Genomic DNA, 559,121 nt, shown 5'->3' on the forward strand with positions numbered 1-559,121 from the left:
GTCCCGCCGCAGCCCCGCGGCGCCGCGCCGCTAGGGGTCGTAGGGGCCGTTACGTAGGAGGAAGCGGGGCTCTGCCGGCCCGAAGCTCGGCGGAGCCCTGCGGTGAGCGCTTCTGCTCAGGCTCCTCACCGTTGCTACCGGCCAGCGTCTGTCACATTTAGCGTGTCTCCGTCGGCTCTCAGACACCAGCCCGGTCTTTTATGTGAGTTAGCATATGTCCCAAGAGCATGTGTAGAGGACTGTGTACAGTGTAGAGACTTAAAGGAGCATCCGTGCGGCCACCCTCCCTTCAGAGGTGACCGTGGCGCTGACCTGGTGCACTTTGATCTACCTTCACAGTTTTACCACACATTAGTGCACCCCTACGCAGCAAGCATTCAGAGCTTCTCTTCGAATAGTGCCTACCGCCCACTGTCCCTTCTGGGGTTCCAGTTCAGGGCAACCTGCCCGTCTCACCCTAAAATCAGGTTAATAAGCTTTCATTTAGTCTAATTCGATGTCCTGCGTTTTGTGTAACTTCTTCAGATTTCCCAGTTTCTTCAGCTATGTGTAACCTATTTAACCCATCCGTCGAGTTTTAAATTCCAGTGGTTACGTTTTAAATTTCTTTGTCCTATGATTTTCTTATATTCTACCAATTTGGATAGGCTCTTATTTTCTCCACTTTTAGCTACTTTATTTTTTAAGTTTCTTTATCTTTATTGTTGAAAATATTACAGATGTCCCCTCCCCTTTTTATCCCCATTGATCCACTCCACCCCGCATCCATCCCACCCCCAGGCCTTCCCCAGACCAGTGTCTGTGTCCATGGGTTATGCTTATAAATATTTCTTTGATTAATCTCTCCCTGCCCACTCCCCCCTCCCAAACACATGTTCAGATGAACAAATGAAGATCATGTTAGGTAACCCATGTCGTGTTTCTTTCTGAAGTGCTTTTCTGGTAGGTGGCCTCGATCCAGTAGGCAGAATAGCATGGAGCCTCTCTTAGGGGAACTCTCCAGGTGGGCAGTGCCAAACATTTTAATCACCCTGAACCCACGTCATGCACACAAGGATGTTAAATTTGCTTGGAGGACATATGAAAATAGCTAATATTAGTAAGAAGGAAAGATGTTCCATCTGTGCTCTCTCAATAGGGCCTGAATCTACAGGCAAACTCTTATCAGCTCAGCACCTCACCTACTCATCACAAGGCTTGTCACTGGACAGTTTCAAAGCCAATTCACTTTTTTAGGAAAACGGTGGAAGAAAAAAAAGAATCATCAACTTACAGAAACTGAAAAAAACTCTCACACATTCCCACTCATTCTACTCAAAGCTAAATCTTTGGTTTTCAAATGAAAAAATCTAAATCCATAACCTTAGAGATTAATTTGGGCATCCTCTGGCTAAATGAGGAAAAAAAAAAGAGGGAAAAAAAGGCAAACCCATTCACCAATGAAAAGCCGTAAGGGAAAGAGCAAAGGTCAGGCACTTCACAGACACCAAATAGGCAAAGACTCTGAGTACATGATTACTAAGTTTATTTCAACTGTTATATCCAATTCTGCATTGTAAAAATAACAAAATGTTCCTATCAAAATTACATTGGGATGTGAGTACAGGTTTGTTGTTTTTGATACAGCTCTAGAAAAAAGTTGGCACCAAATGCACATAAAAAGTTTTAAGGCTTAATAAAAATACAGACTGCTAATTTTTCGATGCAGCTTAGAGGTTGGTAACAGGATGCTAAGAGTTCATGAATCCCTGCCAGTGGACAGAATGAGTCCTTCCTCTCCTTGGGCAGACAGTGAGGGTGGGGCAAAGCCACAAGGGCTAACAGTACAAGTGTCAGGGTTCTTCCTAGCAACCCAATTTGGAATTCAGATTATTTTCTTGTATATTAATAAACAAAATGTAGTTATAAATGGCAGTTCATTTCCACCATTAGCACATTTCATTGTAAGTTAAACAAGTTAGTGTGTTTGGGCTTAAAAGCTAACCACCACTTACGACATTTTTTAACGGGAGGAAAATTGCTTGGAATTCCAAACTTTCTTAAAAATGACCATTTGAAACAGGGAGACAGGAAGTACTTGATGATAAAGTCACATGAAATGGGTACCTTGGCTCCAAAGTCAGCAAGACAACTGAAAGGAGGAAAATTCTTTGGTTGTTGACAAAGCCACATGCAGATCCCCTCAATGTGCCAGGTGTAAGAAGTGGGGTTTGGCAGGCAGCTCCTGCAGGCACTTAGTGTCTCAGTCACTGTGGTTATAACTAAACACAGCTGTTTCTTTTCTCAATTTTAATAATGAAGACATTTCTAGCACCTGGCATTAGCTCTGCAGGCACTCATACCAACAGCCACCACCACACAAACCCTATCTCCTCTGTTAACTAATGGTCCAGCATGAATCAGCATAAATGATGGAGACTCTAACTCTTGGGAGGCTCAATGGGAGAAACTGCTGCCTGACAGAGTAAAGCAACACCACATGCCAGCTATTACCTTTGCTGGTTAATATCATAGGATTGGCCAGTTGAGGCTTTGTTGCCAAACTAATCTCCTAGCCTAAGGTCTCCAAGTTTCTTCTGGAAACTGGAGATTCTGCAAAGCTTTATAAAGGGTGGCCTAAGCAAACTTTTCTTCCTCTTTGGTGTACCTGAGCAACTGACTTTCTTCTAGAGAGGTGCCAGAAACAGAACAGAGTCAACAGTCACTTACGCAAAGCCGGTGTGTAAGAACAGCTCTTCAGGTACTATTGAAGAGTGCAAACCTAAGAACTCGGGTTCTCGAGCACCCCTTCCTCCCACTGCCATCAGGAATAACGTAAAACACATGAAAGACTTAAATGACCCAATTACGTATCTGAGTAGAGTTTTAGTCCCGCAGAAGTCAGTGGGCCTGGCAGATAAAGGAACTGTCCACATTACTGGTGAAGAGCTAAGGCCCAGGCTTAAGGATGAGGAGAAAAAACAATTCACAAGCAAAACCAGTCTGTGAAGAGCCCGAGAGCAGTCCCTTGTGAGTGAATGGCAGATCACCCCAGAGGATAGGGGCACAAGATCTCTCCATAAAGCATAAGACTACTGAGCACAACTTTTTGGTTTTTGTTGAGTGGTGCCGAGAGAAAGCAATCAAAATGTTTCAAGAAAAGACTGCAGAATACACTGTGCCTGAAGGCAAAGGCCTCGGGTTTAGCAGCAGTAGTCTCAAGCATGGAGACTAGTGTTTTGGCTTATGCCCTACGTACAGGTTGTTTTTCGTTGTCTAAGGCTTTAAATTCTGCTACTGTAGGAAGTGATTCCTAGATACCCAATTGGCTGGCAGATCGCCGATGCAATGAGGACATGGAAGAACCCAGTTCATCAGGCTCCCTATAGCCTTGCACCAGCTCCCCACCCAGTCCATCCGAGAGTCCCTCTCACATCCAGAATTATAAATGAGTGTTCACCAAGGAGTCACATTTCCCCCCACAAAGATATGTCTCTCGGTAGTCTGGAAGGCAAGGTCCTCTATGGCTCGTGGTGGCAATGGAGCCTGAGCAGTGGCTTCAGATATGTGACAGACCCTCTCCCCATCCCTGTTCCTTTGAGCTAAAGGAAACTATATTTGAATCCTATCTCTGGAGTTTCTTGTTTGGCTACAGGGGAAGCAATAGCTTCTCTAGTAGAAGGAGATGCTGGATTTGCCTCCAGGTGGATTCAAGACTTTGTTGTGAGATCGAGGCCGTGGGCCCAGCCTGGGTTCATGGCTGTCGACCGTGGTTGTGGGCTGGGGCTCCTGTGCACAGTCGTCTTCTCTTGGGCCGCCCTTCTCACCCGGCTCTTCTCTGGGCAAGGTGCTCTTGGCAGCTGTGGGACAAAGCAGCAAACCGTCCCATTAGAGCAGGGGTGGGGAACCCTTTTTCTGCCAAGGGCCATTTGGATATTTATAACATCATTCTGGGGCCATACAAAATTATCAACTTAAAAATTAGCTATGAAAAAAGTTCCTAGATTTATTGAATTTCGAGTCCCACCTGCGGTTGCCTTGGCAGAGCCAGACTAAATGAGTTTGGCCTGTGGGCCAGATGTTCCCCATCCCTGCATGAGAGGCTCCCCAACACCTGGATGGGCAAGCTGTGCACATGAAAAGTCTATGACACAGACCAGCTAGCAAGAAATGCATACTGTGATGGGAAAAGAGAAAAACACAGAGCAAGGCTTCCATCTGTAGCAAGAAAACTCAATGACTATTAGCAGAGGCCGTTCTTGAACTGGGCATAAAGGTATGGCTAAGTACTATAAACAACCCTTGACAAATTCCTAAATAAGTTCATTACTTCTTTATATTGTTTGTTGGATTCCATTTCCCTTTCTTCCCCCACCTCAAGTATAAAAAGCAAACTATCTCAAAGTGAGCATGAAAAGAGAGGAAGCCAGTCCTAACTGGAGGTTCTAGCAAGGTGAGGCAAGGCTTTCTAATACTACTACTCTGGACCTTTTGAGTGAACAAATTCCCATGTACCTTGGTCATCAATTGAGGGAAATGGTGACCCAAAGGCAGAAATCAGTGCTCAGAGTCAGCTTAGAGAACCGTGGGACTCACTGCCTGGGTGATAGATTATGGAGGCACCAGCTCTCCCCACCACATGCAAGACTCACATTCTCCCTTCTCATCCTTCCTGTCCCTGCTCTTCTGATGCCTTTCTTTTCCGCATTAGTTCTGCCAGTGCTACCCTTGGCCATGAGTGTATTACAAACTTTGGATCCCTGCCCTTCCCTACAAAAGATCAGCTTCCAGAATAGGACACCTTGGTCTTAGGCTAGGCTCATTAGTAATGACAAGTGAAGAAAACCAGTGGTGACCAGTTGGAAAGCTTTCATCAGAAATAACTGAGCTCATTTCTCTGGCCTTCAAATACTAAATTCCTCTTGGCAATAAACACAACCTTGCTTGTTTTTGTCAACTGGCCTGCAAGGGGCACAGGAATATTACTTCTCATCCTCTGGGGTGCAGCAGCAACTCTTCCAGAGTGAGACCACTCAGGGCAAGAGACAGGCAATCAACTCACCTTTAAGGTCCAATTTTGGGTCTTCTCTTTCACACAAGAGCACATGGTCCTGCAACAAGGCAAACCCCAGGTCAATATGTGACTCAGAAACTTTTTACCCTCATTCAAATGGACAATGAAAATCAAGACATGGATAGATGACTTGGGTTCATTTTTAAGTTCTAAAAACGTTTTTATTACAGACAATTTAAACCATAAACAAGATAGCACTGCGAACCCTTTCACAACCTGCTGTACAGCTGCAATGACATCAACTCACTGCCATCCTGGTCTCAGCCACACAGTTCTCCCAACAGCAATCCCTCCACCCCCTTGTGGAATTATATTAAAGCAAATTCCATTTGCCCATAAATAACTGAAGATGTAACGGCTCTTAAAAATGTCCTTAAAAAAACCCCCAGAAAACCCTAACAACACTCTCACCACTGCAAAAATAACTGATTGCTTAAAAGTCTAACACCTAGTCAAATGTTAGAATATTAGGAAGTGTTTCGAGGCTCGTGTTGTAGCATGCGTCAGAAAAGCCATTCCTTTTGATGGCTGAATATCTCACCCTATGTGTACAGCACATCCTACTCACCCATTCATCCATTGGTTGACATTTGGGTTGTTTAATAGCATCACTGTAAGTAACACTATTAAAATAGGTGGACAAGTATCTAAGTTGCTGTTTTCAAATTTTGGAGATATGTACCTAACAGCAGAATAGCTGGATCATATGGTAAATTCTATTTAAACTTTTTCAGAAGCTGCAACTGTTTTCCACAGTGGCTGAACCATTTTACATTCTCAACAGCAATGTATGAGGATTTCAATTTCTCCATATCCTTGCCAACAGATAACATTTGTTATTTTGTTTTTTTGATAGCTATCCTAGAGGGTGTGAAATGGTACCTCAGTATGATTTTCACATGCCTTTCCCTAATGACTAAGAATGTTGAACATCTTTTCATGTGCTGATTGAAGAAATGTCTATTCAAATCCTTTGCCCATTTTTGAACTGGTTTGTCTTTTTGTTGTTTGGTTGTAGGAATTCTTTATATGTTCTGGATAGCAAAACTTGATCAGATATGTGATTTCAAATATTCTATGGGTTGTGTTTTTATTCTCTTGATAGTGTTTTTTTTTTTTGGTTAATCCTCACAAAAGGTTACATTTTCTATTGATTTTTAGAGAGACTAGAAGGGGGGTGAGAGGGAAACATTGATGTGGGAGATTGAACCTGTAACCCAGGTACTTGCCCTTCACCAGGAATTGAACCCACGCCCCTTCAGTGTGTGTACAAACGCTCTCTTCACTGAGCCATACTGCCAGGGCTCTTGATAGTGTTTTTTTAAAAAATCATTTTATTCCACCCCCCATAAAAAATTTTTTAACTATAGTTGACATGCATTATATTAGTTTCAGGTGTATAACACAGTGATTAGACATTTATATAGCTTACGAAATAATCACCCCCATAAGCCTAGTATCTACCTGACACCATACATAGTTATTACAATATCGTTGACTCTATTCACCATCCCATACTTTATAGCCCCATGACTATTTTCATAACTAGCAATTTCCCTCACCTTTTTAGTGCAAACCTCCTCTCATCTAGCAACCACCAATTTGTTTTCTGTATCTGGGTTGGTTTGTTCATTTACTTTTTTAGATTCCACATATAAGTGAAATCATATGGTATTTGTCTTTCTGTTTGACTTATTTCACTAAGCATAATACCTTCTAGGTCCATCCATACTGCCACAAATGGCAAGATTTCATTCTTTTTCATGGCTGAGTAATATTCCATTGTATATACGTACATCTTCATCCATTTGTCTATCAGTGGACACTTAGGTTGCTTCCATATCTTGGCTACTATAAATAATGCTGCATTGGTGGTGTCTATATATGTACAAGTTTTTAATTTTATCTATTGACTGATTTTTAGAGAGAGGAGGGGAAGGGAAAGAGGGGGAAAGGAGAGGAGAGAAAAAGAGAAACATCGATTTGTTGTTCCACTTACTTATGCATTCCTTGTTGAGTCTTATATGTGCCCTTACTGGGGATCTAATCCACAACACTGGCATATCAGGATGACACTGGAACCAACTGAGCCACCCGGCCAGGGCCAAAAGTTTTTAATTTTAATGAAGTCCTATTTATGTATTTAAAATTTTGTTGCCTGTATTTTTGGTGTCATTTAAGAAACCACTGCCAAATCTAAGATCATAAAGATCTGTCTTAAATTTTCTTCTAAGAATTTTAGTTTTAGTCCTTGAATGTAAGTCTTTGACCCATTTTTAATTTTTGTATATGGTGTAAGGGTCCACCTTCATTTTTTATATGTACATAACCAATTTCCCCAGCACTATCTGTTGAAGAGACTGTTCTTTTCCCCACTGAATGATCTTGGCACCCTGTGGACATATCAATTAACCATAAATGTGAGAATTTACCTTGGTTCTCAATTCTATTCCACTGGTCTATATATCTTATCTTTATGCCAGTGCCACGGTTTTGATTACTGCAGTACATGAAGAGTGAGCCTCCAACTTGGTTCTTCATTTTCAAGGTGGTTTGACTATTTGGGGTTCTTTGAGATTCCATCTGAATGTTCCTATTTTTTCAAAAAAGCATTGTTGGGCCCGGCCGGGTCTGGCTCAGCTGTTAAGCGTTGGCCTAGGATCCAGGAGATCACAGTTTGATTCCCAGTCAGGGCACATGCCTGGGGTGTGGGCTTGATCTCCAATGGGGGGCGTGCAGGAGGCAGCCGATCAATGACTCGCTCATCACTGATGTTTCTCTCTCTCTCTCTTCCTTCCTCTCTCTGAAATCAATAAAGACATATTAAAAAAAAAAAAAAAAAGGAATGTTGGGACTCTGATAGGGATTGTGTTCTTAAGTCCTTTGTTAAAAATTAGGATATCCCTCTACTCTGCCATTAACTTCCTATATTTTGGATAACTCTGATTGAATCCTTGTGGTGTTGACTAATAAGAGGTTTGATCTGATTCGGGCCTGTTTTTGATAATCAGAGGTGTTCTATGAAGGCCTTCTGTTATGGGTCTCATCGTTTTTGGTTCATCTCTCATTCTGTGATGTTGGGTGCCACAATTTCATTCCAAGTCTGCAAAATGGTGGTGTTTGACTTCTGTTATTCCTTCATTTCTAGGCTGGCGTACTTTTAGAAAAGGCCAGTTTCCCTGAAAAACTTATCCTGAGGTACAGTTCATGCAGGAAACGCTGTCTATGTGTGTGATTCTGCCCTGGCTGGTGTGGCTAGGTTGACTGACATCGTCCCACGCACCGAGTCGTTCCTGGTTCGATTCCCAGTCAGGGCACATGGCTGGGTTTCGAGCTCGATCCCCAGTAGGGGGCGTGCAGGAGGCAGCCAATTGATGTTTCTCTCTCTCCCTTCTTCTTTAAAATCAGTAAAAACATATTTTAAATGAATAAATAAATAAATAAATAGTTTTGACTCTGTTAAACATTTTTAGCTGTTTTCATAATGAGTTGGTCCTTGGGCAAGTTGGTCCACCTTCTCCAAAGGTGACAAATAAGATTTAAAAAGTAAAATTAGGAAACCCATGAATTCTAAATACTTGATGAATTTCAGTCCAGTGCAATTGTATTTATTAATGACCACTAAATATTGTGAAATTTTTGTGAAATGTGAATTCCTCTTTCGTATGATCAATTTTATAACTATTCTTACCACCCCTCAGTGATTTGCAGAGAAGAGCAGTAGCCTATCTGCAGTGAGCAGTTGCTGCTATCAGTACACTAAGACCAACCTCCCCCAGGGCTCAGTCATCATGAGCTTGGAATCTATTTCCCCAATGACTCAGGGGAGCTTCAAAACTCAATTACTAATGACTGCACCCAGGAAAATCAACGTCACTCTTCTTGTCTCTTCCTAATAACATGTCAAAGCTGCCTCAGGGTCTTTGAGAAAAGAACTTGGCTCAGTTTGTTTTTCTTATTTTCATGTCTGCAATCTGAATGTAGTCCATACCTTGGGTTTGTTTGGATGTGCCAAGGGTAAAGTGGCAGTCACTGGGGACCCGAAAATGTCACTGGTCTTCCCACCAGGTGGATTCAGACGCTGTCGAGTGTGCACAGGCGCTGATTCCTCAAAGATACCACTTCCTTTCCCCCCTGCAGAAACAATCACAGAACAGTGAGCAATCCAGAACATCCACCTGCTCCTGCCTTCCACATTCATTACTTCAGAGACCTCCTCTCATAGTAACACCCTAGTTCAGTCCTAAGTTCAGGCCAACAAGGTTGGGATAATGAGAGTCCCTAAAGACCTATGTCAAACCTAACCCCTTTACCAGGTTCCTGCTGGAGCCTTCATTTCTGGAACTGAGCTGAACTGGGCTGGCTGCTAGAAGCAAGACAGTGAGATGGCATAAAACAGCATTTCCCCTCTAGAATTTCTTTACCCATGAACTTTTCATGCTTTTTTGTTGAACAATCTTCTTCATTAAACCCATGAAAAGTTCTTTAGTAGATTAAAAGCAAACAGCTTCTAAGTTTTTAGGTTAGACAGGACTGAATTTAATAACATGCCCAGTTACAGGCAAAGCTATAATCTGGAAAATAATATTTAGTAGTCATTTTCTGACCTCACTCTGGTTAGAACTTCCAGTGACAGGTAGGTATGTCAGTAAATCACGGACATGTAACATCTTTGCTGGCAACTACAAGTGATCTGGTAAGCCATAATCAAAACATGTATCTAAGCCCAGCTGGTGTGGCTCAGTGTTTGAACTTTGTTGACCCATGCACTAGGTTGCTGGTTTGATTCTCAGTCAGGGCACATGCCTGGGTTATGGGATCAATCCCTTGTGGGGGCCGTGCAAGAGGCATCCAATTGATGTTTCTCTTTCACCGATGTTTCTCTCTCTCTCTCTCCCTTCCTCTTTCTCTAAAAAACAAAACAAAAAAAACAATAAAAACATACTTCAAACAAACAAACAAACAAACAAAAAACATGCACCTAAGATTTATAAGTTGATGACTTAGGCCTGGACATGAAAAGTAAATGTTTAAATGCCCCACATCAAGCAGAAAGATGGCTACTATGCCATCTTTCAGATCATCTCTTCACTCAGCAAACACCAAGCATGCACCTCCTTTCCACAAAGTGCTGTTAAGTGGAGGTGGGGCCATTACCATCATGGGCCTGGTACACCAACAATTTATCTTACAAGGAGGAAAGAGGATGCATTCCACTAACTAGTTATATGACCGCACACAAGTTACTGGCCTTTGTGCCCCAAATTCCTCATCTGTAGAATGTAGCTAATAAAAGGACCTTCTTTACAGCACCATGAGAGGATTCAAGGACTTCAGCTCATATGTCAAATGCTTAGAACAATGCCCGGACATAAATGCTCAATAGACATTGGCCGGTTTTTCCATGTACTGGACGTACTGTTCAGGGAAAAGCAGCACAAGCATTCTGCATAGCACATGATGTCTTATGTGGAGAAAGGGGGTATTCTGTTTGCTCGTATCTGAGTAAGGAGAAGCACTTAGTCACTTCTCAGCTATAACCCACAGTTTCAACAGGAGGCCACAAACCCTTACGGACAATACGGATGATGAGCTCCATGAGAGTGCCCAGGGGAGGCGGCTCCACTGGGGGTTGATTCGCTCAATAGCCTTCAGAACCCCACTGCTGGAGTGGATACTAAAGCAGGGTGGCCTTCTGGGATGCCAGAAAGTAGCACACAGAAAGGAGTGGCTGGACTGGGGTTCCCTGCCTTTTTGGGTGGGAGAACACAGAATACATGGGACTGCTCTGCAGGAAAATGTGCACACACGTATTCACATAACATCAGGGCAATTATAAACCTGAACCTCGGCTATGGAGCTCCCAAGGGGCCAAAGACACCAAGTTGAAAACTCTCAGGCTGGGAAACTAGTACTGCATGATGGTAAGGGCAGTTGATCTGTGACCAGACTGCTGGATGGAGACCCTGCTCAGTCACTTACTCTGTGAGGCTGGATAACTGACCTCAACCTTCTTTTGTCTCCATTTTCTCAACTCTACTGAGGTATAAAAAATAATAGTATCTCATGGTCGGTGAGATACATGAATTACTACACATGAAGTGGGTAAGGCCTCAGTAATGCCAATAGGCTGTTATTAACTGTGTTGTTAGCAAAAATGTCTAGAACACGAAGTGAAGAAAACCTACTGCCTGAGGTCATCCCCTTATTGCATTGTTTCTGGTTATGCTAAAGTAAATTATTTTTTAAATGCACATTCAGCTTTTAAAAAATGTTAGATAAAAGTAACTCAATTTAAAGGTTTTGGCTAGAGGCTCAGCTCATTCAAAAACATATTTTAAACTGTGAAACATAACAGAAAAGTTCCTAAGACACAACTACCACAAATAAAGACAAAGAAAACACTCACATACCTACCACCAGATTGTACAGATGCTATCAGCTCCCTGAGTATTCCTTCCCCATTACTCTACATCACCACAACTGAATTTTCTAGAAATCACAAACTTGTTATTTCTTTTATAGTTTTACTGTGTATATGGCCAACCCCAAGCAATATAGTTCTGTTTTTGAAAGTATATAAAGTAGTCACACTGCATGCCTATTCTCAATATTTTACCTAAAAGATGAATTCAGCTTTGAAGACAGAAGAGGTGCTCAAACCATCCGTAACTGAAGAAAAATAAATTCAAGATATATGGTGGTAGAGCGTGAGGAGCAACATCACATATGTCATGGTGAGCACTGGGCACCCATAGAAGACAAGCTGGAAGCATCTATCAGTATTTTATTATTTTTATTTATTTAAAAATTTTTTTTAGATTAGCATTTTTAAATTCTATTCTTTTAATTCTTTCTTCTCTGGTTGTTATTTTATTTTTTATCCTCACCTGAGGGTATTTTTTCCATTGCTTTTTCAGAGAGTGGAAGGGAAAGAGAGAAACATCCATGTGAGAGACACACATAGACTGGCTACCTCCCGCACCCGCCCGAATGGGGCGGCCAGGGATTGAGCCTGCAACCCAGGTACATGCTCTTGGCTGGAATCGAACCCAGGGCCCTTCAGTCCTTGGGCCTATGCTCTAACCACTAAGCCAAACCAGCTAGGGCTATCAGTATTTTAAATCATCCAACAAGTTCATTTTGACAAATTTATACCAATAGATATACTCAGAAAGTAAGCTTGTAGCTCCAGAGTCAGAAAAACCCATATGCAAAGGCTAATTTTGCTACCAGAGTTGGGTTTAAAATACCTGTGAACCTCCCTGAACCTGTTTTCTCCTCTATAAAGGGGGCAACACCACCTACCTCCTAGGGTTGCAGAGAGAACCAAATAAATACATGCAAGCATTTAGCATACTCCCTGGCAGATATTAATTCCACACATACGAATCATTGTTAGACCACCAGGAAAAACAATTTGTGGAAGATCTAAACCAGGCAACTACCAAAGTACATGCATGAGGAGTGAACAAAACACTGGGTATGACAATCCTTTGCATATTTCAGTGACTCACGTACTAAGTCACAAACTATGCCCAGAACACTTTTCTCAATCAGGCCCTCTTACTGAAGGGATGTGCTGGCTAAGTCTGTGAGACTAAACAAGAAACGAGGGCAGGAGTTTAGGTCTGGGGTTGTGGACATAACTAGCAGTTTTCTGTTTCCAGCTTCCCTTGAGAATTCATCCCAGATAATTTTTTTAAAAATTGATTTCAAAGAGAAGGAGAGGGAGAGAGAGTCGGCTGCCTCCTGCAAATCCCCGTAGAGGATTGAGCCCCCAACCCGGGCATATGCCCTGACTGGGAATTGAACTGGTGACCTTTTGGTGTATGGGATGACGCTCAACCAACTGAGCCACACCAGCTGGGGTCATCACAGATAATTTTAAAGGACCCTTGGCAGGACAGAAACAAACCCCAAACAACAGGACCACAAGAGCAGGAACTTGGCAAAGGGGATCATGCTGGTTGCTGACACACCTTGTAACCATGCACAACAGAGGCTTTCTCACTCTCCGGTCAAGAGGGGCCCAGGGTGCTCATTGGGCATAAGAGCTGGGGGATCGTAAGAGAAAAGTTCATAAGACACAACTATAACAAAGACAAAGCAAACACGTAACCACCACCAGATCATATAGATGCTACCGGCTCCCAAATTCTGAGTAGCACTGTCCCCAAGTTGCCACAATTTCCAGGGAACCTGACACCCCAGGGACAGCTCTAGATATACACTCTGCTGAGTCAAGGCCAAGGGAGCTGGCTTGTCCACCTTCAGGTGCCTCAGATTTGATCCAATTTGCCACATGACCCACTATTACACTATTATTGGTACAAAGGATGTACAGGGCTGACCACTCCTGGCCCTACACCCATAAACTGGATACAGTGAGAACATTATTCATTTAGTAAAATTACAGTACCTGCTTCTCTACTATAACTGTATCTCATCAACCCCACCCCCCAACAAATCAAACAAAATACTAGCTTTTGAATCTACTGCTTTTGTTTCTTTGGGTTTGCTCAATAAGTATGTGTATCTGCCAAATACACACATGCACACACAGAACTGAGATAGAGTAGCAAGCAGCTCTAGCTCTGGTTCTTCTCGATTTTATTATTGTCTGAAATACTGATTCCTCTGCCTAGCCTCTCAAATCTTTAAGGATGGAATGCACCTTGCTTTTCCTCATGGATACAGAGTAGAGCTCCTCAGGTAACCAGCACTGTATGGTCAACTCAACTGGACAGTCTATCAGTCATGGAAAACATTGTTCTAAGATGCTCTCCCACTGTAATCACCAGAATGTGCGGTAAGAACTAACTATATAGATGTGTGCTAGACCAAGTCATCTTTTATTTATTTATTTAATATATCTTTATTGATTTCAGAGAGAGGAAGGGAGAGGGAAACAGATAGAAATATCAATGATGAGAGAGTCGTCATTGATCAGCTGCTTCCTGCACGCCCCTGACTGGGCATCAAGCCTGCAACCCAGGCATGCGCCCTGACCAGGAATCGAACTGGCAACCTCTAGGTGCATGGGACAACACTCAACCGAGACACACCGGCCAGGCCAAGAAAAATATTAAATGCGTAATATGTGCATAATTTCAGGAATCTCAAGACATCCACAGGACAACTGGGAGTCTCCCTGGCGGGAGCCAGTATCCCACCATCAGCCTTTGCATCCTCAGTGCCTACACCCAGCCAATGTTTGTTGACAGAGAGGGAGAATTAAGAATGACCGAGCCACCTTCAAGTAAAAGTCAAGAAAAACCCTTCCTCACATTCTAGAACTGTGATGGCAAGGGATAACCTATACCAGAAAATATGTGAAAGGATCAATATAAAGAAAAAGGAAATTTTATCTAAAGAGCAGCTAAATAAGAACAGGTAGACGCCAAAGCACAAATGAGTCACAAAGGCCCATACCTGGGGGGTTGGTCCTCTTAGGCATGTTCTGAGGTTCTTCAGTTGGTCCAAAAATATTTGACGCCATCCTGTTGGGTCGGTTTGAAGGAACAACTTCTTCTGGACTTCCAAAAAGATCGCTCGATGCTCCTCCTGGGGGCTTCATGCCCCTGCAAACACAGAGCAATCATGAGTGATGGAGGCTGACCTGGACCTCAATGTACATAACTAGATGGCACACGCACTCTCTTAATGGCTATGGAAAAATTACACACCGCAACTACTCCATACTGGCATAACTAGTTTACAGACGGCCATATGGCAAACTTCCTCTACTGCCCTTTAGGTTTCCTTCAAAGTTTTTTGTTATGTCTTGGTTATGCAGAAAACCCTCTTGAAATGTGTATATTATTCCTGGACCTCTTATAAGTAAATTAAAGTTTCCCTAAAACAGGCAAATTGAGCCACATTCAGTAGAATTTAATACAAATTTTAATTAGTATACAGTAGTGTTTAATACTATAAACACATTCAGTGGTGTTTAATACTGCAGCTTATATTTGTTAAGTGCTTACTATATGCCAGCTACTGTTCTAAAGACCTTACACACAGCCCTCTAAGGCAGGCATTATTTCACAGACCATGAATCTGAGATAAAGAGAAATCACAAAACAGGCCACATAAGGAGTAGCAGAGTTAGGATCCAAGCCCAGGTTGTCTGGATCTAGAGCTCAGACCATGCCCTAATGCCTCCTAAAGACCTCCAAGAAAAAATGAGGAGGGAAGCTCCCATTTAACTATAGATCAAGCCTGACCCACAGATCTGGGTCTTCAGAAGGGCAGCACTTGGATATGGAAGGACTCAGATGTGCTGTTACTGTAGACTACACACCGGATTTTGAAGACAAAAAGGCAAAATATCTCTTTAATCTTGTCTTTAGATAGACCACATGTTGAAATAGTGTTTTATACATATTAGGTTGAATTATGTCTATTAAAATTAATTTTTCCTGATTCTTTTTACTTTTAAAAATGTGGATACTAGAAAATTTAAAATTCCTTATGTGGCTCACATTTCTATTGGAAAGTGTCAGCTTAGACCATGGAGAGTGCCACTAACATTAATATAGGTGAGTCCTGAGAATCTATGGCAGGTTAATCATCTCCGGTCCTCAAGTCCGGTTTAACCAGTAACATGCTGAATATCCTAAAGCAGAGAAAACCCCTGCCAGCACCATTGTTCATTTCAGATCAACGCATATGCACCAAGTGTAATCTCTAAAACACACTGACCTTCTATGAAGGTTTTTCTAAATTTTGAGAGTATACTTAACTAAAGCTGGGGACAGTGATACAAAGAAGGGCTTAGGATAGAGGAAGCAACAGATTAGGTGGGGCTGCTTTTGGCTCACTGGAAAGTCAGAGAATAGGGGCCTTGGAGAGAGGTTCAAGGGATTAGGCTGGGATGAGCTGCTGCTGCCCATTGGTCCCCTGGTTGCAAGTCTTGTGGGGTCCCTTAGAGTTTGGGAATGCACACCTGAGAGAAAAGAAAGGCGCAGGTGTGCTTCCAAGAGGGAGAGCGCATCTGAGGGTTGATTTTAATGAAACACCTACAAAGAACAGTGGCATTCCCATTGCTCAGTCAACAACAGCAGTATCTACCTGAAGTCTCCATCTTTGGCAAACTGTTATGCACAACTTGGAGATTCTAAAGCGGACATTTCAGGAGAGGAAGATGAGGACCTTGAATCAGTATCGCAATAACTGAAGAATTAAATTTTCACAAAGCTTTGCCCTGATAGCCCCTGAGTTTGCGTACTTTCACAAAGCAGCAACACACTGAATTCACAGCATCTTTTTAGAACACCTAGAAAGATTTTTAAAATGCATCTTAAGAGAGGGGCCTACTGAAATTGAGTTTTAAATTGGTGAGTGGTCTAGGTTCTTTTACTAGTCCTAAGCAAGAGTAACACTTAGATGAAGTTACAGAGCTCCACAACACATGAAAGCTCCAATTCGAAGTTAGGCCTCACTGGAAAGCTATACAAACACTCAAAAATTTAGTTCACAAAAATAATAGGTATTTTAAATGTTTCTTCAAAAGAGCTAGAATGGGAGCTGATCATTCATTGTAATTTAAAGTGAAAAGGTCTCAGATTCCATGGCTATAAAGCAGGACTGCAGAAAGCACTCATCTGCTCTACCGAGGGCAGACAACATGCCAGCCTGGGCCTAGAGACCAGCAGGCCGGCTATTCAACACCACAGGAGCCAAGTGTGCAACTGTCAGGCCTTCCATGTGGTGCCCAAAGTCCCTGTCTGCTGGAGAGGATGCCCAGGGTGGGTGCCTGTTCAGCAGTTAGCATTCCCTTAAGGATTTAATGAAGGAAAAAAATTACTTCAGTTTGAGAGACAAAAAAATTTTTTTTAAACTAACCAATAACTAGACTTAGAGGGCTTAATAGGACTGATCATGCACTTTGTTGGTGGACACAGTGAGGCCATCTGACTCCTGTATGTATTTGTAAGTCACAGAGCCTGGGTCACAATGATATTCCCCATATTTTTCTTGGCTAGTTACATACAGCAGGTCCAACATGCTTGGGTCTCCACAGCCATTTCTTTGAAAAAGGGAATAGAAACCTGCAACCTTCAGAAATGAACTGAATTTAACACCAAGTTTCATACTGGCATGAATTAAAATTCCCACTTACTAACTTATTCAAAACATGGCAATTCTTTCAGACCCTAAAGGTCCCACAGATTGTCAGATCGGATTCAGAGGAGACTCATATGGATTCAAATCTCTCGGGACGCTTCCCTGACTCTCACATTCTATAGTCTTGAACCTCCCAAGTCTCCTCAGCCTCTTGCCCTTGTTTCATTCAATTAAATTCATGCTCACTGAGCACCTATCACTGGCAAGCCTGTGCCAGACCCTGATGATAGAAAGATGAGTGACAGCAAGTCCTTGGCCCAGAGAAACTTCAGGTTTACTGAAAAAACTAGAGTTGTGCGTAGGTGGTTTCCACGCTCTGTGAGTGATGCGACAGAAGCACTGAATGCTAGCTACTGAATCCCAGACATACTTGGAGGAGAGGCCCAAACTGAGTCTACAACCTCCGTGAGGAAAGAGCCTTCCAGGCACAGGAGATACCATAGCTATCTGAAATGATGAAATGTTAATGGGGGGGGGGGGGGGAGAAGGGGAGGAAATAGTGTATATTCTATTATTCTCTGTACTTTTGTGAATTTTATTTTACTTTGAAATCAAGGAAAGAAAAAGCCAGTGGTGCCAAGAATGCTACAGCAGATTCCAGTGCACAATGGCCAAGCTCCCTGAGAAGAGGCAGCAACTATCTCCATCACAAAGGAATGGGGTCCACAGCCACAGTCGGCAGTCATAAAAATTGCACAGGCTGCCCCAACAGGGTCTCAAATAAATGGGGCTGTGTTAAACAGACATTTCAATAAAAACAGAACCCACAACAAGGGCTGCATGTGGTTCCACTAGTCTCACTATCAGTTATCACTATGACACTAGTTTTTCGGGAAGGGGTGGGAATACCAGTGAGCGCAGACATTTTGGGGATGAAACCACATTGTACGGCTGCTTCCCAGTTATTTCTTCATTGTGTAATTTCCCTTCAATATATTTCAACAAAGATATTCAAAATACAAGAGGAACTAAGGGGCATGTGACAAGAAGGGACACAGACAGCTCAGGAACTATGTATAGCATGATCACAGAAAACAAGACCAGGTTGGGGGTCTCCACACCCAATCCCTCCAAGATCTTGAAAAGCTTTTGGGGATTGGTTAGGGTTGGAGAGCAGCAGTGAAATAGACTTGGGTTAAATTCTTTATAAATATATACCTTACAGCTTAAAGAAAAGACCGTAGATTAATGATGGCTAAAGCAAAATGCTTTCATAGTTCAAAATCCCTTGAACACAAAATAATCCCTCACCAAGAAAACAAAGGTATAGGTCTAAGAAAAGAAAACCTGGCTGGGTGATCCTATAGCCACCACATGGTTCCCTCCCTGAACAGCCAGGTAAAGTATGAACCCTACAGACTCCCGTCTAGCTAATCAAGTCCTTTAAGAAGGCAGTCAAATGCAAAACTTCCAAAGGATCCCAAGCAAAAGTTTCCAATTACAAGTAATCATCCAATTAAGAAGACTTTTTCTTTCTTAAACGTCCTGAAAGGGAGACTTTTCTTTTCCATAATATCCTCTCTAAAAATGAATCTCCCAAAGAAGTGTGTACTACCACCTTAAAGCACCAGCTCTGTAGCTTGAAGTCAGCACAGTGTCAGTGTTACTCATGGCATATATATATATATTTTTTTATTAACCAACACTTCCTGGGCATCCAGTGTCAGGCAGTGTAAACAAAGAGGGAATGTACTTAATGAACACAGCTGGGAAAGTGCTGGGAAGAGGCTGGTGTGGGTGGTGCAGAACAGCAGTCACCAGGCACGGGAAACCTGATTCATCCTGAGCACTCCAGGGGAAACTACCATGAACTAATGACTACTTTTCATTAGGTATGGTACTGAATTGTAACCTAACTCCCCCAAACTTTGTCTTTTATTTAGTATCCAGTCTATACAGTATTTATCTTAACAGTCCTCACACATACATTCTCTTCTACCCCGATGGAGAGGCTGGGCCACTGAAGAGCTCACAATAAAGAAAACTCTAGGGCATCTGAAGACCCAAAACTCGACAGCGCAAGCTGGCTCCCCAGTGGCATGACAGACTTCACCAGCTCTGGCAATTCTAACTTATCTGACTTTCAATACACAGAGCACTTTAAAGCTAAAAAGCAAGTGTGCTGCTCTGGCTGGGCAGGTCCCATGTACCAAAAGGTTGCTGGTTCCATTCCCAGTCAGGGCACAGGCTTAGGTTACTGGTTTGGCCCCTGGTAGGGGTAGTGCAGGAGGCAGCTAATCAATGTTCGTCTCTCATAGGGCTGTTTCGCTCTCTCAAAATCAATTTTAAAAAATCTTAAAAAAAAAAAAAAAGTGCTGTGGCGTGTTCCTGAATGTGGCTCCCCAGCCGAGACCTGCAATGGGATCTCCGTTTCTATTACTTGTAGTCCTGCCTGGTTCATCAGCAAAGCAAGGAGGGCAGTGCCCTGTCTACCTCCTGAACTGCGGGATTTGAGAAGGGCACCCCCTCCCTCGCAGAGCTGTAGAATTACAAGAGGGCACGCTTTGGGATTAAAGTAGGGCTCCACCTGGCCCAGAGGCTGGCTTCGGGATTAGGGAGGGCTGCACCTGGCCTCCCGGCGGCGGGATTAAGGAAGGGTACGACTGGCTACCGGGCTGCGGGATTAGGGGTGGATTTCAGGATGGTGACTTTCCCCCGAGGCCAGTCCACCAGCGCGCCAGGCGCCAGCACAGGCTCCAGGAGGGTGCCCCGCAACTGCCCGTCCCGAAGCAGCAGACCACTCTGCCAGTGTCTTTTCGGCGCGCTAGAGGCGAAAAATGCGGAACGGCGCACCTCAGGCCCTCAGCCGAAAGGCTGGAGGGCGCGAGAGCACAACCGCGTGTGCGCCCATCTCTCCGACGCGGAAGCGGAGGCCGCGGCTTTGTGAGGTCACCCACCGGCCTCCCCGCCGGCCGCACCGCGCCCCAGCCCGCACCGCACCGCACCTGGAGCTGGCTCGGCCGCCCTCGCTCTCCGGAATATGGAACATGTCCTCCGCTGCTCGGTGCCTCGTAGCCTGCCGCGCCGAGGTTCCCGCCCGGCTCCGCGCAGCTAGAGGGTTGTCCGCTCGTGCCTATTGGACGATTCCGACGCCAGTCACCCCGCCGCACCCTATCTAGGTGCCGGGCCCCGCCCCCGCCCCAAGACACGAAGGCGTGTAGAGGGCCGCGCTAGCAGCCGATTGGTGAGATCAGGTGCCGCTGACGGCGTCCGCATCGGCATTGGGCAGCGAGCCGGCAGAAGGCGGGCACCGCCTGAGGTGGGCGGGGTCAAGACTAAAGTCCGCTTCTAGCGGCCCGGCCGCGCCCCCCCCCCCGCCCCCCCCCCCGTAAATCTCTCCCTGGGCTGGAGCGGGAGCGACCCGACCAACAGCCTGTGGGTGTCTGACACGCCAGGGTGGGCGGGAACAGGGCAAAGTCTGTACTTTTCTGAGGCGGCAACCTCTGCCCCAAGGCCACTGACGCACTGCTTATTCTGAAGGAATAGTGGGTGCGTCTGTCGGGAGACCATGGATTTTGCAAACCGGTCAATGACAGATGCGGTAGTTGGCAAAAGGACGCTCATCTGAATCACGTGTTCAGAGATTCAGCAGATCCTGTCCTGCCCTGTCCTGAGGGTTGAAGCACCCCTCAGAAAGGCACACTCATAAATACGGAGCAAGGGATAAAGTGCACCAGCTCCCTATTTGCGACTCAAAAAACAAAAATAAAACACAGTTGGCAGTGTTTTGTTGCTAAATTACACTGCAGACAGCCCACCTATTCTGAGATATCACCAAATGAAAGGCACTTGAGTTTTTTAAAAATTTTAATCCTCACCGGGAGACATGCTTAGAGAGAAGGGGAGGGGAATGGATCAACCTGAGACAAACATTGATCAGTTGCCTTCTTTAGGTGCCCAACCAGGGATAAAACCTGCAACCCAGGTATGCACCCTGGCCGAGAATCGAACTGGCAACCTTTCCGTGCACAGGACACCACTCAATCAACTTGAGCTTGTTTTTAAACTTGTTTTTAAAGTGCACACTTAAAAAAAAAAAGGCAGAAACAATCATTATTAGATCAAGTATTAGTATGTATTTATGCACAATAATAAAAACAGATTTACAAGTTAAACAGGAAATTTAAACATAAGAAGTTTAACAGCTTTTGTTTATTATATTAAATAACCAAAACACCTTTTATTCCCAAAATTGGTAAAGAATAAATAATGTAATTTACAATATGGTACAAAAAGTAATCAGGAAGGACAGGCATTCTGCTTTATACATACACTGTATATGTATATTTATTATCTATTAAACAAATTCACATCTCAAACAAGCCGAAAACCTTAGATGATATGGCTTAACAATTATTAAAAGAAACAGCAGTAAGTTCTGCTGCCCAGACCAGAAGCTCTGGAGCCAGTTATCCTGTTACAGAATGAAGGGTACAGGTTGCTGTAGTGCTTCCAAGACTGAACTTGCATAAGGTGACTTACAAATTACTATGGGGTTAGGAGAGCTTTGATAGTCAGGAAAGGTTTGCTGTGGTTTCTCTCCCCCCCCCCCAAGACAAAGTGCCCTATTTCCTCACAAATGCATCCGAAAGGTCTCAAAGTTTTAAAAAAAAAAACCACAAACCCCACAGCAACTGCTATTCTCCTCATCCACTTGTTTCCAGTGTTTTTGTTCCATAACTTTTTTCTGCACAGGTTTGGATTTGATGGTGTGATCTAGGTAAAAATGCTATTATACTGAAAAGGAAACCCATCGGTAGTGATACAGAATAAAGAATGGGACTCTGAGGCTGAGAACCTGGAGATGTTGGAAAGCAAGTAGATCAATTGATGAAATGTTTCCAATTATCCCTGCTTACAGAGCAAGTGCTCTACACCTAGACGATACAGAGAAATAAAAAATGTCATCACAAACTTCATGTGGAATCATAAACTTTGATCTGCCTCTGCATTTTCTAAAGAAGGAAATGCTCACCACTGGATAGTCACAGTAAGAATTAAGGCCAAAACACCAACTCCCTTGAGACCAGAGACAATTTCACTCTTTACAAAAGATGAATCAGCAAAAAGATGCCAGACAACATTAGAGTGACCATGGAAACATGTCTCCGAAACTGATCTGTTCTTAATTATAACATGCTCAAATGCACAAGGAAGCCACAGGTGCATACTGAGACTATTACGACTTCTATTGGAAAGTCAGAGGAAGATGCAGGAGGTGGAAGGCTTGGGTCTTCTGAAAATTCCAGCCTTTAACAGTTACTTATTTTTAATATTCATTTAGGCTGGGGGAAAAATGGATCCATCCCCATAATGCTACAAATGACACCATTTCCCCTTAAAATGGCAAAAAAAAAACCCTTTACATTAAGTATCTGGTTGCTAGAGAAGCAGCAGAATTCTGTGGAATCTTGTGAGCTTTATTACAGGTGAGAAGAGTCAGTCTACTCTCCTCCCTAGCCCACTTCCCTACTGAATGACACTGGCCAGTCAGCTACTCCCAGATGGAGTTTATGCCAGAGACCTGGGGAGGGAGTCTGCTAAATAGCCTACAAAAGCTGATCTGAGTCTCCAGTTTTTCTCCTTTTAGATGTCACTGGGTAACAGGTACCAACCTACCAACTAGACTGCCTTGGGGTGTCCCCTGAAGAACAAACAGCCTAGGAGCTCAACTGTCTCTGGCACAGTACACACTGCCATTGGCATCACACCCAACATCTACAATGTTACTTGACATCTCCAGTCCCAGACAGTGGAGGAGCATAAGGAAGCTGGCAGTGGCCTAAACTCGGCCTCGTCTCTTAACTTCCTGCAGACCTAACAAAGTCAGATGCCCAGAGCGTGAGTGAGACAGAAAGAGAGAGAGATCTTGATCTTGTTCAGCTCAATAAGGTGCTAATTTCAGGAAGCTGATATATTGATCACAAAACACAAGTAGTTAAAAAATACTGTGGTTCAAACAATGTTGTCTTTATCTCTTAATAGAGTGGTACCATGTCCCTTTTTTTCACATCTCCAGAGCGTTGGGACTTTTCCTAAGAGTCCAGAAAGCTTTTTTTAGTGATGTTTCTGCCTAGAACCAGATCTGAAAGAAGGAAGCCACATTAGAGGAAACAACTGAAATGAAGAGAAGAAGCTATTGCCTAGAAGCCAACTGTCCTGTTTCCTCCATGGCCTGGAGCGAATGACTGTCAGGTGATGGGATCAAGAGCAGCCATTCTCCTTGCACACGCAGGACCTTTTCTCCCCTTTTCACATGGGCTTACTTCTCACTGTGGAGAAACCTGTGTAGACGGCCAGGACAGGCCTCAAGGGCTGCCACTCCGCTCCCAGTCAGGGGAAGAGGAAAGGTGAACAACAGAAACAGAGGTCGGTTCGGGTGGATGATCCTGGCTGTCGGGGGATGCTGTGGCAGAAGGTGGGGTGGTGGCACAGGTATTGTCGGCCCAACACAAGAGCACTGGATTCTGGCCAGATGGAATGTGGCTAATGGGTGAATTACGTATTGAGTCTCCCAAAGCTGAGCAGGCACAGGAGCCTTGTTAGCTCCGTTCTGGGGAAGAACTGGACGCTGGACCACTTGTAGTGATGACAATTGGTCCCCCAAGAAGGCTCACGGAGCACAACACAGGGACGTGGTAGTGCTCTAACTATACCAGTACATAGGACCTTTGTCTGCATTCCCTGAACAGGGAGTGAAATAAGAGATCACTGGGCAAGAGTGGACATAGGGGATTACACCTACACATCACAGTGTACTCTTTTGGGCCAATGAAAGGAAGAGATGGAAGAAGAGAAATGTCTCTGCAAAGTCCATTTGTCCCAGAAGCTAAATAGTAACACATTAGAAGTTCAAAGACTCATCAAGAAAGTCTTAATTGTAGTCAAACAAGTGCTTAGTGATCATCCCAATAGAGAGAAATAACATTATAGATCACCTAGAAGAAACTCGTAGATGGATGCAGGAAGGAAACCAACTAAACTGTTTTACCTCCTCACTGTCTAATTCTTAAAAAACAAAAAAAAACATTCTCCAACCAGCTTAGCAGGGTTTTTTCTAAAAGTCCATAAAGACTGCAGAAGACATGATTCATTTTCCTTCCTGTTCAGAAAACACATCTAGATAGGGAAGCACTAGGCAAGGATCAGTATTTCCGGGGTGATGGCTCATTACGCTGCCCTGTGATCAGTGTCCCCTGAAGTGTCTGCTGTCTCAGGGTGCAGATACCACTGGGCACAGCCCAGGCCAGGCCCAGCTGTCCCCCCCTCCCCCGCCCTCTTGCATCATCACTCTGCAGAGAAGCAACCAGAGTGTGGTACAGGTTTGGCAGAAAGAATGCAGCCATGACCCGGAGCCTCCCTGCAGAGCAGGGAGATTACAGCTCCCCAGGCCGTAACGACTATGCCACGGCACACACCCGCTCCTTTCTTTTGGAAAGAAAACCCACTGGACTGTCCAACACAACAACCAAGGCAGAAGCATGGGTGGAAATGTGGTCATTATGCAGACCCCAATATGAGGTCCCACGACTGGCGAAGAACTGCTCCAAAGCCACAGTGATGCCTGACGTTGACCCTTCCAGAACTCGTCCTCATTTCTCGGGCCACTACTGCCCTCTGTCCATTGGGATACAGCTTCCAGCATGTTGTGTATTCTGGGGTGCAGAGATGTCTCTATTCTGACCATCTTCTGGGGGTCCTAGGCTTGATTTTTGTTTTCTCTACCTAATCTGAAGAGGGCTACACCTACCACAGTTGAGGACCTGACCACCAGCCCTCCTCTGAAGCCTCCAGGATGCCCCCACCACGAGGTACACTGTACGTTCACTGGGATAGGTCACTGACGGGGGGGCCACCTCCACTGCCATCAAACAGAACCTCTCGGCGGCTGGGCTCAGCGATGGACAGCTCCTGGGCCAAGTCGTTGAATCGAGATATATAGTCAACGCTGTTTTCATTCATCATGCACACCAGTTGGGAATCCACAACCTGTGGGCAGAGGACATAAGGCAAGACCACATCAGCCAGTGGTGGCCTGCCATCCAGACTGGAGGAGACTGGACACCACTGGGACTTCCAGCACAAGGCAAATGAACCTGGGGTGTCTCTACAGTGAAGATTGGAATAATGTCCTATCAACTTGCCATGTAATGGCGGACCAGCACTCTGGGAAGAATCTCAGAATCGCCCATTGTTTTGAACATTCACTGTTTTGACAAGTCTGCAGGAGAGCCTACTGTGAGCCCAGCACATCTGGTTGCTGGAGTCGGAGTAGTGGTTCTCTCTCATGAGACTTACTGGGGGAATACAGGCAAAAAGACAGACAAATGGCACAGAGTGAAATGCAGAAACTCTGGAGTGGCCTGTAGGAGACTGTAGAGTCAAGCAGGGATATACCCAATTCCCCCTTCTAGTTAGTGGAAAGGTATCCGCCTGGTAAGTGGCCACAAGGAGCAGAGCAGCTCATAACCAACTGCTTCTCAAGTCCTTAACAGCTAACAAGCCTCACCAGACTCTCTGATTGTCCTTTGCTTGCACACGGGCTATGCCCAACATGGCTCCCTCCTCCTCCCTCTGCTAGATGCTAGATAATCCCTTGCAGGACCCAGGCCTGCGGGGCAGGAACTCCTGACCCTCCCCTACTGGACAGGCTGCCATTGGGTCTTCCCCAGATGTAAGTAACAGAGACTATATCTTTTCCCTCTGGTCCCCTGTGTGGTTTCTTCAGACCAGCAAAGAACAGTGTGGAGCTCCCGGAGTTGGAGCTCCTATAGCACAGAGATGTAAGTGGAGAATGGGGACAGAGTTTGCCATACGGGTAGGGAGCACATTCCTGTTAGAAGAAACACCAAGTGCAAAGGCCCTGGTGTGGGAACAGGTTCCGCTCTTCCAGAAACAAGAAAGCTGGGGGACATGACAGTGAGTAAGGATAATAGTTTAACATGAGAGACTCAAGTGTGTACAGTAGGGCCTTAGGTACTGGGATTTTATTCTGTGGACAAACACATAGAATATTCTCCCATACAGTCTTCAGGGTTGACTGCCTCCTTTGGTGGAGTGAAAGCATCATGACGATCAGGCATTTGTTTTACTCACTCAGTGCCTGTAGCAGTGCCTGGCACATCATTAGTGAACTGTATGATACAATGAAATAAGCAGCCTTGGAAAATTCTGAGTAGAGCTATGACCTGAACCTAATTTTAAACCTGTTATTATGAGAAATATAAAACAAACTTAAATTTGTTTTCAAAAAGTAGAGCAAATAATGACTGTCTTCCCCCAACATATCCGTGACCAGCTTCATCAATCTGTGGCCAATCTAGGCCCACCTCTCCCACCCACTACTTCCTCCTATCACTTTTGTTCAAATCCCACCATCAGATTATTTCAGCCACAAGTTTCAGACCGTACTTCTAGATGATGAGGACTATATAAAACACATACATTTTTGGGTGTATAGGGCTCTTGGTCAGTTCTTTTGATAAACAACTGCTATTTCTGCAGGTGTTACTAGCTATGGATTTAGTAGGTCATGAAGAGCACCTGTCTTTGTTCCATGCTGTCCACCTTTGTGTGCAACAGACCACCCAGAGATCTTGTTAGAAATGCAGGTTGTGGTTTGCTGGCCCTGGGGTGGGCTCAAGAGTCTGCTCTTCTAACAAGTCCAAGGTGTTTTGCAGTGGGTCTGTGGACCCTCTTTGAATAGAGTGGTCCTGGTATGTCATCTTGGGATGTTTGTGTAGTGCCCACCTCCACAGGAGCTAGGTGCTTATAAACAATGTTCATGCATACGTGGGAAGAGAAAGAGACCAGCCTGTTACGGGACATTAAAGTCACAAGGTACTTTTTAAATAAAAGTTCTGTGCCACAGAAATGGTCATTGAGGGGGAGGGAATTTACTATATTGCTGTTTAGTTTATTTGGGTGAAATTTCTATCATGTTAGGGGTTGGCTTAGAATCCTCCAAAGCCTTCCCACAAGTTCCTCAGATCTTAAGACTCGTATCAGGATACTGAGAGCTGAGGAGGCCATGGGACGCCACTGTGTGAGCCATGTCTGATCCAGGGTTTCCCTCCAGAATCTTACTATAAAACCCTTGAGGGACACCCACCAACACCTAGGCATCCCAGCGAGCTAGGATTTGGGAAATGTTGCTCCAGCATTTTAACAACAGGTCCAAGCCCATTCAAGTGGTGTTCTAGATGTGTAATCTCACTTTAAGCATATTCTCTGTCTAAATTTCTCTTCTAGCACCTGTTATTTCGTACCTTGCCTTACAGTTAAATGTACCCATCTCTACTTCTTCAATAAATGTGCATCCTTGCAAGCCTTTCTGGCTCAGACAACACTCATACCATGTGGGATGGAGCCTGGGTAGCTACACAAGCAGACAGCCTGGCCTAAAAAAGAGGGACACTGCATTCTGGCCCAAAGATGAGGGTCATAAACTGAGTCTCGCCTGCACATCAAGGGTCTGCCATAATGTGACTTCTGTTGTCATCACCCTGACCATGGGAGTATCTGTGCCACTCCTGCAGAACCCACTCTCCTGCTTGGGGAGCAGCGACAAGTAATGACACAGGGAGGTGCTGCTTAAAGGCCCCCTCCTGTCAGGCACCAGGAGTGATGACAAAGTCACCTACAACCGCTCTTTACTCCTCTACCAATGGCATCAGCACTGCACAGGCGCAGCGTTACCTGCCCAAGGTCAAGCGGCTGATGGAGGCCACGACGAGATCCAATCCCGCTCTGGATTCCTGCAGAGCCCCACAGTCAACCCTGACAACAGGAGTTCCCAAGTTTTGATGCCTTCGGGGCTCAGCTATTGTTGTTTGCCTCCAGTTTCCCTTCTCAGAAGCCAGAAACCTGGATGTGCATGAGCTGAACTCCTGGTTTTAACATATTAATGAAAAATTCTTAATAACCAAACATGTCTGCTGGAGGGACTTGGCCACCTCTGAAACAGGGGCTGGCAGTCAAGTTCAGGCATAAGGTTGTGTACTTACCTCTGCCACATCAGCCAGGGACCTGGACACAAACGAGTCTCTTGAACTTCCATCTAGCAGGCTGGGGCCCAACAGGGAGGTGCCACTGTGGGTACCCACCGGAGTTGGCAGCATCTTCCGGCCCTTCTCCGAGGAGATGAAGCTCGCTGCCAAGAGAAGGAGGAACAAGCCCTGAGATGGCTTGGTCAGTCCCAGGTTAAGGGAAGGATCCTGGGGGCTGGAGGTGGCTTCGCCAGGCCTGTGCAGGCATCCACCTGCACACTTGCACACAGTGCTTGGTATGGAGCTGTAGCCAACACAGCTTTTCTCAAGTGGGGGGCCTTGGAAGGTCCTCAGAAGCATGTCTAAGTCGGCCTCATATTTCTAGGGGCCCTCAGGACTCTGCTGTTCTATCTCCATGTGAGGTAGTTTCAATTTTCCATGATTTGTATTTGACTTGGCAGAGGTCTGTACTATTCAATGAGACTCTTATAACAGGAAACACTCATCAGGTGCTGGCTCCCTGCATCACCCAGACCAGAGCCCACATTCTGTGCTGTCAGGTGTGGCACCCACACAAGGTGCTGACCCTGTTCAACATGTGTAGAGCACAACCCTCTCTGGGGCTGCAGTCCGATGGCCATGTGCACATACTGGCTGCTCTTGAAAAATGCAAAGTATACGAATCCCAGGCATGTCCCAGGAACCCCTCCTACATAGGACATTGAGGCCAGTGTGTCTTTCCTTAACAGCCCCTTCCCATCACACAAAAGTCTGGTGCACAGTGAGGATGAACACATCCAGCAAATGTATGTGCCAAGCTGGTGAACATGCCACAAGACAGCTGGACTGTCCATATCAGAAGATTTTACTGAGAACAGAAAGAGGGAAGCAAAGAGCACCAAGAGCAGAAGGCCCCAGTACAGGAGGGGCCAGGACAGCTGGCCAGACTGGAGACTGTATGGGGAGATGGGCGTCGGCTACATCTCAACTGAGCTGTGGTTTACATCTCAACTGAGCTATGGGTTACAAGAGTGTCATGTTTGCCAAAGCTCAGTGAACTGCACACTGGAGATCTGGACACTCTCCCATATGTAAGTGGTGCAGAAAAAATAAATCCTGGAAAACAAGCAAACCGTCCTAGTGGGCATTTTGGCAGATAGCAAGGAGAATCCAGACTCTAGTCCCTCCCACCAAGCTCACCATGTGGAGCCCTGCTTGTCCCCACTGGTCTAGGATAGGGACCTGGGCGCCCCCGACAGACACTCACCAAACAAGCTGCCGAGGGATGAGTCCGTGGGGTCGCTGGGGCACCACTGGGGATCATGGGTGGGGGAGGCAATCCAGTCTGGTTGGGGGCTGCTGGATGGGGAGGGAAGACTCTTGGAACTGTCACTGCCATTTAGTTTTGCTGGAGAAAGAGGGACTCCTTCACCTGTCAATCAAAATCCTGGGTCAGAGACGCCACGTGGGGTGAACAGCACTCTGCTTCCCCAGCCTGCCACTAAGGCAGTGAGTCAGCACAGTGGTGTGCCACTAAACTCTGGAGGTCCAGGACTCTGCTGGGATCCCTGCAGATGATAAACAACACTGGTCTGTGGAGGGGATCTTCCTGTGGCAGGGACACATACCCACCTTAGGAATGACAATGGCCACAGCTATCACTGATGGAGCCAGGTGCTATGCCAAGAGCTTCACCTAAATCCCCTGGGTGCTTACAATAGCCCTGTGACATGCATGCTATTCCCAGTTCACAAATGAGCCAGTGACCTGCCCACAGCCACGCACTGCCAGGCTGTGGACTCAGGTCAATCTGAATCCATGGCCTGCATCATACCAGCAAGCACCAACCACAACAATGCTACCAGGACACCAGTCCAGGCCCTCCTAGAATCTGCAAAACCCAAAGGCATCCACCCAGATTCATGACCAACTAGGATAACAGCCCATCTAATCCTGTTGGTCTCAAGGCCAGAGGCAGTCCCACCAGACCATAAACAGCTGTAGGTCCTATCCGTACCTTGTCCACCTGTGCTGCCTCTGCTGGGCAAGGCCATGTAGGTGGGAAATGCAAAAATGCGAGTGGAATGGGAACATATCCAGCAGGTCTGGCAAATGCTCAGATGGAAGGTCAAAGGCAAATCCAGATCCCCCATCCTAATGGGAAACTAATTCCAAGGGTGTGCAGAGGCAGCCTGTTCCTTACCGTACTGGCCAGAGCTGATGGCGATCTCAATGATGGAATCACTGATCTGAGTGGCAGGCTCTCCCTGTGAGAGCACGTCCTCAGGCGGGCCGGGCAGGGAGATGTCCAGCAGAGCAGAGACGTTAGGCGGAGAGAGCCGAGTGCTGGAGCCCTCTGCCAAGGGCTGCGGGGTGGAAAGCCCGTTGTGGAGAGGAGCCTTGGACAACTCAGTTAAGGAGAGGACAGGTGAACCCTGGTGGGAGATGGGGATTGTTCAGACACAATGGATTAACCAATCCCCTAATAAAGAACAAAAAATCAACCTCAGCCCCACATGGTGGTAACCAAGTGATAGGCAAGTTGACAGAGAGGTGATGACCCTAGCAGGCACTTCTTCTTGTCCAGTAAGAAACACACTGGGGGATTAACTTCTCCAGAAACCACTCTGGAGATTCAGGGTTGGAAGGCCAGGCCAGGGTGGCCTTGGCCAGGGTGGCCTTGGCCAGGGTGCCCTGGACATCTAGACCTGCTTCCTCTGCCAGCAAGATAGCTGATAACACCCAGGCAGAAGGTGAGTGCCAAGAAGTGCTACCAGCTGATTGATTACCTCCTCCCCTTAGCCCAAGAAACTGTGATCTTCCAGAACTGTCTGAATCAGCCAGCATGCAGAAGGGAAGAAGCCTGAGATGAGAGATCCTAGGCGATGGGAGGACAAAGACATTGTACGTCCATGTGTCCTTGTCACATCCTGGCAGCCCACAGCAGGGAGGCTAGGTCTGCTGGCAGGACCATGAGGATGGGACTCAGCACTGGAGACAGGTCCTGGGGAAGCTATGTTGCTCAGCAGTGAGCAGCACACTCTACCTGGAAACCCTCTGTCACTGGCTCCTGTTCAGGCCTCGAGGGGATGCTGATGAATGGATCACTTGTACCCTATAAGAAAAGAACGCCATGAATGTCTGAGCTATACACAGCAGCCAGAACTCTGCCCAAAGGCTATTAAGCTCCTGAGACAAGAGCTGTTCCATTCCCCTGCTTCCTAACAGCCAGCAGCACAGAAAACCATTGCGGTCTAGGTTGGATAACCCTTCCTGTGAGGACAAGCAAGCTCACTGCTTCCAGAGGGTGGACCGTGAAGTTGCTGCACTTAAGATTATCAATTCAAAACCTCGTAGTTCTCAGGCAGGGCTGAGCCATGAAACCAGAGGAACCAGAGCGCTGAGAGAATTGGAGAGGAGTGGCAGTCAGGGGTCACTAGGTCCACTGTTGGCCAACTTGGTTAAAGTTCCTTCTCAGATCAAGGTGACATCTGAGAAGTCTGCTGACATACAGATCTTGTCTCAGCTCTGGATTCTCCAGTGTCACCCAGAAGCCTGCTCCTGCTCCATCGCCTTCTGCTGTTCTCCCCGAGCCACGCAGTGCTCACTCATGCCCCAGCCTCCCTGGTTCAGTGACTCTCCTCTGGTACAACAGGCCCATCCCCTCCTGAGGCAAAACTAGAGTCCAGCATGACAACAGCCCCATTATCTTGGCCCACATCCCTCTGGAGAGTTACCGACCCATCCTGAAAGCTAGTGGCAACTGGGAGAAACCCTGCTAAACACTCACCCCCACAGTGGGGATGGGGTCTCCATTCTGGTGGGTGCCAGTGGAGTCCTGACCCGAGAGGGTAGCTGTCGCCTCATCTGAAGACAGTGGAGAGATGCTAGACAAACCCTCAGCATCCAAGACAGGGAGGGGGCTCCCGGGGATGATGCCGGCACTTGTAGCTGCTAAGTCGACAGCACCTGGAAAGAGAAAGAAAACTGCCAATCCAGCTCTACTGATATCCCCAAACATACTCCACAGCGCTCACAGGAACAGCCTCTCATGCCTCATTTCAAGGCAGGGGAAACGGCTTTTGTTCTCTCTGGGGGATAATGAGACAGTATGGCTCGGGAAAGAAGAAAACAGAAAATCATTCACAACCCTCGTGGTGTCTGTCACCATGCCAGTCACAGAAACTTACTGGTCAGGTGGCCTGTGGCCTGGGGCGGAAGGACCTTAGGCATGATCGGCCGAGACAGAGCCGCTTTGGTGAGGGAGGACTGGATGGGCCGGAAGGAGCCTCTCCCTGTGAGGACAAAAACAGAAGCAGCCGCATCAATCCCACTTGCCCCCATGGCCCTCTGACTGCACGGCAGGGGCTACAGAGGGTCTGCTTCGCAGCCAGGCAGGACCACGGAAGCTGAGCCAGGTGGAAACCACTGCATATCCCAAATACGGGGAAGTCAGGGGTCAAACAGGCCCCCAATGAGGAGACGTTCTGGCCTCTGTGATGGCAGCACCACCGTGCCCCTTGCGGGCTGCTGAAAGGGTGCTGCCAGCACTGCCATGCCCTGGGGACGGCCCTTTAAGGGTGATGCGCGCCCGAGCAGAGCCACGAGTGCCTCTGAAGCAGTCAGCACATCAAATCAGGACTAAGGTTCCGCCTCTGCAATGGGGCTCTGTCCCACTAGGCCTCCTGCAGATGAGAAGGGGGCGCAGAAAGGACAGCCAACAGCTGCCCGGCTCTGGCAGTAAGTACACCTGAAACGCGGAATCACGACTGACTTGAAGGCTCAATCCCAGTGTGTGTTTCGCTAAACAATTCTCACTGAAGTAAGAAAATTTACTTCAAAGAGCCCACTAACCTGCAAGACCTATGAGGGCCTGAGGTGCACATCCCAAATTCACATCTGTTCCCTAAGATTCCTGACAAAACACACACACACACACAGAACAAAACAAACCCTGACAAGACGTTACAGAGAGAAGGGCTACCAAACTAAGCAAAGCATCCCTAAAGGGCCGCCCGAGCCCGCCTTTGAAGGAAGCTGCGTGCGTACCACCCGTCGGAGGTCCGCGCCTGCCCGCACTGCTGCCCGGGCCTGGCACAGGGGTACATTCGGTTTCTACTGGCAGAATGGACAAGGAATGCTGGAAATGTCACTCCAAGAGCCGTGAAAGCAAACACCTGCTGTCCCATAGATGCAGCCACATGCAAGTAAGGCGTGAGGAGCCCGCCCCGGAGACCAGTGCTCACCGGCTGCGGAGGAATTTGACATGATGGAGAAGGAGCAGACGTTGTGCGCCTGGTTTTCAGACGGTCTGGGAAGCAGGGTTCTCTGTGGAGGGAAAACTGCCAACAATCAGGTGATAAAAATACCCCAATGCCAAAAATCACTGAGACCAGTGAAGACTTGTAAAGGGATATTCCAGATAACAGCAAGCTGAGTGTAACCACGTGGCTCTGCTTCTAGAGCTAATGATTCACAAGGGCGCCTGGAACAGTCCGAGGATGGCTATGTCCTGCGAACCCACCAAGCTCTGAACATTGGGTCCTCTCTGAAAAAAACCCAAGGGATCAAACATATCCCCAGGGAAACTGGAGGAATGTCAGAACCATCCACTGCTAATCCAGAACGTTCTTCTGGATTTGGATGGAATGCAACTAGTCGTGTATATGTTTATAACCACTCAATGTGGACAGTTGGAAAAGACAGCCATGTATTCTGGGCCTCCTCAAATTTGGGGTGAAGAAAATAAAGTTGCTGCCTATAACAGAGATGGGCTAAGGGTCTGAGGCCCTCCACCCCATCTGACAGTCCCAGTGCGTACCCCTCCCTATCTGCCCAGGCTCCTGTGTGTGAGTAATTAAGTTCTAATGTGAAGAACACCATCCAAAGAAATTATATTAGCCCTGGCCAGGTAGCTCAGTTGGTTAGAGCACCATCCCAATACACCAAGGTTGTGAGTTTGATCTCCTGTCAGGGCACATATAGGAAACCACCAATCTAAGTAGAACGACAAACTGATGTTTCTCCCCTTCTGCTCTCTCTAAAAACCAATCAAAAATTTTTAAAATAATAAATTATATTAATTGCTGAAACTGTTACTCATTGAAGTAAAACATTAACAGAAAGTAGCTGTCAACCCAAAAGTGTCCTGAGGACCTCTGGCTCTGGGGGCACAACTGTGTCTCTACTGATGTATGAGGGACATCTATCTCCATGCCCTCAGAGGCGCCCCAAGGGGTTGGCAAAGAGTAAAGGAGGTGCTGAGGCTGCAACCTTGATAGGGTCATTAGGTCTGCTTGGTGGTGGCTGCGGCGGGGTGACCTGTTAATAAGGTGAGGAGCTGCAGATGTGCCGGCTCTGCTCCAAATGCACTTTCTGAGAGGACTAACTAGGTGAGAAATATTTTAGGCTTCAGGGCCACATGCTGTCTGTTACAGCTACTCACCTTCACCCTGGTGGTGCGAAAGCAGCTGTGGACAGTAGGGAAATAAATGACTGGCCATGTGGAAAACTTTTTATAAAAGTAATAAATGGAAAAGACCACATATTATGTGTGATTCCATTTATATGAATGCAGAGAATGAAAGTGGGTTTGTGGTTACCAGGAACCAGCAGAGGGGGCAATGAAGGTAATATGTACAGGGTTTCTGTTTGGGGTGATGAAACTGTTCTGGTATTAGATAGTGGTGATGGTTGCACAATTTATGTATCAATAAAGCTATTAAAATACTTCATTAAATATACTAAAACCAAATGCATTAACACTAAATTACAGTTGGCCCTGAAACACGTTTGAACTGTGCTGATCCACTTATGCACATATTTTTTTCAGTAGCTACCTGTACTATTTTCAATTTGTGGTTGGGAATCCACGGATGTAGAGGGCCAACTATATGCATTGATCTAAACTATTTTATACAGGGGACTTGAGTACCCGTAGATTTTGGTGCCAATCAGGTATCCTGGAATGAATCCCCTGCAGATACTTAAGTTTTGGAGGAGTCAAAAGTTATATACGAATTTCTGATTGTGCAGGAGGTTAGCACCCCTAACCTCTGCACTGTTCAAGAGTCCACTGTAGTCTGTACACACACACAAAACCACTTGGGATTTAGGATACATCATGCAATCGTTCATTTCTAAATAAATTAATCTCAAAAGATTTCTAAGGGTGTAACAAAAGATCTATGCATTAATCCCAAAACAATGCATACTCATAACTTTCTAAGCCCAAAGTCATTCCAGAATTCCCACTTCGCCTCTTTTATCTTTTTATTTCCAAATAAAACTGCCCCTTTTCTCATGTGAGTCCCATTCCTTTATCTCCTATCTGGTCTGCATATGTCATCTATAGGACCCCCAGTGTTTATCATTATGAGCTATGGAGAGGTCTGGCTTCTGGCCGATCCACATACCTTACCAACTGCTTCCACTGACTACTTAATCATAAAGAGATGTTCTGAGTGTCCTAAAATATATCCCAGTCTTGAACATTTTTGGGATTCGAATCCCCAGAACTTCCTGTCTTTTTTGCAAGTGGTTTTCATGTTGTGTGAAGATTATCTTTATTTTCAGGTACAGTAAGGGTCACTGTTACTACTTTACTTATCCTATCCATGTGCAGGAAGAAAGGGGCAAGGAGTCCCCATTTTAGGTGGACACCAGAGACACGGGAGAAAACCAGTGTGTCCAGCAGCTTGGCCAGCGGGAAGCCAGCCATGCAAACTTGACCAGGGTTCCTGACCTGGACCACCAGCGGCTTCCGTAGGTGCCGGTTCTGCAACTTCCGGGGCTTTGGCAAGAAGAAATCCGACTGCATCTGTGAGGAAAATAGTGCCCAATCTCTGAGAATGTTTTCACAGCAAACATAGGTCCACAGGCAGGCAGAGGGGTGCAGTTCCTGCACTTACGCTGATGGAGTTCAGGTGCTGGAGGAAAGTCAATTCTGTCTCTTTATTGGGAGAGAAGAGCTTCCCGTGTCGGCTGTTGGGTGGCAAAGTTGTTGGGACAGCAAAAAGGCCACCATCTGAGTCACTGCTTCCTGTATTAGAGGAACCAGCCACCAAGAGGGGTCTTGGAGGGTTTCTCAAACCTAGGAAGAGAGAGGGAGGAGTGAATACAGCTACACTCACCCAGCAACATCTCCAGTGTGAATGGAGTCTACTGGGAAGAAAATCAGGAAAACTCCTGATAATCTGTTCAGTTTCCTGGAGAGGAGTTCCCTTTCTCTTAGTCCCATAAAACCTGCTTTTCCATCTTTCTCCTGCAAATTCTAGTTTCCACCCTGAGTAGATCAGAGCTCTTCCCAACAGGATAAAGAAACTTTACCATCTTGTTTGATCCTCAATTGGAAGGGCAGCTATGCGTTCATTTTTCAGAGCTAGAAGAACCTACTAGAACATGTAGTGTAGAACAGAGGTCAGCAAACCCTCTCTTTAAATGGCCAGATAATAAAGGTTGCTTTGTGGGCCTACAGCCTCTGCTAAACTCTGCTCTGCAGCTGTAGTACAAAAGCAGCTACAGAAAACATGTTTATGCACCAGTGAGCACAGCCATGTGACAATAAAACTTTATTTACAACAAACAGGTTGTGGGCCATAGTTTGCTGATGCCTGGTCTAAATCTCTAATTGTACAAAAAAACAGACCCAGCGAGAGAGGAACAGAATATATTTAGGAATCACTATTTTGGGACTCTGCTAGCTGTTTCATTATCATAGATGCTGCTGCAAAGCACCTTTGACTCATAGTAGAATGGGTCTCCTTCCCTTATTATTTACTTGCAAGGGTGTGAGGTTACACTGATACTCATGGCATCCAGAGACCAGGTCTTCTAAGCACTAGCTGGATTCTAGCACTGGTCTAGAAGCATCTTCAGTTCAGAAAGGATGGGTATTAAAGGGTACATGGAATTACAAAATTTTAAAAACAGAATGCAAAAAGACTATATAACCTACCAGCTAGCCCTACCATCGAGCACCATGCCTATGCCTGTGAGAACCAATTCACAGTGTCTGCTGCCCTCCTCAGGAGCTACAGCACGGAAACAGGATCAAGGTGGAGAAAACAAATAAGAGCTGCAGGAGGTGGAAAACCTGACCCCGTAGCAGCCCCATTTTCTTGAAGGCCCCTATGAAGTGCTCTCAAGGAAACAGAATCTTCGAGCACTTAACAGGCAGGCTATTGGCAACACAGTAAGTTAGAGAAAACATAATGCTTATGACAGTCTCTGACTGGAAAATAACCCTAAAGCAGTGATTTTCAACCAGCATGCCTTTTCAATCAGTGAGCTGCAACCATTTTTAAAACATGCAATACCTGACTAGTCAGAGGCACTTGACCTCTTCTCCCTCAGATTGTCAAAAAAAATAAATGACAACAGCAAACACAACAATAGCTGTCCATGTGAATAAAACAACATTACACTTTTTTTTGGTCAGATCGGCAAAAAATATATTTTTTGGTGTGCTTGTAAAATTTTAGTAATCAGTTTATGTGTCATGAGATTAAAAAGGTTGAAAATAGCTGCCCTAGAGAACCATTCACACACCAAGACACTAGGTCTTTTCAGACAAAAAGTTACTGCAGGCTTTGGGACACCCGTCTGGATCAGAGTAAGAACAGAGGCAGGACCAAGGCCTCTTGTGTGATGCACACTGGTCATCAATGCAGAGACCCTGGCCAGTGTGGGAAGTTTAAGATATTCAGGACAGCCGAGGTTCTGCAGCAAGAAAGTCTGCCTATGGGAGCAATTACGACACTCTTCATGCCTGGTATGGAGGCCTTCTTGGGCACAGGACACAAAGAAACATGCCAGCCCCCAGCCCCTGCTGTCCCTGCATCCCCGGCAATGCCCATCTCATCAGGTCAGTCTCAGGAAGTTATAGGACTTAGCTGGGTGAGAGGAAGGAGGGCTCAGGGACATCTGGCATAGACTTATGCCAGGGACACACAGGGCAGGGCCGCAGAACACATGCATGTTTATTCTTCTACCTTTAAAATTCATTATTCTAGCCATGAAAATTATTAATCTGTTTTACTATAAAAATATTAAGCAAGGAAAACTGATGCCTCAGGAAATAGGTCAAGTTGATCCTGGTTTTATGTACCCAGTAACCCAAATAAGGACCCTGAATTAAAATGTCTCCCAGATATATAACTGGGGCAAAGGAACACAGTGGACTGGCAGGTCAGACCGTATCTTTCCAAGGCTTGTGTTATAGTACTGGGACAGCCCTGAACTTGGGCTTCTTTAATCTTTTAGGTGTAAAGAAAAACAGCCTCTGGAATATTCAGAAAGAACCAACCATTCTCAGACTTTAAGCCACCAACTCAGCAAGTTATGGAGGCTTCTGCTAACTTCACAAAGCACAATCCCCTAAAAGTGAATGGACTACCCTATGTTTCCACTGGCTTATGCACCCTACGACCCCAAAGCCCTTGGTGACAGGTCCACACTCACCATCCCCTTGAGGAGGTGGTGATTTCTGTTATCTTCACCTCCCCCACTGAGCCATGTCTGACTGGGGCCCGGCCTCAGGTATCCCTGTGCCTTCAGCCCTAGCACAGCCCCCATGCCCAGCAGGGCATCCAGGATAGTGGGGCCTGGAGTGAAAGTGGCTAAGCCTCACCTGAGGAGGGGCAAGGCGCAGAGCTGGTAGAGAAAGTCTTGCTGTTGCGAAGGGCAGACTGGTTCCGAGGGCAGCGGGGACTTCGGGAGCTGATGTTCACTACCTTCCCAGGGGGGGTTGTCGACTGCTCCTCCTGGGCGGGCCTCACTGAGGCCATGGAGCTGGCATTCGATTCTGGAGCCTAGGACAGAAATGGGCAGAAACAACAGCCAAACTCAGCCTGTGAACAATGGTTCTGGAATGAGTGCCCAGGAGTAGGAGGCACAAGAACTCCCTGAATTCAGAGGGACAGCAAAGGCTAAGATACCAGGCTTCCATGATGGCAAAGGTCAGCATCCCAGTCACTCAGCAGTGCCAGTGTTCAAAATCCCCAGTCAGGTAGGCACTCAGGGGAACCAGGCTCTCCCTCCTGAAACCTCTGTCCTCGCTGCCCATAGGCAGGTGGCATGGACAGGCAAACTATCAGGGAGTGACGGGAGAAAGGGACACATGGCTGAAAGCAGTGGGCACCTCTGTCTGCCCAGGAAGGGCTCTAGCTGCCAGAAGATGCTAAGTTGCAAGGGACAGTAACTCGCCTTTTAAAAAAAGCAAGCCTTAGATGACTGCAGTGGCTCCTTCTGATTGTGAGTCAGAGAGACATACAGATTTAACTTCTAGAATGAAACGCCATCACAGCTGAAGAGCTCCCTGCTGAGTCAAAACCCAAACCCCAAGGGTTTCATACACTGCTGAGGCCACTGCCTCCACTCCTGGGTCCTCGACAGAACCCCCCCCTTCCATCCAGCTCTGTTCTCATCCTGGTGACTTTACTCTGTCCTCATTCCTTCAGGTGCCCACACCCCAGGCCCACCTGGGGGAGCCTGCCAGTGAATTACAGAATATACGTTTTCAGCACAGCCTCACCTGCTCTGCTTGCTCAGGGGCCCCACATCTCCTCCTGTACCTCCCATTGCCCTTCAGCCCCCAGCCCTGACCCACCTTCTCCTTCTCCTGCCCCGTCTCTTCCTGCTTAGCTCATTCAACCCCACTCACTATTCAATTGCCCAGCTGAGGGCCCAGCTAGCCTCTTGTCAGCATCCTGACCCCCAGGACACTTGCTTATCAGCAGTTCACCCAAATCTCAGCAGGAGGGAGACCCAAAATGCAGTCCATCTCACATTCAAGGTCCCCATTCTCAGCTGGGGCCTCTGGTCAGTGGTTCTTACACCTGAGTGGCATCAGTATCACTTGGTAGAGGGTGTCAAAACATAGTCTATGGGGGCCCAAGAACCTGCATCTCTACCAAGTTCCCAGGTGATGCTGAGGCTGTTGACAGGGGACACACTTTGGGAACCATGGCTCTGAGCACCCTGCAATGTTTCCAACCGGCTCTCCTCTCCTCCGGTTGAGGCCAAGGCCACTATCTCAGCCATGTTGCCTCCAGCCTTCTCAGGAGCCGGTCTGCTCTGGCCTCCTCCCCTAGGGTACTGGGCATACTCATGGGTTCCCCCCCCCCCCAGTCTCCTATCCTAACCCCTCCAAAAGACAAACTTGAAAGTGTTTTACACTAAGCACACACCGCTACTTCAGGAACAACCTGCCTTAGGACTCTGCTTGTGTCCAGGAGAGCCTACGAGACTTTTCCATCAGCAAAACTCTGCCCCGTTTGCGGCTCCGCTTATCATCCTCCCCTGGTGGGGGTCACAAGCTATGGCTGCCTGGCATGACCTCCTCCTCCCTGGGCAATCACAGCCACTCCCTGGACTCAGGGACCACCCACACACCCGGAGCCTGCTGAGGAACCCACACCACTTCAACTAGCCATCTTCTGCACAGCTACCCATGGAGGTCTGCCTGTGGAGGCTTCCTGGCACAGCCCCACACAGCCAAGCACCACATGGTGCAGCTCTCAGCCCCAGCATCCCATTTGGCCCCTCCCAGTTCCACTCCCTCCATCGAGGCTATGCCACCACTGTCCTCCCAGGACAGGCATTCTACAGTGCAAACTTGACCTTGTCATTTCTCTGCAGAAACCCGCCGCACTGCTGACACTTAGAGAAATCCCAATCTGGCTCAGCTCCTGGCCAAGCCTGCCATCTCACCTCTGTACACTGTCCCCTTGGGCTGGCACGCTCAGGGCTCAGCAGAACTGCTGGGGCCTAGCAAGGCCTAATAAGCATGGCCTGTTGGTCACTGTCCTCTTTTGAGCCCTGTGTGAGCCAGGAAGGACAGGGCCCTTGCCTGGCAGGGAACCAAAGCCCTGACCAGTGCTCAGCATGGCCCTGCTCGATAGAACAAAACATGGTCTGTGAGAACCTCTGCCTTCCTGGTTACTGGGGTCCCTGCCTCCTGCCCTTCTCTAAGAAGCCTGCAGGACTCCTGGCCACCTGTTATGGGGCCAGGCCTGATTGCCCTTCGGGTGCCATCAGGGCCATGCCCGACCCTCACTCACCAGTCTGGGGTTGACCTCAGTGGAGATGAGCTTCAGGAGGCAGCTGAGAAGGCGCTGCTTGTGGAAGGCGGCAGGCGGGGAGCCACTGGGGGCCTGGCCCTCCGGCCCCAGCACAGCCAGCCAGTCATACTCCAGCTGCAGCTTGCTGGGCTTTCCCATCATGAGGTAGACTTCGGCCAGTGTCAGGCTCTCAGAGGTCTGCAGGTTCCAGCCCTCTTCTCGGAGCTGCTGGGCCAGCCGGCTGGCAGGGACATCTTTCGGGGGCTTGGCAGAAGGCTGTCCCTGAGGTGGCAGAGGGTCCGAGGGGCTCACCTTCTCCTGGGGCTCTTCCACAGAAGCATCTGCCGAGTCTTTAGTGCAAACATCTGGCTGGAGCCCTGGGCTGGACTGAGGCTCCAGGCCAAGTAGGCTGCGGATGGGGGACGGTGCCCTGGTACGGGCAAGGTTGGCCACCTCTGCGCTGCTGGGGGCGTGAGTCTCTGGGGAGAGACACGCCGAGGGCCGAGAGTCTGCACAGTGGCACGGCTCAGGGATGATGAGGTCCTGGCAGGACTTCATATAGCGGGGAAAGGGGTCCAGGAGAGAGAGATCGTCCTCTAGCTCTGGGAGCTGGCCACAGGCACAGGTAGTGGCTCCAGGCTCTTGGGCTGGGCCATCCCCACCCTCTACAGGAACCGCCAAAGGGGTCTTCTCAAGCCGTACCCCAGTGTCCTGGAGCCCAGGGGGAAGCCTGTCGGGAACGTTCGGGCCGCTGAGGTTTGGGGCAGCCCCCTCCCCAAGGGCACTTTCCGGGGAACTCTCTCCAGAGCTCTGAGAAGCGTCCATGGACGGAGGAGGCCGCCCCCCACCCTTGCCTTCGGTGCTGCCCCTTGGGCACTTCACCTGGCCTCTGGCTGTACCCTGCCCACTCTGGATGCCTAGGATCTGAGCTGGAGGCAGCGTGTGAGCATCCTTGGAGCTCTGTTTGCACCGGCCACCCTCCTGCCAGTGCACCGTGCAGAAGGCCTTAGAGTGCACCACACGGGCCACTCCCGGAAGTGGGGTCAGCGTACAGTTCTCCCCCGGGAACAGGTGCAGCACCACTTTCTCCTGTGATGGCTCCACAAACGACTCCTGCAGCTGCCGCTCCGAGAGCGTCTTTCGCTGAGTGTACAGTCAAGGAACCACCTGCAGCAGCAACTGGCCCTGGGCAGTACAGGGCCTCAGGGAAAGCATGACTCAGGCATTTCCTTCTTTAGGGACTTTACTCCCAGTACACACTGTCCTGGCTGGAGACTGGGCAGAGCTGCAAGTTGGCCGAGGAGGAGATGCCTGGAACTATCCTCAGTCATTTCAACGAACCTGCTCGCAGGGATGCTTGCGCCACACCCCACAGGTCAGATGGTGGCTACTCACCACATGGAGGGCTGCTGTGACAGAGTTATAACACTGCAAGGTCTGAAACGGGGCTTACACCCAAAACCCAGAGGACAAGGGGCTGTGGGTTTTAGTTCTGGCTCTCTGCCATCATATGGCATAGCTGCTATGCCACATGGGCCCCTGTGCAATCCTGGGAGTGAGAGGCAGGACGGACACCATTTGGAGGCAGCAGGTGCTACGGAATTTGATGGTGGTAGGGCGGGGGGGGAGGGGGGTGTGCTTTAGTAGGAAAAAGATACAATTCGCACTTCATGGAGCTCCCACTTCTGCTTCAAGAATTCGATGAGGCTGGAGACCTTCCGATGGAGCTCCACAATCATCCTACAGGAAACAATAGATGGGAAGAGGAAAGCTCTTACCACAGGGATGAATCCTTCTAAAGAGCCCCAGAGGCTGCTGGCAGCAAAACAATGCCATAGAGAATAAAGGCATCTAGGGAGGACACTAAGGAGGGGTCAGAGCCACGATGTCCAAGCAGGGCTGCTGACTCCTTTTCTTAAAAATTAAGCTTTTAAATTAAGATAACTGCAGACTCACACGAAACTGAAAAACAAAGCAGAGACCTGTGTATGCTTTACAGTGCAAGCTCTCACACAGAATATGGACCTTGGCACAACTCACCAACCTATTCCATTAAGTGCCTTTTGGGTTCAAGAAGGGGAGGTCTGGCCAGCCTTAATCTCAAGAAAATAAAAATACATATGGGAAGAATGAAGCACGGACACACTATAAAGTGGATGAGCTTCAGAAACATAATGCTCAGTGAGAGAGGTCAAGGAGGAAGGACCATAGTATGAGATTCTATTATGCATAACATCCAGAACAGCCAACTCTATAGAGACAGAAGGTACATCTGTGCTTGCTGGAGGCTGGGGGCTGGGGGCCAGGGGCAGGCGATGAGAAGCAACTATTTAGTGGGTGTGAAGTTTCCTTTTGGAGTGACAAAAATGTTCTGGAACTAAATAGAAGTGGTAGTTGTACAGCACTGTGAAGGTACTCAAATGTCCTGAACTGGAAACCTTAAAATGGCTAATGGTTAATTCTATGTTATGTGACTTTGACCTCAATCTAAAAAAAAAAGTATGACTAGAAAATTGTCTGTATCCACAGTGGTGCTCTGTCCATAAATCAGACACAAATCTTTAGGAAAATAGTAAGAGAGAAATAGAAAGGGGCTTATAGGGGAAAGATGAGAGAAAGACGCTACAGAGATTAACCTGCGAGACTCATGTCTCCAGGCCCCCAACAACAGTGCACTAACCCCACACCCTACCCCCATGTAATTTTGGAGCACTGGGTAAAATGTGCTCACCCAGGGGTCCATGAAGGAGCCCAACCACCACCCTGTGTCCATATCCCTCGCAGCTGGCTCCCTGCGGAAAGCCAAAGGCAGTTACCTGAGCCTGGGGTTCTGGGAGAGGCTCTGTACGCGGGCCCAGGCATGATTGTTCCTTGGCTGTAGCTCTACAGGGACTCTTAAGGGCAGACGCACTGGCTTCTGGTCCTCTTCGTCACTCAAGCCTGCAAGAAGAAGGGGCTGTGAGAGCCTGGCAGATAGACTGCTATGCAGAAGGAGAACCCCTTGGCAAGACAACTCAAGGAGCTGTGGGCAAACTGCCTGGGAGGGGGGAAGCAGTGTTGGCTGAGAAACCCGCGAGGACTTGTGCCTAGGAAAGTGCCAATATGGTTACTAGAGTACCCACAAAGCCAGAGTGATGACTGGGCTACTCGAGGCCACAGGACTCACTCGTGACACTGCTAACACTCCATCTGAATGCTGTGAGTGGACACACTGCTTTGGATCCAAGAGTTGCCCATGGGATTGGGAAGGCTTGGACACAGAGCTCAGTCTGTACATTGCTAAATGGAGCAGAACAGAACACCTCCTTGACCCCACCCCAGCCCACCTTCTACATACCATCTGGGTCACAGAGCTTCTTCAGGGCTCGGCACATGGGAGCTTTGATGCGCAGGTTTCTTCCTTTGTAACGTACTGTGGTGGCCCTGGGAAAAAATTTTGAAGAAATGCTGAGACCTCTAAATGAATAATAGTTCCCTGCCCAGAGCAGGGAGGGGAGGGCCAGCATGTCAATACACATGGAGCTCAGAGCAGGCGAGGGCCCTGGCTGGGCACCCATCCTGGCCTTCAGAGCTCCTGCTCAGGCCCATGACTCTGGATGTCCCAATAGTTTCCCAATTACACCTCACACGGCAAAGGGGATGCCTGCTATTCACAGGAAACTTGCCCTGTCTCCTGCTTGGTGACGGGTGTAGCATCAGCCATTGTCCTACCCACCGGAAAGCCCATGACAATGGAGCCCCACTCAGGCACCAGGTAATGCACCCTTCTCTCCTCCTCCTCCTCAGGGTCCTTTGATGGTAGGTTTCAACCCATCTCTATGTGACCTCAACCCAGCTCTGAGACCGCATCTCCAAGTCAGCAATGTCCCCCAGCTCCTCCGTAAACCACTCTCTCAGGACCTGGGGATTCGGGGCACTCATGGCCAGCAGACACGGGCATCATGTATTTGTTCTCCCTCAACTGACCTACAGGTAGGCTGAGTCAGCGCGGCATGCCTCAAGTCTGTCTGTCACAGCTGTTGGTGACCCTGAACGCTGCTGTGGCAGTTCATATGTTAGAATTAAAGAAATACTGTAAGTGACTACAAAAGCCACAAAAATAGTTCCTTCTAAAATACACGTTTAGAGTGCTTTGGAAATACTCAATAAGGATAGACTGTTTTTAAAAAAATGGCAGTCATGTTAAGTATGGGCAGGACAACTATGAGACTGAGGGTCACCTGGAAGCACTCTGCAGTCCTGCTACTGTGGGTCCCTATGTTCTTGTTCCACTTGAAAATGGTTAATCAGCCCTGGCCGGTGTGCTCAGTGGTCAGAGTTTTGGCCCACAGTCAAGGGCACGTACCTGGGTTGCGGATCCGCACCCCCAGTTGGGGCGCATGTGGGAGGCAACCAGTGGATGTGTTTCTCTTACATCGATGTTTCTCTCTCTCTTTCTCTCTCCCCCTTCCACTCTCTCTGAAAAGCAATGGAAAAAACATTCTCATGTGAGGAGGGAGGGAGGGAGGAAGGAAGGAAAATGGTTAATTGCAAATGATACATCTTGGCTAGAGCTTCTAAGATAAAAACAACCCAGAACTCTGAGGATGGGCCCCAGTCAAAGAAAAGGCCTTGGCCAGGCACCCTGTGGTTGGTAAACAAATGTAGGTTTATGTTTTTAAAAAGGTTCAAGGTCCACGTATATTGTTTTTATGACTGTGTTTTAACCAACTTTGCAAATTGGCCAACTCCCAGCTGCGGCCCTAAGAAGCCAGCTCCCCCTATTCTGTCAGGAGGAGAGCGAGAGTCCGCATGAAGAACCACCACGCTCCACTGAGACCAAATGTTTGAGTCTTAGCCACCTGAACTCAGGGAGACAAGGGCCACAAGGTACTACAGTGGCAGTGTGAATGTGAATGATGCTGGAAAAGGGTTGCAGAGGAGGGAGGAGAGTTTTAAAAGAGCAGTAATTAAGCTCCACATCAGTTCTTAAACAGCCTCCCCCAATAAAGGGCTCTGGGACAGGTGGACTTTTCTGCCCATCATCACTTTTTGTTGCATCTGTCTCCAAACAAAATAAACCAGTAGCAGGCAAGACTTAAAGAGCAGGTGGAACTATCATGTGGCACCTGTGTTTGTGATAATCACATTTTCCGTTAAACTGCTATTTTGTGACTTCCTTTTTTTAAAAAGTGAAATCAAGCAGCCCCACTTTTATGACTAGATAACCATTCTGAGAATACAATCCCTTTCGTTTTTTTGCAAATGGAAGTTCTGTGAGTAGCCTGAGGCTGGAACCTGTGCAAGGTAAAGCCATGTTCAAGTTCACACGGAAAAGGCCTCTGAGGCCGGGCCTCAGTCCTGGGAGTGGTCGGTACTCCCCACCTTCACACACCAGCCCCATGGCTGAAAGACTGGCGAGACTAAAACAGGCCAGGCCAGCTTGACCTCTGATGGGATGTAACAAACAACACAGAGGATTCTATCTGACCCCTGCATTTGAGCATTACTTTGACAACAAAGGCAACAGAGTAATTCCTCCAAGTGCACGGGAGTCTGGCTTTTCTGAGAGATTTATCTTCGTCTCTGTAAAGTTATTTGATAAATCCAATAAGCATGCTGCTGTGTCTGTGACCAATATATAATAAGATTTAATTTTGGAGATTTTCTCAATTCATTTACTCCTTTATCTCACTCTATAATTTTATAACAAAAGGAGATTCACAGTTAACCGAAAAAGGCCTGCCTGAGAAGCACAGACAGGAAGTTGGTTAAACACAATGTTTCTCTCTCATCAGATTGCTTTTTGGTCTTATCAAGGCACTGTATAAATTTCCCCTCATTTGTTTCACCTTTACAAGCTTTTTGCTTTGTACTTAAAAACTGAAGTTTATTGGTGAAAGAATGGACACAAATTAATAGAATAGAATTAAAAGTCCGGAAAGAGACCCAACATAGTACAGTTAACTGAACTTAGATGACGCAAAAGTGGCTAGAGGAAAGATGCCCCTTTCCACAGATGAGGCTGAGACAACTGGATACCCAGAGGCCAAAACAATGAACCAAGGTATAAACTTCACATCATATACAAAAATTAATCCAAAGTAGATCATGGATTTAAACGTCAAACTATAAATCATTTAGAAGGCAACAGGTGAACGTCTTTGTGACCTTATTAGGCAAAGGGTTCTTAGATACAGCACTTTAGTCCACGAAAGAAAAAGATGGCAAATTGGACTTTATCAAAACTAAACACTTTGCCTTTTGAGAGACACTAGTAAAGACAATGACAAGACAAGTCACAGACTGGGAGAGAATTATTTATAAGCCACCTGACAAAAGACTTCTGACTAGAATATACAAGGCACATTCTAAACTCAAACATAAGAAAACAGACACAAGATTTGAACAAACACTTCACCAAAGAATATATACAAATGGTAAAGAAGCACAAGAAAGATGCTCAACAGCATTACTCATTGGGGAAATGCTAATGAAAGCCACAACATACCACCACTTCACACCTGCAGGATGGTTCAAAAGAACACGGAGTGTGGGGAGCAACTGGAACTCTCCCTGCAAAGTTCTCTCTCTTTTTAATATGTTTTGATTGATTTCAGAGAGGAAGGGAGAGAGAGATAGGAACATCAATGATTAGAGAGACTCAATGACCGGCTGCCTCTTGCACACCCCCCACTGGTATGTGCCCTGACCAGGAATCGAACAGTGACCTCCTGGTTCATAGGTCGATGCTCAACCACTGAGCCACGCCGGCCGGGCTGGAAAGTTCTGGCAGTCTGGCAGTTCCATATAGAGTTAGGCACACACTCTCCTCCTCCTCCCCTGAATGTGCCCAGGAGGGGGATGTTAAAGTTGCTTATTCTCGATAAACAGCCGTCCCTCTGGCAGATGGATAAACAGACCACAGAGCAGCCACACCGGAGACACAACTCTGCAGGAAAAGGCATGAACGGAGTCATGCAGCCAATGGACGGATGTCAAAGTGTATACTGCAGAGTGGAATAGTCAACCTCTGAAGGCCACGTACCGTACTGTTCTATTTAGGTGACATTTTGGGAAAGGCAGAACTAGAGGGAACAGAATAGCTCAGTGGTTGCTGGGGTGGGCATCAGGAGGTACACGACTCTACGCATTTGTGAAAACTCAGAGCTGTAAGTAAAAGAAGCTGGTCTGAAAAGGCTACCTGCTGTATGATTCCAGTTCTAAGACTTTCTTGGACAAGGCAACTATGAATACAGTACAAAATCAGAGCTTGCCAGGCCGCAGGGAAGAAGGGGATAAAGTGGTAGCGCACAGGGGGTTTCTAGGGAAGGAAACTCAAGGATCTTATAACAGTGGATACAGGACATTGTGCATTTGTCAAAACCCATAGAATATACACCACCAAGCGTGAACTCTAATTAAAACCATGAACTTGTGAACCCTGAGAAAGACGGTACCTACTAAAAAGGGCTCCTGGTGGCTAACTGGGCTCAAATTGTAAGAAAACAGAGCCTAGCCCTGGCTGGTGTGGGTCAGTGGTTAGAGTCATCCTGTGCACCGAAGGGTCATGGCATATACCCAGGTTGCAGGTTCAATCACCAGTTGGGATGCATGCATGAGGCAACTGATCGATGTTTCTCTCTCCCTCTCTCTGGAATCAATGAAAAACATACCCTTGGGTAAGGATTAAAAAAAAAAAAGAAAACAGCCTAGCAGCCATTTCTACACAGGAGCCTGTCATGCAATCTGCACTTCAGGGAGAAGCCTGCACTGAACTGCCTGCCTACACTGTGTTTCTGCTCTCAGAGCCAGCCCTTATTAAGAAAAAGTTCCTGGAATCCCATTTCAACCAATAGGACTGAGGCTTTCCCCATTCAACTGGAGCTGTGCGTCTCCAACCAACCAGAGCAGCTCTATTCTGACCAATCAGGACAATGCCTTTTGAACCAATCAGACTGCAAGGATTTGGAGTCCTCTTTTGCAGGAGAGATCAATCAGGGACCAGGGGAGGGGACTTCTATCCATATAAGCCAGCTCCCTTCTGGCTCTGAGAATACACTTTCTCTTTTCCCTGAAGACCGAAGACTGTGTTTCCCTGGCTGAGCTGAAATACCAAAGATGTCTTGCAGAGCAGAGCAGCCCAGGCCAGAGCTGACTGGCACAGAACAGAGCAGACCAAAGCACAGCAGAGCAGACCAGTGCAGTGCAAAGCAGGCTGGCAAGAAGGGAGCAGAGCACACCATCACGGAGCACAGCAGAGCTAGCTGGAGAGGGGCTGGCCATGCTGTATTGAAACTGAGCTGTTTCACACTGAATACAGTTTCCTTCTTTACCACACCCCAAACTGGGGATTCCTGTTGGCACTGAATGTTGCTAACAACCATCAGTTGACAGACTTTAGCTAATAATAATGCGTCAATACTGGTTTATCAATTCTAACAAATATATCATTTAATACGAGATACTTATAATGAGGAGAACATGTGCTGAGGAAGGAGGTAGACAGGAAACCTCTGTACTTACTATTACATTTTCCTGTAAACCTATAATGGCTCTAAAAATAAAAGTGTGCTGTTTTAAAAAAAACTTATAGATCTGTAGATAAGTTCTGCAGTTCTTTTTGCTGTAGAACTTACAGCAAAAAGTATATAACTTAAAATATTTTATATTTAAAAATGGATGCTGTACACCCAGCCTTGTTCCTACACAGAATTAGAGAGATGCTTTCATCCAGATTGAGGGGTTCTGCTACCCTGAGACTCTTGCCAAGACCACCAGGATCCCCAGATTCCTACTTGGTCTACAGAGGGGCCTGGCCCAACCCTCCCACCCAGCTCCACTCCTCACCCTTGCCCATCCCTGTCCATAGACACCCCCCAACATACACACACACCCCAGGAAGATGATTTCTATTCAATGAACTTCATTAGCTGCCCTGCCCCAGCTCTAACACCACTACATATACAGCACCCATTTTTGTGCCTGGCATATGTGGGTACTCAGATCCTTCTAGAACTTATCAATGAACATGCCATGTAGTAGGCTTTCTGCCTCAGGTCTCTTCATGGCTACAAACAGAATTCTTTTCACTGACCTGGGACAGCACTTCATGCTGTTTCAAACTTTTTCTCAGGTGTCTCGGCACCTCTCCAAGAGATGACAACGTAACAGATAGGGCACCTGAGCCCAGAGCAGCCAAGTGAGCAGGTGAGGCCCCCGAGTAAGAGATGGAAGCACCCGTAATGGGTTCCTCACAGCTGGCTCACACACTCTATCCCAGAGGCAGCACTGCATTCGCCCACCAGTGGCTGAAATCCTGTTGAAGTGAGCAAACGCTCTGTTGGCACAGCCTGAGTGGATCTCTGCTTCCTTAGCCACCTCTCTGTCTTTTTCACTTATGTACTATATGAGGGCCATGCAAGCTAGCTTGACACTAGTCTCTACAAAAGAGAGCATGTAATTCTCTTCACTTCTACTGGTAAATTCAGGTGAAGGGTATGCAGGTGGCTGCTGTGCTATTCCATCAACTTCTCTGATATTTAAACTTTTTCACAAAAAAATTTTATGAAAAATTTAAAAAGCAGCTGTCTTGCCCTAGCCAGTCTGGTTCAGTGGTTAGAGTGCCAGTCTGCAGACTAAAGGGTCTCAGGTTTGATCTGGTCAAGGGTACATACCTCGGCTGCAGGCTTGATCCCCGGACCCGGTTGGGGCAAGTGCGGGAGGCAACCAATCAATGTGTCTCTCTCACATCGATGTTTGTCTCTCCCCCGCTTTTCCACTCTCTCTAAAAAAATCAATGGAAAAAATGTCCTTGGTGAGAATAACAAAAATAATAATAACGAAATAAGATAAAATAACAGCTGTCTTGCTTCTTAGATACCGAAGGATTTGGTATGATGCTACACTGTCACAATGGAGAAAGCAGCCGGCAGCATTTAGAGTCAATGTGCTTCTCTACCCAGGACTGTGAGAGGGTCCCTGGGACTCAGACTGAACAAGGCTTGGGGCCTGGCTGGACATACCAGGCTGGAGTGGAGACCCTTCCTGAGCTACAGCTGGTGAGGATCCTGATTGGCAAGCACCAACAGCAAAGGAAGGAGCACTGTGCTGACAAGTCACACATGAAGGACACGTGACATCCAGACTTTGCTGTGTCCCAGGGGAGAGCCAGCAGCAGTCAGAAGGACAGCCCTGTCCCTCAGCAGCACTCCTGAGCCTTCAACATCAGACACTGGCATGGGGCCTAGGGGGAGAAGCAGGAGAGAAGCAGAGGGTGCCAGGCCCTATGATAGACAGTCTTCCAGTCCAGGGCCTCTCTGGGCTCTGCCAGAGCAACCCTGTTGGTCTTTGACCTCTGTGGTCTCCAGCCCCCACTGAGGGACAGGTTCCCCTCACACCACAATGCTCCAAAGGTCCCTAGAGGGTTTTGCCACTGGGCAGCAACAGCATCCACTCACAACAGGGCTCAGCCAAGGCTTAAGCCACATGTGTTACATTTTTGTTGCCAGAAATACAGATAAATGTATTTTTATAAATATATCCCCATAACGAAAACTTGATCATAGTTTAAAACTACATAAAAAGAACATCTTTCCCCAATATGGAATTTTTCTTTTTTGATCAAAGTACATTCTTGTTATATGTTCAAATTAACAAAAAAATGTATGAAGTAGAAAGTGTACCCATCACTCCAAGAGAACCCTGGTATAAGGTGGGGGTTTATGTGTCCAAATGCCTGGCTAGGGCCACGTAGCCACATGAGTACCTGCTCAGCCTCGCTTCCGAAAACAATCCTGCCTGAAGCCAAAGCAGCTCTTCACTCTTCGACACCCCTTTGCTAGCATGAGCACTGTTGTGATGTTCATCCTCAGAAGAACTGCTTGTCCTGATCTAATTAAGTCCTATAAGTGGGACTGCTGGGCTGGAGGGTTTACATACTTATGAGCGGGACATGTTACAAACTCACAGTCTGTTACTGCTGTTTGGAAACACAATCAGCAACAATGCTGAGACCTCTCCATCCAGTCATGAAACGTGATATCATTTTAATTTGCCTTTCTTCTTACTTTGAGCCAAGTGGAATGGGATTGGCGCAAGGGAGGGTTTTTGGAAGGCTGGTAGTGTAACATTTACTGTTTCTTAACCTGGGTGGGACCACTTTGTGAAAACTCAGGAACTATGCACTTAGGTTCTATACGCTTTCCTGCAGGTTTGTCATATTTCTATTTAATATTCAAAGAAACTGCATTGTGATTCTGATTGCAACTGCATGTACTTGTAGATTAATTTAGGGAGAGCAGACATCTGTATAGTGCCATGTCTCTCCATGCCTTCAACCTGGTTTACCACAGTTGGGGTAGATCTTGATGTGGCTGAGGTTGTACCTGTCAGGTGTCTACACTCTATGCTCCTCCCCACTCTCCTATACTGTCCTCTTTAGAAAGAAGTCACAATGAACAGCTCACACTTAAGGGAAGGGAGCTAAGCTCCCCAGCTTGAGGAAGGAGTAGCTACATAAATTATGTGGAATTCTGCACGGGAGATTTGCATCTATTTATTTATTCAATCGATGATTCTATCAGTACAGACTCATGGAAATCAATGTATTATAAAAGCTGTAAGCCAATACTGTATTACTAAGTAAGGAGTCAAAGCACATACATGATGTAGACACTCCTGAATCCCTACTGGTCCAGAACCATCCTTCCCATCCTCTCACCTGGGGCCTCACTGAGGCAGCTCCTTGCTGAGGCTGAGAAGTAGCAGCTCTGCTCCTGGGTTTACTGGTACCTTCAGACTTGCAAGTCAGAGCTTTGGTGCTCCCCAATCTCCAGCAGCCCCTAAAGCTGACTCTCTGGCCATTTTCAAGCTTATCAAAGCATGCCTTCCTTTCACCCCCGATCAGTAAGTGTCTCTCACTCTCCTATAGGACACTCTCCTCTCTGTGCTAACTACAAAAAAACTCCATCTAAGACAAAGCCAAGCAAACTCACTGCTTTTCCATCAGACTAACCCTAAACACCCAGGCATAGAGCCAGCAATACTCACTCACCCAACGAATCTGGTGGAACTGAAATAAAAGGTGAAGTGAGATTTGCCCCAAAAGCTCTCATCACAGGGAAGTGTGCTCCCTCAGGGGGTACCTCTTTCACCTGATGCTGAGACAGTAACATCAGAAACAATCGCAGCCAAGGATCTTTCCCCTACTTAACGAGGTTCCTCAGATACACCACCACTCAAACATCCCAGACCTAGGAGTAAACACAGCTTCCATATGACAAATGCAGGGCAGGTATAAGGGTGGGAAGGAAGACGGGATGCTGAAGCTGCAACAGGCAAATGGGGTGTGGGAGTGACAAATGACCCACAAGGCCACCACCGGTGGCCTCTTCCTACTCGCCTGATCATACCCCACACACCTCCAGGAGGCTCCCTTTGCCCAAGGCCACCAGTAGTTAAGACTACCCACACTCCTGGCAGTTGGAGTGAGTCGCTGCTCTTTTGCATGGTGGTGATACATATGTCCTAATTACTATCAAGACTGGCTGCAAAAGGGTGGAGGATCACAGAAATAAAGCCTGAGAATACAACATGAGCATCTATAAAGGCAGATGCTGGGCTGGAGCCAGAGCAGAAGCACACACAGTCAGCCACACCTAGCAGGAGCTCATGCCTGAGAAACGGAGCTTCCAGGCCATCCAATCCTAGGCTGGGGGAGACAAGAACAGGGAGAGATAAGAACCAGAGGTACAGGAAGGCAATGTCCTGTGGACGTAGCAGAGGCCAGTGAAGACTGTTCCAGGAGACAGCTCGACCTACAGGACAGCTGAACTATGACGAGCAGGGGTCTTGGGTAGCGGGGGAGTTCACCCAAGACAAGGAACAGACAGAGCGGTCCAGGTGAAATCACGGAAGCTCTAGTGGGGTGAGTGGGAGGGACAGGTGACTATTTCTAGTTCTATATTTCAGAGAACAAAGCAAACGCCCAACAGGAGCAGCTGGTGTCTCACAATACAATCTGTACTTACCCAACCTGAATGAGCTCATTCAACTTGGTGGCATTCTTGTCATCCATACCTATAAAGAGAAAAAAAAATAGACATGACCTTGAAGCAGTTAGGAGGACTGGTAAACATTCCCATATAATTAATTATATTCCTTGTAGAATCCAAACGCTTTACAGAATGTCTAAGGTCTTCCAAAGAAAACCTGTTAGCTGCAGCCCCTCCCTCAAAGTCAAAACTGGGTATCACTTGTGTTGAGGCTGCTGTCCCCACCTGCATGTCCTCTCCACCCACCCAGACTTTCTCAGTGGAACCACTATCTGCCTCTGCAGACACTCACTCCTCCCAAAAACTCTCTCAGACCCCAGGTTACCCTGAACCTCCACTCGTCCCCAACCGCCTAGTTCAGAGACTCCTTCCTCAGGGTAACCCACTGTGCCCTGTGTGCACTTCTCTTGCTGGGCTCGTGTTACTTGTGGGCCTGCCTTAGCTTTGAGCCCTCGGTTCCCAGGGTCTGCTGGATGACCAGCCCAGACACTGTGCATTTCCTTTGCCCTACTGGTACATAGCACTGTCCTCAGATATGTGAGAAAGCAAGTCTAGTAGTAACCAGGTAATGAAGGAATCTAGGTGATAGGCGTCTGAGTGCTCACTGTAGAAGTCTGAATTTTTCCATATATTTTGGGGGAGGGAAACAAGCCACAAACACACATCCAGACTGAAAATCAAAAACAAAGACAAAATCTTAAAAGCAGCCAGAGGAAAAAAGGCACATCCGTCCAGAGAAACAAAGACACAGATGTGACCTCTCACCAGAAACAGTGGAGGCCAGAGATGGTGGAACATCTTTAAAGCGATGAAAGGAAAAAAAACCTGTCAATCAGAATTCTACATCCAGCGAAAGTACCTTAAGTGTAAAGATTAAAGACTTTTCAGATATAGAAATAACTACAAGAATTCATGGTCAACACTATACAAGGAAGACTAAAGGAAGTTCTGTAGGCTGAAGAAAAACAGTACCAAATGGAAATAGATCTTCAAGAAAGGGACAGCACCAGAGAGGATGAACTTATAGACTTGCTCATTAAATAAGAGGTCACACGCAGACCTGCCGTCAGATGGGCATAAGTCAAACAAGCACACATGAGTGTAAGGGCAGTTGTGATGCTGCATGAAGGGAAGGTCTGGTGTGCTGAGTGTGGGAGACATGGTGGCCCAGCCTGTTGTGGAGGTTTGTAAACATTCAAGCTAAGATCAAAGGGTAGGTAGGAGTTCATAGGCAAAGAGGAGGAAAAGGCCCATTATCCTGTGTCTGGCAACATCAGACAGACAGACAGAAGGCCAGGTAGGTGGCGCAACCTCAACTTCAGGGTTTGAGTCACCAAACAGGGCACTGTCCAAAAAACTACCCTTCAAAAAAAAAGCACTCTGAACAAACCGCTGAGTATACAGGTAGCCATGGTGTCCCCCCTTTACCCTGTCCCAACACTGGTGCTGTGGCAGATGAAATAAGCACGGAGTGTAAAAATCAGGCCTGGGGGCAGCATGGGATCTTGTCATTTAATAGCCAATGATACCTAAAATCATTCGTTTTTCATCAAAATGGAATGAATGTCCTCACCCCCTTTTTTCAGACAGGAACAATGCCATCTCACATAGCTGTTACAATGTTTGATACAAGGTAATGTGTGTCAAAGGCCCTGGAATACATCTGGGACTCAAAGTCTACTATTTCAGGATTTGCATAGGCCTGAATATCTGTCAGAAAAAGGCATTAATAAAAAGCATGCTCTGACCTCCTGAGCACTCATTTTCTGAACAGCCAGAAAGAGTTAACACTGAGCAGATGTGAGAGGCTGCCATGTACAGGGCACTCCGCAGAAGGCTGCATGTGCAAGCATGTCCTTCTCCAAAAAGATTCATGAAATGACACAATAGTGTCCCAGCACATGGATCAGTGTGTGGGGGCTCAGAGGGAGGATGTGTGTGTGTGTGTGTGTGTGTGTACACACGTGTGAACATATGCAAGTGTGGTGTGTAGCTGGGCTGAGAGGGATGACTAGGCATTACCATCAGGATGGGAGCAGCTGAGCTGGAGGGGTGCCCAGCAGGGAGATGAGCTAAAGTCCAAATGCGGAGGCCCCTTGGGTCAGGGGGCCAGGTGATACCCCAGGGGTGGCAGGAAGCTACCCAAGGTCACAGAGCCAACAAGAGGATGAGGCCAAAGATTCTTGTGAAAGCAGAAACTGGCTGAGAGGCTCAGATGTGGCAGGAATGGAGGAGGGGCCATGGCATCACTGACAAAGAAGGTGGTACCAACACGCTGCCATGACCACAAACAATTTAGGTCTAGGACAGAGAGAAGGAAGCAGAAGAGAAAGTAGAGATTCAAGGGAGGTGGGGCCCTAGAGTCCCTTCAAAGCAGGAGCTGGGGGGGATTTACAAACAAGTCCTCAGACTGCAGAGGACAGAGTAGGGACCAAGACCCTTGTTCCATTCAGAGCCTCTTATACATTCTTGCCTATTTCAGGAGAGCGGAGGTTACCCAACATAAGCCAGATGTGCAGAGTAAGCAGTGAATGCCCTTCACCCCAGTCCTTCTGCTGCTTCCACACCCCCAGCCACGTGCCCACTCAGCAGTGACACGTTAAGTAACTGCTTAAGATGATGGCTATGGATGTATAACAGGCAGACAAGTGGCATCTGCAGTGGCAAGGGTGCACCCTCTTGTCTGTGGTCATGTGGGGAGGCAAAGTAGGGATGCAAGGTCCTGGGCACAGGTGTCCCAGGAAGGCCAGAGCGCCCTCTACATCTAAAGAGAATCTACTCACAAGGAGAAGATTGGAACAATGCAAAGGGAGGGACCCTAACCCTTCAAAGTACCCCTGTCACCAAAGACCAAAAAGTGGGGGCTATTCTAGTTCAAAAGACTTAAGGGACAACACAGCTATGAGCAGGGCAATGTCAACAGGAGCCCTGCTGGCATGCTGGGATGTGCTGGGAAAGCTGGCATGCTGGGACATGCTGGGAGATCTGAACATGGGCAGGATGTTAGGTAAGACTGTGGTCCCTGTCTGATAAATGAGAAATGTATTGGGTGTAATAATAGGGTTGTAGGTCTGTAGGAGAATGACCTTGCTTTCAGGTGACAGAGGGTGACGGATTTAGGGGTGTGCTAGGAAGTCTGCAACTTACAGTAAATGGCTGAGCAGAAAAAAAAGCAAGTATGTGAGGGGGAGAAGGAAGGGTGACTGCACACACAAGTGTTACAAAGGTCACCGACTGGGAAGTTGAAGTGCAGGTATGCGATGGTCATTACATTCTTCTTCACTGTTTCTGAGTGTTAAAATGTTTTAAGACAAAACCTGGAGGGAAAGCAGAAGACCCACTGGGATCAAAGACCCAATAGTGCCAGGACAGCGGGCCCTGCTCCTCGTGGGAGCTCGTACTCACAGCCCCCAATCTTCTTGCGCAGCTCGCCGTAGCAGATCAGACCGTACAACTCCTGGGACGACTTCTTCAGCCCTCGAGAGAACACTGAAAGACAGGAAGTGACAAGGTTTTAGGAGGGGGAAAATACAGCTGTTTCATGGCTGGCCAGCTCGTGTGCACAAGGACAGCACCAGAGGAACATTCAACACTGCTGATTTCTCGGTTTTGCTTACTGCACCTTGGAACCGCAGAATATCAACATCAGGAGAGACTGGGCAGAGTATACGGGAACACAGTGCCGTTTTTGTACTTTTCAAAATAAAAAGTTACAACCAGAAAAAAGGGGGCAGGTGTAGAAAGTCAGTCCGAACAGGCAGATCAATGTCCCCGGGAAGAGAAAAAGGGATGGCCAGCATTCAGCTCCGAAGGAGGCAGAGGGCTGGGACGTTACCATCACCAAATTTGTCATCCACTTCTCTCTACACATGCAGGATCAGCCTGACCTCTGTATGAGGTGGACAGCCCTGGAACCATGGAAGTGGACATGTCATGTCTCCTCTGACCAGTGATCTACAGGGCCCAGGCCTGGGAGCAGACCAAAGAGGAAGCATGGCTCCAACGTTCAAGACTGCTCACACCCTCTCTCCACTGTTCTCTGGTATAGGCCCAGTTATATTTGGGAAGCAACACATATGGGAAAGGCAGCACGTCCCAGCCTGCCCTGCAGCCAGACATGGCCACAGCATAAGTCCTGGCCTTCGGAGTGAGCAGAAGTATGTGGGAGACTTCTGAAAGGCTTCTTAAAGGGCTGATTCAGGCAGAATTATGCTCATTTTTCCTTCAGAACTGCTGCCTGGGGGCATCTTGGTCACAGCAAAGCACTAAGGATGGCAGAGCAGAAAGACAGGAGGACCTGGGTCCTTGATGCTTGCCCTGGACCACCTACTGCAGGCATCCTTCACATGATAAAATAAGTTTTTACATGCTTAAGGCACTGTTATTTTGAGTTTTTGTAGTCTATGAAGCCAAATCTAATCATAATTTGGAAGCCCAGCTACAGCAGTCTAGGTACCTTTTAGATCCTCACACAGAGCAGAGACCCAGATCATTTGTTGTCCACCCTCACAACTGTTCCTCCTCAGAGACCCCTTTTCAAAGACCTAACATTCAGCTGTGTGAGATTATAACAGAAAAGGAAAAGAAAAATATATTAGCAAATGGAGAATAAGGCTTTCAATAAATAATCTAAAACAAGGGTTCTGAACCTTGGACTCTGCCAACATCACACACTCGCCGTTCCGGAGTGCCCTCCTGAAAGAAAGTCTCACAGATCTATTGGATTCTCGCAGGGGACCACAACTCAGGACACTTTAAGATCCACTATTCAATGAATAAACAAATGTGGTTTATTCAATGACAATGGGTTATTTATTCAGCCACAAGAAGGAATGAAGTTCTGACACATACTATAACCTGAATGAACCTGGAAAACATCATGCTAAGTAAAAGAAACCAGACACAAAAGGACACGCATGATTCCTTTTACATGAAATGCCCAGCACAGGCAAATCCAGAGACAGAAAGCAGACTATGGTTGCCAGGGGCTGGGAGAGGGGCTGAGAAATGTCCAGACAGTGCCAAGCCCTGATGCAACTACCAGTGCAGCACAAAAAGACAGGTGGTCAACTGGCTGTCACCAGCTTGGAGACATTATCAGGACCAGCTAGAGAACCTCGGCAGAACCATCAGCTCAACAGAAAGAAGGCATTCCTCGTGGGGGCACACCAGGACAAGACCAGGAAAAAGACAAAGAACTATGAGATGTCAAGAAGGTAGGAGGCAGAGGGGAGGGAGAAAGGGAAACACCACAGAAAAGGGAGGAAGGACCCATGTTGGGTCCATCCCGCAGAGCTTGCCCTGGAACCACGGTGCAGTGCAGGAGCAGAACTCGGGGGCAGCAGACTCCTCTTCCTCCCTCTCCGAGTTGGAAAAAGGGCTGAAGAAGGCCCCAGCCGGTTAGCTCAGTGAGTCCCGATACACCAAGGTTGTGGGTTCGATCCCAGGTCAGGGCACATACAAGAATCGACCAGTGAATACATAAGGAAGTGGAACTAAGCCACGTTTCTTTCTCTCTGCCTCTTTCTCCTTCCCTCTCTCTCTAAAATCAATAATTAAAATTAAAAAAAAAAGAAGAAGAAAAAGGGTGGAAGAGGACTGCCGCCTCCGGGGCGAGGGGGAGCAGCTTAGCAGGGTATCCAGCAGGGAGAGGTGACAAATACTTAGAGAAGAAACATTCCTTTAAGTCACCTCTGAAACCTACACAGGAAAAAGCCTGGGGGTGGCAGGCCCTTCGATGTGCCAGATCTCAGGGCAGCAAATGGGATGTCTACACTGGGACCCTGAGCGTCCCCTTTAACGCCGCCCGCTTTGCCCGCAGCACGGTCATGCCGAAAGGAGGGACCAGGCTAGTTCGCAGCTCCTGGAACCCTCACCCCTCCCTTTATCACCAACAGCTCCCCAATCCTCTCACACATGGTGACTGCCTTTCTCGCTGCAAGAGAGCTTTTCCAGAAGAGCCAAAGTGGATGAAGGGCCTGTTCTCACAGACTGACTTCCAGAAAGTCACCTGAGAGTATGATATGTAACAAAAAAAGAAACATGTAAAAGACAAAACAGAAAGAGCCGAACAGCTCCAACTTGGTCCGTGGGCCACCCAGAGCGGTAGGGAGGGTGCGTGAAGACCACTGACATCAGCAAGCAGCTGGACTCAGCAGGAGCAGGACCAGTGCTGCTTTCAAACACGCTAGCGATCTGAGAGAGTCATGGCGCTGGCCGAGCACAGCAGCACACATTTCCTCACTCTCTCAAGTTAATAAATACATTTTTTAAAAAGGGAGGAACTAGTTTAAAAAAATAAAAACACTAGAAGTGGCCTGCAAGTCCAAAAGGAAAAGTAGAATTTATTCATTTATAAATGTCAACTCAAAGAATTAACATTTATTGAAAAACATGGGGAAATTCTACAGCAACATGAAGAGGTGGTCTGAAAATATTACATTTACAGAAGATAAAGGCGAGAAGATGCTGGCCGACTTGGTGCTTAGCTCCTCAGCGTACTGTCTGGGTGGCTTGGGCCAGGGCCTCCAATGTTTAGCTAGGTTTTCTCATCTGCACTGAGGGCAATGGCACCTCCAGGGAAGAGTACGTGATGTGCCCAACGATGGGCCCAGAACAGGCCCATGATGAGGTGGCAATGAGAGCAGAAAAGAGTTCACAGAAGGATTCTTGGGAGCACTGACACAGCTCAGTCTTGGAAGGCGAACGGGATTAGGGAGGCCAACAGGTTAGGGCTGGCAGGAGTCAAGGCACAAAAGGAAGTGCAGGTTAGGAGGAGGGTGGCAACCCCATCCTGGGAGCCAAGGCAGTTCAGGATGAGGGTGCGGGGCAGGACATAGGTCTTATGTGGATAACACTATGTGGAGAATGGGTTGGTAAGGGCAAGACCAGAGCGAGGGAGAATAGTAATGATCTAGAAAAGGACCTAGGGGGACAGGGTAGTAAGGATAAGTCTGAAAAGCTCTGAGGTAGACCTAGCAAGACCATGACTGTCGAGTGAGAGATGTCCATGAAGATTCGAAGGGAAATATATTCAGGGGCAGTATCAGCTAACTACTATGACTGCCTGGAGCTTGGATACCACCCCCCCATTACAATTCTCCAGGGCAGGGTCAGCAAACAATGGTTCGCAGCCACATCCCGCCCAGGGCCTCTTTCTGTAAATAAAGTTTTGCTGAAACACTGTAACAGGCATTCGTTTACACTGTATCTATAATGAGCTTGGACAGGACAGTGAGGTCAGCTTGATAAAGACTGTAAATGCCCAAAGCCCAAAATATTTATCATCTGACTTTACAAAAAAGAGACAGCTTGATTGAAGCTCTCTTGGGCTTTCTGAAGCTGGAGGAGGAAGTCCTGGTCCTGGCATCCTGATGGGTCAGTCCTGGTGATGCTGATTCAAGTTGACCAACACACAATGACCAGGCCAGAACAGCAGAGGGCGGGGCAAAGAGAAAAAAAACGAGAGGGAGAGAGGGCTGCCACAGAGAACGCAGCACAGGTTCAAAGGGGGCGTGGCCTGACCGAAGCTATCGGTTATTCTGGATCAGAAGTGATATTATTTGAAGCGTCAGAAATAAGTGAAATCAGTAGAAGCAAATGTCTGGAATGACTGACCTATGACGTAAACTGTAGAAATGAAGAGTAAGATTAAAGAAGGTGAAACTGCCCGGCTGGCATGGCTCAGCGGTTGAGCATCGACCTATGATCCAGGAGATAGCTGTTCGATTCCCAGTCACCGCACATGCCCGGATTTCGAGCCCAATCCCCAGTACATGGCATGAAGGAGGCAGTTGATCAATGACTCTCTCATCATTGATGTTTCTATCTCTCTCTCCCTCTCCCTGAAATCAATAAAGATATATTTAAGTAAATAAATAAATAAAAAATAAAGAAGGTGAAACTGAAGACTGAGAGGGAGGAATGACATGGAGACCCAGTTCTCCTGACACGTGGAGAAAGGAGGGGGCAATGCCTCCCCTAAGAACAGAAATGTGAATCAGAAGGAGTGCTCCGAGCCAGCAGTCAGACTGCACCTGGCAATAACCTAGACATGTGAATTAAAGATGGGACTATGCCAACCTGGATTCAAATACAGAAATGGCAAGAACCTTGGGAAAGCTAGCCCTCCATCCTCAGGTGATATGCCATAAGCTTTGCCCAACTCTAACCCCAAAGAGCCCGCACTGGAGAGAGAAGAACTGGAGGGATCCAATTCTGGCGTCTCCCCATTGACTGTGGTGCCCCTGCCTCCCAGTGGGAGACACAGGCCCATAGGCAGCCGGGACCTACACACCATAGGCACTCAGAGCATCAGAAACAGGCATAGCTTCCTTGCAATTCAGCCTGACTAATGGTTACCAGACATATCTATAACCAGTTTTACAAGGCAAGAACATCCCAGGCCACCTGTGTGTCACATCATGGTGCTCAATGGGCACCTGGCTTTGGCACACTGCTGCCACCATTACCATGGCCACTGCCATTGGCCAGGCTGCCCTCTCAAGATGGGAGCTCCTCTGGCGAGTACTTTGGCGCTGGGGGCCAGGTATTGTCCCAGACATGCCAGGAGCAGCGGCTGCAGGGCGAGGTGGTAGCCTTTGACTCAGAGTCCAAAATGCTGGCTTTAAAATGTCCCTCTTCCAGTGGAAAGCCCAACCATGAAGATATCTTGCTCATAAACTTACAGTATGTTTCAGAAGTGGAAATAATTAACGACTGAACAGAAACCCCTCCTCCTCCCCTTTCCTCACTCAATGGCAGTAAGCTTGCGACAGCCAGCAAAGCATGGACAGAGAGGAGAAGCTGAGCCAGGCCTGTGCAGTCAGTGCTGGTGTCTCCCTAGAGGGCCAGCAGCTCTTCCAGACCATTGCCAAGACCATTAAAGAATGTAAATGATAAGAAAAAACATCATAGTAATGGAAGTTGTTATTACACTCTCACATCAAGCGGAAAACTGTAAAAGCAAAGAGGGGAGTGCACTGAGACATGTACGCAAAATAGTTGAAAAACATTCTAGAGATGTGGAAAGCTAAAATACTGCAGCGTTCACAAGCTCAGCAACCACAGAAGGAGGCTGCCCTGTCACCCTGAGTCCACATACATGGCGGACTTTTCATCACCAAGGAGGTGATGGTGGCGGCTTCAGCGGAGGCAGGCCATGGGAGGGAAGGGATCCTATAATTTCCTGTTGGCTCTTGGTAACAATAGGTCAACATTTCTAAATTTTCGGCTTGAACAAACAAAACAGCCAACGAAAGAAGAAGAGAGCCCTGGCCGGTCTGGCTCAGTAGTTAGAGCATTGGCCCACAGACTGAAAGGTCCCGGGTTCGATTCTGGTCAAGGGCACGTGCCTTGGATGCAGGCTCGATCCCCGGCCCTGGTCTGGGCTCGTGCGGAAGGCAGCCAATCGCTGTGTCTCTTTCGCATCGATGTCTCTCTCCCTCCCCTCCACTCTCTCTGAAAGCAATGGGAAAAATATCCTCGGGTGAGGATTAAAAAAAAAAAGAACAAGAGAATAATTTAAAAGTTTAATCATTACTTCACTAACAGACTCTGGTCCACCATGTCCTTTTCACAAGCCCCCTTCTGGAACAGCCGCCTTCTTAATTTTATTTTTGAAAATTTCTTTCTGGCTTATCCTTTCGCCTCTGGCTTTATTTCCTAGGCTGTCCTGCCATTCTGTTTTTATAAGTGGCTACACTTGCCTTCTGAATGACTGAAAGAAACTTTTACATTTTCTCTTCTAAAATAAAAGGAACAGGCTGTGATACTTAAGTTGAGACTAGAGCAGTAGACAGAGGTCTCACTTTAAATTTTCCTTTCTTTTTTTTTTTTGCATAGGGCATTGCTTGAATTAGTTTTATTTTTCTTAACTTTAAATATACATATGAAAATATATTAAAATGTTCTGTAAATATTTTTTAAAAAGAAGAACATCATCCCTGGCCACATGGCTGGGCAAGCATGATGCCAGAGAGCATGTCCTGTGATTTTTCAAAAACTTAGCTCCTGACCGGAGCCCAACCCCGCCTCCCGGCCTCCTGGAGGCTGAGCCTCGCACGCTCACCATTGTCGAAGTCGATGTACTTGGTGATCTTGTGCCACGTGCGGTAGTAGAAGTGGCGCACCTGCTCCTTGTTCTTCACCATGCTGGCGGGCTTGCCCTTCTTCTTATACTTGAGAGCTATGTTGTTCTGGATTGCTTCAAAGTCTTTCCCATGCTGCAAGATAAGCCCACGGTGAAAGCACGGAGGTTAAAACAAGGCAGCCTTCTGTACGACGCAGACACTTCCAGAGAAAGGGGACCGCTATGGTCGAGTAAGTGTCCCTCACGGCTCTTATTTGTGCATCAACTCCAACCTTGTTCCCTAGAACTCAGATTTTCATCACAGTAATGGCTAGAGCAGGAGTGGAAACTCGGGAACAGACCTCTCACAGCAGCAGATATCAAAAAGGCAAGGGGAACATAAAGCCTATCACCCAGGCAGGTGGCTTAACCTCTGGAGTCCTTCAGAGACCCTGGAATGAGCTCCGTGAAACAATCATCAGAAGACAGAACACGATGGTGGGCAACAGGGGGCTAGGTACCTGGCACTTTAAATCCAACACTACACTAACCACCCTCATTGCTTTCATAACATAAAATACATCCTATATTTGAACAGGATAGCTAACTTGAACATTTAACAAGAGAATCACACAGGCTATGCTCGGAATATATTTGTGGGCTGTCCCTTCCTTCAACATCTCCATGCAAAAGCTGAATACATCTTAGATTTTCAGATCAGAATTTATGTTCCAGAGAACACAGTCACCATCTTTGCTGTTTCAGGTACTGCCATGGGAACCTACTGTTGATACTCTCGTCAGAACCAAGCCAGCAGGAAGTACTGTGAGGGCCTAGAGGTAATGGCAGCCCGGCATCAACAAACACCCTTCAGCTTCTAAATCCCAGTTACCAAAGGGAACCAGGGCTCCTTGACAAAATGGATGCTGCCACGTCTGGGGCAAGGAAAGTACCAGGTAAATCTGGAATATCCTGTGGTTCCAGAAAGTGAGGACATGCTCAAAGTATAATAGAAACATGCTGAAAGCACCCAGAAGCCAACCTGAATGGCCAAATCTACAACAATTTGAGCATAAGAATCAACAATAATGAATGTAAATTGTAAACGAAAAATAAAAGGAAAAAATAAACAATGATAAGAATGGATTATGACCCACAGAATAGCCTAAATAGCCAAGTCCATACAAATATAAATAACTGAATAAATACATAAATGGAGAAGGGAGGACTCTTCCTTGCACTGGGTTTCCAACTAGTAAATGTAGAAATAATGGAGCCAGAAGATCATCCCTGTGCAAACATCACAGTAATGGTTGTTTCAGGGAAGAAACTGCAATGGTGGCTAACATTAGTGGGAGAAAGAACAATGAGAAACAGGGTGTTTACATAGTATCAAAGTATAAAATAACTTGTCGGTGGAGAACCTAAGAGATGAGACCAGAATGCCATGATCATCATGTTCACAACCACCAGGACTGAGGCAGATCACACCCTGCACACCGGAGAGGATGCTCCAAGGGCAGCACAGCACTCCTATGGCACTCATGACAAAAATGCAAAATGAAAGTTGAATCAAGAGGAAACTAAGTAACCCCACACTGAGGGCTGTTCCACAAACTAACAGTCTAGGAGTCTTTAAAAAGTCAGGGTCAAGAAAGAGTGGGGGGCTGCCCAGCCGGGCATGGCTCAGCGGTTAAGCATCGACCTAGGATCCAGGAGACCGGGGTTTGATTCCCGGTCAGGGCACGTGCCCGGGTTGCGGGATGCAGCTGATCAATGACTCTCTCATCACTGATGTTTCTATCTCTCTCTCCCTTTCCCTCTCCCTTCCTCTCTCTGAAATCAATAAAGATATTTTTTTAAAAAAGAAGAAGAAAGAGTGGGGGAAAAGGGAGAGAGGACCTGTCCCAGGATTTAGCAGTCATGACAACTAAACGCAATGTGGGATCCTGATCCAGAAAGTGTGTCTGTGGGAGTACCAGCTCAATCTGAGTAAGCCTTCAGGTCAGTAAAGGTATTGCTTCCACATTGAATCTCAGCTGCAGGCCATTCTGCAGTTATGTGAACATTGGGGAAGCAGGGTGAAGGGTGTATGAAATTCTTTGTACTTTTTTTGAAAAATTTCCCAAGTCTGAAACTGTTTCAAAATAAAAAATTAAAAAATAAAAAAACCTAAAAGAATTAAAGCTTGTTCATTCTTCTTTTATAAAAAAAATATATGCAATATTAGGTAAAATGTAAAAAGGCAAAGCTGGGTCTGAAATGCCTTACTCCAGGGTCCAGTCCAGGTCAGGTGCTGCATCCCCCATAAAACTCCCCTCGGCTCCTGATCAGAGCTGTGACAGAAACGATGCCTCTCAATCTTGCGGCTCCATTTTGCAGCTGGAGTAACAAACCAAGAGGTGAGCTGACTTACCAGATAGGGACTAGAATCTGGATTTTGTGACTCCTGATCCGCGTTCTAAAACTAGGATGCCTTTTGAATTCTTGCAGCATTTGTGTTTGCTTTCTGATGGGCCAACTTTTTATGTAATCTGTTGTATTTACCAAATTAGACTGTCAGCCCCTTAAGTGGGGGCGTCTTTGGATTTCTAGCATAAGGATGGTGTTCTACACCTAGATGAGGCTTTCAGCGATTATCTACCTGATGAACAAGCAGCACAGGATGCTGGCCTGATGACTGAGAGTAAGGTAGGAACAAGAATTGTATGGCAGAAGCAAATAGAGACAGACAGACAGAAGAAGGGAAAAGGGAAAGCTGACGATAGGTTCTGTGAAGATCTGTCCCTGAAACGGAGTAAGAGGATGTCAAGGATGATGATGTGGTTCTGGGCGTTTGCCTTGATAAGGCCCCTCTCCGTCATGGGGGTCATGACCCATGACCCTGGCCACAGGGAGGAGTCTAGGATGGGCTTGGCCAATCTGGGTCCTCCCCAGAACAGTCCTACCTGGAATGGGGGTGGGTGTCTTACCTCTGGGAAGTGTCTGAAACTGGAGAGAATAAGCACAGAAATGTCACCCCCCAATGCCACAGGATGTCAGAAGACAGATGAGCCAGCCCCTCCCTGTCCTGTCCAGTCATGAGAGCCACTCAGTCAATCCCCTTGTCTCTTTCTGCTGCTCTGAGCTGGGTCTCTGTCACATGAAGCATAGTTAAGTCAGACTTGTGAGCATCAAAAAGGTAGTGACAACATTGACAAACACTGCAAAAAAGACACTCACAGACCAGAGGCCTTTACCCCCATACCCCACAGTTCAAGATATTCATGGTCATATATGTCCCAGCTACTCAGCCATACATCAAGACCCCATCAGAGTCCCACCGAGTTTTGGTGAAACACACAAAATAACACACATAAAGCCAGAGCTCGTATTCTCTCTCTCTCTCCCTTCAACACACAAATACATATACAAACACTAACACACACACACACACACACACACACACACACACACACACACACACACTATTTGGGATATATAGTACCAACAGTGGAAAGCATTAAGTGATCAGAACAGTCAATTATTAATTATTATTATTAATCAAGGGATTCAGGTGACCTCAAAAGAAACACCTACTTCGTAGAAAAATTAAAACAAGAAGGCTAGCCCAATGAAAAGGTAATGAACTAACCCACCAGATGAAAGGCAAGGGCAGGTCATTGGGAATTCTTTCCCTCCTACTTTTAATTGACAACCATACCTCCTGTTGCTTTCTTCAGCCAGACACCCTGCAGAGCCCAAGAGGGAAGGGCCACATTAAAGCAGTAATTGTCTCAGCTTAGCATCAGCAATGGTTGCTATTCTAAGAACATTCCAAGAATCACAAGTCTTCTATGCCTAACAGAAAGCTTAAAGTAGGTAATTTAGGGATAGAATCTATACAAAAACAGCCTCAAAACTTCACTCTAAAATTGTTAAAGGGAAGAAAAAGAACATATTTGAATTTAGTTGAATGACTCTGCACCTACTAACAAGCCTCATGCATACATTTCCTTCTCTTTTTGGACAACTGAGTCAAATGACACCAGTAGGTGGGCCTCCTCCATCCAGGACTGGGACCAGCAGACTGAACCATCAGCCCCAGGAAGGGAGAAGACCAGCCACAGGAACATTCAGAAATTGGCACCAAGTTCTAGTGCTGTGCCTCCACTTAGGAGCAACCTTTTCTGGTCTATGAGCACTTCGTGGTTTCAAGTCTAAAAAGCCTCCTTCCCTCATGAAACTGTTTTGCAGGCGTGGCCAGACTTTGCCATCACTCCAATTCCTTCACTAGTAAAAGAATAAGGCTCGCCCTGGCCAGGTAGCTCAGCTGGTTGGAGCACCCTCCAGATATGCCAAGGTTGAGGGTTCAATCCCCAGTCAGGGCACATACAAGAAGCAACCAATGACTGCATGAATAAGTGGAACCACAAATCGAGGTTTCTCGCTTTCAAATCAATAAATAAAAAAGAAAAAAAGAATAAGGCTCATCAACTGAACAACCTACTTTAGATACTAGAGGCCAAAGATGTACCCTAAAATACGGTATGTGCACAAAGATGCTCACTGTACTGTTATTTATAACAGAATCTGGAAGAACAGCAACAATCAACAGAGCAGGGTTTGGCCAGAAAGTTAACACTTAGATGTCGAGGGCCATTCAGTATCTGTCGTAACTGCTCAACTCTGCCACTGTAGTCAAAATTGGCCAGAGACAATATACAAGTGAATAGGCAGTGCTGTGCTCCAATAAAACTTTATTTACAAAAACAGGTAGAGAACACATAGACCATTGATTTGCCTACACCTGAGAGTAGTTATTTGTAGGCATGAAAAAAATACTGCACAAAAAGAACTATGAGTCATCACAATAAATTCATTTGATGATCAAAAAAAGCAAAAGATTTGGAGGCACAGAGAGTCTCAAGCAAGAAGAACCCAAAGGGCCCACACCCAGACACATCATAATTATAATGCAAAAAATCCATGACAAAGAGAATCTTAAAGGCAGCAAGAGAAAAGCAAGCTGTTACTTACACAGGAGCTCCCATAAGGCTATCAGTTGATTTCTCATCAGAAACTCTACAGGCCAGAATGGAATGGCATGAAGTATTCAAGGTAGTGCAAAACAAGGATCTGAAACCAAGACTACTCTATCCAGCAAGGCTATCATTCAAAATAGATGGTGAAATAAAGAGCTTTCCAGACAAAGAAAGACTAAAGGAATTTATCACCACTAAACCAGCATTGCAAGAAATGTCAAAGGGACTGCTGTAATAACAAGTTGAAATAGAATGAGAAATATAGGCATATAGAAATAAAATGGCAATAGATAAGTACCTATCAATAATAACCTTAAATTTAAATGGGTTAAATGTCCCAATCAAAAGACACAGAGAAGCTGAATAGATAAGAAAACAAGACCCAAATATATGCTGTCTAAAAGAGACCCACCTCAGAACAAAAGACTCACAACAGGCTGGGAAAACAACAACAACAAACTTCTGGAGGACTTTAAAGGAGAGATCGACAGCAATACAGTCATAGTAGGGGACTTTAACACCCCACTGATTTTACTGGATAGATCTTCCAGACAAAAAAAAATAAACAAGGAACAGTGACTCTAAATGACACACTAGATCAGATGGATTTAATTGACATTTACAGAACATTCCACTCTAAAGCTGCAGAATAGGCATTCTCCTCAAGTGCACATGGGCCATTCTCAAAGGTAGACCACATGTTAGGACACAAAACAAGTCTCTACAAGTTCAAGAAGACTGAAATCATATCAAGCATCTTCTCAGGCATTTACACAATGGAATACTATGCAGCTGTAAAAACCAAGGATCCCTTACCCTTTGAGACAGCATGGTGGGACCTGGAGAGTATTATGCTAAGTGAAATAAGCCAGTCAGAAAAAGACAAGTGTCGCATGATCTTACTCATATATGGAATCTAATGAACAAAACAGATCCGGAGACACAGAAGCATGGAACAGACTGACAAATCTCAGAGGGAAGGGGAAGGAGTAACATAAGAATTTATATGCATAACACATGGACACAGACAATGGGGGGGGGAGGGTGAAGGCCTGGGGGGAGGGGTACAGAGTAGAAGGGATCAACGGGGAAAAGGGGGGACATTTGTAATACTTTCAACAATAAAGATATATTTAAAAAAATAAAACAAAACAAAAACCACGAAAGTAAAACAGCTGGCTGGGAGGTGGCCATTTTTTTGAGCTATGGGATCAGGGAGAAGCTTTTCTCTATCTTTAGGACTTTCCAGTATGTCCCAGGTCAGCTGCTATCTCTCTCAGGGCTGAGCTGGCTGCTCTAACTGATGTGGCAAGTGCCCCTTTGCCCCTCCCCCTCAGGGGACACCTCCTCCTGATGGGCTCACTCAGATACAAGGGGAAGGCCCACAGAGAAGAAGACCACTCTGCAGTCAAGAATATGTTTGAGAGACAATGGGTAGAATCTGAGAAAAGAAACATATGAAGACGCTTCCAAAAAGCCACCTCTCTAGTACCAGCTTTTAAAGTCACAATGAGCTGCTAAAAGGCCATGGTCAGAGAGAGTGAGGCCTCAGCCTTGGGGACCCATACCTGCCACAGTCACATTAGAGGCTCCCCATTGGAACTGCCGACTTAGTAGATCTAGTAGCCATGTGGTAAAAAAGGCAAAGGGAAATTGAAAGAGAAATACAAGTGATAAGAAGCTAGGAGTTTAAGCGGCCTTTTCTGGCCCCATAACTCACTCACCTCATACAGCCCCTCAAAGAAAGTGTTCTTGTCCTCGGTGCTCCATGACTCCCACTGCCGCCGGACCTTTTTGCCTTCTTCCTTCTCACCACCAGAAGATCCTAAGTTCCGGGAGGAGGAGCGAGAGGCCCCTGCAGGGGCCGCAGGGGCAACCCCAGGCCCACTTCCAGATGATGATCCGCCACCATCAGCTCCTTCGAGAGAAAGAACTGTACAGTGATCTGTTCCAGGAAGCTGGAGAGGCTTGGGAAGGCCCTGCTCCACATTCCTCAACTGCTGAGGCTACAGTGGGACAGCACCTGGGACCTACTGTGTGCCTAATGGGACTGTTCAGTAATGACATCTTCGTGACTCTTTCAAATGTTTTTAGTTAAAAAAAGGGAGAAAGAGCATTTAGGGAAAATCATTTAAAGAGCACAATGATAATGTCCACGATGGAGGTATACAACTCTTTCCCCTCTGTGAACTAAAACCAAACATCACATTCCATAGTGTCTTTTTCAAATGAGGGTTTGGCTGAAATAATTCTTATCTTTTCGAATAAACAAACTGAAGTTTCAAACTCAAGAAAACATTTAAATGGGTGTGAAAAGCACTGCGCCTCCTTTTAGATATTAATACTTTAGAACATGAATCATTTGATCCCTAAGAATCTGTAAAAAGTCTCAGAACTCTTTTTTCAGCTTTCAGCTCAAAGGAGGCCTAGGTGTAAATTTCTTCGGCTGCCCAGAATCTGGGTTCATCCTACACTAGCTGCCTCCACCATGGCGCTAAAGTTCGACCCCAACAAGATCAAAGTCGTATGCCTTAGGTGCACCAGTAGGGAAGTCAGTGCCACATCTGCCCTGGCCCCCAAGATCAGTCCCTTGGGTCTGTCTCCAAAACCGGTGTGATGACATAACCAAAGCAACAGGTGATCAGAAGGGTCTGAGGATTACAGTGTTCAGGACAAACAGGCCCAGATTGAGATAGTGCCTTTTGCCCCTGCCCTGATCATCAAAGGCCCCAAAGAACTACTATGAGACAGAAAGAAGCAAAAAACATTAAACACAGTGAAAATATCACTTTTGATGAGATCGTCAACACTGCCTCACAGGCGTGACACTGATCTTTAGCTAGAGAACTCTCTGGAATCATTAAAGAGATCCTGGGGACTGCCCAGTGTTGATGGCCATCACCCTCATAACATCATAGATGTTATCAACAGAGGTGCAGTGGGGTGCCCAGCTAGTAAAGAACTACAAAATGAAATATTTCAATTAAAGATCATTTGACAGACACAAAAAAACACCTTTTGACAAAAAAAAAAAGTCTTAAAACTCCTTTTTCTTGATCAATTTCCACCAGCAAAATCTGGTGTTCAGAGAGTGAGCCTACCATTTTGCAAATGCTTTTAAAGCATCAGTTCCTAATCTCAAGATGAGACCTTAAAAACCATGCTGAAGGGGGAAAGTGCCATCAAGTACAACACAGGGCTTCCATGCTGTGCAGTAAACCAAGAACTCTGTACTCCTAGGACAATGGAGGCAATAAACAAGAGCTAAAGGTCACAGATAAAAAATGTTTATGACCTAACCAAATGCTCCCACCCATCGAGTTCCTTCCTCTCAGAGGGAAGGAGGACTCCCAAAGTATCCCGGTGATAACCAGCATTTTCTTTCCACAGAACTGCAGGACCACCAAATGGAGACAAACCTTCAAACTCTGAACGAGAGTAAAAAAAGATTATAAAAATAAAAATGCGTTAAAAAGTAAAAGCCAAACAAATGTAGATTATTGTTAAGATGTTTTTCTAATGAGATAATCAAGAGCTTTTCCAGTGAGATTCACTTCTTGGTCTATCTGCTTGGCCCTCCCTGGGCAGCTACGTGCAGACTGGGGCCACGTTTCCCTCACTTCCTCCACGGAGATCTACCTTCAAAGGATGAAAGAAAGACAAGCAGTTGTACACAAAAAATCATCAGAAATAAAAGAAATGAAAAATGAAAAGCCCGCTGACCCATGTAAGCTTTCAAAGACTGTCCCTGGAAAAAACAAGACATTGGTGCAGGGGCTGCCTGGCGGACAGTGGGAAGGAGAGTGACTCTCCGCTGCTACACTTTTCAAAGTGTGTACCATGAATCTGTCACTATGTCAAAACAGGGAGCATTCAAAAACATTTAATCCCATGTGTTTTCATACATGCTGAAAGAATTACTCCTTTGATTCTTTTGTGTGGACAGGTGTATCAGTTTAGTGACAGATGACTTCCTAAGGCAGTGGTTTTCGACCTTTTTCATCTCATGACACATGAACTAATTACTAAAACTGTGGCACACCAAAAAATACATTTTTTGCTGATCTGACCAAAAAAAGGTATAATTTTGATTCATTCACACAGGACAGCTACTATGTTGGCTGTTATTTTTTTATTTGACAATCTAAGGGAAAAGAGGTCAGTGTCCCTGACTAAACAGTCAGGTATTGCACGTTTTAAAAATTCTTGCAGCACACCGGTTGAAAATCGCCGTCCTAAGCCCTAGCCGATTTGGCTCAGTGGTCAGAGCGTCAGCCCATGGAATGAAGGGTCCCGGTTTGATTCTGGCCAAGGGATGTACCTCGGTTGCAGGTTTGATCCCTGGCCCCAGTCAATCCCCGGCCCCAGTCGGGGCATGTGCGGGAGGCAACCAATCGCTGTGTCTCTTTCACATCACTGTTTCTATCTTTCTCTCTCCCCCCTTTCCACTCTGAAAGGCAATGGAAAAAATATCCTCCAATGAGGATTAGAAAAAAAAAAGAAAATAGCTGTCCTAAAGTAACATCACTACATAGCAGAAATCATCGGTTTATTAGAGCTATACTGTCCAGTTCAACAGCCACTAACCACATGAGGCTAATTAAATTTAAAGATTACTTAAAATTGCCTGGCTGGGCGTGGCTCAGCGGTTGAGCATCGACCTAGGATCCAAGAGATCGCTGTTCAGTTCCCAGTCAGGGCACATGCCTGGGTTATGGGCTCGAATCCCAGCCGGGGGCGTGCAGGAGGCAGCCGATCAATGACGACTCTCTCATCATCGATATTTCTATCTCTCTCTTCCTCTCTCTAAAATCAAGATATATTTTTAAAAATTACTTAAAATTAAATAAAACAAAAACTCAGTTCCTCAGTCACACCAGCCACATGTCCACAGGTTGCTAGTGGCCACTGTGCTGGACAGCAGAGAACATTTCCATCATGGCAAAAAGTGCCACAGCCAGTGCTATATTTGAATGCTTGACATTCACAGTCCTAAACACACTGTAGTAGAGCAAATGATAAGTTAAATATTCTACACCCCAGCCTGCTTTCTTTCCAGCTGCCCCTTCCCATCCCACATGCACGTGTAATAAAAACGTAACCCAGGTAACCTTTGTGCTAGAGTGGGCTAAGGAAGTACTGGATAGACAATATGACTGTCCATTCCTCACCAAACCAAACCTGAAACGTGACCTAAATGGGGACCCTGGTACTTCGCATGATGTTTTCAACAGGTATGGCAACTTCAGAGCACATTTCCAGGGATAACTACTACAGTTTCATTCCATTTCTAGTAGGTCTGAGGTGCTTTTGCTGGGAACTGAAGACCAAGTTACAGATGCCATTTTAAAAAACCACTCTTAAAAATAAGAAATTCTGGTTGACTTGAAGAGCGCAATTCCTCACCTTTAGTCATGTCAAGAAGGGCTGCCTGTCCACCTCAGCATCACCCACAACAAAGAATCTCAAGAGTCATTTTCACTTATAACGAAACACTCATTAAACTCTTTTTCCAAAACAACAGCAACTTGCTAATGAGCTTCACAGTCACAGCTCTGGTTTACCTTTGCTGACCCATGCTTGCATTAGATGTACTCAAAAGTAATAGACATGTATCCTTGACAATTCTATAATGCAGCTATCTTGCTAGCTCTGGTGAGATTTTACCAGTTCTCAGCACTGGTGACCCAAGACAAGGAGAATAAATGGTGAAGGAAATCAGACTAGAAGCATTTCAGAGCTGGAAGGGACATCAGGGGTAGAGTGCAGGATAAACCAAAACTGTGGATGTGAAAGAAAATGCAATAGTCAAAGCAGCCGTGCCAAGATACACGAGGCAGCAAACCAGGCCTCAGAGCAGCCAGACACTCTCGCTGGCCAGAGGCCGTAATGCCAGAGCCCTTCTGATAGTTCCAAGTGACACTTCCTCAGTAGAGCAACGTGAATGTTCAAAAAAGAAAGCAAATCACCCCGAAGCAACCCTTTTTAACATTTGGTACCCATCATTCTAGACCTTGTAATGCCTCGTAAAAGTAAAGTAGAATCACAAAGCTTCCAAGAAGAAAGAGAACCATGGCATCTGGTCCATTCCCAACATTTCAGATGAGAAGGAGGCTTCACCGCTCGACCTCAGGCTCAGCCCAGAGCTCTAGCTCAAGCATAAAAAACAGGAGGCAGGGTCAGAGATGCGGTGTAACCTGACGGCGCTCAGCAGGAGCGGCTACCATCAGGGTGGGAAAATCCAGATGAAAATGGTGACCACTGGGAAGGAGAAGGGAGCAAACAAGGAGAACAGAGATGGAAAGAGAAGATGATTTGAACAACACAGGATGGGCATAGCGGCCTTCTCTGGGGATGGGAGTGATGTGAGGAGCTGAGCAAAAAGTAGAGGGCCAAAGTTAACCCTCCATCTGCGGCTACATGTCTGAGGCTACCAACGGGGTTAGCAAGAGTCTACATGATGAGACGTTGGTATCCAAGAAGCCTGTGGGGAAGTGCAGAACAAGAACAGGATCCCCCACAGTGAGCTCTTTGAAAGCAAGAACAGTGTCTTACTTTCCCATGTCCAAGGCTGGCACGAGGCCGCACACAGAGCAGATGCTCAATGAGAGCTCAGGAGCCAACATAGCACAGAGCAGGGGTCTCCGCTGTGCTCGCTGTGCCCCTCACCCGCCCCAGTCCCCTGGGACCCAGTGTTTCCAAAACAGAACCCACACTTCCCTCTCAACCCACTTCAGTGCCACAATCCTCCAGCTGCCCCGGTGCCACCTGGCTTCTCCTCTTTCCCATTTCCGCTGCTATTTTCCCGGGCCAGCTCTGTGCCACTACCGAGTAGCACAATCTTAACTCCCTCCTCTCTAGTCTCCTAAACCACCAACCCCAGCCTCAACCCACTCTCCAGAGCTTGCATTTGAGGGATGTAGCCTTGTGGCCTCGGTCTGCCTTCCCCGGCTGCCTCTCTGTCCACTCCACCCCAGACAAGCTAGACTATATGCCTCCACCATACACCTCCACACTGCCCTGGAATGCCATCACCCACGCCCACTCTTACTGCCTGAAGAGCAGAACATCATCCCCACCTTTCACTGAAGAAGCTGAGGCCCAGGCGGCTCCACTGTTCCCCAGCGGCCTGGAAGCGAGGGAACGTGGATTTCTACAGCACCGGTAAAGCACGTTGAACACTGCTCCTTTCTGTCCTTACAGTGTGTAGTTATTACCCAATTTCAGAAATGGGGAAACTGAGGCTCTAAAGCACAAAAGCTCTGAGGTCACCAGGCAGCAAGCCTCTCGTTCCAAACCTGGGCATTTTCCTTTGGGGCCACACAACAGCATGGTGGCTACTGCTAGTGTCACAGCTGCTTCGGTATTTTTATTACATACAGAGCTATGGGAATCAGAGGATATTAGGGAGGAGGAAACTTGACCTTGACATCCAACCCTCAGTCTATGACAGAAAGCCAAGAGGTCCGATGACTTGCCCAAAGGCACACAGCAAGTAAGTAGCAGGAGTCAGGATTATGGAGGATATTTACCTTAAAAACAGAACTGTGTGACTTGATGAGAAGACACATGATCCATTCTCAGCTAGGAAGATGGTTCAAGTTCAGCTAATAAGTGTGTCTCCAGGCATGCCTGCCTCCCACGTTGGCACAGGAATGCTTCCTAATCACCTGCGTCCGTGGTATGAGAGGGCAGGGACCTTTCAGAGGCCAACTGTTCCATCCCCACACATCCACCGCAGGTCACAAAACACCGTGGTCAAGACAGGAGGCAAAATGCGAAGATCTCCCATAGGTGCTTCTCTGCCTCTCGTAACAGGTTCCATTCCTGTCAGAGGCCGGAATGGCTAGGTTTGCATTCAGAACCCAGATGTGACTGAGGAGATACCCTTTCGACCAAGGCCATACAGAGAAAATGTGCCAGCCAATCCCCAGTAAGAGTGTCACCTCAACAAATGAATGCCAAGCTGCCCCATGGGCCGGTCCTGTTGCCACTTAAACACCATGCTGCCCCATCTGTCTTCAGAAAGCTGCTCCACATGCAGGCGTTCAACGAGGAGAACCCCTCCCACCCGCTTGCCACACAGTCACTGAGAACCAGTGCAGATGCTCTAGCCAGGCGATCAGAGTCCCTATCCAGGGTTCCTGGCTTCCATGACATCTTCTGTGATCTGAATGATGATCTGGAACCTGGTGGTGCCAGGACATGTCTCAGTCACCTATGCATCCCAGGTGTCTCCACATTATCTCCCCATCCTTGGCACCCCGTGAGGCTCAGCATCCTCAATACTATGACCAGGACTCACCTCTCTCCAAGACTCTTCCCCCTCCTCTCACACATTTGAGAAAAACACAACTGAAACCCCACTGTTGTTTTTTGCTGTGATGGTGGTGAATCCCCCACCCAAGGATATTTTTTCCATTGATTTTTAGAGAGAGTGGAAGAGAGGGAGGGAGGAACATTGATGTGAAAGAGACACATCGACTGGTTGCGTCCTGCATGCACCCTGAGCAGGGCGAGGGATGGAACTTACATCCCAGATACAACATACCCTTGACAGGCAATCAAACCCGTGACCCTTCTGTGTGTGGGCCAATGCTCTAACCACTGAGCTGTACTGGCCAGGGTGAAACCTCACTATTTCTATTAAAACATATGCCCTCTTCTTCGAATAATGTGAAGACTTCTGATGGTCTTCCGTAGGAAATTCTTGATATCCCACCCAAACTACAAATACCTGGGAATGTCTTTTTTTGGCATTTCTCATGCTGTTCTTCAGTGCTAAGAATACTGTAGTTGCTTAATGTAATAAAATGCTTCTATGCAGCACCACTATCTATGACAAAGAAAGTTTTTAAAAATATATATATCTTTATTGATTTCAGAGAGGAATGGAGAGGGGGGGAGAGATAGAAACATCAATGATAAGAGAGTCGTTATTGATCGGCTGCCTCCTGCACGCACCTGACCGGGGATCGAGCCCGCAACCCAGACATGTGCCCCGACCAGGCATCGAACAGTAATCTCCTGGATCCTAGGTCAATAGTCAACTGCCGAGCCACGCCAGCCGGGCCAAAGCTAACTTTTACATTAGTGAATCCACTATCTGAAATCATTCCTGTTATCTTTATATTGTCATGGAATCTCAAAAAGACATGTGTACCACATGAAACGAAAATTCTAAAGTACATTTGGTTGGCAAAGAGAGCCAGACACCACAGAAATGACATTAGTTTTGACATAAAAGTCAATGAGGTATTAGTTTTGACGTCAAATGTCAAAAGAAAATTTAGCTCAGCCTTCAAACCAATATTTAATTGTTATGTCATCTACTCATCTATACTATCCACATCTTTCACATGCAGCAAATGCAATCTGTACAACTCTCAACTTAGCAGTTTACTAAGAACCTCTGGTTTACGGATAATTTCCTCTGTCCTGCACAGCTCCAATATGACTCATCTTTGAAATGGCCTGGACCACACACAGGTCTCCTGACCTCCTGTGTACAGGGGGTCTATGTCACACAATGGGTCCACATGTCAGGGTTATTGTGTCTTCCATCACATGGAATGCAGCCATCACATGGGATGGTGCCGCTGTGTGCCAGACAGAGGGGACTGTCTCCTCTTCCTCCTCTTCTCCCAACAAGGTCTGACGCTTTTCAGCAAAGCTTGACATTCCTGCTTAGGTGGCCATGGTGGCTCCATGCAGTCGACACTGAACCTCACTTTACTAAATGTCATTTACTGAATCGAACCAGGAAGAAGAACCACAGTGCTCTGGCTTCAGTGCTCTTGTGACCATCTGATGTGTCTTCCTCCCTGCAGAGAGTATGGAGGGCAGGGACTTCGAAGTAGGTACAGCCATACTCCAGCCAGTTGCCCAGGGTCCGGCCCCAGTGCCTTGAAGGGACAATGACAGTGACAGCAGTGCAGACAAGAGGTGGAGCAGCAACAGGCACAGCCGGCAGTTCCACACCTGGAGGGAGGAGTACTCACTCTGACCACTCCCCGCCAGTGCTCTCCTAGAGGCAAGGCTAAGCAGAGCCTACCAGATATAGAACTATCCTGATTTCAGGCACTCTCCCTTCACAACACTCTCCTGAGAACACACACACACAGGCCCCAATCCATTCTGCACAATGGACTTCTTCACCCCTGAGGGTTAAGGTGAACACAGCTTCAAGCCACTATCTCACCAGACCCGTTTTGAAAGTAAGGAACCTAAGGTTTAGACATGTCGAGCAATTTTTCCTTTGCCCCACAGCTGAACCAACCACAAGGCAGCTCTGGAGAGAGAATGAGTCTACTGAGTGCTGGTTCGATCCTTTTTGTCATATGGTTTCTCTCTCAAACGCTGACCAAACAAGGGTGAGATATTTCACAAGACATCTTTTAAAAACACCTAGAAGCTGCAGGCAGCCCAGATTATGGAAAATTTAAGTAAATTCTGTCCAGTAATTTACTGATTCCTAAGCACAAGCACAGTAAAATCAGCTGACATGGCCCAATTGTGGAGGCAGTGCATTTTGTGACTAGCTCCCGACAAGTGGAACGAAAGTTCAGAGGGATGAGAGGGCACACGACACAATGAAAATAGAGGATCAGCTCTATCCCACCTCTGGCACCCCCTCAGCCCAACTGTCCTTACATGGCAGCAGCTTGGGGACATTCCTGAGACCTCTATCCCCTACCACCCCACAGGGCCTCCCCGTCCTGTCTACCTGCTCAGACCCAGTCTAAAGCCCCAGACCCCAAAGCCAGGCACATTTCCCAGAGAAGCACTGGAAGCACATTATGCACGGCCTGCAGGGCCTTGTTGTGAAGGCATCGTTGTGGTGTTTGCTGTGCTGAGGCAGGCACTGGTATTATCCCTTTTATAGACAAAGAAATTGAGATGCACTAGTTCACTCAGAATTGAACTGCCAAACAGGGAAGGGCATCTAGGGGTTCTGTCTCCTGGTCCATGTTCTCACAGATCTGTGAATTCTGGTTTTCAGTTTCAAATGCATCCTCAGTCACTCTGGGCAGCATGGTAGGGCTGCAGGAACATTTGTTTTGGCATCAAGCAGAGCCACTGGTTTCTCATCTGCAGCTTACCTTCTGTTTAGGTTAAGCACATTATTTAAAGAACAAACCAGTTTCTGCACCTTTTAAAAGTAAAGTAACAAAGATGCAAGATGCCTAGAGCAGGCCCTAAATCTTAGCAATTTTCCCTTTACCAGTTCAAGATGATTTCAAAATTATACTAGAACATTATTTTTCATTGAAGTTGACAAGAGAGTCTGTTTTTATGGAAAAGAAAACACAGGAAGCAAAACAAGGAGGATTTCCCTTTCTCTAGTCTTCTCCAAACTCACTGCAAGGTTCTCACAACTAAAAGCCGGTAAGAGCAGTAAGTAATCAACCAAAGGAACCTCCAATGACTAGACTGTGATTATTCCTTAAGCATAACAGAAATTCTATTTTTCTGAAGAGAAATACAAAAAACGTTAGTACAGGAAGTTTTCGCTTAACATTGTTGATAAATTTTGTGACTTTACATGAAATGGTGTATAATGATGCCAATTTTACCACAGGCTAATTGACATAAACAAAAGTTAAGTTCCTCGGGCATCTCATCACTGTTATAACAAGGGCAGAATTCGAGGACCTGCTATACAGTTCATTTCCTTACCGATCCATGCTCACCATTCCAATGTACGTAGTCCATAAGACAACTGCTACTCTAAGAATGGTTTTCAGAGTTTAGCAGCATGCTGTCACATGACCTTCTTTTCTGGCTGTTAATGAAGGTGCCAAGGAAGTAGAGGCTGCCCTGAAGCATAAGGAGGGGGATGTCCTGGGGTCCTGGGCGTGGAGAAGTGCACCCAAAGGATCCTGGTAGCCCAAGCTCAGAGCACAGTCAAGAGGAGCTAAAGGCCAGATGCTGGCTGAGAAGGTCTGTGGAGAAGCGGAAACACACTTCCTACTCTTCTAAAAGCCACCACTTTGGCTTAGCTTTATTATTTACTTAAAGGAATATCTGCTTCCTGAAGTAGAAAAATGCATAAGTTACAAGAAGCACAAATTGTAACAAATTTCCATTTTATTAATGGAAAGTCAGTTGCTGCTCCAAGCCACACATTGGGCACAGGAACTAAAAACAGAAGCACCAAGGACCTGATTCGAGGCTAATCCAGGAAACCTTTTCCCTCTGAAGCAAGTCAAACTCAACTATGCAAGTGAAAGCAAACTTCCCCTAATTACCTGACTGCTAGGAATATAACTGACCACTCAAGTTTCAGCATCTCACATATAGGTAGCCATTTATAGGTGACAGCACTTTCACAGCAGCACCTCATCTCATCTTAGCAGCCACACTTCGAGAGGGGAGCAGCCACTGCTGTTCCTCATTTCACAGCTGAGGATGCCTCTCTGATGGAAAAGCAGATTCAAGAGGTAAAGTGAGTAGGCCGAGGTCAGAGGGCCAGGGTGACAAGGCAGTGAACTTCTGACTGGACCACAGATTCAGAGCGTCTTAAGCCACAAACGCACACTCAAGAGCACCCCAGGAGCTTACACTTGATAACTCAGACACATCCGTAACTAGTAACGAAAAACGATTTTTTACAAAACAAAGCCAGTAAAACAAATTAGTATTTTCCTAACCAATCAGCAACTATCACATCCAAAATAAATTCATAAGGCAAGTTTTAGTTTCTGAAATATACTAACTTATACTTACATCTTTAAGAATACTTACATTAAAATTCTTTACCAAAAAATGTGTGAGGCCATGATTTCAGTTGAAAATGAGATAGAAAAAGCAAATTTAATGATACACATTTGACAGAGATCTCCAAAATGGGTTCTCTGTTAGCTTCTGAAATAATTCCTTTTTAAAACTATCAGGACCATCTAATAAATTTAAAAGACCATTTCCCAAGGAGCTAAGTGAAAGGTTTTTTTCATGCAAAACTCATTGGAAATTTACATTTGCTATCTACAAAAGTGCTGCAAACTTGGCCTGAAACGAAAAGGATGTTAAGGGCAATTCACACGTACAATTAAGGAAAAGCAGAATGGTAAACTAGAAACGGATAAAAGCAAAAATAATGGAGAACCAGCATATCAGAAACAAAACTGGCACGTGCTTTTCTTATTATTTTGGTAGGGACCCTAATAAAGCTGTAGTATTCTCAATCACCTCAGAATACCTTGACAAACATTGTAGACTGCTGTTCTTTTAAATCAGGCCACAAATGTTTTCACTACCTACTACCCTAGGGGAGCTTCTTTCCATGGCACCAAAGCTCCAAGGACATAGTCTTGATGCCCTTAATAACTCTGGAGTCTAGAATACCTTAAGTAGAGGGTGAAGAGCCCAAGTCAGACCCTGGGATATTTTCGGCTTCTTATCAATCTTACCCCAAAGAAGTTTCAGAAGCCCATTCCTTTGTTGTAGTTCCACCATCTGACATCTGGCAAAGATACTGCAGTATTTTTCTCTCCATTTCTAAACTACTGTCTGCTGTACAAAATAGCCTAGATCATCAGCGATCCTTTGAGGGGGACAAAAACCAAGCTTCAGGAGTCTGTTGTGCTTGCCCAAAGAAGGATACTTACTGCCTCTTAGCGTAGTTTAAACATAGGAAGAAACTGCCTCTCTGGAGAAAAGGGGCACTTCTCCTCCGGAATGCAACACCAAGTGCCGGACAAATATGGGACAAATATGGGGTCAGGAACTGCAGTGGAGGCCCGAAGGTGAGAACAGGGCACACCCTAGAAAGGGCTGGGGTCCCCCGTACCTTTTCCGCGAGGCCCGGAGCTGCCGGCGCTGCTGCTCCCCCCGGCGCCCGACGAGTCCTTCCTGAGCCTTTTGCTCTGCGGCCTCACGCTGGACCGGAGGAAGTGGTGCTGGTCCTGGGGGCAGGCGGGCGGCGGGGACGGAGCCTGCGGGCCGCCCGCCGGGGCCGGGGGGCCGCCGCCCCGGGGGGTCTTGCCGTCCCTCTTTGTGCCACCGCTGTCCTCGGCCCCGTCCCCGCCGCCGGCCCCCTCTCCCTCCAGCGCATCCTCATCGGCAGCCCTCTTGCCCAGCCTCTTGAGCCCTTCCTCCCCGCCGCCGCCGTCTCCCAACTTCACTGTCATCCTGCGGGAGAGGAGAGGGGCCCTGGTGAGGCCAGCGCGGCCCGGAGCCGCCGCGAAGTTTAGCCGCCCGCCTCCCTCTCAACATGGCCGCCGTTGTTTGTTCCAGGTCCTCCCACAGCCCGCCCGCCCCCGCCCGACCGAGTCAGCCGCCCCGGACCCCGAACCCCGAACCCCGGCCGGGACCCCGTGGCCTAAGACACAGAGGCGCCAGGGGCTGCGGGCGGCAGCTCGGTGGCCGCGCCCAGACGGCCCTGCCCGCGCGGCGCCCCAGCCCGTCGGGGTCGAAAGGGATCCAGGGTCCCGTGTCCGGGGTTCGAGGTTCGGGGTTCCTGGGTCCCAGAGTCGCGGCCCGAAGCCACTTACCCAACGGGGCCGCGGCTCATGGCCTGCGAGGCGAGAAGCCTGCGCGCCGGCCTCGCTCTCCGGGTTGCCTTGGCCCGCTGGGCCTCGGCGCCCGCGCCCCCGGACCCCACCCCTCCCCGCCCCCCAAAACGCGAGAGGCACCTAGCCTGCGCACCTGCCCCGCACGCCGGCCCCCAAAGTTGGCCCCGGAGCGGGGGCGAGGAGCCGGGATCCACCCCAGCAGGGGAGAGGCGCGGGCTCGCCTGCGTGCACAGGGAACTCCATAGTGGCCCGGCTGCCTGTCTGCCTGCTTATTTTTAAACAGACATAAAGAATAATAAGCTCAGGGTTTCTGGGAATCTTGCTTCCCAGGGTGGGAGATATGTGCTGCTGCGGGGATTTGCGAATTTAAAATGTTTTTTTGCAACAAAGGAGCCTGTTGCGTGGAACACGTTGGAGCCACCCGTGAAAGGGATGGCACAGTATGTCCAGGTCCATGGGTAGAAGAGAATTGTTAAAACTCTTGGTAACCATTAATAAAATTCTTGCCTTGACTTAGTTACCCACTGCTGTGTGAAAAGTCAACAATAAAATGCATGACTCTAAAAATGCAGCCTAGCCCAGAAGACAGATACACTCAAAAATAAATGAAGAAAATCAGGCACCTGTAAACGTTAAGAGCTGGAAAGTAATGTGTGTATGCGATGGAGCAAGAGAGACAATCAGATTCCTCAACAGGTGTTGCTGCTGCGCCCACACTGTTTGATAAGCTAAACACAACTGCTAAGGGCAGGAACACGTCCATTGAAAAGGAAAACAACAAGGCATCAAGGCTAACAAAATACTACAGCAACAGGAGCAAGGGCCTCTCATAGAAAGGTTTGGAAATGAGTAAAAATCATAGTACTACCTACTACTGCTCTGATGTATTCTGTCACAAAATTATCTCTAAGCAGCTTTCATCTGTTGTAATTGATCTTATACATCATTCGAATTCGTGCTAGTTAAACACAAACACACACACAAAACAAAACACCCTGCCAACAAATAGAACTACACAAGACAAATACCCAAACTTAACAGGCTTCAGTTTCACAGGACTTCCCAGTATTCGTTTCTCAACCTATCCATTTTTACCTAAGAAATCTCAAAGTATCCAAAAGGACCTTTGTCTAGTTTATAATGTAGAGAACCCTACTTCCCAAGGGCCTATCATTCCAAAGCTACCCGCAGTCAACCCAGGGCTCAGGCAAAGCGTACATCAGCCACAACAGAATAAACCTGCCCGTTTGCCAGGTTGAGTGTTACACACTAAACTGAACACATAAAGACAGGGCTTTACAGAATTAAAAGGCCATTGACACATTTCAGAGTCTTCCCCTGAGGTTAAAGGAAAACACGAGGATGGAAACCTTTTACCGAAAACCTCCATTACTTCCTGAACGTGCACAGGGATGGAATCACTTCAAGCCCAATCTCGGCTCGACGTCGTTTGTCACGTTTCTGGGAGGAAAAAGCAAAACCCTCCCTTCTCGGGCTGATTTCTGGCTGCACACAAAGCGCGCTGTCAACGCAACACTTCTCGGTCCTGGCTCCCAATGCCTCTCCGACAAAGCACCGCGTGCGTAACTACCGCGGCAAGGGAGCAGGCCGCTCCCTCCATCCAGCTGGGAGCCCGGCCTCGCCATGACAGCCGGTCGAGGTGGCCTACCCTTCTGGAGCCCCCGTCTCCGTTCACCTTTTTCATCAATGCCCCGCAGCAGCCTGGCTTCCCGGGCCCCCTCGGGGGCCTCCCGGGTGCCCGCAGATCCGGCCGGGCCGGGCAGCCCCGGGCCCCAAATGCAGCAAGACCGCGACGCGGGTGTGGTGCTCCCGCTTCGGAAACAGTCGCTCAGCAACGCTTGCCCCGGCACGTCCCCTCCGCTGCCGGGGTGCGGCTGACTGGGCTGCGGAAGCCGATGCTGCCGCCGCTCAGCCTCCCGGAGACCCGGCCAGCGGCGCTCAGCAGCAGTTCCGGCTACGGCGGCCGAAGGAGACCGCAGGGGCGGAGCGCGGGGAGGGACATGGGCGGTGGGCGCTCCGGACGGGATGGGCGAAGGGCGCGGGGACGAGCACGTCCGAAGTTTTCAGCGGGCGCGCCCCTCTAAGGGCGCTCCCATTGGCCATCTGTGGGCGCGCGCACTTGCTCGCACAGACGGAGGCGGGGACGAGAGGGTTGTCCGCGACGCGGGTAATGTTGTGACGCCGCCTCGCGGCTTTGCGGACTGGTGCGTCTCTTTGGATTGGTGAGTCGGCAGCCAATAGAGTCAGCGCCTGGGCTGTGATTGGTTGAGGCCGTATGACGGATGCGTGAGAAGAAAACGCCGCCTCTGCTCGGGTTGTTGAATCCCGCGCGAAAGAAAAACTGGAAGTGCAAGTGAGGCAGATAAATCCTTCACTGGGTTGAGTGTGTGCTTTTGAAGTTTTTTAGCGGGCGGGTGATGCTGGGCACTTAGGCCCTTTTTCTTTATAAGGAAAATAGAGGAGTGTTTTTTAAATTATAGTGTTTAGGCGTGGGATAAGAGTGTGTTTAAGGATAAACTTGTAGGGAGTAGTAAATAAGCCATAGAGATCAAATGCACAGTATAATGAATACACGCAATATTGTACTACAATTAGTAATGTGATAAATAAGCTATATAGGCGATCATATTACAATATATAAATGCATCGAAGCAACATCGCTGTATACCGTAAATTCACACAATATTACGAGTCAAATTTATTCCTTAAAAAGTTCTGGGGGCGTGAGGGAGGTAGAAGAGGATTTAGGGGGATAAATGGTGATGGAAGGAGACTTGACTTGGGGTGGTGAAAACACAATACAGTGCACAGATGATGTGTTGTAGAATTGTGCACCTGAAACCTGTACAATTTTAACCAGTGTCACCACAGTATATTCAATAAAAAGGAAAATAAAAAGGGGCAAAATATGTTCATAAAGCACCTAAGGAGACACAAGAAAAAAAATTCTGTATATGAAAGTGGGATTTTTAAAAGTAGAATCTTCCTTGTGTCGTCTTCCTTGTAGATGCTTATCCCATTTCATCCAGCGGTGTCTACACTTTTTCATTCGTTTAACGTTGTGGATCTTTTTCCCCTAGTAACTATTTTTTTTAATGACATGATACTGCTTTGTTTTTCCAAGTTACTGTAACTTTGTTAATGCCTTTGGGAATGCAGTCTGCTCCCCACGAATCAGGTTGGTTTCTAAATGGGATGAACCCATATCGTTGGCTAACATTTTCTCGCCAAAGGCGACCATATGTCCCCCAAAGCATTGAACGCATGTGATAAATTATCCAGTAACTTAAAGGAAGTATACTGAATCAGTTGCCTTTTCTCAGGAATACTCTTGAACCACCCCTGCCTTGAGATCAGAGAAAGCAGAGCCTAAAAACGGTCTGGGGTCCGGAAGACCCAGCAATAACATCAACGAGAGTACACTTAAAGAAGATGGCGTTCCGTTTCTCCCCCACGGTCTCTGGGCCTTCCTCCCCCGTCTGACAGACTAAGCGGTTGGGAGCGAATCCCAACAGGCTTTGTATCGCCGTCACCCCTAGAAGAATTTCGCCAGCTCCCTTGTCTGCGCAGATCGGCCTCTTGACCCCCCCCTTCCCGAGCTAGCGTTGTCGATTCCTGACCATGGCTGGGATGGGGGAAAACTGCCGAGCTCGAGCCTGGATCTCGCAGCAGGCGGGAACCCGCGGGGTAATCCAGCCCTCCGCACGAAAGTTCCCGATCACTTTCGGCTCTTTCCGGCCTGTCGTGGCGCTTCGGGCGGCCTCGGCATCCGCGTCGCTCGTCTCGGCTGTTTCCGCGTTCCACGAGCCGCCGTTGTCCCGGCAACGCGCGGCGGCGCTGAGGCCTCGGGGAGGTGAGAGCGGTCCCCTACTGGGCAGCGGGGGGCCGAGGGTGAGGGGGCGGAAAAGTGAGGGCTCTGGGGGCTGGGAGCCCGGGGGCCGGCGACGACGAAGCGGGACCAGAGAGGGACTCGGGTGGGGCGGGGGTGTGGGGCTGGGAGGAGGGCGACGACCAGGAGCGCCGGACCGGGTCCCGCGCCTTCCCAAGTGGTTTTCGTCCGGAAATCCGGTCTCCGCGGATCTTTCGCGGCCCCCCGCGGGTAGGTCAAGGCTGGCCACCTCAGTCGCAGTCCAGGTCCTATTGAGGGCCGCGTGGCCGTGCGAGCCCCGGGGGAGCTGACCAGGTGGGTTGGTGGTGGACCCTGGCGGAGCGCTCGGTAACCCGGGGCAGGGGACACCGAGTACTCACCGTCCCAACCAGCGATGGCTTTCACTTGTGCTCACGAGATCCAGCTCTGACCCTGCACGCCGCGAAGCCTGGGGGCTGTGGCCTAGAGGGTGAGACTGCGGGGTGGCCCCTAGTGCCTGCCCCTCGCGCCCGTCCACTCAGCCCCTATTTCCCCAAGTTCCTTCAGGTTCTCTCGTGCAGCATCTCCAAGCAGTAAAGCAACTTAAATTAGCCTTATACCACAAACCCCTCAGTTGAATGAGTTTAACAGGTTCTTTTCCAAAAGTTGGTTTAATGGAGGTGGTAGAGATGTTGGACGGCTGGATGAGAGGAGTTAATTGATTAGAACAAATGGAATTTTTTCTTTTCCCCCAAAGTGAGTATATTTACCAAATGCTTTTAATGTTCTAGTGACCCTGAGTTTGTTTTAAGGAAAAGTTCGCTTGTTTTTGAACTGATGCAATTAATAGATGTCACTGGTAATGATTTTATTGTTAGTCATTTCTCCTTGTGTTTAGTAACTTTTGTAATTATACAGATGATACTTATTCAGTGTAGAAAAATGTTAAAATGCATTTATACATTATATAAAAATGGACTTGTTCACCCTGGCCTGTAACCCACTTTTTACAGCTAGCAGAACATCAAGAACATCTTTCCTTGCTAATAAATATCTTCATCAAGGGTTCACTTATTGGGGGCCTGTTCTGTGCAAGGCACTGTTCCAGAGCCTGGCTGATGCTTCAGCAGTCTCCCATCCTGTGGGGCAGATACTCTGGTAGGGAGTGGAGGATGGTCCATCAAACACACATTTATAGTAAAGTCTAAATACAACGAGGGAGTAGTACAGGGTTCTGTGGGAACACTGGGTAGAAGCACCAAACAACCTAGAAGTCAAGACCAAGAGTTGCCTGAAGGAAAGGAGGCCTCCTGAGTACCCAAAGGAAGGGTGTGGGGAAGAGAGCCTCTGGGAAAGCCCCAGGCAGAGGAAATAATTAAAGATCTGTTAGCATACATGCTTATTACAAAATGATGTTTGAAATTAAAAATACAGAGGAAATCCGGCTTAAATTTTTCAAGTGCTATTATAATTCTTTCTCCATCATTACAACAAATTAACGTTTCACATTTTGCAGAGGAATATTTTCACAAAGTAAACTTGTTAAACATGAATACAAATTTCCCATAGTCCAGAATTTAGACACTTGGTTGGCTGCAACATATTAAAACTCACTTTAAAAGGTTTCCTTTGCTATATTAAATCACCAGGTGTTTGTCTGGTGTGTTTTCATTTTTAATGGCTTTGTTTGAAGATTTGCGTAAGGACTTTACTCAAAGAAATCAGAGCCCTGACCAGTATAGATGTCCCCTAAGTGATGTGTGTGTGCAGGAGACCCCTGGATCCTGTCCCTTCTGCTGACTCTAGTCCCTCCAACCAGCTGCTCCTCCAGCCAGTGGCTGGCTGCTCCACCAGGAACCCTGAATATGTGCTCAGCAGTTTGTGATGGTGAGAGCACAACCTTGAAAATTTTTCCTTTGTTTAGTATTCAGGGTATGTATTCATGAGGAAAAGGTAAACATTTGAAACATGACTGTTCACTCATACCCACGTGTTTTCCAGCTTCCTAGTAAAGAGATTTCCTTTTCTGGATTCAAACAGCTTTGGAAGCTTCCTCTGATACAGCCGTTGTCTTACTAAAAGCAAATGTCATAGTCCGTTCCCTATAATGATAGAGTGATAGAATTTTGCAGGTGTTGAATAATTTTTTGCACAATTTTTGTTGTGGTTAAATATGCAGAATGTAAAATTTATCATTTTAACCGTTTTTAAGTATACAGATCAGTGGCATTAAGCACCTTCACATTGTTGTACATCCATCACCACCATCATCTCCAAAACTTTTTCCATCTTCCCCAGCTGAAATCCTGTATACATTAAACAACGGCCCCCTCCCACCTCACCTCCCAGCCGCAGCAGGCCCTGGCACTGACCAATCTACTTTCTGTCTGAGTTTGACTACTTTAGGTACCTCCTATACGTGGAATCATACATTAATTGTTCTTTTGTGTGTGGCTTATTTCACTCAGCATAATGTTTTCTAGATTCATGCATGTTGAAATATGTCAGAATTTCATGCCTTTTTAAAAAAAAAAAATCTTTATTGATTTCAGAGAGACTTGAAAAGGGAGAGGGAGAGAGAGAAACATCAATGATGAAAGTCATTGATTGGCTGCCTCCTACACGCCCCCTTACTGGGGATGGAGCCGACAACCCGGGCATGTGCCCTGACTGGGAATTGAACTTCGATCTCCTGGATCCTAGGTCAATCAATGCTCAACTGCTGAGCCATGCCAGCTAGGCAGAATTTCATTCCTTTTTTAAGGCTGAATAATATTCCACTGTAGGAATATACCGGAATTTGTTTATTCATTCATCTGTCAATAGGCATTTGGGTGGTTTTCACCTTTTGGCTACTGTGAGTAATGCTGCTATGAATGTTTGTGTACAAACATCTGTTCAAGTCCCTGCTTTTTTCAATTCTTTGGGTATATACCAAGAACTGGAATTACTGAAGCATATGGTAATTCCAAGTTTAATGTTTAAGGAACCACTATACTGTTTTCCATAGTGACTGTACTACTTTACACAACCACTAGCAATGTGCAAGGGATCCAATTTCTTCACGTCTGGACCAACACTTTTTATTTTCTATTTTTCTGATAATAACCAACATAATGGGTATGAAGTTGAATAATTTTAAGTGATAACAAGTCACCCTACACATATTCTCTTCACCAATTAGCTTCCCCGAACTGACTCTAGGGTATGAAAAATTGGGCAAAAGTCAGACTGTCATTTCATTCACCATCCTACCCCTCCCTTAAAGTAAGCATGCACATCTTTTCCAGGAAGAAAGAGGGAGGGAGGGAGAGAGGGAAGGAGGGAGGGAGGGAGGGGGGAGGGGGAGGGAGGGAAGAAAAGTTAAAATTCCTTTAACTAATGAAGTTCAACTTGTAGGTTTGTTTTCTTGACCCTAACAAAGGAATCCTTTTGCCTCCTGCCTCCTGAGAGTCAGAGGTGAAGACAGCCTTGGTTTTCAAGTTTATCAGAAATTGAGTACTAGGTTTTCCTATACATTTTTCTTTTATGAAGGAGTTTACTTTTCTTTGATTTGAAAATTTTTCTAAAATTTTTCTACATTTATACAAATATAAATTGTCTTTCTTGTGATTGAAATAAAAATGATCAAAGATTGCACATGTAGTCCAGGTGGCAGAGCTTTTCTTTGCTATTTGATGGCTAGAAGTTTTACTGTTTTCCTTCACACTCCGGATCATTTCAGGTCCAATCCCTTGCTTCTAATTGTATTTTTTGTTGTTGTTAGAGATCTCTTCCACATAAAATTGCCCGAATCGGTGTGAAGGGGCTTTTATAAGTCACTGAATGCCTTATGGGTGTAGGTTTGTGATGCTTTTCTTTCCTAATTCTATATACAGTTGTTTGTTCAAAACCACAGGACTTGGTTGTTTTTTCCGCTGCAGGTTTCAACCCCGAATAGGTCGGAGTTTCATCATGGCTCTCTATTTTGACTACCGAATAGAAGCCCCAGACTCAGCTGGGTCTCCTTCCCTCATCAGCTGGCACCCTGTTCACCCATTCCTGGCAGTCGCCTCCATTGGCACGGCCTCGAGAGGCAGTGTGGATATATACCTGGAACAAGTAAGTACTAGGAAGCAATGACTATGACTTCAGTAGCTTCTGACTCGTCTCTTTTTTGGTGTGTGTGGGTGTGTGTGTTTGTGATGGGGGGTAAGGGTGTATGGATTACAGTTTGGGGTGTAGATGGGTGGGATAGGGAGTGTGTGGGGGGGGGTATAATGTGCGTGTGTGTAGTGTTTGTGAGTGTGAGTTTTCAATGAGGTCTTAACTCCCAGCCCTATTATGTGGCTAATTCTTTTACCTCTGCAATTTAGGTTTGGGGACATATTTAGGAATACGTAAGATAGAATCAACAGTCACTTCACAATCACCTACCAGAAATGGCCCCTCAGCATTGTTTCTCCATCCTGATCCAGTCTCCTGTCGGCTCACCTTAGCCATTTAAAACTATTAGTTTCCTGCCCAGCTGGCATGGCTCAGGGGTTGAGCATCGACCTGTGATCTAGGAGATCAAGGTTGGATTCCCCATCAGGGCACATGCTTGGGTTTCGGGCTTAATTCTCAGTAGGGGTCATGCGGGAAGCAGCCGATCGATGACTCTCTCATTATTCATGTTTCTCTCTCCTCCCTTCCTCTCTCTGAAATCAATAAAGATAATATATATTTTTTAAATCTGTTAAAAAAAAATAAACAAACTATTAGTTTCCTGTAGCTGCCATAACAAATGACCGCAGACTGAGTGGCTTAAAACAACAGAAATATATTCTTTCCTCATTCTGGAGGCCAAAAATCTGAAATAAGGGCTGGCAGGGGCTTGCTCTCTCTAAAGGCTTCAAGAGAGGCTCTGTTGCATGGTTTATCTTTGCTTCTGGTTGCCAGCAGTCCTTGGTGTTTCTTGGTTTGTACCTGCACCACTCCAATCTCTTCCTCATCATCACAGGGCCATTTCCTCTGTGTCTCCTCTTCTATTAAGGACACAGTCATAATGGATTAAGGCCCATTCTAATGATCTCCTCTTAACTTGATCATCTGCAAAAACCCTATTTTCAAATAAAGTCATATCACAGGTACTAGTGGTTAGGACTTTAACATAGCTTTTTTTGGAATTTGCACAATTCAACCCATTGTAAAAACTTTGTAGATGTTCCTCAGACTTTCAATGCCCCCCACCCCAAAATTCTCAGTGCACAACACACCACACACTTCACAAAGAAAATCAGATTTCCCTTCCCACTCACTTCTCAGCCCTCTGTAGTCTCATTGTCACCCCAGATACTTCACCCAAGCAACTAGAGTCATCAGCAACATCTGCATAACACACCATGGTATCTGATGTCCTTTCTCTGTACTGCTCCACACTCCTGTCAAGTTCTCTGGGAAACACTCCATGGAACTTGCAGGGGCTTTCCTCTACCCTGCCTCCTTGATCCAGCCTGTCTCTCCTTCCAAACTAGGGCTACTGTTGGCATGCCTCGAGCTTGTCTAGACCTCTTCTCCCTCTATTTCCTGCTCCTCCTGTGATCTGTCACTGTCGATCAATGAATGACTTACAAACCTATCTCCAGCCCACAAGTACCCCCTGAGCTGCAGACTTAGGAACCCAGCTGTTCACAGGAGGACATCCAAGTGTTTGACACAGACCTCAAACTTCATGAGTCCAGACTGAACTGAACTTTACCCCACTGTCTCCTGCTCCACACTTCCCTTCAAAGGCTGAGTGTTCTCCATCCTGATGCCCAGAACTGGGCCTGGAGGTGATGGTGACACTCCCTTCATGCCTTGTAATCCATGGCCAAGTTCATCAGTTTATTGCCAGAGCCGCTGGCAAACTAGCACAGCTGCCTCACTGCAGCAGCTGTGTCCTAAAGGCTCTTCCCACCCCCCACCCCCATTCCCCACACAGGGCAGAGCCATCTTTTGGAATCATAGGTGGAATCTCCCACTATTCCCACCTTCCCTACCCCTGAATTGCTCCTTGGGTGAGAACAAAAATCCCTGATGTGGCCCCCAGTGCCCCAAGGCCTGGCTCTCCTGCCTCTCACTTGGTGCTCTTCCTTCCATGCTACATACACACCTGGCCTTCTGGCGCCTTCTAGCACTTCATGTGCTGTGCCTTCCACACAGGAGAGTCTCCCTTGATCTTTTTGCTTGATTACTATATTAGTCCTCCAGATAAAAGTGGCTCTGTGACACTTTCTGAGGCAGTCCTTGCCTACCTCCCCCCACAACAAGGGCAGACCCTCTTGGTGTCTCACCTGCCTCATCATTGGAGGTCACCTCTGTGACACTCATTGGTCTTTGGTCCCTCCATAGATGGGAGCTCAGCCAGGGTCCCCATCTTCTCTCGTGTTTGTCTAGTCCCAGCACCAAGCTGTGTCGCCCAGCTTCTTTGGAGCAGATTCCTCCCTTCTAGGAGTCAGGGAACTCTCCAATATGTATTATAAAATATTAGAATAAATACTATATTCCAAATATTAGAATAAATATTATATTCCAAAGTAATAGCAATTTTAGACAAAGTTTTAAAATTTAGAAACCTTGACCGGCTAGCATGGCTCAGAGGTGGAGCATCAACCTATGATCCAGGAGATTGCGGTTTGATTCCGTCAGGGCACATGCCCAGGTTATGGGCTCAATCCCCAGTAGGGTGTGTGCAGGAGGCAGCCGATCAATGACTCTCTCAACATTGATGTTTCTCTCTCCCTCTCCCTTCCTCTCTGAAATCAATAAAGACCTATTCAAAAAAATAAAATTCAGAAAACTTAAAATACTATTACAAAACAAAGTGTACATTTTATGTTTCTAATCAGCACAAGGAAAATTTTAGGATTTCTCAATAATTGTTAGATGATAATAAGGTCACAGATGTAGCAGGTATAACGAGATTACTAGAAAGAGTCTGGTCGAAGTACTGAGAACAAACTGAGTTAATCTCTGGAAATACACATATTTATACCCTAAACCCATTCTAAAAAACAAGAATATACAAGTACATACTCCGTTAGCTATCAGAGCAATGACATCACATATCACATAGCCTCTAGAAAACTCCACTATACACTGGTGAGAAAAGGAATGCCAACAAGGCAAATAACTTCTTAGTATTCTAAAAATAACTGGCCTTGCAGCCCTGGCTGGGTGGCTCAGTTAGTTGGGCGTTGTCCTGTGCACTGAAAGGTTGCCAGTTTGATTGCCTGTCAGGACACATGCCCAGGTTGCAGGCTTAATCCCCGGTAGGGGGTATACAGGAGGCAGCTGATCTATGTTTTGCTCTCACATTGATGTTTCTCTCTCCCTCTCCCTTCCTCTCTCTCTAAAAATCAATTTTAAAATATTTTAAAAAGTAAATAAAATAACTGTCCTTGCGGACCCTGAAAAGGCTTTGGGAGTCATCTGACCACACTTTGATAACCTTGGGGTTAACAAACTTCACCTGGCTTACCACTTATTTTCTAAATAAAGTTTTAATGGAACCCATTAAAATGCTTGCCAGCCACCAAGCAGTTGTGAGTATGAGGTCATGCTCCTTGATCATCTGGTCAGTGTGGTCTATTGTGTGTTAACCTTATGCTTTCATAGCTCTGCAGGGGCAAGATTGGTGTTTCTACGAAAATGAAATAGAATAGATTCTTAATAAACAGCTCTTTATATCTTCTAGCTGATGTTGATTCCATTGATTATCCAGAAATTCTTTGAGTAGCTGCTACTCTGTAATATGGGATTTACTTCTTGTCCATCGCAGAGTGAACATGTGCCTGACACACATATTGAGAGGTCGTCCCAGATCACTTCCCTCTGCTGGCACCCGACACGGATGATCCTGGCTGTTGGATGGGGGACCGGAGAAGTGGTCATGTTTAATAAGCAGGACAAGGAACAGCATGCAGTCCCACCAACGCACACTGCTGACATCACTGTCCTCAATTGGAGCACCAACGGGAACTGCCTCCTGTCAGGGGACAGGGTAAGCAGACACTCAGTGACACTGGTTTCCGATCTCAGCATTTCACTGTTTATGTCTTTAGGGACACATTGGGAAGGGTGGTAAAGACCAAATTATTTAAAACGTGTTGTTGCCAAATTGAGTTGATCTTGTCAGATGTCATGGTAGATTTTGTTTTATACTGGAAGCAAAGTTTGAAAATTTTATTCTACTATCCCACCCTATGGCAGAAACATGTCTGTCACTTTTCAAATGAACTTTTCTAGGTAACTATAATCATAAAGATGAGCTGAATGTCTCGGGTACCATCACTTTTATGTCACTGCCAAATCACCAGTTTCCCTGGACATACTTCATTGCCTAGGAGTCCCTGGTCCTGATTGTCTAGCTCAGGCATTTTTCACCTGCTTTATTTGCCCCTCGGGACATTTGGCAGTATTTGGAGACATGTTTTGTTGTCACAATGGAGCTGGGGTTGCTTTACCTACACCTGGTGGGTGGAGGCTAGAGATACTGCTTGACATCCTACAATGCAGAGGACAGACCCCACAACAGAGAGTTATTCCACACAAAATGTCAACAGTGCCCAGGTTGAGAAACCCTGGTCTAGACTTAATTTGATTCAGAAATGGACAGCAGAAATTTTGCAGTGTGTTCAATGATTACGTTTCAGATAATACATTTACATGTTTCAAGGTTTAAAAGGTATGAAATGTACTTTGAAAAGCCTCTCAACCCATGCCCATCAGTTCCCCCTCTCTACTTTCTGGCATCCATAGCTCCTTAAAGTCCCTCCAGAGTTTCTTCAGGTGCACGCAGGCACATAAAAATGCATTCTTTCCCCAACTTCCAATTTAAAAATTTTAGAGGAGTAGAAAGAATAGTACAGGGAACATCCATGTACCCTTTATATAAACTCACTAGTTACTAACATTTTGACACATCTGCTTTCTCTTTTTATATATATTTTTTCCTTGATTATTTGAGAGTTTGTCGGAGACACCATACTTCATTCACCCCTAGGTACTTTGGTATCGATCCCTAAGAATGAAGGATCAACCTTTTTAGGAGTCCAGACTAGCTATTGTGTAGAATGTCCCGCAGTTTAGATTTGTTTGCTTCTCTCTTTAGATTAGACATTTTTGCCTGGAGATGTCTCACAGAAGATCTTGACTCCTTGTTCTCTCTTTTCACATGAGTGATGACACGCGATCCTGTTATATCTCTGTCTTTTTCATTTAACGCCGCGTCTTGCAGATCTCTCCATGTTGATAAACAGCGAACTTCCTTCTTCTCTTTTAACCTGTGCTTCATTATATGAACGTACTATGACTTACTTCACCAGCCCGTGTTGATAAGCATTTCAGCGGTTTCCAGTCTTGCTAAACAGACAGTGACACAATGGCTAACCTCATGCCTTTGTCATTTCAAACGTGGGGATGTTTAAAGAAATTCCTGGAAGTGGGGTGGCTGAGCCCCATGCCTTAGGGCATATTTGCTTGTGGTTTGGTGGATGTTCCCAAATCTCCCTCCATGGGGCTTGTATCAGTTCACACCAGCGCACCAGTATGTGCTTCCTCACTGAGTGTTGAATCCAAATTCAGAATTTTGCCTAGAACATGGCATCTCAGCCGTGTTCCAGTTTGCATTTCTCTTGCTATTGACGAGTACCACTTACTAGAGCCATTGACATTTCCTTTTTTGGTCATGTCACTTGCCCATTCTTCTATTAGTCTATTCCTTTTTTCTGGATGATTTTTCTTCTATCTTTCTGTTCAAGTCCCACCTAAAGACATGGCTTTGCCCCCAGATTCTGACTCCCTTGGTGACCTTTCCCACCTCCCTGCTGTGGAATGCTCTGCAAATTCCCTGTGAGAATAAAAGAACTCAAGACCACTGAGTTTCATTCTTCTTATTTTGACTGTATTCAAAAACAGCTAACAAAGTAGATTAGCTCAGGACGACACTAAACTCAGATATATTTGCTGGCCAAGTTCTTTGAGTCAAAATATTTAAGGGCAGAAATACCTAATCCTTCTAAGAAAATCTAGACTATGCTGCTCTTAATTTTTTTTTTTTAAATATATCTTTATTAATTTCAGAGAGAGGAAAGGCGAGGGAGAGATAGAAACATCAATGATGAGAGAGTCATTGATTGGGCCCGCAACCGGGGCATGTGCCCTGACCGGGAATCGAACCCCGATCACCTGGATCCTAGGTCGACGCTCAACTGCTGAGCCACACCTGGCCGGGCTGCTCTTAATTTAATAATGGGCTCACCCTGGCTGGTGTGGCTAAATGGTTAGAGCATCAGCCCACACACTGAAGGGTCTCAGGTTCGATTCCCGGTCAAGAGCATGTACCTGGGTTACAGGTTCAATCGCTGGTCCCAGTCGGTGCCTGTGTGGGAGGCAACCCATCGATGTGTCTCTCTCACATTGATGTTTTTCTATCTCTCTCTCTCCCCTCTCCCTCCCTCCCTCTCTCTCTAAAAGTCAATGGAAAAAATATCCTCCGGTGAAGATTAACCATAAATAAATAAATAAATGGCTCAAGCAGGAAGAGAATAACAAATGAATAAGCGTTTGGAAAGCTGTACCACAGCGCACAGGCTTGGCTTAGGGTCTTCTCGGCTCTTCCACCAAAGACACAGCTTTAGTTAGGTTGGTTACCAATGAAACCAGCCAAGACTGGCTGAAGCAAGAAGGTGCACTTAATCTGAGGCCAGGATCTCCGGGGATGGGAACACACCTGACTTCAGGACTGTGTGGAACCAAGAGTGAGGTGACAGACGCATCTCTCTGCCAGCCTGTACCTGCCTGTGTACCGTACTGCTGTAGTTCTCTCTCTCTCTGGCCCATTCTGTCCATTTGGCAGAATCTCTAGCTGATGAAAACAAACGAACTCACCCGCTCTAGTTTCAGCTGCCACCCAGAGAAGACCTGTCCCTCCTCCTCTGTCCCAAATTCAGCTCAGGCCAAGTGTCCACATATGTAGTAGTCAGAGGTGGCTAGGGAGGCGGGGAGATCCCTGGGAAAGGGACACTGGGCAGATCTGTGAAGTGCCCATTAGCAGTTCCATCAGTAAAAGAGTGGGGAGCATGTCATCTGGACCAGGTCTTGTTTTCCCGTACGCTTTCACAGAGCCGAGTGTCAGATCTAACCTATCCACGACAAGGGGCAAGTCAGTTCTTACTGTCATCATAAACTATTAGAGAACCTGGCAGGATGACTTGTCCTTTGAAGTGACAGTATGTCGACAACAGTTGAATCTAGAACACTCTTAACTTTACATCACATCCTTAATACATTAAACTCTTGCTCTTCACAAATAGGGCTTGTTTCTCATCTTAGGGGTAACTTTTCTTTAGAGCCTTACTGTATAAAATTACAGTGAATTAAGTAACTTGGAAGGAATGACAGTGAGGAGAAAGCTCAGAACACAAAGAATTGCCCTGCAGGAGAAGTGAGAGGTGCAAATAACGTTTAGAATTGGGATGGGGAGCAGGGCTGCCACAAAGGAGACAGGACATCTCAAAGTTCACCTTAAATCTCCACCTCATGTTGCATTTCTAGTCTGTTAGCCAGACCTGAGACAGAGCGTGTTTGAGTCATTGCATCCTCGGGAGTCAGTGGAAGTTTAACTCATGATCATGGTGGGCAGCATCTCTCCTTCTGTCAAAACAAGGGGTGTACAGTCACATGAAATCACTGCTCCCAGGGTACAGGGGCTCTGAACAATTTCTTCCTCAAAACAACAGCATAGCCTCGCTGGGTGTGGCTCAGCAGTTGAGCATCGACCTATGATCCAGGAGATCGAGGTTGGATTCCTGGTCAGGGCACATGTCTGGGTTGTGGGCTCAATCCCCAGCAGGGGGTGTGCAGGAGGCAGCTGATCAATGACTCTCTCATCATTGATGTTTCCCTCTCTCTCTCTCCCCCTCTCCATTCCTCTCTCTGAAATCAATAAAGATATATTTTTAAAAAACCAGAAAAACAGCCTACAAGTCTGGACATGCTAAGCATGTCCTGATTGTATTCAGGAACCTGATTGAATTGCCAGTTAGAAGCTTGTGTGTGCTAATAAAGTCAATTATTATGTTAAAAAATAAGTACTGGATGATTGTATGTGAAGGGCAGAGCAGAGGGATGTCTCTACAGATGTTAAGTATGCATCGTACACCATCAGACACAATATCCCCCAGTGTGGTTCTCTGGGGAAGAGGCCGGGCAGCGGAGGAAGGAAATATTTTCATTTTGTAGCCTTCCTTGTCTTTTTCACTATGCACGTGAACCTAAAGGAACTAGTAATGCTTCTGTTCTTCATAAAGCTGGCAAAGTCAAGAATTAGTTTGATATACTATTGATATATATATGTGTGTGTGTGTATATATATATATATATATATATTCATTACATACTATTTTAAATCTTAGAGATTTACTGTGTAAGTTGCTTCTAAAGCCAACCTTATTGGAAAATCACAGTTCCATGTACAATAAAGTGGTGCTACCCAGCATTTGGGGACATTGGAAGCCGGGTGGGAGGAAGAGTGTACTATGTGCCAAAACATCTACTGGCCTTGAACAGGAGCCGGCCTTGAGGAATTCCTGGGCATCAAAGCCAAGGCGCTTTGCAGACAGAGCCAGATGCAAATACTGCCACTTGGCAGGGCTTAGCTTGTCCCCGGCCACAGAGCCTCCTAGACCAGTTCCAGTGGAGCTGTCTCCCCCCTGCCACCTTGAACTTCTCTCACTTATCTATGCTGTTAATTTGAGACTTTGATGGTTTTAAAATTGAACATACAATACACCTAGGACCTAGATCTTGATTTCTATTGGTTTCCTCCAACATAAAGAACCAGGCCTCGTGATGGCTGATTCTAGGACTGGAGCAGGACAATGGGCTCAGAGAAACTGTAGTGCCAGGAAGTAAGGAAGTACAGAGCAAGGGAAAGAGCTCCCAATGGCTGAAGGTGGAAGAATCAGAGCAAGAAAATAAAGTAGTATTGGATTATAACCCAAAGTAGAAAATAAGTCCATATTGCTATAAATCTGTGATTGAATAAATAAGTAAATGGTGGGGAAGAGGCAAATCTCTTGCGCTGGAGAATCCCAAATTGCAGTCGTGGCTCGGTTTTCGAATGTAATCCTTTCTGGAGCCCGTTTGAGTTCTGAAACGTCCAAAAACCAAGAGATCCACAGCCTACAGCTAGGCCTCAGGATCTTGCACTAAGCAGAAGCTTCGTGGCATGTTCGACTTCTCAGGCATGTTCGAAAACGGAAGCATTTCCTTCCAGGTGTACAGTGTTCATAAACCAAAATGTTCATCAGTGGAGACGTTCGAAAACCAAGGTACTGCTGTATTCATGTAGATACTCCATGCTCAAGGAGGTGAGACATAACTCCCCTCCCCTATGCATAGTAACTTCCTTCCAAATAGTACAGGATGGAAAGGGGGAAGAAAGAAGACGTGTACAGTGGAGACACCTGCCAAACATGACCTCAGCAAGAAGATCTGGGTCAGTATCACAGAGAGAAGTCATGTTGATGGCATGGACCCCTGATATGATTTGATGAGAAGAGCACTTTATATCTATTGTCTTCCAAAACCCACAACCCCAGTCAACGATAAGAAAAATAGACAAATCTCAGTGAAGAGACATTCTACAAAATCCTTTAATAGACCTCAAAACTGCCAAGACCATCAAAAGCAAAGAGAGTCTGAACTGTGGTCTCAGCCCATAGGAGCCTAAGGAGATGTGATGACCAAACATCACATGAGTCCTGATGGGATCCTGGGACCAGAAGAGGACATTAGATAGGAACTGAGGAAATGTGAATAAAGACTTTGGTTAATGTATCAATATTGGCTTATTATTTGTGAGAACTGTACCACAATAATGTAAGATCTAATAATAGGAGAAACAAGGTGAGGGTATAGGATTTCTTGGAACTGTTTTCACAGTTTTCCACAAATCTGAATCTATTCTAAAATTAAAAGTTTGTTTTAATATCTGAAAATGTGACTGTTGTTATCTCTCCAGGGAGTAAGGATGGGAGGGGGCACATAGAAGAGTTTCTAGTTCCTTCATTGAACACTTGAATTGTTTGTATTTTTCATGGTGCACATGTAGTTTTGTTTAAAAAAAATGATAAAGGAATAAGCATATGTTCTATTGCACAGTGTAACTCTTGCCTTCCACCAGTCCCTCGGTAAGAATGCGTTTCCTCCACACATGGTATTGGGTTTTCCAGCTTGGTGTTCTGCTCGTATGGAGGCTGGATCAAAGGGGCCGAGTACAAGGGACACCGCTGCTGAAACATGAATACGGAAAATGCCTCACTCACTGCATCTTCCGGCTCCCCCCTCCTGGCGAGTAAGTATGAGCTTATGTGGTGGCCTTGACTTTAAATCCTCGGGGGGAGGGCAGAGATATGGCTCCTCCTGACACTGGAGGGGGAGCACCTTCCTATGAGGAGTAGCAAGGAATCCTGACTTCCTGGGTCATACTTGCTTTCAGGGACCTTGTTCAGTTGGCGAAGGCAGCAGTGAGCGGCGATGAGAAAGCCCTGGACATGTTTAACTGGAGGAAAAGTGGCTTTGGAAGTTTCTTGAAAATGGGATCTCAAGAGGGACTGTCATTCTTTGTCAGCTTGATGGATGGTGAGAAACTTAGTTTGGGATTCTAGGACACTGAAGCATTTTGGGTCTGTCTGGTAAGATATTAAACGAATAGATGGTGTTTCTGCATAAAAGAACAGGCTGTATGTGTGCCAATAGAGTGATACCTTAGCCACCTTTACGCAGTTTCTTACCCAGTGTTCAAAGAATGGCTTCACTTGCTTCTGATTAGAGACAAATTGAGCTTTATTTGTATTTGAAGGGTTTTCACGTGGAAGCCGTCTATTAGCAGATACATCCTGACTGGTAACTGCATGCAGCACAGACAGTCTTGAAAAGATGCTTTTGTTGCACTCATTCAGTCTGTAGAAGTACGAAGCACCTCTTACATGCCACGTGCTTGGCTAGCTCTGGGAATGGAGCATGAACAGGATGAGTGGGTTTTGCTTCCAGCCTGCACCACAAACCCGCCTCATGGGTGGTCCATATTAAGTGCCGCCTATCTTGGTTTTAACACAGCTCCTTAGTGTAAATAGTGAGACAGGCTGCCCCAGTGCCAGCTGATAAATGCAATATGAAGTTAAGAGAAAACTAGAGTCTTACATTTACATGAGATATTCACAAGTGTGTGTTGCTGTGAGAAATAAGCCAAGGAAGTGAGGCTTGCACAAAGGCTGTGTCAGCATGACAGGAAGAAGAGAGCAGAGGATGGCTGGAAGGGGCTGGATGCTTTTAAGATACCTTTCATTTAAGGAGATAAAAAGACAGTGCTGCGCCCTGGCCGGTGCAGCTCTGTTAGTTAAGCATCATCCTATGCAACAAAAGGTTCAGGGTTTGACTCCAGGTTGGGGCACATGCCCGGGTCACAGGCTCAGTTGCCAGTAGGGGATGTGCAGGAGGCAGCTGATCCATGTTTCTCACATCGATGTTTTTTTCTCTCCCTTTCCCTTCCTCTCTAAAAAAAAAATCAATAGAAAAATATTTTTTTTAAAAAGAGAGAGACAGCACTGAGGGAATTTGGGAAGGTCCCAGAAGGGACATGGAGTGGGCACGGTGCAGTGGGGGCTCAGGGAGGGGAGATGCTAGTGCAAGGGCCCCTTAGGAAGAAAGTTGAAAAGGTGATGTGGGGAAGATGCATAAAGGAAAGGATGCTGGCGACTGGAAGAGGGGTGTGCAGTGGGTGTCAGCCCTTCCTTGCCCTTGGTGGTTGTGGGCTTTGAAGACAAATTATCCCGTATCTCTGTGCCTTGGCTTCCTAATGTGTAAAACGGAGACAGTGATAGTAGGAGTACCTGCTGCCAGAGCTCACCGGAAACATTAGTGGAGTTAATACACTGGTAAGTGCTTATCATCGAGCCTGCCACAAATATGTGCTGAGTAGATGCTCGTTATTGTTGCAATTAGCCTCTAGAGAACCTTAAACTTCTCAGTTTAATAAGAATTCAGGTTATCCATTGGGAAGAGGAGAGGAGACTGGGAGGGTGAGGAGGCTCCTGAGAGTAGCAGCAATGAACTGGATTCCGGAGAACTCGCTGGGCTTCCACCTGCCAAGCTCAGAAGCCGAGAGGCCAGGAATGGGCAAGGGGCTGGCGTGTTCAGGGTGGTTCCAGCCTGGGGAGGCCCTGTGGCTTAGGGCAAAACAGCTGACCAACCATGTACAGGACGGGACAGGACCTGGTGGCTATGGGAGGTCACAGTCTAGGGCCTCGGTGCATGGGTGACAGATGAGCACCTCGTGGTAGGGGACCAAGATGAACAGTTTCGAGGCTGCGGAGTCAGGCTGGTCAGCAGTGAGAATGTCCAGATCCTCTAGGTTGGTGGTGGAGGTGGAGTTGGCTGAGGCAGCGGGAGTCAAGGCTGAGCTAAACCAGTACGATGAACCTGTTTCAGCCTGTGAGGTCAGGTGCAGGTGTTTTGAAAATATTCTCTCTGCAAATTTTTATAACGAAGATGTTTCTTTTGAGACTGCCCCGAGAGAGAGAGAAATGGCTGCTGGTGAGTGTCTAGCTGCCCAGTGACTGTCCCCTTTGCCCTCAGGGACAGTGCACTACGTAGACGAGAAAGGCAAGACCACTCAGGTGGCGTCCACGGACAGCTCCATCCAAACACTGTTCTACCTGGAGAAGAGGGAGGCGCTGGTGGTGGTCACGGAGAACCTGTTGCTGTCCCTGTACTTGGTGACTCCTGAGGGCGAAGCAAATGAAGTGATGAAGGTGGGCGGAGGGGCAGGGCTCAGGCTGGGTTCTCCTGACCTGATTAATCACCCGTTCTAATTCCTTAGCAAATCTGTTTTAGAGCCACTAACAGAGCTGTTTAGTACCATGATTTATTATACGAGCAGTTCACTGGTGAGGGTAACTGAGAGTGTAGGAGATTTTTCTGGTGTCAGTGGACAGACAGGGTGAGTCAGGCTGCGAACTCCATGATTGGTTAAGTGGCAGCCTGCAGACCTGGGTGTGACCGAATAACTGCTCGCTTTGCAGCAGCCCGTTTAATCTCCACAATGGAATCGTGTGGATGGACATCACCCTGCGTCCCAGCTGTGTGCAGACTAGGCATGAAGGGGACTCACTCGCCATTGAGAGCCTTGGGGATTTTCCCCTTGTGCGTTCTGTCACAGATATCCCCCAGGCACACATGTACAGTGTTTCACCTGAGGGATGTGGGTAGAGGGTGTCCTTGGGTAGAGGGTGTTCACTATGATTACTGAGACATACCTTGACATCCTTGAAAGTGCCTAGTGGCATGAGCCCTGGTGCTCAGCACCAGGAGGACACCACCTGTCCTTGTGTCAGGTGCTGCTTATCACTGCCCTCTTGCTAGTTCCTTGGTTTATACTAGAGGAATCCATGTTCCTTGGAGAACTCTGAACTTCCCATAAAGATACTCTTATAGATTATGGAGTGGATTTTTTTTTTTTAAAGTTGGTATTTATTCGGTCATTTGTGTATCCTCTAGCACTGCAGTTGAAAACATGGTCACTGAATCACGTGGACCTGGGTTCAAATGCCCCCTGAGCCACTCACTGGTTGGTGGCTCTGAGCACATTTGTTTCCTGCAAAACAGGTGTGACACCTGCCTTGGAGGGCATGGTGGTGCCCTCAGCTCAGCTTGGTAGTCACTCTAGAAATGTGCTCACCATGTGCCATGCACTGAGCAGCCGCTGTTATTAACCATGTAACATCCAAGAGTAGCTGTCAGCTTTGGCTCGTGCATCCTGGAAAGCCAGGGGTGCTTTTCCAAGTATCCATCTTTGCCCTGCACTTTCTCCATTGGTGAGTCTCCAGGAAGTCACTGCAGATCAGAGTCCAGGCTCACAAGCAGGGACACAGTCTTGGCAAAGCAACACGATTCTTTCGGGTTGTTTTTCGTTACACAGGTAAAGTTGAGTGGGAAAACGGGTCACCGGGCAGACATCGCTTTGATTGAAGACAGCCTTCTGGTGACCGCGATCGGAGAAGCAGCCCTCAGGTGAGACTTGACACTCCAGTGAGTGCTCGATGAAAAGTCAGTCTCAAATTATGATGAATGGTCACAAGTTGGATACATCCATGTAACAGCTCCGAGATCAAAGAACAACACATTAGATACCCCAGGCATCCCCTCTCCCCATGCCAGGGTGGAACTATTCTGATGACTGCCTATGGAGTCCCTCTGCCTGGTATTTGTGAGCACGGTATAGACAGAATCACATGTTATGTTCCCTTGCTTCTCGCTGCTGTAGCTCCATGTGATACTGGGGGTTCTCCTGGGTGCACCTGGGTGCAGTTCCTTTGTTCTCATTGTGACCTGGTGTCACACATGGACCCTCTTTTATTAGCAGCTGCTCCCTTTGATTATGAACAGGACACAGAACAGATCTAAATGTAATGACGGCCTGCTTTTCATATCAGAGTCCAAAGGGCCGTAACTTTTTCCTGATTTTTACAGTTTGCCCTGCAAGTTGGACAAGCCCCTCAGAGCTGAGGGCAGTGCACTGACAGTCCCCTCAGTGGGCTTTCTTCCTTCTCTTGTAGATTTTGGGATTTAGAACGAGGAGAGAATTATGTACTGAGTCCAGAGGAGAAGTTCGGTTTCCAAAAAGGAGAGAATATAAACTGTGTTTCTTACTGTAAAAGCAAAGGTGAGATTTCTCGGGCTGACCTAAGGGAGAAAGAGAACCAGCCTCCAGCTTTGCTCCGTTGGCTGCAAAATGATGATGGTGCTATTTAAAGAGGGGTAACTCAGTTATAACTATGTCAGTCATTTGAATAAAGTCAGCCAAGAATGAGAAAGTAACAGTAAAGCTTTTTATCCCACATGAAGGTCAAGAGTTTGGTCAAAAGTGTGACCAACCTGGCTGTATGCAATTGATCCCATTCTCTTCCAAAACCCCAAGAGAAGACAGTGTGGGAAACCTTAGAAATACATATACGTGTATGTATATGTAAATGTATGGATGGATGTATATGTGTGTACACAGACAGAAGACAGGATAGGAGATGAGCCAGAGTGGCATTTATTTTGTTCCTGCTGAGGGCTATGTGCTGTGCTGGCGTTGAAGAAGCAGACTGAACAGGCAATAGGACACTGGTCTCATGCAGAAAGAGAGGAACCAGCACCAACACCCCCACCAACCACACGTGTACATGCACGCACTGTATGGCCAGGTAGGCTTCAATTCTTGCAAAGGAAGACACAGCAGGTGGGAGCTGGAAAGTTCCTGGGCGAAGAGCTGATGGACTGACATTTCAGGGAAGGCGGTAGGAGAAGGGGGCTTGCTGCTGTTCCTATCCCTTTTCATGTTAATGATTGTGAACTCTCTTTTCACTTGTAGCTCTTCTAGCAGCAGGTACTGATAAAGGGCGAGTAGCCATGTGGAAAAAAGTGCCAGGGCCCCATAGCAGCCGAGGAGTGGAGGGCAAAAACAAGTGGACCCTTCAAACCCCTACTGAGCTCGAAGGGAACATCATGCAGATAAAGGTACAACTCTACCAGCGCATCAGAAGCACTCATTTTGTGTCCTGTAAAAGTGGAGGAAGTAATTGACTTTGACTTTGAAAGTAATTGACTTTGTAAGTTACTTAGCTTAAAAGACTATATAAAAATAAAGGCCTTTTAGAGTTCAGAATTGCAGATAAGGGATTGTGGATCTGTAGTAATCTATATTTACTTTCTCTACCCATCTCTTTGTCTTTCATCTATCTATTTATCTATCTATCTATCTATATTTAAAACAGCTTTATTGGGATATATGACATACCAAATGGTTGTTAGTATATTCACAGAGTTTTGCAACCATCACAATAAATTTTAAAACAGTTTCACCACCCCAGAAAGAAATCTCAGCCCTGGCCGGTTATGGCTCAGTGGTTAGAGTGTCAGCTCATGCACCAAAGAGTCATGGGTTCGATTCTGGTCAAGGGCACATACCTGAGTTGCATAAGACCCGGCCCGGGTCAGGAGGCAACCAATCAGTGTGTGTCTCTCATATAGATGTTTCTCTCTTTCTACGTCTCCCCTCTTCCCCCTCCCTTCCATCCCCTCTCGAAAGACACCCTGCTTTATGAGCATGGAGCTAGGCACAGTAGCCTCTGGTCTTCTCAGATTGCCTCCCCCCCATGGAGCCTTTACCTTGTGAGCAATCTGGGGCAAGGGCATGGGGGCCCAGTCTTCTTAGACTACCACACCTGTGAGCAGGGGCTCGTGGAAGGAGGGAGCCCCTACCTCTGCCCCACTCACCTGAAATTGGCCTCTACAGTACAGAGCCAGGGGAATGAGAAATGCTGGTGGTTAGCCCCTGCCAGAGACATTCTGAGCCTTCAACTGGGAGCTGGAGGAGAGGGAGCCCCCGTCTTATCTGCTCAGGTGGAGCTTCAGTCATGCTGAACTGGGGGACAGGAGGAGGGGAGCAGAGTGGCTCAGGTGCCATAGACTCTGCTGTTCTTACCAGAATTAGTAGACTTTCAATGTGCCCTGACTGGGAACCAAACCAGCAACCTTTTGATGCACAGGACCAACAGAGCCACTTTTGCCAGGCTAGACTTTCTTGAATAAATGTTTCTTCATTTGCTCTATGCCCAATTTCCAGAGAATTAGATGGTTGTTTTTTTCATAATTTTTACCATTTATGCCTGTTATGTCCTCGGGGCTCTTCACTTTGCCATCTGGAAGTTGTCTCTAAGACCTGCTCTATGTAAATCTCTTAAATTAAAATTGTCTTAGTCCTATACTAATCTGGAAAGGAAAACTTATGTAGTAAATAGTTTAGGGATACCCTGTAGCAATTTTGGGAATTACTTTCAGGTCCTTCTCTCAGGCCGTATATAAAATGTTTATAGATTAATTAACAAGTTAAATATTTTATAAACTAGGACAGAATAACTGGCTAAAAATAGCATAGAATATTATCAGATCTGTAGAGAAAATCTAACTTTCTCAAATTTGAAGTAATAAAAGTAGTTGCAAAGCAACAACAAGTTTGAGTACATAAAAACTTATTTCAAACTGGGCAATGAAGAACAAGACTAGAATTGAAGGAAAATCTGAGCTCTAAGGCACTGTATTTCCCAATTCTCAATGCATACTGTTTTCTTTATTTTAATATGAAGTTGCATGCAACTCTTTTGTTGTTTTTGCTTTTCTGGGGGAAGAGGGAATCTTTACACAGCTATTTTTTAAATTTATGGCTTATCTTCAGTGATATCTTAGGATAAAGGACATGAAGAAAACTGAAGGATATTAAGCACATTCTCTCTGGCATGCATATTTACTTTTTTCTCCTAAATGCTAAGGGTTCCCATGAAACTTGCAACTAGGGGAGCAACAAGCATCAGCAGCTCATCCCAGGCAAGTCCACACAGCCCACTGTGGCTCACTTCTTTTCTATACTGTATGTAGAGAGCAAAAGCAGAGCACTACCTAGGCTCTCTCCTGTTGCTTTTTCTATCCTGAGCCCTTCCTATGTTTCACTGTCCCCAGCTTTAGTAAATGTACTCTGAAGATTAAAAAAAAGAAAAAAAAGAAAAATATTAAGAACTGTAATGGAAAAAATGATGGAGATAATTTACCTAAGAGTAGTTAGTAGAATACATAAAAAACATGTGTAACCTCACTGATAATGAAAGAAATGCCATTTAAAATAATAGAACAAGCCCTGGCCAGGTGGTTCAGTTGGTTGGAGCATAATCCCATACACCAAAAAGGTTGTGGGTTCAATTCCTGTTCAGGGCACATTCCTAGGTTTTGAGTTTGATCCCCAGTCAGAGCACATATGGAAGGCAACCGACCAATGTTTCTCACATTGATGCCCCTCTCCCTGTCTCTCTGTCTCTCTCTCCCTTCCTCTCTCTTGGAAATAAAAAATATATATATCCTCGGGTGAGGATAAAAAATAAATAAATTAAAATAAAATAATAGAACAAGCCACAGTAACCTTCCCAAAGGACATAAAAGAAAATTGAGTAAACATTAGATATAGCATGTTCCTCAAAGAGAAGCCTCAATCTTGTAAAAGTGTCATTTCTTCCCAAATAAATCTACAAATGACATGCACATGCAGTAAAAATAATGACTTTTTTCCCCCTGGGAGAATTCAACACAGTAATTCTTAACTCATCTGGGAGAGCAGATGGCCAAGAAAATAAATGATAAACAATCAGAACATTTCTGTATCATATGCTAGAATATATCTTTAAATTATAGCAATTAAAACAGTGGTTACAGCACTGGCCAGGTGGCTTAGTTTGTTAGAGCATCTTCCTAATACGCCAAGGTGGTGGGTTCGATCCCAGGTCAGGGCACATACAAGAAGCAAGCAATGATGCATAAATAAGTGGGGGGAAAAAAATCATTGTTCATTTCTCTTTCTCTCTCAAATCAGTAAGTAAAAATTTAAAAAAAGAAAAGTGGTTACTCAGGAGTGGATAAATATATCAGTGGAGTGGAGTAGGAAATCCAGAAACGGATTTGTATAGATATGGAAGTTTAAAATGCAATTATGAATGTGTCATTTCATATCAGAGGAAAGCTGGATAATTTAATACATTGTGTTAGGTTTGCTATGAATTTTAAAAAGAAACATCCCTAAATTAACATCAGAAAAATAAATTGTAGAAGATGTTCAACCAGTCAGAACAGACAGAAGCTATGTATCCACTGCATCACAACTCCAAGCGTCAGTATTTTAAAATTGTTCTTCAAAGTACACATTGTACACTTATAACATTTAAAAAATAATTTTTTAACAAGAAATAGTGCTTGGAAATGCTGATGAATCCTCATATGTATGTTTTCCTGACTGTGTCTCTCCTTTGTTCACACTTTTGGTTCTTTCTCTCCAATGTGGAAATGAAGTGGGGCTCCAGGAAGAACCTTCTGGCAGTGAACACCACCAGCTCTGTGGTGATCCTCAGCGAGCAGGCCATGCTGTCACACTTCCACCAGCAGGCGGCTGTGGTGCAGCTTTCCCCAAGCTTACTCAGTGTGTCTTTCCTGACAACGGGGGTGACGCATAGCCTGCACACAGACATGCACATCAGTGGAGTGTTCATTACCAAGGTATCTGTGAGGGTGACCCATGAGGTCACTTGGGGGTCTTCACTGTAGACAAGAGACATGGTCAGTTGTAGCATCGTTCAGGATGGTAAGGGGCCCAGATGGCAGCTTTTTAATTTCTGTCATTCTTTTTAGGATGCTATCGCTGTCTGGAATGGAAAACAGGTGGTGGTCTTTGAGCCTTCTGGAGCCACATTACGAAATGCAGGTAGGAGTCTCCCTCCACCCCCGCAGAAGGGACTCAGCACCCTGCTTTATTTTCTCACCATCTAATGGGGAGGTGTTGCTGGTACTGTGGTGTGGGCAGAGGGCTGGCACAGGGCCATAGAGAGACTCTCATATCAGTTATCATGCCTCTGCCTGTGTTCCCAGAGTCAGTGCTGCAGCTCTGGCCCTGAGCTGCCAGGGCCTCTCAGGCCTCCTGGGCCTTACCCTATTGAAGCCGTCAAGGTGGTTGAGAAGCACAACTGGATCTGGGGCCAGCAAGCCCTCCCTGGCTCCAGGACAATAAAACAACTCAGATATAAGGCTGCACGAGCACGTAATCACAGCACTGTCCAGGGGAGGGAGTTGCTACACACCCACCTTTTGAACTAGTTCCAGACCACACAGAGCAGTGAGCCCCTGGCATCTTGGTCAAGGCTGGTGTCTGTCTGAAAATTTCAGGTCGAGGCATCAGAGGCCCCATCGCCCTCAAACAGCTCTCTATCTCGCCAGTCTCGCCGTCTCTGTTTCACTGGGCTGCCTTATCCTTCACTCCTCAGCACATGCCTGTACGAGTTTTCTGAGGCTGTACAAACTGACTATTACAGAAATTTATTCCCTCACGGTTGGAGAGGTGAGAAGGCCAAAATCAGTTCCACTAGGCCAACATCAAGGTGCCACAGGACCACACGCCCTCCAGAGCTCTGGGGAAGAATCTATTTCTTGCTTCTTCCAGCTTTTGGTGACTGTTGGCAATTCTTGGCTTAGGGTCACATCATTCCAGTCTTAGCCTTCATTGTCACATTGTTTCTGTCTGAAATTTACCTCCCTCTTAATAGTGACACTTGTGGTTGCATTTAGAGCCCACCTGGATAATCCAGGATAATCTCCCCATCTTGAGACCTTAATATCTTTGGCCATATAAGCTAATATTCACAGGTTCCAGGGATTAGGACGTGATACCTTTGGGAGGCAGCTTCCAGCCTACACAGTGACCATCAAGACATGCTTCTCAGCCGATTCTTACCTTCCCTTGTCCTGACCTCACAGGAAGACTTGCCCTTGTGCTTTCTAGAGATAATCCCTCCGTGTGTTCAGCTGAACACCTCACGCCTCTCTGGGATGTTTGGCTGGTTATCACCTCTCTCCCTCAGATCATTCCTTGTTTTTCTTTTCCTGGAGTGCCTTGTTGCCTGAAGTTCTAACACTTTTCTTGCCCTGCCTTGTACTGTGCTGAGAATTCACATCTTTTCCTCTCTTCTAGTGTAGACCCCCTAGGGGCAGGATGAACTTCTTATCTACCCGTGGGACAAACAGCACAGCAGGTGCTGACATATTTCCTGTCTTGTGTGTCTAATCATCTCCCTAACTAGATAAGAACCTGTCTAGAGACAGAGACTAGAGCTTGTGGCCTCCAAAGTTCTGCATAAGATAAGCAGGTACTCCTTAAACAGTTGTGCCATCAGAGGTGCTGGCTGCCAGGCGGGAGAAAAGAGACGCCACTTAGAAGTGGTGCAGGACCCAGCACTGCGTCCCCACAGTAGGCCTGGAGCCTGCACCAGCCATCACTGCCGGCTTGGCTTTGGGCAGTTCCCTGCCCCTCAGAGCCTCGCTTTCCTCATCTGTGACGTGCGAAAAACTCATCCCTCACAGAGCTCTTACGAGATCAGAGGCTAATTAGGGAACGTGTATGAGAATATTTCTTAAACCCTGAGGAAGTATGGCATGTTTAGATGGTGCTGTCATGTTTATCTTTCATTTTAGGTACCTTTCTGTGTGAGTCTCCAGTGTTAGCGATGCATGAAGAAAGCATTTATACGGTGGAGCCAAATCGAGTTCAAGTTCGAACCTGGCAGGTAAATTGCTGCTCTCGAGCGAGTGGGCTCTGACGATAAAGACAATTAGGACAAAGTTTAAAACACTCTATCTAAATCAAGCTGGAGCCTGCACATTGGCTTTACCCAGCCAGATCAGATTCCCCTCACTAGAAGCTGGGTTGTAAAAATGGATTCTGGGATAGCTGCTCCATCTATAACTGTTGCAAATTCAGAATTCAGTAGGCAGGGCAAGGGCCTTTTGCAGTGAAAAGGACTGAGTACTGGACCTTGAGTACTGGAGCTGTGAAATGGGAGGAAATGTTTGCTATGCATCTTGGCAAAGGAGCCGTTAATTCAGGACATAATATCTTTGGACAGGCCTTTCCCTGCGTGTGTCTGAGGGGGAGGCCAGGATGAATGAGGGCAATGCATGCCTGCAAGATGACGGAACTCTGACACACTATTCTGTTCCCTCTCAGTGGTGTGAAGAAACCCTTACCCATCTGCATCCCACACCCATCTGCATCCCACACACACTTGAAATCTGGCAGCTGAAAGGCTGTATTAGTTTGCTGAGCTTACCATAAAAATTTACCACAAACTGAGTGGCTTAAAACAATAGAAGTTTATTTTCTCATAGTTCAGGAAGCCAGAAGTCCAAAATCCAGGTGTGGACTAGTTGGCTCCTTCTGAGACTCTGAGAGAATTTTTTCCATGCTTCTCCCAGTTTCTGGTGCTTGCTGGCAGTCCTTGGTGTTCCTTGGCATGTAGACACTTCACTGCAGTCTCTGCCTCTATCTTTTCATGGCCTTTTCCCTGTGCCTGTGTTTCTCCTCTCCTATAAGGATACTTGACCTTGGATTTAGGGCCCACCCTAATCCAGAATGGTTTCCTCTTGAGATCCTTAACTTACATCTGCAAAGATCCTTTTTCCAAATAAGGTCACATTTAGCCCTAGCCAGTTTTGCTCAGTGGTTATAACGAACGCTGGCCCATAGACTGAACAGTGCTGGGTTTGATTCCAGCCAAGGGCATGTACCTTGGTTGCAGGCTCGATCCCCGGCCCCGGGGTTGGGGCACATGCCAGAGGCAACCACTCACATCGATGTTTCTCTCTCCTCTCTCTCCTACTCTCTCTGAAAAGCAATGAAAAATATATTCTTGGGTGAGGATTTAAAAAAATAATAACAAGGTCACATTTGCAGGTTCCAAGTGGACATATCTTTTGGTGGCCACTATTCAACCCAGTAAATGCAGCAGCATTTTGTGTCAAGGTCAATAATATCAAGAATATCTGGTTTTAGCTCTCAGTATAACTGCTTTGTCCAGCCGAGTTCTGTCCTGGGATCCAGCATTTGGTTTCGGGGCTTCACCTTTCAATGCTGCTCATCCACTCCTTCATTCAGCAGTTCCTAGAGGAGCTTCCATGGACTTCTCCATTCTAGTGGGGAGTCAGACAGTAAAGGAGCACACTTAAAGCAAAAGAGGGATGGGGAATTCCACAGGAGAGTTATTGGAGTAGAGGCTTGATGATGTGAGGGAAGCAGCCCTTAGCCCCACGTGCCCTCCTAAGGGCGAGTGCAGATTAAGGGAGCTGCCAGTCCGCGTAAGACTGTCTGCCTGTTTAAGGTTGGAGAGGAGGCAGAGGCTGGAAGGCAGGAGGCCAGAGCCCTGCGGGCCATCCATGCAGAGAAAGCTCGCCTTCCTTGCACTGACAGTTGTGTAGAGGGCATCTGCTGTGGACATAAAGCTTAGGCAGGGAGGGACAGCTCTGTCAGCAGAGACATGATCTGTGGAGCACTGGAGGGCTGGAAGGCGGAAAGCATGCTGGGAAGGGTAGAATGGCCTGCTGGGAAAGGGCCAAAAGCATAGTGGGAAAAGGCAAGGGTCTGCTGGGAAAGGGCCAAAGGCATAGTGGGAAAAGGAAAGGGTCTGCTAGGAAAGGGCCAAAGGCATAGTGGGAAAAGGCAAGGGTCTGCTGGGAAGGGAGGCTAGCCCACTGGGAAAGGGTGAAAGTCTTACTGAGAGAGTGCCAGTGGCCTGCTGGGAAACATAGAGGCAACTGAGGAGCCTTGCCTACTGCGTGTGGACGGTATCTCATAGCAGATGGCCTGGAGTTGAGTGTTTTTTGTTAATTTTTTAACTAAAAGGAGTATGTGTCCATTGTAACTAATAATATAATGCCAACACGTGTAAAAAAAAAGATTGGTAACTCTCCCCCATTTTGAAAGCCTGGGATGTTTCTCTCCAGACCTTTCTCCCTGCTGGTCAGAGGCAGACGCACAAACTACAGTTGTTGGTGCTCGTTTGTGTCCATGACATGCACCCTCCAGTTTTCCAGCAGGACCTCCTCCTGGGCTGGAACGCAGAGCTCCTCCCACCCCCCAGGGCTTCATACTGTGTTGTGCAGTAAGTGGCCCAGGGTGAAGAGCAGTGACGGGTGCCCTGGGGAGGGCTCCTTCATACAGAGGCTGGAGCTGAGGAAAGGGCTGGTGTCTGACAGACATTGGTGGCGGTGAAGCCGAGGGGACAGCTGAGAAGTGGGGAGTGTGTCAAGAGGGCCCATGGGCCAGTGTAAAGATAGGGGGGATTGTGAAGCCGGAGGGACAGGGTGCGTTTTGACTTACTCTTTCCTTGTGTTTGTTTTTTCTCCCAGAAGATAACTTTTGAGTCAGTGTAGTGGGAAAGCCTAGGGGAGCTGGCGGGCAGTGAAGTCAGGTAGGGGATGCCGCAGCTGAGAGGTCTAAGGGCCTGGAGCCAGGCAGTGGGCTGGGAGATGAGGCCAGAGCGGAGGGACGGCGAATCAGTTGGTGAGCAGTTGGATGGTGGGTGGCAACAGACAGGGAAGAATTGAGGGCGTTCTGAGTTTTCTAGTTTGGGAGCTCGGGTTAATTGTGATGCCTTAAGATGGAAACTACAGAAGCACTGCAGGTTTGAAGGGACAAGGTGTGAGTTTGAGGCACCTCGGACACCCTTCAGGAAACGTCCAAGAGCTAGTTGGAAATACAGGTTCTGGAGACCGGGGGCTGGGTCAGTGCTCTAAAGCAACACATTTGGAATACGTTGATGAAAAGATGATAGTTGGACCAATGTAGAAGCAAGATGAGTTCAAGTTTGTGCCCTGGCTACAAAGAGTGCCAGGAGCAGCAGAGGAAGAGGCCGAGCCCCACGCTTCATTAATGGGGTCATCCTTGACCCAATCAGCGGTCGCCTGCAACTCGTCCCTTGATCCTGTATTCAAGCAGCTGTTTTCTTGCTCCACAGCATTTATTAAGCTCTTGCCAGGTGCATCAAAATGAAAGTTCGATTTTTCAGTTTGGAATTCCTCTTTCCCTGCCCCCTCCCAGCCATTCACCCCACAACCCTGAGTTTCCTGGCCAGGTTGCACGAGTTCTTGCCTCCTCGCCTGCTCACAGAGTCTCTCGCTATTTAGTGTTACGAGCCCACTTAATTCTGCTGGACCCTCCCTGTCATCCAGCTTGCCTCGTCACTGTCCCGGGCATACTGGACTATGCCTCCACTGCCGGCTCAGCTCTGCAGTGCCCTCAGCTAAACACATCTGACTCGCCACCCCTCTGCGAGCTCCCAGGGACATGCCACTCACTGTTGGAGTGCTCTGCTCCCAACCTGGTGCTCTGCAGGGTGCAGGCATCCAGTGGTCATTGGTTGAACTGAGCCAGGAGCCTCTTTAACTCAGAGGAACAGGGTCAGCTGTACACAAGACATGCTGCAAAGCCTAAGCTTGGCCCAGGCCTGACTGTGGTCACTCTTTCAAAGTGCTGTTAAGAGTGACATTTTAAATTAAATGGCATTTAAACACTTTAAAAATATATAATAAATTACGAAATCACTTCATGGCTCAAAACCCTCTAGAGTCTTCCAGTTAACTTTGAACAAAATCTGACTCTTTGTCTCTTTACCTGACTGCCAGTACTAATGCCACCCCGCATGGCCTCTGCTTGCTTGCCCACCCTCAGTGCACGCCCCTCTCACCATGGCTTGTTCCTTCCCACTGCAGGGGCTTTGAGGTTCCGAGACCAGCCCCTTCCTGCTCCGGCACGTGCTGTCAGAATGATGGCCCACAGCCCTCCAGATAGCTGGCTCCGTCTCCCCAGTCTCAGTTTAAATATTGCCCCCAGACAAGCCTTATTTCTCAAACATTCTACTGAAGTATGATATACTTATAGGAAAGCGGACATGTTGTGCATAAGTGTTCACACAGTTCAGTGAGTTTTCATAAATGGAACAAACCCATGGTGTAACTACCATCCCATCAACACACTGACTTCAATCCCCCAAAGGTGACCACTTATGTGATACTAGTAACATAGTAGGTGTTATCAGAGGCTTTCACTTAAGGCCTGCAGACAAGGCCTCCTGGATCAACCCAAAGAAATAGAATTAACCGTCTCACCACCCTTACCATCCTATCTGTTACCTCTCTAGCACTTTCTCAGGTTTAGGTTACAGGTGTATTTGCTTCTTGATCTAGTTGATGTCTGTCCCCACCCTCAGGACAGTAAGCATGAAGCGTTCCCTGAAGGCAGGGCCCTGTCTTCCTGTGTTATGTTAGAACCCAGCAGAGTGCTGGTCACACACTGAGCCAACAGTACACATGGTGTGAGTGCATGAGTGGAGCATACAAGGTTCTTTGTAAATGATGTTTAGTCACAAAAGTGAAATGCTACACAGCTGCTCTTCTGAATTCCTTGTCCTTTCCTTTCCTCAGGGGACTGTGAAACAACTCTTGCTTTTTGCTGAGACGGAGGGGAACCCATGCCTCCTTGACATCTGTGGAAATTACCTGGTTGTAGGGACAGACTTGGCTCACTTTAAAAGCTTTGATCTTTCCCGAAGGTACAGTTTTTATCCAAATGAAAGTATTACATTGTAAAATTAGGAGATAATGTGGTGGGTATAAAATGGATAGGAGCTAGAAAATTTTATGTTCTCATTTCAGCATTAATATGCCACTTAATTTTTTTTTTAATATATCTTTATTGATTTCAGAGAGATGAAGGGACAGGGAGAGAGAGAGAGAGAGAGAGAGAGAAACATCAGTGATGAGTCATTGATTGGCTGCCTGCTGCATGCCCCCCACTGGGGATCGAACCCGCAGCCCAGGCATGTGCCCTGACTGGGACTCAAACTGTGATCTGAATCATAGGTGATGCTCAACCATTGAGCCACGCCTGCTGAGCACCACTTAACTTTTTATACACCTATGTCTTGGCTTAAATTCTCAATCTTTGCATGATAGGGAAGGGAGCCGCACAGGGGAGAAAGAGGTTGTTGAACAGGTGATGCACAGGGGATTTCTTGAGGTGATGAAACTTCAGTGTCATAGATAAACAGTACTGTCTGTTTGTCAAAACCCATAGTAATTTACAGGAAAAAATAAGCCTTAGTGTGTACAAATTTTTAAAAAATCTTTTAGGTTGGGGAACCCCAAGATGGAATACAGAAGATGACAAAACAATCTACTTGTGATACAAATGCATGAAACAGGCTCCCTGGTGGGTGTGTCTGACCTAAGCCACTTTAGGAATGAGTGGTGACTGTAAGACTAAAAGCACAGGGACTGCACACAGCACGGCGCTCTGGCTGACAGAGCTAACTGCCACGGGGTACAGGGTGACAGCCGACATGCTACACAGCCTCACCGGAGGTGAACAGTGAAGCGAATGGATGGAGGGTGTTGGAGCAGGGTCCTCCCTACTGGGGTGGGGGGTTGCAGACAGGCATGGGAGGAGGCGAGAGTGATCCCTGCGGTGATTGATTAGAACTGGAGACACAGTTCAGTCTTAATAGCTTAATATAGACAGGTGGCTACATATGAAGATATTTATACATATGTGTCTATACACCAGTTAGTGCACACACACTTACTTCCTTGTTTTCTCAGCTGAGGGCCTAGAGGCAAGGACACCCCAAGAGCAACCGGCACACCAGTGCCCAGACTGGGATTTCTAACCAAGGTCCTTGGAAAAATGGCTGATTCTAGGACTGAGGCAGGAAATTTACAAGATGAACCTGGAGTATCTTCAGTGTCAGAAAGTAAGAAAGTGCTAAAAAACAAAACCCACCAAAATATAATGATGGGTGTGTCAAGGAACATAAGAGCCAACTAAAAGAGCTCCCAGTGGTCAAGGCTGAAAGCTGAAACAATTTGAGCAACAAAATAAACAAAATGGCATTGTATTAGAACCCAAAGTAGAAAATAAATATCTATGTGTTCATACTAATATGAATAAGTGATCGAATAAATTAATAAATAGAGGATAAGAGACAAATCCCCTCTACAGAAGAATTGCAAATAATTTATGTAGATTCTCCTCCTTCATGGAGGGGCACATAACTCCCCACTTCGTGAGTGTGGGCTTCACACAGTCAAGTCCTTCCAAAGGGAACGGTACGGGGAGGGGGAATGGAGTAACTTTACACACATGACCCCAGACAGGAGAGACCAGGGATCTTTTTCATGCATTCGTGTTACAAGTAGATTGTTTCGTCACCTTCTGTATTCATCACATCACAGAGGGTCAACATCAGAGAGATTAGTCATGTTGATGGCACAGACCCCTGATGTGATGTGATGACAGCAGCACAGTACCTTTGGGGTCTTCTCCTAAAACCCACACCCGTCTAATCATGAGAAAAACATCAGACCCTTCCCAGTAGGCGGCAGGACACTCTCTAGAACAGCTGACCAGTCCTCTCAGAACTGCACAGGCATCGAAACAGGAGTCTAAGGCACAGTTTCAGCCCAGCAGACTCTTAGGAGGCCTGATGACCAAGTGTCATGTGGGTCCTGATGGGATCCTGGGACAGAAAAGGCATTAGGGAGGAGCCGAGGAGGAGTGAATAAAGTAAAAAAATCATGATGAGCAAACCCAGGGTGGTTTCTACTGGTAACAAACTAGAACCAGCTAAATGGGAGGAGTTAAGTAAATTTGAGTTGTTTCCGAAAGGGAAGATCACAAACTTGCTGCAAGGGAAATGCAAGGGGCAGGGTTTTCACAAGCTACGTGTGTAAGAAGAGGAGGGGATGAAATTGCATACTCATATTTGCTGACTAGAGCATGACAACTTTAAAAACTCACCCTGCATTCTGGTCCATGTCCGGGGCATATGGAAGCCCGGGGTGAGAGCAGCTGGGCCTTTGGGCGGAACTCAGCTCCGTGAATAAAGGTTTCGGGTCCCTGAGAGAAGCGGGCCCTGCTCTGGCCTGCTGGGCACAGTGATTCTTCCGTTTGCACTGAGACCCCTGTCCTCTGCCCCGCAGAGAGGCGAAGGTGCACTGCAGCTGCAAGAACCTGGCCGAGCTGGTCCCCGGCGTGGGAGGCATTGTGTCGCTCAGGTGTAATGCCAACGGCAGCAAGATCAGCATCCTCCTCAGCAAGGTGGGTGCCCCAGGGGGCTTGCCTCTGTGCCTCCTCCTCCGCTCTCCATTAGCTGCTCTCCCAGGATCCTTTCGGTCTGTGCTTTGTGTCCATTCCTGGCTCTTTGTATCCCAGCTTCCATTTCTTTTCCTCTTTTGTCCCCTCCCCGGGGCATCTTCTCCTCTCTCCTGTGTCCTCTCCCATCTGGTGCTGTCCTTACCCTCCCCACCTCCACAGCTTCTGTTTTTTCCTGCCTTTCTTCATTTCATCAGAAACAGTGGCTGCTTCTTTACAGAACCACTCACCTCTCCTCTTTTCTGGGTCTTGTCATTGCCCAACTAAACTCTCCCGGCCCTAGGGCATCACAGAAACTGTTGTAGGCACCCTTGAGCCTCTTTCTTAGAGATGGAGTGACGTCAGGGTGCAGGCAGCGCGGAGGGTCTGAGGCAGGGTGACGGATGGCATGTTCATCCTGTTCAAACCCACTAGTGTCTGTCCATGTTTTCATTCATTTGTTTGTGCTCCTGTTCGTTCATTTGAGTTGATTTTGGACTGCTTCCACACACCAGCACTTTGCTGGGCACTGTAGATACAAATTGATCAGCTAAACAAGAGGATGTGGCCCCCCACTATGGTTGAACAGACACTGATCAGAGCATGAGGCAAATAAGTACATCTTTACAACCCTTGTGAGAGTAGGGCTGGGGGGAACAGGGAGGAGCTGCGATCCAGGGAGGTCAGGAGGCTCCCGGACAGGGTGATGGTTGAGCCAGAATGTGAAGTCTAATAGAATAAAGCTTTTAACAGTCTCCCTAAGTTCTTGTCATTTGTTGCCACTAGCAACCAAGCTGGCTCTCTTTTCTCTATTTCTTCTGTGTGCGCACGTATCTTTCCGTGTGAGAATCAAGAAATCAAGAAGAGGTGATGAGTGAGATGATGGCGGTCAGAGTAGTAGCTGCTACATATTGCACCTAACGCTTCCTGTTTGATGAGTGGAGAAACTGACCAGTTCTTTGTCCAAGGGTACAGCTGGCTATGCTGTGCCTGAGATCCCTGCTCAAGCCCTGACTTCTATGGAGAACGGCCAGGACTCGGGAAGGACAAACGAGAGACACCATGGGGTTGCCCAAATAAAAGAGAATGTCTTCAGGGAGTAGGGAGGAGTATGAGCACAGGCTGGCGAGCAGGCGGGAGGGGGGGAATTCAGAGAAGATTCCCAGAGGGAAGCAGCCTCGGTCCTTGAACATGGGTGCAGAACAATTTCTCAGACGCCCAGATCACCCCCCAGGGAGCTGCAGCAGAGCTGGTTTATCAGAATCCAGATACCGTCTTGTTCCTGTGGTTAATCCACCTCAGCTAAGATGACATCACACTCAAGTCACTATCGAGAACAGCTAGACCACTGCAGTCGACCTTCACGATATTTAGGGAGTCTGTTTTCAATTCTCTGACAGTATAAGGTAGCAATTCAGCAACATTCAGTGGGACAAAGGTAAATAGATGTTCACATTCTGATGCTGGAACTATGCTGGCCAGAGTGGCCTGTGCGTCATTGGCACCAGGACATGGTTTTCTCACCATGAGCTTCTGGTTTGCTCTTCCCCTAGGCTGACAACAGCCCTGATTCAAAAATCTGTTTCTATGATGTGGAAATGGACACGGTGACCATCTTCGACTTCAAGATGGGACAGATTGATCAGAGAGAGACACGGTCCTTTAATGGGCAGGAGACTAAGAAGTAAGATTGTGGTTTGGGAGGACTGGGTTGAAAATGATACTCAGCACCAACTTCTAGGCATGTTTTGCTTACTTATATTTCAAACTTCGAAAGACTCCATCAATTATTTGTAATGAAGACAAAAATTGAAGTAGAAACACACTTGGGCATTTGGGGAAGATCTGGATCTTTAATCTCTGTTTTCTAGGTTCTGAGGTTCTGGAATTAGCTTCTGAAAGGTATATGACTGAGGTATCTACAAAAATGGCCCAAACCGCAGGAGAGAGAAATGCAGTGAACCTTAGACCCATTAGCATCTCTGATGGTAGGGATAGCATGTATCTTGTAGAGAATATGTTTCTAGAAAAAATAATTGTCTTTCTCCAGGGAGTTTATGTAACGTATATTTGTAGTTCCTTCTACTACTAAGAAAATACTCACAGAATTTAAGTGCTTATATTGTTCCACCTACAGTTCACATTTGATTCTGCATAAAGTACCTCATGAGAGCAAAGTGAACTGTTCGTGGGCCGCGGAAGCTGACTCTGGCCCGTGTTGGAACAGCAGTGAGGCCTATGCTCAGATCAGTGTATAAACAGCAAAAGTGAGTGCAGAGGCAGGAAGCCTGCAGGCTGATGGTGCAGGGGAGAGTTGCTGTCAGGAATGGCTGCGCCAGTGCTTTTCTCTGGCTGCCCTGTTCCTTTTGCTCCTATCACAGCCCCCTCCTGTCCCTGTCCTGCCTGCCCCAGACATGCCCACCTCTCCTCCTCAGAGTCCCTTTCTGGAATCTTCTTTCACCTGGTAGCTTAAATTTGCATCTGCTGGTGGCCTCATCTGAACCTGCTTATCTTTACTTCTCACCAAATTTGGTTCCACTTCTCCATCTCCACATGTCCCTGGAGTTTCTTGCCATGACCTCAAAAATAGACCCCCAACTCAGCCTCACTCCGCAGGGGCCCCATTCTTGCCCGCAGCACCATTTTCTGGGTCACTTGATCTAAAACCTCAGAACTAACCTTTCCTTTGACCCCTGCTCTCTGTGACTCTAGTCCCCAGTGTTCTTGTTTTGAAATGTCTCTGAGTCACATGCTTTCCCCTCCACACTCTGCCTGCTGTTTGTGCTTCCCTCCTAGTTGCTGCGGGAGCTTCTGAGCCACATCCTCGTGTCCACCCACACCCCTTGCCAGGCCAGTCCCAAGGTGCCCCTGGCACTCTCTAGGTCCCATAAATGCTTTCATCTACACCATCATGCTTTCTGCTCTGTCCTGGAACAGTGACATCTATGAGGGCTGCTCGTTTCCTATAGGGTCAGATCCCCGAGCTCTTGCATGGTCACATAGGTATGTGGAGCCTGACCCTGGCTTGTCACGCTCCTCTGGGTGGCAGTTAGAAGAGGCTCACTGTCTTCTGTCAGTTGTCTGCTTTCTTTTGAGATCTGATCCGTTCTTTGCCACCCAACCCATTTTTCCTCCCTACAGTTCTTCATTGCAATCTGGGCTCGTAAAGCAGGGAGATTTAAAGGTGAGAGGCACCAGGGGTAAATGCACCACATCACACAGGTCACTGCTGGAACTGGAACCCAGGCCCCAGAACTGCCCAGCAGGGGGTGCTGTCCCACATTGAGGTCTACCCCCTGGTCCTGGACTTTGGGACCAGCATAAAGGACCTTCCGTGAGACCTCTAGAGCCCAAGCCTCTCTATCTGTCTCTACAACTAGACTCCACTGGGACTCTTTGAAGCAGTTTTTTCAGATGTGAAAGAATATAATCAGACAGGCTGCATCACAACACGGTGTGCAAAGGTGCTCCCAACCTGGGCAGGCTGGAACTCAGATGAGGACTGCTGGCACTCATTGGAGACTGGCCTGAAGGTGTTTCCAGAGCCTGAGAACAGGAACCCTCTCTCAGTGTTCCAGATGGGTCTCTTTCAGGAACCACGCCCTTGCAGATGGGAGGCTGGCTCATCTTATTCCCGTGAGCCACTTCTGGGATCAGACTGAGCCCAAGTTGTTCGTGTGCGAAGCCCTGCAAGAGACAATGGGAGCCCAGCTGCAGCCCACGGACGGGAAGGCCCACGCCGAGGACAGCGCTGGCCCCACGGTACTGCAGTCCGTGTGTGTGTTTAGAAGCATGGGGACTTTGGTCTTGTAGCTTCAAAATCTTGGTCACAAGGTTTATGGGAAAGTTACAGGGAAATTCAGTCATGTGAAGCAGTGTCCCCCTCTGGTATACCTATGTAGTTCTCCCTCTGGGTGTACGCCTGGAGGCTGGCCCACCCTCTGTCTTGTCTGATTCAGTGTAATACTGTGTTCTCCTGTTAACTTGATGTCAGCATGTCCTGTGACTGAGTGGTGAGACCATGCTGACTCCTCATTCCTTCCACCATCTGCCGTGACAGCCAAACAAGGATGTTTCCCACCGAAGCAGTCCCCTCCCCTCGGTCAATGCTCTCTGCTCTCACCACCCACTCCTCAAGCTCTGCAGGGTCTCCCTCTCCCACGACAATGACTTTCAGGGCCCCATCCCAGGGGCCTGGACCCTGACACTTTCCAAGCCTTGTGTATGGTGGGATGGGATGCCTAGCATTCCCTGGGAAAGCCCAGTGGTTTGCTGTGTTTCTTTCTAACCCACATCTTTCCAAGAGAATTTATACACAGGGCCCTTAGTAAGTCAGCAAAGGACAGCAGCCCTCTAACTTTAGGAAGCTTATCTCCCTGCCAAAGGAATTTCCTTACCAGGATGGTAAGAGTTTGGATCCCCTGAGATTATCAGAAATCAGAGTCCATAGTCTGAGATTTTCAGAAGCAAATCCAGTCATTGCTTCTGAAACATTGAGTGGTAAAATGTATTGAGATGGCATCTCTGTCATTGGACTGAGAGAAGCGAAGACATTGCCAGAGGAATTTTCCTCGGGATAGAGTGCCTAGTGACAAGTCTAGACAAGTGCTAAGAACGTGCAGATTGATCATGAGTGAAGATGAGGGCATGTGAAGGTCACTTCCCAGCAGTTTGAACAGAGAGCTCTTTTGGTCTTTTATGAAGACAGTGAGAAACTAAGAATTCACACAGCAAGGAAGGCTCTGGCACCCCTCAGCCACCTGCTGTCTTCCTGCTCAGAAGGGGCTGTAGCCTGGTGTTGCTGTCCTGAGTCCCATAGGACAGGACCTTAGAGTCCCTCACCTCTTCCCTGTGTATTCCCTATTCCTTGAAAGCAGTGGCAAGAATCTTTTTTGTCATTGTTGCTCTGGATGGTTTTTTAAAAATCAGTAAAAAACTGGTGGGATATCTTTTGAAACATGAGAACTCTTCCGAGTTTTGTTTGCCAGCTCGGTGGGAATGATTGGTCTTTGCTACAAGGAAATCAGTCAGTGAGGACACAGTGGCCTCAAACCAGATGAGGAGCACCCTTCCAGAAGAAGGGCCAGTCTCCCGAAGTCCGGGAGAAGGCAGAGGCGGCGGTGCCCGCCCAGGAGGAGAGCGGGCTCTGTGTCAGTGTGCTCATCCTCTGTCTTACCCACTTCATGTAAATACCTAGGCGATGAAGATGGGAATTAGATGCAAAACAGTGAAGTATGTTAGCCAACCGCAAACCGAACAATGCCTGTCCCCCCTCCCTCCCTCCCAGACGGACGTGTTGATTCTCTCCTTCTTCGTTTCCGAAGAGCACGGCTTCTTGCTTCAGGACAGCTTCCCGAGGCCTCCCGCCTACCAGTCTCTCCTGGGAATGGAAGTGCCCCATTACTACTTCACAAGGAAGGTGCGAGTCCCGTGAGCACCGCATGGTGGGCTGGGCCCCTCTCCTGGGTGGGGCTTGGGTCTCCCTGGCTCTGGAGTCAAGTGCCTGTGCTCACCACTGATTAAGCAAGGCAAATCGTCTGCTCTCATTTGTCCCCTGAAATTCCATCAAGTGTCAGGAGACTCATGAGATGTGGCTTTCCTCTCAAGGCAGACCTGTGCTAAGGAGGAGGGTCGTGGGGTCACTCGGGTATCCTCTCAGTGTTTCCCCTGAGGGCACCACACCCTGCAGCTCTCCTGCCTTTTTTTATTCTAGCTGCGTTTTTAAGATTGTGCATCCCTATATCCACTGTAGAAGATTTAGAAGCTGCAAATAAAGAAATGACCAAAGATGATACAGATCTCCATAGACCCAGCCCCCAGAGGTGGTCACTGAGCAGGCTGGCATGTGGCCTTTCAAGAGGTTTCTGTACTTACCTATATTTGTGCATGTATGGATTTTCAGTTTGTGAGAGAGCAGGGCTGTTTTCAGCACACACATGCTCATGACCCAATGTGGTAAATTTGGACTAGTTACTTGCCTTTCCTGGGACTTGGTCTCTTCAACTCCATTGCCCCATGACCTCTGAACAGCCCATGATGAGCTGCGTGTGGGTCTGTGGTATCATTGCTTGAGTGATCAAAACAACAAATCTGGGCATAGTTGGTTCACACGTTCCTAAAAATACCACATAAAACGACATGGCATGGCCATTGGCATGATAGATAGTGTTTGGGTTGACATTTACTGTGTTAAATGGAAGGATCTTTGTTAAGATTGGGAATGGGCTCACATGATTCCCAAATTCTAGAATCCCTGTGCTATGTCAATGCAGGTTTTCTCCATCCTCTATTGAAATAGATTAGTTCCATCAGACTAGCATTTTTCTGAATTTCTTTAGTGCTTCTTAGGCATTTTCTTCTCTCTCTGATTTGAGAACTCAGAAAGTTGTGAGAGATGTTTAAATTCTTTTTGTTGCTCTTTCCCCTTTTCTCACATTACAGACTTTGGTTTCTCTCACACATTTATGCAGTCTTTCTTTCTGTGCCCACTCTGCTAGTTGTCCAAGAGAGGAGATGTGTGTAATATAGTGTAAGGCAACTCCCCACTTATCCTCTGTCACCTCAGCTCTGCCCTATAGTTGTCTGTGCGACAGTACTTCCCACCTCACCTGCATGTCCTCTTTAACCAAGTGTGTCAGGGACATGACACTATCAGCTCCTTGTGGGTAGCAGCACACTCATCACCACAGAGCTCTCGTCCTGGTCAGACATTTGGCACAAACAGGCTGTCACCTGATGTTTGTAGTACAGGGAATATTTGACCCACATTTGCAATGTAGGAAGTCTTGTTAATTTGACTCTAAGGTGCTCGTGATGAATGGCCATAAAGCATTGTATTCCTTTAAAAGCTGCTCTTTTTCTGATTACTGACCTGTGTTTATGTCCCTTGGCCACATCCTGAAGGTTTCTGTCCCCACACTTGAGAGTCAACAGCCCTGGGTCCCTAGCTCCCATGTGGGGCCAGGGCAGGTGGTTCTGTCCCTCCCTCGAAGAGCTGTAATGAGAGCCAGTGCAAATGCTGGGGCAGGCGGCAGGCGAAGCAGGGCCCTCAGGCACTCGTGCCTCTGCAAGAATTCCCGAGTGTTCTCACAGGAGCAGGGCTCTGAGTAGATCACAGCAAGGCAGGTGGACCTCAGGTCCTGTCTTGTGATTGTTAAACCACAGTGGTCAGCAGTGCCCAGTCGTTTTTTATACATGCACATTTCCAAAGGTTTTCCATTCCATGCAAAATCAGTCCAAACTTCAGCCTCCTGCCTAGTGTGAACTAGCCTACACACAGCCATGAACTCTGAATTTAAGCCACAGGGCTTTTGCTTGTGCTTTGCCCTGAGCCTGGAAGGGTCTTGCCATCCACACCTGGGTCTGACACATCCTACCAGTGTCTCAAGACCCTGGTAAAGTACCCCCCTGGGGACCACATGTGAACTTGAGAAGCAGCAGTGAGATGGAAGAGCTACTGAGAACTGAGCAGGTGGTGGAGGCTAACCTTGGAGAAGTCATGGAGTAGCAACAGATTCAAGACCAGTGACTTGCGGGGCACTGGGTCCAAGAGGCTAGATCATGACCCCCTTTTACACAGGGTAGTGTGTGTGTACACTGGAGAAATGGATCCTGCAGAGAGAAACAGTGCAGAAGACTAGAGGGTGGTGTGTATGGGCTCCAGCCCAGAAGAGAGCATGTGGGCATGCAGGCAAGAGCAGTGCCCAGCAGACAGGAAGGAAGACAATATTTGAGGGAGCTGGTCCCTTCAGTGGGTTGTATTTCAAGGTACCAGGTATAAAAAGGCCTGGGGAGCACACTGCAAAATCGTGCTCATGCTCAGACATTCTTTCTTTCCACACACCTGTTTAAGGAGCTCTGCACTAGGTGGACAATTCTGAGAAAAGCCTGTGGAGGGCACTCCCCTAATCCAGGTTATCATTTTGGAAAATCCCACCTGAAATCATGATGGCATTACTTCATTTTAAGACCTTGCGCATATGTGTGCACACCTGACTTGATAGTAAAAACTTTCTAGTTTACAAAATAAACCTGGGAGGTGGGGATTTTCACAACTATTTTGTAATGTTGAAAAGTTGATGTTAGGGAACCAGAGGCTGAAAAACGAGTTCCTGTGCTTGGACTGCCTTTGCTGATCTGCCTGAGACCAGAGCGTAAAGCTCTGGTTTCAAATGAGACAGATTTTTGTTGCATTTGCCAGTGCCTCTTGCTGACCATCCAAATCTATCTGCAGAGGGACTCCCATAACAACAGATGAGAAAGAGGCTTAGTGTAGGCATTAGCTTTATATGAACTGGCAGGTGATCGGTGCCCTTTCTCATTCAGCCAGAAGAAGCAGACAGAGACGACGGGGTGGATTCAGGGCACCATTGCATCCCCCAGATGGTGGGCATGAGGCCCCTGCGAGACTTCGTGGGGCTGGAGGACTGTGACAAGCCCACCCGGAATGCCATGCTCAACTTCAGCTTCTTCATCGCCGTTGGAGACATGGACGAAGCTTTCAGATCTATCAAACTCATCAAAAGGTGAGAATTCCGTTTGCAGAGGCGTCAAAGGGATGTGCACACTCTTAGAGTACTTTCTCCTCCCTTCTGAGTGAGATTCTAGGGATCACTAACTGTTCTGTGACTGTCATGTTGTGTTTCCTGGTCTTTTCATTCAGTTGAAATGCCACTGCTCATGCAGACCCCAGGACACGCATGGCATGTGTCACAGAGCCGTGAGTTTCAGCTCAGCACAGCTGGGCGTAGGGGGCAGGTGAGCCTGGCTCGTGGCCTCTGCAGTGCTTGGAGCTCCTTGGGCGGTTATTTAGTTGTTTTGATTCATTTTATGGTATTCTGGACACTTCCTAGTCAAAAGTTCTGCAGTTGCTAAATATTTGTAATATTATCCCTCTGGGAATAATTGCTACTGGACAAAAAAGGGCTTGATAATAAACACTCAAAACAGTACAGTGAAAATGCAATGAAAATTGCTCTGAAAGAAGTTTTTAATCAAAGGCTGTCTAAAAGCAGCTTCCTCTCTGCTCCTGAGAGAATTCAGCAATTCTTCCCAGGAGCATTTGACAGATTTCAATCTTGAAAGGGTAGGAAAAGTATTCCAGAATGAAACTGAAGTGGGAAGAGAAAGGTGGGAAATTAAGTTGCCTGGAACAAGCCTTCCTCATTTGCAGAGATAGTTTCTGGTTTCTATAGCACGGAAGCACCTTTAAACTAGCCAGCGACCCTGGTTCCTTGTCTTATTTCTAAAATAGGCCAAACCTTGTTCCGGTTGGGAGGGCCTTTTCAACACTGGCCATGTGGACAAGAGGACTCTTAGTTTGGGAAGTGAACTAGAGTGGCTGGGTGGCACAGCCCAGCCTTTCTCTGATCACTCTTCATGTAATATAAACACGAGCGCAGACTATAATCAACCACATGGCCAACTTTAAAACTTTAATGAACATTTATATAATCAAATACATAATGATATTAAAATTGTACAACTTAAATATTTCATTATTCTTTTTTAAAAAGCAATTCTTTTTAGCATATGATTTGGGGGAAATCCGTTGTAGGAAAGAAGCTCAAAGGGAGGAAGCTCAAACCTAAATGTTCCCATGAGCATATTGGTTGTGGAACAGGATCTGGCTGGTTCTACACTGACTGCTGACTTCATTATAGATGATTAGGCCATAGATGCTTTTAAATCAAACTGGTTGTGGCACAGGATCTGGCTGTTTCTGCACTGACTGCTGACTTCATTATAGATGATTAGGCCATAGATGCTTTTAAATCATTCTCAATTGCTTTGTGTTTTTAAAGCCCCTCACCAATCCACCATTTGTTCTGACTGTCCTGAGGCAATATAGTCTTCAAATTCCAGACTGGTCACCTTACTTCTCTGGAAGGTTAACAGCAACGAAGCTAAAGGTTTCTTGGGAGTGGGAGGGTCAGCCTAGTGGTAGCCAAGGTCTTACCCTGGCTTTGCTTGCACTCACCAGTGCCCAGTATCAGTTTCCTGGGCCAGAGGATGGCAACAGTGATTCCACTTCCAGGTGGCATGAGCTCAGGCAGTGCAGCTATTATAGGACTGTCCTTATAGATGTCGTCAGGCAGTCCTTGGGGACATGGACCAGTTTTTAAATGTTTTCTGTTCATCTGGGGAGTTGTGGCCTATTTGCCTCTTGCAGATTTAGGAGCTGGGTGGCTTGGAATCAGTGTAGCATCATGAAGGGGTAGCCCACCAAGCATTTGACTGAAGATAGGCTAAAGATTTTATAGGGGAAAAAGTGAACCCATCTCTGAATTTCATTAAACAAATAGACTTTTCCCCACTTGCTCCACTAATTGTGGATCTGCCATCACATGGCCACAGTCTGCTGTCTGTAGGAACGTGGGCTTCTGAGGCTCCGATGTCCAGAAATGTGACTAAGGGCATGAGTAACCCGAAGTTTCACTCCCACCAGATCTTTAAAAATGTCTCAACCCTTCTCTCACTGCTAGCCCACAAAAACCACATAAAAGAGGCCAAAGTCTTTTTACCACGTGGCAGTGTAGGTAGATACAACACATGTTTTAGACAGTGGGAAGAGGTTTGCATTTTATTTTAACTTACAAAAATAATCAGGCACAAACAGACATTACTAACTCCATCCTGTCATAAAGCCGTAACCATCTGATTATAAATTCTGAGCCACCCAAGGAAGATCACGTCCATTTCCAGAAAATCTCCCGGATGTTCTGCTTTACCAAAGAAAAGGTGGCTGCAGATGCCCCTCTCAGTAGACACAGAATAAATTAACCTCAGACCAGGGTGCTGAGCAGGGCAGCTGCCACTCCTCACGTGCATCTCAGGTGCTGGTCTCCTCCTTGCGACGTGCGTGAGCGTGAAGCCAGGTTGTGAGTGGGTCAGGAGGAGGCTGGCACAGACAATATATGATCATATAATATATTTATATAAACGTAGTAAACATACCTGTGTATCGTACATATGCATATATAAGAAACCATACAAACCAACCGCCTTCACACAGGCAGTCCCTTGGTTTCTAGACTGTTCCATTACAGTGGATAAAGTCCCAAGCAGGGTCCCTCCCTGGCAACCCTCAGCATGGTGACTCCACATAGTCGTTATCTAGGCCACGGCGAAACCGAGCAGTCAAGGAGCGGCTGATGACAATCACTCTGGGTGCCATGCAGTCCTCTCTCCTGTGAAGAATGTTCCAGATGAGCATGGCAGCTGCCAGGGTGGCCAGGAGGCAGGCCCCAATGTTCAGGTAGCAAGACCAGGACAGGCTGGTGTACGGGCCGATTCTGTAGAACGTCACCAGCCCAATGACCAGGATAAAACCTGTAAATGAAAGACAAGCATTGAGAAAGCCTTACTTAGAGCCAGGAAAAGGCCTGCAGGGCTCCCGACGTGGAGCCCATACAGAACCACAGCTTCCTTTCTTCCCTGACCCTCTGTGCTGCCCGGGTTGGTGACAAGCCTGATTCATAGAGCTGGCGCTTCGGGGTCAAGCTGCTCTGTATTAGCCCCATGTGGGTTTTTATGACCTTTGAGTCTGGTAGCTGGGGGGTGGGAGGGTGCAGTGTGCGTCCCCTAAATCCTGGCACAGGATAATTTCTAGGGGCTTCGTAAGAAAGCAGTCTGGCCCATGTGTGCTTCCTGGGATCCTCCAGGCTTCAGGCTGCTTCCCTCAGGTGACCTCCCCATAAAAGTGACACTGACACTCGCTTTCCCTCTTCCCAAACATATCCAGCAGTAACTTCGTATAAGGTTCTCTCTGACTTTTATAAACTTAATTCGTTGAAAGTGAAAGGAAACAATTTTTCTAAATGTTATTTAGAAACAACTCAGATTGGAGTTTACCGTCGTCCGAATTCCTGTTCTTAAGACTGTTCTTGTTCTTAGCATTTGCTTCTAAAAGAAATAGAGATTTTCTTTCAAAACCCAAGGTGGTCTAGAGCCCGCACACTTATGTAGGGGCAGAAGCTGAGATTGGAGACCTGTCCAAGTTTCCTGCTGGCGCATTTGGTTTCTCCTCTTACTTCTAAATAGGTGAAACTGGTTCTAGAATTTCCCTCCCACCCCATGCCCCCCTTTCCCTGCTTATTTTCCCTCCATACTCTTCCCTTCTCTCTCCACTCTGACCGCAGAGAAGGGGAGGGGGCCATGCTAGGACTGTGGCCAGAGTCTTCCACTGACGGCAGTTCCCACAGACTTATTCGAGTTCCGTTCGTAGCTAATGCCACAGCATCATTACTGTAACAGTTTTCTCTTTGAGGAGCTCCAAGGACTTGATTTTATTAGTTTTTGCAATAGGAAAGTCAGGATTTGCACCCAGGATTAATTGACTGGGATAGCAGGGTACTGATGTGTAATGGAGTTCAGGTCTGAATCCAGGCTAGAAATCCCAGCCACTGGGATGGACAAGACGCCCCCACTGTTCTGCTGTCGAGGAAGCTGGTCCACATCGCCCTGCCCCTCCTTGTCCCCTGAGATTGTCACATTCCTCAGCTGGGAGGGGCTGGATGAGGCAGAGGAAACTGAAAGGAGGCTGTGGGGTCCAGCAGAGCCATGGATAACAAGAGTAAGGAGAGTAGGCAGCAGCAGAGGCTTGGGTGGCCCAGGGAGCCGCATCTTCTCTACCAGCACCCCACTCTCTGATGTGCTGACCAGAGTGAGTCTGTTTCTTGGGACCAAAAATTCCTGGCAAAGATATAGGCTCTCTGTAACCCAGAATGGTCCAGATGGGACTCTCTGGCCCCCTCTCAGGCTCATCCCCGTTCCCTGCGCTATGCTCTGGCCAGGCTGAGCTGCTGCTGCGGTCCCCCTGCCTGCCCTACACTGTGATATCCTTACATCTGTTCATGCTGGTACCTCCACTCCCACGGCCTCCCCTGCTTTCCTCAGGAAACCATGTCATGCACAACCAGCATGGCCCCACAGCAAAGAGAGCAGCGATGCCAGCTGATGGTTCTAACTATGTCACAAGATAGTGCTGGGGTAGGGTGTGGGGGACAGGCTGAGTTTTCTAAAAACACAAGCATCATGGTCTCCTCATCACTGTACCTTCTAGAAAGTATGAATTCAACATTCCCCTACCTCGGTTGTGTCCTAAACAATGGTGACAGTGACTAATCTCTATTGTAATTCTCTACAGTACTCTGTGGGGCTTTTAAAACATGGAAAGCTTCTGGATACTTCCTTTCTGTTAAAAATAACTTGTTCTTTTTGTCATGCACAGTGACAAAAAGAAACTCTGTGATTTCTCTCTCCCAGGGAAGGGTGCATCCTCTCTGCTCATGATTTTATGGCACTGAGTTGTGCATTAATGGGGAAAGGAACTATAGCCTGTTTTTTGTGTAATGAGAATGAAAATACTTTATGAGTCCTCCTCATTTTTACTACGTCTTCGGGCATTTTTATCACCCAAGGGAGCTTGTTATGCCTGGTTTCAACGAGACTCAGAAGGATGGGGCAGGAAGGGAACTTTGGGAGAGCGAGTTAGGATACAGCTTATGTCTGAGATGCGAGGAGCAAGGCTCTGGCTGACCGGGGCTCACAGCAAGGCCAGTGGGAGCCTGAAGGGTGAGCAGGAATGAAGACTAACTCGATCAGACGGAATTTACCCAGAGAGCAGCAGCTGGTTTGCATCAGTCACCCACCCTGAGGAGGGATACTGACCCTTACCCTCTGCTGTGATTGAAACCTGGTTTTCTCCCTTTTTAAACTAAGCTTCCTTTCAGTTTATGTGTGTTATAAGAATATTTTTAAAAATCTGCTACACGGCTTCAACTGCAATTTTATAGCATCATTCATCATAACAGGACAGTGTGAAAGAATCGGGCCTCCCTGTGGCCTCCAGGGCAACCCCCTGTCACAGATCAGTTATCTTTCTTGAGGCTGGTTTACACCACTGAAGAGTAAAGACAGAGGACCTTGAATTTCATTGCAAGACATTTCAGTAGAGACATGTGAATTATGAGAACTGGATTGAAAGAGGTGATCCTAAACTGGAAAGGACTAAAAGGCACTCTCTCACCAGATTGGCAGAATTAGAAAGGAAGGAAACACCAAGTGTTGGCCCAGGTTCGAGGCAGAGGGGACCCACCCTCACTGAGTCAGAGCTCAGAACAGCACGGTGTTGCCCTAGGATCCACAGTTCCTCTCCCAGGATTACGCCCAAGCGAAACTCCTGCGCATCACAGGAAACGACCCTGCCCCAAATCAGCAACGTCTGAAACTAGTCCATGGGACTCGATGAGCTGTGGGCAGCTGGGACAGAAAAGGAACAAGTGAACAGCTGCGTGAGCAGCACTGCACTGGGGTGAGCCGCAGAAACTGGTGCCGAGAGGATGTCACAGGGACACAGCTCTGTCACATGTGCTGTTCTGTGCATGGTTCACACAGGCTCAGCCATAAGGCTGCTTTTTATGAAAACTTAGAGAGAGATTAAAAGTATAAAAAAACCAGGGAGCCCTGGCCAGGTGGCTCAGTTGGTTGGAGCGTAGTTCGGTTCACCAGAAAGCGGTGGGTTCAGTTCCTGGTCAGGGCACATACCTAGGTTGCAGGTTTGATCCCCAGCTGGGGTGCATACAGGAGGCAACCAATCAGTGTTTGTCTCTCACACATCAATGTTTCTCTCTCTCTCTATCCCTCCCTTCCTCTCTCTAAAAATCAATTAAAAAAATAAAACATATCCTCAGGTGAGTATTGAAAAGAAACACAGCGAGTGGCTGACATGAGTACAGGACCTCGGTTACCTCCGGGGGAAAAGAGGGCACAACAGGAAGGAAGCCCAGGGGCTTCTCAGTGTTCACCTCATTATGTCTTTAGCAGGACACGCATGCTTCATTGAGTTCTTTGCATATATATTTCACAATAAAACATTTAGAATATTTTAGAAGTGCAACTAAGTTTAGAATCTTCAGTTAACAAGCACTTCCTGAAGTCATGACACCTTTCCACGACTGGGCCGGTCGATTTTGTAGTGGATATTAGTGCATTTGACTCACTTCTCCAGCTGCACTGTTAGCACTGTACCACACACATCATGTACCCACGAACAGCATGCCCCATGGCATCTGCTGCCCTAGGACGTATACCTCAGCCTCGCCCACCCTGCCTCAGATCTCCTCCCCCTCTCTTGTGGCTGCCCTGTCTCTGTCCCCCTGCAGCCACACTAGTGCCTCTCGGTGCCACTGAGATGCCAATTTCCACCCCTCCAGGTCTTTCCTTGTTTTGCTGTCCCTGTGCTTCCTCAGCCCTGGGGTGAGGGCTGCCTTCTGCCCTCCTGTCCCTGATCCCTCAGCACTCAGCTTAGGTTCACAGCACGGTGCCTCCTCCAGCTCTTGTCCCTGTGGCTAGAGTGTGGCCTCTCAGAGAGTTGCCCAGTTTGAGACAAGTCCAAATGGATCCCCTGATGCAGAGTGGACTGTAGTTTGGTCACTGGGAAAGGCGGCACGATGAACAACAGCTTCCATGGTAAAGTCCTCTAAGCTTTTCTGTTGTTATACCACATTCATTTCTTATTAAGGAAGCAGTTAAAATTGTGACCTACTTTGCCATCTTGACCGGAAGCTCCTCTAGCTTCTTTTTTTTTCAAAATATGTTTTTATTGATTTCAGAGAGAGAGAGAGAGAGAGAGAGAGAGAGAAACATCAATGATGAGAGTCATTGATCGGCTGCCTCCTGCATGCCCCCCACTGGGGATCGCCCGCAACCTGGGCATGGACCCTGACCCGGAATAGAACCATGACCTGTTTCATAGGTTGACGCTCAACTGCTGAGCCATGCTGGCAGGGCTCCTTTAAGCTTCTTAATGACTACAACCTGTCAGGGATAGGACCCCATTCGCCTCCGTTGAGTAGATGTCACTCAGCATGGAGCCAGGGCTGCTGTGCTGGTACCTTGCATTAGTTAACATACAATATGTTCGGCAGACCTATTGAGAGTCCACTTAAGCGCACTTGGGGCTTGGGGGACAGGGGTTGGGGGTTGCTAAGGCTAGGTTGACTTGTCCTTGGGGAACTGGCATTCTTCTTTGGGAGATAAAGATGAAATTAATCCCTGCAGCGTGGTCCACCATGTAAGAGAGGCATTTAGGATACATGGTATGGGAGTGAGGAGGCAGTGCTGTGCCAGAGAGCAGGGATGGTGGCTGGGAAGGCCCTTCCAGAGAACAGCGTTAGGCGAGGCCTGTGACACCAGGAAAACCAGCATGTGGAGAGAGCACTCTGAACTCCAAGTGGTAAATATATTAACTCGTGGAACACTCCACAGACTGTGGGGGGCATAGCAACCACTGGCTTCCACCCCCGGGCAGTGCCAAGGCACCATCCCAGTGCTGAGTGACAAGACTTGGACGCTGTCCTGTGCCCACACTTGCATTTCCCAGCACCTCAGGGCTACTCTGTACTGTCACTGTAACTGTACTGTCACTTCTTTTCTTAAGATCACTATTATAGGTTTTTGAAAATAGGGTAGACTGTGATTTTGTAACCATTGGAATCTGTTTATTACTTCCTCCCTATGTTTAGCTATGTTGCCTACAAAGTACACAAACTCAGGTTTCAAAGTGTGTCTGTTTTTTCCATTACAAGATGAAAGAACATTCAGGGTGTGGATAATTGATTCAAGAAATATAAATTCACATGTACACAGACACCCTGAGCACAGCCTGAAAACACAAGCAGGAAAGTGATAAAGATGCCAGTCAGGAGCAGCGCAGGGCCTGACAGATGGCGTTGGTACAAAGTGGAAATGAACGAGCCATGCGTTCGCCTGTTTCATCATTTGTCTTGAAAACTGTTGAAAATCCAGCAATGAGCAACACTGGGCTGTTGCCAGCACAGGTGTGGGCATCTCACTTCCTAACTGGCGTAATTCAGAGGCTGCACCTTAATGGGCTTTTTTTTCCCCGCAGGAGAAGTAGACAGGAAGAGTCTAGTTCCATACGTTAGTGCAGGTGTGGGGAACCTTTTTTTTTTTTTTTTTTTTTTTAACCAAGGGCCATTTGGATATTTATAACATCATTCATGGGCCATACAAAATTACAACTTAAAAATTAGATATGAAAAAAGCTCCTAGATTTATTGAATTTCAAGTCCCACTGTGGTTGCCTTGGCAGAGCCAGACCAAAAGATTCTGCAGGCTGTATGTGGCCCGCGGGCCAGATGTTCCCCACCCTGCCCTAGTGTGAAAAATGGTTAACAAAACTTCCATTTACATGACTTATTCTGTGTAAAGATCAGCGTTGGCTTTGGCTTTATTTTAGTTCAACATATAGTCAAAGAAGGGATTTGTTTCCCTAACATTAAAAAAAGTACATTTAGAAAAACCCTCTCCTGTGCCAGGAAGGTACAAAGAACCTTCTGAAACAGTGGGCACAGGCTCTGTACTGCGGGAAGAGCGTGGGCCACATGATGACTATAGGCACTGAACAGATACCGGGAGCATGGGGATCCTCCGTGGGTGCCACATGTCAGCAGTAACAAGCCACAGAGACTCGGGAAGACAGAGCCCATGTGTGCTCACTGCCTCACTGTGCCTCCAGCCTCAGCCCTGACGCTAGGTAACCGCCTGCATAGACATTCTTCTTAATCAGACTAGCCTTTTACTTTCATAGAGCTCTCTGGCTGCGGGGAGGAGTGGTGTTGAGGAACTAGGTATGGGGCTGCGCTGCCTCAACCTCACATTTTCCATTTCTGTCACAGCCTAATGTGGAGACCCCCTCTGCCCTCAGAGTTGTGCCTGGAACACTTTTCTCCCAAAACTTCACAGTGATGTTAATGTTTGTCCAGAAACAAATCAAAGGGGACAGTTTTAGCAGACACACCAAATTCTGCACATAGAGTTGGTTCCATCCTCATGAATTTCTGTTTGCAAAGGCAGCAGCCCCTTCCTGTGAGCCGGCCTCGCAGTGGGCAGTGTGATTCACAGCTCAGCCTGCAGAGCGCCCTTTCCTTTCTCTTCCTTCCTGCCTGCTTCCTAGGGCGTCGGTGTCTGTCATGGGGCCTTCCTTTTGAATGACTGTCAGCACACGCAGGTGGCATAAGTGGAAACCCGTGGGGCTGACCCCTGAGCTCTTCACCCAGCACACCTGCCTCAGCATGCACGGCAGCTGAACTGGCAGAGCAGCACCTGTGACAGAGCTGGCGTGAGGCTTCTAGAGAGAATATTTACAGAGCAAACCAATTAGTTAATGGATCCACTCAAGGCACAGCTGTGGTAGGGATCTTCCAACATTGTGTACAGGAAAACAGTGGTGATCTAATGTTTCTCCCTAGAGGCAAGGCTTCTGGAAAAAGGAAGGCCAAAGATGGTACGATTGATATGATCGAATACTTCCATGGGAGCCGACACTCCAAAGTGCTGCCTGACATACAAGTGCCCTGAGCAGCATGGAGAACTTGAAGGAGAAAGAAGAAATGAGAGGTGCAGTTGGGATGTAGGCTGGAGCTTGGGATGTAGATGCAGAAGACAGAAAAGCAAATTATCCAGACCAAGGAGTGTACCTGCTTATTGTAAAAACAAAAACTTGTATAGTCCTATGAGAAGGTCCCTGAGTCTAAGAAAACAACAGAATCCCTACCAGCTCCTGAGATGCCAAGACAGTTACCATTTATCACCTCGATTGACCTCTGAGGACTGATAAAATCAGCATTGGGGGGGGGGGGGGCGCGTAAGTTGCCCTTTGTGTGTTTATAGGTTTTGCCATCATAAGAAAAACTCTAATGATTTCCAGAAATGGAAAGAGGAAGCCAGCAGACATGAGGCCACGTGAGGCTTTTAAAGCCGCTTTTGACCAGGTTCCACAGTAAACTCCACACTTAGTCTTCCTGCTCAAACTTGAGAGGCTTTGTGTCTCGAGGAGGGACTGGCTGAGGGTAGGGAGAGTACGGCCCAGCCTGGCACCAGAGGTGGTCATGGCGAGGACTGATGTCCCAGCTGCAGAGCGTGTGTGCAGGGAAGAGCTCAGTTTGCAGAAGACACTGGACTCTCTGAAGTGCCAGTCTTCAGAAATTGGGGTGCAAGTGGCCAGAAATAGACAAGTGCAGGTTCCCCTCTTTGGGAGAAAAGCACAAGGGCTCGGCCATGCTGGGTAGCTCCATAGAGGACAGGAGATGTTGGAGAATGTCCCCAGGAAAGCCCACGGCCATTATGAAAGCAGTTCAGAATGAAACATCGAACAGCTGAGCCCTACAACAATGTCTGTACATTTGTACTTTAACTGCATCATTTTGTTGTGGCTATTGTACTTTGAGAAAAACTGTAAGTTTGAGAAAGGTCCAGGGTGTTCACATGATTGACGAGGAGAGACTAAAACTTCTGCAGAGATGGAGGGTAGGGTTACTGATGACGAGAGCTGATAAATCATAAACTAGGAATAATATCAAATAGTAGAATAAGAAATCCATGGATGCTGAGAGCAAGAGCCACGTGCTTTAAAAGAAACACACTGTGATCAAGTTGTGGCTAATAGACCTGTAGCTACTGTTTAAAAGGAAGCAGACCACGTGGGCTAAAAGCCCCACTTTGAGACTGTGAAGGGAACTGTGTTTTTTATTATAATGTCCCTGGGTATCACAGGCTTGGATGGGTGCAGCCTGGGACATCATTTCTAGGGTCCTTGATACGGTGCCAGGGAATTTTTTCACTTATATACTAGCATTTTCCAAAATGGATCGGAGGTGGCATATATACAGACTTTAACAAGCACTAAGAGGCTTAGGGGAGGCTTAGGGGAGGGAGCAGATGAGAAGCCTGGTCTTCCGGTCCCCTTTCGCATGACCCCATCTTGTCATCAGGCAAGACATTGGCTCCCAATATGAAGGGGGGAGTGCCTACTAGCTCAGGGCTCTCAGTAGTGGGGTGCACATTTCCTCCACCCCAGGGAGAGCACCAGCAGGCACTGATGAAGGATGGTAAGCTGTGGGGGACACCAGCTATGTTGCCAGCCTGACTGAGCATGTGTAGTCACAGGGCTCTCAGGCTGGACTCCGATAGTGCACTGCCCGGGAGGCTCAGCAGTGGCCAAGGAGTAACCCTTCAGAGACGCCACTTCACCCAAATAGAGCTCTGAGTAACTGCCAGATCATTCATCCCACCTAAAAATGTCAGCCTCGGGCCACACATGGTAGTTAGTCCTGCATAGCCAACAGTGAGGGCCTAGGGCCACTGAGAGCACCTGGAGGGGTTGCAGGAGGGTCACACTTAGGAAATTTCAAAGCCCCTGCAGCATTATGCCCAGGAGGATAGTCTGCCCATGGAAGGGGCTGAGGGAGCATCTGGCAGGGCTCTGGCACTGACAGTGAACTCAGGTGGAGAGCCCCAAGTCCTAAAAGGAGCAAAGAGGCTGTGTGTGGGGACTGGCAACATTTCAGTGTGGTGTTGTCCAGCAGGACTGTAGTGGGAAGTCGGAATGACGATAGCAGCAAGCATGACCGAAGACAGGGTCTACAGGCCTGCGGTAGCTTTCCCTGCTGCCCAAGGAGCACGGGGGTGAAGTCACACACATCCAGAGCCAGGCAGCTTGCTCGAGGCCCCTCTCACCCACACACCCATGGGAAAGCTCAGCTGTTCTCAGGAACCCTGAGGGGCCCACCAAGCTGTGCTGCCTGCAGACTTCGCCCTGGCTTTCTCCTCTGCTCCAGGCTTCTGACACAAGTCATCAACATCTGCAGTTATCAGAGGCTCAGAAAGACCTTTCGCCTCTTATAGGTGGCGACCTCTGAGGCCCCATTCAGCGCTGCTTGCCCTGCTCTCAGTGTGCCTCTTTGGGCACATCAGTGAGACCACAGACATGAAGAAATAGAGGTGAAGCAGCGAGAGGAGGAACAAGGAGAGTCAGGGAGAAAGGAAAGGTCTGTAGAGTGAGCCAGACTGAAGCTCATGCACGTGAGAGGCAGTGGGAAGGGAGCGCTTATGCCCAGCAAGGCAGAGCCCAGGCATCGCAGCTGCTGGCGCTGGGGCTGGAACAGCCCATCAGCCCCCACACTGCAGGTCCTCATTACAGACCCTCCTAAAGCCTCACAGTTGGTGTCTGTCGTGTACTAGTTACAACAGAAAGAGCCAGGGGGCAGCGGGGGAATGGCAAGGGGACAGTGCAGAATCCTCCGTGGTGACTGCACCCATCTCATAGGCCACTTCGGGCCCCCTGCCTTCCAAGGGCCTGTTAGAAACCCAGCTGGGCACAGGAAATGAACTTGGGAACCTCAGTCTCGTGTCTCTAATCTGCAGAGTGCTTTCACCACAGGGCAAATGCAGTGTTTCACAGCATACTCAGTTTATGGGGTGGGGGTGGAATAAGGACAGAACGGAATTTTCCACCTTTAAGGTAAATTAAAATTACACTTGGAAAATTCTGCAAAGGAATTGGAAACTTGCGTGTGGTGGCCTGAACATAATAGAGCAAACCAGATAGAATGGCTGAGATTTCATAGGCTTTTCACCTATGGAAATGGCTGTTTCATAGGGTCCCCCAGTGTCACTGTACAGGGTCCTTTGGAGCCGCAGCTCTGAGGAGCCGAGACTCTCCTTTCATAGGCCAGGCCAGGTGGCGTTTAAGTGTGGATCGTGCCCAGAAACTACAGTGGAATGAATGAGCGAGCGGGCAGTGCCCATGCCTGCGGCGGGGCCCCGTCAGCGCGTGCTGCCTGTGCCTGGCTCCTGCCTCCCCAGGCCCCGGTCACACCATGTGCTTTCCCTTCCTCCTTCTCTCCCCCTGCCCACCCCCTGCCCACCCGCTGGCCAGGCGCTGGGGACTCAAGGTTGGCTTGCGTAACAGGTACTAGCAGGCATTTCCCCCTCCTGGGACAGGATATCCTGGCGCCCTTCAGTCTCTCCCTGACTGTTTAAAACAGACCGGAGCACAGGAAAAAACCTAACTCTAAAATTAGCAGCATGATAGAAGAAAGGCACATAGCTGCATTCTGTACTGTTTGTCAATGAAACAAGTCTAAACAGGGCCAAATGCATTTCCTTTTTGGGCAAAACAGACCTGTTGGGAGTAATGGTCAGACACCAAGGGGAGAGGCTGCCTGTGGAAGCAAAAGGAACCATCTGAAACACCGTGGGCTGCCCCTCGGTGCTTCTGGCTTTTTCCATCAGCCTCTGCCTGACTGACTGTTTTTTAATAGAGCCTGGTTCAACCTTCCCAGAGGTTGTGCTGGCCTGGAAATACCTAGGAAAGGAGCACAGTACCCCCTGCTCCCACCTCGCCAGGACAGGCCCCCAAAACACCTTTGGCAGCCCACCCCCGGCCAGGGTTTCTGCAGGACAACTTGATTTTAATTATTGGGGCTTCCCCCCCCTTTTGAGTTTTAAAAAAGTGTTATTTGTAAATAACACTATCATGTTCTAAAATAAGAGTTTACAGAAGTAAAATGTCAGTTTCACACCCAACACATAATATTTCTCCTAATAGTTCTACATAAATAAATGTTTCAGAGGAATTTCTTGAGAAATGCAGCAATGACTGATTTGATTATCCTGCTAGGAGTTATTTTCAGATCAGGAAATGTTACTTTCATTTCCTCAATGCCACTAAAATATCAGTTTTTAATCTAGCTTTTCCAATCACGTTTCGAAATCTTCCACTTCCTTCTCGAAGGGATGGAATTTCAGATAACCCCACATGATGGAAGACAGGTTGAGTCACTGAGGTGATGAGACCAGTTCTGTTTTACAGCCCTAAGGTTAGCAGAGGGCAAATGGGTACTTTTCCTAAATCGCTTGGAATGTCTGGGTTTCTACCCACAGCCATGGAGGAGGGGTGGAGGCAGAGGGATCTGAGAGCCCACTCCACCTGCCTCACTAATTCCCAGAATTATTCCAGTGGGGGGCAGACTTCATCCTTGCCTTGCAGTTGAGTAAACTGAGGTGTAGATTGGGTCACATGGATAATAACTGATAGAGCCAAGATGCAATCCAGTCCTCTTCACACCAAGCCCTATGCTCTCCTCTGGTCGGCCCTCATCTACTACCCGCTCCTGCATCCAGCCCTGGGGAAGTGATGGGCCCAGGACCACACCACCTTCCATTAACCACATAGGTAGGCCTTTCCGATTCCCACCCGGGTGCTTTCCCGCATACGAGCATTTGCCAGTCAGCCTCATTCTGGAAATTGTGTTTCTTCAGAAGGATAAGGGCTGTGATCCATGATTCCCAGAATGATTCACTTCAGACTTCCTGCCATTCCTTCTACTGGGCTTGTTGGAAACACACCTTCAACATTGGGACACACAGCCATTCTCCATCGAGCACATCAGCTACTAGTGCCCCCGTGCCCTGGCCACTTCATCAGTCTCTGTCCCCATGGAACCATGGACCCCACTTTTCCCCAGTAGGTAGTGGGAAGCCTGAACTTCCCAGGTTTCCACGATTGTTAACCCTGAGCCAGCAAAAAGGAGCAGAGGTCCAGAGAAACCAGCAGAGCAGCCCCCCACGGTGCCTCCATGGCCACTACAGAACCTCCCTGGGCAATTTCATTCGCCATTTACAGTGACACCATCACATTGACCCTTCCAAGACCAGAAGGTGTGTTCATGCCCAGCCCCATTTCACCGTACAGTCACACCTGGTGGCTTCCAAATTGTTCCAAAGATGCTCACTCTCTGATGGTCCTGGGCCTGGTTGCTCTGTGGAAAAGCAGGCTGTCTCGCCCCACCAGGCACAGGCTCACATGCACTTGCCCCTCTGCCCAGAGCAGGCTGCTTCACCACTCCTCCAGGCAGGGCATGAACCCAGGCCCCCCGCCACATGGCTTCAGGGGGACAGAGAAAATGTCAGATGCTGAAGATTTTGGAAGACAGAGCACATCACCCACGTGCCAGCACCTTGTCTCAAAATGTAAAAGGGCGAGGGCCATAGCGACAGAGATACAAAGCCATTACTGCTTGAATCCTCGGCGCTCCCCACCCATGTGTGCGTGTTCCTGTTTTGCTCCTGCCCACAGTGATGGGTGGGGCAGGAGGGTGACCCAGGGGGTCGCTGTGACATTAGAAGGCCACAGTGGGCCTTCCAGCACCAACAGAAGCTGAGGGTGCTGCCACTCCGTTTGCCCCTCTGGGGCCTGGAGGTACTTACTTGCCAGCTGGAACGCAGCAGCCATGGCCTCCTCCCAGCACTGGGAATCAGGCGACATCAGGGGCAGGCCTGTCAGCCCCAAGATGAAAGTGAGCTGGCCTGCAGCGAGGGCCACCGTGGCAACCAGGTTGCAGGCACGCATCATGTCGAATTGCACTGTGAGGGGCCAAGAGGAAAGAAGGCAGGTGGTCAGTACAGGGCGGGCAGCTCGGGGCTGGGGTTCTCTCTCCTCCTGGGGCTCATCCCTCTGCGCTGACAACCTCACTGATGTCCCTCGGCCCCCAACCTCAGGCTCCATGTACTCTTCCCCCACCCACACCCAGTCTAGAAGTGAGGCACAAGTGACATACACAGGGCAGAGGGAGGGGCAGACCAGCACTGCGGATGAACTGCAAAGGCAAGGGGCAGGGGCAGCAGGTCCCTTCTCTGTGGCCCTTCTAGACTATTAAAGTGGCCCCACAGAGCCAAGTGAGGACTGAACCTCCTGGGCCCCACCCCACCCAGTGTCAGGCTGTGAGGGTTCCTGTCATGCACTCATCCAGCCAGGTAACGTTCAGATTTAGCGCTTGTGGAGCCTGAGTCAAATGGAGGTGTTGTGCCACTTCCTGCCATGGAGAGCACTCCTCCCCATTGTGTCTCAGCTGCTTCCTTTTTGCTGTCCATCTGTCATTCAGAGCCTGAAGGATCTCACCCTTCCCTAATCCCGGGTCTCCTCCAGTGCCCGCTCTGGCCTGGGGGTGGCACCACTGGCTCTGAGGCCAGGGTGGATGCATCAGGAGAGTAGCAGAGGCCCCGGCTTCTAGGGCCAGAGCTAAGGGCCAAGGAGCATGAAAGAGAGAATGCACTTGTCACTAGACGCATGACAGTCACCACCAAATGAACTTTTTCACCTTCCTGAGTGGAGCCTGGTGGTGCAGACAGGTGAACCTGTGGGTTTGGCTCTCTCAATCACTTCTCTCACAGGCACAGCCCTCTTCCCGGGTGGGCTGCACTTCCCATAATCGAGCTCACAGTCTGTAATCTTTAGAGTAACCACAGAAACAACTGCCATCACCATCAACCCTGGCACTCCTCTCTGACCTTTCACAGTACCAGGAGACAGGAGGCAGGGGTTGGGAAAAGTTGGGGGAGCCCCAGTGGCAAGTAGAGCCAGGCCTGGTGTGGTGGTGGGTCCAGAGCTGGGAGAAGGAGCAGACACTGGGAGTCAAGAAAGGCATCAGTGGTCTTTGAGCCTTAGCATGGGGGGGGGGGGGTGGTGCTCGCTGGGGTCTGAGATTCCCTCACCTCCCCCAAGGCTGAGGCTGGGGCTAAGTGAAGGTTTAGGACAGTTTGTTGGAACCTTCCTGGCTGCTCGTGCAGGGCACCTGGAGGTGCAGCCAGTGGCTGGATGGCCTCCTGTCAGGATGGGGTGAGCCTGGGCAGTTCCCTCCCACTTTGCTCGGGAAAACTAGCCGACTTCCTGTGGAGGATGCTGTTCACACCGCTCTTTCTTTATTCTTCACACTGATTTTCTTTGCGGTTATTTTTACTATTTATATGACTATACAGAGGCTCTGTTTCTCTAAAAGATGGTAGAGCTTAGGAAGTGGAAGTGACCTCAGAGACAAGGGTGTTAAACGTGATGGAGGTTAACAGCCAGACCCAGAGAAGTCTGTCCGGTTTCCCAAGCTCAGCCTTGCAAGCAAGGAAAGACTTGAATGAACTGCCGCTGAGGAGGGGAGTGGCCTGGTGGACACGAGCACCAGGGGACAGCCGAAGGGAACATGTGTTGGCACAGTGGGGCCACATGACCAAGGCTCCTGGGAGCCAGGAGCAGAGCACCAGGGACCCCGGGCGATCCCTCCCCGTGTGTGGCCAGCTGCCCTGCCCACCTGGTCATCCAGCTTCATCCTTCCTGGCAGCTCTGAGTGCACAGCCCTGCGCTGCACACACCGGCAGTGGCTCCATGTGGCGTCCCCAAGCTCACAAGCTGCCACACGGGCCTCTGCCCCAGTCCCTGTGCATCTGTGGTATTGCAGATGTCTAGAGGGTGAAAGGGTGAAACGGACTGCTCACAGACTCGCCACTCTGCCTGAGAAGACGACTCTCCTCTGAGCCATACTCCCTTCACGAGCCACTCAGGGGAGACCTGTCCTGGCTGGCATCCACCATGCCCAGGTGCTTTACAGGTTCTAACACTACCTATGTGCGTAGCCTGGGCAGCAGTACCTGGATTTTTTAAAAATCTGTTTTTATTGATTTGAGAGAGAGAGGAAGGGAGAGGGAAAAAGAGAGAGAGAAACATTGATGTAAGAGCAAAACCTCGATCAGCTGCCTCCTGCACGCCCCCTACTGGGGTTCAAGCCCGCAACCCAGGCATGTGCCCTGACCGGGAATCAAACTGGCAACTTCTTGGTGCATGGGACAGTGCTCAGCCAACTGAGCCACACCGGCCAGGGCCAGGGCCTGGATTTTAAGGAGCCCAGTAAGAATGTGGCATGAATGTCATCTGGCTGGACAGCATGTGGTACACACCCCATCCACCTGCATTTCCAGTGAGACTCAGGCCACCCACTGGGGCTGGAGAGCATCAAATCACCTATGGGCAGGGCAAGGGACTCCCGTCAGGGAGCTTCAGAAAAAGATCATCAGGTGCCTGACAGAATGCATGAAATGTGGAAAGATGAAGAATGACAGAGAAAACAGGACCAGAGGAAGAATGAACCTGGAGTTAGGTTGTGAGGTCTCTTTCAGAGCCAAAGGGGGCCCTCAGTCTCCCAAGTTGCCCCCAAACCTCACAGGAAGGAAAGAGCCACCTGATCAGTAATAAAAGGATCGCTGCACCCTGCCCAGCAAGCATCCTCAAGGACAGGACCCAGTGTAACATGGGGCAGCTGAAGGACCTGGACTGACCCCTGTGCCCCTGCCCAGTTTTCTCAGGACACCCAGCAGCACGAAGTCCCTGACCAGAGTTGAGTAATGGCTCCTCATGATGTTTGCCATAGGGCATTGCCAAGGCCTCTGGCACAGCTGGCTGGAGCCTGTCTGCTATCCCCAACTGGCTGCCTACAGCCACATCTGGAATCTCGAGGACGGCCTGGCTCTCTGGACAAAGCAGGACCGTGATGTGTAACGAGGGGCATACACTCCCCCTTGGTGCCCCTATTTGGGTCCTCAGGATTGAACTGTGCACCAGATGTCAGCCCTGCAACCCAGACCCCATCGCCCCATCACGGACCAGATGATCTGACAGAGCGGCAGCTGTGTGGTATGGAGGGTGTTTATGCAGCGGCAACGGCGCCGTACAAGGAATCCCTGCTCCTTCCTCCCATTCTCCATGCCCAGCTAGATCGTGGGCAAAGCGTGGGCTGGGGTTTTTCATGAGAGTTAACAAGACTGGGCACTGATTTATTTGAGGTGGCAGCAGGAAGCCCCAGCTCCGAACCACCAGGGCCGGGATGCCAGCTCACTGCTCCCTGTTCATGTCACATAGGGAGCATGTTGGTAGTGAAGTTGGCTCACTTTGCTCAACTCAGTCTTGCTCAAGAGAATCTTCTTAGACATTTCCCTTGTTCTAGACAAATATTTGATGCTCAGAGATTAAGGGTAGCTGCCACAAACGTCATACTAATGGCAACAGAATATTTTAAAAGTTGGTCAGGGAGCTTATTAGGTGGTCAGAGAGGCACAGCAAACAAGGGCAGGTGAGTGGGGCTGCTCAGGACATGTGGCAGGGCAGGAGGGAAGCAAGGGCTGGCTGTGTGAGGGTCAGAAGGACCCATGTGTGTCCTCCTGGCCTGAGGTGACCAGTCCTTAGCATGGGCACTGAGGGGCTGGATGCACAGGAAAGGCATCTGGTCAGCATTGGGGGCTATGGCAGAAGTCCTTGAGCCCAGGACTACCCCCTTCCCCAGGCTGCACCACTGGCTTTCATTGCTCCTCGGGACAGTCCCAAACCAGAAGGATCATTCTCAATCAGCAAGTCACACAGAGACCCAAGTCCATCTGCATTTATCCAGCCTCTCGTAGGTACCTGAGTTCAGAGAGCTCATAGAAAATTCTGAAATCATTCATGTACTTTGATCTTTTAAAGAGAGGTTCTCCCTCCCTGCTTGCAAAGGAGGAGGGAGGGGCAGATAGCCAGCCCTCAACAGACAACCCCTCAGCCTGTGGTGAGGGACTGGAGTGGATGGAATGGATTGCATGCCCCCAGGGACCTCGGCTGAGCCTCATGCCTCTGAAATGGGACGTCCTCCACCCCCCGGGTCCCTCACAAGTCAGGGTTCCGAGCCCACAGAAGTTGCTGAAGGACTTTGGGGACACCTTCTGACAGCATCTGGCGAAGGCCTAGCTGAAGCCTCGTCTGTCACATTTCCTTAAAGACATACTTGGTCTTCAGAATGGATGACCCCACCTGCAAGTTAGACCCTCTCAGTCATTGGAAGACCTTTGCCCGCCAGCCACCATGACTGTTTGAGTGTTTAAGCATCTTAGGAACACTTCCCTCTGGTACATGCAAACCTGACCCTACTATCAAAGTCAAGTTCCCAGCTTCCAGAGTAGTAATAGACCCAGTACACAGCATGACCAAGCAGGGCCGGGATGAGGCAGCGGGGCAGAGGGGGCAAGGGCTCTGCCCTTCTGAGTGGCCTCTGCAGCCGGCCGGCGGTCCCACCCACAGTCTGTCCTGGTGGGTCTCCCCCTGACCTGCACGCCACCTTACCCACCCTGGCGACTATGGAATGAAGTCAGAACTCAGCCTGTGTTCTTAAGCTTCTTGTTTATTTTTCTCATTAACAATCTGAATTTCCACCAGGAAAAATGTTTTTTTCTTGGTTTCGTTAATGCATTTGTTTGTTAGCTGTGTGTATGGCAGAAAAAAGCCACTGCTGCATGAGGAGAACTATTTCATGGAAGAGCAGCAGTAGATTTGAGCCGAGCAGGACTGACATGTGCCTGTGGCTCACCAGGGAGGGTGGGCGTGGAGCACAAGGCCTGCGCGGGTTCCCCAAGAGGCAGTGCTGCCCCTCAGAGCAAAGCACCCCTCAACCCGTCAACAAACGCTCAACCCATGTCCTCTGCATGCCACACAGGGTGAGCAGGCCCTGCCCACTCTAAAGGAGACAGAAAAGTGAGCAGACTTACGTTTGACGGTGCCTCTGGACTCCTGGAAGCCTGCTGCCTCAGAGCCCCAGCCCAGGGCCTCGCAGTCCCTTGCGTCCGCCTGCCCGGGCCTGACCCCGGGACTTGGCCCTCCCCGGGCCCTGTCCACCAGCCAGCAGGACCTCCATAGCCCCACACTTCGCTTGCGCCCATCCTCCAGCGTCTGATACACCCAGTTGGGGGTGAAGGCTGCTGCATTGTTGAGGATGAGAGAGACCAGGGCCACCAGCACAGCTGTGGCCACCAGTTTCTGGACAGTCATCACTGACTGCCGGTCCCGACCGCTTGTGGAGAAAGTCCCAGTCCTGGTCAGCTGCTGTGGCCAGGGAGAACCAAGACGCTGCTAGGGGTGGCTAGAGGACATCACCGTTCATTCTTGGAGGGTCGGGAAGGCCCGTGCAGCAGGTGCAGGTGAGCCCACCTCACGGTCCTCCTTACCCTCCTTCCTGCACCTGGAGCAGGGACAGGCCTGATCTGAAGGTGACTGCGTGGCCCATCCCGAGAAAGAAGCAGGGCACCAGTGAGAGCCCAGAGTCCTGAATGCGCCGTCTTCCTGGGAAGCAGAGGCCCAGGGAGGCTGGAAGCCTCTTGTCTCCCACGAGGGAGAACAGAGAGTAACTGGAGAGGAGAGGCAGATGGCAACGTGGTGTAAGCAGGGCCTCACTCCTTAGAACCAGCTAAGCTCAGAGCAGCCAGTGCGGTAGCGAGGCTCTGAGCAGGGCCGCAGGGAACAGTGCGGGTTCGGAGGCCTCTGTGCTGCCTGAGCCCCTGCCTGGTGCCTCCAACACAAAACAGCTGGTCCTGGAAAGCAGAGAGCCTACTGCAGGGAAGTATGTGTGTGTGTCTGTGTGTGTGTGTGTGTGTGTGTGTGTGTGTGTGTGTGTGTGTGTGTGTGTGTGTGTGTGTGCGCGCGCACACGCACTGCATTTTCCCTCTGTCTCTCAGCAGAGAGGAAATGGTTGTTTTTGAGGCTGTTTTTGGTGAGCTGGAGGGCGTAGCCAACTGCAACAAATAGCTGCCGGCTGCAGCAGCCAGACACTAACAGGATGTGTTTCCTGATAGGAAAAGCAGGGGGGCCTTCTGAAGTCCTGCTCTGTGACCCTCCTCCCCGGCTCCTCCCCATCTGCCTCTCCAAAAGGGAGGGCCAGGGGTGCTGGCCCAGAGCAGACCCATGGTCCCAGCTATCTGTGTTGGATGTGGCACTCAAGTACCATGGAGCAGCTACAGAGGCGGGTGTTGCCCACAGTGCTCCAGGCAGTCTCCTGTGCTGGGCCTCGGGACAGCGGCAGGAAGCTCAGGGCAGGCAGGTTGCTGGTGACCAGTCGCCCACCCAGCCCTCGGTTCCCCCAGCACAGATGTGCCAGCACTGCCCTTGTCATAGGTAGATACAGATGGAGGAGGGAACGCCCAGAGGGGAGAGCAGCAGAGGAGGGCCAGGTGTGGTGGAGGGGCCCCCTTAGACGGGCCTTAGTGTCCTAGCTCAGACCCACTTACTGCCTAGATCTGGCAGGTCAGGGGCCCCCCTTGGAGAACTTCCAGCCCAGGGTGCCATCCTTAAGGTACAAGAAGATGGGGCTCTGGACATGCCTTACAAAGCACCCAGCAAGGCCTAAAGGAGAGCATGAATGTGGTTTCTGGCCTGGGCTGTTTGCTGCTGATGGGAATGTCAATCTGCACAGCTGATAAGGGACTAGGTCTGTCTGTGGTGTGCCTCGATCAGAGCCGTCAAGCTTCTGGGGCTTGGACAGACCTTCATCTGCTCTGCTCAAACCCCTCTGAACTGGCAGACCAACACAGTGGGGGGCTCTGTGCCACCACCTCAGAGACCCAGCATGGGCACTCACCTAGCTAAGGCCCAAAAGCGGCTGTAAATGAATAAAGAGGCGTGTCTGTAGCATGGTACACACACATTTGCCTCCAACATGAAACCCCTGGAGCTCCAAGTAGTAGCAGCACATGCCCTTAGCTGTTTGCTGTCTACACTCATTGCCCCAAGGTGTAGGGATGAGCCCCCTCACAGGAGAGAAAGTTGGAGCTCAGAGAGGTCACAGAGATGATGAGACGACGTCAGCGAGGGTGCATCTGGTCTGTTTTTTTAAATCCTCACCTGAGATATTTTCTCCATTGCTTTTCAGAGAGAGTGGAAGGGAGAGAGGTTGAGAGAGAGAAACATTGATGTGAGAGACACACACCCACTGGTTGCCTCCCACATGTGCCCCGACTGGGGTGGGAATCGAGTCTGCAACCGAGGTACATGCCTTTGACCAGAATCGGACCCGGACCCTTCAGTCCATGAGCGGATGCTCTAACCACTGAGCCAAACCAGTTAGGGTTCAGTCCTCACCTTTTACCTCCTGCTTCTGGAGCTCCGGAGTCCCCAGCCTGTGCAGATACCAAACGAGCCAGCCAGCCATGGAAGCCCTGGCCTGCAGTGCTTCCCATCCCAGGTGTGTGTGGGGCCTGTGCGTGCCATATGCAAGGCGAGGCTCCCACGCCACTAAGTCTGCGTTCCTGAAAGGCAGGGGGTCTTTGGAGAATTGTGGGTCCCAAGAAACAGCTGTCCAAATTCTCTGAGGGATTTGACCTATTTTAGGATTTTTGCCACTTTCCATGGCTTGTGCCAGGAGAAAAGCTGCTGTTCCCACCCCCCTCCCTGTGGCCCTCTCCCGTACCAGGGACTGGATGGGAGAGGGCCCAGGGGTTCTGTCTGCCCTCCTCATTCCCACACGCGGCCCCTTCTCTCAGGAGGACTGGGGCAAGCAGTTCAAACACTCGAGTTCTCGAATACACGGTGCCGTAGTAGATGGAGGCCTCGAAAAGGAAGGTTTCCGATGTCTCCATTAGAAGAGAATCGACTCTCCTGCTCATTTATGTAAATCACTTATTCTTAGGTAGTCTTTAAATGTCTAATTTCTGATAAGAAGCAGCACATGGTTTCAGAAACAAAGCAACTGCTTTGCTGTCTGAGCAGCCACTGGGCCAGCTCCATTCAGCTCTTTTCCCATGCTGGACAGGGAAGGGGCCAGGACTCCCAGGAAGTCCTCAGGGGAGCCCCTGTCATGTCATTAGGCCCTGCACCCTCAGTCATTTCCCTGGATTCTGGTTCATGGTAGAGTGGGAAGTTGGGGATGCAGGGGAGAGCAGCATGCCTGGTAGCTGGACTTGAGTTAGGAGCCACCCTGCCTTCAGGGGACCCCCACCTCACATCCATTCATCCATCCTGTGATCATGGGGGTCCCATAGGAGAATGGAAGCCTGGTGGTGGGCTCCCTGAGCCACTCAAAGGGCCCTTCCTGTCCTCCAGAGTTCTCGATCATAGGTCCTACGATGGGGTCCAGCTGCAGCACCTGTGTGTGCCTCCCCTGTTCCCTGCACACAAATGGGACTGTTTATCTTAGATCAGAGAAGTGGGGAGATTTGGCAACAGTGTGTGTCCTGTTTGGTAGAAAATGAGGCTGTTAATTCTTCAGTCACCCATGCTCTGACTGAGGGTCTCCATGGAGCAGGCCAAGAAGAGGGGCCTCTGGGGCTGGTTCTAGCAGCTTCTCAGGACAGGCTTTCCAGAAAGTTGGGCCCATTTCAGGCCGGCCCCTCAGCTGCCCTGTCTGCCTCTCGCGTAGGCGCCTCTCTGAGTTGATGAAATACAGATGTGTGTGCTGTCCACAGACTGGCTCGGACAACAGGAAACTCTCAAGACTTGGATGGAGACTAGGCGGTGTTTACTTCTTGGGATATATATCAGATGCTCAAACCCCAGAAGCGCACACTGGAGCTGAAGCTGCCCATGGAGAGGACAGGAGCTGTACACAGTGCCGATGATGTACTGGAGGCAGCCAGGGACACAGCCAACCCTTTTGGCCAGTGCTCGCAGGCAGTCCTGCATTCAGCTGCGGGGAGGCACCCGCACCCGCCCCCACTATGGTTCCCTCCGGCAGCCCCAGCCCAGCAGGAACACCCAAGGCTGTGCTTCCAGCACATGTTTTCTCAAGCTCCCACTTGGTGGAGATTTAATCCCCAGGACAGAACCCTTTGTCGCATCTGTGCACTCAGCATGCCCGACTTTTTTAGTCCAGGGAGGCACAGTGAAACCCAGTCAGGTCAACAACGCCCCATCCTTGCCCCCAAGAGTGTTTGATGCTGGCAAAGCACACAGCGTCTGAATGGGGAGACATGAAGCCCAGGCCTGCCCACGGGGAGGTGCTGACACACAGTTCCCAGGTTTCTCTGCTTGTTCAGGCCGCTTTCCACTTTAATTGGATGCAGATGGTTTCAAGACACGGCAGGGGAAGGGAGAGGACAAGGAGACAGGAGGTCACCCTCAGCGATTATCACCCTCACCCTGGTCTCCCACACCCTTGGCACAGAGTATTTTAAAGGAGGTTCCAGTCATATGAAATCTTTTGGAAAGAGCTTTAAAAGCCCCATGCCTAACCAGCGTTTTGCATAGTGGGCCTGGGAAGGCCGGGTGACCCCAAACCCCAGACTACTACCCAGTGCCCAGGCTGCCCACACCTATTCTGGGGCCGAACCTTGAAAGCACCGAGGCATGTTTATTTATTTATTTTTAATATATGTTTATTGATTTCAGAGAGAGGGAGAGAGAGAGGTAGAAACATCAATGATGAGAGAGTCATTGATCTGCTGCAGCCTGCAACCCGGGCATGTGCCCTGACCGGGAATCGAACCCCAATCTCCTGGATCCTAGGTCGATGCTCAACCACTGAGCCACTCCCGGCCGGGCCCGAGGCATGTTTAAAGGGGAATGAGAAGTCTCTGAGGAGCAGTGACAACTTTCATCAGTTCTGTAGTGGAAAGCGAGAAGTTGGTATACAGGTGACTAGAAGGTGTGGATGTGAACAGTGTCTGCTTTGAGATTCCAGGTTCGACCCAGGCCTCAGTGCTCTTACTAGCTGTCATTTCTAGAACCAGCAGCATTTTGGAAAGCCTTGTTTACTGGGTCCAAGTCTGCCCCCGAGACCCTCAGGGTTCCAGGAAGCCCCACCTAGTAGGAGCGGTGTCCAGGCTGCATACAGATATGTTTCTAGACCCCTGGCTTTCACCCCTGGTGCCTCTGCGTGCATTCCAGCTGGCACATGAGGGTGAGGGAAAGACAAGCTCCAAATTTCTGCTTATTGTAAGGAGGGAAGTTTGGTACAGAGAAGGTGATTTCTTGCCTGAGCCACTGGATAGAGAAGGGGCAGCAGGGGCCTGACTTGGATGTCACTGCAGCACTGCTGGCCCAGGCAAGAGATGGAGCTGCAGCCCGGGAGCTGACAGGCTTCTACGGCTTCTGCTCTGTCAGGACCTGGCCATTTGAGTTCTGAAGGAGAGGAGTAGACTTGTGTGGTGGCTTTGACGTTTTGAAAATTCTGCCAGTGGCTTATGTCCCAGAAATTACTTACTGGTCCGTGCACCTCAGTGCTGTGGGAAGCCCCCTTGTGAGGTTATCAGTGGGGATTGAGCTCCAAGAGGACCCTCTCACCAGGCGTTGTCTTGTACAGGCCATGGCTGCCTGGCACCGTCACCCCTGTGCTTTTGGCCATCCTTCAGTAGCCATATCCAGCAAATTTTTTAAAGTTCCAGCAGGACCTAGGTAAAGCCAAAACATACAAAAATATATGTTTGCTTGCAGGAAAGGGCACCTAGATGTGCAGTGTTTGGACCACAGATACCCACAGTGAGGCCCATCCCCACTGGACAAATGCCCAGCCTTGGTCAGTCCTGGTGTTTCCCATCTCAGGAGCTGTTTTCACCCCAGTTATGTCCATGTCAGGAAACCTGACATGAAAGTTGCCCATTTATCACAGAGCCCCCCAGGTCCCCCACACCCTGCTCTCAGCCATGGCTCAGGGGGTCTGGGCCCCACCAGCTCTGTCCTCTCACAATATGCCCCCTTCCCTCAGCCATCCTCGGGCTGCTCTCAGGCAAGGCTATTAGGAAAATGCCCACAGCACCAAGGCTCCAAGCTGGGCCCTGCATGTACCCTCCCTCACCAGGGCCTTGGCTGCGCCTCTCAGAGGCAGCTGGTCCTGAGCCTATGAGTGGAGTCCCCTGAGTCCCTTCTGCTGCTCAGCTGAGCCCAGGTGGGAAGCAGCGGCCCCAGCCCACCTACTCCAGGGGCTGCCCTAGCTAAGGCCAGGCTTCATTTGAAGGGAGCATCTCAGAGGAGCAGCTGGGGATTCGAGAGCAGGAGTCCAAGGGTCATGTGTGTGTGAGTTTGTTTACAAGGGTATGTGTGTGCATGAGCATGTGGTTGTCCGTACCTGTGCCTAAGTGTTGGAGTGCATGCACATGTGTGTGCAGATACACGTGTGTATAAGCATGTGCGAATGTGCACGGGCTGCAGGTTTTATGATAGGAAGACATCCATTTGGATGGGAATTCTGGGGCCGTGGGAGATGATGCAGTGAGTGCACTTGTTTCCTTTGCCTTCGTGGGTGGAGCTCACACTGAGATGTTTGGGAAAGGCCTGCGTCTGAGCTCAGGGTAGGAAGGGCCAGGGCCAGTGGGCTTGAGGACTGCCCAAATGGAAGGGCCAGAGTATCCTTTCAGGCAGCCTCTGCCAGGACACTTGATTGAGTTTGGTGGCGCTCCATCATCCCTGCAGGGTGGCCGTCCAGAGTCTGAGACCGTTTCTAGGCTCACACTGAGCCTGGGACCTGCCAGGGAGTGGGGCAGGAGCCTCAGGTCAGTGTCAGAGGGAGTGAACACTCTAGAAACCTTACAATGAGTAGGAAGAATCTGTGCCCCTGAACCTTTGACAGGGTGCACCCAGCCGTGTGCCCGATAATACTGCGAGGCTCGTGGGGGTGGGCGAGTGCAGGCGTCCTGGGAACCTGCAGGGGCAGCTTTTCCCTCCTACTCCGCAGCTCGCTCATTCTCTAGGCCCCCAGACCCTCGCCTCCACTCAGCTCTGGGACAGGAGACAGGAGGGGCTGTCCTTGACCCCCACTGTGGGTGTGGTGGGTGTGGCAAAGAGAAGCCAGTGTTTTGCTGAGCAAAGGGACCTAATGAGACAGGAAGGAGCCATGTGAGAAGGCCCTTCTCACTTAATGGGACTCCATCCTGTTGAATGCAGGGGAAATGCAGGAATCCTAGGGCTGTGGGAGGGAGCCTGGTGTAAGAACAGGGGTCCCAGGGCCGGGAGCAGGTGCCATGAGAGGTCGTGCACCAGCCACGGGACCCAGGGGACACATGGTTTCTTCTGGGGGGTATGTGGTCCCTGGCTTGCCATGTTTTCTGTGGGTGGAGCCCATTCAACTCCCACATGCCCCCCTGGTGACCATGCCTGTCCATGGGGATGCCACATCGGCATGTGGCACTCATCTTACATGTCTGAGAACACATCCTGAAGTGTTCATCTGTCCCAGTGTGTTATGCCTCTTTGTCATGGGCTGGTTGATGGTACATGTGGCATCCCTGAAGGGTCATGTTGTGGCCTGCACTGTCTGGCATTGGTCAAGATGCGGCTCGATGTTGGGGGGCTGGAAGCTAATGGAGATGCCATGTCCTCTACTGCAGTGAGGCCGTCTGGGAGAACATGGCGCGCATGTGTGTGAAGACCCAGCGGCTAGACGTCGCCAAGGTGTGCTTGGGCAACATGGGTCACGCACGTGGAGCCCGAGCACTGCGGGAGGCAGAGCAGGAACCGGAGCTGGAGGCCCGTGTGGCTATGCTGGCCATACAGCTGGGCATGCTGGTGAGTCAGACAGTGGACGGCTGGGCCTGCCGCTGAGAGGGTGCTCCTTGCTCCTTTGCCACCTGGGCTCTGGGGCAGAGGACCTGGCCGTGGAGGCAGGGCCACTGCTGGCTTTCCTGGGGGGCCTGCTCAGCCAACCTAAGAGGGAAGGCCACAGTATATTCTTGTCTGGGCCATTTGGTTACAAGGAACACAAACCCTCTTAAACTAGCTTAAGCCAAGAGGGGGGCAAGGTCCACGAGGAGCCCCCAAGGCCTCTCTCCCCTCCACCAGGTGGTCTGTGTGTCCTCTGCATGTACATGGAACTCATGGCCCATCATACCCCAGGAAGCAGAAGCTGAGTTGCCGGGCAGGGTGGGGTGTGGCCAGGGCAGTTCAGATGGCCTGCAGCCGTGTTGGGCTGGAGGGGCAGACCCTGTGAGAGGAGGGCTGGAGGGCACCCATGTGTCTGCTACATGGAGGAACTGAGTACACCTCAGTGGTTAGCCCTTGGCCCCTGGTCTGTGGGGGTGAACGCAGGCTGCTCTGAGGGTGTTGCAGCAGGTGGGGTCTCCTCCCTCGTGGAATGCAGGGACATCCTCACTTGACACAGGTGGGGTCAGCTCTTCCTGGAGACGGGGATGCCGCATCAGCATGTGGCACTCATCTCACACATCTGAGAACACATCCTGAAGTGTTCATCTGTCCTTGGGGTGTTATGCATCTTTGTCATGGGCTGGTTGGTGGCACATGCAGTGTCTGTTGGATCATGTGGTGGCAGAACAGTGACCACATGACATGCACTCTCTTCTCCAGGAGGAGGCTGAGCAGCTGTACAAGAAATGCAAGCGCTATGACCTTCTCAACAAGCTCTACCAGGCCTCTGACCAGTGGCAAAAAGCCATAGAAGTCGCTGAACTCCACGACCGTGTCCACCTGCGCACCACCTACTACAACTACGCCAGGCACCTGGAGGCCAGCGCCGACTGCACGCTGGCCCTTAGCTAGTGAGCGAGGGGCCTCTCTGGACTCACTCTGGGACAGACCCTGGTTGCTTCTTGCTTTTTTCTCTGCCCCAGTGAGGTGGCATTGAGGTTCTCAGAGGAAGATTCTAGACTGAAGCACCTTCTTAGGGCAGGTGGTGACCTCAGTAGGTGTCTTTCAAGGGGAGTTTGAGTTGTTGCTTTAAGAGAACCTCAGAGACAGAGCCACTGATTTTCCTGGCTGCCTCTGGGTTCTGGGCATGTTAAGAAACCTGGGGTCAGCTAGTAGTGTTGCCACAGCCCCAGACCAGCATGGTGCCACATATGGCAGTGCTGGTGGTGGTGCCTGGGGGCCCAGCCACAGCTGAGCCCTCTCCAGGACAGGCCCACAAGCTGCCAGGAAGCCCCACTGCCTCCCAACAGCCGGTCCACAGGCCACAGAGCTATAGGCAGGGAGCAAGGCTCAGGCCTGTCTCCACACACAATACGGCTGAGACAGTGGGAACTAGCTGCTCCTTCTCTCCTCTTGCAGCTACGAGAAGTCAGACACCCACCGCTTTGAGGTGCCAAGGATGCTCTCTGAGGACCTGCAGTCCCTGGAGCTCTACATCAATAAGATGAAAGACAAGTGAGTGTCCCCCACTGGGCAAGGGGCCTTGGCATAGGGAGGCTGGGTTTGCATATAGGGGCTGAGGGCTGCTTGGGGGACCTCCTTCCAGAGTTTTACATGTGAGAATGTGAAGCATCCTCTTGGTCCCTCAGAGCCAGATCCCAGGATGCTGAGTGGTGGGGGTCAGGGTGGGGGCTTTTCCTCTGGATGAGGTTCCTTCAGACCACAGGGACCTTACCCTTGTCCAGGTCTCATGGCTGCTGGTCATGGGAAGTGCACTCTGAGGGTGGCATTTGGGACCCAGGGGCTCATTTCCAGTGGGAGTGGGACCTGAGAGATAGCTTGTGGCTACTCGCAGAACCCTGTGGAAGTGGTGGGCCCAGTACCTGGAAAGCCAGGCAGAGATGGACGCCGCGCTGCGCTACTATGAGCTAGCACAGGACTACTTCTCCCTGGTCCGCATTCACTGCTTCCAGGGCAACATTCAGAAGGTAGGTGCAATCCAAGAGTTAGCCCGTTGTGGGATGTGAACTGGAGACAGACTCCCCCGGGTCTCTCTGATGTTTTTCTAGGCTGCCGAAATAGCCAATGAGACAGGAAACTGGGCTGCGTCCTATCACTTGGCCCGGCAGTACGAAAGCCAGGAGGAGGTGAGGCAGGCGGTGCACTTCTACGCGCGGGCTCAGGCCTTCAACAACGCCATCCGTCTGTGCAAGGTAGGTGGCCGCCTGCACCACAGCACGGCGGGCGGGGGCCCACCACCTCTGCTGGCTCAACCCAGACGGGTGGAAAGCGGTGCTTCATCGTTGTTTCCCACAATCTGCTAAGAGAGTTCCAAACAGAAGAGTTAGAGGATCGGATCATGAGTATCACATCTCCCACCTGGACCGGTCTCTACACTCAGGCCTCTCTCTGCCTGCCACATGCATCTCTGCCTCTCCTTCCCTCCTCTTGTCCTCCCCGATGGTGTTTGTAAAGAGTCCTCACTGTGATGTCCCCAGGGCTCCTGAGCCCACACTGAGGCTGGCTCACTGCTTATGACATTGTAGACAGTAAGCCTTTCACAGGAAGCTACTAGACAGTCTGCATCCATAAAAATGTTCCAACCCAGGGCCTCGCTTCTAAAAAATTCAAAATGTGGAAAGGCCCCATATAAACTAGTTCCCACAATGTTCGATATAATAGGGGAAAAAGGAAACCTCTGAAAATTCTGGTACACAAACCCAGTAAGGCATGGCACTTGTTAGAAACCACAATCATGGATTGGCCTGTGTCAGACGGAGGAGGTGGGCCCCCCACAACATCATTCACAGACCTGAGCAGGAACCACTGAGCACTGCCCTCCCTTCCTGCAGGAGAACGGCCTGGATGACCAGCTCATGAACTTGGCCCTGCTGAGCTCCCCCGAGGACATGATCGAGGCGGCATGCTACTACGAGGAGAAGGGCGAGCAGATGGACAGGGCGGTCATGCTGTACCACAAGGTGGGGGGCTGCCCTGCCCTGGACCTGGAAGGGTACAGCACAAGGCTCCCAGGACCAGGGGGACTTGCCTGTGTTCGAGGGGACCACTCAAGCAGTCTTGGGGTCCAGGATTCGGGCAGCTGCTTAGAGTTCCCCTGCTGTCCACAGGCTGGCCACTTCTCTAAGGCCCTGGAGCTGGCCTTTGCCACCCAGCAGTTCGCAGCCCTACAGCTCATCGCGGAGGACCTGGATGAGAAGTCGGACCCTGCCCTCCTGGCCCGCTGCTCAGACTTCTTCCTTGAGCACAGTCAGTACGAGAAGGCAGTGGAACTGCTGCTGGCCGCCAAGAAGGTATGGGGTTTCCCCGCCAGGCACACACTCGGGCACTGTTTCCACAAACACAGTGAACACAGCTTCATTGTCTCATGATTACAATTTCATGAGGGAGGCTTTGGCTGCGGCCTGTCTGGGTGAAGGGGCTGAGATAAGCTCACCTCATATAGCCAACCCAAGTGTGGACTCACTGCCCATTTCACCTGTGTCTTCAAATTATAACTAGGGAGTCCCACTCATCTTGTTTGTGTGTGTGATAAAGTACACATAACAAAATTTAAAATTTACCATCTTAGCTGTTTTTCAAATATACAATACAGCAGCATTAAATGCATTCACATTTTCATGCAATCAACCTCCAGAACCCTTCATCTTTGCATCTTGTCCCCATTAAACAACTGCCCCCTTCCCCAGCCACGACACCCTCCATTTTACTTTCTGTCTCTATGAATTGACTGCTCTAGGAACCTCATATAAGCGGAATCATACAGTGTTTGTCCTTCTGCGACTGGCTTATTTCACTGAGCTTAATGTCCTCGAGGTTCATCCACGTTGTAGCATGTGCCAGAATTTCCTTCCTACTTAAGACTGAATAATATTTCACATTTTGTCTATCAGTTCACCCCATAGCTGGACACTTGTGTTGTTTCCGCCTTTTGACTGTTGTGAGTACTACTGTGAACGTCAGTGTACAAATATCTCTCCAAGACCCTGCTTTCAGTTCTTTTGGGTATTTACCCAGAAATGGAATTGCCAAATCATATGGTAACTGTTTTAATTTTTTGAGGAACTGCCATACTGTTTTTCACAGTTGCTGCACTATTTTACGTTCCCACCAATAGTGCACTAGGGTCCCAATTTCCCCCATCCTCACCAACACTTGATATTTTCTAGTTAATAGAAAGTTGATAGTAGCCATCCTCGTGGGTATATATAGTACTTTTTTTTAGTAGAAAGAGTCCCCTTGATAGAAACTGAATGGAGATATAGAAAATTGTTAATCATACAAATTTAGCCTATTCAAGTTTTCTAAATTGATTTTAGAGAGAGAGAGGCAGAGAGAAAGGAAGGGAGAGAGAGAGAGAAACACCAATTTGTTGTTCCACCCATTTGTGCATTCGTTGATTGATTCTTGTTTGTGCCCTGACCGAGGATTGAATCTGCAACCTTGACACTCTAACCAGCTGAGCTACCCAGCCAAGGCCTGCCTAGCCAATTAAAAGTCTTATCTCTCACTACTGAGTGATCAAGAAATTTTTCAACAAATGAAAAGGCACCCATCAAGTTCTAGAAAGACCCAATAGATGTACATCTCATCCTCCCTAAGGCAGCCTCAGACTTAATCCGACTCCAGGAAGAACACTGCAAGGCTTTCTCCAGCTAGATAAGTGGATTCTGTAGTTTCACAGTGAAAAGCAGATAAACTGGAATAGCCAGAAAACATCTGGAAAAGAAAGCTAGTAAGAGGTGATTAAATCTCCCAGGTCATAAAGCATGTCAAAGCTAGAATAATCGGGGTCTGGTGCTTGGTCATGGCTACAGATCAGTGGGAAATATTAGAAAATTCAAAAGTAGAGTCATATATATATGCACGTTTAGTATGAGATTTAGGAGCATTCATAACCATGGAGAAAAGATGAGCTTTTCAGTAAATGGAGTGGATACAATCAAGTAGCCACTGTTAAAAACAAAGTTACATCCTACTCATCCCTACTTCGGAGCACATTCCTGATGGGTGGAAGATTTAAGAGTGTGAATAGCAGTAGTTCCACCAGGAGCCATGAGGTGGCATACGGTCTTAAAGAAGGGAAGGCATTCTCTCTGATTTAAACCCGAAAGCCATAGTGGGAAAGACTGGTCAATGCGACCAAATGCAAATTTGAAAATAGCACATGGAGAAAACACCATAACAAAGCAAAGATAAATAATAAAATGGGGAAAAATATATCCTACCTATATCGCAAAAAGCTAATTTTCTTCATATGTATAGAGTATGCATAAACCTGTAAGAGAGTTACCAAGCCCGGCCAGCATGGCTCAGCGGTTGAGCATCGACCTAGGATCCAGGAGATCGGGGTTCGATTCCTGTTCAGGGCAATGTCCGAGTTGCAGGCTCACCCCCGACAGGGGACGTGCAGGAGGCAGCCAATCAATGACTCTCTCATCATTGATGTTTCTCTCTCTCTCTCTCTCTCTCTCTCTTTCTCTTTCTCTCTCTCCCCCCTTCCCTTCCTCTCTCTGAAATCAATAAAGACATATTAAAAAAAAAGTTACCAAAAACTCAAAAGGAAAGAACAAAGAATATGGATGGATACTCAGTATCACTGATAATAAGATAAATACAGATCAAAACTCAAGGAGATTCCATTTTTCATGAGTTAGGCTAGTAAAGGTGAAAAGGTTGGAAAACCCATGGGAAACAAACATACTCAGGCTGTGGGTGGGAATATAGCAGGCAGTGCCTGTCCCAAGTAAAATTACGTCTCCCTTGATCCAGCACTTCCTGTCCTCAGAAATTATCCTAATAACACGTTTATACAAATGAGAGTAGCTTAAGCAAAAAGGCCATACCAGCAAAAGATAATGCACCTCTGTGTTTGTCAGCAGGACAAGTTAAATAAGTGGTGGTTCTCAGTAGAGTGAAATACTATGCAGCTGTCAAAAAGAAGGTGCTGTTCCTCTTTATGAAATGGAAACATCTCCAAGATATAATTCTTTTTTTTCCCAAGACACATTTCTATGTGAAAAATATGAATTTTTTCTTAAATCTTTATTTATTTAATTTTTATTTTTAAAAATATATCTTTATTGATTTCAGAGAGAGGAAAGGAGAGGGATAGAGAGATAGAAACATCAATGATGAGAGAGTCATTGATCGGCTGCCTCCTGCACGCCCTCGACTGGGGATGGAGCCCGCAACCCAGGCATGTGCCCTGACTGGGAATCGAACCTCGATCGCCTGGGTCCTAGGTCAACACTCAATGGCTGAGCCACACCTGGCCCGGCTTTTCTTAAATGTTTTAAGAAAATTAATTAATTAAACCCTTCGATTTAAAATTTTCAGAAGAATTATAAAAGAAAATTAATTTCTGATTTCCTTTTTCCCCCACAACAAATATAAGATTCTTTTGAGCTCCGCATTTCCTTCATTGCATTCCAGAATGTTAATAGCGTGAAAGAAAGTCACATGCCACCACTGAGCCTGGCCCGGACTTCCTCTGAGGAGGTGGTGGGGGTGGGTAACTGCCCCATCTCAGTGTCTGTGGCACCTTCCTAGTATCAGGAAGCCCTGCAGCTTTGTCTGGAGCAGAACATGACCATCACTGAGGAAATGGCTGAAAAGATGACCGTGTCCAAGGACTGCACAGACCTGTCAGAAGAGTCTCGGCGCGAGCTGCTGGAACAGATTGCCAACTGCTGCATGCGCCAGGGCAACTACCACCTGGCGACAAAGAAGTACACGCAGGCCGGTAACAAGCTCAAGGTGAGCAGCCGGAGCAGTGGCTGGCACTGCCTGTCAGGAACGCGTGCCCGGGGCACGGTCCTGAGTTTAACCCGACAGGGGTGAGCTTCCCCAGTCTGGGTTCTGAAGGGGGCCCGAGGGATCCCAGATCCTTGAGCTCACTGCTGTCATGGACCCAGCAGGCGGCGTCTGCTGTAGCAGGACAGTGACATGACAAGGTATGAGATGACATGGTCTGAGATCTCCTCGCCTGGCCCTGGCCCCTTCTCCATCTAGGCCATGAGAGCGCTGCTCAAGTCTGGGGACACAGAGAAAATTGTGTTCTTCGCGGGTGTCTCGAGGCAAAAGGAAATCTACATCATGGCAGCCAACTACCTACAGTCCCTGGACTGGCGGAAAGAACCGGAGACCATGAAGAACATCATCAGCTTCTACACCAAGGGGCGGGCCTTGGACCTGCTGGCCAGTTTTTATGATGCCTGTGCACAGGTACAGCCCCTACCAACCACAGCCTGGGGGCCCCGGGGAGGGTCATTGGGCCGTGGGTCCTGATAGTCTCGTCTGCTCAGGTGGAGATCAGTGAATACCAGAACTATGACAAGGCCCACGGGGCACTAACTGAGGCCTACAAGTGCTTGTCCAAGGCCAAGGCCAAGAGCCCCCTGGACCAGGAGACCAAGCTGGCGCAGCTTCAGAGCAAGATGGCGCTGGTGAAGCGGTTCATTCAGATCCGCAGGTGCGTTCCCACGGAAGGGTGGGAGGCGGGCAAGCTGCATCTCGGGCCCAGGGAGGCCTTGTGGAGCTGCCCAGGCTCCTGCTTGTGCCTCGTGATTCTCTGGCTCTCCCTCACTGCCAAGGACCAGACCTAGGTTCCATTTCCAGGGAACATTCGCCAGAGGAACTCCCTGGAAACCTAGACGGGAACACAAGGGGCGTTGCTGTGGCTTCATTCATGTTTGAGTTCCTCTTGGGGTGTTCCCCTTAGAACTGTTCTTGGAAAGATTGTTCCAGAAGCAGCCAGAGACCATTGAGAGAGAAATCTCGTAGTGGGATGGGGAGGAATAGCAAGTCCGAACAGAGTGTCGGAGGGGAGCCTGGGACTTGCTCATCTGTGCATAAGGGTCGAGCAGGATGGTTCCGAGCGAAGGAACACATGCTCCTCCCCAGGCTCAGGGCCTGTGGTAAGGCCTGGGCAGCACATTTTCTCTATTTAAGAGAGGCCACAAATCTAAATTTGTATATGACACCAGTTCTTATTTATTGGCAACTCATTCCGCTTTTCCAGGAGCCCACTGTGTAAGCAGCAGCTCGGCTCTGTCTAACCAATGAAAGCATTTTCCTTATCTGAGAACAGGCTTTTGAAAGGGTTCCAAACATTCCGAACACTGTTGTGCAAAGTGGGGCTCTTTAAAGGGCACTTCCCCCTCGGGTGTGTAAGTTCTGGAGTATCTGCTGAGTCTGAGATACAGGAGGGAGAAGGGAGGAGATGGGCAGCAAGGACCGTGCAGCCATAGGGCAGGACATTCTGGATGGGGTGGAGGGGACTCACAAGGGCCAGAGGGTGGTCGGTCTGGGGTGGCCAAGTCAGATCTCAGCAGGAACGGGCCAGCTGGTCCTCCAGAAGTGGGAGCTGAGCCCCTGGAAGCTCCAGCCCACCACCCTGAGCCAAGTCCTGCTCTGGGAAGGCTCATGAGGCCCTCCTGGTTCTGTCCTCACTCACATTCCACTTGCTGCTCTCCCACAAACTGCAAATGTGTCGCTGCGCAGGCCTTTGTTCATGCCAACCCCTTCCTCAACCTCCTCAGCAAGTCCACCTCTGCATCTCACTGTCCCGCTAGACTGTTTCCTGGGCAGGGACTAGGGCTGACAAACCTTCACTGTAGCGCAATACTGGCACTCTGAGCAACCAGTGAGTTTTTGTTAAATGAATAAATGAATTTATGAATTAACTCATTAATGAACTATTTTAATTCATGAGAATTTCCTTCACAAAAGACTTGTCCCTCAGTTTCTGTGAGCTCCTTCTTGGGGCAGAGGGCCTGCTCTAACCTCTGACACCCAGCCTATGTCCTGGATTCGGGCTCAAGCTGTCTCTGCTCTTGGCAGGACATACAGCGAGGACCCCAAGGAGTCAGTCAAGCAGTGCGAGCTGCTCCTGGAGGAGCCAGACCTGGACAGCACCATTCGCATCGGGGACGTCTATGGCTTCCTGGTGGAGCACTACCGGCAGATGGAGGAGTTCCAGATGGTGAGGGTTCGGGAGAACGGGTGGCTCAGCTTCCCAGGGTGGGACCCGCCTGTAGCAGCTGCACCCTCAGCCCGAAGGAGTTAGGAGCTCACCATGGAGAAGGCACCTCTCCTGCTTTTATTTTGTTTTTTATTTTTTTAGCCTTTTTTATTTTGAAATAATTTCAAACTGAGAAGGTACAAGAATAATAGAACCCAAGTGTTTCCTTTACCAGATTCACCAGTTTTTAACATTTTGCCCTATTTATTTATTCATTCTATATGTATGCTTTTTGATTTCTATTGTATACGTGAAATGGGTAGTTTTTGGAGCCAGTTTGAGAGGTGCAGACATCCTGTCCCTTCACCCCTTAGATTGCTAACACCTGAGTAGACACCTGGGCATTAAATTGCTGGGTCCTAGGGTGAGTGTATTTAACTTTCTAAGAACAACCCAACTTTCCTTTATTTTCTTTTTGCATTGTCTTTTCCATGATTCGTATCAGGGTTATTCTAGTCTTATCAAACACTGGGAAGCCTGCCCATCTCCTGTACTTTATGAAAGAGTTTATGTAAGACTTGTGTCATTTCCTCCTTAGCAGTCAGAATGCATAAGTGAACCTACCTAGTTTGGAGGTTTCTCTGTGGAAGGTTCCTGATAATTCAGTTTAACAGTGCTTCTCAAACATTTTGGTCTCAGGACCCCTTTGTCCTAGGAAAGCTATTGAGTACCCTATTTATGTGGATTATATCTACCAATATTAATTGTATTAGACATAAAAATAATAAATTTGTAAAATATTTGTTAATTTGCTTAATAAAATAGCCCACTATATCTTAACATAAATAATATTTCCATTAAAAATATTTTTTTCGCCCGGCCGAGCGTGGCTCAGCGGTTGAGTGTCGACCTAGGATCCAGGCGATTGGGGTTCGATTCCCAGTCAGGGCACGTGCCCGGGTTGCGGGCTCAATCAATGACTCTGTCATCATTGATGTTTCTGTCTCTCTCCCTCTCCTTTCCTCTCTCTGAAATCAATAAAGATATATTTAAAATATATATATATTGTGCCCTAGCCAGTTTGGCTCAGTAGTTAGAGCACTGACCTGTAGACTAATGGGTCCCGGGTTCGATTCTGGCCAAGGGCAGGTATCTCAGTTGCAAGCTCGATCCCCGTCTCTAGTCAGGGCAGGTGCAACTGATGTGTCTCTCTCACATCGATGTTTCTCTCCCTCTGTCTCTCTCTCTCTCCCTCTCCCCACCCCCCCCCCTTCCACTCTCTGAAAAGCAATGAAAAAATATCCTCGGGTGAGGATTAAAAAAGTCTTTTTTCCCCATGCCCTGGCCGGTGTGGCTTAGTGGTTGGAGTGTCGGCCCGACACCAAAGGACTGCAGGTTCAATTCTCAATCAAGGGCACGTACCTGGGTTACATGATGTTCAATCTCCATCCCGGTTGGGGCAAGTGCAGGAGGCAACTGATCAGTGTGTCTCTCTCACATTGATGTTTCTCTCTCTCTCTCTCTTCCCCTGCATCCCTCCCTTCCACTCTTTGTAAAAATCAATGGAAAAAATATCCTCAGGTGAGGATTACAAAAAAAAATATGTTTTCCAAAACAAAGAAGTTTAGTGAGAAAAGTAGTATTGCTTTACAAGACAGCTGGATTCTCCATTTCTGCTTTTGCATTCAATTTGGTAAAATAGGTTGTTTTAATTGAAATATATAAAGAAAATGCAGCTTCACACCAATCTGTAGGTCAGAACGGGAGAGGTATTCAATAGCCTTCTTGGATATTTGTAGATCTTCTTTGATACTACACCACCAAGTGCTATTTCATAAAAGTTAGTTGCAGGGAGAAATCTGAAACCCTACCAGTGTACTTTTTGTACTCTGCTGCATTTGACCCATTGGTCTATCTTGGATTTTTTTTTTTTTTTTAATCCTCACCTGAGAATATTTTTCCATTGTTTTTCAGAGAGAGTGGAAGGCAGGGAGGAGAGGGAGGGAGGGAGGGAGGGAGGGAGGGAGGGAGGGAGGGAGGGAGGGAGGGAGGGAGGGAGGGAGAAACTTCGATTGGCTGCCTCCTGTACACGCCCTGACAGGGGCCAGGAATTGAGCCTACAACTGAGGTATGTTCCCTTGGCTGGAACCTGGGCCCCTTCAGTCTGCAGGCTGACGCTCTAACCACTGAGCAGACCAGCTAGGGCTATCTTGGATCTTTTACACGTACATGATTTTGTAAAATCATATTGGTCATTTGCAAAATATTGGTTCACCGAGTTAGGCAAATGTTAACATATTTCATTATTCATATTTTTTAAATCTCATTTGTTAATTCACCACCAATCTCATCAGAAAAGTCTTTAAGTGTTGTGAAGATGTGTAGCTCATGGTGGCCAGTACATAAGGTTTCTGAAATTCTAACTTTTTGAAAACTCACATTTTATCCTTAGCAAAAATACTGTCAGGTTCTATTCCCCTTAAAGTGACAGTTTCGCTTTGTTCATTTTTTGAGAAAATGCCTGCCACATACTCAAGTCTGAATAACCACAGTTAATCTTTCAATTGTTTTTACAAATAAAAATGGCATTCCGCGTAAGCAGCGAATTTAGCTCACAGCCCACACTAGTGTGTTCCCTCATCTTCAGCAACATTTAGTATGATCAGTCTGTTAATTCAGCCGTCCTGGTGGGTGGGCAGTGGTATCTCATTGTGATTTTAATGTCCACTTTCTTAATGACTAAGTAATGACTCGCTGGCTGTCCGCACATCCCCTGTGACTATTCAAATCCTTTACCATCATTTTACTGGGTGTCGTCTTATTGTTGGTTGCGGTCTGTGTTCTAGATGCATTTCCTTGATCAGATGTATGATCTGCCCAAGTTTTCTCTCGCTCTGTAGGAAGTCCCCTTCTATTCCTTTTGCTCTCCTTCTGGAACTCCAGATACTTGTATATGTTGTCCCCTGGCTCAGCTGAATCTCTTCCCTCTCTCTTTTTCCCAGGTTTTCTCGCTCTTTCTCATTTTGGGCAGTTGCTTTTGCTGTTGCTTCAGGTTCACCGATCTCCCTTCTCTGATCTTGTATCGCCCATGTTTCCCAGCTGATACAGTTTTCACCCCTGAGAGTCTGAATCGGTTCTTTCCCTTCATCTTCCATGTCTGTCTTTATTATGCTTACCCTTCCCTGTACCTTCTTGAGCACATGAAGTATATTTATAAAAGCTATTGTAAAACCCTTGTCTCCTGTGTCAACTCCGGATCTGTTTCTATAGATTAATTCTTTATTGTGGCTCATATTTTTCTGCTTCTTTGCATGCTAGGTAATTTTTTATTGGATTCCAAACATTGTGTTTTAGGTTGTTGAGTGATGGAGAGTGTGTGTGTGTGTTCTTTTAAATATTGTTGAGCTTTGTTCTGAGATGAGGGTAAGTTACTTGGAAACAGTTTGACCCTTGTGCAGCTGTATTTTATCTTTGTCAGGGGGTCCAGAACAGCCATGAGCCTAGGGCCAATTTCACGCCACTACCAAGGCAATGCCTTCTGAGAGCTCTCTTGGTGTCTTGTGGGTGGCAGGTCTTCCCACCTCGGCTGGCGGGGCGTGAACTACTCTTGGCCTGTATGCTCAGCCTTGGGGATCGTTCCACCTGCCCGTCTGATGGCTTTTCCCTGGCCTCGGGTGCTTTCCTCACACGCATGCCCTAGTCATTGCTCAGGTGAGGACTCAGATGCTCTGCAGGTCTCTGGAGCACATGTGCTCTCTGTAACCCCCCTCCCTTGCTCCCTGATTTTCTCTTTATATTTGTTTCTCAGTAGTTTGCTGATGATGTTCATAGACATTTTCACTGTATTCATACTGATCTTCTTGAATGTGTAAATATATGTCTTTCGCTAAATTTGGGAAATTTGTAATTTTTCCTTCAAATATTTTTTCCGTCTTATTCTCTCCTTCTGGGACTTCAGTGAAAGTTAGGCCTTTTTATATAAGTGGACACACATTTGTAATTACTGTTCATTGTTTTAGATCTTTTTTCTCTGTTACTTGAGTTAGATAACTTATATCGACCTATCTTCAAATACATTGATTTTCCTCAGCTATCTTTAATCTGCTTTTTACCTCTTCAGCAAATTTCTCATTTTAGAGTTTATATTTTTCAGTTCTAGAATTTAAATTTAGTTCATTTTTCTTTCTTTACTAAAATTTTCTATTTGTTTATTCATTAAAAACTATTTTTCTTTATACACTTGAGCATAGTTGGTTTGTGTGGGTTTTTTTTAATATATCTTTATTGATCTCAGAGAGAGGGAGGGAGAGGGAGAGAGAGAGAGGTAGAAACATCAATGATGAGGGAGTCATTGATCGAGCCCGCAACCCGGGCATGTGCCCTGACTGGGAATCGAACCCCGATCGCCTGGATTCTAGGTCGACGCTCAACTGCTGAGCCATGCCTGGCTGGGCTTGAGCATAGTTTTAATGGCTGCTCTAAAGACTTTGCTGATAATTTCAACATCTGGATCATGTCAAGTTGGTTTCCATTATTTGCTTTTTGAGTATAGGTCAAGTTTTCCTGTTTCTTCTTATGTCTAGCACTTTTTTTGTATCTTGGACATACTGTTACCGGACAGGAACTGGACCCAGAGCAGGTCTGGCTAGTGCCTGCTGGTACTGTGTAGGTTCCTGACTTCATGCAGGACAGATTTCACAAGAGAAGTCCGAGTGATTTTGTGAGCATGTTTATTAATGCTTACGACAGTGAAATAAAGGAAAGGCTTAAGGTACAAGAAGCAATAGGAGAAATTCAGAGAAAAGGGGGCCTTAAAACAGGTTCAGGGGGTAAGCCCAGGTCAAGCTGAGGCTGCCCACTGCTCCCCTGGTTGCAAATCTCGTGGGGTCCCTTAGAGTTTAGGAGAAAAACAGCAAAGGTACAAGGCATGGGCATGCTCTAGCGAATCCTTTGTCTTGAGCCTTTTTATCTTTCTTTGGCCAGCCAGAATCTTAGGGGAGGTCTCAACAGAATACTTACTAGCTTTTCAGGTGTGTCATTCAATACGTTGATTCATCAAAATGTGCATAGGGAGGAGTCGGGTTATTTTCTGGTTAGTTTCATTTTTAAAGAACGTCATTGAAGGACTGAAAATGGAGGCTGTTCTGTTCCAGGATGGTCTGGAACGTGTAAACCATTTGCTCCTAAGTGTCATTAGATGACTATAAATTGCTCAAATTGTTTGGCCTGTTTATTTTGTCTCAGTTTCCCTAATTCCACTTGTCAAGGAATTTCTCTAGCCTCTTACTATCCTGCCTCAATACAGTGTTATCCAATGGAATAACCCACTGTAGAGACTCTGGATTCCATTATGTTCCTCCTAAGAGTATTACTGTTTGTTTCTTTCCCTTCCTTCCCTCCCTCCCTCCTTACTGTAATCTTTGTTCAATTCAGAGTCTAAACTCTCCCCCATGGTGGGCAGCCACTAGAATCTCTGCTCAGTACTTTTGCTTTGGTCCACTCCTTAAAGCCTGCCCGTCCCCACCACATGAAGTGTGCAGGGTCCACCAGAGATCAGGGCAGGGTTCACACTCAGAATTTGAGCTCTCCCTCAGTGACTCTCTCTCTTCCAATATTTCCTCACATTCCAGTTTTATGGTTGACCCCAATTCTGATTGTTTTTTTAAGCCAATAAGGGTGTGGGTTTCTATGTGCCTGTATTTTTTTTCTGTGTGCCTTTTAGCTTCTCACGGTAGGCGTGACTGGAGCCTCCCATGTGATAAAGTTACAATTAGATGGAAACTCACCTTATGCTCCTCCCTTCTTCCAAATGTCAATTCCCTCCCATCTTCCTGCCCGAGGTTGTTCTCCAGCGCACTTTATGTTTTGCCCAACTTACCATTGTGTGTGGGAAGGTTGGTCTAATATAAATTACTCTGCCATTACCAGAAACTTCTCTCCTCATTCTTTTCTATCATAATCCTCTAATCAATATAAGAATTACACCTGGATGCATTTTTCCTTCTTATTCCAAAGGGTGTCATATAGACTTTGCCAAACCCACATAACATCCTGTGCCTGCATATCCTTCAACCAGCAGCTGAGTTAACCAGTAGATAGTTTCTGGCAAGGCTACAGTGACCCCAAGGAATCTTTCGGTTCCCCTTCCTAAGTGTTCACAAACCGAATATTGACAAGTTATTTTCAGAAATAGTGCTGGTGAACTATGTCAGCCTTGTTAGGCTGAGGTCTCCAGAATTCACAGGAAATTTCCAGAATTCAGCAGCAGCTCCCCCCAGTGTGAAAGGTCAGCACCATGAAACCCATATTTCCTGATCTAAGCACTTATTTCCTCTTTGCTCCCCACCACGTCCACTCACTCCTGTTTTTGTTGAGAGAAAACAACTAACTCTAATCTCAACAAGGAGAAAAAAGTGAAGTAGAGACAAAAGTGGACTGTGGAGATGCTCAGACCACCGTATCCTCAAAATTAACAGAAAAATCGCATTTTAAGTTTCAACAAATTCTTTGTTGTCTTGACCATTGTTTGAAGCCTATGGGATTTAGTAACTAAATTTTTTTAAATCTGTACATAAATTTAGAAAGTCTAGGCATATTCGAGTTTCCTCCTGGCAGGCTAAGGCCACCCCTGCTGCTGCTCTGATGCCCTTACTGTTTCACTCCCAAACTCCCTACTTCATTTTCCTCCCGCCTGCTCAGTTCCCAGTGCCCTGTCCAGAGTCAAGTCCTGGCAGGGTCCTGATGTTGGACAGGGACATCTTCGGGGGACAGGACGTTCAGTAATGTTTCTTTTATGCCCTTCATCTGTCTTTGGTGACTGTATCTCCCTTCTAGAAACTCTGCTCCTGCCCTTTATTAAAGAAATCAGCTCTGCACACCAAGCCGTTACACCGCTGGGTCCTTTCTGACACCTGGGTCTTCCCTCAGCTCCTGCTTCCCTCCTCTCTCCTTATTGTAGGCACTGCCTTGCTGCCAGACCTCGTCTCCCCATACAGGTCCAGCCACCCACACCACGCTGGGCCGGCCTCGGTCTCCTTCGTGCTGTGTCCTGTGTGCCTAGCACAGCGCCTGGCCCACAGCGGGCAAGTGCTTGGTACCTGCAGAAGCCTCTCTCTGAGGGGCGGTCCTCTTCCTCTGGTCTGCGAGCTCCTGGGGCTGTGCTCTGCCCATCGCCCATCTCTCCAAAACCCATATCTTATCTTTATATTTTTATCTTTGTAATCTTTATCTACTTACTTTTAATATTTTAGTTACCTCTGTCTAAAATAAAATTGCTCTAAAGGTTTCATCCTTAAGAAATACTGAGATTTGATCACTATTCCTCATAAAGAAAAACTGAAAGCTCCTAGAGAGCTTGATCACATTCTGAATCGATATAAAGTGTACATTGTGAGCCACATGAGGTGGCCCTTCCTGTGAGTGTTAGCTGGTGCAGGCAGGCATGGCAGGTGTGGGCTGGTGTAGCAGATATGGGCAGATGTGGGCTGGTGCAGGCAGGTATGGCAGGTGTGGGCTGTTGTAACAGGTATGGACAGATGTGGGCTGGTGTAGCAGGTATGGGCAGGTGTGGGCTGGTGTAGCAGGCATGGCAGGTGTGGGCTGGTGCAGGCAGGCATGGCAGGTGTGGGCTGGTGTAGCAGGTATGGGCAGGTGTGGGCTGGTGCAGGCAGGCATGGCAGGTGTGGGCTGGTGTAGCAGGCATGGCAGGTGTGGGCTGGTGCAGGCAGGCATGGCAGGTGTGGGCTGGTGTAGCAGGTATGGGCAGGTGTGGGCAGGTGTGGGCTGGTGCAGGCAGGCATGGCAGGTGTGGGCTGGTGTAGCAGATATGGGCAGGTGTGGGCTGGTGTAGCAGGTATGGGCAGGTGTGGGCTGGTGCAGGCAGGCATGGCAGGTGTGGGCTGGTGTAGCAGGTGTGGGCAGGTGTAGCAGGCATAGCAGATGTAAGCACTCTGGTTCTACCGCAGACCCCTACCCTGAAGCTGCTTTGTGTGGCGCCCTCATGCTCTTCCACATATTCACATTGGCAGGGCCAGAGGAAGTTCCACAGGAAAACCCTGACAGTTCCATAGTTTGCCAGCCTGGGATCAAGGACCATACATACAAGGGACTCAAATTAATCAGGCCTAATTAACTGGGGTATAGTGGATGCTTGGTCAAAATAAATAAGACCAACCATGTACATATTGCTGCCTGCCCTCCAAGCAGACAAGCATATGCCCCAGAGTGCATGAAAAAGATGGAGACGCAAATCCATCCTTCCCTCGGGGTCTCCCTGTGTACATCAGGGTGTACTTCCAGATCCTAAAGGGAGCCTGGTCCCAAAACACATGTGGGTTCTCATACCTGGGCTGCTTGCTCACAGGGCTTTCCAGGAAGCTGGCTGTACCTATTCGGCTGGTAGTGGTGATCACAGGTTACAGCACTGACCACCAGAGCCTGAGCTGTCCTCAGACACCACCGGTGGCCCTTGGAAGGGCTGGGAATCGCAGATTGCACCCAGGTCCCTCCCTCGAGAAGCAGGATTGGCTTTCTTGTGACCTCCGGGGGCAGGTGTTCAGGACACTTATCGCAGTGAAGGGCACGGGCCCTTGGCTCTGATGTGGGCTAACCCACTAATGGCTGTTCTGTGTGCCGCAGGCCTACAAGTATCTGGAGGAGATGCGGAGGCGGCTTCCCGCCGCCAAGGTGTCCTTCTACGTGAACCAGCGGACTGTAGATGCCGTGCACCAGGGCTTGGGCATCCCTCTGGCGCGCCCTGTGCCTGAGCGGACCCACCACAGCAGCATGGAGGACTCCAAGGAGGTAGACGAGGAGGTGATGGAGGAGGTGGAGAACGACCCCTGAGGGCCTCCTGCTGCAAAAGCTCTTCTGGAACTTTCTAATTATCAGTAGGAGTAAGAGCCTTTCTTTGGGGGGGGGGGGAACCTTTTGTGTTTGAATACATAGCTGGAGGGCCAGGGCACAGGCTGGCCTGCTTCGAAGGGGAGTGTGTTTTTTTCAGCCATCCCGTCCACGTCTCTGGTCCTGCGGAATTTTGGTTTAGCCCCTTTACTACCGAGGGAGTTGGTTCATTTTTCCCATGGCATTCTCCAAGTACAGATTGTAAAGCCGAAGAAACTTCTAGAACTTCACAAACTGAGGATGTTAGTATATTCACTGTGCCTCATCCCAGCACCCAAGCAGGCTGCCTGACATGCACCCAACAGTTTCAGGATACACAGTTCCTGACCACAGGACCATTCCTGAGCAGACACCAGAGCGACCACTGGGTGCATTCTCTCTGAGGCAGCCTGTTCTCTTTTTGTTACCAGCTCCCACTTTGAGAGGAGCTGGCACCACGGTATCAAGGGGAGGGGGGCCATCCACCGGCTGCTGAGACTCTAATAAAGTTTATTTCCTCAGAGGCCTGTGTCCCCTTCCTGCTGTCCTGCCCCGTGTTTTCATGTTTCCCCTCTGGATGGCTTGTCTGGGCACTGAGGTCCCTGCCCGAGCAGTGAGAACCACAAAGCACTGGTTTGAGCACCTGTAGCTCCTTTTATTCTTACTTTTTTGTCGGTTTTTTTTAAACATCACCTGCCTGTAGGTGAGGACAGGGGTTGAGGACACGATGCTAAGAAGCCCACGGGGCCCAGCAGCCACTGCTCTGCCCATCTTGCACCTCCCATGGAGCACATCCAGGCCCTGAGTAGCAGCCCCTCCTCTCCTCCCCTGCAACCGTCTGCAGAACCTGCCCCGTGTCCCTCCTCGGGACCCTCCACCCCAGCGTTCAGGCTGCTCGGTCACTGGGGGCAGTACCCAGAGGCCCTGGCAGGGACTTTTAGCTGAGCACTCAGACCTTCTGGGCTGAACAGCAGCGCAGGCAGGGGCCTCCCTGCTTACACACTCAGTACCGGTTGGACGGCCCACACCACGGGTGGCTGTACCACAAAGCCCACGCGTCAGCCTGGCTCCTCAGGCCTTGTGCTCGGCCCTCCTGGCCTTCCCTTCCTCCAGCGGGATGGTGCCAAGGGACTAAGGAGAAGACAGTGGAAGGAGCTTGTCTTTGAGTTTCTCCAGAAGCAGTAGCGCCTTCACAGCCAGCATTCTGCAGTCCTCATCCGGGTCCTTCTCAGCCACGTCTGCCAAAGATGAAAATAAAACAGCACAGGCAGCACTACATGGTGCTGAACAGGCCAGCCCTCTTCAGTTTTGTTTCATTTAAGTCTTCCTGACGGATTCCCCGCAGGGGCCTGGTGTGGCCAGCTGCCCTGGGCTTCAGGCCTGTGGCACCAGAACCCTCTGGCTGGGGTCCCTGGTGAGAGAAGCACCTTAGATACCAGCAAAGGGCTCTTCACAGAGTCCTTGAGCAAAAGCAGTGCTCCCTCCACCCAGGCTGGGAACTCTAGCCAGATGGAGAGACAGCTGTGAGGAGTAAATACATATCCCTCCAGAGAGTCACTCCAAGGTAGCAGCTCTCACCCCAAGGAAGGAGCCTGCACCCCAAGACAATGGAGCCTGTCCTGGGACAAGGGACACTGGGTGCCACAAGCCTGCAGCATGGGAATCTAAGTCTTGCAACCTTTCTGAAGAGTTGGAATTTTCCAGAATGAAAACAGATGCCATCTCCCACATCAGGGCACCTTCTCTCAGGTCCCTCTGCAGGACTCCCCAAAGTGACCCCAGCAATGGCCATGTTCCCATCCCCACACTTGGGGACACTTAGAGTGCAGATAAAGAGGGACATAACACTCATGCCGGGCCTTGGACAGGCTCACTCAGTTCTGGGAATCTCCACGATGTTCGACACACCCTGACAGCCACTGGAACCCTGCAGGCTGCACCAGCCTCCCGTCCACTTGCCACTGCAGCCTGGAGTCTGGAACTCACCTGCCAGCCATGACCGGGCTTCCAGCAGCTCATCTGGCAGGTCTTCCAACAGTCGCTCAGCCGGAACACTGAGGAGGACGCAGGAGACAGCAGACAGCAAGCCCCGGCGCACATAGCTGCTGAGCAAGGCCAAGGGCTCAGCCCCAGCAGAGCCGCAGCCTAGCCAGGGAGACCCCGATTCTCCTCCGAGCGCAGCAGCCATCCAGCAACAAAAGCTCACCCGGCCCTGCCTAGCTGCCTCCTTCGTGCAAGGCCAAGCTGCCCCTCGGCCACCCCTGGGAGCCACCATCAGCCTCCCAATATCCACTTTCTAGGATTCAGTCCCCCCACCCCTACCCCCACCACCCCCGTGTCCATGTGGGGCCTTTGCTCTCAGTCCCTGGCCACTCACATGTCACCATGGAAGCGAAGGGCCCACACGAACTCCAGCAGAGCCTTGCCCATTGACACAGCCACCTGAAACAACAGAGGCCAGTGGGCAGGAATCTTGGCACCCAGCAGTCCCCACCTTGGACACTTAGGTCCAAACACTCCTATCCCTTGGACCTAGCTGAGGTCCATGGGAAGAACAAAGCGCTCGCACACACTCCGCACAAGGTGGGGGCCGTCAGCTGCCATCTCCCGGCTCACCGTGGTATTCACAGCCAGGTACATCAGGATCCCCAAGGTGTGGACCAGTTTTCCAAGAACCAACTGGTCATCTCCCAAAAGGTCGAAGGTCACCAGAGGCCTATAACACAGAATCAAGCAAATGGCACAGGCCAGGCACTCAGCCAACTCCCCAGCCTCCTGGGCTGCCAATGTATATCCCTGCCCCCTGGATGCTGCTCCTTACCACCTATTCCCATGTGGCACCCAAGCTATATGGGAAAGGTGTTAGACACCCAGTCACACTGCAATGCTGCCTGGCACAAGCCAGGGCCTGGGTCAGGAAGGAGGGGCCATGGCACTTGAGGGATACAAAGCCACCACTGGGCCACACACAGCAAAGGTGGCAGCCCCAGGCTTGCCTCTGAAGGGAAGGGCTCCAGTCCCTGGCCCTCCCCACATCACCAGAGAATCATACCCTGTGTGATGGTGGCCAAGGGGACATCCTTAGCCCACGCAGGCTGAGGCTGAACAAGGGCAAAGGAGGGGTGGGCAGAGCATTAGCAGCATCGAGGCTCTGGCCTCACCACAAACCTGACACCTGTGACAAGAAATGTGACACCTAATGCCCTCACCTCATCATTTAATCCATGATCCTGCTGCTGCCCAAAGCCCCACCTCAGACACCCCCCCAGGAAGCCTCCTGTCCTCGGAGGTATCCAGGGCTCATGTTCCCCAAGCCACAGACTTCCCACTCACCTGTCAAAACCTTGAATGAGGGGGAAGAAGAAGTAGCCAGCCACTGAGTTGAATTCGTTGGGGCTGCCAGCCGGTCCCTGCCTGGAAGCGCCCTGCCAGACACACAGGGCACCACGCTGCACACAGAGCACGGCCTTCCCTCCCCCATGCAGGACCTTCTCATGGAGGGGTCCGTGCACCCCTCCCTGTGCACCATGGGAAGGTATGCAGCCTCCCTGGACCCCACAGGCTGGATGCTAGAAGCACCCAACCCCATGACAACCAAGAATGTCTCCAGATGTGGTCAAATGTCCCTGGGGGGCAAGATCACCTAGCCTAGGCAGACCCCAACAACACAGCCCATACCGGGGCCCCTGCTGCTGACGTAGAACACTTGGGGCTTTTTTTTCACATCTGATTCTGCACTCATGTCTTAAAATCAGTTCAGTTTGATACCCTACAGCATGTCTCGTCACTCAGTTTGTGCCCAAAACTCTCCCTCCACAGCACACTAGCACCTCCATGCAGACAGTGCCTCCAGCCTGCCCAAAGTTCCCACCCGTGAGGACCTGACCCGAGTCCGGGCTGACCTTGGAGAAGCGCCGGGTCTTCCCTCTGATCCTCTCGTCCACCACTGCCCGCCAGCTGGCAGCCCCGGCGCAGCGGGGCTGGGACGCGGCGCCCAGGGAGCCGCACGGGGAAGCCCTCCCGAGGCGCCCGGGCCGGGACAGCTCCTGGGCGGCCAGAGTCAGGACCTGGAGGAGAGACAGACTCAGGGCAGCTGCCGTCGCTCTGGGGAAGGATAACATCTCACTCAAGGTAAACCGAGTGTCCCATCAGCACCAGCGGCTCTTGCCGTCTTCAAAGGGGGAGGTTCAGGGACCAACATAGCGTCAGTTCCAAGTATCTCAGTATCACTTTGCTTTGTGGGGGGACAGGAGGGAAAGGTGGGCAAGCTCCCTGCTGACCAGCACATCTAATCCTGACCCCTGCGTCACAGGAAAAGGTGATGAAGGCCACGTGTGGGTGGGTCCTGAAAACACGAGTGAAAGAAGCCAGACCTAGGTGGCCACAAGTATGACTTCCCTGATAGGAAGCACCCAGAACAGGAAAATCCACAGAGAACAAGAGGGACTGGTGGTTGGTTACAGGGGCTCGGGAGGGGGAGTGAGTGCTCACGGGCTGTCTTCTGCTAGTCATGCGAGCTTGTCTGAAAGTAGACAGGTGTGACAGTCACACAACGCTGTGAATGTACCAAATGCCAATGAATTGTAAAGAGTAAAATGGTGAATTTTCTGTGTTGTCTTAGTATTTGCTTTACTCTAGTAAGATACACATAACACAACATGTACAATTTTAACCACTGTTAAGTGCACAGTTCAGTGGCATTAAGTACATGCACACTGTTGTCACCACTATCCACTTCCAGAATGTCGTCAGCTTCCCAAAATTAACCTGTCCCCATTAAATACTAACTCCCCACCCCTCTCCCTGAGCCCATGGCACCCACTATTCTACTTTGTCTCTAAGATTTTAACTCCTCTAGGATCCTCATGTAAGAAGAATCATACAGTATTTATCTTTCTGTGTCTGGCATATTTCACTTAGCAAAACATCCTCCAGATTCATCCACACTGTAGCAGGTAACAAGATTCCCTTCCTTTTATCTGACAGATGTTGGTCCCAGGCTCTCAGGTGCAGTGATATAGTATTCAGAAGGCCTCTGGTCCTGCCCTCATAGATTTTGGCAAACACCTGCTCCCTGGCTTTGCACCAGGCCTGGCCCCTCCCATTAGGGCAGCTTGGGCCTGACAAGTGGGACAGGGACCCGGGGCACTCACGTCCAGGATGTCCATGCGCTGCCGGAGGCTGTAGTTGATGGCGTAGAACTGTGAGGTCAGATATTCCGCCACCTGAACCAGGCAGATGAGAGGTCGCTATGGATCACAACCCTGGAGGTAGGGCCCCAACACAGACACTAGCAGGGGGGCATGACTTCGACATCTCATAGCCACTGGGACTCACCCGAGCAGGGTCTGTGACTGTGACAGCCACCAGGGCTCTCTGGCGCAGCCCCTCAAATCCCACCACGCTCGTCTTCTCCTCCAGGTGCAGGAGAACCTTGGCTAGCTCCACACTCACCTACAAACATGGTTCAGGGTGCTTCAGCCCCCCAAAACCTGTCCCAGGCCCCCCACAGTCTTTGGCTTTCCTTACAATGAAAGGGACATATCTCGGAGAGCCTGGGGCTCTGTGTGCTCCACCTCCCATCCCAGTAGAGGCCCAGACACAGGACTCCTAGGGAACACTGAAGCACAGAACACAAGCCAGGCCAGGTTCCCTGAGGGCACATGCTCCTCCCAGAAGGTTGCCTACACCACCACCCCCATGACCCTGACAGCCTAGCTCCTCTACCTGCTCACCTCCCGAGTGGCAGCCGGGCTCCTGAAGACCAGCCCCTCGAGGGCCTGCAGGGCTGCCTCCCAGCGCTCCCAGTCCTCAGACGTGGTCAGGGCTGAACCCAGAAAGGACTCCATCATTCCTTGGCCCTGACCTTGACCATGGCAGAGCCAGCAGCCAGGGTCTGGGCCCTGGGCAAAAGGCAGGTGAATCCCCAGAACATGAACGGATCCCATTGCCCAACCATCCCAGAGCAGGGCTGTGCTCAGGGTTGGGACCCTGCCAAGGGGCACTCAGTGGGGCCCATGCTGTGTGGAGAGAGAGGCCCACCTTCCAAGCAGTCCCGGATATACATGGGCACCTTGCCGCTCTTTAGCTCTTGGTCCCCTGACATGTCGTAGGGGACAAACTCGTCATCACTGTGGAAGAAACAAAGACAGGAAGAGCCTGCGTGTCACCCAGGAGCAGAAAAAAGGTGACTGGGGGGGGGGGGAGCAGGGGGCTGAGGCTCGGTGCGCCCGCCATCACCAGGACAAGCTCTTGAATCACCAAAATTCATCTCCCAGGCCCTGAATGGGTAGGTCAATTGGTTAGAGTACTGTCCCAATACGCAAAGGTTGTGGGTTCGATCCCGTCAGGGCACATACAAGAAGCAACCAACGAATGCATAAATAAGTGAAATGACAAATCCATGTCTCTCCTCTCTCTCTTCCCCTTCTCCCCCTCCCCCCCACCTCCCTCTCTCTCTCCAAAGATAAAAAAATAAAAATTCATCTCCCAGTCCCTGAAGCTTCAAGAACAGCTGATGGGCTAAGGCTACACTGAAGCTGAGCCCCTCCATGCTGGTTTTCACATTGGGAAAAGAGCCTGGAGAGAGCTGAGTCAGCAGGGCGCCATAGGCTGACCCCTCATCTCGAGACAAGCCCATCGGCCCCTGAGTTCACCTCATGGGCTCTGACACCAGCATGGGGCTGCCCAGGCCTCAGTGCCTTCCCACCCGAGATCTCCCTCCTACCTGTCAAGCTCGGAGTCAGAGCCCTGAGGCGGCACCTGGGGGACTCCACCACCTACAGTCTGTTTGTCAGGGATCTCTGCAGCGATAGATGGGCTTTTGGGAAACAAAGAGGAACCCTTCAGGGACAACCTCACAAGTTCTGGTCCCAGAACCTATGCCTCCCAAGGAAACGCTTCTTCCACCCCCCACCCTAGTCTTTTTAGCTTCTGTCTCAGCAACTGGAGTCCAGGATGAGACGGAGTCCAACACGCCTGCAGAAACTGCCCCCACCTGGCTAACCATGCCCAGAGCTCAGGGGGGGGAGACCTCACCCCGTCTCCAAAGGGCTGTCAGCAGCGGGCTGGGGGGTGGCCAAGGCCAGCATCTCGCGGCTCAGTTCATCCTCTACGTACTACAACAGAAAAGATCCGGAGTCGGTCGGGATGGGACAGGCAGAGCAGCAGAGCCAGGGCCCCTCCAAGGCCCTCCTCCCACTGCAGCCCCCGGTCTGTACACCTCCAGCCTCTGAGAGCCAGAGCCTTTCAAAAGCAGCTCTCTAAGTCTCCACCTTGGCAGAGGTCAGCGCTAAGTGTGCTGAAGGCTAAAGGGCCCCACCCTTCCTGAGGGAGCTAAGAATCCCCCAGGACGGAGTAAATGCGGCAATGCCCCGAGGATGTCCCAGAGGGCTCAGCAGAGGGAGAGGAGGGGATGCCTAGGATGGCCTGAGAGTTAAACACCCAGGGATCCACCTGGGGGAGCTGCTCGAGCACAGCGGAGGGGCTATACCTCCACTCCCCTAGTCTAAGCTATGAACCCTCAGCATGGCCACCAAACACTAACAAAGAGATGCTCCATGAGCAAGGACCCAGGAAGGTGAGGTGACACCGAGGCTGGAGGTTCAGCAGCTTGGGGAGACCACTGCTAACCTGGAACTTTAGGGGAGGCCCCTCAGGGTGGATCCGGGCACTGGCCACCTCGGCCACAATCATGCCCAGGCGGCGCACAGCAGGCAGACTGCTGTCCAGGCGGCACTTCACTCCTGCCATTAGGCTGGCCAGCAGCTCTGGAAGCACAGTCGTACACATGCTGAGCGTGCGCATGCGGGAGGGGGGCAACGGGGAAAGGGTGCCCGTGCCACCAGCTCACCGTCCCGGCTGTCCTGGAGCTCCGTGTCCCCCAGGTGCGCCAAGCAGATAAGGACAGCCTTGCTGACATAGCACTGCTGTGGCAGGGGTGCATGGCGGATGGCGCTGCTGCTGCCCCACGTCTCCAGGAGCTCCTTCAGGGCCTGGTGGGCAGCACAGCCCTGGCCTGGTCAGACAGCCCCACCCGCCTCCCCTGCATCCCAGGCAGAAGGGTGCTCCCTCCCCATCCCACCAGTGGGTGGTCCTGGAACACTGCAGTGACTGAGGGCGAGACAGGACATACCTGTACAAGGAGTGGGCGCCGTTGGCTATCCATGGCCAGGTACCCCAGCAGGCTCTGCAGCACAGGCGTCTGCAACAGAAGCCGAGCATCTCGTCACTGTCCCCCAGGCAGATACCACCCACCTGCCGCCTGCCTGGCCAGGGGAGGCCAGGGGGCCAAGGGCTGTCTGCCCAGGAGTCCTGGAGCAGGAAGGGGTCTGGGCTAAAGGACAGGGGCGTTTCCCAGGCAGCTGAGCACTGCTCCAGCTACACTTGCTGCAGTCACTTCTCTGGGACCCGAGGCGACCCACAGCCCGCAGCCCTGCTGGCACTCTCACCGTGAATCTGTACTGCAGGAACAGGAGCTTTTGGGTCATTACAAACTGGGCCTTTTTACTCTTCATCACCAGGTTCCCCAACAGTCGAGAGAGGACTTCAGGCCTGTGAAGCACGGTTGAGAAGAGAGGGAATCTTAACGTATCGGGCTGGACCCCGGGCTCCGCACTAATCCGGGGAGCCTGGGGGAGCGTTTCAGCTCCCAGCAGGTCCTGTTTCTCCCTCTTCCTGATAAATGTGGAAACGAGGGAGAGCCCGGCACCTCAGTGCATCTGACTGCATCTAGGGCTAAATACTTCACCCAGAGTAGGGGTGGCCAGCCTTTCCTATGAAGGAGAAGCTGGCTACGTACAAAGGGAGGGCAGGCAAGGTGTCACCTGGATCCCACCTTCCACCTTCTTGCAAGAGAAGCATCTGCAGCGGGAAGGGTGCCTTGCTCCTTACCCGGGAGCAGCCTCCACAAGCCCTGTCAGCACGGCCTCCACAGCCCGGTCAGGCACGCACTCCAGCAGGCGCCAGCACACCCGCTGCCAGAGGCAGCTGCCCTGGGTGAGCGCTATCAGCCTGGGCACCAGCACACCCAGGATCTCCTCTGAGGGAAAGCAAACAGGAGGCCCTGAGCCGGGGGCCATGGGGCGTCCAGTGTCTGCAGCCCGAAGGCCCACCAGTTGCATAGCCAAGCCCCTGCCAAGGAGCCCAGGACAGCTGGCATCAGCCCACCTACAACCAGGCCCAGGCAGGGGGACCATTGCTGTTTCGGGACACACAGCAATGCTCCCACCCTCCGCCAGGGAAACATACCACCCACCCCCTCCCAGGACAGCCACCAGGAGGACAGGGGAGAGGACCAAAACATGCTGTGGCTTCTTCCCAGACAGGAAACACTCACTCTGCCTCCCGTAGACACAGACCTTCCCGAGGACCTGAGACACAAAGGAGACTGAGCAGTCCAAGCCACCTGGGACACGAAGGAAAACGAGATTTTAAAGGAGGGCAGCAGTAAGGCTATCAAAGAACACCTGACAGGTGGGAACAGACCTCATTCCCGGGCAGGCGGACTCCATGGTGTGAAAATGCCAGCTTGTTCAATCTCATCCAACCATAACCTTAATAGGACTGTTCTAAATTGAAGAACCAATAACTGTTTTAAAAGCTGTACACAGCCCTAGCCCGTTTGGCCCAGAGGTTAGAGCTTCAGCCCTGGAACTGAAGGATCCTGGGTTCAATTCTGGCCAAGGGGACGTACCTCAGGTGCAGGCTCAATCCCGAGCCCTGGTCAGGGCATGTGTGGGAGGCAACCAATGGATGTGTCTCTCTCACATCAATGTTAATGTTTCTCTCTCTCTCTCTCTCTCTCTCTCTCTCTCCCCCTCCCACTCTCTGAAAAGCAATGGAAAAAATATCCTCCGATGAGAATAAAAATAAATAAATATAAATAAATACAAAGCTTTACACATATTTGCCCACTTAATCACCAAAATGTTCCTCCGAAGTAGGGAGGGTACTTGCAGCACCGGGAGGAGAAGCGCTGAGGGGTCTGGCCAAGGCAGCCAGCTACTCCCAGGGGCAGGTGGAGCGCTGAGGGAGGAAGGGAGGAAACCAGGACATAGGAGCAAGAAGGGGGGGGGCCTTCCCGGCTCCACTAGAGGAGCCAGGATGACGGAGCCGACCAGGATTCAGACGGGACCCACGCACAACGGCAACGATGGAAAGGTGATGTTTGTGATCTGAAGAGGGGCGCCTGCATAGCCACTGCACAGTGAAGTAGATCACAAACATCCTGGACACCTTCAGAACCTACTGGCATCACCCAGCAAAAAGCAGCAGGGCTGGAAGGCCTGGGGAGATAAAAGCCTCACTTCCCTATGGGTCTCTCCCCCCTACACCAGTGGTGGGGAACTTCGGGCCCATGGATACGGCCCAGCCCTCAAAATCACTTGCCAAGGGAACCACAGGCAGGACTCGAAATTCAATAAATCTCGCTTTTTTAAGTTGATAATTTTGTATGGCCCACGAATGATGTTATAAATATCCAAATGGTCCTTGGCAGAAAAAAGGTTCCCCACCCCTGCCCTAGACAGTGATGCTGCCTCCCTTGAGAATGGTCCTGGGACTCCATGAAGCAACATATAAAAAGGGACTCGAGCAGCACCCAACTTGGTGCCAGCTCCACAACCTCAGCAGCTAGAGTACTGGACACTCCCAGGCAAGACACCTGCCCCCACAAATGACACTTCAAAGGCTTTGTGATGAGAGGGTGAGCAAAAAGCCTCTCCCACAGTGCCCCTCCAGGCACCCAAGATGACCAATGACAAAGACACTGAGACAGACCCAAGCCAATAAGGACAAGCAGACCGTAGTCAACAGCCATTTCAGAGGAACCCTCATCACAGTAAGAACTCCAGTTTTCAGACTGGGGACAGTCCAGCTGTTACTGAGTAAGGACCCAGCAGTGAGCAGCCCACCTGGCTGGCCTCACGAGTCTCTACCCAAGAACTGAAAAAATCAGGAGTCAGCTCCACCTCCAAGGTTAATAGCCAAGAAGTGGGTGAAACTGCAGCATTTGAGTCAATACCACCCCAAACAGGAGACTTCTGACCCACCAATGGCACCACCCAGAGACTGCAAAGCACCCTGGGAGGGCTGGAGGGGACGGCAGCCCGAGAAAATGGTTGAAAGAGGGACGCTTTTGAGGGGCCCTCACCTCGGAGAGAGTCCACGACAGCCTGCAGCACCCGCACGGCCTCCTCCCCGAGCAGAGGAAAGTAGTTCTGAGGGAAGAACTCAGCTAGGTTCTCATGCTGCAGACAGTTGCCCAGGCGGTCGGGCAAGCTCACCACCTTCATCAGGAGTGCCTCCTGGAGCAGAGGAAAGGACAACTCCGTCTGCTGCCGACACTGCCCCTCCATGACAGCAGCCATCCTGCCCTCGCTCAGGAACCGGGCCAGCAGCCTCGCCATCTTCATCAGACGAAAACTGGGACTGAACCAAGAGCAGGTGTGATGGGCAGAGCCCCAAGCCCCTCCCCCCTCAGCATCCTCGGCCAAAAGGAGTAGCAACAGCCGTCATGAAACACGCAATCCCAACAACTTAATTGGCCCTCATGTCCTCCACCTACATTGAAAAGAAGAGTATTTAAATCTTGCTGCTAAATAACTACAATTACCAGTGGGGCACGAGGACCTGCTGGGAGCCCAGAGCAGCCTCCTGCCTTGGAATCATACTGGACACCACCGCCCTCTCCTGGCAGTGCTTTTAACATGGTGCTTGCTTTTTTCAGCAACCACTGAAAACCCAGCTTTCCAACAGCAAGGCATCCCCCCTAGGACTGTCCTGTGCTCTGATGTGCAATCTAGGAACCACCCCAAGTGAGTGGTCCCATGAGCTTGCTGCGGGCACCTGAGTGCATCACTGCAGAGCTGGGAAGCACAGGATGAAGGAGAGGGCCCAAGGGGATGGCAATGCACTGCCACCAGTGTCACCTCAGTCTGGAGCTAACCCACTGCCTCTGCCTCAGCCGCATGGACTCAAACACTCCTGCTCCCTCCCCTCGCCTACACATCAGGGACAGGATAGACAGCAAGGGCTATCCCATGGTAGAGATTAACTCAAACCACTTTTAATTTTCAGGTGCCCTGCCATTGGCTTGCTAATGCTTTGGATGTGACGAGTGACCCTGTAATGAGACTCAGCCCCACTCACCCAGCAGTACCCTCAAGGGCCTCCATCAGCACCAGGAAGGCTTGGTCAGCGGGGCCCTCCAGGAAGAAGCTGGCCCACAACTCCTCTAACTGGCCATTGGGCAGCAGCTCCAGCCAGTCAGGGCTCAGCTTGCCAACAAGACATCTGAGAAAGGCAGAGAAGTGGACCCTGGCAAACTCCTCCTGCTCCCCAGGGAGGGCTGGGTTCTCTGTTCCTCCGAGATAATGCTTCAGGGACTCCAGAGTAGAGAAGATGCAGCCACCATCCTTAGAAGATGAAAGGATGTGAACAGCCTCCCGGACGGCGATCCGCACTGGATCCATCCTGTTCACAGGAAAGGGCGTGAGAAGTGCATGGAATCATGGGCATCCACATGGGACCCAGTCTGGGACAAGGAAGCATTTCCCACCTACCCTCAGGAACCCCCACCCTCTGGCCTCTTAAGTAAGCTTCCTGGGGAAGGGGACCTCATTCCCCCTCACCCCTACTGCACCTAGCAGTATCCTCTCCCTCCCACATCCTTCACTGTTTTCACCAAGAGTCCTTTCCAGGACCTGAGGCCCTCTATGGCACCCTCTACATTAGGGCAGCCAGTCCAGGAACACAGGCCAAAAACTGGAGGCATCTTCAGCTGTCACGCTGGAAATAGCAGGGGCCAGGTAAACATTCCGTATGCACGAGACAGCCCCACAGCAGAGGATTCTCCAAACCAAATGGCAACAGTGTCGAGGTAGGCAGACCCTGGTCCAGAGGCACCCATCCATGCACTTCCGACTTTCACCTCGCAAACTCCCTTCCTTCTTAGAAACCACAACCGTCTGTGGGTATTTATTTCGGATCGGATGCCCCTGCAGGACTGACCAGTTTGTCACCAGTGCACCCAGCCTCTTGATAAGGCTGTATTAGGGGCCCAAGAGTGTCCCCAAAAGCCTCGTGCCTCCCGACTCAGCCCAGTCAGCGAGGGCTCCCGTACACAGTGTGCAGGCCGCCTAACTGGGCAGCGATCGGCGCACCTCACGCCCCCTACCCAGGGTGCGTCCGAAGCCCACCTCGCGGCGTGACGGGAAGGGAAGGGGGCCTCGTGGGAGGGGAGGGGTCTCCGGGACTGGAAGAGGGCCTCGGCAGCGGGCGGGGATCTCGGAGCGGCGCGCAACAGCTCGGTCCCAGGAGTAGCTGCAACTCGCTCAAAGCCCGCTCCGCCGCGGTGGCCCCGCCGCCGACTCGCTGTGGTCGCAGAGGCGCCGGCTGTACGCTCGACCCCAGCGCGCGCGGCCGCGGAGCACGCGCTCCCGGCCCCGCCGCGGTGCCGCTGAATTTCTTTAAGCCCGCGGGTCAGCTGATCGATCGCGACCAATCCGTGAAGCCGGGGAACCGGAAGACGCTCGGGGCGGACGGCATCTGCGCCTGCGCGAGGCCGGGGGCCGGACCAGCGCCGGATCGCGGGAGGAGCCTTGCGGGTGGGGCCGCGCTCCCCCTCCTGGCGCGGAGCCTGTTTCTTCAGCGCGCCCGCTGGCGGCCGCCTTCTGTCTCCGTGTCCGTATTTTCCCGAGTGATCTCCCGCTCCCTCGGCTCCCGAGACCCAGTTCTCTCCCGAGCGCCGCGCGTGCGCGCCATGGCCAAGGCAAGACTCTGCTCTCCAGGGGCTACGGGCGTTATAGGAAAACGCCCGGTAGCCCAGGAAGCAGTGACCGCGGGGAGGGCCTCGGGATTCACGAACGTGGCGGTGGAAGTGAGACAGGGACAGGAGCTGCACCGGCCGTAGGTGGCTTTGGGAATTAGCTGCAGTCAAATAAAAGGAACAGGCCAGTTCCTTGGTCGCACCAGCCACTTTCCAAGGGCTCGATAGCCACCTGTAGGTAGTAGCCCTTGTGCATCCCGGCAGCTCCTAGATGCGGTACCTGCCGTTTTGGCCCGAGCTCCTATTGGCAGCGTGCGGGAGTGATCTGGGAAGACCGCAGGAGGAGGTGCCAGTTAAGCCTAGACCAGTGATTTTCAACCGTTTTCATCTCATAGTACACATAAACTAATTACTAAAATTCTGTGGCACACCAAAAAATATAATTTGCTGATACGACAAAAAACAACAACAACAGTATTTGTCCACATGGGATGGCTGTTGTGTTGGCTGTTGTCATTTTTTTATTTGACAGTCTAAGGGAAAAGAGATCAGTGCCCCTGATTGAATAGTCAGGTATTGCATGTTTTAAAAATTCTTGGGGCACACTGGTTGGAAATCGCTGGCCTCGACATCCTTGTGGAGAAATATGGGAAATATTTGTTCACTCAACGTACATTAATTAAGTACCTGCTGCATGCAGCAAGCAGTCTTCCAGGGAAGAGAACGAAGCAGATAAAGTTCCTCCATATCAAGGGGAAAAATGAAGTACATGAGCAATACATCAGGTGGCAAAGAGTGGTAGGAAAAAGGAGGCGGGTAAGAAAATGAGCGACTAAGGCCAAGTCTCATGTTAAAACGTCCACCCTGGGTGCAATTGGGAGAATCAACGGTAGGGGGCAACCAGCGGGTGCAGGGAGCCCAGCTGGGTGGCTGGTGTAAAGACCCATGTGGGCCAGTTGGTGAAAACTTGGTGACCTGGGACATTTGTGTGGAGTAGAACTGATAGATTGGATGTGGGGTGTGACAGGGAGTGAGGAGTCGAGGACGGTGCCTTCCTGGGACTTTCCGGGAATTCCTCCCAGTCCACTTTTAGATTAGAGCCCTCACTCTGCAGTTCCTACAGCTACTACAATCAACCTTCATCCCCCTATTTTCCTGATTCAGTAACTTCTCACAAAGCAGTGCATAGGTCAATTTCTTCAGCCTTTACATATCTGAAAAACTACTTTACTCTTTGCTCCAGGTCAATTTACACTTGTGCTAGATGCACATTTTAAATTTTGAAAACCATTTGCACTCAGAAATGTTAAGGTTTGCTCCTCTGTTTTTGGCAGGCAGCACTGCTGCTGAGGTGGCTAACAGTTCTCTGGGGAAAGTCTCCATCCTTCCCATATGACCAGGTTTCTCTCTAGACACTTTTTAAAAATATATATATTTTTTTATTGATTTCAGAGAGAGGGTGGGAGAGAGATAGAAACAGTGATGAGTCATTGATCAGCTGCCTCCGTACGCCCCTCACTGGGGATCGAGCCCACAACCCAGGCATGTGCCCTGATGGGGAATCCAACTGTGATCTCCTGGACCCTAGGTTGGTGCTCAACCACTGAGCCACGCCCGGCCGGGCTCTCTGGACACTTCTAAGACCTCCTCCTTGTCCAAGGTGTCCTGGCATTTGCTGAGAGGAGCCTTGGGGTCAGTCACCGTTTCCCTGACCCAGTGCTCTCTCGCATGTAGTCTTGAAAATAACAGATGCCCTTGTCTGCGACACCTTTGTGGATTTCCTTCCTAACAATTTCTCCCACCCTGTTTTCTTTAGTCTCACTCTCTACAGTTTATTTTTGTTGCATTGATCTCAAATGGCATGTGCTCTCTCTTCTTTTCTATCTTTGTCTTTTTGCCATACTTTCCGGGCAGTTGCTTTAGCTTTCCTTTCAGCTATGGGTTGGGGGGAAATCATAGTTTTTGTTTTCAAGAGCAGCTTCTTCCTTTCTGATTATTCCATTTTTGTTAGCATCCATTTCTTGCCCTGAGAACACAGAGCTTTTCTTGCTTTTCTGAGAGTGTCGATTAGATCCTTCTTGAGCTTGTCCTTGGCCCTCTGCATTGTCTCCTGGGTTCCTTTCCTGTTTGGGCAGGTTTCTGTGACTCTTGTCGGAGGCTTCTGAGTGTCTAGTGATCCTTGGCTGAGCTTTCATATCAAGCAGGAGAGAGTAAACAGAGTGACAGATAAGGGGGACTACTGTACATCTGCAAAGACCCTTTTCCAAATAAGGTCCCGTTCACAAGTACAGGGGGTCACCATTCAGCCCACTACACAACCTGTTCCTGAAAATAAATTATGGTGGCTCCCAATTCCATGTCCTTTGTCTTACCCAAGGGAAAGATGTCCTCACAGGATGTCCTCACAGGAGCCAGCCAGAACCATGGCAGGATGCTGGGCCCCACTGCACACTTGGATCCAAGGACTCCCTGGCCCCAGCCAGGTTCCCTGTCCTGCTTTAACTTCCTTTTGGTGGGAACATGAGTCCATGTGCTCCTGCTAAAGCAATCACCCCTGTCCTCCTCTGAGCCAGCCAGAACCAGGGTTTTCACCCCATAGAATTATTTTCCAAAGAAACTGCATCTGTTTTAAACTCGTCTCCTTGGGAACCTCAAAATCTCCAGAGCCCGTGGGCTGGAAGGCAGATGCCTTTCATTCGGTGGCAGGAAGTACCTGACTCCCAGCCAGAGTCGAAGAAGGAAAACTCTCCACTGAGAGCTGGAGGGAGAATAGTTCGAGGCAGGAGCGCAAAGCCGGCTGCAGTGGCCTACAAGTGTGGCCACTCCCGCTCCTCCACGGAATGGGCTGCCCAGGGAGGAAAACCCTGGCTTGTTTTCTTCTCTTTGTGCCCGTATGTCTGCATGGCGCTTTGTCACAGGACACAGGCCCTACAGGGCAAAGAAGGCCATTTTTTGAGAGGCTCCGCAGACTGGAGGACCAGGTAAATACACCCACCCAGCAGGGCAGTTGGTTTTGTTTTATGGCAACAGAGGAGGGATGGACATTACAGAAATGGAGTAGTGAGCATCGGTGCTCTATGGGCACAGACACGGAGTTTGTAGTTCTTTTTATCAGCAGATGTTATTTACACCTGTAGTTGGAAACCAGCAGAAAGGTTTCCTGAGCCCAGTTCTGAAGACAAGGATTCTGACACATGAGGGTTGGGTGGGAGTCAGAGGCTGGGAGGGGATAAGAAGTCCCCGGGGGTGTAGCTGAAGGCGCCCTGGCGCTGGGCAGGGAAGATGGGGCAGGGGAGCAGATGAGGCAGCAGCGCTGGGCATGCGGGTGAGGTCTTGGGTCCACTGCGGAGCAGACACTCCCATGTGGGTCTGTAGCCAGTTCCCGAGTGCCCTGCATGTGCCAGTCCTGCCTCAAGCACTCCCCACTTTGACCGGTACAAATGGTTCACTCAGCCCATCCTGGTGTCCGTCCACTCACAGGGACGACCCTGAGGGTCAGGGGTGAAGAGTGGGGGGCCAGGCCGTGGGCCTGAAGCCCTCACCCAACACAGTGCCGTCGAGTGACCTTGAGCAGGTCCCCCTCCTCTCTGAGTTTGGCTGGGCTGGGGCTGGGGCTGGCAGTGGGCTGGCCATGGGTAGGCACTACAGAAGCATGCAGGGAAGGCTTGTTCTCTGCCCTGCCGGCCCCAGCCCCCAAGGCTGCTGTGTGTCCTCTGCAGTTTCGGAAGTTCCAGGAGGTGACCTTAACACACCTGCAGGCCATCGCCAGCAACTACAACCTGTCCTACAACATTGATGCCCGGTTCCGGAGCTTGGCCCAGGAGAGCCAGGCCTTGGCTCTGGCAGTCAACCAGTCGCAGGTCACTGTGCAGGGCGACCTGGGCCACCTCAAGACCTGGATGCGGAAGACACAGCGCAGAAGCCGGAAGGTGGACTCCAGGCTGCTGGCCTTGGGTTACGCCCTGAGGGCAAGGAGCCAGCAGCACACCCAGGAGAGGAAGGAGCAGGACGCACAGAGGGAAGTACTGTCTGGCCTGGCCCTGGACGTGCAAGCCCTGCAGGACACACTGGCTCGCCTGACACATGTTGTCCAGAGCCAGGGCACCAGGCTGGATGCTCTCAAGGGGTGGCTTCAGGTGGCTTGCCCTGGCACCACAGCCCCAGCATGGGCCCCTGCCCAGCCGGAGCCGCCAAGCCCAAACTCCCTGAAGCTGCAGGGTGCTAGGCAGGCTCTCAGGGCTTCGCCTGAGCCCATGGACCCACCTCAGGATTTTGCTGGCCATCTCCAGGGGATGCGGGAGCCCCCAGGCCCAGGCAGCCCGTGGGCATGGCCCCCCCAGAGACTAGGAGAGAGTAAGTACCACGGGCCTGCCCCTCCCTCACCTACTTCCTCTCTTCCCTCGCACTACTGCTTAGTCCTCTGATCCCCTCCAAAAAGCCTCCTCTCCTGGGCTGTGTGGAGAGGCCACTGCTTCATGCCTCACATACCCCATCCCAGAAGAAAGAGGCGATCCAGGTGACAGCCAGTCTGTAGGTCCCCAGCAGGTCAGGCGACCCCTTGGCCTGGGCATTGGGAATGGATGCACACACACGAAAGCGTGCTGCTGGCAAGCGTTAGTGCATGTCCACTCCATGTCCGAGGTTGGCCTCAGCAGGGCTGGCAGGATCCCACCGATGCTCTCAGCTGTGGCCAGCATGAGCCCTCTGCAGGGCCCTGGCTCAGCCAGCACCTCGGGGCTTGTGCCCATCTGTGGAGGGCCCTGGGCCTTTGGAAATCTAGTTCTGATTTCCCAGGTGCGGGGGTTTTCACCGAAGCACTACTGACATTTGGGGCCAGGCAGTCCTTTGTGTGGGGGCTGTCCCAGGCACTGTAGGATGTTTAGTGGCACCCCCGGCCTCCACCCACTAGATGCCAGGTCATCCTTAACTTTCACTTTTTACTAGTTTGCTTCCTCTGTCTTGCTTAATCTGAAGCAGGGTTCCCCTTCACCCAGGGCATGCTGGTGGCCTCACCAATAAGACGAGCAGCCAGCTGACCTCCAGGAAACTTCCAGGGCTGCCAGGAAAGGGAGGGCTGTAGGTTTGACAACCAAAACCCTGTGCAGACATTGCTCGAGGGCACAGTCACCTCTGGTTGCGGACCTGTGCCCTAGATTATGACAGGAGTCCCCAAGGTGGAGAGAGGAGCTGGAGGCCAGCCACAGAATGCCCTCCATCCCCGAATTCAGTGGGATGATGGGCTAGCAAAGCAGATTGCCAGGCTCCACCCACAGCCTGCCAATCAGAACCTCAGGCCAAATGCAGAAACTGGAGGCCGCATACCCCACACACATACACAGGCACACCTGGCAGGAAGTCTGGTGGGCAAGACCATGGTCTCTGAGACACCCACGTCCTGACACTGAGACCCTGTGGATATGTCACCTCACATGGCAAAGAGGCTTTTCCATATGTGATTTTGAGCTGGGAGATGATCCTGGGTGATGGAGTGGGCCCCGGGTCTTCACAGCAGTCCTTATAAGAGGGAGGCGGGAGCGTCAGGGTCAAAGGAAATGTGACAACAGAAACAGGTCAGAGGGATACTCTTTAAAGATGGAGAAAGGGCCATGAGCCATGGGTGTGGGCATCCCTAGGAGCTGGGAAGGGCAGGGAGGGGCTTGTCCCTGGATGCTCTGGAAGGAACCAGCTCTGCCAACACCATGATTCTAGTCCAGTGAGACCTGTGTTGGACTTCTGACCTCTAGGACTATAAGATACTAAATCTGTGTTGTTTTTAGCCACTGAGTTTATGGAGATTTGTTGCAGCGGCCACAGGAAACTCGTGTAAAGGCTCCGCTGGTGGTGAGGAGTGTTGGCTCAGGCCTGCCCCCTAGCAAGGCACATGGCTGCCCTGGCTTTCAGCCTTCCCGCCTGTCAGGTGATGAGACACAGCCCTCTCAGTTAGTGCCTGATGAAGGCCCGAGGCTGGGCTCTTAGGCCCACCACCTGGGGCAAAGGGAAAGCTTGTAGTGTTGATGTTTATGGATATTTCTGAGAGTTTCTGGATGTTTCTGGGTGGCCTCGTGGTGCACATACTAACTCTCCCCCCTCTGTTTCTAGTGTGCAACGTGGGCCCTGCACTTGTCTTCCCAAACACCTCCACTGAGAACGTGGTCTTCCTCGGCCCCGGCTTCCTCTCAGGCCTGCGGGCCCTGTCTGTCTGCAGCTGGGTCCGAACAGCCTCCGGCCGCCTGGGCACCCTCCTCTCCTACGCCACCGAGGAGAATGACAACAAGCTGGTATTGCACGGCCGGGACTCCCTGGCCCCTGGCTCCATCCACTTCGTGATTGGAGACCCAGCCTTCAGGGAACTGCCCCTGCAGCCACTACTGGATGGCCAGTGGCACCACGTGTGTGTCATCTGGACGTCCATCCTGGGCAGGTACTGGCTCCACGTGGACCGCAGGCTAGTTGCCACTGGCTCCCGCTTCAGGGAGGGCTATGAGATCCCTCCCGGAGGGTCCCTGGTGCTGGGCCAGGAGCAGGACAGCGTGGGGGGTGGGTTTGATGGCTCTGAGGCCTTCGTGGGCAGCATGGCAGGCCTAGCCATATGGGACCGTGCGCTGGTCCCTGGGGAAGTCTCACACCTTGCCACTGGGAAGGAGCTCCCGCCAGGTGCCATCCTGACATTGGCCAATGCCACATTGATAGGCGGATTTGTGCAGAGGGTGAACTGCACCTGCCTAGAGCTCTGTCCGTGAGACCTCACCACTCAGGAGCTGTGGTCATGCTCTAGTCTCCAGCCTTGCTCAGCTACCCCTGACCCCAGCACACTGCATGGAGGGTCCCCGTCCAAACTGGGGACCTCTGACCTGAGCCAGGCACACCTGGCATCTAACATAGAATGTGGGCATTCCATGGGGGGGCAAAACATGCAGGGGGAGAGAGGGCGACAGGCAGAGACATGAGTCAGAGTCCCTAAGAACTGCATTCTTTCTCTTGTGGCGGCATCCAAACGGTTGCCCTCTCTGTAGTATGACATCATTTTAACAAGGCTCGACCAGGCCAGATGGGAGGCTGGACTCCAAAGGACCTCTCCTCTGGTGTAGGTTTGCCGCCATTACAGGCCACTTAAGGAGGATTCGTGCTGTCCCTGACACTGTGTAGGCAGCATGTGACCTGTCACCGCTCTCTCTCAAGGTGACTTGTGGAAGCTTCCTTTTGGGTGATCCTTGTTCCAACATCTCATGAAAACGGCCAGAGAATTCATTTCCTGGCCCCCAATGCCACAGCCCCCCCATTCACCAGGAGCCCTGGGGGTTCCCTCAAGGTCCTGTGATGGTTGTTGAGGCTACCTAAGGCTCCAGGAAAGGAGGCCTGCAAGGAGCATAGTCCTTTCAGAAATAAACATTAGTGATGGACAGGCAGTCCTTTATTATTATTTTTTTTATTAAAAATATATCTTTATTGATTTCAGAGAGAGGAAGGGAGAGGGAGAGAGAGAGAGAAACATCAATGATGGGAGAGTCATTGATTGGCTGCCTCCTGCACGCCCCTGACGGGATGGAGCTCACACCCGGGCCTGTGCCCTGACGAGGAATCAAACTGCAGTCTCCTGGATCCTAGGTCAGTGCTCAACTGCTGAGCCACACCGGCCGGGCCAGGCAGTCCTTTTAAAGCAACTGTATTGGGGTGGAATTTACATACTATAAAATTCACTCATTTTAAGCGTACAGTTAAAAAATGTTTAGTAAATTTACCAAATTATGCAGTCATCACCACGATCCAGTCTTAGAACATTTCTGCCCCCTCCCCCCCCCCCAATCATGCAAATTAGTAGTCACTCCTGTCTCCACCCAGCCCCTTCCCCAGCTCTGGCAACCACAGATCTGCTTTGTGTTCCTGTGGATTTGCCTGTTCTGACATTTCATATAAATGGAATCATACAGAAGTTGACCTTTTGCATCCGGCTTCTTTCACTCAGCAAATGTTCTCCAAGTTCTTTCATGCTGTAGTGTGTGTGTCAGTGCTTCGTTCCTTCATGTGACTGGATAACATTCTTTGTAATGGACCAATGTTGGTCATCCATTCAGCAATTGATGGATATTTGGATTGTTTCCAGTTTGGGGCTATTGTGAATAAAGCTGCTATATGCATTCTCATATGAGTCTTTGTGTAGACATATATTTTTATTTATCTTGAGTAGATACCTAGGTGTAGAATTGCCAGATCATATGGTAAATTTGTGTCTAAACTTTCAAAGAAACTTCCAAACTGGTTTCCAAAGTGGCTGTATCATTTTACATTCCCACCAGCAATACATGAATGTTCCCATTTCTCCACACTCTTGCCAACACTTGATATTATCTGTCTTTTGGACAACTTTTTAAAGAAAAAATTCTGATTGTACATTAAAAACAACATGTCTTGACAATTAGAACAGGCATGGTTTACTTTAAGTTTCAGTGTAATGTAAATTAACCCTATAATATTAGCAAGTCTCCCAAAAAGACCCAAAAGCACCTCTTCTCTCTGGGGTGTTGTCCTAAATTAGTCCCTTGGGGCCCCTTAGCAGGGTTCCTATCCCTGCAGAGCTCTCTGTAGCCCCAGCAACTCCAGGCCTTCAGCTGAAAGACTCAGCCCAATGTCCACCAACCCCCTCCAGCTGACCCCCTACAATCAACGCCATTTCATGAGTCAAGGCGAGAGGAGGCATTCTAGAACTGGAAACCCCCTGGATGGCCATGTGAAGACTCCCTGGGTCACTGGCTTCTGCTTCCAGGATACATCCATCTTCTCTGGCCTTTTCTGGAGCTCTTGTTCCATTCCAATCCAGTGTTGAGGGGGGAGGGATGACATCTTTCCTTTGGGAAGACTAGCAATTTGATTACTATTTCCCGAGGGACAGTAAGGTCCCCAGCATTAAAAGAACATACAGGGCATTATAGTCCACCCCTCCCCTGCTTTTGGGTGCTTATAATGCTTCAGGGGACCTAGGATGTGTCACCCTTCACAGCAGCATTTCACTGCATGTCTGAAGACCCTAAAGCCATGGGAATTTGGTGGAGGTTCTGGGCTGTGCATTTGGGATGCTTTGTGGGGACGGGGCCATCCGAGAGCGCCAAGGGGCCGCAGCAAGGGCTTGGGATGTGGGTTGAGGCAGCTTGGTGGGAGCTCGGATGGCTAGGAATTGGGTAAGGACTGGCCTGTCCAGCCGAGGCTTCTGGCCTGCCTTCCACAGGACAGGGAGAGACCATCCAGGTTTTGGAGCAGAAGAGTCCGATGATCTCACATGCCCCCCCATCCCTGTGGGGTCAGCAACAAAGTCCATGTGCTTTTTGAAGCATGAGCCATGTCCGCCTCTAATCCCATCGAATCTCACCTTTGGCCCGAGTCTGTCATGTTTCTGGGTAAGACGGACAAAAGGACCCAAAGCCACCTCCTGCTGTGGAAGCTGGGTCCTGACAAGGGGCCTAGGCTGGGTTTTCCGTTCCCCCACCTTCCCCACCCTGGCCCATTTTTCCCCTGAAAGCGTCACGTGTCCAGCAAAAGGACAAGTTCAGGCTCCTCGTCTGTCTGACAGGGAGGACCAGCCCCGCCTTGCTTAGCCACAGAGATGTCCGCCCTCCCGCACAATGCTGTCACTCCAGGGACTGCTCCCGCTCCCCTGTGCTCTGCTCAGCCCCCCTGCCCGCCTAGGTGCCCTCACGCCAACTGCCCTCAGCCACTCAGGTCAGTCAAACCAGCCAGGCCAACCCTGCCCCCTGTGCAGGTCCTTGTGCAAACCAGCTTCCCTTCCCAGCTCCAGGCCCTCGTCCACAGATTGGGGGGCCGCACACACTAGTCACTGTCACTAGAAAAGGCAAAGCCAGGTCACAGTAATGAGAAAACATCCTTTTTTAAGAATGCTGTTTTTAGTATTTCCTAAAAAGTGTTGCCCAATAATCATGGGGGAAATTCACAGCCCTGTCAGACCTCCTTCCTCTTATTTTGGTTTTAGTTTTGGTTTTATCTTGAATTATGTGAAAGGAGGGGCTCCTTTATCTTCTCAGCCTCAGAGGAGGCTTTAAAACTTTAAAAACCTTTTTATTTTGAAAAATTTCAAACCTAAATAAAGTTGTGAGATAAATACATTCCACATCATACATATTTATCTGAGATTCATCAAGTGTTAACATTTTATTGCATTTTCTCTGTGTGTAGCTCCATGTTATGATCAATTACATTGTGAATCATTTGAGATTAAGTTGCAGACATTACATCACAACACATTCTCCTACTATTTCAGTATGTATCTTCTGAGAACAAGGATCTTCCCTGATATGACCCAAGACAATGAATGACCACATTGGGGGCTGAACAATGCTACACTACTACCACCTAAGGCACAGTGCATAGCCAATCTTTGCCAATGTCCCAACCATGCCAGAGCCACTGAGGAGCCTTTCATCTCCTTTCATCAAGGGAGGGCAGTTCCTTGGCCTTTCTTTGTCTTTCACGACTCTAGAGAATAGAGCTGCCTAGTGGTTAGCAGTTCTTCCCCCCATTTGGGTTCTTCTTCCCCCTGTGATGGGACTGAGGGAAGCATTTTCTGCAGGAATGCTACAGGAGCCATGCTGGGTCCTGCCCAGTGCAGCGCATCTGGAGGCCTGTGACGATGCCAGGCTATCATGGTGATGCTAAGCTTGTCCTTGGTTCAGATGGAGTCTGCCAGATTTATTCCAGCAGGTTTCTTACAGCAGATTTCTTTTCCCTTCCTCACTATAAGTTACCTGCAGGAAGACTACATACATATTGTTTCCCATCAAACTTTAACCCAGTGGCTTCAGCTCGCATTAACGATTCTGGCCTAAATCAGCCAGCACTAGGGTGGTGATGTTTATAATTCCATCCTTCCTTCCACATTTATTAGTTGGCGGCATCTATTACAAAGAAGAGAGCACCCCTGTCTCCCCCCGCCGCCCCCATCCTGTCCCGGGTTCTTTTTCCATTCGCGAAGCCCTAATTGGATCTGACGGACTGAGGCTGTGTCGACAGGCCGGAGCTCCCCGCGCGGGCTGCTGCACCCTCGGACCCGGGGCGCGCCCGCTGGCCGACCTGAGCACTGCAGGGCCGCACCCGGCCTGCCACTCGCGCCGGGCGCCTGGACCACAACTCCCAGAAGGCCCAGCGCGCCCGGCCGCTCGCGGTCACGTGGCCGCCACCAAAGTCATGCGGCTGCTGCCCGGGGTCACGTGGCATGAGCGCGGGTCACGAGAACAAACACGGGGCCGCGGCGGGCCATGGCCAACGTTTCCAAGAAGGTGTCTTGGTCCGGCCGCGACCTGGATGACGACGAGGCGGCGCCGCTGCTGCGGAGGGCGGCCCGGCCCGGGGCGCCGGCGGGCGAGGAGTCGCCGCTGCTGAACGGGGCCGGGCCTGCGGCCGCCCCCCGGGTAAGGAGTCCCGGGGAGACTGAGGCCTCGCGCCCGGCCTCCCGGACGGCAGAGACTTCCAGCACCTCCGGGCCCCGCGCGGGGGCCGGGCGGCGGGGCGGCACGATGCGGCCTCCTGCTAATCTGGGCCAGCCCTGGGGGCGCGGCTGCTTCCCTCTCGCGGGTGGCGGTGCGCCCGCCGGGAGCGTGGCCGTGGTCTGCTGCGAGCTGGGGGTCTGGGGATCTGACAGACCAAGGGCCCTTCGACGGCGGCCCTCTGCTGGGCAGGCGCTGGCGTGGACTGCGCAGTGCGCGGGGCCCGCCGAGCCTCGCGGGGACTCAGTGAATCAGTACTTGAGTGGCTCGCCCCCATTGTAAAGACAGGGAAGTGGAGCCGCGGACGGGTTCGGGAGCGCGCCCAGGGTCTCCCTTGGCAAATGGCAAAGCTGGCGTCGGAATCTAGGCCCTGAGCCCTGGCCTGCGGAGGCAGTTCTGGGCCAGGTGTCCTGCGGGCGTTGAGGAGCAGGTGGAGTTCGCCATTACGCTCGGGTGTTTTATGGGCGAGACGAGCAGACTAGCACGCTTGCTGTCAGGTCCCCGATAGCGTGAAGCTGATTGACTTCCTGACAGTTTACTGCAAATCGGCGTTAAAGGGAAGGCAGGTAGAGTTCTGCGTAGGTGATCTTTTCCTTTTTCTTTTTTTCAAAATTGTGATAAATACACGAACAACTATTTTAGCAGTGTCCAGGAGGTTTTAACAGTTTAGGTTGCAGTTTTTTATTGCAGTGAGATTAACCGAGGAACTCTGCCACCCTTCTCTGCAGGGATCAGTACAGACTTCAGGGCGGTCTTAGGAATGACACGTATTTGCTCTGTTTCCCTTAGCAAGTTCATCGCAGTCAAACACACTAAGCAGCAAGTCAGAGTGGTTGAGATGTGCTCAGCACGTCAGTGATGCAGTTTGTGTCTCTAAATGTATTTCCGTGTGTCGTGTTAATTTCGAATTTATGAACTATTTTTGTTGGTTGGTCTTATTTTGTTTTGTCATTATTCTTTACGTTTTCTCCTCTTGTTCTAGATCTGTCCTTTAAATAATTGTACCGTGTTTAAGGTTTAGGAAGGACATCAGGCTGTTTCTCTAGAACTTATCGTAAGGTTTCCCCAGTCCCTTGGAAATTCATTAAACAGTAAAGGTCAGAGTCTTCCCTTTGCTGGTAGGGTTCTGCTCTGCTTCATTGAGAGCAATCTTCTCAGAGTCTTTCTATGTCAGACCTAAAGTAGCAAATTTGCGGTGGTGGGGATGTGGGTACTTTGTTATTTTCTTGGAACATTTCTGTTCCTTTGTCCTCTTTTAAAAGGAATTTATCTGACCCTGGCTGGTGTGGCTCAGTTGGTTGGAGCATCATCCCATGCACCAAAGGGTGGTGGGTTCGATTCCCATTCAGGGCACATACCCAGGTTGCAGGTTCAATTCCTGGTCTCAAGTGTTCAGGAGGCAACTGAACGACGTTTCTCACATTGGTGTACCTCTCTCTCTGTCTCTCTCTGTCTCTCTGTCCACCTCTCTCCCTGCCTCCCTTCCTTTCTCTCTAAAATCAGTAAAAACATATCCTCGGGTGAGAATTAAAAAAACACACCACACAAATAAAAGAAACTTATCTGAAGTCTACAAAATAGAAGTATGAAATTGGCTTTAAAGGTTGACAGGTAAAGAGATCGGAAACCTTGGAGTTGAATTTGGGTTTATCTCCGGACTGAACGTATATGTTGGGGTTTCCCACTTTTCTTTGCAACTAGATAACATGAGTTGGCTTTCTTTTGAAGGAGCCTGTTGACCACCTCCCTTAAAAATTATTCCCTTAAATCTTTGCAAGCTTTATTGTTTTTCTGTTTGCACTTAATAACAACAGACTAGCTGCTCTTAAACAGCTTTTAAAATAATTTATTGTGCACCTACTTTGTGCAGGCTGCATGCAGTTTGCCTGGGACATGAAGCAGCTTCCTGCTAGCTCCACACTCACGGAGAAACAGGCTGGTGCTCTGTGAGGACTGTGTAAGGGTCCCCAAGGGCAGGAGAGGTCACATTTGGGTCCAGTCTTAAAGTGTGCAAGAGCCTCAGGCAGACAGGCAGATGGGAAAGGGTAGGGGAATGTGTGTTTGGGACCCTGCAAGAGTTTGGAAAATAAATCGGAGTGGAGGCTGGAGAGAGAAGCCAGGTCATACATGCAGGGGACAGCTGCTTTATCTCCAGGAGAGCCCTACAGGAAGCTGGAGATTGCAGTCTTAAAGAATCTTTAGCCCGCCTTGTGCGGACAGGTGCAAAGGGGAGACTAGAGGCATTTGTGAGGAGCAGTGCTCTGGACCAGGTGCCCAGGTACCGCATCTGCAGAGAAGTTAATAGATGTGCAGCACTGAGCACAGTGCTTGTCACAAGACAGTAAACGTTAGCCACTCTCAGTTACATTAAAAACAGCTGCACAGCCCTGGCCAGGTGGTTGAGTTGGTTGAAGCAGCATCTGGCACACCAAAAGGTTACCAGTTCGAATTCCCAGTCAGGGCACATACCTAGATTGTGGGTTCGATACCTGGTCAGGGCGCATACAACAGGCAACTGATCAGTTTCTCTCTCACATCGATGTTTCTCTTTCTGTCTCTCTCTTCCCCTTCCTCTCTCTAAACAAATCCTTGGGTGAGGATTAAAAAACAAAAAAACAGCTGCACAAAAGTGATCATCTTTGGGCTGCCATTCCTGGCGCAGTTCCGTTGCAGCTGACCAATTCCCTGGTGCAGGCTTTCATGCAGGGAGGGTCTGCTCCTGACCAGCAGGCCGAGGTCATGGTTAGGCTTGTGCACCCTACCTAGTACTGCAGGAGAAGGCAGCTTGTGAGCTGCTCTCAGTCCAGGGCCATTTGCACTAACATGAAGACCCAGGCCAACAATTGCCCTATGGGAATGTTCTGGTGAACTGGACATGACAGCTTGCCCTCACCACCTCCTAGCCCTTAAGGGTTTATTGCAGGATGTCCAGAGTTGGTCCATGGCTTCATTGCCACCTTAGCACAAGCACAGCCTGCCATACTCTGGGCAGAGTGAGGTCAAGTGGCTGCCCTTCCAGGCTGTTAAGTGCCCAGTGAGGAGCAGGCACGACTCTGGGCAGGGTGAACTGGGGACCAGCCTGAGCTAAGCCTCTGTCCATCCGGGACCAGGCTGTTCAGACCTACGTATAGGTTGCTGTCCCCTTCATGTGGGATGTTGGTTATCCAGTGAGTTCCTGCCTATCTGCTGCTGGGACACAGGGAGAGTGAAGTCAGCCAGCAATTCATGGTCATATGTTTGGGCAGTAGGAAGTGGACTGCTTTAAGAACTTATAGAAGGAACTATGAGCCAGAGACGCTCTGGGGCAAGGGCTGGGTATTTACAGTGTGTGTAAATGCAGGACATTTCTAGGGACCTGTGCTTGGGAAGCTCCACCTGAGAATCTCCAGTGGGTATTTAAAATCATTCTGGGGAATCTTATCTGGTAACTGGGGTTACCCCATGAAACGGTGCCCTGCCCTGGTCACCCAGAGCCACAGACTACATTTAAGCATGCCAGGGAGGTAGGGGTCCTGCAGTAAAGCTGCAGGCACATCACTTGTTATCCAGCCCCTTGAGTTCTACTAGTCATAAGTGAGCTCCTGTCTTTTTCTAGGTGGTTCCCACCATGAGAGGATCCCCTCCAGGAAGTCCTCTGCCTCAATCTCCTTGTCCTGCCCTCCTTCTTCTTCATCTGCTGACCCCCAGCCCCATGTTGTAGGGTCCAGGCTGCCCACCCTGCGCCCTCCCCAAGGGCTCCTGTCGGGACCAGTGTGGGTGGGACAGCCGCTGCCCACAGGAAGCTCCCAATCTGGAGAGGCAGGCGAGCGCACGGCCTGACAGTGCAGAAAGCTACTGGAGCAGAGTGCCCCAGGCCCAGCCAGAGGGTCTTGGGAGGCACCCCACGCCTTCTGCAGAGGCCCAAGTGTTTGGAGGCGGCAGCCGTGGGGCTGCTCCCACCCCATCTGCCCCTCTGCACAACTTGCTCCCTTTTCTCTAGGCCTCAGCCTCATGCCTCCTCCTCACCCACCCACTAAGCTCAGGTCTCATAGTTGACACTTACTTGCTTATGGGAAACTTTGTTTTCTGTGACCGTGAGTTCTGGCTGTAGTCGCCTTGTGTCCTCAGTGCTGAGCGTGGCCCCTGGAGGATGTTAGAATGCAGAGCAGCAGAATGGGACAGCAAACAACCTTTCAGTTTTTAAAATTTGTTTTAATTGTGGTAAAAACATATAACAAAAGTTACCATCTTTACCATTTTTAAGTATACATTTCAGTGGTGTTAAGCACATTCACATTGTTGTGCAACCATCACGGCCATCTGTCCCCAGAACTCTTTTCATCTTGCAAAACTGAAACTGTGCCCATTAAACACTAACTTTCCCTTCCCCCAGCCTCTGGCAGCCACCATTCTACTTTCTGTCTCTCTGAATTTGACTATTCCAGGGACCTCATATAAGTAAAATCACACAGTATTTTTGGGGGGACTGGCTACTTCCTCCTAATATAATGTCATCAAGATTCATCCATGTTGTAGCGTCTCGCAGGATTTCCTTCCTTGTTAATGCCGAATAATATTCCATTGTATGTATAGACCACATCCGGTTTACCCATCCATCACCAGTGGGCACTGGGTCACTTCCACACTTCAGCGATTATGAATAATGCTACTGTGAGTGTGAGTGCACAGATCTCTCTTGGAGATCCTGTTTTCAATTCTTTTGGATATACGTGCAGAGGTGGAATTGCTGGATCATATGATAGCTCTGTTTTTAACCTCGTGAGGAACTTCTGTACTGTTTTCCAAGGTGCCTGCACCATTTCGCGTTCACACCCGCAGGGCACCGGGTTCCAACTTCTCCTTGCCATTTGGTATCCTGTTTCTTCTTCTGCACATCCTCCCAGCTGTGAGGTGGCATCATTGTAGTACTGATTTGCCTTTCCCTATGTTGGTGATGTTGAGCACATTTTCACGTGCTTATTGGCCATTTGTATGTCTTCTTTGGAGAAATGTCTATTCAAGTCTTTTGTCCATTTTTTAATCAGGTTAGTTTTTTTGTTTTGTTAGTGAGTTGTACAAGTCCTTTATATATATTCTGGATATTAACCCTTTATCAAATCTATGATTTGTAAATATTTTCTCCCACTTTATAGGTTGCCTGTTTACTTTGTTAATTGTTTCCTTTGATGCACAGAAGTTTTTACAGTTGGATGTCCCATCTGTGTGTAAATTTTTTAAATTTTTAAATAATTATGGACTTACAGTTTGTTCAACGTTCTGTCTTTCAAGACAGAGCAGAGAGGGCCTGCGTACCTCCCCCCAGTTTCTTCCAATGGTTCCATCTTTCTTAACAATAGTGCAGTGCAGGAACCTGGCGTTGGCATCAGCACAGTGTGTGTGTGTGGTTCTCTGCTATTGTGTCACACCTGTAGGTCTGTGTGAGCACCACTGCAGTCAAGACACAGCACAGCCATTACCATGAAGGTTCCCTTGTCCTGTTCTTACAGCCACCCCCCCTCCTTACTCATACCTTCAGGCCTGACATTTCAAGAGTGTCAGGTCAGTGGAACGGCACAGTATGTAAATCTTTGGGACGTCTGCTTTCACTCAGTGCCCTGCCCTGGAAGATTTCAACCAGGCTATTGTGCATATCAGTAGTTTGAAGAACAAGTATTTAATTTAACTTGTGTTTAAGAAAAGAAAAGAAAACACACAACACCTAATAAAGCGCTGAACTTCAAGTAAATGGCTTTTTACATCACAAAAACTAGTTCCTAAAAGATGTCCATGAAATTCAGAAAAGATCCCTGGCCGATTTGGCCCAGTGGTAGGGCACCGACCTGCGGGCTGAAGGGCCCCGGGCTCGATCCTGGCCAAGGGCACATACCTCGGTTGCAGGCTTGATCCCCGCCCGGGCCAGGGTGTGTGCGGGAGGCAGCTGGTCGATGTCTCCCTTCCATTCGACCTGAAAGGCAATGGGAAAAATGTCCTTATGTGAGGATAAAAACATTCAGAAAAGAGAGAATGAAAACATGAAGGTGTGGAGAGGGGAGAGAGCCCAGCGCACTCACCAGCCTGCACCTCCCGGGCCCATGCAGTTCTCTCAGGGCGCCGGCCCCGTGCACAGCCCGCATCCTTGAGGCCAGATGCTGAGCGAGTGAGCCCTGCTCCTTCCCTTGCTGGGCCCATGTGAGGTCACAGCCTGGCCCCAGAAACTGTTGAGATGTGAAAGGAAATGCTTTTTGAGGTTCGACTCTAGGCCGCCTTTGTGTGGTGGAAATGACTGCCTGATGTAATTAAGCTGCTTTTATGATCAGTGACAGATAAATAAGATAAAAGTGGCCCGGCCGCCTTTTTCTGTGCACTGCCTCTGTCAGGTTGGATGGCAATATCAGTTTTCGAGTTTCCCTTTCTCGGTCCGACTCAGTGCTGCATGGACATTGCTCAGCTGGGTTTGTCCATCTTTGTGTCCCGTCTCCTTAGCCAGTCTGCATGCGTAGACATGTCCCCAAGAAAGTGTATTCAGTGTTGCCGTGGTTGGGCTTGCAGCTGGTGCATGCTTCCAGATCATGTGTGTCCTGTCTGGGGAGTGGGACTGCAGCCTGTGTCAGGCCACCTCCTGGTTAGAGTTCGCTCTTAGCTGGGATCCCTTCCTGGGCCAGCACAACCTTTCTCATCAGATTCAGCAGTTTGGGGGCATTGGCAATTGTTTTTAAAAGAGAAACAGCTGTTTCTCTCATTAACCACCTGTTCTACTGACGTTTACTGTATATACATAGAGAAGTGCACAGTTGTGCAAGTGGAGCATGATCTTCAAGTGAACACACACCTCACATGTTACCACTCAAAATAGCTGTTCATTCCTAACCCCTGGAACCTGTGCATGGGTCCTCACATGGAAATAGGGTCTTCTCAAAGGTTATCAAGTTAAGATGAGGTCAGACTGGCATAGTCTGGCACCAGTGACAGATGCCTCATCAGGAGAGGGAAATTTGGACACACATACACAAGGCGGCCATATGACTACGGAAACAGAGATTAGAGTGATGCAGCCAGATGCCAGTGAATGCTAAGGATTGCCAGCACCCATCAGGAGCTAGAAGAGGCACAAAGGAGCTGCCTCATGGCCCTTGAGAGGGAGTGCTGCCTGCTGACACCTTGATTTTGGACTTATGGCCTCCAGAGCTGGGAAAGAATAAACTTCTCTTGATTTAAGCCGCCCAGTCTGTTGTAATTGTTAACAGCAGTGCTAGGAGATTCAGACAACCTCCAGTTAGCCAATGCCCCCTGAGCCTCCTCGGGCCCCCACTTTTCCTGACCCCCCATAAGTAGCCACTTGAGGCAGCACAGGTTGTTTTCACCTGACTGAGTTTTCTATATGGAGTCACAGTGCACTCTTGGTTGCATGCCCGTTGAGGTCCATCGTTGAGTGTGCAGCAGAATCTGTTCCTGTCATGGCTGCTTGTTTTTCCACTGCATGTAGGGCTGCGGGATGAAATGCAGGGTTCCCAGCTGTATTTGCATTGCAGAGAAACAAAGAATCATATTTGAGGTCAAGTACGTTCCATGCAATATTTGAAACACGTGATTTGTTGTTTCTCTGAAATGAAAATGTAACTGATGCCCGTGTTTTGTTTCGTAGTCCAGGCCTCTGCCATGCCCTGGCAGTGGGCATAAGAGAAATCCTGCTTCCGGTTTTCTGTCCTCTGTGGTTGGCCTGCAACTTGGTTCCCAGAGTGTGGCCCCACTTCAGAGTGGGAGGGTTCTGGGGTCCGAGGGTACTCCTGCCCCAGGATAGGAGGCACCTCAGACCGCATGTCTAGAGAGCTGGCCTGGAGGCCTATGGCAGAACCACTTTGTCTCATGGGGGCACATAGAGAATGGGGGGAAACAGAAAGGCTCCCAGAGGAGGGACCCTGGAGCCTGTTTTTTCTCAGCCAAGGGAGGGGGGCCAGAAGGATACCAGCATGATTGCTTGTAGCCCTGGGTTCTGGTGGCTAGTAGGTTTCTAATTTCTGAAGTGCCCTAGAACAAGGGAAGGTGAGGACTCTGGGGTAGGGAACGCGTGGGCTTCCCATTCCGAGGCTGGACTTACTAATGACAGGCTGTGGGTGGTGGAGACAGGCCTGGGTCCAGCACTGGCCCTGCTGTCATCTCCTACACAGCAGGTGTGGGTCTGTGCTCCCCAGGCAGGGCCAGATGTGGCCAGGCTATCCTGGTGGGGTGGTGATGCTCAGTGAAGGTTGGCCCTGTGGCTAAGTACCCTGTCATTTCTTCTTCTACTTCCAGTCACCCCATTCGGTATCTTTCCAAATCGGACAGACAAGCAACATGGAGCCGGACGATGAGCTTCTGAATCCAGTGAGTAGGAATCATTCCCGTTTATCCCCAGGAAGGACGGGGCCTGCTCTGTGGAATTGCAGCCTACCTGAGGGCAGACAGTAAATGCCAAACCAGCGATGGCAGATGTAGGGAGGGCTGTGCAGGGCTCTGGGAGAGACGTGGGCCATTCTGTGCAGAGCTCGGGGACAGTTGTAGGCAGTTCTGGGGGACAGACATGGCCAGGGCCATACAGAGCTCAGAGACAGACATGGGCTGACAGAACTCAGAGACAATGAGGTGTAGACAGTGGGGCCCCCAGAGCCTAGGTGACCAGGGAAGGCCATTCTGAGGAGCCATGTTCCCTGAGGCCAAGCCAGGTGAACAGAGATGGGGGAAACATGTGACAAGTGTTGAACACTGGTTGAGCATGCTGTGTGTATGCACAGGAAGCAGGCCATGGGAGCAGGTGCCATGGGTGGGAGAGGGACCCCAGATGGGGTAGAGGAGGGCGCTGGGGGCAGGGCAAGCATCTCAGGGTAGGTGTCCCTGGACAGTGGTGATGTCCTCTTCTGCCCCTGTGTCAGGGCTGAATTGTCCAGCAGCTGCTGGGGGAACATATCCTGAAAACCTCCCCCCACGCTTGCACTTGACTCCTCCTCAGGTGTCTCTTGGTCCTGATTTTCATTTCCCTGATGACCAGTGATGTTAAGCATTTTTCATGTGCTGATGGCCATTTGTGTCTTCTTTGGAGAAATGTCTATTTAAATCCTGTGCCTGTCTTAAATCTAGTTATTTCTGTTTTTATAATTGAGCTGTAAGTGTTCTTTATATAGTCTAGATACGAATTACTCATCAGATATGTGCTTTGCAGACACTTTTTCCTGTTCTGTGGGTATCTTCTTACTTTTGGGGGGTCCTGTGAAGCACACAGCCCTTTACTTTTGATGAAGTCCAGTTTATCTCTTTTTCGTTGTGCTTTTGTTGTCATATCTGAGAAACCATTGCCTAGTCCAGGGTCATAAAGATTTACTCCTGTGTTCTCTCCCAAGGGTTCTGTAGTTTTAGGTCTGGACCTCTCTTCACCGGTTTTGTGTGTGGTGTAAGGTAAGGGCTCGAGTTCGCAGCCTTGCGTTTGGGTGGCCAATTTTCCCAGCACCATTTTGTGAAGTGACTGTGCTTTCCCTATTGGATCATCTTGGCACCCCTGTCAAAAATCAATTGGCCATAAATATAAGGGTTTACTTCTGACTCTTGATTGATTGCCCGCCATTAATCTCTGTCTGTCCTTGAGCCAGCACCACTGTCTTGACAACTGGAGCTCTGTAGCCAGTTTTAAAGTTAGGCAGCCTGAGTCCTCCAAACTTGCTCTTCTTTTCCAAGGCTGTTCTGGCTCTTTGAGATCCCCTTACATTTCCATATTGATTCTAGGGTCAGCTTGTAAATTTCTTCAATGATGCCAGCTGGAATTGAAACAGGGGTTATGCTGAATCTTAATATTAAGTCTTCTGATGAACATAGGGTATCTTTCTATTTATTCAGTTCCTCTCAACAATGTTTTATAGTTTTCAGCATACAAGTCTTACCTTTTGTTAAACGTATGTTAGGAATAAATTTTATTTTATATATTTTATTTTTCATGCTGCTGTAAATAGCTTTGTTTTATGAATTGCATTTTGGATTGCTCATTGCCAGTGCATAGAAATACATTTGATATTTGTATACTGCTCTTGTATCCTTTAGTCTTACTGAATGCATTATTAATTCTAACCATTTTTTAGGGTATTTTGGGGGATTTTCTACATAGAAGATTGTGTCATCTGCAAATAGAGAGTTTCACTTCTTCCATTTCAATCTGGATGCCTTTTATTTCATTCTCTTGCCTAATTGCCCTGGTAGAACCTCCAGGACAATGCTGAATAGCAGTGGCGGGAGCAGCATCCCTGTCCTGTTCCTGATCTTAGGGGGAAAGCTTAGTCTTTCACCAGTGAGTGTGATGTTACCTGTGGGTTTTTGAGAAATGCCTTTATCAGGTTGAGGAAATTCCCTCTATTCCTAGTTGTTAAGTGTTTTAGTCACTAAGAGGGGTTGAGTTTTGTCAGATGCTTTTCCTGTCTATTGAGATCATGTGTATTTTTTGTCCTTTATTCTATTAAAATGGCATTAAGCCTGGCCGGGCATGGCTCAGCAGTTGAGCATTGACCTAGGATCCAGACAATCGGGGTTTGATTCCCGGTCAGGGCACGTGCCTGGGTTGCAGGCTCCATCCCCAGTTGGGGACATGCAGGAGGCAGCCGATCAATGACTCTCTCATCATTGATGTTTCTATCTCTCTTTCTCCCTCTCCCTTCCTCTCTCTGAAATCAGTAAAGATATATATTTTTTAAAAAGGCATTAAACTATTTTCACTCACAAAACTTCTGATAACAAATGTATGGGGATTTTTTTCTCACACCAACTAATTTTCTGCTTCTCAGACACCACCCAGGTGCCCTACACGTCAGTTCATTCTGACACTAACTGCATGGCGTTGGACAAGACCTCAAGGCTAAGGACTCAGTCCTACAAGACTGCCCCAATTCAGACCCCAGTCACAAGTCCAGGTTGTCATTTTTGCTTGTGAATGACCAGCTATAAATCGCAGTTCCCACGACCCCCTTCATGTCCATAATTTGCTAAAAGGGCTCACAGAACTCAGGGGAATACTTATGTTTACTGATTTGTTATAAAGGATACAATTGGGGAACAAAAGACAGTAGATGCACAGAGAAGGTGTGGGAAGGGTGTGGAACTTCCATGCCCTCTCCAGGAGCTTCACCCTCCCAGCACCTCCACATGTTCACCAACCCAGGTCTCCAAACCCCTTCATACAGGGTTTTGATGGAGGTTCCATTACACAGGCTGATTAAGTCAGTTATTGGTCGTTGGTGATTAGCTCAGTCTTCAGCCCCTCTCCCTCCATGGATGTTGGGACTGAAAGTTCCTGCCCTCTAATCACACCTTGGTGTCTCTGGCAACCAGCCCCCACCCTGAAATCTAGAAGCCCCCATCACTCCTTTATCTCATTAGCTCACAAAAGACACCTCAAGAGATAACCCAGGATTTTAGGAGTCAGGTGCCAGCATTGGTACGAAGTCCAGTAATATATTCTCCATTGTACCACAGACATGTTACAGTAATTGATTTTCAGATGTTAAACCACTCTTGCGTTCCTGATGTGTTGCAGGATCCAACCTACTAGCGTCTTGAGAACTTTGTGCCTGTGTTCACAAGAGTTGTGCATTTATAGTGAGCTTGCTTTCTTGTGGCATCCATGTCTAGCTTTGGGGTCAGGAGAGTAGTGACCTCGTGAGTTAAGTGGACACGTGCTCTGCCTTCTCATTTGCGCTTCGTTCTTCAACACACTAGGTTGTGAGTGTGGCTCTGCCTCTTCCTTTGCAGGAGATGGACCCCCCTCACCCGTTCCCCAAGGAGATCCCGCACAACGAGAAGCTCCTGTCCCTCAAGTATGAGGTGGGCCTCCTCCCTGGGTGCCCTACCCCATCCAGCCCCAGGGCCTTCATCCCCTCTCCAGCCTCACGCCCACCAGCTGCCCAACATCAGGGACATCAGGGTTGGTCATTGTGTTTTCTGTGCTACCCTGGTCTACAGAGCTTGGACTACGACAACAGTGAGAACCAGCTGTTCCTGGAGGAGGAGAGGCGCATCAACCACATGGTAAGTCTGGGGCTGGGCAACCTGGACACCACCTGGTGACCCAGGGGCTGCGCTGGTGCTACTCTCCCACCTGGGTGTGGTGATATGTCCCCTCCATCTCCCTCTGTCCTCAGTCCTTGTGCTGCAGGTTCTGGTTTGTGTCCTGAAGCAAGAGACACCCAACACCTGATACAGGAAAGTGTGCGTGTATCACATTCCAGATACAACAAAGAAGGCTGTTCTTAGAGATGTCAGCTGCAGTGGCCAGAATGTCAACAATTGATTATGGATTGGTTGGGAAGGCCTCCCCCACCCCCCTAGTGCTCCATCATCTCTGAGACATTGAACAGAGACTGCCATCATGGTGGTAGCCTGTGGAATTCCAGGGCCAGTCATGTTGTCACCAGAGCAGCCTGTGGCTGATGGCTTGTCACTGCACCTGCCTCTGACTGGTGCCTCCCCCGCAGGCCTTCCGGACAGTGGAGATCAAGCGCTGGGTCATTTGCGCCATGATAGGGATCCTCACCGGGCTTGTGGCCTGCTTCATCGACATCATGGTGGAGAACTTGGCCGGCCTGAAATACAAGGTTGTCAAGGACAGTATCCTTTTCTGCAGGTGCCCAGCACAGATGGGGTAGAGCCCAGAGCAGAGTATAGGGTATCACGAGTGTTTGTGGGTCCCAGAGTGGGCCCACCAGGAGACATCTCTGGGCCTGGGTATTTGCCCCCCAGCTGGGAGAGTTGGGACTGAGTGAGTGTATCTTGCTGGGCTGTGGAGTGTCTCTGAGATGGGCAGTTAGCGCATGCGCCCCCCGACACCCTCCTCCCCCATGTGCTCAGGGGTTGTGCTTGTACCAGGGGTGTGGCAGGCTGGGAATGTAGCACATCAGATGGTGGAGCCAATATTTGTCCTTGACGATCCCAGATATTGACAAGTTCACGGAGAAAGGGGGACTATCCTTCTCCCTCCTGCTGTGGGCCACGTTGAACTCTGTGTTCGTGCTGGTTGGCTCCATGATTGTTGCCTTCATAGAGGTATGGCCACAAGGGAGCCCTGGGTGGTGGGAACCCCTCCAGCTCACCTAGTGCAGATGCTGCCAGTGAGGTTCCCTTAGTCACACTGGTGCTGATGTTAAACAGTTCAGTAAAAACAGAAAATGTATCTGGGATTTTTTACTCCCCCTGACCCTGGTGGTGCTGCCCCTTTCCTGCCCACACAACCTAAGCCTGCCCTACGCCCACCCCACATGAAAAAGACCATGGGGAAGCACACAGTTCACATCTAGGGGGTCCCCAGGGTATGCAGGGCTGACTGCTGACCCAACCCAGGGGTCCATGTGGAGGGGACTACCCACCTGAGAGGATCAAACCCTCCTAGGATGTCCCTTCATTCTAGGACTTCTCCCAGAAGCCCTTCCTATGGCCTGCCTCTTTCTTTGCTCTTCCCTTGTCATGAGGTGTTGGACGGATGAGGGGGAGTATCCAGAACCTTCTGTCTGGTGTGCAGCGCAGTGCCCCTCCAGGGGGATTGAGGAACTCTGGTTTCTCCCCACTAGTGCATGATATGTGCCTCCCGTCTGTTCTAGAGCGTCCCCACTCTGCCCCCCGCCCACTTGGGCACTGAACCTCCTTCCGTTTCCACTCTCAACCCTCCCATATCCCACAGCATTTGCACCCCTCAGTGGTCGTTCTGCATCTGGGGTGGGGAGAAGTGGGAAGCCCCTTCCCCAGGCAGCTGTCCTGTCCAGTCCCATGTCATCCCCTCCCCCTCTCCTGAGCACCACGAGGCTGAATCTCCCTGGACCTGCCAGCTCCGTGTTCACTTCCCTTTCCTTCCAGCCAGTCGCTGCTGGCAGCGGGATCCCCCAGATCAAGTGCTTCCTTAACGGAGTGAAGATCCCCCATGTGGTCCGGCTCAAGGTGAGGAGGTTGAACCCTTGGCTGGGAGCATGGTGCTCATCATGGGGATTCTTTGCTGGGTTAGAAGCTTTTTGTTTGTTCACCTGCACCTCCAAAATTCACCCGGACCCATTTTGTATGCTGCTGATAAGCATGTATATGGATGTGCTGGCAGATTTTATGTTAACTTTCTTCGGAAGTGGTAAAAACTCTCTCTGCATATTTTAAGTAACAGAAAAATGCTTAAATGGTGCGTGTGCTGTGATTGCAGCTGTGTGGAACATGTTTGTAAGTTCTGTACGGTGGTTGACATTCCAGAACGAGAGTACCCGTGTTGGAGTGGGACTCATGCTGTGAGCTTTTACATTTCTCTTAACACTCATTATGCTTAATATTCTTGATGACACACTCATTCCGGGCTGGGAAGTCAGGCTTCCTCCCATGGCCATTTCCAGTGTTTCAGGCTGCGCACCTCAGCCTAGGTTTGCCAGTGCTTTTCCCCTGTCCCTGTCTGGATACCAGATGCTCCTGGGGGCCTGGAGTCCTGCAGCCCAGGAGCATGATGAGCAGTGGACACACTAGGGGAGCAAAGGGACCTCAAGGGGAGGGTTGTGCTGGCCCCCTGAGTGCCCGCTTTGTTGCTCATGGGTGCTGGGTTGTTTACGTTACTAGTATCGCTTTGTGTGCAGTGCTGCGGCTCAGGTTCTCAGACAGTGTGTGGTCCTTACTCAGAGACTTGACACATTTTCCTTTGTGTTCCAGACCCTGGTGATCAAAGTATCTGGTGTGATCCTGTCTGTGGTGGGAGGACTGGCTGTGGGAAAGGTAATGGAACCCAAGGAGTGCTGCTTCGGCCCGAGTCCCTCTACACTCCCTGTTCTGTCCGAACTCACCTGATGGGGGCTGTCCTGTGCTTTCCAGGAAGGGCCAATGATTCACTCGGGCTCCGTGATTGCTGCTGGGGTTTCGCAGGGGAGGTCAACGTCGCTGAAGCGCGATTTCAAGGTCAGTCTTCTGATGCAGGTGCCGACAATGAGGGTGACCATGAGTGTCCCTCGGAGAGCAGGGTCCCTCCTGCTCTGTGCTGGTGTGCTCTGCCAAGACCATTCTTGACATCAAATCTGAGGGTCTCCACACTGTTCTCTCCTGGGTGGCTATCTTGGGGCCAGGCCAAGGAGTCTGCGCAGAGCCTGATTCTAAGTGTATTGGGTGGATGTGCATTTTTCTGCAGAAATGGCCTTCTCAAAGGACTGTATGATCTAGAAAGAGGTCAGAAATGACATGCTTACAGATTACAGATGCTTAATTTTTAAGATACACCTCAGAATAATTTTGTCATATTTCCCCAGAAAGCCACCAGCATTTTTAAAAATGTATTTTTATTTATCCCAGAGAGAGAGGAAGGGAGCGGGGAGAGAGAGAAGCATCAATGATGAGAGAGTCATTGATCGGCTGCCTCCTGCATGGCCCCTACTGTGGATCGAGCCCGCAACCCGGGCATGTGCCCTGACCGGGAATCGAATCCTGATCGCCTGGATCCTAGGTTGATACTCAACTGCTAAGCTGCGCCAGTGGGGCAAGTCACCAGTTTTTTGATAGGTATTGCACTGAATTTATATACAAATTTAGAGACAGTTAACATTTTTACAGAACGGAGTCTTTTAGAATCAAGAACATAAGTTTTGTTTGTTTTGTCGGTTTTGTTAATCCTCACCTGAAGATATTTTTTCCATTGATTTTTAGAGAGCATTGGAGGGGGGGAGAGAGAGAGAGAGAAACATCGATGCAAGAGAGACATATTGATTGGTTGTCTCCCGCACCTGCCCCAACCGGGGCTGGGGATCGAGCCTGCAACCCAGGTACCTGCCCTTAACCAGGAATCGAACCAGCGACCCTTTGGTGCAAGGGCCAGTGCGCTAATCGCTGAGCCACACCGGCCAGGGCCACACTCAAGTTTTTCATTCATTCAGCTTTCATCAGGTCTTTTGGTAGAGTTTGAGGTTTTTTAATGTATCTGTTGCACAGATCCTAAAGTTCAATTCTTGTTATGATGGGATCTTTTCGTTATCTTCTCGTGGATGTTGGTTTGTGAGGAAGCTCTATTTTTGTTGCCTCTTCGGTTCTACAGTCGTTGGGAATCCAGTAGTTGATGAATTGCCTGTCTAGAGACTCTCTCCCTCTCCCTCCATCCCCGCCCCTCCCCCCCTCTTTCTTTCCTCCCCCCTCCCTTTGGCCCCCGTCTTGGTGGACTCTAGCCAGTCGTCTGCCTTTCTGAGAAGTCCCTTGGAGAAGCTGGCTAAGACGCTGTTCCCATCTGTTCTGTTCCCACGTCAGATCTTTGAGTACTTCCGCAGAGATACAGAGAAGCGGGACTTTGTCTCAGCAGGAGCTGCGGCTGGAGTGTCTGCTGCGTTTGGGGCCCCTGTGGGTGAGGAGGGGCCCTGCCTGGTCTGACGAGTAATGCTCGTGTTGGGGAAGCCAGGCTATCCCTGCCATGTGAAGGAACAGTTTTGGTGTTTGCAGACTTGAGTGCTGGGTGGTGGTGAGGATGTGGGGTGCCTCCCGAGAGGCCCCATGGCTGCCTCTGATGTGGGCTTGGTACCCTGAGTCTGGGGTGTGAGAGGCTCTGGCTGTGGGTTCCCTATGCCTGGGGCTCCCTGTGCCTGGATGGAAACTTAAGGGCTGGGATTCTGCATTCCAGGTGGGGTTCTCTTCAGCTTGGAGGAAGGTGCCTCCTTCTGGAACCAGTTCCTGACATGGAGAATCGTAAGTGCCCACAGATGGCGCCTCTCCCCAGGTCTGCAGTGCCCGCATCTCACCTTTGTGGCCTCCGTGGTTGGGTGGACACCTCACTCTGGGCCCGTACTTTTGTGCCCTCACCTGAAGTTCCTGTCAAGCCGTGGTTGGAGCATGCCCCCCTTGAATCATTATGGTCCAGCTCTGCGCCTCACTTAGCCCTGAGGTGTTGCCTCCTCTTGCCACCTGCCCTTCCCCTGTCAGCCATGGTCACTGTTTCTACCCTGGTGCTCCTCCAACTCCTCATTGGGGACCCCCAGACCTCGCACACCCCCTTTCTTCAGCTCTGTCCTGGCTTGACCCCCACTCACCTCGCTTGCCCAGCCTTGAGGGGCCTGGCCATTGAGGCTCCAGCCTCCTTTAGCCTTGAGACATGCCAATTCCAAGGGTTCATCTTGGTGGGCCTGCTGTTCTGATGGTGCTTGTTTCTCTGTGCCCACAGTTCTTTGCTTCTATGATTTCTACCTTCACGCTGAACTTTGTCTTAAGCATTTACCATGGAAACATCTGGGACCTGTCCAGCCCGGGCCTCATCAATTTTGGGAGATTTGACACGGAGGTAACGTGGCACATTGTCCCACTCGCTGTTTCTGGTTCAGTGCAGGGCCACAGCTGTTTACTCAAGGTTCAGCCTGACAGCTTGGGCTTTTGGGAAGCTCCATCTCTTCGCTGGGAGATTGGCGCTTGTTTATAAGCACCAGGGGCCAGAGGTGCTCTTGAGAAGCACACATCCTACTTGGCTGCACAGGTTAGGATGCTACTGGACAAGCTAGGGCACCTTCGGGTTGTCTCAGCCATCTGAAGATTGTTAGACAGTGACCCTGAGACTGTGGGCCTGGGGTGCTCATCGAGGGCGAATAGGAGCAGGCCGTCATCCCTAGGGAGGCCTGGACTATGCACTGCAGTCTCCAGATGCTGCAAGGGGGTCCTGCTCCCAGGACATCCTCGCACAGGGACATGTTAGAGCTCTTGGGTTGTCTGGCTCACTAGACGTTTTCCTAGGGCTCTCCTTTTTGCCCTCCTTGACTCCCCTCTGTCAAAAGCTTGGGCCCTCCCCCCTTCTCAGGTGGATGGATGCCTGGGTGAGGAGCAGATGAAAGCCTTACAAAGATAAAGCCTCACAGGGCCGCTGAGCCCTTCCAGATCAGCTCGTGCTAGAAGTCATACAGTCTGCCCGGACACCCAGTGTGTCTCCTGTGGGACTCCATGGCTCTGTGTGAAGTGCCGGCAGGATCCCCGTACATGTGGGCAGATTGTAGATAATGCCCAGGCCTTAAGTCTGAGTGTCAAGAAGCAGTGACACATTTCCTCACAGAACGTCCACTTTTCTTCTTTGCACAGACGATGGTGTACACAATCCACGAGATCCCCATCTTCATCGCCATGGGCGTGGTGGGTAAGGGCCATCGCAAGCAGGACACCAACCCTCCTGGCCCCACGCTTTTCCATCGCTCAAGACGGCGGCCATCACCTCCCAGTGGGAACAAAGCATGTGGTGGGGTTAGGGCCTGGGGGACTTCTGGCCTGGCCCCACTTTGAAATGGCTGGAGAGGGCTGTGGCCCCCACACCCTGCTTGCTGCTCCAGGGCCAGCTGGGGAGGCAACCCACACATTAGGGAAACTGGAGCCCTGCTTCTCCATTGGGAAACCATCTGAGAAGTAGATTGAGCCATGGACAGCATCCATTACTCTGTTGAAACCTTTACCCTGAAAGGAAGGCAAAGCCTTTTAGAAATAAGCCCCTCTGTCTGTCCATCAGGGTGCGGTGACGGAGAACAGGTGTTTTCAGACCATCTTCTCCTGTCCCCTCCATTCCCTCTGCTGCCTGGGCAGCCTCCACCATTCTTCTGTGTCCCTTACACGTGGCTCCTTCCTGGTCGCAGGTGGTGTTCTTGGGGCTGTTTTCAATGCCTTGAATTACTGGCTGACAATGTTTCGAATCAGGTGAGAAACCTGTTTTGTGGCTCCTGGGGCCTTTGAAAAGGGACTCGCTGCTATGTGCCAACAGGGCCACGTAGAATGCCACATGCCAGTGCATTCCTCTGCGATGGCTTGTGTGAAGGGGACAGACCAGCATGGGGCCAGGGGACAGTTGGAGTAAGGTTAGGGAAGGCGCTGCCTGTGGATCCAGCAGGCCTGGGGTCAGGGTCTTTCTGGCCTCAGCCTGGGCGCCCAGGGCCAACTTGACCCCAGGCATGGTCAGCTGGCACGACTTCCCTTGCCATTAGGAGCCATTGCTGGAGCTTTGGGAGTGAGTTCTGAGCTTGGGGAGACGCTTCCTCCTTGTCCTCTTGCAACTTAAATGTCATTGGGGAGCATCCAGGAGATAATCAGGGGACGTGCAGGAGTCTGGGTAGATGGATGACTAAACGTGCTATGTCAACCTCTTAATCAGTGTCTTATCATCAGCTCTCAGTGAGTCACAGGCTCAGGTTGCATGGCAACTGCCCAGGTGTCCAGAGGCCTGGTCCATCCCAGTGTTTGCCCTAGGTACATCCATCGGCCCTGCCTCCAGGTGATTGAGGCCGTGCTGGTGGCCGCTGTCACAGCCACTGTCGCCTTTGTGCTGATCTACTCGTCTCGGGACTGCCAGCCCCTGCAGGGCAGCTCCGTGTCCTATCCCCTCCAGGTAGGAGGTTGGGCCCACTGGGCAGGGGGCAGGGCAGGCTCTCTGAGAAGCACTCACTCCCCACGCCAGGCAGGAGAGCTGCTGACCCAGCGGAACTCCAGAGCTCTGGGCCCAATAGGCTGGCGTGTCTTCAGAGAGGGTTAGGCAGCCTGTTAGGTGCCAGGAAAGCTGGTTTTCTATCGGCCTAGAGTCTCACCCAGTCCTCTCAGAATGGCTGCCTGATAAGGACCGCAGAGGACTTCAGAAGTGGGGCTGTGGGTGTGGACCCGAGACATGCAGCACGACTTCCCTCCGAGGCAGCAACCCGACCTCATCCTGCCATGTGGTTGGCGCTTAATGCTGGCCCGGACTACCCCATCCCACTGGCCCGTCCTCTCTCCCAACCTTGCAGCTCTTCTGTGCAGATGGCGAGTATAACTCAATGGCTGCCGCCTTCTTCAACACACCGGAGAAGAGCGTGGTTGGCCTTTTCCACGACCCCCCAGGTGTGTGCCCGTGCTGATCCTGTCAGATGCACATCCCCATGGGGCCCTGCCCCTCTAGCCTGGTCTGCAACAAGCCACAGACACTGGGCACAAAGGCCAGAGTAGATGGCGTCAGGTTTTTCCATTGCGCTACTCCATGGTGTCATCTCGTCTCTTAGGACCCTTAGATTGTCTCTGATTGTTTTCTGTCACAAATAAGACTGCTAGGGCGTTTCTGGTCCTTATGCACATGATGGGAGTCCACAGAGAGGCATTTAAATGTGGGACAAGGCCAAGCCCTTTCTAAAAAGCATTGGGACCAGGCCTCCCAACGTGCCTGTTCAGGGTTTTCTTGGTGTCTTCCTGCGTCTGGAAGTTATCCAGTGTGGAATGTGGCTGGTAGCCTTTCTCCTGTGAGCCCAGTGGTCTGTACTGCGGTGCCAACTGATTGCACACAGACCTCAGTGGACACCTTCTCTTTGGCCCCAGGTCACTGTCCTGCTGGTGGCACTGGGCCCCACTGGCCCTGGCTCCCTCTGCCCCTGGGCAGGGCAACCATCCTCCCGCCTCCAAGGACCCAGACCCCAAAACCGCGTGCTCTGGCCTCTGAAAATGGGGAGACTTGTGGGGGCTCACCAGGGTATCTGGGGGTCAGGATATGACCTGGAGGTGGTGACTGGGCAGCAGGGTGGCAGGCTCTGCTCAGGCACAAGTCCATGGCAGGCCCTGAGCAGCCTCTCTGCTAGGCTCGTACAACCCTGCGACCCTCGGCCTCTTCACCCTCGTCTACTTTTTCCTGGCCTGCTGGACCTACGGGTTGACAGTGTCCGCCGGCGTCTTCATCCCTTCCCTGCTCATCGGGGCCGCCTGGGGTCGGCTCTTCGGCATCTCGCTGTCTTACCTCACTGGGGCTGCAGTAAGTGTGGGTCTCTGTGCGCCAAGCATGTGGGACCAGAGCTGGGCTGGAGGGAAGGGGGCAGTCCTGCAACTCCAGCCTCGAGGCCACTGTGAGCAAGACCAGTGGGCTCCCAGTGCGGGGGCCAGCGCCTCTGATCATTTTCCACAGCCTTAGTTTTCTGGCTGCTGCTGTCTGATAGGAACACGCCATCAGTGTAGCCACCCATAGGTGTGGTCTAGAGACGGGGTCGGGGAGAGATGTTCAGTGCTTAGCAATGAGAGAAGGTGATATGGAAGGATTGAACTCCCTGGGGTGGGCACCCAGGCTCCAGAAGGTGGCGACTGGCTCTGTGTGTGATGGGCCTTGCCATGCTCCACTTGGCCTCCCTGGCCTCCCTCTTTCCACCTGCCTCCATGGGCACCATGTTTTTAATTTCATGTATATTCTTTTAACTTTATTCAAATAAGATTTATTAAAATACTGTAAATGGTAGGTGAGTCTGTCCCACCACCCACTCCCCTTACCAGACTTGGGACAGGCTTTCCTCAGGCCTCAGGTTTCCTTCCAGATATAGTGTTTTGTTTTTTTAATTGCAACATGATTCACATACCATAGTCCACCCTTTAAAAGTATAACTCAGTGTTTTAGTGTGTTCAGAGTGTGTCACCATTATTACTGTGTGGGCTCAGGACATTCTCATCACTCAAAAAAGAAATATGTCCCCATCAGCATTCACTCCCATGCCCCCTCCAACCCTTGGCAGCCACCATCTGCATTCTGTCTCAGTGGACTTGCCTGTTCTGCCCATTTTATGTAAGTGGGGTCACACACCGTGCGGCTATCTGTGTCTGGCTCCTCTCACTGAACATGTGGTTTTCAGGGTTCATCCATGTTGTACACGTGTTGGATTTTCTCTCCTTTTGTGCTCCCTCCTGTGGTGCAGGCATTTCTGCACAAATGACAGTCATGCACATATGGTGCTGGCCTCTCCCCGCACATGCCTGTAGCTCTTCCCCCTCAGTATGCAGAGGGTGGCCTCCTGTCTCTTGCTGCTGAGTTCTCCAGCTTATGCAGACAGCATGAGTCATTCCAGGCATCCCTGAATTGGGCCATTCCTTGGGTATTTCCAGACTTTTGTTATGACTGAGGAGGTGCAGACCACAAGGAGGTGCATGCACATGTGTGCATTAAACTCTGGATGTAAAATTGCTGAGCCCAGGTGGCCATTGGTAGTGTCACTGCATCTTGGTAGGTTTGGGTAGGGGGTGCCACTCCCAATACTACCCTGTCATCCCCACAGATCTGGGCAGACCCCGGCAAGTACGCCCTGATGGGAGCAGCTGCCCAACTGGGTGAGTCCCTGTCTTCCACATGGGCATTCCAAGGTCAGGAGGGGCAGGTGCCTCATTGGAGCTCGAAGGTCTTCAATTTAGTGTCATCAACCACTCCCTACAGGGTATAGCTGGGCCCTGAATGGATGGGGTTGGGCCCTGCACAGAGAATATGGGCAGGCAGGGGCCAAGGGAGGGGTGGGTGAAGCGGCCTACAGGGGCTCGAGACCACCCCTACCTCACCCCAGCCCACCTCTCCCTCCCCGGGCAGGTGGGATTGTGAGGATGACACTGAGCCTGACAGTTATCATGATGGAGGCCACCAGCAACGTGACCTACGGCTTCCCCATCATGCTGGTCCTGATGACCGCCAAGATCGTAGGAGACATCTTCATTGAGGTGCAGAGGGTGGGGAAAGGCCTGCCTGGCCGTAGCCCTCGCTGTGGTTCCCATCCTCATCCCCTGGTCTCAGAGCCTGAGAATGTGGGAACTGTGGCTATAGCAGCAGTGGAGGGAAGGGGGCCCCTGCAAAGCCATCCCCCAAATAGCTTCTGCCTTGGTGGTAGGCACAGTGTGCCTGGGACCCCTCCCTTAGTGGCAGCCTGGAACCCCTCCCTGGTATCAGTACTGTGCCTGATGCCTGCCCCTTCCTCAGGGCCTGTACGACATGCACATCCAGCTACAAAGTGTGCCCTTCCTGCACTGGGAAGCCCCAGTTACTTCGCACTCGCTCACTGCCAGGTACCACCTTTCTCCCTGTCTTGGTTTAGGTTGCAGGCCTTACAGGCCTGGAGCTTCCTTTCCACACTTAGGTTGGGGGCGGTGAGTGGCGCTGACCCTCTGGCAGGGGGGATGTGGGCACCCAGGAGCAGGGAGGAAGCCATCCACCTCTGCAGATGTCTGGGCAGTGCTGTCCAGGTGTTGGGGCTGCAGGCACCACCCAGGACTGGCTCTCCCAGGGCAGCACCTGGGCTTTGTGCCTCCAGCTTCCTACATCCCTTCTCCTGGCTCACTGGGCCAGCAGCTTCATGCCTCTTGAACTTCATCTTTGGTGTGAAGACAGACCTTCAGGAACCCCCGTTAACACATGGTTCGTGACCATGTGGCCAGCAGTGGCTGAAGTGTGCTCTCTCCCACAGGGAGGTGATGAGCACGCCGGTCACCTGCCTGCGGAGGAGGGAGAAAGTGGGCGTCATCGTGGATGTGCTTAGCAGCACGGCGTCCAATCACAACGGGTTCCCTGTGGTGGAGTCCACTGACGATACCCAGGTACCAGGGCCTGGGCAGGTGGACCTGGGTCTGCTGCTGTCCCACAGGAGCCAGGGGCCTCAGGCCAGCTCCTGCCTCCCCACCTCAGGGAACCCGTACTCTTCCCCATGTGCCTGTCAAGTAGGGCGTGTTGGGCAGGTTTGGTTTGTAGGGACATAGAGACCCCATGTCTGGGTTTATGGTAGGAGCCAAGTTACACCGCTGTGTGAGCACTGTCCCCATAGGTAGGTTAGCGATATGCCCACATATCTCATGCTCATACCAAACTGTACTATCAGCGTGGCTGCCTGTGCCTTTTGTCAGGAGAGGCCTGACGGCATGTGTGGCCCACACAGTACCATGCTCCCGAAGGCCTGGGATGAATTTTGTCAGGGCAGGTCTGCATCTCACCCCAGCACATGCTGCAAGCCAGGCACTTTGTTCCTTGCTCTGCATTGTGGGTGTTTGGGGATTAACGAGCTTGTGCAGGATAATGCCTTTGGCAAGGCCAATGCCAGTAGACAGTGACTGTACATTGATGGGGAGTGTGATGGGGAACCTGATTAGAGCCAAGGTCCCCGAGCAAGCGTCCTGGAACTGCTGCTCAGACACTGCCTGCCCTCCAGTTCACACCTCAGCTTTCCGCAGGGCCTGCAGCTACGCAGGCAGGGTGATAAGTCTTAGGCTCTGCCCGCAGACAAGACCGTCTGTTGTCTCTTTCCTGCAGTCAGCCCGGCTCCAGGGCCTGATCCTGCGCTCCCAGCTGATTGTCCTCTTGAAGCACAAGGTAGGCTCCTCAGCACCTCTGGGTGGTGGGAGATGCCAGGCTGGGTGTTGGGGTTCTGACATGCCCTGCCCACTGCCCATTACCTGCCGCCCGCAGGTGTTTGTCGAGCGGTCCAACAGGGGCCTTGTACAACGGCGGCTGAGGCTGAAGGACTTCCGGGACGCCTACCCACGCTTCCCCCCAATCCAGTCCATCCATGTGTCCCAGGATGAGCGCGAGTGCACCATGGACCTCTCCGAGTTCATGAACCCCTCCCCCTACACTGTGCCCCAGGTGTCTGATTCCCACTTGCAGGGACTTGTGGCCTTCAGTGACCTGCCAGGGAGGGGCTGGGATGGGGTTTGCAGAAAAGGGGGAGGAGCTCTCTCCTTACACTCAGGACAAGGATTTGGGGGTGGGTATGGCTGTGGAGGCAGACACCAGCGACATAACTGAGGCAGGGTGGCTGGCTGGCATGGAGGGGAAGGGGTGCTTTAGGACACATCTTGACGTCCTGGCGGCAGCAGGTGTGATAGAAGACAGCTGACCCTGAGCTTGGTGGGTCCTGCCCCTGCTCTTGGCTGGGGCCTGGGCTGGCAGGCAAGCTGAGGCCCTGACCACATTGCAGGAGGCATCTCTCCCTCGAGTGTTCAAGCTGTTCCGGGCCCTGGGCCTCAGGCACCTGGTGGTAGTGGACAACCACAATCAGGTGAGTAGCCAGGGAGGGCAGAGGACCCCTCTGCCTCTTGACCTTCCTGCCCTAGGCACAGATGCACAGTTGCTCCCAGCTTCTGCATGACCGCTTCTGCCAGGACCCAGACTGGCAATATGCCTGCCTCCGGGTCTCCCCCAAACTGTGTTGCTCCCCCACTTGCTTCCATAGGGGTGGGGTGGGGCCACTGGATTCCCATAACCTGTCTTTGTTCCCACAGGTAGTTGGGCTGGTAACCAGGAAAGACCTGGCCAGGTACCGGCTTGGGAAGGGGGGCCTGGAGGAGCTCTCACTGGCCCAGACATGAGACCCTGGCCCTGGCACCTCACCTGGGGTCCTCACCTCACTCCTCGGGCAGCAGCAGATCCAGCAGACCTCGGGGATGGCCCAGCTGGTGTGTGAGCGTGACCGTCGCATGGGCACCTCGTCAGTGTTCCCCACCCTCCCCCTTGCCTCAGCCCCTTGGATGTCACTCTCCACTCTCCTGTTTCTTCACCTTCAGGGACCAGATGTTTGTGTAGATGCTCGCTTCCTGAGAGCCAGTGAGAGGCTGCATGTGCGTGTGTGTGTCTCAGTGTGTGTGTCTGTTCACATGTGTGTGAGACAGCAAGTGAGCTGGGCCCTGTGGATTTGAGTGCTGCAGGCCCACAGGGTGGGGCTCCACCCCTGCTTCTCTGCTCCTCGTTACCTTCAGTGCTGGCCCAGAAGGACCACACCGCCTGCACACTGCCAGCTGGAGGCCTCGGTGATGTGAGGCTGCGGGAGAGGCCTTTGGCCTTGTTCCCACGGCTGAGTTTGTGGCCGTGAGGCGATAGGCCTGTGCAGCTGGGACCTACCTGGGCAAAGGCCAGCTGGATACCCAAGGCAAGGGCTTGGGGCAGCAGGACAGCCCTGAAGAGCAGACTCTGAAGCAGGCTCCATCGGGAAGCTGGCTATTCTTCCGGACTCACCATATATGCCCCTTGGGCCACAACCCCACTCTGGATGCCATGGGCTCTGTGATGGAGGCTTGGCCAAAGGAGACCTGAGAACCACCCATGGGCCTGAACAGTCCTATCACACTTACCACCCCAAGTCCTCTGGAACTGGAGTCCAGATGAACTGCTGTTGCCACATGTGGACAGCATCTGGGAAGGCGGATCTTCTCAGCAGGGGGACTGGGGTGGTGACAAAGACCTCTGACGACCCCTGGCCCACAGTGATATTTCTGGGCAGCTCTGATTCTGGTCCTGGCAGGTGGGCTTTGGGATGTGCTGGTGAGCCTGGAGCAGGATACTATACCCCTCCAAGCACCTTTCTGAAGGTGATTCCCAAGTCCCCACCCCATCTCTGAGGAAGTGATTCAGAGGCCTTTTGGCGAGCTGGTGGCTGCTGCGCCTTGGTTTTAGCCCCTTTCAAGGGGGGTTGGGCTTCGAATCACAGGTCCGATCCTGGTGGGGAGTCTATGGGAGGAACAGTGTCCAAATGTGGGGGGTCTGAAGGGAGAAATAAAGGAATTGTACCCAAACAGCCAGTGCCAGCTTCCTGTTCCTGCTCAGCATGGACCACAGTCTGGCAGCCTGCGATTCCAGGGCCATGGGGTGGGGGTATCTGGGATGAGGCCCTCAATGTATGGTGTTGGTCAGCAGCACCGCAGTGGGGACATCCCTGGGAGGGAGATGCAGGTGAGAAGCCCAGAAACCTGCAGGTGGTGTGTAGCTGTGGCCCCCCTGCTGCCTCATTCCAGTGTCTGGCAGTGTTGCTCCTGGGTCCCCTGCAGACTGTTGGGAAGGGCTTCTCCTCAGAGGCCCTTCTGTCTGCAGTGGCCTGAGCTGCTCGGCCGTGAGCCGTGTGATGTAGCTCGCCCTAGAGGGGAGGTTGAAGCGTTCTTGTCACAGGGAAGCCCCCAGCCAGCCCTCGTGGGCAGGTCTGGGTGACACATGGGTAGGGCGAGGGGCTGGAGTCTGTCCACACTGGCCTGAAGTGAGACACAAAACACCCTTCAGCCTTCTAAGACTTGGTGTGAAGAAAGCAAGGAGAGCATTTCACTCCCTTTGTATTGAGTACAGGTTGAAATGATAGGTGAACTGGGTTAAATAAAATGGACTTGAAATTCACTCCACCTGGGTGCTTGCTTACTGTGGCTGCTAAGAAAGTTAATGTCATGGGTGCTGCCCACACCTGTGGCAACACCCTGTTTCTTTTGGATAGTCCTTTGGCGCCTGTTTCCTCGCAGGTCTGGCTGTGGTCCGTCTGGGGATCCCAGCCTTACTTCTCTGGTTTAATGACCATGGGGCCAGCAATTGCTTCTTGGCATCCCTCCTGCCGAGCCAGGCCAGAGGTCTCCTGACCCTAACCTCTGGCTGGCTGAATGGTGCCCCCTCAGATCCTTCCAGAAACAGGCAGTTGGGGAGAACTTGCAGGGACAGGAGAGTTGAGGGCTCAGGTTCCATTGGCAGTTGGGCCAGGAAGTCACAAGGTTCTGGTGAGGAAAAGAAGATTCCAGAAGAGCCCCTGCTGCCCTGCGTACCTTGGTATTGTCTAAGGAGGTAAGATGTGAAGATAGGTGCTCAACCCTTCACACCCCACGTGTTCCCCCAAGGTCCGGAAGTCTTCAAGATCTGACTTCCCTGCCTCCCACCAGCCACTCCCCACCCCAACCACCCAGTTTCCAGCTCTGGGCAGCCTCTGGGTGCCAGGCCCAGGACCTCTTAGCAGTCGCCAAAGCCAAACACGGGCTGCTGGTGAAGCCAGATGGGTGAACCAGGTGCCAACTGGGGCAGGAGCCAGGAGGACAGCCCAGGGAGGGGCCTGCATAGGGGTGTGGACCACAGCGGAGAGCACTGCTTTCTGATCCCCAGGTCTCTTCACAGCCTGGGGGCTCCCTCTAGAGCTGGCCGGGCAGGCCACTGTCCCATTTCTGCTCCCCAGTGCTGTGTCCTCAGGTGGAAGAGCGGGACACACCTCTGAGCCCAAGCTTTCTGTTGAAGAGCAGAAAGCAGAGCCTTCTCTGGGCTGGGCCCTGCGACTCAGCAGAATGAGCCCTTGAGCTCGGTAAGCACACTCAGTGACAGTTGCACTGATCCTGGGTCCCTGTTACCCTAAGGTCCATCTGAGACCCGGCATCCCTTGTCAGCCCAGAAGGCCAGGTGGCGAGCCCAAAGGTGTCTTCTTGCAGAGCTGGCTGATAGCAAATCCTCATCTGGGGCTTCGCCCCCCTCTCAGCTAAGCACGATCACTCTGGAGGACCTGGGGCTCCTCCTGGAAGAAGGGCTGGCCAGCCCTGAGCCCCTGAGTCTGGAGATCTCGGAGAGGTACAAGCCCAGCCGCCTGGCGTCCACCACTTCTGTCCCAGAGCAGGACACCCCCAAGCGCTGGAAGCAACTGGAGCAATGGTGAGCCCCGTGCAGAGTGGAGCGGGAGAGCCACATGTCAGCCCCATGGAATGTGTGCCCACTCTGCCTGCTTCTTGTGCTGGACAGGGTGGCCGACTTGCAGGCCGAGGTGGTGTCCCTGCGGGGACACAAGGACCACTGTGAACGTGCCACACGGAGCCTGCTACAGGAGCTGCGCCAGGTGCAGGCCAGTGTGCAGCTGCAAGACTCAGAGCTGAGGAAGCTGAAGCAGGAGGTGCAGCAGGCAGCTTGGGCCCCTGAGAAGGAGGCCCTGGAGGTGAGACACCCCGGCTGGGAGGAGCGCATTCTCACCCACAGGACAGGCTTCCCATTCCCGGTGTTGGGGCAGCTGCTTCCTGGGCCCTGAGCCCAGCTCAACCCCTGCTGCCCAGGTGGGAGCCCAGAGAGTCCCCATGGGCTGTGTCTGTGCTGGTCAGGCTGTGAGGCCCAGGCCTGCACTCAGCACACACCCTCCTCCTTGCAGTTCCCCAGCCCCCAGAACCAAAACAAGATGCAGGCACTGGACAAGAGGTATCCCCACACTTGTGGCACAGGCCTTAGCAGGAGGGAAGGGGTTTGGGAGACCAATGGCTGGTGCCAGACCCATCTGGGCATCAGCCACAGGGTTTTGTTTCCCCAATTAGTTGTCTTGTCCAGGTAAGCAGTAAACACCCATAGCAGAACTCAAAAGGTCTGGGTTTGTGTGAGCCTCCGCAGCCTACAGAGGCCTGGGAAAGGGGTGGGAGGCTTGCTGCTGGGGCCCTTGGCCAGGTTCCCAGGCCCTGAAGGCTGCCCAGCCTCCTCTGGGCTTCTCCTGGCCACAAGGAGGGTGGGCTGGGCAGGCCCCAGGCAGAAGCGGCTCTTGTGTGCCAGGTTGGTGGAGGTCCGGGAGGCCCTGACCCAGATCAGGAGGAAGCAGGCACTTCAGGACTCTGAGCGGAAGGGCACCGAGCAGGAGGCGATCTTCAGGTGGGCACCTCTCTCCTCCCTCCTCAGGGGCTGGTTCTGGACCTGCTGTGTGTGGCCCTGTGGGAGTCACTAAGGCAGGGCAGGCGTTCACTTACCCTTGGTGCCAACCTGTGGATTGATGGGGAGCCTCAGACACCCTGTGGATCCTCTGTGGGAAAAAGAGACTTGAGCTCAGGAGTCCCAACCCTTCCCCTTTCCCATAGGTCACACTTAGCAGGGCCCAGCTCTCACCATCCCAGGTGAGAACAGGGAAGCCAGCATCTTGCCCCCTCTTTGTGTTTACTCAGGTGAGCTATGCACCTCCTGCGCCTAGGCCTGTAGGTCAGCCTAGGTCCCCCCAGATGCAGGGCTTGGCCTGAGAAGGACTCTTGAAGTTCATGGGCCCCGCCAGCCTCCCTGTAGCTCCCCAGCAGGCCCTCCGGCTGGCCTGGTTGCTGTAATGTTTGGCCGGTACTCCTAGGTTGACCAAGTTGTCCGAGAACCTGGAACAGGAGGAACAGAACCGGGAGGTGGCCTGCAGTGCTCTGCAGAGGAGCCAGGAGGAGGCCAGCCAGAGGGTGGACCATGAGGTGGCCAGGCTGCAGGTACCCAGGCAGGATGCTGGCATCTGGGCAACCAGCTGGGCTGACAGTGAGAGGGTCCATCTGGAAGAAATCCCTGCTCTCCCGGCCCAGCCTGTCTTTCACCTTACAGGTTCTTCCCTCGGCTCCAGCTATCTTTTAAGTTCTCTCCATGTGATCAGACTTGGTGATCCCCAAGACCTATGCTGTCTAATACAGTGGCCACTAGCCACAGATGGCTCTGTATATTGAAGTTACCTAACATTTTAGACAATTTAAAACTCAGTTCCTCTATCACATGAGCCAGATTTCAGAGGCTCAGTGACCACATGTGGCCAGTGGCTGCAGATTGGGCCTCACTGAGATGGAGTACCATCATCACAGAAAGTTTGTTGTGTTAGCACTCTCAGCCACTGCTCCCCCTCCCCTTCCTGTGCAACTAGCACCCAAATCAAGAAATAGAATGCCGTAGTCCGAAGCCCTTTCTGGCCATTTTCAACCTTGGTGATTCCCTCGTGCGCAGGGGAAGTTACCTTCCTGAAGACGCACCTCCCAGTGCTCCTACTCCTGGGCTGGTGCAGTTCCCTCTCCTGCATGGGGCCCCTCAGGAGGTGGGTCAGGGGATTGGGCAGCCTCTTCAGCTCTGTAAATAGAGACCAGGGACTGCGCCGCACACAGGGAGGCCCCAGCTGCTGCCCACATAGCTCGGCTGCTCAGCTTCAGAAGTGTTTCCCTCCCACTGCCCTTTGGGAAATTAGTGTCTTGGTTCCCTCAAGAGGCTGCTTGCTGCCCACTGGCCAGGAGCTTCAGCAGCACTGGGTAGTATGACAGTCACCTGGTAGGATGCCTGCGTTTTCCCTAAGCCCACTCTAGGGCCAGGGTCTACAAGCTAGGGCCCATACCTGGTTTTGTCAATAAAGTTTTATCGGCACACAGCCACTCCCGTTCGTTTACTATTGTCCACAGCTGCTTTTGCGTTGAAACCACAGAGCTGAGGAGCTGTGACATAGACCTCGTGACCCATAAACCTGAAACATCTACTCTCTGGTTCTTTACAGATAATTTGCCCAGCCCTACCCCAGGTCACCTTGCATGGCAAGGAGGCTGGCAAGGGCTGGGGCACACCTGCCCTGTGGGCTATTGGAGTTTCCCAGAGGGCTCTGCGGCATTGGAGAAGGTGCCTCCTCCCAGAGCCCTGCCTGCCCTGTGGGTGTGTGAGGCAGGGAGACAGGGCCAGGCTGGGCCTTGATTCCCCCATGTCCTGTACCCTCAAGACCCTTGGTGCAGCAGGAAGGGAGCTGACAGGGAGGAGAGAGAGATGGGAAGGGCCCCTACCTGGGCCTGGAGGACAAGGGCAAGGGGTGTGTGTGTATGAGTGTGCACATGTGCATGGGTGCACTATGTTCATGGGTGTCCTCGTCTACATGAGTGCACATGTGTGTGCATGTTTGTGTGCATTTGCACATGTGTGCACAAGTGTGTGGTCACACATGCACTTCACCTCCCTTCCAGAGGCTCTCAGCTCTGGGTGTGGTTTGGTGGTAGCTGCTACGCCTTCTTCCCTGTGTGGCATCCATTGGTCACTATTGTGGCCACTGAATGTGTTCTAGACCTACACGAGCTTGGCCTGCAGACCCTTCACAACCCCTGTGCCTGGCCCTCTGGGAGGACATGTGACCCCTGCCTTCCCTGCCTTTCTTCTTAAGGAGGGTGTGGCAGGCTCAGCTTTGCGAGGCTCGGGGACAGCCAGGGACCCAGACCTAGAGCCCTCTCTGATGGAGACGGTTGAGCAAGAAAACAAGTCTGAGGTGGCATGGTGGGTGGGGGGGTAACTGTGGGAAGAGGGCACCCAGCAAGGTAGCAGCACGGTGCCCATGTGCCCCCCTCCACAGGCCCAGGTGACCAAACTGGGCGAAGAGATGAGCCTTCGCTTCCTCAAGAGGGAGGCCAAGCTGTGTGGCTTCCTGCAGAAGAGCTTCCTGGCCCTAGAGAAGGTGGGAACTTGCGGGCTGGTGGGGCTCTGCTGTATCCCCCGCGCCCTGGCTCACAGCAATGGAGGGCGTCTCTCGCAGAGAATGAAGGCCTCAGAGAGCACGCGGCTGAAGGTGGAGAGCAGCCTGCGGGAGGAGCTGGAAAGCAGGTGGCAAAATCTCCAGGAGCTGGCCGAGGAGCGTGTGCGCGCCATACGGGGGCAGTGCAAGGTGGGCAGCTCGGGCTAGGCACAAGCCGGGCTCCTGGTGGGGGACCGCAGGTCTCAGGGGCACCTCTGCACCACAGCAGGAAGAGTGCTACCTCCTGGAGCAGTGCCGGGGCCTGGACAGGGCTGTGGTCCAGCTGACCAAGTTTGTGCGCCAGAACCAGGTGTCGCTGAACCGCATCCTGCTGGCCGAGCAGAAGGCCCAGTAAGTATCCAAACAGGGCAGTGGGCAGAGAACAGGAGTTGTCAGGCTGGGTGGATGGAAATAGCCCCTCTCCCCAGACCCCAGCATCCTGAGCCCAGTCAGGTGCCTGGGGGAGAGTAGCCACCCACCCCAGCCTGCCCCTCATGGGGGAGCTCAGCGTGGCAGCCATGGATGTAGTCCTGTTTTAGTGGCCCCTGTGATGACATTCCCATCCTCTGCTCCACTGGGTTTCTTGAAATGTTCTGAAGCCAGCAGCTGGGCTCTCCTCTCTGGCCCAGCTCTGAGGGGTGGGCCAGCCTCAGCTGAGAGACAGTCTTTCTCAGTGGCACCAACCCCCAGGGACACCAAGGGCCACTTGGAGGAAAACCAGGCTGGGGAGCTGGCTGCCTACTTGCAGGAGAACGTGGAAGCCATGCAGCTGGCCAGCAAGCTGGCCCGACAGGAGACGCACAGCACACTGGAGTTGGTGAGGGCTGCAGGGCTGAGTCAGGTCTCCTTGTGGGATCCCCCACCTGCTTAGCACCCACACTCAGCCCTACCTCCCACAGCTCCAAGAGAAGAGCCAGGCCTTGGAGGGGTCCGTGGCTGAGCTGATCAGACAGGTGAAGGACCTGAATGACCACTTCTTGGCCCTGAGCTGGAGGCTGGACCTGCAGGAACAGACGCTGACCCAGAGGCTGTGCGAGGTAAGGCTGCTGTGCTGCCTGGGGGCCAGGCAACCTAGACAGCTGGGCTCCTGGCGCCCTCTGGCTCCCTGAGAGTGGAGGCCTGACCAGCAGGTCCCAAGAATACTCAGTGACTGTCTGCAAGGCCAAGGGCAGGGATGCCCAGGGTCAGCTGCTGAGACATTCAGAGGCCCCGGAGGCCCAGCCACTAAGAGGGCTCCACAGAGGGGTCTGCCCCTTGGGTTATTTTTTCTCTTTTTTGTAACAGCTTTACTGAAGTTTAATTTACACACCATACAATTCACCCCTTTAAAGTGTATAATTCAGTGTTTCCCCCCATATATTCAGAGTTGTATAACTACCACCACAATCATGTTTAGAAGGTTTTCATCACCCCAAAAGGAGACTGTCCTCATTAGCAGTCACTCGTCAACCTCCTCTCCCAGCCCCTCGCTCCCACTATCTGCTTTTTGTGTCTGTGGATTTGCCTGTCTGGACATGTCATAGAAATGGAATCACGTGCTATGTGACCTTCTGTGTCTGGTTTCCCTCCCTAAGCATGACATTTTTAAGTCCATTCGTGCTGTAGCATTGCTTCCTTTTCATGGCTGAGTACTATTCCGCAATATGATGGGCCACAACTTGTTTACCCGTTTGTCAGCCTGTGGACACTGGGCTGCTGCCCTTTTGGTGATGTGGATGGCACTGCTGTGAGCACACACGTACACCCTTTGGTTGTGGGGCCAGGTCCCCCGCCTGCCCGCCATCTCCTCTCCTGCAGGTGTGGGAAGCCTGTCTTTTCTCTGTCCCTATCCCTACTGACTCCCAGTGGGCAGTAGGGGTGGGGAGGGGCTGAGCCAGGCCTGGAGTGTGCTTGGCTGGGCTGGCTGGGCTGTGCGAGGCCTGTGTGCATGTGCTGGGGTCAGAGATGTGCCCAGGCTGGCTGGCTGGCTGTCCACCCTCCCTGTCCAGGCTCAGGCCTCACTGGGTGTCCATGCCCTAGGCAAAGAGTGAGTGGGAAGGCACAGAGCAGAGATCGATGGAGGGCCTGGCCTGGTGTCGGAAGGAAGCCCAGGCATACCTGAGGGAGGTGCAGGAGACAGTGGGCAGCCTGCCCCAGCAGGTGGGTGAGGTCCCGGGTCACACCTCCCCTCCCCTGCTGGGCCCACCCTTAGCCACCAGCCCACCCCAGTCTCTGCTCTGTTTCAGATAGAAGCCATCTCTGACAGGTGCATCCTGCACAAGAGTGACTCAGACCTTAAGATCTCCGCTGAGGGCAAAGCCAGGTGAGGTGCAGCGCCCTCCCGAAGCCTGGCAGAGCCGTGGTCCCTGGGAAGGGAGCGAGCCCCACTGAGGCGACCGCCAGGACGGGGCTGGGAGGGCACGGCTGTCTCGGAACCAACCTGCTGCACCAGCGAAGCTTCTCTCAGGGGCTCCTCCCGGAGCTCCAGCACTGTGGCAGCCCTAACCCCTCCCTGCCCTTGGGGGCAGCCTGCACGGATCCCCGAGTCTTTCTCTCTGTCACACATTGGGGGCCCCCCAGCCCCCACTAGAGGGATGGCAAAGCAGAGCGCCCCTTATTCTGCTCAGAGCCTCCTCCCTCTACTCAACCTGCCCCTCACCCCAGAGCTCTCCTCGTCCCAGAGCCTGGCAGCTTGGCCTCCTGTACCCACAGAGAGTCTGAAGTTGGGGCCATGCGGCAGGAGCTGGCAGCTCTGCTGTCATCCGTGCAGCTGCTCAGGGAGGGCAACCCTGTGCGGAAGATTGCCGAGATCCAGGGCAAGCTGACCACGGTACCCTCTCAGGCCCCAGTGCCTGTCACACTCAGAAGAGGGGGGCAGCCCCCTATGGAGGGTTCCCCAGAGAGGTTCACAGATGTCCTGCTGGGGGACTCCCCATGACTTAGACTTTGGAAATTCCAAGTGGGGGCACACATTGGAGCCCCAAACGCTGGGGGCATCAGCAATCAGGGTGAAAGGAGAAGCCCTGAGCACTGGCTGGGTCCCACCTGATCACTGGGCTGAGTGATGCCCCCAGATCCCATCAAGGGGTGAGGTTGTTAGAGGTCAGTTCCTGCCCCGGGGGGTTGGGGTGGGGGCTGCTTCCATGTCTACGAACGGGGGCAGTGTTTAGTTTCAGAACCAAATAATGAAATTAGAAAACAGCATCCAGGACAACAAGACCATCCAGAACCTCAAGTTTAATTCAGAAACCAAGCTGGTGAGAGGCTGCCCTGGGCTGGCAGAACAGGCCCTCCCCCTGCGGCTCCAGGGGCTCCCAGGCCTGGAGGGTGGGCTGCTTTCTCTGTGCAGAGCCTGGCTCCCAGCTCCCCCTCGCCCCTCCCAGCCTACCCACCCCTCTATCTTCGGTCTCCCCTGCCATCCGTCTATCTGTCTGCGTATCTGGCCTGAGCCAGCGTTTCCAGGCAGATAAGGCCCCAGTTGGCCCAGAGGAAGATAATCCTGTCTGCTGTCCCACCCCCTTGGTCCCATTCCTGCATTCCCATATCAGTTCCTCCTGCCCCTGCCGCCCCTGCCTCTGTCCCCAGCGCATGGAGGAGATGGCCACACTGAAGGAGTGCCTGATGCACCTGTGGAGTGAGGAGGGCCCGTGGGCCCTGACGCTGGGCAGCAGGAAGGTCCTCATGTCCCTGGTGAGACAGCAGTTCGTCAAGGATGTGGCCTCTGGTGAGGTGGTCCCCATGAACCGCTGGGGCGTGTATCAGGCCGTGAGGTAAGCAGTGAGGAGCTGCCTCCAGGTCTAGGTTCGGGGCTGGGGGAGGCCCCAGGACAGTGGGCCATGAGCCATGTCTCCCGGCAGGTGGCTTCAGTGGAAGGCGGTCCTCATGAACCAGGTGGCCAAGCGGAGGCCAAGAACAGTCTTGGAGAGGTCCCTTGGCCAGGAGCCTGCCCGCCACCAGCTCACATTCTTGCCCCTTTCCCAAAAATAAACATGCCAGCTCCTGTATCTGTCAGAGCCTGGAACTCCCTCCAGGGGGTCGGGAGACTCAGGTGGTGGGAGTGACCAAGAGGATCCATCCTCAAGGCCTATCCACCCCCAGACTCCCAGGATGCCCTTCTCCTGCCCAAGCCCAGCTGAGCCCCAGGCCCAAGCATTTTCCTGGGCCTTCCCGCCAACAGGCACAGCAGCCTGGGATCCACACCCACTCCTATCAGGTTCCCCAGCAGTCAGGACAGCCCAGCCTCAGGATCTGTGCCTGTCAGCCATGCCCTTCACACCTGCGAGATGCCCAGCAGAGAAGCAGCTCTTCCTGCCCTAATCCAGGGAGCAAACAGTGTTTGTTCATGCACTCAGCAGCGCCCCTCCTCCTGCCTCTCCAAGAAAACTTGGTTCATCTGGGTAGCTGGCCCTGCTACCTGCTTAGGGGCCTTGAGGAAGGGCCACCTGGGACCAGCCAGGGGGTGGGCAGTGGGAGGGTTTTCCTTGGGAATCCTGGGGGCTGGTCTGGATGGGCACAGTGCGTAGACCCCTTGAGCCCACAGCTCTCAGTGGCCACAGCTCCTGCCCTGTATCCCCTTCCTGTGGGCAGAGCTCTGAGGGCTAGAGGCCAGGGTGGCTGGGTCAGGTGCTGGGGCCTTCAGCGCCTGCCCTTTCCTGCCCTGGTGGCCTCTGGTGGTGGCAGCTCCAGGTCCCAGGATGAGTCCTGCCCCCCTTCCTGGGCCTGGAAAGTCCCCCCCTAAGCTGACTTGTCCTTCTTGTGGCCACCTATCTTGGAGGGCCCTGCAGTCCCTCCCAGGACAGCTATAAGGAGATTCCAGACCCCTGCTGCCTCAGCTCACCCCTGCTGACCCTGGCCGGCTCACTAGGCCTCAGCCAGCTGCACCCCCTCCAGGGCCTGGGCGCCCCTGCCTGGCAGCTCTGGGCCGGCCTCCACTGACCAGCTAGCCAGCAGGTCACTGAAGTCGGGCGTCCCGGGGTGCAGCAGGCCCAGGGGGCTGGGTGCTGGCTCCTTCCAGAAGGAGGGGGGCAGATTCCTCTGGGTCATGGGGGTGATGTGGCCATACTTCTGCTCCAGCCTCAGCCGGTGGCCGGCTGACACCCTGGGCCCTGAGAACTGCCGCAGCCCATAGTCAAACAACTCAGCCAGGGGCCCCAGGGGCTGCACCCTTTCCCCGCCAATGCCTGCCTCATGCCCCTGCCGCTGGGGACCCCTGGGAGAGTGGACCCCAGGCTCAGCGCCCCTGTCATCATTGGGGGACCTTCCCTGGGCCAGATGCACCAGGTCTGTGCAGTAGAGCTCCCTGGCTGAGCTGCTGGTGGAGCATCCATCAGCATAGATGTCACAGGCGTCTGGGTCCTGTCCCCTGTCCTTTCGGCCAAAGTACCTCTGGATGTCACCACTGATGAGCTCAGAGAACCGCAGCAGCTGCAGTGGCATCTCGGGGCTGCTTGGACCTGGAGGGGCCTCTTCTGGGGCAACTGGGGCCCAACCTGAGCTCTGGGGGACTGGGCTGTGGGCCCCTGGCCCCTCACCCGCCTGCTCCTCCTCTTCCTCCCCCTCCTCCTCTTCCTCCTCAGAAGTGTCTAGGGGCTCTGCATCCAGGGGCAGGAAGGGCCGGCGGGAGGGCAGGGGCAGCTGGAAGTCACAGAGAGGCCGGATCACGCCCGCGGCCATGTCCTCCACGGAGATTCCGGGGCCCCTGGGGCAGCAGGCGCCTGCTGGGGAGGGCGGTAGAGGGGGGACAGGTTATCAGTCTGGGCCTGCACACCCCCCTGGTGGAACTGCACACTGTGGCCACTTGTTCTTGGAGAGGGTGCTGAGCTCAGAGGTGGTAACACTGGAAGAGATGGGGGCACCATGGCAGTGGGCATGGCAGGAGTGGGTGGGGAGAACCTGCGCAGTGCAGGCCGAGGGTTAGAGCAGCCAGGGGCCTGTGGGATGGTCGTGGGCCCTGTGAGCAGTGCACCCTGAAGGGTGGTGAGCGGGGAGGGTGATGACAGGCGGTGCCACTGGAATAGTGGACTAGGGGAGAGAAGTCGCAGAAGAGAGAAGCAGGGGAGGTGTGAGGCAGCCTCCCAGGGGCCGGGGTGAGAGTGGGGCCCTGGGGAGCAGAGCCCTTGTCCCAGTGTGGGGTTTCTATGACTCGTGATAAAGAGGCTCACTGAGGTGGCGTCTGCCCAGGTGCTGGGCAGGGGACCCCTTGGCCCTTCACAGGAGTATTGGGTTGGGAGCTTCCCACCATCCCTGAGATGCCCACACTGAGCCAGGGAGCTGTTGGGGTCCAGAGTCTTTGCAGTTTTGGGGGTGTTCAGAGCCAGTACCATTTCTCCCATCCCCCATTTCTCCCATCCCGTCCTGTCTAATTCTCATAAGTGCAGCCACAATCCCAGGCTTTCATTTGTTCCCTGTCAGGGGAGCAAGGAGCGAAGGAGACAATGCTTCAGGGTTTGGTGGGGTCAGCAGGAGGCAAAAAGGCCTGTGGACCTCCTCTTGGCTGGGCCTTGAGAGGATGGGGAGGGGATCTGTGGAGGAGACCGGTCAGGGGTGCCTCTGGCTCTCCCCTTGGCCTGCAGCCAAGCAGAGGTGTGCGGGGGGGGGGGGGGGGGGGGGGGGGGGGGGCTGGTTCTGAATGCCAAAGCCGCCTCCTACCCAGGGGCGTGTAGGGCATGCCCCTCAGCTGTTGGGAAGCTGATGAGTGAACCCGGGAAAGGAGGAAGCGTAAAAGGGGAGGCGATGCGGAGAGGAGGAGAGGGGGCTCCTAGCTTGTCAGAAAACACCTCCCAGGGGGCCAGTGAGTCTCCACAGGCATCACTCAGAGACAGGCGGCCCTGGGAAGCACAGGCCTCTTCTCCTTGCAGCCTGCTGGCCATGCTGTACCCCCAATCCTGTTTATAGTGCCGGGCCCCTCTTCCCTGCAGGGGCATCTAGTGGCCCCGGCTGTGGAGGTGGCTGCTCATGGGGAACTAAGAGAAGTGCCCTTCTTCCCTGGCCCATGCCTCCGGCCTAGATGGCCTGGCCCTGCCCAGCTCTGCTGGTGACCCCTCCCAGTGGTGGGTGGTCCCCAAAGACCACCTGGTTAGAGGGGCCCACAGCCTTCCAGGGAGAGGAGGCCAGACCCCACAGCCAGTACTCTCCCACCCTGTTGCCCAGCCCTGCTCTTACCTGTGAGGCCTGCAGCTCTGCTGGGCAGGCCCACCTCCACCTGGGCTCAAGCATTTATAGCCGGGCTCTGCTGCCGGCCAAGCTGGCAAATATTTGGGGACTGCATTGTCATCGCAGACTGGGCAAATAGAATCCGTTTGCTTTAGCGCCCGGCAACCAGGGCCCAGCAAGGGGGAGCCAGGGCCTGCCTGGGGACCGTAGAGTGTTTGCTGCGCGCCCAGCTGGCTCACACCCGGCCAAGGACCCTTATCTCTGCTGCTGATTGGGGCCCCAACCAAGCCTTGTCAAATAGGCGGAAAATTAAATTTCATGCTATTTTGACTTCTGGAGTAGCCTTCTCCAGAGGGCATCCTGCTTGTGCTGCGCCCTGGGCGAACCGGGCTCCTGGCCAGAAGCAGCACCTGAGAAGGCCAAGGGAGGAAGGCTGGGACCACCAGCCGGGGCCCAGGTGGAGGTTCATGCAGGTGGGGCCCCTGCAGCCCCTGCTCAGCCCTCTCCTGCCACCTCACACCATCCTGGAGCTGCAGCTGAACCCCTGTTCCTCCCTCCCAGGCTTCGTCACCACGGTCCAGGCTGAGATGTCACCTCCCTTCTCTGGTTCCTTTTTGGCTCCCACACTTTCCTTTGGGGGCAGGGGGCTTGGTACACCCCCCACCCCCCCAGCCTTGTGGAACCTGCCTGGAGGGCATCCTCGCAGAACCTCCCCAATGCATTACATCCACCAGCAGGACCCCAGAGGGCCTGCCCCCTGCCAGCCTCCCATCCTCCTGGGTGGCCCAGCCCCTCTGCCCTGTGGTGCAGCACAAATGTCCTGAGGCCACCAACCTCAGGAAACCAACCCTCCACAGTGTGGCTGAAAACAACAGAGAGGGATTCTCTCACAGTCTGGAGGCCAAAAGTCTAAAACCCAGGGTCTCTTCGGGCCCTGGCCAGGTAGCTCAGTTGGTTAGAGCATCGTCCCGATACCCCCAAGTTTGCGGGTTTGATCCCCGGTCAGGGCACATACAAGGAATGAATGAATAAGTGGGGCAGCAAATCGATCTTCCTCTCTCCCCCCTGCTTTCTCTCTCTAAAATCAATAATAGTAATAAAAAAATCCAGGGTCTTTGGGGCTGGTTCCTTCCAAGTACTCTGGGGGGAAAATCAGTCCCACACCTCTCTCCCAGGCTCTGGTGTCAGTGGCCAGCAATCCATGCCATTCCTTGGCTTGTAGCCAACCAGCCCAAACTCCTTTTAACTTGATCACATATGCAAAGGCCTGGTTTCCACATAAAATCTCATTGTGATGTCCAGGTGGGCTTGAGTTTGGGGTACACTATTCAGTAAGGGCCCTCTATATGTGACCATGGCCCCCACCTCATTGTGGCCAACACTGGGTGATTTGCTCCCCTGGACCAGCCCCTGAGGTGCTGGCTGGGAGGTCCCCAGAGTCCCATCCGCTGTGGCTCCCAAAGCCACCACTGCTTGTGGTCCAGGTTCTGAGGACAGGACAGCAGCCCCCTCCCATCCTGGCATGTGCTCGGCTCCTGGGCCTCATGGTTACTCATAGTCCTCGATCCCCCTCCCCAACATGGGGGCCACCCATCCATGGGTATGGGAAGGTCACGGATGCCACTCCACCCCTCCCTGGGTCCCTGCCCTTCAGCTCCAGGCTCCACCCCCTTCAGGAGGAGATGATGCCTCTCCCACCCAGAGACATCCAGGCATTTGGGGCAAGTGGGGGCCGCTGGGCAGGTCTGCCCTGCTGATTGCTGCCAGTCATTTCTCAGGCATCTGGAGGGCCACATGCAGGTGCTCAGTGCCACCCCAAGAATAGGACCTGCCCAGGCAAAGCTGGTGATCTGTCATGAGTGGATCTTCGAAGCTGCCTATGTTGTTTGCCTGGGGTAGGACCAGGGAGGGGGTAATGGGGCAGGGCTACTGCAGGCCCAGGGAAAGGCTGCGGGGAGAAAGGAGGGATGTGTGGCAGGCCAGGCCTCCCTAAGGCCTATGGATACAACTGGTCATTATGGCCCTTCACCACGCTCTGGGGGAGGCCATGTCCCTGCTAGGATCAGTTCCATGGGTCCAGTGCCTCTAAGACTGACCTTATTCATAGCCACAGTTCTGCTCTGAGACTCTGTGCTCTGATGACACTGTTGTCCAGGTCCTGCTTGTGGGGTAGCCCTGCCTCAGCCATGGCAGGCTCGCTCCGACCCACCATAGCTGTCAGCCATGATCTGCAGGAGGCCTGGGGTGGGGTCCCAGAGGGCTCCTGGGCCTCTAGGCTCTCTCTCTGCCCCAGGTACTGCTCCTGTCCCCTGCTGGGCCAGGGAGGTCCCTGCTCTTCCCTGCCCTGAACCCTAGGGCAGTGACTTTAAACCACTGTGCCACGTGGCACACTGTTGTGCCACAAGAATGTTTACAACGTGCAATACCTGACTATTTAGTCAGGAGCACTGACCTCTTTCCCCTGAGATTGTCAAACAGATGACAACAGCCAGCACAGCAGTAGCTGTCCGTATGAATGAATCAACATTGCACCTTTTTTTGTCAGATCAGCAAAGAATATATATTTTGGTGTGCCACAGTTTTAGTAATTAGCTTATGTGCCATGAGATGAAAAAGGTTGCGAGTAGCTGCCCTGGGGCCACACCCCAGCAGCTGCCCAGGCTGCTGGGCAGGAAAGGCCAGCGCCAGGCCCTTCTGTGTCCCAGCCCTTCTGTGTCCCCGGCGCGGGCTGCGCACTGGGGGCAGGTGGGCTGAGGAAGATGAGATGCCGCCCTGCCCTTGAGAAGGTCCTGGCCGGTGTGACCAGAGGAGGTTGTCTGCGGGATGCCGACGGGAGCAGGAGCGCATCTGGCCAAAGTGCAGGAAATGAAGGTGCTGCCGCAGAGGGGACAGCTGCAAAGGACCCAGACCCCGGAGAGCTGGCGCCTGTGGCCGACTGAATGATGGCCCCAAAGACGTCCAGGCCCTAATCCCCAGGAACTTCAGATATGTCACCTCACATGGCGAAGGGACCCTGCAGAAGTGATTCAGGTAAGAACCGTGAATGGGAGATGATACTGGGTTCCTAGGAAAGGGACGCAGGAGGGTCAGAGTGAGAGGGGGAGATGTGACACAGCAGCAGGGTCACTGCTGGCTTTGAAAGTGGAAGTTTGCCACGAGCCAGGGGATGGAGTGGCCTCTAGAATCTGGAAAGAAAGGAACTGATTCTCCGCTGGAGCCTCCCCGGAGCACTGCCCTGCAGACACTCTGATTTTCGGCCAGGGAAGCCCATTTTCAATTGCACGGTAATAAATCAGTGTTTTTTAACCACTCAGCTGTGCTCCTTTGTTTCAGCTGCAAAAGGAAACTCACAGCTGGAAGCACTGGCTGGACAGTGGGATAGGGTGGCCTGAAGGACCTTGTGGCCCAGCTGTGGAGTTTGGACCTTCCTCCCAGCCCCGGGGGAGCCAAGACGCTCACCTCTTCCCTTTGTCGCTGGAGCCAGATCTGAGGTTGGGGCTTTCATGAGGAGGGCCCACAGTGGGCATCACCCCCAAGGCCTGCTCCTTCCTGAGTGCCCTGGTTCTCACCCCCACCCCACAGGACTACTTGCCCATCTGGCCTCTGCCTCAGGCCCTGTTCAGTGGAGCAGGAGCCTCAGCAGGGGCCTTGGGCCCCGTAAGTGGCCCAGTGAGGAGATGTCCACTGGCGCCAGCCATGGGAATACTATCTACAGACAGCCAGACCCTTGTCCTTCTCTGCTGGCATAATTCCAGGGCTTCTCTCTGCTGGCCAAAGACCGAGGAGACCCAGGTTAAAAAAGAGACTTCTAGACGGGGGAGAAACCAGAGCACATAGGAATCTGGGCAGTGCATGTGGGATGGGAGTCTGGACAAGAGAGACCTGAGACCAGAGACTGGGGAGGGGCCCAACAAGGCACAGTCTGAGGGTTTAAGAGTGGGGGACAGGTCTGAGAAGGATTTAAGAAGCAGATCTGGGGTCTCAGTAGAGTGTCAATGAATTCTCCCCTTCCTTGCCCCTCAGCCATGTTCACGATGGAGCCAGGAGTTTGGCAGATAGAAGCTGAACTCTGGCTTTTGTTATTGGCAAGGTTGGGGTACAGCACCAAAGACCCTGGGTTGGCAGAGAGACAGTTTCCTACACATGTCCAGCCCATGTTGGGTGGCCTGCCAGGCCAAGTGGCATGGGTGTCCCCAGCCCCCTGCCACACAGGCAGTCAGGCTGCCAGGCCTAGAGCCCGAGCATATGTCCCAGCATCTGCTCTCAGCCAGCCTCCTGTTTTGGGTAGTATTGAGCCCTTCAGAGGTCTATGCCCATCCTGTTCCCATCAGCCCCCACCTGTTGTCAGGCCTCAGTCCCCAGGAGAAACGCTCTGCCCTTCCAAAGGCGGATGACTTGCCTGTCCCCATGCATATTGATCTTCGCAGAGAAAATCAATAGCTCCAATATGTCAGCTCTCAAGTGGCGCTACAATGAATTATTCCCGGCACTGGGCACACAAGGGCTGCAGGCTTCCTGCCCATTAGTGGGACATTAGGCCTCGTCTGAGGTTTCTCTGTGTGCTTTTAGATAATGAAGGCTGAGGTGTTAGTTTATGTCCCTGGGAGGGGGGAAGGGGGACCACGACCAAGAGCAGACAGTGCTGGCAGTGCCAGGCATCTGTCACCCAGTGCTTGGCTAGGCTTGCTGGGGTCAGGGAGGGGAGAGCCCCAGAGACATAGGAGCCCCCCAGGTGCATCTGGCTTTGGCTCTGCCCACTGTGGGCTCCGCTGCATCGAAGGGTCAGGTACACCAGAGTAGCTGCATCTGTCACTGCCCTCCACCGGGAACACACCTGTGGCCGAACAAGATGGGTCTGTGTTCCTTGCAGCCAGGGAGAATGTGCAGCATGGGGACACGGGCATCTCAGTAGGAGGGTATTAGGAGGGGCTGTGGGTTCAGGCCAGTGCTGGTTGAGTGGCTTTGCTCTGGATTGGACACTATGAGGAAGCAGGGTGACTGTGAAAGGGTGCTTGTCACAGCCTCCTGGGGTTGCCCTAACAGAGGACCACAGCCTGGTCTGATGCTGATGTCCTCTGACAGTTTATGTCCAACAGGAGACCTGATTATGAGCACCAGGCAACTCATGGAGGCCAGGGGCTGCCATCCTCTTCTGACTCTGCAAATCTATGTTCTTTCCATCAGGACTTCACCTACAATAGAGACCAAGTGGCAGCAGGAGCTTAGGACAGAGGAGGGGTCATTTGGACACTTGGGTTTGCTCACTTTGTTATGGGCTTGTGCTGTTCCTCCTAGACCCTGGCCTCAAGTGCCCCAGGAACCCAGTGGCAATGAGTGCCCTCCACTGCCTCAGGATAGGACATTTCCATGCCATCCAGGCATCCCAGGCACAGCAGCAGTCCTAGCAGCAGCCTGCTAAGGAGGCACATTTTACAGCTGATGAAGCAAACAGAAGCTCGAGGGGTTAAGTCACCCATGCACGGTGTCTTCTTTCTGTTACCCACCCAAGGCAGTCATTGAGACTGAGACAGACTTAGTGGCCCTTCCCTAGGTGAAGCCTGAGCCCCTGCCTGCCTCCCAGCTCTGCCTCTACTTCGCTGTCCCAAGGCAGCTTGTGCCCTGATGCCCTAAAGCATCCCAACCAGGCGGCTGCATCAGCCCAATCAGCAGCTCGCCACCTAACCACAGAGCTCTTTGATCTCCACTTCCTCCAGAAAGCCCTCCAGAATGATTCTGGCCCATCCTCCCATTTCATGCCCCCTCCTCCCACCCACAGTGTGTGCTCCTGGGATTCCCTGTGGGTGACTTGGTTTGGCACTGATTCTGGGTGGGGTTCTGGGGTGGAAATGGTGGGGCAGGGCCAAATGAGGAGGATCTGGGCACACAGGTGCCTCTGTTGACACAGCAACTTTGAACTCCTAGGTTGGGAACTGAGCTGCCGCCAAGCATCTGGAGCTGGGCTTCCTGGGGTGGGGGAGTACTCCCAGACGTTGCTGAGTTCAGAACACCTCTAGCTTGCCACCCTTGCTCTAATGTCTGGAGAGTTCCTGAGGGTGCAAAACTGGTCTTGAGTCTGGTGCTTCCCCTGCCAGGGAGAAGGTGCAGGTGAAGGGCACTCCATAGGCAAAGATGCTGAGCTACAGAGGCAGCACATCACAGTTCACAAGGTGGTCTCCTGATCTGATTTTGTCATCAGGTCACCCCCCCCACACCCCCACCCACCCACAGAGTCTGTGATCATGCCTGGACGTCCCTATGTGGTCTTCAGACAGGATGGCTCAGCAGAGGCAGGACCAGTTTGCCTTGAGGGCAGAAGGCTCCAGCAACTTTCCTACGGAGCCAACTGGGGAACCAGGAAAAACAGGAAACCCTAGGACAGCCCGCGGGACACTGTCCCAGCCTGACTCCTGAAGGTGGACCGGAGCACACTGCAGCCTCAGTCCTACAAAGAGGACGAGTGCTAGGCCGTGCACACGTGGTTCCCTGGGCAGGAGAGGGAGATGTGCCCAAGTGCAAGGTGGCTTCCCCTGAGAGCTCTAGGTGTGCCCAGATGCGCAGGGAGAGGGAATCGCGGCCTTGCGGCAGGGAGAGCGTTGCGCGGCAATGCTTGTCCTGCAGAGCGGTTTGGGCAGCCCTGGGACCTGAGCAGCTTTGGGTGTAGATGCCTGCGCCGGGTCCGAGGGCGCAGGGGTGCTCCCTGCCAGGGGGACCCGGCAGGCAGGCTATGTGCTCACGGAACTCGGTCCTAGTGGGGACAGTAATCGAGGGAACAAGATGACTTCCGTGACTTAAAGTCCCACGAGGAGAACAAACTGGGGCGTCGGAAGGCTGCGGAAGGAGGCGTCCACGCGGTGCACGCTCAGGGCGCCGATCTCGGGCAGCCCGGCCCGCTGGGGTGCCCGCTGTGAGGCCAGCTGATCAGAAGACGCCCTTAGTCTGCTCGGCCGACTGGCCTCCATCCCGACGCCGCAGACTTAGAACCCGCAAGCTAGTTCCTCTTCGGGCCGGTGGAGAAACTACATTTCCCGGCATGCCCTTGCGGCTTGCCAAGGCCCGGCCTGCGACGGAAGAGGCCGCCTAGAGAATATGCGTCAGTTCCGTTGCGCAAGTGGTCCCACGTTCGGTAGTCGTGAGCGGAGCCCTGGAACTGCGGCTGGTTTCCGGTTTCAAGCGACGGAAGTGACGCGCGCACCGCGCGCCGCAGAGCCGAGTGCACTGCTAGGGTCGTGATGAGCTGTGTCCTGTGTGCGCCCGCTGCTGGGTGAGCTCCCCGCGGTCTCGGCGGGGCCAAGGGCGGGCGCAGCGTGAGGCTCGCTCACTGTTCTCTTTCTTCCAGGGCTGTCCGGGCGCTGAGGCTTGTGCGCTGGACTTCCCGAAGCCTGCATCCGCCGCCCGGTGACCGGGCTCAGGCCCGGCCCGCGGCCGAGGTCGAGGAAGAGGACGACCCTGACCGTCCCATTCAGTTTTCCTCCAGCAAAGCCAGCCCGTCTCGTTGGACGGTGGAGCAGTCCCTGGGAAGGGGGCGGCAGCGGCCCTGGTGGAGGGTCCTGCCCTTAAGCCTGTCCCTCATGGTTCTGGTCATCTGGTGCTTCTTTAGGCAGGAGACCAGCGCGGACCGCTGGTTGAGACAGATATTGGAAGAAGAGGTACCGGAGCCCAGCGATCTTTCTGAGGAGCCTGGAACTCCGGCTGCCCACGGGGCGAGGACTTAAAGGGGCGCCCTCCGCGGAAGGCATCGAGGGACCAGGCAGCCGTCCTTAGGCTTTGCTGTCGCATTTGGCCGTTTCTGTCGTGGTTATGTGCGTCCCCACCCTGAAGGATTTGGACCGCGGACCTGGGCACGCTGACGCGCGGGAAGGAGAGAACAGAATGTTAGTAGAAGGAACCCGGTTCCTTGCCCAACGAATATGCCCAAAAGACTTTTTAGATCCATAGAAAAGGTTTTGGTTTCGGCGTGTGCTGTTGGATTTGTGATTTTGTTTAACATTATCATATTTCCAAAGCAATTCTGGTGACACTTTGTAATCCAGTGTAATCCAGTTTTCAGGTCATTTGCTCTCTGAGACAGAATAACTGTCGGAAGAGTTAAGGTTTTTACTTTATAATATACTATGGTGTATATAAATTGATGTTAGTTTTACAAACTAACAAATTGATATTAAATTTTAACTTGATAAAATGTGGAATTAAGCCAACCCCTCCTCCCCTTTTGCATCTCATCAAACAGAGGGAGCCTTTTAATCGTTTTTCCGTTCCTTTTTCCAAAATAGGAACTGAGGAAAGAAACCGAAATGTAAATTGTGGAATACGTTATAAAATGATACCAGAAATTGTGGAACTTTCTCATTTCTCAGCTCTCTGCAAGTTTTCATTTTTAGCAAGTCAACAACTTTCTGAATACAATAAAACTGGTGAATTTTTCTTTTGACAAATTACAATATTTTGGGTATCTATGTTTTTCAAGTATTAAGAATCCTGTTTAATTCTGAAACACAAGATGCATAAAAGGAAGATTTTATTTACATAAGTGAAAGGTTTTTCTTAGCATGTGTATGATGCTGAAGGTAATTGGAAGTTTCTTTCACAAGGATGTTTAAAGACAATGGCTGTATGGCAGTTATTGGCTTCTCAGAAGGCCTTTGCTGAAGTTCTCTAAGCATCTGGCACACCTTGGTAAATTATACTTGTCAGGGAGGTAGGAACAATACAAGTATATGCTTTTGTTTCTTTTTATCCCCACTCGAGGATATGTTTATTGATTTTTGAGAGAGGAAGTGGAAGGAGAGGGAGAAACATCGGAAACATGGACCATTTACCTCCTGTACATGTCCTGACCAGGGATCAAAACTGAAACCTAAGTATGTGCCCTGACTGGGACTTGAACCCTCAGCTTTTCAGTTTATGGGACATCAACCAACTGAACATACCAGTCAGGGTAGTATGTGCATTTTTTTAAAGATGGAGAGTCCAAGGTTTGGAAAGATTGACCTAATCATAGCTCAGGTGACATTGTTAGCCCCAGTGGGAACAAAGAACTAAGATGTCCTTCCTCTGGCCTAATGTGGTTGTGAACTCATGTTTGAGCAACAGGCATTCAAACCCAAACCCTTACTTGACTGACTAGCTCCTGCAGGGAAAACATGTCAGAACTGTTATTTTAATTAAAAGTGAATCAGCCCTGACCAGGTAGCTCATTTGGTTAGAGTGTTGTCCTGATACGCCAAGGTTGCAGATACAATCCCCGGTCAGGGTATACAGAAGAATCCGTGTATAAGTGGAATAACAAATTGATGTTTGTCTCCAACCCCCCTTCCTCTCTCTCTAAAAATCAATAAAAGAAAAAGTAACACATATGACAAAAGCAATGTGATTGATCTGGAGAAGTCAGACACTAATAGACAAAAGGAAGAGAAAATGCATACCACATACAACAGATCCTGAGTGCCTCCAGGGCAGCTATTAGTGAAGGCTTTTCTGGGCTTTTTCATGAGCAAAAGGAGGACCCAAGTCACACTGGCAAGTGTGTGCAGACCCTCCCCACACCTGGATTTTGCAAAGGGCTGGCAGCAGAGTAGGTAGACAGGTGAACTGTTATTGAAATCCTTTTATTATTTAACAATTTTTGTAGTATGCTCGTCTTCCCCACCTGGGCTGTAGCTTTTATTTTCCCCAGGGTGCTTGGCACATGTGCTTCCCCAGATAAGCACGCAAGGCTTTGCGAGGGAGAGGGCTCATGGGAGCATGCTATAACAGAAGCAGCTGCAGCGGTGCATGAGATGAGAAGTTGTTGGGCAAAAGGAGGAGAAGATTGTCTTAAAGGAAATTCAAGGAAGAGGAGGTTAATAAATGGTCACATCTTTCCAGCAGCTGAGCAATTTTGGAAGGTTCTGGCAGTGCTGTGCTTCCCCCTCCCCCAAAGTAAGACACTTCTAAATTTACAATGAGGTGTTATTTTATGTGTCTAGGTACTACCCCAGCCTTTAAGAACGGTGTTCAAAAGCACAAAAAATTACACTGGATCTTTACAACCTAGCACAATTCTCTGACCTCTTCAAGGAAGGTGCCTCGTGGGTGAGGAGGAACAGTAGGCATCTTTACTCCCACCTCCACAGCAAAGATCCCCGGATTTTTAAATCTTGAACCTCAATTCCCTTTTTTGAGCTCAAAGTGGCTTTCTATACATCTGTACTGGACTTCACAGGTTCCTCAAACACCTTAGGTCCAAAATGGAATTCATTTTTTCACAAACCTGTTTCTTTGTAACGTATCCCTCCAAGGTAGAGACCTTGAAATTATTCTAGACTTTTATTTCACCACTTCCTGGCACTTTTCAAGATCTGTTCATTCCTCCTTCAGTAAACTGGAGCTGTTTAGAAAATATGTTGATTTTTTGTTGTTTTTCAGGTTAAACTGTAATGTTTGTAGAGGTAATATTTCATTTGGAAAATGAACATAAAAAGAAGACAATCACCCCACCAGCAAGTGATGGCTTTTATTTTACTGTACTACTTATAGTTCAAAAAACAACTTACAGCCCTGGCCAGTGTGGCCCACACACCGAAGGGTCTCGGGTTCAATTCCCAGTCAAGGGCACGAACCCCCATACCTGGTTTGCAGGCTCTATTCCCACCCCAGTTGGGGCCAGTGCTGGAGGCAACCAATCAAATCAATGTGTCTCTCACATCAGTGTCTCTCTTCTCTCCCCACTTCCTCCGTCTCTTCCACTCTCTAAAAATCTATGGAAAAAATATCCTCAGGTGAGGGTTAACAAAAAACAAAGCTTACATGTTTGGGAACAAATACATGGAAATGTTTTGTCTTGCTTTGTTTTTCACCTAAATAGGAGCATTTTTCATGTCACTGACAAACCTCAGGCAGCACTGTAGCTAAATAGTGGCATAGCACTCAGAACTTAACCATGTCACAACTACTGGGCTGTTAGGTGCTCTCAAGTTGTTGCTAAATGATAATTATCTTTGAATCGGATTCATCTTTAGGTCACTTCCTAGACATGGAACATTATTTTCTGTGAAGGTCGGTGCCTGTTTGCCCTCCCAGCTGTGCTTCAACGTCTTGTTGCAGGCCACCAACATTGCAGGTTGCTGCTCAGAACAAAAAAGCCTGCCCACTCCAGGGCTCTGCCTTGTTTTCATTTGCATTTTTTTTTTATTACTAGAGAAGTTGAACATTAAAAAGAAAAAAGCCTCTTATGCCACATATTTACAGGAAAATGTACTCTGGCCCTGGGTTGTGTCCTGCAGTGCACATCCTGGTTCTAACTCCAGGTCGAGCTGAGCTGGGGCAGCTGCTGCCTGCTTCCCTGAGTTCCCACCCTGTTGGTGACGGTGAGTCTCTTGGCTTCTTCTTTAAAAATCAGTTTTATTGATGTATAGTTCACATAAAATTAATTCACCCACTTAACACCTTGCTGACCCGTGACGAGTATACACGTGTTTCCGTGTCCCAACGTTGCTGACCAGTCACCAGATAACGTGTGTCTGCAGTTACATTAAGTAATTTTAAACACCTTGCTGACCAAAGTAGCCTGCCCCACAGGCGAGTTCTGGCTTGAAATTGCAGGCAGTAAGGTGTTCAAAATATACAATTAAAAGATGTTTAGTATATTGGAGCACCCATCACCACAATCTAATTTTAGAGCATGTTCGTACTCCCTAAAAGAAACTCCGTGCCCGCGGGCCGCATGCCCGATGCCTCCCCATCTCTCCCGCCTTCAGCCCGGAGCAACCCGACCCGTCCTTTCCAGCCTCAGCGCCCAGCACGAGCCGGGCCGGGCCGGGCGGTGAACGAGTGAAGTGCGACTGAGCAACCTGTGCGAGCGGTTCCAACGCCGGGACCTGTTGGCTCATCTCCTGGGGCCCAGCTCGGGGTCGCCCAGGGCGAGCGGAGTGCGGGGGGCCGCAGCGGGCAGAAGGGGGTCCGTGAGAGTGCAGGATGGGGGTGCAGTTGGACCAAGGGCGCCCGCGAGGGTGGGGGCGCCGCTACGCACGAGAGATTCGGGAGTGGCAGCGGCCACGCGCCCGGGGTGTGTCCCTGGCGGGGCCGGGTCTGGGGTCCTCGAGGGTCCCCGCGAGACCTCAGCCGGCAGCTGGGTGGCGGCGGAGCTGCTCCTCCCCTCCAGGCGCCGGCCGGGGCCGCGGCGGGGGCCGGCCGGGTGGGCGTGGCCGGCCGGGCGAGGGGCGAAGGTGGGCTCGGCGCGGGGGGAGATCCGGAGGGGCGGGGGCGGGCCCGCGCGGCGCATGCGCGCTGCATTGTTTTGACTGAAAATGCCGTCTGTTTCGAAAGCGGCGGCGGCGGCGCTGAGCGGGTCCCCCCCGCAGACGGAGAAGCCGACCCACTACAGGTCAGTGTCCCGGCCGCGGCGGCGGCGACGGGATTGGGGCGGGGGCGGCCCTGTGAGCCCCTGGCCCGCGCCCCCGCGTCCCTGGGCCTGGATGCCACCGCCGGGTGCGGCCTGGGGCCCGGTGCCGCCCCCGTCCCCCGCCCCCCGCGCCATCCCCGGTCTCCACCGCTCGTGGCCTCCGCCGGCGCGGCGCCTGGGCTCGGGGCGGGTGGACCCCCCTCCCACCCGGGCTGCCACTGCCTGAGGTCGGTCGGGAGCGGGCGCCCGGGGTCTGGGGTGGCACCGGGGCTCCGGAGCTGGGGAACGCCCGGGGTTCCGGGGCGACGCGCCTCTGTTCGGAGGTCGGGGAACGGAGCCTGGGGTCGGGGAGGGGCGCGGAGAACGCGCCTGGGCTCCGGGATGTGGGACCGCGCCTGGGCTCCGTGGAGGGCGGCCATCGGGACTATGGCTGCCTCCGCCCGGGGTCGGGCGCCCCCGGGGTCTCGGGGTCGCGCCTGAAGTTGGGAGTCGCGCCGGTGGTCAGGATGGGGGGGGCATCCATGGGGTCTGGAGGATAGCACCTGAGGGCTGGGAAACGCTCCCGGGCTCGGAGAGGGGAGGCGGCCGTCTGGGATCCTCTGGAGTCGGAGCGGCAGTCGCGCCTGGGGTCGGGGATGGGGACTGCGCCCGGGGTCGGAAACGGCACCTGGGCTTGGGGGCCGGCGCGCGCCTGGAGTTGCAGGGTCGGGTCTGTGGTCGGAATGGGGGGCTGTGCATGGGACCTGGGGGATGGCGCCTGAGATCCGGGAAACACGCCCGGGCTCAGGATGGGGGGAGGGTGTCTGAGGCCATTTGGACTCGGAAAGGGGGTTACACCTGGGGTGGAGTTGCCCTGGGCCCATGGGGTCAGGCCAACCCCCCACCCTCCCGCCCCCTGCCCCAACCCACGAGTCTCCGGCTGCCTGCTGGCGGCAGTGACGGCGGAAGCGACCCGCAACGCTGTTTGTCTTTTTAGGTATCTAAAGGAGTTTAGGACAGAGCAGTGCTCCCTGTTTGTGCAGCACAAGTGCACCCAGCACAGGCCATTTACCTGTTTCCATTGGCATTTCCTAAATCAGCGTCGGCGCAGACCGCTCCGCAGGCGCGACGGCACCTTCAACTACAGCCCAGACGTGTACTGCTCCAAGTACGACGAGGCCAGTGGCGTGTGCCCCGACGGCGACGAGTGAGTGTGTGTGTCTGTGTGTTGGGGGGCGTGGTGCCGGCCCTCAGGGGGCAGCACCTGCCGCTCTGCCCTTCCCCCCGGCCTTGCCAGTGGAGGGCAGACCACTGGTTATTTTCAGCACCTGGCTCAACCTGTACAGGGGATCCTGTCTTGACTCTGAAGTTTTTCCTGTGACCAGGACAGGTGGTGGGGCGCGGGGGCATTTTCCTATCTTTAGGCCAGTGTGAGAAGGACTGTGTGTGCCTCAGTAATAAACCTTGCATGGTACAAACCGAATTCCTTCACTTTCCACTTCTGATTGCTGCACAGTTCTCCAAATTTCTTGCATTAGGAGCGGCCCAAATGAAGTACAGCTTTTAGGTTTAGGACCATTTTTGTAGTTGTCTATTGTTTTTATAAGAGAGCTCGTTAGAATATGTGCTCACACTCTGCAGCTATACCTGGAATGTCACCTTTTTTGCTGTTTATGTTTTTTTTTAAAAGACAATTTTATTTGCGGACTCTCATTTATGCAACACTTTTTAAAGTTAGGAAATCAAGGTTTTGTTTGGGTTTATTTTATTTTATTTTTTTATTTTTTACAAGTTTCCTAATGGTGTTATGAACAGATGTCTTTATTTTGAAATACAGGCTGGGGCAAAAGGAGGTTTACGGTTGTTCGTACACGAAATAACAGAGTTTATTCTTTTATTATTTTTTAAATCCTCACCTGAGGCCTTTTTCCCCATTGCTTTACAGAAAGAGTGGAAGTGGGCGCGCGAGAGAGAAACAACAATGTGAGAGAGACACATTGATTGGTTGCCTGCTGCCCTCGCCTGGCCGTGGGCTGGGGATCAAGCTTGCAACCAAGGTACATGTCCTGGGCCAGAGTCAAACCCAGGACCCTTTAGTCCACGGGCCAGTGCTCTGATCACTGAGCCAAACCTGCTAGGGCCAGAGTTTATTCTGGTGTTATTAATTATGAATTACTGTATTATCTTTCATACAAACAACTATAAACCTACTTTGCCCCACCCTATATATAGAATGGGAAAACAGAAAAGTACATTCAGCTTGTATACTTGTAGACAGAGATTGATAGGTAGTGGGAAGTTTTGCTTTTTTCCTGTGGCCTTTTTGATGGGGGTGGGGGTATCCATTCCTGCCAGGAGGTGGGGTGGCATCACTGTGCCCTAGGACCCTCTAAAAAGAGCAGCTTGTTCAGCTTCTGTCTAGAGGATCTGATCTAAGGGAGGTCTTCAGGCTCCATCCCCTGATCCTCTGAAGGGAGATGATTCTCCAGGTATGTTCCCTTTTGAAAACAGTTTTCACCCTGCCACACAAGGAGACTAGACTGGTGTGAGTCTGTTTTCCTTCATTTTCCAAAATGCTTAGGCCAGGGAGTCCATTTTTAATCTGTGGTGATTTTATAAACTTTATACAGTTACTGAAAGGTGTTCAGTTGAACACCAGCTAGTTACATAGTGTTAAGGCAGCTGAAGCCTGTTGAAATAATGTAGCCAGCTCCACCAGGTTAAGATTGTTATACTTCAGTGAAGTTTAAAAAGTGCCTTTTAAAATGCTTCTTGAGCCAATGTTTTCTGCAAATGGCTCTTCAAAAAGAGAGATGTTTTTGTCTAGCCGAGGCCTGGTATCAGGTCCCCCATTTCCCTTCATCATGTCAGTTGCCTCTCTGGACCTTGGGTCCTGAGTCGCCCTGCTGCTTGACTCTGGTGTGGGGATCTAGTCACCTGGCATGTCTGACCCCGCCCCAGAGTCCAGTATGGAGGAGTAAGTGGCAGTATTCACTGGTGATGCTTTTAATGCATGAAAAAAAAGCATGTTTTAACGGTTGTTTTGGGCCCCAGAGACTGGATGTCCTGTTACTGATGCAGCCCCACTGCTGGACATGGGGGTGGGGTCCAATTCTTATGGGATATAGAGTTCTGCAATGAACACCTACCTGAAGCTGGTCATTTTAAGCTGGGCTCAAATAGTAATCAAGTGATATGCAGTTGTTTATTATAAAATATTAAATAATATTAAAATAAAAAATATTAGTGTAGTCTAAATGGCATGCAGGTTATCACTGAGTAACAGGATGCATGGGAGGGAGATGCTTGTTTGACATTTTCTGTTTTGGATACATCCTGTGAACATCTATGCACAGTAAGAAAGTCACATGTCTCTTATTAAAGATTGTGTTTGTAACTTCTTTTGAGCACATGTGATGACTTGCTTCAGCCCTTTAGGATGAGTTTGACAGCCAGTAGTCTCCCCAGGGGATCTCTCCTTTTCGCTCATTTCCTGGGAGAGAGACTTTCCTTTCACCTAAAGATGGAATGCCCTGGAACTGGAAGATGGAATTGTCCTGTTGAATTACATATTCTGGTTCACAAAGAGTTGCTATGGAATTTGTAATTAGATACTACCTTTCAGAGCAAGGACAAGGTCTTCCTTTTATTTCAGTTCATTGGTTGTTGAAATTTTTATTTTGAGCATTTGTACCTACCAGCCTTTTATTTTAAAACATGAGTAGGTATCAAAGAACAAAGACCAGTCAGGTAACAGAAGCATTGAATGTTCTTGACACTGGCGGGGGGCACCATGGGGCTGAGCCTGGACAGGAGGGGATGGGGACTGCAGGAGGGTTGACATACCTGACATCACCCTCTTCCAGTGGCCCCTCCCTTGCTGTCACACCCCCCCCACCCTTTTTTGTTGGTGGGCAGTCACCCTCCCCCTCTCACCATCACCCCACCTCCCGTGATGCCACCCCCCCCACTCCCGCTGTCACCTCTGGGGAGGGGGACCGTCATCTCCCCCTCTCCATGGGCACCCCCTGCTGTCACCCCTTTTCCTGCTGTCACTCCCTTTCATGGAGGCGGTCAGTCTCCTGTGCTGTCACACTGTCCGCTCCGTGGACATTCTCCCTGTCACCTCTGGGTGGTCTCCCGCTGTCATCCCTTTTCCTTGGCAGGCAGTCACCCTCTTACCCCCCCCTTACCCCTCCGTCTGTGGCCTTCTCCTCCGCTGTCACCCCCTTTCCGCCGCCGATGGTCGCCCCTTTGACCGGAGGGTGGGTCTGCGCCGGAGCCCCGCCGCGCTCCCATTCCCACCGCCCTTTGTTCTGGTGGACACGCCCCTCCCCCGGCGCGGGCCGCGATTGGCCGTCCGAGTCACGTGCGCCGCGCCGCGCCAACCCCGTGGGAACCGGCCTCCCCGCCTCCGGGTGTGCGGGTCCCCTGCTCTTCACGCGGAGGTGGCCGGGCGAACCGCTCCCGAGCCTGGGGCCGGGCCGGGCGCCACAGGGTCGGTGTTCGCACCTGGGCGGATCCCCCTCAGGTATTTCCTAGGCGGGGCTTGCGGGAAGGCGGCTTCGATCCGGAGGCGTCGGGGGTCCTGAAAGCTGCCCTGAGAGGCATCGGGTGCGGAGGGGCCTGGGCCCCCCGCTGCCCTGCTCCCCGCGGGGACGGAGAGTCCTCGGGGCTGGGCTCGGCGTTCGCACCACCTTGAACCCAGGTTTGGTCCGCACCTCCCGCCACGGGATACTCAATGCGCGTGCGCAGTTCTGAGTGCTGCTCGGGCGTTTACAGAGGCGGGTTCTCACATTTTAAAAGAAGGGGGGGGGAAATGTTTAATTTTTTAAAGTCGAGTGTCTTAGGACCTGAGGCTTAGAAGTTCGCTCACTTCAGGGTGGTTATGAACTTGTTTAAACATTTTAGGAGCGCCTTCTGCTTGTGCTTTTGGGGTAAGGTGGAGAACAGTAGAGGGCAGGTGTAGAGCATTAGAGCATAATATTCAATAGCAGGGGCTACTTATCGACTAAATGAAAACACACCTTTTGGTTACAAGCTAACCAGCTGAAGAGAATTACAATTAGGTGACTGAGTTGGAACTGTAAGAGACCCATAAAAACATGTTAAAAGCACTGAGTGATTGCAGCACTTCGGTTCCTTCTGCTTTGGGTGAAGGGCTGGGAACAGAGATGGTGACCAGGAGGAAATGCCTGGCATGGGGAGATCAGGTGCCCCTTGGAGGGCAGTGGACAGATGGTTTCTGTCCCCGGGAGAGAATGGCAGCTCTGTGGGTGCAGAGGAAGGAGGTGCACTCGTTGCTGGAGCTGATGCTCCACCTTAGGGACTAATGAGGGGTCACTGTCTTGGCTCAGGAGTCCAGGGCAGCCCTTGGAAGCCACAGGCTGCAGGGCACAGGGCTGAACAGATGGACGTGGTCAACATGGGGAGTTACCTGGCAAAGCCCTGTTCCCAGTGTCTGAGGGGGAAGGCAACAGGTGACACTCTTCTCCATACAAGCTCCACCCTTTCACCGGTCCCCCACCCCCAACCTGGGGACCTCTGACCCTGCCCCTCCAGTTGTGTGCGGCACACAGGTCTTTCTCTCGATGCTCCTTTTCGAAACTCCTATCAGGCTGCTTGATTGTGTTCCATTTTGCACCTCAGTCATTTCTATGCAGCGTTCTGCTCTCCCACCTGTGCCTGAGCTTCAAGGAATGAGAGGGAGTCATCTTGAGTGTCCTTCTCAGCCCAGTGGGTCTCCTGGACCAGCCTCTGGACCAGTAGCATCACCTAGAAACTTGCCCTCCAGGTGGTTCTGACCCACATTCCAATGTGGGAGCCATGTCCAGGCCTGGTCTAGTTCACAGGCAGATGTTAATGTGCAGTGGGTTTGAGTGTGATGGCCACCTTTTCTCATATATAGAATGATCTTGGTGTGTAGTGGGTCTGAGTTTGGTGGGTCCACTTTTGTTTCAGGTGAGTTACTGGAGGGAAAGGGACAGTTTCAGGCTCTCCTGGAGCCTTAGGAATTGGGACAATGTGTTTTTGTTGTTGTTGCACTTCATTTATGCATTCATTCCCCCCCCCTCCATTTTTAGAGAGCATGGGAGGGAGGGAGGGAGGGAGAGAGAGAAACATCCATGTGAGAATGTGAGAGACCCATCAATCGGTTGGCCCCACACACACACACCCTGACTGGGGCTGGGGAGTGAACCCACAACCTAGATGTGTTGGGATGACGCTCCAACCACCTAAGCTACTGGGCCAGGGCAGGCCTGGGGGTGATCTTGAACCCTTGGCGTGTCCCTCCCTGTTCCTTCCATCCTGGTTCAGTGGTTCCACAGCGTTGTGGTGGAGCTGTGTCCGATGTCCTGCATGTACCCCTGCACTGTGCCGTCATGGAGCCCTGTTTTAATTACACTGTTCAGGTCACTCATTGTTGTGGGCAAGTTTGAGAACCATGGATGTCACCCTGAATTTGGCGAGTGTGAGGGCTGGCAGTGGCCCTGCCAGTCAGCACGGTGGCCCTGGGGATAGATTAGTGCACTCCTGCTGCAAGGAGGAATCTGTGCATCATGTTGGGCTGTCCCTTGGAGCCTCTTCCGCCTCTTCGCTGCCCCAGGAGGGGGCCTGGCTCTGTCCCTGGATATTCTCTGAGGTTTTTCCCTTTCACCTCTTCATTGTTCTTAAGGTGAGACCAATTCTTATTCAGTGTTCTCCCATATTTTAAGGTCAGTTCATGTTTTAACTCATGAAGGAGGTGGCGTGCTCCAAGTGAAATAGTAGTGCCTGTTTGGTTGGTGCTCAGTGCTGGGGAGCCAGAGGCCTTGGCCTGCCTCCAGTTACCATGGCAATGGTACTGGAGAAGAAACATGATGCTCAGAGCTACTCTGAGGGACCACTAGGAACCAAATGAAAGTTTAGATTTAACCTTAGAGAAATCGGGAGCCCTGTGCTGTGCCTGCTGCAGCTCTGCTGTTCTGGTCCCCTCTCCCCAGACTGTGGAATTCTCATGCTTAACTTCTAGTAAATGCATAAATAGTTCTGAAGATTGGAGTTGTTTTTTAAAATAGTGGGGCTTTCCTATTAGCTTAAGTAGTTTTACTTTATTTTTTATTATGATAAAATATGCATAATATAAAGTTTACCATCTTAGCTTTTTCAAGTGTATTGAGTCCATTCACATTGCAGCCACCATCACTACCCATCTCCAGAACTTTTCCATCTCCAAACTGAAATTCACTCCCCATTAAACAGTTGCTCCTCCTTCTGTAATTTTTGATGTAAGGAGATATATATATATTTTTTTGTTCCTCATCTTCCGATATAAACACCCATTTCTTAATGTTTTTCCCTCGCAATACCTCCTGGCTCCCCTTCCCTGGTTGTCCATATGGACCCTCCAGTTCCTCAGAGCGGCATTGAGCTCCCTGTTTATTCCAGGACTTTGGCTGTTTCCAGCCTTTGACGATGACACACAGTCCTGCAGTGATCGTGTTGTGGGGGCGTCTTTTTCTCTTTCTGCCAGCTGTCTTGGGGGGGTCTCTAGAGGTGGGATCACTAGGCAAGAACAAATGCACGTGCCGCCTTGTTAGGTATCAGCAGATTCCCCCCCAGAGGCCACTATGCTCTGCCTTCCTGCCCGCGGCTGTGCCTCTTCCCCAGCCCTGAGCTGGGGTCCCGCCCTGGAGCAGGGGGCCTTTCGTGCTAAGTGCTTCTCATTTTCTGTCTTGTAAATTCTTTGTTTCTCTAGTCCATTGTCCTGTGAATTCCTGGTCTCTCTATTTCTTCAAGTTCTTCAATAGTGACTTTAATCTGTATTATCTGTATGTGAAAAGGGGGGGTCCTGTGTTCTAGGTCAGGTTCCCTGGTGTGGCAGAGGGTCCTCCATGACATCTCAATCCCTGGGTACCAGAAACTGAGTTTCATATCAGTGCTGTCTGAGGACACAGGGAAGGGCTTGGAGGAGCTTGAAATATATGAAGTATATATAAGTATATAAAGTAAAGTATAACTTTATATTAGGAATTTTAGACAAGGGTGTGTCAATGCTTAATAGTAATTGTTCTAATATTTGATCATTTCACTTGTATCTTCCAAAAAATATTCCTTGAAACTCCTTGTCGGGAACACAAAGGAAACAGTTATCTTCTCTGTGGGCATGTAGAGTGCTGTATGCACACGTAATGTCTCCTTTTTCATATTTACATACATAGTGGTACAGTAATCATTCTTTGTTTAATAAGTTTTTTAATTGATTTTTAGAGAGAGAGGAAGGGAGAACAGGGGAGAGAGAGAAATGCTGATGTGAGAGAGAAACATCGATAGGCCGCCTTCTGCACGGCCCTGCCGGGGACTGAGCCCGCGCCCCCGGGCATGTGCTGTGGCCGGGAGTAGAGCTGGCAGCCCCTCAATGCACGGGAGGACACCCAACCAACGGAGCCACGCCACCCGGGGCATAATTTGCCGTTTTTAAGTGTACAGTTCAGCATTAATTACATTCACAGTGTTGTGCAACCATCATCACTATCTATTTCTAAATTCGTTTCATCACTGCAAACAGAAATTCTGTTCCCATCAAAGAGTCATTCCCCATCTCCCCTCCCCCAGCCCCTAGTAACCTCCTCTGCTTCCTGCCTCTGTGAATTTGGCTGTTTAGGGCCCTCATATAAGTGGGCAGGTAGTATTTGTCCTTTTGTGTCTGTCATCTCTCATTTAGCATGATGTTTTCAAGGTTTCATTCATGGTGTAGCATGTGTCGGCACTTCATTCCTTTGTGGCTGAGCGATACTCCATTGTCTGGATGGACCACATTTTGCTTTTCTGTTCATCAGCTGATGGACATTTTGTCCGGCTTTAAGCTACTGTGGATCATGCTGCCATGATCGTGGTGCACAAATATCTCTGGCGATCCTTCACCCAGCTCTTCTGGGTGTGAACCTGCGCCCACAGCAGGCTTCTGATCTGACTTTTGCTTGGTTGGCTCCAGTAACCTGGGGACTTACCTGGCACTATGTGCCTGTCTCCCCTTGTGCTGTGCCCACCCCAGGTGCTCAGTTAGGTCTGGGGTGATCTGTCTGCACTCTGAGCCTTCGTTTCCTCATCTTATAAGTAGGGGGGGTTAGACTGGATGATCACTAAGTTGTTTTTTATTTTAATTTTGGATCCTGTTGTGTGGCAAAGCACCACCCATCTGTGCATGGGGAGCCACACCCACAGGCCCTCCCAGCATCCAGGACCAGGTCCACAGCCTGCCGGACAGCAAGGTGGGAGTGGGCTTTCCCAAGCCTCACATGGTGTTTCTGGTCATCACTGGAGGTGAGGGGCCTTGTCCTTTGATGTGGGGAATTGGAGCAGCTGGCCCCTGCCTTGACCCTCAGGCCACTCAAGGGGACATTGCCACATAGGACCTTTTGTGTCTACCCTTCCCCTCCTACTGTGTCTCTTGTCTGGGGTGGCTGACCTCGAGGCAGGCTAAGTCCCCATGTTGCACATGGACTGAAACCTTCTAAACCATCTCTACAGCTGCTGCTTCCCTTCGGCATGAGCCCATGTCACTGCTCGGGAAGCCGTGTGTGACACTGCCCCTTTTGTCCCTCCCCCCCATTCGCTTCTCTGCAGGCCTGTCTCCCACCCACGTCCTCCGCCAGCCGTGGCTAGGCTCCCGGGTTTCTCCCCAGGTTCCTTGCCTCCCTTCGGGAGGTCCCTGAAGGTACCTGGATGGGGGATGGGAGAGGCCACCAACCCTTTGTTTGGTAATGCTTGTCAGGGAACGTGAATGACATAGCTGCGTCCTGGAGGTGAACCTTATTTTTCCACCCTTTATTCAAAAAATTATAAAGGATGGTTTTCAGGGAAATTCAGTGTTGTGTTTTTCTGCCATGGGTAATTGAGGGATTTGTGGGGGTCTGAGTGCCTTGGGGGAGGGTTCCAAATCAGGGACAGGTGCTCTGTCCAGTGATGTTAATCCCTCAGAGCAGATATTTGGGTGAAGGAAAAGAACCAGCTGCTGGCCAGGTGCTGATGAGAAGTGGAGCAGGTTGGCACTGAGGGCTGTGCCCAGGTCCTAAGGCCCAGATGGCGTGTGTCACCCCTCTGCTTTCCAGGTGTCCATACCTGCATCGGACAACTGGAGACACAGAGCGCAAGTACCACCTGCGCTACTACAAGACAGGCACGTGCATCCACGAGACCGACGCCCGGGGCCACTGCGTGAAGAACGGGCTGCACTGCGCCTTCGCGCACGGCCCCCTGGACCTGCGGCCCCCCGTGTGCGACATCAGGTGAGTGGGGCGTCCTGCGCTGGCAGACAGGGAACCAGCTCACCTCCCCAGCGTTCCAGGCATCACTGGTCTTAAGCTGCTCCTTTTCTGGGTTTTGATTTTATTCTAATAAAGTTTCCTTCGTTCTGACTCGTGTGATGCGGGAGCTGACTGGGGTGAGGGAGATGAGCGAATCCTTACTCAACACAGCTCTGACATGATTAGGATTTGGGGCAAGACTGTCATCCCAGGACAGGGGTGTGCCTGAGGGACACAGGATGCCTACCCTGAACCCTCCAGGCAGCCAGCCTCTCCAGTGACACGCAGGGGGCTCCTTAAGTGACAGAACCAAGTGACTCTCTCACCTCTGGAAGGGCTTTGGACATAGCCAGAGCCATAATCGATGTGTTGTTTGGTCGTAGGGAGCTGCAGGCCCAGGAAGCCTTGCAGAACGGCCTGCTCGGCGGTGGGGATGGCATCCCCGATCTGCAGCCTGGGGTCTTGGCCAGCCAGGCCATGATTGAGAAGATCCTGGGCGAGGACCCCCGGTGGCAAGGTAACCCCATGGCCGCCACTGAGGGTGGGCAGGGGGAGCCCTCGTCGCTGTTTATAAAGTGACCCCCTCAGTGGACCTCATCACCCTCATGTATAGGTCTGATGGGGAAACTGAGGCTCACTGAGTTGAGTACTTTACCCTCTGTCCCGGGGGGTGTGGGGACTGAGGGGGTCTGAACCCAGGCATCTCTGAACCTTCCCACCACGGCTTCTCAGGGTGGCGGGGGAGATTGCACAGCTGGCGCAGCTCCTTCCCAGATATCCCCTCCCAGAGTCAGGCTGCTGTTCATGTCGCTCCCTACACCTGCCCTGTGGGCTTCCAGGTGACCCTCGGATCAGCAGCCTTAGGTCCCTGGGGGATTATTTGAAATATGGCCACATCCCTTGGGGCTTGGGGCCTTGTCCCTGGCAGCCACCACAGATGATGGCAATGGGCAGTGAAGATTTTTTTTTTTAATTGTGGTAAAATACACATAACATAAATGTGTCATTTTAAGCTTTTTAAAGTGAGCATTTCAGCCCTGGCCAATGTGGATAAGTGGTTAGAGCTTCAGCCGGCACACCAGAGGATCGTGGGTTCAATTCCCAGCCAACGGCACGTACCTGGGTTGCAGGTGCAGTTCCAGGCCCCGGTCTGGACGCATGCGGGAGGCAACCAATTGGTGTGTTTTTCTCACATCACTGTTTCCCTTCCTCGCTCTCTCCCTTCTCCCTCCCACTCTCTCTAAAAAAGAAAAAAATCAATGGGAAAAATATCCTCAGGTGAGAATTAACAACAGAAAGTGAGCAATTCATTCACATTTATTCCATTCCCCATGTTGTGTGACCACCACCACTATCTAGTTCCAGAACATTTCCATCACCCTGGGCGGAAATCTCTTACCCAGTAAGCAGTCCCTCCCCTGGTCCCTGGCACGCACTAGTCTGCATTCTGTCTCTATGGATTTGCCTATTCTGGATTATTCCAAAGAGCCATGAAGTTTTAAGAAAATTCCTCTAAGAAATGATCTTTCTCCTCCAACTGCCTTCGTTGACTTTCACGTGCACCAACAATGCTTTAAACTATAGTTGTTTGAGCAGTGGAATCTCTTACAAATGCCTTTCCTCTGCTCCCAGAATGTCTGTGCTGGGGCTGCGGTGCCAGGGATAAATTAATAAAGGTGATTGCTCAGGCCTTTCCAGGTTCCCCTCCCACCTCCTGCCTCCCCCACTCTGGCCATGGGACTGTGTGTGGCACCTGCGTGGCCAGCATCTGGGACTCAGGACTGGGCCCCCAGCTGGAGCAATACTGAGGACCATGGCCTTTGGCCTCGTCTGGGATGTGGAGGGGGGCCCAGGGACCCAATTCCAAGTTTCAGGGGGACAAACTTATGCTGTTGTGTCTGCATCTCCCTGCTTGCCAGTGCCAAGGATAAGTGCTTCACTTGGGATTTTTTTGGTTTTCTGGAAAATGCCTTGGAGAATGTTCCATTTCTTGTTTTCCAGCTGGTAGGCCTCCCTGGTCGGAAAATCCCACACATGCACCTCCATAAAGCCGGTGCTCTGTTTCACAGCGCAGGTGTGGGCAGAGGTCCCTGTTCCACCATCAGGGGCTGAGCATGAGGAAGGAAAGTGGGAGGAGGTGATGGGCAGGTGGGGGCTTGAGCCTTCGTAGGGTCTTACAGGATAACCCTCAGTGCCTGCACCTGGATTTGGGTCAGGAGTGTCTGTCTATCCCAGGCGCTCTGGCTTCTGTTTTCCTAGTGCTCTAGGTAACACTAGGGGGGCTGAAACCCACTTTCTTTTTCAGAAGAGCTATTTCAGACTGTTTCCACGTTTTTGTGGTTTTTTGTTTGTTTTTAAAGTTTTATTGATTTTAGAGAGAGAGGAAGGGAGAGAGAGAGAAACATGGATGTGAGAGAGAAACATGGATCAGTTGTCTCACCCCAGCTGGGGATCAAACCCACGACCAGGGTGTGTGCCCTGACCAGGAATCGAGCCCATGACCTTTTGGTATATAGGACAGTGCTCCAACCAACTGAGCCACACTGGCCAGGGCTCCACACTTCTATGTTTTATCTGTAAATGGTTTAGATTGTTAATTAGTAGATGTTATTTTTAGGGAGGTTTTAGGTTTACAGAAAAATTGCACTTGCCCGGACAGTACAGAGTTTCCGTATCCCCCATCCTGCAGTGATGTACATTTGTTACAGTTGATGAACCAAGATTTCTACATTATTAGTAATCTCTAAAGTAATTATTTATTACTTTAGGGTTAGGCCTGGCGCTGTGCATTCTCTGGGTTTGGACAAATGTATAATGGCGTGTGTCTGCCATCGTAGCATCACACAGAGTAGTATCACAGCCCTAAAAATGTTCTGTTCTCAGCCTGCTCGCCCCTTTTCCCCCCCAGCCCCTGGAGACCACTGATCTTTCCTCCACTGTTTTGTCTCCAAAGTTTTGCCTTTTCCAGAATGTCATATAGTTGGCATCATCCAGGGTGCAGCCTTTTCAGACCGGCTCCTTTCACTTAGTGCCATGAATTCAGGGTTCCTCCGTGTCTTTTCATAGTTGGTAGCTCATTTCTTTTTATCACTGAATAATGTTCCTTCATGTGGATGGCCTGTGGTTTATTTATCCATTCACCTACTGAAGGACATCTGTGAGCCTCTGTTTCTCACAGTCATTGCCACGCAGCTCATTTCTGTGCATTTTGTGTCACTTAGCACAGGACCTCGTATTTCTTTTAGGCACTCGGTCAATACTTGTGAATAAATGTCTTACAATTTTTATTTTTTAATATATCTTTATTGATTTCAGAGAGAGGAAAGGAGAGGGAGAGAGAGAGAGATAGAAACATCAATGATGAGAGAGTCATTGATCAAACCCGCAACCCGGGCATGTGCCCTGACCAGGAATCGAACCCCGATCTCCTGGATCGTAGGTTGACGCTCAACGGCTGAGCCACGCCCGGCCGGGCCAATTTTTGTTTTCTTAAAATCAGCTTTCTTGGTGGCCAAACCCGTTTTGTTCTCCTATGCCCTGCAGTGTGGCTCGCCTCGCTGGTCATGTGGGAGGTTATTTGAAGCTGGATTTGGCGTGGGCAGGTGGTGTGGTCATGAAGCCTGCGCTGTGCACCGTGGGCAGGGCTGTCCCCTCCCTCCCTCCTGCCGGTTCCTCAGCCACCGGTGTTTAGCCCACTGAGCAGATGTGCTTATAAACAACAGCATATTAAGAAGTAAGTTGGTAGTTACAGAACAGTCATGGATGTAGTTAGCACAGCATAGGGGATATAGTCAATAATGTTGTACTAACTATGATGTCAGGTGGGTTACTAGACTTATTTGGGGAGTCACTTCGTAAGTTGTATAAATGTCTAAGCGGTGCTGTACACTGACCTAAAATAATATTGAATGTCAACTGTAATTGAAATAAAACCCAGCGTGTGTAATAAGATGTCAGTTATTAACCAGCCTGAAGAGTGGAGAGGAGTTTTAGGAATTCTCTCCTTTTAGTGCTTTTAAATGACCCTTGTGGCTTTCGTGTATTTTTGCTTTGAGATAAAACTCAAGATACATGAAATTAATCATTTAAAAAACAGACTTTAGTTTTCAGAGGAGTTTGAGGCTTCACCTGAGTGGAGGTACAGAGAGTCCCCATAGACTGTGCCTCCATATGCCCAGCGTCCCCGCTGCTGTGGGCACCTGGTACAATCTTGAACCTATGTCAACACATTATTACCCAACGTCCATCGTTTACGCCAGGGTTAAAATGAACCATTTTAAAGTGTGCATTTCAGTGGTTTTAGTATATTCAGATATGCAGCTGCCACCTTTATCTGCTTCTAAAACTATCTAGGTTCCCCAAAGAAGCCTCAGACCCATCATCAGTCACCCCCATGCTCCCCTCCCCCAGCGCTTGGCAGCCACTCGTGTACTTTCTGTCTGTGGACTCACCTATTCTCCCCATTTCCTATAAATGGGATCACAGAGTATGTGGCCTTTTGTGTCCAGCCTCTCTCGCTGAGCATAATGGTTTCGAGGTCCACCCAACATAGTAGTGCGTGTCAGTGCTTCGTCCCTGTTTACGGCTGCATAATACTCCTCTCTGTGGCTGGAGCACACTGTGCGCATTCGTCTGTGGGCGGACGCTGGGGCTGTTTATCCTTTCGGCTACATGACTAGTGCTGCTGTGGGCACGCATGTACTGTGAGCACGTGTGTATTCGTGTCTGTGTGGACCCCTGTTTTCCAGACACCAACTTCGTGCTGGGCAGCTACAAGACCGAGCAGTGCCCGAAACCACCCCGCCTCTGTCGCCAGGGCTACGCGTGTCCCCACTACCACAACAGCAGGGACAGACGGCGGAACCCCAGGAGGTTCCAGTATAGGTGAGCCCCGGGGACCACAGGCACCTGGGCCTCGACCTCCCTCCTCCTCAGGCCCTGAGCTCTGTGTCCAGCTCCACTCACCTGATGCCGCCTCCCTTGGCCGAGGGCACCACTGACTCAGGTGGAGACTTGGTTTCTCACAGTCATTGTTCTTTCCCTGAGTCATTTCAGAGTCAAGAACAGAGAACCTAAATTAGTCTCTAAGGTTTAGTGACCAGATATTAGCTTGAGAAGGTAAAGTGAATTTATTGCATATGGAAGGGCTAAAAAATGAAAATAAAACTAACCAAGAAAACAAAAAGCCTTATTTACCACTGGTAGTATTTTTTTTTTTCTCTCTAAAACCAAATAAGCTGCCAAGTACATGAAAAACAGAGGATTTGGGTTAGAATTTTTGTATTGTAGGGGAAAGGCCTCACATCCAATTTTGAAACAACTTCAAGAAAAGATGGGCTGTGGGCCCAGACTTGTCTCCTCCTGGCTTCAGGTCTGGCTGCTTCTCCAAGATGCTTTTCATGTCAGCATCAGTAGCCCTGACTTAGATTCCCTTTAATTTTTGTGGAAAATAATCACGGGACTCCCGAGTACTTTCCGGGCTCAGATGGCACTTACCCTGCTCTTGCCTGTCCTCAGAAGGAAAGGATTGGTTCTTCCAGGGCCCATTTGCCCGTGGCCCTTTGTGGCATCAGTGCGCCTTTCTGAGAGGTGAGCCCGGTGGTAGGTGGCTGGACCAACACCCAAGGCACTCAGAAAGGACGTCTCTGCTAGTGACCTCTGTGACTCCCCCTTGTCCCCCAGGTCCACTCCGTGCCCCAGCGTGAAGCACGGCGATGAGTGGGGTGAGCCCTCAAGGTGTGACAGTGGGGACAGCTGTCAGTACTGCCATTCGCGCACGGAGCAGCAGTTCCACCCTGAGGTACGAGCGGGCAGGCGGGTCAGCATCGCTCGCAGCCTGGGAGAGGGTGGGTCCGGGTGACTGTCCTCTTTGCTGTGTGTGGGGGTCCCTAAGTCCACCCTCAGGTCCAGTGACACTCTAGAGGGACTCACAGGCCCGCAGCTATGGTTCATTACGCTGTAGGGGCGGAGGTTGCAGTCAGCAAAGGGCAGGGTCCCGAGCGGGGCAGGGTCCTAGGGAGACCAGGCATCAACTTCCAGCTGTCCCTTCCCCGTGAATGACGGTCAGCACTCACTTCTCCTAGAGACCATGTGTGACAGCACAGACTGTTGCCAACCAGGGAAGTCACCTGAGCCTTGGTGGCTGGGTTTTTGTTTTTTTTTAATCCTACGTAAGGATATTTTTTCCATTGCTTTTCAGAGGGGGGGGGGAGGGGAGGGAGATACATCGATGTGAGAGAGAAACGTCAATTGGTTGCCGCCAGCATGAGCCCCAACAGGGCCGGGGATCGAGCCTGCAGCTGAGGCACGTGCCCTTGGCCAGAATCGAACCCGGGACCCTTCAGTCTGAGGGCCGACGCTCTGACCACTGAGCCAAACCGGCCAGGGCTGATGCTCTTCTTTTTATACAGATCGTGTAGGTGCAGAATTAGGACTTAACACTGCTGGACACGAGTGAATTTTTACTTAACTGTGTTTGTTGTCAGTGTTGTGACTTAATAGAAAAGAAAAAAGTGAATTGATGGTGCCCTTGGGGCACTCGCACCTGGTTTTATTTTAGACCTGCCGGTTGTGTTTGTAGCCACATGGATGTGAGCATGTCCTGTGTCACTCACCATTTGCCATCTGGGTTTTTTTTGTGTTTTAATATATAAGGGAGAGGGAGACAGAGAGATAGAAACATCAATGATGAGAGAGTCATTGATCGGCTGCCTTCTTCACTGCCCCGACTGAGGATCGAGCCGCAACCCGGGCATGTGCCCTGACTGGGGATCGAACCCCGCTCTCCTGGATCCTAGGTTGATGCTCAACCGCTGAGCCTCGCCTGGCTGGCTGCCATCTGTTTTCACACATACACCTTGGTGCATACGTTACGTTTGTTCACTCGCAAGCAAGACAAAACTCAGAATAGTGAACACGCCTTCCCCCGGGGCTCCTTGAACACTAGCATGCCGAGCGCTGTGTGCACTAGGGGCTGTCCTGGGCGTGAAAGCAGGCGCCAGAGTGAGAGAGTGCATGGCTGTGCCGAATGAGGCACCGCGAGCGCTGGGAAGGGGTGGTCCCTCATCCAAAGGATTGTGATTGTTTCGTTTCTTGAAAGTGTGTTCTGTTGAGATTCTGTGCTTTAAAATGCACATAAAATAACATTTAGCCTCCTGATATTTTTAGTACATTTGAGATCCTTTGAAATAGTTTTTGTTGGTGTGGCTGCCTAGGGGACAGTTGAGGAGTCAAGGGGACTGAACGGCACCGAAGGCAGGGAAGACAGGAGGGGTGGTGTCGATTTGGGATCTGGGCAGGAGTGCAGAGACCCTGCCTTGGCAAGGCCCACGAGGGGGGCCTTAAGGTTGGTCTGTTTTTCCTGGGTGTGCTGCGGGGCCAGACCCCATTGTTGTTGACAGGAGACAAGAGTATCTTTGACCCAAATGAAGTGGATCAGTTCTGGTCATAGAGTGGACACATGTTCATTTAATAGACACATCTTGAGCACCTGCTGTGTACCAGGGACTGAATCAGGTGCATCTTTCAGAAAATGCCAAGTGTGTGATTTCAAGGACACGCTGCAGGCGCTCGTTCCCCGGGCCGCTGTGCGTAGGAGGGATTTGGGGACTCGGGGCCTGCAGGGGAGGGGCCACGTCCACATCCCTCTTTTCAGAAGACCCCAGTTGTGATTGGGAGCTTAGGTCTCTACATTGTGGTGCATCCTCTCTCAGCTTCCCACAGGAACCCATTTCCAATCTAGCCTTTCCATTTTACTTTATTTTTGTTTCCTAGATCTACAAATCTACAAAGTGCAACGACATGCGCCAAACCGGCTACTGCCCTCGGGGTCCTTTCTGTGCCTTTGCACATGTGGAAAGTAAGTACCCAACTCCCAGCAGGCTCCAGCTTGGCCTCTGTAGACCCATCAAGTGAGACGGCCCACAGGCGCTCACCAGACTTTCTGTTCACCCGGAGGGGGCTTTGAGGATAGGGGAGCAGGTGGGAGCACCGACATGCCCTTTAGGGTCCCTGAGGTGGGACGGGCTGCGGGCTGGGCCTTGTGGGGCCCAGAGAGGCCCTGCCCTCCAGGTGTTCTGGGATCCTGAGCCCAGTGGCTAGGCACTAGCATAGGTTATTTTTTGTGTGAGGGGGGTTAATTTTGATGGCCAGATGGGCCCATAAAACATTCCGAAAGACAGAAGCAAATCTCAGTGGCAAGAACACTCATGCAGACTTGGCCTTTGCTCAGTGTTTCTCGGGGCTTCCTCTTAAAAGCTTTCAAGTTAGGGTTCCAGTTTTGTTGCCAACTCCAGTTTTACTGTCTGTTTTTTCTTTTAATGGGGAGGGTGGCTGTTCTTACTGAAATTTTACATTGTTTTCTGATCTTCAAATCATTCGAGTCTCACACCTAAGACCGGAGGGCCATGTTGCCCTGACGGCTCACGTGGTGTTTCAGATGTCCTCTCCCCACCACTAGGGAAGGCTGTTGTCATGAGACCAGTGCAGGCTCTTTCCCTAATTGTAGGGGATCCTTTGACCAAAGACCCCTGCAGCTAGCAGCCGCTCAAAGCTTGCTTCCCCTTTTCCTCCAGAGAGCCTGGGAATGGCCAACGACTGGAGCTGCCGAGACCTCACCCCCACCAGCAGCTGCACGGCCAATAGTGGCCCACCTGGAAACGTAAGTAGGCTGCGTCCTGAGGAGGGTGCCTGGTGGGTGACCTACTCTGTCCTTTGCTTTTTAACCAAACTGTAAGGGGCAGATGGTTGTGATTTCTGGGTAATTATTTCTGAAGACAGTCTGCCTTTGGGCTGGTGGCTCCTAAGAGACTCTAGAAGAGTCTTGGCCGAGTTCTGGCTTGGGCCTTGCCGTGTGCCAGACACTCACATATTGGCCGCTCATGAAGGCACAGTCTTGGGCTGACCATAAACAAAGGACCCCAAGTCTAGGTGGGGTCCTCTCAGGGCTGTCTGCCACCGGGGAGGGGAGATGCTGGCTGGGGCAGGCTGAGGGCTAGTGTGGGCAGGTCCCTGATAGTGAGCCCTCCCAAGGGTCGCAGGCAGGGTGTTTCTGGAGGTTTTCAGGGGCAGTGAGAGACTGGGAGGTCACTTCTGGGAGCTGGTGGCCCTGATGGATTAGCACCCTCATGTCGTTGAGGACACAGTGAGATGGTGGGGATAGGGTTCAGACCTTGTGTCCTGCCCTCACTGATGAGGTAGTGGCTCCTTGTGTATGTCTTTACTCGGAGTATTTTGAGAGGGCAGGGGTGACCCCCCTTCCTCAGGTGAGCTTGGTGACTTTGGTGCATGAGTGTTTTCATTTGTCCTGTTGGAGTCACCAAGAAAGTAGCCATCTGGCTGAATTCCTTCAGTCCAGCAGAGAGCTGGGCTGCTCTTGTAGGCGAGCCCTTCCCCCTCTCCGGGGTCAGGCCTTGCAGTTAGAGTCCGGGGGTCTCGGAGCCCCTCTAGCACTAAGGAAGGGCTCCATCTGGATTTGCTACGTCACGGGCCCTCAGTTACACTGGGGAGAGACTCACATATGCAACTCATCATTTTAAAGTGAACAGTGCATCTTGTGCATTCAGAGCGTGTGGCCACTGCCTCTCTAGCTGGGCTTGGCACTGGTCAGTTGTCGTTCCATGAGATAGTTCACATGGGCCCGAGGGCTGGGCGTGCAAGTTGGGGAAGGCAGAGTCCTCTAAGAGTGTTCATTAAACAGATCCAAGCAAACTGTTTCAGTATAAACACCAAGACTTCCAGTGACTGAGGCATGGAAATTGGCCAATTCTTCTGGGTGACATCGTCAGGAGATAGGTGAATGACTTTCAAGCATGTAGGAAAACACATAGGGCTTTGAGGTGCTTGGGGTTACCTCTGGCCACCTTTTTGGGCTCAGGTACCAGGTGGGGGGGCATTTGGTTTCCATAGTGATCCTAAGGGAACAGATTGGTTGGGACACTTGAAGAGTGTCAAACCTCAGTGTGGATCTTGATGTCCCAGAGAAGCTGTTTCATGGGGGGCAGCTTCCCTTTACAGTTTTTCTGAACTTCAGTCACCTTTGACAGCCGTACCCACAGCACCCTGCCTAGGGGCAAACCACCACTCTCATTGCCATCCCTTCTGCCTGGATGTTCCACATACAGTTAGGGGACAGCCTGGGCACCTGTTGGCGAAAGCACCTGTGTAATGGGGAGTTGCTGACCAAGAGCATGAGCTGCCCCCACCCGCCAGTAGCCTGAAGGCACAGGGCAGGGATAGCGGGAGAGGGGCCTGGACGATGGGTTGCGGTTCCACTGCTGGGAGCTCTGTGGGCCTGCCCAGGGTTGGGACTTATTTTTCGAAGTAAGTAGAGCTGTGTCAGGACAATCAAAGCTTTTTCAAACTTAGCCTTAAAAAGTGATTGATGCTCGGGTCTTTGGTCAGCAACTTTGGAGCCCCTCCCCGAAATCTGTGGGTGGGAGGTCACTTCTGGGTGAGAAACATCCAGGGAGTCCAGATATACCAGGGTGACCTGAGCGTGAGCCCAGCAGGCTTTCCACAGCCAAGTGTAGGGGGAAGGGGCCCCAGCCAGTGCCTCCATGGACACCCTTTCTTCTTCTGCCCTTAGTGAGCTCTCTCGGTCCTCCTGCAAATCCAGAAACCCCAAAAATTCAGGAAGAAAGGCCAGGATGAACTGAGCCCCCGCTACAAGTTCACTTATAAAATTAGGCATAAAAATCAGAACACTCCTGAGATTGGAAGGACGTTTTGGGGCTTATGTTTGACCTGAGGGAATACAGACCCTGAGCTCTGGGCAGAGCCATCATTGTGCACAGTCGTCCCAGAAGGCGGCTCAGCGGAGTTAGGACTTTCATACGTGTAGGAGAGGAAAAGTACTTTTCCCTCTACCCTTGTAGGTTCAGTGACTGGGGCCCTGAAAATTAAACTGGCAAAAAATATGCTAACAGGAGAAAAAGTTTATTACTTGCACATATGGAGTCCTTCACAGAAAAGTCAAGACCAGAGAAGTGCCCGGCTGGGTGTGGCTCAGTGGTTGGGCGTTGGCACAGGAGCCAAGCGGTCATGGTTCTATTCCCGGTCAGGGCACATGTCTGAGTTTCGGGCTCGATCCCTGGTGGGGGTGCTTGCAGGAGGCAGCCCAGCAATGTTTCTCTCATCAATGTTTCTATCTCTCTCTCCCTCTTCCGTCTCTAACGTCTCTCTCAAAGTCAATAAAAACATTATTATTCTTTTTACAAAAGACTCAAAGAACTGGTTAGATCAAAGGAAAGGGGTTTGTGCCCCTAGGGGTGGTAAATCTGGGGAGAAAGGATGGAAGGTAAGGGTTACTTCAGCGAGGCGTGTTATGCAGACTCAGTCTCCTGCATCTTCTGAGGGATTGGTGTGTCTGGTGATGAAGAGGCCCTCTTCCTGGGAGGGGAGGAGAGGGTCACCTTCACATGCCACCTTCACAGACTGGCCCGGAGGTCAGAGGTCAATGTCCAGGTGCAAGAAGCGGCAGTGAGGAGCGCTCACAAAAGCTCGCCACCCCGAATGCCTTTCTATCCTATGCCACTAGGCGCTTGTTATATTTTCCGTTCTGAGCGAAGCTTGGGGCTCTGTACATTTGCTCTGTATATTTGTAGTCAGCTGTGTTTTCTTCTTTGCAGGCAAAGCGGAGGGACTCACCTGCTGAAGGCAACCAGAAGGCCAGTGAGCACGACAGTAAGCAGGTACCGTGCTCCTGGGGCGATTTCACGCTGTCTGTGATAACGTGGACAGCAGGCCTGGGTATGACTTCCTGAGCTGGTCACGCTCACTCTTCACACAAAGTGGCCTGGTTAATGTGCACGTGTAATTTAACTATGTTTTTATTTCTTTTTAAATTTATTGATTTGAGAGAGAAACATCGGTTTATTGTTCCACTTACTTATGCATTCACCGGCTGATTCTTGTAGGGTAGGTGCCCTGACCGGGGGTCGAACCCCCTACAACGTGGTGTATTGGGACGATGCTCTGACCAGCTGAGCTACCCAGCCAGGGCACTTAACTGTTTTTTTAGTTATCTTCTTAAAGTCATCTGTTCCACGTGTCCTTTGTTTTACTGTTTAAAAAATTGTGTTGTTTAGACAGACCTTGGAAATATTGTGGTTTGAGTTCCAGACCGCTGCGGTAAAGCGAGTATGGCAATAAAGAGAGTTGTAAAATTTTTGCTGGTGGAGGGTCTTGCCTTCAGCTTGTAAAAAAACGCAACAGCTGTGAAGCACAATAAAACAAGGTCTGCCTATACCTTGGAAACAACAAAGCCCAAGCCCTTGAAAGTTTCCTCTGCGGGGAAATAAGTCTAGTAAGACGTAGCTTGTCAGCTCGTCTGGGTCAGTGTCCTGGGGCCGCTGTAACAAAGCACCACAGTTTGGCGGCTTAAACATTAGAAGCTGATTCTCTTGAAGTCTGGAGGCTGGAAGTCTGAAATCAAGATGAGGGCAGGATGTGTCCCAGGCCTGTGTCCTGCGCCCATAGACAGTCTTCTTCCTATCTTCTCTCCTCTTCCCTGTGTCTGTAGTCTGTCTCCAGATTTCCCCCTTGTTATAAAGACACCAGTCATAGTAATTAGGACCCACCCTAATGACCTCATCTTAACTTGATTTCCTCACTAAAGATCCCATTTCCAAGTAAGGTTACCCTTGGGGGTACTGGGGTCAGGACTCCAACATTGGAGGTTCTGGGGACATAGTTCAGCCCAGACACCGCAAGATAATTGGCTTGGTCTTTCTAGGTCACAGCTTATTGTCACATCTAGATAATGGTCATTATGTTCTTTGAGGTTTTGTTAACTGTTTTCCCCTCTCAGGCTGAGTCGGGGGCTTCCAGCAGAACCCCCACTGCCCTGAGGCTTCAGCCAAAGGTGGGGTGTCTTTCTCTCTGTTCTGGCCAACCCAGCTTTCAGGAGTGTTCAAACCTAGTTGTTTTGAGAAACTTTTTTTTTTGAAAACCACTACCCTAAGGACTTTGAACACTTGTTTTTACCCATCACTGTAACAAGCAGAGCTGTAAACGTTCGGAAGGCCTGGCACTGTGTGGCAGGCAGCAGATGCTCGCCTCTCGGGCTGGCACTTCAACCAGATGTCACCGTCTCTGTGGTGATCTTTTTTTAAAATTCCTAAATGACAACACCTCTCCTTTCCTTCTCTCCTGGTTTTCTGAATGTCCCACCGAGGGCAGATTTTTCTCCCAAATGTCTGTCTGAAGCAAGTTATTTAGGCACTTATGTTCTGTTAGGAGCTTCTGAAGCACATGTTTGAACTCAGCAGGATAGTTCAAAGTAAAAATGCAACTTAGTTATTTTGCGATTTTTGTGTGTTTTTTTAAGAGATGAAAATTGACAAGATGTTCATTAAGACTCTGAAACAGGAAATGTTAGCAGTAAGTTAGCCAATGGGCACGCTGCCTGTCTCAGGGCTGTGGAAGAAGGGCCTGGAAAGGAGCTGGAGGGCAGACTCCCCACGCTGCACAGTGAGGGACCCACACACTGGTCAGGGCCCAGGAGCCCCAGGAGAAGGCTGGGTGGTCCCAGTGTGTGAGCTGCCCTGGGGACATCGTGTTGTTCCCCACCACCTGGTGTGTCCTCATAATGTGGCAGCAGCCCTAATAGGCACTGTGAGTAAACTGGCCAAATTCATTTGCAAGCCAGCTCTTGCTGGTGCCCAGAGACCCTTTTCTATTCTGTCCCAAAGCTGGGCTCCAGGGCCAGCGAGCGCCAGGTGGGGCAGGATTGGAGAACCAGCAGTACTCTAGTGGACAGACGGCTATCCTGGGGACCCCTTCCCTGCATGTGGGCGCCTGTCCACTCTGGCCAGAGGACAGTGCTGACCCCTCCATCCTTGGGACTTCCCATCTCCTCTGTGTCAGCCGCAGGTCCCTCCCTGTGTCCCCACTGTCCCTGTGTTCCCCAGCCCTGGCGGCAGCTCTTGTTTCTAGGGCCTCAGTCATTGGGTTGGGGTGGGGAGCACCAGGTGCCCCTCTGCCCAGAGTTTTCATTGATAAACTGAGGTGGTTCAATTCCTGCTTAGTCTGGCCCACTCCCCAGTTTCCATTTTCCTTCCTGGGTGGTCTCTTCCTTAGAAGCCTTCTTGCCAGGCCACACTTGATGGAGCATGTGGAGTAAAGCAGCTTTCCTGCTGGCGCCTCCACCATTGCTCAGAGTTGAGGCACCCATCACGGCCCAGGTGATGGTCCATGCAGGCTGCAGAGACTGAGAGAATCTGTCCCTGGAGTGCCCAGAGCCCAGGACTCACTCTCACCCCACCCGAGAGGCCCAGTGTAAGGCAGCCGGGCATGTCACCTTGCCAGTCCCAGAGAATACAACCCTGTGAGAGCCATGTGGTTGGGGGCAGAGTCATCATCCTGAGTACCTTGGGGTACTCGCTTCCTTGCTAACATGTCCGTTTTCAAGGTTATCACTTTGATAAGACCCCTGGTTACTCCAAGGTCCCCTGACCAAGTGTCTCTCATTAATGGAAGTTGCTCTCCTCCAGCCTGTTACTCAAAACAAGCCATAAGAAAAGCTTCATGACACTGGGACTGGTGATGGTTTCTTGGATATGACACCAAAAGCATAGGCAACAAAAGAGAAAATAGATGTTACACATCATCAGAATTAAAAACTTGAATCCCACCCTGGCTGGCGTGGCTCAGTTCGTTGAGCTTCATCCTGTGCACCAAAAGGTCGTCAGTTTGATTCCTGGTCAGGGCACATACCCGGGTTATAGGCTCGGTCCCTGCTAGGGGGTGTGTAGGAGGCAGCCAATTGATGTTTCTCACATCAGCGTTTCTCTCTCTAAAATCAATAAAAACATATTAAAAAACCAACAAGAAAAACTTGTGTGTCAAAGAACAGTGTCAACAGAGTGAAAACGCAAATCACGTGTCTGATAAGGGGTTAATGTCCATAACTTAAAGAGAATTCCTACTACTCAACATTGACAAAACAACCCAATTGAAAAATGGGCCAAGGACTTGAATAGACATTTCTCCAAAGGAGATACACAAATAGCCCATAAGCACATGAAAAGATGCTCAACACTACTGGTCATCAGGGAAATGCAAATCACATCTGTTAACAAGGGGTTCACCACTTGGGGTACTCTATTAAAAAATGAGAGGTGAGCCCTGCCAGTGTGGCTCAGTCGGTTGGGCAGCCTCTCGTGCACGTAAGGGCTGCCCGGTCAGTTCTCAGTCAGGGCACTTGCCCAGGCTACAGGCTCCATCCCCAGTATGGGGCGTGCAGGAGGCAGCTGATCAATGTTTCACTCTCTCACTGAATGTTTCCCTCTCCCTCTCCCTTCCTTTCTCTCTAAAAATCAATTAAAAAAAAAAAAAAGGTGAGTCCTGGCCTGCTGGCTCAGTTAGTTGAAATGTCATCCCATACATTATAAGGCTGCAGATTCGATTCCTGGTCAGGGCACATACCTAGGTTGTGGGTTTGCTCTCTGGTTGGGCACATACGGGAGGCAACCAACTGATGTTTCTCACATCATTGTTTCTCTCCCTTCCTCTCTCTATAAAAAAATCAGCAAAAGTGCATAACCTCAGGCAAGAATTAAAAAACAAACGAGAGGTTGTTATCACAAGGTAATTTTACTTGCTTGCAGCAAGTCAGGGAGACAGGATTTATGTGCAAAGCTCTGCTTCCTCAAAGGGGGGCTTACCCATTGCTTATATGTATTATTTGGTGAATTATATGTTGATTTCTTCTTTGCAGTTGGCTACTTTCATTTCTTGAGTTCCCCCTTCAGCTTATCTAGTTTACTGCTGCATCTGCAAAATACTGTGCTATATTTTAACATTTAGCAAAAATAACATTTAGAACTGCCCATTGAGATCCTTGTCCTAACACATCCACAATGAGATATGACTTCCACATTCATTAAGATGGCTGCTGTAAGAAAAAAACACACTAGAAAATAAGAAATGTTGGTGAGGATGTGGAGAAATTGCAACTTCTGTGCATTAGAAAACAGTATGGTAGTTCCTTGAAAAATTAAAAATAGAACTACCATATGATGGGGCAGTTTCACCTCTGGATATATACCCAAAAGATTTGAAAGCAGTGTCTCAAAGAGAGACTTGTTCACCCATGTTCAAAGCAGCATTATTCAGAATTGCCAAAAGATGGAAGTAACCAAAGTGCCCATTGACAGATGAGTGGATAAGCAAAATGTGGTGTATACACACAGTGGAATATTATTCAGCCTTAAAAAAGAAGGAAGTTCTGGCAATGCTACAACATGGATGAACCTTGAAGACTATTAGCTCTGGCTACCATAACAAAATACCATAGACTTGCTGTCTGAAATAACAGAAATTTATTTTCTCACAGTTCTGGAGGCTGGAAGTCCAAGAGCAAAGGGTAGGCATGTTTGATCTCCCCAAGGCCTCTCTCCTTGGCTTACAGACAGCTGGCATCGTGCTATGTGCTTATATTCTTTTTCCATGTGTATGCACATCCCTGGTGTCTTTCTCTTTTTATAAGGACACCTGTCCTATTGGATCAGGATCCCACTCTTAGTACCTTATTTAACCTTAATCACTTCCTTCAAGGCCCTGTCCCCAAATACAGGCACACTGTGGGGTTAGGGCTTCAACCCTTGTATCTTGGAGGGACATAGACATTCAGTCCATAACAAAGATACTATGCTAAGTGAAATAAGCTAGACACGAAGGACCACATATTGTATGATTTCATTCATAAGAGGCCCCTAGAGGAGTCAGATTCATACAGATTGAAAGTAGGATGGTAGTGTTAGGGGTCAGGGAGGGAGGAGTGGGGAGTAAGTATTTAATGGGGACAGAGTTTCAATTTGAGAAGATGGAAAAGTTATGGAGATGGATGGTGGTGATGTTGCTCGACAATGTGAATGTCTTTAGTGCCATTGAATTGTGCACATAAAAATGGTTAAAGTGGTTAATTTTGTGTTATGTATATTTCACCATAAGAAAGAAGAAAGTAAGCCAAGCAGACAAAGCTGTCATGGGGAGCATTGTCCCCCATCTCGCCGTGCGTGTCAGACTCCCCTGTGTTGGGGACCCCATGCTTGACCCATCCTGGTACATTTGTAACTACCATGGCCTCAGTGAAAGGGCCCACCTGGATGTTGTCATCAGTTGTCAGGACAAAGTGTCACCTGATGTCTTTGAGGGGCACGTCCTCCTGCAGTGTGACTTGACTTGTGTGGGTGGGTGCCTCAGGCTGTGGCTCCAAGTCAGGCTCAGTATGTGGGGTTTGGGGCATATGCAGTGTCCTCAGTGGGTTACAGCAGTTCTGGCTCACCTGGGGAAGGCACACAGCCCAGGGGAGGGCAAGGAACGAGAGGCCTGTGGTCACACCTCCACAGCTGGAGGGACAGGAAAGCTTGCTTGTGGGTGACCCCGGGGAGCATTAGGGGACACAACTTCCCAGACTTCTGCAATTTGAGTTTTTATTTTTAAATTTTAACCTCAAACAGTAGTGATCAGTTCCAGGGTCTCTGTACTCGTGAATCAGTGGTCTGTCATGGGTAACTCTCTTGAGCAGAGCCAGTGGAGGGGGCTGGGAGCCCATGAACACAGAGAACGAGGCCTCAGGGCCAAGTAACATTCACTTCGAAAAACTGTCCTATGCCAGATTTCTGCCTGACAGAATGCATGGTAACACTCCTTATTAGGGAAAACTTCCCTTAAGCTGATAAACTAGCAACCCCACCTTGTCACTGGCCTTCTTTTAGCTCCCCCACCTCCAGGGTGACTTCTATATTATTTTGAAGCAGAACCCAGACATCACACATTTCACCTCAATATAGCTCTGACTCCTGATGTCGTAGGAACTTCCAAGCCTGTCTTTTAGATGCAGTGCGGGCTGGCTCGCAGCTCTGTCCCGAGCCATTGTCATTGCACACTTTCCTTGTGCACAGCGCCCTGCACATTACCGGCTCTTCATCCAAGACTGGGCTAGCTGTCTTTCAGTGTTACCTGTCACATAAAGATGGTGTGAATTGCCCCCGTTTTTTGCTTTTCTTGGGTAATGAGGTCATGGGACCATTTCATCCGTTTTCAGAAGGGGACTGGTTCTCTGCTTTGGTCTCTTGGTGGGCGGTTTTCTAGTGCTGAATGCCTACTCTTTAAAACCGCTTTATGCAGAGCAGTTCATTAGATGAGACACTTTCTAGATACATCTGTTCCCATCCCTGGGTGATTGGCTGCTAGCAAGTCTGCTTGCCTAGGTCATTGTAAATAATTGGACATTTAGGGGGAAAGCCCACTTTCGTTATGTTTTGCTTTGAGGATGGAGGTCAGTCAATGCTTCTGTCCGTGACACTGTGTTAAGGTCACGCTGCTGTTGTCCGTGCTGGTGCGTCTGCTCATCTAGTTTGTGTCTTTGCACAGAACCACCTGGCGGTGTTTACAATGGTTCACCCGCTTGCTCCCAGCGTGAGCTCCAGCGTGGCGTCCAGCCTGGCGTCCAGTGCTGGCTCCAGCAGCTCATCCCCCACCGCTCTGCCTGTTCTCTCGGCCCGTGCCCACCCACTGGACCCCACTGGCAGTGCCCTCGAGTCTGTCCCAGGTAAGCCCAAGACTCTTGCCCTGACTTCTCTTAGTACTTACATTGTAGCATTTTGGGAATACCTTTCAGAATGCAAGTTTTGGTGGAAAAGCCACCTGTGTTTTTGGTCTATTAGTTTGGCCGCATGGCATGTGGTGGTGGAAATGCCTGCTTCACCAGCAGCCTGAGGCTACAGATCTGATGAGGAGCCCTCAGGTGGGGGCAGCTGCACAGGCCTCAAGGCAAGGCAGAGAATGGGAGGCTTTAGAGAAATTAAAGCGGGATCTAGGTGGGGCGGGGAGGCCACCAGAAGGTGAGGGGCCGGGCATGACAAGGGTGTGGAGGGATTGGGGATGAGGCCAGAAGGCAGTGGGCATGGCTGCCAACTATAGGTGTTCCTTAGCTGCTAGCAGTCATTGAGGGTTTGTCGGCTGATGACCAATGCGATTGGAGCCAGGTTGGAAGGAACCTATCTGGCAGCCTAGGTAGGGGCTCAGAGCTCCGGTAGGGACTGTCATGAAAGTGCAGGGAAGAGCAGGATGGACACACAGCCATGGGGGTGGTGGGCTGCCCCCCTTAGGCCACATCTGAGTGGTTGGGACACCTGGCACCTGTGGAGGGCTCTCTGCATTGCCGAGCTGACCCTCACCTACATCTCTATCCTGGTACAGGGAGATTCAGGGAAGGCCTTCTGTTTGTGGCAGTTTCAAATTGTCTGTCCCAGGGTTGGCTGGGAAGGTGTGGCTGTTGGCAGGACAGGACAGGGGAGCTGCTCCAATAAGAGTCACAGCCTGAGCAGCACAAAACTTTATTGTTACAGATAAGCACACACACACAAAAATTTTTTTTCAAAGTGTGTTTTTATCGATTTCAGAGCGAGGAAGGGAGGGGGGAGAGAGAAACATCCATGATGAGAGAGTCATTGATTAGCTGCCTCCGGCACGTCTCCCACAGGGGATCGAGCCCGCAACCCAGGCATGTATGTGCCCTGACAGGGAATCCAACCTCCATCTCCTGGATCATAGGTCAGTGCTCAACCGCTGAGCCATGCTGGCTGGACAAGCACACAAAAATTTTAAAATAAAGGTTATTTCCCCCAGTATAAAGGTAGTAATGGTAAAATTTGAGCATAAGAGAAAATTAATTAGGGCCCGGCTGGGCGTGGCTCAGCGGTTGAGCGTCGATCTAGGATCCAGGCGATCAGGGTTCGATTCCTGGTCAGGGCACATGCCCGGGTTGCCAGCTCAATCCCCAGTTGGGGGCATGCAGGAGGCAGCCGATCAATGACTCTCATCATTGATGTTTCCATCTCTCGCTCACCTTTCTTCTCTCTGAAATCAATAAAGATATATTTAAAAAATAAATAAATAAATAAATTTTAAAAAAAGAGAAAATTAATTAGGAAAATGAAATTCTTGCCCCTAAATAGATGAAGCTCTGCTCACCTGAGTGAAAAATAGAACTAGATGCTTTGAAAGTGGCCTCACCAGACAGGTGATGAGTTTAAGATTGGAGTTAGCATATTTCTAGTAATTTTTTCAGCTATTATCTAACACCTAAGGGCCACCCTCAGCCTGTTTTAGTATGTCACTGACTCTCTTGCTGTGTGTCCTTTGATTGACTTAAATATTTCTCAAACCGACTACTGGGAGGTAAAGAGGTGAATTATTTTCAGTATCAACACTGTCTCCATTTACAAATAATACATTTTTGTTGCAGTTGTTGAAATAATGAACTTGTATTATCAGTGCGATCCTCACGTTTTCTATGCTCACCCTCCTGAGATCATGTGTAAAGTTACATCCTAATACTGTCCCAGTTGTGGGAAGTAATGGAATCCTCCAAGCTGCCCTCTGGCCCCAGGAGGGCCCTAGCTGGGCAGTCTTTCTGCTGAGGACTCCCAGGACTGGAGTGCCCACCCACCCCACCTGCTTTGGGGCTAATAGGTGTAGACCAGATTGTTTTCTCCTGTAGAACAGTTTCATTCAGGTTATATCATTACTAATGCACTGAGTCAAAGGAATCCATTTTTATTTTGTTATTTTTTTAATAGTTTTTTAAAAAATCTTTTTATTGGTTTTTAGAGAGAGAGGAAGGGAGAGAGAAAGAGATTGAAACCTGGACGATGAGAGAGAAACATCGATCAGCTGCCTCCTGCACCCCCCCCACCCCCCACACTGCGGCTGTGCTGTGACCAGGAATGGAACCGGCTCCTTTGCATAGTCTGCCGCTCAACCAACTGAGCCACACTGGCCGGGCGGAGGAATACTTTTTTTTTTTTTAAATATATCTTTATTGATTTCAGAGAGAGGAAGGGAGAGGGGGAGAGAGAGAGAGAAACATCAATGATAGAGAGTCATTGATCAGCTGCCTCCTGCACTCCCCCGACGGGATGGAGCCCGCAACCCGGGCACGTGCCCTGACCGGGAATCGAACCCTGATCGCCTGGATCCCAGGTCGACGCTCAGCCGCTGAGCCACGCCCGGTCGGACGAGGAATCCATTTTTAAATTATTCATCCATTTATTCATTTTGAGTAAAGTTTAAAAAAAAAAAAAATAGTGCCATTTCCATTCTGTATTTAATGGATTTCATGGAATCATCTCAGGGCCATTTGACAGGTTTCATTTCCTTTGTCTTTCACGTCATATGAACAGGTTTCAGATTAAAATAGTGACCATTAAAATAGTAAGGGCAGGAGTCCCGCGCGGGGAGCGGCGGGCGGGAAAGCGCGGCGGGAGCCTGGACCCCCGGCACCGCCGGCGGGCGCGCGCGGGCCCGGCCTCGGGATTGCGTCATCGGGGCGGGGCCGGGGCGGGGCCGGGCGGGCGCGTCGGAGGCTGGCGTCAGTCGTGGGCGTGGCCGGCGTGGGGTGGGCGGGGCGCGGGCCGCGGGCCGTATTTGAATCCGCGGCGGCGGCGGCGGCCGCCAGTGAGTCAGCACCTCCGCCCCGCGCCGTCGGGGTGCGGGTGGTCCTGACGCGAAGCTGCGGAGCGGCCCGTGCGCCCCGCTCAGGTGTGGCGCGCCAACCTCCCTCCCCAGGTGCGCCCCCTCCTCGCGCCAACACCCCGCAGTGAGGTGCGTCTCCCCAGCTCCCCTCCTCCGTGCACCTCCCCCCGCCCCGCCCTGCGCTCCCCTCCAAATGCTGCTCGTGCGGGTCCTCGGTGCCCGCGCCAGGTGCGAGAGCAGGGGTCGGTACCAGCTTTCCCAGGGGCTGCGGAGTGAGGTGCGTGCAGATCTGTGCTCTTGAGGAGCCTGCTCTGCAGAGGCCCCGCTGGTCCCTGCGTGGGCGCCCGCCGCGAGGCCTCTCCGGCGGAGCCTTAGTCACCTAGCGGAGGTGGGTCTCTTGCTCCCGGGAGAGGACGGTTTCCTGACTCTGCGAATCGCCGCCTGCGCCGGCACCGTCGGAAACTCAGACCCGCGGTGAGCAGGTGTGCTCGGTGTCTCTCTGTCTTGTAATTGGGGGAGGACGGCCCGGACCGGGTGGGTGTGGGGAGCTCCCTCTGGTCTCTGAGTCCCCCAATCTGGCCTTTAATTCTGTGCAATATGTGCGTTGGCCCCGCGTGTCCCCTGGCCCTGGAGATCGCAGCGCCTCTCTAATGTGCTGTGTCATGTCAGGAATGGGGCTTTGCCAGGGCTATTACTCAGCAGCTTTCAGCTAATTTATCATTAACGTCAGGGCGGTTCTTGGTATTTTGGCAAGGCCGGTTCTGGGTCAGATGGCACAGTTTATGTAGGTGGGTTCGTCTGGATTTTGAGTGTTGAAGCCTTTTAAAAAGTCAGTTACTCCTTTATTTTGGAAGACCTGGGCCTGACCTCAGGGAACAGCAAGGTGTGATGGGGTGATAGAAGTACTGCTCATGAGAAAGTGGGCCAGGACCCAGCCCGGGAGCCGTGGTCTCTGCCTTGGAAGCTGAAAGCGGGCTGTGGTTTGTCAGGAGAGGGTTGGCCTCCCTGTGCGGCTCTGCGCCTGATGGGGCAGCAGGGGTGCACCTGTGTGCCAGTCCTGGGGTGGGGTTAGGGGAGCTCAGTGAGATGAGTCATTCCAGGTGAGAAAAGACTCCTGCAAGTCAGTGTGCTTCCCCATTCGTTTGTGCCTTTGTTATTCAAAAGCTTCTGGAACTCCGCAAGATTTGAAGCTAACCATCCCTCACCTGAGCCCCTGGCTGCAGGTGCTGAGGGCTGAACCCATGTTTTCAGGCCCCACTGACCAGCGTGTTCACACAGGGTCTTGGGACCCCAGCTTGAGCAGATATGCCAGGCCAGCTTATGAAGGGTAGGTTTGGGCCTCCATTGGCTGCAGCACAGGGACCCTGGAGGGGTGGAGGAGGCAGGGCCGAGTGAAGGGGTGGGGGAGTCAGGGTGCTTGCTTTTACAGGATGAGTCTGCCTACCAGCCAGCACTGGGTCTAAGCTGATGTGCAGGAATGGAGCAGGGGGAGATTCTAAGAGGGTTTTAGAGGCTGAGCAGTTCACCCAGGACTAGTGAGGCTAATGGAAGCCGCAGCCTATAGCAGTGTCATGGCTTAAGGACAAAGGAGGAGCCATTTTGGGGTGGAAAGTCTGCTTGAGCAGGGGCAGGGTGAGGCAGAGTTCATCCAGGAAGCATTGACCTGCATGCCAAGGTGTGAGGTTTTTTTGGAGAAGCAGGACTCGTGACATGACGGTTACTACTGCCAAGTCCACTCTTGGGACAGTGTAGGTCAGGGTGAAGGAGCAGCCTGCAGAGGTGACTGGAGCTTGGGCCTGTTGTGTGTTAAGGGTTCCCCAGGGCTCCGGTTCAGAGTGGTCCCAGGTGCAGGAGCTTGAGGGAGGCACCTGTGCGCAGAGTGAGGCGGCGCTGATACTGCAGTGGCCCTCTCCCTGGTAGGAGGCGGTGATGCACTGTGCTCAGGGGAGTTTGGGGCATCTGTGGTGAGGGCTGCAGAAACCATGTGTGTCTGGGTATGGAAGGGCTGCTGAACTCCCAAGGAGGGTGGGAGGGCTAAGAAGTTGCCCCAGCCCGGCTGGCTGGCTCAGTGGTTGAGCATCGACCTCGGATCCAGGAGGTCACGGTTCAATTCCCAGTCAGGGCACATGCCCGGGCTGCGGGCTCGATCCCTAGTAGGGGTCATGCAGGAGGCAGCCGATCAATGACTCTCTCTCCATCATTGATGTTCCTATCTCTCTCTCCCCCTTCCTCTCTCTGAAACCAATAAAGACATTTTAAAAAAAAGTTGCCCCAGGAAGAGAAGGGGGAGAGGGACAGACAGCAGGCAGGGACTGCCTTTGACCAGAGAAGTTTTGGGGCATGGTACAGGGCTGGAGGGCAAGGTCTGGGTAGCAGTTCTAAGAGTAAGCTGAAAGTGGAATGGCAAGAAAGAAAGGGGGGGGTTGGCCAACAGGGACAGGCTTGCGTGAGGGACTGCAAAGCCTGCAGGGCTGTGGTTGTGTCCTGGAGAGCAGGTGTGAGCAAGAGACTGTGTGAAATTCACAGCAGCAGGACACAGGTATATCTGTGGAGGGGTCCCAAGAGATATGGGCTCTGGGACTGTGGGAGGGGCCCATTCAAGCACCAGAGCACAGCCTGGAGGGATGGATCAGGTGGGGTGTGTCCCCAGGTGATCCCCTTTGTTGGGGGTTGAATTGTGTTCCCCAAAAAAATATGCCTCAGTCCTACCCCCCTGCCACCAACCTGGGAACATGACCTTATTTGGAAACAGTCTTTGTAGATGAAATCAAGCTAAAATGAGGTCATTAGCATGAGCCCTAATCCAAGATCACTGCTGTCCTCTTAAGGAGGAGGAGATTTGGACACAGACACAGAGGAGAGCCAGCCATGTGATGATGGTGGCAGAGAGAGGGTGATGCACCCACTGGCCAAGGAAGGCCAAGGGTTGCTGACAAAGCCAAAGCTGGAAGAGGCAGAACACAGCCTCCAGGGGGAATGCAGCCCTGTGCACCTTGATCTCTACTTCTGGATTTAGAACTGGGAGAATGGATTTGTGGTGTTTGAAGCTGCCCGACGTGTGGCACTTGGTTTTAGCAGCCCCGGTGCCCTGTATGTCAGGAAGAAGCTGCCTGTGGAGGGGGAGGAACTGGCTGCGGAGAGGGGCTTGAGCAGCACAGCTGACGGGAGAACCCACAGAGGGAGACTGCAGGCCAGAGGTCAGCCCTGCCCCGGGGTCCCCACCCCAAGGCCTCCCTGAGGGTCTTTCTGTCAGGACTCTGGCATTGGGCCATTTTCACATTGCCTGGCCCTTGGCTGTGGCGTTGGGTCATCAGGGGACCTGCTGAAGGAACTGGCCCCGCGGAGGCCAGTGAGGAATTTTCATTGTCTTTCCATCCCCTTCTCAGGGCCTGATGTCTGCTACCCCCACAGTCCTTGTAGGGTTAGGCATCTGCAGGGTCAGTGTTACCAGCTCAGCACCTTCCTGCCTCACACTCCAGAATGACAGATGGAATCTGGGGACTACTGGGGGGCCGCAGAGGGGGAGTGTTTACCACCTTTCCAGATAAGACCTTCAGAGTCCTTAACACTTGTGTGTGAATAGTTTCTCCTTGGGAGTGGGCAGGGCCCTGGCACCTCCCACCGCTCCTGCTGACAGATATCAGTGTGGGGAGAACAGTGTTCTCCTGGTGACTTGGTAGCTTCGCCTCGATGCTCTGATGCTCCACGGGTTGGAGGTCTTCAGAGTGTCCCTCCAGCACCCTCTGGCCAGTGGAGCATGGTCTTTACTCTGCCCTCCAGGCCCTGGTTCCCAAGCAGGGCCAGGTCGCAGTCACACCTGCAGGCAGCGGTGATGAAACAAGGAGACAGGTGCAGGCCCTGGGCCTCGCTAGGCAGTGCTGCTCCCTTGGGCCCTAGACACGAGGTCCCTTACTCTTCAGTGTGCACAACCAGCCTCACACCACGGAGGCCGGGGCCAATTGCTCTCAGATGGGCAAGGAGCCCTTCTTACGGTCAACTCACATGGTCCTCCAGGGGCTGAGCAGGGGAGGGACAATATAGCTGAGGACGCCTGTCTGGGCTGGACCCCAGGTCTGCTCTATATGTGTACCACAGCTGGCTCCCCACGGATTTGCGTGTGCTGGGGGACTTACATTATTTGGAAGTTACACATGTCTTGTCCCATTCCCTGCTGACTACAGTAAATGTGTCTCATTAAAGAAGGCACCTGGGGGTGGGTGAGAGATGGGTGGAGAGGGCAAAGGGAGGAAAATGGGGGACATTGTAGTACTCTCAACAATAAACTAAATTTTTTAAAAATTGAGAAGAAAGAGGCAGTAGCCCCCTCCCCAGCGTAGGCGGGTTCCCCTGTTCCTTGTGCCACACTTTCATCTCCTTCCTTGGCTTAGCTGTTGCTCAACTCCTACATTTGAATGTGGTTGTTTGAAACCAGTCCAGCCCAGCAGCTCCTTCCTGCGGCTTGGTCCCCAGCTGCTTCCTGGCATGACCCTATGCAGGGGGCACTGCTGTGCCTCTGAGCAAAGCCAGGTGCAAGGTTTGGTCAGAACTGGGCAGTGGCTCCTCTTCTTGGGCAGGTCTAACCTAATGTTGCTTGTAGCCATGGTCCAGGGGACTCTGTGACAGTTGGCACCAGGCAGCCGGGGGCAGGGCATTGGTGGGAGCCTCCAGAAGCCCAGTTTGCTCACCCAGAGAAGCAAGTCTGACCAAGGTCCCCATGGTGTGTCCCCTGGGCTGTGGAGACGTCTGTCCTGGGGCCTGGCGCAGGGTGACTTTGTGGCCTCTTGAAATGAGACCTGGTGCATCTGGCCAGCCATCGTGGGCGGCCAAGGGGACCCTCAGCCACCAAGGGGGACAGTGCTCAGTCACACAGAGGCCCACCTGCTTCTGGGAGAGGGTGCTGTGCAGGGAGAGAGTGCGCCCCAAGAGGTGGAGGTGGGAGAAAGGTGCTTAGTGGCAGAACTCCTGTGTGCTGTGCCTCCAATGCCACCAAGCTCTCATGTAGACCCAGCCTAACTTTGGGTTGGGAAGGCAGCTGTGGCTCATGGTGTGTCCCAGGAGTTCCTGCTGCCCCTCCCCTGCCATCTCCCACTGGTCCTTGGGCTGCACCTTCCCTGAGCTGATCCTGTGGGACCTCAGGAATTCATGAGCCATGCTCCAGCTTTGGGGGCTGGTCAGCCTGACTGTGGCCACTCCAAGACGGCTTCCTGCTCTGCCCAGTCGGTGCTGCTCCCACGTGTCCTGCCTGAAGAAGAGGGTTTCTGAGGAAAGCCTTGGGAGGTGGGGGGTCAGCTCCAAGGACCTACTGTTCCATTCCCCCGTTTCATTAGCAGATGTGCCTCGGGTGTATTGGCATCCTCTGGAAATGGGAGGGACCCTGCTCAGTGCCAAGGTGGGGAGAACAGAATTGGTCTCCCTGCTGTGACCCCTGCTGTAGAGGTCAGAGGTCCCTGTGTCAGTGCTGAGTGCAGCCTCACGCCTTTGTCTGCGAACCACTCTCCTATGGACAGCGCCCTCTAGAATTTTTTTTACTAGTTAAGTATGTTTACTTGGTCAAATGTCACCCAGTGATTAGAAATCTAAAGGTGGAAGCTGAGCTTCAGGGCCACACGTGGGATGCCCAGAGGCTCTGGTTCTTCGGGAGGAGAGAGTGTTGGATGGGAGGGTGGGCGGGGAGAGCTTGGCCCCCAGCTTGGAGGCAGGATGTCCCCGCTCTAACACATGTCTTGTACAGGTTCTGCCTTAGATCTCCATCTTAGTGATGTAAGCCTTGCCCCCCTGGATAAGGAGTTGGACGAGCAGGACGGAAGTGACCTTGGACCCACAGGTAAGAACGATGACACCTGGCACTCTAGTCGGGGTGTCCGGGGCTGGCTGCGCCTCTCCTTCCAAGAATCCTTAAGTGGTTCTAGGGTGGGAGAGGTCCCCTCCCCGTCCCCCAGGCCCCTGCAGCCCAGGCTGGGCAGCCTCCCACTCCTCAGTTTACCTCCACCTGAGCGAAGTGGCCCCCGCAGAGATGGTGTGTAGGGGGTGCAGGATGGGGGACAGGGATGGCCAGCCTTCACAGCCTTCTGAAGCGTTTCCACCACTGCATTGGCATGAAGACAGATATATAAACATACCAAATCATTTTCTTCAACCTAAAAGCTCATCTTTGTCTTCTGATGTTAAAACAAATTAATCCATTTCGGGGGGCCCTGCAAGTACTGGGACCATCATGCCAGTGGGTGGGTTGGCTGCCAGGGCCTAGTGGGTGTCTGGCCTCTGTGGGACCTCCGCTGAAACCCTTGTCCTGTGCACTTGCCGCTTGTCTGACTGGTTGAGGGCTGTGTGGCCACATCTTGGCCTGGGGGTAGCTCTGTAGCTGCACCTCCACGAGGTTGCTGCAGGCCTGGGATCCCCAGCACCGTGCCCCATGTCCCCCTGCTCTGGCTGCTGCCCCCCAGCCCAGAGGCCATGCTGTGCTGTTTCCTGGGCACAGGGCCGCCTCCGCCCCTCACTGTCCCGCCTTCCACTCTGCGCAGGTCAGAGGTCGCTGGGGGGCTCGGAGCCCGTCACCATCCCCGGCTGCCTGGCCCGCTCCCCGTCCCTGCACTCCTCGTCATCCCTGTCCACCTCCCCGCTCAGCTCGCTCTCCCAGTCCCTGTCGGGGCCTCTTGTCTCCTCGGCCATGACGCCCCCCCAGCAGCCGCCACCCCTCAAGTCGGAGCCCAGGGTGCTCGGCTCCTCGGCATCGTCCTACAACTCTCTAGGTGAGCTGGGGTTCGTGGGGAGGGGCTACCCTATAGTGACAGTTTAAGTGGAATAAGCTGAGGCGTGGGTGGCTGTCCCCACTTGGTTTTCCTCCCGCTGAGGGCTGCACCTTGCTGCCCTGCACGCTCCCTGTGCCGAGGCCTTGCCTCTTATCCCAGGCAGCCGCTTGTCCACGTCTCTGCTGGTTTGCTGGTTGTGCCCTGGGGCTCGGACAGGAGTTTGCTTGTCAGACTCTCTCAGGGTCTCAGTGTTCCCGGGCCACAGTCATGACAACGCTGCAGCGTGACCCGCCTTGCTCAGTTGCACGTGCAGTGACTTCTGAGGCTGCACAGGTGTGATGTCACCAGAGACCCAATAGGAGCAGTGCCATTTTTTATTTTACATTCTTTCACTCAGAAATGTTACTTATTTTATGTATCCTGTTATACTTTAAAAGAATTAGTATTTTAAAATACTTGTTTAATTTTAAATGGTCATGTACCACGTAATGACTTCTGGTCAGCAACGGGCTGCACGTAGGACGGTGGCCCTGAGCTGAATTTCCTGTGAGGAAGGAAGGCTGTGCGCTTCAGGGGAACTTGTTCTCTGGTGGGAGCGGTACCCGTGGGGGCGAGCAGGCTTCCTCGTGCAGCCCCTCGCCTCGGAGCGTGGGTTACGTTCCGGTCAGTCCGGGCTGTTCCGGCACAGCCAGCTGCTGTTCAGAGGGCGCTCCCGCCTCGCAGGTCCCGCGTGATGGTCGTGGGGCGCACTGCTGTAAATTCCCTGTTGAGGACCTAAGATCCTGTACAAGGACACCAGTGCACAGCAGTGGCCTTAGCAAGCATGAAGTGCCACTGCCACTTTAGTAAAGCTTTCTGTGGTTGTGTGGAGTCAGCCTGTCCCTGGACTTTGGAAATATTTTCAGATTGTAATGATGTAAAACACAGATAAGGTTTTCTCTTCTTCCATTAATTTAGTGCTAGTGAGAGAGCCCTTTGTGCCAGTTGGGCCAATGGAACCAAATTCCTAAAGTCAAACTATTGAGTCCTCAGTTTTACACCCTTTCCATGTTAAACACCCTCTTTTTTATGAAAACCACAAAGCTCCGTAATCTGACCATTGCTCCAACTGCAGTCGCCACACGGCCAGCACAGGGCCCTGTGCTCCTTTCTCTCTCTCTGTCCTCTTTTATCATCACTGATCCTCAGGCCACCTCTTCCTCCCTCCTGACAGTGACTATTACCCAGCCAGTTTCTTCTTGCTATTTCATCAGTCTGGCCCACATTGCTGGTCATGGAGCAGCACCGACAGCTTCAGTGTTGTTTCTGACCCTGTCGGAAGGAAGCGGGAGGGCGTGTGGGGCAGTGGTTATAGAGTCTACACTAGTGAACAGCAAAAACCAGGGCCCTCACACTCACTCACCGCTCACTGACTCGCATAGAGCAGCTTCCAGTTTTGCAAGTTCCGCTCATGGTAAGTGCCCTATACAGGTGTGCCATGTTTTACCTTTTATACTATATTTTTATTGTGCCTTTTCTATGTTTAGATACACAAAAACTTACCACTGTTACAACTGCCTGCAGTACTCAGTGAGGTTGTAGCCCAGGAGCAGTAGGCTACACCATGGGGCTTAGGTGTGGGTGGGCTCTGCTCCGCCATTTCGGTTTGTGTAAGTGCGCTCTGTGGTGTTCACATGGTGACGAAGTTGCCTGATGATCTACACGTGTCAAGGATTCCTGGGACCAGAGTTTGAGAAGCGCCGCTCCACATGATGCAGGCACAGAAACTTTGAATTCATTTCCTTTCTGTTTAAACGCCACAGGCAGCTGGAAGGCGCCTGGCTGGAAGACCAGGGGCAGCAGCCTTGTCAGTGGAGCCCCAGCGGTCCCAGGGCCTGCCCGGGAGATGTCTGTGATGTCTCAGCACGCCTGGGGCTGACGTCTGTCTCCTCCACACTCAGGTTTGAACGGAGTCCCCGGGAGCATCTGGGACTTTGTTTCTGGCAGCTTCTCTCCCAGCCCATCCCCCATTCTGAGCGCCGGCCCCACACCCACTGCAACTGCAAGTCCGAACGGTGCGGAGCTGGCGCGGGTGCGGCGGCAGCTGGACGAGGCCAAGAGGAAGATCAGGCAGTGGGAAGAGTCCTGGCAGCAGGTGAAGCAGGTGAGCTCTGGGGCGGTGCCCAGGCTCCGGGGACGGGTGTGCGGGCGCCCTCCCCCCGCCAGCCGCTACAGCCCCCTGCGTTTCAGGCCTGTGACGCGTGGCAGCGGGAGGCCAAGGAGGCGAAGGAGCGCGCCCTGGCGGCCGACAGCGCCCGGCAGCTGGCGCTGCAGAGGAAGGAGGAGGTGGAGGCCCAGTTTCGGCAGCTGCGGGAGGAGCTGGAAGGCCGCGGCATGTCCACCCTCCCTGGGCTGCGGGGCTGCGGCGACATCGGTGCCATCCCGCTGCCCAAGCTGCATTCACTGCAGAGTCAGCTGCGCCTGGATTTGGAGGCGGTGGACGGGGTGAGTCCTGGTTTCTGTTTCCAAGGTACCTGATGTCTGTCCCTGGCACAGTGTATGGGAGAGAAGACGACTGGGACCTGGCCCAGTGCCCCTCCTTCCCCTCGGATGTGGTCCTCTCATCCGACTCCTCAGGTGGCAGCTCACACTCTGCTCCCAGTAGTGTGTTCACCACCTCTCCTGCCAGGCTGGCCCTGCCCTTCCTTTCCAGAACCTTCCATGTATGTTGCCTCCTGTGCCCTCATGGATAGAATGGGTGCCCCTCTTGCCCCAGTGTTGGTGTGTCTGAGGTATGTCACTGATCACCAGAGTCACTGGCCACCTCCTTGCTTGATTTCATTTTTTCTGGAGTAGCAGAAAACCCTGTGTTCAGCTCAGCTAGAAACTCCTTCCATACCAGGGCATCTGGAAGTTTCCTCCATCCTGGCCTGGCCCTGCTCAAGAAGGCTTGGTCCCCCAGGAGCCAGTCCTCCGCCCAACAGTCTTGTGGAAAAGCAGCTCTGACCTCCATCTTTGCATTACTGGGGTGACTCCTGGCACAGGTGTCCCACCCCAGCCCTGAGCCTTCTTGAGCTAGCCATGGGGCCATTATGTGTTCTCAAGTCACCTCTGGGCAAGCCGGGGACCAGTGGTGGGGAGGGGCCTTTTGTGATCCGCCAGTTTCTCTCCCCCACAGGTGATCTTCCAGATCCGAGCGAAGCAGTGTGTGGTATGCGGAGAGCGGGCCCGCGGCGCCGTCCTGCAGCCCTGCCAGCACCGTGTGCTCTGCGAGCCCTGTGTGGCCAGCGCACCTGAGTGCCCCTACTGCGAGGGCCAACCCCTCCAGTGGTGACAGCAGCCATGGTGGCCTCACTTCCTGGTGCCACCGATGTCGGGACCCCAGCCCTGGCCGCACCGTTTCATGGTATATTCTCGTATACCTTAAAGGCAAACCCACAGCACCCACCTGCCCGCAGGTGGGCACAGTAATTACATGGGATTTGCGGTCCTGACACTACTGTGACCATATCCTGGGAGTTCGAGTCCCAGCCAAGCACTTTGTAAACCGAGGAATTTACAGTCTCAGTTGCTATAAGCTGCTTTCTAGGTTCATGTTTTTTTAATATGCGATATGAAGCTTTGTATGTGTACTGTGAACTTAAAATATTTCCTATCAGTTTATTGTAATTCATAGTATGGTAAATATATTAGATTTCATATTCTGAAATTAGTACTTATGAAATGAACATTTATCTAGTAGTGAGAAATGCCTAGGATTTTTATAGGTTTTAAATTAAGTGCAAATAGTATTTATAGCAGAGTGATTATTGAAAGACATACATTTAGATGTTTTTAATTTTATGAAAGGAACTGTTCCTAACCCTGTGCACGCGCACACTAATTGGAGTTTTATTTCCCAGCACCGTGAAATGAGGGAGCTCAATCACGCATCTATGACCCGTGGCCACTTTTTCTAAGTGCCTGTGCCTTGCAAAAGAAGTGAAGGGAATGGTTCATTTGGTTTATTTTCTCCCTTGAAACTTTGTAAGATGATTTGATACTAGTGAAAAGTGCAACCAAGGAGGTACATTCACTTCACAGAGCCGCTTTGCAGAGCCTAACGGGCAGTAGTGCTCCCTGCCTTCCTGGCGCTGGCCCCTGGGCACTCCGCACACCTGGGACCACCTGGACTCCTGCAGAGTGGGACAGGCTCGCCAGTCTTCGGCATGTTTGACTTCAAGGCGACACTTCTGACGCTGTAGTCAGAACTGTGAGTCCAGGTATTATCCGTCATTCGTGAGGACCTGGCTCTGCTGCTGGTCCCCTGGCCCCCAAGTGGCAGCCTGGCTTCAGAGCCACAGCAGAAATTCCAGAGAATGGGTTTGATATTAGTGATGACTCGAATCTTCTCTGGTCTGCAATGGGTCATTTTTTTCTAGAAATCTGAGAAAAAGTAGATGTTTGTAGTTTACACCAACTTTGTTCTCAGTGAAGCCCATCTAGATTGCTGCGAGAAAATCTTTGCGGAACCTGCCACTGGGGGGCAGGAGCAGGTACTGGCCCCTCCTAGAAGGAACACTGACGGGTTTCTACTTGTCTGGGGCTTTGCCAAAGAATTTTAATAGCATTTTTAAAGTGCAAAGTGACTAGGTAAAAATTTTTATCAGTGACCAAATTAGGATGTATTTACTATAGTAATAAGTTTAAAACATTTTTTAACATAAGACAAACTGATAAAAAGTCATTTTAAAGGTGGATCCATGACATTCCGCAGCTAGTGCGCTACTAAAGGTTAACTGTTTGACTTGGTTTTAGTGAATCTGTTTTTAATTATAGTGACGATTTATTAGGTCTTAGAAATAACATATTTTGTGCTACTGTTATCACTGTTTAAAATTATTTTTATTAATATTTATGCACCTGTTTTCCATTTTAGGCCACTGGCCTTTTTGGGGATAGCAGGACAGTGTTTATTACTGATATCTAGCCTAGACATTTTCAGATTATAAACGATTAAGAACAATTAAGCTTTAGGTCTATTTATAAGCTACTCTGGTCAGTTCTGTGGAGTTTGGGGGGCCAGGGGTGTAGTGCTCACAGGGGTACCACAGCTGGGGTTGGGGTGCAGCCCTTGAGCACTCACCCTTCTCAGGTCAGGACTGGCTCTGAGAATAGATGTATGGTGGGAAGACCAAAGAACCATCCAGAATGGAACCCCCAGGGTGCCTGGGGGCTGTTAGGGCTGTCACTGCAGTACACTCCCGGGGGCTGCTCCTTGGGGTCCTCCCACCCCTGCAATGGCCCTGGTCTTCTGAGGGAGCCACCTTTTGCACGCCTCACAGGCTGAGCTGGGGACAGGCCTGCCCTCTAGGGGTTTCACTGTCCCATCTGTGGGTGAAGAGGGGAGTGCTGGGTGTAGCAGCGGAAGCCAAGTGGTGCTCAGTGTGTCTCAGCTCTAGTGCTCAATATTAGCGGTAATATCATTGTCACATTATTCATGTAACTGATCAGCAGACCTCAACTCAGTGTGTGGACGCTTCATGTGGACTAATTTATGGAAGCCCCCAATCTGTATGTTTGTTCTGAGTATTTAGATGAGAATGTTATTGGAATGGAATTTCCTTAACCCAGAAGGTAGTATTTATAATGCGTAATCATTTACTTGTAGTGAATTGTTTAAAGTTGTTAACACTTGTTTAAATTTTTTTACACTACAGCATTTATGCAATGGTTTACAGAATTCATGGAATTATTTTTATCAGTATGGAATTAAAACTTTGAATCTTTAATTGTCCACATCTTTGAGTACAATCCTGAGAGCCACCGGCCTGGAAGGCACAGAGGGAAAACGTCCTCTGCCTGTAGTGTGCTTTTCCTGGGACTTCTTGCTCTGCACCGGGGTCCCGGCCTGCTTCACCTTCCTGCTATAGGATGCCACAGTCTGGTTCTGTTTTCAGCCCCATCCCACGTCACAAGGTGTTCCCAAGCATCCCTGGGTTGCTACGTAGCTGCTCTGCTGTCCTGTCTGTGGGTGTCTTGGATTCCAAGTGCTCAGAGCTGGAAGTTTCTGCCAAAACACCAGCTGACAGGTAAGGATCTGGCTCACAGGCAGCAGGTCCCAAGGTGGACTTGGGCCCTTCCCCAGGCATGACTTACCCACAGGCTTGGGGTAGGGGATGCCACGTTGGGTCAGCACACTTTTAAGTCTTTTAATCTCCTCTGACAGTTCTTTATGTGCCTGGAACAGAGAAGTTCAAAGGGAAAGTCAGGTCCCTCGGCAGGAGGCTGTCTGTGGCCAGGGAACTCAGCCCCCACTCCCCCAATCTGTACCTTATTGCAGCTCTCCAAGGTCTCAAACACCAGACCCTGAGCACCACCTTCCTGCTGTGCAGATTCACTTTCTTCTGGGGCCTTTAAATAGCCAGCATCCTCAAAAAGTGCCCTGAGCAACTTCTCATAGCCCTGCAGGTCAAAAACAAAGAGGGGACAGCTAGTTCCTCGCTGTGCTGCGCCCAGCCAAGGGGGTGCCCACTGCAGCACCTCACCTGGGAAGTGATTAGCTCATCAGCCAGGTCCTGCTCCACCTGGTCCCACCTCTGCTGCAGGGCCACGGGCAGGGCTGGGTACACTAAGATCCAAGAGAACCCAGACTTAGCTGAGCCCCTCTACCCCACCCCCCAGGGTCCCAGCATCCTACCTAACAAGGAGTGAGGGTGGCAGACAAGGGGCGTCTCGAAGGTCAGTGCGTAGACACAGGTGCTTGGCTCAGACACATGAGCCAATCGGTTGCTTTTTCCACAGGTGAGCTCCACCTGGAGGGAAACGTACGTTGGTGGGTGGGTGAAGCAGGGACCCCTCTGCCTCCAGGCCCCATCCTATATAGTCCCACCTTGCTCTGCCGGCTCCGGGAGTGGCAAGAGTCGCCGTCCCTCATCCACATGCCCCTGAAGGTGTTATTGATGATTTCCCACTCGTGCCAGATGCTGGGGAGAGGGAGCAGGGCATAAGGTTGGCGGGGGAGTGGGGAATGGCACCACCCCAAGGAGCCTGCAGTTACTGACTTGTCCCCATCCCCAGCTTACCCAAGGATCCCGCTGTAGGCATTCCAGCGGAAGGTCTGCTCATGCTGGGTCACGTTGTGGAATGGGCAGAACTCATATTTGTACCTGAGGGTACAGCCACTGTCAGGGGTGTTCCCAGCCCCCTCCCCTGCCACCTCTCCCCTCACTCACGTGGACTCCACCAGGCTGAAGCACTTGCCAGAAAGTCTGAAGAGATGCACAGGCCCTAGAAGGGGAAAATGCAATATGCTGAGTCCAGTGTACTACGAGCAGGCGTGTGCAAATGCAGACGAGGCAAAAAAACCTGAGAGCCCACAAAACTGGGGTTGTTCAGGAAAAAGTTGGTTTAAACCTTTTAAATGGAGCACGAGAGCTTTGGGCGACATCAGCAAAATCTCAGACTAAGGCAGCACCCAGCCTGTTTCTCTCTGAAACATCAACAGAGCAACCAGAAACTGGATAGAGTGAGAGGAATTCTGGAGAACAGGTTTACAGCAACCAAGTGGACACCAAGAGCAAAAGCACCTTCAAGCTGACAGCTCAGTGTTGCGGCATTTTCTCTTGCCTTGTGCAAGGAGCAGGCCGACCTATCTGCAAAACTCCCAACTTGGCTGGGGGCTGCCAGAGGACTGGTCTCCATTTGGCCTCCCTCAGATCTCAGGTGGGAAAAGTGAGCCCTGCTCATGAAAGCTGCAGGGGCCTAGAGATTCAGAAGTTTGGGGCAAGAGGTTATGGGTAGACACACACAAAAGACCATATAAGGCCCCAGGGAGAAGCTGGGGTGAGACTCTTAAGACCTAAAGACATTCAAGAGCAGCCATGTACACACCTGCTAGAAAAGACACACCTCAGGCTGCTCAGGCTCAGGGTATGCCCCAGTGCAGAGCCGGTCTGCAAACAACTGGCAGAGGTGTCTTTTTCAAAGGCCCATTTTTTCAATAAAAAATTGCAAAGCATATGAAGAAACAGGAAAACCTAGCCTATTCAAAGGCAAAACTAACAGAGCCCCCCGGAGAGCAGCCTAGACACTGGACTTACTAAAGACTTTATTTATTTATGTATTTATTTTTAAATGTTTTATTTTAGAGAGAGAGGAAGGGACAGAGCGGGAGAAACATTGATGAGAGAAAGAAACATCAATCAGCTGCCTCCTGCACGCTCCCTACTGGGGATTGAGCCCACAATCCAGGTACACTCCCTTGACTGGGAATCGAACAGGCCACCCTTTGGTGCACGGGCCAACACTCTAACCACTAAGCCACACTGGCTAGGGCAATAATAATGTATTATTTTAACTAAAGTATGTACAGTGTTTTGTAGACATAACGCTGTATTGCACATTTAATATACTACATAACTTATATGCATTGGGAAACCAAAAAGTTCATGTGACTCACTTTACTGCAACATCTGCTTTATTGCAGTGGTCTAGAATCAAACCCACAGCATCTCCTAGGTATGCATATAATTATTTTCAATGTAAATGGATTAACCTCCCCATTCAAAAGGCACAAAGTGGTCCTGGCCAGTGTGGCTCAGTTGGTTAAGCACTGTCCTGTGCACTGAAGACTGCTGGTTGGATTCCCAGTAAGACCTGGGTTGGATACCCAGGTCATGGGTTCAATCCCCAGTTGGGTGTATACGGGATGTTTCTCCCCTCCCTCCCTCTCTCTCAAACCAATAAAAACATTTTTTTTAAAAAACAGCACAGATTGGCCAAATGTGTTTTAAAAAATGATCCAACTAGAAGAGACTCATTTTAGGTATAAAGACACAAGCAGGTTGAAAGTGAAAAGATAGAAAAAGATATCTCATGCAACTGTTAACCAAAGAGAGCTGGGGTGTCTACAGTAATAATTTCAGACAAAATAGACTTTAAGACAAAAGCTATTAAAAGAAATAAAGAAGGGCATATATTGAAAAGGGTCAATTCTCCAAGATGATGACAATTATAAACGGCGGATATATACAGAATGTCAGAGCTTGAAAATATACGTAGAAAACACTGACAAAATTATAGGGAGAAACACAGTAACACAATGCTTGGACACACCAATACCCCGCTTCAAAGGAAATAAAGGACTTGAATGACACTGTAAACCAACTGGACCTAACACGGGCAGAACACCCCACCCAACAACAGACTACACATTTTTTTCATGTGCACATGAAACACTCTCCAGATAGACCATATATTATGACACAAAACTAGTTCTTAATAAACTTAAAGAGACTGAAATCAGTTTCTTTTCTGATCACAGTGAAAACCAAAAATCAATAGCAGAAAAGTGGGAAATTCACAAGCATATGAAAATTAAATAACACAATCTTAAACAACCATTGGGTCAAAGAAGAAATCACAGGGGAAATTAGAAAATACTTTGAGACAAAAATGAAAACACAAGCTACCAAAACTTAAGGATACAGTGAAAGTGATGCTAAGAAGGAAATTTATAGCTGTAAAAACATTGAAAAATAAGATTTCAAGTCAGCCTAACTTTTACACCTTGAGGAACTAGAAAAAGAACAGATTAAGCCCAAAGCAGCAAGAGGGAGGTAGAAATTAATCAGTAAACCCAAAAGTTGGTTCTTTGAAAAGATCAACAAAATCAACAAATTTTTAGCTAGACTAAGAAAAAAAGATGACTATTAAAATCAGAAATGAAAGGAGAGGTATTACTAACAATTTTACAGAAACAAAAAGGATTATAAGAATACTATGAACAACTGTATACCAACAAATTGATAACCTAGGTCCCAGATGAACTGGACAAATTCCTAGAAACACACAATCACCAGTTCTTCTCAAACTTTTCCAAAAAACCTAAAGGGGGAAACACTTCTTGACTCAATTTTCTGAAGCTGTATTACCCTGACAACAAAGCCAGACAGACACATTACAAGGAAACTACAGACCAACATCCCTTATGAATGTTAATGCAAAGCCCCTCAGCAAAACACTAGAATTCAATAGCACATTAAATGGATTCTACACCAGGACCAAGTAGGGTTTACTTCTGGAATGTAATGGTCCAAATACAAAAATCAATCAAGTAATACACCCCACTAACAGAAGGAGGGGGTAACCACATGGTCACCTCGACTGTTGCAGAAGCACCCGCAGATTTCAGCACTGCTTTGAGGACGTGCGGGTTCCTAACACCGCAGCGCCATCTATGCACAACCCGGAGCTTCACATCATGCTCGACGGTGACGAGCTGAAAGCTGCTCCCTAGGGTCAGAACAAGACAAGGCTGCTCACAGCACTGCGCTACTCCAGTCAGCGTACTGGAAGCTCTGGCCAGAGCAACTAGGCCAACAACAACAATAATAATAATAATGATGATGAAAGAATGAACTGGAGAAAAAGTAAAATTACTTTTGTCATGTTTCCAGATGACATGTTTACATATGTAGAAAACCCGACAATCTGCTAGAGCTAATAAATTCAGTGAAGTTGCAGGATACAAAACTGATGCTCCAAACCCAGTGTCTCTACACTAACAATGTACAATCCAAAAAAGAAATTCAAGAAAATGATTCCATTTACAATAGCATTGAAAAGAAAAACATTTATGTTCTGGCCATCACTGTTCTGGCCACCATGGCCAGAAGAACACCTAAGGAACTAACAGTAAAGGTAGAAAAAGATCCCTATTGTACAGGACAAGGCCCCACAAACTAGCCCAATAATTACCACTCCCCCTGAAGTCCTATAGAAAAAACAAACCAGTCACACTCCGGTCAAGCATAACCCCATTACTCATTGTAAGACATTGTGTTTAAATCATCCCTTTTATGTTACTAAAGGTCCCTCCTTGTTTCATGTTACAAAAGCTGACAACCTAACAAATTATGAAATTATTAGGAGCCCCTTGGTAGTTGCCTTTGTAGTTACTGAGTATAAAATGTGGGAAGAACTGAGGGTGGGGGCTGCAGTTTGGCTCTTACATGGGTGAGACGCTGCAACTGTGACCGCTGGCCAGCTAATAAAGGCTCCAAAAATTCAAACACAAACTCTGGTGCTCGTCTGTCGCGGGTCACACCAGAACATTTAGGAATAAATTTATCCAAGGAGGCACAACACTTGTACACTGAAAACTACAAGCTACTGCTGAAAGAAATTAAAGACACACATAAATGGAAAGAGATCCTGTGTTTGTGGATAGGAAGGTGTAATATTAAGACCTCAAACTACCGAAAGTAACCTACTGATTCAAAGTAATCCATATCAAAATCCCAATGGCCCCTTGGCCGCTGTGCACACTGGTTAGAGCATCAGCCCCACGCACCAAAGGGTCTCAGGCTCGATTCCTGGTTCAAAGGCATGTACCTGGGCTACAGGTTTGTACCGGGCGTGTGCGGGAGGCAACCAATCTGTGTCTCTCTCACATCGATGTTTGTCTCCCACCCACTCCACTCGCTCTGAAAATCAATAGAAAAATATCCCTGGGTGTGGATTAACAAAAACAAAACAAAATCCCAATGGCTTTTTTTTCTCCCAGAAATAGAAAAATCTATCCTAAAATTAAAATGGAGTCTCAAAGAACCTCAAATTGCCAAAACTATCTTGAAAAAGAACCAAGTTGTAGGATTCCTGATTTTTTATTTCAAAACTTCAAAGCTACAGCAATTAAAACTCTGGTACTGGCATAAAGGCAGACAAATAGACCAATGGAATAGAATGGAGAGCCCAGAAAGAGTCCTGACTACACGTACAAATGATCTGACAATGCCATTCAATGGGGGGAAGGACAGTCTTTTCCAATGGTGCTGGGCAATGACACACGCAGAAGAATGAAACTGGACCCTTACTTTACAGCATATACAGAAATTAACTCAAAAGTGATTCAGAGCCCGGCCGGGCGTGGCTCAGAGGTTGAGCATCGACCTAGAATCCAGGCGATCGGGGTTCGATTCCCAGTCAGGGCACATGCCCGGGTTGCGGGCTGCAGCCGATCAATGACTCTCTCATCATTGATGTTTCTACCTCTCTCTCTATCCCCCTTCCTCTCTCTGAAATCAATAAAGATATATTTTAAAAAAATGAATCAGAGGCTAAAATCACAAAACTCTTAGTGGACAACATAGGGGAAAATCTTTATGACATTGGCTTTGGTAATGATTTCTTGGATAACACACCAAAGAAAAAGGCACCTCCTCAAAAAAAATAGATAAACTGAACTCCAAAATTAAAAACTTTATGCATCAAAGAACACCATCAGAAGAGGGAAAATACCCTTTTTGCAAATAACTTTTCTAATAGGAGTAATCTTGAAAATATAAAAAACTATAACAACAAAAAAACCCCATACAACCCAATAAAAAAATGTAAAAGGATACACTAAACATTTCTCTGAAGAAGCTATACAAATAGCCTATAAGCACATGTAAAGATGTTCAATAATACTGCTCATTAGGGAAATAAAATCAAATCCACAATCAGATTATCACTTCACACCCATTAGGATGACTATTATAAAAAACAACAAAGTAACAAATGTTGGTTAGGATGTGCATTGCTGGTAGGAATGTAAAATGGTGCAGCTGCTATTGAAAACAGTTTGGCGGTTCCTAATGAAGCTAAGCACAGAGTTACAGGATTCAGGGAATCGACTCCTGGGTATATACCAAAGGAGCTAAAAGCAGGGACTCAAACAGATACTCTACACACATTCACAGCAGCATGGCTCACAACAGCCAAAAAGTGAAAACAAACCAGGAGTCCACTGCCAGGTGAACAGATAAAATGTAGTATGAACGTACAATGTATATGTGCATTCAGCCTAAACATGCTACAACATAGATGAGCCTTTAAGACATTATTCCAAGCAAAATAAGCCAGTCACAGAATCACACAAGGAAAATTATGTGATTCCACTTCTATGAAGTACTGTCTTAATCCATTCGAGCTGCTATAACAAATTACCACAGACTGGGTAATAAATTACAGAAATTTATTTTTCACAGTTCTGGAGACTGGAAGCCCAAGATCAGGGCACCAGCAGGATTGAGGTCTGGTTCATAGAGGCCACCTTTTCACTGTGTCCTCATATGGTAGAAGGGCATAGGGATCTCTCTGGAGCCTCTTTATAAGGCAGAAATCCCATTCTCGATGGCTCTACTCTCATGACTTAAGCACCTCCCAAAGGCCCCTCCTCCTAATATCATTTGTGGGATTAGGATTTCAACATACGAATTTTAGGGGGACACCGACCACAGGAGGTATCTAGAGGAGTCAAACTGAAGGACAGAAAGTAGAATGGTGGGCACCAGGGGCTGGGGTAAGGGAGCGAGGAGTCAGTGTTTAATGAAGGCAGGTTCAGTTTGGGAGGATGAAAGAGTCTGGAAACAAGGGTGATGTTGCACAACAATGTGAATGTGCTTAATGCTTCTGAACAGTACATCTAAAAAATGACTAAAATGGTAAACTTTATGTATATTTTACTACAATAAAATAATTCATATTTTCTTAGGCTTGCAAAATAAAACAAAACCAAACACCAGAAAGTTAAATCACAAAATAGCAACAAACAAAAGCAAAACAATGTGATATTGGCATACAAAACTGACACACAGATCAATGGAACAGGATAGAGGGCCCAGATATAAACCCACACATAGATGGCCAATTAATTTATGACAAAGGAGCCAAGAGCATACAACGAGGAAAAGACAGTCTCTTCAAGAAATGGTGTTGGTTAAACAAGATGGCCACATGCAAAAGAGTGAAACTAGGCTACTACCTTCACCATACATAAAAATTAACTCAAAATGGATGAAAAGCTTGAACATAAGACCTGAAACCATAAAACTCCTAGAACAAACCATGGGGAGCAAGCTCCTGACATCAGTCCCGGCCATTATTTTTTGGATCTGCCTAAAAACGCAAAAAACAAAAGCAAAAGTAAACAAATGGAACATCGAACTAAAATATTTCTATACAGCAAAGGAAACCAACAAAATGAAAAGGCAACCTACTGAATGGGGAGAAAATATTTGTAAATCATGTATCTGATAAGATGTTAATATCCAAAATACATAAATAATTCATATAATAGCAAAAAAACCCAAACAACCCAATTAAAAAATGGACAGAGGATCTGCATAGACATTTCTCCAAAGAGGACATACAGATGTCCAACAGACATATGAAAGCTGCTCAACATCACTAATCATCAGGAACACGCAAATCAAGACCACAATGAGAGACCACCTCACGCCTGTTAGAATGGCTAGTATTACAAATATAAGCTAACTTGCCCTGGCCGGTGAGGCTCTGTTAGTTGGGTTTTGTCCCGGGCACTGAAAGGTTGCCAGTTCGATTCCCAGTCAGGGCACATACCTGGGTTGTGGGCTCGATCCCCCTGGTAGGGGTAGTGCAGGAGGCAGCTGACTGATGTTTCTCTTTCTCTCCCTCCCTCCCCCCCCAAAAATCAATTTTAAAAAATCTTTAAAAAAATAAAAAGGTAAGCTTCTTTCTCCAAGCTCAACAACAACTGGTGCTGTTTCGCCATTGCTGACATTATAGTACTGTGACTCAGACTGCCTCATTACTGGACACTAAAACCAGTTTCCAACTGTCGTTTTTATTAACCAAGATTCTGACTGGAATGTCATGATCGAAAGGCACATGTCTGGACTCTGGATGTCACCAGAAAGCTTTAAGGAATGAAAATTGACTTTGAAGCTGATAAGAGCCCCTTGGAGAAATAGCCTGGTACTCACTTGTTCACATGGTTCATGGGAGACTTTCCAGGAATTACTGGGAGCTAAACTTTTTTCCAAGGCTGTGTCTATGTATACCATACCGAATTTACCTCAGCACCTGATGACACCACCAGAGATATTTAAACTGCAGACAAAAAGGATCTATCAAAGTGTCACTGTTTAATTCCATTCCACCAAAATCCTTACATCTAGAAGTCTCCTGAACTGACAGTCTTGCGGATTCAGAACGTGGTTTATGATTTGCTGTGTTGATGAACCTGTGTGGTGGTCTTTCTGTTTTCATAGGATGTACGCCTATGAACTTATTAAATACCTGATTGCTTGTTTTCACACTATAGGTCTCTTTTTGGAAGCCCATCTGCATTACCACTTCCTGAAGTGAGACAACAATTTAATTGAAATGACTTATTTTCAGAACTAAATAACTGAGTCAATGAAATATGGAGCAATCTACCAACTTCGCTTCTGGAAGGACACAATTCCATTTCAAAGTGCTGATGCTTCGGGGATTGCAGCCTATCCCTGCTCTGGAAGAATCAGCTCACAGCCTCTATGTTCTGGTCTCTGATCCCATTCCCTTGTGTCCCTTAAATCAGGCAGGGAGAAACTTCCATATTCTATACAGGCAGGGACCACAGCCCTTATCAGAAGGAAGCAGTTACTAAAGACAGACCATCCTACCTCATCACCCCTCAAAGATTTTAGGGATGGAAGTCGGGGGGGGGGGCAGGCCAGCAAGCCAGGACAAGCGAAATAGGGAAACTAAGACAGATAATTAAGCAGCAGGTGCAGCCACCTAGTAAATCCTCTCTTCCCTAAACCAAGGACACCTATGAGTAAAAGGTTTGTACTTCTCCCCCACCAGAGGGTAAATAGCATAAATCACCCTACTTGGGGAGACAGCAGAAGTCCAATTAGCGCCATTTGCCAACCACACCCAAGGACAGGTGACGTTAAGAGAATGAATCTCATTTTGGTGCATCAGCATAAAGCTGATGAATATTCTACTATCCTCCCCCAAGACCTCCCCTGAAAGGCCAGCCTCTAAACCCCTGAAAATGGAGGTCCCAGCACCTGCCCTCTCTCCCAGGAGCTCGCCTGCACCTTTCCCATCCCCCTCTCCCGCCCCCACAGGCGAGCATCTTCTAAACTCCAGGGCAGCAATGGGCAGCGGCAGTTTGTCCCAGACAAACCTCTGAATCTGTCCCCAGGTTCTATGATTTCTTAGTGAGCCAAAGCAGCCCAGCCTAGGCTCATTTCCTGAGCCCTTTCTTGTTTCACTGTCCCCAGCTTTAATAAATGTCCTCTAAAATTAAAAAAGAAAGAGAAAGAGAGAAAGAAAGAGGGAGGGAGAGAGGAAGGAAGGAAGGGAGGGAGGGAGGGAGGGAGGGAGGGAGGGGAAAGAAAGAAAGAAAGAGAAAGAAAGAAAGAAAGAAAGAGAGAGAGAGAGAGAGAGAGAGAGAAAGAGAGAGAGAGAGAGAGAGAGAGAGAGAAAGAAAGAAAGAAAGGAGGGAGGGAGGGAGGGAGGGAGGGAGGGAGGGAGGAAGGAAGGAAGGAAGGAAGGAAGGAAGGAAGGAAGGAAGGAAGGAAGGAAGGAAGGAAGAAAAAGAGAAAGAAAGAGAAAGAGAAAGAAAGAGAAAGAGAAAGAACGAACGTTGGATAGGATGTGGAAAAAGGGGAAGTTTTATGCGTTGTTGGTGGGAATGTAAATTGGTGCGGCGACCATGAAAAACAGTATGATGGTTCCTCAAAAAATTAAAAACAGAACTACCATATGATGTAGCAATTCCACTTTGAGTATTTATCCAAAGAAAACAAAAACACTAATTCAAAAAGATATTTTCCCTGTGTTCACTGCAGCATTATTTATAACAGCCAAGATGTGGAAGCAACGTCAGTGTCCACCAACAGGTGAACCGATAAGATGAGGTGGCGCATGTATACAGTGGAATTTATTCAGCCGTAGAAAGGGAGGAAATCTTGCTATCTGCAACAACGTGATGGACCTTGGTTAGGCTAAGTGAAATCAGAGAAAGATAAACACCATGTGATCTCACTGATATGTGGAATTAAAAAACAAAACAAAACAAAACACCAAGCTCATAGATATAGAGAATAGATTGGTGGTTCCCAAAGGCAGGTGGAGTGGGGGCGGGGAGGCAAAGTACCCGGATGAAGGGGGTCAAAAGGCACAAACTTTCAGTTATAATACTGTACTGCATATATGAAAGTTGCTAAGAGAGTAGATCTTAAAAGTTTTCGCCACAAGAAAACTTGTTGAAGGGTGTTAACTAGACTCACTGTGGTGATCTTTTTGCAGTAAGTACAAATACTGAATCATTATGCTGTACACCTGAAACCAATGTTGTGTGTCAATTATGAAAAAAAAACCCACAACGAACAGCCACTCACAGGGAGCACATGTGATGGGAGGCAGAATGCCAGCACTGAACATGTCTGTGTCTAGGGATTTACATGTGAAACATATGGACAAGTTTACATGCTCAAAGATAAAATTAAAAGGATGGCATAAGTCCCTACAACTAAAATCAAAGCAAATAGCCTGGCCGGGCGTGGCTCAGCGGTTGAGCGTCGACCTAGGATCCAGGCGATCAGGGTTCGATTCCCGGTCAGGGCACATGCCCGGGTTGCGGGCTGCAGCCGATCAATAACTCTCCCATCGTTGATGTTTCTATCTCTCTCTCTCCCTCTCCCTTCCTCTCTGAAATCAATAAAGATATATTTTAAAAATAAAATAAAAATAAAATCAAAGCAAATAAACCAAACCATGTACAATAATCACATCACAAGGAAAAGAATCTCTCCTAGTGATTTACAAACATGTACTTTCATGAGTTAATAGTAATGCCATCTTAGAGTTTCAAAACCATCATACATATACTGTAGAATAAAGCAACTAACTGTGTGAACAATATCAAAAGCCACACCAGCTGATAGGAGGCAGAACCAAAAAACCCTGGAGAAAACGTCTGAATGACTGAGGGTGGCGGGAAGGTGGGAGTACAAGAGTCAGTGAGTAAAAGAGAACAGCAACGATTCCTGTTTGTGTGGCTTCATCTAAGGGCAGGCCCAGCTGGTGCCACTGCGATGGGTAAGGCTGGACAGAACCCACCAATCTCACTGGTGGTAGAAACTGGGACAGGAGAGATGACCCACCAGCTGAAAAGTTGGGGCAATATAAAAGAAAAAAATGTGCTGCAGGGTGTCCTCAACCTCTGTCTATAAACTGTGTGTGTGTCTGGCTGAACCCTGTGCACACTCACCTGGGAACACTGTGCATAGTCCAGCAAGAGCTGTAAGGCCAGGCAGTCAGTGTGTGAGTTCAGCCTACCTAACTGCCTGAAAAAATAATGCTCTTCAAGGGAAGACAACAGAGCCCACAGCAAGATGTGTTTCAAAAGTATGATACCTATAACAAAGTAGGTGAATGCGACCCACCCCCGAGAGGAGAGGCAGTCATCAGAGATCAGCTCAACAAGACACATGTGTTGGAAGTTGAGAGGATTTTAAAGCCCTTATTACAACTATATTCAAGGGCACAAAATAAAATACAATGAACAGATAGGCAATCTGAGCAAAAATTAGAAAAAGAACTGGAGAAAATTCTAAAAATGAAAAAAAAAAAGGTCAGAGATAATTAGTAATTAAATCCAGCAATATATAGAACACATATAGCTGACCCTCGAACATGGATTGGAACTGCAAGGGTCCATTCACACATCCATATATAAGTGGACCCACGAAGCTCAAAACCACATTGTTCAAGGGTGAACTATATTTTCGACTTGTGGTTGGGAATCCTTCCATGCAGAGGGCCGACTTAAGCTATACGTAGGGTTTTGACTGCACAGGCGGTCAGCACCCCAACCCCTGCATGGTTCAAGGGTCACTGTACTCATCACGACCAAGCAGGGTTTATTTCAAAAATACAAGGTTGACTCAACATTAAAAAATAATGCTATCTACTCACTATATATAAACAGCTTTAAAAAAAGGAAAACCCTATGATCATTAGAATAGGTGCAGAAAAAGCATTTCACAAAATTGCATACCCATTCATGGTAAAAACTCAACAATCAGGAACAACAGGGAACTTCCTCTACCCAACAACAGGCTATAAACCATCTTCAGCAGAAGTGACAGTACAAATCTGAATTAGGAGCAAGTTAGGGATTCCCACTCTCACCACTGCTCTTAGCAATACAGGCAGCCTGGCCCGTGCAAAAGGCAGAATTCAGAGGAAAACAATGAATTACATACAAAGGAAACCCCATAAGGCCATCAGCTGATTTCTCAGCAGCAACTTTACAGGCCAGAAGGAAGTGGCAGGACAGCTTTAAAGTGCTAAAAGAAAGGAACCTACAACCTAGAATAATTTACCCAGCAAGGTTATCACTCACAATTGAGGAAGAAATAAAGAGTTTCTCAGACAAGCAACAACTAAAGGAGTACATCACCATTAAACCAGCTTTAGAAGAAATGTGTACACAAAAAGATCTAAAACATGATATCAAAAACATAAAGTGTGGCCCGGCACGGCATGGCTCTGCGGTTGAGTGTCGACCTAGGATCCAGGCAATCTGGGTTCAATTCCCTGTCAGGGCACATGCCCAGGTTGTAGGCTCGGTGAATGACTCTCTCATCATTGATGTTTCTCTCTCTCTCTCTCCTCTTCCTTTCCTCTCTCTGAAATCAATAAAGATATATTTAAAAAAACAAAACAAAAAACATGACCCATCTCTATGCTGCTTACAAGAGACACTTCGAATTGAAAGACACTGTGCAAAGGGATAAAGGAAGCTGGGTAGCAAAACTCAGACAAAATAGACTTTAAAACAAAACATGTAAAAAAAGGCAAAGAAAAACATTGCATAATTATAAGGGGGTCAATCCAAGAAGAGGATATAACAAATGTAAATATCTACACACCCAAACAGAGTAGCACCTAAATAAGGGGGGTAGGGGGGCAAAAGGAGGTTTACAGTGGTTCGTATGGAAAATAACACAACAACTAACAAATAATAAAACAAGAATAAACTGTGTTTTATGTACTCACAACCAGCTAACTATCCCACCAGGGCTCTAAGTCCCCTACTGAAAACGGCAATCCCATTCCCTTCCCCTTTCTCCTCCCCGATAGGCACATAATCTCCTCAACTCCAAGGGACCCCATGAGACTGGCAACCAGGGGAGTAAGGGGCAGTAGCAGCTCTTCCCGGGCTTACCCCCTGACTGCCTCCAAGGCCCCTTCTCTCTGACTCCCCAGTGAGACAAAGCAGCCCCGCCTAGGCTCTCCTGTTGCTTCTTCTAGGCCCTTCCTTGTTTCACTGTCCTAAGTGTGTTTTTGTTGCAGTCAAATAAATTCTTGCTTTACTAACAAATAAGTAAAACGGCAATTCCTCCCCAAACCACACTCCCCCCCCCACACACTGCTTTTCATACCTACAGAGCATTTTTCATCAAACATTCCACACTTTACCTACTTCTTTGTTTATTGTCTACCCCCCATTAAACTCTCAAGTCCATGAGGACAAGTATTGTATGTTTTGTTCTTTCTGCATCCCCAGCACAGACCCAAACACATATAGTATTCAATTAAAAAACTGGATTTTGTTTCTTATAGTTAATACTCATTCACTGACCTCACCACTTCTGGGAGGAAACCACTCACACAACCTATAAAGAGGCAGTCCCTACACCACGCATGCTCTTCACAGAACTGTTTCTAACGGCCAAAAAATGTAAACAACACACTGCTTAATAATAACAGGACGCAGAGCCATCCTATGAAATACCAGCAACAAGTGAAAAGAATGAAGACCTACATGGACACCATGAAGAGTTCCGAGACACACAGTGAATGACAGCAGCGGACGAACAAACCGGTATACTGGCACTGTTTTAAAAAAAAACGCAGAGAGAAACAGATGGCGGCATAGGTCACAGCTGCACCCGCCGCCTCCCGCAACCACATCAAGATTACAACTAAAACACAGAACCACCAGCACTCAGAGCCTCCTGAGATCTGACTGAACAGAAGCCCCACAACCAGGGACCTGAAGAAGCATCGAGAGCGGGAGGAGGGGCGGAGACGGGCGGACAGGGCTGAATTCCAGAGAGGAGTCCGCAGGCCCACACCCCGGTGCCGCGGTTTAAACCCAGGAGGGACATCTTGGTGGTGGGGGTTTCCCGGAGGAGTGAGGGGTCCCAGCCCCAGAGCAGGCCCCCAGTCCAGGGCTCCAGGCCAGGAAGAGACGCCCCCACAACTCTGGGCTGTGAAACCAGCGGGGACTGTGGCTGAGGGTCACGGAGGCTACGGGAGCCCCAGGCAGCTCCTCTTAAAGGGCCCGCGCACAGACTCAGACGCGCTCCCTCTGAGCCCAGCGCCGGGCAGCAGCCTGAAAGGACCCGGGACACTTGGGGAGGGCCTAACCTGCCTGAAATTGGGGTGAGAGGTGGAGGAGCAGCTTCCTCCCAGGCAGAAGAGTTGGCAGAAGCTATTGCTCCTTTGGCGAGCCATCCCCCGCACACACCCGGCAGGCAGGTGCCGTATTTGAATCGCCAGCACCTGACTCACACCTTTGGCCCCGCCCCCTGATTCCCGGAGGCCCCGCCCCTCCCCACCTGCAGCTCATCCAGGCCATTTCCAGGGGCTTTTCTGTGCAAGTAGCCTCTCGAGCTTCATGCTTAGGACTTCCCTAAAAATCTCTCAAACAAGCAGCAGCAGGCCCCATACGGCTTGATAAGCGGCCCCAAGCCTGGCACTAGCTGCAGCCTGCATTGGCTCATAGCTTGGCCTCTCCTGGACACCTCCAAGCCCAGCACAAGCAGCAGCCAACTACGGTTTGCTGTGTAGCTCAGGCTAGGTGGCCCTGGGCAAGGCACTGGCTGACTTTGCACCTCCCGGAGGCCCCAGAGACAGTGCACCTGGTGGTCAGACTCTGGATTACAACCCTACCACATCCACGAGTGACACACTCAAGGGGCGCACTCAGTGAACACCAAAGCTCCACTGAAGTAAATCCTGATCCATACGGGTGTCTCCAGCACAGCAGCTCTTTGGTAGTTGCAGCCGGTCCTCACAGCTGATTGGCTGGGGGGGTCAATTCCTTCCAGTGACGCCAACAGCAACCAAGGTTCAACTACAACAGGACAGTGCACACAGCCCACACAGGGGAGCACCTAGAAGGCCCAGCTCAGGTGACTGGGGAGGCTGAGCCACTGGACCCTACAGGACACCTACTACACAAAGCCACTCTACAAATTCCAGGAGACAGAGCAGCTCTACCTAATACATAGAAACAAACACCTGGAAGCAGCCAAAATGTGAAGGCAAAGAAACAGTCACAAAGGAAAGAACAGAAGAAATCTCTAGAAAAGGAACTAAATGAAATAGATCCAAGCAAGCTAACAGATACAGAGTTCAGAATTTTGTTTATAAGAATGTTTAAGCAGACTATTAGGGAAATAACGGAGAAAAATCAATAACATAATAAAGTACCAATTTGAAATGAAGGCTACAGGAACTGAAATGAAGAATAATTTACATGGAATCAACAGTAGAGGACACTGAGAATCAAATTAGCAATGTGGAACATGAAGAAACAAAAAACACCCAACCAGAAGAGCAAAAAGAAAAAAGAATCCAGAAATATGAAGATAGCATAAGGAGCCTCTGGGACAAGTTGAAGAGGCCCAGCATTCATATTATTGGGGTGCCAGAAGGGGAAGGAAGAGACCAAGAAATTGAAAACCTATTGGAAAAAATAATTACAGAAAACTTCCCCTACCTGGGGAAAGAAATAGACTTACAAGTCCAGGAAGCACAGAGTCCCAAACAACAAGAACCCAAAGAAGCCCACAGCAAGACACATCATAATTAAAATGCTAAAGGTTAAAGACAAAGAGGGAATCTTAAAAGCAGCAAGAGAAAAGCAGTTAGTTACCTATAAGGGAGCACCCTCATATGACTATCAGCTGATTTCTCAACAGAAACTTTGCAGGCTAGAAGGGAGTGGCAAGAAATATTCAAACTGATAAAACAATGGAACTACAACCAAGATTGCTTTACCCAGCAAAGCTATCATTTAGAACTGAAGGTCAAATAAAGAGCTTCACAGATAAGAAAAAGCTAAAGGAGTTCATCACCACCAGACCAGCACTACAGGAAAAGTTGAAGGGTCTTCTTTAACAAGAAGCTAATGAACAAAAGAATCTGATGAACTAAATAGATCCAGAGACATTGACGCATGCAACAAACGATCATATTTCAGAGGAAAGGGGGAAGGGGAGTGGAGGGTGGGAAGAGATTAACCGAAGAAATTATATGCGTATATGCATAACCCATGGACACAGTTAATAACGGGGTGAAGGCCTGGGGAGGGGGTGGGAGCGAAGTGGAGGGGGTCAATTGGGGGGGGGGGGAATGGGACACCTGTAATACTTTCAACAATAAAGATATATTTAAAAAAAGTTTTTTTTAATTAAAAAAATAAACACGCAAAGACCATACAAAAATTACTACACGCTTTTTACTTGTATATCTATGCAGTTAAGAGCATAAAAGTCGTCTGGAAGGACATACACCAAACTGTTAACAGAGATCAATCACCTCTAGAGAAGGAAATAAAGGACTAAGTCCGGGAACTACTACTGAACTTGATTCAAGAACGTTCTGGAATATTACCGCGCACTCAAAAATAATTTTAAAATGCTGACAAACCAAGGCATTGTTCTGGCCACAATGGCCAGAAGAATATACCTAAGAAACTAACAGTAAAGGTAGAGCAAGATCCCTACCGTACAGGACAAGGCCTGACAAGCTAGCCCAATAATCGCCTCTCCCCCTGAGTTCCCATAGAAAGAACAAACCAGTCACACTCCGGCCAAGCATAACCCCATTACTCATTGTAAGACATTGTGTCTAAATGGTTCCTTTTGTGTTACTAAAGGTCCCCCCTTATTTCCTATACCAAAAGCTAACAGCCTGACAAATTATTGGAAACCCCTTTACTGCAATGCCTTTGTGGTTACTGAGCATAAAGTAAGAGAAGAACTGAGGGTCAGGGCTGCAGTTCCGCTCTTACATGGGTGAGACGCGGCAACTGTAGCCGCTGGCCAGCCAATAAAGGCTCCAAAATTCAAACACAAACTCTGGTGGTCGTCTGTCGGGGGTCACCCCAGAACAGCATGAGCCTCCAGGCCCTAACTTTCAGGGCCCCTCATCCGATGCAGTCCTTCCCTCCCTGGCGCCCCTCGAGCAGGCTCCCAAGAGCAGACCTGGTCCCCCCAAAAATCCAGGCCAGCGGCAAGGATGCCACACTCACCAGACACGGGTGAAGGATCCCTCTTGGGCTGCAGGCGACTGGTCTGGGGCAGGAATGGGTTGTTGAGCCTGCGGGAAGCGGCAGGGTTAGGAAGAAACCGGGCCCTGGGCCGCCCCCCGGCCCGGCCCGCGCGCCACGCGAGGCTGCTCACCCGAACGTGTTGGGCTCCTCCACGACCTTCATCTTGGTGGCGCCTGCGAACGCGGGCCCTGTGGGAACGGGGCGTGAGGAGGCGGGCGGGGGCGCGGGGGTTGGTGGGGAAGGGGCTCGGGGTCGCAGGAGGCTAGGCCGGGCGCGCCCGGGGCCAGGGCACTAACCGCACGCCGCGAACAGGAGCAGCAGCAGCAGCAGCAGCCGCGTCCACCCAGCCGCCATCACTGCCCCGGCGGCCGGCGCGCGGTCACGTGAGCGCCGCCAGGTCACGTGAGCGCCGCCTGGTCACGTGAGCGCCGGAAATAGAAGTGGCGCCGGGCTCAGGCTCTTTTCGCGCTTCGCGGCTGCCCGCGGAGGGGCTCGCCCGTGGGTCTCCGGGACCCTGCCCCCAGCTATGCGCGGCCGGAGGGCAGCGCGCGGGCGTGGGGCCGAAGGCGGCCGCACCCGGCGTCCCGCAGGCCGCTCTCTGGAAGCGTTCGCCGAGGAGGTGGGCGTCGCGCTGCGCGGTAAGTAGGGCGTGATCGGGACGCGGGGTAGGGGCTGGGGCCGGGGCTGGGGTTGGAGGCCCAGGGCGGGCCGGCGGGGCCGCGCGTGAGGCCCGGTCCCATTCTCTGCCTGGTGCAGCGTCCCTGGAGACAGAGACAGCCGAGGACATGGACGGCCGGAGCCCGGCGCGTCTGCCTTGCACGCTAGCCATGTGGGAGCTGGGCCACTGCGACCCCCGGCGCTGCACCGGCCGCAAGCTGGCCCGCCTGGGCCTGGTGCGCTGTCTGCGTCTGGGCCACAGGTTCGGCGGCCTCGTGCTCAGCCCTATGGGCTCTCAGTATGTGTCCCCCGCTGACAGGTAAGCGCGAGAGGCCGGGGGAGGAGGAGGGAGTAGGAATGGGCGGGATTCCTGCTTGGACGCGCATCATTCCTTTCGGGGCTCACCTGTTTATACCTGTCTGGTTTGCCCCCATTGCCTAGCACAGAGCCCAGGATATAGATCACAAATAAACGTTTGTCACGTGATTAAATGAGCCTGTTCTAGTTTTCTAGTTGCCTCAAAGCTTGGCCTGTAAGGCCCCTTGGGGTTGAGGCAGGGGAATGATGTTCTTGTATCCCCAGTGAGGCCAGTTTCCAGGGAAATACCTGTTCTAGGGGCCATCATCAAGGTGGTGCTGGCCCCTAGAACCCTGTGCTGCTTCTGGCAGACAGCTGGTGGCACAGTCGGGGATGGCTGTCATCGACTGCTCGTGGGCCAGACTGGAGGAGACCCCGTTTGGGAAGATGCGGGGGAGTCACTTTCGGCTGCTGCCCCACCTGGTGGCCGCCAACCCCGTGAACTATGGCCGGCCCTGCAAACTGTCCTGTGTGGAGGCTTTTGCCGCCACCTTCTGCATCCTGGGTGAGTGTCAGGGCCTGGCAGCCTGGAGGCCTGGCTGTGCTCCCAGCAATGTGTTTTCTACTGACAAGTCCCAAGAGAAACTCACGGGTGTGTACAGAGGTGGCTGAGATGGACAGGCCAGGGTTTCTATCTCAATTCCTACTTAAAAGTTCTTGCTCTGTGGGGTTGAGGTGGCAAAACGAATAGCTGGCCTGCAAGCACTCATATTTGGCCTTGCTATCTTGGCACCACTGCCCTGAGAGCCCTCCATCACCCTTCAGCTCATCCTCAGAGAATTTATGGTCTTCATAGAGGCCCATCTGGGCAGCCCCATGAGACATAGGCAGGATTTAGTGGGCTGCAGAGGCAGGCATGGGCTGTCTGGACTGTAGGATGGTGTCTGGCAGGGACTTTTAGTTCCTGGGACAGCATTGAGTATGCTGGGGACGTGTTCGGGATTGGAAAGGGATTGTTGACATTCTTGGGTTTCCTGTTTCTGCGGCTTCAGGCTTCTCAGACCTTGCTGTCATTTTGCTGCGGAAGTTCAAGTGGGGCAAGGGCTTTCTAGACCTGAACCGTGAGCTCCTGGACAAGTATGCAGCTTGCTGCAGCCCAGAAGAGGTGCTGCAGGCAGAACAGGAGTTCCTGGCCCATGCCAAGGAACGCCCAGAGGAGGAGATCGGTGAGGACTGGCATGGATGTGAGCCCCTTTATGGGTGGGAGCCAGGACCCTCCATGCTTGCCACCTCTTTGAGAAGCTGCAAGAGTGGAAGGCTGGGTTCTGCTCAAAGCTCACCTATATGTCACTGTCCTTTTTGCTCCCTCTGTTCAGATCCCTTTGACGTGGATTCAGGGCGAGAGTTTGCAAATCCCAACAGGCCCATGGCTGGCACCCAGTAAGTCCAAGCTTCCCAATTTCTGACAGCTCAGACCCAGGGCTGTCCTCAGCCTCTGGCCTCAGCCCTTCCTGCTGCATGGGAACAGGGTGGGGGTATGGGGTTGACTGTGGAAATGAGGGGTCTGGATGTCCCATTGAGAGGTTTTGGTTTTGAGAACACAGGGAGTATGAGGAATTTGTACTCAGTCTGGGCGCTTTTGTGGGTCAGCATGCCAGGGAAGGATTACCTCAGATGAGCCACAGATGGTGCCTTTAATGAACACACCTCTCTTTCCAGGCTGCCCAGGGACACTGGTGACAGCGACAGTGAGGAGTCGTCTGAGGAAATTAGGCCTGAAGCTGAGGATGGAGGCTGCTGCTGCAGCAGCAGCCCAGAAGAGGAGGAGACTCTGGAACAGGGGTCAGAGACCAGGGCCCCCACCGAGGTTTGGAAAGGAATCAAGAAACGACAGAGAGACTGAAGGTTGCAGATGTGTATTTTTCAAGGCAGAGTGATGATGAGGAAATGTAGAGACTGCAGTGGGACTGGTGGGAACAAAGACAGGCCTGGGAGCCTCTGCTCATTGCATCTATGAGCAGCACTGGACTATGTTGGGTTATCTCCCAAAGTTTCTATCATGACCTTGCTCTGGGTCCTGCCTCAGAGTCCCCAATGAAGGTGCAGACAGGGAGACTTTATGAGCCTCTTTCTTTGCACTTGGTTTGGGTGCTTGGGGGGCTTTCAGCTTCTAGTGAGGCAGACCCAGCCTGGAAAGGTGTGGGCAGTGGGGTTGGCAGGCCATGGACTAGGTCTTGCGTGGGCACGAACAAGAAAGAACAAGCCAGACAGGTGACTAGTCAGCACGGAGCCCCTTATACTGACCCACCAGCCTCATAGAGTGACTCAAGGGATCCTCTCCTGGGCCTAGGATTCAGGTCGACTGGAGACCTATGACACTCTTAGTAAACTTACTCTCCGCCATATGCCCTCCGTGGGTGGAGAGTTCTGGAGCCCAGAGAGGGTGAGAACACTGTGGCTGCTCATTTTCTCCCTCCACCTGGGGCCCTGGGAGCTGCTTCACTCTAAGGTTTGGATTGTTCAGACTCAAACCTTGGCCTTCCTGCCTTTCAGCGTAGTGAGCTCCTGCCCTCCACCCAACACTGAGAGAGACAAGAACAGAGCTGCTTCTAAGACAGCTGTGCTGTGGCACTGGTGATATTGGGAGTAGACCATTCTTAGTTGGGGAGAGAGTGCTGTCTAGCTTATTGCAGGATATTAAGCAGCATCCCTGAACTTTCAAAGTACCCCCCTTCAACCTCCAGGTGTGACAACCAAAAATGTCTCCAGACATGACCTAATGTCCCCTGTGGGGAAAAGCCCCCCACTGAGAACTGAGTGCCTGCCCACCCTGGGGCTGTAGAACCCCCAGGAAGCAGGTGGGGAAGCTCATCTGGTGGCCAGGCTTCCTCTGCTCCCTGTTCAGGGGGCAGCTGCTGGCCAGGCCCTGCCAAGTTGGCCACCCATATACAGGGTTAGGGGGTGCTTGCTGGGTGCAAGGAGTTCATAGCATACACCACATGGACACACCAGGGCAGACAGGAGCCGGGTGGCCCAGCCACAGCACGAATGCCACACAGCAGGGGAGGGGGCACCACAAGCCCTGGCTGTACTAAGCTGAGATGACACCATGAGGATTTGGGGAGGTTCTGGGGCTGGTAGCTGCAGGGGGCTCATGGGTCCGCCTCCATGAATTTCTCCAGCTCCCTAAGTCTCTTGACAAACTCCTGTGCCTCCCGGTTGGTGCGACCTTCCAGCATCCTCAGTGCAGACTTTACTGCAGGCAGGAGGGCAGGGACAGCATCAGGCCCTGCCAGCCCTCAGACCCACCGCCCCCCTGCCCCCCACTCACCCTGGGCTCTGGGCCGGCGCAGGTGCAGGGTGACAGGCTGCCCAGCCCTTGTGCTCCCCGCAACCTGAGGCCGCACAATGCCGCCAATGCTACCCAAGCCGAGGGCTGCCTCCCCTGCAAAGTCGTTGGTGGACAGCCAGTCGTGGTCCATGACCGTAAATAGCACACAGGCACCACGGCGGCGGCATGCCTCTGCTGGCACAGAGCTGTAGGCAGAGCGCAGTCACCTAGAGCCCTGCTCCCTGCTTGGCCTGGTGTTGGGCAGGTGGGGGCAACACTTACAAATAGAAGAGTTCGTCGTATACTGGGTGCAGTGTTCGGCTTTTGACCTGGGTCCTCTGGCTGTGAACCAGTGGGAAGAGGTGTGGTGGGCCCAGCTCCACGATCACAAAGGGGTCACTCAGGCCTGGAGGGCAGGGCCGTTAGCAGACTGCCACCATCTCACTGGCCTGTCCCCACCTAGCCATGCCTCTGCCCCTCACCATTGGTGTCCAGGGGAAGTAGGTCAGCAGCGTGCAGCACCTCCACCACCAGCCGCTGCTCAGCTGCCTCGTAGTAGCAACAGACGCTCAGGCGCCCACACCGGTTCTGCTCCAGGGACCTCTACAAAAAGGCCCATGGGCTGGTGAGCCCAGCTCAGGAGCTCTGGGGTAAGGCTGTGTGCCCACACCTGGGCCTCGTACCTGCTTGAGTTTGTCCAGGTAATACTGCTCGATGCACTCGCGGGTGGAGCACTTGTGTAGGCGCAGCTCCTCCTCCAGCCTCTGCAGGGACGGGAGGGAAGAATGTGGAGAGGGGGATGCCAGCCCCTTCAGTCCACAGGCCCCTGAAGGCACAGGCTAGTGCAGGGCAGTGGCCCAGGGTTAGGCCTCACCTTGTAGCTCCCATCCCTCAGGTTCTCCAGGGGCAGACCCTGTCCGTCTGCATGGAAAAAAGTGACCAGGGCCTAGGGCAGGGCAAGAAGGGAAAGATGTAAGGTTCTGGCATGTGCTGGGGACAGTGGACTGACACATCTGGAGCCCTGAGTTTGTGTAGCACCAGGATCTTGGGAGCCCCGGGCAGAGACACCTATCACACCAGGGGCACATCAGAAGCCCCCAAGTATAGGAAAATGCTGGTGCCTGAGGCAAACGGCTGTTTCAACAGGTAGCCCAGATGCTGCTGACCCAGGTGGGCTGCCAGGGAGGAAATGCTGCCCTGGTGGGTTACCAGAGAAAGAACTATCCAAACTTGTCAAGCCAATGCATCCTGGTATGGGACAGCAGGGTCAAGGGGAAGGGCAGTAGCCTTGTCCCCTGGAGCCCAGCAGAGGGGGGGACACCTCCATAAGGTCCTACCTCCAGTGTGAAGTGGAAGCGGCTGTAGAAGTCGGCAGAGACGTCAAGGTTGGTGCCCAGTGCCTGCAGAATGGCCTGCAGGAGCAGCTCCCAGAGAGCCTCTAGCACCCTGCAGTGACACAGCATCAGTGACTGGATCCTGGCCTGCCCTGCTCTGCCCACCCCAGTCCCTACCTGTCCAGGTTCTCCTTCACCAGCAAGGCGTTCAGCAGGGCCAGCTTCTCATCCAAGTATTTCATGAGTGGGGCCACAGCCTGCAGGGGTGGGGGTGGGTCCTCAGGGTCAAACTGCCCCTGGCCCCGTCACACCCCCACCAGGCTGAGCCCTCAGCTGACCACACACTCACCTCGTCGTTCTGGATGGAGTCGGGCGAGAGGCTGACATGCTGCACATACTTTCTGATGTCACCCACCATCTAAGGGACAGCAGTGCTCAGCACTGGGGGGGGGGGGGTGTGGGCAACGCCAGGTCCCTGCCCCACCTTCCTTGCCCTCCTTGCCCACCTTGGAGGTCAGGTGCGCAGTCACAGTGCAGGCCTCCCGCTGCAGGTCCTCATCCAGCGTCTGTGTGCAGCTGAGCAGGGGGCGCGGGAGCCCTCCTGCGAGCCCCGAGGCCCCCTCTGGCCATGCCAAGCCTCGTAGTGCCTGGCCAACAGCCTTACGCAGGAGCTCCACATTGTTGAGGACCACACAGAGCTGGGGAGAGGTGCCAGATGTGTGTGGGATGAGGAGTAGTGTTCCTGTGGTCAGGTGGTGGCCCCACCCAGCCTCCTGCCCCCTTCTACCTGCCCACCAGCCCACTCACCGGCTCGCTCACTGCCTCTCCTGAGGCCCTGGGCTGAGTGTCCACCTTCTTGCGCAGCAGCTCAGTGTAGAAGAGGGCAGCCTCACACAGGTCCTGGAAGGACATGGGCTCACAGCTATGGGCCACATCCCCTGGCCCTGCTGCCCCGACCTATTCTCAGGCTGTAGTTCCCACCTGGCTAAGCTGGGTGCCCAACCCCTGGGCCTGGGCAGGGTCTGGCCATGCCAAACAAGCCCACAGCTCCTGGATGTGGCTGAAGCAGAGACTTGCAGTGGCTGCGGAACTGCTGTGTTTGGAAGAGTTGTCCATAGGCTCCAGCTGGCAAGGCAAAAGGAGATCTGGGTTTTGGGGGGCCCCAGATGAGTCCCACTACTCAGACTGGGTGCTCACTTACTGTGTCCACATCAACAGCTCCCTGGAGCCTCCATTTGGCCTGGTCCCGCAGCACCTGCAGCCAAAGCTTCACAGCAGGTAGGAATGGGACATGGATGCCGATCAGAGCCAGGGAGCTGCTGTCCCTGCAACAAGAGGCCAGCCAGTCAAAGCATGCCCACCCTACTCCAACACCCTGAGACAGCATGGCCCAGGGTCCCCGGCCTAAGGAGTACCCAGGAGAGCCTCCTGCACAGGGGCCTTGGGCGTCCATTCTGGAGCCCTCCTAGAGAAGCCAGAGAATGGCAGAGGGGGATAGGTGAGGGAGGGGAAGGAAGGTATCAGATGGGTGGGTTAGAGGAACAGGTGGAGGGAGGGGAACAGGTGCAGGAAGGGTGCAAGTGGAGGGAGGGGGAAATGGGAAGTAGGTGGGACAGGACACCCACCGGCCCAGGATGCTGCTCCAAAAGCACTGGATGTCTGCCAGGGACAGGTAGAGCTCAAAGAGCCGTGAGGCCACCTCAAGGTTCATTTTGGGGCTCAAGTCCTCCGTCAGTACCCACACCTCTTCAGCTACCTGCCCAGAAAGGTGGAGTCAGGTTGCCAGCAACAAAGAAACCCAGACCCCTTCCCAGCCGGGAAGCCTCTCCCCATCCCGCTGCCTCACCAGACGCTCCAGCTGCCGGAAAGTGAGAGTAAAGAAATCAATCTTGATGATGCTGCAAAGGACACACAGACACCTGCTCACCCCTGGCCCCTCGCCCCAGTGTCAGCACTGCAGGGGCAGCAGGAAGAGTCCTGAGCGCTACCTGTGGAAGAGGCTGGCATAGATGCTGTAGCAGGACTGCAGGTCCTCGTAGATGGCATCAACCAGCTCAACCAGTCCAGCAAGCCGCTGCAGCCCTGGCTGCAAGGAAGCACTGTTCACACTGATCTTTTGGCCTGCACCCACCTGCCACTCCACCCACAAATGGCCATGCCCTTTCTAAGCTGTACCTGCTCTCGAGGGCTCTTGGCGTTCAGGAGCCTGTCATACCATTCCCGGTTGCCTCTCTAAAAGGGAAGCCACAGAGGCAGTATGGTGGGTGGGAAGGAAGAAGGGCAATGAAGGGCAGAGGGCCTGGGTTACAGCAGGTCCAGGAGCAGTGGGTGGGGCACGGGTGGCTGAGTGGTGCAGGGCAGGGGCTGGGCAGTTAGCCCAGGCCAGGCTACCAGCCGTACTTTCAGGGAAGCAGCGATGTCCATGTTAAGCTCGGTCTCAAAGGGGCAGACTTCAAAGGAAGGCTGGAAGAGCTGCAGCTTGTCCAGACACCTGGTTGAGGAGCCACAGCTGACTGGTGGCTGCCCCACCTGGTCCCCTACCCCCCTTGTGCTAGCAGCTGCACCCACTTCAGCAGCAGCTCCAGGCGGTGTATGGCTGTGCTGTTGGTGGCGGGGAAGTAGTCCCGGAGCTGGCGCAGCAGCCTCAGCGCAAACTCGGAGAAGGCAGAGAAGCTATCAGCCAGGCTCTCCTCCTGGGGACATAGGGCCCTTCAGGACTGATCCCTCGGATCCTCCCCCTGGCGGGCTAGCGGGTAATCGAAGCTTTGAGCTGAGGAGCAGCCTCCAACCGCATTGACCTCTCCAGCTGGCCTCTCTAACCTCAGCCTCCATAGCTCCCCCTAGCGGCACAGGTGGCCTCGCGTTTGCACCACCTGCTGTTCTCCGCTCTGTCTGCAGCGCCCAAAGTCCCTCTGTTGCTCACCAGCTGCAGTGCATGACCTTCCTCCAACACACCCCTATCCTGTATTTCTTCCCACTTGCTCTCTCCTACATCAACGCCCTACCGCCCTCACGGACCGTGAACCCGACAGAGGGAGGACTCGGCCCCTCACTGCTGCCCCAGCCCGAGCAGGCGCCCAGCACACCCTCCAGGAACATTTTCAGGCCACACGGCCACGCCCACCTGCTCCTGGGGCAGCGAGGCCGCCTCCTCCCAGTGCGCCTGCATGTCCTCCAGCAGTCCCAGCAGGTAGCCGTAGTCCAGGGTGCAGGTCTGATGGTGGCGGCTGCTGGCCTGCCAATGCCTGTAGGGGCGCCCCCGGCCCAGAGCCAGGGCAGCGGCGTCGGGCAGGACCCCCACATCCAAAGACCTCCAAACGCCACGCCCACTCCCGGGAATGCCCTTCTCATGCTCCGCCCACCTCCGGCCCCGCCCGCGCTTCCCCGCGCGTCCCGCCCACTCACAGGACCGCCAGCTGCAGCGCAGACAGGTTGCTCTGGGCGCCGTGCAGGCAGAGCACCGTGGCCGCCGGCGCGCTGAGCTCGCCCCGCCAGCTGCTCGAGTTGGGCTGGGGAGGGGCTGGGCGTGGGTGGAGGTGGGAGACCCCCATCCCCTCCCGATTGCGGTCCCCCTCGCTTGCCCTCCCCCGGCCGCGCCCCCTGCCCTGGGGTCCCCAGGGCGCCTCTACCTCTCCGGCTCGGTGCTCGAACTGCAGCAGACGGTTGAGCAGCAGCAGGTAGGACAGGAAGCCCGACCGCCCGCGCCGGCTCATGGCCGTGTCCCTCTGTAAGGAACAGCGCCCGCCCTTCACCAGGTGCCCGAGCCACGGGCTGGGGTGCAGGGTGGGGGTCCCCATTATTCCCCACGGCTTCCCACCTGCGTGGTGATCAGCTTGAGCACCAGCTGGCAGTCTCCCTGCACGCGGGAGGCGCTGGAGCGTGGTTCCAGTTTGAACCATCGGTCCTCACCAGCTACAGGCACCTCCTGCAGGAAGGGGGTTCAGACTGGAGATTACTCCCCCCCCCAGAGACGCTGTGGGACTGTAGGGAAAACACAGGCCTCCACGTTCCCACTGAACTGGGGGGACTAGCACAAAGTGAGTGTTCAAGGGTCCCTGGACAGAGAGTCCCAAGGAGGCTGTCCGTGCCCCACCCCAGCAAGGTTCTCCCCCCAGCCCAAGAAGGATGGGAGACTCTTGGGGACTACAGGACATAGCCACTGTAGGTAATATCCCAGGAGGGTGAGGCACCCACAAGCAGGTGTTCCATGAGTGAAGCCTCTGCACCCACTCACCCAGATGGGTATGTTGAGGCACCCCAGGAAGTCATCAGTGTGGTCCTCTGTGGACCCAGCCCTTCCATTTGCACGGGCTGACTTGACAATCTGTTTGAAATACCTGGGCACAGCAGGGTAAGCATCACACCTGTGGCCCCTGGGGAGCCACCACCAGCTGGGGGGGTGGGGCACAAGGGTCCCAACTGCTGTACCTGCTCATGCCCTTCAGGCCAATGACCTCATTTAGCTTCCTGCATGCTTCCACCAGGGACACATCATCGTCATGGTCCCTGAAGAAGGGGGTCACCTGGCTTGTCTGGAGCCCAGCCCAGCCCTGAGTGCCCCCTCCCAATATCCTCAGACCAGAGGCACCCACACCCCCTGTCCTGCAGGGCACAGAGGCCTATACCAGATGTCCAGGTGCAGCTGGTCCGTGCTGACATCTTCAATCTCACTACAAGGAAAATAGAAACCCATGAGGGTCTGAGGTGATCCTCTGCCCAGGGCTGGGACAGGGACAATTTCAGGAGCCACAGGGAGGGGTCCATGACAGACTGTGTGGCCCAGCGGACATGAGTCTCTCTCTTGAGACTTAGTTTTCTCCTCTGAAAAGTAGGCATTTGACCAGGTGCCTTGGTTCCCTAGGGCAGGCAGAGACCACGTACAGCTGTGAGCTGTGACCCTCATGGTCACTTGCCGCCCCCATGCATCCCCAGCACTGGCTCTGGCACTGCAGGCAGTCCCCTGTCCAACCATCTGCTGGGTGAGGGAGCTTACAAGAGGAAGTGCTCGTTCCAGACAGGGTTCAGGGTGCTGCTCTTGACCTCGGTGACCTGGATGCACTTAGCTGGCAGCGGGCTGCCACGCTTGGCACCCTTGCGGAAGCTGAAGCGCTGCTCCTTGTGTGGGCCTGGCTCCCGTGGGGTGCCCGAGGCTGACAGGATGCCCAGCATGCAGTATGGATCACTGAAGCCTGGGACACAGCAGGTGACTCAGTCCCCAATCACAGGCCCTCCTCCCCTCCATGGTCACCAGGTCTGGGAGCAGCTACTGTCCAGGCCAGTCCTCACTCACCATTGGGATCTTTGGCCAGCAGATTCTTGGCACGCATGACAGACACTTTCAGGCTGTATGTAGGGGCCTGTGGGCAGAGGGGTGCTGAGGGGCCTCTAGGGGTTCAGTGTGAACATGAGGGCGCTGCCCTGTGCCCCCTCCCCCTGGTCCTTGAACATGGGCGCTGTGGCTGGTCAGCTCTGCACAGGCAGGTGGCAGCCTCACCTTGGCTTTCTTCACACACTCAATGGCCTCTGTATGCTCCTCAGGGCTGGTGTCAAAGACCTGCGGAGGGCAGGCAGGTGTGAGGGCCCAGGTGACCCCCAAAGCAAGGCTGGCCATCACCCTGGGGACCTCAGGCATGGCCCCAGCCATGGATGTCTGACTGCAAATGCCATGGGTGGGGGGAGCAAGGTGTGGAGGAGGAAAGGTGTGTCTGTCTATTCTTCTTTCCACCTTTCTGTGTGCATGTGTCTGTCCATCCTTCTGGGTGTGCCTGTCAGCTGTATGTGTGTCTGCCTGTGCACACACAAATGTGTGTGTTGTGTACTTGGGGCACATATGTGTGTGTTGTTCAGGTGGCAGTGATGTCAGCAGGTGTGGGAGGGGTTAGTGGTGGGCAGTGGTCTCAGTCCTTTTCAGAGCAGGATAGACGGGGCCAATGGGGCTCACCTGCTGAAGGTAGCTCAGTAGGGCCTCCTGGTCATCCACCTGGTCGGGACCCATGGTCCCTGCTCGATAAAGGACGGTGTATAAAGCTTCCTCGTAGAGCATCTCTACCTGGGTGGTGTGGGGAGGACACCCTGAGTCCCTTGCCACCACACCTGTCTCCCTTTAGGCTCCTTGGACCCACCCCCTGCCTGTGTGTCCAGCCCCCACTCCTCAGCAGCTCCTCCCACTGGCATAACCCACTCCCTGCCTCAGTGCCTTTGAACCTGCCCAACCCTCCACTGAGCCCCTCCTCATCCCTGACCTCTGCTCCTTACTTCCATGGGGATGCCTGGCCCATCACCCCAGGCACCTTTACTGTCCACCTATTCCCAGACTCTGAGCCTGGCACACAGCCCCACCCTGGGGCCAGAACCCCTTCCCTCTTACCTCCTCCTGGGTCAGGGCTCTCAGGCCACGGTTGGGGTCCACCGGCTCAGTGGGGGCTGGTGAGCTGCTGCGCAAAAGGACCTAAGAGGGGGTTACTGGGGTGAGGGTCTCCAAAGGTGGGGATTCTGTGGCTGGCTGGGTGGGGGGTGATCCAGGGAGCGAGTGGAAGGATGGAGGCAGATGTGGAGGGGGCAGGTGAGGAGGCCGGGCACAGTGCCCCCCAAGCTGCACAGCCGAGCCCGAGATCCCTCCTCACCTCAGGGCACGGCAGGCCCCGTCTGCCTTCCCTCTTCCTCAGGATGAGGCGCATGTGGGTGAAGAACTCCACACCATCCCCTGGTTTCCTGCCGAGAAAGGCCAGGCTCGGGGTCAGCAGGCCCTCCCCAAAGCTCAGGGCTCACAGCGCACGCCGCTCTGCTCAGGACCCAAGGCATGCCTCAGAGCACAGTGCGATGTCCACAGGGCACCCCACGGCCTTGGGTTCAGACCCTCCCTTTGGGCCATGGGACACCCACCAGGCCCCCGTGGCAGGCTCCTGCGCGTCAGCACTGGTGCTCCCCGGCTCCTCCTCAGTCCTCCGGCGGAAGGACGGGCAGACCTGCACCTGCCTGAGCACACTGCTCTTGATCTCCAGCAAGGTGGACATGGTGGGTGACCTGTGGGCAGAGAGCATGGCCGTGGCTTCCAGTCGTCTGCTCCTTCATTAGTTCAGCAGCATTGCCATATGGTCCCCAATAAGCACTTCACATGCCACATTTAGCAATTACTGAATTAACCAGAAACCAACAAAAGCCATGATCCTGGGGACAGCCTGAGGCAGGAGGAGGGGGCACCTCTGGGAGAGCAGAACTGGCACCATCATGGCCACCAAAGGCATGGGGTTGGGAGGGGAGAGGCCCGTGAGATCACCCCCTACCCTGGACTGTGCTGGGCACCCAGGGGGCCACGAGGACCCCTGCCAAGTCACTTGATCTAAGTCATCAGCCTGGGCAGAGGGTCACTGTCATTTTCACTTGACGATGTCCCACTCTGCAAAATGGGAAACCGCTGCAGGGTGGCTTTGGAGATGGGACAAGGCTGTAAGAAGTGATGGTGGTGCCCTGCAAAGTCTGTGCCCCTCAGCCCTGTGTGGACAGAATGCATAGGAGGGACCGCTGGGGTTTTCACCCAACTGCAGCAGGGCCAGTGCCCCATCCTCACTCTTCAGAGTGCCACCCAAAGCAGAGCCTACTCCCTGAAATCAGTGCAAATGAGAACACGGGGCAAGTCCTACTCCTCCTGGAAGGTGCGGGGTTTGAGCCACAGCTCCTTCTCTGTCCTGCTCCAAGTGCCCCATGTTTCCATGGCAGCCATGACACTGTGTTTTGGAGCAGCACAGATGCCACAGCTGGGACAGGGAAGGGCCTCTACCAAGAAAAGAATGAAGCCTGGGCCTGGCTGCCCCCCGGCCCTGCCCTCTGAAGCCAGTTCAGTCTTGGGCATTCTGCTCTGTGTGGTGAGAACCTGTGGGGAACAGGGCATGGGCTGAACAAGTCTGCAGTTCGTGGAGGGACTGAAGCCAGCGAACCCAGCAGCAGGTACTTCTGAGTAACAAGGACATCTTCCATCCAGGTGGCAGGGCCCAGGCTTCCTTTGAGAAGCCTCACTGCTTCTTCTCATTGCTAGCACTAGGCTCCCCTTGCCCAGCCACAGGCAGCAAGGGAGAAGGTCCGGCTCCAGGTGACACCTGCGTGTTTCCTCCAGGGAGCTCAGGGTTCTCTGCAGACCGCAAGAGAAGGGCAGGAAGACAGCTAAACAGTTGCTGGCCTTCGAGCCCATCCCTTCTACTGCACTGCCCAGCCAGGCACCCACCTCTCCCCTGGTTGTGTACCAACTGGCCCTGTGCCTCCCCCAGACTCCAGTGTGTTCCCCTTGAAAACTATCAAGGCAAAGTGCAGACCTCCTGCCAGGTCACCTCTGCTTGCTAGGTGTACACCCCTCGGCTCCCTGCCCCGGCTTGCTGGCTTCTGGTGGGAACACACCAGGCTCCCCTTAGCGCAGCACAGGGCCTCTGCATGGCTGCCTAGACCCCCCTTCCTTGCTTATGGGAACTTGTCCACATACTGAGGGCACCTCCAGGCCAGGCACATCAGCCTGAGCAGGGGTTACTGTTCTTTTGACTTGACAAAATGGGGACTCAGCCAGATGGAGCTACTAGCCCAGGTCTCATGGGCAGTTAGTGATGGGAATGCCAGGTGAGACCACTTTGGCCCTGCCCGCCCAGGCCATCCCCCTAGGCCGGGCTGCTGCTCGGGAATATGCCCACATATGCGCAGTCTCTGTTAAACGTCTGCTGCCTCTTCCTTAGAATCTTAAGCTCTGCTGGAAGAGCTGGGGCTGCCGCACACCTAGCACCTGGTGGGACCTAAATTGACTTTGTTGAGCAAGCCAGGTCCCTGCTCCCAGCTCTGTCTCCTGGTGTTTCGCGGCGGCTGTTCTTAGTCTATACCCCCCACCCCAACTCAGGCCACCTCCTCCAGACAGGAGAGGCAAGCAGCTTGTCTCCCTACAGAGTTACCAGAAATGAGGCTCACCTCTTTCATACCTATCAGTGCCTGTCCCTGGGAGCCTCCCCCCAAAGATGGGGGCTCCGCAGCTTGAGCACAGGCTTCCAGAGGCTGTTGCCCCTACAGCCAACTGTGAAGTCTCCAGGGGGCTGGGCATCACAGGCCCCCTTCCTCTAGCTGAGTAGACGGGGATCCTCCCCCTGCAGCCCCCAAAGCCAGGGGAGCAGCCAGTGCTTAAGCTGTTTCCAGGGCAACCGCCAGCTGCTGTGTCTGCATGTGACAGGGGCTACAGGGGCTCTACATCTCAGAGACAAATGTGACGCAGGAGCCCAGTGGCCTGAGCTGCAGGGATGGAGGTGTCTGTGAGAACAAAATGTTCAAGATGGTGGGGCAGCACCCTACCTGTATTTTCCACTCAACATCTCACCGCATAATGATCGGCCCTGGAGAGGGGTGCTGCTCTGTTCCCCTCATCTGGATAAGGAAACTGAGGCCCCATGGTTAGGAAACTGCTCAAGGCCACAGAGCCAGCAGGTGGCCTGAGGTGGCCTCCTGTGTCCAAGCACTAAGCTCCTAGCACATCCTCAGTCCTGGGGTCCAGGTGGATCACCCTACTCCCTTAGCCCACTGCCAAGATGGGGGCACAAGTGTCTGGGAGTGATGGCCCAATCTGAGTGCTCAGAAACTCCTTGGGTTCCTCTGGGAATCCTGGGCTGTCTGGGCAGTTGATGACCTCGTGGCACCCAACAGCCTTGGCCCTGGGAGCCAGCCAGCACCTCACCCACAGCTATCATTAACAGTGGGCCTGTGGCCATCTCCCCAGGAAGCACTCACCGGCTGCCAGAGCCTCTCAGCCCGTATGTGGCACGAGTGAGCAGGGCACAGAGCTATGGGGGCCCTCTATCTGTGTGAGGGGCCCCAATGGGACTCCTTCCCAAGCTGTCCCTGTCTCCAGCCCTCCTGGGCCTGGACAGCAACACAGAACATCCCTGCTAATGCCCAGCCACCAGGGCCAGAATCACAGCTCCCATTGGTCCAGCAAGCCAAATGGTCAGATCTGTTTTGTCCCCTGCTGTCCCCAAGGCCCGGGTTGAAAGGGAAATGACAATTCTGCAAAGTGGATATCCCACTGCACAGCCCAGGACTAGGGTGACTTGTCCAGAGCCAGAATTCAAACCCAGGGCTCTAGGCCACGCAGTCTCCCACTAGCCCCTCAGCTGAGGTTCTAAGGCAGGTGAGTCTGGGGTAACTGAGCTGAACCAAAAGGCCAGATAGGTCTCCATAGTCAGTATGTCCAGTGGCCAGCTGGGCACCCTCGGAGAGAATAAACACCTTTAGAGTGTTGGGATGCCCTTCTTACCAAAAATAGGTCCCTGGCAACTTCGGGGGCCACTGATGCCGCCCTGGGTGTGGCAGGATGTCTGGCCTCACGTGCTAGTTCTCCATGCCATCTTCATGGTCTTTTTTCCCAGCCGGCCCCCACCTGGCTCCCACTGCCCCCTTCTCTTTCATTGATTTCGGGGCTCCCATCTCTCCCTGGCCTCGATGACTTCCCAGACAGTGCTGCCCTGCACAACTCGAGGGCAATGCCCATTACAAATGCTGCTTCCTGGGGAGTGGCCTGGGAGTATGAATTTTAACCAGCTCTGTAGATGTTAGCGCTCCATGAAGCCTGAGACCAGCCGGCAAGGGCTAGCTGGATGCTTCGAGAACGAATGCATGAAAAATGGTTTGACTCCGTGAGTTCTTTCTTCCTTCGAGGTCCCCTCTTACCTGTCCTTACCTGTTTCCGAGAAACGTTCCTCCTCCCACCTCTCTCACGGACACCCTTCCCCCCACCCCCTCCCCGCCTCCGTGCTACCCACGGGAGCCTGAGCCCCCGCAAGTTCTGTAGGGGTCTTTCCCCCAGTGGGGGGCTGGTGGTCCAGGAAGTTCCGAAGACGATCAGGTGAGTATATGTGTATTTAACTCCCCCTAGAGCCCTGGGGTAGGTGAGGGGACGGGAGGGGCACGGATTTGGGGGAGGGACGGGGACCCCGGGAGGGTGGGAGGGACAGTGTGCTGGGGGCGTCTTCCTCCCCCGTGGGCTGCCTGGGAAACACCGCAAAGCGTCTCCAGGGTCCTCGGCCCAGACCCCCGCCCCCCCCGCAGACTGACCATCCCCTCCCCCCTCCCGCTCCTGTGCTCCCAGGGGAGGTGCCCCCCAGGGCTCGGGCAGAAAGGCCTGAGGCCCTTGCCTCCGAGCGCGCCCCGGTCGGTTTCCCCGGGGCCGGGGGCGTGTCTTTACGACCTCCCGCCCCCGGGGCCTCCCTGTGCCGCCCGGGGTACGCACCCAGGGGCTGAAGGGGGCGGCGTCCCAGGTCCCTCCGGGTGGGCGCCGGCGGAGCTTCGACGGCGCGGGACGGAGTGGCAGCACTCACCGTGGGCTGGGAGCGCGTGGGGTTGGGGTCCTGCAGGCGCCCCTCTCGCACCGACTCGGAGGCGCCCCGGACGGCCACCGCTCGCAGCCTGGCGTGCGGACAACTGAGCGCAGCTGACCCTCCGCGGCTGCTGCGGGGGTGGGGGCGGGGCGGGGGCGGGACCTGGCCTGCTCGCCCCGCCCCTGCGGGCGCGCCCCCTCCCCTTCCCGTGCACCCCCGCGCCCCCAGTTAGCGGAGCCGGCCGGGGAGCTCCCTCCCCCAGGGCCTGGGCGCAGAGCTGTCAGTCAACCCACAGGTGGGTGCAGACCCGGAGCAGGCTCCGCTCCGCGCCAGGACCCCTCCCGGGGGCACCAGGAAGCCAGAGTCACTGAAACCGAACAAGAGACTTTGGGAAGGGCTGCGCAACCACCTCCAAAGTCGTACCCCCAGCTCAGCACTGTCTCCTGTGTCAACCTGGAGTAGGCCTGGGTCTGGTGACTTCACCACCTTGAGCCTAAGGGCTCCCTCTTCTCATGGGGGAGAGTCCACACCTGGGGCGAGGAGTGCTGCGGTCATCAACCCAGGATGCCCCATGACAACCTTGATTACCTGTTGGGGTGATCCTCCCCATGGTCCAGATGAGGCCCCAGACACCCCAGGTTGGGCCACAGGCCTGATCACAGCCTGTGGAACCCCAGGGCTGGAGCTGGACCCTGCCCACGCATTTCCCAGCCCACTTTCGGGGTCCCTTTCTGGCCTCCCCACTCCATATCCACGCAGCATTATTAAACTTAACCGTGGTCTTCTGGAGAGCTTGTTAACACAGATTGCTGGCCCACCCCAAACCTACTGATTCCAAAAGTCTGGGTTGGGGCAGACCATCTGCATTTCTACAAAGGTCCAGGTGCTGCTGGGCATCCTGGGATCACACTGGGAGAACTGTGCAGAGGTTCCGTTCCTCAGGTAGACAGGTTTCCTGGATCCCAACCCTGCCTTTGGCCGATCCTGCTGGACCCTCAGAGCACCCTGTCCTTGGGGGTCAGACCGAAATTTGGAGTTTTCATCCCAAAGGACAGAAAGACAAGCCTGGAACCCACTATGGCTCAGGCCCAGAGGCAAGGACAGTTCTCTCTGTGAAGGGCAGGGGTCAGGTGAGCTGAAGGGAGGGCCAAAGGCTGGGGTAACAGGCCTCTAGAGCATAGCTCCATGCAGGGAGGTACCAACCATAACCACTGTGCCTTTCAGTGAATTGCCCACTTACAGGGTGCTTGTCCCCTTACACAGGGATGGGGTGGACACCACTCAGATGGGGCTACCACCTGTCTCAGCTTCCAGATCCAGACTCATCCGTGCTGCCCTATCCCTGTCCTTGCAGGATGAGACAACTACTATGTGTGTGTGTGTGACAGCACTGCAGGGGGATTAGAGACTGCACTGCAGGTTAGGTTTGCCTAGAAGCTCCGCCCCCAGGCCCTACTTCCATCCTGACCCAGCACAGACAGGCAAATGGGGGCAGAGGCTGTTCAGGATATGCATCAACTCCTTGGGACAGAGATGAGTCATGGAAGCTGGGGAGGGGGCCTGAACCCCATGCCACCAGCTGCCTGCCTTCTTCAGGGGACAACAGTCGAGATGGGCAGCTTGTCCTTCCCTGGGGGACTGGCAGGTCCTGAGCCAGAGCCAGGATCATGGAGCTGGTGCCCCCACCCCTGCAATTTTGTGTCAGGTTCTGCCAACCTGTTGGAACAAACACCAGTCTCGTTGCCGTGGTGATCATAATAGCTTGGGAGGAAGGACTGAGACTGTGCAGCTGCTGTAAACAGGAAGTTAGGAGGGGCAGGTACTAGGGGAGGGGGCCTCTGCTTGCACCACCCACCCATGCCCTGGGGAAGCCAGGGGCGGGGCCAGAGGCACCAGCCCTGAAACTAATTAACTAGCCTGTTGACAGAAGGCCTCTGGAGGCTTTATTCACCGTTCTCTTTAGATAAGCGAACTGAAGCTGAGGGGAAAGGGCTTGTCTAGGGCCGCAAAGCTACAGGCTGGGTCCCAAACCCGGCCCTAAGCCTGTCTCCCTAGGAAACGACGATCCCCAGGACTTCCCTCCACACACACTTCCAGAGGCTGGAGCAATGGTACCAATTGGGGCTGATCCCTTCATTCTCCCCACCTGTTCTGAGACTGAAGTCAGGCCCGCCTGTCAGTGTCACCCTGGCTCTGCTCCCCTGGGCCTCAGTTTTTTCCTCATTTGTAAAATAGCACCCATCCTGGGGGCCGCTGGGAGACCTCAGCAGGTGAGGGCACATGTGCTGGTTAGTGTCTGCTGAGCACTCCTGTCAGAGGGATGGGAACGGCTCCACTATCTGGCCTGACCTCCAGCGATCTGGGGAGGCAAATGTTTCCACCTCGAAAGTTGGGATTGGAAGCTGATCCTGTTGATCCCACAGCCAGGAGTGGGCGGTGAGGGTGCCACTCCACTCCTCTGAAGTGTCACCCTAGCCCCTCTGCCCCAGACCCAGTGGTGGTCTTGAGCAGCAGAGCCAGTTGCCCTGCTCGGGAGGTGGTGAGGGGAAGTGTGGGGGCACGTCATAGCAGGTGCTAGGGCACAAGACATACTGCCTAGAGGAGGTCAGGGCTCTGGAGCTGGTGGGGAGGTGGGGTTCACACCCTCCCGGCTTCTGACAGGAAAGGGCCTGGCAGTGGGGGGAGTGGCTTTTCCTCCTTAAGGCCATGAGAAGAACACCCAGCTCTGGATAAGCACTCTGAAGGCTGATGCAGAGCAGGGAAAGGATGGCACAGGAGATGAGGACTCCTCAGTGAGTCCACCTGACTGCTACAGGTTTTAATAATGCACCAGCTCACACTCTGGTGGCAGGCCTTGGAATTACAGGCCCAGCCTCCTGGCAGTCACGGCCCCCCACTGCCCTCTGAACCGCTGCACCTGTCCAGGACAGAGGCAGGAAAAGGGGGAGGGCCATGGGACTTGGGTAAGGGTTCCTGCCTGCCCTGGGCTAGAGGACCCTGAGGACTGCAGGAATCAGTCCCATTGCCTGGGCCATCCTGGGTGGTTCTGCCAGCAGAGGTGGCTCCAGTTGGGCAGGGGTCTTGCCCAGAGGGCCCCTTGCCTGAGATGCTGCTTCCTGGAGTGCAGTGAACAGCAGCTCGGTGGGGTCCTGTTGTTGCCAGTACCTGAACAGGTGGTCTGTGTCAGGCCCGGGACATGGAAGCAGAGCGCCATCCATTGTCTGTCCACTGGATCTTCCCGTCAGCTTCTGGTCCAGAGGCAGGTGTGCCAGGGCCACCTCCGGCAAGAGCACCTCCCGCACTCACCACTTTGTGGGACCAGGGCAGTACCAGGAGACAGAGCTACAGGTAGACCCAGTGCGTGGCTTCTCACGGAACAGGCATCATTCTCTGCACAGCTGAGGGCTGAGATACCCTTGACTCTGGCTGGGGGGGGGGGGGGGGGGCTCCAATTCCTTCCTCCTTGGAGGAATGGAAGGGGCAGCATGAGCACTCAGCTGACCCTTCTTCAGGAGGGCTTTCTGGAGGGAGGGGTGGGTGGGCCACCAGAAGGGCAGAGGCCAGGAGGTAGGAACCCAGGCCTGTGCTCTGTAACTTTGCTGCTTCCTTGTTGTTTTCTTCTAGATCAGGGAAAAATGGCCTTTTAATGGCTGCCAGAGACTGGGCCAAACTGCTGAAGCCAGTTGTGGGGTCTGGGGGCAGCAGGATGGATGGGACCCTGGTGCTCCAGCCCCGTGGGGCCCACAGCCTCCGAAGATGGGATCAGCACCTGGAAGCCTCTGTGAATCTCCTAGGCCCCTGCAGCAGGACACCCCCAGACTCAGCTGTGGGGTGGCCAGGGCACATACTGCACAGGTGTTCCTCAGGCCCCCCAGCTGAAGCTGTCTCAGACCTGTTTAAGCCAGCCCAAGTCAACGCTGGGCCTCCAACCTGCCAAGTTGTCACCACCTCAAACTGGAGGCTGTTCATGGCACAATCTGATGTAGGAAGGCCTTGGGCTAGCAGGTCAGGGAGGTGGCCTATGTGGGCAGACAGGTGTGAGGACATAGCGCTGGCCCAGCCGTGTCAGTCCAGGGAGGCCAGGGGACCCACAATCCGGCCAGATGACCTGAGCCTCTGAGCAGTCACTCCTGGGGAGGTGGAGGTTGAGGGCTAACTAACCCATACCACCTGTGGTCAGGCTCCTTGCTCTGCACCCATGTAATCGCCAGACCAAGCCCCCGTCAACCCTGGACACACCATCCCAAGGGCCCCATCAGGGCTTGTCTGCACCTTGGCTGTGAGGATGCGGTCCTGCTCCCTGAGGTCTATCTAGGTGACAAGAGCAGCCCCCAGTCCCCAGTGGGGAGACCCTGCTCCAGCAGGCCAAGAAGACGCAGGGCAAGGCCAGTGGCCAGCACAGGATGTGTGCCAGCCTTGCCTGCCCATGAAAGGGTCTCAGAGGGAACAGAAGGGGAGATCTGACCACAGCACCAGGGGACCCCTCCTCCCGGCCACTGAGGGTCTAATACTAGAGGCCATGGAGAGGAGACCTGATCTCCCTGGGCACAGCAACAGTGAGCAGGGGGTGGCCTGTGTGGGAGTGAGGCAGGAAAAGGACACACCCTGCAGGCAGCAGTTTGTGGAAATGTTTTAATTAGAGGATTCTTAGATACAGTGGTTAATCTATTGCCCACAATTCCTCACTAATTAGGCGCCTCATGCTAGGAACACACTCTCTTCCCTTACAGTAGAAACAGAATGATCACATTTCATAGTTCTCCTGTTACAAGATTCACATCTTTGTTAAGCCAAGAACTGTGGCACAAAAGGACATTTCATTAGCCAAAGTCACGACAATGTGCTAGAAACATCGATTACTTTAGAATGCTTTAACTAGAAAATATATTGCATTTCCATATATATTAACCATATACATGTGTAACTATTACTAAGTGTAGTTCAGTCATTACAAAATAAGACATTCTGGGAGGGGCTATACACACACACGACCCACTGAACCCCCCGCATAAGGCCCTCTGCATTAGGAATAACCATGAACATCAAACTGAGAGCTCAGAGCTCAGCAACCCAACAGATGTCCAGCTAAGCAAGTGAACAAGGCACTGGGCCCTCGGGCCATGCTGTCGGCTGAGGGGGCCACATTTCTTGGGGTGAACAGAGGCACCCCTTCCTGGCCAAGGGCCTGGATCACCAGCCCTTCTTGTGTTTCTCACCCCTTTGGGGACCATCTCCACGTCAGTCTACATGCCAGAGCCACAGGCAACCTGGTTCTGACAAGGGTCCTTGGGGTGGGAGGGCAATGGCAAGGCCGGCTGATACAGGGCCAGCCCTGGACCTCTGTACTGGTCAGCTCTGTGTTCACTGGGACCCAGAGGCCAGGTCCCCTTCTGTCACTTCCTGTCTCCATCTATGGCACCTTCCCGCAGAGCCAGGGCCCAGGATTGCTTCTGATAGAACCAGCAGCCAACTCCTGGAAACTGTTGTGGCCTCAGGTTCCAGGGTTCTTTCTGAGAGTGGCCTCCTTGGGCAACCAGGTTCAGAACGCTTCAGAAGACAAAGAACATGCGACAGTGGCCCTCAGAGCTGCTCTATAGGGGTGTCCCAGTGCCTGAGACTACCTGTACCCAGGGGTGGGGGCTAATGCGGTGAGCGGGGGAAGGCCAGGATGCTACATGCAAAGGCCCAAGGGCAGTGCCAGATGTGAGGTGGCTACATGCCATGGCTCAGCCACCCTGGCCTGGGTTTAGGCTTCTCCTCCTGATGGCTCAGGCAGCGTGCCCTTTAGAAGGGTCTTGACACCAGTTCCAACTTGACCAGATCTGAACTCTAGTGCTCTACAGCCCAAAGACCCAGGTGGGATAGACAGAAACCCTGGACACACACCATTTCTGTACATACCACTATTTACAAAGGACCAGGACAAGTGCCATGTAGGACCCAGGCATAGGCAGCGAGACCTGCTGGGGCCGAGGCCTGTGCTCTGTGGGGCCTGCAGCTGCAGAAGGGGGTGGGGAGACACCCCGAGGCTGCCTCCTCATACTTTTAATGACAATAATGCAACAAAAACCTTTATATAAACAGTTTATTTACTCTAAACAGCAACACAGACAAAACGCCATATAAACACAAAGGAAGTGATGCGGAAACAAGAGGCTGGCTGACTTTGGATCTGAGGCTCATAGCAACACAACCCGGGTTCTGCAGAGCGAAGGACAGAGGCGCGAGGGCAGGGGACAGGCTGATTTCTTTTTCATACAGCCAGCTGGAGGCTACGTGTGGCTCGGACAGTGGGAAGCATGCCTGCACCCGCGAGCAAAGGGAACTAGCTCCTCAGGGACTCATAGAAGTATAAAAGTTTATAATTTTACAGCAGTTGAAATACTGACATCAATATTAAAATAAAAGCAAGTTTTACATAACAATCAAAAATACAAAAGACTGAAGGAAGAGACCCTGTATGAAAAACTGGGCAATTCAGCAAGTGGAGAACTGTGTACCAGTGGCGGAAATGGAAAATGGCGCCCGCCCACCTCCCCTAGGTGACTAGTAATTGTATAGAGCAACGCTAGATCTGCAAATGTTGTAAACAAGTTCTTGCCAAACCAATCCTTTCCTTTTGATGTTGCCGCAGGTCGCTGCTTATGAGGGTGCAAACTTCTTGGCTTGTGCTCGAACCCTTTTCTCATATTCCACTCTGTTTTGGCTGAGGAGGTCAAGAGAGACAGACAGGTTAGAATAGCCTGGGCTGGGAGTTCACAAGTCTCACCAGTGACCAGCAGTTTCTCTCTTCTGTTTGCTCATCTGGTCTTCAAAGACATCTGGCGGGTTTTCCCATGGGACTCTCAGCCCCGAGTGTGAAGGTGTGGAGGCAGCTCTCTAGTGGTCGGGGAAGGACCTCAGCGGGGACTCCAGTATGAGAGGGTGGGGTGCGAGGGCAGCAAACTCGCCATCAGAGGAGACCAGCCGCTACCAGGGATCAATGTGACCTCAAGGCCCATGGGTACATGATGTTTATGAACAGGGCTCCTTCACAACCAGGTCAGAGGTCTCGTCAAACACCTCAGGGGCTGGTCATGAACCCTCCTCAGAGCTCAGGCTCAGTGTGTGTACTCAGGGCACTCATACCCTGGATAAGAAAGCCAGGGGTCCTTCCAGCCTGTGCTCTCAAGTGTGCCTTTCAGAGCACTGGTCCCAGCCCATGAGCAGGCCCAAGGGTTGAGGCACAGAGGGGCCACCAAAAGAATTTCCCTCAGCTCTGCCTAGTGCAGACAACAGGCCCTGGTGCCCTGGGTCCTCCTTTCTAGCCTCTCTGGGGAAAGGCTGCAATGCCAGCACCCGGAGAGGCGGAAACTTGCCTGGAGCCTGCACTGAGCTGGCATGGTGCCCAGGCGCACACCAATCCCAGGAGGCCAGTCAGCACCACGCCTGGCTGAGAGCCAAGAGTGAAGGCCAGAGGACAAGCTTCTACTGCCAGGCCATGCTCCCACCCTGGCCAAGGGCCCAGACTCCCAGGTGGAGGCAGCTAACTAGGAGGGCCCTGGAAGGAGCTGGAAGCAATAACAGAAGCAACCCAGTCCAGCCCTGCCATTTACCAAGTGAGGCTGGGCACAGGGTGTCTCCCCTAGAGCACTGGGGCACCTGCCAGTGTAGGACACGCCCTATGACCTTCTGAAAACATGAGATATCTGAAAAAACAGATCAAGCATGTTTCATAAAAGGTGCTTTTAAACTGGATGCTTACGGAGAAACAGTATCTCATTCCTGTGAAGTAGTGTATGATGCCATCTGGCACGAAAGGAGCCCATAGTGCAGAAAAGATACTCCAGTCCTGAGTAGGCACACAACTGGGAGCACCCAATGGCACACAGCAGTAACCCTCTGAAGCCCTGCTGCGAATGCCACAATACTGCAACTAACTAGTGAGTGCCACAGCAGACGGGGCTGTAGGCCATACGCAAGCCATCAAGATACACGGACAACTCACCCAGGAGTAATACCCATTCTGCAACACACTCCAGGACTGGCAAACTCTCTCTAAAGGCCCGCAAGAAGACATTTTGGCTCTGTGGGCCATGTGGTCTATCACAATGGCTCAGCTCAGACAGCAAGTGGCCCTATTTACAAAGGGCCTGACAGGCCTGATGCAGGCAGATGTTGCAGTGAATATTATACAGCACCCAGTTCAAGGGTCAAGGTATGAGAACTCATCTCCCGGAGCTGCTGATGCACAGCAGCCAATAAGAAACAGGTAAATTCAAGGTAAGCTTTGCTGGAATCACAGCAATTCCTTGGCCTGGAGGAGGAGAGCCTCAGTCGCTGCCCAGGAGCATCTTGTCACTCTCGGCCACCAGGGGGCACCCCAGCCCCCAAACTGGGTTGGACCCAAGAACTTGAAGCCATTTTTGGGGGGAGAAATGCATCTCTTGCAACCTGGTGCTTCTCTTCAGATGAACTCAGGCCACCTCAGCTGTTTAGAGCGATCTACCCTCCAACCTGTTGCAATTCCAGATAACCCCCCCCTTGAAAGGAACAAGCCCCTACCCAACCTCTCTCTGTGGGTCAGCCCTTTGGGCCCCAGGTTTCTGAACATGGGTAAGTGGAGCAATAGGGGTCAGAGCCGCCAACCCGGCATAACTCCCTGCCCAGACCAGCCTGGGAGGCTGGCCAGGAAGGCCAGGGTCCTCCCCACTGTCCAACCAGCCAACCCCATGTGCTAGGTTTAGCTCCACTGCTCACACTAAGTCACACCAGGCCCTCTTCCCACAGCACCCAGGTGACCAAGAGCAAGTCAGGAGCGCCACTCCCCTAGTGGACCATACCCCTCAGAGTTGCCATACCCAGGGTGGGCCAAAGGAGAGCAGAGGCGGGAGGTCTGTCGCCTCTTCCTCCAGTGTCCACACCCTTCCCTCTGAGCTGAACAGGGCTCCTGGAGGCACTGGGTTTGCCTGGCGATAGCCCATCAGGGGCAGTTAGGTCAACAGGAGCCCATGTCATCTGCCAGCCTCCTGCCAACCCCCACCAACATCGCTCTGGCCACGCCAGCCCTGGCTGCCCATTCTTGCCACCATAGGCCCTTTGCACATGTAGCTCCTCAGATGCCTCCCTGGCCACCTCACAGTCCCCCTTTGTGGCACAGGTGCCAGCTGCCACATGAGCTTGTGTCTCAGCCACCCTCCCAGGCTGCTGGGAGGGTCAGGACTATCCACCCACCCACAGCCTGCCTACTGCTCCTTCCTACAGGCAGCCTAGACTGGGGAAGGCTGTGCAAGCTGAGAGAGGTCAAGGCAAGTAGGGCCAGATAGCTACTAACCAGTAAATTGTGTAGGCCTCTGCTTGAGCTGGATCTTGGATATTTGGTTCATTTAGAAGTTCCTGTATTCCTAATAAGATCTGTGTAAGAGAGAAAAACAAAGCAAGGTGGGAGGTCAGCAGTTCAAATGGCAAACCGGCCCTGAAGGAAGGTTGAGGTGAGGCCCTCACACTGCATACCTGCTTAATCGTGATGGCTGGCCTCCAGTCCTTGTCTTCCTCGAGGATGGACAGGCACACAGTGCCTGAAGGGTACACGTTCGGGTGAAATAATGGTGGTTCAAATTTGCCTAGATCATGTGGAAGAAAGGAAATGTGTTTTGGTGGCAGTTGTCCTACAGAATAATGTCCTGTCCTGATGACATCCTCATCTTCCCTGCACCAGGACACCTTACTGGTTATCAGACATTTCCCAAAGAACTGTTTACAAAAACAAAACTGGCCACAAGGCGGGAGGAGGTGGGGAAGAGGTAGGAGAGGAGCAAGTGTGCTTTCCTGATGGACTCAGAGGCAGAGCCACGTCCCTCCACAGGACAGTCAGAGCAAAGCCCCAGGCAGTCTTCCCAGCCAGCCTGGCCTAGGGAAGGTGGGAAGGGGCTGCTGCAGCAGGTGAAGAGGGTATGGTGAAGCAGCCAAGGTCCTTCCAAATGAGGGGCCATTTTCAAAGCAGCTCATTTTGCTTTAAAAACAGGCTTTTAGGATCCAATATTTTTCCTTAAAAAAAAAAATTTATTTTCTTTTGAAAAAATACATGTCAAGTTTGAAAAAACATCCACTAACATCAACAGCTTCTCAGAAAACTCCTTTATACACTACCCATTCCATTTGCGCCACTAAACCAACCTGCAGTCCCCAGGGAGGATGTCTCGAACCGGATCTCCCCACTCTACACTCACAGGTCAGTGGCAGTTACTCATTCCTGTTGCTGCACAGCATCCACTGGGAGACTAGCCACCCCATGACTTGCCCACCACAAGCAGGTGTACTTTTGAGTGAATACAAATAAAGCTGTGATTGCTCCTGGATGTGAATTCTGGTGCACACATGTGCACTTCCGTATGGAAATGCTGGATCACAGGGTATCTGTGTTGAACATGGATGTTGCCAGTTTTCAAAGTGGCTGTGCCCACTTACATCTCACTGCTTCAGTCTTACCAATACCTGGTGTGTCAGTAGTGAACTTCAGCCATTGTTAAATGAATCGTGGTTGCCTCTCATGGCTCTAAGTTGCATTTTCCTGATGATCTCTGAGAGTAAGCACCTTTCATTTACTGGGATGAACTGGCTACTTCTTTGGAGTTCTTATTCGTCTCTTGCATACTTTTCTATTGGGTTGCCTCTTATTGATTTGTAGGAGCTCTTTACATATGCTGGACACAAGCCTTTTGTCAATTACACGTCTTGCAAATATCCTCTACTCTGCATTTGCCTTTCTGCTCTTTTAATTGTACATTTGGTGAACACAAGTTCCTAATTTTAATTTAATCTGACTTCTTAGCTAGAAAAGTGTATCAATGATGAATATTAGTATCTCCAAGCCCCCCAGCACCCCTTTCCAGTCTCTGTCTTTCTTCCATATGAAGTCACCCTCCTGACTTCTCACACCGTTCATCGCATGGCCTGTTGTTGACCTTCATAAACTCCTGTGTCTGGCTCCACCCACTCAGCATGTGTGGGAGAGTCATTCATGCTGTGTACTCGTAGGCCCTTCATTTCTGCTGCTGCATTTATTTATCCATTCAACACTTGGGTTGTCTCCAGCTTTTGGCTTTTACAAATGGGGTTGTTATAAACATGATTGTCCATGCCTTTTGGTAAACACATGTATGCATTTCTATTGAGTATTTACTTGAGTGGAACAGCTGGGTCCTCGGGTAGGGATAAGTTTAGCTTCAGTAGACATGGCAGACAGCTCTTCAAGAAATGTTCAAAAGTTACTTTCTTTAGTCGCATCTGAGGGCTCTCACTGCTCTGCAACCTCTCCCGCCTCAGTTATCTGCCTGTTCACTCTGTGGTTGTAACTTGTAATTCTCTGATAAGGAAGTTAAGCAGCTCTCTATGGTGATTGGCCAGGTGGAGATCCTCTTGCCAAGGGCCCATTCCATCAAGTGGCTTTTTTTTTTTTTTTTGCCATTTCCTTATTGATTTATAAATGCTCTTGATATATTCAGGATAAGTACTGATGTATAAATATAATCTTTTCCCCTCTCACTGTCAGTGGTGTCTTTTAGTGAAGAGATGGTCTTAATTTCAGTATAGTCCCAGTGATCCTTTTCCCCCTCTGGCAGAAAAGCACTCTTAATGCTTCCCTGGTTAAGAAGGCTTTGCCTATCCAAGTCATGAAGACACCCTCCTGTCTTCCTCTAAAAGCGGTACTGTCCCACCCGTCTTCCCACTGGGCATCACAATCCATCTGGAAGGCTTTGGTCTATAGGGGGATACTGAGTTCTCCCTTTGTCCACTGGGACAGTCAGTTGTCCCAGTTCATGCATCAGACCACCATCCTCTCCCCATGCATTGCAGCGTCACCTCATAAACCACTCCACTGTACCTGTGCTTTCTGGACTCTTTGCTCTGCATCTCTAATGTGTCTCTGTAGCAGATCTCAAACTGGTTTGTGTCATGCCCATCCTGCTAGCAGGTCTGGATACTTTTCCTCAATGAGCCCCAATCCAGGCCTCACTATCCTCCACTTCTAGAACCCCAAAGGCCATGGCAATTCTCAGCACTCTGCATTTCCTACATTTCAGAGCCTGTGGTATGACAATTTCCACAAAAAGCTGCTTGGATTTTGATTGGGACTATGCTGAATTTGTAGATCAACTTGGAGAGAACTTTGTAACTGTGCCTTCTGGTCCATAAACAAGGCCCACCTTGCCAGTTATGTAGGCTGCCCTTCATCCTCTCAGAAAGGTTTCAACTCTCAATATACAGGTCTTAAATATCTTTTGTTGGGTTTATTCCAAGGTACCTGATACTACTATAAAATGTATAGTTTAAACACTTTCATTTCTCGCAACTGTATGACAGTGCGCTTTTATATGTTAACCTTTTATTCAGCAACCTTAATAAACAGACTTAGACAAAGATGCTCTATGGTCTAAGTCTTCTTTTTCCATTCTCTGCTGGGATTTCTTTTTCCTGCCTTACTGCATTTGCTTGGAATTCCAATACAATGTTGCATAGAAGTGATAAAAGCAGCTACGATTTATCTCACTTATTTAAAGTAATACCTACACATGGCACACACACAAAAATTCAAACAGTAAAGAACCACACCAAAGGAAATAAGTCTCCATCCCAGTGGTTATGCTATGAATTGATAATTTAAGTAAGTCTTCTGCTAGATGCTATTTTAATGGGAAACATCCTTCCATGTTTTAAATCACTAACCACAAAAGTTAACAGTTACATGTATTCTTGCCTTCCCACCCGCCGGGCACTTTCCCACACATGGAGGTGCAAGTCAACTCATTTAATTAACCAGCTGTGGACAGTGTTTGTTGATTCCCAGCTGCCAAGGGAGAGAGCTTTGGCGCCCTCCCTCCCCAAGTTGTGCTAAACTGCATCGTGACGGTCTAGCTGTAGCACTGTTTTAAACACAGCACCGGCCTTTTCTTCCTGCTGCCTTCTCTGGAGGCTTGTGTGTTATCCATCCAGGCTGCAGATGCAGGCATGGAGTTAGGTGTGAAATTCTAACAGATGACAGGTCGCAGCAAACAAAATCCTCTGAGCAGTAAGGTTCTGAATGGTGGTCCTTCTGCATGTCCATCCCCACCTGGGGCAGGTATGTGGTAGCTTCATCCCTGACAGGCACTAAGGGTTCAAGGAGCCTCACCAGGATCTCATGAACATTCCCTCTAGGGCCCAGGAGCTTCCCAGTTGTAGAGCTGAGACGTGAGACTTGGTCTGTTGGGTGCACCTCCCACCCCAGGGCTAGAAACACAGTCAACTGTAGGAATCAGAACGCTGGAGCCACCCTGTGTGGAGCAGCGTGTGAAATAACCAACATGCCCGGAGGCGAGGCTCTCTGAAGAGGACTCAGATCTCTGCTGAAGCACCGTCAAAGCCAACCTTTGAGGACTTCATTGTACTTACATTTTGGAGGTGAGGATGGATAGTCATCTTTGAAGAGCATCCGTAGTTTAAACAAGCCTCCTTCCCAAGGGGTCTGTTGGGAAATGAAGCAGTGATTAGGTGTGTGCTGCCTTCTGCTGCAGGGGCCCAGGAGGAGGGGCATGCTGCTGCTATACAGCCCCCAGTGGGCCCCAGTGACCCTGCGCACAGTCCATGGTCCCAACAGGACTGACAGGACCTCCATGAGCCCCAAGAGCCAGTGGGAAAGAATCTTCCTTGGAGAGGAGCAGACAGGTGGCCCATGGTGGCTGTCCCCTCCAACCCCGGGATGGGGGTCAGGGTCCGCTCCTGAGCAGGTATGGTGAGGACTTAAGTGAGCTCAAGTGCAGACCCCCTCCCTCAGGTCCCGCCTGCCCCTGGTCAGCCTCCTAGCTCTTCAGTATAACACTCCTCCCCAATTGGGAGGGAGACAACTACAGCCCACCAGCCTGTCCTAAGATGAGGGCCTATGTATGGGCTAAATGGATGCTGGGGTACATGCTGGGCCCTCAAAAGAGCCGCAGCTGAAGCAAACCCAGGCCACATCGTCTTGTGGACAAAGTCCTAATCTTGCTGGCTCAATGCAGAGGAAGGAGACTGCCCAGAAGCACCAAGGCTGAGCACATGGATTCTCATGAGACCATGGAGGAAGGAAGTGGAGGCAATGAGGCCTCCCTCAGCACAACCCAAAAGCTTCAGGGGTCTCCTCCTTCCCTTGGAGTCACCAGGAAGAGCCATACGCTGGGCTGTTGGGGGACCCTCACTCCCTAATGCCTCAAACGCACTGGTTTTAACTGGCCTGGGCACACTTAGGGGAACCAAGGAGGACCTTGGGAGGACTGTGGCTGTGTGTGAAGGACATGTGGGGCCACATGCAACCATCATAGGTGGTCAGGGATTTGCGACCATTCCAGAATGCTCCAGTTTCAGCACATCCAGGCAAGGACAAACTCAAAGGCTTTGGTGGCACCTATGGCTCCTTCTCCATCCTGTCTTCAAGATCCTCTTTGCTCCCAAAGATGCATCAGGGTCTGGGCCTACTACCCCTGCCATAGCTCAGCTCCTTTCAGAATTAAAACTGCTTGGAGTGGAGTGGTGTTACGTCACCCTAACCTTGTCCCACCATTTCATGTCCCCTGGCCTGTGTGATCACCACACCACACCTGAACCTTCTGAAGGGCCGAAGTGTCCCTAGCAGTCCTCCCCATACACGAGTATGGGCCCTTCTTACCCCTTTCTTCCCTGGAATGGCGCACTCCCAGTTCATGAGGTTCATTGTGCCATCGGGGTTTTTTGTCGGGACAGCCACAAAACCCTGAGAGAAAACCACACACAAGCACATCAGCGCTGTGGCAGCTCATGTTAGCTGCTCATAGGAGCCGTGTGCCTCCCACCGCCCAGAGGCACAGGGCTCACAATAGGGCCCCGTCTATAGGGACTGGGCAGTGTAGTCGGGGAAATGATCCACTGTGCTACAGGAAGAAATAAAGCTTTTCTTACAAATGGGTGGTCTTTTCTCCAAGCTTTCCTCTCCTGGGCGAGTCTGCTGAGAGCAATCCCCGACATATTCAAAGTCCTGAAAGAGAGAGCAAAGATGCAATCAGGAGGAAAACCTGGTTCCTTCTGCCCCTTCCCTCTCGCACCTGCCCAGTGAGCAGACTTGTTTCCAAGAAGTGGGTAAGTGAAGGTTCTCACATGGCCCATAGAGATCTCGCATGCTCTTATCAAGCTGCCCCACCCAGCGTTTGGACAGGCATTAGGCCCTCAGGGGTGAATCCGGCCTTCTCCCACAAGCAAGTCACCACGGAAGAGGCCTGGGCCTCCTGGATACCTCCACGTGGGTGCCTTCCTTGCCAAACTGCCTAGCCCCAGGGGTCCACAGCACACCCCTCAGACTCCATTTCATGGTGATAGAGAGGTTCAGAGAAGCGAAGTAACAGGCCTGGGTCACAGTGCTGTAAGGTGCTATGCAGGGAGGGATGCCGTGTACTCCCAGCAGACACCTGGTACCTGCACCCCTCCTGCTTTAATCATACCCAGCAGTGGGCTGGAGTGACAGGGGTCCAGTTCTACTATCAGACCACACAGGAAAGGCAGGACCAGGTGGGGATACCCAGAGCACAGGGAAGGACAGGGATGAATCGCTTCCTTCTGCTGGTGGATGGATGCAGAGGCGTTGTCAGGCCCCCAGCTCACCAAGTGGAAAAGGGCCCCAGGGTGGAGGGCAGCCCAACTGCATTGTGGACAAGTCCCAGAGACAGCTTACCTGGCCCCATATCCAAGAGACCCACATGTCACCAGTGTCCCGGGCTCTTTCTTCTGCTCCCTCCACTTTCTCATCCTGCAGCCCCATCCTGGCACCCCACAACTAATGGATCAAAGGTCTGTTTCCCATTTACTTTGGGAAAGTCAAGCAAAGGGGAGCAGGCCGGCAGAGCCCAGGAACTCTTTGGGAGCACCAGGCAGGAGCAGGAAGGCTTAAGTAGGCCTGGACCACAGGCTTTCAAGGCTTAGTGCTTTTAGCTGTTCAAATTAGTGGCCTGGAGCCCTCAGGTAAAGCAGCAACTCCACATGCCTGGCACACCAGACCAGACTGCAGAGCACTGAATCGTAACCCCACTTCTAGTTGCCTATGAGAAAGCAGATGCAGAGGTGACATGGTCACAAAACCTGCTGGAGAATTTGACCCTAAGTGTACTTGTTGGTCTTCAAAGTCCATGGAAACACTGAAGATACCCTGAATTAAGTACATGTATTTACCATAAACAAGGCTTTAACACGACAAATGGTGATCAGCAGCTTCCTCAAGCCTTTAGGTTTATACTGAAGCCAGGGGACAGGTCTCCTCTCTACCTCTGCAGGGAAAAGATCTAGCACCTCAAGTTCCTGAATACAATGTGGGGTGCCCTCCACAATTACAACAGTGCTCTCAATCCTGTATGGAAAAAAATATTTCCAGCAAGGACAACACTTGACAGCAGCCGAGCTTTCCAGTCCAGTCTTGCCTACTGCCCTAGCCTCCACACAGGCCTGTTCCAGAGATAGGAAGGGAGGTCCACAGTAATCTGTGCACTAAGGCCACAGCCTCAATGCAAACCCAGGTGGTCTTCTGACTCCAGTCGCTGGGTGTCAGGGCTACTTTTCCCTCCTACTGCAGCACCCCCCGCCCCGTAACGAGTACTTCAACCTCCCCACTTCACCTCAGCTCCAGCTGACCCACAACTGCCCCAGCAACCCAAATTATGCCCTTCACCCCAGCATCCACACCACCTGGCTGCCCTGCCCTGTCCCCTCAGGTTCACACTGTTTGTGGAGAAGGTGTTAGGTCAGGCCAGCAGTTCAAAAGCAGACATCAAATGCACATTCCCAAGCCTCAGAGGTCACCATGGAGTCAGGAACTCTGGGTGGACTCCAGTGCTCTGGATTTTGGGCAGCTCCTGGCAACTGTTTTCCCAAGAAGTATAGAAGAAGGAGGGTTGGGATTGCCACTGCAGAAAAGCACTGCTGCCTCCAACACCACCCAAGAGCCCAGGTCTCAGACACTGGGTGAGTTACTATAAATCGCCAGACCAACTGTACATTTTTTTTTTAAATCCTCACCCGAGGATATTTTTTCCATTGCTTTTCAGAGAGAGTGGAAGGGGGAGAGAGATGTGAGAGAGACACATTGATTGGCTGCCTTCCGCATGCACCCTAACCAGGACTGGGGATCGAGCCTGCAACCAACGTACGTGCCCTTCCTTGGCCTCAATCGAACCCGGGACCCTTTAGTTCATGGGCCTACGATCTAACCATTGAGCAAAACCAGCCAAGGCAGATATGATACATTTTCAAAAAACAGGTATGCTTATATCATCACAAGAAAAGTGAGGGTCAGAAATCAAAGCCCTCCGGTCAAGGATGAGAGGTGACAGATGCACCTATTTGGGCTGTGGTCCCTAACTCCAGCACTCTGACCCAGGATGCACCTTTCAACCTTATCCGACCTCAAGATTAAGTCCAAAATAGATCAACACGAAGCTTGGACCCAATATAACTGCTCACTACAGCACACAACGTCAGAGCTCTGGCCTGCCCACTTCTTCCCCAGGGGATGTTTGACCAAACCATTGAGGTGCTCATAGTGAGCCTGCCAGGATGCTGCCCTGGGAGCTCATAGGTGAGGAGGTCCTGTGCTGGGAAGTGCTAGGTGCCAGGAGATGCAAAGTAGGATAGGACTATGGAGATGAGTGGCACCTGCTTTGAAATAGTGTCCAGGTGGCTACCCAAGCACAGCCTGCAGCAATCTGGCAGGAGACTGTTCCAGGCAGCATGGTTCAGGAACAGAAGGGTCTGGTGGGCCAGAGAAGAGTGTAAAGGGTGGGCTTGCATGAGGAATGTGGGAGCTGGTGTGTGGGGGTGTGTGTGGGGGGGTGGCGCAGAGGAGCATACCAGCCAGCTTCTGTCAGAGAAGTGGGCAGTGACAGTGATGGCTGGCTGGGAGGATGGAGTGGTAGCCCCGATGTCTGAAAATTCATTTCTAAGTTTCTCAAATCCTTCACTTCAACTGGTTCTTCTAAATGGCAGGACCCAATGCTATCCCCTACCAGTAGAAATGCCCTCCTCCCGCCACCTCCAGGTTTGAGGGCACAGCACATGTTAGCCTACAAAGTACTGCCCCATACCCACTGGCTTCCCCCACCAACAAGGCCCCCATAGGGCAGGCCCCTCATCCCTGGCCATGGCAAAGCAGACAGCACAGGCTGGCCTGGCAGGACACTTCTGCTGAATTAACTAACACAGGAGTTTAGTGACCAAAGGCAAGCAACCTGGTCCCTAGCCAGGCATCAGAACAGGTTTCTGAAGCCCAGGCCAGCTCTGGAACACTGAGGAACCACAGACACTGGTAGGGCCACACAATACTCAGAGGGCTCCAGAGGGGCTGGGCCGGGGGAGAGGCCAGCAGGGCAATCCAAGCGCAGCCTGCCTGCCTGCCGACCCTGTGCCAGGACCTCACCTCTTCTGCTCTGAAGATCAAACAAAGCTGCCCATAAAAGACCCTGTCCTAGTGCCTAGTTGTGGTTGTCCCAGGTATAAAAGGTTAATAATGAGAGATGCCAATGGACCAGACCAGGCACCAATAAGATCCTTTCTGCCACCAGGGCAAAGCTACAGGTGCTTACCCGCACTGTCCCAGGCAGACACCTGGTCTCAAGATGGTGCTTCCACTCTTGGTAGCCTTCCAGAGCCCAGGAGAAAGTAGCCAGTTTGTTACATTTTAATTACAAAACAGAAGCACTCATTCAGAATCCCACTTAAAAGGGACTCTGCCTTCCTCAACAGAGAGACACTTAAGGAGCAGCCAAGCTGTAGATAAAATATCTATGAACTACTAAAGACAGCCTACAGGACAAAGGCCTGGTTCTCCAGGCTTAGTGGCAAGATCTGCCCATGAACACCCTCTTCTCAGATCAGTTCTGCTGGCTGACAGCAGAGACTTCAGAGCTACTTACTGGCTTTGTGAGTGTGGCAAGTTGTTCATCTCCCCCAACCTCAGCTTCCTCATCTGTAAAATGGGCGATGATGGTACTCTGACCCACAGATTTGCCCAGGATGAAACAAATAGTGGATGAAAAGCCCCTGGAGAGGCCTTTCCCATCCAAACCCAAACTCCCCCAGGGGAAAGGTATTCACTTTGCCTGATTCAAGCACCCAGCCTCAGGACACCCTCTGCCCATGCTGCACTTCCTGTTCTTTCTCCACACACCTCCCAGGAACCCAGGCAGTTTCAGAAGCAAGGTCCCCCAAACGCCAAGACTCCCCAAAGACAAACACACAACAGCACACACAATTCACCCCTAAACCACCCAAAAGGTCACAAGCAAATCGGGACAAACTAGTATCCACCTCCCTTGTCTGTTGGACAGCTTCTCTACCTACAGGCAACGATGCCTTAATAGCGAGCTACATTTAGAGCTATGTTCTTGAAAAAGAAACAAAAAGCCAAATTAGCAAACACAGTACAGTAACTTTGCAAATCGAGGAACTAAGCATGCTTTCAAAATATACAAACCAAACCAGTTAAAACTGTGATTTAGGAGCGACTGCAAGCCCTGATCCTCATTCCCTTCCTTTCCTCCTACTCACGAAAATATCAGTTCCAACCTCCCTTCAACTGGTACAAAGCAATCTTAAAAACAAAAGAAAACTCTCCCTCTGGCGAAGCGCCGATGTTCAGGGTCCCACCAACGGGAAAGGAGCTCTCTAGAGGCGCAAGAAAACACACTTGTTTTGAATTTTAGACATCAAACACCACACAACACAACACCCCCCATCCCCAATCGAACCAGCAATTTTGCAACCCAAGACTTTCAACTCTCTCTGTTGGGCCTCTCTGCCCGGCTGGAGAGCGCCACAGGTTTGTGTGCGGACCCGTGACCCCGGAAACGCACGTCCCTCAGTGGAAGGAAAGCTCCTGTCAATCCCGCCTTGGCTTCCCGGTCGCACCGCGGACCCACGCCGGAGGGGACGCCAACACTTTCTCAAGGGAAAGCGACGGGAGCCCCAGGGGCAAGGCCGGGACGACGCCGAGACCGGGCCAGCAGTGTCGGGCCGTAGCCCGCGGCGTCAACAGCTCCGAGGCGGACGGTTCCCGGGCGCGGGGCCCGGATCAGGTCGGGGACCGCGCAGGGGGCGGGGGCGGGGGCCCGGGCTCTGGGGGTCGCGGCTGGAGGAGCACCCGCCCGGCCCGGCCCGACGGCGGCGGAGGCCCGCGCAGCCGAAGTCCGGCCCCCGCCCCGCCGCCGCCCCCCTGTGCGCCCCCAACCTGCGCTCACCTAGGGCGGCCGCGGCCCGGCGAGCGAGGCGGACGAAGCGGCGGCGACGGAGGCGGCGCGGCGCTTCCTTTGTCTCGGGACTTCCCTCCCGAGCCCGCTCCGCGCGCAGCCCGAGCGCTCCGAGGACCCCGGTGCGGGCGGGGCGCGGGCGGGGCCTGCGGGACCTGCCCGCTGCGCGCCTGTACCGCGCGCCGCCGCCACCGCCCGGCGTCCCGAGCCGACCTCGCCGCCGCACGCTGCGCGCCACCCGCGCCCCACCGCCGCGCGGCCGAGCCCGGAGCTCGCCCGGGGAGCTCGGTCGGGGGGCGGCTTTCCAGTCAGGCGGCTCTCTGGACACCTGTGCCCTTAAAGGAGCCGCGTCCCTGATGTGAGGGAGCGTCTGCAAACTCCCCGTTATGATGCGCGCGTCCACTCGAGGACACGCCGGTAAGCAGTGGGGTAAGGCGGAGCCCGAGATCTCCAAGGGTTTCCCGGATGTCCCGCGAGCACCTTTCTGGGCACGGGTTCCATTGGTCTCCTTTGGGCTAAGGCCCAGGGTCGAGGGGCAAGGGCCACCGAGGCCTAAGGATCCCCAGAAGCGTCGCAGCACTGTGGCGATGCCCCGAGTACGGCGCCCTGTGAAACCCTTTGCAATTGGCCAGTTTGGGGCGCTGGGTGGGGCGTACATCGAACCCGCCCAATAAGCTGACCCGGTACAAAAGACCGAGAGCCGGCCTGACCGACGGGAGGAGAAGTACGGACGCTCCCTAACTCGGGTGTTGGCTCAGGAGGAGGGGTTCGGGAGCTGCCGGCGGGCGGGGGAGGGACTAACCGGGAGGTCCCCCTCCCCCTTTCCCTTCCCCTCCCCCTTTCCCTTCCCCTCCCCCTTTCCCTTCCCCTCCCCCACCCTCCCCACCTCCCTACGCATTCCGCAGGGCTTTCCAGGCCTCGCTAGGCGCCTCCCTGTGGAGCCGCCCCCAGCCCCCAGCCCCCGCCCCCGGGCCAGCTTCGCTAGCCAAACCCCAGTTCTGCGTGGGGAGAGGGCGCTTTACAAGGTCAGCCCGCTCCGCCCGTCCGTGGGCGTTGTGGGATCTGGCAGAGGTGGGTGTGGAGGGCTTCTGGGCCGGGCCACATGGCGCGCGGCTCTGGACGGCGGAGGCTACTTGCATTCACTCACACCTTTCCCTCCCTTTTTCCTCCCTCCCTCCCTCTCCCTTCTCTCTCCCTCCCCACTTCCCCCAGAGTCATCTTTTTGGTCCTGTGCTGACAAAGTTGGCTTCCCCAAGGGTGGGGACCACAAGTCCGGTATCTATGGCCCACATCTGGCCCAGTGCTCTTAGCAAATGCCCTGTGGATGAATTCCATGTGCTCCCAGCCATCCTGTTACTCTGGGGGAGTAAAAAGGGGCCGGGAGGGGGGGGGGAGTGTCTTGTGGGTGTGGTGGCTCTGCTGGGCTGAGGGGGGGGGGTTACCTAGGGTAACTCAGGGTCAGCTGTGGTTCAGAGAGAGGGCCTGGCTGTAGTGAACAGGATTCCAGGTGACAAAGGCCAGAGGGCCTGGACCCCTTGAACAAAATGTGAGCATTACGAGTCCCTCCCAGACTCTGAACTCCAAAGGGGCTGCCCACTCCTGGGTCCCCAAAGTGACCCAAGGTGGGCCTGGGCTGGGAACACAGCCTCCCTCCTCCCCTTCACCAGACAGCTGCAGTTCTCAACCTCTGGGTGCCAGGAGCATCAGGGGCATGTGTGAGACACCTGTTCTCTGGGCTCCCAGCTTTAGTTCACCAGTGGTCTTGGAACTGTGCATTGTAACACTTGCCTCAAGTGGGCCTGCCCCACAGCACATGGCTGCTTAGCTACATTAGAAGAAAACAGCTTCCTGCTGAGGCATAAGGGTGTCTGGTTCCAACCCCATCTTTCTCATTCAGATTCTAGGAGGTTTGCATAGGGCTGCATGGGGAACACACCCACCAAGTAGCAGTGGCCAATAAAAGGTGGTGGCCAAGTACCAGGGGCCCATGTCAGCTCAGCTCAGGAAGATCTAGGCCGACTGGGTGTGGCTCAGCAGTTGAGCATCGGATTAGGATCCAGGAGATCACAGTTCGATTCCCAGTCAGGGCACATGCCCGGGTTGCAGGCTCGATCCCCAGCAGGGAGCATGCAGGAGGCAGTGGATCAATGACTCTATCACCATTGATGTTTCTCTCTCTCTCCCTTCCTCTCTCTGAAATCAATAAAGATATATTTATAAAAAAAAAAGGGGAGGAAGATCCATATGCGAAAGAATGAAGTTGGACCCCAACTCCATGCCATGAACAAAACTATCAGCAGCCTAAACATGAGAGCCAAAACTATAAAACTAAAGAAAATGAGAAAATCTTCATGACCCTGGATTTGGCAATAATTTCTTGACTGTGACACCAAAAGCACAAGCAGCCTAAAGAAATAAATAGATAAATTGGACTTCATTAAAATAAAAAACTTGTGCATCAAAGAACACCATTAACAGTAGTAGAAAGGCATCCCACAGAATGGGAGAAAATATTTGTAAATTACGTATCTGACAAGGGGTTAATATCTCTAATATGTAAAGAGACCCTTCAACTCAACAATAAAAAAAACACACCCAGTTCAAAAATGGGCAGAGTCTGGCCCTAGCCAGTTTGGCTCAGTGGTTAGAGTGTCAGCCTGCGAACTGAAGGGTCCTGGGTTCGATTCTGGCCAAGGGCATGTACCTTGGTTGCAGGCTTGACTCCCGGCCCTGGTTGGTGCGCATGCGGGAGGTAACCAATCGATGTGTCTCTCTCACATTGATGTTTCTCTCTCTCTCTCTCTCTCTCTCCCCTTCCACTCTTTGAAAAAGCAATGGAAAAAATACCCTCAGGTGAGGATTAAAAAAAAAAAAAAAAGGGGGCAGAGTCTGAATAGACATTTCTCCAAAGAAGATAGTACAGATAGCTGACAAGTGCTTAACACAATTAGCCACTATGGAAATGCAAATCAAAGCCACTATGAGATACTACTTCACCCCCATGAGATGGTTATTAGTATTTTTTTAATGGCAAATAATGAGTGTTGGCGAAGACATGGAGATATTGGAAGCCTTGTGCGTTGCTGGTGGCTATTTAAAATGGTGCTCCTGCTGCTTAGAAAAGTCTGGAAGTAGGGAAGGCTGGGGGCCTGGGAGGGGTTGGACCCATCTCTCAGAGCTTGAAGAGTCTCACCTTCCAGCTGGGGGGTGGGGTGCAGGCAGACTGCAAGGGGGACCCTGGGGGAGGCACTGGGCTTGTGTCTACTGTCCCCTCCCTGCAGCCTTCCTCTCCTCTGTCCTAGCATGGTGCCTTTGCTTCCTCTCCTGGCTCCAGCTGCATTTAGGACACACCCTGGGTCTCTGAGGGTTGGCTGGGCTTTTCACAAAATGTTCATATGTAGCAGTGACTTGGCTGTGACTCTGGTCCCACTGCCTCCCTTCCAATGGGCCCTTTTTGCAAGCTCCCCAAGGGAACCCTCTGTCCCTAAAGGGCTGGGCACCCCTCAGATCCCTACTTGGCTCCTCAGTCCCTGGCCTGACCCCACAGGGCAGAGGAGCACCTTCTAGTGGATCCAAGCTGGGATGCTGGGGTTGAGTGAAGGTCTCATGCACCCCCATTCTATGCACGCGTGAAGCTGGTCAGCGGTCCTGACCTTGCTCAATCCCATCCACTGGGTGCTTCCTCCATTGGAATAGAGGAAAGAGCGAAGTCTGGGATGGGCTCTGTCTGCCTGGGCCGTGACTCTAGATTTGATTGCTTCTCCATGCCCCAAAGAGAAAGGAAGATGGTCATTGGATACCATCACTGCCAACTGCCAGATCACCAATGTCACCTAAGAGAGAGGCTGTTACCAGGCTGAGCACTCAGAACCTGGCCACAGCTCACCTCCTGCTGTGTGTCCTTCCCAGCACAGGTGGTGGGAACCGTGGGGGGGGGGGGGAGTCTCCATATCTGCTCCAACCTGGCCAGCAGATAGCTGATCCCCCAGGGTTAGACATACCTGAGTGTTTCCACTGAAAGAGAACAGAGGGACTTCCTGGTGGAGCTGGGACGTGCTCCTCACTACTGTGCAGAAAGAACCTGGTACTAGCAGTTTGGCCCCCAAAACCCCCGAAACAGGAAAAAAGCAGCGGAGCAAAATGCATGGGGTGGTGGCCTGCCTCCTCTCTCCAGACTCCTTTCCGCCTAGTCACACATGTATTTCTTTCACTCATTCTTCCCCTCCCTGTTTATTGAACATGGGGCCAAGGAAGGGTTGGTTTGTTTTTATTTCATGAGAGAGAGAGGGAGAGAGAGAGATTGACTGGCACCTGCACTGGGCACACCTGGAGGGAGCCGTCCTCCAGGTAACTCCAGAGTCCTCCGCTCAGCCTGGCCCAGCAGCTCCCCCGGATGCCCCTCAGCCTCAGCCCCCCACGTCTAAACGAGGACTCCAGAGCCGCTGCCAGCGCCTGTCCTTGCGCACCTGGGCGAGTCAAGTCTCTGTCCCCTACTGCAGCCACCTCAGCCTCAAACGAGGAGGCTAAGCTGCAGAGACCTCCGCCCCGGCCGCGGTTTCCGCACAGCCTCGCCCCTCCCGCCTCCAGGGCGTCGCCCGCACCATCCTCTCCCTCCCGCAGCCCTGCGGCTGGGCGGCTCCCTCCCGCTGGGTCTAAATCCCCTCCTCCCCCCAGCTTAGGCTTTAACCATCTGGGCGGGGCGGGGGGAGGGGCGTGTGTGTGTGTTGGGGGGGGTCTGCCCCCCAACCTGCGCCCCGGTGGAGGAGTTGAGAATCTGCCAGGCGGAAGAGTGCAAGAAAAAGGAGCCTGCCTGGCGCGGGTTATTCTGACGCGGCATCAGCGTTTCCTGGCGCGGGCGCCCCGGCCGCCAGGTGGCAACAAAGCTCCCGCAGGTCCTGAGTGGCGTCGGCAATCAAGGCCGGTTCGACCCCGCGCCGCGCCCGCGGGACTCCCCGCGCGCAGCCGCGGCGCTCCGTGCGTGTCTGTTTGCTCATCTAGGTAAACGAGCGCGTGTTACAAGGAGACTTTCCCGCACAGCTGGGTAGGGACAGCCACCCCCTGCCTTCCCTGCACCCACAGAAACGCAGTGCAAACCGGACCGTGCTGGTTTCTAGCAGGATGATGTTACCTGCCAAGCTTTGGGCCTCTCCAGTTTTCTTGTTAAAGGTGGGAGAGGGGGAGGGAGAAGGGGAAGGCAACGAGACCTGGCGAGCTGTTCAAGTAACCACCTTGGCCCAAGCAAAGTGGAGCCTTTCCCTTTGTTTTAATCAGAAGGGTTTTACAAGAACCGAGAATGCCTTCTTCAGTCTTTAGTTCAAAGTTATTTAGTGCAGGCTGCTTGAACCCCTGAGAAACATCTGTGGACACATGTTCTCCATGTCCCTACTCTGAATGATGTGCTTAGAGTGAACACAAACATGCTCCAAGGCCATTCTGACATGTCCCCTTCTGGTTTCCTGGTGCTCTGTGTCTACATCTTGGGTTCCAGGTCCCAGTGATGCTCAGGACCTCAGGTGTCCGTCTCTGCAGCCGAGCTGGGTCTTTGTCTCTGGCTGCCTGTCCCCAAGGAGCCCTGAAGCGGGGAGGTCAGCTTAGTCACATCAGGGGCTCCCCTGCCACAGGTCCAGCCCTCCATCTTCCCTGTCCACCAGGGCCCCTCCCGGGGGATGATAGCCAAGTCTCCCTGGCCTTGCCTGCTGGCAGGCTGCGATGCTGACTCACCCCCCAGGTGCCTTCTCCAGGTAATGAGCTCAAATCCCTAAGGGGCCTCCAACTTCATATTTATTCTCTGTGCCTTTTGAGACAACAGATGTGTGTTCATACTATGTGCTCAGCTTGGGCTGGGGTCCAAGGGGTCATGAGTGAGAGCCCACCCCTGCCACCTCCAGAGCTAACAGTCCAGTGGTGAGATAGCTGAGCAAAGGGGAGCTTGCTGTACAGTGAGATTCACATGACAAGGAGGGTGGAGGAAAGGCCTCGTCACACAGGTTGGGCAGCCTTCCTGGAGGCAGGTGCTGGGAGGTCAGGGAGCTTTCCAGAGGGCAATGGCAAGGGATATGCAGTCAGAGAGGGAGTGATTCAGAATGGCCATGGTAGGACAACAGGGATGAGGGACCAGCAAGGAACTTAGATGTTATCCTTTGGGAGGCAGAGGTGAGAAGGGTTCTGGTGACATGGATGGATCTGTGTTCTAGTTAGATCACAGAGTGTGCACAATAGTTTGGAGAGGTCAGGACCAATAGGGAGATGAGCTGACTCTTGATGAAATCGGGGGTGGGGAGATTTGGTGGCCCAGACAGGGAAGAGGAGAGAGGTGCATGGATGGAGGGATATCTAGGACTTGGACTTGTGGGGATGGGAGGGCAGGAGAAGTCAAGGGTGACACCCAGGCTTGAGGTTGGGTAGCTGGGAGTAGGAGGTCCCATAGGGGATGCTGAGGGTGCAGGGCTGTGAGCTGGGGTGGGAGTGGAGCCCAGTGTGGAGCATGTTGGGTTCTGAGTGCCATGGGACACTCCATGCAGGTGCAGATCAGGGTCTCCTTGCTGTGCAGGTGTATCTGAAGCCCCAGGATGGAGGAGGCCACCCAGGAGGAGTGACACGGAGGGCAGGAAGGCCTGCTTCAGGCAGACTGGAGAACACCAGCATTTACAGGTGCTGGGAAGTGGCTCCACAAAGGAGCCGGCAGAGGGACACACAAGGGCAGATAGGAAGTGGGGACAGCACCAAGGAGAACAGAGCAGCAGGGTGATGGCCCCTGGGAGGGCCGGCTACACATAGAGTGGCCAACCCATCCCAGTTTGATTTTAATATTGAAAGTCCCCTCCCATGTGACCCAGCAATTCCACTCCTAGGTATAGACTCGAAGGAATTGAAACAGGAATGCCCACAGGAACATGTTAATGAATGTTCATGGCATTACTATTCACAACAGCTACAAAGTGGGAGCAACCTGCAGGTCCATCAACAGAGACACAGTTAACAAACTGTGGGCCATCCACACAATAGACTATTAGGAGGCCGTAAAACGGAAGGAACTCCACAGCATGAACGGACCTGGAGAACATGCTGAGTGAGAGGAGCCAGACAAGAAAGTCATGCAGTGTGTGCTCCCACTCATATGAAATGTCCACACAGGCAAATGCACAGAGACAGCAGATCGGTGGCTACTATGGGCAGGGGAGGGGGTGGGGAGTGACTGCTTCAGGAGCACAGGGTTTCCTTTTGGGGCATGAAAATGTTCTGGAACTAGACAGAGATGGTGGTTGTTCAACATTAGGAATGTACTAAATGCCACTGAACTGGTTGCTGCCCGGCTGGTGTGGCTCAGTGCTCAGTTCCATTCCCGGTCAGGGCACATGCCCGGGTTGCGGGCTCCATCCCCAGTGCAGGAGGCAGCTGCTTGATGTATCTCTCTCATTGATGTTTTCCTCTGTCCCTCTTCCCCTCTCTCTAAAAAATCAATAAAAACATATTTTTAAAAAATGGTTACAATGGCCCAGCTGGCATGGCTCAGCAGTTGAGCATCGACCTAAGGTCCAGGAGATCGCAGTTCGATTCCCGGTCAGGGCACATGCCCGGATTGCAGGCTCGATCCCCAGCAGAGGGTGTGCAGGAGGCAGCCGATCAATGACTCTCTCTCTCATCATCGATGTTTCTATCTCTCTCCCTCTCCTTTCCTCTCTCTGAAATCAATAAAAAGTGGTTATAATGGCAAATTTTAAGTTCTGTTTATTTTATAATAATAATAAAGAAAGCCCTGAAATCTCTCCTGCTGGAAACCCCTCCGTTCTGGGCAAGCCAGGATGGGTGGTCACTTGGTGCAGCGGAGGTGGCTGATGACTTTAGAGGCCGGCTGTGGTGCACAGCAGGACAGGGGCTGGGCCATGGGGTGAGAGGTGGGTGGGGGAGAGGGTGTGGAAACAGCTGGTGGGCCGGAACCAGGTGGCTGTGAGAACCAGGGCAGGGCAGATAGGAAGCTGGGAAGGTGCCTACCAAGGGGGAGACTTTTCTTGTTTTTAAATCTCAGCAACGTGATGAGTGTTTAAATGGTGATAAGGTCAGTAAGTGCAAGGCATTGAAACAAACATTTTTTTTTTCCTAAGTGGGGAGGGAAAAATATTATCGGTAAGAATGACCCAAGAGGTAAGTAAGCTTAATAAATGAAGCACTCACCAAAACCAATTAGAAAAACACCCAAACCTGAAAAGCTGGTTGTCTAAAGAAGACTGGACAGAGATCAGTGATTCACAGAAGAGGAACTGAGATCAGGAATAAACAAAGGGGATAACTGAGGCCACTCCAGGGTGAGGCCAAGACTGTAGACATGGGGAGACTGGCAGGGCCTGGTGGGGGGCATGCAGCTTTGGGAGCCCATCCCTGTTGTGTTTCTGGATCTGGATCGGCCTGGTCTTGTGGGGGGTGTGTGTGAGCAGGAGATGCTAGCCAGATGGCCACAGGGATGCTCCCTTCTACCCAGGTTCAGGGGCAGCCTCAGGCCCTAACCCTGCTGGCCCTTGAAGAACCAACCTGCCCAGGGAGAGGGGCAGTGCCCAGATTCCGAAATCAATCAGGGTGCGGGGTCAGGGGCCTTGGTTCTCACACCATTGAACTGAATTGTGTCCCCCAAGTCCATCTGTGGAAGCTTTCACAGTGTGACTGTGTTGGGAGATGGAGCTTTTAGGAGGTGACTGAGGTTAAATGAGGTCATAAGGGTTGGGGACCTAGCCCACTAGGATTGATGGCTTTATAAGAAAAAGGAATAGAGAAACCACTGTCCCCCCCCCCCCATGTGAACACATAGCAAGAAGGTGGCTGTCTGCCAGCCAGGAAGAGACCTTTACTAGAACGGGACCGGGCTGGCACCCTGATCTTGGACTTCCAGCCCCTGGAACCATGAGAAATAAACGTCTGTTGTTTATAAGCTTCAGCCTGTGCTATTTATTATGGTGGTTCGAGCCAACTCAGACACTATCCAGGCTTTTCTGACGCCTCAGAACACACATGCCTGTCCCACTGTCAACTCTCCTTCCACTTGTCCAGACCGTAGGGCACCTACTGTCTTTGGCACCATCTTTGCCATTCTACCCTGGGTGTCCCGTTGCCTCTTACATACAGACTCAGCCTGGTGGGGAGGAGGGGTATTTCTAGGGGCTTCTGCATAGCTTTTCCCACCATAATGGCTCCAGAATGGATGGAGAGTCCCCCTGGGAAAATCAGAGGCTCACTGCCCTTTCCTCTCTCCTGGAGCTGGGGAATGGGTCCCTAACCCCTCAGGGACCCCTTGACCAACAGCAGCGCAGTCAGAATCAGGCAGCATACTTCGTTTCCACCGTTGCAGCGTTTTGTGTTGTATCTGAATTTATGACAAAAGACACTGGTATCCCATTTCTGGTAGTGCTCTACAAGTTTTGTTTTTATTTCAGGTCTTAATTAAACATTTGAACAAATTTAAAGAAATACCGTGGAGCTGGGACCGGAGGAGAGTCTGGGTGCTCGGGGGCAGGACCACAGCTTCTGCTCTCTGTCACCCCCTGGTGGCTGCTTCCTGCCGGCTGGGCGCCCTCCCACGGGCCGTTTTCTATTGACGCTTCAGGGTGCAAACTGAGTGCTCACTCTGTGCCAGGTCCCCTCACCCCATGCCCCAAGGGTCCAGGGACAAACCAGAGTCACAGCTTTGCCCTTGAAGGGCTCTCAGGATGGCTGGTGCTTTGGGGGACATGGCGGGCAAGGGGCTGGGGGTACAAAATTGCAGCTGCTCCTGGGCTGGGCTCAGCGCTGGGCCAGCGGAGACCCCTCGGAGGGCACCGCGGCCTGAGCCCGGAGGCGCGCAGGCAGGTGGGCTGGGTGTGTTAGACTCTGGGGATAGGACAGTGGGGTGCTGACCTCCACACCCTGACTCCCTCCGTCCTCTCCCCTCGTGCCCTGACCTCACCCCACCATGAGCCCCGCACGCTGACCTCCATCCTCTGACCTCAGTTGGTCCTGACCTTGCCTGTGGAGGTGCCTAACGAGGGACCTGCAGTTCGCCATCGTGGCCACACGGGGGCGCGCCCGGGCCCACGCTCTCCGGGGAGGAGGGGCGTGGCCAAGGCAGGCCCCAGGGGAACTGGCGCCCTAACACCTGGCTGCTGCGCAGGTAGGGGCTGGGCTGCAGGGACTCCTAGGGGCGCGACTGACAGGCGACAAGAACTTCTTAGGTGGACTTTAGCAACTACAGAAACTGCTTACATTTGTGTGCAGGTGTATGTGTGACACGAACACGCTCACTTGGTGTTGGCATTTTTGGAGCGTAAAATGCCCACAGCATTTTGGAGACACAGGTGACTGGGTTAAGAAACCTGCTCCCACTGTGCCCTCTTGTTAATCTTATTTAGGTTTTAGCCTCCCACACTAGACTATTCACACTCCAGGAGAGAAGAGATATTTGCCTGTTTGCTCAGTGCATGTTCCTAGTGCCTAGAACAGTGCCTGGTGTATGGTGGTTGCTCAGCAAGTATTTATGGAATGAATGAATGGATGAGCCAACTGTCCCTGGTTAACTGAAAATGTCTGCACCAGGTTAGCTGACTCGAACAGACGAGGGACTTGATGTTGATTATAAAGCAAAGTCTCACTTTTGCATCCATGGCCCTCGTGGACACCTGAAGTGGTGAGTTATGCTGCTGGTCACATCTACAACTTGGCCTCTAGCATTCCAGTGTTCCTCCCACCCTGGTGGCCAGGGGCTGGGGGTGTATGTGTTAGGGCACGTGTTTCACCTTGGGGAAGGCAGGGGGGAGCTGGGGCAGCCTGATGGGCTGTCCAGAGGAAGGGGGGGGGGGGCCCTGGTTGACAGACAGAAGGATCATTGGCTGAGAAGATGGGTCTTTTCCTATTTCAGCCCTTCATGCCTTGAGGGAAGTGAATTGAGACCCCGATGAAACCACCAAGAGTTCTCCTTGTGCTGGGGCTGTAGCAGCTGGAATTTCTATTCCCAAGTGGTGTTAAATCTGCCCACATTTCCCCACCTTTCTTTGCTGCGCCCCCTGGTGGGAGTCTGCTGCAACCCTCCCTGGGCCAGGAGACCTTCCCTGAGGGCCTCCCCTCTGTCCCTGCCCCTGCCCCAGGCGTCCGTCTCATGTTCCTTGAGTAGTGGATTCTAGTTCAGGGGAGTTCTCCTCTCATCAACACGACGCTTCTGGGGTCTCGCTGCGTCGCTGAGTGAACTGCTAATTTGTTGCTCCCTCTTTGCTAGGACGCTCCCCTCTTTTGAACACCCATGATTGTAGTCTTCGTGTGCGAATCTTCCAGGGTTATCTTTCCCGGGGCGGAATGTCTGGGCCAGGCACACCCAGCTTCGCTGAGTCGCGCTAAACGCCTTTCCAGCCCCGGGGTATGCTCTTGTTCCCACCTCACTGTAGGGGTGAGTCGCGGTCCCCACGGCCTGTCCATGTCCTCATCTCTGGGACCAGCGGATATAATATGATGTGGCACATGATGCGATTAGGATCTTGCAAGGAGGTGCTTCTCCTGGATTAGGGGAGGTGGGGGCCCTAAAAGCAACCGCGTGCATCTTTATGAGAGACACACAGAGGGGACACAGAGGCAACGTGAATGCGGAGGCAGAGAGTGCAGTGATGTGGCCACCACTCCAATTTAAAAAGAGAGAGAAAAGAAATACTTTTCTGTGGTCTTCACCCACCAACTTTGGCAGTTTGTTATGGTAGCCCCAGGAATGAACAGATCCGCTCACCTTCAGAACACGGGCGCTCTTGTTGCTCCACGTGCTCCTGACCTTTGCGATCACGTAGGTTTTTAATTTTTCCTTTGATGGTTGTGATCTTTAGAATTCTGCAAACCACATCCACCAACATCATGCTTGCTTGATTTCAGTAACTTAAAGTTTTTTAAAATATGTTTTTATTGATTTCAGAGAGAGGAAGGGAGGGGGAGAGAGAGAGAGAGAAACATCAATGATGAGTCATTGATCGGCTGCCTCCTGCACGCCCCCTGCTGGGGATCGAGCCCCAAATCCGGGCCTGTGCCCTGACCAGGAATCCAACCGTGACCTCCTGGTTCATAGGTCGACACTCAACCACTGAGCCACACCGACCAGGCCATTTCAGTAGCTTTAAAGTCTTTCTCTCTTCTTTATAAATAAAGGCAGTTTTACTGAGGTATAATTTGATAACATTCACCAATTTTAAGTGTACAGTGTGACAAGTTTTTTGACAAATGCACACAGGCTTGCAAGAGTTCATATTCTACCTGGTAGGGGTGGCAGAGAAAATAGGGAGCAGCTCAGGCCTCTGTCCCATCCTCTCCTTATCCCAGCCTCCTTACTGCCAAGAGCCATCTCCCCTCAACACCAGGCCTTTGCTGTCCCTTGCCTGTCATCAGGGAATCCTTCCGGCCTCTATCTGACACTGCTTTTACTGCTGGGCTTTCTCCATCGGTGGGTTGTTGTACTCCTGGGCTGCTGTAACAAAGTACCACAAACTAGGGGGCTTAAAAGAACAGAAATTAATTTTTTCCCAGTTCTGGAGGCTAGAAATCTGAAATCAAGGTGTCAATAGGTTTGTTCTTTCCAGAGGCTTAGAGGGAGAATCTGTGCGTCTCCCAGCTTCTGGTGGCCTCTGGCAATTCCTGGCATCCTTTGGCCTGTAGACACATCACTCTACTTTCTGCCTCTGTCTCCCCCCTTTTTAAAAAATATATCTTTATTGATTTCAGGGAGAGGAAGGGACAGAGAGAGGGAGAGAGGGAGAGAGAGAGAGAAACATCAATGATGAGAGAGTCATTGATCGAGCCCGAAACCCGGGCATGTGCCCTGACCAGGAATCGAACCCCGATCGCCTGGATCCTAGGTCGATGCTCAACCGCTGAGCCACGCTGGCCGCGGCCTTGCCCCCTCTTTCCTCTCTTCTAAGGACACCAGACATGGCATTTAGCACTCACCCTAATGCAGTATGACCTTGACTTAATTCCATCTGCAAAGACCCTGTGTTTGAATAGTCACGTTCTAAGGTTCCTGGCAGATATGAGTTGCAGGGACGTTATTCCAGCCCTCTGTGTCTGGAAAGGGAGCCAGGTATCTCCCTCTGTGTCTTGGAAAGGGAGCCAGGTGTCTCCCTCTGTGTCTGGAAAGGGAGCCAGGTGTCTCCATGGGCCTATTTCCTGGGGAGTGGAAGCTGCACCCAGCATCCTTTCCTGAAATCCCTTTTCTGCTGCAGTCGGCCAGGGCTGTGTCTGTGACTGGTACTCAGGGTGTCCCTGACCCAGGAGTCAGCAGGACATGTGGACAGGGGCCTGACACGGGCATGACGAAGGGTCCCACATGGGCCAGGTGTGAGATGGACAGGAGTCCAGCAAGATACCTGGCGTCACCCTCCCGCGTCCTGCAGGCCCAGCCTGGCGCCCTGGGTGATGCGTAACATCCGACCCATACACTCCTGCGTCTACGGCCACGACACACAGCTTCCTGCAGGCTGCGACCCTGGCTGTGTGGTCAGTGGACGTCGTGTGCCCCACATTCCCTCTCCCCTGGTCCTCCCACACCTGCAGCAAATCGTCACAGCCATGGATATGTCCCTGAAACTTGTAAGATGTCCTCATGGATACCAGACCCTGCTTGCCAGGGTGTCCTGCATGTCAGCCATGCGACGGAGTTCACTTCTCTCTCACACGGTCACTGTGGGCTGGGTGGTGAGGGCTGCTCCTTCCACTGTCTCCCTGTGATGGCTCCTCCCAGGGCTCAGACGTGCAGCACTAGTGTCCCCCAGGGACATGGCTGCTCCCTCTGATGGCGTTCGAGCCTTCGCCGGAGTTCTCTGTGGCCACAGCACTCTACTCCCCAACTCATCGCCTCCGCATCTGCCACCTCCCTCAGTTCCCTCTTTGCCTTGAGCCCATCTCAGACATTTCTTTCTAATAAATGAAAAAAAAAATTAAAATAGATTTTATTTTTTTAGAGCAATTTTAGGTTCCTAGAAAATGGTGTACAAAGTCCAGTCCCCATATAGGCAGTTTCCCTTCTGTTAACGACTTTCATTAGTGTGGTACATTTGTTACAGTTGATGAACCAACATGGACACAATTCTATTAGCTCTGGCCCACAGCTAACATCAGGGTCACTCCTTGTGCATCCCATGGGCTTTGACAAATGTACTATGACATGTATCCTCACACTATGCCTTCCTTTTGGTGTCCCCACCAACCTTTCTCCCATCGGACCCTGGCAGCCCTAGGAATGCTTTTCTCATGGGAAATTCTAACCTGAAAATCATAGAAGGGCATCTTGTTTAAAAGTCACACTCAGGCTTTGTGGGGGTCCAGCCCCCTCTCTAGGAGGTGACCAAGTGAACTCCCCACACAGCCCGCTAGATGCCTACAGCCAGCTCTCGGAACACACACTCTCTTACTTTTAATCTAGTGGCAACTAACTCCGACCTGCACTCAAAGTTTCATTTTTCTCTCAAGTAGTAAAACACCTGGTGAGATAAGCAAATTAAAGCCACACTGAGATCCCATGATCTAGACAGCAGATTGGCAGAACTGAGAAGCCCAAGCGTGCCAAGTTGAGGCGAGGCTGGCGTGGTGGGGACTCACACGCTGCTGGTGGGAGTGAAATTGGGACAGCCACCTAGGGAATAAACCATCACCAGGTAACCCTCCCGCAGGGTCTACTTCTGGGTGGAAAAGCTCTTGCCTGGGTCCCCGCAGGTGACAGGCATCATCGCGTCTGGGGCCATGTTGGCCAGTCGCGATCATCCTTGGTGGCACGTGCAGGGTTCGCCAGCATCAGTGTTGGAAGATGTATGAGAAGGTCAACTACAGAGCAATAGGAGAGCACAACAGCAGCACCCAGACGAGGGTAGATCTCACCAACGCCACACAAATCCAAGGACACAGGTCAGGAAGGAGCGCGCCCTGCATGATCCCGAAACAGCCCGCACACTTTGGGGATGCAGGCAGCTGGGAAAAGTGTAAAAAGCAACTGAAGTCAAGATTGGGGGTCTCCAACCGCATGCCCTGGAGGTGAGGTCTTTTTGGGTCTGTGTGCATCCTGGGTGCTCCGTGTGGCCTAGCGTCCCCGGCCCCCTGTCCCCTCTCAGCCTCCAGCCTTGGGCTGCTGTGAGGCTTGACCCAGGTTGTGTAGGTAGAGGGGACCTTCGGGGGCCAATTTGATCCATGGGAGACCTGGGCCCTGGGCTCCGGACCCTAGCGGGGTAGGAATGTCACCTGGCAGGTTCTTACCTTATAGCTCTAGATTTTAGTTGAGAAGCAAACCTCACCTGATGTACCCCATTATCTGGTTTCCTGTCTTCAGACTCATCCATTCCAAAAGTATATTATCTGTTTAGTCTTTTCCCAGTCGGATGTCACCTCCTTGGGAACAGGGCTTCCAAAGCACAGGGCCTAAGTCAGGCAGCTGAGTTGATGATCATGGCCAGCTAATGAGGATGACCCGCATCTCCTGCCACTCCAAGTTCAGTGAGAGCCTGTCTGCTGTGGGGGGTGCAGACATCACCCTGCCGAGCCTGGAGGCCACTGTGACATTCTCCCATGTCAGCTGGTTTCCCTCCCTCCAGCCCTGGCCAGGCTGGACCTGTGCTCTCACTCAGCCTCCCACACCACAAGGGCCAGATACCATCCCTCATTTTTGAGACAGAAACACTCAGGCTCAGAAAGGTCAAGAGACTTGCTCAGGGCCCCACAGCTCCCAGTCTCCAAGGCTGGGCCTGCCCTGAAGCCTCTTGGACGGGGGACATCTGCAGCCAGGAGGCCGGAGCCTGAGTGGATGAGAGGTTTTGTCCCTGGAGTAGAGGCAGTTTCTCTTCTCTCTCCCCATCCAGACACAGAACCCCCGTGGGGTGGAAGAGCCGGCAGCTCCAACCTCTACCTGAACCACAAAATAGCCCACGGTTTCTATTTTCCACACTTCTCTGTTTTCTGTTTATGAGATGTGATGCTGACTTTCCATTTCTGACAGTAATAGAATTTTTTAAAATTCCAGGTTTTATTAAACATTTGATCAAATTTATTATTTATTTAAAAATTTCAAATATTTCAATTACAGTTGACATACAACATTATATTAGTTTCGGGTCTACAACATAGAGATTAGACATTTATATAACCTATATAACTAAGGTGATCGCCCCCCTCGCCCCTGTAGGTCTGGTACCCCATCTGACACCATACAGAGTTATTACAATATTAGTTACATTTCCTATGCTATACTTTACATCCCTCTGTCTTTATAACTGGCAATTTGTACAACATTTGATCAAATTTAAGGAGAAAATGTGGAGCCGGGACTGGGGGCCTGGGTGCTCTGGGTGCTCTGGGTCAGGACCCTGCAGGAGCCGCAGCCTCTGCTCTCTGCCGCCCCCTGGTGGCTGCATCCTGCAGGCCGGGTGCCCTCACCTGGGCAGTTTTCTGTTTATATCTGGGGGTGAAAATTGAGTTTCCACTCATGCCCAGCCCCCCCTCCCCCGCTCTGGGGCTTCAGGGAGGAACCTGAGACACGACCTTACTCCCAGGATGGCTGGTGCTTTGGGGGAGATGGCTAGAGAGGAACTGGGGAACAAACGTGCTGAGCCAGTGGGCCCCTCTGTGGACACTGGGGTCTAAGCCTGGAGCTGCACCTGAAAGTGGGCTCTGGTGGGCTGGCCACCTGGGCAGTGACAGGTGCTGCGACGTGCAGGAGAGACCCGCGCTCTCGCCCATCTTCCCTGGGGCTCACCCTCGCCCTCTAGTGGGGGGAGGCCACAAAGGCTGATTTCTGCTTGGTACCCCTTTCTCTCCCGCTGCCTCCAGGGGTGGGGTGGGGGGTCCCGGTAGGGGTTGGGGTTGGGGATAGGGAGGGGGGCAAGTGGCCCTGCTAGGACAGTTGGGTGCAACTGCTGAGTGCAGTGACCTGGCTGGTGGGCATTCTTCTGAGGTCTCCTGCAGTAACTGGCTGCACAGCCGCCTTCCCTGAGACCATGACCTCTCATGGGCCCCCTCTCCTCTCCTTGGCTCCCCTCCTCCCAGGTGTTCCTTTGTCGCCTCCCTCATTCCTAAGCCCATCTCTCCTTTCTTCACTGTGCCCCTCACAATGTCCCCGCCCTGTGGAAACCAGGCTTGGTTGCATGGAGGGAGAGAAACAGGCCAGCAGCCGACTCACTTTCCCTGCCATGGATGCAATATGTCCTCGGCAGGGACTTCTCGAGAGAGGGCATCCTGGCAGATGTTGATAAGCCTCCCACATGTCCCTTCAGGGAGGATGGGTCACCCCCTGTTGCTGGGACAACTGCTAGCAGACCCCTCACTCTCGGGCTCTTAGGGACAGTATGCCAAGACCATGCCCCCTCCCCACTGAAAATGGATGACAGGAGGTTACACAGGCCTAGCCTCCCCCTTACCAAGGGGCCTCCTGCTCCTGACCCCTGACCCCTGACGTCTATGTAGAGGCTTCTGAGCCCCTGATTGTGGGCTTCTAGGAGCCTGGCCCTTAGCAACTGGAGCCAGGTGTGATCTGAGGAGGCCACTCTGGGATGGGGTCTTGGAGCTGAACTCTGCCTCCTGGCTGGCCGTGGCCCCAGCACTGACAATGGGTTGTACGAGACCAGGGAGTTTGACCCTGATTGCTAAGCTCAGTGGAGGCTCTGGAAAAAGCTGCCAAAAAGCTGAGAGTGGTCAAGTGGCAGATGAAGGCTACACATAAGAGCAGAAGGGCACCTGGGCAGCTCATAAGGGCAGAGAAAGTGAGCGCCACCAGTGGCCGAAGGGCCAAGTGGCCAAGCTCCGGGACAGAGATGCTCCCTCGGGGTGATGGACTGGCCAAAGCCTGGGCCTGGCTAGAACAAAGTGGGGCCTGACCCATGGGAAAGTGACATCTGGGTTGTTGTCCATGAAATTTTGAGTCCCCAGACCTCCTAGCTTGCTGAGTGCCATCCCCTCTGCCCCTTATCAAGAGCCAGCATACCCATCCTGTATTAGTTTCCTGTGGCTGCTGTCACAAGTCACCACAGTGCACATGAATCATCTCACGATTCTGTAGTCAGGAGACCCGTGGCTTTCATGGGCTAAACCCAGGTGTCGGCTGGTCCCCCCTGTAGGTTCCAGGGAGAACGTGTTCCTGGCCCTTTCCAACTTTTGGAGGCTGGGGCGTTCCTTGGCATGTGGCCCCTTCCTCTACCTCCAAAGCCAGAGGGCCAGTGATTACATGTGGCCCTCCTGGATAATCCAGAATGATCCCCCACCTCAAGGGCACCCAGTTAGCTACTTTAATTGCCTCTGCACCCTTTATCCCCCTTTGCCAGGTATCTGACATGTCCACAGTTTCTGGGGATCAGGATGTGGATGTCTTTGGGGGCCATTATTCTGCCTTCCTAACCCCCCTTTGTAATGCAGAGGCCTCTCATCTCCTGAACACTAGCCTTTAACCAGGGTTAGTCACAGCCCAGCCCTGCAGGGCCTGTCAGAGGAAAGTGACTGTGTCCCAAAGGAGCTGTGGGGTCTGGCCATGACGTTCCTGCAGGAGTCGTGGGAACACAGCCTGGGCTGGTGGTCCAGACAGCGGAACCAGGCTGGACGTGGCAGAAACCCTGACCTGGAGTATGAGCCCCCAGGAGATGGAGCCAGAAAACCTGCTGGGGCCCATGGCCCGCAGGATGGCCCAGGGGACACATCGTTTGCCAGAGCCCCAGGGAATGCACTGGCAAGAGGGCCGGGCACTATTAGCCATTGCCTGGGGCATTTTTTGGTCAGGGGGGCCTGAGAGTGAGAGGTGCAGTCTCACTCTGACCTTGTCACTGGCAGAAGGCCCAGGAGCCCACCTGATGGTCACTTGCCCTGTCTTCAAACTGGGGACAGATGTGGTTGGTGGCCGTCCAAACTGCATTGGTTCTTAGGCCTGTGGGTGAGAGCTCCCACACTGGAGCCCAAGTGGAGGCCTCGAAACTCCACCCTCATGGGGGTAACTGAAGAGCGCAGCTGACACGGTGAGGATGGTTCTCACAAAAAGCCCCATCCTCCAGGTTACAGGGCATACTCTCCTTCAGTGACCGTCACATGGGGTCTGTGTCCCCAGGAGGCTGGCTCAATGATCCTGGAGGCAGGAGCAGCCCTGCCTGCTGTCACTGCTGTGATCCTGGGGGGATGGTGCTTCCCCTCCCTGCACCTGGTGTGTAAGTCCTGGTTCCCAAAGGGGGACTAATTCGCCAGGGGACAGGGTGAGAGTCCCACTGAACAGCTATAGCTGCACCTGCTTCTTCGAGCTCCTGGTGCCAAGGGACGGACAGGCAGGGAGCAGAGACACCATTGTGGCAGGGTGCCTTAGTGTCCTGAGGCGGCCGTAAGGAATTATCATAACCTTGGGGGGTCTTAAAACAAAAGGAATTTAACCTCTGAGTTCTGGAGGCCAGATGTCCGAAAGCAGCTGCCAGCAGGTTGGTTCCTTCTCAGGGCCTCAGGGAGAGAATGTGTTCCAGGCCTCTGTCCCAGCTCCTGGAAGGGGCCCGCCATCCCTGGTGCTCCAGGCCTGCATTGCATAACTCCAACCTCTGCTTCTATCATTAGTGGTCTTCCCTCTGTGTCTGTCCCTGTCTTCTTCCTATAAGGACACCAGTCATATTGGATTAGGGCCCCGCCTTAATGCCCTCGCCTAAACTTGATTACATCTGCAAAGACTATTTCCAAAGGAGGACCCATTGGTGCAAAGACTATTTCCAAAGGAAGTCTCAGGGCTAGCACTGAGACTTATCTTCTCTGGGGACACATTAACCTGTAACAGCAGGGGCAACTGACTCTGATAACCCAGAGGGGGTAGAACTGTGGCCACAATGAAGCAGGAATGTGTGTAGTCCAGATGATCGCCTGGGTCCTTGCCCTATTTTGATGGTAAGCAGACAAGGGTAGAAGGCAAGGCCTTCAAAAGGCTTGGGACCCAGGACCTAGATCCCTGAGGGGTGAGAGTTAGGGCCATGCCAGCAGAGGTGGTGGCTGAGGGTGAAGGGACTCTGGAATATATGATAGGGACCACCTGTAGAGGCAGGGGCTGTCGTCTGTCCATCTACCCTTCTCTGCTGACTTTCCCCAGGAAGAACGTTCTGAGAAGCCTGAAGGAGCTGCTGACAGACAGCACTGGGCAGTCAGCCCTTTTGGGAAGTGGCATTTTCCCTTGGCATTTTGAGAGCACGGCTCTAGTTTCTAGTCTGTTGAGACACCTGATGTCGCTCTTGTGGAGACCAACAGCATTTTTTCAGTGTGTGACCCCAGGAACTCTCAGTGTTGCCCAGAATGACTAGCACTATCTGATGGTTCCAGAGCTGCAACTTGGGAGGGAGAAGGGGAGAGAGAGGGATCTATGTGAGAGAGACATCGATTGGTTGCCTCCCGAACGCGTCCTGACAGGGGCTGGGGATCAAAACCTGCAACCCAGGTACATGCCCTTGAGAATCGAACCCTTGACCCTTCGGTGTGCAGGCCGATGCTCCAACCACTGAGCAACACCGGCTAGGGTCTTTTGTTCCATTTTTTAGATGTTCTCTTAAATTAATTTTCCAACTATTCTATTGAATGTTTAATTTGTTATATTTTTAATGTCCAAGGGCACTTGGATATTATCTATTTATATGAGAAGAAAACAGTATGTAATCCCTGTTTCATAAACACAGTATCTTTTCCTGCCTCCCTGAAAATATACGGAAACCTCACCTGTTTCTCTTCATTGTTAGTTGAATAGGTTTGGGTAACTTTTTTTCATTTGTTTTTAGTTTGGTTTCTAACTTCCCAATTCAGTGCTTCCCTGGTCAGGCCCAACTGTTTTTTGTTTTTTTTTAAATCCTCACCCAAGGATAGTTTTTCCATTGAGCTTCAGAGAGTGGAAGGGAAATAGAGAGAGGGAGAGAGGGAGAGGGAGGAAGACAGAGAGAGAGAGGAGGGAGAGAGAGAGAAACATCGATGTGAGAGAGACACGTGGATTGGTTGCCTCCTGCACGCACCCTGACTGGGGCCAGGTATAGAGCCTGCAACCGAGATACATGCCCTTGGCTGGAATCAAACCCAGGACCCTTCAGTCCAGGACTGATGCTCTCTAACCACTGAGCTAAACTGGCCAGGGCCTCAACTGTTTTCTTCATACCTAAGAAGGAGCCATTAGGTTTTGGGGTGGTTTATGCCAAAAATTACCACCATAGCCAAGTATAATTTTCTAACAGGAACAACTGTGCTTATTAACAGTTCACATGCTGACTCAAATCTGTCAACCTGATTGGCTGGTTGGACTAGTTGGTTTTATCCTAAGATGATTGGGTGAAAAACTGGGCTGGAAGATGAGGGCCTGAGTCCTGACCAGGGGCAGACTCCCCTCAATCCCTGTTTCCAGCCTTGTGTCTCTCCCAGGCAACCCCTTCCTCCGTGCTGGGTGAGCCTAAGCCAGGAGCCTCTAGTTCACTTTCTTCAGGGAATAAACCTGGGCCCGTTTTCTGGGGCAGGTGGGTGGGGTGGCCATTATTCATCCTGATGAGGCTCTGAGGCTGTGTGTCCAGACTCTAGACAACCCCCTGTTCATAGACCCCGTGTCAACACCACCTCTTCAGCCCCTGCCAACACCTGAGGTGCCTGGGACAAAGCGGCCCCATCTCCACGTGTCCTCCAAGCACAGTGAGGTGGCCTCAAACCAAGCACCAGAAAGCGGGTTGCGCTTGTCCCCACCCCCCACTTCTTGGTCCCTTCCACCTGATTCCCAGTGGCCCATCACCGATGTCACCTCCCTCTTTCTTTGCTGAGTTGATACCGTTTCCCTGTCCACCACTGTGCTGTCACTGAGGCTGGGGTCTAGGAGAATGGGCACGTAGGTCCAGCTGTTCAACCGCTGGAAGGCCTCTCGGCTCCCAGTTTTGCACCTTTATGATTCCAGCTCCATAATTTGCCCCACACTGTGCCCTGCGGCCTCCTGGGTCACCCTCGCCTGTATCTTCCTCCAGGCACACTTAGGGATCACTGTGAATGTTCCAGATGCACCTGCAGTTCATTTTCTTTTGGGGTTTTTGAAGAGTTGATATTTGATGACACCGTCTCTTTTTAGCAACATCGAATGACATTTTATTTCATGTTACTTCCCTTCTCGGGAAAGTTTTGTGGTTGTCACGGACTCTGGAACATTTCCCTGTGAAGGTCGCAGCTACCGTCAGTAGGAACGCATGGCTGCTGCTGTGGGCCCGGCCTTTACCATTACGGCCTCTCCTTGGTTATTACTGAGATAAAAAAAAAAATGAGTTTCTTCTTCTTTCGCTCCTTATTTGTGTTTCAAACATTTATCTTCCATCCAGACACCTTGGGAAACCTAATCTTAAAACCTTTTCAGTTGAGGCTTTTGGCTTTTCTGAGAACAATGATTGTATTACCTGCGGTGATGGTCATGAGATTTCCCCTGAGGCCCTCAAACCTCTTGTCTCTGTTTCCGGTAGATCTGCTGTAATGTTCAAATGCTGTCCTTGTCCCCAGGTCTTGCCCAGCTGGTTATCGCCCGGCCTGGTGCTGGGGGACGGGAAGTCTGGGTCCAGCATCGGGCTGGGCCAACGTTGGGGACTGTGGCTTCTCTCTAACATCTCTGTGACTTGTCTTCCTGTCATCTGGGCCCCGGGAACCAGCCCCAAACCCACATCCACCATTGAGGGTGGGTGAAGGCTGGGCTTCTGTCCAGACCAGCACTGGGGAGGGGGTGGAAGCCCCCCATTGCCACCCAGAGGTCTTGCCCCTGGATCTGTGAGACTTGCAGGGTCTGTGAGCCCAGCCCCCCTCCTCCTGGGTGCTCACTCTCGACTCCCTGGTGGGGCTCCCTGGCCATGGTGGATCATAGTTGCTTCCTGTAGAGATCCTGAGCATCTCCTGAGGGTTCTGGATGCCCCCAGAGACACCAAAATCTCAGCAAGGATGACAGTGACTCTGGCCCCAGGAGGAGATGATGGGTTTCTAGCGACCTGAGCTCATCTGAGAGAGAAACATCGATCGATTGCTTCTTGTGCAAAGCATCCCTTGGTGGCCTCCTTGCTTGGCTCATGGGGGACACGCCATTGGTTCAGAAGTGGGGGGACCCCCCCCTCCTCTTGCTTCTCCTCTTAAACCATTGTCTGGTCCTATCCCATGTTTGGTGGACGATGATTCTCAGAAGCCAAAGGATGGAAACGTCTGTCCCTGGCGGGTGGCCAGCCTCTGCCTGGGGTTGGACTGGGGGACAGAGCTCCTCCATTCAGAAAGCAGGGAGCGTGGGAGGGAGGTCAGCTCCTAGCACTGTGGGGTGGCTCGGGGGGCTCTGGGGGTGCGAGGAGAGGCGATGAGAGCCAGCGTTAAACTGGCACCTCTCTCATCCTTGGCTGTGCGTTTTGGCGAAGTTTGATCACGCGTGTGATGTATGAGGACAGCTGAACCAGCGCATGGGAGTGTCCTGAGGCAGCTGCGATGAGTGCCACAGACTGGGGCCTTTAAACGACAGAAATTATTGTCACAGTGTTGGAGGAGGGAAGTCTAGAATCGAGGTGTGAGCAGGTCCCCGCTCCCTCGAAGGCCCCAGGGAGGCTGCCTCCTCCAACTCGCGGTGCCGCTGGCAAACTCGGCCTCCAGGTCCAGGGAGGGTGCCCCTTTCTGAGGGCGAGCGCCCCAAGGCGAGGAGCGCGGGAAGCAGGGGGCCAGGTGCTCCCCTGCGGCCCAGCTCTTGGCTCAGCTGCAAGGCCCCTATTACATCTGCGCCCTTGCTCTGTTTTATTGGTTTCAGAGCATCTTATTTATTTACTTTTAATTCTCACCCAAGGATATGTTTATTGATTTTAGAGAGAGGAAGGGAGAGAGAGAGAGAGAGAGAAAGACATCAATGTGAGAGTGAGGGAGAAACATCGACTGGTTGCTTCTTGTGCGCGCACCAACCAGGGACCGAACCCACAACCTAGGTGTGCGCCCTGACTGGGACTCGAACCTGCGACCTTTTGGTGTATGGGACTCTGCAGAGCATCTTATTTTTTTATTTTCCGTGTGCATACTATCCATCTCACTACCGATATGTCTTCAGCACCAAGTTCTCAGAGAAGACACTCGGTATTTCTTGTTTGCCAGATGGCCTGTGGGTCCCCACTGATCCACTGAAGGGATAAGCCCTGCCTCCTCCGGTGCCCCACCCCAAGGAGGGCAGGCTTCCCCTTTGCCCAGCTTCTGGGCAGCAGGATAAAGGGGCTCAGAGGAGCCCAGGAGCAGAAGGCGGAGAGACCTGGCATGGTGAGCACCCTGCTCAACCCCCATCCTCTCCAGCCTCAGTCCCCGGTGCCCTCACCCCAGGTCTCCTCACTCTGGCTCTACCCTCTCCCCCTGCAGATGCTGTGGCTGCTGTTCCTGACTCTCCCCTGCCTTGGGGGCTCCGTGTCTGTGACCTCAAGTGAGTCCTGACCCCCCAAGCTTGCCTATCTCCGAACCCCTGACTGATTTCTCAGAGGCCAGCCCTGGGATTTGGTGGTGGTCCCCAGATGAGGGTGGCCCTGGGGAGGGACTGAATATGAGGACCATGCTGAGTTCTGGGCAGGGGTGCCTGGGTCCCTGATGGCTCCTTCTCTGCCTCCCCAGATCCTGGCCCGGGTACTGAGCTAGCGGGCATCGTGGGGGGCCACGATGCCCCTGCTGGGAAGTGGCCGTGGCAGGTGGGCCTGTGGTTCTTGAATCCATTTGTGGGGTGGGAGCTCATTTGTGGGGGCTCTCTCATCCAGTCCCAGTGGGTGCTGACCGCTGCCCACTGCATTCGCGGGTAAGTCCCCACCCTGCCAACACCTGGGGAGTGGACAATGTTGGGAGGCATGTGATGTGTGTTGTGGGCAGTTCCTGGGCTGGGTGGCTGCAGACCCCCTGCCAGGATTCAGCTTCCTGGGGTTCCCCTTGCCCACCGCAGAGGGGGAAGCCTCTAGGCTCTGAGGGGCTGGCGCACTTCTTGCTCTTCTGCTACAGCCTCTTTCAAAGCTTCTGGTCTTCTGTTCCCCAGGAAAAACCCAGTGCCTTCGAGCTTTAAGGTGCAACTAGGACTAGTGAGACCCTCCCTCTATTATACTGAGAAGGTGGCTATGGTCATCCGGCACCCCGCGTACAGTCTTGAAGAAGGGCCGCAAAGTGGGGCGGATGTGGCACTTCTCAAACTGGAGGCCTCTGTGCTGCCATCTAACCTAGTCAAGTGGATCACCCTCCCACCAGAGTCATTCACGGTCCCCTCAGGCACGGAGTGCTGGGTGACCGGCTGGGGTGACACTGATCCTGAAGGTAAGGATTGGGATGACCAGCTGGAGTTTAAAGAGGAGACTGAGGGCAGGTGCAACGGGGTGCTGGCCAAGCTTTACAGATGAGGTCTTAGCTAGGGTCCCTCCTGGGGTCTCCCTTGGGTGTAGGAGGGACAGCTAGAGAGGACTCTGTTAAGGAGCAGAGATCAGAGTAGCAAGAGCGAGGCCAGGCCATGGGCATTTCCTTTTTCTTTTTTTTTAAATCTTCACCCAAGGGTATTTTTTTCCATTGCTTTTCAGAGAGAGTAGAAGGGAGAGAGAGAGAGAGAAACATTGATGTGAGAGAGACACATCGATTGATTGCCTCCCACATGAGCCCCGCCCGGGCCGGGGCCGAGCCTGCAACCCAGGTACGTGCCCTTGACTTGGAATTGAACCCGGGACCCTCTGATGCACCGGCCAGTGCTCTAAGCACTGAGCACACTGCAGGCCGCTGGGGGTGTTTCTTGGCACTGACTCTGAGCCAGGCCCTGTGTGTGCCCTATGTCCGCACGCTCTCTGTAGCCTTGGTGGGATGGAAACCGAGGAGCGAGAACTCCAGCGACTTGCTCAAGGATTCACTATGAAATGGCCAAAGTCAAATTTGACACTAGGTCTGCTCCCTCGGCATTTCTTGGGTGAAAGCACTTGCTCTGATTTTTCCCAATGAAAGTTATTTGTGGGTAAAAATATAGATATATTTCTGTTTCTTTTTGGAGCTTGGCGTCCGGTGTCAGCCTAGAGGTGATCAGCCCATTGCTCGTCTTCGGAATGAACCTGGAGAGTTGGGGTCTGGGGGGACTCCCAGGGTCTCCCTGGGGGCACTGAGGCTCAGTGTGTGGTTCTAGAACCCACGGCCTGTGGCCGTATGCCCCTCAGGACCCTAGGCTCACTTGGCTTCTTCTCACAGAGCTGCAGGCCCCGCTCCAGAATCTGCAGGAGGTGAAGGTCCCCATCGTGGCGGATGAGGTCTGTCGGCAGAAATACTCCAGGATCAACAAGTTTATCAAGGGCGACATGCTGTGTGCAGGGAGCAAGGACCGGGACTCCTGCCAGGTGAGAGCCCCAGGCTGTGGCCTCTGTGCATTGCTCCTGCCTGCACGGACCCTGAGCACTGACCACCTGTCTCTTTTTCCCACAGGGTGACTCCGGGGGCCCCTTGGTCTGTAAATGGAGGGGAAACTGGGTCCAGGTAGGGGTGGTGAGTTGGGGGAAGAGCTGCGGTCATTCTGACTTTCCTGGAGTCTATGCCCGAGTGACATCCTTCTTGCCCTGGATCTACCGGTATGTCCACTCCTCTCCTTGAGCCCCGGGCAGGGACAAGGATGCTGCCCACGTGAGATGAAGACAGGTCCTCCTTGGTGTTTGGGGGACCCTCGCTGCTCCTTCCCCAATGCCAGCTCTCCATTGCACCTAGAGTCATCTTCCATGTCCCCGCTCAGGAATCCTCCCACCTCAGCCACCTCCTCCAGCACCCTGTCGGTCCCCTGACAGGCGAAAGGGAGAGGCGGGTCTGTGCTCTGCAGGCGGGTGGGTGGCAGGAAGCACCCCGGGACCCCTGCCTCCTGCCCACTCTCTGTAGCTCATTAAACTGCTTGAAAAACTGCTCTGGACTGAGTGTCTGTGGCGTGGCCGAGGCAGCGGCGGGTGGGATCGTCCTGGTGGGGGTCTCAGCCTATGGAGGGTGGATGGGGGTCACCTGTGACTGCAGCATGGGTGGGCCCTCTTGGCTGGGGTGGGGGGATTCTGCCCGGGCCCTGCTCCCCGAGCTGCCCAGCGTCAGCCTGTCTAGATGCCTCCTTCAGCGGCAGTCAGAGTGGAAGCGATGCTTTGAATGACAGGCTTGGCAGCATGAACGCAGGAAGCATTGTTCCACCATTGTCACCACGGCTCTTCTCCACCCGGCACCCCTAATCTCCATTTTCCAGTTTGATCAACTTCTGCAAGGCCCATCTTTACTTCCCATGGGGGGGATGGGGGTTCCAGTGGACCAGAGAAGCTTCTCGGTTTCAAATCTAGGAAGTAAGAAGTCAGCTGCGAGGCCCCCTCCTGCCCGAGGCGGTGACGTGCGTGTTCCTGCTGAACTAGGATTTGGGGGAATGGTTGGTGCTCGGCTGGGGTTGGGGCCAGGACCCATGAGAGCCCGTGGAGCTTGATGCAGCCCCGCATTGTGGGTGAGGGGGCTCCATACCCTTCAGAGGCAGGCTGACCCCCAGTGTCTGATTTCTAAAATGCGGTGGCAGCCTTTGAGACCTTTCAGTGACCAAGAGCCCTGCCCCCGAGGCCAAGGTGAACAGCCCTGCTCTCCTCTGACTGTGACCTGGGTGCCTGGGGCGAGGTCTGGGCTCCGGAGATAGGGAGACTGGAAGCTCCAGGGTGGGCGGGTCAGGAGCTGCTTCCTTCACCTGCCCAGGGACTGAAGTCTGGGTTTCCTGGGAGCCGGAGCTCTCTGAGAAATCCTTTTTCTGAGAGGATGAGGCCTGAGACCCAGCCAGAAGGCACCACTGTGCAGATGGCCCACCTAGGGGATCTGCTCCACCCAGGGAGCAAGGAGGGGGCTGACACAGCACAGCCTGGCACTGCCCCCTCGGTGTGCCAGGCACACGTTCTGCCCAGGTGACTGCCCTGTCAATGGGGCCATGTTGATGGGCGGCTGCCAGGTGACCCGCATATGTCTAGTTCACCCCCTGCCCGCCCAGAGGGGTGTTGGTGTGCCTGCCTTGCCACTGGGTTTCATGGGATTGTAAATTCCTTTGTAGCCAGTGAAAGAGATTTTTCTCCACTGGTTAGGGGTGTAGTCAGACCTTTCGTGTTTTCAGGATTAAGAATGAGGATCTGGCCGGTGTGGCTCAGTGGTTGAGCGTTGCACCAAGAGGTATCTGGTTCGATTCCTGGTCAGGGCACATGCCTGGGTTTCAGGCTCGATCCCCAGTGCTGGGCGTGCAGGAGGCAGCCGATGGATGTTGGTGCATTGATGTTTCTCTCTCTCTCTCCCTCTCTCTTCCTTTCTCTCTAAAATCAATAAAAACGTATTTTTAAAAAATACACACAGAATGAGGATCTGGGAGACTCATGGGCCAGAGCTTCTGAGGGAGGGAGAATGTCTAGGACCTGGTGTTGTAGGGAAGGCTGGAGTTAGACAAACCCAAGCCTGGGGCTATCTGCAGGCAGGGCCACACGGTGGACTAATAGGGCTCTGTCCCCTGAGGACGGGCACAGGGCTCTGCCCCTCTGTCTCGGCTGGAATCACCACCAGAGCGCCTCACTTCCTGGGCTCAGCAGTAATTCATGGTGGGCTGAGCCAGGATTCCTGGCTGGAGGTGGGCAAGTGGTTGCCTCTGGCCTCTGAGATCTTTTCTATCTGAGCCCTGGGCGGGCAGAGGTGGGTGTGGGGGAGCACTGAGCCAGCAAGGCTTTGTTCCCCAAAAGAGGCCCCTCTAGGGCCAGGCCAGTGCCCATGGGGACTCTGGGGTGGGGCCCACAGGTGTTGGTCCCCTCCTCTTGTCTGAGATGAGCAAGAGACACCTTCGGGGTTTGGAATGGAGATTCCCTCTAGGCCCATGCCCTTCGCTCAAGGTGGAAAAACACACCTCAGACACTGTCAGGCTCTCCCACCTGTGCTAGTGTCCTGGCTTCACAGTAACAAAAGCCCACAGACGGGGGTGGGGGTGAGTCTTAAAACGAGACAAATTCATTCTCTTATGGTCTGGGGGCCAGAAGTCCGAAATCAAGTTGTCCTGGGGCCGCACCTAATCCTAGGCTCCCGCCTCTCCCAGCTTCTGGCGGTGCTGGGAATCCTTGGCTTGTGGATGCGTCGCCCTATCTCCCCCTCCCCCCACCCCTCTTGGTGTCCTCTGCGTCTCTCCGCGTCCTCACCTCTTCTTACAAGGACACCCATCATTGGATTTAGGGCCTACCCTGCTCCAGTCTGACCTCATCTTAACTAGTTACATCTGCATTGACCCTATTTTCAAGCGAGGTCAGGTTCTGAGGCGCTGGGCCTCGCTGATCCACATTGATCTACTTCATTGGTGACATTATGTGCCAATCAGGCTGCGTGCTTCTGAGAGGGGGAGAGCAACCCTGAAGAGGTACAGGGGCTTGCCACATTCAATATTCAGGAGTCCCACGGGCAAGCATGCGGGGACCCCCCCCCCCCGCCACGATAACAGACCAGTGATGACATCTGCACCTCTCATGGGAAGGAAGCAGCATGTTCCACACCTGAGGGCCGCTCCAGCCTGCAAAGTTGGTGACACAAAAGGCTGCCAGTTCTGAGGGGTCCCCAGTGCTAGAAAGGGCTCTGCTGCGGGTCCAGGCTGTCACTTGCATTGCAGGACACAGTAGACATGATGGTATTAAAAGTATTGGTGATGGGCAAGCCCCGGCGGGGGAGTGACGACTAGGCCCATGCAGCCTGCGTTGAAGAATATTATTGAGCTGTGAGTTACAGCTGGTGTCTGGGCACACTGGGTTCCTTGTGTCTAGAGGCCAGTGAACAAGAAGTGCCATCATCTTGGTAGGGACAATGACACTGACCACCAAGAAGAGGAAAGGCTGCTGTGTCACAATGGGGGGTAGGGAAGATGAGAGGCACTTGCGTGTCCCTTGGTACCTCCTCAATTGTGATGGCAGATGGACAAGTGCAGTCACCTGGCCTGAGAAGTTCATGTGACCAGACAGAGCTCAGATTCTCAGGGATGAGGGTCTGGGTCATGCTACCAGGTAAGACCCAGAGTCCACAGTTAGTAGCAAAGTTAGGATCTAGGTGGACAGTGGAGGGGGCCCTGTCAGCCTCAGTTGTACCCTGATCTTCTCCTTCTGAGCTTCCCTGGGCAGGAACTCCTCCGTAGCTCTGAGCAGCTGTCCTCAACACACGAGGCAGAAGGGGGTGGGCTGTGCCCGACACAGAGGTTGGCCTCCAGGTCCCCTTTCAGGGCAGAACTTGATGGCCTGCGTCTGGGAGGCTGGCAGCTCCTGGTCAAGGCCCCCTTGGTTAGTGTAGGATGATGTAGGGCCTGGATTTTGTTCAGCGAGGGCCAGGGACACTGGGTCCCCCCTGGGCCGGTCAGGGCTTAGTCAGCCCTGCACTGTGCTCCAGCCTCCCCCTTCGCCCAGCTTTGCCCCATCCACCTGCCTTCCGGGTGCCTCGCCCCAATTTGTACCCTGTGTTAAACACCCTGTCTCCAGCTTCTGGAGAGTTCAACCTGCAGAGAGGACGGTGTGCCACGGCCCTCAGCTGGTGGCAGTGAGGGTGACCACAGGCCACATGCCAGTCAGATGGCAGCAGTGAAGGTAGTGGCCTGCCGTGCTCTAGTCAGATGGTGGCGTGCTCCACGCCTGCCTCACGGAGTTCAACAGATTCGAGAGTTGCCCTGTGGCCCGAGTGGCCCAGCACCTGGTGTCTGTGCGTCCCTGGGCCCAGCGCTCCAGGGCTCCTTCCAGCAGACCTGACCCTCCTGACACTCTCTCTTCTGGTCGCTTCTGCCGGCCTGGGTGTGTTTTATGGCTGAGATCCGTGCAGTTAGAGTGTGGTTGTTGCCCAGTGACAGCCTGGTGGCAGGTCTGGTGGGAAGCTGGGCAAGGGCCCAGCAGGAGCTCTTCCAGGCCTGTTGACTGACTCGCCGACCTGGGGTGGGCCTGAGAAAGGAGAAGCTTCACTTCCCGCCCACAGCCCAGCCAGGGGCCTGCCCCTGCCTGCCCCTTCCCGTGCCAGGGAATAAAGGGTCTCAGAGAGGCCCAAGGAGGGTCCATCAAGGTGAGGACACCCCTGCTCGGACCCCAGCTTCTCCATCCCCACACTAGGGCCCTAGCCCCTGGTGGTCTCACCCAGGCCCCTGCCCATCCCCACAGATGCTGTGGCTGCTGTTCCTGACCCTCTCAGGCCTGGGCGGCTCCGTGCCCTTGTTCCCAGGTGAGTCCCGGCACCTGTCCCCATCTGCTGCCTGAGGCTGCCCAGGCCGCTCAGCGTCAGCTCAGGGTGAGAGCGACTGGACTGCTCGGGAGGGGCTGAGTGCGGGGGAGGCTGTGCTGGGGTTCGCGATGGCATCCCCTCTCTGCCTCCCAGATCCTGGCTCAGGGAGGCCGCAGGGTGGCATTGCGGGGACGCACGATGCCCCCACCGGGCGATGGCCTTGGCAGGTCAGCCTCCGACGGTACAACAAGGGGCTTGAGCTGTGGCAGCACGTCTGTGGGGGCTCCCTCATCCACCACCAGTGGGTGCTGACCGCTGCCCACTGCACCCAGCGGTGAGCAATGGGCCTGATGCCCCTTTGGTGGGGCGGGGGTGGGGAACACGCAGGGGGTGAGAGGAGGGCGTTGGGGCAGGGCCCCGGGCCTCGGGGACAGCCACTGTTAGTGGCCAGCGCCATTCCTGCTGCTGTGCCGAGGCTGGTCCTGCCCCTAGCCTCCTCAGAGAAGCTCCTGGTCCCTCTCCCCCAGGGAGGACCTGGAGGCTGGTGGCTTCAGGGTTCAAGTTGGGCGGATGAGACTCTATGACCATGACAAACCGACAAACGTGACTCAGGTCATCCGCCACCCCGAGTTCAACCAGAGCTTGTCTGCCGAGGGAGGTGCGGACATCGCCCTGCTGAAACTGGAGGCCCCTGTGACACTCTCCGAGCACATCAACCTAGTCACCCTGCCACCTGCCTCTCTAAAGGTCCCTGAGAGGAAGATGTGCTGGGTGACCGGCTGGGGTTACATCAGACTTGGAGGTAAGGCCTGGTGGGCAGTGGAGACGCAGGGTAGCCTGCTGGATGTGTGGTTGTGGCTTTGCTGAAAAGCCTTTATTCTCTGCAATTTTGGGGAATCCTCCATCTTTTTATTGTGGCAAAATATATATAACAAAAATTTACCATTTCCACCATTGTTAAGCGCACAGTTCAGTGGCATTCGGGACGCTCACAATGCTGTGCGGCCCGCCCCGCCGTCCGCCTCCAGAACTCTCGGGCTCCCAGGCAGAAGCTCCGTCCCCACCGAATGCTAACTCCCGCTCCAGGCTCTGGCCACCATGAAGCCACTTTCCGTGTCTACGGATTTGCCTGTTCTGGACATTTCATATCAACATGAATCATACCACGTGTGGTTTTTTTGTCTGTCTTCTTTCACTTAGCATGATGTTTTCAGGGTTCAGCTACGTTGTCGCATGTGTCAGAACTTCATTCCTTTTTACAGCCAAGTAATATTCCATTGGGTGGATGGGACGCTTTATCCATCCATTCCTGAGCTGATAGACTGTTTCCACCTTTCGGCTGTTGTGAATCATGCTGTTGTGACCCTGTGTGTTCAAGCACCTGTCAGAGTGTCTGTTTCCAATTCTTTCTTTTTTTAAATTTTATTTTTCAATTACAGTTTACATCCAATATTATTTTGTATTAGTTTCAGGTGTACAGTACAGTGGTTAGACAGTCATATACTTTACAAAGCCTTCCCCCTGATATTTCCATACCCACCCGGCACCGTACAGAGTTATTGAATATTATTGCCTAGATCTCCTGTGCTGTACTTTACAGCCCCATGGCTAATTTGTAACCACCAATTTGTACTTCTTAATTGCTTCACGTTTTCACTCAGCCCCCGACCCCCTGCCCTCTGGCAACCATTAGTCTGTTCTCTGTCTCTATGAGGCTGTTTCTATTTTGTTTATTTTGTCCTTTAGATCCCACATATAAGTGAAATCATATGGTATTTATCTTTCTCTGGCTTATTTCACTTAGCATAATGGTACGATGGCTTTCATTTTTACGGTCAGGTAATATTCCACTGTACACGCAGGGAGGGGCAAAAGTAGGTTTACAGCTGTTTGTATGGAAAATAATTGATAAATACAATAATCAATAAATAATAACACAAGAATAAGTTCTGTTTCACCTATTCACGACTGCAAACCTCCTTCTGCCCCACCTGGTATGTAGCATCATGCTTTTATCACTCGTCCATTGGTGGGCACTTGGGCTGCTCCCAAACCTTGGCTATTGTAAGTAACACTGCAGGGTGCATAGGGGTGCATAGGGGTGTGTAGGGGTGCATAGGGGTGCATGCGTTCTTTCCGATGAGTGCTTTGGGTTTCTTTGGATATACACCCAGAACTGGAATTGCTGGGTCACAAGCAGCTCCATCTCTAATTTTTTGACGAGCCTCTATGCTGCTTTCCAGGGCAGCTGCACCAAGTTGCAACCCCCCCAACAGTGCATGAGGGCTCCCTTGTCTCCACAGCTTCGCCCACACTTGTTGTTTTTTGGTTTTTTGATGGCAGCCACTCTGACAGGTGGAGGTGATGGCTCATTGTGGTTTTGATTTGCATCTCCCTGATAGATAGCGAGGTTGAGCACCTTTTTATATATTCGTTGGTCATTTGTGTGTCTTCTTGGGAGAATGTTTGGTCCTGGGCCCATTTAAAAATTGGATTGTTTGTTTGGTGTCGAGTTGCATGGGTTCTTTATGTAGTTTGGAGCTGTCCTTTGTAAATATCTTCTCTCATTTGGTTGGTTGCCTTTTGGTTTTGCTGGAGGTTCCTTGCTTTTTGGTTTGAGATGGTCCCATTTGTTTATTTTTGCCTTTACTTCCCTTGCCTTTGGGGTCAAACTCATGAACTCTTCTCTTAAGACCAAGGTCCGTAAGTTTAGTACTTATGTTTTCTTCTATGTAATTTATTGTTTCAGGCCTTAAAATTAGGTCTTTGCCCCATTTTGAGTTAATTTTTGTACATGGAGATGAACTGTAGTCTAGTTTCATTCTTTTGCATGTGGCCTTCCAATTTTCCCAGCACCATTTATTGAAGAGGGTTTCTTTTCTCCATTATATGTTTTTGATCCCTTTATAAAAAATCATTTGCCCATATACATGGCAGTTAATTTCTGGGCTCTCAGTTCTGTTCCATTTGCCTGTGTGTCTGTTTTTCCGCTAATACCATGCTGTTTTGATTATTGTGGCTGTAGAATAACTCGAATTCAGGGAGTGTTATACCTCTAGCTTCCTTCTTTCTCCTCAGTATTTCTTTGGCTATTTGGGGTCTTTTGTGGTTCCACACAAATCTAATGATTTTTTTTGTTCTATTTTTAAAAAAGTCATTGGGCTTTTGATGGGGATTGCATTAAATCTGCATATTCTTTGAGTAATATGGACATTTTAACTATGTTGATTCTTCCATTTCATTGTGTTTTTTTCAATCTCTCTTAATAATGCTTTGTAGTTTCCAGTATATGGGCCCTTCACATGCTTTGTTAAGTTTATGCCTAGGTATTTTATTCTTTCTGTTGCAATTGTAAAAGGAATTGTTTTTTCTATTTCTTCTTCTATAATTTCATTGTTAGTATATATTAATGCAGAGAAATTTTTGTACGTTGATTTTGTACCTGCGACTTTACTGTCTTTGCTTATTGTTTCTGATATATATATCAGAAATATATATATATATATATATTTTGGTGGTGGAGTCTTTAGGGTTTTCTATATACAGAATCATGTCATCTGCAAAAGGCGGCAGTTCTACTTCTTCCTTCCCAACTTGGATGCCTTAATTTCTTTCTCTTGCCTTATTGCTTTGGCCAGGACTTCCAGGACTATGTTGAGTAAGAGTGGTGAGGGTGGGCATCCTTGTCTTGTTCCTGATCTTGGAGGAAAAGCTTTCATTTTTTTACCGTAGAGTATGATATTAGCTGAGGGTTTCTCATACGTATATGGCCTTTATTGTGTCGAGGTATTTTCCTGCTACACCCGTTTTATTGAGTGTTTTAACCATAAATGGATGTTGTATCTTATCAAATGCTCTTTCTGCACCTATTGATATGATCATATAATTTTTTTCTTTATTTTGTTGATGTGGTGTATTCCAGTGATAGATTTGCATATGTTGAACCATCCTCACATCCCTAGAACAAGCCCCACTTGATTGTGATGTATTTTTAAAAATGTATTATTGTATTCGATGTGCTAGCATTTTGTTTAGGATTTTTACACCTGTATTCATCAGAGATCGTTGGTCTGTAGTTTTCTTTTTTTGTGTTATCCTGGCCAGGTTTTGGTATCGGGGTTATGTTGGCTCAGAAAATGTGTTTGAAACTATTGCCTCTTCTTCAAGTTTTTGGAAGAGTTTGAGAAGGGTAGGCGTCATATCTTCCTTGAATGTCTGGTGGAATTCACTAATGAAGCCATCTGGTCCTGGGCTTTTACTTTTTTGAGAGGTTTTGATGGTTGTTTCAATTTCCTCACTGTTGATTGGTCTATTTAGATTTTCCAGTTCTTTGTGATTCAGTCTAAGAAGGTTATAGATTTCTAGGAACTTGCCCATTTCTTCTAGGTTGTTGAATTTGGTGGCATATAGTCTTTCATAGTCTTCTAGTGTTAGCCTTTGTATTTCTTTCCTCCCTCCCTCCCTCCCTCCCTCCCTCCCTCCCTCCCTCCCTCCCTCCCTCCCTCCCTCCCTCCCTTCCTTCCTTTCTAATATATCTTTATTGATTTCAGAGAGAGGAAAGGAGAGGGAGAGAGAGAGAGAAACATCAATGATGAGAGAGTCATTGACCGGCTGCCTCCTGCACGCCCCCAACTGGGGATCAAGCCCGCAACCCGGGCATGTACCCTGAACTGGACTCGAACCCCAATCTCCTGGATCCGAGGTCGATGCTCAGCTGCTGAGCATGCAGTGTCTGTGGTGACCTCTCCTCTCTCATTTCTAATTTGGCTTATTTGAGTCTTTTCTCTCATTTCCTTAGTGAGTTTAGCCAGAGGATTGTCTATTTTATTAATCTTTGTTCAAAGAACCAGCTCTTTGTTGCATTAACTTTAAGTATAGTCTTTTTGTTCTCTATTCAATTCTGCTCTAATTTTTATGATTTCTTTTCTTTTGCTGACTTTGGGCTGCTTTTGTTCTTTTTTTTTCTTTTTTTAAAAATCCTCACCTGAGGATATTTTTTCCATTGCTTTTCAGAGAGAGTGGAGGAAATAAAGAGAGAGAGAAACATCGCTGTGAGAGAGACACATGGATTGCTTGCCTCCCACATGCACTGGGACAGGGATGGGGCCTGCAACTGAGGTACGTGCCCTTGGCCGGAATCGAACCCGGGACCCTTCAGCCTGAGGGTTGACACTCTAACCACTGAGCCAAACCGGCCAGGGCTGTTCTTCTTTTTTCTAGTTCTTTAAGATGTGATGTTAGGTTATTGACTTGGGGTGTCTCTTGTTTCCTGAGATAGGCCTGTCGCGATATAAACCTCCCCCTCATGACTGCTCTCCCTGCATCCCAGGAGCTTTGATCTGTGGCATTGTCATTCTCGTTTGTCTCTACATATCTTTTGATCTCACCTTTTATTTCTTCTTTGGCCCAGTCATTTTTTAGTAGCATGTTGTTTAATCTCCACATATCTGTGGGTTTCTTTACTTCCCCTTTTGCAGTCGATTTCTAATTTCAAAGCATCGTGGTCGGAGCATGTGCTTGGCATGATTTCAGTCTCCTTAAACCTGTTGAGCCTTGTTCTGTGTCCCAACCTACGGCCTGTCCTTGACGATGCTCCACGTGCACTGGGGAAGAAAGTATAACCTGGTTCTGGGGTGAAAGGCTCTCTAAATGTTAATTATGTCCATTTGGTCTAATGTGCCACTTAAGGCTGATTTTTTTTTTATTGATTTTCTGTTTGGATGATCTGTCTATAGCAGTCAATGGGTATTTAAGGCCCCTGCTATGATTGTGTTTTTGTCATTTTCTCTCTCTATTTTTGTTAGTAGTTGTTTTATGTATTTTGGTGCTCCCTGATTGGGAGCACACACAGGGTGTCCCAAAACATGTATACACGCTTTGAATAATTATTAATTCCAATGGGTTAAATCCAAAGAGAGAGAAACATCAATTGAGCTATCAGTTGTTAAAGCGTGTATATATTTTTTGGGGAAGCCCTGTATATTGAGAAGTGTCATGCCTTCTTGATGTAGTGTTCCCCCTTATTATTATAAAATGTCCATCCTGGTCTCTTGTTACCTTTTTTTATCTTGGAATCTATCTTCTCAGAAGTGGCTACACCTGCTTTTTGGTGGGTGTTATTTCCTTGGAGAATCTTCGCCCTTTCACGCTGAGCCTACATTTGTGCTTGCAGCTGAGATGTGTCTCCTGAAGGCAGCATGTGCTGGGGTTTTGTTTCTTGACCCACTCTGCTGCTCTGTGCCTCTGTACTGCTGAGTTCAGTCCATCGCCACTTAGAGTAATCATTGCTGGACGAGGATTTCCCATGGCCATTGTAGCTTTTGTTTTCTGGTAGCTCTGTCTCTGTTGGCTCTTGCCCTTTGTACTTTTTAAGTTATGTGTCTCGGTTTTGGGGTTTTCTGTGTGTGGTTACCATTAGGTTTATGTAAAGGAAAGTTTCATGCATACAGTAGTGCTTTTTCTTCGAAATGCATCTAATCTCCATCCCCCTTTGCAAACTCAGACCTTTAGCACCCTCCCCTTTTGTGTTTTTGTTGTCAGAAATTATCCCTATTTGTGCTCTGAGTTCATTTCCAAATTGCATTAGCTATTGTCTTTTTTAAATTTTGATTCGCAAGTTCTTTATTTTGGTTAATATCGACTGCATTCATTACTCCCATGGATTTATTGTAGCTCAGAGGAGAGATATTCACTAGATATTCTGTTGTCATTAGACGCTAAAAATTAGGAAGAGGCCAGACAGGCGTTAGCATGAGATAAAGAGGGGAGAAAAGAAGCTCAGGGGGCAGAACATGAGGTCCTGCCAGCCCTGTTCTCAGGAAACGAGCTCAGATCCGATCTGACTGAAACGCCAGCCTCTTCAAAAAAGTTTTCAGAAAAAGGTTCCATAGTAATTATTCACTGGACAAAAAAATGTCAGTGTTTCTAGAACAGATCTCCTTGACATGAAAGAACCAATTAACATACATAGCACCTCGACAGAGCTGGGACCACGGCAGCCTGGCGTCAATTAAGATGCTGCTGCGGGCGCAGCGACCCCTAGGGGCAAGTTCTCCCTCAGCGTATGTGCTGTTTCCTGGCATAAGGACGTTGTAGAAAGTTCTCCCGGTTCTCCCGCAGATCTCATCAGCAGGAGGCTTCTTCTTGCTGCCAGGTTCAAGGAGTTTCCTAATTGTGCGAACATTACCCATTTTCACTGTGTACTCCTGGAAGTGAGGAAATGAAGACAGGATATTGGGAATTTTCTCCTCTAGAGCCAAAATGGGCTGCAAGGCTCAGCTGATTACCCTCGAGGAGCCTTTGTCCTCGCTGCCTTAGGACCTTTCAGGCACAGGGAAGTATTGGAGTATAGCCTCCTGGCCATGCTAGCCCCTTCCTCCTGTTGATCGGCTGGGTTAGGGAAAGGGTGCATGACAATCAGTTCCAGCAGATCCAGCGTCCCCCCCACATACCTGTCAGTCAGGGTTCTCTCCTTGAGGCCCTTGCCAAGGGGACTGCACTTGTCCGCGAGGTAGCGGAGGATGCTTTGGGTCTGGACCGACTTCATCCAGTCAGTTGCAACCATTGGCACTTGCTGCAACAGCAGGTGGTTGCCATCCTGCAGCTTCTGCAACTGTTGTTTTGTTTCCAAAAATTCTTCACCAAACTCCGCTCCGGAGGCAGCTAAAACCCATCGTACAGTTTCCATCTGTCCTCTCCCATTCGGATAGTGGAGCTTGGGCTTCTTCTAGGCCATGAGGGTCTTTCAGGCTTTCTGGAACCCCCTAACAGCACCTGAAGTCGCACCGCTAATTGTCTTCTTTCTCTTTTTTAATGTTATTACCTCCTTTAACCTCTATGTGATATTTAAGTGTATAGTACCCTATTCTAAAAAAGGACTGTGGCCCTGGCCGGGTAGTTCAGTTGGTTAGAGCATCATCTCGATACACCAAGGTTTGATCACAGGGCACATACAAGAATCAACCAATGAATGCATAAATAAGTGGAGCAGCAAATTAATGTTTCTCTCCCCCTTCCCCTCTCTCTCTCAAATAAATTAAAAATAAAAATAAAAAAGGATTGTAATATCCTGCTTCTGTCTGCCTGTTGGTGATCTTACTCATAGCTTTGTGACCTTAAATTCTTTGTTTCAGGTAGAATAACCCCTTGACTTTCCCTGCAATGGAGATCTTCTGGTGGTAGATTCCCTCAGCTTCTGTATGTCTGGAAAAGTCTTTATTTCTCCTTCATATCTAAAGGATAACCTTGCTGGATATATTATTCTTGACTGGTAATTTCTCTCTCTCAGTACAAATATTTGATTCCACTCTCCTAACTTGAAGAGTTTCTGCTGAGGAACCCTGTGCTAATCTAATGGACTTTCCTTTATAGGTTACTGTCTTCTTTTCCCTGGCTGCCTTGAGAATTCTTTTTTTGTCATTAATTTTTGACAGTTTTAATAAAATGTGCCTTGGAGAAGGCCTTTTTGGATTGAGGCGTTGAGGTATCCAGTTTGCTTCTTGGATTTGAGGATCGAGCTCTTTCAATAGGTTTGGGAAGTTCTCTCAACTATTTGTTTGAACAGACTCCCTGTTCCCTTCTCCCTCTCTTCTCTTGGTACGTCCATTAGTTTTATTTTGCTCTTTCTGATAGTTCTCAGAGTTTTCTTTCTTTCTTTCTTTTTTTTTTTGACTCTGAAGTCTTTCTTCTCTCTGGATCACTTCTAGACTTATATCTTCAATATCACTAAATCTTTCCTCCATCTGATCAACTCTCTTTTCTAAACTCGCTAGTTCATTCTCACCTCTTTCATTGAGTTTTTCCAGTCCAGAATTTCTATTTGGCTCTTTTTTTAAAGTTTCAGTCTCTTTAGTAAAGTACTAATTTTGTTCACTGATTTTATTCTGAGTTCATTAAACTACCTGTGCTTTCTTGTACATCGTTGAGTTTTTTCAGTACTGCAATCTTGGATTCTCTGTCATTTAGATCACATATTTATATGTCTTTTAAGTTTACTTTCTGGTAATTTTTCATTTTCTTTCTGAGCTACCTCATTACCTTGGTTACTCAAGGTAGCTGATGGGTTTCTGCTCAGTCTAGGCATCTATGTATGATTGGCACTTCTTTGTTTTCTAGTATGTGGCACTGAAGCACAAGTTTTTTAAATCTCTTGCACCGCTCTGGCTTTTCAAAGATCTTTGCAGGGTGATGGAAAATGTCCTGTGTTCCCTGGGAAGGTGGGCACCTCCTTTGTGTTAAGTTTGTCTTGGTCTCAGGGGACCAACCTGACGGGGGAATGTAGTAGGAAATGGGGTTTCCAAATCCATGAAATCCCAGGGCTTTCTCCTGCAGCCAGATGCTCCAGGCAGTGCAGCTCCGATGGGTGGGGTAAAGTGAGCTGGGGAAAGCTGACCACTGCCTTTGTTGCTTTGCTCTTCCAGTAATGATGACTGGCAGACCTCAGAGGCCTCCCTTCTGTATCTCCACTCAGCCCTGGTATTAGTAGCAGAGTGTGCCTGTTGCTCAAGGGAAAAATATTTCTGCAGCACCAGTTCTTAGGTTTACACATAATGTGCTCACTGCTACAGCTTCTTCTGGGACCTGCTGCTAGCTCTGGGAGGGCGAGGAAAGATGAGCCCTCGGGGGAGTGAGGGGTGGCGGTCAGGCTCTGTGACTTTGTTTCTCTGTCTAGAATGCTGATTGTCACAGTCATGGCTACACCTCTGTGCTTCATCCCTGCCCAGGTCACTGGGTTCAGCCGCAGTGCATACTGACACTCCTGCAGGAATGTTCCCGGTGTCTCTCTGCTCCTCCTGGCTAAAGGGAGGGCCAGCAGCAGCCTGATTTCTCTGTCTCTGGGCTGAGACCTGCATTACACTCAGGCTGCGAGCTCCAGGCCGCCTCCCCAGCACTGTCTCCTAAATGTTTAAAAGGATTATATATCCTCTTATTGGACTGATCACTTTATCATGTGTAACGTCTTTCTTTGTTCCTGATTATAACCTTTGTTTCAAAGTTTATTTTGTCTGATGTAAGTTTTACTACCCTAGCTTTTTTTTTTTTCCTTTTAATTTCCACTTGCTTAAAATATCTTTTTCCATCTCTTTACTTTCAGTCCCTGAGTGTCTTTCAATCTGAAGTGGGTCTCTTGTAGACAGCATAAATACGAGTGTTCTTACCCATTTAGCTACCCAATATTTCTTTATTGGAGCATTTAACACATTCACATTTAAAATGATTATTGAGAGGTAAATATTTATTGCCATTTTATTATACATATTTACGTTTTCAGTCATTATTTCTTCAAACAGGTTCTCAACCCCTTGCTGTCTCTCTTCTCCTTCTGGTGCCCTTATGATGTTGATGGTGTAACACTTGGTGTTGTCGCTAAACCAGAATGAAAACCTGGACCCATTGGTTCAGACGTGTTTCCTCCCTGTTGTAATGCATTTTTTTGGGATGAGCCCTCGATGATTCCTTTTCAAGGAAAAAAAAGAAAATCCTGGGATAACACTCTCTCCTCGGTGCCTGTCCTCGGGCATGTGGAGACCAGACCCTGATGAAGTTCTGCGTCCTAGAACTGAGCGGGTTCAGTCGATATGGGAAGCTGAGTCCCAGAGCCAGGTGTAGTTGCTTCTAGACCCAAGGGTCAGGGCTCCCAGGGGGCCCTTTGTGCCTTCTTTGATGGCCAGGGGTGGCCCGGCAGGAGTGGAAGGGGTACCTGTGTTGTTGGGAAGCAGCAGAGCCCTGGACCAGCCCTGGTTCTCAGCCAGCCCCTCCCTACAGCACCGCTGCCCCCGCCCTACCAGCTGCAGGAGGTGACGGTTCCCATCGTGGAGAACCGGGTCTGTAACCAGCTCTACCAGAATTCGTCAAACAGCTTTGGCGAGATCATCAAAGATGACATGCTGTGTGCTGGGAGCGAGGGCCAGGACTCCTGCCAGGTGAGACCCCGGCTGCCCCTCCCTCTGTCCTCTGTCCCTTCCCAGTCCGTGGAATCAGGACTGAAAAGCCCCATTGCAGTGGCACATGTGGAGGTGTTTGCTGAGTCCTGTCTCTCCCCACAGGGTGACTCCGGGGGTCCCCTGGTGTGCAGCTGGAATTGCACCTGGGTCCAGGTAGGGATTGTGAGCTGGGGAGACATATGTGGTCATCGTGACTTCCCTGGGGTGTATGCCCGAGTGATGAGCTACATTTCCTGGATCCGGCAGTATGTCCCTCCGTCCCCTGGATCCTAGATGAGGCCAGGCGGGGTTTGCATGAGGGGGAGACCCCCAGTCTTCCTTGTTGACAGCCCTGCTTCTTTCCCAAGTCCAGCCTCATCTTCCCAAACCCAACTCTTCATCTCACCCTCTACAGTGCTGAGACCTTCCTGCCCTCTTGGTCCCCCCCCCCCCCCCCGCCTCCCTGACTTTACGGTGGGAGAGACAGGAAGATGCTCCGAAGGCTGATGTCTCTCAACAGTAGGGTGGGCCAGGGCCTGGACACATGGCCTCCTGCTCACCCTCTGTTTCCCATTAAACTTGGAAAAGCCAGCTCCAAATCCTGGCTTGGGATAGCGGCATGGACTCATCATGGTGCTAACTGAGGGAGCAGTGGAGACCTCCCCGAGAGGTCCCTGGGCTCCAGGTCTCCACGTTTGGGCAGGGGAAGGTCTTCTGGGGGTACTGGTCCATGTGACAGCATTTCTGGGAGCTCATGTGGGTTTCCCTCAGTGTCCCCATTCCCTCCCTCCCTCTTTCCCTCCCTCCCTCCTTCTTTTGATTTCCCTTCTCTACTTTTCTATATTTCTCTCCCTCTCTCTCCCCCCCCCTCATTTCCTACCTGTCTCTTCCCTCCTTCCCTCCCTCCATTCCTTAATTATCCTTGATCAAATGTGCCCACGGAGGACAAGGTCTTGGGGGTAAGGAGTTCACTGAGTTGGTTCCTGGACTCCTGGAGGCCACAGGGAAGTGAGGACCGACATACACACAACACTGCGGTGAGTGTGGGACATGGTGTGGAGGTGAGTACTGAAGATGAAGCTGGAGTGATGCAGGATGTGGTCCAGCCAGCCTGGACCTGTTGAGGAGGGTTTGATTGGCTGAGTTGCCCAGGCCTAGCTCATGAAACATGAGCTAGAGTGAGGGTTATATATAAAAAAAACATAAAATAAAATAATAAAAAAGAGTGGGGGTTAGGGGGAAGGAGTGACAGGCAGTGGGAGAGAGGTGGTGGGGACAGAGATGAGGTGTGAGCTTGGAAGGGGTTTGAAGGAGCAGAGGGCCACGTTCAGAGTGTGTTTGAGTGTCAGCTTGTTCGGTTTTCAACATCAGCACGTCAGAAACAGAGGAGCTTTAAAACCCCCCATAAAATGTGAAAGAGCTTTTAAGATTCTGGGAAGATGGTTTGAGAGCCTTTAACTTCAGAGGCTTATTAGAAATTCAGAACCCTTTATTAGAAACTAAAACCTGTCTGGGAAAATTAAAAAGCAATATTTGTACATAAATATCGAAGCATTTTCTAGAATCGAAGAAAAATGTGAATCCTCAGTGGAAAGTGCCCTGTGAAAATTCAACAGAATAAATACAAATGAATCCTACACCTAAACTCATTTTAGTAAAACTGCAAAATGTCAATATTAAAAGCCAGCAGAGACAAGTGTTAGTTTAACCAAAAAAGAAATGACTATCAGACTCAGCAGATTTCTGATTGACAACAATAGATGGTAGTAGAACCTGGAGCAATACCTTTAAAGTGGTGAGGAAAAATCGCCATCAATATAAAATTTTATTCCCAGATAAACTATCATGCAACATTAAGGAAAAAATAGTGATGTTACAAAACAGAAAACATGAAGAGTGTTTATCACCTGCAGACACTCATGAAAAGAATTATTGAAGGAATTATTCCAGGAAGAAGAAATATTAATTCAGAGGAATGGTGTGGGACAAAGGAAACAAAGCATTTATGGGGGGAAAACCCAACAACTCTGCATGCCATTCTTAGAAGACACACCTGAATGGCCATATGCAGTGATTGGCTTCCTCCATAATCAGAGAAATACCGAGGAAACTGAAAGGACACACAATTTCACACTCATCAGATTGGAGAAAATAAAAAAGTACAATAAAACCATGTGTTTGTAAAGATGTTGAGAAATGAGCACACCCTCTGTTGATGCCCACCCCTCTGAGCAGTTTGGAAACAGCTGGTGCAGCTGCAAAGCGTTTCACACCACCTGGAAATGCTTTCCCAAGTTTGAATTCATAGTCTAAACACCCCCACATTCAGCCAGGCTTCGCATGACTGTGTTCATTATTACATTGTTTTTAAGAGCGAAACCCAGAGACATCCCCCAGGAGGATGGATAAAGAGTGTGGCTGGTTGGTATCAGGGGACCTGATGGGAGAAGGAGGGATACCTGTGTCAGCGGAGAAACCACAGCGACCGAATGTAGCATGAAAAAAACAGCAGGCGGCCATTTATTGAAACTTCAGGTCTATACAGTAATGCTGTGGGGTATGGATGGGCACAAATAGAGCGAAGGTGTAACAACACGCAGGTGGCGGCACGAATGTGGGGGCTCTCTCACCCACCCCCAGTGGGTGCCGACCGCTGCACACTGGGCAGAACTGTGGGTGATTCACCTGGCTGCCCTCTAGTGGGACGGGTGGGAGGGGACAAGCAGGAGAGGCAATGTGATGTGGGGAGACAGTGTCCTGGGTCAGGGGCCAGAGACCCTGAGTCCGGGCTGCACTGGGCTCTGGGCACCGGGAGGCATTCCTGCTGCTGAGGGATCGCCACCCCCCCCCCCCCGGCCTTCGAGAATCTCCAGGTCCTCCCTCCCAGGGATGTGTTGAAGCCACAGAAATGCAAGGTCCAAACTGGACAAGTGAAGCTCTGCGACCATGACCAGCTGCACAAAGTGGCTCAGGTCGCCTGCCACAAGTTCAACGTGAGCCTATCTGCCTCGGGAGGCCATGAACATCCCCTGCGGAGACGGGGGCCCCTGTGACACTCTCAGAGCAAGCTCCTGACTCATTAATGCGCATCTCTGGAATGAAGCGCTGGTGACTGGCTGGGGCACCTTCGGGGTACATGGGAAGATCAGGGACCTGGAGGACACAGGTGGGGCGAGTGGGGACCGTGTGGCTGATGGCCTTGATGGTGGGGGTTGTGCCCGGGTCACAGATGGGTGGGCAGGACTTCGGCTGCCGGATCCCAGCCTGCCCCTGGCTGCATCTTAGGAAGTGCTTGTTGGAACCTTGCCCGCATCCCCGGAGCTAGTAACTTCTCAGTTTGAAGTTGGGGAGCTCATTCAGAACGTGGGGACTCTCAGGGGTGAATTAGGACTTGTACCTGAAGCCACGGCGTCCGCCTCTCCTCATTCTCCATGGGGGGGCTTTATAAGAAGGGGTCCCTCACTTTTCTTCCTGTCCTGGTGCACAGGCTCTTCACCTGCAGAGTTTCTGCTACTTCTGAGATTCCCCTTGTCAGCCACCCAGGGTGAAGGTGGGGAAACTGAGGCTCAGGACAAGGGAGGGGCGTGTTCAGGATCACAGCCTCGTCATGGGCCTGGGAGAGGCTCCCTCCCTGCACCGGCTCCTGGTGCCTGTTGTCGATGCTGAGAGCTTTTGTCATCGGCTGCCATGGGGCATCGACCCTCAGAATTCCCCGGGGACATATGAGCAGGACTCGGGCCCCCTGACCTCCTGAGGAGCAAGCTTTCCCTCTGGGTCCCGCACCCACGATGAGGTGATAATACAGTCTCCTTCCTCATAACTCTCCTTATGGTGACTGTCAAGGACAGGACAGCCCTGGCCGGGTGGCTCCGTTGTTGGAGCATCATTCCATACACCACAAGGTCGTGGGTTCGATTCCTGATCAGGGCACATACTCGGGTTTGGGTTCGATCTCTGGCCAGGGTGAGTGCGGGAGGCAACAGATTGATGTTTCTCTCACATTGGTGTTCCTGTTTCTCTCCTGCCCCCTTCCTCTTTCTCTAAAATAAAGGCATGTCCTCTGTGAGGATTAAAAAAAAAAAAAAGAACAGTGAGCACTGCTCCCCAGAAATGAAAGATCCCTCATGGCCAGTTCCAGCACATTCCTTCATGGAGGCCTAGGCGCTCCCTGCCCTGGTGCAGCCCCCACTCTAATGACGTTGCAGCTCTTCTTGGTTGTAAAGGATGTTGCAGCTCTTCTTGGTTGTTAATAAAGTCGCAAAATCTCTAAAAAACAGGCAGCACAACTCTTCGTCTCTACAGGTGGCTTCAGTGTAGCTTGTTTATTTTCTGGATGGCTTTCTCTTATTTGTTCAAACCCCAGCCTTTAACTTCACGGAGTAACTTTCAGAACAGGCTACACTGAAGCCTCTGTGATTCCCACAGTGTTTCCCTCAAAGCTACAGTGTGGTGTTGGGTCCGCTGATTAGCTGAGTCTGAGAGACACAGCCCGGCCTTAGGTTACCCGGCAGACGGGCAGAGGGGTCGAGCCCCGGCCAGCCCACCCTCGCCCAGCCCCTCGCAGGGCCGCTGCCCTGGCCGACCACTGCGGGGAACCAGGCCTGTGAGAAGATGCATCATCCGAGTTCACCTGCCAGCAGCAAAGGCAATGTCATCAAGGACACAGCTCCTGCCAGGTGAGACCCAGGCCCTGCCCTCCGCCCTTGGATTTAGAGCCCAAAACCACACAGCAGTGGGTCCGCCACTGGGCCCCGCGGCCGACTGTGACCTCCCCTCAGGATGATGCCGGAGACCCCCTGTAACCGGCTGGACACACGGCTCCAAGTTGGGGTGCTGAGCTGGAGCATGGCCTCCGGGCATGTTGCCTATTTGTGGGTCTACACCCAGTGATGACCTACTCATCTGGATCTGTCAGCATGTCCCATTGGAGCCTTGATGGCCCTGTGCAGGCTGTGGAGCCAGGAACCTGCCCTCTGGGTCATCCCTGTGGCTTCCTCCATTCAGTGCCACCATCTCTTCCATGCCCTGCTCCCAGCCCTGGTCCCAGCGTCCTGTCCCTCCCTGTGTGCGGGGCCCAAGAGGCAGACAGAGGCTCCAAAGTTGGTGTCTCCCAACAATGGGCGGGCTGGGTGGGGATGTCAGGGACCACGCCTCGGGCTCTGCTGTCTGTGTCTTATTAAACTGTGTGAAAAGAAGTGTCCCAAGTGTCTGGCCTGTGCTTGACCATGGTGGGGACCTCCTAGTGGGTCCCAAGGCTCTGGAGGGCTAAGGGTTAGCCTGGACCAGTTGTGTCTGCAGGCAGGGTCGGGTGGCTGAGAGGTGCCATGTGGTTCCTGCCCTGTCCAGGGTGGGGTCAGCTTTCAGGTGGCAGCATTCCAGCCTCCCCCACAAGGATAAGGCAAATGTCTTGTCCCAGCACCTCTCCCCACGCTCCTTTCCCGCACGTCCCCATGTGCACCATCAAATCCAGACTCACCTTGGGGCACGGCACACTCAGAGGGGCTCAGCACCCAGAAATGGTGGGAAGTGGTCCTCTGCTTGGGCCCTAGCGCTTGTCTTTTCTTGGGAAGTTGGTGGTTCACTTTGTCTCTCTCAGGACAGCCTGGACCATTGCCGCCTAAGGTGGGGACTGGGGAGCCCTGCTAGCCACATGGGTTATATAAATGTAAACTGATTAAGACTGAATTAAGGGAAAAATTTACTTCCTCCAACTCAGAAGCCACATGCACTGAACAGCAGATACAGAGCACTCGCTGTTCCAGAAAATCACTTTGGGCAGTGCTGTCTTGAAGTTCAGAAAGTCGACCACAGGCTATAGACTCAAGAGGGGGAGGGGGGGAGGAGAGCCAACAGATCTAGACCCCACCCTGCACCCCATGTTCGCAGAGGGGGTTATCTGGGGGTGCCTTGCTGGGCTGGCCAGGTGACCCTCAGGCGGTCCCCATCCAGCTCTGCACCAGTGAGTGGCTTGGGCGACTTCTCCCTGGCAGTGGCTACTACGCTGGACTGCACAGGTCTGTAACATCTCATACGTGAAGGGGATTCTGTTGGTTGGGTGATTAATCTAGTGACTTCTCATTGTTCAAGGTTAGGATCATTTATTCATTCATTTTCTGAGCCAAGACCCCCACTTACGCTTCCTCTCCCCCCAGCCCCTACCCTTGGTCCAGGGACCCACCTCCCTAGGTGCTTGGTAAGAAGGGTTGGGACCTGGCAGTGGGGGCCTGGAGAGGCCTTGTGGCTCCTGCTGCTTTTGCTCCTGGGGCAACCTCTCTCTCTTTTGTTATTGTTAATCCTCACCTGAGGATATTTCTTCCATTGCTTTTCAGAGAAAGAGTGGAAGGGAGGGAGGGGAGATGGGGAGAGAGAGAGAGAACCATCAATGTGGGAGAGACAGACTGGTTGCCTCCTGCACGAGCCCTGACTGGGGGCGGGGAGTGAACCTGCAACCCAGGTACCTGCTCTTGATGGGGAATCAAACCCATGACCTTTTGGTGGGTGGGACGACACTCTAACTACTGAGCCATACCAATCAGGGCTGGGGTGATCTCTTGATATGGCCCCATGCAGGACATCCTGAGATGCCCCATAATGTCCCACTTGGGTGTATGGGTCCTCTGTCCAACTGCACCATCCTATCTCCAGCACAGACCCCTGTGACAAGGTCACTTTACTCTTTGCCCTGGGGCCTCTTTGGGCTCTCAGCTCCTGAACTCTGCAGGGAAGCCGGGGATGTGTGTGGGGGGGTCTCTGCTCTCCCTTATTCCATGCAAGACCCTGCTGTGCCTGGGGTGTGGCTTGAACCAGCGGGAATGTCCTTCTCAAACTCAGCATGGCAGAGGGGACAAGCCTATGTTCTCTCCAGCTCCCCGAATTCTGGTTCCCCCTGCCACCAATCCTGAGAGCATGGGGATGTTAGCTCTAAGATTGTTCCTGCCACCCTGTGAACTTCTGATGTTTTCTGGTAGAGGAAAGTGGTGTTTTTGAACATAGGAGCTAAAGAAGGGGTGTCTTTGGTTGCTTATCTCTGAAGCCCCCTCTGCTCCAGGATTCAGAGGCCCAAGGTTTGAGGTCTGAATAGGTGGTTTCTGGTGGGAGCAGAGCAGGCCCTGCTGTTTGGGGTCTCCAGGTTGCTACAAATGATGTATATTGCAGATAATTTGTCCGTTTTTAAAAGGTCCCCAGAAATCTTTGCTGACTATGCAAAGCTGAGCTTCTGGAGCAGGGAAGGAGCCCAGGAGTGGAGGGAGCATCCAGTGATCGTTTAGAGTGGAAGTCAGGTCAGCAAGGAGCAGGTAACCCTAAGACCCCTGAGCAGGGCACAACAGTGCTGTGATAGCCAAGTCCCCAAACCTCTAGCACATGCTCAGCCATGGCCTAGGTACCAGGAGGCCTGTGGCACTTGCCTGGTTAGTTCTTAGCATGCTCTCTTTGCCAGGACCCAGCACTTTCCTTCCCTAGACCCCCGGCTTGGGTGGTGCCTAACGCCTGGCTATGCAGGTGCCCCACTGCCCTGGCTGGCCTGGAGCCAAGCAGCTGGGGGCCCACAGGTGCCTCTGAGTCCTCCTTGCCGGTCTCTAGCCTCTGGCCTCCAGGACCTTTTCTCCATTCCGCTCTTTCTAGCAGCCATGCTGTTGGTTTGCTCTCTCCCAGAATCCTCTGACGCCCCCACTCCCTACCTCTGCCAAGGTTCCCCTCCCACAATAAGGGGTCTCACCCAACGGCATGGCTCAGGGGTTGAACATCAACCTAGGATCCAGGAGATCGGGGTTCAATTCCCGGTCAGGGCACATGGCAGGGATGCGGGCTTGATCCCCAGTTGGGGGGCGTGCAGGAGGCAGCCGATCAATGACTCTCTCATCATTGATGTTTCCATCTCTCTCTCTCCCTCTCCCTTCCTCTCTCTGAAATCAATAAAGATATATTTAAAGAAAGAAAAAAAAGGGGGTCTCAAAGGACAGTGTCCTAGCAGGTTTCCCCCTCAACTCCTGACCAGGATTCCAGAGGCTTCCCAGAGCCCAAGCCTCCTGGTGTACTGGGACATTCAACATGGCCCTGACCTGGGTTGGAACTTGTCTCCAGGTTGGGGCCTCAGGTTGGGTTTCTGCTATCAAGGGGCCTGGTCCAGCAAGTGCAGAAAAGAAACACTGGGGAAACCACAGAAATGTGTTTCTTCTCAGCTTTAGGCTGGCCCCAGGCCTGGGAGCAGGACACCTGAGTCCTGAGTCCTGAGTCCTGAGTCCTGAGTCCTGAGTCCTGAGTCCTGAGTCCTGAGTCCTGAGTCCAGGCAGTGGATGCTGAGAGCAGAGTGCCTCCAACACCCCAAGGTCTCTGGGGGCAGTCCCCGCCATATGGGTGGCAGTCAGCACACCCATGCCCTTCCCATGGACTGATGTGTCAGTCTGTCTGGCTGAGCTGGTGGACTCACTGACTTGCCCACCTTCTAACAGAGAAATCTTTGCCTTTGGTGTCAAAAGTCTCCTCCCCAGTCACATGTGTCACTCTCTCAGGACAATCAGAGATGTGGAGGGAGCAGCAGAGGTCTGGGGGCCTGAGACTAGAGGAGGTGAGGGAAATGGGGATGGAGGGGGGCTCCATGGTGCAGTGTGGGATCTGAGGCACAGGCTCCTCCATACATAGCTGGGAGCCCCTGTCACCACTGTTTGCAGTGTAACGAGGAGGGTTCACCAAGGTGGAAGGGACTGAGGACCCTGTGAGGGGAGGGATAGAAAAGAGTCAGATGTTGGAAAGAGAAGGAAACAGAGGAACTGGACCATGGAAGAAGCTGGATTCTCAGGAGGAAAGCAGTGACCCAGCCAGGGTCTGGGTGCTTAGAGGTTGATTTTCTTCAGGATCCATAGCATATAAGTGTGGACTCCAGTGTAGGTGCCAATGCCACGCCAAGAGCTATTATGTCCCACCTGGAACCAGAGGCCTTTCCTCTTGCAGCCCAAGGGACCACCCGAGTCACCCTGTGGGGGAGAGAAGAATCATCAGCATGACCCCAAGGCCTCAGGCAGATTCAGAGAGAAAGGGAGATGGCAGAAGAGCACTTGAGGGATGTCACCTCCTGGATGTACCATCCCACACGCCCAACACAGACCATGTCACCCCGGATAAACTTCCTGTCTTCAGCATGGGAAAAGCCCTGTGCATTCGCCCCTCACAGCCTGCGTTGCTCAGAGTCAGGACTCTTGCCTGCTGCTGGCGGAAGGGAGGCAGCAGTGGCTCTAAGGAGACAAGCCCAGTGAGGTGGGTGCTGCCCTGGGAGGGCTCTTCACTCTGGGAAGTGGCTGCCAGTCACCAGCCAGCATGTTGGCAGGAGCCCTCAGCTGGCAGGAGCTTTGCCCCATCCTCTGACTTCAGCTCCAAGGACCTCAGTGCTTGGTCTATGGGGGCCTAAGGCAAATTCAATGGATTATCATTTCTTCTCAAGAATGGAAATTCAAGAAAATGTTTCATCCCCAAATGCCTTTTTAATTTGGAGAAAAGGGGGATGGGAATCCTGCATATGGATTCTGGAATAGCACACAGTGTAGCATTTTATTTTAATTATGATTATTTCTTAATATATCGTTATTGATTTCAGAGAGAAGAAGGGAGAGAGAGAGAAACATCAATGACGAGAAGGTCATTGAATAGCTGCCTCCTGCACGCCCCCCACTGGGGATCAAGCCCTCAACCCGGGCATGTGCCCTGACCAGGAATCGAACTGTGATCTCCTGGATCCTAGGTCGATGCTCAACCGCTGAGCCACGCCCGGTTGGGCACAGTATAGCATTTTAAAGAGTAGAGACAAGACGGAAGAGAGGAAGAAAGTGGCAGCTGTATCTGAAGCCAGCGCCTCGGGTGGGTGGGTGAGTGGGTGGATGGATGGATAGATGGGTAAATGGATGAGTTTAGCTTCTCAAAAGGACTTGGTCTGGGCAGCCCCTGCACTCAAGCCCCCACCTCTTCCCACTCACCATCTCTGTTTTTGCCCCTGTCCCCACCCCCCACCCAGTGAGGAGTCCACAGTGTGAGGGACTCACCAGGAAATGCAGTGGGCAGTAGGCAGCACCCACTGAGGGTGGATGAGGGAGCCCCCACATTTCTGCATCCAGGAGGCACCGTGATAAGTGGGTGGGGTAGCAAGAGAGAGGGGGATATAAATAGACCACGTTCTGTTTATCTATCCACCTGTTGAAGGACATACAGGTTGTTTCCATTTTTTGGCTGTTGTTACTAGTGCTACTCTGGATGTGGGTGTGGGTGCAAATGCTTGTTTGAACACCTGTGTTCTCTTCTTTTGGATGCCAGGTGGTATCCCTGAGTGCTCCCATATGGTGATTCATTTCATCCTTGCCAATGGCAGGAAGCAGGTATCACTATTATCTCCACTTGACAGAGGAGGAAACAGGCACAGAGAGGTGACATGATGGGCCCGTCACACAGTAAGTGGCCGAGCTGGGACTTGAATCCAGGAAGGATGGAGTAAAGTCTACAGCTCCTCCCTACACTGTGCTTGCTGTCAGGGTGAGGATGGATGAGAAGACATGGATGAATAGTAGAGGAGTCTTGCACAGACCAATGAGGAAAACATGCCAGGAGGCAGGAGGTTGGTAAATGTGGCCCTCAGACCTGAGACCCAAAAGAGGAAGAAAAGGACCCTTGACTGCCAGGTGGGCCAAGAGAAGACCTCATCTTGTGGAGCTTCTGTGGCTACTAGGGCCACATAGAGCTGAGGCCATGGCAGCTGGCAGCCTGATGTCATTGTAGTCCATTGCACCTGGGAATTTGCAGAGGTGAGGAGGGTCTCAGCAACAGCACATGGGGGGAGGAAGTCTCTCCATCTCCCATTCCCAAGGTCTTTCCTTCCCTGGAAGTTTGTACTAGTTATTTTGGGTTGTCATTGTGAGACATCAGTTATTTCTCACAGTTCTGGAGGCCGGGAAGTCCAAGACCAAGGCTAGCAGATTTAGTTTCTGGTGAGGGCTCTCTTCCTGGCTTGCAGATGGCCACCTTCTCACTATGTGCTCATCTGGCAGACAGAGAGCGCTCTGGAGTCTCTTCCTCTTCTGTTAAGGACACTAATCCTATTGTGCCCCTCCCCCAATTCATATGTCAAAGCCCCCCAAGAATGGCTTTATTTGGACAAAGGATCTTGGGGAGCACAATTCAGTCTATAGCAGAGCTCTACCTGTATTTAGGAGAAAAAAATCCTCTTTCACCCAGAAGAATGTGATAATTCCTTGTAGAGTGACCACCTTCCTCCCAAGGGCTGTCCTCAGAGGGTGGGAAAATGGTGGGGATCAGGACAGCACTCCATATGCAAATGACCCTTGAATGTAGAGATCACCTTTAGTGGGTTTTAACTACAGCACCTTCCAACTGGGGACAAAGGAAAGAGCCCAGAGAGGAAACTGCAGTAATGGTCAGAGTGGTGGGGTCCCAGAAATTGAGGGCAGAGAGGGTTGCCAGGGAAGGAAATTCTCTTGTTCTCACTTGTCCGCTAGCCTGATGGTAACTGGGTGACTTGGGTGCTGCCAGGTACTTGAGGGGGTTCTCAAGGCTGCCCATTGCTATTGTCATCACTTGGCTCATCCTCTCTCTACCTGCCCCTGGTCAGGGCGGCCCATGCATTACTGACTGAGTACTGGAGCCAGAAAGAAGTGAGAGTAGGAGGGAGCTGGGATGGAGGGGATAGCCCCACTCTTGTGCACCACCCTACACAAAGCAGCCCTGGCTGGGAGGGCATCCCGAAGTTGAGGTCTTGAGGGGGAGCTGGAATCAGCTGGTGGGTCCAGTGCCTGTCTGCTGATGGCAGAAGAGGGGATGTCAAATTAACATTTAAAGAAGAATTAATACCTATACTTGTTAAACTATTTCAAAACATTGAAGAGAAAGGAATGCTTCCAAACTTATTCTATGAAGCTAGCATTATCCTGATACCAAAACCAGACAAAGACATTACAAAAAAGAAATTACAGGCCAATATTCTTAATGAACAAAGATGCAAAAATTCTCAACAAAATAGTAGCAAACTGGATTTAATAATACATTAAAAGGATTACACACCATGACCAAAGGATGATGCAAGAATGGTTCAACATCCATAAATCAATCAAATGTGATACAAGGTATTAACAAAATAAAAGTTAAAAACCATATCATCATCTCACTAGATAGCTAAAAAGCACTTGACAAAATGCAACATTCTTTTATGATTAAAAACTCTCAACAAAGGGAAGAGAGGAAACATATCTTAACATAATAAAGACCATATATGACAAACCCACAGCTAATATCATACTCAGTGGTATAAGCCTTTCCTCTAAGAGCAGGAACAAGACAAAGATGCCCACTTTTGCACTTCTATTCAACATAGTATTGGAAGTCCTAGCTACAGCAACCAGACAAGAAAAATAAATGAAAGGCATCCAAATTGGAAGGAAGAAGTAAAACTCTCTTTATTTGCAGATGACATGATACAATATATAGAAAACCCTAATGGCTCCACCAAAAACTATTAGAACTAATAAATGAATTCGGTAAAGTTGCAGGATATAGAATCAACATACAGAAATCTGTTGTATTTCTCTACACCTATAATGAGTGATCAAAAAAATTAAGGAAACAATCCCATTTACAATTGCATCATAAAGCATAAAATAGATAGTAATAAATTTAACCAAAGAGATGAAAGACCTATACTCTGAAAACCATAAAACACTGAACAAAGAAACTGAACGAGACACAAATAAATGGAAGGATATACCTTGCTCATGAATTGAAAGGATTAATATGAACAACATTATCATTATATTATATATAAACATTATGTTATATATAAATGTTATATTATATGTAAATGTTATATATACTTGTTAATGTCCTTACTGCCTTGAGCAATATACAGATTCAATGCAATCCCTAATAAAATACCAATGGTAGTCTTCTTGGAATTAGATCAACTAATTCTAAAATTTATATGAACCCACAGAAGTTCCCAAATTGTCAAAGAAATCTTGAGCTAGAGCAAAGTGAGAGATATCATGCTTCCTGATATCAAACTAAACTACAAAATTACAATAATCAAAATAGCATGGTACTGGCATAAAACAGATATATAAATCAATGATATAGGATGGAGAGCCCAGAAATAAATCCTCACTTATATAGTCAATTGCTCTATGATAAAGGAGGCAAGGATATATAATAAGGTAAAGACAGTCTCTTCAATAAGTGGTGTTGGGAAAACTGGACAGGTAGATGCAAAAATAAAATTGGACCACTTTCTTACAATATATATAAAAATAAACTCCAAATGAAACCATAAAACTCTAAGAAGAAAATATAGGCAGTTCTTAGGATGTGTCTCCTCTGATAAGGGCAACAAAGAAAAAATAAACACATAGGACTACATCAAACTAAAAAGGTTATGCATAGTGAACAAAACTATCAACAAAACAGACAGCCTACTGAGTGGGAGAAGAGATTCACAAATGATACATCTGAAAGTGGTTAATATCCAAAATATATAAGGAATTCATACAACTTAACACCAAAAAACAACACTTCAATTAAATAAAACGGGCAGAGGACCTGAATAGACATTTCTTCCAAGAGGCCAACAGACATATGAAAGATGCTCAACATTACTAATCATCAGGAACATGCAAATTAAAACCACAATGAGATATCATCTCTCGCCTGTCAGAATGGCTACCATCAATAAATCAACCAACAGCAAGTGCTGGAGAGGATGTGGAAATAGGGAACCCTTGTGTACTGTTGGTGGGATTGTAAATAGGTGCAGCCACTGTGAAAAACAGTATGGAGGGCCCTCAAAAAATTAAAAATAGAACTACCTTATGACCCAGAAATTCCACTTCTGGGTATGTATCTGAAGAAAACAGAAACACTAATTTAAAAAGGTATATGCGCCCCTATGTTCATTACGGCATTACTATATAGTTTGTATATATACAATGGAATATTATTTAGCAATAAAAAAGAATGAAATCTTGCCATTTGTGACATGGATGGACCTAGAAGGTATTATACTAAGCGAAATGAGTCAGACAGAGAAAGACAAGTACTGTATGATTAACTCCTGTGTGGGATCTAAAAAAAGCCGGTACAAATAAATAAACAAAACAAAACAAAACAAAACAAAACAGAAACAGACCCACAGGTATAGAGAACAAGTGTGTGGCTGCCAAAGGTGAGGGGCTAGCGAGATGGGAATAAAATTAGAAAGAAAAAAGGAAAGCTGTCTTGATCTCTATTTATGACATGGCGTATATCTACAAATAATTTGTTTTTTTTGTGTTTTTTTGTTTTGTTAATCCTCACCTAGGATATATTTTTTTCCATTGTTTTTTTCAGAGAGAGAGTGGAAGGGAGGAGGGGGAGAGAGAGAGAAACATCAATGTAAGAGAGACACATTGGCTGGTTGCCTCCCGCACGTGCCCCAGCTGGGAGTGGGAGCCCTGCAACCCAGGTATGACGTGTCCTTGACCTGGAATTGAACCCACGACCCTTTGGTGTGCAGGCCAGGACTCTGCAAATAATTAAAAAAAAAAAAAAAAGAAGCGGGGATGCTAAGATAAAGTGCACATGGACATTCAGGGCAGAGCTGTGTGTGGAAGGGACCGTGGGCAGTGAGCAGGGGCCTTGCGGCCTCAGGCTGTCACTGTGGCTTCTGGAACAGACTACGTCCCTCAGATGTGCAGCAGGTACAGGAATGTCTCCAGCCCCTTTTCTGCCCCTGCAGGGTGGGCCCCTACTGGCGCTGTCTGCTAGGCCTGGGGGGCCTTTTGGCTGCTGGGGAATTTCTCTGGGAGGTGTTTTCCAGAAAGGTCCTCAGCCTCCTCCCGTCCAAGTACTTCTGAATCCAAAACCACTGCCCAGGCCCTGAGATATGTGACCAGCACCTTGACCCACCGCAGAGCTGAGTCTGCAGGTGAGGGGCAGGGAGGCTGGGAGAAGCCTTGCTCAGAGTTTATTCCCCGAATTAACGAGACCGCTTACCCTGCCTCTCCCCTTCTCTCTGAGTGCCGCAGGCACAGTTTTGCACTGACATGAGGCGTGGCCGCCCGGTGACCACTCTGGAGTCGGAGAGTGGGGAGAGGGAGCCTCAAGCTCTGGGACCAGGTGCTGGGCCAGCACGAGGTTGTATGAAGCACCAGGAGGCCTAGGGCTGGAGGTGTCGACATCTCTGCTCTCCTTCCTCTTGCGACCACAGAAAGAAAACTCCTAAGCACCTGGGAGGGCTGGTGTTTGCCCCACTTGCTGGGGAGAAAGATGCTTCTTAAAGGAAATCGGGCGTGGGGAGGGGCACCCGGGACTTGGGCCATTCTCATATCCCCAGGGGTGAGGAGAGAGGACCTGCTGTTCCCCAGAAAGCCTCTCTCCTCAGGTAGAACCTCTGCGCTGCAAGCAGGAGAGGGCTGGAGGCCTTGGGACCCCCCACTAGGGCCAGAGGGGGGCCTGCACGTCCGAGAGATAGGAAGGGGTGCACAGAGTGAGGGTGCGGCTGGGTGGGCATCCGGGACAGGATCAAAGCCGGGCTGTGATGAGGTCTGGGCCCTGATAGGGGAAGGCTGAGGGCAGGTGGGCAAACGGCACAGCTGCCTGTTACCTAATGGACCCATTTTGCAAGACTTCAGTGGAAGCTGGACCAGCGAGGGCGGGCGTGGGGGTGCTGTGGGGGCAGCAATGTTCACCAGGGTCCCCATGTGTCACAATGGAAAGCTCCATGGGGCTGGAGGCCTTGGGACCAGGGGCAGGGGTGGCCCGTGGAGGCCCTCATCTACATCACTGGCTGTCCTTCCCAGGACCTGCCAAACCATGGGGCAAATGTGATCACATTGACAATGAAATTTAAATCTCCCTCACTCGGCTCCTACCTGCTCAGAGGGGACACAGGCCACAGAGCAGTTTGTTTCCACATTATGGCACATCCTCACCTGAGTGTGGCACCTTTGGCCAGCTTCCAGGCACTGCCTGACTCCACAGTGACGGCGGGGGGCTCTGACGAAGGCCACCCAGTTCTGCCTACTGCTCCCTGGAGCCTTTCCGTGATGGCTGTCCTCTCACAGCTGGGCCCTGTATCCTAGACACCAGGGTGCCAGTCTGTGAGACCCAGGCCTGTCCTGGGCTCCATCTGGACCATCACTGCTCCTTCCTCCCGCTCTCCCTCCTCCGGGAAAGCCAGGCACGCTGGCACCTGCCGTGTTCTAATAGGGTGGCGAGCTTGACTGGCATCGCCTGGGCTCACTGGGGTTTGCCTACTGGGCTTCTTACTAAACAGGCCCTGCAGCTGGCGGTTCCAGCCACTGCTCTGTGGGACAGTCCCAACGTCTTGGTGTTAGTTTGATTGCTTTCCCTTGAAAGTTTCTCCCGAAGAAGCTGCTTCTCCTGGCTCCAGGCGGGGCTGGGAAAGAGGGCTGGAAGCCCACCGTCCTGCAGGCAGGCTGCCATCCACCAGCCGAGCTTTCAGTCCCAGGCTGGTGTCCCTGCACCGGGAGCCCCCTAGGGCCTCCCTGTGTGTGCGCCTGTGCACCTTCCTCTGTGTGCATGTGTGCATATGTGCATGTACACATACGCACGTGTGTGTGTGTGTGTGTGTGTGTGTGTGTGTGTGTGTGGTCATTCAGTTGCAGGGATTGGGAAGGTCTGAATACTGCAGTTATATGGTCATATATAATTTTGATAGACGTGAACAGGAGCAGATCACAGCTAAACACCATGCAACAAGGCCACTTTTCAACAAATTCTCAATTGTCTGAATCTCCTAGGGAGGATCCTGTGAATCCATCTTTTGTTACTGTGTGGGATGTTTTATCCCACCGCCTTTGTTAACATCCTCAGTAAGTACCGAGCCTGAATTTCTGCTCCCAGAGGTCGCTTACAGTTGCCTGGTATTAGAAAATAATGGCAGCATTGCTATTTTCAACGTTCTCACACTCACATCAAAATACGGACACAAGCCCTCCTACATTTGGAAATTTAAAAAATATACTTCTAAAGAAATGTCATAATGAAAAAAAATATTTATAACTCACAAGGGTGAAAATACTACCTACTAATACTCGCAGGGACACAGCGACCTGTACCGGGAGGGAAATGACCAGTTATTTCTGGATTTAGTAAAAATAGAACAGTAGAGCTTTAGTCAGTTTGGCTCAGTGGTTAGAGCATCGGCCCGCAGACTGAAGGGTCCTGGGTTCGATTCCAGCCAAGGGCACATGCCTCGGCTGTAGGCTCTATCCCTGGCCCTGGGCAGAGCGCAGGACACAACCAGTCGATGTGTCTCTCTCACATTGATGTCTCTCCCTCTCTCTCTCTATCCCTTCCACTCTCTCTGAAAAGCAATGGAAAAAATATCCTTAGGTGAGAATTAAAAAAAATAGGACAATAGAGAATGTCATGTTTAAGTCAAGAAGTGAGAAAAATTATGCCAGAAGAAACCGAAAGAAAGCACAAGGGGTAGAATAAAAGGTGAGATAATTAAAGGAATAAAGGAAGAGGTAATTTAAAACAAATAAAAGAAGCACATGGAATAGATAATTAAGAAATTATAGGGTTGCAAAGCCAAAAGTTAGTTCCTTAAATCTGATGAAACAGGCAAAGCTCTGGCAAGAATGATCAGACAGGAAAAAAGATGCACAAATAATACCAGTAATAAAGAGGTGAGCTTAAACGCAGACAGAGCAGAGATTTTTAAAAATTGGAAGAGATTAGTATGAACAACTGTATTAAACAAATTTGTTGTCCGGTGCAACAGACACTCTTTAGGCAAGTATGACTCATGAAAACTGATGTTAGAAGTAAAGGGAAACTGGAAACAGACCTATAACTATTAAAGGCCCGCACCTGGGCGCCTGAAAATCTGCCCAGAACTAAAATACCAAATGAAGCGCCAGTTGGGCATGGTTTCACGGGAGAGCTAGACTAACCCTCAAGGACCAGGCGATGCTCTAGAGCGTAGGAAAAGAGCGAGCTCCCTGGCCCATCCTCTAGAGAACAAAACTAGACACACGGAATAAAAGAAATTTCCAGGTCAATTTCAGCCATGAACGTAGACTGAAAAATCCAAAATAAAACATGAGCAAACCAACTCCCAGTGTATAAAATAATTACCAAAGAACCCCCTACGAGGGTCTAAACCAGGATGGTTTAATACCAGAAAAACCTGTTAGTACAATTTACCACATTAACAGAGCAGAGATAGATGAAAACACCACCTGATAATCTCAATAGATAAAGAAAAAAAAATTTTTTTTGGTTGATAAATTCAACCATAGGTTGTGATAAAATTCTTAGCAAACTTGGGCCAAAGGGGACTTCCTAAATTTGATAAGGGCGCACCTCCCGAAGCCCACAGCCAACGTCCTGCCTACCGGTGAGTGCTGGAAGGCCCTCCCCCGACGGGAAGAACCGGGAGGGGGCCCAGGCAGAGCCGGTGGCCCCGGAGCACGCAGTGAACAGACACACACAGAAGGCGGGAGGGTTAGAAAGGAGTCAACGAGACTGCCAGGGACCGCGTGGCACTCCGCACGGGACACCCAAGGCCATCTGCAGACCATCCTAGAACCAACGCGGGCTCGGCGAGGGAAGCCCAGCGCGGAACCTCAGCAGGCCTCCTGCACCCGGCCACCGCCAGCCAGGCGGGTCCTCGGCAAGACGCTGTTCCCAGGGACAACCGCGGGTCACCTAGAAGGGACTCTAACAGGACGTGTGCCGGATTTCACGGAGGAAACTACCCAGTTGAACTGAAGGTGTAAATAAAATGGACCGAAGTATCGTGGCCATGGGTAGGAAGGCTCAGCCCCCTAGAGCTGTGAAGTCTGGTAAAGTGACCGCCATTCCAACAGAAATACTACTAAGGAAATTTTTCAGGAAACATGACAAGCTCATTTTTAAGTTTTGATGACAGGTTTGTGGTTGTGGGAGTAAAAAGTTATCATTAAGCTACTTTGCTTTGATTAAAAAGAGAATATCCCTGGGTTACAAGACGCGATCGTATTTGACAAGAAACTCCTTGAGTGAAATATATTTTGTTGACATAAAAACTTGAAGAGTCGAAGAGCTAGGCTGGCACTGTTTAGTACGCCCTTCACCCCCTCCTCTGCGCCTTCTGTTTGTTTTGTGGGTTTTTTAAAACATATCTTTATTGATTTCAGAGAGAGGAAAGGAGAGGGAGAGAGAGAGATAGAAACATCAATGATGAGAGAGTCATTGATCGGCTGCCTGGCCTGCAACCCGGGCATGTGCCCTGACCGGGAATCGAACCCCGATCGCCTGGATCCTAGGTCGACGCTCAGCTGCTGAGCCACGCTGGGCTGGGCCCGCCTTCTGTTTTGAGCATCTGATTTTAAGATAAGTAAGATCAAGTTGACTTCTGGACAAAAGCTCTTGGTCATGAGCCCAAAGAACAAAATTCTTTATAACGTTTAGGTGTGTGTGGTTGCTTGTGAAGAAAAATGAGCCCTTAAATGTTAATGAACTAAGAGTAGGGAGCGTCTGAGGTAAGTCAATTCTAACTGAGGCCATAATATCCGATCTCGAGGTTGTGTGGAGCCCATTAGAATATTTGTTTCAACAACTGCATTTGTTCCAAAGTTTATCAAAGAAAAATGCTTCTGTTCACGTAAAGTTAGAAGCAATATTTGTCACTGGAAATCAAATTTATCCACTAGCTCACCTAGTTTCTCCCATTTCAGCATGAAAACTTTCAAAGATACGGGAAAATAAAGAATTTGACAACGAGTTCCCTACACCCAACCACCTAGGCTCCCCAGGTAATATTTTCAAAACATTTTTCAATGAGATATGATCCCCCGATTTTCTCTTCCCTCAGCCCCTGACAACCACGGGTTCCCTGTCAGTCTCCATGGATTTCCAAGATCTGGACATTTCACATAAACAGAATCATACGCTGTGTGACCTTCGGGGTCTCACTTATTTCACTGAACACAGTGTTTACAGGGAACATTGTACTTTATAAATTTCCTTGCCTAAGCCCTTTTTGGGTAGGTTGGCTTCCACATCCTGAGCATTTCTGTGGGTGCGAAGGGCCCTCTTTGGGAACGCGCCCCCTTCAGCAGGCATTTGTTTGCCAGTCCCCTCCTCCACCTGCTCCTGTCCCGCAAGAATTTATTGCAATTTCTGATTTGCTGACACCTCCGTCCTGCTCTCTGCCCTTTGCTGTCATGTCAGTGGGTCCAGGGAAACCGTAGAGGTGATGGCCACTCAATCACTGGTGCCGAGAGGCACAGTCAGGACTTGGGAGAAGGCACCCACAGAAAAACGCACATGTGCCCTGTCGTCTGTTACTGTCCAGCCCCCCCAACAAGAGACACCGTGGGCACCTCACCTCCCGCTGCTCTCTGCCACCCCGCCCAGTTCCAGGCTTCCTCTCAGCTGGGAGCTCAGTTCCAGCTGGTGAGCACGCCTGCTTGCAGCCAGGGCTCTAACTCCAGCAGTGTTACTGGCTTCTTTACTCCTGCTGCTTGTCGTCAGTTGTGTTTGCTTCTAAAAGGCCCCAACCCAGGTGGCTCAAACAGCAGAGATGGATTCTCACCGTCTGGAGGTCAGAAGTCTGAAATCCAGGCGTGGGCAGGGTTGGTTCCTTCTGGAGGGTGTGAGGAAGGACCTGTCCCAGGCCTCTCTCCCGGCTCCTGGGGGCTGCTGGGAACCCCTGGTGTTCCTTGGCTTGTGGCCGCATCCCTCCAGTCCCTGATTCTGTCTGCACCTGGCCTTCCCCTCTTCTGTGTCTCCATGTCTCAAATCTCGCTCTCTTTCCTTTAAGAGCACCCCATCATTAGATGTAGGGTTCACCCTAAATCCAGGATGATCTCATGTCAAGATCTTCAACTTAAGTACATCTGTAAAGACTCTATTTCCAAATAAGGCCACACTCACAGGTACCAAGGGTTAGGATGTGGACATTTTTGGGGGGACACTCTTCAACCCATCACCCTGCTACTTCCTCCTGAGTTATTTATCTTTCTCCTTCACTTGTACATCCCATAGGAGCCCTTCTGGTGAGGAATCGTGGCTGGGCAGCTTCCTCAACTTCCTCCAGATGAAAATGCCCAATTTACCCAGACCTGACACCTGACCCCAAGTTGGCATTGAGTAAAAGATAGAGAAGGCTATCACTCCACCCACCTTATGAGGACCGATGTCCCAGCATCTGGACAGGACAAGCTCAGGTCACCCCAAATTTGGACCTTACCTGGGCCCAGGACTGCTCCTGTCTTCCCACACCCCTGGCAGCCCCCAGCCCACTCTCTGCAGGTGTCAAGGTGCCCCAGGTCCCACATTATGGCCATGGCGCCTCTGACTGCTCCTGATGAGTTGTGCTCTCAGGTGGGCATGATCTTGTCTGAACTGGCTGCTGTCCCTGCCTTCCTGGGACACCCTACTTGTCTGCTCTTCAGGCCATCAAGGGCAGGAGGTCTGGCCTGGGGTCCTGGGGGTGTCTGCTCCTGGCCTGTGAAGCGCTGCCCCCTCCACACTACATTCTCCCATGTCTCAGGCCAGAGGTTGTCACCTGAATTAAGCCTCCAGGCCCATTTCTAGTGAGCGCCTCCAGAGGCTTCTCGCCTCCCTGCACAGGGTGAGTGCAGGGCTGGCCACAGGGCCTCTCATCTCTGCCCTGGAGGAATCCCATGTCCTCACAGAGAGAAACGTGCTGGCGGGGGCCTGGCTCTCCTGGGATGTGGTTCCCAGCCATCGGATCCCACCAGACGGTGCTCTCTCTCCCTGCATACAACCAGACATTGGCATATAATTGGAAGGGAATCCCGGAGCAAGGTCTGGAGACTCCGCAGAGCAGGGAAACTCCCCTCCAAGGGTCCTGGCTCTGAGCTGCCTGTGACAACCCCGCTGAGGAGAGTGTGAGTGCCCAGCCTGTCCTTCGTGGAGAAGGGGGAGATGGCAGGGAGCGGTTATGAGACAGGTCTGGATGCTGAGGTCTGCTTGCCTCCTTGGTCCCCTGGGACTGGACACCAGAATGGTTGGGGTGGTGGTGCTTTTGCGCCTAGACCGGGGCCATTTCAACCTGGGCTCTGTGGACATGTGGATCAGATGAAACTGTGCTGTGGGCTGCCCTTGGCATCAAAAGATATTTAATAGTCTCCATGCCATTTCAGAAGTGGTGGCTCCGCTGGGAGGTATGTTCTCCAGGCAGCCACCCGGACCCCCCCACCGCCGCTGGGACTCCACGGCCAGGCTTCCATTCTTCAGGCTGCGCCAGGCGCTGCGACATCTTCTCCAAGAACCTTGGTGCATGAGATGGAGTCATCTTTCCAGGCTCGCTTTGCCTCTCTGGTGAGTCAGAACTATGTCAACGGCACGGATCAGGAAGAAATTCGAACTGGGGTGTATCCAGAAATGTCTGGACATGGCAAGACAAACAAAATGTCTCTTTCTACCAAAAGGATTGCAGTTATCTGTCCAGAAAACAGAGCCTGAGGGATGCCCTGGCCCAGACGCACTTGACCGAGCTGTGGCACCTGCAGCAGGTGCCCGGGGACCTGGAGCTTATGCCAGCCGGCACCCCTCGGGCTCCTTGGCCTACCGCGAGCGGGCGTCTGCCAGCAGCCCTGCGCCTCTGAGGCAGCCCTGAGGAAAAGCCGCAGCAAAGTGTCACTGCTGGGTGGCATGGCATTTCCGAAGAACTCTTTGCCAGAGAACGAGATGATCTTGGTTGCATGCTCCCACCTACAATTTCCCCCCTAATTTTATAAGCTCTTGTGTGTTTTTTTTTATTACTTTATAAAATGCCCATAGCTTTGGTAAACCAAGTTAACATTTTTGCTTTTAGCAAAATTTAGACTATTAGTGTGATGCCGCTAACATTCCTTTTTATGTTTCTTTTTTCTGCTTGGTTTTATTTTTTAAATTTTTGGGTAACTTTTAATCTCTTTGTGTTTCCAGTTTGAGATTAGTTTGTGTCATCCGAGGGAAAAAGTTTGTCTGCTCTGATCTGTGAATGGAGGGTGAGGGTTTGGGTTGTAGGCCTTTTATGTTAATCACCCCCCCCCACCTCAGTATGTAAAATATGTAAATCTGGCATGCTTCCAGACCTGGAACTACCCCAAGAAGAAGAATCCGGTGCAACGATGTTTGTGATGCTTCCGGAGCCCTCAGAATGGGGTATTTTGTAAATAGGTCGGAAGAATATTGTAATAGCCTAGGTTAGTAGGATCCTTTAGCTGATGTCGATTTTTATTTGGGGTAAGTTTATATCTTGTGTGATGCTTGTTTACTTTTCGGGGGTGGGGGTGCAGGAGGAGCAGTGATATGTAAATCCTGTTCTGCAGCAGGGAACCAGTCTAAGGAACAGAGCCCGTTCCCAGTCGCGTGCCTGGGGCAGCGGAGAAGCGTGGGGGTTAAAGCTCACTGTGACAGTCTCTTTTTGTTTTGAGTTTTGTTGGTTGTCATTCGTGGTTTGCTTTTTTGGAGCAGAAAATTTCCATTAAGGAAGGTTCTTGCGAGCGAATGGTATTGATTCCAAGAATGGGGCCTCGGGTACGGAGTGGCCTGCAGGGTGACCCCTTGGTGACTTACTCTCCACAAAGCACATGTGGAGCCCCAGGGGTTGAGAAGCCCTTTAAGCCTCTTGTTCGTCCCACAGGCCAACACGATTCTTTATTGATCTGCTGCTGAGAAATACAGACCGGTGCTGTGTCTGGCTCTCCCTGAACGAGGCTGTCCTTTCTTGGTTTTCAGTCTTTGTCTAGATTATATCCCTTTGCCCCAAACAAACGCTCCACCGTCTCCTGAACAGGCATACCTCTGGGGCTCGGTGTCTTGACTCATTTTGTTTTCTCCAGCCTTGAAGTCCCCTCCCCACGCACATTGACAGCCATTCCTAGTGCCCTGGGGCCGTCTGGCCTGGATGCTGCTACGGGGTCCCTGAAGCTCCCAAATGTCCTCTCTGCCGCCCGCCCTCCTCAGGACACAGGACTTCTTGTCTCCTACTAACCTTGCTCGGTGCTCCCTTGAGGGTTAGTAATTTTTATCTGTCTCGGTGCCCATCATGAGAATTAGGCATTATTTTCCTCTGAATATACAGGGATCATGTATTACTGATCTCTTTTATACATAGTATTTATTACCTATTTTTATTTGTGCGTGTATGGTATACAGCTTGAGGCCACTGAATCCCCTCGATGAAAATGTATGGGTTAAATAAAACTTTTAAAAGTTGTTTTTTCTCACATTATATAACTTCAAGGTTGTAAACCTGGCCATCTCGTGCTAATTAGAAGCTCTGATTGGCAGCTTTAGGTCTCTTCATTAAAAACCTAAATAAACTGATTAATAAACTGATTTAGGCATCTTTCAATAATAAAGAGGTTCTTGGTGAAAAGTTCAGAAACTGTCCTCTGTGGTGCTTAGTGAAAATATTTTGAATTACTGTATCAGTTATTGCCATTTTTTATTAAATTTAAAAAATTTATAGTAAATAAATAACTTCAATCTTGAAAAAATATATATTTAACATGTCCCTGGCCACTACCCTCTAGATACTGGAAGAACCCCATAATCTGACACCCAAAAACGTCTCCTGACCTGACACAGTGGCCCATCTCGAGACGCGCTGGTCTGGATAGGAACTCAGCTGGCCTGTTGTGTTTCTCCCAGAAGCTACTGTGGGCTCAGCTGTGGGGATGAAAGAGGCTAGAGGTGGGGCCAATGTCCTGACCGCCACCTGAGGATATATATATATATATTTTTTAGGATTTTTTTCCATTGATTTTTAGAGGGTGGAAGGGAGGGAAGGGGGGGGGAGAGAGAGGAACATTGATGTGGGAGAGACACATCGATTGGCTGCCACTCCCCACTCAGCCTGTATCTGTCTTACTTAGGTTACTGAACAGGCATATTACACAAACTCACACCAATTTAGTCAACTTTGAATACAAAATATTAACGTAGCAGCCTTATCACTTTTCTCTTTTAATGGCTATGCTAGAGACTCAGCTATCAGTCATCGCTTTAAATCTCAGACCCAGCACTCACTCCAGCCCAGTTAACCGGTTAAGCACCAGTTAACCAGTTGGCTGGAAAATGGGGACAAGAGCTGTGTCTTTGCTGTATCAAAATAAGTGAATTGGATAAGTGGTTGAGTAAACTGGTGGATGAGCGATCATCTGCTGTCCAGGGTCCAGGGACAAATCAGATAACGGGTGGCTGGCTAGAGGAGGGACGGGTGAGTGGACAGATGGGTGAGTGGGTGGGCGAATAGAGGTATAGCTGAAGACAGAAGAGATGGGTGGAGGGGTGGGTGGAGGGAGCGATAAAACGATGGGTGAATGGGTGGCTAGGTGTATGTACAAGAGGTGGACGGACGGTGGGAGGAGGGAGTGAGGGAGAAATGGATGTGTGGATGGATGGATGGACAGATGGATGAAGCGTTAGATGGGTGTAGGAGAGATGGATGGATGGTGAATGGGTGGAGGGAGGCATGGTCAGATCACAATGGCTCACTGGTCCCAGCCTGAGTACAATTTGGGGTTCAGACACCTCTGACTGAGCATCACTGATAATTAGGTGGGACAAATAAACATGCAAGAATGTTTATCCAGTCATTATTATCACAGCAAATAACTGGAAACCCCTGACTCTCTGTCCCTGGAGAACCGGTTAAATAAGTAACCCGACATCTATATAACCGAGTACCGAGTGCACCATTAAAAATGATGACTTTCTCTGCAGGCAGGCAGCGGTGAGGGGAACGGTGTGGACAGCCCCCTCTGCGAACATGTGCGTGTGTGAGGGGAGGGGTCGTGGGTGGCCACGGTGGTTACTGTGGTAGGAGATTAGGGAAAATTTCTACTTTTAATTTTTTTGTAGCTCAAGTCTTTTACATTATCTTTGTACTAATAAAACCTATTTTCATGTCGGTAGAAGAGGAAGCTTTCTGGTATTTAAAGACACATCACAGTGGGTTTTAAGTTCCTCACAAAATAGCTGTTGATAACTGGCAGCATCTCAATGGCTCCATAAAAATGGCCTTGGGCAACTGTCTCCCAGGCAGTGTGGCCACCCCAGTCGGGGGGGCCTGCATGAGCAGCAGGGGTGCCCCGTGTGTCAGGGATGGGCAGGGGGAAGCGGGGCACCAGCAGAGGCCACGTGAGGCCGGGAAGGTCCTATCCTGTCCAGAGTGAAATACTTCGTGGGGACTCCCAGAAACGCATGGAGGACTTAGCACGTCTTGCCAAAGAACTGTGCCAAAGCCAGGACACTTGTGTTTACTCCTAATGCGGTTCATTTTTTCCAAGACTGAGTCATGGTTGGGGCCATGGAAGAAATGAGGTGGGCAAGGAACTTCCTCCCTCCAGGGCCCATGGTCTCGGGCTCCCTATACTGAAACTGGTGCCCACCGGGGGCCTCGGCTCAGTCTCCCATCCAACCAAGCGCTTTAGCAATGCCAGCCCCAGCAGCCACAACCTTTACGTGATGGTCCCTGAACCCACCTCCTCCTGGCTGCAGGCCTGGACTCGACCTCTCACTGGCCAGTCCTGGAACCTCCTGACCGTCCTCCTCTGTCTCTGCTTTGCGCCTGGACTAGACTGATGCTTAAGGTGACACAGAGCCTGGGATTCTGGCCTCAATGCCCACCCAGTTTTCAGAGGCCTGACCCTGTGGCCTTCCCGTCCTCGGGCAGCTTGTTCCGGAGCCTAGTGAGGAGACGGAGGCTGGGCTGGGAGCCCCTCCAGCCAGGGCTCAAGTTTCAAAATCACGACGCCCAAGGAGCTTGGCCAAGAGGGACAGGAGGGGAGGGCCATGCCTGCCAGGGGGTCCCCACCACTGACCAGAAGCAACAATCTCCAGGGGAGGAAGTGTAGTGTGCCTGGGGCAGAGGCTCCTGCTCAGGGGACTCTGCGGCCACTTCTTGCTGAAGGGGATAGGGCTCAGGACTGATGGGAGCTAAACCCAGACCAGGAGAGTTACCCCCAGCTTCCCACTGGTTGGAGCCAAGTGAGCAGTCAGGACTGGAGGGCACAGTCCTGGGCTAGGCAGGGAACCCAGCCTGAGGCCTTGGGCCAGGCAAGGCTCTCAGCCTGTGGCAAGGCCCATGTGGCAGGATGGGGCTGACCTTTCTCATATGCAGCCCGGCCATGCAGTGAGGGAGTGAAGAGCATTCCTGGCACACCAAAAATCGAGCAACCACCCTGGCTGGCTTCCAGCACTGGGAGAACCCCAGATACCCCAAATCCATCCATCTGCTTGGTCCCACCCTGACATCCCTATGCAGGCTCTGGTTCTCCAGGCATAGCCCCCACTCCAGGAGTCAGTGGCTTCCTTCCTGGACCCCATGCCTCCAGGATCTCCACAGAACAGGGATGAAGTAGGAGGCCAAGGGGGTGGGCCTGGGTGCAGCTCCAATCCGAGGTGACATTACACCAAAGTCAGATGGCACAAAGGTGCAAGCAGAACCCGGAGTCCCTGCCAGGCCCCCAGCAGATGTCTCTCCACATGAGGGGGACTTTGGAGGGCAGGAAGGCAGGCCTCCACCTTCCTGGGCTCCTGCTCCTGCCCCACTGTGGGAGCTGGGAGAGTCACTAGACCCCTCTGGGTCTCAGGTCCCCATTCAGTGCAGTGGGGGTGAGGAAGTAGAGCCCTCATTCACAGGGAATCTGTGATGCGCCTCCCCTGGGCTTAGCAAAAGGCTTCCCAACTCACCTCGCTAATCCTAAGAGACCCTGTGAGACAGACTGGGTGCTGCGCTGGGGCAAGGGCAGCACCTTATGATCCAGCTCCATGAAGCTTGGGACCCTGTCTCATTCCATGCAGCACCATGCGCAACAGTGTGGCTCAGAGCTGGTGCTCAAGTCTCGGGCTGTTACAGGGATGTGAGCAGGTGCTACAGGGCAGAAGGACAGGGTCCAAGTCCAAAGACGCTATGTGACTTATAAGGGAGGCAGCAGGCATCAGAAGAAGCATTCAGACTCGGAATAATAATAAAGTGATTGAATCTCAGCTTTGCTGTTTACTAGCTGTGTGACCTTCAGCAAGTTGCTGGACCTTTCTGAGCCTCAGAGTCTTCAACTGTTAGAAGCAAAATGGTGGCGGATAGAGCTGATATTCGGGGCTGCTGGGGAGCAACAGATCAAGGATGGAAACCCAGCCTATCTGCCAAGCCTGGCTGCACGGGGTCCCAAAGGGCCTGCCCCTAGCATCTGGCCCTGGTGGTCTCCATGGTCCCAACTTCAGTCTCAATGAAAACTTCCATGCCCTGCAGCATAGACCTGAGCCCCACTGTCAGCCTTATGGGGGTTCCCTTGTAGGTCACTGCTTGTCTCTCTCTTGCAGCCCTTAATATTTTCTCTTTGTCCTTGACATTTACCATTTTAATTATGATGTGTCTTGGAGTGGGTCTCTTTGGGTCCCTCTTGTTTGGAACCCTCTGTGCTTCCTGAACTTGTGTGGCTTTCTCCTTCGCCAGCCTAGGGAAGTTTTCTATAATTATTTCTTCCACCAAGTTCTCTATCCATTGTTCTCTTTCATCCCCCTCTGGCACTCCTATAATGCGAATGTTGTTTCGCTTCATGTTGTCCCAAAGTTCCCTTAGGCTGTCCTAATGCTTTTTAAGTTTTTTTTCTTTTTGCTGCTCTGATTGTGTGATTTTCTCTATTTTGTCTTCTAAGTCACTTATTCTATCCTCTGCTTCATTGAGCCTGCTTTTAATTCCTTCCAGTGCATTCTTGATATCAGATACAGCATTCTTTATCTCTGTCTGAGTTGTATTTATAGTATGTATCTCTTTTTTCATGTTTTCCCTAAGGTTCTCGATCTTATCATCTATAGTCTTCTTAAGTTCCTTGAACATCTTCATCATCCATACTCTAAACTCCATTTCTGATAACTTGCTTAACTCCATCTCATCAACGTTTTTTTCTGGCGATGTTTCCTTTTCTTTAATTTGGGGGTTGTTTCTTTGTCTCCCCACTTTGGTAGGTCTTAGTGCTTGTATCTATATATTAGATATATTTGCTGTGTCCCAGTCTTGTGGGATGGGATTTTGTCTTGTGGGTCCAGTGGAGCCCAGAGGTGTATATTGTTGTTAATACTGGTGAAAATTTAGAAAATAATAATAAACTAAAATGTAAAAAATAGAGAAGCTACTGGGAGATAACAGAAGCAGAGAAAAGATTCTGAAAGAAGGGCCAGCAAAAAATTAAGGGAGAAAATAGGAATAGGATAATAGTCGAAAATGAGAAAACAAAAATACAATAAAGAGAATAAGAGAAACTAACATCAGACAGGAAGACAGAAGGGATCATAATGAAAGAATGAAAGAAAAGTAGAAAAAGAAAGAAGAAAAAGAAGAAAAAAGTTATGCCAGTGGATTGAGAGGAGAGAGAGAGATAAAGCACAGGCAGGCAGGGAGTCTGGTAAGAGATTTGGGGGAAACTATAGAGGAAAGCAGTGAACTTGATTATAATGATAAAGTCCCAGTCGTTAAGCAGGGATATCAAGAAAGTCTTGATAGTAGAAGCAAGGATAAAACAAAACAAAGCAAATAACCAAAACAAAACCAAAAACAAGCTAAGCCGACAAAATTCTTTTATAAAAAAGAGAAAAAAAAATTTAGTTAAAAAAACTTTTAAAAAAAATTTAAAAAGAGAAAAAGAAGATTATTATAAAATTTAAAAAAGAAGAAAAAACAAAATTTCTCCCCTTTCTCTTCTTCCTAAGGAAAAAAGAGAAAAAATAAACCCACAAATAAAAAACAAACAAAAAAACCCCAAAAACCAAAAAAACCAAAACCAAACCAAACAAAAAAACAGCAGAAAAAAAGGTAGTCAATCAGGTGAGTTTCTTCTGGGCAACTTATGTTGTCTGAGGGTCACTGTTTTTTGTGATTTCAGTTCTCCTGGGAGGTACTTGTGTATCACCCAATGTGAGGAGCTGTCTAGGTTTGGCTCTGGTGTCCTTAGGTAGATGGTTGATTTGAGGCTCTCCGTGGGCCACCTCCTCTTGTCAGCTATTTTGCAACCTTGTAGTTGCCTGGTCTTGCTCCAGAGTCTTCTGTAGAGTCTTTAGGGTGCAGGGTGGCTAGTGTAGCCCAGAGTATCACTCCCCTTACTTAGAGGTGTCTCTGTCAGGTGCTCACTCTGCGGGAGTTAGTCTCTGCTCCACTGCCAGCTCCTCAGTCCCTACCCTGTCCTCTGATTCTAGTTCCCCAGGCTCTGTCCTGCTGCAGCTTCAGGTTGATTTCAGCCTGTTGCCTTTTCTGTCTGGGCCGTTTCGGCAGCCAGGGCCCAGTGGGTTCGATTAAGAACACCTTCTGGTGAGCCCTTTGCCTGCCCAGCCCCCAGCAGGGTTTTCAGCGTTTCCTCCAGTTCCCAAACAACAGGCCCTGAGAGTCTTATTCTTGCAGAGTCCTCCTGTGAGCTGCTCTCCCTTCCCCCTCAGGACTGTGCCCCTCCGGTGTGTCTGGGGCTTCAGTGAGCGGGGCCCGCCCCTTTCCTGTTGGGGGCGGTGCTCCCGGCTGCAGGAGAGGCCGGCAGGCTCCGCCCCTCCCTGCTCAGCTCTGGTTGGCTGGTCGCACCAGGCCCGCCCCTCAGACCTTCTACTGGGCAGGCCCCAGTGGCAGCCTCCGCTGGTCTGTCTGCGCAGTGCATGCTGGGAAGGTGGAAACCAGTTCCGTGATCAAACTCGCAAACGCACAAAGCAACACACGGGCTGAGAGTCTGCCCTGCAAGGTCCCACTGCCCTTGCTCCAAGGCACCCAGTGGGAGGGGACCCAAAGTCAGCTCCACGCAGCTCTCCACACACCACTGGTCTCAGCAAAGCTGGAGCAGCTTCACTCGCCACCATGGGGCCTCTCAGGGCCGGTCACAGATCCCAGCCTCTTGGCACAGGGAGCTCAGGGCGGGAGGGCTCCTCCCCTCCCCCACGCCATGCAGATTCAGTGCTTTCTGGGGCTCAACACAATGCCCCACAGGGAGGCCAAGGGTCCCCGTGTGCAGGTGCTCAGCGCAGTCCTCTAGTCCCTTACCGCTTGGGTGCCACAGCCCTTGGGACAGCCTTGCCTATGGTTGGCACCCCGAGCACCAGACGCCGGTCGAAGCCGCCCCTAGAGGCTTTGTTTCCTGGGAAGATGCCGTCTCCTCCCGGACTCACCGCTCCCCTGGGTCCCTCTGCCGTGTGCGCGGGGCGCTCCTTCCCCTCTCTGCTCCGGGTGTGGGATCCCCGCTTTTGGATGCCGTCCGCGGAGCTTTGCAGCCTCCAAGCCTTCAGGCTCGGAGCCCAGCACAGGCTTCAGGGGGACTCCCCCTTCCTACGGCCCCCTCTCTTACCGGACTCCGTGATGGTTCCTCAGTGCTCCCCACTCACACTTCGTCCACTCAGGTATGTTTCTCTGTTTTTTTCAAGCTGGTTACGTAGGATTTTAGGAGGAAATCAAGTCCGTGGCTGGAGCGGGGACGCTGCTGCTTCTCACAGGGCCGCCATCTTCCCTAACCTCTCTACTCTTATTATTCTTGTTAGCCCTCACTAGAGGATATTTTCTTCATTGGTTTTTAGAGAGAGCGGAAGAAAGGGCGGGAGGGGGAGAGAGAGAGAGAGAGAGAGAGAGAGAGAGAAATGTGAGAGAGACACATCAATTGGTTGCCTCCCACACTCACCTGGAGTGGGGCCCAGAATCAAACCTGCAACCCAGGTACGTGCCCTTGACCAGAAATCCGACCTGAGGCCCTTTGGTGCTCAGGCCGACACTCTAACCACTGAGCAACACTAGCCAGGGCTGGACTGGACTTTAATATGGAGTGGAGACTCTGGGCAGTGACCTTACTTCTTGTCCTGCTGAAGACAAGATTGGGCACGGCAGTGGCTCCCCAGCTACGGGCAGCCCTTCCAAACTATTTTCTATCTGGCCAGGGCCTGATGACCAATCTGATTAGGGGGCTCTGGGAAAGGCTATAACTCTCCTGGCCCCCACCCCCAGCCCCCTGCCTAGCTCCAAATCCTAGGCCAGATGGGAGAGTTTTCTCTTAGATGTGGGGAAACTGAGGCACAGGGTAGGTTTCCTGATGACTCACCAGGACGGAGCTGCTCTGGGTACAGTCTTGTCTCCTTCCTGCCAGCACCCAGCCTCGAGCCTTGGGTCAGAAGTGCGTGCGCGACATCTGCTCCGATGATCAACAAGGATCACAGTGGCAGCACCTCTGGGTGTGGGGCCTGCACTGAACTCGTGACGGCCACACACCGAGGAGGTGTCCTCGGGGAAGGGGAAACTGCCCTTTCTGTCTGGCTCAGGGGAGTGGGGTTGGAGGCCAGCCCTCCCAGGTCCCAGGAAGTCCGATGTTGCCCAGTGTGGGGGTGGGGGGGGGTCCAGAGGGACCCCAGGTCCTCTGCCTCCTGGACGCCCACTGCCTTCCCTGGTCTCCACAGGATGGGAATTTGGGGCCTTCACCTGTTTTAGATCAATTTGCCTCTAGCATTCAGACCCCCTCATCCCACTGGTACCTCATAACATGGTTTCCTGCAGTACCTGCGACACCCCCAAGATTCTAGGCCTGCTCTTGAGCAAACAACTCCAAACACCATCTGTGTGGTCCCCCTCAATGACTCTGTGACTGAACTCATTTCTGTGCCCATTTTACAGGAGAGCACAAGGAAGGGTGTCATATCCCAGAGTGCCTCCCTCTCCTGCACCTGGGGGGATGGGTCACTAGCAGCCCAGTGAACATGGGCCATATGGACCTGCATAGGGGCTCCCTCAGGAGGATGCCTATGGGCACAGAGGGAGGGGTGTCCCCCCTCAGCCCCGCTGGCCCAGGGGAAGGCCCTCTTGATCCTCCTTGATAAGCCAACACTCACTTTTATCTGTCACTGTCACTGGCAGGGGGGGCTGAGCTCCTCCAGATCCCAGGGCCAGATAAGGGGAAGCAGGGGTGGGGATGGGGTACCCGGCCTCCTCCCTGCTCTCCCAATCTAAGGGTATCAGCCCCAGGCCCAGCCCATGTATCTTTTCTTCCTTGCACCCCTCACAGGAGGAGCCCTGTGGCTTGTCCCTTAGTGTCCCCCAGCACAGCCTGCCCTTAGAAAAGTGTAAATGGGCTTGTACAAGGTGAACAACCCACGGAGGTCACCTCACCAACCACAGGGGCAACCCCAAGAGTGTGGGAAGGGAGAGAAGGAGGAAGGACAGGGGTGTTCAGTCCACCTCTGCCTTTCACATTCTAGGAAGGGCAAGTATTCTGGCTGCAATAAGATAATTAAAGGAGAGAGGAAATGAGGGCTAGCATCTCCCCCACCACCATTTCCACAGCAGTGAGGGCCCAGGGTGAGTGGGCAGAGGCCCTCCCACTTGGACCTGCAAAGTCTGCACCATGGGGAGCCAAGCTGCGGCTCACGGGGCTCTGTGCCCAAGAGACAACCTCAAATGCACAGCAGCCAGAGGCACAAAACCTGCGGCCTATTGACATGAGCAGTGGCAGGAAACTTGCTCTGTGACAACATCCAAGAGGTTGGAGCTATTGGACCTGGGGCCTGGGGGCACTGTTCGAATATTCCAAGTGGACAGCTGTCCCCTCTCCTGCCAAAGGGGACCTCCAATTGTGAAAGGGACTCCCACATCAAAAACCATAAAATTGCTTATTAAAGTTAATGAGAGGGCACCCCCACTATCAGAAAGGGGAGGAGGTGGGGGAGGGGAGTGACAGGCATGGCCCCCATTGCTGGGGGTGGGTGGGAAACATCTGGCTTCTAGGAAATGGAGGGTGTGCAGACCCCAGGCCTCAGCCCCCTCACTGGCACACACCACACACATTCGGAGGGGGTGCACAGGAACAGCCAGTCACCTGGTCCTAAGACCCTGACTGGGGACACCCTATGTCCCCTGTAGCAGCCTGCACATCAGGCTCCACTTGGGAGCTGACAGGATGAGTGGAGAAATGGTGTCCTCCCCACATGCAGCCTCAGGAAAACGGCACAACACGGTGTTCGGTGTAACAGGCTCAAGGCTTACACTCCATCAGTCTCCCAAATGTGAACATTAAGCAGACCCAGGACTTGCACATGTACCTGCACAGTGCGACCTGAGAGAGGCTGGGGACAGTGCTGTGGAGAGAGGAGGGGAGGGCACTGCGGGGTTAGAGGGACACAGGTGTGGGGGCCACGGTACATACTGTGACCTCATTGCTGGCTGCCTGGGTGCTCCTAGAATTATCTTGGAAATGTCCTGTGTTGCTTTCTGTGTCCAGAGTATACGTGGCTGCTCCCCAAAGAGACAAGCCCTGGGCACCAAGGGCAGGGGAGGGGTCTGTCCCCACAGCAATGCCCAGTGCTCAGGGCCAGGGGGGCCCCACAGTGACAGACAGTGGCTGTGCCGCTCCCCTGAAGCCCTCCGCTCCCCCTCAGTGGCGCCCACAGCTAGAAACACAGCCACAACCACATGTGCTCTGCACACACTTTAATGAGGATCAGTGCCTGCCACCTAGTCCCTGCCCTGAGGACAGGGTGGGGTGGGAGGCTCAGGGCAGGGGACAGGGAAGGGAGAAAGGGTTGACACCTGGGCAGGAAGCAGTGGTCTGGGGACAGGAGGGGCTGGGTTTCCACAGCCCTAGGTGGCAGCCAGAGGGATGGCTCAGGGGCCCTTGGGGACGTACTGGTGGATCCAGTCCAGGTAGTAGGTGACACGGGTGTAGATGCCAGGTCTGTTGGGCTGGGCACAGGCGTCATCCCAGCTGACCACACCTGCCTGCAGCCAGGTGCCATTGACCTTGCAGACCAGGGGCCCTCCAGAGTCACCCTGGGGAGGAGAGGGGTCAGCAAGTGGCTGGAGAGGCTGAGGCGGTAGGGACTTTGGGGAGGACATGGGCCCACCTGGCAGGAGTCATGCTTCTCGTTCCCAGCACATATCATGTCTTCCCGGACAATCCGGACATTGTCCCCGGTGTACAGGCCTATGTGGTATTTGCTGTCACAGACGCTGTTGTCTACAATGGGCACCTTTGCCTGCTTCAGGGGGAATGGCGGTGGGAGAGGCACTGCGGGGTGAGAGGGGGTGAAGGAGGAAGCAGGCTGGGCTGGGGCAGTCAGCTCACCCTGCCCTCCGATGGGACATGGGACGGGGCGGGGAATGACAGCAGGAGCATTGCTGCTGCTGCCTCTGAGCCAGGCCTGGGAGCTCAGCACAGGGGGCGCTGAGCACTGCAGACCCGATCCCTTCGCTCCCAAGGCTAGACCTGCGTCCTTGACCTCACTGAAGCCCCATTTGGGGAAGGGAAGGGGTGGGAACCAGCTTTCCTCCCAGCTCTGCCTCCAGGCGAGCCCTCACCCCAGGACTCAATTTTCCCCACTGTGCACGGGGTGGTTGGAGAGGATGTGTATCTCCACTGGCGCTTGGGCGATGACACAATCAGACTCTTTGTGGGCGGCCCAGAGGACATGCCACAGGGCACCTGCTCACGCTCAGTGACCCTAAGGCTTTGCTCTGAGTTGTGGATAAAAGATACAAGATGGTTGTGCTGGAGGGGTCAGGCCAAGCTGCATCTAACTGCACCCACACCCCTGGGCAGGGCCCTGGCTTCTGGCTCTGGCTCCGTCGGTGGGCACAGGGAGAAAACGCAGGCCAGCCTAGGGAAGCGGGGTTGCTCTCTTCCTTTTTAATAATAAGGCACCTTATATGTGTGATTTCTCTCATTCCTCTATCATACCCATGAAAACCCAACTCCCACTGCGCCCTTTCGTGCAAGGGGAACAGGCACAGAGGTGCTAAGTGACTTGCCCAAGCACCGAGTCCCTGCTCTCGGTACATCCTGCCTGTGCCATCTCTTCCCCCCAAGACTCGCCAAATGGCCACTCCCTGAGCCTGCGCATCAGGACCCCACTGCCAAAAGGGTACCCAAGAGCTGGGTCATGGGTGTAACTGGTCCCCACTTCCCCAAGCCCTCCAACTGTCCCTGACACCCACCTCCATTGTCCACATCACCCCAGCCTGTCACCCAGCACTGGGTCCCCGGGGGGAAGGTCTCCGAGGCAGGGGGCAGAGTGATCAGCTGGACCTTGCAGGAGATGTTCACAGGATCCTGGAGCTCCAGCAGGGCGATGTCAAACCCCTCCTTGATGCTATAGAACTTGGGATGCGGGATGATCCGGTTGATGGGCAGCAGATTATCCCGGTAATAGAGGTGTTGCTCCCGCAGCTGCACCCTCAGGAATGCAGGATCTTTGATGTCCCTGGAGAGAGGGGACACACACTCAGGCGGCTGAGCAGGCTCTTGGACACCCCAAGAGGGAGGGTGGAGGAGCCCCAGGCCCACCCCCACCCATCAGGCCCCATGGGCACTCACGGTCCTATGCAGTGCGCAGCAGTCAGCACCCACTGGGGGTGGATGAGGGAGCCCCCGCAGAAGTGCATCCAGTACGTCCAGGGCGGTGTTCTGGTTCTCAGGCTCACCTGCCAGGGCCACATGCTCCCAGGGGCCTCCTGCCCCCCTACGATGCCCATTCTCTTCAGGGCTTGGCTTGGGGCTGGGGCAGGAAGTACCCTCAGGACAGGACCTGGACCTAGCTGGCCCCTGTGCCCACACAAACCTGGGCTTCTGTGAACCCACCCGCCCATCGTGGGTCTTGCAGGGTGTGGGGTGAGGGGCAGGGACAGGGCTGGCTGGGGTCAGGACTCACCAGGGGCCAGGTGGACCAGGCTCAGCAGGAGGGGCAGCACCAGCACCAGCAGGCTCAGCATCTGGAAGGAGCAAAGAGGGGCCATGTGACCCAGCTGGGGGCTGAGCCAAGTGGGGGTGTGCAGGGTGTGGGGTGCAGATGGAGTCGAGGTCCCTGGGATCAGGGGTCAGTTCAGGCGTGAGGTCTGAGGTCCTGCTGCTCCAGATCTGAGGCTCAGCTGCTCAGTGCACTGACACCCAGATGTTGGGGTCTGGTGATTGTGCTTACTTTGACGTATCCCTGTCGCTATTGCCTCAGCCCACTGTCCCCTCCCCATTTATCCTTCTAGACTAGGAGGGGGCCGGAGGAGGAGTGCTGGATCCTCCAATCCAGAGTGGAGGAAGTGGGCGATTCAGACCCAGAGCCCTGCTGCCCCCACCCAGGATTCCTTGAGTGGTCTGACAGCGTCCACATCTGGGAATTATCTGAACAGTTCTGCTGGTCACAGTGGTTCCTTTTTATCTTGGGATCTGAGTGCCATCAGCAGAGGCACAGGCGGATGGAAGTGACAGTGAGATAAGAAGCAGCCAGTGTCAGGTCCCCTTGGACACTCCCCCAACCTCTTGCATCACCCACTGCCGTCCAGGTGGCCCCTCCTGTGGCCTAGGGGAGCCTCAGCCTTCCCCTTACTCTTCCCAGACACCAGCCTGACTCTGGGACCCACTTGTTCCTGGCTGGCTCCTGCAGCATCCGTCCCAGGTGACCAAGTCCTTGGTCTTCTTCTGCAGATTTTGGGTCAGCTCTTTGCCCTGTGACCTCAGTTCTCTGATGGGGTCAAGGAAATATGTTGATTTGCAGTTTGTCCAGGGGTGCGAGTGATGTTCTTTCCAGCCGTCTACATCTCTGAGCTGACCCAGGTCTTGTATATGATGTGAGGTCAGGCTCAGGCTCTGATTTTTCCATAGAAGTATCTAGTGCTTCAGCACATTTGTTGAAAGACCACCCTTTACTCACTGAAGTCCCTTGTCACCTTTCTCAGAACTCAGTGGGCCCCATGTAGGTCTACCCCCAGCCTCCCTCTTCAGTGCCATTGATCCTTATTTCTCCGTATAACTATAGCGCACTGTCTTGATTAATTCGCTGAGAATTTCTGTGACTTGAAATGGGTGTTGAAATTTTGTAAAATTCTATTTCTGCCTCGAAGCATATGACAATAGCTGTCCTTTTATAGTTTGTTAATATGTTGAATTACATGGATTGATTTTCACATGTTAAACCAACTTTGCATTCCTGGAATGATTACACTTGACCATGATGTGCCATTGTTTCCGTATTTTGGGGAATTTAATTTGCTAAAATTGGATTAAGGATTTTGGTGTCTCTTTATAGGAGGGAACTTGGCTGTAGTTTTCTTTTCTTATAATGTCTTTGATTTTCTTATCCAGACTTCTCTCGGTCTTAATGCATTATCTAGATCCTGTATATATATCTCTAGATTCAAGTTGCTAATGCTTTGTTGAGAATTCTTGTGTCTATGTTGATGAGGAATATTGGTCTGTAGTTTCCTTTCTATGTAATGTCTTCGACTAATTGGGTATCAGAGTAATCCTGGCCTTATAAAAAGAAGTTGGGAAATGTTCTCTTCCCTCTTTTTCTGGAATAGATTAGTAGATTTGATATAATTTCATCCTTAAATGTTTGACAAATTTACCAGGGAAATCATCTGGTTTTGAAATTACCACAAACTTGGCGGTATAACGACACGTTTATTTTCTTATGGTTCTTAGATCAGAGGTATGACATGGGTCTCACGGGGCTAAAACCCAGGCGTGGGCAGGGCTACAATCCTCCTAGAGGCTCCAGGGGAGAATGGGTTTCCTGGCCCTTTCCAGCCTCTAGAGGCTCCCCCAGTTCCTCAGCCTCTGGCCTGTTCTCCGTCGTCAAAGACGGCCACAAGCAGCTCTCTGACCCAGCTTCCACCCTCCCTTCTCCTGACCACCGCTGGGAAAGATCCTGTGATTTTAAGGACTCATGTGAGCACACTGGGTCCATTTGGGTGACTTAGGAAAATCTCCTATCTCAAGGCCATCACCTTAGTCATGTCTGCAAAAGCCTTTGCCCCATGAGCTCCATAATCACAGGAGCTGGGGGTTAGGATGAGATCTGTCTCCCATGCATAATGTGCTGCAGGTGGGGAGAGGGGGTCCCAATGCTGGAGGCTGAGGTGGGACAGGTGAGGGGACCTGAACTCCCTTCCTGTGGGAACCTGGGGATGGCACTGGGTGATCCGGGAGGCGGATGACCTGTGTTTCTGCAGGCCCACCCCACCCCCAAACTGGGCTACATCAGGCCTCCAAAGCCCTGGACGGGTGGTGCCATTGTCACCCTTATCAGGGCAAATGTGGAGCATTCACCTTTGAGCCGAAGCTCTTGGCAGGTACTGGCGGGAAGGAGACAAGCCTGTACCCCAAGAAGACTTGTCCTGGTGGATTATCAGGCGAACCCCTCCCCGTGTCTCAGTTCCTCCAGATCTAAGAGGAGATCACTGACCCAGGGGGACCCTCCCACTCAGCCTGTGATTTGCAGCTAAGGGGGCAGGAAAGTCCTGGCTCCTACCAGGGCCCCCTATTAGCTCAGTCATTAGGTTCTGGCAGGAGAGAGGACGGTTAGGAAGGGCTGCCCAGGCTGGGCAGCTGGTGCTGTACCCATCTGATCTGCGGTAGAGATCACGGGACTCTAGGCGGGTGAGGTGACAGGGACACAGGAGGGTAGTAAGTTGGCACAGAGACTCCAGTCACAGGGCCTCAGCTGTCTCTGCCAGGCTTAGTTGGGCCTGGAACTGTATTTCTGTTTTTTAAAATATACTTTTTAATTTTAGCACAGGTTTAGATTTGTATCCTGTACCCAATTTCCTCTGTTATTAACATCTTACAATAATATGATTTATTTGTTATAATTAATGACCCAATATAAAACATTATACTAACTAAACACAAACTATACTAACTAAAATTCCTGGTTTATTTGGATGTCCCTACTTTTCCCCCAATGTCCTCTTTCTGCCCCAGGATCCCATCCAGGCCACACATGGCATCGAATCATCTCGTCTCCTTAGGTTCCTCTGGGCTCTGACAGTTTCTCAGACACCTGGCTCATCTTGAGTACTTCCTGCCTCAGTCCTAGAATCAGCCATTTCTCCAAGGACCCTGGTCCCCTTTTTTGGAGATGCTGTTAGAAACCCCAGTCTGGGCACTGGTGTGCCGGTTGCTCTTGGGGTGTCCTTGCCTCTAGGCCCTCAGCTGAGAAAACAAGGAAGTGTGTGTGCACTAACTGGTATATAGACACATATGTATAAATATCTTCATATGTATCCATCTGTCTATATTAAGCTGTTAAGACTGAACTGTGTCTCCAGTTCTAATCCATCACCGCAGGGATCACTCTCGCCTCCTCCCATGCCCGTCTGCAACCCCCCACCCCAGCAGGGAGGACCCTGCTCCAACACCCTCCATCCATTTGCTTCACTGTTTACCTCCAGTGAGGCTGTGTAGCATGTCGGCTGTCACCCTGTACCCCGTGGCAGTTAGCTCTGTCAGCCAGAGCGCCGTGCTGTGTGCAGTCATTCCCAGAGTGGCTTAGGTCAGACACACCCCCGCCAGAGAGCTTGTTTCATGCATTTGTATCACAAGTAGATGCTTTGTCACCTTCCGCGTTTGTGTTTCCTTTCATTGCCAGGTGGTGTCCCATGGCAGGAACATGCCACAGTGTGCTTCTCCATCCACGTGTTCAGGAACTTCTGCTTGTTTCCTGTTTGGGCTGCTATACATAAAACTGCTGGGCACGTTACTGTTTAAGTCTTTTGGAGGAGGCCTCTGTCTTTTTGGGGAGATGGCCAAGCTCCTCTCAGGGCAAATCGTTCTCAAATCCAAGATCCAGGTGAAGGTGCTGCTGATTGCTCTGGGACAGAGCCAGAGAATGTGTGTGTGCACACATGTGCGACAGACACAAACACACACATGCATACATGCATGAGCACACATACCCGAGCACACCCACACTCGCACGTGTGCATACAAGGACTATATGCACGAACACGCATGCACACACGTGCACACTCAAGCACACACACCACCTTATAGTCCTATATCTGTATTGGAGCGCGAGCCTTCCCCAATCCAAAGCAGAGCTTATTCCAGTTCTCCCTCTTCACACTGGCCTGCCTTCTCCAGCATGGGAGGCCTGGTTCCATCCTTAATGCATCGACGGTTGGATCAATTCCCCCCCACAGACTCTGACCCCCACTTGGGCCAGGGCCGTCCCCAGCACCCCCAGCCAGACACCTGCCTGCCCTGCCCTGCTCCCGGCTTCGGGCTGCTCCATTCCCAGGAAAGGGAGGGGCGGCAGGAGAGTGGGCAGAGCCCCAAACCTTCTAGCCATTTTGGCGGGGGTGTAGCAGTGACCTTCTAGTCTGCAGTTTCCTGATGAGTATCTTGTCATGTGTTTCTTGGCCGTTTGAACAGCTTCTCTGACCAACTATCAGCACAGACCCGTGTCTTAGCGAGCTGTAAGAGTTTCTCCCCTTTTCTCTCTTCCCTCAACCCCTCTCTTTCTCCTTTCCTTCCTTTCTAAATTTGGACACAAGTCCTTTGCCAGATACCTGTATTGCAAGTATTTTTCTCCTGGTGGGTGGATTGTACTTTTATTATCTTAACAGTGTCACTCAGAGTGTAAGTTTTAAATTTTGATGAAGCTCCACTTATCAATTTTTTCTTTTTTGAGTTTCCTCTGCCTCCCTCCAGTTGTGGTGATTTTCTGCTATGGTTTCCTCTAGATGTTTTATAGTTTTAATGTCTCCAGCTAAATATATGATCCATTTTGAATTAAATTGTGTATGTTGTGAAGCAAGTGTCAAGGCTCAGATTACAGGTTGTCCCAGGAACACTTGTAAAGAAAGCCATACTTTCCCTCTCTTGAAAATAATTGATCATTCATGTGTGGGTCTCTTTCTGGACTATTGTTTCATTGATCTAAACATTATCATATACTATTACTGTACTCTCGATTACTGCAGCTTTATATTAAGTCACCAAGGTCTCAGCGTGTGACTCAAGTGTCGACGCCAGGGCCGTCATGTGCAGGTTTGTTTCTTGGAGACTTCCACAGTGGGGGCTGGTGCCCACGCTTCTCTTACAGCTTGTCCCCCCAGAGCCTCGGCAGTCCCCTTGCAGTCTGCAGGAGGTGGAAGTCCCCATTGTGGACACAGAGACCTGCAGCCAGGACTATCCTGGCCCAGGGGCCCTGGGAGCGCCTGCCTGGTGAGCCCAGGGGGGCAAGGCAGAGGATGGGGGCTCCCCAATCTCCTGGATACTCACCCCACTCTGCTTCCAGGACGACTCTGGAGGGCCTCGGGTCTTCCAGGTGGACAATATTTTGTTGCAGTCTCGACCCTGCCTCTGCACAGAGCCTGGATGTCTCTCCCTCCAGACCTCTGTGCCTTGACCCAGGACCTCCTCACTCCTCCTGGAAGAGCACCGAGGGCAAGAGGGCATGGGCTACATGCAGGGCCTGGAGGAAAAATAATTACAGCAGCCCTGGCTCAGGCCCAGTTCACTATCTTCTTTTGGGGGTGGAAACTGAGGCTGGGAGGTGCAAACACCTGCCAAGGTCACATGCAGGAGTCTACTGACTCTGCCTTCCCCATCCACACTATCCACCCTCCACGACCACTTTAGCAAGGCCCCAACCCGCTTCTCAGAGAGTGACAGCCTGGGCCTCCGGTCCCAGTCAGACTCGCCACCCCCCATCTCCGCTCTGTGAGCAGTGGGCAGGGAAACGGCGGGCGGGGCAGCCAGCCGCCTCCCCTCCCCGAAAGTGCAAACGCCCAGCTCCTCGAGACCTGGGGAGCTGCGGGACTCCAGAGGGAGCTGGGCTTGTGGCAGAAATACACCCGCTTTATTTGTGGGTGACAGAAGAGCCAAAGTATTCTACCAACACAAGAATCAGTGAATTTAGCAAGGCTGTGAAATACAAAATCAATATGTAAAAAATATTCTACTTCTAAATCTCTACCAAGGATTGGAAAATAAGCATACTACTACTTGCCATAGAATTAAAAAATTCACACAATAGGAATAACTGCAGGGAAACGTGCTCAAGGTTTCTACACCCAAAACTGCAACACATCGATGAAGAAATTTAAGAAGCCCTAAATATATAGAGATATGCCATGTGTCCAATTGTTAAGATATCACTTCTCCCATATTGATTTACATAAATCAAGCAATCCAAATTGACATCCCAGCGGCCTTACTTTTTGCAGATATTCATGCTCTGATTGTAAAGCGAATCTGAGGGAGTCGGCATCACTGGAGTCTCCCTCCCGCAGTTGTCCCGTCCCGTCTAAGTCAGAGCCTCCCGAGGAGCCGGAACAGCCCTGGAAGCTCTTCATCGGAGCTTTGAGCTTTGAAACAACCGATGAGAGTCTGAGGAGCCATTGTGAGCAACAGGGACACTCCCAGACCAGGTGGCGAGAGATCCACACACCAAGTGCTCCAGAGGCTTTGGGTTTGTCACGATGCCGCTGTGGAGGAGCTGGGTGCAGCCACGAATGCAGGGCCACACGAGGTGGATGGAAGGGCTGTGGAACCAGAGAGGCTGTCTCAAGAGGAGGGTCTCAAAGACCTGGTGCCCACTTAACTGTGAAAAAGATTTTTGTCGGCGGTGTTAAAGAAGACACTGAAGACCATCACCTAAGAGGTTATTTTGAACAGTGTGGGAAAACCGAAGAGATTGAAATCATGACTGACCGAGGCAGTGGCAAAAAGAGAGGCTTTGCTTTTGTAACCTTTGTTGGCCGTGACTCTGTAGGCAAGACTGTCGTTCAGAAATGCCATCCTGTGAACGGCCACAGTTGTGAAGTAAGGAAAGCCCTGTCTAAGCAAGAGATGGGTCATGCTTCGTCCAGCCAAAGAGGTCGAAGTGGTTCTGGAAACTTCAGAGGTGGTTTTTGTCGTGGAGGAAACTTCAGCCGTCGAGGTGGCTTTGGTGGCAGCCGTGGTGGTGGTGGAAGTGGTGGCAGTGGGGATGGCTGTAATGGATTTGGTGATGGTGGAGGTTCAGGCGGGGCCCTGGCTGCTCTGGAGGAAGCGGAGGCTACGGAAGTGGCGGACAGGCTTATGGAAACCAGGGCAGTGGCTGTGGCCGGAGTGGCAGCTGTGATAGTATAACACTGGAGGAGGCAGAGGTGGCTTTGATGGTGGTAGTGGAAGCAATTCTGGAGGTGGCAAAAGCTACCATGACTTTGGCAATTACAACAATCAGTCTTCAAATGTTGGACCCATGAAAGGAGGAAACTTTGGAGGCAGAAGCTCTGGCCCCTATGGTGATGGAGGTCAATACTTTGCCAAACCATAAAACCAAGCTGGCTCTGGTGGTTCCAGCAGCAGCAGCCATGGCAGTGGCAGAAGGTTCTAATTACTGCCAGGAAACCAAGCGTAGCAGGAGAGGAGAGCCAGGGAAGTGACAGGGAAGCTGCAGGTTGCAAGAGATTTGTGAACTCAGCCAAGCACAGTGGTGGCAGGGCCTGTCTGCTACAAAGAAGGCATGTTTTAGACAATACTCATGTGAATGGGCAAAAAACTCGAGGTCTGTATTTGTGACTAATTGTATAACAGGCTATTTTAGTTTCTGTTCTGTGGAAAGTGTAAAGCATTCCAACAAAGTGTTTTAATGTAGATTTCCCCCCCATCCATGCTGTTGATTGCTAAATGTAGTAGTCTGATCATGACACCGAATTTGTCTTTAAAATAATGAAATTAATTGATTAATTAAAATTAGTTTGAAAAGGTAAAGGACCTGGAATAGCCGAGACCATCTAGAGGAAATAAAACAATTATGGAGAACTTTTCCTTTCCAATTTTAATAATGAAGACAGTGCAATATGGGGGCAAGATGTACACAGAGATAAAAAGAATGAAACAGGGCCTAGATATAAATCCAGAAATTACAGGATCACTTGAATTGTGACAATAATGTCACTGATATTGAACTGGTAACTGGTGGCCTTTCCAATAAATGGTGCAGGATGGATAGGTGTATGGGGGAAAGTGAAACTTTGGCCTTACTTACATCATACACACAAATTAATTTGAGTTGTTTATGTGAAATGCGCATGTTGACACTATTAAGCTTCCAGAACAAAACACGAGAAGATCTTCATTACGATGGAGTACCTCTCAGCAATAAGGGAATGAAGTACAAATCACACAACAACCTGGGTGAATCTCAAAATTGTTACAGTAGGTGTAACATGTGTGATCCCTTTCATGTGAACATGTGTGAACTCAGGTGCAACATGTATGATCCCTTTCATGTGAACTTCTAGAACCACAAAATTGACCTATGGTGATAAAAATCTCAGTGGTGGCTGCCTCTGGGGTGGAGGGTGAAATCTTGACTAGAAGGAGACATGAGGAAACATTTCAGGTTATGAAAATGTTATATATCTTGTTTGGGGTTGTGGTTATATAGACTTCAGAATCATCAAAACTCATGGACTCTCAAATTCTATGAATTTTATGTATGTTAGTTTTATCTCAATTAAAAAATTATATACACACACAAGTGGGTAGGCAAACATGGGTTGACAGTTGTGAATACATAAAACATAGAGTTTATTCTTGTATTACTATTAATTTATTAATTATTGTATTATTTATTTGTATTATGTAAACCTACTTTTGTCCCCGCCCCCCCCCCCCCCCCCCCCGTCCATATTAGCCAATTAGCCTGGAAGTGAGTGAGAGCGAGAGAGAGAGTGAGCGAGTGAGCTTGGAAGTTGTTACTCCTGCCCTCACAAGAAAAGTGCAGAACAAACTGAAAGGCAAATGAAGACGCGTTAGAGAATCAAGGTCACAGGGCAAACCAGTGGCCCAGTCGGGAGAGACAGATGGATAGAGAACTACTGCTCCCTGCACACAGAAGCTGCAGCAGAGCCTAGTCAGAACACTTCCAGGCTAATTGGCTAATTGCTGGGGACTGAGCATGGGGAGCTTTAGAGTTAAAAACTCTGGGGTCTCAGGCTTGGGGGGACCCATATTTCCATGACTTTTTCCTCCAGGGGCCATACCAGGCTCTCAGAGAGATCTGAGAAAAACTCTATGTTTCATGCAAGGGAAGAGGAAAAGAACCAATCTGAAATGCACCCAGATCCTTCCATTCTCTGGAACAAGAGCCTGCCCTCAAGGTAAAGCGCTCTGTCATACCTAAGTCTAAGAACAAGTGAGCCACTGCCCCCCAACTGCAGCCTTCTGGTCAGTCAGGGACTGAAGCCACTAAACACTGAGGTTTACTCATAGGACTACGGAATACAATTCCACCCCACCAAATCACAGGGCTTCAGCATAACAGTGGGTTACACTGAGAGAGCAGGACGTGACATTCTATTTAAGAAGAAGCTTCTAGGGAAACCAAAGACAACAAGAGAGACAAAACCAGTCACCAGAGGAAACTGAAGTCTCACAAACAGTAAACACAGCCCAACTCCGGCCAGGTTAACATAAATCCTAGTTGTCTCAGTCCTATTACCCAATACATCATATCAGCTTCCACCAAAAAATCACAAGGCATGCTAAGAGGCAAGGAAAACACAGCCTGACAAATAAAGTAAGCAATAGAACCAGATTCAGATGTGGCAGAGGTTTGGGAACTATCAGACCCAGAATTTATAATGACTATGATAATATGCTAAGGGCTCTAATGGGAACATCAACATCATGCAAGAACAGATGGGTAATGTGGTCAGAGAGGTGGAAACTCTAAGGAGAAATAAAAAAGAAATGCTAGAGATCAAAAACATAACAGAAATAATGTTATAATGCAAATTATAACAGAAGAACTCCCATTCAACATCTTGCTGGAGTCCTGGATAATGCAATTAGACAAAAAAAAAAAGGAAATAAAAAGTGTACCGACTGGGAAGAAAGACATAAAATTGTCTCTGTTTTGAAGATGCCATGATTATCCATTTAGAAAAATCCCAAAGAACAAACACCAAACAAACAAACAAATTTCTGGAACTCATAAGGTACTATAGCAAGTTGCAGGATATAAAGTTAATATTAAATAATTCAATTGTGTGCTCACTTTGGCAGCACATGTGCTAAAATTGGAACAATACAGAGAAGATTAGCATGGCCCTTGTGCAAAAAAAAAAAAATTCAGTTGTTATATATTACTATATACCAATAATGGAGAATTGGAACTTGAAATTAAAAACAATACCCTTCACATTAGCATCCCCCAAATGAAGTACTTAAGAATAATTTAACAAAATATGTACAAGATCTACCTATATAACTGATGAAAGAAATAAAGGATCTAAACAAATGGAGAGAGAAACATGTTCATGGATAGGAAGATGATATTATGAAGATGTCATATCTTCCCAACTTGATCAGAGATTCAGTACAACCCCAATTAAAACCCTAGCAAGTTATTTTGTGGATGTCAACAAGCTGATTCTAAATTTTACATGGAAAGGTAAAAGACACAGAAAAGCCAACATGATATATTTTTAAAAAATCCTCATCCAAGGATGTTTTTATTGATGTATTTTTAGAGAGAGAGAGGAAGAGAGAGAGAGAAACAGCGATCAGTTGCCTTCCGTATGAGCCATGACCAGGGATCAAACACCCAACCTAGGTATGTGTCCTGATTGGGAATCCAACCCACCACCTTTCGTTGTATGGGACAAGGCTCCAACCAACTGACCCACCCAGCTAGGGCATAGCCAACACGGTATTGAAAAAAAAACAAGATTGGAGGATTAACACTCTCCAACTTCAAGACTTACTATAGAGCTTTAATAATATTGATGGAAGAAAGACACACAGATCACTAGACTAGAATAGAGAGCCCGGAAATAGACCCATTAGACTCAAATAGTCAACTGAGCTCTGACAAAGAAACAAAGGCAATTTAATGGAGAAAAGATAGTGTTTTCAACCAACAGAAATCAACACCTAAATATCCACATGCAAAAAATGAATCTTGACACAGGCCTTTCACAAAAAAGAATACGAAATGGACCATAAACCAAAGTGTGAAATGCAAAACTATAACACTTCTAGGAGATAATATAGGAGAAAATCTAGATGACCTTGGGTTTGGTGATGAGTGTTAGTATACGTGCTGTGGAAGCAAGCACTTGGCCATGAGTTTTAGATACACCACCAAAAGCATGATCCATGAAGAAAAAGCTGATGTTGTACTTCATAAAAGTCCTAAACTTCTTCTCTGTGATACTGTAAACAGAATGAAAAGACCAGCCACAGAGTGGGAGAAATGCTTTGCAAAACACATATCTAATAAAGGACTGTTATCTAAGGACGCTTAAACCTCAACAATGAGAGAACAGGCAACTCACATGAAAACTGGCGGGGAGAAACACGGAGTATTCCATGCCCTGTGTGAGCCCCAGGACCCTTCTGCCTGCTTCAGTCAGGTGGTTCTTGTCCCCGACCTCACCCCTGATGATGACCCGGGGAGCAGTGGGGGTGCAGGTGGTTCAAGGGTGCCGTGAGGGGGAAGGTTGGCTGGAGGCCCGGTGACCAGCAGGCCCAGGGGAGAGTGAGGAGGTGGGATGGATGAACAGGCAGGGATAGGTCGGGGGCCAGGCATGGTGGGGCCCGCTTGGGGGAGTCTCCAAGGGTAGCTGGCACTGGCTGCTTGTTATCTCAGTCATCTTCCATCTGCCTGTCCCTCTGCTGATGGCACTCAGATCCCAAGATAACAAGGTACCACTGTGATCAGCAGAACTGCTCAGATAACACCCGGACATGGACGTTGGAGTCGGGTCTGCCATCCTGGGGGTGGGGAGCAGCAGGGTGAGGACTTGGTGCTGTTCCCTCCCAAAGGTCACAAGGAGGCCTGTGTCAGCCCCTCCCTGGAAGTGAGATGGGGAGGGCTGAGCCCTGCCTCATAAATACAAAGATGTGGAGAGGAGTGACAATGCCCCATGGACACTCCCTCCTTCTTTGAGGGTGGCCCTCAGACATGAATTCCTCTTGGGGAACAGGTTGGGGTGGGGGCAACTGGTTGCATAGAGTCAGGGCAACACACTCGTCCCTTGGTGCCCGTGTCTGAAGGCCTCCTAGAGGGAGTCCTCACTGCACCCGGCAGAGGAGAGGAGTCTAACCCCGGCAGCTGGAACAGGAGCTATCTCAGTGCCGGGGGCAGCTGGCTGACAAAGAGGTGTGCTCAAATGTCCAGTTCCTTGTCCATGGCAGGACCGGGGAGCCCCGATACACAGAGGGAGCTGGAGGGCACGTATGGACTCTAGAGCTTGTCTCCCCGATCCTAGCCAGGCTGGATTAGGCATCTCAGCCACCAGAACCTAGGAAGCCAGGACCCACTTGGAGTGGTGGTGATGGTGGCTTGTCCTCTACTTGACTGCATGCCGCTCCCCTGTGACCTGTGGGTACACAGAAGGGTGACTGGGGAGCGGGGGCATATGTCACATGGAAGACTGTCTGAATCACCCACTTCCTCCACTCTGGATTGGAGGATCCAGCACTCCTCCTCCGGCCCCCTCCTGGTCTAGGAGGATAAATGGGGAGGGGACAGTGGGCTGAGGCAATGACAGGAGGGCACAGCCAAGGTAAGCACCCCCCACCAGACGCCAACATCTGGGTGTCAGTGCACTGAGCAGCTGAGCCTCAGATCTGGAGCAGCAGGACCTCAGACCTCACGCCTGAACTGACCCCTGATCCCAGGGACCTCGACTCCATCTGCACCCCACACGCTGCACACCCCCACTTGGCTCAGCCCCCAGCTGGGTCACATGGCCCCTCTTTGCTCCTTCCAGATGCTGAGCCTGCTGGTGCTGGTGCTGCCCCTCCTGCTGAGCCTGGCTCACGTGGCCCCTGGTGAGTCCTGACCCCAGCCAGCCCTGTCCCTGCCCCTCACCCCACACCCTGCAGACCCACGATGGGCGGGTGGGCGGGTGGCTGGGTGGGTTCACAGAAGCCCAGGTCTGTGTGGGCACAGGGGCCAGCTAGGTCCAGGTCCTGTCCTGAGGGTACTTCCTGCCCCAGCCCCAAGCCAAGCCCTGGAGAGAATGGGCATCGTAGGGGGGCAGGAGGCCCCTGGGAGCATGTGGCCCTGGCAGGTGAGCCTGAGAATCAGAACACGGTACTGGATGCACTTCTGCGGGGGCTCCCTCATCCACCCCCAGTGGGTGCTGACTGCTGCGCACTGCATAGGACCGTGAGTGCCCATGGGGCCTGATGGGTGGGGGTGGGCCTGGGGCTCCTCCACCCTCCCTCTTGGGGTGTCCAAGAGCCTGCTCAGCCGCCTGAGTATGTGTCCCCTCTCTCCAGGGACATCAAAGATCCTGCATTCCTGAGGGTGCAGCTGCGGGAGCAACACCTCTATTACCGGGATAATCTGCTGCCCATCAACCGGATCATCCCGCATCCCAAGTTCTATGGCATCCAGGAGGGGTTTGACATTGCCCTGCTGGAGCTCCAGGATCCTGTGAACATCTCCTGCAAGGTCCAGCTGATCACTCTGCCCCCTGCCTCGGAGACCTTCCCCCCGGGGACCCAGTGCTGGGTGACAGGCTGGGGTGATGTGGACAATGGAGGTGGGTGTCAGGGACAGTTGGAGGGCTTGGGGAAGTGGGGACCAGTTACACCCATGAGCCAGCTCTGGGGTTCCTTTGGAGAGGGGCCCTGACAGCAGGCTCAGGGCCTCCCCGCTACTGCTGAATGCCCTCATCTCACCCCCAGAATCCCTACCACCGCCATTCCCCCTGAAGCAGGCAAAGGTGCCCATTGTAGACAACAGCATCTGTGACAGCAAATACCACATAGGCCTGTACACCGGGGACAATGTCCGGATTGTCCAGGAAGACATGATATGTGCTGGGAACGAGAAGCATGACTCCTGCCAGGTGGGCCCATGTCCCCCCCAAAGTCCCCACCGCCTCAGCCTCTCCAGCCACTTGCTGACCCCTCTCCTCCCCAGGGTGACTCTGGAGGGCCCCTGGTCTGCAAGGTCAATGGCACCTGGCTGCAGGCAGGTGTGGTCAGCTGGGGTGACGGTTGTGCCCAGCCCAACAGACCCGGCATCTACACCCGTGTCACCTACTACCTGGACTGGATCCACCAGTACGTCCCCAAGGGCCCCTGAGCCATCCCTCGGGCTGCCACCTAGGGCTGTGGAAACCCAGCCCCTCCTGTCCCCAGACCACTGCTTCCTGCCCAGGTGTCAACCCTTTCTCCCTTCCCTGTCCCCTGCCCTGAGCCTCCCACCCCACCCTGTCCTCAGGGCAGGGACTAGGTGGCAGGCACTGATCCTCATTAAAGTGTGTGCAGAGCACATGTGGTTGTGGCTGTGTTTCTAGCTGTGGGCGCCACTGAGGGGGAGTGGAGGGCTTCAGGGGAGCCGCACAGCCACTGTCTGTCACTGTGGGGCCCCCCTGGCCCTGAGCACTGGGCATTGCTGTGGGGACAGACCCCTCCCCTGCCCCTGGTGCCCAGGGCTTGTCTCTTTGGGGAGCAGCCGCGTATATTCTGGACACAGAAAGCAACACAGGACATTTCCAAGATAATTCTAGGAGCACCCAGGCAGCCAGCAATGAGGTCACAGTATGTACTGTGGCCCCCACACCTGTGTCCCTCTAACCCCGCAGTGCCCTCCCCTCCTCTCTCCACAGCACTGTCCCCAGCCTCTCTCAGGTCGCACTGTGCAGGTACATGTGCAAGTCCTGGGTCTGCCTAACGTTCACATTTGGGAGACTGATGGAGTGTAAGCCTTGAGCCTGTTACACCGAACACCGTGTTGTGCCGTTTTCCTGAGGCTGCATGTGGGGAGGACACCATTTCTCCACTCATCCTGTCAGCTCCCAAGTGGAGCCTGATGTCCAGGCTGCTACAGGGGACATAGGGTGTCCCCAGTCAGGGTCTTAGGACCAGGTGACTGGCCGTTCCTGTGCACCCCCTCCGAATGTGTGGGGTGTGTGCCAGTGAGGGGGCTGAGGCCTGGGGTCTGCACACCCTCCATTTCCTAGAAGCCAGATGTTTCCCACCCACCCCCAGCAATGGGGGCCATGCCTGTCACTCCCCTCCCCCACCTCCTCCCCTTTCTGATAGTGGGGGTGCCCTCTCATTAACTTTAATAAGCAATTTTATGGTTTTTGATGTGGGAGTCCCTTTCACAATTGGAGGTCCCCTTTGGCAGGAGAGGGGACAGCTGTCCACTTGGAATATTCGAACAGTGCCCCCAGGCCCCAGGTCCAATAGCTCCAACCTCTTGGATGTTGTCACAGAGCAAGTTTCCTGCCACTGCTCATGTCAATAGGCCGCTGGTTTTGTGCCTCTGGCTGCTGTGCATTTGAGGTTGTCTCTTGGGCACAGAGCCCCGTGAGCCGCAGCTCGGCTCCCCATGGTGCAGACTTTGCAGGTCCAAGTGGGAGGGCCTCTGCCTACTCACCCTGGGCCCTCACTGCTGTGGAAATGGTGGGGGGGGGGAGATGCTAGCCCTCATTTCCTCTCTCCTTTAATTATCTTATTGCAGCCAGAATACTTGCCCTTCCTAGAATGTGAAAGACAGAGGTGGACTGAACACCCGTCCTTCCTCCCTCTCTCCCTTCCCACACTCTTGGGGTTGCCCCTGTGGTTGATGAGGTGACCTCCTTGGGTTGTTCACCTTGTACAAGCCCATTTACACTTTTCTAAGGGCAGGCTGTGCTGGGGGACACTAAGGGACAAGCCACAGGGCTCCTCCTGTGAGGGGTGCAAGGAAGAAAAGATACACGGGCTGGGCCTAGGGCTGATACCCTTAGATTGGGAGAGCAGGGAGGAGGCCGGGTACCCCATCCCCACCCCTGCTTCCCCTTATCTGGCCCTGGGATCTGGAGGAGCTCAGCCCCCCCTGCCAGTGACAGTGACAGATAAAAGTGAGTGTTGGCTTATCAAGGAGGATCAAGAGGGCCTTCCCCTGGGCCAGCGGGGTTAAGGGGGGCAGCCACCCCTCTGTGTCCACAGGTATCCTCCTAGGAAGCCCCTATGCCTGCCCATATGGCCCATGTCCACTGGGCTGCTGGTGACCTACCCCCCCCCCCATCCCCGCAGGTCTAGGAGAGGGAGGCACTCTGGGGCATGACACCTCTCCCTATGCTCTTCTGTAAAACGGGCACACAGAAACTAACACAATTAGAGTCGATGAGGGGACCGTGCAGATGGTGTTTGGAGTGTTTTGCTCCAGAGCAGATCTGGAATTCTGGGTGTGGAAGTATCAAGGAACCACATGACAGGGTGCCAGTGGGGAGAGGCGGTCTCGATGCTGGAGGTAAATTGAGCCAGGACAGGTGAGGGCCCTGAAATCCTCTCCTGTGGGGACTGGGGAAGGCACTGGGGGCCAGGGAGCACAGAGAACCTGGTTCCTCTAGACCCGGCCCCCAACCCACACATCAAGCCTTCTAGAGCCTGGGAGGGGTGGCCTGGGCTCCAACCCCTGTCCCTTGAGCTGGACAGAAAGGGCAGCTCCCCTTCCTTGAAGGACACGCTTCCACGTGCAGTCCTCACACAGATGGTGCCAGTGTTGTCCCTGTTCATTAGGGCAAACGTGGCACATGCACTTTTGAGCCATGTCTCCAGGCCAGATGCTAGGAGACATTCTGTGCCCCAAGAAGCCACGTCTTCATTCTCACCCTCCATGTACCTCAGTCCCCTCACATCTAAGGAGGGATCAGTGACACAGGACCTAAAACCCAGGCCTGTGATTTGGAGATGGGCAGGGAGTTGGGGTGGCAGGAAAGAGCCATCCACTCTCAGAGGCCCCTAATCAGCTCAGTCGCCAGGCCCTGGCCAGGCAGAAGACGGTTAGATAGGGGCACTCTGAGCTGGGCAGCTATGCTATGTCCGTTAGATCTGTGGTGGTGACCATGGGACCCAAGGATGGATGTGGGGACAAAGGCAGTGGAGAGGGTGGGTTGGTGAGACACTAGTCATGGGGCTTCAGCTGTTTCTGCCGAGCTGTCTGGGCCTTGAGCTGAGACCCTTCTGAGAAATCCCCAAGATCAGGCTTTGAGGACAAGGAAAGGGGCCCATAGGGCTGCAGATGAGCTCTGGTCCCTGAGAGGCCAGCAGGACATGGGGCAAGGTCAAGGGTCAGGGCGAAGAGTGCAAGACTTCAGGGTGGGGAGACAGCAAGAGTGGGGTGCCTTCTGCAGCCCTAAGCTGACTGTCCAGCTGGGAAGCTCTCCCTGTGGGGCTCCCCCCACAGCACTCATCTGTCAGCGGCTCTGGCAAAAACTTCTTCCCGTGTTGGCCAGTAAGGGCCACGTGCTTGGCTCTGATGGGCCCGACTCTTCCTGCTCCACTTCCTGTGTGTGGATCTGCCTGAGTGGGGGGCCATAGGACGCCGCAGGGGGGCAGGTGCTCAGGAGGGGAGCCTCCGATCCCACCATGGTCGATGTCACCACCCAGCTTTGCCACCCTCTCGTGAGGGACTGATTTTTATCATCATCCACTTGTTCCTTAAATAAGTTAATATTTATTCTGCTTTGCTCTGCCCCCCTTCCCTTGACTTCAGAGCTGAATTTTCTGCATCCGATTATTGCAACGTTTAACCTGAATTTATAAAAGAAACAGAATAAAACAAAGGGGCGTCAGTGGAAACGGCTCTGCTCAGTCGCCAGGACGGCCGCTGGAGGTGCTGGGCACTGGGGGTCTTGGCTCCCACTCCTGGTGGGTCGGCGTTTCACAGAGACCAGAGTCAATGGGTGTTTTCTGGACAGCACGGTGGGGAGATGGAGAGACAGCAATGGGGGGTCAGGACAGATGGGTGGGAGCTCAGACTGTGAGCAATGGTGAAGCAAGGAGGCGGGGGCCTTGGGGGACTGAGCTGCCACCCGCGAGGGCACAGTGGCCCCAAGCATGTGTTCCCTATAAAATAAGTGGATGTGAGGATGGGACTCTGCTGGGCAGCCTCTGCTGTTTTCCTTTTGGTTGCTTTCTGGGCCTTGTCCCATGACACTCTCATGGAGGGACTGCTGACCAGGCTGCCAGCAGTCTCAGACCACAGCGGGGAAACAGAAACACCCAAACCTGAGTGACAGGCTCGCAGTCCAAGGAGCTAACCTTGTTGCTCTTCCCCAGAGCAGCGTCTGCCTCCCTCCCCCTGGGCAGACGTTTTCCGGCTCCTCTGCCCAGGGTGGGGCCTGAGCTGGGGTCCATGCATGGCCCTGTGTGGGGCCACCACCCCACTGGATACACCCCAACCCGTGCCAAGCCTGTGTGGCATTGTGCCCCCAGCTACACAGGCTCATCCACACTGTCGCCTGGTGTGGGACTGGCTGGGGGGGACCCTGCTTTCTTTGGAGGACTCTGGGGGACTTTGAGGTACAGCCCCCATCCCTTCTCTGGGGGATCATTGGAGGGCATAGGAGACTCTGTTTTGTGGGGTTCAGTGGGTGCTGTGATCCCCGAGGAAGCTCTGGGTTCTGGGGCCACCCTGTGACCATTGTCCAAGAATAGGTCTCCGCTGGGGCCCCCCATGTCCAACGGCTCGAAGGCAAAGCTGGGGATGGTCAGGTGCTCTGCACGGCAGGGAACCTGGCCCCACCGCTCCCCCTTGGCGGTAGGGTCCACCCCCATGCCCTCCATGGGCTCACAGGATGGGGTTCTCCGCCGCAGGGTGGTACTGCCACCCTCTGCTACAGGGGGCCAGGCTGCACCCTCGTCCTCCATGGGGGGGTCTATGGAGATGCAAGGGGGGCTCATCTTCTTCTTCCTGCGGGCGCCTGGGGCTGGCTCGGCCTCCAGTGCCTGGGCCTTAAGCTCCGCCGTCTCTGAGCGGCTGTCCCCTCCGCCCTGCTCCGCCGCGGGCCGCTGGTGCGGGTCTGCCCGGCTGGGCTGGGCGTCGACACCGTAGCGCCTGCAGGGGTCTGGCTTGCCGCCCACCGCCGCGCGGGCCTCGGGCGAGGGGCTGCGGGCCGAGCTGGTGATGTGGCTGACCTCCTCGTCGGCTGGGTCTGGGGCCTCCACCTCCTCCCCGCCTGTGGCCGCCGGCTGGCTGGAGGTGCAGCTCTGACCGAAAGGGTGCTTTCGGGTACAGACACTGGCGGGCCTTGGGGAGTGCGGAGGCGACCTCAGGGAGTCCCCCAGGGATGCCTGCTTTGAGGGGGTCTTCCCGCAAGGCTCCCCCAAGTCAGGGCCACAGTCCGCAGGGCCGTCAACCTCTGCTTCCAGGGAGCTGGTGTGTAGGGCCTCCTGCAAGGGCATGGGGTCAGGTGAGACCAGGCAGAGCCCAGCCAGCAGCCAGGGGTGCAGGCTCCTCCTGACTGGGCCAGAGAAGGCTCTGGACCCCCTGAGAGTGGGATCCAGGGTGAGATGGGGCTGAGAGCCCCTGGTGTGGATGCCACTGTCCTCCAGCCCCACCCATGCCACCCTGGAGACCACCCTGCATGCGGGTGCCAACCATCCATGCCTGTCACGATGGGGAGGGGCTGCAAGAAGCAGAGGGCTGGAGCCTGAGAGTAGGGAAAGCCTTTTGTGGGCCCTGGAAACCCTGCTGGGCACAGAGCTGGGCCGAGGCGACCTTGTGCACCACCAGCCCAGCGCGGCGCCCTGAGGATGGGAAGGGTGGTCTATGGGTATAGGTGAGGCCCACAGGAGCCGTTGCCGGGGTGCTGTGGGGGACTGAGGCAGCCGCCCAAGGAGGGAGTGTGGCTGGGAACTGTCATCATGGGCTCTAGGAACAAAGCACCCCCCTTCCCCAGTATCCCTATCGCTCATCCTTTAATGGGGAGAGGGAACCCCCCGAGGTCCTGCAGGAGTCGGGGGCTTCTCCTACCTGTCTGCAGAGTAGGCGGCTAAAGCTGGGGGAGTGGGCTGTGGCCCGAGGGGGCAGGGTGAGGAGGGTGCTGCTGCCCCTGGTAGGGGAGGACGAGACCTGGAGGGAGGCGCAGGACTTCACAGGTGGTGAGCGCTCGGTGACCAAGCCTGGGGCAGGAAGGTGTCTAAACCAGGCAGGTGTCACCAGCCCTGAGTCCCCCCACCCACCTGAGTCCTCCTATGTCCTCCCACCAGCCCAAGTCCTCCAGCTGCCTCCGTGGCTCATACCGGAGGAGGTGGTGCCCACGTAGGTGTCCATTTCTACCTCCTGCAGTGGATGGCGGTGAGGGGCTGAGGCGGGTGCCACAGGCCGGAACATGTAGCTGTCGTTGGGCAGGGAGAGCATCCTGGACACGGATACCTTTCGAGCAACCGGGAGGTTGGGGGCCTCGGGCCCAGTGCTGGGGCTCTGCGGGGCTGTGGGCCTGGGATGAGCGGGCAGCTCCTGCGCCATCTCCAGCTCGAGCTCAGCATCCAGTTCGGCGTCCTCGCGGGCCTCCTTGTTGCTCTCCTCCAGGTGCTTCATGAGCACGGCCACCACCACGTTGACCAGCACAAACTGGGCCACCAGCACAAAGGTGACAAAGTAGATGGGCGAGATGGCTGGCAGGTAGGTTAGGCAGTGCTTGTCTTCACGGGCACACTCCCTCAGCGTGTCCTGTGGGCGAAGGGGCAGCTGCAGGAGGGTGCAGGCCAACCCCACCTCTCTGCCCGCCTGGCTTGGGCTGGTACCTTCATGATCCCGTTCCAGTTGTCCCCCGTGGACACTCGGAACAGCGTGAGGAAGGCCATGCCGAAGTTGGAGAAGGTGGCGTGCCTGCTCAGGCCCTCACATGGGTTGTCCTCACTGCACTCTGCAGGGCAGAGACCCGCCAGGTCAGCCACACTCCTGGGTCAGGGTGCACATTGGCCTGGGAGGCCCTAAGACCTGCCCCTCCCCCAGGGAGGTGGTCATGCTTCTCTGGGGCACTGGGTGGTTGCCTAGCTCGGGGGCACCTGGCAGGTAGATACCTACAGGAGGCATGTCTCTTCAAAACAGGGTGATGTGATGCCTCCTTAGCATGGCGGCTGCCTGAAGCCCTGCTTATTCTAGATCTAGGGCTCTCTGGATGGAGAAGCCAAGGCCTTGGTGCCAGCCAGCTCTGGCTCAGCCCCAGAGGATGACTCAGCCTGCTCCCCAGGCCCTGCGCATCCCCAGGCCTCAGTGGAGTAATGGGACCACTCTGGAGCATGAGGCTGGACCGGGGGCCAGGAGTCAGGCCTGGGGTCTGAGGCACCAGCTGCAGGGTCCCCGGAGGCCGCTATGGCCAGACCCCAAACTGAAAAGCACATCAGCCACATCAGACAGGCCCACTGGCGGCTCCTGGGAGCCACTGAGTGTTCAGTAACAGTAAATATTCAGAAGACCCCGGAAGGAGGGGAGGGGGACCCTACAGGAAGTAGGCTGCCAGAGATGGTCCCTCCTGCACCCCTGTCCAGATTGGCCAGAGGGGAATTAAGGAAATCCTTGGTGACAATTAAAAAAGGACATGCTGCAGCATTTGTCCCCTGGGGACCAGGTGCAGATTAGGGTAACATGTGCATGTTCCCATGTAGATGTTTGCTCAGGTTCGCCTGTGGCTCTGCCTTCCTTGCTGGGGTATAAACACACGTGTGTGTCCACATGCGTATCCGGGTATGTGTATGTATGTGTGTGTGTCTCCAGTCTGGCAGCATGCTTCTGTGTGTGCGTAGATGTTCCTACGTGTGCCCACTGGCACTCTCGCCTTGTGCAGTAAGGGCTGAGGGAGCAAGGGGACCTGTCTTGGTCTGGTCAGTGGCCAGAGCTGTCTGCACGCCATGTGTGTGGGGGTGAGGCTGCCCCTTCCCTGGACGCCACTCACCAAGCCTCCCGAACAGCTCCACTCCCAGGGCAGCATAGATAAAAAACAGGAGCATGAAAAGTAGGCCGAGGTTCCCTACCTACACAGGAAAGAAGCAGAACCAGGTCAGGCCTCAGCCCACCTGCTATGCAATCGGTGCCTGGTGCCCCCCCAGCCGCCTTCACCCGTTCCTGCCAGGCAGGAGGCCAAGCTCCCAGAGGCAGCCTTGAAGCCTTGTTCTTAACCCAGCCCCCGGCCCTGGAGCTCCCATGGTCCCTATGGGTTCCCTGTCCTGCCTGGTGCTCAAGGCCCCTCCTCGACCTTTCATGCCCACCCTGCACCCAGGACCACCTCTGCCTCCAGCATCTCTGCTTCCCAGAGCCTAGAAGGCCTCCCGAGGCCTCTGTGTAGAGCCTGCTTCTACCCTCGGGGTCCCCATGGGGAGGCCGAGGCCGAGGCTTAACCATGGATCTCGCCAACACACCTTCCTAGGGCCTATGCTGCCCCCAGGCTGGGCGCTCTGTCTTCACACACTGCCCGTGCCCCTGACGATGGGCATGACCAGGCCCAGACTTCCCTACCCTCCTGTCACTCCCACAGTCAGCGGGCAGGCACAAAGGACCTTGGGACTGTAACTCAGGCAGGGCGGAGGAATGCCGCTAAGGAGATGAGTGGGGGCTGGCTGAAGGGGGCACATGGAGGGCTGGCGGGCGCATGGCTGGACAGGTATGCGGACAGACAGGTGTGTGGTGAGTAGGTGGTTGAGAGGTAAGGTGCCAGGTGGTCATGCAGCTGTGGGGTGAGTGGCTGGCTGGATAGTAGACAGATGGACACATGGGTGGCTAGGTGGACAGATGGCTGGCCCAAAGAGTCAGAACCATGGACAGATGGACACATGGCTGAACAGGCTGGCTTGGCAAAAGAACTGGATACTGCACAGATGGGGCAAAGGGTTTCTTTCAGTTCAAGAGGTCACAAAGGATCAGTGTGGGGAATGCGGACATAGGAAGCGAGGACAGAGGGCCTGAGCTGGCTCCAAAAGAGGAGAGAGGCCTTCAGCCAACACATGAACCTTGGGTTTCTCGGAACTCAGAGAAGCCCACCTTAGCCACGTCCTCTGCCCTCTGCCTGAATCCCACGCATCCGATGCTGGACCGGGGGAGGCGAGCACTGGCTCTCGGTCCTCCCCAGAGGGACCAAGGCCCAGAAGGCAGACAGCAGTCTCCCTCCCAGCATGGCCACTATTCCCTGAACCCGTAGGAATGATAAACGTGGTTATCACAAGGACAGATGACCGCATGAACGAATGAATGAATGAATGAATGACAATGAGCGAGGCCCTCCCTGTGGCCTTGTCTTCTTGGGGGTACCTGTAGTGCTCACCCCCGGGGCAGCTGTGCACCTACCTGGGGCAGCGCTTGAACCACAGTGTCCAGCAGGGCGCGCATGCCTGTGGCCATCTTGAGCAGCTTCAGCACTAGGGTCAAGAGCTGAGTGTTAGGGACAGGTGGGGGTCCTGGCCAGTCTGACCCTCTCTCAGCTGGCTGGGCCCCAGGACCACCCCTGTCCCTTACATTCCTGTCACCAGCACTAGCCACCCGCTGAGGCCTTGGGGCATGGTCGGGGTGGCCCCGGGGCCCCCGATGGTGCCTACCTCGGGCGATGCGGAGCACGCGCATAATGCGGATGATGGTGGGGTTGATGGGCAGTGCCGCGCTCATCTCGATCTCCTCCAGCGTGATGCCCATGATGGACAGCAGCACGATCGCCAGGTCCAGCTGGTTCCACCTGGGCGCCAGTCGGGCTCAGCACCGGGCTGCTTCCTTCCCCCACCCACAGCCCTTTAGAGCAGGAGTCCCCTCCCTATCACCCTGGAGGTACCCTAGTGTCACCCACTGGGTGCATCTTAGTGTCACCCATAGGCATGTCCTGGTGCCACCCACTGGGCGTGTCCCACACCTCCGCTCAGCACCGTCAGCTTTGCAGACAGAAGGCTAAGCCCATCAGAGGGAAGGGCTGTGACTCTCACCTGCCCTCTCCCCCAAGAGCTCCATGGGTCCTCCAGGATGCCAGGCGGCCCCACCCCACATACCTGTCCTTGAAGAATCTCCGGAACCCAAATGCCACCAGTTTTAGCACAGCCTCAAAGACGAAGACAATGGTGAACACGTAGTTGCAGTACTTGAGGGCCTCATCCAGTGACTGGGGACAGAGCGTCAGGCTGCGGAGGCCATCCTGCCTAGGCTGCCCCTCCTCCTCTTCCTCCTCTCCCCACTGTGGCACTAGGCACCCCAGTGCCTGGCTTCTGGTCACCCTGCCCCATCTCTCTCCAATCTGCGAGGCTCCAGGTAGAGGACAGGTCTCTCTGAGGCCCAGCTATTGAGCACCTACGATATGCGGGCCTATCCCAGGTCTGGAAGGGATCACCTAGATTGACACTTGCAGCATTTTGAGGACAACCCTCAGGTGGGGAGAACTTGTCTCTCTGAGCCCAGATTCCTGGCCCAGCACTGACCAGGCCCCACCCACAGTCTGGGGCAGGAGCTAGCCCATGCCAGCCAGAGCTCAGCTTCCCAAAAGGCTGAGCAGGCTCAGACTCAAAGGCTCTGATGCCCTGAGACTCCTCCCTTCCCATGGTGGGAGACAGGAGAGGGGGAGTCCTTTCTTTAATGAAATGATGGTGATGCAGATGTAATTGGAAGGAAATAAAAAAGCTGACCATTTATGCCTGCCTGTCTCCTGCCAGCCCTTTCTGTCTGGCTTTTTCCTGGACTGTGAAACCTATAGCCCGGGAAGCTGGACTTAGGGACATTTCAACAGCCAGAGTTTGGAGATGGAACTGCTCATGGGGTGGGGAGGGCCCTCTAGGGCAGGCGGCCCTGAGAGTTTCAACTGATGTTAAAAGGAAGACCCTCTATTCAAACCACAATCCGCAAACTCCAGTGACGGCTCACCCAGGGCTGCAGCCCTAAGACCTCCCAGCTCTCAGGGTAGCACCTACTGATCCAGGCCACCCCCGAGGTGCGGGATCCCACCTAGGGCACTCCCAGGGCTCATCTCCCAAACTGGTGCTGGAGGCAGGGTGGGAAGGGCCTCGCACTGAGCCCCACCTTGGGCTGGTTGTAGTGCTCCATGGACATGGTGATGACGTTGACCCCGATGATGAAGGTGATGAAAAGGTCGAGGTAGTGGCTGGTGCACAGCGAGTGGATGGAGCGGCGAGTGGGCGAGTAGTCAGCGTAGTAGGGCCGGCGCTGGGCCTCTGCAGGGAGAGGGCGCCTGTGACCAGGGCTAGGTGGTAGGAGTGGGGCTGGGGGAAGGCCCCGGGCTCAGATGTGGGGAGTTTCCAGGAGGGTGCAGGAGAGGGTTTCTCTGAGGAAGGGGGCGCATTTAGGAAGAAGTAGCTCCCTGAGTCTGGCTCCTGTTGCCTGATGGGCAACCCAGGGTGGGAGGCCTGGGCATGAGAGGGCCTCAGGGGCAGGCCACCCACCAACTCCCTTGGCTGTGGGAGGGGGGGCCCTCAGGGCAGCCCCAGGAGTGGGCTTGGAAGCTGAGACTCCACCTGGCCCTGCCCAGACCCCGCCCTGCCAGGGGCTCCCAAGCTGGGGCCTTTATGGTTGGCTTCTGGGCTGGCAGTGGGGTTCAGACACACCTAGATGAAGGGGGGTGGCAGATGGGAGCTTTCTTAGGGGGCAGGATAATCTTGTGTGTCCCCCACCCATCTCTCAGTCTGGGCATGAGCTATCTTCTCGCCACCAGGCCCAGAGTCCCTCCCCTCTTAGTCCTCCAAGGGGCCAGTGGCCACTGCCTCTTGTCTGGGATCTTCTGGGTTTCCGGCCCATCTGATGGCCATAACCTGGGGGGTCGGTCATGATTTCACCAAGTTGTCTGTCTGCACTAAATGCTCTCCCTGCAGTTACCCCTTTAGGGCATATCAGTGCCCACTGAGTTCCCACTGAGTGAGGATATAGCTGCCACCACTGCACATGAGGACCTGCCTTGGCCACAGAACCATGCACAGATGGGGGCCAGGGGGTGGTGGCTGTCCCAGAGTCTGGGTGAGCAGGGCCTGAGACCCTCATGCTCCTAGGTCTGGCATGCAGTCACTAAAGAGGTCGACTCAGCTCGAGCAGCCAAAGAGGCCGGCAGCCAGTACGGCCAGGCCAGCACTGAAGACATGGAGCAGCCATGAGTTGGCAGGCATCCCGGAGCACAGCAGGGAAGCAGCCAGGCATGCAAGCTGGGCAGAGGGACACACACAAGCTTGCAGGCAGCAGCCTGGACACCAGGCAGGTGAGTGGACAACCCTTCCTCCCACTGACGCCTGGCACCCAACCCTGGCTGTCCCGAGCCCACCCTGCAGCAGACTCCAGCAGGCCTAGCATCTGCCTGCAATGTCTGCCCTTCCACATGGCAGTGGCAGAAGGGTGGAGAGGCCAGGCCAGCCTGCAGCCCCGTGCAGGGGCTGGCAGAAGCAAGGGGCTTAGGCATGCAGGGTGGGGGGCAGGTACCTGGGTTGGGCAAAGTGCCTGGAAAGACAAGGAGATGGTCTGAGCTGGCTGTGGTGGGCGGGACACTCAGCGGCCCCCTCCTGCAGGAAGCCCTCCTTGCTCCCAAGCTGGGTAGGGCCTCCCTAAGACCCTCTCTCTCTGTGTCTCGGACAGCTTTGCTTGTTTCCCCCCTGTGGCATGAAAACTCATGGGGGTGAACCCTTCTCAGTAGTGATGGGGGATGAGAATTGGGGGTCTCGTTCATCTATGCCACTTGGGAGGGGACCCCCGCCTCCTACTGCAGCTGCCCTCCTCTGCCCGGCCCCCCTTGAGGGCCCAGACACCATGCAGGCCCAGGCAAGGCGGGCAGCGTGCAGAGCCATTCGGCGAGGCTGGGGCTGGGAGGCTGAGGGGCGCAGGGCCAGGCAGGGGACTCCAGGTGCCCACTGCACTTGAGTGCCGAGGAGACCCAGCCTCAAAGCCCATCGCTGCTGCCCCTGCTGCCCCCCCCCCGCCCGGGCGCAGAGGTACCGACCCGCCACCGCTACCGGGAGCGCCTTACTCCTGCGTTTTCTCTCCAGGCGCCGCTGCCGCTTCTCCTCGCGCCGCCGCGCCTCCTCGGCCTCCTGGTGCTGCCGGCACTTGTGGAAGTTCTCCACCACGACACCCACAAACATGTTGAGCACGAAGAAGCTGACGATGAGCAGGAAGGAGATGAAGTAGAGCAGCATCCAGGGGTTGTGGTTGGGCACCGGCTGTAACACATGAGGACGCACGGGCCCTGCTGCCCAAGGGTGGCGCCCAGGGACAGCCACGCACCGCAGGGCCCCTTGGTGCTACAGCCTGCAGGGCCAGAGAAGGGGCCCCATGGTATGAAATTCTCCAGAAGCTCTCAGGTGAAACACGGCCTCCTGGAGGAGGTTCCTTGAGATGACCCAAAGGATACCCAAAGGGTCTGCTTGAAGGGCCAGGGCTGCCCGCTGCCTGTTGCCCGTACCTGCTGGTCTATGCCCACGGCGTCCAGCCCATCATACATGATGTTCACCCAGCCGTCCTTGGAGGAGAGCACGAACAGGGACATCAGCGCCTGCGGGGCCACAGCAAGGGTGGTGGGTGCTTACTGCTTATCGCGGGCCTTTCCTCCTACCCTGGAGACCCCACAGGCCTCCTGCACAGCAGACCCGCCCATGGCTCTGGACCCCTATGGTCCCGCCATTCTGTTCTTCCAGGAGACCAGGGTGAGGCCATCGAGGATCACTTGGGGCCCAGACCTCAGGGGACCCCAGGTCTGGCCCTGCCTCCAACCAGCCCCATTCCCCTCCCCTCCCAGTCTCACCCTCACCCTTCTCACCTGGCCCAGGTTGTCGAAGTTGTACTTGCGCCGCACCCAGCGGTAGTGGGCAGCCTGGCACTCTGCCCTGGTGGATATGTTCCTGGTGTCGGTGCCCTCGCAGTAGTAGAACTTGCCCTTGAAGAGCTGACGGGGCAGACGGTCACCCAGAGGGCCGACCCAGTGACCCCCGGCCCATCAGCCCCCACAAAGGGCCTCCTGGGGCAGAAGGGTGAGGGGCGAGGCTGGGCCTTCCTAGGCCTAGGCCACTGCTGACCACAGATCACTGTGTCTCGGACAGGACACCCATGGACAAGCGGGGCCGCCCACCTGCACCCCAAGGATGCCGAAGATGATGAAGAAGGCACAGCAGATGAGAACGATGTTGCCGATGGGCCTAAGAGACGATATCAGGGTCTCCACCACCAGCTTGAGGCCAGGAGCACGGCTAATGACCCTGCAAGGGGCAGAGGGGCCTGCTGTCGGCCATGCCGAGGGAGTGGCCACTGTGCAGAAGGTGCAGGTCACTCAAAGATCCTGCCCCCACTCATCTGTCCTTGTCCCCTCTCCTGGCCCAGCCCCTTCCTCCCCTGCCCATGCTGCCCACCTCAGAGGCCGGAGTGTCCGCAGCAGGCGCAGCACACGCAGGATGCCCAGGATCTTGGCACCACCCGCAGAGGCCATGGCCACGATGATGTCGACCAGGGACACCAGGACCAGCAGCCCGTCCAGCACATTCCAGCTGCTCTGCAGGTAGGCATGCTCCCCCGAGACCAGGCCTAGGGCCACCACCTGTCCAGGAGCAGGAGAGGAGGAGTCCAGGTCTGATGGGCTGCAGCAGATGGGATGGGGAACAGGGTCACAGCAGATGGGAAGTGCTGGGCAGGAGGGGGTTGTGAGGCCAGGGGACAGACCCCTGGGCTCTCCCAGATAGGCAGGTACCTTCACCATCATCTCAGCCACGAAGATTGCCGTGAAGATGTAGTTGGAGACGCTGAGAAAGATGCGCTCCTGCAAGGGAAGGGTGGTGAGAGGGGCCACTGTACCCGAGACCCACCCTGCCCCAGGAGAAGGGGCCTCACGGTGCTCCCGGGGTCGATGTCTGGCCTCTCCAGGGCGATGGTGATGCAGTTGAGAAAGATGAAAACCAGGACGACGTGATCGAACATCTTGTGAGCGATGACTTTTTGGCAGGAGGCGCGGAACCTGCGGGGCGAGGGCGCTGGGCACGGGGTCTGAGGACAGCCCTGACCAAGCCTTTGCTTCACCCCAGTCCCCAGAGGGCAGGTGTGAGACCCTGAGGCCCGGGAGCTCACTAACTGGCAGGGAACTCGGGGAGAGTCTCTCCCAACCCAGGGCACCCTTTACCTGTTCTGTGGGGAGAAAAGGTACAGCGACCAGGGCTCACGGTTCCGACACCACTCGGGTTTATAGGGCTCCAGCACCTTGCGCAGGCGTGAGCAGCAGCTCTGGGAGAGGGTACAGATCCCCAGGCCTGTCCCAGCCATCCTTCCATCCCTGGGGTCCCAGCTGTCCCAGTGGATCCTTCCCATGCAAGCAGGGGTGAGTGACCCATGCTGGGAGTCCACGGGATCAGACAGCACCCCACCCTCCAGCTGCCCCCTGCCTGCAGGACTGTCCTAGGCAATGGAGTCAATGCCTCACTGAGAGGTGGCCCTGTCCTCTCCTCCACCCTTGACCACCAGTGGGTGATAACTCAGGGCCCAAAATGGCCCTCAGCTGGAGGTGGGCTGACCCTGGGGCCACTCCAGCTCCGAAGCTCCCAGCTGAGGCCCGTCGGCTGGGTCAAGTCCTGCTCAGCTTGTCCACATCCTTCCCTTTCTCCTGAGATCCCCCCCCAACCCCCACCCCACCAAGAACGACATTCAGGCTCTGCTCTGGGAACCACGCGATGACAGGAAGGAGGCATGCGCCCTGATGCCCACTCACATCCTCCATGTCATCGTCAAACTCGGCTGGGTCCTCCTTGTGGCTGTCTATGCGCAGGAAGAACTCGCTGGGCAGGGCCAGCATCTGCCCGTTGCAGTCGTGGAGCTTGGTGGGCAGCAGGGTGGCTGGCCGCAGGGGCTGCACGTCCAACGTGCCGCGGTGGTCCAGGGACTCAGTACGCCGTAGTGGGGTGGCATGTGTGCAGGGTGAGGCTCCCACCTTGGGCCTGCCATCCTCGGCCTCCTCGTCTGTGCTGCCTTTGCCCTCTCCGGACAGCAGGGACTCCCGCTCCCCGCACTGGCTCCGGCGCTTGAGGCTGGGCGCGCGACCCAGGCTGTTCCAGCTTGAGCGCCGGCTGCTCCAGGCACTGTTGGGGCCCCAGTGGGTACATGGAGAGCTGCGGAGGCTGGACTGCAGGGGAGGGGGAAGGAAAGAGGGGGGCCAGTCCCCAAGTACTCCTAAACATCCCAGGCTCCAGGGCATCCAGCCGCAGGGGCCTTTCCCCAACGGGTCACCCTATGGATGGGATTTGTATGTGGATCACCACCATCACCATTAACCCATGTGAGTGGGATTTATACACGCAGACCATCCTGCTAGGGGGAGGCTAGCGACACAGCTCATCCAGGGGGATGCCTGAGTTGTAGAGCAGGCTAACTAAGAGCTGGAGATACAACTAGCAAGTGTTGCTGGGCTGGGGCTGGCTGCTGTGCCCACTGGAGGGCCGAAGGGCAGGCACAGGTCATCAGCGGGCCTGGGACCAGCCCTTGACCCATCCTCAGACACCATCCCAGCTGACCTTGATCTTTGGGGTGGGGCCCCAAGTCAGTTTCTGATTTGCATACTCTGGCCTCGTAAACAGAAGTTTGGCTGATGTCTTATGAGATAAACCAACTTCGATCCAGGGACTTACCCTGCTGCGCCCATCTTCTCGGCCGGTATTCATGTCACCTCCCGGGTCTAGCACAAGCTGAGATTTAATCCTGCTAAACCGTCCCTGCCCCCTCCCTCGTGGCTGCAGTGCATTTTGTAGCTAAGTCACCTGGCCCATCCCAGGCTCACCTGGGTGTCTCTCTTCCTGTTACCAACAGGAAGATTTCCTCCGTGTCCTACCCCCCTTTTGTTGTTAGCGTGTCCTCTCTGCCCATCCCTCCTGCGCCCTTCTGAAGAGCCATTTTGGCTGTGTCCCTGGGGATGGCATTTCCCGGTTTGCTTGAAAAATCCCCATGGGACACTTGATCCTGACACACAGACCCTCCCCCTGGCCTCCATCACGTTTCCTGTACTGTTTTTACAATTTTTGCCATCTCTTTTCCGTTTTTCCTTCTGATCTATACTCTGCCACCTTTCATCTTTTATCGCAGTTTGGAAGATAAACTTCCTGCCTGACACTTTACCAGAGAAAAAGAATCAGACGTGCACTGCCACGTCTGGTCTGTGCTCCTCCCGTTAGCATAGCAACTCCCGCTCCGTTTACAGAAATCAAAGCGCTCAGGGCCAGGGACTCATGCGGCAATGACCGGGCAGGGGGGAGAAGGGAGGGTGGGGGGCATGTGGGACCCTCACTCATCTTCAGGGAAGGCCTTAAGGAGCTGGGCACGTGAAGCCTAAAGGTGCCCTGAGGCCAGGGCAGGGGACGGTCCCTACCAGAGACTTCTGGTCCCCCAGCTGAGGGTCCATGGAGCTGCTGCTGCCACGCCGAGAGTCCAGGAGGCTATGGGCCGCGTCCAGGTTTGGGGAGCTCTTGGGGGTGGGCATGGGCGTGGCTGCCGTGCGCATGATGACAGGAGGGGGCAGGCTGCCTTGGCCCTCCAGGTGCCCGTTGGGTGTCACGGCCAGGGAGTACATCTTCATCTCTGGGGGAGGAGGGGCCACTTGTGCCTCCAGGGCTCTTGGGAAGGGGAATCTGCCTGCCCAGGACTGGCCCAGGGGAGTCCCCGCTCTGCCAGGTCAGGGCAGGCACTGCCCCCTCAATCCCCCCCACATATACCTGCTGCCCTGAGGTCTCTGAACTTGTCGAAATCCTCCTCCAGGTGAGTGGATGTCTTGTCTTCATCTGTGTCAGATCTGTTGGCGTCACCCTGTGCCCCGCAGGGCAGAAGGCATGTGTGAGGCTCCCCTTGGGTGGAGGCCATCTGTGCCAAGCAACCCCCCGGTGGAGCTTCCCACAGGGAGGCAGGGCTGGTGTGGAGGCGGGTGCGACGAAAGGCCAGGCCAACAAGATGAGAGGACAGGGGCCTCTCCATGTCAGTCTGTGTCGAACGTGCCGGGCTCCCACCTCTTGCAAGTCCCCCTCACCTCTGCCTGGAAGCCCTCCACCAGGATGGCCACCAGCAGGTTGAAGAGCACGTAGTTGCCAAAGGTCATCAGGGCCACGAAGTAGAGGGCGGCCCAGGAGGAGGTGGAGGCCATGCCATTGTAGAGGACGACATTCCAGTCCTCCTGGGTAAGGATCTGGGGAAGGACAGCGAGGCAGAGCGGGGGCGGGGCCGACACGGTGGGAACAGAGGGGCGCTAGGGGTTAACCCCACCTTGGACATGCCGGCAACTCCTCGGAACCAGAAGGAGCTCTGCACCAGCGAGAACAAGACCACCATCCCAGGGGACGGAACTGCTGTCCCTACTGCAGTTCACAGCTCAACTGCTCTAGCCTTGCACAGGCCAAGGCATGCACTGGGGCTGCTTTGAGCAGGGTTGTGGCTCTCCTGGGGCCACATTTACATCAGGGGACAGCCCCCACCCAGGCTTTACCTGGAACACGGTGACGATGGCCCATAGCAGCGAGTCAAAGTTCTTCCGGTCAGGGACTGTGTCTCCAGTGTCTGTTTTCAGGCTGAACTTGCAGCCAAAGAGGTGCATACCCAGGATGCTGAGGGTGGGAGGCAGGAGTGGGGTGAGGCAGGGGAGCCACTCTGTCTGTGGTCACCTTCAAACCCAGCAGCTACTTCTCTACGCCTCCCCCCCGCCGGGCCCTCTGTTTTCTGGTTTACAGGGACCTCCCAGTGCTCACATCCTTGGTGGGAAGACCAAGGCCAGGAGAGGGAGGGACAACCAGAGGCCACACTGGCTCCAGGCAGTGGCAGGGACCTGGAGCACCTGTCTCACTCAGCCTGCCTGGACTGCCCTCTGCCCCAGCCTCGCCCTGAGGCCTGAGTCCCGAATCATGGCCAGGCTGGCACTGCACGAGCTCAACAAATGAACTCCAGCCTGGTTGCCCCACCCCTTCTCCAGTCCCCTTGTTTTCTGCTCAGTCCCCAATCTATCCATCCTGCAGTCCATCCTGTCCCCACACCCAGCTGTCGGCCCACAAGAGCAAAGCTCAGCCTGGTGTCTCATGTGATTCACGCCTGCACGTGGAAGGCACCCAATCAGTTCTGTTTGGGTGAAGGAACCAGTGACTGGGCTTCTGCAGAACCTCTGAGGCTCCTGCCCACCCCCTACCCTGTGGCCCCAAAGCCAGGAGCACAAGGCCAGTGCAGTAGGGAGGGGTCTCCTCTGTGGGGGGCCCACCTGAAGATGAAGATGAACAGCATGAGCAGCATGCAGAAGGTGGCCACGTTGTCCATGGTCTTCATGAGCACCACCAGCTGGCGCCGCAGTGCAGGCATGAAGCGCACCAGCTTCAGCACCCGCAGCAGCCGGAAGGTCCGCAGCACCGACAGGCCACCGTCCGCCTGCCCGATGATCTCCCAGACGCTGTGGGCCAGGCCAAGGGTCAGGAGGTGCCATTCTCTGACTACGGATCCCTGCCCTGACCCTGACTCCAGACTCCCTCTTCCCAGAAACAGGAATGTCAGCCTGGGAGCCACCGTGGCCTGTACTCAAACCCATGATGAGCAGCAGGTCTGGCTGCAACAGGTGCCCAGGGGGGCTGAGGGACTGTGGCAACATCTCTGAAGCCAACTAACCAGCTGCCATCCCTGGCTCTGGCTGGGACAGAAGCTTCTCAACTGAGTACCTTCCCATCCTGCACCTTTCACAGCCACACCTGGCTCCTCTGTTCTTGCTCAACCCCCTCCCTGCTAGGGTGGAGACCCCTTGACTCCCAAGGGCACCACTTCCTCCTCAGGAACTTTCCTCAGATTTTCCTGCCCCTTTTGTGTGTGGATTTTGCTGCAGCAGAAACCCCAGAGGCAAGCGAGGGCTGAGCCCTAAGCAGAGACCAGCCAGGAGGCTGAAGGGCCATTGAACATCCACTCTATTCCTGAAAGGAACAGCTCTAATAGATTCTAGCAACATATGTCTGACAAGCAGCTGACCTAACCATGTGTCCCCCACAGTGCCTGTGGGGAGGGACTCAGATATACCTGACACCCCATCTCCATAGCCTGCCAGAAAATGCTGCCAGAAGTGCCTCTCCCTTTGACTGAGACTCTGCTCTCTGACACTAGAGCTTCCAGGGACTGTGGCCTGGGTGAGAGGTGGGGACCCACCTGATGACCACGATGATGCCGTCAAAGATGTTGTAGGGGTTCCGGATATAGCCCAGTGGGCCACAGGCCAGCAGCTTCAGCAGCATCTCCAGGGCAAACATGCTGGTGAACACGATGTTGCTGATCTCCAGGGCATTGGTCAGTTCATCCGGCTATGGGCAGCAGAGGGACCATCAGGGGAGAAGTGTCACTGCCCCCACAGGTGCGGAGCAGGTAAGGCTGCATCAAGGGGCCAAAGGCCCCAAGGTCATAGTAGGCATCTTAGGAACCTATCAGCTGCTGTCTGAAGAAGGAAGCTAGGCCCTAGGGACATCCCCTCCAGTGAGACCCTGGCCCATCCAGCCTTCCCTCCATCACTGTCTCTGGCTTGGCCCCCAGGCCCTTCCTAACCTTAACACCAGCACATCTGTGCACTGGGGCTCTGAAGACTCCCCGGGCCCCCAAGCACAGGCCAAGGGAACAGGGCCTGGAGCATCTGTGCCAGGCTTCAGGGTGGGTGTGGGGGTGCCTGGGGCACAGACAGTAAGGGTGGTGTCTCCAAAAGCTGCCCTGGTCTTTGGAGACCTTACACACCCTTACTTGTTGGCAGAAGGCCCCAGAGGCCCACCTTTACTGGGGGCATTCTGACCTGTGTGTGTGTGTGTACACCAGCATGTGTGTGCACACGTGCACACCTGTGCTAGTGTAAATGCTTACATGTGTGTCCATGTCCATGTCCGTGTACCAGTGTGACCTGCTTGTGTGTGCATGCCTGAAAACATGCACACACGGTGGATGTGTACATGGCTGCACATGTGTGCGTGTCTGTATACATGTTCACAGTTGGACAGGTAAGCCTTGCGTACATATGTCTGTGGCTATGTATGATTGTGTACATGTGCATACCTTTGTATGTGTTGTGTGCACGTGTGGTGGAGGCTCTTCCATACCAGGGTCCCTCTAAGCCCCTTGCTGTCCCTGACCTGGATCTCACCCTCACAAAAAGACCCTCCTGGCCAGGCCTGCTTTGGGCTAACACTGCTTGGATTTCCCCTAACAGCTCCAGGATGAAAGAAAATGGCTTAAGTGACCTGAAGAGACCAACGGGTAGGAGATGAGGAAGTGAGCTTGGTCATTAAAAGTAAACTGACATTGGCCCTGAGAGGACACCATCTGCCAGACCCGGCTGCTGCCCTCCCTGTGTGGCCCTGTCCAGCGCCAGGGTGCAGGGTCTACAGCATCCAGGCACCTAGGGGACCGGGCGCCACCCGTGGGAATGGCTCCTCCCAGGCCATTTTGCATCACCACCTCTTCTGGTTACCAAGAGGCACCCCAGCAGGAGCTGCCAGCCGGTCTGGCTCAGGTAAGGGGGGGCCTCTCTCTGTCAGAACTGGGCTGGGGGTCCCCTCCTGAGAAGAGCCACCAGATGACCTGCTGCCTCTGGGTCTGTGGTGGTCTCAACCCCCACCCCAGATGCGAGAAACTCCAGGCAGGAGCCACGGTATCTCTGTTACCCATTCGGCAGAGAACCAACCCCAGGAGGAGAGATGAGCATTTGTTGAGTAACTGATAAAAAGCATCTGGCTCCAACATCACCTCTGCCCCCCACCCTCCACAACCCCAATGCGGGTCCACAAGAGGCTAAAACCTCAAGGAGACACACAAGGAATGCGCTCCCCAGGGGTCATGACAAGTCCCGCCTCCCACTGCGGGCAGGCATCCCAGGCCCACCCACCTGCTCGTGGTACTCAACGCCCATGCTCAGCGTGTTGGTGAGGATGGCCATCATGATGCCGCGGTTGAAGTACTTGCTGTCCACAATCCTGCGCAGCTTGCCACTGACGGCAGCCCACACACGGCCAAGCCCGCCATGCTTGCCAGAGGCCATCCGCTGCTGTGCCCGCCTCCGCACACCGCCCTGGGCGGGTGTGTCCCCCCCTGGGGTCGGCTGCATGGGGTCACGGTGGTCCCCGTGCCGCACGTCCTGTGTGAACTCATAGACCATGTTGCCGTCTGAGTCTCCGCTCTCTGAGTCGCTGAACTCAAACTCAGGGTCTCCCAGGGCGCTAGCGCAGTACGGACAATCCTTCAGCTCGCAGGTCAGCGTGCCCGCCTGGGGGCTGGGCAGGGGACAGGGCACACTCAGGCCTGAGAGGCGGCTGGGGGCCCGGCCCAGTCCTGAGGGGTGAAGGGCACAGGCAGGGTCAGGCCACTCAGTGGTCACACCTGGGGTGGACCCACGCCCACACAGAGGCTGTTGTAGGGTGAACAGTACACACCCGGGCACACTCAGACCTAGAAACACACACTCCCCTGGACACATTCATGTGCACACCTAGAAACACACACATATACACATGGGCACATTCATGCACACCCTATACAGGTGTGCTCTGTTCACACACAGGGGCAGGGACACAAGAGGGGCAGAAAAGCTCACCTCTCCTAGGGCTACACCATCCAGAAATGTAATGTGAGCGACTTTTTAGCAGCCATGTTAAAGGTGAAAAATTAACTTCAACACCACCTAATCTGACCCACCAACCACCAACACTCCCACACAGGTCAGACGTGGGAACGCCTGAGGAGTACTATGGACCATTTCCTTTTGCTCAGTTTCTGGGACCCAGGTGCACTCTGCACCCAAAGCTGTGGCTTGGACTCACTACCACTCAAGGGCCCACGAGGCCCAGGCCGCCTAATGGGCAGCAGGGCTAGAAGCATGTGCACTCAGACACACTGGCTCTCACATCCCAGGCACGGTGCATACGAGCACGCACAATGACCCAGGCACACGCCCTGCCTGTGCCAGGTGCACTGCGGTCTGCACACTTGCACACACCACTTGGGAGGCCTCACAATCTGCATGGGACCCGGTGTCCCCTCAGACCACCCATCTGAGGTGGGTGAAGCAGAGGCCCCAGGTGGGAAATGGTGAGGGGCACCTGGCCCCCTGACCCCAACGCTTAGGGGCACTGTAACCTGTACTCCTCCCCACTCCCTCTGCCTGCGTCTCCCTACCCAGAAGTGGGGCTGAGCACTCCTCGGGAGAGGTGGCCAGGTTGTGAACATGGGCAGACGGTCCCTCTTGGGGCCAGGTTGGGGCAATACTCTGCCACCTTCAGAATTCTCATCCATGTGGCAAATGCTCATGGTCCACTGAGCCAACGGCTGCTTGGAGCCACTACAGGGTGGACAGAGGGGGTACCCTCTCCCCCGTCCTTGCCGTGTCAGAGTGCGAGGTGCCAGAGCCCCTCCCACTCCCCTCTTCTAGGGTGCCAAAAAACAACAACACACCAGCAGGGCTCATGAGGGTGTCCAGGGCCCCCCTGAAGAGCATACAGGTGGGGACAACATCCCTGGATCCCACTGCATTCTCAGCAGGGTGAGGCTGGGGTCCTTACCATGTTCCCCAACCAAATGCTGGATCTTCTCATAGGGGTCATGGCTGCTCAGGCTAAGGGAGCTATGCCCTCCAGCTCCCGGTGTCCTACTGGCCCGCTTTCCCCTGGGCCCAGGGCTGGTGCCACCTTTGCCACCACCAGTTGCTGAGGGCAGGATGGTGGGGTAATTCATGGCGCCCAGCCCCATGGCCAGCTTCAGGTTGTTGTTGGTGGCCGCAGCTTGCACCACCTGGGCCCTCTCCTGTGGCCCTTCCACGTGGCAGTCTGCGTGGTACACACTGTGCACTGACTCGGCATCGAGTGGCCCAGGGCCAGGTGAGGGTGGTGAGGGCAGTGCTCTAGCCTGTACCAGACTGGCGTCTCTGGTGCCCTGCTCAGGGCCAGGCCGGCGTGGGCTGCCGTGGCTGAAGTGGTAGTGGTGGTGGTGGTGGTGGTGATGGTGGTAGACGAGATGGTGAATGGAGGCTGCACGCCTGCCTGCCCGCCGCGGCTGGTGCCCGGGGCCCTGGCCGTGTAGGGCACTGTTGGGGTCCACCTTCTTGCACCAACGGCTCTGCCAGCGTGCATAGAGGCGCAGGCTGCGCCGCTTCACCTTGCGGCAGATGTGGCCCACGTACTTGAGCAGCTCTTCGTAGCAGCTGCCCGGCTCTGAGAAGCTGGCCAGCGTGCTGTCATCGGACAGGTAGCGGGCGCGCTGCTCCCGCATCAGCTGGTTCTCCCGCTGCTTCGTCTCTGAGAACTGCGTAGCGATCACCACCAGGCACAGGTTGATCATGAAGAAGGAGCCCACCTGTGGCGGGCGGGCGGTGTTGAGCCTTCCGACAGCCCGTCCAGGGCCTCGCTCACCAGGCTGTGTGCCCCAGGGAACTGGGGAAGAGGGGACATGGAGACCCATCTGCCCCGGGGGCCGGGCAGTGACTGTGGTTTCTATACTACAGTGATTGAGTCCCTGCTGAGAGAAAGACTGAGGCCTGCTGTGCATCACCCATTCCAGGGGCCAGGGGTATGGCCCTAAGTGTGGCCAGTGGAGGTGCCCGTGATGTGGGGTCACTGCTGACTTGATACTGAGCCCAGCATCTGGGACAGGCGGTTAACAGTAGGTGCTTCTCATCTACTGTGGCCAGATGGAGGACACATGGGGAGACCCTCCTTTCCATCATCTGTGAAGCTTGCCCCCTCCTCCTCAGGTCTGACCCTGATGAGAGACTCTAGACTGTGGCCACCCTGCTCTTTCCAGTCAGGCCTTCCTCTGCAACATGGGTCACCATGCAAAACTCGCCTCTGCTCGTGACAATTATCTGACACAAGGACGGATGTCTGCTATTCTGGTTACTGCTGAGTCCTGACAGACCCTGCCCAGATCAAGTGAGGGACACACCTGAGGCCACGTACACTGCGGAGGGCCGTGCCTGGGACGTAATGTACACTGTGCACAGTCCTGATTCTTCTGTAATCTCCAGACAGGACCTGACCATGGGAGGGCCTGGGGTGCTACCTGAGGCCTCCTGGAGTGGGCTCTCCCTCCCACCCATGCTGGCCTCTATCCTCCTACACCTTCCCACTTCCTCCCACCAGGGACTGCGTGGAAGCCCTGTGCCCACCATAGGCCCCCACCTGTCGGCTGGCAGCCCAAGGGTAGTCCTGGGTCTTTGCTGCCCAACCTTATAGCTCAGCCAATGCCGGGACCCACGAGGGACAGCAAAGGCTGGGGTGGAGTGCATTGGGGGCGCAAGCAGACTCATGAATGGACCCTGGGGACCAGGACGGCGTCCATTAAGGAGTTTATGGATCTGAGATTAGCTGTCACAACTCAGAGGAACCTCCACCCACTAATACCCAAGGCTGTGAAAGTCCTGCCCTGCCAACTGGGACACCTGCCACGCCCCATACTCACGATGATGAGCAGAATGAAGTAGATGAAGTTGTAGAAGGAGTGGGCATCCATGACGTAATACATGATGTCCACCCAGCCCTCCAGGGTGATCACCTGTGGGGGGGCAGGCAGCTGGACACACAAATGGCCCTGGGAGGGCGGCAGGCCTGTGTCCCCTCAGGGGCTGGTAGGGCAAGAAAGACCTGCTGGCTCCCCCCTACCCCCATGGCCCTGCATGCTCAGCACCCAACATGGTTGGGAAACAAAGGCCACAGGCCACATAGTCTAAAGCTAGTGCCCACCTGGAAGATGGCGATCCAGGCGTAGCCAATGTTGTCGAAGTTGATGGCGCCGTTGTGGGGGTTGGAGTCGCCGGAGCGGCAGATGTTGTAATACTGGTTCCAGTTGATGCAGGCATTGTGGCCGGTGCCGCCCATGCCCTCGGCCTGCGGCTGCCCATAGGCCTCCCAGCCCAGCGTGCACTCCACACGCAGCTCACGGCGGCTGGGGATGTGCGAGCACTTCTGCATGCCGTTGTCTCGGCGTGAGGAGCAGATGAAGGGGTTCTCGTCGCCCTCCTCTGTCTGATAGTATGGCCGCAGGAAGGTGAGGTTGTTGTTCCTGGGGACAGGCGGCCCAGTGAGGGGCACAGGGACAGAGAGAGGGAAAGGGAGGGTGAGGGGGACAGACAATGGGGGATGCCAAGGAACAGTGAGAGAGGCGAGGAAACAGAGAAAGACAGACAGAAAATCAGACAATAACAAATATAAAAACAAAGGTAAGAGATAGAGACGGAGATCCAGAAGCCAGAAGCCCAGGCCCAAGCTAGAGGTATTCCAGGAGGGGTGTGCCCCTGGGGGCGGGGCTGGAGGGGAGGCACCTCTGGGGGCGGGGCGACAAGAGCCTGCTGGGCGTGACTTGCTGGCGGGTGGTGCCTGGTACCTGACGAAAGTGCTGTCCAGGAAGCAGCGGTTGCGCAGCAGGCCGGCCCAGAGCTGGACGCCCACGATGCCAAAGATGAAGAAGACGAAGAAGCACAGCAGGAGCACGTTCCCCAGCATGGGCAGGGTGTCCAGCAGCAGTGTGACCAGGATACGCATGCCTGCAAGTGGCAATCTAGGCATCAGCACGGGACCTTATGGAGCGTCCCCTGGGCTCCCAGCCCCAACTAAGCCATCCCATTGTTCACAAGTGAGTAGTGTGGCTCTGCAGGGGACTGCACATGTCCAGCAGGCCCCAAGGGACAATGAGGCCTCTGGGTCAGGCCCACACCAAGGGGAGCAAGGATGCTGGTCATGAGGGTCGCAGGACAGGCACAATGCTCTTCCTTTTGAATCATGGCCAGGACCATATCCCATTAGGTCCCAGGACTGGCTACGAGTCCAGCAGGCCCAGCTCCGTCACAGGAGCAGCAACCTTGGGGACTGCCACCAGCTTGGGCTTTGGTCTGCCTCCATGCTTGGGAGTCTTGGGGTCTTGCAGCTGGTAGGGACTTGGGGAACAGTCTTTCCATCCCTGTGTGAATCACGATGGAGCAGAGCCCTACACTGGAAAGGGGCTGGGTGGGGGGTTCCCACAGCACAACTCTGACCCACCTGCCCTTTGGTGGAGTTGACAGCCCCAGCAGAAGGGAACACTTACCCTAGGGGCATGTGACTTCTCAGGGAGGGCTGCAGGACAAGTCCTAAGAACATGGGCTTGGGTGTCAAGGCCACCAGGTAGCCATAAAGGCTGGGTACACAGCTACATGGTACACACAGACTCCTCCCACCGCATATACACACATTACCTTACAGTCACATGGGCAATACCCCCTGAATTCAGCCACAGCACTGAACACTCTGAAGTCACTGATAAATCCCAAACCACCCCCAATTGGGCAGGTGACTAGTGTGAGGACAGGCCATCTTCCCAACAAGCAGCCGCGTAACTTCCCAGAACTTCTCTACACCTCCCTGAAGGACCACAAGTCTCTGGCAGAGCTTGACCATGAGAACCACAGAAATGGGCGAGAAAACGAAGCCACTGGGCCTGTGAGTGCCCCCTCACCAAGTATCACACGAAATGCTGTGCGGATGAGGAGTCAGGATCCCCACAGCCTGCCCGTCATATCCCAAGGGCTGCTCTGTCCTTCCCAGAAAAACTGGCAAATGCTCAGGGCTAACAGTCCCTCCTCCCCTGGCGCAGGAGCCAGAATGTCCAGAACCCATATAGCAAGTGTGGCATCCTGGTTCTGTGTCCCAGTGGGCCCTGGAGAGCTCTCAGCAGGGCTGGCAAGACATAAATGCCTGCCCCAGGTTGGGGAGGGGTCGTCACTTACTGGGCACACGGTTGATGGCGCGGAGGGGCCGGAGCACACGTACTGTCCGGATGGCCGAGAGGCTCACGTTGTGTCCATCCAGGGAGTACTCCATCATGCTGGGGAGGACAGAGGGAGGGAGATTCAGGCGGTGGGCAGGTGACCACACGCTAAAGAGCTGGTCCCCAAGCCGTGCACTCAGCCAGGCTGGAGCGTGAGGCAGGAAGAGCATGACCCTGAATCACCACGGGGCACTCCTCGCCCTCCTGGACACTCCATGTCCACCCACCATTGCTGCTGCTGGCACAGGATCCCCAGGACAAGTGTCCATTCCCAGCAGAGACCATACTGGCTTCCCACCTCCAGCCACCCTGACCAGGCTGCACCCAGACCCCTCCAGAGTGCACCTGTTTCACCCCTCTTCCTGGGGGACCCAAGGCCACCCATGGAGTCGGAGGGGGTGGGGTTCTTGGCCAGGCAAGGGGCCACTTCAGGTGCTTCAGCCCCCGCGCCAGCCCTGGCCTAGCAGAGCGGGGCTGTGGGCAGCACAGAGCTGTACCCTGCCATGACGATGAAGAAGTCCAGCCTGTTCCACGTGTCACCCAGGTAGCACTTCTGCCCAAACAGCCCCAGGGCAACCATCTTGATGACCATCTCCACCGCGAAGAAGGCGAAGATGAAGTCGTCGAAGGCCTGGTGGGAGAAGGGTCTGAGGGTGGGACCTGTGCCCTTCACACCCAAGGAGGGGGTGTCCCTAAGGGTCAATCGTGGCAAAGGGGCCAGCCCAGCCCCCATCTGCCAGGCCCCTACCTCCAGGATGCTGCAGCGCTCCGAGCGGCACTTGACGTCCTCGCAAGGCCGGAACATGCCCAGGGTGACGCAGTTGAGCATGATGACCAGCATGCTGACGTGCTCGAACCACGTGGGGCAGGCAGCTGAGTTAAGGGTCCATGCAGGAGGCTGGTAGATAGCCCCGGGGAAGCAGGGGGGAGCTCGACCCCAGGACCTGCCCCAAACCCCCTCACTGCCAAGCCCTCCACACCCTGCACCTGCCCCATCATCTGAGTGTTAAGGGAAGGAGCCTGGGCACTAGCCTCAAATACACCACCAACCCCTGTGTACACAGGAAAAACAGACACAGAATGGGACGCTAGATGGAAGCTTAAAGGCCACCTGCTACCCCTCCATCAGATTTCTCCCAACTACAGTGACCTCAACTGAGGTCGCACACACTGGTGAGCATCTCAGAGGTGCTGCCCAGTCTGGACTCCAGGAAGTGCCCATGGACTGTGAGGGGGACCCCAGAGCCCCCCATGACTCTGTACTGACCCCCCTGTGACTCCAGCAGACGGACGAAGCCCCAACTACAGTGCTGAGGAGGATGTGAGCTTTGGGTCAGTTCAGTCGGCTGCATCTCAGGTGCCGTGTGTACCCAGCACAGGTGCCTCAGCCACCCCGTGGGTTGCTTGCCCTGGGTACAAGAGGCCACTGGGGACCTCAGTGAGAACTCCTGCCCATTCAGAAAGTGGCCACCAGATGGCACCGTGGCGTCATGCAGGCCTTGGTGTGGCATGGTCCCCTTAGTGGCTGCCTCCGGGAGGAGTGCACCCCTACACCTGTACCAGCTGGTTCATCTGGAAATCAGGGAGCCCTGTGGTGGGCCAGCCGTGTCAGGTATGAGGGAAGGTCCCAGGTCCCAGGTCAGCAAGGCCAGGTGGGAGCCCAGGGCCACCAGGATGGGGACCAAGGCTGTGAGGGGGGGTGTCCCTAGATGGACGGCTGAGGCTTCACCTGAACCCTGTGGATACAAGTAGTTATACCCTTCACGCTGGAAGGTCTCCAGGGCTTTGGGGGAATTACATGTATCCCCCATGCCACCCCCACGTCAGGATACCTGCCCACTGGGAACCACCCCCACCCTAAGGTGGGCTTTCTGGTCTGCCCTGCTCAGGTTAGAGAGAGCAAGGGCCCCCAACCCACGCTGAGGCTGGACAGGGGGAGCTTGGAAAGTACCACTTGTCAGCAGATAGTCCTGGGAAATCTGAGGCTGGGCCCTGCAGCCCCCACCCTGCCTGGCCTTGGGGGGACTGAATTGGGGTGATAGCTGCAGCACATCCTGGCTGCTTGACCTTCAGATCAGTGCCCTTCTGCTTCCCCTCCCCATGTTCCCCTTGGTGATGTGTTCATGGATCAAGGAGGTGACCAAGGCAGCAGGACCCCTGCCTGGCACATGGCTGTGCTCCATAAAGTAGCCCCGAGCAGCCACCCTGTACCTGGCTATGTGGGGGCACAGGGGCCAGGGCCCATGCAGCCCCACCTTTGAGGGGCTCCAATCTCATGGGTGACAAACTGGCAAGGACTGTGCTGTGATCGGGTCAGGGAGGGGACAGGGTCTGGGGAAGTTCGGGACCTCTATCTATATTTACAGGTAGGTGGACTCAGCGATGAAAAGCAAGAGGTCATGCCCTGTGTACCCCTCCTTTGTGGGACTCTGGAAGCCAGCCTCGACCCTTCTCCCTGCAGCCTTGGGGATTCTGGCAGCCCCTGGCCCACAGCACGGTGTGCAGCATGGCACAGAGCCACCAATGTAATTACACGTTCCCACCGAGAGCGCCATAATTACACTTAATAGGTTCAGCAGTAACAAGTGCCTTTGCTGTGATTTGGCTGTGGGAAAACACAAATCGGCATCCTGCTAAGGCAGCACCGAGGGCCCGATCCCCCCGGCCCCAAAGGAACTGGTGGAGAGGTCTGGGGCAACTCTGCACTCAGGGCCTGCAGAGCCTGCAGGCGGCCCCAGGAGGCCTTGCCTGCTGTGTGTCTATCTCCGCGGGTGGGGTGGGGGGAGAGGAGAGAGCTGTGGCTAAAAGCTGCACCAAATACCCATGTCACACCTACTGTGTGCCAGAAGAATGGCTCCATCTCGCATCTTGAGGAACCTATGAGGCTGACACTGGTTCTACCGCACAGACTGAGGGCTTGGGTGACTTGCCTGAGGGGGCTCGAGGATCCCAGGCTGTGCCATGGGATGCTGAGTCCATACATGGGAGCTGGTCCTCGGGGACTGGACAAAGATGGAAGGGGCAGGTACAGGCATTTCCTGATCTGAGGGATTCTTGTAGGAACCTGCCCTACACCCTGGAGCTAGTGTTGGGCAGAGCTGAGGACCTCAGTCTTCAATGGTGGAGTGGATGGGTCCAGAGCTGGTCTGGGCCAGAGTCCATGAGAGGCTACTCAGGTCAGCGGGTAGGGAAGCCCACTCCCCAGCAGGAACTACAACCCAGGGCTCCAGCAACTTGCAAAAACAGCTCGGCTTGGGGTCCCTGGGTCTACACCTTCCCAAACCTCTGACAAGCAAAGCTCCCACTATCCTTGGCTTTCTCCTGACAATGCTGGCCCCAGCCTACCCCCCCCCCCCCCCGCCCCTGAGGCACACCCTGAGAGATCAGGACAACTAGCCATAGCTATAGTGACCCAGGACCAGCAGGGAGGCCATGAACACAGACTCATCTGAGAAGTGGGGACACCACCACAGTGGCTGGACTAACCAACCCAGTCAGCACAACCCTGGCACCCAGAAAGTTCTCCATCCATCCCTGCAAGCACTCAGACCCTTTTGGAGCTACTATCCTTAAGATACACCCCTGCCCTTCTCCCCTCATCACCCCAAACACATGCCTGGGAGGGACAAGACCCCAGAGTCCTGCACTTGGGCCGTGTGCCTTGGTCTGTGTGAAGGTGCACACACCTGTGCTCGGCTCTTGAGAGAAACACCACGGAGCCACCCTGCCCTTCCTGCCCTGGCGATGACCAACCAAGGATTCATGGGTCCCGCCTAGGGAGGGAGAGGGCTCAATCAGCCCCCCACCCCTGCACACGAGGCCAATCCCCACACATCACAGCCGTCCCTTGGTCACGTCTTTGTGGGCAGCTGAGGACGTGACGTGCCACTGGCCACACATCACATGAAGCCCAGTGACTTCCGGAGGCTTAATTACACAGATGGATTTTCTGGGTTTTAATTAAAAATCCTTTAGGTTTTGAACCAAGTTTGACAAACTAGAATCAATTTCCACTGCGGGTCCAAAAAAGCCAGGCTGAAGGGTGGTCAGGAGGTGGAAGCCATGCTGGCATGGGGAGGGGGCCCGTGAGCTGCTTGGGGCCTGGCCGCAGAGGGGCCGTGGGCCTGGGTCCACACCTTTGTGAGACAATCTCTCCTACGGGACTGTGCAGCCAGGGAGGCTCTTCCCCAGCCCGGAGGCCTCAAGAATAGCAGTGAGCCCGACCCAGGTTCCTTGACTACCCCTGGGCTCAGATCCTTAAACCCCAGAGACCTCCCTGATTCTTCCGTTTTAACAGCCCTGAGGGAGGCTACAGGACCTCCCCCAGCCAAACCGGCCTCTGATGTACAGCTTAGCAGGGAGGGTCTGGAGTGACTCTCCCTAGGATAAGTGCTACCTCTCAGACCATGGCTCCAATGCACCCCAAATAAACCACCAGTGCCAGGCTCCCCTCTGCCAGGAGGAGGATGTTGCCCAGGGGGCAGTTCAGGCGGTGGCCGCTGTCCGTGGTGCTGAAGTGGCCCTGTGCTGGGCATACTCAGGGCTGGGGAGGGGCACTGCCCATCTAGGCTTAACTGAATCACCCCATCAATAGCCCTTTCGCATTCTCACACTCCCAGCTGGTTAAGAAAAGCCCGCCAAAGGCCTCTTTGAAGATGGTGCTGGCCCACAAATGCCTTCTCCCTGGGCATGTGCATGTGGAGGTCCCAGGGCCTGCCCAGTTTACTGCAAAGTGCACATGTCCACTATCTGGTGAAAATGATCTGGAAGTGGGGGCAAAGCTTGGGGCTGCTGGGAGTGTGCGTGGAGCCAAGAGAAAGGGCTCGCGGCCTCTCAGTCCATGTTAGGGGCTGTCAGCCCCTCACCAGCAACAGCGGGGGACTCTGACAGGAGCTCTCATCCATGACAGTGGCCTCCAGGTCCTGAAAGAGGACAGGGGCCCCCAGGGAGGCCTGTATGGTGCAGGACAATGTGGTCCAAAGGGTGGTTCTGGCCCCGGAATCAAATCCTCTCTGTTAAAAGGCAGTAACCCCTGGTCTGCCCAGACCTGCTTGCTCAGGGTGCCTGGGGCCCACGAGCCAGCAGCTTCTCACACTGCCCAGCTCTGAGCTGGAATGAAAGGCACTAAGGAATTCACCCAGATTCTCTTCTATGAAGTGTCGAGCAGGCTCCAAGTCCCCCATCTTGTCCCTCATTGACAAATACCATGTTGCCCCTCGGTGATGGCCTCAGACACACAGAGGGACGAGATGTGGCATTTTCCCCACACTGGTAGGCTGGCTCTGTTTGCAGGACAAAGGTCAGGACAGGAGAGACGCTTTCATCTGCGGGACACAGACAGGTAAGCTGGGCATCCTTCATTAAGATGCGGTTCCAACCCCAGGGTCACAGGTCAGTGGGGAGCATAGCGGTGCAAGGGCTGCGATCCCCAAGCATGTCTGCTGCCTGTCCCCCCATGGCAGGAGTGGGCTGTGTGGGTACAAGGCCCCGATCACACAGGCTGGTTCCCTGCCAGGTTGACATGAGATCACGCAGACACTGGGGCAGGGAGGATGGGAAGGCGCCAGCTGCCCGACCCTGCCCTCCGCTGCCTGCCGCTGCGCCCCAGAGCAATCTGCTCGGCCAGCTAAGCTCCATTAGGCAGAATCCACAACAGCTTGATGTGCGCTCCCTGAGCCCCTACGGGCACCAGGGCACACATTAGAAAGAAGGGGGAGCTCAGGGAGGGGGAGCCCAGGCCTGCCACTCAGGATACTCCAACCAGGCCATGCTGACTCCTGCCAGGACCACTGCAGCCTCCCCCATTCCCTGCTATCTGTCCTGTACCCACAGCATCTCCCCACCCATCCTCACCCCACTGCCAGAGCCTCCTGGCCCAGAACATACAGACCAGAGAGGTGACCTAGGCCATCTCAACCAGTGGCAGCCAGAGGGCCTCAGGGGCCGGTGAGCGCCGGGGAACACTGACAATGCGTGGGCCTGCAATCAGAGACTGGCCTCCAACCCTGATCAGACTCATGATCTCAGGTCTTCCCATGTGGTGTGGACAAGTGGCCTGATGGGCAGAGAGGTACAAGGACAAACTCAAAAGGATAGATGTCCGGCAGGTCCAGGGTTTCCACACTCATGCACACCTGCTCCCAGGCACACAGTCAGCAGGTGACCCAGGCCTAGGCACCCCTGCCCCAGGGGAGGGGGCACTGGGTCAGCCCTTCCCCACTGCTTTGCACATGGGGCCTGCTGTCCCCCAGCCTGCACACCCACGCCTGCTACCATCTCCCTCCACCCCCTTTCATTCTCAGGAGTACTCAACCTTGCTTTTCCAATTTGCTTGAGAGAAAAAGCATGTTTATTCATGAGGAGAAAGCCCATCCTGGGCTTTCCAGAGAGGGAGCATGAACCAACCCCACACAGGGGAAGAGGGTCAGCAGGGCTGGAGAGAATGGCAGCTCCAGGGCCCAAAAAAGTACCCCATACAAGGCCAAGGTGGCGGCAGACTCAGGGGCTCAGTGGGCAGAACTCAGTGGGCAGAACTCACGAGAACTGGCCCGCCTCTCAGAAAGCAGGACCTCCTTCCTGAACCCCAACCCTCCTGGCCCCAGTCTACATATCCACTGAGAACCAGGGCAGCTCCAGAGAATCCTCGAAGCTCCGGGGACCAGCTATCTGATGTCCTCTGGTGGGAGGGACACAGACAGGTTGGGATGAGGGACACTAAGGACTTCACCCAGACTCAGAGGAGGGCCCTGTGGTCAGGGCTGGTGTGCCCGGCAGCACCGTTTGTGATCTTGTAAGGTTAAAAAACTTCAGAATGTCTCCATTGCCAGGTGCGTGGAGCCATGGAGCACAAGGCAGCTAAAAGGAGGTAGCCGGCTGCTTATTAGCACAGAAACACGTCCTGGGAGGATACAGTGGGAAGAGCCAGCGGTGGGAGAACAGGTGACACCATTTATTAAAAAGCCGCAGGGCAGAACAATGCCTCTCTAGAACGTGTTAACGCATGTGAGTTCTGGAAGACCCCTTCGAATACGAAGAACCATGGCTCATTGTGGGGAGGGGGCGAGATAGGGGCCCTGGGAGGGGGACAGAGTGGATTCTGGAGTCGTCAAGAGGCCACTTTTGCTCCCTCCACCTCTACTGTCTGGGTTTTGGGCAGTGCAGCTGTGCACTGCTTGTGCAGTTACAAAAGTGAGGGGTCAGAAAGCCCGGCTGTGTGGTCTGTGTGACTGGTGGCATAAGTGAGATGGGGGAAGGGTCCCCTGCCTAATGGGCTCCCCCAGCACGTGGGGGCTCCCCGCCCACCCAGAGCAGACACATTTAGCTCCTTGCTTGTGGAGCAGCAGGCGCCTGCACTCTTCTGCTCTGCACCTCAGCTGGTGACCCACAGCTTCCAAGTTGCCACGGTAACAGACACACCAGCCTCTTCCCTTGGCCAGACATGTGTACAGGGAACTGAGACATACACCACTGATGAGGGTTCTCCCGGACCAGCCTCACACCTGCAGGAGGGCCGGCTGTGTACACGCCAGACCCAGAACTGTGGCCCTCTGGCGGTTCCCACCTTCTGTTCCTATGCACCCACATGCACGCTTTTCTGAGCACCTCCAGGGAATCTCAAGAGGGCAGACACAATGGGTGACAGCTGAGCTGGGCAGCAAGGCCCTCTGTGAACGGCCAGATCCCCATGGAACTCAGATGTCTCCTGGCTGGACCCACAGACACTGAGTGCAGCTCCCACCTGGGGGCTTGTCCAAGCCCAGGGGAAGAGAGGACAAGTCACCACAGTCTGGAAGCTAATCATAAAAGCTAGGGTTCACATGTGACCCAGCAATGCCACACCTGGGGACACACCCAGAGGAACTGAAAATGGGTGCTCTGACGGATGCACATACACGCATGCTCACAGCAGCACGATTTACTGTAGCCAAAAGGTGAAAACCACCCAAGTGCCCATTAATGCACAAACGGATAAACAAAATGCGGCAGATCCATTCAATGGACTATTACTTAGCCATAAAGCGGAATGAAGCACTGACACAGGCTACAACATGGATGAACCTTGAAAATGTTATGCTCGGTGAAATAAGCCAAACATGAAAAGACAGGCATCGTATGATTCCACACACACGAAGTGTCTGGACAGGGAAATCCAGAGACAGTGGGTTCATGACTTCCTGGGGCTTGGGGATGGGATTCCCTTTGGGGTGATGGAAATGTTCTGGAACTAGACAGAGGTGGTGATTACACAACACTGTGAATGTACTAAAAGCCACTGAGCTGTTCCCTTTAGAATGGCTATTGGATGGTATATGAATTTCACTTCATCATCACGTTCTGTGTATTTGGAATTCTTTTCAGCAACAACTGTCTTGCCTGTACCCCAAGCCTGCAGTCAAACCACAGGTAGGATGGAGACACAGAGACCCAGCACCTGGGCAGTATAGTGGGGGCTCGTCGTGGCTCTTCTGCCATGTGGCCTTCCCACGGGGTGCAGCAGCCCCCCAACCTGGATTCATGCCACCTTCTAGGTGATGTGCTCCTCAGCATGCCCCAGGGGCCCCATGTCCCAGAGTCCTCCTGGTGGCCTCTCACCAGCCAGCCTTGGGTAATGCTGTTTGAAATATGCCTCCTACAGGCGGTTCCAGGAGGCAGAAAGTCCAGTGACACCTCCTAAAGATCAAAGGCCATCAGCCAAGATGAGAGGCTTAGGGGTGTGACAAGTAGCTGGGGCTGCAGCTAATTCTCACCAGGCCGGGCTGAATCTAATGAATGGGGAGCCAGGCTCTCTGTAGCTTCAAAGGTGAAGCCACAGATGCAGGCAGGTGCGGGGGTCATGTTGCTTGACACCCACCCTGGGCTGTCAGCCCAGTTAGCCCCCTGACCCCAGAGCCAGGTGTGGCCCCCAGTCCCAGCAGGTCCCACCTCTCCTTCTGCAAGTGATGCCCAAAGACTTGGGGGACTCAGCCCTGGCCAGAGCCACAGGCAGGGTTCTGCTCCTGGTCTCAGGGACTCAGCCTGTGTGGCAACCTGGTGGTGGTGGGGTGGTGGTTCCCATCCTTGGAACACTGAAAACCCCCTCTGGGCAGAGGGTATGGACCCTGCCTACACCCTGTGGGGTGGGTTATTACCCACTCCCCACTGCCACCTGCATCCTGCCACCAATGAGTCCCGAGGCCTTAACACTTCTGCCCCAGTCTGGGGGAGCTGGCCCCACCTGAAGCACTAGCACAGCTTCCCAGGTTAGATGGGCCTTCCCCGTAGCTGGGGACAACTATTCCATAAGCACTCTTGGTTAATTAACTAGTGAGGTAATTAATTACATTCCAATTGCACTGATGGGGCCCAGCCCAGAACAGGATGTCATCTGTAGATTTTGGGGCCACTGGGCAGTGGGATGGAGCAGGCACAGGGTCACCTGGCACACAGGTATATACACATGTGCACATGCTTGCCCCCCATGGTGGTTTCAGATATCCTCACCCATGCTCCAGAGTCCCCATCAGGTGGAACTGACCCTCAGGACTGCAGACAGCTGGCGATAGCGCCAGCACAGCCTAGAGCAGGAGGTGGAAATAAGAGGGTCCTGCGGGGTAGAAGAAACCCCACTGTAACTGTGCCAGGCCCACAGGGGCCCCCTGGAGCTGGAAGGAGCCACACAAGGGGGCACAGTCATTCTGCAGCTACACCCCTTGGCTGCAGCCTGGCTGTCTCATTTGGGATATGGGGACAGGCCACTGTCTGCAGGAACATGGGAGAGGGCCTCTGCCTCCAGATGGCCATATCAACCCCTCTCTAACACAGAGGGCCCTGATGGGGAAGCAAGCATCTGCTCCCCAAGGCCTCAGGACAAAGCCAGCCACCTGGACCCTCAGCCCACTGTGCCACCCAAGACATGTCACAGCCCCAGGGAGCCCCTGCCTCATGGGGGAGGTGACAGAAACCTCACCCAACAGTGGGAGTGGAGAGTGGCCTCAGAGCTCCCAGAGCAGGGCCTGAGCACACCCTCAGCCCCGATGCCTAGACGGGCACTCAGTCAGGTCTCCCAAGAGAGCCTCTGAGGACAGGTACAAGCGGCCGCTATTGAAGGAAGTTTCTCTCCGGGCCTGAAACTGTTGCCATGACGACAAGATGCTGGCTTGTGGAGGACCTGGTGCAGCCTTTGAGGATAGAGGAGGGGCTCTGAGAGGGGGATCCCCCAGCCTGCCCTCCATCACTCCTCACTGAGAGCTCACAGACGGAGAATCCCTGAGGCTCAGCCTCCCAGCCAACCTGCCCTTCAGGAAGCCATCACCACAGGACTTAATTGGGGGAGGGGATGGGGTCCAGAGGAGGTGGGTGCAGAGATTGGAGAACGGCAGATGTCGGCTGGTCAGGCTGCAAGCAGGTTACTTTGAAGTTAGAAATTAAATGGCCCTTTTGGGGGTCACTAGGAAACCTACCACACACACACATGCAGGCTCTGAAAGGGAAATCCCTGATCTCTGAGGGCAGCTCCAAGTTGCCCCTTCATCCATACTTGTGGAGACAGATGACTGCCAGGCCCCAGCAGGCTGCTCATGTCCCTCGGATCCACAGGCCTGCCCGCCTACTCTAGGATGTCCTGATACTGTGGGGGGAAGCAGTACCCCACTCCCCTCCTGCTCCGTCTGTCACAGGGCGGTGGCCTACCTGTGGTCAGGCGGGTGAGGGCAGCTGAGTGGGGTTCCCACCTGCAGGCTCTCCTGGCCCCCAGCCCAGTGTACATCCCACTGGCCTCTCCCAGACTGTTCCCTATGCTGTGAGCCCAACTTCCTCCCAGCTTTTCTTCTGGCTGAATTCCTGAAGCAGGGAACCCTTCTCCCCATTCGGCCCGTCCCCGTCCCTGCCATGGCCTGGGCCTGTGTGACTCACACTCGCTCTCACACTCAGCTGGCCAGGGTGGGGAGCCAGCCAGCCAAACATGGAGCTGTTTGTTCTCCCTGGTGGCTCAGGGTCACGTGGGAGGAGTTGGGGGGGGGGGGGGGCTGGGCTGCCCCTGGGAAGCTGAGGAGCTGAGAGTCCACATCCCACAGGAGACACCCAGCTCACCCCCCTACCAGTGGATGACTCCCTGGCCAGAACAGCTTTTCTCCTGGACCCAGATATGTGTTCTGGGAGCCTCTCCCTGTGCCCAGGGGCTCCTAGGGAAACGAGCTCTGATCCTGGCCTACAGTGAACCCCCTCCCCAGACCCCTGAGCAATTGGAGTCCAGGCCCTGGGAACAGAGGAGCGCTGAGAACCTCTGGGTAGGCAGGACCTGGGTCTCTGGCTTCCTAGCTTGGGGCTAGGCCCAGGGCTGAGGCCTGCCTCCTGCCCAGCAGAGCCCAAAGCCTAGAAACTGCCATGGCGTTCTGAGCAGCTCAGGACACGAATGCCCCCACTCCGCCTATGTAATTACTGAGCTAATCTGGGCAGTGCATTGTTCTCAGCCTGACCATGGTGTCTGTGCCCGTCTGCCACAGGAGGGAGGAGATAGGCGGGCAGCCCCTTGACTCAAGCCAGGTAGGGCCCAGTGGTGGCAGGCACATAGCACACGGAATCCAGGCCCTGGCAACAGAGTGAGCCTGCACCCATGGCAAGCTGTGCACCGGGCACTGGAGACTGGCGTCTGGGTGTGCGCTCACGGCCTGTTCCTGCATGCCTTGCATGCCCCACACACATGCATCTGAGCGGGACTGTATGTGTGCATACACTCGCCCATATACACCAAAAACAATCCCACAGGCGCACCATCGCACACACACACACGCTCACACACACACTCAGGTGCGTACCTTCGAAGTGCTGGCCCTAAGAGGGGCTGAAGGGCGGCTTTACTCAGGAAGATCCCCATCCCCTGGACCAAGGAAACACTCAGGCCCCATGGAACCGAGCACATGCCCACAGCTCCCTAACTGCAGTTTTAAAGACCATGCCAATTAGGAAGACTGCTAATGGCTCTGCTTAGCTCTTAATCAAGATCTTGATTCGAGGTCTTTTTTCCAAGGCATAATTGAGGGGAAAAGTGTCCTGTCTCTACCTCTGGTCACCATGCCTACACAGTCTGGCTACGCAGCCCACAGAGCCTCAAGGAGACCCCGCCAGCCACTTGGTGGTGGCGTGCGTGTCTGGGGAGGCAGGCCCTCCTCCCCAGGAGTGTTCTGCCTGAAAGTGGAGCCAGTTCCCAGTGCTGCATCTCTCCCATATTTCCAGGCTCCCCTTATGGATCCCCATGTCGTCCATGCTGGGAGTGGAGCAGCTGAGGGCTCAGAACCACTCCTAGGACAGGGGCTGGGGGAGGAAAGCTCAGGAGGAACTGGCCTTGCCAGGTAAGACCTCCTTCCCAGCCACACCCTGCCCATCTTGGATCCCCTAGGGTGGCTCTGCACACCCCCGCCTAGCCTCTGGAAGGGAAAGGCGTGGGCAGAGGGCACAGAGCCAGGAGGGGCCCCCGGGGAAGATGACCGCCTGCCCATGGGGACAGGCCTTTGGGGCCTGCTCCAGGCAGGAATTCTGCAGGCCAGAAATAACTGCCTCAGTGCCACTGCACAGCTGCCCGAGGCCTGAATTAGCGACCCCGTGGGACTGGCCGCTCCTTCCATGGGAACGAGGCTTGCAGCGCCCCACTGCTGGCCTGACCCCCCAGACAAGGGGGCCCAAGGCCTGCAAGAAGCTGGCTGGAGGCTCCTTCCTGCAAGAGAACAGGGTGAGCCCCCTGGCCGGGAGCTGGGAAGTGGAAGCAGGGCATCTACAGGCCTGGGGCACAGCACCTGGGACACGTCCTCCCTGTTCCTGGGCAAGGAGCCTGCCTAGGTAGGCCTGGCTTCCCTTGCTCTGCTCCCCAAGAGGGAAACCAAGGCAGCCGAGTCCCTCCCTCCTGCCTTTGCTGGTGACCCTTGTTGTCTCATCCTTTGTGTTAATACCCAGCTCACAGCTGGGACACACAGCAACTGCGGTGGACACACGTACCCCATGCGGACATATACCTCTGCACACAACAGAGCCTGGCTTACCCCAGCATGCACAGACACACCCTCACCCCACACTGGCCACTCCCTGCAAATCCTAGCTTCCCCACAAGTGCTGCCTGTCAACCAGGTGTTTATTAAAAGAAGGAAGGACAGGCCCCTTCTTGGCGGGCCTGCTCTCCCACAGCACAAGGGCACAGCCTTCACTCCACCCCGAGGGCTGGGTCAGTCACAGCCTCCTTCTGAGGTGGGAGGATAGGGGAGTGGCCCCAGAGCCTCGAGGCCCAGGTCAGAGACCCAAGAGTCCAGCCTCCACCCACAGACAAAACCAGACACCCTCCCCACTGGCCCCCAGGTACCTTCCCAAATACTGTGGTGCTCAAGAATCCCTGGGGTATTGGATAAAAATATAGCCCCTTCCCCCAGAGCTGGGGACAGCAGGCTGGGGGCCCAGGGTATAGTGTTTTACATCCCAGCCAGATTTGGGGAGCAGTGTGTCAGAGGAGGGCTGAACCTCTCTCCAGCCTTGGGGAGGGTCAAGGGCCCTCCACAGTCTGTGCTCACTTGGTCATCTTCTTGCCACTATTAATTAGGCATCATTGTCACACCAGGCCCCACACAGAGCAGTGACCTCACTGGACAAGGCTGGGCCCCTATGCAGGGTGCTCCAGCAGAGCCCAAGGCTGGGCAGAAGCCCCACCCTGTAGGGGGCATCCAGAACTTCCAGATGAGTCCTATCACTGGGAGTTAAGGTGGCCCCTGTCCTCCAGAGCAGCCCCAGTGGGCTGCTGAAGGACAAATGTCTGGACAGACACTGAACACAGGTGCTGCCCAACAAGATCCCCACCAGGGCAGTGACTCTCCCACATTTATAAAAAACCTCCCGCCCGTGGGACTTGGCTGAAGTGGAGCAAAGGCGCATTAGCCACGGAGAAGAACATTAGCCAAGCGCCGCTGACCAGAGAAGCCAGCACCCTGGGATTGCATGAGGACACATGGAGCTGGTGGGGAACCAGGGGGGCACCAAGAAGTCGCAGGCAGGAGATAACTTCAGTGCAAAATCACCCCCAAAGGGAATCTAGGGGACAGGGGGAAGCTTGTGATGGGAGAGGCCATGTGAGGAAGTACATGGCTTCCAGCTGAGACTTGGGAGTACCGGGCCGTATGCTCTGTGGTCCCGGGTTAGGGGGTCACAACAGGATCCAGGAATGGCCTGGGCTGTGTGTGGGGTGTTGGGAGACCAGAGTCTGGCATCCCGTTTTACAGATGGACACACAGAGGCCCAGGAGAAGAAAGGTACTGATTGTGCAGTAAGTTCAAAGCTCAGTGGAGTCTCCCATTGCACTGGGCACCTCCTCCCAGCCCAAGGACCCCACTGCACCAGAGCGCACCCCTGACACGTTGCTTCTTCTGGGAAGGCCTGGCCAGCCTGCTTGCTCCTCACTGGGAGCTGCTCCCCCAGCCCCACTCACCACCCCCTCTGAATCCTAAAGGCCCCTGGCCTTGGCGGCTGGGACACTGGACATCTGCCCTCGGCCCTCCCTCCACCAGCCGTGTTATTAATAGCAGTGACATTTTAAAAAGGCAGCCCAGACCCTCAGAATGTCAACTTCAAAGTGAAAGGAGCTGGATTTGGGTTTAGTGTCCTAGCACTGCTGTCCCCCCACACCTCCAGCCACTGCCCTCCAGGGCCTGGTCCCCACTACTCCAGCCCAGCACCCAGACTTGACATTTACACAATGCCACTGTTGGGTGTCCTCAGAGATCCTACCCAAAACTAAGGATCAATGGCCCTGTGAATAGACGATGAATAGATTTCCATAGCTCAGGGTTATGTCCCAGCCTGTGCCATAGCGGGCAGGGTGCAAAGGGGCCCTGATACCAGGTCAAGGGGACAACGGCCCCCTGCATCCTTCTGCCCAGGCCACGGTCATCATCCCTGCTTGGCCACCCCTGATGGGTCATTCCCTCTCTCTAGGTCCCTCCTAGCCCTGTCCCCATCCCTCTTGTTATGGGTTAAGTTGGGTCCCCTCCAAATTCATACATTAATTGTAACCCCCAAGACCTCAGAATGTGACTGTATTTAGAGAAAGAACCCTTAAAGAGATGATTAAGGTACACTGGGGCCACATGGCTGGGCCCTAATTCAATGTGACTGTTTTTCTTATAAGAGGAGGAGACTGAGACACAGACACAACCACCAACCACATGAGGACACAGGGAGGAGATGGCATTTACACCTAAAGGGAGAGGCCAGCCCTGCCCAAGCCCTGGTATCAGATTTCCAGCCTCCAGGACTGGGAGAAGTAAATGTGTGTTGAACCACCGGGCCTGTGGCGCTTTGTTTCGGCAGCATGGGAAGATGAATACACTCCCCAAGGGCCACCACGTCCCTGAGGGACCTTCCTGTCTGCTGGTCAGTCCTGGCTCACTTCCTCACTGGAGCCCCCTGGGGGGTGGCCACGATGCTCTGTCCCCACTGACTTCCAGAAGTTGGGGTAAAGAGACTTGGGGGAGTGGTCAGGGGAGTCTGGCTGTCCAGAAAGAGAAACAACTGGACAATGGCAATTCCCCGGCCAGGGTGGGTCTCTCCCTGGTCCCCTCCCAGGAATGCTGTTTTCCTGGTGGATAAACAGGCTCAGGACTTGTCACCTGCCAGGCCACAGAGAACTCAAGCCTGACCAGCCCCAGGACCCCAGTGCCACCTCCTATCTCACTGCCCAGGGCACTGGTCTAGGCTGCCTGTGGACACTCAACGTGGCACCATTGTCACCTGAACTCTCTGGGAATCCTCCCCAGATAGGCAGACTCAGCCTGCACTGGCCCTAAGGGTGCCCTGCCCCGCCATAAATGACACTCTTGGCCTCCCCAGCAGCAGCCGGGACCCCCTGTCTCTACTGTGTTGCGAAGTCCCCCCCGCCCTCCCTGGGACCAAGGCTGTCTTTGCCATTTCCCAGAGAAAGGCCCAGCAGTGTGGGTCACATGGAGAGGCAGGATCCCTGTGCTGCCCGAGGCTGGCCACCAGCTTCCCAGAGCCAAGCCCCTGACCCAGGTGCACAGCTGGGCTTCCAGAAAGCCACCAGTGCAGGTGGGCAGGGGCAGGTGCCATGTTTTCCCACAGGCCAGGGCCCTGGTGTTTCATTAGCTGTCTATTCAGCCCCAGAACCCTGTGCCCTGGGACAAAAGGAGTCCTTCAGACGGGTGACACCCATTCCCCTCAGCGCTGATTAGAGAGCTCTGTGCAGCAGTGTGCTCAACACCAACAGTCGGGGCGGCCCTGGCACAAACATTTCAAAGGACACAGTATTTACATTTAATGGGCTGAAATTCTTTAAGCTGAGAATCCAGCTGAGCCATTATGCCAGCCAATTTGCAGAGAAGTTGAAAGCACTGCATGCAGAGACTGTTGAACAAGCACACCCATGTCCCTGAATTTTGCAGCCCCAGGTCAGGTATAGACAGAGGACTTGGGGCAATAGTGGGGAACCCAAACTCTGCCTGATGCAATCACCGGAGCACACCTGGCTGATGTGACCTCCTGAGTCCAGTCCCGATGAGTCTGCCACCTGCAACACCCATTTACCTTCCTGCTTTGGGGACACTCCTATTCATCCCTCAAAACCTATACCAAGGACTCTTCCTCCAAGAAGTTTCCTGAACTAGCCCAGGAGCGCCTCTGCTCATTCAGTCATTTACTGAGCAACTACTGTGTGTTAGGGAATTGGGCATATGTGAACAGACCAAGGTCAGCATTCACGGAGCTGAACGCAGGACAGTAAAACCGTGATGGGGCCCTAGCCGGTGTGGCTCAGAGGTTAGAGTGTCAGTTCATGCACTGAAGGGCATGTACCTGAGTTGCAGGTTTGATCCCTGGCCCTGATCGGGGTATGTGTGGGTGGCAACCAATCTATGTGTCTCTCACATCATGTTTCTCTCTCTCTCTCTCTCTCTCTCTCTCTCCCTCTTTCCCTCTCCACCTCCCTCTCTCCCTTCTACTACCTGCAGTGAGAGCAGGGTGGGGTAATGACAGAGCAGCAGGGACGGGCAGTCCCGTGGGCAAGCAGACTGGGGGCCAGTGACTTGGCAGTGTTTCCAGTTATTGAGGCAACTCCCAGTCCTGGCTTCTCACCCCCTTCACAGCATTGGGCACCAAAGAGCGAGGGTCCTGTGGGCCCCCCTCCCAGCACAACTGGGGCTTCACGGTACAACACAGAATGGCTTTCCAGGCGCACGCACATACATCATGGAGGATGAGGTGCCCTCCTGGGCCTCCTCAGAGCACTCCCTGTTCACCCCTACACAGATGGACCCTCAGGGGACCCCTGCACACAGCAGGCTTTGCTTGGTCAGTACACCTGTGTTCACAGTAGGACCTCACTCCCAAGAGGATCATGAAGACAGCAGGGTTGCACATGATGTAGGGCTGTGCACTTAGGTTGCTCACAGTAGGGCCTTACTCAATGAAATAACTCAGCAGGACCTCAAACTATGTGGGGTTTGGGCTCAGTCCTGTGCACACAGTAGGATCTCACATCAGATGAGGCTGTGGATGGAGGACGCTGCACAGTGGGCCTCACCGTCTGTGGGCCATGAACTATGCTGAGCCTCACCAGAAGGAGATGCACACACACAGGCTGTGTACACAGCAGGCCTTTGGTCCCTGTCTCCCACCCCAGAGCTGGTGGCCCAGCCTGGCTGATGAGGGTGGGTACCTCCCACTGGCTGCCTGCCTATCCACAGGCTGACTGCAGGCCTGGCCCATCCTGGCTCCCTTCCAGCCACCGCACCTGAATCGATCCCCTAATAACTCGATCCATTAACGTTTGAACAAAATTCTTGGAAACCAGCAGGAAAAGGGTGGCTTCTGTGAATCGTCTGAGTCATTTTTTTAAACTAACAATGGGGCGCCTCTCCCCTCCTCAGCACCGTGGCCTTCCATGCTCACTGCGTCCAGGAAGGCACCAGGCGCACCTGCTGGGGCTGGGGGTGGGGGCGGGGAGGCCACAACGCACTGAACCCCACAGCCTGGCAGGGCACCATCTTCACAAGCATCATGGGACACCGTCCCTCCTCCCTGCAGCCTGGCCACATAACCGCTTTCCCCTACAAGTCCAGCCTGGCTGGAGGCTCGGGCTTCCCCGCAGGGGGAATCCGCATGCTGGCAGATCGCAGTGGTGAGTGAGCTGAGGCTGCCACCAGCCCAGGGCCGGGTGAGATGGTCAGGCCCCCAGAGTCCTGTGCTTTTCTCCAGGCACTTTCTCAAGTGCTGCAGACATCACCTCATCTGGAAAACGGGGACCCTGGGCCTCACATTCCCCCAGGGGAAGTCGTTTCGGGAGGGGCCTGAAGAATTCTCAGTGTGGGCTGAGACAGCCTTTCAGGGCTTCCTGAGGTGACTGCCTTCCTCACTCGCACCTGCTCGGCACTCGGGTTTCTCCAGAGGCTTCCTGACCCGACCAGATGCAGTGGCAGGAGGGGTGTGCCACTGCCTTCCTGTCACTGCGTGCGGCCTCTGGATTCGCCCATCAGGCCAGTCGGCCAGACATGCAAAACTGCAAAATGCCTCTCTTCTTGCTACGTTTGTTTCGCAAAATAAACTCATTTTCCATAAGAGAAAAAAAATGCTATGTGAATGCCTAAGAGACTTATTATTGTTTTAAGTGAAGTACTAAACAGCAATTTCTAAATTTCTCAGTTTTAAATTCCAATAAGGTGAGTACCACGACGGAGTCCAATGAGAGAAGCTCCTGGGGCCCCAAGTAACCCCAGTGAGCGAGAAGGGTCCTGAGCCTAGAGTTTGGGAACCTCTGTTTTATCAGATTGGAGAACAGGGAGGCCAGCTGTCCTTAACAAACACCTGGGTGTCTGGGTGTGTCACATCTTGCCAGGGGCTCCCACACTCCACAGGGGTCCCCCCCACCAGAGGCTCAGACCCACCCCAAAGCCTGCTGGCCCCCAAAGCCCCTGCCCACACCAGCAGAGCTCCACAGCCCCCACCCCTCCATGGGTTCCCTTCTGGGCCCCCATGGTCCTAATGCCCAGGTCCTGAACCTGCCCGTCTCTCAGGGACCTCCAATGGTGCCCAACCCACCCAAAGACAGCCTCTGGGTTCCAACTGACCCCATAACCACCACACCTCAACACACTCCTTAACACTCACAGGGCCGGAAGTGCTTTCAGCCACACAAATGCCATTCCCTCAAGAACAGCGCCCCATGCTCCCTGCCCAATGCAGGTCAGTGCCCCCTCCCCTTGCTCCCATCCCCAGAATCCCCTCCTGCATCTGCCAGAGACCTGAGTACATCACCACAGAGCTGGCTCAGGCCCCGAGGGTCCCAGATGGGCCCCTGCCCCACCAGGCCCTCAATGCCCAGGAGGCTACTTGCTGAACTGAGGGCCGTCTCAGTGGTTGTAGGAAAGCAGCTCGGGGAAGCCGGGTGCTTTAATAATGAATCCTTTAATTAAGGAATCCCGCTCCAAGCACAGGCACGTGGGTTACCTACTGTTCCCACGTCTTGGGGTTCCTGCAGCAGGCCTGTGAGGCACGCTGCCAGGGGTCGGGGTGGGGACAGGGCAGAGCCTGGGGCACAGATTACTGGAGGAAGCTGGTGCAGAGCAGAGCGTGTCTGTGCCTGAGGTCCTGTCCTTTGCACATGAACATGGAAGGCACGTTTGGGAGCTCGTGCCCTTCACCCTGACCCACGCACATTTCTGGAAGCTTCTGTGAGCCCAAGGTTCAGGGATACGAGGGTTTGCAATTTGGTTTCTGGCTCGGGATGGGAGAGCCAGGGAGGCTGGACCTCGGGCCTATGGCCATCAGGGGGACTAAGGGGTGCTCACCACCCAAAAGGGGCAGCTGTGGGGCCTGGAAAGCTTCCAGCAGGCCAGAGATCAGCTGCCATAGTCCAGGAAGCTTCTCCAAGGAGAGCTCATCACCACCCCCCATTTTGGCCTCACCCCCATACCCCCATGATGACCTGCTGGACAGCAGCTGCCCCAAGCAGTCCAGGACCCCTGCAGGACCCCAAACTCTGAGGGGCTCCAATCCAAAAAAAGGGGATGCCTGGGACACATCCATGCGGAGGCTGCTAGGTAACCAGGGGTCCCCCAGAGTGCACCCCAGGAGGATGGGGCATGCACTGTTCAGCACGGACAGAGGCTTGTGTGGGACCAAAACAGGGCTTGGTCAGCCAGAGTCAAGGATGTGTGAAGGGAGAGGGGAGACAGGGTCGGCACTGGTGGTGCCAAGGTCCCAAGGTGACTCCCCATGGTCAGCGCTGGGCAGCTGCTCGATGAAATACTGGACAACCCAGTTCCAAGAGCTGCAGACCCTCAGTGAGTCCCCGCACCCTCTGAAGTGCAGATACCCACCTGGTGTGGCAGTGAGCGCCCTCCTGGTGGTGAGTACCTTGAGTGGCAAGCACGTCAACGGGTGTCCCAAAGGCGAAGGGACGTATAGATGAAAACAAAACACAGCACAGGAGACAAGAGCCTGTGTCTGCCCAGGTCCCCACCAGGAGGGTCCCAGCCTCTCCCTGCCACATACCCTCCGAGCCCTCTCTGTAGAGGATATGGCAGGAGGGACATCAGAAGGGGTGCAGACCTGGTTGGCATGGCAACTGGGAAGCCAGCCTGGACCTCAACCAGATCGTTACCGCTGGAGAAAGATACTTTCTAGCTGGAATCCGAGAGACCACATCATCCCTCAGCAGTCATTAGGGATGTTATGCATGTGGAGGGGGCTCCACCCAGGCTAGGGGAGGGGGTCACACTGGCCTTTCACTGGTCTAGTTGCCCCCCCCCCAGTCCCCATCTCTTTTACTCTCTTTTACAGTAAAACTCGGACCGGAGGCCACAGCCGAGTCTGCCGGCCTTGCCCCAGATTCCTCAGAACTCCCGTGGCCTCGGCCCTGCCCCACCCTGCTGGTGGACTTGCTGGCCCAGAGAAAGCACCAGAAGGCTGGGGAGGGGGCTGCCCCTCTTGGAGGTTGGGTGTTGCTCAGCTGACTGCTCAGATATCCCTGGGGCTGGCTGGGGTCCAGAGACAAGACCCCCCACCTCCGTGCCCATCAGGCGCTGAAGTGTCAGAGGCGGGAGGCACCCTGGGAAGGGTGGGAGGGTGTTGGGGGGGGGGGGCACTGTCTCTTCCTGCCCGGCCTCCAGAGCTCTGCAGATAAACAGTCTAAATTAGGAATTAAAACATCCCTTGCTCCCACCAGCCAGCAGGCTGTATTTCAAACGTGCAGGGAACACCCCAGCCTCCGTGGCCCCAGAACTTCCTAATGTGATTCTGCAGGGTCCGGCTGCACAGAGGGGAGAGTCTTGCTGGGACATAGCCCACCTACCCTGGGGCTGGCCTCCCTGAGCCAATGGGCCCAGGGCTGGAATCTGGGACTCCAGTGACCAGTGGGGCCATGCTGCCCTGCCCAGCCACCCATCAGCCTTCAAGAAGGGGGAGGGGAGAAGGGTACATAGCCCCATGTCTGGGACTGGGGGAGTAAACACTTTCCTGACTGCCCCGTCTAACTGCACTGGCCTCCCACAAGGGAGAGGCCTCCGTGGTGTGAGGCGAGAACGTCCACCCTCAGGCACTACGTGCGGTCCTCAGAGGGCAGGGCCACAGGGACCCTCTTCCCGGTGCTCCAGGGTTCACCCAACCAGGCTTCCTCCCCACCCGCTCCCAATGGGGCCTGGGGGGGGGAGGGTGCTGCCTGGAACAGAGTGAGCTGAGACAGAGGGAGCTCTGTGCTGGAATTTCAGGCATCAGATAGTCAACAAAACTCAGGGGCATGCTCGTGAATTCCAGACGCCTGGCTCAGTGCTGGGGCTGCCCAGTCCACCAAGGATCTCCTGTGGGCCAAAAGGTGGGAGACTGGGTCCAGAAGATCCCACATTCATTGAGGGGGAGGTCTGGGTAGAGAACTTGGGGTGTCAAGCTGGGAGAAGGCAGTATGTCAAGAGCTGAGAGTTGGGAGGGCCATACTGGCATAGGGAGAGGGCACTGGAGGGTCCCCCTGAGAGCTCCTCCCCCTGCATAGTGCCCCCAACATGAACCATCTGAGACTGCCCCAGGCCAGGGAAGAAATACTTCCTGGGGTGTTTGTTGCATGGGGAGCCCTGTTCCAATGCCTTCACTGACACCTCTAATTGGGCACCTGTCTAATGACAGTGGCCCTCGAGGGACTTGCCCACTGTGGTTATGCACAGTGGACCACTGGCCAGACATGGGGCACTATGGGTCCCTGTCCCTCTTGGCTCTCACCACCCAAACACACAAGCTCATGAATCCAAGCCCACACCCAGCCATGAAGAGCCAGCAGTGAATGCTCAGCCACGTCTCAGGAGGTACATGCTGGTCACTGCGACTGTGAGGACGACAGACAGGGCTGGGAGACTGACCTACAGAACCCAGACGGCCAGACTGAACACTAGGGATCTGGCCCCAACCACCACTCAGCCTGCCTCGGCTTGTCCCGCCTCGGGCTGTGAGCGCCTGCAGAGCCCCCTGAAGACACCCCTACACAAGGTCACTAGCCAAATGTGTCTGCATGGATACCCCCAGCATGGACTGCCCAACCCAATGACTCTACCAGCAAGTTCAAGTTGGCATTCCTTCAGGAAAGGAAGCTGACAGCGCCGGAGCAGCTGGACTAAAACCACAGTGGCCCGAAGAGAAATGAGCTGTACAGACACACATGGGGACCCCACGTGGCCTGGGCACTGCTGACTAGCATATGCTGATGACCCAAGAGTCTTGGCTCCATGGGGGGCCCCGGTCACTCCAGGTGTTAGCTCATCACACTTGGCAGGTTCCAGGGAGTAGGACTGGGGTGCATGGCCAGGAGCAGCCCCTGTGCAACCAACCTAGGTGGCCTGGGGCTCCTGGGGGCAACCCTCTAACAGCTGACCCTTGGCCCATGGTGTCAGCCCAGAGAAGGGATACCCTGCACATGAGACAAGCAGGTGGCAGGGATAAGACACTACTCAGGCTTCCACCCACAGCCTGGACTTGCCCATCTGCCTGCAGCTCACCTGAGCGAGTGGAGCAACTTCCAGACCCCACATGCCACCCAGGACTCCATGGGCCATGAGATGGCTATCAGCTCTGTCCTGGGGGATGGGAGCCCAACCGCCCCTCTTCTCAAACAAATGTCCTATACCCCCTGAATAACCCAGTCTGAGAAAGGTCCAGGCCAGGCCTGGCGGGACCTAGAGGTCGACACAGCCCGGGCCTGGGAGCTCTATGGGCTATGTATAAAGCTGAGGCCCCGCGCCTGGAACTGCAATGCAGGCCTGGCCCCTCCATCCCCTCTCCCATCTCAGCCCACCACCTGCGAACCCCACAAGAGAAGATTGTTCCATAATCTGAAATTATCTAGAACTTTCTCTCCATCCTTATGGTTGTCCTACTCCATGTTTTTACTGAGCACCCTACTCCTAAGCCATCGGCCTCAGGGAAAAGCGCCCTCTAGCTCATCCCGGGTGGGTAGTGCTCTCTCCTGAGCCTGCCCTGTGGTCATCAGGACCCTGTGAGGGATGTGGTCTGCAGAGGGAAGGCCTGGACAAGGCCACAGAGGCTGGGACCAGCACAGGGCTGTATATTTAGCTTCTAGCGGCTGCCAGAACAAGTGCTGCCTCCGTGAGGCCTATTTTAGGCCAACGGCTTAGACACCCCCTTACCAGGGTATTTCAGGGTGAGGTGCTACCCGGGAGGCCCCAAGGTAGAGAGTAGAGAGCTGATGGAAGTAATGTGGCTAGAGGAGCCCATGTGGGTGCACGTACATGTCAGGAGGGCATGGGGAGGCTTGGCTGACTGCAGCAGCCCCCACTGGGAGCCCTGTTTCATGCTCCTAAGGGGTGCTACCTGGGGGCTCAGGAAGACCAGAGACCCCAGCACTGGAAGCAGAAATTTCTAGGTTGAAGCCCTAGCCCCCAGGACCTCAGAATGTGACTGTGTTTGGGGAAATGGTCCTCAAAGAGGTGATTAAAGTAAAAGGGAGCCACATTGGTGGCCCTAATCCAATGTGACAAGTGTCCTTACAAGGAGAGGAGACTGGTACACAGAGACACACAGAGAAATGACCAGGTGAGCACAGGAGGCAAAGACAGCCATCTACACTCCAAGGAGAGAGGCCTCAGGAGGAACCAGCCCTGCTGAGGTGATCTCAGACTTCCAGCCTCCAGGACTGGGAGGAAATCAAGGTCTGTGGTGTAAGACTGTCTGTGGTGCTTTATATGGCAGTGAAGCAGACTAAGTCAAGAGGCAAGGCCTGGGGTGTCCTGATCGCCCTAGGACAAGGTACCCCCAGAGCGAAGAGGTCCAGGGGGCTCTGTGCCTCTAGCTGATCCCTGAGCTGGGTTCAGGGATCATCCTGAGTGAATGAGGGGCTTTCAGGGTCCATAAACAAACTAGGCTTCGCCCTCACAGACCCTTGTTCCCGCTGGTTTCCTATCAGAGCCATGTGGAAACCACTTCTTCCAGGAAGTCCTCCCCATCTGCAGCACTGCATCATCCCAGCTATGGGGGGCCACCTGCCTCCCATCCAGAAGCTACTCAGGCAGCTGGAGAGTGTCCCAGAGAGGCCAGAGAGTGAGCCAAAATCCCAAGTCCAGTAGCCTACCAGCCCAGCTTGGCAGCCCCACAGTACCTCCCAGTATAGCTGGCCCTGCCCTAAAGCTGGGCCCTGGGGCAGATTGATGGACCTCTAAGAACAGGATCCACCTGTTTCAGATCCTCGCACTGGGACCTGCCACAAAGAAAGGCCTCAAATAATCCAGCAAAAGGAACCAAAGGGGAGGGGCTATCAATGCCCACTACAGACGCCCCCCAGGTGCAGACCAGTGTAAGGCTGGCATCATAATAGACCGGACCGCGTGGGTTCTTGGAGTGAGCCAAGAGCATGGACAGTCATTGTGGGCAAATGATGCAGCCACCCTCCCATTGCAGGATGGGTGGGGCTGCTGAATCCATTCTCACCTCCCATCCAAACACCCAACAATTCTGGTCCATCTCTCAGCGTCAGGTGCCCTCACTCCTAGAAAGTTCTCACAGTGCTCGTTATGGGGCAGACAGAGGCGTGGTGCCAGCTGTGGGCACGAGCAGCCACCTGGGACCTGAGTGCTCCCCCTGCTCATTCACTAAGCGTTCACTGAGCACTTACTACCTGCCAGCACCTTGGGCAGACATGGAGAGCCAAGCAAAGACTGACCCTACAGGGCTTCTCTTTCTAGTAAAATGCCTAACGCCACCAGGTCTGGGTGCCTGTTTTCTGTGTCTGAGAACCGACATGTGGCCCCAGGAGGTGGAAGGGCGGGTGGCTGAGAGGTATCTAATCTGGGAGCAGCCTTGAACTCAATAAAGTGCTTTATGTAACTTGGGCCAGGCGGGTAAACCAGGAGCCCGGCTGGGGATTAGTGACAGGCGTTGCCATGGTAACCTGATTAGTGGGAAACTTACGTCTCAGCTCAAGCCTTGGCGCAGCTAGGCAAAGGTAAGAGGAAGCCCAAGAGATTCATTAGCAACAGGTTCCCATGGCAACCGCACCAAGCTCATTAATAATTTTTTTTATGCCAAGTGTGGGTGTTGAAATTCTTCAGAGGGCTGCCGGAGGGATGGATGCCGAGCAAACACACACGCCAGCTACTCCCACCGGCAGCCTGGCACCACCCTGCCAGGGCTCCCCACTGACACATGCCCCGCCCACCCATGTGCCCATGGTGTGCCAGGCTGTGGCGCCCGGCAGGCCATGTGGTTCTTACGGCCATGCCCTGCAGGATGGACCACTGAAGGGGGGATCCAGATCAGAAGGGCAGCTCACACCCAGATGGCTGTCAAGATCCCTCTTCTAGACTAAAAGGGCAGAGCCTCCCCCACCCAGAGGTTGCCTGAAGCCTGTTGAGGGGATGTGGGGAGCATCCTGCTAGGCTTTGGGCTTGGGCAGAGTATGGTGTCCCGTGCCCACTGGCTGCCTCCTTTGGGCCCACCGCCAAGGCTGCTGCAGTGGCTCAGAGACCCAAGTCCAGTGGGTGAGGGGTTAAAAAGTGGGCACTGCTCACCCTGTCCTGTGTGGCTCAGCTGCTTGGAGCATCCCATAAACCAAAAGGTGGCAGGTTCGATTCCTGGTCAGGGCACATACCCAGGTTGTAGATTCTATCTCCAGTTGGGGCACGTGCAAGAGGCAACCGATTGATGTTTCTCTACCCCTCCCTCCCTTCCTCTCTCTAAAATCAATAAAAGAAAAAAAAAATAGGCACTGCTCCTCATATGACTCAACACAGTTCCCCTAAGAGTCAGTAACTCCACTCCTGGGAGAACTGACGTCGGGGGTTCAAACAAAACTTGGACACAACTGTCACAGCAGCGCTGTTCACAGCAGCCAAAAGGTGGGAAATACCCAGTGTCTACCAGTGACTGGATGAACACAATGGATCTGTCCACACAACAGAGTATTATTCAGCCATGAAAGGAGCGAAGCACCCACGTATGGTACAATAAATATGGATGAACCTAGAGAGCGTGATGCTCAGCGAGAGAGGCCAGACACAGAGGTCACACAGCGTCATCCATTCACACGGAATGTCTAGTACAGGCAAACCTAGAAACAGTGAACTAGTGGGTGCCAGGGGCTGAGGGGGGACGGAGAGTGACCGACCACTAATGAGGTGGGGTTTCCCTTTGGGTTGATAAAAAAAAGTTCCAAAATGGATTGCAGTGACACCTGCACAACTGTGACTATAGCAAAAACCACCAAATTGTGCATTTTATGTGAGTTGTGCAGTGTGTGCATTACCTGCCCCCATCTTCCAGTCCTGGCCAAGTCCTAGTAAGAAAATATGAAATGCAAGAATCCCCGCCACCAAGCTGTAGTCACTGTTTCAATGTTCAGACAGTACAGATGCCCACTGGAGAGATGGCCAAGGAGCAGTCACAGCAAAAGAATGTAGGATTTGCAGAGGACACATAGGTCTGTTCTGAGCCCAAGTGCCGCCATTCACACTCCATGGGGGTGACAGCCAACTACCCAATTAAGAGTCACAAACCTGGGGCTGCCCTTTCATATTGAGCAGGCAGGGCAGGAGAGCATGGGATGCTGGGGCACCACCCAGACCTCGGAGCCAGGTACCAGATGGTGACCCCACTGCATGCCCTCAGGGGCTCCCCGAATCCCTAAGACCCAGACACACTTTCTCTGCCCCGGCGACCCTCCCCAGCAACAACACCCAGAAATTCCACTAGGCAGGGCTGAGATCAGACCCCCGTTTTCTGGAGCCAACCCACCCAGCCTGAAGGTTTCCTGAGTCTGTTCGGCCTGCCCCTCCCGATTCAATTGATCCAGATTTCTAGTGTAGATTGGAAAGAAAAAGGCTCTGGAATATTAAGGAAGGCATGTCAGGAAGCCCTGCTTCTAAGACATAAAACCATGACCAGGCCCACCCGGCAGGTCATTTCCCTGACACTGCTGCTGGCTTCTGGAACATTCCTTCAGATGACGACATGTGCCTCCTGGCCCCTCCCTTCTATCAATTGCAGCACCCAACTCCACTAATGGGGGGGGGCTAGGTGGGCCCCCCACCCGGTGTCCCAATACTTAGCCAGCCTCCTTCCTGGCTCAATCTCACTCCAGATGCTCCACCTGCAGGCACCTTCTCATGTCTCCCACCCCCGCTGGGAGAGAACCCCCTGAACCCCCTTCCCTCCTCCCAATGGGGGGCTCCACAACCTGTGCTCCCATGTGGGACATCTTTCATGTCATTGAACACCCACTGAACCAATAACCAACTCTAAGGTCAGTTGCTGAAGGGTGTTCCTGCTAGATGCGAACTTCAGGAGTGCCCAGGCGGCCACACCCAAGGACGCATAACAGGCTGCCAAACACGTGGCCCATCTCTTGGTCATGAAAGCAGTGGGCCTGTCCTGTGGCCAGAGCTGGACGGCTGCCCTGCCAGCAGCCCAGGACCCGGGACAAGTCCTCATCCATCTCGATGAGGTGCTAATGCAGGCTGACTCATCTGACTGCGGCCACGGCTGGCCACTGCTTGCAAAGACAAAGGGACAAGGCCAGGCGATGCGCTGCGCGTAGCCTCCGCCTAGCCCTGGAGAGGCTGGCACCGCCCTCCGCAACTTCCTGGCAGGTGACAGCCACCCCTGTGCTCTGGGTTCCTGTCCCTGTGGCAGCCTGAGCTGCATGGGGCTGGGACTTGGGGGAGAAGTGGGCACAGGACAGCTGCTCAGGAGACCCTCCCAGGTCACACTACAGGCGCCTCCCCCTTCTAAAGAGAGGGCCTAAGACACTTCCAGGACCTGAAGCTCCCAGCACACTGTCAGATGACCCCACACCTCCCTGCCCCATGCCAGGTCTCTGACCGCCACCACCCTTCAGACCCAGGGGCTTACCCAACACCTGCCCACCCACCTGACCATGGCCATCCCCGGCAGCCTGAAAGTATCCTGTGCTCTGCTCACAACCACGCCCCGGCCCCGGCAGATCATACCCCCACCCCCACCCTGAAAACTGTCCACCAGGGAGCTGCAGTTGGCCTTGGCCATCTCAGGGTCCCATCCATCTGTGTCCCCTGGCCCCACCGCATAGCCAAGCACTGTCCCACATTCTGTACAAGGGCCCCAATAAGCCCAGAGTCACCAGGGGGGAGCCTTGTAGCCTTGAGACACCCCAGACCCTCCCCAGCTGGGCTGGGGCCACAAGGACTCTGGGAAGCCTGGGCCAGAAGCATCCTGGTCACCTAAGAAAGCACAGGCCGGGCTCTGGGATGGGAGGTTCTTAGGGGGAGCCCAGCTCTGGACTTGAACCTGTCTCCTTGCTGGCCACCTGTGGGCAGTGCCTCTCCATGGCTGCTCAGAGGAGGACGTGGCAGCAGCTGGAGCCCAGATGCCTCCAGAGCCTTTGCTGCCAGAGGGGTCCCCAGCTGGGAATCCAGCCCAGTCAGCCCGGCCAGCTGCCCACACAGTACCCTGAAGGAAATCCTCCACCTAGCCGAGGGTCTTAGGACAGAGAGCCAGGTGGGGCACAAAACAAGTTCCCTCTATAGCCATAGCACCCAAACTGTACCCCCAGGGGCAGCAGGAAAGCCCCTGACAGCACAAGGGGAGCACCTGCTGAGTGAGGGTCCCAGACTCCCAGAGTGGTCTCTCTCCAGAGGCTCTTTCCTGGGGGAAGAGGCCAGTCCAGCGGAAAGGTGTCTGAAGACCCAACATCATGGACAGACGCCCGTGGACACTGCTTAAGGGAAGCCGCCTGGGTGTGGCATGGAGACAGAATTGGGCTTCCCTTCGGTGAACCTGAAGGCACCCAGAAGACATGGCAGACACACAACTGTTCAGAGTCTGACGAGGTCTCCCCTCTATGAGGCTCAGAATGACCAATTCTCGGTTGCCTTCCCCTCCCCTGGTGGCTCCACTCATCAGAGAGCCTGACCTGGGATTTATCCCAGAAGGGACTGCCTCCCATTAACGGGTCCAGCACCTCCTGCGTTCCCTCTGGGGATGGCGAGGGCAAGCCTGGGTGTGCGGGCTGGGGAAGGGGCTGCCTGAACAAAGCACCACAGATGGGGGCTTAAACCACAGGAGTCCTCTGTCTGGAGGCTGCAGGGCCAAGATCAGGGTATTAGGCCGGTTCTTTCTGGGGGCTGTGAGGGAGGGACTGTTCCAAGACTCCCCCAGCCCTTGGTGTCCCGGGGCTTGTGGACATATCACTCCAACATCTGCCCCATCTTCATGTGGCTTCTCTGTGTGTGTCTCCTCTTATGAGGACACGAGTCATGGGATCCATGTCCCTATTTCCCCATAAAGTCACATTCAGATGTTCCAGGTTGACATGAATTTGGGGGACACTCTTCAAGCAAGTTTGTGTGATGTTCACACTCCATAGCCACACCCCTGGACACTTCATTTCACCTCCAGGTGTGGTGCCCCTGAAGAGGCATAAGGGTGTCCCTACTGCAGTCCTCTGAGCACTGAGGGGCCGAGAGACAATCACCTCCTGCCAGGGACTCTGCCAGCCAGGTGCAGACAGGTAGGGAAAAGGGAAAGAGAAAGGACTAGAACAAAGAAAGGAGGGGGAGAGGCTGGGATTCCAGCTGGAGGTCACTGCAGCCCAGAAGAAGGGCACTGAGCCCCTTTCCCTCCCCTTCCCAGGCCATGGTCCCATTATGCCAGCACCCTGACCTCACCTGGGGGCCGGCCTGGGGTGGGGGTGGGGGGCACTGGCAGAGCCCAGAACAGAAAGAGGACATCATGACCAAGCAGGCCTGCTGCTGCTGGCCAAATGCATCTGCATGGGTGCCAGGGCTAGGCTTTGCCCAGTTCCACGTGGGGCCAGGGGGCTGTGCCCACCCAGGAGGACCACCTGTCATGTGCCCAACCCCCACCCTCACTGGCCCCCAGCAGCTCCCTGCACTGCAAGCCAGCCCTGTATGCCCCCACCCCCACATCGTCAAGGCCAGGCCAGGCCGACCTCTGCCCTACCCTTTCGGGCCTTTTGTCCTGGTGAGGTCAGCTCCCTACCTTACACCAGGCATGGCTGGGGGCAGGTTTCACAGGGGAGGGGGGGAGTGTTCCAGGTTCCCCTCTCTGTCAGTCCTGTCTCCAACTTTGCAAAGAGAAACTGTGGTTGAGGCCAGGGTCTCTGGGACATGACCTTGACCCTTGTTTGTAGCACATGTAAGAAGGGGGTGCCCTTGGTGCCCCTGAAATCTTCCCACATCCAAAAAAGGTGCTGGGGCACAGAGAGGCATCTCCTCACAGCACAAGGCTCCCTGCTCCCCACTGATCCGGGGGAGCTAGAGGAAGCAGCAAACCCACCAGGAGCTCGAATTTAGCATACTCATTAACTGTCCCCACTAGTCAGAACCCTAGGCTGACAGCACCACCAACACCCCTAGTCCTTGCTCCTTGATGCAGCAGAGGGACAAGTGCCCTGGAGGTGAGGACACCGGTGTCCACTGGCCCACCTGCCTGCAGGGCCACATGGGACGGCACACCCTTGCCTTCCTTGGAAGGCGTGTGTCTGTGTTGCAGGGGGCCCCTTCTAAGGTAAACTACGAGCTGCTACTTGCTTTGTGAAGGCAGAGAAGCAGAGAAGCTCCCATTTGTCATCTGCGGCAAGCAAAGTGCTCTGCCTCTGGGGATGGTGCTGAACCCGCTGCCAACTCGCACGGGCTGGGGTGCTTTCTTCTCCATCTCTGACTGGGGATCCAGGCCCTAGTTAGGCTGTGAGCCGACAGCCTTACTTCCCTCCTCCTGTCTACCCAGGACGGGTGCCCACATTTAACTGTCCGCCTAGAAATTCAACTGAGGCCACGTGACTTACAGTTGTTCCCAGTTGTGTCAAAATTAACCACTGAGGGGAGGAGACAGTAATTGGTCTTTTGTGCCACTGAGTTAAATACTCACTTGCAGGAAGGAGAAAGAAAAAGAAAGGTCCTAAGTCAGCTTCAAGGGCTGCCACCCCCATCCCCTGGGCGGGCTCTGGGGGCAGGGCAGAGTGAACACATGTATGACACCCAGTAAATAAAGGTGACGTATCTTCCGCCTGACCTTGACTGTGCAGAGCTGCTCCGTGGAGTCACCCCTAGAACGCTGGCCCATCCCCCGCATTCCTTCACATCCTGACCCAGAATAGGGAGTCTGGCCAGCGGCGTGGGAGTGGGCTGCCTTACCTCCCTCACTGCGGGGAGCACCCTGGACCACCCTGAGCACTCCGCTGTACAAGGGAGGGCACCCACAGCCCTCCTTGGTCAGGGCGGAGTTTGGGTGATCTGAATATGATGCCAAGTCCAAGGGCTCCCTCTGAAGGAGCCTCGAAGGTATGGGGGTGAGGACAGCACCAGCACCTTCCCACCTCCCAGCCTCTGCTCCCTCAGTGCCCTCCACCTGCCCTTCCATCCCCACCTCTCCTCGATTTCTCCCTGAGTCTAGTCCCAATACTGCTTCCCCCGCTTGAGGAACCAGCCCCAAACCCAGCTGGAGGCAGACCCACTTCCTGGGCCCCCAGGCTAGCCCATCACCCACCCATCATGCTCACAGGCCTTTCCTGGCCTCTCCCCCCACAGCCCCCCTTGCTCCTGTTCCTCTTCACCTCACTGCACACCCCCCACCCCCAACTGGGCATATTCCACCTGCCTCAGGATCTCTGCATATGCCATTCCTCTGTCTGGGACACTCTTGCTCCATGTCCAATCCCATGTCATCCCGACCACAGGTCCTTGTGTGCCCATTGAGCTGATGCAGTCTCCCCAGCTCCCAGCTGCCAAAAGCTTCCATCAAACCCATTCTACCTTCCTAAGTGTCCTCACCAAGATCAGGTCAGCCTCAGTCACTGCAGAACAGCCAACAGCTGGACACGCTGGGCACATAGCCGGAGCTCACAGTCCTGGTGAGCGCCACTCAGGGACACCCATGGTGGGCCCAATGTGGGGGCCAGCACGGAGCTCAGGCTGGGAGAGGTTTGCTGAGTAAAGCTGCCTTGCAGTCAGTAAGAGAGTGCTCACAGAAGCCTCTGCACCACTCGTCTGAATCCCCCCAAAACACAGACACACACACATACACACATTCGTGCACATACAGAGCCTCCTCAGGGTCCAGCTAGGCAGCAGATGTGGGGGCAGGGGCCACACTTGGCCTCACAGCGGTGCCACACACACGGGGCACTTAATCATGCTTCCTGGTCCGGGGGCCCCTCCACCAGCCCCTCTACGAGTGGCCACCCAGGAAGGGGGTTTTCCCAACCCTGCCTCCTGCAGGTGCTCAGAGATCTGCCTCCCCAGCTGTCACCCTTCCCAACTCTCAGGGAAAATGCCTCCTCCCCACGACACTCCTGTCTTAGCTAGGGTGACTTTACTTCCTCCCCCCTGCCTCCTCAAACCTCAGAGGCTGGAAGCACACCTGTCCCTGCCAGGCACACAGTTGGTGCTCAGCGTGAACAACATAAGCCCTCAGAGCATGAGGTGACGGTGGGCTCCAGAAGCACAGGAACACACGTCCTGTAACCCCTTCTTTCCTTAGTCAGAGAAAGTCTGGGCAGTGCCATGAGCATCAGCCACAGAGCCTAGGCCCTCCGAGTCCCCACTGGCCCCTCCGCTTCCACATCCCATAATTCCACTGAGACCATAATGGCCTTCCCACCGGCCTCCCAGTGCCTGCCTGTGAGCACCTCAAGGGGCGGCCCAGGGCCTCCAAGTCCAGGGAAACTGACACACCTCAGTGCCAGGATGAGAGGGGTCTAGGGCCAGAAGCAAGGTGCCGTGGTGAAGAGGGGACTTGGACAAGTGAGAAAAGCCCTGTGCCTACCAAAAAAAAGGGCTTGAGGGTCAGAGCCGTGAGGTCAGGAAGGTGAGGACCTGGGACTGTCCTGCTCACATCAAGTGTGTGGGGACAGGGAGCTGAGGGGACAGGGAGGCAGGTAAGGGCAGCATGGGCCTGCCCTTTTCCAGATCACCGCCCCATATGTCCTCACTGGAATGCCCAAGTCTGCTGTGAGCCTCGAGAGACTGGCAGCAACCATAGAGAGGTGTGATAGCTCAGAGCACCAGTTCTAAGAACTTAGACTCATCCAGCCTCACTTCCCTGGCCGGCAGGCCCTGCCAAGCACATGAACTTGACAGTCGGGGTGGACTCACCCAGCTTTGCCCTCTGCAGTTGCATCACCTTGGCCTGCCCTTTGCCTTCTCCAAGTACTAAGCCAAGAGGCACTGGGCGCCTGGACCTTGGGAGAAACCTCCTGGAGATGCCCACCACCCTGAGCCCAAGCATCCCCTTGACCATCTTTTAGTCCCTAAACACCCTGGCTGGGCAGAAGCTGGCCTCCCTCTCACAGGGGACCTCAGCAGGGCCTCCTTCCCAGCTGCCAGCATCCCTGGAGGGCCTGTGCTCAGCCTGGGTGCTGGGACACAGCAGATCCGACACAGGCAAGCACCTAGTCAGGAACCCCAGGGAGCCCGGGCAAAACATAACCCAGCCACACAGGCTACAACACAGATCCCACCCACCTTCCACTATAAATAAACCTGTGTAGGAGAAACAGCACTCGCCCTAAAACTTCCAGCACAATTATATTTTCAAACAGCAAAGTAAATCAATAAAGATAGGGGCTGTCCTTGGAAGCTCTTTCACCTTGGACTGGAGTTTCCCTAAAGGCAAAAACAATACGCATGTTCACGTGTGGTAGGGGCCATCCACTCGGGGGTTCCAGAAAGGTTCAGGGCTTAAGGAAGGCCCTTCCTGAATTCCACCGGCCAATGGCATCCCAGCTGGGGGACAACAGCTAGGACTCTGCTAGGCTCCTGGGAGAAGAGTTGGTTTACGCAGCGGAGGTTCCCAGAGCAAACCCCGTTACCCTATTCCCCCCCCCCAGCCGAGTTTACCCTCTGCAGCAGGGGAGGCTCAGGGGAAGGGCGGCGAGTACCCTGACAAGACAGCTGCCTACACAGAGGGAGGCTGAGACTTGGAAGCACCCTGCAGCTACAGGACACTCCATGGTCCCTGGAAAACCTGGCTTTACAAACAGCTCCCATGCCCCAGGCCTCCCACAAGGACACCCCCCCCCTCTCAGGAATCTGAAGCCTGTGCAGAGGCCCCACGGGCTTCCCTGAGGGAGCTGATCCCCACCTGTCTGGGCACGCCAGCTTATTTTAGGTTCTCCTGTGACCCACACCCCCCCAAGCCAGGACCTGGCATTTGCTGGAGGTCAGCAGCCGTTCCCACACGGGGTGGGGGCCCTGATGAGCCCACTGTAACTGACAGATACGGGGTTTCTACAGGACCTGGAGTAAAACTATCTAGGACCTGGACTCCTTGACCACCTGCCAGTGAGAGGGGACAGCTCTCATCCCTAGGTGACAACCCTCAGCACCTTCTTGCTCCTGGGGCCACAGGGCATCCTTCTCCTCAGGTCACGAAAGAGCCCAGGAACAAGGGCATAGCACATGGTCCTGCCAGCCCCATCCCCCACCTCCTCTGAGTCCCACCTCACCTGGGGTAAGGCATCTCTCCGCCTCCCCTCCACTCCACTGAGTAACACAAACAACCCTGTTAGACATCCTCAGGGACACAGCCGGGCCTGGAACATCCAGAACACCAGGGCCAGGCTCGAAGACTCCCTCAGCTGCAAGGTGACAGAGCAGCCAGACCCAGGGGCTGTCAGGAGAGAGAAAGTGCAGGCCCTGCAGTGTTCTTTCCCTATCTGGTCTCTGTGCTTGGAAATGACTGACAAGAGGGCCAGCGTCCTGTCCCATTGGTCCCAGGGCCTTTAGGCACCCCCAACATGGTCCAACACCACACCAAGTCAAGCCACCTTCCTGCTGAAAGGTTGTGACCCAGCCAACTCCAGGCTGGGTTCTAGAGAGAAAACACACCTCCAGTGACCCTGCAAGGTTAGGCTGGCTGCTGCTCAGAGGCCAGCTCCAACACCCTCGGATGCCCACCCATGGCTACGACGACGAAGCCAGGCACTGAAGCCTGATGCCATGCTCGGGGAGGGCCCTCTGGCCATAGCCAAGGCCCACCATCCTGGACCACGATGACCTCCTTCACAACCAGAAGGTAATTCTGACTCAGCCGATGTTTGGACTTGAGAAAAGAGAAACACGGGTTTTATTCCTTTTTTTGGTACAGATTCCTCTTTGTATTTAATATTTATACAGTTAAACACACAAGGTAGGAAAAATATATACACACATTGCTCATTTTGCCTTTGTCTGTCTCCTCAACTCTGACAGGGAAAGTTTATGTCCAGGGTCCCGCTTCTGTCAACCTCCTCTCCTCAGCTGCCCCCCTCCTATCCAGCAGCCTGTCCAGGACATCCAGTCCTTCCAAGTTCAAGGGTAGGACGGCTAGGCACCTATAGCCTGGTCACCTGGCAGTCAGCTTGGAGGGGAAGCTAGTGGTGAGAAGCAGCCGGGAGGCAGGGTGAACCAAAACTGACAGTCCCCAAAATCCACCTACTGGGGGGCAGCAGACCTGCTGCCTGCATCCCAGAAATGCCTCCTGGCAGGATTCAGCTCTGCTCTGGAACCTTCTCCAAAGTCTGTGCTGCTCTGGCCAGGAACAGAAAGGGTGGTCCCTTTCTCTCCAGCAAGAAGGGGCTCCAGGGTGCAGTGCCATCTGCCTCCCTGCCCCCAACCCCCAGCTGCGCATGACTTAAATCGGCCCCAGCACTGAGTTCAGCCTGAAAAGGCGAGTTCACAACCAACGTCACCGCCTCTCTCCATGGAAAAGGACCAGAGAACGGGCACCGTTCCCTGGCCCCCATGGGTCTCCTGCAGCGCTCGAAAGCACAGGCACAGGTTGAAAACTTTGCCAGCCTCACTCTAGTTCCCTTCGGCCTTTCCCGCCCCGGCGAGGGTCCTGCCTCAGAGCATTCTGCAAGCCTAGGAAGAATTCTTCTGAACGCAACCCACGGGTGTCACGGGTGTCACGGGTGTCCCGACCTCCCTTCCCTGACGACTCCTCTCCCCTCCAAGCCTGCGGTAGCTTCGCCGCTACTCTTTCACTCTCTGCCATCCTGAGTACCTCTGAACCGGGCACACCCCATTCGGGTCGGGAGAGACGCCCAGCTGTCCCAGAAAAGCGCGCCCCTGCCCTACGCCCCCCCCGCCCCCGCAAGCCCGGTCCGAATCGGGTCCAACGAATCGGGGCGCGCGAGGTCGCACGCGGAGAGAGTCCCGCGCCCCGGATCCCCGGCGGCCAGGGAAGGATATGGGTTACAGACCAGCCGGAGACACCAGCTGCGCGGCCGCGTGGTCTGCCCAAGGCAGAAGAAGACGGTGGCCGCCAGCGCCGGGTACGGGACCGGCTGCTCCTCGTCGGCGCCCAGCTCCGCGTTGCGCTCAATCGCCGGACTCTCGGGAGGCGACGCGCTGGGCCCGGACTCCCGATCCACCTCTCGCCCCAGCGCCCCAGGGCTCGCCGGGGACACCCCCGCTGCCACCGCAGGGCCGGGAGCCGGCGCGCCCAGGGGCACTCGGACCTCATCGGCCGCCAGCGCGCCCTCGGTCATGGTGGCGGCGGGCAGCACCTGCGGGGGACAGGCGGTGACCGGGCCCCAGGAACGACAGCCTCGCCCGCCGCCGGCGGAGCGGAGCTGCGGGAACAGCCGCGGCCGCCGGGATGTCTTTGTCTTTTCTTATTAGAGACAAATGCGCCCCCCGCCCGCCCCCTCCCTCCGGCGAGGGCTGGGCGGCCCCTCCCCCACCAGCGGAGCCGGGCCGGGTAACCGGGGGGCTCCTCGCCCGCTACGCTCAAGTTGAAAGGGTCCCGGCGCGCAGTGGGGCGCGCGTTCTCACCGCGTCTCACCTCGCTCCGGCGGCCGGCGGTGTCCCCACGGGCATTGCCCAAGCGGCGCGATCACCGCGGACCCGGCACGGCTTTCGGTCCCGATTGGAGCACCGCCGCCCCCGGCCCGCGCCCCCGGCCCGCCTGCTCCCGGCTGCGGCCGCGGCGCCTGCTGCCTCTACGGCTCCGTTTGGCCAGGCGGCGACGGCGGCGGCCCGGGCGCGGAGGGAACCGCGGGGCCGACGGGCGCGGGCCGGGGGCGCGGGGGGCGGGCCGGAGGTAGCGAAGGCGGCGAGCGAGCCCGGAGCGTGTCCGCGCGCGGCGCAGGAAACTTCGGAGTGAGCCGCCGGAGGGGCGGGGGCGGAGGGGCGGAACCAGCCCGGGGGGCGGGGCCGGGAGGGCGGGGGCGAGCCCGGGCGGGGGCGTCTCCCCGCACCCCCGGGGAGGTCCGGGGCGGCGGAGAGTTGCTGTTGCCGCCCTGAGGCGCGCGCCAGAGCGACCCCTTTCCCTTCTCGTACCACAACCCGCCCCTTTAAGGGCCTGGAGGTTGGAGCTGGACCCCGCCCGCCCCCTCACCGCACTCCATTCCCTCTCGGGCAAGCGGAGCGCCAGGGGGCGCTCGTGGGGAGGCTTGGCGGGGGGGAGGGGGCGGGAGCGCGGCGACAATGTCCTCCCCGCCCCCAACTGCGGGGGCGACGGGAGCGATGGCGGCGGGCCCTCCCCTCCCCCTCTGGCCCGGGCGAGCGGCCCCTTCCCCCACGGCGCTGCGGGCTGGGGTCTGCGGGGGGCGGGCCGGGGCGGGCGTGGGCGGCGCGCTTCGTCTGTGACCGAGACCTGCGCGCCCCTCCCCCCCGCGTGTGTATCCCGGGTGTGACCGTGTGGCGGTGATGTGCTCCTGCGCGCTCACCTTCCCAACACACACACTCACGCTCTCTTACCCGCGGGGCAGATTCTGTGAACTTGTCCGGTGCCTAGCCCCTCCTGGGTGGGTACCTGTGGCACCCTGTCGAAGAGACCAGGCCTCCCACAGCCCCCCAGTCTCGCAGTAAGCACACAAGGGACATATCACAGAAGCTCCTGTGCTCCAAGGGGTCCCTCCATGGAGGAGTCCTCGCGGGACCCACTCCCCTCCTGGCGGCAGTCCACACCTCAGGGCCTGGACCGCAGGGGGACCACCCACCCTGAGGCAACCTCCTTCAAGCTCCGGGGATAGCAAGGCACGTCCTCAGGACAGGGTCACTGCCCCCTGAGATGTCAGCAGAGGGGAGCTGGGGCCTGGCTCCTGACTCCTTCCCACTCCAGTGTCCCCACTCATCCCCTCAGACTCTGAGCAGCTTTTCACTTCCCCCAGATTCACCAACCCATCTGCCTTCACAGTGGAACTGCAAGCGGGTGCATGACTTCCCCACACCCCAGCCAGCCCAGGGGTCCTGTCCCTCACCCCTCAGCCCACCCTCCTCTGGACAAAGAGATGGGTGGCTGGTCATCACATGCTGGTTCCAGGGGCCTCTGTCCTCACCTGCTGCTGGCGTGGGCAGGGGGTAAGGGCCCACCTGGAGACTCTCAACCTAAGAGGCTCTGGCCAGGGCACTGCCAGTTTGGGCTTCCCCACCTCCAGGGTGGCACTGCAGAGAGTGAAGCCATGATGTGATGGATCTGCTGTCCAGGGGGCAGGGAAGGCCCCAGGAGACAGGCAGCTGTGCCCTGCTTCTCGTCCCCTGAACCTTTGAAGGGCACACTGGCTCCTGGGGTGAGGAGGACACTAGAGCTGCAAGACCACATGGCAGCTTTGGTGCAGGTCCCAGGTGGCACCCTGCACAGGCCACTCACTGCTGAGCGGCACCTCCATTTGTGTATGTGAACTTTTCAAGAAAAGGAAAACATTTACTCTATTTTAATGCTACTTCTAAATGGTGGAGGGCCACCGCTGGTCATTAAGATCCTCAAAGAGCAATTAGGGCCTTCACCATGAAGGAGAGGGACCTGGGAGAGCCCAAACCCTGGGAGGCAGCCCTGCTGGGAGACTTGCAAGGGTGGGGCAGACACAAAAGCTGCAGCAGGATCCTGGGCAGGGGTCACCTGGGCCCCCTGATCCTTTGCGCACTGCCTACCTCATTAAAAGTTAAGATGAGACTCAAAATTGGTTAGTGATTTGCTGGACAAAAATTACTGAGAGGTGGACAGTGTGCCAGGCCCTGGGTGGAACTGGTGACCAGTACAGGCCCTGAGCTTGTTCCCTGCAACTTCATTCCAGCAAGGAGGCATCCACAAGTCCTTGGATGGAGGAAGAAAACATTCACAAGCTGGGTGTCATGGAGAGCCTAGATAGACGGGAACAGGGAACCTACTTGGGGACAAGAATGCAGCTAGAAGAGGACAGCGGTTCTCCCAGCAGAGAGAGCAACCTATGCAAAAGCTCTGTGGCGGGCAGGAGAGAGCTGAGGAGCGGGAAGAACCAGAGAGCGCCTGGGAGCCCCTGAGGTGGGCAGGCCGCCAAGTGGGATGCAGAGAGTGGGGGTTCCTACAGGGCCTTGGGGCACAGGGAGGAAGCTGTGTATCATTCTAAATATGACAGATTGTTACCCTCCTTTGTCATGACGCTGTCCTCCAGACGTCCTTCCAGAGACAAGGCCACAGGTTTTTAAAATAAACATTATTTTTTAAAGACAGCATCTATAACCTCACAAAGCCTGTAGCTTTCAGGCATCCCTTGGCCCGTTTACAGACTGGTGGGACCATGCAGTCACCTGGAGGGACATTTTCCACCTCAAGGTCTTGGAAGGAGGCCTCCTCCCACCATCTTCCGCTTCACTTGACCGAGAACCTGCCAGAATGATCCTCGCAGGACTGCATCCTATGGGCAGATGCTCCAGTGGGGCCGACCCCCCCCCCCCCCGCCCCTGCACGCAGCGGGCTCTGACGTGCTACTCTAGGGCCTCCATTGGGCTCACTGTAACACAGCTGAGGCCTGAGCTCATTCAGCTGGAGGGGGACCGCCCAGAAGTGCAGGATGGCCTCACCCTCGAGAAGGGAAATGAAAAGCAGATCATAAAGTGATATGAGATGAGAAAATGGCATAAAAACAACGACACTGTGACACATTCATATGGCTAGAAAGGAATGTTCGCGAGATGAAGCATAAGACAATTTGGAAATTGGCATTAAAATTGTTTAATTAAACTGTACAGAGTGTTCAGATGCATTTTTTAAAAAAACCTCCAGTCCTCTAGAAAATTTGGTTCTGTTTTCGTGTGTGTGTGTGTGTGTGTGTGTGTTGTGATTCCCTCCTCTTTTTTTTTTTTTTTTTTTAGGGCAAAGCTTTTCCCTGACAAAGATCGGGTAGGGGTGGGGTTGGGGGGAGACAAATGTCCCATTAGCTCAGCCAGTGGAACGTTGAAATAAGACCCCCTCCCAGGAGGAGGGCTCAGACCCTTAGGGCATGTGGCTGTGGTCCCGGGGCTCAGGCGCCTCAGGGAGGACCCTTCACCTCAGCAGACTGGGTGGCGAGGCAGCGGGCAGCACAGCCAGCCTGCCAGGGCCTGTGGGTACCTGCCCAAGCTCAGGGTCCTGGAGGGCACCTCCATCACCTGCCCTCACCCAGCCACGCTGCTCTGGGTCCAAGGCACCCCATCCACCCTCTGACTGGAAAAATGGGCCCCCAACTCCTGCCCTTTACGTGGCCTCTTCCTTCTCCAAATGACCCTTCCCCTCCCACACCCTCTTCCTTCCTAAAAGCCCCGCTGGTTCTGGGCACTAGGTCAAACCTCTCACTTCCAAGAATGTCCTTCCCTGCGGTCCCATTTAGACCACAGACCTACCAGCCAAGCCCCCGTCCAGGCCACCAGTGCTGGCCACGCAGCGCCACCGCAGGAACGCTCCAACCAAGCCCATGTTCAGCCAACTCCCTCATGCCAGCAGTGCCCAACTCAACACACCTCCACCTGGTTCTCTCCCCCTCGGCACTCATCTCACCGTCTGCTGGCCCTGCCTGTGTCAGGCCAGACTGTGCTTCTAAAGGGCAGCCACAGTCATATTTCATGTGCCTGTGATGTGATGCTTGGCACATGCTTATCCCAGGTGGGTGGACAGAAAATGCTCAGCGAATGTGTAAGTTCCAAGAGTAGTGACCTGAACCAGGGCTTGGAAAGATGAGACAGGTCACCCAAGAGGTGTGCGTGTCTGGCTGTAGTCCTAACAGTGCTGCTGCACGGTGCCCTGGGGCAGGGGTGGAAGCTGAGCCTGGATTACCCCCGGTGACCCTGAGTGGACCTGGACCTTCACATCCCTCAGGAGGTTATGCCTCAGAGGAGGGGGCCCAGGCCTGCTGCAGGTGGTCGATTCATCTTGGCCTCCCACCAGCTCCTCCAAGACCACCTGACACCTACTGGACAGGCTGTCACCAAGGAGCAAGCAACATCCAGTTGCTGGAAAGTGGGCCCAGAGGTGCCACCCTTGGCATTCACAGATTTGGAGGCCTACCTGGGGCAGGCTCCTCACTGAGTGGCCTTCAGGGCAAGCGGCAGGGCCATGTACCAACAGAGGCCTGGACCCCTGCCTGCCCAGAATGCTTCTAGTGACAGGAGCTTCATTCTCAGTCCCACTCCTATCTGGCATCACCCAGTTCAAGGCACACCCCAAATTTCAGGGTACCGACCCTTGATGGCCATGCTGGACAGTGGCACCCCTGCTGATGTTCTTTCCCCAACCCCCAGGACAAAGCAACAGCTAACGGAGGGGCTTTTCTAAAGTCCTATTTTAAACTCCTGGCGCCTATCAACACCAGTGTGTAGAAGACAGCGTTTAGTGTAATGCGCAGTGCCCAAGCCTCAGATGTCCCTCCAGTCTCTGGCTGCAGGACAGGCTTGATCCACTCTGCTCATAGAAGCTTCAGGGCGGGACCAGCAGATTTAGCTAATAAAAATACAGCTTGCCTGTTAACTTTGAATTTCAGACAAACAATGAATAATTCTTAGTAGAAGTATATCCCATGTAATATTTTGGACATACTTATACTAAAAAAATTTGTTTATATCTGAAATTCAAATTTAAGTGGGTGCACTGTAGTTTATCTGGCGAATACTCAGTGCAGCAGGAGGTAAGGTGTGGTAGGTCTGTGAGAGGCTGGGAGGGAAGGATGAGACCAGGCCCCAACTGAGCCAGGTGCCCTCTGCAGGCAATCTCTGGGAGATGCACAGCGCAAGCCAATGTCCCCTTAGGGGTGCTGGCCCTGGGAGTCAGCTACTTTGAAATAGCCAGTGGCAGGGGAGGGGCCATTAAGCTGGATGGGAAGGCACCTTGAGTGTGTTTGCTCCCATGGCCAGCATCCTGCAACTGGCCCTCACCCACCTGCCTCTCCCACCAGGGGCTTGGAGGGTTCAGTCCCAGCTCCAGTCCCCTCAGGTCATGTAGGGAAGGGAGGGGTGGGGCTGTGGGTTGTGGCATTGGTAGTGCCCCTTTGAACCCCCAGACTCCGAAAGCAGGAGAAAGCATGGTAGGTCACCTGGAAGCACAGAAACTTCAAGATCTTCATCCTGCAATTTCACAGACTCCAGGGGCTTTGGACCTCCAGACCCTAAAGGGTGGGAGCAAGTAGGTCTCCTCTTGGCGCCTGGCATACAGTAGGTTTCAAATAAATACATGCTGACTGGATGGCTGGAGGGGCTTGTGCTTACACTTGAAGGAATTTTGGGACACACAATCCCCCAAGCTGTGCTGGGAGGGGTAACCCCAGCACCATGGGGGCAGGGGTCCTGGTGACTAGCTGGCTGGTAGGCACCCCTGTCTCCCAACTTGCAGAGGGGGGGCTTGTCCTTTCCCTGGAGACTCAGGGAGCTTGTGGCATTTCAAATCTGTCTACAGTCTTAACCAGCAAGCATAATTTTTAAAAGTTTCAATATTAGATTATTAAGCCTATAATGGTACTGAGTGCAGAATCATTCATTTTACTGCAACTGGGTTAAAAATACCATTTTCTGGTGGCGTCTAGACATCTCCACCAGCACTTTGTGTGGAACCTGCCTTTTCTTACCCTCTTTCTCACCTTCACTGTCATTTGATAGACTGAGCTCTGGGAGGGAGCGGTGAGGGTGGTGCTGCAGGGCTCGTCAGGTCCCAAGTTTGGTCGGGGCCTGAAGGGGGACCTTCCCTGCCCAGGACATGCTGTAGAGGAGCACACAGGCCAATGTGGGTCTAGGAGGCCACACATCCAAGCCAACCAAGGGATCTGGAACATTTCCCCAGCCCTGACCCTGTACCTGGGCTGCCTGTGTGAGAGGGAGCTGGAGGGGGAGGTGGGGATGGAGCCAAGGGATGTGGCGCTGGAGTAATGGTTTAGTGGGAAAGAGATTGCATGGAAAGAGAACCAGAAAGTGTTACTCAATTTCTTCTCCATGCCTGGCTCCTCTGGAGATTGCCAAGAGGCTGGGATGGAGGCAGGGCCTGGGCTGTGTGGCTCATGTCACCAGAGGTCATGTAGGGGAGAGAGGCTTAGGGTCTTTCTTGGGCTCTGCAGCTGCATAAACTGGGTTTGGATCCCAGCTCCACCACTTCCTGACTCGGAGGCCTGAGCCTTAGCTTTCCTCCGCTGGAAAAGAAAACTTGCATCCGGTGAAAAGTGATATTGAACTGGCCATTCCCTGAAATGGTTCCGCATAGAGTTACCATACTGCCAGCAACCCCACCCCTTAGGTATGCGCCCAAGAGAAACAAAAACCTATGTCCGCACAGAAATGTGTACACAAAGATCACAGGAGCATGATTCGCAAAGGTGGCAGCAAGCTAAGCGTCCAACACACAGATGCACTGAATGTGACATGGCCGTGCCGTGGAATAGTATGCAGCCATGAAAAGGAGTGGAGCACTGACACCCTACAACACGGATGAACCTTGAAACCGTGATGCTCGATGAAGGAAGCCAGACACAAAAGGTCACATATTGTATGATTCTGGAAATGTCAAATGTCCAGAATAGGCAAATCCACAGAGACAGAAAGTAGATAGATTGCCATGGGGTGGGGGGAGGGGAGAATGGAAATGGAGTATCCTTTGGTGGGGATGAAAATGTTCTGAAATTGAGATGAGGCACGACACTATGAATATTGTGAAAGCCACTTCTGCGCTCTCGGTGGTGAATTGCGTGGTGTGAGAGTCAGATCTCAGTAAAGCTGTGAGTGTGACAATGATGGGCCCGGGACCCCTGTGGGGCTGGGGCGGGGCAGGCCTCAAGGGGGCTGCTGCCTGGGATGGGGTGGGCCCCGGGGGGGAGGGGGACAGAACCTGCAGCCTTCAGGGTGCTCACCCCACCTCGGGGGCCTTGGGAATTCTAGGGCCTGGGAGCCCACCTTGCAGCAACATCTGGCTGGGGCGAGATCTCATTGCCGGCAAGGCAGGGGATGGTCATGTGGGAAGGTCAGCCTCCCTGGTGGTTTGGGCAGGACCTCCCCCGAGGGGGGAGCTGGGTCTCAGCTTTGAACCTTGCCTGAGCCGCTGAATGTAGCTGACCTGGGTAAGGAAATGGAGCCTGTGAGCGCTGGCTGGTCACTTCCAGAAGACTCTGAAGGGGTTGTGGGAAAGCGGGCGACCGGAGGCAGATGTCAGACATGTCTTCTCTCCCCACAGACTCACTAACAAGTCCTTTATCAGAAAAAGGCCCCCAGAAGATCATATTGCTGCCCCACAGGTCCCAGCCTCCCCTGCACTCTGGCCAGGCGCTCCCGGACCTAACACAGGCAGCTCACACCCAGTGGGGACTGAGGACTCTGAATACAGTCTGCATGCCGGCCTCCCCCCAGGGCTTCACCCCTGCTACTCCCACATGCAGGGCAAGCAGGGTGGGAGCACGACCCAGCCCTGGGCTGCTCGCGGAGGTGCCACTGGCTGCCTGGTGACGTCTCCTGGTGACATCTAAGGATGAGCAACCAGTCTGGGCGAGGCTGGGTGCCACAGGGAACTTCCGGTGAGAGCCAGGAGGCTGCTTGAGCGGCGGCACGTGGGGGGTATGGGGCGCCGGCGGTCAGCAGTCAGCGGGACACGGGGCTGCAGAGACTGTGGTGACTCAGCTGGGAGGCAAAGCCATCTGATTCCTGTCTCCTTTTCTACATTCACTCCTGGAGTACATTTTGTATCTTTACAGTTAAGTGGGTTAAGTTGCCAACTGCCAGGTATTTAAACAGCCCCTCCCAAGGGAGGCCTCCCCCAGCTGGGACAAAAGTCGGGAACCTCCCTCAGGGGACTGGAGTGACAGATGTGGCACCAAGAACCAGGCCAAGCAGAGATCAAGGCTCCAATGGTATTTCCATAATTTATTGTAAATTGTTCCTGTTTTGTTTAATGTTCCATTAATTCCACTTAATACTAGCTTTCCCGGAGTCCGCTGGCCAAGGCGTCCAAGGCAGTTCACATTTTCAAGAAATGGGAGCTGCTCCCAACAAGGGAGACCCTGCCTTGACAGCAGGGCCACCAACCTACCCAGAGCTGTGGGGTCCATGCCTCGGCTTACCCAGCATGCCTGCGTCCCTGTCCTGCTTGGGGCCACCTGCCCTCCCTGGAAGGATTTCAGATTGCTGTGGGCTTCCAACCTAAGCCCAGACCTGATGTCAGGCCCCATGTTCAACCCAAGATCTCTGAGGGAGACATGGCAAGGCACCCAGGCCAGAGCTGGCTGTGGGATAGCACCTAAGAGGTGAGGCTCAGAGCATGTGGAGCTGAGAAAACATGGGCAGAATTTGAAGGATAGGCCTGTCCCCTTCATTTCTGCCCAAAAGTGGGGGCTGGGGAGGCACCACCCCGTATGTCAGCCTTCTGGCCCCCAGAAACAGCCTGACCCCTGACCCTGCCAAAGCCTGCAATGGTCCCTGTGGGCCTGGGGCATCTCCAGGGCCTAGCAAGGTGCACTGATCTCACATTCCCCCAACAGCCAACCTGTTCCCGAAAATTGCACCCTTGAAGCAGAAGTGAGCCTGTGGGTGGGCCGGCAGCCAGAAGGATTCTAACTTAAAGTGGCAACTTAGGTATCTTCCAGCTTCCAGACTCTCCAGGCCAGTGCCAACTCCTGCTAATTCCTGGATTGAGTCTATAGCCTCCTCGACTTGCCACTCGTCTGGGGATCCTGCTCTTGTGGGACTAGTCAGGGGCCTTGGAGGCCATGGGTAGAGATGGAGACCCTGCAGGAAGGGCCTCTTGGCAGGCCAGCCATGTCTTGGAGGCTGGGGAGGGACACCAGGTGTGGGGTGGCCAAAAGCCTCAGGGCACAGGAGTGAGCAAAGACTAGCTGAGGCAGTTTTAACTGGAGTGGCCCCTGGGCCCAGAGGGCAGGTCCTCCTCTCTTTGCCCAGGTCTGTCCAGGGTAGTGACAGCCCTTTTCTTTCTGCTGGGCTCAGCTGGGGACCTGAGTGCTCACACTCTGGAGTCTGGGACCCAACATTCCCTGGGAAGCACCTGCTTCTCAGCCAGTTGGAAAGATTGGCACCCAGAGAGGAGGGGCCTGTCCATGGAGTGGGGAGAGGCATTCTCACACTATCAGTCAGTGGGGTTGCCCCCTCCGCCCATCTACACATAAGTCATCCTCACCCAGCTACATCTCAGAACCTGCCTGCAGCTGTGCCAGCCTCTGAGGATAACCAGAAAGAACCTCCACCCAGAACCTACTCACAACCTGCCCAGCCATCCTGAGTGGCTCACCCACCAGGGTCTGTTGCCAGCTGCAATGACTCTTCCCAGCAGAATGGGCACTCTAGGGTGCTGTCCCACCCTCAGTGAAGCCAGCACCAGTGGTCAGTCATCAACACTTTAGTATGATTAGTGAGCCAGGCCTTGAAGTGATGGCTCCAAGGCTGGGGATGGGGAAGAGGTCCTGGAGAAAATGCCCTGGTTGAGGGCACAGGCTGAGGAGGGAGCTCTAAAGTGTGAGGTCGGCCCAAGACCCAGGGCCAAACAACCATGTCCTCCATCTGTATGTTCCGGGATCTTGGGAGAGGGACCGAGTGGAGGGTGGGTGAGGAGACTGAATGGCTGGAGCAGAAAGGACATGTTGAGTAGGTGAGGGAGCCTGAGAGGTTCAAAGGGCCTGAGAATCGATCATGTAAATTGATAGGTTCTGCCTTAGGTTGGCTTCCCTCAGAAGGCCACTCTGAGAGAGGGGTGTGCTCCTGGGCAGCTGGAGTTTCCATGGGCAGCGGAGGCTCGGACCTGCTGGGGACCCCATAGGACTGTGTGGATCACACCACAGTCATCCACTGAGGGATGAGGAAGGGTGGCATTTTCCACCTGCTCCTGTCATCACTGAGTGGGTCCCTGGGGGCTCCTAGCTCTCTTCCTAAGCCTTCCTGGGTTATCCTTCCCTGTTTCTTGTGCACCTACTCTGCTCCAGAGGAGAGTCTGTCTTTGCACTGGGTACAGCTGAGTCCAGACACATCCCCTCAAAGCTGTTAAACTCTGCGCTACAATCCCCTCCATGGCTTGGACTTTGGGGCGGGATATTGGACCTCTCCCTTCCCCCACCCCATAGGTTCTCAGCCGGGAGCTCCAGGAACCCAGGGCAAGAAAGGGATGGAAGTGCTGTAGCTGTCAGGGCTCCCTCCTGCCTTGTCCTTGGTCCTTGACAGGGAGCAACCCTCCAAACTGGTCCTGTCAGTTGCGATGTCACTTCCCACTTCTCTCACCCTCCAGCTTCCGACAGCAAGGACAGACCTGAGGCTTTTTCCCTTCCATTTTTTTTTTTATCAGTAGCTTGTGTTCTAAGTGATGGCAGACAAGGGGAAGGTAAAAGAAAATGGCGTTTTTTTGCTGCTATAACAAGTGTGTTTCTGACAGCAGCTGTGATAAAGCACATTTGTCACGGAGGTGGCGTGGTCCCTGGCTTAGGGGGCCTACCACTGAGGGGTGCACCCCCCCTCCTTTATCTCATCCACATCTCTGCCTGCCACCGAGCTGCGCGGAGTGCGGGAGCCAGGGCTGTCCTTGCTAAATCAATCAAAGGGGACCACCACAGAGACACCAGCCTGCAGCCCCTGGAGACTGATGAGCGCTTCATCCCCACCTAGAGGGCAGGACCCACGACGCATGTGCAGAGTCAGGAAACCTCCCTTCCCCCCAAGGAGCCTTTTCCTGAAACCCCACCATCAGCACATTCCTTTGTCTTTGCCCTCCTGGGATCTTCTTTTCTAAGGCCGCATCCTTCTGGGAGGGGCTGTGTATTGAGCTATAGTAACCACTGACATTTTAGTATGAATTAATTTCTCAAGTCCTTTCCACTTTGCCAATAGCAGAGAGCAGAAAGTTTAGGGGGTAATAGTGGGAAAGGAGCGAGGGCTGCTGGGATAAGCAGAGAGAGTGGGATGCTCTAGGCTTGAGTCTGCACATCTCAGCTGCCCCAGCCCCAGCCCCAGCCCCAGCTCCAGGGAAGACCCCTCTCCCCTTAGCTTGTAGCAAGGGTTCGTTTCAGAGACACAGATTAGGTCTGGTAGAGCTGGGCCTACCAGCTGGGCCTGACTGTCAGGAACCTTGTCAGACTCCTGCGCCTTCGCCTGGCCATAAAGCAGCTGCAGGAGGCACAGGGATTTCTTTCCTGCAGTTGCCGACGCTTTAATTTCCCTGGATTTATGGCCTTTTCTGTGGCTTTATTACTGAGTTAAAGACAGAGCCCATCACTGTCTGGCTGCACTTGGGATGTGCAGCCTGGCCTACAGATAAACACCAGTGCCCTTTATTCCTGCGAAGGGTGGCGGGAGGGTCCCGGGGAACCCCTGGTCAGCCGCCAGGACTGCTGATGACCCCAATAGGCAGTCTCTCTCTGGGGCCAGATGTCCCACCAGGGACACAATAGCAGGAGCTTCCTTGAGCTGATCCAGGCATCTGTGAAAACGCCACAGCAACAACCATCGGGCTTGATGGTGAAGTGCTGGAGCTTTCCCCTAAGATCAGGGCCAAGACGAAGATGCTGCTCTTGCCACTGCTTTCACTGCTGCCCTGGAGGTCCAGCCTGTTGAATCGGGCCCAAGCTGGAAACCACCCCAATATCCCTCACCAGTGACTGGACAGCCCGTGGACACCCGCACCAAGGACAAGTCAGAGTACAAAGGAGTGAGTGAACTCTGGAGGCAGAAACTCAGATGGAGGCCGAGCTTATGCTGCGTGAAAGATGCTGGTGAAGAGTGCACACTGTGTGATTGCACTTCCATATAATTCTATTATTGCAAGTCAGCCTCTAGTGACAGAGGGCACATCAGTGGTTACCTGGGGCCGGGGAGATGGGGGGGGGGGGGGTGACACCTTTTGGAGCGGTTGCTATTTTTCTATTTTGATCGTGGTGACTTTGCAGGTGTGCACACATGTTGAACTTTCAATGTGTACAGTTTATTGCATGTTGAGCGTAGTTCACTAAAGCTGTTTGACAATGTCGATGCTCAGAAATAATAAGCCCTCCAAATCCAGTGTATTGTACACTTTATATCTGTGCATCTCACTGCATGTCAAATTGTCCTCTAATAAAGTGACAGAGCCAGAAAGAGCATTGCCTGTGCAGGGAACCTCTAGCAGAGAGTGGCTGACCCCATGGCACTGAAGCGGCATCTCCTGGACTCCTCCCGCCCCCGCCCCACCTTGGGGCCCCGAGGCCAGGGTACCAAGGCTGCAGTGACCCTGGCCTGATGTGGTCAAGGTTCCAGACCAGCACAGCACGTTCTGGGATGTTCTTATTTCAGACCACAGGCATCCTCTCTCTTCACACTTCTTGTCTTCCCAGTTTGAACCCCCGCCTGCAGGCAGGGAGGCAGCAAAGGGCCACAGCCATGGGCAAGTCTAGAGCAGGGACTCCAGGACCTTCTGGGCCAGGGCCTGTTGCAGTCTCCAGAAGGTGCTCTTGGGACAAGTTTGTGAATTGGGTTATTTTTGGCTTTTATCCAGCTGTCAGTGAGGCCCCTCATCACATCCTCCCAGTCTGGTGCTTCCATGGCCGGAGGAGGGGTGGGTTTGGCCCTCCCAAAGGGACCACCTCCCAGAGAAGGTGAGTGTTGGCCAAGAGTCCCAGGGAGGCCCTTGGGTAGCAACCTCACTATGCTGAGCCCATCCTCTGTGGCCAGTGGGTTTCCTCCTCCAATAGTGGGGGAAGGTCCTGGGGTGCAGGTGGGAGGCCTGCCCAGCCCTCACCTCCCCAGAGGCCCTCCCTCTGCTACCCCAATCCTGCAGAGCCCCACATCCATCTCAGCAGGCTGATCTTGCCTCCAGAGACCAGTCACTCCTCAACCAGGAATTCAGTGACCACGTCCCCACCCCCGCTGCTGCTGGACTGCCTGGGTCTGACTGCTCTGTGTGGGAGAAAGCCCAGGCCTGACTCAGTTCCCGGGACCTTGTGACCAGGGGCAAGGTGCTGACCTCTGAGAAACTGGGTTTCCCACTCTGCAAAAGAAGGTACCAGTCATTGCCCCCCGAAGGGTGGCTGGAACATTGTGGGATCTGAACCTGGGAAGCACAGGGTGCATAGCGAATGCCCCAAACAGCATTAGGTCTGAACACTTACTAAGGTGGCCTCTGTATGACTAGCACCCTGCGAGAGTGTCGGGGGGCTGCAGGAAAAGCCATCACAAACTAGGAACCTTAAATAATGAACATCTATTTTTGTTCCGGAGGCTGGAAATCCGAAATCACATGTCACAGGGCCATGCCATGTCTGGGGAGGAGGACCCTTCTTGCCTCCAGCAGCTTCTGGTGCTGCCGGCCTTCCTTGGTGTCCCCGGGCTTGTGACCGCAAAACTCCAATCTGCTTCTGTCTTCACACGACCTCTGCCCTGCGTGTCTTGTCTTCTCCCCTTCTTTTCTCTTAGGAGGACACTGTCATTGGATTTAGGGCCCACCTGGATAATCCAGGATGATCTCATCTCACATCCCTTAACTTAATCATATCTACCAAGACCTTTTTCCAAATAAGGTCCCATTTACAGGTTCTGGGGTTAGGATGCGGGCGTGCCATTTAGCCCAGCACACAACCCAGGCTGGGGAGAGCTCCCAGGGTTCTTTCCGAAGCCCCTGTCCCTGTGGCAGTGCATCCATCACCTGACCATGCGAAAGCAGCGCCCAGCACTGACTGCCCCTCCTCATTCAGACTTCCTAGGCCCAGTCATCAGGGAAAGCTGGCCCCATTCCCACAGAGCCTCGAGTGGCCTCGGGCAAGGCCTGGGGCCGTGTCAGGCTTCCAGGGGAAATGCCTTCCACTGATGTATGGGTCTCCTTTGTTGTGACTTCCCTGCAGCTTTATCCAGTGGCTGCTGCCGCCTGGCAAGTGACCTCCTTTCACTGCCAGGACTGGTGTCTACTCTCTTTTATTTCTCCCCAGCTGGAACGCAGACAGTGCTCTTGTTAGTGTTTAACACCTCCACAGGACAAAGACAGGGCTTGCTGTGAATCCCTGGAGCCCACACTGGCATCGGGGTGCCCAGCAAAGTTTGAAGTTGTGGGTCTTCAGTGGGAACCAGGACTCTGCAGGGACCTGCAGAATGGATATGGGGGATCCCAGGCAGCAGCAGTGAGGAGAAAATCCTGACCAATAGCACCTAGAAATGCTGGAAAAACTGCGACAAACATCACTGTAAATGCTCAGCTGTGTCACCAGAAAGGAAAGGAAATCATCAATGAAGATTCTGTCTCAGGCCCTGGCCAGCATGGCTCAGTGGTTGGAGCATGGGCCTGGGCACCAAAGGGTCTTAGGTCCGATTCCCAGTCAAGTGCACATACTTGGGTTGAAGGCTCGATCCCTGGCCCTGGTCGGGGTGTGTTCGGGGAAAGCAGTCAATGTGTCTCTCTCACGTTGATGTTTCTCTCTCTTTCTCTCTCTCTCCACCTCCCTCCTTTCCACTCTCTCTCTAAAAATCAATGGAAAAATATCCCCGGGGGGGACTAACAACAACAAAAGAGTCTGTCTCAGCCCATTCGAGCTGCTGTGACAGAGCACCAGACTGTAACTTTTAACAACAGACGCTTATTTCTCACAGTTCTGGAAGTCCAAGATCAGGGAGCCAGCAGGGTGGGGTCTGGTGAGAACTCTCATCCAGTCCTGCCTTACCTGGGCCCAAGGCCTGGTCTCCTCATAGGAGCCAACACCCCAAACCCCTGGTTAAGATATGGGGCTCCCACTGCTCCAACCCCCTAAGGCATCATGGATACAGAGACCAGTCTCGCTGCCTGGTTCTGTGTGTCCCCAGAATCCATATGTTGAAACCTAACCTCCAAGGTGCCGGTGTTAGGAGGTGTGGACTTTGGGGCTGACGAGGTCATGAGGGTGGAGACCTCATGAATGAAATTAGTGCCCTGATAAAAAAGACCCACAGAGCTCCCTTGCCCCTTCTGCTCTGTGAGGACACACCAATCAGCTGCCTTCCCATGCACCCCGACTGGAGATCAAACCCAAAACCCAGGTGCGTGCCTGACTAGGATTTGAACCCTTGACCTTCTGGGGAACCCTTCTCCAGTCGGGGTGCATGGGAAGGCAGCTGATTGGTGTTTCTCTCTCGCATTGCTGTTTCTCTCTCTCTCCCTCCCTCCCTATAAATAAATGAATGAATAAGTAAATAAATGAGAGTTCCTCAACCAGATATCAAGATTTATCATCAAACTAAAGTCATTAGAATATTAAGGGATAGACAGAAGAAGAGGGGGCAGAACAGACAGCTAGAAAGAAGTCCCCACATACCCTCCCCATGGCCTTGGTGGGGAACCACGTGGTGACCAGGCAGTGGAAGCGCGGGATCTGCAGGCGTCTGTATGGCTGGAGCAGCGTTGGACCCACTCCTATGGGCCAGTGGTGAAATTTTTGAGAATGTGGTTAATGGCTTGTTAAACACAACTCCACAAAAAGGTAAATTACGTAGATTTCCAGTTAGTGCTGAGATGAAAGTAGCTTCAGTTTAACGAATATAACTTGAGAAATAGATGAACAGTGGGTCTCATGGCAATGCGCTGGGTGGCCTGGGGTGCAGCTCTGCCACCTCCAGTTGGCTCTGGACACAAAAGCAAAAGTCAACAGAGGGGTCCCACAAGGATGGACTGGCCACGTGGGATTTATAGTAGAGTGTCATGCATTTTATCACCATTACCGGGTGCTACGTGTCGTCATCTCCATAAAATGTATAACAAGCTGCTGCTGGACATAAATGAACACAGCCACCTATATACCACCGGGCAATTCTCACACAGCATGAAAGGGCAACTGGCGAAGTGTGCAAAAAGGACGCCACACTTGTGTGACTGTAAAAACACCTAAGGCCACATGATGCGAGCCTACCGTGGCAGGAGGGGCTACCGTTGGCACTGTTATTTTCCCCACGCTTCAGCATAATTTGAAAACGGGCTTTTAAACACAGCCAGGTGTTGGCTCCCAGAGTCCCCTCTCCCAGTTGGTCACCCACACTCCCACCTCCAGGGTATGTTCCCACCGTGGCCAGGAAAGCAAGAATACCCCTGGGCTCAGGCGGTCCCGCATCCTGGAGTTCAGGACAGACTCTTGCTTCGGGCTATAGAGAAACCTTCTCTGGTATTCCGGGCCATGCCTGGGGGCGGGGGTGGGGGCGTAGGCTGCGTGCTCCTCCCTGGCCGACTGTGTGCTAAGCTCCTGCCTTCTCCACCTCCAGGCCTCGTCCCTCTACCCCCAAGCTGATCCATGCTTTGAAAAGGCAGAGGGCCAGGTTGGCAGCACAACTGCAGCCGAGAATCGATCTGATTGTAATTGGGACTTGGAAGAGGTTTAATATTTAACTGGATTAAATATTTAAACAGGACAAGTTGACAGGGAGCATGAAGGCACAGGGAAATGGAGAGACAGATCCTGGAAATGGAGGGTAGGCTCCGTCCACCTGGGAGGAAGCGACTCAGACACCAGGCCTGCCTTCCAGGTATGCATCAGGCGCTCAAGAAGTGCCTTCCAGAGGGGATGGTTTCATTCCAATGATCAGGGCTGACCAGAGGAGTTTCCTGCTGCTTGCTGGCTGGGTGTGCAGAGGACCTCTCCAGCCCCCTCCATGGGACCCTGTTTAATGAGCACCAACTATGTGTCAAGCAGGGGTGAGGAATGGAATTGCCTTGCATATGCTCCTTTAAGGCTCTGAGGTGTTGCCTCTTCCAGGAAGCCTGCCTGGACTGGGCCAGTTCCCTGTTACACATGCTGTTATCCTCTTGCATGTCCCTGTACCCGTGTCATTTGTAAGGATCTTTGAGAGGCTGCCTTGATGTAGCTAGCGCCCTGCATGCAGTCGGTGCTCCATGCCTGTGCCTGACTGAGAGGCTCCTCACCTTGGCTGGGGCACGCAAAAGGCAGCACAGGTGGACTGGCCTGGGGACATGAGGCTGCAGTAAAGCCCAGATCCCCGCTCTCTGCAGGAAGAGCCAGAATAGGACTGCCGGGCTCAAGGCCCTGTGATGACCAGTGTCTGAAATTCTGGGGTGAGGGGGCCAGACTTGGCTTAGTGCTGTCCTAGCCAGGGAGGCTGCCTGGGGGCAGTGGTTGGTGGGACAGTCACAGGGAACTGGGTAGGGACAGGGCTGTGTGAGTGTCCTGGGGCTGCTGGATGGTCTGAAACCACAGAAATTCATCCTCTCAGCCTGGGGGCTAGAGGTCTGAGGTCAAGGTGTCATAGGACCGCACTCTGGAGGCTCCAGGGGAAGATCCTTCCTACCTCGTCCATCTCCTGGTGTTGCTGGCAATCCTTGGGTTATGGCCGCGTTACCCAGTCCATGCCTTTGTTGTCACAGAGCCTCTCCCTGTGTGTCTGTATCTTTAAATCTCTTCTTACAGGGACATTGGCCATTGGATCAGGGCCACTGGAATGACCTCATCTTAACTCGATCATCTGCAAAGACCCTTTTCCCAAATAATGTCCCATTCTCAAGTACTAGGGGTTAGGACATAAACTTATCTTTTAGGGAAACAAAAAAAAATTCAATCCACTATCCAGGGGTCACCTCCACTAAGGCGGGGGCCTGGGGGGGGGGCTCGAGGAGGTGAGGTGCAAACTCAGAGTCTCACCACTGCTCTGCTGCAGCCCCAGGCCCCGTGAGAGTCCGCGTCTGGTCCCTTGATGTGAGTGTGCAGAGGGGCTGAGCCTGTGGCCAGGGCTCCGGCTGTGGGTCCGAGGCGGAGCTGATGGCGCAGGAGTGAGGGCGGGGTGTGGGCGCTGAGCCAGGGAGAGCAGAGACCCTCCTCAGGTCCAAGACATTGGTCTGCCCCCCAAGCGATCTCCTTGTTTACCCCTCTCCCGATCATTCTCCGAAACTTTGGAAACTTTGGTCTTTGTTCCCCACCCCACGAAAGCACTGGTGGAGGGGGAAGGGCTATTCTAGGATTCCCTGGCAGAAGCACTGTCCTTCCCCTACCCCTCAAGTCCCCCAGAGGGTGTCCCTGAGCTGAGCACTTGGGATGATGGGACAGTGGCTGGGGCTGTCCAGTCACAGGGCTCAGGGTCTCCGCAGGGCTCTCAGCAAATCCCCTCTCCTTACAGGGCCTCCATCAACCCTGTGTGGCCAGCAAGACCTCCTGGCCCAGGCGTCCTTGAGTCTCAGATGTCCTCTGTGGCCTTCTATTCTGTGGGCCTGCTGACAGCTGCAGGAGCTCTGGCCTGTGTGCAGCAGGCAGCCAGCAGCCTCCCGGTGCTGGGGGGTGAGGAGGGGGGAGCACAAGGTGTCCCGAGTCCCTGTCCCCCAACTGCCCAGTGCAGGGCCCCGTGACCGTGGGGGCGGTTTCCCACACACGGCGTCCACGTGGCCAGGCTGAGCTGGGTCTGCAGAATGTCAGCTAAGCAAGAGGAAGTGAACAGGGTGGCTGGTCCCTCTGATGTCTTACAGGCCCCGGGGAACCGGCAGACAGCCCACACCCAGGCCAGGCCGACGGCTGCCTTCCAGGTGGACCCAGGGCTTCCTGAGACAGTTCAGGTCTGGGGCTAGGCCTGAGGGTGCGACCAGAGCTGAAGGAGAAACAGATCAGGGAGGCAGAGGCCATGATGGAGCCTGACTCCCATGGGGGACGCTGGAGAGGGCAGCTGTGCCGACTACCCAAGACATGGGCAAATTGGGCTCAGTCCTTCTTTGGCCACTTGGCAGCTGATGTGGGCTCTGGGGTCAGAAGACTGGCAGAGACACTCTCGCAGACACTCGGCCACCTGGCTGTGTGACTTACCCCTCTGAGCCTCGATGTCCTCACCTGTGAAATGAGTTCCGTAAGCATAATTACTGCAGGTGCTAATGGTCAGGGGACAGGGCTGGGGTGTTTATACCCCACCACAGGCCTCTGGTTCAGGATTGTCCCCTGTGTGTGTGGGTGGTGGGTCCCCGGGTGGGGCCAGGGTGGGCCAGAGAAAGGCCACAGGGCACCATCCTCCCCACAGGGGGATGTGTGTGAGTCAACTTTTGGCCTCTGGGGTGGGTGCACAGAGGTGACAGGGCCCCTGATTTAGTGCTCACTCACCCCCCCCCAAATTGGGCAGGAGCAGGGGTGTCTGATCAGGTCTGCTGGTCTGCTCTTTGTGGCTCAAGGCCTGATGCCAAAATAAAATATTTGGTTTCCAGGGCTGATGGCCTTGAAATGCAAATACTGCTTCTCTGTTTCCAACAAATAGCCAAATTTGGGTCTCTCGGAGCCCTCAGCTCCATGCTGAGATAACCAGAGTCCACTGGCCCTGAGGCGAGCCAGGCAGGGCGGCTCTTTCTGCCCCATGACACCCTCTCTACTCCAGGGACCCAGAGGCCAACCCATGGCCCATTCACAACCACAAGCCTGTAGAAGGCAGAGGGCAGCCCTGGGCAGCAGGGTGGGAAGGAAGCACAGAGGCCTGGAGCCTGCAAAGTCCCTCTGTCTCCCATCTCACTGGGTCCTGTTCTCTGCCCAGCACTGTGCTTACTCTGAAGTCCACACTGACTATGGTAGGTGGTGTTGCCCAGCCCCCTCCCACCTGACCCCTCCCCTGCCCAGCCCCTCCCCACCAGAGAGGGCAGTGCAGGGAGGGACTGCGTGTGGATGGAACCTCAGATGCTCAGGCACGTGGGCTCTGCTGCTGAGGTGACTCGGAGCTTTCCAGGCAAAACCCACACGGTTTCCTCTAAAGGAGGCAGGAAATTCTCAAGCAAGTGTAAACATCCACCAAGCAGGTGGGGGCCTGTCACTGAGTGGGGGACCTACCATGTGAGGCAGAGATGCCATGATGACCCACCACATGGATAAAGTGAGGGACTCCTGGAAGATTCCCCAGGTGCATGCAGGCGTCCTCAATGCCCCCAGCACCCCTGAGTAGCCCCATGGCTAAGCCTAAGTAGCCATTGACCACTATTCACAGAACTTATATATCAGAAGGAGCAATAATCGGGGCCCCCTGCCCTTCAGCCTAAAGACACTTGGGGACACTTGTTTCTGACATGGTTGGGGTGGGGATCTCGGGGTGGGGGAGCAGCCCAGGCCTGGTCTCCCTCTGGTCCACCATCTTGCAGAACAGCCAGTGTGGTCCCCAGATAAGAGGGCCAGGCCAGTGCTTCCTTGCTGTTGGGACACAGGGCCAAATTCTTAGGCCAGGACACTGGGAAGACCCCTTCGCCAGCGCTGGGACAGGGAGGGAAAGGCTGGTGTCTCTGGCTGGCCTGTTTCCAGGTAGGACCACAGCAAAGAGCCCACGGCCTCCAGTCAGAAGCCCAGAGCACAGTCCCGGGGAAGCTGGGGGATGAGGGGTGATACAGAGGACAGCCTGCCCAGTGACCTCCATCTGCAGTCCCCACCTCAGGCCCGCGGAGCTGGAGGTGCTAAGTGGAGGCAGGACGGACCTGCACGGGCACAGGGGCTCTGGTGGCGCAGGCAATCGGTTGCCAGGCAACTGCCCAACGCATCTGGCTGCGTCTCTGCTCCCCCGGGTGGAGGAGCCCCAGGTTTCAATATTTACACATTGCCACTTGCTATGGTGTTTTTGTTCTGGATGACAGGAAGGGACAGTGTCCTTTATGGAGCACTGGGAGCCCCATGCCCTGGGGTGGCAGGGACCACAGCCACTAGTCCCTGGAGGGAGAGAACACTGGGCCCCATGTTCCCCTGGCCCTGGGCTGTCTGTGCTCTCAGGAGAGAGGCCAATCAAGTTCTCCCAGTGGCTTAGAGCTGGAGGCTCTAAGCTGTGATGTGAAACTCCAGGCCTCGGGCCTCCTGCTGGGCCAAAACTGGCACAAGGGACTGCCTGCCTCTCTGCCTGGCTGAAGTGAGGGAAGGACCCAGCCTGCGGTCCTGTTTCCCCAAGCCATCCTCAGTGGCAAGTGGCACACAAGCAGAGTCTCCCTTGCATAGTGCTTTGAGTCACCTCTGAGGCCCATGGGGGAACAGGGTGTGGCCCATCTCCCTAGGCCTCAGTTTCCCCATAAGTGCGATGGCATCTTGGGTGACTAGCTGTTCCCTGAGATTCTGGGTGACCCATGGCCCTGGGCTCCTGTTGACCAGAAGACTGGGGATCCCTGTGGGTTCCAGGAGAGAAAATGTTGGTTGTGGGAGAGGCAGAGCCAGAGATGTCCTCTCCCTGGAGGCCCAGCACAGCACTGGGGCACTGACCCCTTGCCAGGCTTCCTCAAGGTGAAGGCTGAGGACAGTGGGGGTCTCCAGCTAGGCACAGGGACATCAGGATGTGGACACTGTCTGCCAAGGTTCTAGCCTGGTCCATCTCTCTTGGGCCAAACCTTAGCACCTGGCCAGGTGAACCGGACAGGCCAGCCGGGCTCACTCAGGACCCTGCTGAGCAGTCAGATTGTCTAGCATCTTCTGTGGTCCTGTTTTCTCTCCCGAGGGACCTTCTCCCCAACCTGGGGTGGGGATGGGGATGTTTCCTGCAGACCTGCTGGGAAGCGTCAAGGGCTGGGTAAAAGCCACTTGTGTGGGAAGGGGCTTACTGGCTGTGCCCTATCCTTCCGCAGGGACCCCCAAGCAGGACCCCCCAAACTGCAGGCAGTATGGAGCCTCAGTCTTCCCACCCACTATGCAGGTCCAGCTCCCTCTAAGCATCCCCCCAGTCCTAGGCTTTCTGTGCCACACACCTGGGCCACCATCCACTCTCCTTTCCCTCTATTTCTATATCCTCATGTAAACAGGGCATCCCAGGTCTGAGGGTGCCCCCCAGGCAGGCCCTCTCTCCCTTTAAGGGTACTGGAGGCACAGCCCCGCCCCCTCAGGTCAGGGCAGTTGGGCATTGGGGCACCTGGACACCCCAGGCCTTAGCCTGCCTGGAGGCTGGCAGCCTCAGCTGAGGCTTCCTCAAGGAATCCAGAGGTTCCCCAGGCGGGAGAACTCATGTCTCCTGGAGGAGGGACCCTCCCTAACCTGTGGAATTGCAGATGGCTGTGCTCAGCAGCAATTAGGAAGTAGAGCCATTGCAAATGTGTAAATTTATGCATGTGAGTCAAATGACTCGGGATTCCCCTACTATTGAGCATAAAATGCGTGAGATTTCTAAGTGAGAAATGTGCTGTCAAGTGTAGTCGTAAGTGCTGGCCGTGACGGATGCCCTTCAGAGTTGGGGCTTGTATGTGGAGAAGAGGCCCCAGCCCTCCCCCGCCCCCTTCAGTCCAGGCCCTAGATTCAGGACCCCCATCCTGGCTTCATGTCCTACGGCCAGGACTCCTCACATGCCTGCTGGGCCAGTGCTGCACTCCCCTGACCCCCACACCTACATCGGGGACAGTTTGGCTCTGCTGTGCCCTGGGCTGAGGGAAGCCCTCCCTGGCTCTGCTGTGCCCTGGGCTGAGGGAAGCCCTCCCTGGCTCTGCTGTGCCTGGGCTGAGGGAAGCCCTCCCTGGCTCTGCTGTGCCCGGGCTGAGGGAAGCCCTCCCTGGCTCTGCTGTGCCCGGGCTGAGGGAAGCCCTCCCTGGCTCTGCTGTGCCCGGGCTGAGGGAAGCCCTCCCTGGCTCTGCTGTGCCCTGGGCTGAGGGAAGCCCTCCCTGGCTCTGCTGTGCCCTGGGCTGAGGGAAGCCCTCCCTGGCTCTGCTGTGCCCTGGGCTGAGGGAAGCCCTCCCTGGCTCTGCTGTGCCCTGGGCTGAGGGAAGCCCTCCCTGGCTCTGCTGTGCCTGGGCTGAGGGAAGCCCTCCCTGGCTCTGCTGTGCCCTGGGCTGAGGGAAGCCCTCCCTGGCTCTGCTGTGCCCTGGGCTGAGGGAAGCCCTCCCTGGCTCTGCTGTGCCCTGGGCTGAGGGAAGCCCTCCCTGGCTCTGCTGTGCCTGGGCTGAGGGAAGCCCTCCCTGGCTCTGCTGTGCCCTGGGCTGAGGGAAGCCCTCCCTGGCTCTGCTGTGCCTGGGCTGAGGGAAGCCCTCCCTGGCTCTGCTGTGCCCTGGGCTGAGGGAAGCCCTCCCTGGCTCTGCTGTGCCTGGGCTGAGGGAAGCCCTCCCTGGCTCTGCTGTGCCCTGGGCTGAGGGAAGCCCTCCCTGGCTCTGCTGTGCCCTGGGCTCAGGGAAGCCCTCCCTGGCTTTGGATGAGAGGAGACTCACAGCCCCCACCCGGCACATCCGTCTGTGTAAAGTCTGGGCTGCTGTGAGGTTTCATTCATTCACAGGACAAATGTTTAGTGAGCACATTCTGGGCCTGTCCATGGCCCAGGGAAATGGTCTGGTGCCAGAGACTGCAGTGAGGAATCTCGAGGCAGGGGACATGAGACCCTACCTCTCCTTGGCACCACATGGATCTCACCTGCCACTGGCTGCCTTTTGTGCTCTGAGGTCTTTGATGCCTACAGGAGAATCAGAGTGGCCATGTACGCAGGCAGGTGGCGGCTATGGGCCCACAGTGTTCAGCTCCCCAGTCCTCATGGGGACCCTGGGATGAACTAAGCACCCCCTGCTCCTGGTCCCCACACCTCTGTCCTTTCAGAAGTGATTTCCAGGGCCTCCAAGTCTTAGGAACTTTCCGGAGTGTTGCAAGCTGAGTTGGGGGAACAGATGGTCGGGTCCGAGGTGGGGGCTGACCTGGTGATGGCCTCACTAAACCCTGACTCTGCCTATTAATCGGGGACAATTACCTGATGGCAAACCCCATTAGGTTCTCAAGCATCATTAAAGAAGTAAAAAATAACAGTTTATCGCTAATACTGCTGGAGGGCCAAAGTTCAGGGCAGGATGTTGTGTGCCTGATTGTGAAAGGTCCCTGCTACTTTTTGTCGCCCACATGGGGGGCACTTTGCCTCCCAGGGCTGTCCTGAGGGGCAGGCTCCCCACCTGGAAGCTTGGGTCCACTTTGGAGCCCGCTTTGCCTCATGGGCCCCAGGCCCCAGGGTACCTAGCGAGTGGGCACGCCCAGCGGGAAGCCTGCCCCTTGCTCAGAGGTAGAAGGCCCAGCTTACCCCCACCCCCTCACCCTAGACCTGGTGAGCAATTCTCCATGAAGATTAGGAGGCCCCGTCGTCATAGAAACGACCACACTCCCAGAGTAAACCACAGCCATCTGTGTCCCTCTCTGGCCAGAGCTGGGAGTGGGTGGGGACAGGTGGCCTCTCCTCCCTGGATCTGTTAATGGGACAAATAAGATCAGGTCCCTGCTTCCACCCCACCTGTGCCCGTTTCCCATCACACAGGAATCAAATCCGGGGGCCCCCTGGGACACCCTAACCCCACTTCCCCTATCCCCTCACGTGACACACTGGCCCTCAGCCCCTAGCTGTCCCGCGGGCAGGCCAAGCCTGAGCCCATCCCAGACTCAGGATCCACATTAGTCACAAGCCAAGGGACACCGGGAGCTGCCAGAAGCTGGATGAGACCAGAGGATCCTCCCCTAGAGCGTCAGAGCCCCAGGACACCATGATTTAGAACTTCTGGCCTCCAGACTGGGAGCATGAATTTCTGTGTTAGGCCACTAGTTTCAGTCTTTTGTTACATGAGCCCTTGGAAGCTGATACACTGCCTTAAATAAGAGCTATCTTGGCAATCTTTAATATGGGCCGTTAATGTCTTAAGTAAAACGCACATAAATGTATCTTTAAATCTTTGCTGCTTGTCTTGATATACTATTTACTGAAGACAGTCCCCTCACCTTTTCTCCCAACCAGGTGTCTTCCTACCCACCTCCCATGTTTCTCCAGGACTTCTGGGTCTGCCCTTGGGGTAGCAGTGACTCTCGGGTGTCTCTGGTCCGGGTCTCATTCGCAAATGGCCAGTCAGCTGGCCCTGGGGTTGCCGGGACTCTGCTGCTGGCTGGGCTGGCAGCTTTGCCAGCCCCAACGTGCCAGACACCTACTAGCCCATTTCAGGGCAGGCCTCCTGCCAGCAGTGGCCCCTCCAGGACTCTGACAATGGTCACCATTCATCTGGAAGGGGGATGCTGGCTTAGCATAGTGGAGACCGCAGCTTCTGGCCCCACAAGTCCTGCAGGCCCCCCTGTTCAGCCAGGCCCTCGGTGCTCATGGGGCCACTCACCACGGGAGGCAGAGGTGTGGGCAGCCCAGAGGCCCCGTGGAAGGGCACAACAGGAGAGCTTCCAGAAGAAAGGGGTTCCAGGCTGGGTCCTGAAGATGAAGAGAGATGGGAAGAAGGGGAGGGGACTCCAGGAAGGAGAGTGACGGGGGGTGGGGGCTGCAGGCAGAATGACCTGGGTTCTCAGGTCAGCCTGAACAGATAAAGGGCCCCAGGGCGCCCGTGGCAGGTGGAACAGTGCACCAGGGGGGCTGGCAGAGGCCGTGGGGCATGCAAAGCCCTCTAGGAAGGAACTTCCCATAAATCTGAGCAAATGCTGTTTGTTAGGACAAGGCGCCTGCTCTCTTACTGAGGCTGGTCCCCAGAGCACCCTTCTCTCTCTTCTCAAGGAAAGCAAGATTTACAATAATGCAGTGCATTAGCTGCAAGTGGAGAGGGCGGTCTGATCCCACCTCGAAGGCCGATCGATGCCTCTGCTGACCAATAGCTCTTTAGAGCTGCCCAGGGGGCGTGAGGGAGGGAGGGCCCTGCTAACGGGGGACTGGGAGCAAGGTGGAGGTGCCCCTCCATGGCTGAGCTCACCTCTCCCTCAGCTGGCCCTCTGTATATGGTGGGGATACCTTTCCTCCCCAGGGGAGGCAATATCAGTATCTTACCTCTCTCCACAAAGAAGACCCCAATTTCCAGGAATCTCCCTGCCATTCTTGGGATCCTGGAGGGTGCATGTTAGCCAGAACCATGTTGTAACACCAGGCTCCGTGGTGCATGGGCGGGCAGAAAATGGGTCTCTGATGGGCCAGTAGGGTCAGGCCCTGTCCAACCCCCAGTTCATTCCTGCGCCCAGCAGAGTGCCTGGCACCCACTAGGCACTCTGTACAGTTTGGAAAACTGGCCTGAATTACTGTCATTGGCATCTGTGTTAAACCCAAGTGCTACCAAGTGCTGGGGGCAGGGAGCTGCCCACCTTGATTCCATCCTTCCTTCCCAGGGGTGGGGACACAGGCTCGGTGAAGGATGGGCCTCCCCACTGCCCAGCAATGCCCATCCTCCATGCCTGGCCTTGGCAACTGCCAGCTGTGCAGGCCCCTGTCTGGGGTGAGACCCAGGAGCTGAGGTCCTGGCCTGGGTGTGTTCCTACCTCAGCGTCTCCCCCGGCCTCTGATAGGCTCAGGATCTGGGACTGGGGTCCCCCTGCTCCATGGACTCCAGGACCATTCCCCAGATGTTGTACCCCAGCTCTAGATGCTCCTGGAGTTTAGAGGCAGCAACTCAGCCCTTACTTCTTGGGTCCCTGTCCCTCTCCGTACCCCGCTTTCGCTTTCAGCTGCACTGACCTCTGGAGCCCCACCTCGTCCCCACCTGGCCGGGTGGGAGTGGAGGGAGGGGGGTTGTCCACTGGCTCTGAGAGCCAGCAACCCTTGTCCCAGCCTCACCTGGTGAGGGACACCACCACCCAGGAGCTACCTTTACCTCTGAGGCCAATTCAAACAGCCAACCTGAAATCAGGGAATTGAAACAGGAAAGTGCTAACTACCTGGGGCTGTGCTCCCACCTCTGACCTCTGAACTTAGTAAACCAGGCTGGGTGGTGTGAGGGTGCAGGGGCTGAGGGGGCTGAGGGGGCTGAGGGGGCTGAGAGGCTGAGGGGGCTGAGGGGGCTGAGGGCCAGGCCTGGCTCATGGAAAGGACGGGGTGGGTGAATGGGGGTAAGCAGTTGGGCAGAGGTAGGGGCCTGCAGCTGCTCACTTGTGGCCCAGGCCCCTCCTGGTGACCTTGCCCCTCTCCTTGAAGCACTTAGCTGGCTGCTTGCTCCCTCTTGGAGACAGGGGAGCCCTGGTTCCATCAGCTAAGTGGCTCCACGCAGTGTCCACTGCTCCCACGAGGACTGTCGAGGGCGAGGGCGCCGCCCAGCCTCTGTCTATTTTCAGGGCGTCCTTGGGCTAAGTGCTGTGCGGGCCTGGGGGCGGGCATTCTCTGGCCGCAGGGCACGTGGGCGCTGGGCCTCCCCGCCCACTCCTGGGCCGGCAATTCTAGGAAAGGTCTTCCTTCCTGCTGCCAAGCGCGGTCGGAGAGGCTGTCTGCACACATCTCCCCCAGGACCTCCGGCAGGAAGGAGCTGAGCCGCTTCTCCCAGGGCAGGCGCTGGCGTCCTGGCACTGCTGGCACTGGGCTGCCTGGACGCCGTAGGTGCTGAGCAGCATCCTTCACTCCCACCAGATGCCAGGGGCACCTCCTCCCCTACAGTTGTGATGCCCCCAAATGCTTACAGACATTGCCAGCGTCACCCCCAGGGAGAAGAAGAGGGTGGGTGGTAGCCCCATGGGGCTTGGGGTTACCACAGCAAGGTTATATGAGGGGCTCCTGTGGGGGGGGCCTGGGGACCCCTAGTCACGTTGTGTGTGGGACCCTGACTCCTCTTGTTTGGCAGGGAAGCAGGAGCAGCCCAGCCCCAGTGGGCATCAACCCCAACCCCACCCCACCAGGAGGAAGGCCCCTATCCCAGGCCCCCGCAGGCCCAGACCCCACTTCCAGCCTGCTGGGGCTGTGGGCGTGGGCGTGTCAGACTGCTTCATCCACCCTAGTGGGCTCCAGGAGTCCCTGCAACCAAGAGGCCAGTGGTGGGAGGACTGGAACCCTGCAGCCCAACAGGTTGAGGGCTGGACACTCCACAGCCAGGGAAGTGGACCATGGCCCACAGTTTGCAGGCAAGGACGCAGAGAGGTTAGGGTCTCCCAGAAGTCACACAGGAGACTGTGCAAGCAGGATGAGAGGCTCACCCAGGGGCCTGGCTCCAGGGCAGCTCTGTGCCCTTGACTGGTGCCTCCAGAGGGGCAGGATGAGAGGGGGGCAGGCAGGAGGCAGGGGTGCATGGGGAGAACACAGTCTCCACAGTCCTCTGTGCCTGCCCTCCAAGCGACCCTCTGGGCTCTTATCTGCAGCCTGCACACCCTAATCAGCTGACAGAGCGTTTGCAGATGATGATGTTGGGGCCTCTTAACATCAAAGCAGCTGCTTGAACCCCAACACCTTTGCTGGTACTGCCCAAGTTTGCCCAGGCCATGACTCACCCAGAATGTCAGAGAACCCGTGACAGGGGCCAGGGAAGCCAGGAGGGACCGGGGGCTAGGGCCAGGCCAGCCGAAGTAAGGGTTGAGGCAGGGACCCCTGCTACAGACCCGTGCTCCCCCAGTGCAGTGGAGGTGAGGGGACACCCTGCGAGGTCACTTCTAGGCCCTGTACCTGAATCTCCCTGTCTGCAGCTTAGGGTTGGCCTGGGCTTGGGTTACTGTTGCATGGAGGCTGGGACAGCCATGTCCCCCCGAAGCTACACAAGGACCCCTTTCATCTTTGGGCCAGCCTCCTCCAAGCTCTTCTTCCTGGGGTTGAGCAGGCAGTGGGGTCCAGAAAGGACAGGAGACTGGGGGAGTGAGCACCCGCTGAGACCTGCTGGACTGGATCCCAGGATCAGGGCCCCCAAGATGTCCAGTGCCAAGGCCTGAGACACGGCAGAGTTAGGGTTCAGGTGACAACACCAACAGGGTCAAGATGGTCCCTCTGTCTCCCAGATGGGGACTGACCTACCACTAGTCACCAAGCCCCCTAAATGCCCTGCTAAAAATAACCTCAGCCCAGCCCTGAGCTGCCCAGGACCCTCTCTGGGTCAGCCCCACACGCCATAGCCCTGTCCCTGCCTGGCTCCCATGAAAGGGCCTGTGTACCCCGTTACCCCCGTTACAGGCAGGATGGGCACAAGGCAGCAGGACACTAGTGCAAAGCGGCCTAGAACAGCAATTTTCAACCTTTTCTATCTTGTGGCACACAAACTAATTACTAAAATCCTGCGGCACACCAAAAGTATATTTTTTGCCAATCTGACAGAAAACATAGATATAACTTTTTTTTTTTTTTTAAATATATCTTTATTGATTTCAGAGAGAGGAAGGGAGAGGGAGAGAGAGATAGAAACATCAATGATGAGAGAGTCATTGATCGGCTGCAGCCCGCAGCCCGGGCATGTGCCCTGACCAGGAATCGAACCCTGATCGCCTGGATCCTAGGTTGATGCTTAACCGCTGAGCCACGCCCGGCAGGGCTAATTTTGAATAATTCACTCCAGACAGCTGTTGTGTTAGCTGTTGTCATTTTTTTATTTGGTGACCTAAGGAAAAGAGGTCAGTGCCCTGACTAAATAGTCAGGTATTGCCTGTTTTAAAAATTCTTTTGGCTCACCGGTTGAAAATCACTGGCCTAGAGGGTTGGGGGATGGGTGGACCCCACACCCCCTGCTCTCAGCCCAGCAACCCTGCCATCTACACCCTGACCCCTCTGGGATCTGCCACCTGGGACAAGGGCTTCCAGGGTGTGCATGTGGCCATTGGCTGGGGTTGGCCCCTCAGCCCAGTCATTTCTACTGGGGTCTGCTGGGCCCAGCCTGGCTGACGGGCTCATGGAGTGAAGGCACCAAAGCCCTACAGGCTCTTCTGGGCCCACCCAGTGGCAGGATACAAGCCCAGGAGAAGAGGTACCTGAACATGGGCAAGCAGCACAGGCTCCGGACAGCCAGGCCTGCCAGGTAGAAGAGGGGCAGAGGAAAGTGCTGAGCCCTTGGGAACTGTCCCTAAGACCACCTTTACTTCTGACACAAACTTCAGGCCCAGGGGCCCTGCAGAGCCTCTCTGAGTCCCATGCAGCTGGGAGTCCTGGTGGGTCCTTCCAGATGGAGGCCACAGGGGCCTGGGTCTCTGTGTCCTGTAGCTCTTGGTACTGACCCTGCCTCTTCTGGATGCCAGGCAAGAGAGGCTCTGATGGCTCCAAGTGCCAGCTGGGCCTTCTGCTCCACACGACACTTTTTTGTCCTGTGTCGTCCATAACTCTTGCTGCTAGAAGCTTCCTGAGGTGGTTTTCAGGCTCAGTGACTTCTCCTGGTCAGGAGCCAAAGCCATCCTCAGAGCAGGGGTACCACCCTGACCTCAGAGCCTCCTGGAGGGGCTGGGGAGTCATTAAAACAATCCCTTTAACCCCCAGACTCCAGAGATGATGCTGGACAAGCTGCTGAGAGGAGCCTGCCCCTCCTCCCCCAGGCTGGCTGGCTGCCCACTTTGGGGTCTGCATCCCTGGGCTGTCTCCGCTTGTCTTCAGGGTTGGATCCCCTGGGATGGTGCTGCATTTGAGGGCACACCCTAGCCCCATTGCCTGCCTGGGGTTGAGGGTCAGAAAATGGCGTGACCTCACCAGGCCTCGGTTTCCTCGTCTGTGGAAGGACTGGTTGGGAGGTAGGTGAGGTCCTGTCCTTTCCATGGTGGTCGAACCTCTGTGGGATTCTGAAAGGCTTACCACAAAGGACAGATTTGGGGGGACAAGGGGGACATGGTGCAGGGGCCTGGTAACCCCCACATGTGGCCCAGTGGCAGAGTGTCCTTGCTCCTGGCTGTTGAGCTCCGGACTGGGCAGGGGCTGGGCTGGTGCCTTCTAACCATCCGCCCACCCAAGGCCCAGGCATCAGCGGCTTTGCCATATCAGCCTGTTCCTGGCCCTGCTCGGGCAGACGCAAAATCTCTCCTAAATCCTGTATTTAATTTTGTTCTCTGGGAAACTGCAGGAGGTTTTGGAGATAAAGCTGAGCTGATAAGTCGGGGATTTGGCTGTTCTACCCCAAACTCCTGGATTGAGAGGCAGGTGGCAGGGCCAGGATGCCGAGTCAGCTGGGCAGGGCTTAGGAGCCCCCCTCTCTCCACCCCCATCTGCAGTGCATAAGGTCAGTAGGCTCCCAAGGGTGACAGGTGTGAAGGACACCAGGGCGAACATGACATACAGGGGGGTCAGACTCCAAGGGATGGCAAGGTGCTGTGAGGCAGTGGGTCTATGCATTGCAGGAGCTCGGGGGGCCTAAATTGCATGGGGGGGGGCGGTTGCCGATGCTCAGCTGCCCCAGGGACCTCTTCTCAAGTCTGTGCCTTCCCCTGGGGGTATGGAGTCAATCCTGCCCTTGCTGGATGCTCTGTCCCACTTAGTAAACACCCCTCCCTTCTGGAACATTCTCCACATCCCTGGTTTGATGGGGGTATGGCAGGCAATCTTGCAGATTTTATTATTTTTAAGACCCCAGGGAGGTGGAGCTTGAAAGCCTGTCACTGCATTGCTATGTTTTCAAAGTCAAGGCCTTTGAGATTTTTCACGTGGTATCTGGGTGATAAAAAGAACATACTCAAAAGAACTGAAAACAGTGTTCAAACAAACAGAAACATGTGTATCCGTGTTCACAATAGCTCTGCTTGCAGCAGCCAAAACCTGGAAATGACCCGAGTGTCCATTAATGGATGCGTGGGTGAACTCAATGTGGTCTGTCCAAACAGCGGAATAGTATGCAGCCACAAAAAGGAACGGAGCCCTGATGCCCTACAACGTGATGGGCCTTGAAAACATTCTCTGAAATAATCCAGACACAAAGGACCACACATTGTGTGGCTCCAGTTACATGAAATGTCCCAAACAGGCAAATCCACAGAGACCAAGAACAGATTGGTGGCTGCCAGTGGCTGGGGGTGGGGAGATTGGAGAGTGACTGCTAATGGGGCCAGGGCCTCTGTTTGGAGTGATAGAAAGTTCTGGAACTAAGTAGAGATGGTGGTTTCACAGTCTTGTGGGTGTAAATGCTGCCCAATCATACACTTCATGTATGTTTTCACACAATAAAAAAGTAGCGCCAGGCGGGGCGGGGCTCAGTGGTTGAGCATCGACCTAGGATCCAGGGGATCCCGGTCAGGGCACACGCCCGGGCTGAGGGCTCGATCCCCGAGGGGGGAGGTGCAGGAGGCAGCCGATCAATGACTCTCTCATCATTGATGTTTCTCTCTCTCTCTCCCTCTCCCTTCCTCTCTCTGAAATCAATAAAAGATATGTTTTAAAAAACACACAGTAGAGATAATAAAAACAAATGTGCTTCACGCTGGGCGCTGCCTTAGGCGCTGTTCCTATCTTACCTCTCTTGGTGGCCCCACATGTACAGTTTGGGGAACAGGCACGTGGGGCTCTCTCCCAGGAGGAGGGTCACCTGCAAGAGAAGCGGACACTCCTGCGTCGCTGGCGGGCAGGTACACCTTGGGGCCTCCCTCCCGTCCCTGTCCTGTTCCGTCACTGGGCAGACCTTTCTTCGTAAAGCCGATTTTATATCTCCACCGTGGTCCATCCTGTGGTCAGTGCCCCCTTTTTGGTCAACAGTCTGACCTTTATCTACCTCCTACCGTTGGGATCTTCACATTATTTCCTTTCATTTTGGACTTTTATAGCTTCTTCTAAAAACTGCTTAGCTTGGAGTTCGTTCTGGAGGTAGGGGTTCTGAGGGCCAGTGAAGGTCAAAACCCCTCCTCGTTGGCCCTCTCTGGTGGGTGAAGAGGAAGGGGAGCTGGGCAGGTGCCCCTCACCAGCCTGTTCTGGACCCTCCCAGCCTGCTCTCCCACTTGCACCCGGCCTGCCTCTCTGCCCAGACGGCCTTGGCCGTTGCCCAGGAAGGACACCATGCGGGGGTATGACAGTAAGATATCCTTCGTGGGAACTAGGCCAGGGGTACAGGCTGCCCAGACGGGGAGCCAGCCATGCCAGGAGCTGCCCATCTCATCTCCCCCCCATTCTCAAACACCCACGAGGGGGGCACTGCTCTAGCCCTGGTTACATATGGGGCACTGAAGGCTCCATGCCACACAGTCTCTGGTGCTGTTGTTTAGATCTGCTGCCCAAGCCACAGGCCTCCAGAGCCAGGCCATAGGGGAGGGGACATCTTGAGTGAGCGGACCAAGACATCAGCAGCTGCCAGGGGCTCACCAAACCCTGGAGACGGACATAGCTGCCCAGGAGCCACACAGGGTACCCCCTTCCTGGCAGATGAACTGAGTGAGTCACATGTGTGATGTCCTTCCTGGGTGAGGGGTGGACAGGACAGCATCAGTGCTCCTGAGTCCTCACCTTCTGCCCACAGCCCAGGGGCACAGGCTGGGGAGCTGAGGGGAGAGAGTCCTCAGTCTCCCTCAACTTCCCGCCCACCCTGGCTGGGGGCCAGGCCTCTGGCTGCATCCTCACTCCCTGCCTAGCCTACCTGCTCGCACTCACATCCTCTGTCTCGTTTGGCCCTGCCATGCGTCCCTAAGGAAGGGGACTTCCACAGCTGCCTTGGGGTCAGGAGCTGCACACACCTCATCTCTTCCCTATAGCCTTGAAGGTGCCCCACCCCTAGTCTGGACTGTGTGCTCTTCAAGCTTTGGTGGAGGGGACCCTTCCTCTAGGAAGCCCTCCTTAGCCTCCCTCCATTGAGCCTCTCTCCCCTGGGTCCTGTCCACTCTCTGGGCTGATGCACCTGGAGGAGCCACTCCTCCTCCCTCCTGCACGTGGGGTCCCTTCCCTCTCCTCCTGTTATTAAAATGTCCCACTGGCCCTGGAGGGAGACAGCCAGGGACGTGCTTCAGGCCCAGCCTCGGCAGGTGGATCTGTTCAGAGGCCGCAGAACTCCTTGAGGGCACAGCTGGGGGGTCTGAGGAGGCCAGATGGCCAAGTTTCTGCTCCATTGCCTTGGGGCCCCTTAGGGCCCCTCCACCTTCCCATCTGTGACCTTGGGCCCATTATGTCTACCTGGGCCTCCTGGGGAGCGCTGGAGACTGTGACGCTGAGAAATGACAGGCCCTGTGTCCCCATCTGGCAACTTCTGGGCCAGGGATAAAGCAAGGCGGGCCTCAGGAGGAATGGCCTGGACCCACCAGGCCCACCATGAATAGTGCTGCAGGAGGCCCCAGAGAGGGTTTGGGGCATGGGTCACTACCATCCTACTGGGTGGCAGCCCTGCTCCTGGTGGCAGCCACTTCCCAACTGGCCCTAGGCCAGGTCTCCAAGATGCCCTCTGGGAGCTCGGGGTGGAGGCCGGGGCAGCCTCCGGCCTGTCCTTCAGGCCCTGGGTGAGTGCTCATGTCCTTAGGCCTGGCCACGACTGGCTTCTGCACAGCCAAGTATCTGGTGGGAGAGTGATTCCAGATCTGCTATGCTCAACCCCCCCCACCTTGCCGGCCCAGGGTCATTTCAAAGTCACTGAGCTCTGCCCCAGCCCATGTGTTCGAGAGGGTTCCTAGGAGGGGACACCAGCATCTCAGCATGCTCTCACCACAGGGGAAAGAATTTGTGAAAAGCAGGTTCTAAATGAGAGGTGGATGGTGGTCCCACCCTGAGTGGGCCCTGTATGTCTGCTGCCCCTGGGGAAACAGAGGCACCGAGAAGCTTGAACACATTCCTCAGGCCACATCAGCCCTGAGGGCCTCCTGACCTCATTCTGGCTCAGTCTGGGGTGGGAAAGTCTCAGGTTCTAGTCCCCAAAGCCCACATTTATGAAGCACTTACTCCATGCCTTGAGGTGTAAATGCCATCAGCACAGGGAAGAGGGCCCAGGGTCAGGGCCTAGGGAGGAGGGCACCTCTGAGTTAAGGCCAGCAGGAGCCCAGGCTGGTGTGTCTGGAGGTCCACAGGTTCCTGTGGCCCTAGTGGGGGTGGGGCAGGGCTTCTCCTAGACTATGCTGGGAGGGGGGTGTCCAGGTAAGAGGGCTGGGGTCCCCAGGGAGGAGCCCCGCCTAGAGGGGTGAGGGATTTCCCAGGCCAGAGTGTTACCGGACTGGGGGAGGTGGGAGAACCCGAGAGCTACTGTCCAGCCCTGCCCTTGGCATTTTACAGCCAATGGCGCCCTCTGCTGCCCATGTGGGGCATCACCCCGGGGCTGGAACTCCCCACTCAGAATGGAGATGCGGAGGGACACCTGCCCCAGACCCGGCCAATGTCTTGTCACTCCCCCCTCGCCCAACCATGAGCTTGGCCCTGGGTGGCCGTGGGGCACTGTCTCCAAGACAGGACCCGCCTCCTCTTATATGGGGCAGATGTGGGCGTCTGACTCCAGGTACCCACGGGAGGCTGAATTCAACTCCCTACCAAAGATACTTCCATAGAGGGAGACACCCCTCCCTGGGACAAGTAAGACAAGCAGGACATGCCAGGCCTGGCCTCAGGACTTCAGTCTCAGGCTCAATGCCTCCCCTGCCAGATGCCAGCCAGGATGGGTGGGGTTAGGACCTGCCTGGCCCTTTAAGAGGGCCGCTGGGGGAGGGGTCCCCGTTGCCCAGCAACAGGAGGGCTTGGCATGTACCTGTCTCCAGGAGACCTGGAGACGTCCTGCTCCGGGGACAGAGCGGCCAGAGCTACTCTGCTGACCGTGACAAGTGCCCCACCCGGCCACCCGGGTCCAGGCCAAGTGGTGGCATGGCTCAGACGGACGTGCTCCTGACCAAGCAGCCCGCCCCGCAGACAGTGCCAGCGCGGGAGCTGCCCCCCAAGCTGCACGATGTGGCCCGCAACACAGGTGCCTACACGTCCGCAGGCCTGGCCACCGCCGGCTTCCGCACGGCCAAGTACCTGGTGGACGAGTGGTTCCAGAACTGCTATGCCAGCTACCACCAGGCCTTCGCCGACCGCGACGGGTCGGAGCGGCAGCGCCACGAGAGCAAGCAGCTGGCGGCCGAGACCGAGGCGCTGGCGCAGCGCACGCAGCGGGACTCCACCCGCAGGGTGGGCGAGCGCCTGCAGGACATGCACTGCTGGAAGTCGGAGCTGCAGCGCGCCGTGGGCGAGCTGGGCGCGGAGACCGACCTGCTGCTGGCGCAGAAGCAGCGGCTGGAGCGCGCCCTGGACGCCACGGCGGTGCCCTTCTCCATCGCCACGGACAACCTGCAGTGCCGCGAGCGCCGGCAGCACCCCGACCTCGTTCGCGACTACGTGGAGATGGAGCTGCTGAAGGTGGGAACCCCTCTGGCTCTCGGGGACCCACAGACCCGGACCACCCTCACCTTTCTGCAGGGAGAATTACCTGCGTAGGGCCTGATGGTGGACACAGGTGTATCCCCGTGACACGGGTTGGCAGAGGCCTTGGTGCCCGCGGCCCTCTGCGTGCACACACAGGCTCAGAGAAGCCGACTCTGTTTGTAGGTTGGGGACTAGAACTGACTGGGTGCTGGGAAGCCTGGGCTGGGGTTAGGGTCAGGGCACAGGCCACCCAGGAAGGAGGTGTGTCTGGTCTGCCACCAGGAGTGTGTCTGGTCTGACCTTCCTACAGCCTGGTCCTAACAGTAGGCTTGGGGTAAGGCTGGGCTCCCTGCAAGGGTCACCAGCCCAGGCATGCTGGGTTGGGGGCATTATGGCCTGGGAGCCCCTGTGTGGGGGCTCAAGCACATATGGGGGCTGGGGCTGAAGTTTGGCACTTGTCCACTTGTCCCAACCTCATGTCCAGCACCCCTGCAGTTCCACCCCCAGTTATGGTTCACACTGGAGGTGAGGTGGGGCCCATGCTGTGGCAGGATGCACACCTAGGATGTGTGTTGGGGACATTTGTCTGTGGATGGGACAGGCAGAGGCCACTGAGGCAGGGAGGAGCCCAGCCAGTCCACCCCACCAGCCCTGACACCTCTTTACGTACACCTTGAGGGTGGGGAGGGGCTTGAGCAGAGTCCTGGGGCAACCACCTGAGATTGGAAGATGTGCAGAGTCGGAGGGCTTCTCTTGGTCAGGTCCCGGTGGCACCTGCATCCGCTGGATGATCCCTTGGTTACCTCAAGTTTTGGTACCTGCTGGGCAGCCCCTTGGATCATCCAGTCATGCAAATTAAGCCTGACCCTGAGCTCCAGGAGGCTGAGCCCCCCCTTCCCCAAGGACACCTGTAGTGGAAATCCAGGCCCCAGCCAGTGGTGTGGTGTGTGGATGGGACGAGAAAGGGGTGGAGGCTACATTCATTCCACAAGGATTCCCACCTTCAACCTGGCAGGACCAGGGAGTTACCTAGTCCAGGCCCTTGATCCTGGTGGGGCAGAGTTTCCACACCTCTCAGAGCCTGGGGGCATCACCTATGAACACACTGCAAGATGTGGGTGTGCATCAGAAATTCACAGAGATAAGCTGCTGACCCGGGGGCTCAAGGCATCCCCTGCACCATCCCCCCAAGCTCAGGCCAGAACCTTGAGTCCCTTCCCTCGACCTCCAACCTTCCCCCAGGTTGCCAACACCCTCCTTGCACCCTCACAACCACACACTCAGCTGCTCAAGAATCTCCCAAGTCTGGGAGTGTAGCCCCTCTGTCTTGAGCCTAAGCCACTGGCCCAGTAGTGCATGGACTACTAGAGTGTCCATGAACAGGGACATGGACCAGAGGACAGGCCCGGACACATGTGGGTTTGGTGCACCATTGGAGGCAAAATTTCAAATTGGGGGAAAGGGTTGTTTGTACATAGAAAATGAAGCAGTTGAAGTAGCACAAAGAAAGGCAGGGACTCTCTGTTCTCAGTGTGGGAAGGTCTCTCTGTGCCCATGGCCCCAAGGGGCGGCCCCACTCAGGAGGGCTCCTGGTCCCCAGGGCCCTAGGTCCAAAGAGGCTGTAGGCCTGGCTGTCCAGGGACTGATGGCCTCAGTGCCCTGGGCAGGCTGTAGGGACCGCCCCCCAGAGCCTAGGGGTGCTGGATAGAAGTCCCCAGAAGAAAAGACTCCATGCAATGCACCAAACAGAATGTTCAAAAGCCCAGAATAAACCTTAAGAGGAAGAGTGGGTTCATGCCCCATTTTCCAGGAAAGAGACCAGGTGTCAACAAGGCACAAGGCCACTCAGCCAGGATCAAGTGCCAGCCGAACCCCAAGCTCCCCTGGGTGTCACTCCAAATCTCAGCCCCTCCTGGGTGTCTAAGAGGCAGACTGCAGGCCCATAGCAGCCCCACATCATCAGATCTTCACCAGGGGTGGGGTCTTCTCCCCCAGGAGGCTGAGCTCATCCGGAACATCCAGGAGCTGCTGAAAAGGACCATCATGCAGGCTGTGAACCAGATCCGGTGGGTCTCTAGCCCACAGGATGACCCCTGTTCCCCACCCCGCAGGCCGGCTTTGGGCAGGAAGTCAGGGTTACTGGCCCCGAGGCTCAGAATGGCAGGGCCTTGCCCCTGGTCACAGCCAGGAGTGCAGGCTGGGCAAGGGCACCGGGCAGGTGGGGGAGTAGCAGATTCCTGCATGGCCTGTGGGACCTGGGTACCCATATAGCCCAGGCCAGCATCCTGGGGAGGAGGGGACAACCGCTCTTGGACACTGCTGAGTCCGTGGCCTTGGCGTCCGAGGGCCTTACCCTGGGCAGATGAGGTACGCCTGCTGTTTAGGGGGGCTCTTGCCCTACCCAGTACCCCAGCAGGCCCAACTCTCCCGCCCTCTGCACAAATTGAAGCCCTGCCCACTGCCCCCAGGGTGAACTGGGAGCACAAGGAGACGTGCGAGATGGACTGGTCTGACAAGGTGGAGGCTTACAACATTGACGAGACCTGCGCCCGATACCACAACCAGAGCACCGACGTGCAGTTCCACCCGCACTCCACCAAGTTCGAGGAAAGGTGGGCCATCCCAGCCCCCCAAGGGACCCTCTGCCCAAACACCCTGTCCCCACACCCTTGCCCTCACAGCCCCCCCCACCAGGTCCCGCCTGGGCTCCTGGTCCTCAGCCCCCTTGCCCCTGAGGCCCTCACCACAGATGGCCCTCCCGCAGCTCTCTGTCCCTGGGGATGGGCAGCAAGCAGGGTCCCTGCCCAAGTACCCACAGGCACAGGCACCAGAGGGGCCGGGGCGGCAGAGGGAGACAGGGCCAGGGGTGGAGGCGGCCAGAGATGGGGTGGGGGGGGGTGGACTGGAGGCACAGGGCTGGGGGGTGGGGGCTGGAGGGGAGTGGAGGTGGAGGGTGGGGGTGAAACGGGGGTCAGGGGAAGCCTGGGAAACAGGACAAGGAACACTGACAGTCAGCTCTGAGAGCGGCCGGTAGGGGGTGCCAGACAATCGTTTATCCTAGCGCAGCCTGGGGTGAGGGGTTAGGGGTGAGGGGTGAGGGGTGAGGGGTGAGGGGCAGAGGAGGGAGGTCAAGGCTCTGGGAGGAGGTGGGGACGCAGGAGGAACAGGGGCCACGGGGGCACCAGGCAGAGCTGGGGTAGTGGTCACAGGAGGTGCAGGGGACAGAATGGGGTGAAGGGCGTGGGAATGTGGGGAGCAGGGGTTGGTGCTTTGTGCTGGGGTGCCTAGGGTGGGGAAATGGGGACGTGGGGAGGTGGAGGGGATAGAGGGGGTGGGGGGGCTTGGAGAGGGCCTGGTGGGGACCCCAGCATTGGCAGGTGCACCCACCGACCACGCCCCTGGCCGCCCCCCACCTACAGCGCCTCCACGCCAGAGACGTGGGCGAAATTCACGCAAGAAAACCTGCAGCGCGCCGAGCGCGAGCGCCTGGCCTCCCTCAACCTGAGGGGGCTCATTGACTGCATCCTGCGGGACACTTCTGAGGACCTGCGGCTGCAGTGTGACACAGTGAACCTGGCCTTTGGGCGACGCTTGGAGGAGCTGGAGGATGCATGCCACAAGCTGAAGCACCACCTGCACAAGGTGAGGCAGAACGCACCCAAGCCACACCAGCCTGCATCCCGGCCACGTCCAGCCCAGCCCTGGGGTCTAGGAGCCCATAGCCAGAGAGAGACCAGGCCCCTTGTGCCCCTCCCCTTCCACTGGCCACCTGAGGGACCCCAGAGGCAGGGCCCCCACTCCTTCCTGGACCCTCACTAAGCTGATGAAAAACCAGGTGACACTGGTGGTTGTCTACTGGCACTGCCACCTGAGTGACTGACAAGGAGGGGCTGTCAGGTGCAAGCAGGAGGAGAGAAAATGGGAGGGGGTGGTCTGGGCCTGGCAGGGCTCTGACCCAGGCTGTTAGGGTGGCCTTTGCTGCTTCCAAATCTCTCTGGTTGGTGGCTAGGGTCAGGGCTGGTGAACACCTGGACCGGGGGAGTTCAGACAGCTTTGCCATCTCACCCAGCGCCTTGGGTGACCCTGGCAAGGCCAAGGTAGCTGTGCATGTTCTTGCTGCCTCCACGCCTCCTCCAGATCCAGTGTACAGGTTGCTCACTGGACACAGCCCCAGGGCTCAGGGAAGAGACCAAGCCCATCCTGAAAGCCTGTCTTGCCCTGGTCCCATGGGGACTGTCCTGTGCACAGACACTTCGAGAGATCACAGACCAGGAGCACAACGTGGCCGCGTTGAAGCAAGCCATCAAGGACAAGGAGGTGCCTCTGAGGGTGGCTCAGACCCGCCTGTACCAGCGCTCGCACCGGCCCAACGTGGAGCTGTGCCGTGACACCGCCCAGTTCAGGTGCAGTCCTGGGGCAAGGCAGAACCCCCCAGGTGCCATCCACCCACCTCCAGGCCTCCCTCAGCCTCTGGGACCCCATGAACACCCCTCCCCTATGCACACAGACCCTCAGATGTGTTGAGGAGACACTGGGGCCTCACACTGGCACAGCTCACGCATGCAGGCATTTGCACGCCCCCACTCCCACCCAGCAAGGCTGGACACTGCTGAGGCCACAGGGGGCACTGTGTTGAGTGCCAGGGACAGTGGGGCACTTCCCACTTCACCCGGTGCTGTGCAGTCTTCCCAGTGAGGAACCTCGGGGTCTAAGAGGATGAGTCCACCTCTGATGTCACAGTGGACCCTCGTCCTGGGCTGGAGCCATAGGTTGGGATGATGTCTTTTGTTTTTCTAGCTTACCGAGCTCCCAGGGAGAGGAGTGGGCACCTCACCCGCCTTGGCATTCCTCCTTCCCCGTTTCTTGATTTGTTCAGGAAACAGGGCTTCACTTGGCTCCAAGGGGTTCATCCATCCTGCTTCCAAACCCCGGGAATAGAAGAAAGCACGGGGAGCCTTAGGGCCTCTCATAGAGCCCTGGCCCCAGCCCACTCCCCAGCTCTGCTTGTGGGCTAACCTTTGGGACCTTTGATGTCCTTTTATGGCTGAGCATCTTGGCCAGGACCCCTCACCAAGGTTCCTAGCCTTTGAATCTTGGGCCTTGCCCCTCCCAGCCCAAAGGCCTGGTGTTCTGGTGACAGCCCAACTCATACCTCCTTCTGACAAATCCCCCAGGCTGGTGAGTGAAGTAGAGGAGCTGAACATGTCCCTCTCAGCACTGAGGGAGAAGCTTCTAGAAGCGGAGCAGTCACTGCGCAACTTGGAGGACACACGCATGAGCCTGGAGAAGGAAATCGCTGTCAAAACCAATAGCATCTTTATTGACCGCCAGAAGTGCATGACCCACCGGGCCCGCTACCCCACCATTCTCCAGCTGGCTGGCTACCAGTGACCAGTGCTGGCACCATGGCAGAGCAGCCCCACTGTCCTTGGCCAGACTGTCAAATAAAGAGCACATTAGCTTTCTACCTGTGGCATGGGGCTCAGAGTGGAGCCTTTGTGAAGTCAGTTCCTCATGCCCAGGGTGTCCTCAGTTACCGCCTGCGGAGAGGGGTCAGCAGAGGATGGTAGAGGCCCCACGTCATTACTCAAGCTGAGCATGTGAGGCCAGGCCCCTCCCCAGCTCAGAGCCATAGCCGAGGCACAGATGGTTTCTCTGCCCACCTGGGCCACCTGCAGGGTGCTTCAGAGTAAGGGTCACCTCTCATCCCACGGAAGCCACACCACTCGTCACTGCAACAATAACCTGCTCTGTTTCTTCCACGGCCCTGGATGCTGTTGTGCCGAGGCCAGCCGGCTCTCCTCTCCCCTTATTGGGAGGTGAACCTGGGGCAGAGATGTCAGGACACACTGTTAGCCTGGCTCTTCCCTGAGGGATTGGCCCTGGGGGCTTTGGCATCCATGCAGTGCTTTAACACCGCTCGAGGACACAAGGCCAAGCCAGGCACCTCCTGGGAAAACCCATAGGACCTCCCTGCTACCCCACCTGGCACAGGGTGGGCACCTGGGGAGGCAGACCCTGAGCTGGAGGTGGGGAAGTCGAGGCCGTGGGGGGCCTCCATGCCCAGCCACCTTGGCCACCTTTGGGAGGCCAATCTCCTTGTCTAGCCCCATCCTTAGCCAGCTAGTGAGTCAGGTGGGGGTAGGGGTGCGAGGAAACTGCAGAGCCCCTGCTGCCTGCCTGACCCCACGTCACCCTATACCCTGTGTCCACGGCTGTGGGCAGAACTGCAGTCCTTGGGGAGGGCCACGTACCTTGTGGAGTGAGGCCCCCTTGCTGTGCCCACACTCCCCCGACCCCCGCTGTCCCCCCCGGCCCGGGCTGCTGTCTCTTCTCCAGCGGCAGCTCATAGTCAGGTCTCTTAGGGACACATCCATTAAGAGTCTGGGAGATAATAACTCCCGCTGTGCAAACTCCTCCCACTCAGGCCCCCATTATCACCCGATGGCTAAGGCAGTGTCCCCATCAGCGCCGAGGGTCTTCTTTTCCAGGCCTCCTGGATGGAGCGTGGCAGCTGATGGAAGCTAAGGGAGGGGGGTTGTGGGAAGCTCATTATCTCTAAAGCTTGGCAGTGACCCCAGGTGGGGGGAGCGGCAGGCACAGTCCCGGGGGGCTGCCTGGCTGGGCTTCATTGTCTGTAGTTCTCTGATGGCCATCTGTGAAGCTGGAAATTTTGTCACTCTATAGAGACCAATGACCAGGCCCTGGAGCTGAGCCATGACTGCAGGCCACACACTGAATTTCCAAGGCTCTCTGTGGGGCTTGGGGTGGGGACAGACAGCGATGTCTACCCCAGGCTGGCCAGTTGCCTCCAGCATGGATTCAGACCCTGCAGACCCTCTGTGGGCAGTTGACCCCATGGGGCCACAATACTCAGCCACCTTCCTGTTGTCATGGAGATGCCAGGCAGCCTGTCCAAGCGATGGCTATTTCTGTGCAGGAGCCTGGTCGTCTTGCCACCCTCTGAGTCACCTTTGGTACTTGCTGACTCCCTCTGCTATGAGCCTGGCCTGCCTGCCTTCTGCAGCAGACATCCCAGCCCAGGTCCCAGAGGCAGACCCACCCCCCACATGCAGGGCACATTTAACTCACCATCCCCTCCCCCAAGGGAACTCACAGGAAACACCCCTCTCTGTTTTAGGGGCTCCTCTGCCTGTTGGAGTCAGGGAGCTGGCAGCGGGAGGCACTGGGAGGGGCATCAGCTCCACAGCGTGGTGGAGCCTCGGGCATCCCCAGCTGGCTGTGCCTCTTCACCCACGTCCATCTAGGACACTCTGGCTGCTTCTGAGCCCATCAATCCCCACTTACAGGTGGGGAAGCCGAGGCTCAGATGCAGGGAGCAACAGAGCTCCGGTGTCTGCCTTTCTCGGGGAGCCTCAGAGGCAATAATTGGGTAGGCAGAGAAGAGCCCCCAGCCTGCCCTGGGCCCACTGGCTCCACAGGGACGTGGTGGTGAGAGGCAAGGACCTAGGCCACTCACTGCCCTGAGCGCGGCTGGCTAAGCTGCCTCCAGTCTCAGAGCCAAACCCCAAGGCACGGGGACTGCAGGAGCTGCAGGGGGGCGAGTCATCACTCAGGGCCTCGATCTTCACAACTCCTGTCTGTGCCATCCTCCAGGTGAAGATAGCTGTCCCCAAAGGGAGGCCCTGGGCCTGCTGGAGTAAGCTGTCATCTCCTTGGGGGTGGGGTCAGTCTGGGAACCAGCTCTAGCTGGTGTAGCCCCCACCCACAGCCCTCATCAGCCACACTCACCCTCATCCTGGCACAAGAAGCCCCCTACAAGTGGGGCCACCGCAGCCTCCCCCTCTCCTCCCATCCTTGCCTCTCCCTGGTCATCAGTGAGGGGGGTTGGGGTGGGGAAACTGGAACAGCAGAAATGGGTGAGCCGGCCTGGGCTGCCCACAGCCGGCCTGTTTCCCAGGCCAGGGCTGGTGCCTCTCCCATAGGTGGCCTGGTTTGGTGTGTGTGGGGTACATGTCCCAGGAATTGCATGTCCCCATGTTCAGAGACCAAGGTGCAGGGTTCTACCACTGGGCCCAGAGTCCAGCTGTCCAGACTCAAAGCAGGGACAAGGCCAGGCCCTGGTGTGGGCTTAGCTTTAGGCTTACAGTGGGTGTGCGAGCCCCTGCCTGCCACTGCCTGGGGGGCTCTGTGAGTCATTTCCACTGGTGGGCATAACAGGGACACGACCCTTATCCACTTAAAGGCTAGGCTGATGCTGAGAGCCCTGCCCCCCGAACAGGATGTCACAGTAAGCTTCTCGCTCTGTTGGGCACCCTGACCCGGGTGCAGGGGAGGCCGGGACAGACACCATGGGTCTGGGCAGACGCTGCTCTCCTGGGCTCCATCAACCAGCCCCAGCCCTCACTTCCTAGCCAGAAACAGAAGGTTGTCACCATTACCAGGTGGGCCCCTGACTGCCCCACCCCACTTTGGCCCCCAGCCCTCTGACCAGTCTCCTCCCAACTGCAGCTCCAGCCTCCCCAACTCTCCCATAAGTCACTGCACCCCAGATGGAAGAGGCAGCCAGCCTGCAGCACCATCCCCCAACCCACACCTGCCCCAGACGCCTCAGCCCCCAGACCCACACGAGGGCACCAGGCTGGGAGGAGGGCCCTGGAGCCCCTGTGACAAGGGGCTTTGGCAGGTAGCCAGCTGGTGGAGGGCAGACTAATGGCAGGCGGCAGGGCCCTGTGAGCCTCCTGCAGAGAGCTCTGAAGCTGGCCCAAGTCCTGTTGGTCTTGGATGGCCCAGGGGAAGCCGTGGGCGCCTGGGGCAGGCATGAAAGGGCTCTTTCACAAGCTGCTGGGGCAGTGACGCTGGAGACAGCCAGACAGGCAGCAGCACCGACTGTGAAATGGTAACAGGGAGCGTGTGGGGGGTATTCAGAGCCCCCCTGGGTAGGCTGGGCTTGCAGGGGTCTGTGCTCCCCACTAGACCCCAGCAAGGAGGCTGCAGCCCAGACTGTTTCTGGGCAGGCCGGGTGGCTGGGATGCCTAGGACCCCAGACTACCAGAGGGTTGAGGTGGGGGCTGCAGCAACACAGGCCTGCCTATGGGGTGAGGTTCCCTGGAGATACCCGCTCCTGTCTGTCCCTTCATGAGAGGGATCCAGGAGGGTCTTGCAGGGTCCAGGGAGGCTGGGAGAACTGGTCAGGGTCTTCTGGGTTCCAGGGGTGGAGGGTGTGGGTGGAGAGAAGGGGTCCCATTTTCCAGTAAGCTAAGTCTGAAAGTGGGTCTCGAACTCACCATGCAAGAGGAATAACCTTGCACCGGACTGTAGTTCCAGAGGGCTCCCTGGAGGAGGGTGCCTGGGTCTTTGCTCAGCAAGGTTGGGCTCCAGGGAGGAGTAAGGACCCTTACCTGACATGCCTGCCTTTGGCTGAGCCTCCCAGATGCAGCCCCTGGGGAGACCAGGTCAGGCAGGGCCCACTTGCCAGGGGAAACTGAGGCCCAGGTGCATGTGGGGCTCACCCAGGGATCCCAGCAGCTGCTGATTGAGCCAGGAAGTGGTGCCTTACCTGGCTGGATAGGCCAGGTGTCAGTCAGGGTGCTTTAGGGAAGGGTGTGAGGAGGCAGGAGGCCCAGGACTGGTGGGGGTTAAAGACCATCTTTGCCACAGGGTGGGGGGCCACATGGGGTAGCCTCCCAAGTAGCCCCCCCCTCTCCTCTGGGAGCTTAGGACTAGGGTGCTGCCCTCTGCCCAGCTAGGCAGCAGACAGAAACTCCTCACGTAGGCCCTACCAACCTGGAACCGAGGCCCAGCCTCAGGGATTGGGGAACTGCCCTTTCTTGAAGCTGCCCCTCCCCGCGGCTCTGCCCAACGCAGGAGGGTGGGGGCTTTGGAGGGCTGATTCAGAGCCCCACCTCTGCCATGCCAGCTCCCGTGGCATCTGTCAGGTGCAGGGTCCCCAGCCATAGGGGCTTGGGGGACCAGGACTCCCCTACTGCAAGCAGTTAGGGTGCCTGCTGCAGCCTAGAGTTAAGGCCCTGGGGGGCATGGAGGCCTACAGAGGGAGCAGCCCTTGAGAAGGAGCCTGGAAATACCAGCTCAGACTGGGCGGGCCTGGCTGGGCCACATTGCTAGGGGCCCTGGAAGGGCAGGTGTGAGTTGTCGCCTGTGCAGGCCCCTCATATTGGTGGTGGCCCTGGTGGTGCTGTGTTGAGGAGGTTTCTGAGGCTGCATCCATGTCTGGGTGAAAGAATGTGGGGATCCAATAGTGACGTCTGTCAGGGCTTGGGGGGTGGGGGCACTAAGAATCTGAGAAGGGCATGCCAGGCTTCTGTTTGGTGCAAGATGAGGCTCTGGCCCTGCCCACTGTGGGTCCCCAACTGGGTACCCCACACAGGTCCCATCTGTTGGCTCCCCAGACAAGGGTCTGGGGGCTCAGCTGGCATCTCCTTCTCAGATGCCCTCCCCTCCCTTCTCCCAGGCTCTGGCCCAGATGGCAGCACCTGCCCTCCTGCTCCTCCTGGCACTACCTGCAGGGGCCTGGCCCAGCCTGGGGCTGCCCCAACGGCCATGTGTGCACTGCTGCCGCCCTGCCTGGCCTCGAGCTGCTCCAGGCGCATACACTCCTGAGAGTGACAGGGAGAAGTGGCTGCAGGTGCCCCACGTGCGGCCCACCATAGACATCTCAATCCTCAAAGGTGAGTGTTACCAAGAGGTGGCCTCATCCTGTTCCCTGCCCCCACAGGGACACCCACACTGAGGGGCATAGGAAAGAAGGGGCAGGAGAGCAGGGCAAAGCTCTGAGGCCCTGATTTAGCAGAGTGGTTCTGGGAAGACACCTGGGACCCAGATGGGACACAGTGAGCGGCGGCTCTGCTTCTGACAACCTTGTAAAGGCCATCAACCCCCCAGCCACCCCCTCAAGCGGGGAGCAAGGTGGCCTGGAGAGAAGGCTGTGAAGAGAGGAGGACCTGAGGTTCACTTCAATTTGCTCACCCACCCTGGGCCGGCCCTGCCAGTCCCAGCACCCAGGGGAGGACTGGGTCCCCCTTGGGAGGAGGCAAGAGAGGTGGAGCCGAAGGGAGGAACACCCTGGGCTGGACAGCAGACCTCAAGAGGGCTGGACTCGGGTATCAAATTCCCAACCTTCTTGTCTTTCAAAGGCCAGTTCAGACCCTTCTTTTGGTAACTGCCTGAACCCCTGTCATTTCCATTGTCTCACTGTCGTTCTCAGTCCCACTGTCCCCACTTGATAACCTGTACAGGTCCCAGAATAGCCACAGCTTTGAGGTGTGGCTTCTCATTGCCCTGTGTGAGGGGTGGGTTGGCACCTATCTTACAGATGAGGAGACTGAGGCCCAGGGAAGTGAGGTCATCCCCAAGGCTGCATGGCCAGCAAATGGATCCCGGGCCTTGACTGAAGGCTTCTGCTCACTCTCCTGCAGGCGAGAAGGGTGACACAGGAGTCAGAGGTCACTCCGGTAGGAGCGGGAAGGAGGGCCCACCAGGCTCCCCAGGCATCCAGGGCCACAAGGGCCAGAAGGGGCAGGCGGGGCCGCCGGGCACCCCATGCCAGCGAGCCTATGCGGCCTTCTCTGTGGGCCGGCGCCAGGGGCTGCACAGCACAGGTGCCTTCCGGGCTGTGCCCTTTGACACGGAGCTGGTGAACCTGGATGGCGCCTTCGACCTGGCATCTGGCCACTTTCTCTGCGCCGTGCCTGGGGTGTACTTCCTGAGCCTCACTGTGCACACCTGGAATTACAAGGAGACCTACCTGCACATCATGCACAACCAGCAGGCCACGGCCGTGCTGTACGCGCAGCCCAGCGAGCGCAGTGTCATGCAGGCCCAGAGCCTGCTGCTGCCGCTAGCAGCAGGTGACACCGTCTGGGTGCGCATGTTCAAGCGTGACCAAGACAATGCCATCTACGGTGAGCACGGGGACCTCTACATCACCTTCAGCGGCCACCTGGTCAAGCCTGCCACTGAGCTCTAGCTGCCACCACCAGCCCTTGATGGCACTCGCTCCCCGGACACCCCGAGCCTGACCTCTCCCTCACAGCTGAGTGATGCCAGTAGTGTCTGAGTGACGCCTGTGCAGTGATTGAACGCCAATTGCATGCAGACACTGAGCTGAGGGGTGTGGCAGGAGCAAGACAGACTCTGGGGGCCTGGCATGGTGGGGATGGGTACAGATCAAGTGTTCACACTAAAAACTTCGAGACGGAGACCGTGGGAGTGGGAGTGGGCGTGCAGCAGAGTGGGCAGGGCATCCCTACATGTTATGGAGTTTGTCTCCTGGTCAAGCGATGTTTTGCTTATAAAGGGCTGTGCCAGCACCACGGCCTTGGAGACATTTACAAAGCACCTACTGGGTGCTGGGCTGGACACTGGGGAGTCCGGGGGTCAAATGCAGACGTTAGCCCTCTCAGAGCTGGTTCTAGCAGGAAACATGCTAAATTCCATTGGTGTTAGAGGGTGGAAAATGGGGTGGGAGTGAGAGTCATGCCCTCAGGTGAACACACAGTCCAGCTCTGATTGGCTGACTTTTGGGGGCTCCCGGCATCCCCTCGGTTGTCTGGAATGAACTGGCTGGTGGAGGAAGAACATAACTTGATGGGTACCAGAGTCTGCAGGAGTCCCACACCTCACACTCAGATGTGGCTGAAGTTGGGGACTGACAGTGATGGAGCAGTCACACCCCACTCCCTGCAGGCATGGAGGTCCACAGGAGGCCTCCAGCCATCCCACAGGTTGGAGCCATCAGGCTGACACACTCTAAAGTCCCCTCTGACTCTATTTCTTTCCTGCCATGTGTTTTCTGGCCACTCAGAACCTTTTGCCCAGCTCCTCTGACCCCATCATTGCAGCCTCCTCCATGGGGCCTCCCCTGGCATCTCCTCCTGTGGCTGCTCCCTCATGGGCAAGGATTCTGGGGCAATGAGGCCTTCGGGGTCCTGGCAAGAGCAGCATCTGGAATCACCAGAGCCTGGTGAGCTGACTGAGGTCCTGAGCTATGTGGAGGTGGCTGGAGTTGCAGGCTGGCCAGCTGAGCAGGAGGTGCCAGAGCCCTCATAGAAGGATCCAGGGGCCACCAGCTGGGGTATAGGGGGTGGCAGGAGGTGGCTGCTGAGGGCCCCAAGGATGCACCAGGAGCAGCAGGCTGCCTGCCAGGTGGCCTGGGGCCTCTTGGGTGCCGGGCAGGCACAGGCCTCCCTCAGCCGTCATCCACCTTTGGGGCTCAGGGCCCACAGAGGGCCAGGCCTGGCTGGTCCCCCTCTCCCTCCACCCTTCCCATGAGGACCCCAGCCCATCATGAGATGAACCCCACATCCATCTGGCCCTGGGGCTGGGGAGACTTCTCAAGACAATGATCAGCTGATGAGGGGGAGGGAAGAAGAGGGTGGGGACCTGCTCATCCATTTGACGAACAGGCACCTCCAGTCCCTGCTCTGGGGGAGGGGATGTAGTGGGAACGTGGTGGCCCTCCCCTGCCACCACAGAGCTCAGTTATCCCACAGGAACCTCCCCACCCACTGGTGGGCAGAGAGCAGAAGGAGGAAACCTGGTCACAAAGGCCTAGACTAGTGGAGAAATGGAGGCTGGCAGGGGTCTGCAGAACCCCCAAGTGTGTGTGGCTCTGGGAGCTGGAGCTCCATGGGCTGGACAGTTCCCCAAGTGTGGCCTGGACAGAGGATGAGTGGGAGGAGGGAGTCTCCTTTGCTATCCATACAAGGTCTGTCTGAAAGTGGAGGGGCTCCACCAGCTGCCTCCCTGAAGCCCAGGCCTGCAGCTTCCTGAGCAGGGGGCCCATCTCAGCGCCATGGGTCCTATCCCAAGTGTGTCCACTGCTGGCCTGTGCTAGGCCTGGCCCATGAGGGCTGTGGGGGTCTGACCTTAGGGGCTGCCATCTCAGGCAACACTGGGAGAAGAGGGCAA

General features: G+C 52.6%; 22 protein-coding genes and 4 pseudogenes across 26 annotated transcripts; 15 read left to right on the top strand and 11 right to left on the bottom strand.

The window, feature by feature from the left end:
• Positions 1-1,502: 1,502 nt before the first annotated feature.
• JPT2 (Jupiter microtubule associated homolog 2) lies at positions 1,503-20,201 on the bottom strand. Its single transcript, XM_016208082.2, has 5 exons — positions 20,131-20,201; positions 14,489-14,637; positions 9,045-9,187; positions 5,042-5,090; positions 1,503-3,839 (listed from the first exon to the last, which is right to left on the bottom strand). The coding sequence occupies exons 1-5, from the start codon at positions 20,172-20,174 to the stop codon at positions 3,652-3,654; spliced, it is 573 nt and encodes a 190-aa protein (XP_016063568.2). The 5' UTR covers positions 20,175-20,201; the 3' UTR covers positions 1,503-3,651.
• A 1,037-nt stretch (positions 20,202-21,238) lies between these two features.
• On the bottom strand, positions 21,239-83,563 carry CRAMP1 (cramped chromatin regulator 1). Its single transcript, XM_016207989.2, has 20 exons — positions 83,154-83,563; positions 71,086-71,279; positions 64,338-64,491; positions 57,674-57,757; positions 54,245-54,293; positions 44,572-44,657; positions 44,051-44,174; positions 42,893-42,974; positions 41,235-42,377; positions 38,804-38,984; positions 36,084-36,265; positions 35,918-35,992; positions 33,420-33,501; positions 32,364-32,468; positions 31,964-32,142; positions 31,220-31,288; positions 30,377-30,608; positions 29,441-29,605; positions 28,192-28,337; positions 21,239-25,174 (listed from the first exon to the last, which is right to left on the bottom strand). Exons 1-20 carry the CDS (start codon positions 83,491-83,493, stop codon positions 25,010-25,012), a joined length of 3,837 nt encoding a protein of 1,278 aa, XP_016063475.2. The 5' UTR covers positions 83,494-83,563; the 3' UTR covers positions 21,239-25,009.
• Positions 59,300-63,361, top strand: LOC107533321 (protein LSM12 pseudogene; annotated as a pseudogene).
• Positions 83,564-87,676: 4,113 nt separating the features above from the next.
• On the top strand, positions 87,677-175,236 carry IFT140 (intraflagellar transport 140). Of its 2 annotated transcripts, none has more exons than XM_016208083.2 (30): positions 87,677-87,751; positions 91,669-91,846; positions 95,529-95,750; positions 101,986-102,107; positions 102,252-102,394; positions 104,390-104,565; positions 105,732-105,823; positions 106,369-106,475; positions 107,169-107,314; positions 110,687-110,890; positions 111,023-111,095; positions 112,856-112,947; positions 117,638-117,765; positions 120,194-120,311; positions 121,898-122,028; positions 123,938-124,106; positions 125,632-125,763; positions 128,670-128,869; positions 157,083-157,260; positions 158,056-158,246; positions 158,755-158,850; positions 159,191-159,323; positions 159,405-159,548; positions 160,188-160,316; positions 160,464-160,646; positions 163,906-164,112; positions 164,368-164,580; positions 164,661-164,827; positions 166,198-166,339; positions 174,956-175,236. In XM_016208083.2, the coding sequence occupies exons 2-30, from the start codon at positions 91,700-91,702 to the stop codon at positions 175,160-175,162; spliced, it is 4,392 nt and encodes a 1,463-aa protein (XP_016063569.2). In that variant the 5' UTR covers positions 87,677-87,751; positions 91,669-91,699; the 3' UTR covers positions 175,163-175,236. The 2 variants fall into 2 exon arrangements, with proteins under 2 accessions (XP_016063569.2, XP_087671864.1); XM_087815738.1 differs by lacking the exon at positions 87,677-87,751 and adding an exon at positions 89,587-89,632.
• On the bottom strand, positions 129,770-150,389 carry TMEM204 (transmembrane protein 204). Its single transcript, XM_016208086.2, has 3 exons — positions 149,544-150,389; positions 144,420-144,575; positions 129,770-131,675 (listed from the first exon to the last, which is right to left on the bottom strand). Exons 1-3 carry the CDS (start codon positions 149,821-149,823, stop codon positions 131,431-131,433), a joined length of 681 nt encoding a protein of 226 aa, XP_016063572.1. The 5' UTR covers positions 149,824-150,389; the 3' UTR covers positions 129,770-131,430.
• A 616-nt stretch (positions 175,237-175,852) lies between the features above and the next one.
• On the bottom strand, positions 175,853-188,632 carry TELO2 (telomere maintenance 2). Of its 2 annotated transcripts, XM_016208084.2 has the most exons (21): positions 188,398-188,632; positions 187,349-187,672; positions 186,351-186,628; positions 184,536-184,604; positions 184,091-184,238; positions 183,649-183,751; positions 183,333-183,401; positions 183,051-183,192; positions 182,831-182,967; positions 182,237-182,316; positions 181,926-182,018; positions 181,241-181,329; positions 180,934-181,025; positions 180,536-180,652; positions 180,352-180,423; positions 179,101-179,265; positions 178,532-178,623; positions 177,815-177,914; positions 177,576-177,640; positions 177,185-177,300; positions 175,853-176,436 (listed from the first exon to the last, which is right to left on the bottom strand). In XM_016208084.2, the coding sequence occupies exons 2-21, from the start codon at positions 187,669-187,671 to the stop codon at positions 176,330-176,332; spliced, it is 2,457 nt and encodes an 818-aa protein (XP_016063570.2). In that variant the 5' UTR covers position 187,672; positions 188,398-188,632; the 3' UTR covers positions 175,853-176,329. The 2 variants fall into 2 exon arrangements, with proteins under 2 accessions (XP_016063570.2, XP_016063571.2); XM_016208085.2 differs by lacking the exon at positions 188,398-188,632 and having other exon boundaries at positions 175,857-176,436; positions 186,351-186,504; positions 187,349-187,437.
• Positions 188,633-191,741: 3,109 nt separating this feature from the next.
• Positions 191,742-196,754, top strand: PTX4 (pentraxin 4). The gene is made up of 3 exons (XM_016208008.2): positions 191,742-191,947; positions 192,686-193,319; positions 195,066-196,754. The coding sequence occupies exons 1-3, from the start codon at positions 191,807-191,809 to the stop codon at positions 195,704-195,706; spliced, it is 1,416 nt and encodes a 471-aa protein (XP_016063494.2). The 5' UTR covers positions 191,742-191,806; the 3' UTR covers positions 195,707-196,754.
• A 3,473-nt stretch (positions 196,755-200,227) lies between these two features.
• Positions 200,228-226,467, top strand: CLCN7 (Cl-/H+ antiporter 7). Its single transcript, XM_087815739.1, has 25 exons — positions 200,228-200,380; positions 208,724-208,795; positions 212,195-212,266; positions 212,405-212,470; positions 212,917-213,049; positions 213,375-213,484; positions 214,289-214,369; positions 215,111-215,173; positions 215,270-215,353; positions 216,683-216,776; positions 217,050-217,114; positions 217,587-217,703; positions 218,486-218,540; positions 219,028-219,088; positions 219,635-219,773; positions 220,165-220,258; positions 220,984-221,153; positions 222,436-222,487; positions 222,738-222,865; positions 223,122-223,207; positions 223,606-223,735; positions 224,442-224,501; positions 224,598-224,774; positions 225,109-225,189; positions 225,413-226,467. The coding sequence occupies exons 1-25, from the start codon at positions 200,228-200,230 to the stop codon at positions 225,497-225,499; spliced, it is 2,430 nt and encodes an 809-aa protein (XP_087671865.1). The 3' UTR covers positions 225,500-226,467.
• A 1,458-nt stretch (positions 226,468-227,925) lies between these two features.
• CCDC154 (coiled-coil domain containing 154) lies at positions 227,926-236,365 on the top strand. The gene is made up of 17 exons (XM_016207990.2): positions 227,926-227,938; positions 228,278-228,566; positions 228,654-228,843; positions 229,051-229,097; positions 229,440-229,535; positions 229,996-230,119; positions 231,988-232,089; positions 232,168-232,296; positions 232,373-232,497; positions 232,837-232,963; positions 233,046-233,183; positions 234,166-234,285; positions 234,372-234,448; positions 234,838-234,955; positions 235,296-235,382; positions 235,711-235,895; positions 235,983-236,365. The coding sequence occupies exons 1-17, from the start codon at positions 227,926-227,928 to the stop codon at positions 236,110-236,112; spliced, it is 2,097 nt and encodes a 698-aa protein (XP_016063476.2). The 3' UTR covers positions 236,113-236,365.
• Positions 236,366-236,985: 620 nt separating this feature from the next.
• Positions 236,986-237,832, bottom strand: PERCC1 (proline and glutamate rich with coiled coil 1). Its single transcript, XM_087815137.1, has one exon. It carries the CDS (start codon positions 237,796-237,798, stop codon positions 236,986-236,988), a length of 813 nt encoding a protein of 270 aa, XP_087671263.1. The 5' UTR covers positions 237,799-237,832.
• Positions 237,833-246,433: 8,601 nt separating this feature from the next.
• On the top strand, positions 246,434-247,715 carry UQCC4 (ubiquinol-cytochrome c reductase complex assembly factor 4). Its single transcript, XM_016208009.2, has 2 exons — positions 246,434-246,538; positions 246,614-247,715. The coding sequence occupies exons 1-2, from the start codon at positions 246,507-246,509 to the stop codon at positions 246,987-246,989; spliced, it is 408 nt and encodes a 135-aa protein (XP_016063495.2). The 5' UTR covers positions 246,434-246,506; the 3' UTR covers positions 246,990-247,715.
• A 3,817-nt stretch (positions 247,716-251,532) lies between these two features.
• UNKL (unk like zinc finger) lies at positions 251,533-295,903 on the top strand. The gene is made up of 15 exons (XM_087815740.1): positions 251,533-251,638; positions 252,633-252,842; positions 261,727-261,903; positions 262,305-262,438; positions 266,670-266,805; positions 267,604-267,721; positions 269,695-269,779; positions 270,495-270,580; positions 273,549-273,611; positions 280,300-280,477; positions 289,136-289,228; positions 289,926-290,153; positions 292,094-292,296; positions 292,383-292,637; positions 293,311-295,903. Exons 1-15 carry the CDS (start codon positions 251,562-251,564, stop codon positions 293,464-293,466), a joined length of 2,199 nt encoding a protein of 732 aa, XP_087671866.1. The 5' UTR covers positions 251,533-251,561; the 3' UTR covers positions 293,467-295,903.
• Positions 295,750-314,628, bottom strand: GNPTG (N-acetylglucosamine-1-phosphate transferase subunit gamma). Its single transcript, XM_087815741.1, has 11 exons — positions 314,571-314,628; positions 314,405-314,462; positions 314,254-314,321; positions 297,347-297,401; positions 297,197-297,280; positions 297,004-297,097; positions 296,812-296,926; positions 296,660-296,742; positions 296,445-296,576; positions 296,271-296,352; positions 295,750-296,181 (listed from the first exon to the last, which is right to left on the bottom strand). Exons 1-11 carry the CDS (start codon positions 314,626-314,628, stop codon positions 296,084-296,086), a joined length of 927 nt encoding a protein of 308 aa, XP_087671867.1. The 3' UTR covers positions 295,750-296,083.
• Positions 314,629-314,721: 93 nt separating this feature from the next.
• TSR3 (TSR3 ribosome maturation factor) lies at positions 314,722-317,341 on the top strand. Its single transcript, XM_087815742.1, has 6 exons — positions 314,722-314,912; positions 315,031-315,250; positions 315,600-315,793; positions 316,281-316,454; positions 316,605-316,668; positions 316,948-317,341. The coding sequence occupies exons 1-6, from the start codon at positions 314,801-314,803 to the stop codon at positions 317,129-317,131; spliced, it is 948 nt and encodes a 315-aa protein (XP_087671868.1). The 5' UTR covers positions 314,722-314,800; the 3' UTR covers positions 317,132-317,341.
• BAIAP3 (BAI1 associated protein 3) lies at positions 317,143-326,906 on the bottom strand. The gene is made up of 33 exons (XM_016207992.2): positions 326,776-326,906; positions 326,517-326,604; positions 326,261-326,341; positions 325,835-325,942; positions 325,388-325,447; positions 325,184-325,250; positions 324,887-325,082; positions 324,519-324,563; positions 324,322-324,399; positions 324,128-324,230; positions 323,711-323,818; positions 323,523-323,618; positions 323,299-323,402; positions 323,018-323,138; positions 322,462-322,586; positions 322,294-322,384; positions 322,069-322,125; positions 321,882-321,979; positions 321,740-321,791; positions 321,519-321,649; positions 321,095-321,218; positions 320,875-321,018; positions 320,701-320,793; positions 320,400-320,591; positions 320,243-320,311; positions 320,071-320,150; positions 319,897-320,005; positions 319,434-319,505; positions 319,243-319,323; positions 319,042-319,162; positions 318,842-318,965; positions 318,560-318,765; positions 317,143-318,484 (listed from the first exon to the last, which is right to left on the bottom strand). Exons 1-33 carry the CDS (start codon positions 326,904-326,906, stop codon positions 318,381-318,383), a joined length of 3,459 nt encoding a protein of 1,152 aa, XP_016063478.2. The 3' UTR covers positions 317,143-318,380.
• Positions 326,907-335,844: 8,938 nt separating this feature from the next.
• On the bottom strand, positions 335,845-351,550 carry UBE2I (ubiquitin conjugating enzyme E2 I). 3 transcript variants are annotated; one of them, XM_087815743.1, is made up of 7 exons: positions 351,470-351,550; positions 346,155-346,230; positions 345,886-345,969; positions 344,637-344,709; positions 340,719-340,828; positions 340,540-340,619; positions 335,845-337,932 (listed from the first exon to the last, which is right to left on the bottom strand). In XM_087815743.1, the coding sequence occupies exons 2-7, from the start codon at positions 346,218-346,220 to the stop codon at positions 337,869-337,871; spliced, it is 477 nt and encodes a 158-aa protein (XP_087671869.1). In that variant the 5' UTR covers positions 346,221-346,230; positions 351,470-351,550; the 3' UTR covers positions 335,845-337,868. The 3 variants fall into 3 exon arrangements, with proteins under 3 accessions (XP_087671869.1, XP_087671870.1, XP_016063580.1); XM_087815744.1 differs by lacking the exon at positions 345,886-345,969; XM_016208094.2 differs by lacking the exons at positions 345,886-345,969; positions 351,470-351,550 and having other exon boundaries at positions 346,155-346,371.
• Positions 351,551-375,808: 24,258 nt separating this feature from the next.
• LOC107533337 (mastin-like) lies at positions 375,809-378,037 on the top strand. Its single transcript, XM_016207993.2, has 5 exons — positions 375,809-375,869; positions 376,055-376,232; positions 376,464-376,735; positions 377,642-377,787; positions 377,873-378,037. The coding sequence occupies exons 1-5, from the start codon at positions 375,809-375,811 to the stop codon at positions 378,035-378,037; spliced, it is 822 nt and encodes a 273-aa protein (XP_016063479.2).
• Positions 378,038-382,584: 4,547 nt separating this feature from the next.
• Positions 382,585-393,861, top strand: LOC107533339 (mastin-like). The gene is made up of 5 exons (XM_016207994.2): positions 382,585-382,645; positions 382,799-382,979; positions 383,173-383,447; positions 393,410-393,567; positions 393,691-393,861. Exons 1-5 carry the CDS (start codon positions 382,585-382,587, stop codon positions 393,859-393,861), a joined length of 846 nt encoding a protein of 281 aa, XP_016063480.1.
• LOC107533322 (glutathione S-transferase A4 pseudogene) lies at positions 389,539-390,380 on the bottom strand (annotated as a pseudogene).
• Positions 393,862-428,173: 34,312 nt separating the features above from the next.
• Positions 428,174-430,276, bottom strand: LOC107533340 (tryptase beta-2-like). Its single transcript, XM_087815138.1, has 5 exons — positions 430,216-430,276; positions 429,882-430,062; positions 429,503-429,768; positions 428,413-428,576; positions 428,174-428,338 (listed from the first exon to the last, which is right to left on the bottom strand). Exons 1-5 carry the CDS (start codon positions 430,274-430,276, stop codon positions 428,174-428,176), a joined length of 837 nt encoding a protein of 278 aa, XP_087671264.1.
• Positions 430,277-434,082: 3,806 nt separating this feature from the next.
• LOC107533341 (heterogeneous nuclear ribonucleoprotein A1-like 2) lies at positions 434,083-437,667 on the top strand (annotated as a pseudogene).
• A 2,662-nt stretch (positions 437,668-440,329) lies between these two features.
• Positions 440,330-440,430, top strand: LOC148093572 (U6 spliceosomal RNA; annotated as a pseudogene).
• Positions 440,431-442,803: 2,373 nt separating this feature from the next.
• LOC107533342 (tryptase beta-2-like) lies at positions 442,804-444,387 on the top strand. The gene is made up of 6 exons (XM_016207997.2): positions 442,804-442,843; positions 443,052-443,120; positions 443,289-443,460; positions 443,574-443,839; positions 443,985-444,148; positions 444,223-444,387. Exons 1-6 carry the CDS (start codon positions 442,804-442,806, stop codon positions 444,385-444,387), a joined length of 876 nt encoding a protein of 291 aa, XP_016063483.2.
• Positions 444,388-447,730: 3,343 nt separating this feature from the next.
• On the bottom strand, positions 447,731-472,632 carry CACNA1H (calcium voltage-gated channel subunit alpha1 H). Its single transcript, XM_087815745.1, has 31 exons — positions 472,526-472,632; positions 472,275-472,408; positions 471,737-471,834; positions 470,359-470,518; positions 469,719-470,037; positions 469,438-469,530; positions 467,544-468,333; positions 465,875-466,317; positions 464,161-464,312; positions 463,238-463,423; positions 462,479-462,596; positions 462,026-462,181; positions 461,718-461,808; positions 461,375-461,583; positions 459,728-460,138; positions 459,146-459,246; positions 458,860-458,983; positions 458,385-458,788; positions 458,108-458,234; positions 457,799-457,924; positions 457,445-457,534; positions 457,010-457,202; positions 455,068-455,219; positions 454,050-454,159; positions 453,612-453,745; positions 453,360-453,434; positions 451,979-452,053; positions 450,828-450,949; positions 450,324-450,753; positions 450,055-450,203; positions 447,731-449,471 (listed from the first exon to the last, which is right to left on the bottom strand). The coding sequence occupies exons 1-31, from the start codon at positions 472,616-472,618 to the stop codon at positions 448,515-448,517; spliced, it is 6,822 nt and encodes a 2,273-aa protein (XP_087671871.1). The 5' UTR covers positions 472,619-472,632; the 3' UTR covers positions 447,731-448,514.
• A 72,059-nt stretch (positions 472,633-544,691) lies between these two features.
• On the top strand, positions 544,692-550,622 carry TEKT4 (tektin 4). Its single transcript, XM_016208010.2, has 6 exons — positions 544,692-545,225; positions 547,227-547,297; positions 547,700-547,843; positions 548,651-548,873; positions 549,480-549,634; positions 550,406-550,622. Exons 1-6 carry the CDS (start codon positions 544,692-544,694, stop codon positions 550,620-550,622), a joined length of 1,344 nt encoding a protein of 447 aa, XP_016063496.1.
• Positions 550,623-555,669: 5,047 nt separating this feature from the next.
• Positions 555,670-557,305, top strand: C1QTNF8 (C1q and TNF related 8). Its single transcript, XM_016208012.2, has 2 exons — positions 555,670-555,880; positions 556,628-557,305. The coding sequence occupies exons 1-2, from the start codon at positions 555,676-555,678 to the stop codon at positions 557,176-557,178; spliced, it is 756 nt and encodes a 251-aa protein (XP_016063498.2). The 5' UTR covers positions 555,670-555,675; the 3' UTR covers positions 557,179-557,305.
• The last annotated feature ends 1,816 nt before the right edge of the window (positions 557,306-559,121 follow it).

Source organism: Miniopterus natalensis, chromosome 3, assembly GCF_054644295.1.
Source record: "Miniopterus natalensis isolate mMinNat1 chromosome 3, mMinNat1.hap1, whole genome shotgun sequence".
NCBI lineage: Eukaryota > Metazoa > Chordata > Mammalia > Chiroptera > Miniopteridae > Miniopterus > Miniopterus natalensis.

Excerpts from the sequence above, each read along its gene's own strand:
- LOC107533342 (XM_016207997.2), top strand. The coding sequence starts at position 442,804 with ATGGGGAGGGGACAGTGGGCTGAGGCAATGACAGGAGGGC. Across the intron at positions 443,461-443,573 it reads GCTGCGCACTGCATAGGACC|GGACATCAAAGATCCTGCAT; the intron begins GTGAGTGCCCAT and ends CCCTCTCTCCAG. Across the intron at positions 444,149-444,222 it reads AGAAGCATGACTCCTGCCAG|GGTGACTCTGGAGGGCCCCT; the intron begins GTGGGCCCATGT and ends TCTCCTCCCCAG.
- UQCC4 (XM_016208009.2), top strand. The coding sequence starts at position 246,507 with ATGAGCTGTGTCCTGTGTGCGCCCGCTGCTGG. Across the intron at positions 246,539-246,613 it reads CTGTGTGCGCCCGCTGCTGG|GGCTGTCCGGGCGCTGAGGC; the intron begins GTGAGCTCCCCG and ends TCTTTCTTCCAG.
- CLCN7 (XM_087815739.1), top strand. The coding sequence starts at position 200,228 with ATGGCCAACGTTTCCAAGAAGGTGTCTTGGTCCGGCCGCGACCTGGAT. Across the intron at positions 213,485-214,288 it reads TGATTGTTGCCTTCATAGAG|CCAGTCGCTGCTGGCAGCGG; the intron begins GTATGGCCACAA and ends CTTTCCTTCCAG. Across the intron at positions 219,774-220,164 it reads CCGTGTCCTATCCCCTCCAG|CTCTTCTGTGCAGATGGCGA; the intron begins GTAGGAGGTTGG and ends CCAACCTTGCAG.
- IFT140 (XM_016208083.2), top strand. The coding sequence starts at position 91,700 with ATGGCTCTCTATTTTGACTACCGAATAGAAGCCCCAGACTCAGCTGGG. Across the intron at positions 104,566-105,731 it reads AAGCAAATGAAGTGATGAAG|GTAAAGTTGAGTGGGAAAAC; the intron begins GTGGGCGGAGGG and ends TTCGTTACACAG. Across the intron at positions 120,312-121,897 it reads TCAGCATCCTCCTCAGCAAG|GCTGACAACAGCCCTGATTC; the intron begins GTGGGTGCCCCA and ends CTCTTCCCCTAG.
- LOC107533340 (XM_087815138.1), bottom strand. The coding sequence starts at position 430,276 with ATGCTGAGCCTGCTGGTGCTGGTGCTGCCCCTCCTGCTGAGCCTGGTC. Across the intron at positions 429,769-429,881 it reads GCTGCGCACTGCATAGGACC|GGACATCAAAGATCCTGCAT; the intron begins GTGAGTGCCCAT and ends CCCTCTCTCCAG. Across the intron at positions 428,339-428,412 it reads AGAAGCATGACTCCTGCCAG|GGTGACTCTGGAGGGCCCCT; the intron begins GTGGGCCCATGT and ends TCTCCTCCCCAG.
- CACNA1H (XM_087815745.1), bottom strand. The coding sequence starts at position 472,618 with ATGCTGGTCATCATGCTCAACTGCGTCACCCTGGGCATGTTCCGGCCT. Across the intron at positions 470,038-470,358 it reads CTGGACAGCACTTTCGTCAG|GAACAACAACCTCACCTTCC; the intron begins GTACCAGGCACC and ends GCCTGTCCCCAG. Across the intron at positions 466,318-467,543 it reads GCATTTGGTTGGGGAACATG|GACTGGGCCGGGCCCCCAGC; the intron begins GTAAGGACCCCA and ends TTCACCCCTCAG.
- LOC107533339 (XM_016207994.2), top strand. The coding sequence starts at position 382,585 with ATGCTGTGGCTGCTGTTCCTGACCCTCTCAGGCCTGGGCGGCTCCGTG. Across the intron at positions 382,646-382,798 it reads CTCCGTGCCCTTGTTCCCAG|ATCCTGGCTCAGGGAGGCCG; the intron begins GTGAGTCCCGGC and ends TCTGCCTCCCAG. Across the intron at positions 393,568-393,690 it reads AGGGCCAGGACTCCTGCCAG|GGTGACTCCGGGGGTCCCCT; the intron begins GTGAGACCCCGG and ends CTCTCCCCACAG.
- UNKL (XM_087815740.1), top strand. The coding sequence starts at position 251,562 with ATGCCGTCTGTTTCGAAAGCGGCGGCGGCGGCGCTGAGCGGGTCCCCC. Across the intron at positions 266,806-267,603 it reads CCCAGGAGGTTCCAGTATAG|GTCCACTCCGTGCCCCAGCG; the intron begins GTGAGCCCCGGG and ends CTTGTCCCCCAG. Across the intron at positions 292,638-293,310 it reads ATTTGGAGGCGGTGGACGGG|GTGATCTTCCAGATCCGAGC; the intron begins GTGAGTCCTGGT and ends TCTCCCCCACAG.
- C1QTNF8 (XM_016208012.2), top strand. The coding sequence starts at position 555,676 with ATGGCAGCACCTGCCCTCCTGCTCCTCCTGGCACTACCTGCAGGGGCC. Across the intron at positions 555,881-556,627 it reads AGACATCTCAATCCTCAAAG|GCGAGAAGGGTGACACAGGA; the intron begins GTGAGTGTTACC and ends ACTCTCCTGCAG.
- PTX4 (XM_016208008.2), top strand. The coding sequence starts at position 191,807 with ATGGGCTGCCCAGGGAGGAAAACCCTGGCTTGTTTTCTTCTCTTTGTG. Across the intron at positions 191,948-192,685 it reads TCCGCAGACTGGAGGACCAG|TTTCGGAAGTTCCAGGAGGT; the intron begins GTAAATACACCC and ends TGTCCTCTGCAG. Across the intron at positions 193,320-195,065 it reads CCCCCAGAGACTAGGAGAGA|TGTGCAACGTGGGCCCTGCA; the intron begins GTAAGTACCACG and ends CTCTGTTTCTAG.
- BAIAP3 (XM_016207992.2), bottom strand. The coding sequence starts at position 326,906 with ATGTCCACCTTGCTGGAGATCAAGAGCAGTGTGCTCAGGCAGGTGCAG. Across the intron at positions 326,605-326,775 it reads GAGCCTGCCACGGGGGCCTG|GAAACCAGGGGATGGTGTGG; the intron begins GTGGGTGTCCCA and ends CTTTCTCGGCAG. Across the intron at positions 323,403-323,522 it reads TCGAGCACCGAGCCGGAGAG|CCCAACTCGAGCAGCTGGCG; the intron begins GTAGAGGCGCCC and ends GCCCCTCCCCAG.
- JPT2 (XM_016208082.2), bottom strand. The coding sequence starts at position 20,174 with ATGTTCCATATTCCGGAGAGCGAGGGCGGCCGAGCCAGCTCCAG. Across the intron at positions 9,188-14,488 it reads TAAGAGGACCAACCCCCCAG|GGGGGAAAGGAAGTGGTATC; the intron begins GTATGGGCCTTT and ends TTGTTTCTGCAG. Across the intron at positions 5,091-9,044 it reads CACATCCAAACAAACCCAAG|GACCATGTGCTCTTGTGTGA; the intron begins GTATGGACTACA and ends GCCTTGTTGCAG.
- LOC107533337 (XM_016207993.2), top strand. The coding sequence starts at position 375,809 with ATGCTGTGGCTGCTGTTCCTGACTCTCCCCTGCCTTGGGGGCTCCGTG. Across the intron at positions 376,736-377,641 it reads GGGTGACACTGATCCTGAAG|AGCTGCAGGCCCCGCTCCAG; the intron begins GTAAGGATTGGG and ends TTCTTCTCACAG. Across the intron at positions 377,788-377,872 it reads AGGACCGGGACTCCTGCCAG|GGTGACTCCGGGGGCCCCTT; the intron begins GTGAGAGCCCCA and ends TTTTTCCCACAG.
- GNPTG (XM_087815741.1), bottom strand. The coding sequence starts at position 314,628 with ATGGCGGCTGGGTGGACGCGGCTGCTGCTGCTGCTGCTGCTCCTGTTC. Across the intron at positions 297,402-314,253 it reads GGATCCTTCACCCGTGTCTG|GGCCTGTGCATCTCTTCAGA; the intron begins GTGAGTGTGGCA and ends TTCCCCTTCTAG. Across the intron at positions 297,098-297,196 it reads GCCTACAGCGGGATCCTTGG|CATCTGGCACGAGTGGGAAA; the intron begins GTAAGCTGGGGA and ends CCCTCTCCCCAG.
- TSR3 (XM_087815742.1), top strand. The coding sequence starts at position 314,801 with ATGCGCGGCCGGAGGGCAGCGCGCGGGCGTGGGGCCGAAGGCGGCCGC. Across the intron at positions 314,913-315,030 it reads GGTGGGCGTCGCGCTGCGCG|CGTCCCTGGAGACAGAGACA; the intron begins GTAAGTAGGGCG and ends TGCCTGGTGCAG. Across the intron at positions 315,794-316,280 it reads CGCCACCTTCTGCATCCTGG|GCTTCTCAGACCTTGCTGTC; the intron begins GTGAGTGTCAGG and ends CTGCGGCTTCAG.
- TELO2 (XM_016208084.2), bottom strand. The coding sequence starts at position 187,671 with ATGGATCCAGTGCGGATCGCCGTCCGGGAGGCTGTTCACATCCTTTCA. Across the intron at positions 183,752-184,090 it reads CTTGTGGAGGCTGCTCCCGG|GCCTGAAGTCCTCTCTCGAC; the intron begins GTAAGGAGCAAG and ends CGTGCTTCACAG. Across the intron at positions 176,437-177,184 it reads AGCCCGGTCATGGCTGGCAG|ACGTGGCTGAGAAGGACCCG; the intron begins GTGAGTTCCAGA and ends CATCTTTGGCAG.
- PERCC1 (XM_087815137.1), bottom strand. The coding sequence starts at position 237,798 with ATGGCCGCGGGCGTGATCCGGCCTCTCTGTGACTTCCAGCTGCCCCTG.
- TMEM204 (XM_016208086.2), bottom strand. The coding sequence starts at position 149,823 with ATGACTGTCCAGAAACTGGTGGCCACAGCTGTGCTGGTGGCCCTGGTC. Across the intron at positions 144,576-149,543 it reads GTCCAGAGGCACCGTCAAAC|TGCAATTCGACATGATGCGT; the intron begins GTAAGTCTGCTC and ends GGCCCCTCACAG. Across the intron at positions 131,676-144,419 it reads TGCTGCGTTCCAGCTGGCAA|GTTTTATCCTGGTCATTGGG; the intron begins GTAAGTACCTCC and ends TTTCATTTACAG.
- CCDC154 (XM_016207990.2), top strand. Across the intron at positions 233,184-234,165 it reads TGACCCAGAGGCTGTGCGAG|GCAAAGAGTGAGTGGGAAGG; the intron begins GTAAGGCTGCTG and ends TCCATGCCCTAG. Across the intron at positions 235,896-235,982 it reads GGCGTGTATCAGGCCGTGAG|GTGGCTTCAGTGGAAGGCGG; the intron begins GTAAGCAGTGAG and ends GTCTCCCGGCAG.
- UBE2I (XM_016208094.2), bottom strand. The coding sequence starts at position 346,358 with ATGGGCCATGTGAGAACCTTCACTTACCCACTTCTTGGAAACAAGTCT. Across the intron at positions 340,620-340,718 it reads CAGCCATCACGATTAAGCAG|ATCTTATTAGGAATACAGGA; the intron begins GTATGCAGTGTG and ends TCTCTTACACAG. Across the intron at positions 337,933-340,539 it reads GAGGCCTACACAATTTACTG|CCAAAACAGAGTGGAATATG; the intron begins GTTAGTAGCTAT and ends TGACCTCCTCAG.
- TEKT4 (XM_016208010.2), top strand. The coding sequence starts at position 544,692 with ATGGCTCAGACGGACGTGCTCCTGACCAAGCAGCCCGCCCCGCAGACA. Across the intron at positions 545,226-547,226 it reads TGGAGATGGAGCTGCTGAAG|GAGGCTGAGCTCATCCGGAA; the intron begins GTGGGAACCCCT and ends CTTCTCCCCCAG. Across the intron at positions 548,874-549,479 it reads TGAAGCACCACCTGCACAAG|ACACTTCGAGAGATCACAGA; the intron begins GTGAGGCAGAAC and ends TCCTGTGCACAG.
- CRAMP1 (XM_016207989.2), bottom strand. The coding sequence starts at position 83,493 with ATGACAGTGAAGTTGGGAGACGGCGGCGGCGGGGAGGAAGGGCTCAAG. Across the intron at positions 32,143-32,363 it reads GGCCACAGGCCACCTGACCA|GTGCTGTCGACTTAGCAGCT; the intron begins GTAAGTTTCTGT and ends TTCTCTTTCCAG. Across the intron at positions 31,289-31,963 it reads ACCCCATCCCCACTGTGGGG|GGTACAAGTGATCCATTCAT; the intron begins GTGAGTGTTTAG and ends CTTTTCTTATAG.